Source organism: Cryptomeria japonica, chromosome 9 (assembly GCF_030272615.1).
Source record: "Cryptomeria japonica chromosome 9, Sugi_1.0, whole genome shotgun sequence".
NCBI lineage: Eukaryota > Viridiplantae > Streptophyta > Pinopsida > Cupressales > Cupressaceae > Cryptomeria > Cryptomeria japonica.
This window is the reverse complement of record NC_081413.1, coordinates 646,907,879-647,408,287: the sequence shown is the minus strand read 5'-3', so window position 1 is coordinate 647,408,287 and position 500,409 is coordinate 646,907,879. Positions and strand designations below refer to the sequence as shown.

The following is a 500,409-nucleotide window of genomic DNA, read 5'->3' as shown; positions in this document are numbered from 1 at the left end:
ACATTGCACTAGCATCTCGTGAATTTGACAATTTGAAGGTGGTTGTTTAAGTGTTACGCTTGTGCTTGGAATATTCTTGTAACGCCTTTGTACACATCCACCGACATCTCTTTTTGTCCCAACATGCTTATCTTTCCTATTGGAGCTCATTTTTTGCCTCTCTAGTTGCTCATTTGATTTCTTTAGTGGCTTCTCTAACTCCCTTTGAATCTCTATTGGATTTATGCTTGTTCATTGTCTCATTTTGAAGCTCTTTCTCATTATTCTCCTAGCTCTCACACGTTGCTACCATTGTCATGCTTTGAGGAGGACCAACTTCTTCTTCATCCGGCAAGCTTCTCGCTTTGGGTGTGGAAGGGGAGTCTTCTTCCTATTTATTTTGTTGTCTCTATAGATTATTTGTTAAGATCTTTTTTATTGTTGTATCTTTTATCTATTATTCCAATTATATTTTCATCTATCTATCTTGGTTGTTCATGGAGGCGGAAACACCAAAGTGGGGGTTTGACGATGACAGACCTCTAAAAACATAGCCGCCACTTTTTCATCCTTATTCACCTTGTGTGCAGGTTGTTGAGTAGACTTGGGGAGCTAGCTAGAGACTTCAAGCGTGGACCGATTGTGAGATAACATCTCTTCTCTTTTCCCTTTCATTATTTCATAGATAGTCTGTTGGCAATTTGGAGGAATTGATTATGTGTTGCACTGATGTTTGTCATTCATGTCAACACTAGCTGTTTTGTTGTCTATCGGGTTCCAGTAGAGTGGTTGGATTATGATGTTGATCTGGAGATCTTCTCCTGCATGTTTTGGCTTGTGAATTCATTTGAATTGGTTATTCATGTGTTCATGATGTGTATCACATCCAGTTGGTTCGGGACTTGGTGATCCAAAAGCTATCATTTGTTGTAGTAAGCCTTTTGGTTACCAGTAAGGGTTTTACCGTCAAAGCTTTATTGAAGACCTTTTGATGAATCCGATAAGTGGTGTTGGTGCGGCTTCTAGAAGGTTATCAGGATGCTGATGGTTATCTTGTTCATGTTCCAGTTGATCGATGGTGTTGCATTTGGTTTATGGCGACCTAATTTAGGTCTGGTCTTATTTTGTTAGTTTATGGACTAGTTTATGTAACGTGTTGGTTGATGCTCATGCATTACTGGTTGGATTTATTGTTTGGTTTATGTTGTTTCGGTCTTAGGACAACTTGGTTTATCATGTTGGAATCCAATAACACTGAGAGAGGGGGGTGAATCAGTGTTATACCAGAATGATCAATTTTAGCCTTATTAAAACACGCATACACCAACCGATATATCGGTACATACACAATTGAAAGAAGTAAAGCAACCAATAAGCCAATCACATAAATGAGAATCATAACACATAGAATTATACGTGGAAAACCTCAAAGAGGAAAAACCACAGTGGGATTTGTGACCCACAATATCAATCCACTGGCCATATGAAGAGATATTACAAAATATAAGGGGCCTGCACTTGCAAGAAGGCTTACAACCTAGAGTACACTTATTAATCACAAAAGGAGCCTCATTGACTACATATAAATCCAGAATACAATCTGAAGAAGTGAGTGAACTACTAAGATAGCATCTTCTATGCCAGAATACAGTTCTGGTTAAGCTCTATCTGTTTCGGTCTGAACCCCTAAACCCTTTACCGGAATAACCCTTACATAAATATCCTCACATACATGATCTCTCTGATATATTTTGTATCTCCTTCCTACTACATATTCGCATTCTTTCACATCCACATATCCATTACCATTACAATATCAAAATGATCTAATCCAACTAACCTATATACCATATACAACTTATCATGCCTTATGTCGGCTTACAAAGATAATTACAATATCAATATACATGTCGGCTAGATAACATAAACACATGAATATCAAAAACAATTGTCGATTCTGGATCCAAGAGATGTTGGCCTCCAATACCGATAACCTTATTCTAAACCTTGTCGGCCTACATTGCAAGTAACCAAAGAAATCCTTTCATCATGTCGGTATCGGTGCCAGTGTAGTGTATGTGAAGTGCCTGTCGGTACATAACTGAACCAAAACATGAATCCAAAACAAGATACCATGTTGCCATCAATGACAACATAGTGAAACCAACCAATTGAGTGTCAATTGCCGACATATCATTGGTTTATGGGATTATGTAATGGATTTATTGTATTATCTTTTAGGTGGTCGACCTAATTGTTTAGGTCTTGGGTTGGTATAAATATGATTTAAGATCTCTTTGTAGATTGTGTTATGTGGGTTATGGGATAATCTATGTACAAATAAAGTTGTAATCATATGCAGAGGCTTTTGTCGATCATAGGTGATCAAATTGCGTTTGTGTAAGAGGTTTAAGACCTCCAATATTGAGCTTAACTAGAACTGTACTCAGGCATAGGAGATTCTATTCTTGCAGTTCATTCATCTTTCCGGATTGTAGTCTGGATTTCTTTTGTAGTCAGTGAGGCTCCTTTTGTGATGAGCAGTGCACTGTAGGTTGTTGGCCTTCCTACATGTGCAGACCCCTCTTATTGTAATCACATAGTTACTGCAAAAGTATTATTTGACTGTGGGTAGGCTTCCCACCATGGTTTTTCCCTTTACCGAGATTTCCACGTACAAATCTTGGTCTTATGTGTTATGGATGGTTGGTAATTGTTTTGTGATTTATGTTTGTGCTTAATTGTTATATCTACTAATCCAGTATTTGGTTTATGCATTCTGGTAAAAGGTTTTGTGTGCTTAAAGTTTAATAATTTGTTGACAACTTATTCACCCACCCCTCTCAGTTGTCCATCGGTTATCCTAACAATTGGTATTAGAGCATGGTCCTCTTTGGAGAAGCTTAACTGCTTGAGGAAGATCCTATGGCAACTAATAGTTCATCTGCAACTGTTTTTCGGAGAGACACCCCTAAGCTTGATTCAACAAATTACAGAGTATGGAAGATTCAGATGGAGACTCATTTGAGATGTATTGGGAAAGAAATTTGGGAGATCACTGAGAAAGGCTATACTCCTTATAATCCAACATCTGGAAATCCTCCTCCGACAGACTTGGATAAGAACATTGAAAATGACTATAGAGATAGAGAAGCACTCTTGAGTGCACTTTCTGATCAATAAATAATGGGATTAACTGACCAATCATCTGCAAAGAGTATATGGGATAAGTTGGAGACTCTAATGAAGGTAGCCCTATTGTTAAAATTGCTAAACTTGATGGTTACCGGGTGAGGTATGAGAACCTAAAAACGGAAGAAGATGAAAGGATTATTGCTTTTATGGAAAGAGTTAATGAAATTGTTATGAGAATTCAGTGTTGTGGTGGATCTCTGAGCGAAGATGAGATTGTTTCTAAAGTATTGAGAGCTTTGCCACTAGCTTACAAGATAAAGGCTACTAAAATTAATGAGCTGAGAACAATGTCTAACACTTCCTGTTAACAAGGATACTTTGGTTGGAAACTTATCTGCTTTGAGCTTCAAGAATTTGGTCATCAAGGAGCTGCAAAGACTGAATCTATTTTTCATACATCTGCATCATCAACCGGCAAGAGTGATCGAAAAGCTTTTATATGCGAAGGAACTGAAGGAAATGAAGAAAGAAGATGATCAGTTTGAGCAACTTGAAGCCCTATTTTCTAGAAGAGTACCTAAAGGTCCGACAAGAAGTAAGTATGAAGGAAAATCACCTTTTAAATGTTTTGCATGTAATAAGATAGGTCATTTTGCATCTAGATGTCCTAAGAGGAATTCAAGATTTGAGGAGAAAGCTAGAAGATCTTCTAATGATTATCAGAACAAGAATAAGTACAGGAGTAACAAAGACAAATCATGTTACTATGCGGATGAGGAAGGTGTGACTGATTCGGATGATGAACCGACACAAGATTTAGCTAGTGGATCCGGTAGTGGAAAGGAATGGGTATTTTTGGCTATCAAGGAAGATACTCCGGTACTTGTCATTCAAAATGATGAAAAGGTCCTTGCTTCTAAAATTGAAGACAAGGATGAATGGGTGATAGACAATGGATGTTCACATCATATGGCTAGAGATAAAAGGAAATTTCTATCTTTGCAAGAATATGATGGTGGCCTGGTTAGATTTGGAGATGACAAAGCATGCATGATCAAAGGAAGAGGATGTATATCATTGGATGGTAAGCATAATACTGATAATGTTTATTATGTTGAAGGTTTAAGGCATAATCTTTTGAGTGTAGGACAGTTGGTGGATAAGGGATTTCAATTACAGTTCAAGGATGGAAAATGGAAAATCATCAACAGATCTAGTTTGGAGATTGCAACCAGTACTTAGACTAAAGGTAACGTCTTTCATTTGAACTCTGGTGAGAAGACATGTTTGATTGCACAAATTGATGAGAGTTGGCTATGACATAAGAGGTTGTGTCATGTGAATTTTGATTGCATTGTAAAGATCAGCTCAACTAAGGTTGTTAGAGATATACCTAAGATTGTAAAGCCCTATAATCTGATATGTAAGGAATGTCAAATGGGAAAGAAAGTCAAAACTTCTTTTAAGAGTATACAAGACAAATCTAAATTGTTCTTGATCTTATTCATACTGATTTGTGTGGTCCTGCTAGAATAAAAAGTTTTCAAGATGATAGATATTTCATGCTAATCATTGATGACTATTCTAGAATGACGTGGGTTACTTTTCTAAAGGAGAAATCTGAAGCTTTTGAAAAGTTCAAGATCTTTAAAGCTAAAGTTGAGACAGAGACAGGGTTGAAGATTAAATTTTTAAGGTCAGATCAGGGTGGTGAATTCACATCTAGTGAATTTAACAGTTATTATGAGAAGTATGGGATAAGGAGACAGTTGTTTGCACCCTGGACACCTCAATGGAATGGTGTTGTGGAAAGAAAGAACAAAATTATCTTGGATGCAGCTAGAACTATGATGATGGAAGCTAATGTACCTCATATTTATTGGAGAGAAGTTGTGAGAATGATGGTATATACATTCAACAGAGTTCATATCAAAGGAGACACCGGTAAGACACCTTATGAGTTATGGTTTGGTCATACACCTATAGTTAAGTATTTCAGAATATTTGGTAGTAAATGCTATAAAAAAAGAAATGATTCCATTGGAAATTTGATCCTAGATGTGATGAAGGGATATTTCTTGGTTATTCTAATGAAAGCAAAGCATATAGATGTTATACCAAAAGATTGCATAGAATTGTGGAGAGTGCTAATGTCAAGGTGGATGAGCAGTACAAAGGTCAAATCAGATCTTATGAGAGAGAACCGAAAGTGGATATGATCATAACTGAACCGACAACACCTGTACCGGAACAGAGTGTTGAACCAGTTACCACGATAGTATCAAAAAATTCAATAGTAACTGAAGATCAGAGAAGAGAAACAAAAAGTCAGAAGACTCCTAGGTATGTACAGTTAAATCATTCAGAAGATCAAATCATTGGAGACAAGAACAAAGGAGTAATGACAAGAAGAAGGTTGGCAACTAATGAGGTATGCTTAATTTCTCAAGTTGAATCGGCATCAGTTATTGAAGATTGTAAAGATGAATGTTGGATGAGAGCTATGTAAGAGGAATTAGATCAGATAGAAAAGAACAACACATGGACTTTAGTTCCCTGACCTAAAAATAAGAATGCTATTGGAACTAAATGGGTCTTTAGGAATAAATTGAATGAGGATGGACAAGTTGTGAGGAATAAGGATAGATTGGTATGTAAAGGATATTCTCAGAAGGAAGGAATTGATTATGATGAGACTTTTGCTTTGGTAGCTTGGATTGAAGCTGTGAGATTATTTCTTGCTTATGTTGCCCATAAGAAATACAAGGTTTATCAGATGGATGTTAAGTGTGCATTTTTTAATGGAGATCTTGAAGAGGAAGTTTACATTGAGAAACCTGGTGGATTTTCACTTTCAGATGACAAAAACATGGTTTGCAAGTTAAGGAAAGCTTTATATGGATTGAAACAAGCCCCTAGAGCTTGGTATGCTAGATTGGACAAATATCTTTTGAAGCTTGGTTTCACTAAAAGTAATGCTGACAGTAACTTATATTATAAGATCACTGATGATGACATATTGATTGTTGAAGTCTTTGTTGATGATATCATTTTTTGAGGTGAGGATAAGTTATGTATGGAATTCTCTGATAATATGAAGAATGAATTTGAGATGTCTATGGTTGGGGAGATGAAATTTTTCTTAGGTTTGAAGATTACTCAGACTGATAAAGGTATTTTCATCCGTCAAACTAAGTATGCTAGAGAGTTGTTGAAGAAATTTGGCATGGAAAACTCTAAACCGATTGGTACTCCTATGGTTACAAGTGAGAAATTGACAAAGAATGATGCATCAACTCCGATAAATCCTAAAAGGTATAAATATATGATTGGAGGTTTGTTATATCTGACTCAGACTAGACTAGATATAATAAATGCAATTTGTATTGTGTCAGGATATCATAGAGATCCTAGAGAGAATCATAAGAGTGCGGTGAAAAGGATTTTCAGGTATTTGCAAGGAACAACTGAGTATGGTTTGTGGTATCCTAAAAATGATGACTTTACACAATGTGCATATACAGATGCAGACTGGGCTAGAGATGTTGATGACCAGAAGAGCACATCCAATGGAGATTTCTTTCTTGGAAAGAAACTTGTTTCATGGATCAACAAGAAACAATCATGTACTTCTTTATCTACTACTGAAACCGAGTATGTTGTTGCTGCTACTAACTGTACACAAGTTCTATGGGTGAAGCAAATGTTGAAGGATATAAGGGTAGATTGTAATGAACCGGTAGTTATTCATTGTGATAACTCTGCTGCTATTGACATATCAAAGAATCTGGTATTTCATTATAAGACAAAGCACATTTTCATTAAGTATAATTTTCTGAAGGAGAAGGTGGAAGCAAATGAAGTCAGACTGGTTTATGTGAACACTAAAGAGTAGATTGCAGATATCTTCACTAAACCTTTGCCTAAGGAATCATTTGAGTACTTCAGAGACAGATTGGGAGTTTCTGCCCCTCCGATAGAGACTTGAGTGATGTTGATTGGCATTAGTTCGACATGCATTATCAGAACTATCATTCATTCTAGATTGATGAGTTGGTGCTACTATTCAAGGGGATTAGTTAGCTGTGGTTCAGTAGATTTATGATTTTTCTTTGATGTTTATGTCAGATTTCTGGCATTGATGTCAAAAGGGGAGAGATATTTATGTGAAAACATAGCTTAATAGGGATATCATTCACAGGGGGAGTTTGGTCTTTTGCTCCATAACTTCATTGTCATATCATTTTGGGGAGATTGTTGGATGTCTTCTTTTGGGGGAGACTTGTTTGGCATTTCTTGGCACTTGGATGTTTTTCACGTCTACTGTTGCCATCAATGCCAAAGGGGGAGATTGTTGCCAATTTGGAGGAATTGATTATGTGTTGCATTGATGTTTGTCATTCATATCAACACTAGTTGTTTTTCTGTCTACCAGGTTCCGGTAGAGTGGTTGGATTATGATGTTATTTTGGAGATCTTCTTCGGTATGTTCCGTCTTGTGGAATTGGTTTGGATTGGTTATTCATGTGTTCCTGCTGCGTATCACATTCAATTGGCTCGGGATTTGCTGATCTGAAAGCTATCATTTGTTCTAGTAGGCCTTTTGGTTACTGGTAAGGGTTTTACCGACAAAGCTTTATTGAAGATCTTTTGATGAATCCGATAAGTGGTGTTGGTGCGGCTTCAAGAAGGTTATCAGGATGCTGATGGTTATCTTGTTCGTGTTCCAGTTGTTCAGTGGTGTTGCATTTGGTTTATTGGCGACCTAATTTAGGTCTGGTCTTATTCTATTAGGTTATGGATCGTTTTATGTAACGTGTTGGTTGATGCTTCCGATGCGTTACCGGTTGGATTTATTGTTTGGTTTATGTTGTTTCGATCTTAGGCCAACTTGGTTTATCATTGGTTTGCGGGATTATATAACAGATTTATTGTATTATCTTTTAGGTGGCTGACCTAATTGTTTAGGTCTCGGGCTGGTATAAATATGGTGTAAGATCTCTTTGTAGATCATGGTATGTGGGTTATGGGATTAGCTGTGCCCGAATAAAGTTGAAATCATATGAAGAGGTTTTTGTCGATCATAGGTTATCGAATTGGGTTTGTGTAAGAGGTTTAAGACCTTTGGTATTGAGCTTAACTGGAACTATTCTCAAGCATAGGAGATGTTATTCTTGCAGTTCATTCATCTTTCCAAATTGTAGTCTGGATTTATTTTGTAGTCAGTGAGGCTCCTTTTGTGATGAGCAGTGCGCTCTAGGCTATTGGTCTTCCTGCATGTGCAAGCCCCTCTTATTGTAATCACATACTTACTGATCTGACTGTGGGTAGGCTTCCCACTGTGGTTTTTCCTTGTATTGGGTTTTCCACGTACAAATCCTGCTGTTATTTGTTATGGATGGTTGGTAATTGTTATGTGATTTATGTTTGTGCTTAATTGTTATATCTTCTATTCCGGTATTTGGTTTATGCATTCCGGTAAAAGGTTTTGTGTGAATTTTTATAATCTGTTGACAACTGATTCACCCCCCCCCCCTCTCAGTTGTCCACCAATTATCCTAACGTAGTCATATTTGCCTTTCACATTATCATCTTGCTTCATTTTTGTTGTTTAGGCACATTTTCGTCATAGTTTGTTCTCTATACAGACTCTATGACTCTATCTATATAGGATGCTAGCGCGTCATGCTTTCGTCTTAGATATGTGCGTGTGTCCTCAGATAAAGTGTCATTGAGTCGCGCCAGAGGGCCTTTGTGACACGTTCAGTGTCATCTAAGGGGTACCTAATAGTTTTACTCTTTGTACCACATCCTGAGTGGAGAGGTTGATTAGTGAGTCCCCGATAGGTGTTCACTCACCTATCAAAGTGGTTCACTTTTTCCCCTCTATAGGCACTATAAATTAATGTACACACACACACACACACACACATACATTAATTTATTTGATAGATTATATTGTTCTTCTAAATAGGATTATGGACTAGGAATTTTGGATTTATTTTTGTTCTCTTTATATACTTGAGTCCATTCATTTCATGATTATCATTTGTCTAGACTTGTGAATGTAATGATGTAAGATCTCTTTGTAGATCGTGGTATGTGGGTTATGAGATTATCTATGTGCAAATAAAGTTGTAATCATATGCAGAGGTTTTTGTCGATCATAGGTGATCGAATTGGGTTTGTGTAAGAGTTTTAAGACCTTTGGTATTGAGCTTAATTGGAAGTGTACTCAAGCATAGGAGATGCTATTATTGCAATTCATTCATCTTTCCGAATTGTAGTCTGGATTTCTTTTGTAGTCAGTGAGGCTCCTTTTGTGATGAGCAGTGCGCTCTAGGCTGTTGGCCTTCCTGCATGTACAAGCCCCTCTTATTGTAATTACATACTTACTGCATAAGTATTATCAGACTGTGGGTAGGCTTCACACTATGGTTTTTTCCTTTACTGGGTTTTCCATGTACGAATCCTGGTGTTATTTGTTATGGATGGTTGGTAATTGTTCTGTGATTTATATTTGTGCTTAATTGTTATATCTGCTATTCCGGTACTTGGTTTATGCATTGTAGTAAAAGGTTTTGTGTGCTTAAAGTTTTATAATCTATTGACAACTGATTCACCCCCCATCTCGGTTGTCCATCGATTATCCTAACATAGTCATATTTGCCTTTCACATTATCATCTTGCTTCATTTGTTTAGGCACATTTTTGTCATAGTTTGTTCTCTATATGGACTCTATGACTCTATCTATATAGGACGTCAACGCGCCATGCTTTCGTCTTAGATCTGCGCGCGCATCCTCAGATAAAGTGTCATTGAGTCATGCCAGAGGGCCTCTGTGACATGTTCAGAGTCATCTATGGGGTACCTAATAGTTTTACTCTTTGTACCACATCCTGAGTGGAGAGGTTGATTAGTGAGTCCCTGATAGGTGTTCACCCACCTATCAAAGTGGTTCACTTTTTCCCCTCTATAGGCATTATACACACACACACACACACACACACACACACGTGTGTGTGTGTGTGTGTGTGTGTGTGTAATGTCCTAGATGCTTTATTCGATAGATTATAGTGTTCTAAATAGGATTATGGACTTTTATCTACTTGAGTCCATTTATTTTATGAGTTGTTATTCTTAGGCAAGGGTCCCATGGAGGGGACTTAAACTCTATTTTTAAGGAAGAGGTGGTCCCATGAAATTATTTTTCTGCTACGAGATTATTTGGAATCTTTTCCCCAAAAATAGGAGCCCCTACTTTTTAGGCAATGTAATTTTAAGTGGGTGAATATGGGATGCGGCTAGAAATTGCCCCACCAGCTTAGGAATATTTTATGCCACTTGTCAATCATTTGAATTTTAGAGAGAAAACTAAATTTATTTACAACCAACTTGCTTAAATTTAAGAGTTTAAACTTAAGAATAGACTGCCAACATCCTTAAATTTAGGAGCTTAAAGTTTTAAGTTGAAGTGCAATACAAACTTCATGGGACCGCTAACTTTCAAATATTCCTAAAAAATCTCAGCAGCTCTAACTCTATTTTTAGGAAGCCCCCGTCCATGGTACCATAGCCTTAATGTGTATCTATATTGTTAGATTAATATCAATAAATAGTTTGTTGGCTAGTTAAGGTTACTGTTTAGTGTGTAATATAAATTATAGTTAAAAATTAATAGTAACCATACTTGGTTATTACATGTAATATTAGAGTGTGATTATCATCAAATTTTAAAATGAACAATAATCATTGCTTTGTTGTAAATGTTTTGTAACAATAAGAGAGCTTAATATGTAGAAGATTTTGTTTTCATGATCTTAAACTAGTAATAAAGTACATCATTCACTCACAATATAAAGCTATCATAGAATCGACAAGTGGGTACAATATGCCCCTCTTGGACAATGATGACTTGGTGCAAATTATGTGATAGGAAAAGTTGATTCAAGGTTTCAAACCAATGGCTTAGAGGTGGCAATGAGTCCTATCATACCATCTATTGAGTTGGTTGTGATGGCAGGCAATGATGTTTCTAATAGGGCACATAATAATTGGTTGACAACTCGTAACACACAAAGTTGTGTTTTAATTTCCCTAGATTACATAATCGGGTTAATGGTAGATGATTTTCTTTAGCTTCTCTAAAGGTTATTTGGTATATTTTGTTGGTAATTATGGGATATAAACTATTTTGTAGCTTTTGTATATGTAGGTTTAGTCTACTATTCTCTAAGGATGGGTTAGTATTGTTGTTTTTATTTCATGTTTAGCTATTAGTTATTTTATGGGAGGGACATCCTTAGTGAACCCCATAAATTATCTAAGAAACAATAAGGGGGATAAGATGTCCTCAAGAAAAGGGAAGGATAATAGGATCGTAAACCTTGTAAGATACATTGTAGCTAAGCCTAAGATAAGACAAAGACCATATACATAACCAAAATGATGATGCATGTCCTTAGTGATTGAAGCTCTAAAGGCATCATAGGGAAGTTTTACCTCCAATACTATTTAGCCAACCAAGGAGGAGAAACCTAGTCTCCTTATTGTGTTGAAACATAAACCATTACCTAAGAGGGGTTTCCATAATATTATGGGCATATATGGATGAATATCTATTTGTTCACTCAAATGTTACTGAATGCACCTAGAAAATTATCAAGAGAATAGACCTTACAAATTAGTTCTACTGCGATGTCTTACACATGGGTAAAGGGAAAAAGGAAAAAAAAACAATTATACTATATCAATAAGAAGAATCTTAGAGCAGTCTTTTAGATTGTAAAAGGAGAAAAAAAACATTCAAAATAACAACTACCTCAACCTAGCTTTTGGTTTCCAATTACAAAGACCCATTGTCTAACAGTATTAATGTTAGGACAAATGCCATAGAATCTTTCAAGAAGCGAATTTCTAAGCAAGTAGTCGATTTAAGAATATCAATTTGAACCTACCTTCCACCTCCTCCTCCTTAGAAATCCTAGGGCATTCATCCTTACCAACTCTCACAACAACCACAAGTGGGCATAACCTAACTATCGTCTTGGAGCATCAAAATCCATCAATGTACTAACCTCCATCTCATAGAGTTCCTTTGAATCCCTACTGGTCATACCATGAACAATGATAAGAGATGAAGAAATAGGAACAACAATAGGAGATGAAACAAGAACAATAAGAGTTCAAAAGAAAAGCAATATCACCCTCCTCAACAAAAGACATGTCCTCAACAGATGTAGGGAGAAGAAAGCATTTATGCAAACCCAAAAAAGAAACACCATTTTGGATTTCTAACACACTCTTCCTATCAACTCATGCCCCTACGCCTTCCAATGATCTTCAAAATGAATACCTAGTTCATCCTCCACTTCAACCTAATTGCTCACACAAACATCCCCAAAAACAACATCAAAGTCTCCATTATTAACAAAAATTGAGGCAAATCTGCCATCGAAAGAATAGGAATTTCTTTCCTTTTCTAGGATTTGTGCCATTAGGATGATAGGGTTGTAGTGGAAACAAAAGGTATTTTGTCCTCAATGCCTTCATGTACCCAAACATCCTCCTCCTCAATGCCTTCATGTACCCAAACATCCTCCTCCTCAATGCCTTTATACCCAAACATCTTCAACAGGAAAGCCATCATTAGGATCATCATCATCAACATCCTCTAACTCATTGTCACCATTGCTAAAAGTGCTCACTGCCACAACTAGAGTTTGAGAACAATTCATTGTCACCATCTCAATGGCATTATAATTTACAATAATTCTTAAGTAATCAAAATAAAGACACACACACACACACATATATACATATATACGTACATACATATACACATACACATACACATACACATACACATACACATAGATATACATATACATACACACATACATATATACATACACACACAATCTTCTACATGTTTACAAAGTTAAGGATTTCAGATAAAAAATGTTGTGATCTTAAACAAAATAGATACGTGAAAAATGGTCTCTCAATATCTTAATTTTTTCTAGAAATAGATATGCCAATTTTTATTTAATGATAGTAGATATGTTTCAAAGTATAGGCAAGTACATATTGATTAAATTGAAAAGGAATCGAGGAAATATGTGTTAGTGCTTTTACCCAAAACTTTTATAAGATATGGAAGGACTTATTGAGCTTATCCAGCATTTAAGAAAATAGCTTGTTTTGGAGATAATGCAGCACAAATATTCTTGGAGAATGCAAAGTCTTGTGGAACATATATAAAATGAATGCATTTCTTATATGTATCTATGATTGCATTTTGAAGATGAGGCAAATGAGTTGTTGAAAAACGGAGTACACAAAATCACTAAAATTGGTAGCTCAAATTAGTTGCAAAGAAATTTAAAAAAAGATAAAATAGAACATTTAACAAGATAGAGATTTACATGGTAAAATCTTGACAACATGTCAAAGAAACATACATTGAGCAAAGTATCATTACTCTTACTGCTTAATGAAAAATTTGCAATCTTCATGCAGCAGCTACGATTACACATTATATATATCTTTCACTACTACAAAATTATCTATAATATCTCCCACATAGCAGTATCATCAAACTTACGAAAAAAAAAAATCTTGTTGTAAGGAAATAATAATTTTTATGAGATGAAATTAAATGAGATAAGATTTGCTTTATATTGTTGTCATAATCTAACATGAATGGCATTGAATTTCAGTCTTGAAATTATACTTAACGAATAAAATCTAAAGATTGTTCTTAAGAATATAGTCTATGAAGATTCAGATGAAAGGAGAGAATGAATTTATAAGGTTGAATTAAAAAGTTTGTGCACAAGGTTTTCTAAGAATTAACTCATGACCATTTACCAGGCTTCGAAAAGGTTGTATCCAAGGAAAAATGGGAATTGACCATTGGAAGAATATAACCAAGTTTTGCTTGAAAAAGACAAAATGTTGGAAGAGGATTTTAAGTTAAGAATAAATTGTTAAATTAGTTGCACCTACAAACCATTACATGTTTTCAAGCATGATAATTGGTCATAAAAAATGTTTTATTTTGAAATGTAGTTATGTGATTCTCAATCTAATATATAACAAGTTTGCGGTTTCTATCATGGATATTAAAAGTTTAGATGTATACAACACCTAAATGGTTGATATATGTTATGAAGGGAAGAAAGCCGCAATCAGTTGCAAGACAAATTCAGTAGAATCCTCTCTTGCAGAATTCAAAATTTATATGGAGAAAGGATTGATTCATACCTCGTCACATTTTGCAACTATAAATTACCATTTTTTCAAGGTAAAAATGGATATTTTTATTAATATCTGGTGCTCGAGCCCAGAAATAATTAGAAAAGAAAAGCGTTTTCAAAATGTATGAAGAATTTTCCGATGATTACATTCATCAAACAGAAGCAGAAACAGATTTCCGTGAGAACCCATCATGGTATAAGAAATAGCAGTAAAATTTGCTTTATGATGGGTCAAGACTCAAGCATGGGATGTTCATCAGTATATTTTGTCAAACACTAACAAACAAGTGATGATTTTTCAAGAATTTGAAAATAGACTAATGAGATAATATCCAGTACACTTTCCAATTGTTTGATTTACATGTTAGCCTTTAATGCAGACAACTTTTATTTTTTTTTCTTTGATATCTTTGCAGAAAGTCGCCCTCGAACAGTATTTAAATTTTGTTTTGGCTTTCTTGATGCTCTTTTTCGCTTCTTTCTCCTCTTTCGACCTTTGAGCCGTTGCTGCCGAATTTCTGTATCTGCCCAACCCCTTCCCCATTCACTATTTCCAGATGTTGACTCTTGCATTTTCATTGCCTGGAGCATATCACCTTCAGGAAAGAGCGACAAAGAATGATCTCCTGCACTAGCAGACATGTGATGAAGATCACATCCTTTTAAAAATTCTAGGCCAAGAACTGTAGGCTCTGGATTTTTTATCGTGAGAAATTTCCCCTGATTTCTTTGCATTGCTACCTTTATCACAGGAATGAAATGAATTGAATTAGCAACACCGTAGATTCAATATTTCCATTCTATGACAAAAAAAATGTGAATGAATGGCATGTGTTCTTTAAAGAAAATTTACCAATATCTAGGTAAATTTTGTTAGCAAGACAGTAGCTAACAGAAGAACTCTACAAAATAAGCGTCATGTACAAGTCTAGTTATCAAGTCAATAAAGCAATACTAAAAGCTTCATCAACAACATTTCTTTAAACTTAATTTTGATGTTCAAAGAAGCCCTGAAGAGTTGATCCAAGATGTTGAAGGCAACATACATATGATACATAGAAAATTTAGGCCATGCTAGCCAATATAGAGGCTGCAAAATTGGGATTTTAGTTAGCACTCAGGCATACATAAGTTAATCATGAAGGAGATATATTTAATGCATGGCCTTTCTGATGACATATATTCTAATGAATCAGTTTGGAGGCAACAAATTTAGATAGACAAGTGCATACAACCAGTGGTGTTTACATCAAATCAATTATAAACATGCGAGGCATTCAGCCAATATGATATCAGATAAAATAGAGAACATCTGTATCACTCTTCGTGCTGGAGAAAGTAAATAACTATATATTCTTTATTATCCCATTTTCCATTAGCAAGCAAAATACAACTTGATGAGAATAATTGTTCCTCTCACTCACTTCACACCTGGTATTATTCTTGCTTATCATTTCCATATAACGTGCCAAAATAACTGCAAACATCTACTAATATCTACCATGCCAAGCAATATCTTCACTGCTCTTCTCAGATGCTTTGATTAATTTTTCTACCCTACTTCATACACCCCCAACACTCATGAGCTTATGCAATAAATGTGCAAAGATATGTTGTTCAATGTGGAAAAGGGTTAAGGGGAAGCAGTGGGACTGCATGCAAATCACAATAATTTCTCCACACTGCTTGATTAGATAGTATGAAATAGTAGAAATTCAAGGAGCCTGTAATGTCCCCTTTTTAGCTGTCAGGAGGCGAGTTGTCGTTAGCCCGTTTTACCATGGTCCTGAAGGCTAACCAGGACTTTGCAGGGACCGGTGATGGATTTGGCCTAGGCAAATTCAGTTTTGGGCCAAACGGAGTTGATTTGATAGGGTTTCCTAGAACTTACTATTTATAGTAAGTCAGTTTGGGCTCAGTGTCGGGAAATTTTTGGAGCGATTTTCGTTAACTTCATTTTGGTGCATTTAATTATTCTCCTGGATTGCATTTTAAATGGGGGAATTATTTATTCAGGCAGAAATCGAAAGTTTCTAAAGTTAAATTTAATTATTTAACTTTAGAGGTTATTTAATGCTGAAGCTAATGTTAAAAAGAAAATATTAAAAGTACCCCTTCTTTGTGGAGACATAAGGGGATAATAATATTTTATTCTATTTTACATTTATCCCACATTCGTGATGCATTGGGATTGGAGCCAAAATGAAGTGATAAATGAAGGCATTGAATGCTGGAAACTCATCTTGGAATTTGTGTTCTTGGAAATGGTGAAACTGAGTTTCCAGAGGAAAAAATCTGGAAATCTTCTTGGCTATTGGGGGCGTCATCCTCATTGGCAACATTTCCCACGTTTGTGAGAGATCAAATCTGGGAAATCTTTTAACTTGAAAAATTGCAGAGCTGGAAGATAATGACAGGTGAAGTTCAAGAATGGAGGAAATTACAGTGAAGGTATTGTGGCAAGCGAATTTCTTCTTTCAGCTATATCATCTTGCATTTACAAACTTGTTATATTCCTACTGGAGGGAAAACGTAGAGCTGGGAAGAATTAATGGAATGTAGCGGAGTATTGAAGTTAGTTGAACCTATTTAGAAGATAGTCGCATTGTTGCAGTGTGCCCAAACCGTAGAGTTTGTATTGGTTTTCAGTGGAAATTCTTGGGCGGGAGTAATAATCGCAGAGATTAGTGGCAGTAGCCAAAGTGAACAGTAGCATTAAGCAGACTGGGCGAAACCTTTTCAGCTGAGCGTAGCTTGAATACTGGACAGGTCGTGGTCTTACACACAGGTTGCGTGTTTTTTGTAATTCACAGTGTGCATGTGTGCTGCATGGCTGAGCGATTACCTTTCCTGGCAAACCGCACCTATTATTTACTGCACGTTGAAGTTGTTATATACACTGAGCTGGGCGTAACCAAGAGTTTGTGTCTACAGCAGCACTCTGGGAGTCCACAGTTCGGGTGTGTGGCAGGTTGTATCTTGGAGCTGAGGAATAGAACTGATTTATCATTGCGAAGGGAGTTACTGCAGTCATTTCCAGCCAAAATACAACAGTTGTTGGTGGTAACTTCAATACATTCTGAGTTGCTCACAGTTTGGAATATCAGTGCTGAGTTGCGTGGTGAAAGGAAGTAGGTTGCAGAATAACTAAGAGCGAACAGACCCTGGTACGTGAAGATTCAAATCGAACTACATCAGCAGTTAACCAAGTTCACATTCCCCATACTGAAATGTGTAATTGATCGTGTTAAATTGACAGTTGTGTAACAAAGATAGCTGATTGAATGCACTGTGTAAACTGGAAGATACTCAGTTTCTTTAGTGTGATGTACTTCAGTTTGGAGTTTTGAATTAAAGCAAAATTGTGTCAAATTTGTCAATGCATTTCCCTTGAATGTCAACATTGATTATGAATGTGAAAAAAAAAAAAACACCAAACGCGCCAGGTACAACTAAACATCACTTCAAACAGGAAAGAAAATCAGTCTTTCTAACCTTGGACAGGGCAGCCTGTTACAGAGCCACAGGGTCATATATGGTAGATTTAGATCTGTGCTAGTGTTGAGATTCACTCACATGCTTTAGCCTTCGTATGGATAAGAAGCTTACAAAATACAAAATAACTTTTGAGACTGTTCATGAAGCAACTTAGCCATTATTGTCTGATGCACAGTATGATTATAAATTTTAGTTTAATAGTAAGTAAAGCTCTTTGATAATAGAATGCTAGGATAGAGTTAGAAAACAAATATGTAGTTTGCATGATGTTTTATTTCAGGTTTCGTGATTAGTTACAACTTACAATTTTTAAAGATTCCAAAAACTTCCATAAATGTCCAAATAAATACTACTCAAAGTAGGCATTATGCAATTTGCGAACCAAAGTAAATACATTTTTGTAAATTTGGTTATTCTAATTTATTTTTGGGCTCTTGGGAGTGCTGTGTAAATACTGATCTGTCCATCAATCTCAATCTATCTACTACTTTAGGTATCCAAGCCAGGATCGTTTGTGTGTGACAAGTTGATTTGCAGGGATTTAGATGACAAGTTGATATCCAATAAGGATGACGCGAAGACTCAAGTGGACAAGTCAGGATTAAATCCTTTTAAGAGTCGGGGAATGAATCCTTTCAAGATTCAAGTGGACACACTACAGACGGCGTTGATTAGTTTGCACAATCAAATGGTCAGAAATAAACAAAATCAGGAAGTGGAAGTGATTCTGCCTCAGGTTCAACTTTGAGAGGTACTTATCTTCAAAATATTTTTTTAAAGATATATTGAAGCTGAAAAGAAAGTCCCAGGTTTGATGGCAATCTACAGCCTGAATCTTTCTATCATTAGATTCTGGCAGTTTTTTGATACTAAACTGCTCTGGAGAATTTTCAGTTTGAATTCTGAAACTCAAGGGAACAGCAGATGTTAGTAGCAAGGGTTATGCCACAAGGTTGATTGAGAAGACAAAGTATCCCTTCTTCTGGGGAAGAGCTCTCTAAAGCAGTGAAGGAAAAGTATTGGCCACAAAATTGAGCAGGTCCCTAAGAAGAATTATCCAACATCAAACAGAGGCCAAGTGGATCTCTCTTAGACTTCTGAAAAGTGTGTTAGCTTGAGTACTTGGACGAATCTGGCTAAAAGAACTTGTATAAAGATACTCAGGTTTATAGATGGATATATGTTTTTGATACAAAAAAAAGATGAGATTCATGATTTTGGAAAATGTGGACGATGCATGGTCTAATAGCATTGAAATTTGCAACAGAACTTTGAATAGACAATGAAAGATAATATTGAGGTTGTGTCATATCCCTTTTAACTGGAGCAATTATCTATTATGATTATGCTTACTAATTATTATTCAGAATCATTATTAATGATTGGTTAATTATTATTTACTGGTTGGTTAGCATTATTGGCTATGATAATTTTGCCTATATATATATATATATATGAAGTGCATTGTGAATTTGACTTGGTCATTATATGTGGGTCTATGCTATATTGATTGATGGTTGCATATGTATTACTAAGAAAGCTCAAATTGCTAATGTATATGTCTGTTTGTCTAAGTGTATGAATGTCTGTTCGGAACTCCATGGCACACATGATTTCGTGAATTTTTTAAGACACGAAAAACATTGTTGATGAAGCCAAAAAATAGAGATCTCACTCCTACCACATGCTTTTGACCACGTACAACTCCCTTTACCTCAAGTACGGCTTCATATGCATCAAGTACGGTGTAATACAAGTTATCTACGGTCTGAAACATAACACGTACGCGGGGTCGAGGGGTAGCAACCCAGCCGCCAACACCACATTACAACCTTCAAAACCACACGGAACTTCATGGCACACATGATTTTCGTGATTTTTTAAGACGCCAAAAACATTGTTGATGAAGCCAAAAAAGAGAGATTTCACTCCTACCACATGCTTTAGACCACGTACGACTCCCTTCACCTCAAGTATGGCTTCATATTCATCAAGTACGGTCTGATACAAATTATCTACGGTCTGAAACATAACATGTACGCGAGGTCCAGGGGCAGCGCCTCCACTGCCAACACCAAATTACAACCTTCAAAACCACACGGAACTCCATGGCACACATGATTTTTGTGATTTTTTAAGACGCCAAAAACATTGTTGATGAAGCCAAAAAATAGAGATTTCACTCCTACCACATGCTTCTGACCATGATGACTCCCTTTACCAAGTACATCTTCATATACATTAAGTACGGTCTGATACAAATTATCTATGGTCTGAAACATAACACGTACACAGGGTTGAGGGGCAACGCCCCCACTGCCAACACCAAATTACAACCTTCAAAACCACATAGAACTCCATGGCACACATGATTTTTGTTATTTTTAAAGACGCGAAAAACATTGTTGATGAAGCCAAAAATTAGAGATTTCACTCCTACCACATGCTTTTGACCACGTATGACTCCCTTTACCTCAAGTATGGCTTCATATGCATCAAGTACGGTCTGATACAAATTATCTACTCTCTGAAAAATAACATGTACATGGGGTCGAGGGGCAGCACCCCCACCGCCAACACCAAATTTCAACCTTCGAACCACATAGAACTCCATGGCACACATGATTTTCGTGATTTTTTAAGACGCCAAAAACATTGTTGATGAAGCCAAAAAAAAGAGATTTCACTCCTACCACATGCTTCTGACCACGTACGACTCCCTTTACCTCAAGTACGACTTCATATGCATCAAGTACAGTCTGATACAAATTATCTACGATTTGAAACATAACACGTACGTGGGATCGAGGAGCAACGCCCCTGCCGCCAACACCAAATTACAACCTTCAAAAAAAAGAGATTTCACTCCTACCACATGCTTCTGACCACGTACGACTCCCTTTACCTCAAGTACGACTTCATATGCATCAAGTACAATCTGATACAAATTATCTATGATTTGAAACATAACACGTACGCGGGATCGAGGAGCAACGCCCCTGCCGCCAACACCAAATTACAACCTTCAAAACCACATAGAACTCCATGGCACACATAATTTTCGTGATTTTTTAAGACGCCAAAACATTGTTGATGAAGCCAAAAAATAGAGATTTCATTGTGTGGTGGAGTATGCCTTGGCCAGCGGTTCCTTCATCCCCTCTATTCCTGCTTCTTGGTCACCCCTATCCCTTTGACAGATCATGCTCTCCTCAACCTCTCCCTTCAGTCCTTTCCCCCTCACCCCCCCAGCGGCCTGCCCATCCGTCCCTCCCCGCGCGCACCTCCTTCTGCTTTGATGATGCTGACAAGGACCTCTTTGCCTACCACCTTCGGCAGCTCCTCCCACTAGATCACCTTTTCTTCCCCCTCGGGTCGGTTGTGGTCAAGTTTGAGCGCCTCTCCGAGTCTATTTGGGAGGCTACCCCCCTGTCCTTCCCCCATTTCACCTCTCCCCCACCCCCTCCGTCTAGGAGCCGGTCTTGCCCTATGAACAAATGGTAAGACGAGGACTGCAAGTCTCACCACCACATCATGCGGGGGACCTTTGTTAACCACCACCCCGACTTTGTGTAGCAAAAAATTTCTTACCGCTATCTCCTCCGTAGCAAGAAACGCCTCTTCATTTCCCAGCGCAGGAGAGCCCTGCGGGCTGCTCTCATCCACTCCCCCAAGTCCTTCTAGCGGACCCTTTTCCCTCGTTGCTCACACCACCCCACGGATCTGGACCATGGCTCTCATGTTTCCCATACTTCCGCGCTTTATGACATACCCGGCCAGGCCCCCATCCTCGTCGTTGCTCCCGCTCATTGCCTTCTTTTCACCCACACGAATGTCATGAAAGCTATTAGGACCTTGAATAGCAGCATGGCAGCTGATGAGGAGGGTTTCCAGGCCGAGTTCTTCAAGCATGGTAGCCACATCCTGAGCTCTTATTTGGCTGATCTATTCAACCATGTGGTTAGCACGAGATTCCCTCCATCTTGGTCGCATCATATCATTCATCCAATCCACAAGGCAGGCCCGACTTCTGATCCCAATAACTACAAGACTATTATAGTTGGTCACTCCTTCTCCAAACTCTACGCCATAGTTCTTCATGCTATACTCTCTAGAGAGTTGGACCACCACGATATACGTGCATAGGGTCAGGCTGGTTTCAGACCAGATTATCAGACCACTGATCATATTTTGACTCTCAGAGCTATTATTGAGGAGGCTCGCCATCATTCTTCGAAGGTGTACTGTTGCTTTGTGGATTTCTGCAAAGCCTTTGATTCTGTGTCGAGGGCAACCCTGTTCCAGAGACTTCCAGACATTGGTATTTCTGAGACTCTTTTGGCTGCCATTATGAGACTTTATGAGTCAGTTCGAGGTCATCTTTTGACCCCCCTTGGCTTCACCGACTTCATTAGGAGCACCATTGGTGTGAAGCAGGGCTGCCCCCTCTCCCCCACCTTGTTTGGTATCTACATTGATGAGCTAGAGGCTTTTCTTTTAGAGCACTCCCTCTCGACTGATGGTTGCCATTTCCACCATGTCCTGGTTTCTATTTTACTCTTTGCTAATGATGTGGTCCTTTTAGCATCCTCCCCTAAGGGCCCTAAGGGTTTATAGAGACAATTGGATGGCCTTGTAGCTTTTTGTGACCTTCGGCAGTTGATGGTCAACTTGGGGAAAACGAAGGTTATGGTCTTTAATTGCCTCAAGACCTCTCACCTAGGGATCAAGTTCTTTGGCCCCCATTTTAGTTTGAGGCCTCCCTTCAGCCACGGATCAACAAGGGTTATGGTTCTTTGGCTCTTCTCGAGAGACCATGCTTTAGACATCATTTCCAAGACACCATGTCCAAGATGGCTCTCATGAATACTTTGATTAGGTCTACTGTTCTCTATGGGTTTGTTGTTTGGGGGTTGTCCCTCTTGGAGTCTGATTGGGCTTCTACGGAGTGGGTTTAGGTTCTTCTTCTTCGACGCATCATTAGATGCAAGCACTCCATACCTCACAATATTATTCTCGCAGAGTTCAGAGCCCACCCTCTCAGACTTGGAACCATCTTTGACTTTATTTGGTTCTTGCACCGGCTACAGGGTTATGCCGACACAAGTGAGGGGCGCCTCAGGTACCCCTACCTTGCTTACTGCTCCTCTGAGACCATAGCTACGTTGATGTCCTTTGGTTGGTTTGTGGAGGCTTCTACTCTTCTTGGTTCTATTGGGATTGAGATTGATCGTCTTCCTCCCTTCCAGTACTCTATGGGTGCTCCTCACCATCTCCTCCCTTCCAGACAGGAGCTCAATCGATGTGTCTGTGAGGATATTTACAGGTAGTTCATCCACACCACCTAGGTCAACCCCCATGGGGGCCTCCACCCCAAGATGGCCATTTATGCTGAGCACTTTTTGGAGCTTCGTGATGGGCTCATTGTACATCCTTCTTACCTATCACATCACTGGGCACATTCTCTCTGGATCCCACTTAGCTCTTTTAGAGTGGGTTCTCATTGTCTCTGTATTGAGACTGATCATCAGTTAGCCAGAGATAGCAGGATTTGTCGGTTTTGTTCCATGGGTGAGGCCAAGACTGAGGAGCATTTCATTTTTCGCTGCCCTTTATACTATGAGATCAAAGACAGGTTTTTCTGTCTCTTCAATGAGGCATAGTTCCTCTCCACATTTTTTCGATACACAAACCAAAGGTGCCTTTCTCTTTACATGCAGGAGGTTGTTTGGCTTCGGGACCTATCCTCCCAGCGCTAGCCCTATGACATTGTGCAATCGTGCCAGCTTATCACTTCCTTCTTTCTTGAGATTCACTCCGATCGTGGCACAAGGCGCCAACTCAGTTCTCCCTCCAGATCTCATCGGTCGGTGGTTCCCAGGAAAGCCTCCCTCTTGCAATGATGTTCTTCTCCCTCCACGGAACGTCTTAAGGGCATTGGGTTTCTTACTGACCTTTTGGGTGGCGAGTCTATCTTGAGGTTCTTCTTTACGGTGCAGATTTTGTAGTGGAAGGGGCTTGAGGGGGGATTTTCCCCCCCTCTCTCTCTTTCCTTGCTTTCTTTGTCTTTTGTTCTTTGTTGCTTTTGTTCAGGCACCGTTTGGTGTCCCTACTGCGGGCTGGCCTCCTTGTTTGGCTGTGGGCAGTCCCTTTGTCCCGTTTTGTGGTCTTTTGTTGGAAATTAATAAATTTATCTTATCTTATCTTATCCTACCACATGCTTTTGACCACATACGACTCCCTTTACCTCAAGTATGGCTTCATATGCATCAAGTATAGTTTGATACAAATTATCTACAGTCTGAAACATAACATGTACAGTTCACTCTTCGCCATGTGCGACCTGCACACCTATGTACCTGTATGGTTCAATGGCTGACTCGTACGACCTAGGCTTGTCCTTAAGTACGTCCAAATCTAGATGCACTCTTTGCAAGGTTTGATGCTCCTCATGTACGTATCTGTATGGCTTGATCCCTTTGACGTACGAACCACCTTCCACCCCGTGCCCGTGTCTGTACGACTATGTTCATATATAGGTTGATGGCACTCAATTTTTGTATCCCTTTGTACAAGTTGGCAAGTTGCTCAATCCCTTCAGGGTATGGTTTGGTCTCATCTCGTCCTCGTCCGTACAATTTTTTTCCTTCGGTCAGCAATTCCCTTCGATCTTGCCAATATGGATTTTTCCCTTTGCCCAACCAATCCCTTTGATCCAGTCCGTACAAAATTTTTCCTTCACCCAACGAATTCCTTCCATCCTATCTGTACGGAAATTTCCCTTCACCCAGCGAATTCCTTTGGTCCTATCCGTATGTAATTTTCTCTTCAACCAGTCGGCTATATAGAAATTCTTGGTAGCTTAGTGTTTGTATGACAATTTCTCGGCAATAAATTTTTCTGTACGAAATTTCCACTTGGCAGTTTGATATCTGTATTGGTGGCAATTTCCTCCTAGTGATTTTGGTGTCCATAAAGTGGCAATTCCCTCCTGGTGGTTTGGTGTCCATACAGTGGCAATTCCTTCCTGGTGGTTTGATGTTCGTACAATGGCGATTCCCTCTTGGTGGTTTGATGTCTGTATGGTGACAATTTCCTCCTAGCAGTTTGATGTGATGTTATCTTGGTCACTAATGTACGAAATGTCTCGTGTTCGTATGATGACGTCTTGGTCTTTACTTGCCTTTGTGTCTCCTTCTGTACAGATTCCTTTGTACGGATTGAGCCTTATTCCCTTCGTCTAGCCCCTGACTCTAACAACGTACGGTTTGTCTGTGTGGCTTTTCTAAATTTCGCCTCTGTACAGATTTGTGGTACAAAACCCTTCGGACCCCAAATCTTCACTCCTTATTTGGCTAGTATTTCATATGATGTATGGACCCTTCTAAGGTAAATGGTGTGCTTCCAAATTTCGTACGGATTTGTTGTATGGATGATGTGCTTTCAACTTGTATAGCCTTTTCTCATACAACCCTCGTATGGCATACATATGCCGTTCTTCCCAGTTTCCTTCATTGTTCCTGCCACAGAAGCATATATCTAGAAAAAATCGTGATCAAATGCGATTAATTGAGAATCGCCATCGGCTTTGATTTTTCCCCCCAAAAAATCGCCAAAATCAGGTCAACAATTTTATCACGTTTTAATCGCGAAAAAATCACACGTCTAATCAGAAAAAAATTGTGAGCATTTCAAGTATCCCTAAAAAGCCCACAAAAACCCTAAAATGCCCGCGAAAATGGACAAATAAGCCACGAGATCTGCTATTTATAGTGTCGCGCGACAGGAGATAGACCATTCGAGTCATTATAGAGGAGAAAGAAGGCAAATCGAATGTAGGAGGCTGTCCCTATTTGCTACAAATTTCTCCCAAATAATCTTTGAGGAATTTAGTCAGACAGTTGCTATGCATGTAACCTATGTACTGATTTTTTCCTTTAATGAAGTGTTTCTTGGTTATGTTGATACCTGGTGCATTTTGTGGTTTCATAGCTTGTAGCATTCATGACATTCCAACATTTATATATAGCAGCACACTCACACAAATTTAAGTACAAATGTCCTAGCAACCAAGGCTAGCACTGAATTAACATTTTTTTCAAACTCTAGAATTACAAATTGAACCTTTGCTTCTATCATTCAAACAACGCAACTCCAACAACATATATCATAGTAAAATTACAAGACAATTTCAGAACCAGTTATTGCTTGCTGCAGTGTATTCAGTCCCAGATGCAATTTGTGTGATTCGCTGCAATATGAACCCCACGCATCTTCATACACTCACGCCCAATCACAAAAAGTTCGGCTGCTAAGCACAAGCTAGGCGGCTGTCTCCACGATTCCCCTCTACACCTATTGCTAGCTGCGTTTTTGGTAAGCGACTGAGAAGTCGAGTGGTCATAGATGGCTGGTGTTGCTTGTCACAGCGGCAGTAAGCCACACTGGAGGCTCTCCCATATGTTGTAACTAATGCTGGGAAAAGATGTGTTCAAGCTTTCCCTCCCAAGTTCGTATAATCTGCCATGATGAGCTACAGCACTGAAAATAAAATAATCGCCATGTACACAATGTCCAGTGACCTCATAACCCAAATTGTGAAAGCCAATGTTCACCAATCCTTCAATGCGAATTTGATTTATTCCCCAAACATGGTCTTTCACAGGCATAGGAAATGCTACGATTGAGGGTGTACGTCCCCAAAAGCTTGAAATTATTCTAGAGATAAACTCCAGAAACACAAACTTCAAACACACAATTTCCAAGATACCCCAGCCAACATTTAAAGCTCATATTTATAACTCCATTTGGGCACAATTACCAAAGCACTATAAATGTGGGATTAAAGAATGTTGTAATAAAATATTAATATCCCTTATGTCTCCAAAATGAAAGGGAACTTTTAATTTTTCACTTTAAACATTAGTCGCAGCATTAATTAATCACTACAATTAAATATTTAAATTTAACATTAGGAACTTTTAATTTAATTGCCCAATTAATTAATGGCTCATTAAATTAGCAATCCTGTTGAAGAATTAAATGCACCAAAATATAGACATCCAAAAAAGCTTCAAATATTACCATTCACTGAGCCACAACTGACTTACTATAAATACTAAGTATCTGGAAACCTTGTCAAAACACCTCTGATTACCCTGAAATTGAAATCCCCTGAGCCAAATCCTGCACTGATCCCTATAAAGTTCTAGTTAGCCCTTAGGACCATGACAAGATGGGCTAACGACAGATCACCACGTGACTGCTAAAAAGAGGACATTATTACATCGAAGTGAAAGAATGAAAAACCTAAGTTTTTTTTGTTGCTGTGGGGTTTCTAGGATGATTCACGTTGCCCCTAGTAAATTCTATTTTACTATTTGTGAGCAATAACTTTATTTTTTTATTTATTTGACATTCGATTTAATTGTTTCAAATAGATTTATTTTTAATAGTTTTAGGTTTTAAAAATTTTATATGTTAATTAGAATACATAATTTTAATTTATTAATATAATTATTATAATATACATAATTTAATTTATAATATTTAATAAATGTTTAAAAAATTAAATATAGATTGTAATAGATTAAAATATTTTATATTTTATAATTTAAATTATAATAAATATAAATGTTTAATAATATATGATTATTATATATGTTTTGAATATTTATAGTATAATAACTAGTTATTAATATTATATTGTTAATTCAAATTAAAATATATTAATATTATATAATATATAATAATTTAATTTATATTTATTATTTATTATTATATACATATTTTAATTTATTAATATAGTTATTATAATACACAATTCAATTTATAATATTTAGTAAATGTTTAAAATATTAAATATACATTGTAATAGATTAATAGTTTAATATTTTATATTTTATAATTTAAATAATAATAAACATAAATGTTTAATAATATATGATTATTATGTGTTCAGAATAGATTATATTTATAGTATAATGACTAATTATTGATAATTCAAATTCACATATATTAATATTATATAATATATAATATTTTAATTTATATTTATTATTTCTTATTATATTATTAATTTATTAGATTATATTATAATTACACTTTTTTAATTCTTGTTGTTAGGTTGTAAAAATGTATTTATTTATTATTGTTATATGTTTTTTGTACCTATGTACCCAAACTTAGTTTTATTTGCTTATAATATCTTTATACTATGGAAATGTCCTTATATATAAAAAAAAGTAGTTTTTTAATGTTTTTCTTCAAAAAAATTTACATTTTTTTGTACATCCAATTTTTTTCTAGTTTTTTCCCCGGGTTTTTCAAAAAATCTTATACTTTTGGTTTGCCGATTAATTCCCCAAACAATTAATGCTTCTTTGGTTCCTGCAACTTCTCTTCTCCTTCTCATGCGGCCTAACCCCATACAATTTTTCGAGCTTGTTCCTATACATAATGTTTGAACTTGGCCTGTGTACGGACTTCGCACTTCCTCAATTTCGCCAATTTGTAGCATGTTACAGTCGGGGTGGAAGACTTCATAATCTTCCATCTGTCAGTGAAATAATCCATTCAGAGAACTCGTCTCATCCTCAAAGCAATCTTCCAGTTCAAGCACCCCTTCCTCATTACGTTCCATCATTTTCTGTCCTTCATCCATATCGGACTCTCCATCTTCAAACTCTGATTTGGAGATGCTAACTCCTCGCTCACCACCTGGTTTCTCAAGTCAATTATGTACTTCCTTTACTCTCGATCAAGAGTGTGTTCCGCTTCCAATTGTGATTTGCCTTGGCAGCAATCAACCATCCCCTCCCGAGGAGTGCATTGTACCCCTTCTTTTGCAACTGGATGACAACAAAGTCCAACAGGAATTGTTGTGTCCCAATCATTACTTTCTGTGCCATCAACATCCCCAATGGCTTGATTCCATGCTGGTCAACACCTACCAAATCAAAGGTCGGCAACCACAGTGTTGTTCTTCCAAGGCATTTCCAAGTTTCCTCTGGTAGAACATTGACTCTCGAGCCACCGTCGACAATGGTGTTTGTCAACTTCTTCCCCATTATTTCCATCTCGATGACTAGTGACTTCCTTTCGATGCTCACCATCAACAACATTGGATCACTAGCCTCATTCCCTTCGGGTGGTGGTTTTCCCATCTATTCCTCCTCGTGGCTTACATTGTTTCTGGATGACTGTTTTGGCAATTGCCATTCTCAGTTGTGGCATAGTTTGAAGAAGGTCTGCCACCTTGATGGGTATGGTTGTATGTAGCACCTGCCAAACTATGTTCTTCTCTGACTCCCGCAATGACGTACTAGCAATTCCATTGGAAGTTACTTGTTCCTTCGCCAACACTTGTTCTACTTCGGTTCATTCCTTCTCCATACCAGAGTTTGAATACATTGCCTTCTTTGTCTGTGCTCTCGTGATGCCAAAATTGCGTCCTCTTGTTCCTCCACATCCAGCATATTAATACCCTTCTGCTTAGGGCAGTTGGTGTCTTCATGGTCATCTGGTCCACAACATTTGCACAATAATTGTACTTTGTCTCTCTTGTTTTGGTAGTCTCTCGCAAATTGTCGCCATTCGCTGCATTGCCGGCAGTGTATGATAGGACGTCCTTTGGAGTCGTACTATATTTGGTTTCCCCCTCGTTGATTTCCATTGCCGTCGGGCGATACATTATGTGGTTTCGATGGGCTAGACTCTCCCTGTGTGAAAAGTACCTGCATACTTCTAGTCTTCCAATTATATGGACACTCCTTTATTGAATGACCCATCACTTGGCAAATCTCACAAAACATCTTTTAAGTACAATTATCTTTCATGTGCCCCTCAATTTTGCATTCAGTACACCATAGTTCATTATTATCTTTATTGGTTCCTTTCTCGGCCTTCAATTCTTTCATCATTCTCAATATATCCCGCCGAAGGGCCTGTACAGTTTTGGATTTGATGCTCTCATCATCGTCGATCTTCCTCTTCCCTCGGGAGAATGTTTTGTTTTCACTCTTGATGTCCATCGCTTGATTGTAAGCATCAGCATATGAGGATGAAGGCACTACTTTCATCTTCTTGTGCAACGAAGGGATCAATCCCTCAGTGAACCACCTTTTCTTCAACCCGTCAACTGGCTGGTTCTCCATTTTGTTCAGCAGTTCTTTGAGCCTATGATTGTAAGCACGCACGCTCTCATTTTTACCCTACTTGGTATTATAGATTTTTGCTACAATCTCGTTGTCATCCCTCAACAGTTTGAACTCCTCCTCGAATGCCTTCTTTAGATCAATCCATCTCACCTTGTGCTTATCATCGAGGTCTATGTACCACTCAATGGCAATCCTCTAAAGGGTGGCGGCCTTCAGCCAATAGTCCTTGCCATCTTGGCCACTCGCCTCCCATATCGTTACACGTCTTGCAATGGCGTAGGGGACCTCTAATCCATCCCCTATAAATTTAGGAAGATTTTGCTTCTCCTGGTTGTTCATTATTGTTTTCACTCGGAAGGTACTGGAGGAGTCTTCAGCTCAGTTCCTCAGTGATGAACAATTTCTCGCAAATTGGTTTGTTGCCCGATTACTCCCTTGTGTACTGGAGCTGGGGGACTGTTTTGACCGCTACGTTTCGATGCTTTCTCTACACTCTCGGCCATGCACGCGTCCTCTACACATCCACCTCCAGTGTCCCCAACACTCGAGTACTTCCAGGTGTGTCGGACCCGGGTGGACCGTTCCAACTGCCACTTTCCGGTGCTTTCCTTGCACTCTCGGCCACACGTGTGTCTTGTACACTTCCACCTCCAACGTCTCGACTCTCAACACTTCGGGTACTTCCAGGCTCCAACTCGTCCCTTTGCTCCCTTTGGCCGAGGGTCAGCGAATCACCTAATCGCTTTGTCTTGACCACCATGTGGCCTCTTCTCACCTTTATTGGGGTCTACGGACATGAATCACTCAGGGCTAACCTGATTTCTTTTAAGGCAACGACGCCAAAATGTTTACCGCTACAACTAATAAATTAAATATAGGAAATAATAATATACATGACAATGCATACTAGACATAGTAGTAAAATATATCTTTATTCACACATGCAATTATTACAAAGAAGAAGACCATAGATAGTTGGCCAAGGATTGCAATTGATCTGACTATACCATACTACCTTCCTTGGTCGTACATAACATATTTAAAGGAAGGACCCGACGGTTGCCGAGAGGTACACAACCTTCAACCAACCGACACCTAACTACCCGAGAGTGAGAACCCACTTAACAAAATTAATTAATACATTGTCGGATAACAAATATTATCAAATATAACCATAGGCATTTAATGCCGACTACACAAAGGCAAACTACTAAGAGATTGACACTAAGCCAAGACAACTAACCTAAAACTCTAAGCCTAAAGCGAAAAAGTAGAGGTCCCCATTTGCAATGGGGCGATGTGTGAAACATCACAACAAGGGAGACTGTAATGTTCCCAGCCTTGGCCAAACAACAAACAAGTTGTATGATCAAGGGCGGTAGTCTTGATCAATCTAAGTAGTTAAGAGTTGGTGTACATACTACATAGTATCAATAGTAAGTTATATAGTTGATAAGAATGATAAGGAATAAAGCCTTGCAAGCATCCAAGTAAAGCATAAAGAATAAGATAAATCAATGAAGACAAGAGGTTTGATATGCTATCTTAATCAAGAAGTGAAGGTCTTAAGAGCATACGACATACTGAAGCTATATGCATGGATATAGCAAGGCATATGAAGAAACATGATAATGACAGACAATCAGCAAAGATAAGGATTGAACAATTAATGATCTTATGGAATGGCAAAAAAATGATTGGACAATGATTATGTCTAATCGACGACAAACAGAGAATCATACTATAGCAATTAACAAGGGATGCAAGTGGGGAAGATATAATAATTAGAGGGACTCGATAATAATTAGTCATCAGCAAGCTCATATTAATCAGGAAGCTAATCGATCACATATGAAAGGAGGCAAAGAATATTAAAGAATTGGGTTGCAGCGATTTGCATTCAAGCAAGGAGTCATAAAGAAACAAGTTAATGTTAAGCATGTGCGATCAAGCAGTTTAATAAACAAACATAAACTCATCTATATACATGGGGAAGAGATGCGATTAAGAAGCATCATGTCTTTTAAGAGTCCAAGAGATGCAACTCTTAACGTTTCACGTTATATATTGGAGATCCATTCCACTTCAGCAATCATCGTGGATTTTGTATTATTTCTGTTATTAATCCAGATTTGGATCTTCTCTGTAAGAGCAAGTGCCATTGGCATTATAGGTTGCAAGTGATATCGTGCAGATTAGAGACGACACCAAGGGATTGCAAGTATTAAAGCTTGCATATCAGAAACAGCATCAATTATCAAGTTGCAGGCATTCAAATATCGATCTGAAACAGCAACATATCTCTTCTAGCTATATCAATACATTGCATGATCAATTTTTTTGATCAGATATAGCAAACCATTGCTGAAAGCAAAATAAATCGATTGCATTAATATATTGTTTGTATCAAACATAGCATCATCTCTTTATCACCATAAGTGATAAAGTAATCCCATTCATAGCACATTTCATATTTGTATATCAGATATTGCTATAAATTCTATATCATCTTGCATACGGTTATATCATTATATCAAAAATACTAGTTGATAGCTTGTGAAACTTCCATTACTTGGTTTAATTGCAATCATTAAATAGAGAGAGATGGAAAAGTTAGGTAAACATCCCAAAAAACTAGGTTACTCTATTAACGTGACATTACAAGTGGTATCAGAGCATTACATTTTGTGGTTATATTGCATCGTTCCTAAAACGAGACATTACATCCCTTTATCTAAAAAAGTGACTCTTTCTAAGAGACATACTCTTTGATATTTATTTTGTTTTTAAGTTTAACAAATAAATTGCACCATTTCAAATTAGTCAATATTGTTTTGTTATGAGTCAATTTGCACACAATGGATAAGTTTGGTAGCAAAATAATTTAAGAGTCATACCTTGAGACAAGTCACACCACTTGAAAACACGGGTTGTTTACTTTCTTATGAACTTGCTTCTATCATAATCTTAAGATAATTGATATCTTGATTTTCCTTTTTTATGGCTGTATGAACAAGACATAGTAATCATAACCAAATCACATCTCTTGAACCATAATCAAGTCGGCTATCTCATAAAGTTAGGCATATGTTGAGCATATTTATTTAGAATCGACCTTCCTAAGCTAAAGTCCAAAACTCATTAATGGCATTAATGAAAATTTTCCAACATTATCTCCCTTTGTCATTGATGGCAACTTCTCAAGGAAATGATCTGGAATATACAATGACAATGCCCCCCCTTGTTCTAATGCTTCCCTTTACTCATCTTCTCCCCTCTAACATCAGTGGCAAAGGCATCTATAGAGTTGAATGATAGTGCAATGAAGAGCCCCCCTTTATGTAAAGTTCTCCTTGGAAGGATAGGGTATTGTTGTGACCTTTTCACACATCGCCTCATTGCAAATGGGGACCCCCCTCTTTTCCTGCTTTCCGCGTTGGTTAGTTTAGGATTTTGGCAGCATAGTGGGCAATTTTGAGTTTCCCGTGCCCGAGTCTCGGAGTTTTGATCATGCCTATTGTCATTTAGGGTTTTTGAAGTTATAGGATCAAGTGCGTAAAGTTGAGATTTTAAATGATCCTAAATTTTATTTAAGTGTAGACCTTTTGAGCGTTAACATGTTTTTGAGTGTCCTCGTCAGTGATTTTTAAGTGCTAAGGTATTTTAGGACCCTTTGGAGTTGTTTTCTCGCTCCTAGAAAGTTATTCAGGTTGATTTTGCACTTTATTCCGATAGGTTTCCTTGCGTTTCACTCAATTTTTTGGCAAATTTGCCCAAGTCCAGATGAGTTTTATTGAGTTTTGAAGTTTCCTAGTGATTTTGAGTGGAAAAATCATCATTTTCTGGATGAAAATTCATATTCTAAGGGTTAAAAGGTCAAAATTCCACACTAGAGGTGTTTTTCCCCTCATATTCCTGACTACCCATGATTTTCCCCACTCAAAATCCAGACTAGACATGAATTTCCCCTGTAATCCAGACATGCCCTATTTTTTCACCATTCAAAATCCATACTAGGGACGATTTTCCACCCGATGACTGAGAATTTGTTTAAGTGTTGGAGACTTTCCTTACAGCTCACGTTTTTCCACTGGGAGTGTGGATAAGGTTACAGATGACTTTTATGATGATTCCTGACATGGATCGATTTTCCACCAAGACTTTTGTGACGAGATTTTGTGGATTTTTATGCAGATATTCATTCCAGACCCTAGGCGAATTTCCACTGGCGATGATTTTGATAATTTTTGGTGTCTGGATGACTATCCAAACAGGGGTCGATTTTCCCCTAGGATGATTTTTGTGCTAAGTGATGAATTTTTTGTTGGGATTTTTATCCCGATAGGGGTCGATTTTCCCCTAGACCCAATTGTGCAAAGTTGGTGATGATTTTTGTTGGGATTTTTATCCCTACATGGTTCGATTTTCCCTTGATGGGGTATTTAATGATTTTTTAATGATTTTTTTGGGATTTTTTATCCCAACTAAAATCGATTTTGTTAAGGATATAGCTTCATTCGAATTGAAGCAAGTAATATATAGCAACATTGAATGAAGGGTCATGTCCTCGTAGGGTCATGACTCTACGTGGAATGAGCCACGTAGAAGTCATGCCCCTACGTGGACATGACTCTTCATCCTTTTATTTATAGGCATCAACACTTGCTGTGAACTGAAACCAATAATTGTAGCAGTTTCACGAACCAACAAGTTGTCGATATTATCATAGAAAATTAATAGTTAGAGTTATATATATATATATATATATATATATATATATATATATATACACATCGGAGGTATAACATATTCATTGCAGCGATCTTATTAAAGTCTATCCTCACTACATATTACCAGACTATTGTATTCTATATTCCTAATCTAAATTCCTTAACATGGTATCAAAGCCATGTTGGTAGAGAAATAATAAAATAGTGACACCTCTTTTCTAAAAAAAAATTCAGACTTGCACTCAGAATCAAGGAAAATCAATCATGGTGAACAGTGTTAGAGTGGAGGATAGACTCGAAGGCGCATCCAACTTCGTCTCATGGAGAATTCGAATAACAACAATTCTTCAAGAACTCGAGCTAGATGCATACATAGAAGAAGATACTAAGATGCCCAAAGACGAGCCAAAGAAAACAACCTGGAAAAGACACAACAACAAGGCTAAGAAAATCATAATTGATGCTATTAAAGATCACATTCTCCCAACCATCTCAAAACTAACTACAGCTTATGATATGTTCAAGACCATTCAAAACTCATATGAAATAAATAATGCAAGCAGATTGCTCACTTTAAAACAGCAATTAATGCATATCTACATGAACAAAGGAGAAACAATCACATCCTATTTCATGAGGATTTCAGAATTAAAAGACCAATTGTCAACTATTGGGAATCATATAGATGATATGGAGCTATCTCTAATAGCACTTAAGGGATTACCATCCAGTTGGGAATCCTTTATTCAAGGCATTAGAACTCGTCCGACACTACCAAAATTTGATCAACTCAAGAATGATTGTACTCAAGAAGAATCTCGATTAATCACAAGAGGATTGGGTCCAAACAAAGGGGGAGAAATTCAACCACTACATGCTAACACAAGCAACAAAGGAAAGAAAAGGAAGTTCAAACGGAAGAGAGGAAATAATCACAAAAGCAAAGACTTCTCCAAGATTCAATGCTACAAGTGTGATAAATTTGGACACACTCACAGGTTCTGCCCAGAAAGAAAGAAAGCTCAAGCAACCATAGCTGAAGTCAAGGAAGTAGAGAATCCTCTATTTTTCTTAGCCTTATCAAGCGAACTAAACTCAAACAAACATATGTGGATAATCGACAATGGAGCATCTCGACACATAACCGGTTTTAGAGATCAATTCGAAACCTTTGAAGGCCACTCAACTGAAGAAGTTACAATAGGAGACAATTCTACCTATCCAGTGAAAGGAATTGGGACCTGCTCAATTCAATTAAGAACAGGAGTTACATTACATTTGAAAGATGTTCTCTTTGTACCAGGTATCAAAAGGAATTTGGTCTCTATTTCAGGACTAGCTGATCAAAGATATCGTGTCACCTTCTATGAAGATAAAGTTCTACTCTGGCCTAAAAAATCTAACATAAAGAATGCTATTCCTATAGGATCTAGAGATGGTAGTTTATACAAATTATGTAATACTCAAAAACAAGCACTAAATCATGAAGTATCAAACTCTAATGAAATTTGGCATAGAAGATTAGGACATCTTTGATTTAGTGCCCGACCTTCTATAGGAAAAATTACCACACAATTACCCAATCTAAAATCTGATCATGTTGGAACTTGTAAAGGATGTACTCTAGGGAAGAACTCAAAAGGGTCCTTTCCCTCAAGTGAACACAAATCAAACGTTGTACTAGAACTTGTCCACACTGATTTGTGTGGTCCAATGTCATTACCATCACTAGGGGGGTTCTCGTATTACGTGATATTTGTTGATGATTACTCTAGGAAAACTTGGATCTATTTCATAAAACTCAAAGAATCAAATGAAGTGTTATTGAAAAAAAATTGAAGGCCCTAGTGGAAAATCAAACTTGGAAGAAAATAAAGACTCTAAGATCAGATAATGGGGGTGAATATATCTCTGAAAATTTTAAAGAATTTTGCATTTCTGTTGGGATTAAGAGGGAGTGTACTGTACCTTATAATCCTCAACAAAATGGAGTTGCAGAAAGAAAAAACAAAACCATAATCGAAGCTGCTAAAGCCATGATGCATGATCAAAATCTAATCTCATTTTGGGTTGAAGCCTCAAATATAGTTGTGTACATTCAAAACAGATGCCCTCATTCAATCCTAGAGAATATAACACCTGAAGAAGCCTTTACAGGAAATAAACCAGATTTAAGCCATCTAAAAATCTTTGGTTGCCACGTGTATATTCACGTTCCTAAAGAAAAGAGACCCAAACTAGAACCCTCTGGGAAGAAAGGCATATTTGTTGGCTACAATGAAACCACTAAAGGATACAGAGTCTATATTCCAGGATGAATATCCATTGAAATCAGTAGAGATGTCAAATTTGAAGATGTTGCTTATAAACTATCTCTAAGTGAAGAAGATGATCTAACCACAGCATCAGATGAAAATCCTACAATTGAAAATCAAAGGGAGAATAGCATAGAAAATCATGAACTTCAATCACCTAATTTCGAGAATGCTGAAAATCCTAACAACAAGAAAAGACCACTATGGGCAAGAAAGATGATTGAAGAAAATAATGTGGAACCTGATGAAATCTTCAAAGAGAATAAGAAAACAAAAAGTCAATCATGCTATGTTGCCCTCATGACGGAACTTACAAAATCTGAACCATCAAATGTTGAAGAGGCTTTAACATGTCAAGCTTGGAAAGATGCAATGATTGAGGAATACCAATCTATCTTAAAAAATGATGTCTGGGACATTGTACCTAGACCAAAAGACAAATCAGTTGTCTCATCAAAGTGGTTATTCAAAATCAAATATGCACCAGATGGTAGTATTGAAAAGCACAAAGCCAGATTCGTTGCCAAGGGGTTCTCTCAAAAGGCTGGAATTGATTTGAAAAGCACATTTGCTCCAGTTGCCCGATATGCTTCTGTAAGAACCATCATTGCCATTGCAGCTTCCAAAGGGTGGAAGATACACCAAATGGATGTGAAGACCACATTTTTGAATGATGTTATTGAGGAAGAAGTATATATAGAACAATCTGAAGGCTTTGCTACACATGATAGAAATCTCTATGTGTCTAGACTAAAACACGCTCTCTACGGCCTTAAGCAAGCTCCCAGGGCATGGTATGTAAGGATAGATAGTTATCTCTCCAAACTAGGATATTCCAAAAATGAAGCAGACTCTAACATATACTTCAAAATATCGGATGGTGACATGTTAAGACTTGTTCTCTATGTTGATGACTTGTTGATAACAGGAGAAGATCACCTCATTGCAAAATGCAAACAAGATCTTGTGGCTGAATTCGATATGAAGGATCTAGGTCTACTGCACTATTTTCTGGGCCTAGAAGTATGGCAAAAAGAGAATTATATTTTCCTAAATCAAGGAAAATACACCACTGATATCCTGACCAGATTTGGTATGATAGATTATAAGCCTCTATCCATTCCAATGGAAACAAATCTTCATAAGCTCAAAAGTGAAGTAGTAGATTCAGAACCTACAGATTTATTGATGTGTATTTTGTACACGACCAAACACAAAATAAAATACCTAAAGGTACCTTATCCTCTCTTGAAAAAAGTTCCCGATTGCTGAAGATCTCGCCAAAGGATGAGTCAAAGTAACTCCAAGGTTCTGTTATGTAGGATCTCTACTCGTGGATAAGCTCTCTGTGGTACGATGTGATTTTGCTGGAATCACAAGGGGACTTACACTCGATGATTTGAACATCTAATTTGCTTTAAATATTACTTGAACACAGGATTTCACTAGCCTAGATTTTTGAAAAAAGGAAAAAAAGGATGAGGGCGAGGGAAGGATCTAATTCTGACACTAAGAATGTAGGAGCAATGAATGACCTTTGATGAAATTCTACTTAAGTCTTGTTTTGACATCCCACGACCATCTCCACAAGGTTAGTGCGATCTTTGGAGGAAAGCTTTATGATGTTCAGATCATCGCGACAGGCATAGACACCATCAGGCTGATGCATATCAGTGAAGAAGTGACAATTGAAGTTAAGCTTAAGCTGAATGATTCCAGTTGACTACACAAGGCGAGTCTGCAATCAACAAACTGCTAGTAGTATGGATATACAAATTTCACCATCAATCAAACACATTTCTTCCACTCATCTAATAACATGAAATCAAATTTGAGAAGTATAGAGACCATGCAAATTGTTGAATCGACCCATAGATTTCACCATTTCTTCAATGAAGTTTACAAGTCTTTTACAACAACATCTTGGCAACAATCTTTGCCTTCTCTTTCTATTCTACTCTAACTACTATTCTATTTGCTATTAATCATTAGCTATTCTAACCTTTATGAACTAACTATTATCTATTGACTAACTATTAGCCTTTACAAGTGAGGAGCTAGGGCTTATATAGCGCTCTCAATACAATTCAATGGCTCAGATCAATTTTAGATCAATGATCGAGATTTTACAATGAAAACCCTAATTAGGGTTTGTTACAACCAACTCAATTCTGACCAATGAAATAATTGCATTATTTGGACACGTGTCTTCTCTGGAATATTCGACCAATGGATAACCGGGGTAGGTACATCGAAGTTTGTGCCATCTTTGATGAGTCACGTACATTGAATCTAGACACGTTGAGGCGGACCAATCCGACTGGAGGAGTGATGACTAGGATGCCACCTTGTCTGACACTTGCAACTTGGTAGATATTCAATTTGATGATGCTGAGAAGCTAACTTTAATTAACTCTTCTCAAACTGTCTGCCTCTTCAACGAACCCTTGCTTTAACCTCCTTTGTCTTCAATATACAGGATGGTTGGTGTACCTTTCCTTGGAACGCTGGACTGGAAGATGTCGTCCTTGATGATGCTAGACTAGAGAAGGTCGTCCTTGTTGATGCTGGACTGGAGAAGGTCATCCTTGTTGATGCCGGACTGGAGGAGGTCATCCTTGTTGATGCCGGACTGGAGGAGGTCGTCCTTGATGATGTCGAGTCTTCTTTCATCTGCAAGACAAACCAAAAGATGATTAAGGACACATAATAAACTCATTTCAACATAGTATTTTACACCTTAAATCATCAACAAAAAGATATCAAAATGAAGTTTGTTCAAGATTCTTTCCAGGGACAGGCTCTATAAGAATTTCGCCCTGGACCCTCTGGAAGGGTCGGGAGCGAATTTTGCTATTTTGCCCAATTTAGACCTCTCTTCAACATTATTTTACAATTAGCTCTTCGCTTGGCCCCAACAAGGTGAAAAATAGTAGTTTCAAAGGATTTCGCCCTGGACCCTCTGGAAGGGTCAGGAGCGAATTTTCTTGGGTAGGCCTCAATTACTCCATTTTTTGACTCCAATATCCTCTAGAAGGTGAGCATATGCTTGTTTTAGTCCAACAAAGTCTAGGGATCCATCCTTGTAGTTTCTCACATGGGCAAATTAGGTGATAATGGGAATTTCGCTCTGGACCCTCTGGAAGGGTCAAGAGCGAAATTCCTTCTTTAGGCTTCATTTTACACTTTCTTTACCTCAATTCACCCTACAAGGCTTAAATAACCTCCCTCCAGTATTTTCATGCCTTAGGAATCAAAATCTTGTCTTGACACAAAGGGGAAATAGTGATTTTGACATTGAATTCATTTCCCAACTTGGCAACATTGGTTTGATCTTCACAAGGCCTAAAAGGTCAAATTCGCTCAAAAACCTAGCCAGGGTCAGGGCCTATCCAGAATTTTGCTTTGGATCCTCTGGAAGGGTCAAGAGCGAAATTCTCATTTTAGCTCAAAATTCACACTTTTGATGGTCAAATAGCTTCTCTCACCCTAGTCCAGGCCTGACTTAGCACAAAATTTGGAGAAAAGGATAGTTTTAGTGTTTTTCACTCTGGACCTTTTGGAAGGGTCAGGAGCGATTTTCAAGTTTTGAGCATGTTCCTCCATCCTTTCAACTTCAATTCACCTCCAAGACTAAGAACACATTGCCTCTCTCTTATCTAGGCCATAAAAATCAAAATTTTAACTTGTCTTGCAAAGAAAGTAGGTGATCCTAGGATTTTCGCTCTGGACCCTTTGGAAGGGTCAGGAGCGAAATCCTTGGTTTGGGTTAATTTCCATCATTTTTCAACATCAATTAACTTCAAAAGGCAAGAACATGTCTCCTCGCACCCATCCAAGCCATGAAAACCTAACGTTTGACTAGACTTGCTAGGAAAATAGGTGATTTTAAGATTTTCACTCTGGACCCTCTGGAAGGGTCAGGAGCGAATTTCTTCCTCTAGCCCAAAATCATCATTTTTGGAGACAAAAATCCATTCAAGGGCAATCTCAAGGGCTTCCATCATCTTTGTCTAGGCCCGGCTTGGCACAAATGTGAGAGGAATAGGTGGATTTTAGAATTTCACTCTGGACCCTCTGGAAGGGTCAGGAGCGAATTTCTTAATTTAGGCTTATTCTTCCATCATTTCATGTTGAATTCACCTCAAAAGGCTAGAAAACACTTCCCCTCTCACATCCAACCCAAGTTTGACCTGATTTTGCAAGGGAAAATAGGTGGCTGAAGAATTTTCGCCCTGGACCCTTTGGAAGGGTCAAGAGCGATTTTCATCATTTGGCTCAATTCCTTCAAACTTAATAATTATTGACCATTCAAGGACATGCCTAAGGACACCTCTAATCTTGACCCACACTAGACTTGGCATAAATTTGAGGGAAAAGATAGGTTTTGCACAATTTCACTCTGGACCCTTTGGAAGGGTCAGGAGCGATTTTCCTTTTCTAGCCCAAAATCATCATTCTTTCAATCCCAATCTTCTTTGCAAGGTAAAATTTCATCTCTTCTCGCCTAAGGAACAAGGTTTTAAGCCCTAGCAAGGTTGAAAATATAGGTTTGGAAGGAATTTCGCCCTGAACCCTTTGGAAGGGTCAGGAGCAAAAGTTTTTTTCTTGTGCCAAAACCCTCATTCTCCAACGCTTTCAAACATCCCCAAGGATTTCAATATGCCCATTCTCTCTTTCAACGTGCCTTGGACATCAAAATTGGGTCAAACAAGGAAGGAAATGCATCTTAGGTAGATTTTCGCTCTGCACCCTTTGGAAGGGTCAGGAGTGAAAATCTCATTCTAGGCTTGATATTTCATCTTTTATTGCTTTCCATCATTTCTCAAGGCAAGAATATGTCTATCCCTCCTCCATCATGCCTTGGACACTAAGAACTTGGCCTAACAAGGAAGAGAATGAGGTCCATGAAGATTTTCGCTCTGGACCCTTTGGAAGGGTCAGGAGCTAAAATCATGTTTTGAACTTGATTTTTTCATTTCTCCAACTCCAAACCACTTCAAGAAGTTAACTAAACATCATTCTCATGCAAGGAACAAAGTCTTAAGCCTAAGCAAGGTCAAAAAGGTAGGCTTGTAAGGAATTTCGCTTTAGACCCTTTGGAAGGGTCAGGAGCGAAATTCACCTTCTTGGCTAGAATCCTTCATTTTTTCAAAGCTTTCAAACATTTCCAAAGTCCAAACATGTCCACTCTTCCCTTCAAGATGCCTTGCAAATCAAAATTTGGTCAAACTAGGGAGGAAATGAGCCTTAGGAGGATTTTCGCTCTGGACCCTTTGGAAGGGTTAGGAGCGAAAATCACAATTTGGGCTTGATTGTTCATTTTTCAAACTTCAATTTTCTCCTGGAGGCAAATATAGATCATTCTTCATCAAAGGAGCAAGGTTTCAAGCTAAAACAAGGGAGCAAATAAAGTATATAATGAATTTTTCTCTGGACCCTTTGGAAGGGTCAGGAGCGAAATTCTCTTTTAGGCTAAAATCTTGATCTTCAAAATCATCCAACTCCATCTCAAGGCAAAAACATACTAATTTATCTTCCAACATGCCTTAGAGACCAACACTTAGTCAAAATTAGAAAGGAAATGAGAGCTACAAATATTTTCACTCTGGACCCTTTGGAAGGGTCAGGAGCGAAATTCACCTTTTGGGTTTGATCCTTGACTTTTCCAACTCTCATCCTCTTTGGGAGGCAAACATAGATCCTTCCTCATGCATCTCCACCTTGGTCCTGACTCTTGCTAAAAGAAAAATGAGTGTTTTCAAGAATTTCGCTCTGGACCCTTTGGAAGGGTCAGGAGTGAAATTCGCTTTGGACCCTTTGGAAGGGTCAGGAGCAAAATTTGACATTTTGGTCTCTCCGTCAAGATCATTTTATGGAATATGACATTTAAGTATAAGTGACTTATACTTTAAGTTATATTCCATATATAATGTCAGGATGTTTGAGAGTGGTTTTGGACATCCAGGAGTTATATTGCAAAATCTAGTTTTTGGAGGATTCTTCAGTTTTCCAGACTTAGTCAAATTTCAAGATCAGGACATTCCAGACTTAGCCTAATTTCAAGGCATTTGAAGATCAGGATGACATTCCAGACTTCATCACTCACCAACTCGACCTAACTCAGACCTTCAAGGATGATACTCACTCACCAAGCAAGACACAATTAGCAACAAGAGCAAAACCAGGCCCTAAGGAAGACTCCCAAAGAAACCCTAATTTCGAGGCCCCAAAGACTCAACCTAGCTCAAGCAGAGCCTACTATCCAGGTGATCCCTCTAGCAACACTCAGCATGCAAAGGCTAACAAATAAAACCCTAAAAGACCTAGAAAAACAAACCCCAGAACGCAAAAAAAGTAGGGGTCCCCATTTGCAATGGGGCGATGTGTGAATACGTCACAACAAGATCCTACATACTATAGACAAATTATTGGATCTCTTATGTACCTGGTAAACACTCGCCCTGATATTTGTTACGCTACCAATGTGTTAAGTCATTTCATGTGCGAACCTAAGAAGATTCACCTAATGGTTGCTAAGCATATTTTGAGATACTTGTATGGCACTATTGGACTTGGCCTGAAGTATTAAAATGTTGAGATACAACTCCAAGGGTATTTTGGTTCTGACTGGGCAAGAAGTTCCATTGATCGTAAAAGTACAACGGGGTGTTGCTTTAGTCTTGGATCAACTATGATATCTCAGTTTAGCAGAAAATAGTCAGCAGTTGCTCAGAGTTCCACTGAAGCCGAATATATGGCTGCCTCCATGGGAGCACGTGAGGCAGTATGGTTAAGGAAATTGCTAGTTGGACTATTTGGGAAGCCCCTAAACCCCACTGTGATTCATTGTGATAATCAAAGTTGCATCAAACTTTCTGTAAATCCATTTTTTCATAATCGATCCAAGCATATAGAAATCCCATACCATTACATAAGAGATATGGTAGATAGAGATATCATCAAATTGACCTACATCAGCACTGAAGAGCAAAGTGTCGACATATTCACCAAACCTCTTGCAAAGTTGAAGGTGGAGTACTTTAGAGAGAAACTTGGTATGACTAAATTATAATGGAAATTTCTGATATTAATCTTAATCATATGTAATTGATATATTCATGAATATCTTGAATGCAATATTGCATGTATGTGTTATGTCATGGAAGGTGACGATCTTTCATGTGATGTAAGTGTAAGATTGCTATTGTAAGGTGATGACTTTCACAATAGCCTGATCTATTATCAAGATTGACTACATTAAGTTGCTATCCCGAAATGTGCCGGAAATCTTGATACTAAATTTGCTATGATGAGTTATTGAATTGTTATCATTAAATGATTGTTCTGAAATATGTCCAAAATTATGATAGCAATCATATCATGATTGACTACATTAATCTACTGTCCCGGAATGTGCCGAATATCATGATACTAAAATTATTTCACCTGTAATAATGACAATGTTACAATTGTCACTAGAATCAAGGTTGTAATCTGATAAGACTTCAAGTAGTTGTTGTCCCAGAGTGCTGGATATCAGATAATCCATATCTCTCTGAGCTATGAAGTATTTCACTAGTAAGTGTTACTAAGTGAATGATCATGTCAAATAAATGTGTATATCTAGAATGTTGTTCCTTAAAACTTAATTATGAAATTCAATCCTCTTTTGCTAAGAGGGAGTGTTAAGGATATAGCTTCATTTGGATTGAAGCAAGTAATATATAACAACATTGAATGAAGGGGCATGTCCCCATAGGGTCATGACTCTACGTGGAATAAGCCACGTAGAAGTCATGCCCCTACGTGCACATGACTCTTCATCCTTTTATTTATAGGCATCGACACTTGCTGTGAACTGAAACCAATAACTGTGGCAGTTTCACGAACCAGCAAGCTGTCGATATTATCATTGAAGATTAATAGCTCGAGTTACATATATATATATATACACATTGGAGGTAAAACATATTCATTGCAATGATCTTATTAAAGTCTATCCTCACTACATATTACCAAACTATTGTATTCTCTATCTCTGATCTAAATTCCTTAACAGATTTTCCCCCAAGTAGCCAATTTGATTCAAATTTTGAAATATTTTAAATGAATGGGCCCCAAATTTAATTTATTTTACAAAGTGCAACATTTATTTAAAAAATAAAAAACAATTAATAAATGTTTGCAATGAGCATTTAATAATTTTCACCTTCTAGAAGCAAATTGATTTTTGCCAAGCAAGTATAAGTACAAGTGTTTTATCCCACATTGCTTGTGTGGTGAAAGTGAAAGGCAAAATCAAGTTTAAAGAGAGAGGCCAGCATTATTATATTGTTATATTTGCCAGGTGTATTTCATACTCGGGCGATTTTTTTTTTTCTTCAGCTAGTGAATTTTGTGTAGTGTCAAGTTGACACTATTGGAGCTTGAAGTTGATTCCTTGTTCATTTTTCTCTCCATTTCCTAGCTAGCCGATTTGTCTTGGCTGCCATTGGAGGGAGTTAAAGCTTCATTTTCAGACTTGTACCATTTTCCTAGAGGTGGCGCCATTTTTGGAGGAGGGGCGATTTTGGTTTGGAGGTGATTTGCCTTCATTTTTGAGAGAATTCCTTCATCATTTGTGATGACTTGGCTGGGAGATTGTTGTCAGACCTTTCAGACCTGAGTTGTGACGCCATTATTGAGTTTATGTGACCTCCATTGCTGGCTGGAAAATCGATTTTCAGACATACATTTTATTTCCAGCTCAATTCCAACCTAGGTGATTTTGTCCAAAGGCTGATTGAAGGCATTTTCAGTCAATTTTCAGAGCTTTTCTGAGTTGTTGCAGGTCTGAAACTTCATTGTATGGGGGCTGTCCTCAGAAAACTATCATTTCCAGCCACCTACCTAACTTGGCGATTTCATTTGGGAAGCGTTTTTGCTTCATTCCGGGGCCATTTTCTGAGTTTATCATCATTCCTAAGGGTGCTGGTAAGTCTGAAAACTCCATTTTCAGACTTGTCTTCAGACCAAGTTTTTATTTCCAGCCCAATATACATAATCAGATTTTCTCATGTTTGCCTTGGAAAATCGATTTTCATCAAGTTTGTGCACATTCGTGTAATCGCAACATGTTTTTTAGAGATTAATTTGTAAAGTTGCAGGTTGTCTTTAGATTTGTTGGCAGCCATTGTTGACCTCGGAAAGTGTCTTCAAACATAGTTTTGTGTGGAAACACAACCTTTTACACCTTTCCTTAGTCAATTCCAATTCGGTATACTCCTTTGCACTCTATTTTGGTAAATTTCCTAAGTATAAGGAGGTGACTTCAGACTTTTGTCTGAAAATTATTAATTTTAATAAATTTTATACCCTAACCTTGTCACATTTTGCATTCTATTGTTGAAATATATTGAGAATGTGGATTATTTTCCTAATTTCCATACTGAAACTTGTCTAAATCATTAGGAAATCAGAAATTTTATCAGGAATATTTTCCTAACTTCTAGCTTTGTACAAGTACGATGTCGAAGTTCAGGCTCAAGGAAAGGAGAGAACAACAGAAGATAGTTGAGACGGGATTCTATCCAGAATCCAAGATTTCATCCAGATGGAAGGAGATTACAGACACAAACATGCATTTCTTGAACATGAGCCAGATGCGACAGCATATGTTCGGAATTGGAAACCAGATTCCTTCCCCAACTTATGTGAACATTATGAAGAGTGGCATTTATTAGGCCGTTGGATTTCCGCAATCCATACAGTGCAGTGAGCTTATCCTGGAGTGTGCACGATGTTATGATCCTCACTCCCGAATGATCAAGACTCCTAAGGGTGCCATCATTGCCTACCTTGTTGAGGATGCGATTGCTGAAGTGTTTGGAATTCCATGTGGAGAAGACATGAAATATATAACTAAGGATGAATATGAAGACAAATATAAGAAGAAGACAGATGCGTGCAAGACCGTAGTGAACAAGGAATGGATGATCGAGCCTAGGACTCATCATTCCAAGGCTCCCAAGTCACTCATGTGCACAAACTTCAAAGATGAATATAGTGATTTAGTATTCTTGCTTAACCGAGTGATGGGGATGCCGTAGGGTGCAATATACAATGGATGGATTTCATCCAGGATTGTCTAAAAGGAACGTTGATAAATTGGTCTAGAATCATAAGTGACAATCTGGATTTTCAGCTGAGAAATGTGGAGCGGTCCAGGTCATTCGCCATGACTTCCTATTTGGTGTACCTGCTTTCATGATTTGTTACATACAAGGGATTGATATGTAGAGATGAAGTCGGGAATGGACAAGGACAATTTAGGAGTTATGAGTGCTATCCACAATTGAACATGTATCAAATTGAAGATTATAAGAGGGTGAATGATGTATTCACAATGTACATAGCATGAATGTTGCAAGGTGGAGTCCATAGGAGGTTGTCCAAGGAGGCAACGAAGCTGATAGAGAAATATGGATCGTGGTATATACAGTTTCCCACTTTCACATACCTTAGGATTCATGGATTTCAATCTGAACCCTACAAGCTTCCTAGGTATCCTTCTGACAGAGTGATCTTGTTGGAAGTGGTGAGACAGCTTCTGGAGTTTGATTCTATCCAGAAGGAAAAACACAGAACGACCATGTCATTTCCTATTTCAGTAAGGAAGACATCAGAGGTTTGCCAATCCGCCTTAGCAGCTAGCACGACAAGTGAGGAGCTTGCATTCTATCGATTTGCAACATACAAGAGAAGAGAAAGGTTTGAGAAAGGTTTGATCCAGATAAGAAAGTTGGAAGGATCAGGGGAGTCGGGCCAACCTGATGGACGAGCAGGCAGTAAAGAGAAGAATGTGGTCCAGAATGTTAGTGGATTTCATGAGGAAGTGTGGACTTTTCCTCATTCTTGATCAAGTGTTAGATGACAAATATCATACACATCCACAATATGAGAATGAAATGAAGAAGGTGATTTTATTGCTAAATTGGTCAAAACCAGAAGAAATAGATTTGAATGTGTTGATGAGAGAGGTCTTGAGTTTCTCCCGAGCATGGGTGGATATTCAAATGAACAGATTAGTTGATTGAGGTGTTACCTTCACTTATGAAAAGATGAAACCGGAGGAATCCTCTTACGAACATGATCAAAGGACTATCAGTGATTTCCGGATGCATGCAGATGAGGAGAGTCAAACTCCCAAGAGAAGGAAGAACACGCCAGGAGAAGTCAAGGCTAGAGGGAAGAATATTGAGGAGGCTAAGAAGAAGAAACAAAAGACTACCATTCCTTCACCGCCCCTCACTGTCTCATCAATCAAGGAAGTTGAAGTGCCAAAACAGAATAGGGAGTTTGAACAATGTTCCAACACAATGATATTGCCAGAGAATATTCAGGATTTACATGCCACAGCGACATCTGCTCCACCTAATGAGGATGATGATTAGCTGAGATCCCCTACTGTCGTTTTGGAGGTTAGTTTGGGAAAGAATGTATACGATTTGACCAGGGATAATCCTGATGATGATGATGTTATCTCGGCATTGAGAGGGTTTGATCGAGAGATGTCTCAATGATGGTATGGAGATGGTCGCTATTCCTGATTCGCTGATGAAGAGTATGGAGAAAAGTAAGAAAATGATAGAGGCACAACCTATTGATGACATTGATGACTACTTAGCTAGAAGCAATAAGGAGAAAGAACCTAAGAGAGATGAGATTTAGTCACAGGTAGCTATTCCTATTGGAGGTGTGATGACGGATATTGCTACCCCCATGGATTTCCAGATTACTTCAGTTGGCCTTGGCTGTACTACAAAAGAGCAGGAATTTCAGGAGGTTGGTGACACCCTTAAGGCTATCAATGCAAGATTGGATGGAGAAATAGAGAAAAGAGAGAAGTATGAAGCAGAGAATATCAAACTTAGAGAGTACATTGCAGGGATAAGGCGTGAGAATCCCACCCTTGTTTCCCCTATTGCAATTGATCATGGACTACATTCACATTATGAGGTAGTGAGAGATACACTCTCGAAGGCGGAAAAATGGATTGAAAACACAAAGAGACAAGCAGATAATTTCCTTACTCAATTTGTCCAAGCATTTGACAAGACAACAGGGCTCATATTCAGAATACAATATTTGGAGAGAGTTTGGAGGAATTCTGACCTATTCAAGAGAAGACTATTCCATGCCTCAAAGATTTGAAAAGGATTTCCAAGTCCACATTGGTCAGGGAGAATGTTGTACACAATGGAGATAGATACGATTTCCATGGCTGGTATTGTTCATTAGCCATGAAGAAATCAACTTATGAGAGCGCACAAAAAAGTTGTGCAAAGATGGAAGGATCTATTCATGATATTCAGTTGAAGATCCTTGCCTCAATTGAGGAGTTATTGGGGGTTGATGTCAGTGAAGTCAGTGGTTTACACTTAGTAGAATTGAAAGACAAAATGAAATTCATGTATTTCAATCAGTTGGACTCTTTGAAGAAGAGTGAGATAGATGATTTGGTCTCTTTGTTGATTCATGTTCATAATTCATAGAAGTTCATGCTAGATTGGGAGAACACTTTGGATGCTTGCTCGGATGCGTTGGACATGATTGATTTACAACAGAATACCTTACCCAGCATTTCCATGGAGGAGTTAGATTTTGTATTAGCTAGACTCTTGGAGTATGCTAGGAGAGAGAGAGATGCAGGATGAAATCTTCTAGTAGATTCCCTATTTGATGACTAGGTGTCTTTCTATTGAGTCATATGTTGGTGGCTCCAATTTTTATGTAAACCCTAATTAGGGCAATTCTAGGGTTTTGTTGGCATGATCTTAGCCCTTGATTTTGTCTTAATCTTGGTCATCCATTTTGTATGAGACTCTATATATACCTCATTGTCTCTCATTTGAAAGAGAGAGTTTTTGTAGAATTGTTGGTATATGCTACAACTTTTGAATATAAATCATTGTTCGACTTGATGGTGATTTTGTCTTTCAAGTGTTGTTTTGCATTCAAGGTTCTCAATTCCTCCAAGTTACATTAGAATTTTCTTTCAATGTTTGTTAGAATGAATGAAAGAATTGTTGAGTATATTTGTGTGGAATCTATGAATCCATACCACTAGCCTCTAGTTGATTGTAAGTGCACCTTGCGTGGTCAACTGGAAATTTATGCAAACTTAACTTTGATTATTACATATCCATTGTTATGCATCAACTTGGATGGTCTCAATGCATGATGGTAATAGTTTGAAAATCTATGAAGTATACTTTAGATGATTGCACTAAGCTCGTGTCAAGATCTATGGGATTTGATGGTGAGACCTTGCCTATTTTGATTCCACTAAATTTATTCATCATTTCCTACATTCCTAGGCTTAGAATAGAATAGTAAGTCTTGTTAGAATTAAGTCCAGAACTAAATTGCCATATCCTAAGTTATCAGCACACCCATTCCACATTCATGATAAGAGAAATTGATTTGAACAATTGTGTAAGTCCCCAAGTGAAAACAGCAATTCACATCAACCATTGAGTTACCCACTTGTCAAGACCTGATTGTAGAAACCTTGGAATCATTTTAGTTGATCTTACCCTTAGCATCTGAGGTGATTTTGTTCAAGAGAGGGTAAAGTACTTTGGTATTTTATTCTGAATGTTTTGTGCATAAAACAAACATCAACAGGTATCACCCCTAACTTTTGTCTAAGAAACTCAAAAGTCTATTTGGCAATAGGCTTTGTAAATATATCTACAACCTATTCTTTGGTGGTAACATATTCCATTTCACTTGTTGATCTACTACTTGTTCCCTTAAGAATTGGTATCTGATGGGATGTGTTTAGTCTTTGAACGCATCATTGGATTCTTGGATATATTAATGGCACTTGTATTATCACAAAAAATAGATATTGGGTGATCATACTCTACTTTGATATCTTTTAATGTTTGAGGCATCCAAAGAACTTGAGTACAACATGAAGCTACTTGTCATGTCCCCTCCTTGATCGTTATATATATACTAAATAAAGCAATTATTATTAATTAATATAATAATTAACAACAAATGATTATTTTAAATTTATTGATTAAATATTATTTAATTAAAATATTAATATTTCTTACTAGTAATATTTTTGAAATATTCAAATAAAAATAAATTAATATTATATTATGAACATAATTTATATATTATAAATTATAAACATAATTTACCCATTCTTAATGGTAAACACACTTTATACATTTAAAATAATAATTAAATAAAATAATAAAATAATTCTAAGAATATAAACACATTATTTAATTAATAATTTTATATTAATTAAGAAAGAATATTAATATATTTATGATATATTATCTGATCACTAATATAATTACAGACTGAAAGTACTGCACATATTCATATTCATTAACGGTAAAGAAGCAACAATAATTATGAGACATAATATTAAGACTGCGATTTGTTAAATACTAGAAAGTGATCAAGGAAAAGGAATAACTTCCTCGACAACGATTAGTTTTTGAATTAAAAACCACGACCTTTCTAAGTGGATATCACTCTTACAAAGGATGCATCTATTGAGGAAGGCACGGGGATATAAAGTGAAGTAAGGAAAGCGTGAAAAGGGGGGGGATACACAAACAGACTTATAGAATGTTATACGTTAGAGAATTATATACTTTACATATATTTCAATAAGATATCAGAGATATCAATCATGATTAAGGAAGCTATATAAAAACTTATCTTTTAATCTCATTACTCAGTTAAGCATTAGTATTCAAGGGCCAGTCGGGTTGCATATATTCAACGGTCAATATTTTAGAACAACACCATCACAGTTACAAATTCCCACAGCAAAATTAGGCTCAACAATATAGCATTATTACTACGATGTGATAGAGGGGGAGACATTGAAGGGAAATAAAAGGAAAAGCGGTGATTGGTGATTGGTGAGTGTTGCTGCCAATGGTATGTATATTCTATAATTATTACAGAATTTATGCTTCTCTCTATAAACTATTTTACAGCTATATACAATTATAATATTGTTTGAGATATATATGTTAATAAATATAAATAATGAACATTTCAATATTTAGATTAGTGGTAATGTATGAATAGTTTATTATATATAAATAATGAACATTTCAATATATATATTAATGAATATAAATAATGAATATTTTAATACATATGTAATGAATATAAGTAATGAACAGTTTAATACATATGTTAATGAATGGTTTTTAGATGTTAATAAATAGGTATAAACATTTTTTTTTAATTTTTTTTTAATTTTTTTTTATAGGTAATTGGCCGAAGCCTTAATAGCTTTTGACTGGAGCTATGAACCAGTGGGGACACAGTAGGGAGCCCCATCCCCATTACATTTCTTTGAATTATTATTATTGTTATTATTATTATTATTATTATTATGTTTGATTAGATTGACCCCAAGACCTTCCCCATCCTATGGAAGGCCAAGAGTCATAACTTAGAATTCTTCTTTAGATGTCCCTATTGGGAGTTGAACTTGGGTCTCCACAATGAGAACCCAGTGTTTTAACCAATTAAGCTCAACCCCTTGGACAGGTATAAACATATGTTAATGAATACATATCAATGAATAGTTAGGAATATAAGTTAATAAATAAATGTGAATATTTGATAATGGACATTTTCTAAATATATGTTATGGAATACATGCTAAATTAGGAATATGTAAATGTGGATTATGGAATGGAGAATAGTACTAATTTCCTCCCTATAGCCTAATGGAGGGATTATGATAATCCCTGGTAGGCAGTATATACTGAATATCTATATGCATATATATGGCTTGGTTGACTAAGTTCATCCAAGAAGAGACAGATCTGGCCGGTCCCCTCTGATGGACTTGGATGATGAGATGCATCATCCAAGGCAAGGAATTGATCAGCTATGATGGTCTTCCTTGGTATGGCTTGGATGTAAGAAATTACATCCAAGGCAAGAATTGAATTAACCTTCGATTTCCTGGATGACTTGGGTGTAAGAAGTTACATCCAAGACAGGAATCGAATTAACCTTCGATTTCCTGGATGGCTTGGAACCAAGATGGGTTCCAAGAAGGCAAGCTTCATAGCCGCCTAAGGACATATCACAATACGGCACTCATATCCTTTTTATTAGATAAGAATTGAGAGTAGTGTTAATTAAGTAATTTAAATTAAATTGCAAATTAGATTGGTTATGTATATATTTTGTTGTGTTCTAACAATTTGTTTTGTAGGAATAGTGATCTCTAGCTAGTAGGGACATTACAGTGGTATCAGTGGTATAGGAGGGGACATGACACTACTGCTATGTATTATGCTTCAGCTGTGGACATAGAGACTAAAGCTTGTTTCTTGATAAACCATGAAACAAGATTGTTCCCTAGAAAGAATACATTGCCACTAGTACTCTTTCTATCATCCAAGCTTCTTGCCCAATCAACATCTGTATATGATTTCAACGTGAAGTCTTCACCTCTCGGGTACCATAAGCCACAATCCAAAGTTCCTTTTTGTTAAGTTTAATTAAATTCTGTGATCAAGAGGCTAGGACAGATGAAAGGTATAGTCTGGAATTTACTTCGAACTGCAGTAGTGCAAATGAAGGAAGCACAACACTTATTAATTTCAGTATTGTCATCCTCCCCGTTGGATGCATGTTATATATCTAAGTGAATGAGAGGGTACGTAGAGAAGAAATATGTCTTCCCACGTGGGAAGACACATCTCTTCCTACATACCACTCCTAATATCACCGCACATTAACAAAACAAATTATTTGCTTGACCAATCGCAATTTATGATAAATCGTTTGATCTCAGCCCGATGACAAGAAGAGGTGTGGCTGGTGGCAAACACCCTAATTCGATATTTATTTATAGTTTATTGTTAACATGTATACCACTATGTTAACATATAATTAATTCATGTATCGGAAATGGTACGACCAATGTTACAAGAATTAACACTTTTTAAGTATCATGCTCCTCTTCCTCCCTCCACTTCCTTTCCTTGTACCGTTGTAGTATTTTCTTCCGACGCTACTCTTGGTTCGTTTCCTCCTAATGATCTTGTAGGCCAATGAAATTTCGTGCCAACAACCTTGGAAGTCTTCTGAGAAAATCGAAGATAGAGTCCTTCACTTTCAATTTGTCACCAATGACGCTCTCAGGGACCTCTCTCTCTCTCGAGTTTCCCTTTGAACGTACTGATTGATGGATACCTCCCACAAGTTTACCAGATCCTGATCAGTCGATCTTCTGGTATGTCTTCCTCTTCATCGGCTTTCGATACCAATACTTGTTTGAACGGTCAGCCCATTACAATTGAACATTGCCTATCACCATATTGCCTCTTGATGGTTTAGATCTCCAAGTTTATATCAGCAACAATGCCAAAATGTTTACTCCCGGAGGGATCTAATTTATATTACACAAAGTAAACAAGTACAAAAATATATCACATAACAATATATCATGTTAGAACATAATATTATTAGGGGTCATACCCTTATAACATTTATATATAATGTTCTAATATAAGGTTATAAAAACTTATATATTATATGCTTTATAAGCATATCCCATTTGAAATAAACATAATCTAATAACTATTAGATTATTAATTATTTATGAATGGAGGTTATTGAAAAGGTGTGGCTAGTGAAGTCACCCTTCCTCCTATATTTAAGGAGGTTCCCTCTCATTTGAGAGATGTGCGAATTTGGGGATTTTACGATGAGTTGTTGATTTTTAGTAATCAGACTGAAAGTAAATAACTGAAATTGAAAATACAACACATAACAGCACAAAACAACACAAGAATAACACAGCAGTACCCTGGGAAACCTCCCTCTTGGAGGTGAAAAACCCAGCAAGCAATCTCAGATCAGATTAGAATAAACACAGAAGCACATTACAACTTAGTCTGCTCAAGACATAGATCAATTAGGGCACAACTTATCTGAGACAATCTGATCAGAATATCCTTGAAGTGCAGTTCGCTTTCACTGAGTATCTATCTGGAACCTCGAGGATAATATGCCAACCCTTTGACAAGTTCTGCAACCTTGGAGAATGATTCGCTCAGCCTTGAACCAAGAAATCGCTGTTCTTGGATGATTCGCCCAAGTGATAGGTCGCTGATCTAACTAAAGTAATTCACTACTGATACTTAGGAGAAATTCGCTGCTAATCAAAAGTAGATTGCTGAATGAATGAATGCTTGAGTTGTATATTTGATCGCCCAGATTACATTGCTTATATAGGTGACTATGTCCTTAATAACCCTTGGTCGGCCTTGTCTATTTAGGAGCCAAGTTACATTTCAAATATGGGTCAAGGCCCATTCACAAGTTACATCAATTGTTGCTTATTACAAGTTTCATTTGGGGTAGGACTCAATATGAGTCTCACTTAATTACACGTTACATATACCAGTCAGTTATACAAGTTACAACCATCGCCCAAATAGGGCCTACCCTATTATTATAAGTTACAATGAGGCCCAAGCCCAATTACATGAATAACTTAAACTAGAATCTGATCTTAGCTACATATTTCAACAGTTGTATCACCATGCACAAGAGGTATTATTGGTCATGTGGAAGTATTGGAGGATTGTCCCCAGGTTCTAGTCTATTTTATGATAGACTACGTTTGTAAGTGTTTTAATAAAATGATGCTTTATTGGGTTTTTTTACCCGAAAGGGTTTTCCCCATGTATATCTTGTGTAATGTGTTATTTTCATAGTTTTATGATTCTTAATGCATTTATTTTATATCTTGTTTATAATGATTAGTATCCTAAGATCCTAATTTCTAACATATTATAATAGGAAATAACACCAAATCATGGCCAAAAATATGTCTTTATTTCTAAAATATGTAATGTGTACAATTCAGAACAGTCCCTATTTCCAAGGCATCCATGAAATATATATATAATATCTGGCGGTTGGTTAAGAGTACCAACTGTGGGCAACTACCAACTACTCAGAAACATATTGTTCATTACATGGCCAATTATTATTAAAAAAACATTATTTATTATTTATGGCAGTTTTGCTGACTACAAAGTAGTATATTTGTATATTTGGAACACGTGATATTCAAAGAAGGATTAGAGATAGATATAGAAAATTAAGGCTATAGTGGAATGGCCTATTCCATATATTTTGGGCAAGGTGGGGCACTCTCACCAAATGGCAAGTTTTTACATAAACTATATTCAACAACTTTACAAGATAAAAGATCCTGTAACCTTGTTCATGAAGAAACACAAGTATTTTCAATGGATTGTATCAAAATAGGAAAATTTCCAAACACTAAAGAGACATACAGATGATGAACCTATTTTAGCACTTCCATAATTGGGTAAAATGTGTATAGGGTTTCTAGAGGAACTTTTAAGTCAATGGCATCCAATATCTTATTGTAGCAAAAAGTTTACAAGGGAAGAGGAAGTAGAGAAATTTGAGCAGGAATTGTCTGCAATTGTGCAAACATTATGCCATTGGAGACACTAATTGATGCCAAAAGAATTCGTCCTTTACACATCATCATGCTTATTGATATCTTTAGAGCCCAGCAAAGGTACAAGTTTGTTTTTCCATATGGGTGAACCTTTTACTGAGTTCTGTTTCTATTTTCAAGCATAATAAGGGAATATGAATGCAGTAGCTAATGCACTAAATCTGAGAAACCTTTGAAGTATGAAAAAAGAATATGATCTGAAAATCTATTCCCAAAATCATGTCTGTAAAAGGAAAATAAAGTATGCTATAACACCCATAGATTTATGAACATCCATGGAATGTTTTAGAATCTTAGATTGCATCTTAACAAGAGTATATTTTCTCACTGCGTTGAAAATTTCTTAAATACCAAGACATGGAAGAAACCACTCACAAACCAGAAGACATCCTAATACTAAATGGTTTTAAAAGATTCCATCATTAGCTACCTCTCTAATATATCCAATATCTTCTAACATGCGCCCAAATCCTCTCCACCATAATCTACCTTTTGCTCGCCCCTCTTCATGCTGCACAAATGTAAAGTTATGAGCAAACTATTTCTGCGAGTGAGATATCATCAAAAGAAGAAAAACTGACAAGATAATCTGCTAAAAATATGATAGATAAAATAGATAAATTACATCTCTTGGTATCATTTGGTAGATGTCTTTAGATTCTTATTTTTATAACCACACCTTGCAGACAAGTAATGTATCCCTTTCTTGACATATCACTCTTAGTAAGTTTATCACCTCTATTCCCAGGCATAAAATATTCTCAGTCGCAATCTTTAAAACCTCAAATTAGTGATGTTTAAAACAAGCATAAAGAGGTAAAAAATGCTAGTGCCAAAATTGTAGGTGCCTTTATTTTGAAAGACTTGTTCATTTGTGTAGGTGTAGGGAATTAAAAAGACACACTACATTGTTGGTTTGGATTCGGAACAAGTTCATAAATAACTACGAACAGATGCTATGGCATTGTGCTAAACATAAAACTGTTGGTGTGTCATGTTTGTAACCATATCAAACTCAACGTTTATACTACTTTTGGTCAATTTCTGTCAATGATTAATCATTGTTTGTACGCCACTCCATGTCAGTTGCAATCTTTCTCAGTTTGATTGTCTTATCATGGTCTTGTGGATTTTAGCTGGCAACCCTTGCAAGATATAAAGGTTGCACTATTCTAGACGAAAATGATTAGGTTCCTGACTGGTGATGACTATATGAATAGAAGAGTAAGTATGAAATGACTAAGAATTGAAGGTTTGAAGAAAATGAATAAGCGTTGGCACACTTTTTCATTGGCTTTGCAACATGTAAACTTTGTCATTAGTAAAAAAAGAAAGTGGCAAACATGTTAGTAATCTGCACCTAAGTTGTGGTGGAAAATCAGCAATGAGGCACAATTCCTGGTGTGTTTAGCCACTTGTTTTCTCCACCAAAGTGGACAAAGGGTTAAGTGATGAGTGCCCTACTACTGTTTTAATTTGTCTCTTGTGAATGCAACACAAAACAAAATACAGTGTATATTACTACTATTCTTGAAATTGTGTGGGGAAGTGGTGAAGTCCTTTTCAAATGCATTGACCTGATTGTCCGAGACATACAGAATGAATGGTGTATTAGATTCAAAGCATGAGTCTTCAGATTAGCATATTTTAAACATCTTTGAAGGATCTACCACTATCAAAATATTAAATATACGAAAAAATTCATCAAAATCTTCTCTCGAGTCACTTGTTAGTAGTTTATTTTTAGCCCATCATTCTTTCCAACAAGATGAGCATATTCTAGAGAATGCTATTTTTAGTGTCTATTTATAGACTGGTTATTTTTAGACAACCTTGAACAAGGTCTATTGTTTGTTGTTACTCACGAATCTAACTAAAGATTGCCTAAGTTGGGATTTAGTATTAGTGGATTACATTTTGTGATAAATCTTGCATTGCATCGTGACAAACTATTCTTAGGGTAGAAGTGTGTGGTAGCTTTTTTTATCTATATTCATGAAACACATTTCTCAAAAATAAGTGCTCTAAGCACTTTATCAAAGATGATGAGTCATTATGGAGGATTAAGAATTCAATACTCATTCAATAAATTTAGTATGCCTCTTTTGTTGCTCAAATTGTTGTCAAAATGTTATGTCTTATGTGTTATTTGTGCTTTTATGAGTTGGAATATAGTGTAATATTTACTAAACGATTTGTATTGTAGTAGATGTTAAGTTAGTAGTTGTAGTTTCAAATGCAACTATCACATTTAGCTTGTAATATCTTGTGTATGTGGGCTAAGGTAGATAAAATTATTGTTAACAAGTTTGCAAAATTTATATTTGCAAGTTTACTCAAAGTTGGAGATTGTGGCTTTGTATTGGTTTCTTAATTTAATCTACAAAAGGCTTGTGTCCTTGTGTTTAAGACTATTCAAATCCTTTTATATAGTTGCACTACTTAGTTTTTGTATTTAGTTGAATGGTTGAAGTGTAGTGTTGTGTGTATCACACTACGCCCCGTCTCACACACGGACCCCTTCGTTAGCTTGCTTCACGTAAGAGAGAAGGGGAGTTGTGTGCTAAGGGCCGAAATTTGAAGTAAAAAAAAAAACTCCAAAGAGGCTTGAGATTGTTTTCCCAACACCAGCTCCTGAAGCATTCGCAGAATGGGTAGAGTTGGGCCTTCAAACTTCATCCTGACCCTTACCAAACCGAGCAAAACACCGAACTTGAGGATCAAAACAAAAAAGAGTTTCTACGGGCCTTTTTTTAATGCAAGAACAAAGTGTGAAGTGTATTTGTCGTGAACCTAGCATCCCCGATAAAAACATCGAGAGTGGTGTAAAGCTTTTTTTTCCAAAAAATGGGATTGTTGATGAGAGAAAGGGGTCCACGCTAGTCGAGCCATAAGATGAGGAGGGATTTGGTTATCGCCTCAGAAGAAACAAAAAGACCGAAAACAGTGAGCCCCGTCATAATCACTGAAAGATACCTTGAGATAGCAAAAGGTCAATAGGCATAAAGTATGGTTCAAATGTTTTTGAAAGCCAAAACATTTTGTTTTAACCTTAGAAAGGGTCGAAAATATCACAAAAAACTTAGCGCTTAAAAGCACCCAACGTAAGTCAAAATTTTGACATTTTCTCTGAAGTCGCCTCTCTCCCAAGCCTTCTAAAATACCGAGAACTATGAGGGCGCTAGAAAAAAATATGAAGTTCGGCAATTTTTTTACAAAATCATATGTCTTGTTCATGTCCAAGATATCTCCCCCCCCCCAAAAAAAAAGTACCAATCAAGACATTGTTAATGGATCAAATCAAAAGTTCGGGTCTTTTTTTTTATAGAAAAAGCACTTTTGTCGGCATACTTTATAAGGTCGAAAATTCCCTTCTAGAAAGGCCCAAGGTAATAAGTATTAAAAGGTCAAGGCAAAGATATAAAGTTCAGTCTTTTCCAAGCTCTTATATAGGCCAATAAAATATCGAAAACTTTAAACGATGCAAAGGAAGTTCAGCGGAATCATCTTAAAGTCGTCATCACCTTAGTCAAACCCCCTCAAAAATATTGAATTTAGAGGTGCCAAGCATGTTAAGGTCAAAACGAATAACATAAGTTCAGGCTTTCTTTCTTTTAAATACAAAGGCAAACGGGCCAAATATACCTGTTTCGAGCTTCTTATCATCCCCGAACAAACACTGAAAATGGTGTTGAGCTTTTTTCAAGAAAATAAAATCATGAGGGAAATAGAGGTTCAACATTATTAAGACCACGAAGGGAGAAATGATTATTCTTTACCCCTTGTTTTCACCAGAAGAAACACCAAAAGTTGTGTTACTGCTTAAACGTTCGGAAAGGGAAGAATCAAGTGGGCTGATCGTAGATCGAAGCCCTTATCGCCCTCAAGATGCAATCTTTGGACCTCCCTTTCAGATTTGTTTCTACAATCACATTCAAAAGGCAAAATTGCAAGATTCAACCAATCAGCCTTGGAATTTTGATGTGATGGACAATTTCCATTTTTTTTGGGCGGATTCATAATTCTAAGTTTGGATCATAACCAAGCCTAGGTAAAACATATGGGGGATCATTTCACAGTTGAGGATGTGATTAATGTTTATTTATGAGGCTTTAATTCAAATTATGTCTCTTTTCAAGTATGATTGCAAACAAATGAGGATATAGGGGCCAAGGGGAAACCTAAGGCACAGACTGAAGGTGTGACCAAGGGCAAAGTGCAACAACGATGAGAAGCAATTCAACCAAACGGGAGAATATCTCAGCAGCTTGTAACGCCAATGAAGAACATGTCCCAAAGATCGAGAAGGCGAAACCATCACCACTGGCAACAAGTTGAAAGAAAAACACTCAAAATGCTACAAGAAATGCAAAATTAGAAATGCACGACTAGAATTGATAGCAAATTGAAACTGTTTATAAAACAGTGGCCTTATTGTAAAATGACTACTTGTGGACCCAGTTCAATATAAATTCAAAAGGGGACACAAGTCAGTTATTGCCTAGGTACCTAATTTACCTTTTTATGCCTCGAATCTAGCAAAACTTTGTCCTCTAGCAAAATTGATTGAAAATAGATGCAGGTAGTTGTGGAGTGTTGACGTGTTTTTTTTTGACAACGTCCAACACAGAATAAAGTTGCCTAACGGTCACTTTACTCTCTCTTGATCAAAGCACGATTGTATGCTAAGATTGTCGTAAGTTCAAACAATCGACTACAAGGTTCCTATGTGCAACAGAAGTGACTTAGTAGGCTTGACGTGATATGTTGTTAATCCAAGGGGACTTACGTTTGGATCGTTCTTTCACTTCTTTCCTATGGCTGGAATTTCATCATCGGATATAGCAATTCTATGATGCTTCTGCTTCGAACGAACTAAACTGAAATGAATTGAATTTAAGTGGAAAAGGGTTAGAAGGATCTAGATCTACTCCTAAGGGCAGTGATATCAATAGATAATGCTTTAGTGGACAAATCCCAAATAAACTAAGCTTTGCTTCGCCAAGTTTAACTACAACTCCGCAAGAACAAGTGCAATCTTCTAAGGATGTTAAAGGATTTTCACATTGAGAAGGTGCATTTGATTACCCAACACGGTGCAATCCAAACGACTATTCACAATCGAACTTAGCACAAATTTGGTGGTTCAGACTAGCTTTACACTGCAACTTATAATCAACAAGATACAAAACGTATGAACCATGGAAATTCATCAAACACCATCACATTCTCCACTGAAATCAAAGCACTACTCTACTTCTACTCTAAGTGAGGCAGGTGAAACCATGCAAGTTTTGAAAAATAACTTAAGTGGACACCATCAGAGAACAATGTTTCACTGTTATTATCTCAAAAACTTATCGCAACAATTTCATACAAATCTCCCTGCTTTACAAATGAAGGGGTCACCCCCTTATATAGGCTTCAAGCCTTGAGGACATGCAAGCCCTAATTAGGGTTTTCCCTAAAAGATTCCCCACACAATGCAACAAGGTGGGAATAAAAAATAAATGCCCATTATGCCCATATACAATTAATTCCAGCCCATTACAATTGGTATCCAGAATGCATTAAATGCACCACTCTTTACTAAATTTGCCCAACATGCACTATATCTCAATCGACATTTATCTCCACATGCGACGGCAACATGCAAAAGAATCAGCCATGATGCCATAAATGTGGCGGCTACATGCAAAAAGATGCTCCATTAATTCAACATGCGTTGACTCGGTTGCCACTTGGCGGGAAACCCTTGGAGAGAAAATTCCTAGAGGGAGCATTTAATCAAGAATTGTCTTGAAATTTTGAATTTGCCCTGTCTTCCAGGAGATTTTTCATCTATTTTTAAGGACTTTTTTTCAAATTAGGGTTCTAGGGTCTAAGAGAGAAAATTCTCTCACGAAGCCAAATCTGTCATCATTTTGAAATTCGGATGATTTTTCATGCCCAAAAGAGGATTTTTCAAAAAATTTCCCTCGAGAAATTTTCTTTCAATTTCCATGCCTTGGAAATTCTACGTTCAATTCATCCTTGAGCATGGAATTCATGATGAGGAGGAATTTTTATTTGGAAGGAAATTCCCTCTCTTCTTCATTATGGCGCTACTCCTCACACTTGGGTGGAATTAGGCATGATGGAAGAATTTAGAATGCTTGTTGATTTTCCTTGGCACCCTCCATCTAGCGCCCATACCTGACCTCCGGCACTATTTCCACTACATGGTGGAAGTTTGCTTTCTACCAACTTTCCTTGACTCCCTCATTTCAGTGCTCCACAATCCTCTTCGGTGCTAATTAGGCATCATGGAGGAATTTTCAATTTGGTGACCTTTTCCATGCCACCCTCCATTTGGTGCCTTGCCTTGACCCTAGGCATTGTTTAGGTGCACTGAAGCAATTCATGGTGTGGAGGAAAATTGCTCCACACCCTTTTTTAGCGCTCTCCATTCTCCTTGGGCGCTATTTTGACATGGTTAAGGAAAAATGGGGGTGGAGGAAAATTCCTCCACCACCCCATTCTACCACCCACCTTTGCACTTGGGCACTAAATCAACATGGTGGAGGAGAAATGCCATGGAGGGAATCCTCCATGATCTTACTTTGGCGCCCATGTTAACTTTGGCATGATTTCATTTGCTAAGGAATTCTTGCTTGGCTTTTCATCCATGCTTGGCTCTTTTTCAATTGTTTTCGGATCAAGATGCCATATCTAGAATTGAAGAGATTTTCTTCTAGACTTAAAGGATTTTTTCAATGCTTTCCAATTCTGGAATGGAAATCCATACTTAGCCTCCTTTGATCAGTAGCCTGCCTTTTCCAACTTTCCAAGTTTAGACGATTCTTCAGGAATGTTCAGTCTTCCGTGTCAGCACCTGTGCCTATGGTGAACCTGACAAAAATTGACATACTATATATAGTAAGTGTTGTGCATATCACACACCCATCCCTGTCATTGACAGGGGACCCCACCTCTGGGTTCTTCGCATGGGTGATAGTCCAAGTCGAGTGCCACTGAGGCCAATTTCGGCCTCTACGGCCATTCTGCAAGCATCGAATCAAAAAGTCTATTTCGCCCAATTAACTCCATTTGCCTGAAAATTCCATTCAAGAGTCAAAATCTCACAAATGAACTGGTAAACCCTGAAATCAGTGAGTGAAGGATCAGACCTGAGAACGTATAAATTGAAATACAAGGATAGCTTACAAATCAGCTTCGAGCGTCAAAATGCTAGGTTTACATTCGCCCTCTAAAAGCCGAAAACCATTAAAACTCTCAAAAATACCTTTCAAGCCAACTTTCAAAACGGCTCAAAATCTCGAGAATAGCAAGATATAAAATCACGCATAGTGGCCAAAAAATCAAGTCGCATTTCGGGTCAATGGGCCGAAAATGATAAAGCACATATTCATTTCAAAACCGAATCGCGCAAAAGCTAATCTTTGAGCCGAAAATTGCGAAGCGTAAATTCACACAAAATAACCAAACAGCCCGAAATTGCGGATAAAATAAGTAGAGCGCGTTTTTTTGTAAAGTTTTCAAAAAGGGCTTTTAGCCCGAAAATGCGAAAATGATGTAAAATGCTTAACTTATTTTAAGTTTGCAAAATGGCAACTCAGGCCGAAATCACGAAAACGCGAAGGAGAAGGCATTACTTTAAGTTTGCAAAATGGCCACTCAGGCCGAAATTGAAAATCGCGTGAACTTTTCAAGGAAAAGTGTTGTTCTTTTAAAACTTGACAAAAGGCTTCCTAAGCCCGAAATTGTGGAGGGGGAAAGAAAATAAGAAAAGCGTTAAACTTGCAAACTCGGCTTGTAAGCCGAAAATGAAATAAGGAAATCGCGATGTTTGCAAAACACCTCATTTGGCCGAAAACACCAAGGGGGTCAAAGTTCGCATTTTAATCTTCTCGCCCGAATTTCTTGCAAAGGGCATTCAGTATGAGTTAAAATTGCACTTTTTCCTGTGATAGGCCGAATACAAAAGTAGACATGATCACGTATACTTCATACATATCCAAGTTATGGTGCTACGACTTTTTGGTGTTTAGGAAGCAAGTTCAGCGTTTTTGAAGCAAATGAATCCGAAGTTTTTTAAGAGTGAATGAAACTAATTCGCACAAAATCTTCATATAAACCAGAATCGTTCATTTTTGTCAGGTTTCATTTAAAATTGTAAAGCGAAATGTAAGTTTTGCATTCTTCTTCAAGGTTTGAATTTCACGAGAAGCATTTAAAAGATACGTCTCGTAAATGGCTTCTTGAGTCGGACATCATAAATAAAATTTAATGTTTGTTAAATTAAATTAATTTATTTTTCAAATTGATTTATTAAAATGAAATTGATTATTCGCAGGACGTCATCGCAGAGAACTAGGAGAAGGCCTGAAACGACAAAGCCAGGCGCTGAAAGCTGAAGAAGAAGATATAGGAACGCGCTGCAAAAGCGTGAGACCTGAACCAAGCATTGGGAAGCGTGTCGCTGAACAAAGATGAAGTCCACCATCGGGACCAAAGACCGAAGAACACTCTGAATGCGGCAAGTCTATGCATTCTCGAGAAATACACAGCTAGATTTAATTCCAGAAGTTCAGTTTCTGAAAACTGAAACTGTTATATTGTAAAATTGTCTATGGGCCCCACTCAGATATTTTGAAAGAAAGGGGAAACAAGTCAGTTGTGGACAGTCATGTCCAACTACCGGATAGACTCAAATTGAATCCAGATAGTTGCAGGTAGTTGAGATAGTGGTTGGATAGATGACTGAGAGTTTAATGGGCAAGGGCTAAGGCTGCTAGCTTCTGGAAGGCAGATCAAGACCCTTGGATGCAGTCCATCCTAGCCTCTGATTCATATTGTAAATTATATAAAAGGCAGAGGCCTTTCTTTTGTAAAGGGTTAGACAGTTAGAAGGTTAGATTGTTAGAGAGTTAGATTTTAGAAGTTAGAATAGGTTAGATCTTAGCAATAGCATAGAGATGTTGCAGAAATTGTTGTAATAGGCAGCTGAAATCAATATATACACATTGATTTGGTGTTTATTGTCTTGTTTTCATCCTGTTTGCATGGTTTCTTTCAGCATTTTAGATAGATCTTTCTATTTTGGGTGTGTAGGTATTTGATAGATTCAGGCTCATACCATTGAGGATATACTGATTGTGTATCCTTTCATATGGTTAACCTAAGCCTTTGAATTGCGCTTAGTTCAATTGCAGGTGTTCATCTAAGCTACGCTAGAATTGGGTGCTTAGCCCTACGTTTGCAGTCTAAAAATCTTCCAAGTCCCTTTGAAGATTGCACCGTTCCTGCGAGGTTGTGAGCCATTATGGCCAAGTAGGGATTGGTTATGTTGAATCCGTCTACCCGCATACCAGTCTTGTTAGTTTTAGATCTCCTATCCCTTCCCTTTTAACTTTATTTCACAGTCTGAGAATCACAACAGACCACCTTGTTGCAAAACGTAAGTCCCCTTGTGCTCCCAACAAATCACATCAACCGCTAACCTATCCCGCAGTCAAGACTTGACAACCGAAACAGGTCATCCCCATTGATCAATTTAACACAACATTACGGATTTCCTTATCTCAAGAGAGGATAGGATACTCGGCAAGATCATTCTATTCTACGTTGGCCGGATGAAGTCGTAGCAATGCGATTTTAGACACGTCAACAATAAGTACTTCAAAATGTTAGGATTAAGGCAAAAAAGGATGCAGAGACACTAAAAATATAAACTACTAAAAATAGTAAGTTTGATTTTTGGCAAAATTAGACCAATCCGAGAGGTAGTGAAATCCCTAAAAAATAGGATCTTTCTAAAACTAGAAAGTTGCTCAAAATTCGCTCAAATTTCATGTGTAGGTTCCTTGAAGGGTCCTAATTCTAATACAATGTTCAGCTTTTCAAAAACCCTAGAGGAAAGGCCTCAAATCCAAGTCTAAAGGGCAAAACCCTAAAATGGACAAAACAGGCTCTAGACTTGATCAAATTTACTCAAACGAGTTGCAGACTTGATCAAATTGACCCCAAAACACTTGCAAACCGAGGAGACTCACGAGACTGTTGCAAAAGGACCCAAGGAAACACAACCAAAAGACCAAGAGGACCTAAAAAGTAGGGGGTCCCCATTTGCAATGGGGCGATGTGTGAAAATGTCACAACATGGAGGTAGTTGAAAATGGTTGAAAAAGGCAATTAGGAAGTTATGAGAGTTACTAGGTATGGGTTAAAGTTGGCAAGCTTCTAGAAGGCAGATCGCAGCCATTGGATGGGTTAAATCTTGGCCTCTGATTCAAAATGTAAAAATGTATAAAAGGCCAGTGCCTCTCTTTGTAAAGGGTTAGATTTTTAGGAGTAAGGATAGTTAGACAGCTAGTAGATTAGGAGTAGAAGTAGAATAGGACTATTGGACATAAATTGTTGTAATGGCAATTGAAAACAAATAAATAAACATTGAACTATGGTGTTTGTCATTTTGTTTTCTTTTGTTTGCATGGTTTCTCTCCATCTGGTTAGTTAATGTCTTGTGATTTTAAGGGTGAAGTGAGAAGGTATTTGATGTGATTTCAAGTTCAGACCATTGAGGGCTTGTTGATTGTAGGTCTTTGTGCATGGTTAGCCTGAACCCAATACTGTCCTTAGTTCAACTATGGATGTTTGTCTCAGGTTGCGCTAGAATTGGGTACCTGAATGAATATCCATAGTCTGAAAATCTTTTGTATCCCTTGGAGCTTGCACTATTCCTGTAGAGTTGTGAGTATATCTCTGGCTAAGAGGGAATTAGTTTATGTGAAATTTGTCTACCCACAACACTAATTGTTACTATTACTATCCTTAGGATTCCTAAACCCTAATCCTTTTGCTTTTATTTTCCCTAGTTCTAGAATCAAGGCATCGTCAGATGCAAACCAGCTTGTTACATTCGTAAGTCCCCCAGTATTTACTAGCAAAACACATCATCACTAAGTTATCCTAAGCTGTCAAGAGCTAACAGTTGGAGCCTTGAGGTTGTCCCCTTGGACTATTCAGAACGGCATTAGGGATTTCCTTATTCAAGAGAAGATAGGATACTTAGCATTCTATTGTGTTGACCGAAAGATTAGCGTGCACTTTTCCCACGTCAACATGTAGTAGTTATTGAGTTTTCATTTAGTCAAAAAGCATACAAAAAGTTTTGCCCTAAGTTAATGTGCATGTCCACTTTACCTAGGCAGATCCAAAAAGACACCTCTAATTTAGTTTAGCATGAGAAAAAATCCCCCAAGAAAATATTGTATTGATTGTAAATAGCACACATATTGTTCAAATTATGTTAGTTTTTGTTTACAAGGTATAGTGTCATAAATTGTATCCTCATACAATTTTGTACTCATTTGGGGCTCACTTTGGGTTTTCTCCTTCCTTGCCCTCAATTATTCCTGATTCTACCCAGAGTGCCTAAATTTGAGGTCTCAACACCTTGTCTCTTCTTTCCGACTCTGTTCTAGCCCACGAGGATTGGACTAGAGCGCCTAGCACCATACTCCAACCAAAAGGGGCCCATATTTGAACCCTCTAATGGTCAGAAAATACTCTTGATGTCAGCTTTCTTTGTAATTTTCAACACGTTTCATGAAGTTGAGTATAAAAGCAAGTCTTATCCCCTAATTTGAAACATCTCTCAATTACATTTTCCTCATGAGCAATTTGATTCCAATTGAGCAAGCAATCAAGCATCTTCAAGGTACTAAAGGAGAGATCAAGTATTTAAATTTTCAAGCATTCAAGATGGCATTCATGATCAAGTTTATGTGAAGGCATGCATGATCTTCCACCTAGCGACACCAACCTTTCATGAACACTTCAAGGCAAGAAGATTCATTAGTAAAGGTATAACATTTCAATTCAACATTTCTTTAAGGTTTCAACCTTTGCCTTGTAAGGGTAGGCTCTTTTTTTCTATTTATCATTATTGTAGGGTTAATTCGAACCTAAAATTTGCCTAAGGCAAACCCCTATACAATCCAACAACATTTTTCTCTCTCTTGTATGTGCAGGTTTCAGATTTGATAAAGAAGGATTGCAAATTCAAAAAGTACAAATAGAGACAAAGAGATCCAGACTTTGAAGAAGTAGAAAACTCTAGAGATTGTTCAAAAGTCTGAAGCGTTTAACACTTTTCTGATGATATTTCAAGGAGATAATCTAAACAATATCCTAATCCCAAATCTGTTCCTAATATCTGCATTAGACACCTTCAGCACTAGGATGCCTAGCTGCATAGTCCAACACTTTTAGACTCAAATTGTAGACATAGGTTCCTTTCTGATTCCTATTTCCAAATTTGTTCTCAGAGTTCGCATATTTGTTCTGAGCTTACTGTTTATGCTGATTACTATCAATTTTGCATCTTTGGACCTAGACCTTGCATTTAATCATCCTTTCTTATCAATTAATATCAAAGCACAACAAGGAACCAACCAAATTCATGTGCCGAGCTATCCCAAGGGTTTACAGTTGGGCCTATTGGTTGTTTCCCCAATGTATGTTGATGTAAATGGGTTTGATTCTAGTGAACCCCATTCCCTTACCAGTTACATTTTGGTGAACCTGACTTTTTCTTGCATAATTTCTGATTTGGATGTTTAGATCTGTGTTTAATTCCATATCATTTTCATATTTAGAGATATTATTTGCTGAAATCCATCATTTCTATAGTTCATTTTGCTAAATTAAGTGCTTAATGGATCATTCTATTGAGATATTGCATTGTTTAATCACTTCCCTCATTGCTATAGTTGCATATCAATGGTTAATTGCTTGCACTATCATTTGCAATTGTACAAAAGGCATCATGAGCATAAACCTATTCCATTAGCTTTGCCTTTTTGTGTATGAGTTTCATTACCCATTGTCTCGAGTCCAATATCCCTGTGAGAGGAAGTTATAGACTTATGGCTTCCCAAGGTTTAAACACTAAGGGTGTTGGCCTGAGTTGACTAACTTATTCCCTAGGAGATTTGGTGAATCCTCTTATTTCAATCCAACACCTAACATGCCTCACATTGTTGATAATCCTTCCCTTCATGCTTCTCATGATGAGGATGTCTCTCCAACTTGTTGACATGGCTAAAATCGCATTGCTACGACTCTATCCGGCCAATGCAGAATAGAATTTACTTGCCGAGTATCCTATCCTCTCTTGTATAAGGAAGCCCTAATGCTATTTTAGTTGATCAAAGGGGACAACCTCATGGTTCCAAATGTCAGTTCTTGACTGCGGGATAACTCAATGATTGATGTGTTTTGTTGGGAGCACAAGGGGACTTACGTTTTGCAACAAGCTGGTCTGCTGCGATTCTCAAATTGGAGAATAAAATCAAAAGGGAAGGGTTTAGGAAACCTAAAATTACGACTGGTATGCAAGTAGACGGATTCAACATAACCAATCCCTGCTTGGCCAGAATAACTCACAACCTCGCAAGAACGGTGCAATCTTCAAGGGGACTTAGAAGATTTTCAGACTACAGGTGAATGCCCAAACACCCAATTTTGGCATAGCTCAGATGGACAAACTGCAATTGAACTAAACACAATTTTAATGGCTCAGACTAACCATACACAGGGATACCCAATCAGCCTATCCCCAATGGTATGAACTTGAATCCATCAAATACCTGCACACCAAAAGATCTATCTAAACTGCTGAAGGAAACCACGCAAACAGACTAAAACCAAGATGATAAACACCAAATCAATGTCCATTATATTGATTCTAGCTGCTTTTACAACAATTTATGCAGCATTTCTACTCTATTCCTCACTCCTAAATTCTAATCTTCTAACAATCTAACCTATTCTAACTGTCTACAAAAACTCTAACCCTTTACAAAAGAAAGGCCTCTGCCTTTTATAGATTTTACAATTTGAACCGATGGCCAGGATTGACTGCATCCAAAGGCCCTAATCTGCCTTCTAGAAGCCTGGCAACTTTAACCCATATCTACTCAATTCTCAGCTATCCGCCCAACCATATTTCCAACTACCTACAACTATTTGGCAGTTAGACATAACTATCATGTGTTGCTTTAAAATATCTTGAACGGGACCCACAAGCAGTTCCTTTATAATAAAACAGTTTCAATTTTCAAAAACTGAATTTTTGGAATTAAATCGAGTTGTTTATCCTTCTGAGAATGCATATTTGGTAGCACTTTGTGTTCTTTGTCTTCGGTCTGGCTGGTGGATTTCAACTCCTCGTCCGCTGGTGGCATGTTTCCCCATGCATCATCATTTCGACCTTGCGCTCTGCAATGTGTTCCTCATTAGCAACGCCTGGCTTTGTTGTTTTGATCCTGTGCTCCTCGTTCCCAACCTTAATAGTGATCAGGTCTTCAGTCTGTGTTTAGGTTTTCACTTTGTCTCTTTCAGCGACGTTGTCCTGCAAACAATGAATTTCAACCTGGATTAATCATTTTGAAACATTAAATTAATTAATTTAACAAATACTAAATTTAACCTTAAATGCCCCTCTTCTCCATGTATGAAATTCGGTCCTTTACGACGTTTGGGTCATTTTGGCTTTCAAGTGAAATGTCTAGCTTGCCTGGGTTTTTTTTGGACCTTTTAGCAACTTTGAGAGATTACATTTAAGTTCAAAATGCCTTTGTTCACCAAATTCAGACTTTTAAATTAAAATGCAAGATGACCCTTCAAGTCGCATACCTCTTATTTTAGTTTTCGAGCTTGAGAAGCTCTTTGAGAGATGTTTCTTTTTTCATGCTAAATGTTTCCTTGGCCGAATTTCAGGTGAATTGACCCTTTTGCGAGATTTCTCACCGACTTGGCACTTTTCCCTCATCGGTTGCAAAATACAGATTCTTTGTTCAAAATGAGCGATTCACCCCTTTAAATGCCCTCTTCCTTTGCACTAAAAAACAGGCGTTTCGGTGAAAAGCAGAGAACATTACTTTTGCGACTTAATTTAATAACTCCCCTCCCCTTTGGTAGACTTTCGGCCAACTGGACAAAGAGGCGTGATTTTGTTCTTTTCATCATTCTCGGCTAAAATGAGGACTTTGCGCAATTTATACAAGTTCCTACCATTTTCAGCATTGGGGCTGAATTTGAGTTTTTGGTCTTTTAAAGTCAAAATGCGCGATTTCATTTCCCTTGAGTTTTCAGCCCAAAAGACGATTTGTGAGCTTTACGTCCTTTCGCGATTCTAGCTTTTGAGCTGATTTTTCTGAACTTGGCGTCTTTTTTCCTTTTCGGCTCGTTAAGCCTTAAGGCACGACTTGATTCCCCTTTATCATTTTCAGCTTGGGGGCCGAATTTGAAAGTTTAACCTCTTCTTTAAGATTTTCGGGCAAATGGGCCATTTTGCGCGATCTAGATATTTGAATGATTTTTGGCCTAATTAGCTCGACTGGAGAATTTGATGCTTTGTTCATTTTTGCCAATTTCAGCCTGTTTGCTTACCTTGCAAACTCGGGTATTGTGATAGAAGAGGGCGATTTGTTTGACTTAACCTCTTAGATGCCCTCCTTGACAGGTAAAACTCAGGCATTGTGAAGGATATAGGCGATTTTTAAACTTTGTTATTCCTTTGAAAAATCCCGAAATTCGGCCATTCGAGCCAAATTGTGCGACTGGTTTCAAATGAAACTCGGGCTTCTATACTTGAAATGCACGATTTTGGAATGCAATGCAGGGTTTGCACTCGAGATTATGATAGGAATGAAATTCGTGATTCAAGTCTGAAGTGCCTAACTTAGCCATCTCTCACAAAATCGATAGAAATGCTGAATTTACTCATTCGCCCATACACTTAGAAACTCGGCCTTTGGAGGCCCGATAACAGAAGGGATTTCATCATTTTGACAAGGTAAAAAAAGGTCCAAACTTTCCACGACTCTCTTGATCTGGCTTAGGTAGATAGATGAAACCAATGGGGGTTTCCTGAAACAGGGGTGGGGTGTGCAATACGCACAACACAACTCAAGTGGCTATTGAACAATTGGGGATTATTGACAAGCAATTGGAAGGTCTTGGCAAGCTAATTGCCTACACTCTTCCCTATCCAATCTCTAAAGCAACCTGCAAGTTTTTTCTCCAACCTTGCTGCTGTTGATTGCTTCTTCTAAACACCATTGAAGGCTGTATCATATAGAGATCAAAACCCTTATGAGGAGTCACAGAAACACACCCAAATCTGCCCTTTCATTTGCCTCCAATTGTCTTTAGAAATTCCTCTATACTTGCTTGAAGTTCCTCATTAAATGATTGTTAAACTATATCCAACAACTTATTGTCGTAAATACCTTTGAAAGATGAATAAAAATAAGAACAAAGTCGTGCTCTTTGGGAAATTGAAGTCTTTAACTATTTTCTCAAAAATGACTAGTTTTTCCCTCCTTTTAGGCACCTGAAGTAAAAGAATACAAGAATGTAATGCCAAAGGTCACTTGCCTTATAAACACTTCCCTAGGCATCCAAATTAAGCAAATAAATTCATTTTTAATTTATGAGATGCCACTTAATCCCTTCAACCTGTGAAACCTCAAAATTGTGCAAAATAATACTTCCAAAATTGTATAAAACACTCTATTTGCCTCTGATTTTTTAAATGAGCCAAGTATTGTTAAATGAATATTGTATGCTTACAACACTCTATAAGATTCTCTTGAAGCTACAACCTGCACCAAAAATGAAAATCTTGAACATAACAAAGAAAGTTTTTTGGTGATGCAAGATTGCTTGTGAGCCTGGATGCTCCTGCATCAAAGAGCTATCTTTAAGCTGGGCAAAAAAATCTTTGGAAGATTTTTTGACAGGCCATGGGCTTGAGTCAGATCGTGGGAAGTACGAAATATTGCAGCTGTTCCTTATATATTTGGCAAATTAATTATTTAATGAGTAAACATCAGCCTGGGCGAAAATATATTATTCTGAAGGTTTAATGATTAATCAATTCCTTAGAGTAAAGAGATTGCATATTCCACCAGTGCATAGTTGATTCCTTATACTAGGCAATTTGGAAGTAATTATTTGCTAGTCTCATATGGTGGGCATCATATCATATGGAGCTTGCATATTAATCGAAAATAATGAACCAATTCCACAATAGCATGGGAACCTCTAGCAGCATGTCTTTGTCCAGATGTGGGGCAGATTTGGGTTTGTATAAAGATTGATGATAAGAGACAAAACGTTGCTGGGCAGTGTGTTTAGCTTCTGGAGATTGTAGAACTGTGCTTCATGGTTTTCCAGTGCCAATGAGGAACAATTGATAAATTCTGTTAATAAAAAGCATAGAGGACATTAGAAATATGAGGGAAAGATTGCTGAGTGTATTCATAACAAAGAGGTAGACATAGAGATTTGGACAGTTTATTGTGCCTTTACATTGAATCCTACATGCCATTCATTCGCACTTTATCGTGATCATTCTGTTCTGCAACAAATAAGTAATGGTTGCTAAAAATGACAGAAACATCTTCTCTGAAGTTTGTATTTCTTCTGAGCATTAAATAATAATATAATTTGCTATTCTCTCCATTTCCTGTACAAGCAACATAGATTTCTGAGAATAGATAAATAGTGTTTCAGAATTATTGCTGCCAGATATTGCATTGTTTTCTTTACAATAATTGTGAAATCTGAAATACAAACCCTGCAAACAAATATGCAAACTGCTTGACAAAATGATAATGAGGGAAAGTGCACAAGTCGGTGAAAATTAAGAAGGGGTTTCTTACATTCTTATTTCATAAAGTGGACTGATAGAAGATTATATTTAGTCAAGCTTTGTATTGGGAAGATTGGTCTTCCTAAATTGTAGCTTTGTATGTAGTTTAGTTGTTTATTTCATGAAATTGTGTGGCTTTCACTCATTTAATCTTTTCTTGTCGATGCAGAAATATTGGTCTTTACTTTAAACAGTAGTAAGAAATCATTTGTGTTTTTTCTCTCAAATCTTATTGTAACCAAATATTAGTCTCTACTTTAGCTACCAGGAAGTCGAGTTTTATCATTTATGCTTGAATTATTTGTTTTCCTTAATATCTGAAAATCTTGTTATAGAGCTTAAATGCATCCATATAGGGAAAAAACATAGTCAATTGGTATACTACATTAATATAAAACCTTACATTGAAATCTTGTATAAAATGCATACTTGTAAGTTTTAGTATAGAGTTAGCTTTAGGTTTAGTTATGTTGTGTTGACGTGTATTTTGTACACGATCATACACAGAATAAAATACCATTAGGCATCTTATCCTCTCTTGAGAAAATAGTCTCTAACTGCTGAAGATCTGCAAAAAGGATCAGTTAGGTGGACTCCAAGGTTCTTTTAGTGGGGTCTCCACGTGTGGACAAGCTTTTTTAGTGGTATGATGTGATTTGCTGTTTCCTTCAAGGCGTCTTACGGATTCAATAGCTCGAAGATTTCACTAATCTAAAAAGAACTTTCAAAAAAAATGGAAAAGATAGGGCTTAAGAGGTCTAATCTAGCCTAACCCTATGAACGACTTAGCATGAATGAGATTTGGCAAGACTCAACCAATTTCAATTTTGCCATGAGACAACAACTAAACTGAAATTAGTGCGATCTTCTAAGGTAATAATGATGTTCAATGCATCAAAGATCAAGGACACTACTACGAAGGTACATATCCTAGATACGAAAATGCTTGAAGGTTAAGGACTCAAGGTGTTTTCCAGTCGACCACGCAAGGCGTTCTTACAATCAGCAAGAAGCTAGTGGTTTGGATTGCGAATCCTACCAAATATCAAATCTCACACTTAGTCTTTCTAATTAACAAACTACTTTGATTGAGCGTGATTCAAGTACATCCAACAACCATGAAGATAACTCAAGGAACTTGCAACAAAACACCATAACTTCAATATTTTATTGATTTCCAAGTCATCATATACAACAATTGCTTGAACTTCTCTCTTCAAGACTCAATCTTGCTACAAAATAAAAAATTGCTTACAATTCTAATCTCTCTATTTTGCTCTTAACTCTATTCTCTATTAACTGACTATTACAAATGAAATGAAAATGGGGGTATAAATAGCATCCCCAATTACAATGAAAGGTCCAGATCGAAAGCAAATCAACGGACAAGATCATGACACCTAAACCCTAATTAGGGTTTATTACAAATGACCCCCTTTTTACTGAACAATATTAAATACATAGCCAAATATTAAATTTGGCACGAAAATCTAGGAGGTATCAACCAATGAGAAATAAGATGTCATGTCATCTGTAACAACCTTTCATCTAGAATCTTATTCCCTTTCCAATTTTCCTTCTTAGCATATGCAATGAATTTTGTCACAATTCCTTCGATTTCTGTGATTGGAATCTCGGGAAGATTCTTGATACTCTCTTCTAAGTGGATAACTTGATCAAATGCATCTAGAAGAGTCGTGTCCCAAGTAGGTTCAAGTTCCTTTGTTCTATCAATCAGGAGCATGGTGGCATACATCTGATCATACTGCTCATCTGTAACATCTGCGTCCTTGCGAAAGATGATAGTGATTCTATCCTCAAACTCTTGTAAATCCACATCTGTCTCGACCTCGATCCTCCTGCCAAGAATGGTACGAAGTACCTCAAATACTCTGTCCTGGATCGGATTGATCACCTCCTCAACTTGACCGCATCTAACGCTGATGTCCTCAAAGAGAACACTCTTTATATGGAGTAAGGTTGACCACTGAAACAAACTGTGAGAATCACCTTCTAAGATCCTCTCTTGTGCTAAAATTTTTCTAGATGTATGTCTTATAACTCTCAAGACAGGGATGACAACGTCCTTGGTATGGGCAAATGCAGCTACTGTTGCCATCAATCTGTGGATTATCTCAAGAACTTGGATAGCCTGATGGGTGATCTTCGACATCCTTGTAATAAACTCAATGGCCACCGTGTGAGATCTATCCATCCAATTACATGTACGCTGAACCATATTCCTGAATCTTTCTGCTTCGTTGATTGATTGAAGGGGCAATGCCTGCAATGGTGATCTAACTGGATCCTGACGTCCCAAAGGTTCATTGATGTGACTGAAATATGTTCTCCATGCACCGACCTCTCTCTCAAGCTTTCTATTCTTTTCTACTTCTTCCCTAAACTTATCCTTCAATGCCTCAAATGTGTCGGTGGCATCATCTAAAGTCTGCTCTGCTGTGGATGGTCCTAACTCAATAGTCTGTATATGATAGTCTTCTGCTAGGATCTCACCCTCATATTTGTCTGCTGCCGGTGTAGCTATCTGCAGTTTTCTAGATCCAGTCTCATCTCGAATCATCTTGGACATCTTTGTAGCCTTCTTCTTCTCCGTTGTCATATGTGAGCGTCCAACAAGGCTCTCTAGATCGATTGCACTGTCCTCGTCCTCAATTACGATCACCTTAGTCAATCTCTCCTTCAACCAGTCTGGGATATTTGATCTTGTCTCTTGAACTTGAATTTCTTTGTGTACTACTTCTTCTTGTCTGGGAGGAGATGTTACTTCATTATCATTATCTAAATCATAGTCTTGGAGAGATCCATCGGATGAAACATGCTGTGCCTGTTCTTCCTCCTGTCTATCATTCTGTACCATCGATTCCATGGATTCTTCCACTCGAACTGTTCTATCTTCTGGCCTGGAAGAAGTACCTGGTGTTTGATCTCTGTTAGCACCTTGCTTTTTCTTGGAAGGCTCTTTCTTTTCTGATCTTTCCTTTCTCTTTGAACCTCTCGGATGGAGATTGCCCTCACTGGCACATCGAAGGTTACCTTCACCTGAATTCCTAGGATTAGGATTGCCTTCACTAACACTGGCTCCACCTTCGGCTGGCTTTTCTTCCAAAGTAAAAGACATGGCTATGCCTTGTTCTCTCAACTTCTGATGTTGAATGTCTACCCATCTGCGAGTACAAGACAAGACTGGTGCCATCAAATCATCTAAATCCACGGCCTCGGGCTCATTCCAATTCAAACTAATTGTTTTACTTTCTCTATCATATGAAGATTGGATGTGCCTGCCGTTGTCCTGAGCTTGGTCGGCTACTCTGTAAATCTTACATTTCCTGATGAAATCCAAAGGCAATCTAGAATGTATTTTGCGTTTCACTTCAAGATCATCTAGGAGATTCATCATAAAATCTTCAATTTGGTATTCATGTCTAAATCTTCTACCGACTGTCTCTTCTAAATGTCCATGAGGATCAAAACTATTCCTCCAAGCAAAAGATGAAAAAGGATACAAGGCTAACTCCCTCTCTGCGTCATCCATGGCTGAGACATTGGGACATACCTCAACTGAGTTACCCAAAATAATAGGTACCTGAACTCCATTCTGATGTCTGTGTCTGAATGCCTTCACATATGCTGCCAACTGCCTTGTTACTTCAAGTAACACAATTCTATCTGTCGGGTACCTCGGCAGCATATATGGAGGTAAAGGACATCCATACACTCTAATGTAAGTGAACTTAGGAAACTGAATGAACCAAGCACCGTACCTCTTGATTAACTCCTGGGCATCCTGAGATAATCTGTTGTGAATCCCTCCTTGCAACGTCCTGGTGATATTCATCGTGAAAGTATCATTGATTAACTTGTAGTTCTTCCCTGGTGGATGATGCAAGTAGGTATAGGATTCACAAACTCTGACCTCACCGGGTCCTCTTCCAATCACTCCTCTGTGAGGTAGTCCTGCGTACTCAACGCTCCTGATTAAGGCATAGATGACATATGAACTCATGTGGAAGGACTTAGTGGCCCTGAGTCTTCTCAACTGTACGTCTAAGCAATGGCTAATTATCCTAGCCCAATGTATTGTACCCTTCCCTTGAACAATCACCTGGATGAAATAAAACATCCATTTCTCAAAATAGAAGGCATGAGGTGCTCCTGTAACTCTGTTGAGCATGGTGATCAAATCTCTGTACTCCTCTTGGAAATCGATCCGGTGTGGTGTGTTCGGTACTTTGCTCAGACGGGGACGACTCTTGAGTAGCCAGTTCTTGTTGATTATGCTTAGACAAGCATCTGGATCATCATCGTACACTGATCTGGCTCCTTCAATGCTCTTGTATATCATGTCCCTGTGCTCTGGAAGATGGAAGGCTTCACTGATGGCCTCCTCTGAAAGGTACGCCAAAATGTTTCCCTCATTGGACACAATTGTCCTGGACTGTGGATTGTAATGACGGGCACACTCGATCATCAACTCGTGGCACTGAATAGCTGGAGGAAAACCGGCCGCCTTGATAATGCCACTCTCTATTATTCTCCGGGCGACAGGTGATGGCTTGCCGATGTAAGGGACCTCTCGGAACTTCTTCGTGCTAAAGTTCCCCAAGCTTGTATCTCCAATGTTGCTCCACTTGGACACGATCTTGGTCTCCACCTCTTCAGTCTTCTGATCTTCTTTCATGAGAGCCGAGCGACTGGTGGATGCTCCCGCCTTTGGGGTCGCCATACCTACACAACATTTCATTATAAGAAATAGATTTTGCAATAAATAACGTAGATAAGAGAGATAGATTTTAGGAAACCTCATGATAAGTCCCTAGAGTTATCATTTCCTAAAATACAACGATTGAGCTAAGAGATTTTCAAGGATCAAAATTTGAAATATGACGATGAATGAATAAAACAATAACAATAAAATCGCCATACCTCGATAGAGAGAGCTAACTCTAGAATGCAAAAACAAAATTTGCCTAGGCAAAATTGAGGTATAAATAATCTTCAATATGATCCCCTCAAGATTGACTTCGCCACCTCTGGATAGAATGTGATCTTCACTTATCGCCTTGGACGTGGTCTCAAATGGATCTTCAAATTCGCACAAATAAATCTCCAAGTCTTTAACAAATTCGCCTTAGGCGTGATCTTCAAATTCGCACCACCTTTGGTTTGGAATCGCACCACCTTTGATAGCTAAGCGCGCCACCCTTGGATGAATGAAACTCGCACCACCTTCGCACTATCCTTAAACACACTTAACACTTTCCTTTGTCTTCCTTGATTCGCATGTAGAGAGGTAAAAATGATTATGTGAAAACGAACATTTCACTCCCCTTATAAATAGCGCTCATACCCTTTCACCCCTTAGGCCGACTTGACAAATAAAACCATTTTTTAAATGATTTGCAATAAAATAACAAGGCCGACTTGCCTAATTGGGCGCTTCAAATCGATTTTTATATTAATTAAATAATTAATTATTAATGCCTTGCGCTTTTTTTTAAATGAGAATTTCGATTTTTAATAAAGGCAAAAAATAATTAATAAAAGATAACGCCATATTAAATACTAAATAAAAATGGATTTTCAATTTTTTAATCGATTTAGCATTTAAGGAAATTTAAATTTGTTTGTTTGGCGCCAAAATTGGAAAACAAAGGGACGTACCTCATCGCTCTGGTCCCTTGGAGGGGGACAGGAGCGATTCACCATTTTGTCTTGACTTTTGCATTTCTTACGTCCAACTCCTTCATCTCCACGTTAAAAATCGATCACCTTGATGGTCCTTCGAATTTGATCGCCTTGTGTGCGTATATGGGTGTCCTTTAAGTGCACATCGCCCTGGTCCTTGTCCAAAGGACAGGAGCGATCCTCTTGTTTTTATGTCTATCTTCGATTTTTTATTGTGGGCGAATAGCATCCTTTGTTCGTGTCTTTTGCGCTTATTCCATTTGCTCGCATGAAGTTTTGAGTGTATTAAAGGGATCATCGCCCTTGTCCCTTGGAGAGGGACAGGAGCGATCCATGTCCTTTCCTTGACCTTGTCAACTTCGCACTTCGATCTTCATTGTAATGCCCTTCAAACGTCGTCCTTCACCTTACCTAACCTTGCTTCGCTTTGATCTTTGAAGGAACGTGTGTGCTTTTGATGATATCGCCCTGGTCCTTGTCCAAAGGACAGGAGCGATGTGAGGCTTTTACATTATTTGGCAAGGTTTGGACGTTCAACACTTTTGCAAATTATCTTCAAACGATGCCTTGGACCATATGCTATCTTAAGACGTCTTGACTTAGCTTGATCTTGAAGCAAAACAAGGAATCCAAAGCAAATCGCCCTGGTCCCTTGGAGAGGGACAGGAGCGATATAATCTCCATGCTCAAAATAATGATCATTTCACGTTCAAAACTCTCGTTTACCATCCTTTTACCATACCATGGACCCTCTAAAACATTGCAATGTCTTGTCCTTACGTAAATTTCGCATGAAATGGCCAATGCATCTAACATCGCCTTGGTCCCTTCCTAAGGGACAGGAGCGATCTATGTTATAGGGTGTCAATTTCTTCATTTTAACGTCCTTTGAGTGTTTGCGCATGATGAAGACGCCTTGAAATGTCCCTCGCCACCTTGTCTTGACCTGTGTCGACCTTGAACTTCGGAGGAACGACCTTGAACTTGAGAGGGACGTATCTTCACCATTGTATCGCCCTGGTCCCTTGGAGAGGGACAGGAGCGATCCTTCCTTTGTGGCCTTCATCTTACTTTGCCAGGTTCCAAGTTTATATTCAACGGATTCGTCCCTCTTCACCCCATTTGTCCATGCCTTGACATTGTTTGGAATTTTGCAAAAAGAGGTAATTATATCAAAAATTGCTCTGGTCCCTTCCTGAGGGACAGGAGCGAACTAGGCATTTAGCACTGTTATGGGCGTCCCAAAAATCTTCAATTTATATTCAATGCGTTCATCTCATGTTCTCCTTCGTTTTTGAACGTAAACTTGCCTTGACCCTTGTCTGGATTTTGCAAAATGGAGGAAATCGCTCTGGTCCCTTCCTGAGGGACGAGAGCTACAAGGTACCTCGCCCTGGTCCCTTGGAGAGGGACAGGAGCGATTTAGTCAATATAGGTCATTTTCCTTCATTTTTTGCATCTCAAATTATATTCATTTGGCAAAGTATCTTCCTTCGGACGTCCTCCAATTGCTGAGTCATCAAAATCTTGCATGGACATGGCGAAATTTGAATTGTAGCTCCGGTCCTTCACTGAGGGACAGGAGCGATTTTCTTCCTGGAGGCCTTTCTGTGCTCATGAAAATCTTCAATTTATATTCAATGGAAAGACCTTGTCGTTCTCCATCACTTCAAACGTAAACTTCGTCTGGACTCTGCAAGGACAATGAGATATTTGAAATTGAGCTCCCGTCCTTCACTGAGGGACAGGAGCGATTTTGCTCCTACAGGCCAAAATAACAAGATTTTTCACATTTTAACACTTCACGAGGCGAAAACAAATCAATTCCAATGCCCAGGATCAAACTTCAAAAAAGTCAAAATTTGGTCAAAATATTCAATCAGACAAAAATTCACATTGACGGTCATCATTTAAACAAGTTTAAGCTCTGCATGAACATTCCAATTGAAAATTAGACCATTTTGGCGAAATCATTGCATTCAAAAATTTGCTTCTAGAAAAGAAAGCTCAAAAGCTCTCAAAAATGACTGGATTTTGGCTTGAAAAGGCAAGATTTAAAACCCTAAGGCTTAGCCCTAAATCCAGACAACTAACGGACTAACAAAACCCCAAAAACGAAAGCGAATACGAACAAAAAAACAAGCAAAAAGAGGGGGTCCCCATTTGCGATGGGGCGATGTGTGAAATGGTCACAACATCTGGCGACACCACTGAGAAATGTTGCAAAACATTTGGGAATCAATCTTTCTAAAGGAAAACTCAGAAAACCTCCCTCAACAAATCCAGGAGTTAAGAAACATTTACAAGAAGAGACCATCATATTGAGACAAAGTATTAAGTCCACAGTTACCCATGTGTGTGCAAATGCGTTAATTCCCCTCAACAAGACAATCATGATCTCCAAGTTCCCTTGTGATAAGCTACATAGTTCGTCTAAACTCCAAAAGCATCCTGGATAGAGCCTCGCTGCCAGTCAGACGTCCATAGTCCCGACGAGGTTATCGCCGCAAGCTCACGAACATTGCTCCATTGCCAGTCAGGCGTCTATAGCCCCGATGGAGTTACTCGCATATTCCCTTTAGCCAATTTGATATTTCCTTTTAGCTCATTTCTTTTCTTTTGATTTTTCTCATTTTTTCAACTTTTCTTTTGATATTGCTTTTCAGTTCTGTCAATTCTTTGGCTTGTGAGTAACGAAACTCACTAGGGTTGGAGGATTGCGGTGGCGCTGAAGCTAGACTTTAGATTTTTCACTGATCACAGCTTCGCCTGTAAACCATAATGACTCGGAGATTATAAGTGTGTGAAATATAATAACTGGAGGACAAAAATACGTGAGTTCAATAAGCTAATCTACTTCAATGCAAATATGTCCTGACTCAAAGCTTCATTAAAAGAAACTCCCTCAGTAATTCCAAAAGACCTCATGATTTTCCAATCGCATCCAACAATCCAGCAGGAAGTCAGAGCGTTATATAACAAAATCACCCAATGTCAAATGTATACCCCTCAGGACAAAAACAACTAACAAAAGCACCTAAACTAAGAAAAACAAAAGGCAAACCAACGCGAGAAAAACAAACAAACGGAAAACGACGAAAGCAAACTAAACTAGCTATGTACAAGGGAAGGCCTTGGCATTTTAGGATTGGAAATAGTGTTTGAGATATCTCCCATTGACAGGCAACGGAATGTCCTCTCCAGTTAAAGTCTGCAACCTAAATGCATTTTCTCCCAATATCTCTGAAATTTGATAAGGACCTTTCCAAAGCTTATCAAACTTATCATGTTCTCCTCTTTTCTCATGCGCTTTGTCCCAATACAGGACGAGATCCGAAATTCGGAACGCCTTGACTCTTGCTTGTCGATCAAACCATCTCTTCACCACTCCTTGATGTTTAGCGAAGTTATCTAGTGCTTGATCTCTTTTCTCTTCTAGGTTCATCAATTGTGTCAACCTGGCTTGTACCGCATCAGTGTCTTCCATGTACTCCTGAATAAATCTCAAGGTTGGAATCCTGAGTTGCATAGGGAAGACTGGGTCTTGGCCATAGACTAGGAAATAAGGCGAAATGCCTAATGCGTTCTTTGTTCTGATTCTGTCTGCCCATAAAGCAAATCTCAGCTGGGTGTGCCATTCCCTGGGGCTTCTCTCTAATAATTTCTTGATAACACTGAGCAAATTTTTGTTTGTGGATTCTGCTAATCCATTACCCTGAGGATAATAATTTGATGAAAACTTGAGGGTTATCCCGTACTCAAAAGCCCAATTTGAGAATCTCAATGATGTGAATGCCGATCCATTGTCGCAAACCAACGCATAGGGACATCCAAACCTCGTGATTATGTTCTCCTCTAGAAACTTGATTACAACTTCAGTAGAACAAACCTTAAGTGCCTGTGCCTCTGACCATCTGGTACAATAATCTGTAGCTGTAATGATGTACTTGTGTTGTGCTGAGGATGCGGGGTTGATAACACCAATAAAGTCCATTCCCCATTTCGCAAATGGTCTGGCTTCAATCACGGGATTCAGTGGCATGGCAGGATTTCTCTCTCTTATAGCTGCGACTTGACATGTGTGGCAAGTCTTAATGTGATTGAACGTATCTTTAAAAAGCGTAGGCCAGTAATATCCTGCTCTTAGGATCTGGTGAGCTGTGGCGAGGTTGGCTCCATGTCCGGTTCCAAACTTAGAATGGAAATGTTCAATTATCTGCTTTGCTTCGTCTTTGCCAACACACCTCAGGTATACTCCTTCATAATTTTTCCGGTATAGAACGGATCCTTGAAGCACGTAATGTTGACACTTTAACCTTAATGCTCTCTTTTGTGTAGGTGTCATCTGAGCAGGACATCTGTGATTAAGCAAATATGTCACAATGTCTTTGTACCATTCATCAGGTGTGACATCTTCTAATTCATAAATTTGTTGGACTAATCCTGGCCCATCTATTGCTAATGTCTGTGCCAAAGCTTGTCCTCGGACAAGTTTCATGGGTTGTATCTCAATATCAAATTCTTGGATGATGGCGACCCACTTTCCTCTTCTCTCTCCTAATTCATTTTGCATGAGAAGAGTCTTGACTGCCGCATCAGGTACTATTGCATAAATCTTGGCTCTAAGGAGGTAATGTCTGAATTTTTTAACTGCCTTTACTAATGCGTATGCTTGCTTTTCAACATTTGGATACCTCAATTCTGCATCTTTCAGCGGGGTGCTCATGAAAGCAATGGGATTTTCATCCCTCTCTTCACTTCTTTGGGTGAGAATGGCGGCACAAGTATATTCGGAAGCGAAGGAATATAAATAAAATGGTTTGAGATAATCAGGACTAATCAAAACTGGCGCTTCCATGATTGCGGTCTTTATTTCTTCAAATGCTCTTCTGGCTTGTGGAGTCCACTCGACCTTTGCATCTTTCTTTAACATTTCATTCAATGGCCTGACAATCTCGGCAAATCCGGTAATGAATTTTCGGACGAAGTTGATTTTGCCGAAAAATGATTTGAGCTCCTTCTTGCTTGCTGGCAAATTGATAGTAGATATGGCCTTCACCCTTTCAGGATCAATAGATATTCCTTTCTCTGAAATGACATGTCCTAAAAGCTTTCCTTCTGTGACTCCAAATATGCATTTCTTCGGATTAAGGGAGACACCGTATCTTCTACATCTTTGGAAGACTCTTCTCAAATCGTCCACATGATCTTCTCTCTGTCTAGAGAAAACTGTGATATCATCCATATATATAATAATGCTTTTACCAATTAAATCTCTGAAAGCGATATCCATAGCTCTCTGGAATGTGGCCCCGGCGTTTATGAGTCCAAAAGGCATTCTCTTATAGGCAAATGTTCCCCATTTGGTGGTGAAAGCAGTCTTTATTCGATCTTCAGGTTCGACTAGGACTTGATTGTATCCTGAATATCCGTCTAGGAAGGACATCATCTGCGATCCATTGACGATCTGCAGTACTTCATCTAATGATGGGAGCGGATAGTTATCTTTCTCTGACGCTCTATTAAGATTTCTGAAATCCACACACAATCTGATCTCTCCATTTTTCTTTCTAACAGGTACCAGGTTGGCGACCCACGTCGAGTGTCTTACTGGGAAGATGATTTTAGCTGTGAGTAACTTCTTCACTTCTTGGTATATCAGCGGTTCTAACAAAGGATTGACGGGTCTTTGTCTTTGCCTGAATGGCTTGCTTCCTGGCTTCAACGGGATTGTGTGAGTGATAATCGCAGTGTCGTAGGTCTTGAGATCTTCATAGCTCCATGCAATGACATCTGGGAAGTCCCTCATGTTTTTTAGGATTCCATCTTTTTCAGTCGCTGTGCAGGACTTTCCAATGAAAACATTCTTAACTTGTGTCTCGTCACCTAGATTGATCGCGTCGCACATATTGCCTTCTATACTGTGATTCTTCTTTTCTTTCAACTTGTCAGGATCAAAAATCCTTTCTAATTCGACCATTCCTTTCGGAATAGTGTTTGTTTTTAAGTTCAGGACTCCTTCGGCATCGAACTCAGCTTCACCCACTTCATCTTCATCTATGATCTGTGTTAAGAAGACGTCCGTGCTGGTTAGGAAGTCTAGAATGTGCTTGTCGTCTTCGAAAACTTGGAAATTGGTAATGTTATCTGGGACTGAAGGGACTGATATTAACTCGATGGTAAACTTCTTTAACCCTTCCATCGCTAATGGAATCAATGAGCTCGCAGCCTGTGCAAGTGAATTGGCCACTTGATTTTGATGTCTATAAATTGAATTGATATTGAAAGCTTCAAAACTTTCAATCAGATCCCAGACTCGATTTCTATACTTAGTTAGCCTTTTGTCATGGCAGACATATTGCTTCCTGATTTGTCTTATTGCGATTTCTGAGTCTCCGTATACTTGCAGTATTTTTGCCCCCTTTTGGATGGCTAACAGTAATCCATGAACCAAAGATTCATATTCTGCTACGTTGTTGGTGCAAGGGAACTGTAATCTGTGAGCGGCAAGGTATGTTTCTCCTTTAGGACTAATTAATTCATATCCGGCTCCGGATCCTTGTTTGGACTTAGATCCGTCGAACCTTAGTGTCCATATCTGATTTTCTTGATTGTCTGTTTCTGGACTTTCATGACTTTCATCTGTTGTATCGGACGAAACTTCATCTTCTACAGAACTCTCGGTGTCTGTAGAGCTTTCATTCCCTGAATCTTGAATTTCCTCTACAATTAGTGTCTGCGGGATTCTCTTGTTCACTTGCTCCAATGCGGTCTGGCATAAAGCACAAGATAATTCTGAGTGGACGGCATTGTGAATTCTACACCAATTCGGAAGAAGCAGATCTCGGACGGATGCTATATTGCCAAGTTGTACACTTTGCTGAATGTTTCTTTTTACAAACCTTCGGAAGTTTTCAAACATCCCTTCGTCTTCTTGGTCGGATCCTTGATCGCTTTCAATGACGATCTCAGTTGACTCTATGACCTCTTGTTGGGTATTTTCATCTTGTATATCTTGTATCATCAAGATCTCCTCTACTTTTGGTTTATATGTTCCTAGGTCGGATTCTAAAAATAGAACTTCGTTGTCTTCTCCATATTCAGTTATCATCAATCTCAACCTTGGGGTGCTATCAATCTTAATCTGGTTCGGGACTCCTCTCCATGGTAGCCACATGTGTGCGAAATCGGTCGATACATATCCATTCAACTTTCGGGACCAATCTCGACTCAGGAGCATTCCATATGAATCTGGAATATCCACTACTGATATATCTATAAAATTCTGGATCCTTGGATCTGCGGCCAATTGCATGTGAATGTTGTTCAATTCTCCCATGACTGGAACTTCTGTCTTGTCAAGCTGAGTGACTTTTCTCTTGGTAGGTGCGGGAGTTATTCCCAGTCTTTGACAAACGGCTAAAGGCATGACATTGCTTGAGGCTCCGGAATCATAAAGGCAATTGTGTAATAGCTTTCCAAATATTCTGACTGATAACAGGAACGGGGCCGGTTCGTCCTTTCCTTGAGAAGGCACTGAATTTTCTTCACTTGGTTCTTGATGTTTAACTTGATTAATCTTCGAGTAATCTTCCTTCGCTAGGCTCTCCTCTTTCGAGTGACTGGCTTGGTTTGCAGATTTTCCTTTTTTAACCACATCTTTCTTGATTGCAACCTCCTTTTCGGGAAGAACCAAGTTAGTAGTGAGGTTCTCTTTGACTGTAGGCTGAGCTTTCTTTGCTTCGCCTCTTTTGAGTAATACTTTTCCTTCCAACATATCTTCCTTTTTAGCTGGGAAGGTTATAGTTTGAACCATGCATTCGTTTTGCTCGGGTTGTTCTTGAGAATCGGCTTCCTCTTGAGTCACATTGATAGTGGCTTGAACATTTGACCTTGTTGCACTAGGTTCACTCAAACTATTGATCACTGCCTCTTTAATTTCAGACACTTTGAGCAACTCGTAGAGTGGTAAACTTACTTTGACTTTCTTGAGTTCATCTAACACCAAGGCGGCCAATCTTTTCATTTCATTTCCCGCAGGAGGTGAAATATTTCTTCTTTGTCTGTATTCTTGAGTGTTTTGTGGATATTCAGGGACGTTGCTGGCTTGGGGATCTGGCGGAGTTGAAAAATTGTTTGGAGGAATCGATGTTGTCAATGGTTCGGGATTTCTCTGATTCCTGTGATAAACTCTTTGGTTTGCACCTCCTGACGATTGGTGGAATACTTCCTTGATTCCTTCTACTAAAACACTGTCGTTCAATGGTGGGAAATAGTATTCTGAATCCTCTACAGGTCCATTTGCAGATGCTGGCGGAAACTGAGATCCTGGTGGTAACATCGGTCCATTGGCCGATTCTGGAGGAAATCTCCCATTTTGTTCTTGACTAATTTCTTCTTGTGAATATCTGCAGGTTTCAACGATCATGGCTTGACCATACTGCGTGGTTGGAACAATTTCGTACCCTGTGGTGGGAGGATTTTCAGGTGGATTGGTGGTACGCATCTCTTGTTGGAAAATATCGGCCGCAATTTTAAACTCAGGACATTGCAACTCGGAATGTTGGTTCGTGTTGTGGAGTCTACACCAACTAGACAAGGCTGCTTCGGCTAAAAACACTTTGCCCGAAGAGGGGTTCTCTTGACTTTGCGCATTTGGTGGATTGTCCAAGGGCGTCACCACATTTCCATTGTTGGGAGCTGTATTCCATGGTCTTCTTTGGAAACCTTGATTGTTATTTCCTTGATAATTGTTTCTGAATCCTGGATTATTATTCCCTTGGAAATTCTGATTGTTCGCGTGTTGGCCATGGTTGGCCCTCTGCATGCTCTGGAGTTGATTATTCTGGTTCCTCAAATGGGTGACCTCAGTTGATAACTTCTTGACTTGCTCAATCAGCTCTTTCATTTCATCTTTCTCTTCTTGTGTCCTTGACGAATTTGTAGCATTTTGCAGGTACACAGGTTGAGCGGGTGGGGCTTGAGAAATTGGAGCTCCTGGGTGAAGGACCAACTGATTCGCTGGCTGTACGTTGGGATATGTCGCTTGCGGAATTGGATTCATGACTGGAGTTTGGTTGGCCAAAGCCGTGCCAACTGCTTGCATCTGGTTAGGTGCTGCGACGGACCCTATGTGTAGTAGTGGTCCAGTGATATTTTGTCCCATGTGCTTACTCACTTCAATGGCTCTTGTGTATGCCGCATTTAGATCATTCGGAGCTGGATGTGTCCTTACGAACATAGCTGTGAGATGATCTAAGGCTCCATAGTAAATTTCCCTTGGATCTGCAATAAGATAAGGAGGACGTAGCATTGTGTAGGCTCGGTGAAATCTGTCGTTGAAGGAAGTAATAGGTTCATGCTCTCTCCTTCGAACCTCAACAAACTGTCTATATAACTCCGCTGGTGTAGTTGGGATGCCAAATTTAGCAATGAATGCATCTTTCATCGCGTCCCAAGTCCTGATGGACCCTGTAGGCAAATGAATAAACCAAAAGTATGCCTCTTCTCCCAATGAGTAGGGAAAAAGCCTACATGCCACATCTCCATATTCAATTTGTCTGTTTCGAAGAAGGTCCTCGAACATCTTGATGTGATCTTCTGCCGTGCGATGGAAATCACTAACATTAAACTTGGAACAAAAGTGTTCTGGATTCTTCGGCATATCATGATAAACTGCAAATTCCAACGGTGATGGATTGTTGACTAGCCACGTCGCACCATTGAGTACATGAGGAGGAGGAGGTGGTGGTGGAGCACGATGAGCCATTGTATTCCTTGAACTTGAACTTGATGAACTAGCTTGGCTCTTTGCTTGGATACTAGATTGGATCGCCGCTTGGACTTGTTCTTGGAGAACTTGTGATGACTCAGGAGATCCTTCCAATCTTAGTTCGAACTCTTTGGGAGTGTCCTTTCTTTTAACTCGCTTTGCTTTGGAAGTAAACTGAAGTTCACTTAGATCCTTGATGCCTGGTGTGGACCTCAACAATCTTTGATGTTTCTCGGGCGAGAAAGAACCAATGCGATCCAGCGTGAAGTCTTGCAAGGATTATTGTGGATTCCTCTGATTGCGAAGATTCCTAGCTATGACCCTTTGATGTTCTTCGGCTATATCTTCCTCTTGCTCTAAGATGATTCTAACTCTGTTATATTCGACTTGGCTTCTCCTTGCGTTCCAAGCTACTTGATTCAATTGGGAAATGATGTCTTCCTGGGTATTGCCTATTTGCAAATTGGGTTGCACCACCTGATTCAGTCCTTCATCTGGCAACACCATCGTACTTCATGATCATGTTTGCAATGTTTTTCTCTTTTCAAAATCTTCGGACTTCGAACTTTGAAACTAAAGAAGCCCTCCTTCTAGCGCCAATTCTGTTGACGTGTATTTTGTACACGATCATACACAGAATAAAATACCATTAGGCATCTTATCCTCTCTTGAGAAAATAGTCTCTAACTGCTGAAGATCTGCAAAAAGGATCAGTTAGGTGGACTCCAAGGTTCTTTTAGTGGGGTCTCCACGTGTGGACAAGCTTTTTTAGTGGTATGATGTGATTTGCTGTTTCCTTCAAGGCGTCTTACGGATTCAATAGCTCGAAGATTTCACTAATCTAAAAAGAACTTTCAAAAAAAATGGAAAAGATAGGGCTTAAGAGGTCTAATCTAGCCTAACCCTATGAACGACTTAGCATGAATGAGATTTGGCAAGACTCAACCAATTTCAATTTTGCCATGAGACAACAACTAAACTGAAATTAGTGCGATCTTCTAAGGTAATAATGATGTTCAATGCATCAAAGATCAAGGACACTACTACGAAGGTACATATCCTAGATACGAAAATGCTTGAAGGTTAAGGACTCAAGGTGTTTTCCAGTCGACCACGCAAGGCGTTCTTACAATCAGCAAGAAGCTAGTGGTTTGGATTGCGAATCCTACCAAATATCAAATCTCACACTTAGTCTTTCTAATTAACAAACTACTTTGATTGAGCGTGATTCAAGTACATCCAACAACCATGAAGATAACTCAAGGAACTTGCAACAAAACACCATAACTTCAATATTTTATTGATTTCCAAGTCATCATATACAACAATTGCTTGAACTTCTCTCTTCAAGACTCAATCTTGCTACAAAATAAAAAATTGCTTACAATTCTAATCTCTCTATTTTGCTCTTAACTCTATTCTCTATTAACTGACTATTACAAATGAAATGAAAATGGGGGTATAAATAGCATCCCCAATTACAATGAAAGGTCCAGATCGAAAGCAAATCAACGGACAAGATCATGACACCTAAACCCTAATTAGGGTTTATTACAAATGACCCCCTTTTTACTGAACAATATTAAATACATAGCCAAATATTAAATTTGGCACGAAAATCTAGGAGGTATCAACCAATGAGAAATAAGATGTCATGTCATCTGTAACAACCTTTCATCTAGAATCTTATTCCCTTTCCAATTTTCCTTCTTAGCATATGCAATGAATTTTGTCACAATTCCTTCGATTTCTGTGATTGGAATCTCGGGAAGATTCTTGATACTCTCTTCTAAGTGGATAACTTGATCAAATGCATCTAGAAGAGTCGTGTCCCAAGTAGGTTCAAGTTCCTTTGTTCTATCAATCAGGAGCATGGTGGCATACATCTGATCATACTGCTCATCTGTAACATCTGCGTCCTTGCGAAAGATGATAGTGATTCTATCCTCAAACTCTTGTAAATCCACATCTGTCTCGACCTCGATCCTCCTGCCAAGAATGGTACGAAGTACCTCAAATACTCTGTCCTGGATCGGATTGATCACCTCCTCAACTTGACCGCATCTAACGCTGATGTCCTCAAAGAGAACACTCTTTATATGGAGTAAGGTTGACCACTGAAACAAACTGTGAGAATCACCTTCTAAGATCCTCTCTTGTGCTAAAATTTTTCTAGATGTATGTCTTATAACTCTCAAGACAGGGATGACAACGTCCTTGGTATGGGCAAATGCAGCTACTGTTGCCATCAATCTGTGGATTATCTCAAGAACTTGGATAGCCTGATGGGTGATCTTCGACATCCTTGTAATAAACTCAATGGCCACCGTGTGAGATCTATCCATCCAATTACATGTACGCTGAACCATATTCCTGAATCTTTCTGCTTCGTTGATTGATTGAAGGGGCAATGCCTGCAATGGTGATCTAACTGGATCCTGACGTCCCAAAGGTTCATTGATGTGACTGAAATATGTTCTCCATGCACCGACCTCTCTCTCAAGCTTTCTATTCTTTTCTACTTCTTCCCTAAACTTATCCTTCAATGCCTCAAATGTGTCGGTGGCATCATCTAAAGTCTGCTCTGCTGTGGATGGTCCTAACTCAATAGTCTGTATATGATAGTCTTCTGCTAGGATCTCACCCTCATATTTGTCTGCTGCCGGTGTAGCTATCTGCAGTTTTCTAGATCCAGTCTCATCTCGAATCATCTTGGACATCTTTGTAGCCTTCTTCTTCTCCGTTGTCATATGTGAGCGTCCAACAAGGCTCTCTAGATCGATTGCACTGTCCTCGTCCTCAATTACGATCACCTTAGTCAATCTCTCCTTCAACCAGTCTGGGATATTTGATCTTGTCTCTTGAACTTGAATTTCTTTGTGTACTACTTCTTCTTGTCTGGGAGGAGATGTTACTTCATTATCATTATCTAAATCATAGTCTTGGAGAGATCCATCGGATGAAACATGCTGTGCCTGTTCTTCCTCCTGTCTATCATTCTGTACCATCGATTCCATGGATTCTTCCACTCGAACTGTTCTATCTTCTGGCCTGGAAGAAGTACCTGGTGTTTGATCTCTATTAGCACCTTGCTTTTTCTTGGAAGGCTCTTTCTTTTCTGATCTTTCCTTTCTCTTTGAACCTCTCGGATGGAGATTGCCCTCACTGGCACATCGAAGGTTACCTTCACCTGAATTCCTAGGATTAGGATTGCCTTCACTAACACTGGCTCCACCTTCGGCTGGCTTTTCTTCCAAAGTAAAAGACATGGCTATGCCTTGTTCTCTCAACTTCTGATGTTGAATGTCTACCCATCTGCGAGTACAAGACAAGACTGGTGCCATCAAATCATCTAAATCCACGGCCTCGGGCTCATTCCAATTCAAACTAATTGTTTTACTTTCTCTATCATATGAAGATTGGATGTGCCTGCCGTTGTCCTGAGCTTGGTCGGCTACTCTGTAAATCTTACATTTCCTGATGAAATCCAAAGGCAATCTAGAATGTATTTTGCGTTTCACTTCAAGATCATCTAGGAGATTCATCATAAAATCTTCAATTTGGTATTCATGTCTAAATCTTCTACCGACTGTCTCTTCTAAATGTCCATGAGGATCAAAACTATTCCTCCAAGCAAAAGATGAAAAAGGATACAAGGCTAACTCCCTCTCTGCGTCATCCATGGCTGAGACATTGGGACATACCTCAACTGAGTTACCCAAAATAATAGGTACCTGAACTCCATTCTGATGTCTGTGTCTGAATGCCTTCACATATGCTGCCAACTGCCTTGTTACTTCAAGTAACACAATTCTATCTGTCGGGTACCTCGGCAGCATATATGGAGGTAAAGGACATCCATACACTCTAATGTAAGTGAACTTAGGAAACTGAATGAACCAAGCACCGTACCTCTTGATTAACTCCTGGGCATCCTGAGATAATCTGTTGTGAATCCCTCCTTGCAACGTCCTGGTGATATTCATCGTGAAAGTATCATTGATTAACTTGTAGTTCTTCCCTGGTGGATGATGCAAGTAGGTATAGGATTCACAAACTCTGACCTCACCGGGTCCTCTTCCAATCACTCCTCTGTGAGGTAGTCCTGCGTACTCAACGCTCCTGATTAAGGCATAGATGACATATGAACTCATGTGGAAGGACTTAGTGGCCCTGAGTCTTCTCAACTGTACGTCTAAGCAATGGCTAATTATCCTAGCCCAATGTATTGTACCCTTCCCTTGAACAATCACCTGGATGAAATAAAACATCCATTTCTCAAAATAGAAGGCATGAGGTGCTCCTGTAACTCTGTTGAGCATGGTGATCAAATCTCTGTACTCCTCTTGGAAATCGATCCGGTGTGGTGTGTTCGGTACTTTGCTCAGACGGGGACGACTCTTGAGTAGCCAGTTCTTGTTGATTATGCTTAGACAAGCATCTGGATCATCATCGTACACTGATCTGGCTCCTTCAATGCTCTTGTATATCATGTCCCTGTGCTCTGGAAGATGGAAGGCTTCACTGATGGCCTCCTCTGAAAGGTACGCCAAAATGTTTCCCTCATTGGACACAATTGTCCTGGACTGTGGATTGTAATGACGGGCACACTCGATCATCAACTCGTGGCACTGAATAGCTGGAGGAAAACCGGCCGCCTTGATAATGCCACTCTCTATTATTCTCCGGGCGACAGGTGATGGCTTGCCGATGTAAGGGACCTCTCGGAACTTCTTCGTGCTAAAGTTCCCCAAGCTTGTATCTCCAATGTTGCTCCACTTGGACACGATCTTGGTCTCCACCTCTTCAGTCTTCTGATCTTCTTTCATGAGAGCCGAGCGACTGGTGGATGCTCCCGCCTTTGGGGTCGCCATACCTACACAACATTTCATTATAAGAAATAGATTTTGCAATAAATAACGTAGATAAGAGAGATAGATTTTAGGAAACCTCATGATAAGTCCCTAGAGTTATCATTTCCTAAAATACAACGATTGAGCTAAGAGATTTTCAAGGATCAAAATTTGAAATATGACGATGAATGAATAAAACAATAACAATAAAATCGCCATACCTCGATAGAGAGAGCTAACTCTAGAATGCAAAAACAAAATTTGCCTAGGCAAAATTGAGGTATAAATAATCTTCAATATGATCCCCTCAAGATTGACTTCGCCACCTCTGGATAGAATGTGATCTTCACTTATCGCCTTGGACGTGGTCTCAAATGGATCTTCAAATTCGCACAAATAAATCTCCAAGTCTTTAACAAATTCGCCTTAGGCGTGATCTTCAAATTCGCACCACCTTTGGTTTGGAATCGCACCACCTTTGATAGCTAAGCGCGCCACCCTTGGATGAATGAAACTCGCACCACCTTCGCACTATCCTTAAACACACTTAACACTTTCCTTTGTCTTCCTTGATTCGCATGTAGAGAGGTAAAAATGATTATGTGAAAACGAACATTTCACTCCCCTTATAAATAGCGCTCATACCCTTTCACCCCTTAGGCCGACTTGACAAATAAAACCATTTTTTAAATGATTTGCAATAAAATAACAAGGCCGACTTGCCTAATTGGGCGCTTCAAATCGATTTTTATATTAATTAAATAATTAATTATTAATGCCTTGCGCTTTTTTTTAAATGAGAATTTCGATTTTTAATAAAGGCAAAAAATAATTAATAAAAGATAACGCCATATTAAATACTAAATAAAAATGGATTTTCAATTTTTTAATCGATTTAGCATTTAAGGAAATTTAAATTTGTTTGTTTGGCGCCAAAATTGGAAAACAAAGGGACGTACCTCATCGCTCTGGTCCCTTGGAGGGGGACAGGAGCGATTCACCATTTTGTCTTGACTTTTGCATTTCTTACGTCCAACTCCTTCATCTCCACGTTAAAAATCGATCACCTTGATGGTCCTTCGAATTTGATCGCCTTGTGTGCGTATATGGGTGTCCTTTAAGTGCACATCGCCCTGGTCCTTGTCCAAAGGACAGGAGCGATCCTCTTGTTTTTATGTCTATCTTCGATTTTTTATTGTGGGCGAATAGCATCCTTTGTTCGTGTCTTTTGCGCTTATTCCATTTGCTCGCATGAAGTTTTGAGTGTATTAAAGGGATCATCGCCCTTGTCCCTTGGAGAGGGACAGGAGCGATCCATGTCCTTTCCTTGACCTTGTCAACTTCGCACTTCGATCTTCATTGTAATGCCCTTCAAACGTCGTCCTTCACCTTACCTAACCTTGCTTCGCTTTGATCTTTGAAGGAACGTGTGTGCTTTTGATGATATCGCCCTGGTCCTTGTCCAAAGGACAGGAGCGATGTGAGGCTTTTACATTATTTGGCAAGGTTTGGACGTTCAACACTTTTGCAAATTATCTTCAAACGATGCCTTGGACCATATGCTATCTTAAGACGTCTTGACTTAGCTTGATCTTGAAGCAAAACAAGGAATCCAAAGCAAATCGCCCTGGTCCCTTGGAGAGGGACAGGAGCGATATAATCTCCATGCTCAAAATAATGATCATTTCACGTTCAAAACTCTCGTTTACCATCCTTTTACCATACCATGGACCCTCTAAAACATTGCAATGTCTTGTCCTTACGTAAATTTCGCATGAAATGGCCAATGCATCTAACATCGCCTTGGTCCCTTCCTAAGGGACAGGAGCGATCTATGTTATAGGGTGTCAATTTCTTCATTTTAACGTCCTTTGAGTGTTTGCGCATGATGAAGACGCCTTGAAATGTCCCTCGCCACCTTGTCTTGACCTGTGTCGACCTTGAACTTCGGAGGAACGACCTTGAACTTGAGAGGGACGTATCTTCACCATTGTATCGCCCTGGTCCCTTGGAGAGGGACAGGAGCGATCCTTCCTTTGTGGCCTTCATCTTACTTTGCCAGGTTCCAAGTTTATATTCAACGGATTCGTCCCTCTTCACCCCATTTGTCCATGCCTTGACATTGTTTGGAATTTTGCAAAAAGAGGTAATTATATCAAAAATTGCTCTGGTCCCTTCCTGAGGGACAGGAGCGAACTAGGCATTTAGCACTGTTATGGGCGTCCCAAAAATCTTCAATTTATATTCAATGCGTTCATCTCATGTTCTCCTTCGTTTTTGAACGTAAACTTGCCTTGACCCTTGTCTGGATTTTGCAAAATGGAGGAAATCGCTCTGGTCCCTTCCTGAGGGACGAGAGCTACAAGGTACCTCGCCCTGGTCCCTTGGAGAGGGACAGGAGCGATTTAGTCAATATAGGTCATTTTCCTTCATTTTTTGCATCTCAAATTATATTCATTTGGCAAAGTATCTTCCTTCGGACGTCCTCCAATTGCTGAGTCATCAAAATCTTGCATGGACATGGCGAAATTTGAATTGTAGCTCCGGTCCTTCACTGAGGGACAGGAGCGATTTTCTTCCTGGAGGCCTTTCTGTGCTCATGAAAATCTTCAATTTATATTCAATGGAAAGACCTTGTCGTTCTCCATCACTTCAAACGTAAACTTCGTCTGGACTCTGCAAGGACAATGAGATATTTGAAATTGAGCTCCCGTCCTTCACTGAGGGACAGGAGCGATTTTGCTCCTACAGGCCAAAATAACAAGATTTTTCACATTTTAACACTTCACGAGGCGAAAACAAATCAATTCCAATGCCCAGGATCAAACTTCAAAAAAGTCAAAATTTGGTCAAAATATTCAATCAGACAAAAATTCACATTGACGGTCATCATTTAAACAAGTTTAAGCTCTGCATGAACATTCCAATTGAAAATTAGACCATTTTGGCGAAATCATTGCATTCAAAAATTTGCTTCTAGAAAAGAAAGCTCAAAAGCTCTCAAAAATGACTGGATTTTGGCTTGAAAAGGCAAGATTTAAAACCCTAAGGCTTAGCCCTAAATCCAGACAACTAACGGACTAACAAAACCCCAAAAACGAAAGCGAATACGAACAAAAAAACAAGCAAAAAGAGGGGGTCCCCATTTGCGATGGGGCGATGTGTGAAATGGTCACAACATGTTGCAAGGAGCTTTCCTTACAATTTGAAAAACAATTCTATTGTATGTGTTCCTATTTGTATTCTCACAAGAATGTAATTAAAACACGAACATATTGTTGGTGTATTTTATATTGAATTGAATGAGAAAGTACTCTACCTCTAAATTCTTTGAGCTTTTGATAATTGTAAGTGACGTTGGCCATTGAAGGAACTGGTCTAGAAGGTTTGAGGATCAATATGCATTCATTACTAGTAAGACTTTAAAGAAGCAAACACTCCACAATTCAATCCTCATCATGGCATAGCCCAAATAGTTTGAAAACATTACACTAAATGGTAACCGTTAGAAAGATTTCTAGCCTTCATGTTTCAGGTAGAGAAAAGTACTTAAAGTAAATTCAGTTGTGCTAAGTTCCTCCACTTGAGAAGGAAAATACAAAGATTCTAGACAATTCAATATTAAAAAATCAAATTAAAATCTACTTTAAAAAAACTCTATAACTGAAAACAAATACATCAAACATTGCAACTATTTGGTCTTGAATTCACCTCTCTAAAAAAAGTCACAGCTTTAGATATCATGCTACTTGCAAGAATTTTACAACAAAAGACAATATGGTAGCAGTATTTGGGTTTTTCAAATTTTCACCTGTTCTATCACCCTTTCAATGACCTCCTTGAAGGAAACCATTTCTGAGCATCTTCCAAAATGATGATCTCCAGTTCTTTTATTATTAAGGTCTGATTGTCCATAATTTACATTGCTCTGCAATTTGTTGGTAATAGCACAATACGGAAGGTATATATATTAAGACGATATATAAATGAAATTGTACATCAAAATTCTTTCCAATATATAAAGAAATTGTACAGTAAAATTCTTTCTGATATATAAAGAAAAATGATTTTAGAAACACCCATTTTCCAGACATTGTTGATTGAGTTTGATTAGCCAATTGATGTATATTCTGTAATAATAATCTGTATATTCTTAGAAATGATCTATTTGTGAATGAAATATTTAGCCTTCCATCAGAATATCACAATAACTCAAAAAAATTGTAGAAAACTCCAGATTTGAATCATAGATTAATCTATTTGAATAGTCAGAAATAACCAAATTGGGATAGACTGCTAATAATGTTGTTAACAACTTATGCTATTAATGACATTTCTCATTGTGAATGAAAAAATCTCAGTGCTGCTGTAATGTTCTCAGATAAAAGACAACGTTTATGCAAACTGAAGATACAGGACATGGTTCTTACTCAGTGAGTCCAGTGAGCAATGGATCAGTGTCATGTCCCCTCCTGGATCGTTATACATATACGGAGAGAAAGAGAGGGAGTCCCTAAATGAATTTATATAATAATTACCAACAAAGGAATATTTGAAAGTTATTTCTTTATTAAATATTATTGTTATAACTAATAATATTCCTTAAAGGATAAGGATGGGAAAAAAGAATACGTACAAAGTAATCATATGCATTTTCTCCAACAAACAAGGATAGCATTTGGACTAACTGACATTAACAATTGACTGGACATTACATCGCTAGTAGTCCTCAATTTTGTGAAGTCTCTAAAAGAGACAAAATGGCGAATGTAATTAAAAGACAAAGTATTAAGATAATGCAATATATTAAGATATTAGGGAAGTAAAATGATATAAGACAATTGAAATATATTAATATATTATGAAATTAAAACATTAAATAATATTAATATATTATTTACACGGAATAAATTATTATATTTTTTGTTGGGCAAATTACGTGGATATATTAATTAGGCAATGTTATATTATGGAAATAAAATAATGTAAAACAATTAGCAAAATGAGGGAATTAAAACATTAAATAATATTAATATATTTACATAGAATAAATTATTGGGAAAATTATATTAAATGAGCAATAAAATACAAGCACAGAGAGATGGGTGATTAAGGGAAGGTCACGTGGACCCCCCCCTCTCTCCCCTCCCCCATGGGAAGTGGTGGGACGGAAGTCGCAGCCTAGGCTGCGATCCGTCACACCCCTTCCCATGGAAGGGGCCCCGTGGAGGGTCACGCCTATCCCTCTCCACAGGTATAAACCATACTACAACAGATGAAATAAAAAAGGAGGAGAAAGGAGGGTCTTCTATAGGAGGGAAGGTAAGTAATAAATGGTTGCTGATATTAAATAATCATATTAGTTAATGGGCGGACAGCAGTTAATATGTAACATCATTACTACTAGTTAATGGGTAATACTCAAAGGGTAATGTGTAACGTTAATTAGTAAGGGGTGTTAATTGAGGTCTAGTGCATATAAATATATGTATTAATTAATTCACTGGTCATTAAATATAGGTAAGGGATTTGGTATAATTAATGGTCTTTGCATTAATATATTAAAAATAAGAATAGTATGTATAATGGTTTTTGGTCATTAATAGGAATAGTATGTATTAATGAATATAAAGATATAAAGATAGGCAATGGATTAGTATATATATTAATAGGAATAATTAATATATATACATTAACAAATACAAACGCATAAAGATAGATAGTGACATTATATATATATATGTTAATACATAGAGGAATAGTTAATATATATATATATATAGGAATGAAGAACTTGCTGTAAGCATACATAATGAATGATTCGTAATTAGTAAAGAATGCTAGGAAAAATACATATCAGGATAATAGGAATGTATGTTAAGGAATACATATGAGTAATGGTTAATGAACATTTTATGAATATAGGTAATGAATACAAGACTATGTACATGTGGATTATGAAATAGGAAATAGTAAATGAAAATGCAAAGGAATGTATTATGAATGAAATCACAGGAGGGAGGCTATAGGGAGCAAACTCTCTTAGTCTAAGGGGGGATTATGATAATCCCTAGGACAGTATATACTGAATATCTATATGCATATATATATGGCTTGGTTGATTAAGTTCAACCAAGAAGAGAAGGATCTAGTCAATCCCCTTTGAGGACTTGGATGATGGAGGCATCGTCCAAGACAAGGAAAGGCAAGGGTCTTCCTTGGTTGGCTTGGGTGTAAGAGGTTATACCCAAAACAGGACTCAAGGGTCGGACCGATCCCCTCTGAGAACTTGGATGATGAAGGCATCACCCAAGGCAAGGAAAGGCAAGGGTCTTCCTTGGAGGGCTTGGGTGTCAGAGGTTACACCCAAGACAGGATTCAAATTCATCTTCGATTTCCTGGAGGGCTTGGGACCAAGGGGTTCGAAGAAGGTGAACTTCACGGCCGCCTAAGGACATACTTTGTATGGCATTCGTATCCTTTTTATTAGATAAAAATTATGATTATGTTAATTGAGCATTGAAGTTAGATTGCAATTTAGATTACTTATATATGTATATATATGTAGTTATGTTCTAACAATTTGTTTTGCAAGATAATGATCTCTAACTAGTAGGGACATTACAATCAGGCGGGCCTAAATGAAATATACCAGCTCAGACTACCCTGCCCAGAGTCAAATGACAGACAAGCCAGTCATACTCATTGGATTTCCTCAAATTGCAAGTCCTTATAGAGGGACTCACCTATCAAAAAGTACCATTTTTTCTTCAAAAGCATCATTTCAACCAAAGAAAAAAAAAGACTAACAGCTAATACCTAACACCAAAACACTTCAATCTAATGTGTAATGAACCTATTGATGTATTTTTTAGGACACTTCGAATACAGAATGAAATACCAAGTATTATATCCTCTCTTGAACAAAGAAACCTCATATGCTAAAGAATATGATCAAATGAGACAAATCCAAGACTTACAATGAGAGCAATCGGCTTTAATGCTTTGGATAGACTCAATGTTGTATGATATGATATTGCTGGAATCACAAAGGAACTTACATTCTAAATCACAATTGGAACGTGGAAAATAAAATTAAACTCACTTAAATAAATAAAGGACAAAAGGAAAGGGTTAAGAGATCTAATCTAATCCTAATAACAATGATGATAATGGATGATGCTCTGATAGACAAATTCCTTCAAATCAAGCCTTGCTTCGTCATGATGACAACAACTACACAAAACTGATGCAATCTTCTAAGGAAATGGAAGATTTTCACATTGCCAATACATCATCCAAATACCCAATGTTGGTGCAGCTTAAACAAATATCCACAATCGAGTTTAGCAAAATAATGAGGTTTAGGCTAACTTTACATTGTAGCTTACAATCAGCAAACCACAAAAAGTATGAACCAAGTGATTCATCACATATCATTGCATTTCTCCATTAAGATCAATGAACTTCAACTAAATTTGAGAAGTAACAAGAAACCACGCAAATTGTAGAAATAACACAAAGATCAACCATAACTTCAATGATAAGTATTTATTTCAACAAGTCTTGTCAACAATCTCTAGCTTCCTCCTCCTACTCTACTGCTAACTACCTATTGCTTCCGCTACTAATTATTTACCTTTACAAATGAGAGAATGGAGCCATATATAGAGGACTCATTACAATTCAAAGGCTCCGATTGATTCAAGATCAATGATCGAGATTACATGATAAAACCCTAATTAGGGTTAGTTACAACTAACTCCATTCAACTAATGAAATAATTACAATGAATGGGACACATGTCCATCTTTGAATATGCACCAATACAAATTGAGGTTAGGTATGTTAAACGAACTTCAATGCAATGCCATGTGTCACTTGCTCCATCCTTGAATGAGTCGAGTTCAATGAACTTGGACATTGATGTGGCACATCCTAACTAGTTTGATAATGATTGGATGCCACCACGACATGCGTCATGTAAATCATCACAAAGTGTCTGCGGTTGAGTAATATCTCTTGATACTCAACATTTCCAGTTTGCTCAATGTGATGAAGGTAATGGGAGATATTCCTAGATTGTATAATCTTAAATCATAGATGCACCACTCGCCGGAAACTCGACGAGTTGCAAAAAACTTGCGAGATTTTTCGGCATGTGAGTTTTTACACCATTTACTCGCGAGTTTGACTCGCCAAGTTTTTGGCAAAAAACTCGTTGAAAACTGCAAGTTTTTGCCAAAAACTTGGTGAGTCCGTATTAAAAACTCTTCCGCACTACACTACATGCTGAAAACGTCAAAAAAAGTGTTCATTTCATCATTTTGGGTTTTCTAATTTGCTGCTAAGGGGGGAAACACCCTCCCAAGCATTTGCAATCTGATTTCCATCGATTCTTGTCGATAATAAGCAGATTTGAAATGGATTTGAGGTGGTTTTTAAAGCAAAATCAGATTTCTAGGTAGGTTTTCTGATTTTTTTTCATATGTTTTTTTAAAACCTTTTATTTATTTTTTGTTACATCTAGATGAATAAAAATTCATTCTTAAGTAGTCAAAAATGATTTAGTCATTGGAACAAGATTTAACACCATTTTTGTTGATTTTTTCACTGTTTTTTGAAGAATCTCTAGTTTTACAAAAAAAATCAAACCCTAATATTTTTTATTTATTTTTAACTTTCAATGATGTCTAAAATTATTTAAACTAATTTAGATAGTTTGCTAAAAAATTTAACTAAAATATTAACTTTGTCTTTTCACTTTGTATGTGTAGGTTAATGGTTAACCATTAATTTATAATGGCAAATATAGGTGGTTTAACTTCAACTTCAGCTTCAGAGTATAACTAGCCATTGGAACCATGCCCATCTGGATATGTAGGCACTCGTCCTAAAGGTGCTAGAGATAGGACTTGGAGGTATCCCTGTGAAGGACCAAAACCTGGGTTGGTGAGATGTATCACATGTGAAAGAATATTTCATGGAGGCATAAATCACTTCAAATACCACCTTGTAGGCATTGAGAAGCATGATGTTAGGGTATGTCTTGGGGCCACAGAAGAAATAAAAAGAGACATTAATGCCATACTTGCAGCTGGGGAAGAGAAAAAGTTGCAAAGGGAGAGGGCAAAACTAGCCATGAGAGTAGCTATAGCTGAATCTCAAGGTGCTTCAATTGACATTAAAGAAGAAGAAGAAGCACTTTAGGGCATAGTGGGCTCTTGTCGTGGCTCACATATCTACAAACCCAACACCACCTCGGCCACCACTTATGCTTCTTCTAGTAGAGCACCTGCTGCATCACCATCAGGGACACAGTCTATAGGTAATTATTTTGTGCCCAAGAACACACCTGGAGCACAACCATCATTAGAGGCAACTGGATGGAATAGGGACGCACATGAGAAAACATACACTGCAAGTGTTGATTTTTGGTACTTCAACAACATCCCATTCAATGTGGCATACAATCCTTATTGGCTTAATTTGGTTACTGCATTGACAGTTTCAGGAAAAGGATACAAGGCCCCTTCTCGCAAGGACATGAGTGGGAGATTAGTAAATAGTCCACTTGATTTCATTTTTAAATGTTTTTCTTGTTTATTAAATCAAAATTGTTTACTAAGAACTAATTTCACTTTGTTCTTGTAGGTTGCTCACAAATGTTGTGGATAGAGCAAAAGAAGTGGTGGGCCAAAGAAAAGAATGGAGAAAATATGGCTGCACTATTCTTTCTGATGGGTGGACAGATGGCAGAAATTGCACAATAATTAATTTTTTGGTTGCTTGCAAGAACAATGTGGTGTTCTTGAAATCGGTGGATGCCTCCAACAAGGTGGAAAATGCTGAAACTTTGGCTCTAATATTGGAGCAAATTGTCATAGAGGCAGGAGTTTAGAATGTGGTACATATAATCACGGATAATGCAGCAGCATATGTGGCAACAAGTAAAATCCTCCAAGATAGGCACCCCACTCTTTTTTGGACACCTTGTGTAGCACGTCCTTGACCTTCTTTTGGAGGACATAGGAAAACTTGATTGGGTGACTCCAGTTGTGGAAGATGCAAGGAGGATCACAAAATATATTTACAATCACCCTTGGGTTATTCATTTGATGAGACAGCACACGCAAGGGAAAGATTTGGTAAGAGCAGGTGTCACAAGGTTTGCAATGATTTTCTTGACGTTGCAAAGCATTCTTGGTGCATTGACTTCTTTGAAACAAAATTTTGTGAGTCAAGCATGGCTAGACTCACCTTATTCAAGGAAGCCTGAAGGAGAGGGTGTTGCATGCAAGTCTTCAACAACTTATTTGCACAAAGAGTTGTAGAGATTGTGAAGGTAACTTTAAAACTTGAATATTTAATTATTCTTGATTCAAATCTCTCATTATTAATTTGTAACTTCAATAATTAATATTTTTGTAATTTGTATTTTTCAATTTTAGGTTTTGGAGCCCTTGGTTAGAGTTCTCTGCTTTGTAGATGGGGATCAAACCCCAATAGGGTATGTTTATGAGGCCATGGATAGGGCCAAGGAGTCTATCAAAAATTACTACAAGGGGAATAAACTCAAATTTGAAGCAAGTTTAACATTTTTGTGCGGAGCCAAAGGGGTGTGCAACAATTGAATGACGGAGTTTGAAGGATATCCGATGATTTTCTAGCAATCTACACTTTCTCAATGGCAGACTTCAAGGCTGATCAACACTTTCTTCATCAGAAATTACAAAGTCATCAATCAACTCCACACAAATTTGGAGAGAATGCAACATTTCAATAATGTTTTGATGCAATATAAAAATTTCAAGGATTAACTCTAAGTTTCAAACCCAACCTTGCATTCTCAAATGAGTTTTGCCCTTAGACTAACATTTTATAATGCGAATGTGATGAAATGCAACATTTTGTTCAACAATTTAAAGCGAAAATGCAACATTTTCTAATGGAAATTTGACCCCATATAACATTTTGCCACAAAAATGCAACATTTTCAAAATTTTGACAAACTGACATTTCGACAACATTTTGCATTTTGAGAATTTCATTTACTAGACAATTTTAGTGTTCATTTTTCAACATTGTAGAGAACGACTTGTATGAAATACATGCAATTCCTAACAGAATCACAAGTAAATTTTCCACTCAAAATGTAGAAATTAACCTTGCACCTAGGACAACTTTGATGATACTGACAAGTTTTACAACATCTGACAATCTCCCACCATATTGACAGTTGTTGACAACTTTGCAAAACTAACAAGATTTTGCAATTTCATCATCAAACAACACTATTTGACTCAATCATACCCTAAGGATGAACTTTGCACTCTTAAGACTCACTCCACCTCTAACTGACTGTTGTAATGTTTTCACACATCGCCCCATTGCAAATAGGGACCCCCACTTTTTGCTCATATGTTAGTTATTTTTCTTTATTTGCTTTGCTTGGTAGTAGTTTCTTTAGTTATTAACCTCTTGCTTGTGAGGGGATGCAATGCCTTGTTGTTAGGATGTGATCAAGTCAGGCAGTCTAGCAGTAGTTAGGTCCCCCTCTAGACTAGTTTGGAGTCTTTGCAGCTCTAAGTGCTCAAGTGATAGGTGAGAGTCAAGGAAGTCATCGAATGATGCTTCACAATGCAACCTCTAAGTTAGGTCAGAGATAAATCTTGTGTGATGAGCGGTCAATCAACCAAGTGGATATCTTTAGGCTAGAGAATAGAAGCGAGGAAAGATCAAGGAGTGATAATCAACTAAGATGAAGTGCTTGATGAAGATCAACCAAGGTGTAAGTGATGATGAAAGGGAAAGAAAACACCAATTCAACCGTATGAATAAGTCACTTTACACTTGGTGAAATCAGTGAGTTATGAGGTTGGGGGCATTTTTCCTTGACTTAAATCCCCGGAAGTAAGTAGTTTTTCCTTCCCCTCCCAAAATCCACGGCCATCTCCACATCCTTCCTTCCCCTCCCAAAATCCACGGCATAAGTCACTTTTCCTTGACCTGCCAAATCCACGGCCAAGGTAGAACTTTTCCTTGACCTGCTCAAAGCCACAGCCAAGGAGTGATTCTTCCCTGGCTCAAATCATCGGAAGTGGATATAGTTTTTCCTTGAGTTGCTAGAATCCACACCTCAAGCATGAAAGATAGCAAGATTGATCCTTGAAGTGAAGATGGGACATTGAACTCACTCAACCCTGGCTTGGAGCGAATCGAAGGATGATCAACATCATATTGAAGGTCAGGTGAATTGATCAACTAAGTGCTTGAAGTCATCCTCAAGTACTTCCCTCACTGCCTCAAAACCATGACAATCATGATATTTTTCCTTCGCTGGCAAATATCCACTGCAGTCATCAGAATTTTACCTTGCTAAAATCCACAGCAATGAGCATTTTTTCCTTAGGTTGCAAAAATCCATGATCTTAGGATGGAAGGTGAAGTTTGTCTGTCACTTGGTAGAATCCACAATCAAACTTCAAAATGTTAAAAATCTCAGACTTAAAACCCCAATCAAACCTGGAGTGAGTGAAATCACATGTGAGAGCAGAAATCAGAAAACCATTTCACCCAAATTAAGAATGCATATCAGATTAGTAAGTTTGAAAAATGTGTGAAATCAGTATATACCAGGTGAATTTCATGATATCTTGTTTGTTTTTGCAGGTGACTCGGGAAGAGAGTGAAGGAGCCGGTTGCGAGCAACATCAAGGCTAAGATGCACTTCGAGGGAAATATTTCATCAAGGCTCTCTCCACAGCAATTCAGCAAGAGAGAATGTATCTCAAAATCAGGCCACAAGAAGACTCAACACCAGCCTGAAAGTGGATATGAAGAAGACAACAAGGTGAAGGTGGATTACATTTATCCATCAACGAAGAAAGATTTGACCGTCATCAAGGCATTCAAGAATGTCAACATATACAAGAGGTGGTTGCAAGAATCAAGTTATACAAAGAGGATCAGGGATTCATGATGAGGAGGAAGTTGGACAATCTTGAATTTCCACAGGAAATACAAGAATTGTTGCTAGTACAACAAGAGGGTAATCCAAGACGAAGGCTTCAAGTGAAGGGATTCAAGATCAAGGATAGGTGAAAGTGATCAAATCAGATAAGATGATGCAATTTGGGAATATCTCCCACCATCATCTCATTCATCACAGGCTTGGAAATGTTGTGTATCAAGAGATATTGCCCGAATCACCAACTCTTCTTTGCAATGATCTACAAGAGGAGCAAGTAGGTGAGGTGGTGCTTAGTCATCACCAACCCAATCACATCATTCTAAGTCAAGGCATCCAGATTCAATGCACTTGACTCATCCAACGAGGAGGATAACTACTACATGTGGAGGCACAAAGTTCAATGTACCTAACCTCATCATTTATTGGTCAAAATTCAATGTTGGACATGTGTACTACATTTTATCATTGGTCAAGCTTTAAATGTTATGTAATGGGTGTAGAAAACCCTAATTAGGGTTTCTGTCTTTCAATTTTGGCCATTCATGTCGATTTGGTCCTGGCCATTCAATTGTATTGAGAGCACTATATACATGTTGCCAAGCATGTATATAAACATACCTTTTCATTAAATTTATGATGAATGGTGGTGTTTCTTTTGCATATTGTATGGTTTCATGTTGTATCCTTGTTTACCATTACAATTGATAAATTATAAACAAGAAATAATAATGCACATGACAATGCATACCAGACAGAGCAGTAAAATATATCTTTATTCGCACATGCAAGTATTACATAGAAGAAGACCAGAGATGGTCGGCCAAGGATTACAATAGATCTGACTATACTGTACTGCCTTCCTTGGCAATACAAAACATATTTAAAGAACCCAATGGTTGCCGAGAGGTACACAACCATCAACCAACTGACACATAACTAACTGAGAGTGACAACACACTTAATACAATTAATTAATGCATTGTCAGGTAACCAAAATTATCAAACATAACAACAAGCATTTTATGCCAACTACAATCCTCATGTTAGATGAAGTTCATCGATTGTGATAGAGTAATGTGCGGGTGTTGATAATTCCTTGGTTCATACTATTTGTGGTTGGATGATTTTCAATTACATTGCATACTTAGCCTAAACCTTAAAATGTGCCAAGTTCAATTGTGGATATGCTTATTCAAGTTGCGCCAGTGTATTGGGTATTTGGATGAACGTTCACGATATGAGAACCTTCCATTTACCTTGGAAGATTGCATCAATTTTGTGTAGTTTATGGCAACATGGCAAAGCAAAGCTCGATTTAAGGAACGTGTCTATCCAAGCATGATCTAGTGCTATCATTGATCTTAGGAGTAGATTAGATTTTTGTAAACCCTCAATCCCTTTAGTCCTTTTCTCAAATCAAGTAAATTTCCACGTTCTAGCAAGATTCAAGCATTCATGAAACGTAAGTCCCCCTTGTGATTCCAACAATATCACATCAAACCATTGAGTTATCCACAAGCCAAGACCTAACAATAGAAGCCTTGGAGTCACCTCATATGATCACGTAGCATAGCATTCAAGAGGATTTTGTTCAAGTGAGGATAAAATACTTGGTATTTTATTCTGTGTATGAAATGCATAAACAACACATCAACAAGTTGTCATTTTAGGGTTTAATAATGAAGTCTAAAGCATAATAGAGTTATTAATGTTGTAGTGTATATATTAATTTAATCTAGGGTTTTTAAGGTTCTAGTCAAATATTTAAGATAGAAATTTAACAAGCTAAAGTATATTGCATTTGTATTTGTGAGGGATATTATACTGGTATAATAATTGGTTAACATGCCACCTTGTGAATCATGGGATTCTTAAAATCTCTAATATATGGCGGAACATGCTCTTCAAGAGCTATAACAAGCTCTTCAAGAGCTATAACAAGCGAAGGATAGTAATTGGTTCTACTAAACACTCCTATGATCCACCTTCCTACAATTAGAAAAGCGTGTTCCTATAGTAGGGATTCAAACTTCAATGAAGAAAGATTTCATGGCTAGTTATAAAAAAGTATAAAACAATCCCAATAGAGATACAAAAAGAAAACATGATTTAGTGAACAAGTAAGAAAACCCCAATTTTAGCTAAAACATCATAGGATGAGAGAAAGTCAAAGAGGGATGAAGAGGAGATCATTGAGCATGGCAAAGAGACAATTTCCTTGTAGAATGAAGAGCATTCAAACTTGGATCCACAACCAAGACCAAAATGTAAATTATTTCCTAAGGCACCCTATTGCAGCAAACCAAAGAGAATCCCACACAAAAAGGAATATGAAGACACCATAAATGAATTTAGGAGAAAGCAACTCTATTTTTCTTGCAAGAAGTCAAGGGCTCCAGGTCATAAGTGCCCTGGTAAGGAGCAAATGCACTACCCTAAGGTAGTGTTGGATAAGTAGTCAAACTCAGATGATCCTAAAGTAATCCTAAATGTCAAGGACTATGTACCAAATTAGGAAGATAAAGAAGAATGAATAGAAATTGAAGCTTAGCTAGCTACAAAGAATACATACAACCATTATATGAAATAGAAACACTCAGAGCCCCTTGTTAGCCCCCATTCCTCTCCTCGGATGGAGGAGGATTTTAATGTGGTTACCTTGGACTAGCCACCTGCTCACAACCCTCCCCCCCTCCCCCCCGATTGCAATCTCTATGAGGAGTTATGTGATTAAGTCAACGAGTTGTGCAAAGCCTACGATTTCCAAAATGAGATGCTGACACAACTACACACGAACAAGATAAAGATCAACAAACTGGAAACCTTAACCTTGGCCAAGGTTGTTGAATGACATAGTAAGTCGATTAACGAGGAGATTTGGGACTTTATGATTTCCAAAATGAGATCCTGACACAGCTACACACGAACAAGATAAAGATCAACAAATTGGAAACCTTAACCTTGGCCAAGGTTATTGAATCGCATAGTAAGTTGATTAACGAGGAGATTTGGGACTTTATGAAAATCTTAGCAGCACAAGTTTGCAGATCCTCATGTTCCTAGCACAAAGCACATAGCCTTGCGTGTAATATCCCCACTTTCCCAGTGATCACTCAGGAGCATAGATTTGCCTGTTAGCCATCTCCACAACCAAGTTCAAAAGTTAGGAGATGATTGACTAACCAAGGGGATTTGTACTTAGTCATTTTCTTGGCCTTGGTGAGCTTATATTATGTAAACTTGACAATATTTCATTATAAAGTTACTTTTTCTAAAATTAGTCATATTTTATAAAGTAACTTTATAAAAGGGATTAATTAAAATGTCACTGATAAAATATGAAGTTTACCCCTTTATGCACACCTACCTAGGCAAATTATAATAAAATAAAGTGGGCCACATTAATGATGAAATAAGACCCTCAAACTTGTACGCCGAAGTTGAGGAGAATATTCTTTTGGAATTTGGCATTTGGAAAACCTAAAAGTGGTGCCTACGTTGGAGATGGATAAAAAATCTTGAAGGCTTTCATTTTGACATTCACGACTATTATTTTCTAGCTTCTATTTGGGAATTGAGCTTTGCAAATGCATACTACCAGCAGATCAGCCTTGGGAAACGAAAACTTCTTAAAGGTGGATGAGTTTGGACGCAACCCCAACTAGATGAAATCTTGTTTTGTTTGTGCTTCAAATTCAGACTTGTAGCAGCATTATCAGATTGGTGACGATGAATTGATCAGGAATTAGAGGCCATTGAAGGCTGCCACATCCATTACCAGCACCCATGTGGCTTCCTAGGGCAGGCCATACACCTTGGAGGCACTTGGGGTGTCAAATAAATAAATCAGCAGCAATTAGGGTTTGAAATTGGTTGGAAATTCATTGTTAGCAGTAGCAATCAGCAAATAAATCATTTATTCAAGCTTATTACAGCATAAGTGGATGATATGAGCAAATCAGTGAGGAAACTTGGCTGAATTCAGTGATCTTGTCTGGGAGCCTGAAGGAATCAGCAGTAGGTTTTTCTAGTCTTGCAATAATTGTTTTTGATAATTATAGTTAGTGCAAATAAACCTCATTGAAGGCATTGGTCTACCTTGGATGCCATTATATTGCAATTTATCAATAAAACACCTCATTCCAGGCTTGGCATGGGACCCCTGGTATGCTATTTGTCCTTCTCTTGGGAATAATTCTTTCAAAATTGCAATTGTAGTATGCTGTAATAAAATCAGAAATTTTGATTTCCTCATCAGTCAATTACTTCATAATAGAAAAGGTCCAAAAGTGTCATTGATGTGTTATATTTCCTTTGCAATCATTATATTACCATTTGGCATTAAAAAACTCAATAATTCAAATCAAAACCAAACAATTCCCTTCACTGGTCAAAGAAAAATCAGACAAGGAAACAAACCAAAATCAAAAAATTCTACTCAGGTTTCAGCTCAGTTGGGAAAGGGATCTTACATTGGGCATGCAAGTTAAGTGATTGATATTTATATCCATTGGGAAACAAAAGAGATTTGTCTACAGATTAGGAGAAAGGGGCTCTATTTTTCTTACAAGGAGTCATGGACTCCTAGTCATAAGTGCCCTAGTAGGGAGCAAATGCACTACACTAAGGTAGTGTTGGATAAGTAGATAAGGAAGATAAAGAAGACAGTATGGAAATTGAAGTTCAGCTAGTATATGAAGCTGAAACTGATGAGAAATCCACAATACCAAAATCCTAGTAGCACAAGTTTGCAGATCCTAATATTGCTAGCACAAAGCACGCAGCCTTGGGATCACAAGTTGGAGTGATTGATATTTTTCTCCACCGGGAACCAAAAAAGTTTTGTCACTTCACCTCATCAAAGAAGAAAAAGGTATGCACCCCAATCATTCCTATGAGAGTAATTTAAAATTTAAGAAGACAATCATGACATGAATTCACCTTATGCTACGTCCTTCCAACAATTTGTCAATATGGGAAGTATTCTAAGCATGTAGAAAAGATTAAAAATATTATTGTAGCAAAACACATAGATCCTTGTGATGAAATAAAAGAATTAGCTATGGGAGTGGAATTAGGGTATTTAGGGCATTACCATGATTCATCTTTAGTAGAAAATGCAAGCATCTGCAGTCATATTGGTTGTTAGTAATGACAATCAAGAATATGTATTCATTGCCAAAGATCTACGATAAGTATGTAATAGGAAAACTCATGGCAGCCGATGAGTTCAAATAGACCAATTTGCTTTGTTCTTCTTTAACACCTTATCCAATTAAAGAGAATACACATGTGACCACTAATATAGGGTGCCCAAATGGCAGCATGGAGGAAAGCAAAATGCAAGAATTTTTGGAGCCAAGGACTTAAAACTCGCCAATCCTCTCCATCCTCAACCAATCTTGGAGGACGAAAATTGCAATATTGTGCCTTGTCATGCACCATATCCCTATTCAAATGAAGAAATCATGGAGCATGAATCAAAGAAGGAAGAACAATTAGAATTGCAAGAGAGTGACAAGAAATAGATCATCAAAGGATCTAATGCAAGAAATATCTTTTTGCCTTCTGATAGTAACGACAATCACTCTGAAAAGTTCTATGAAATCAAATTGAAAAATTCAGATAGTGGAATAAGTCACATAAAGGTTGAAGTTTTTGATGAGTTTAATATCACCGTGCTTAACAGGGTTATCATACCATGCTGTTGGTCAGCCACTCAATGTAAAGCATCTGGTGAATTCCATATTGAGAAAATTAATATAGTTATGTCTGTTCAATGGCTGCATTCCATTAGTAACCTTCTACAAAGTCAACTTAGCGTGGTGCTCCAAATAGTTTGAGGACCCTCCAAGGACTCTCCAAAACTCTCCAAACTCCTGAGTCCTATCTCTAGTCGAGTCCACTTGCCATTGACTCCCAAGGCGAGTCCGGAAGAGTTCCGGGGAGTACTCATCCGAGTTCCCCCCAGGACTCTTCAAATCATAAACTCGGACTCCCAAGTTTTGGGCATGGACTCTTGGGTCCACTTGGGTGCCGCTAGGGAGGTAAAAAATCATTAAAAAGTGACTTTTCCTTCACTTTTTTTTGGTCCAATCTTGACCAAAACAGGGTGAACACCAAAATAGGAGAGGAGAGGAGAAGAGGAGCATTTGAGATCCAAAAAGACAATGTTGAAGAAACAATTCATCATCATTTTTATATTGTAGCACCTTTTAATTTTATGCTTGACAAATTGAGTTACATTAGAAGGGAGAAAAGGAAGTTGTAGATTGTATTTGGTTGTTTTTCTCATTTTGACATATCATCATATGAAAATATTTATAAATTTATGATGCTGTTATACATTTGAAAGTTTGAAACTATGAATATGAATTATGAAATTTCAAATATCAAGTGTTTGAAGATCATATGAAATGTGTAATGTTTGAATTATGACAAATTGATAGTCAAATTAGACTTTCATGTTCTCTAAATGAATTAATTTCTTTTTTTTATGGTAAAACTACTGTTTTCTTTTTTGCCGAGACCTAGCCAAGTTTTTTGTTGAGACTCTGCTGAGTCTCGAGTCCGAGTCCTATTTTAGGCTACCAATTCTGCACCGAGTCAGCATTTTCTACCCCACAAACAATCTAATCCACACCAATTTTCAAAGAGTACAGCTTGTGGCATCATGGTAAGAATACGTGGACTGCAAGGAAAATTTTATGACAGAAACAACAATCCAAGGGAGACAAGCATACTTTTAAGCACGCCATGGTCCCCTTCCAAGGATAAGGAGGTAATGCTTTATGACATCCTTCATCTAAAGGAAGTTTTTGACATAGTACAAAGGCATTTCAAGAATAGCAATGAGTTTGAAGGAAGAATTTAGATTCATTCTCACAAGAATACAAACTAAGCAGAAGAGAAAGGAGTGATGCTCAATTTTTGCCACCATGTTGTGCAAAGAACAAGACAAAGATTGTTATCCACATAGTGTGCAACTTTGAAGATGCTATTATAATCATTCCCGTGTAGAACATTATATAAATTGCAGCCGCACAAGTATTGCGAGTTATGGGATAGAGTAAAGGATGCCATCCAAACTTAAGGAAAAACAGTTATGAACCCATCCACCCTGTTTAGGAAGAGATGATCCCTACACGAAGATCTCAATGAGGATATTAAATGAATATTAGAGTAGCGTAGCATAAGCACGGTGAAGTAACTCCCAAAGTAAATATTTGTGCAAGGAATCACAAACAAAAATGTGTAGATAAACACATGTGGCAGCATTAGGTCTTGTGGGAGTTTGTGGATATTTTCATTCATCATCAAGTCAAAAGGAGACATACTGAGAATCACCAACTTTCACAATTTGGGTCAAGTCAAAGGTGGAGAAATGTGGGATACGAATCTATCACAAATTAATGGTTCATTAGAGGAACCTGCCTATGGAGAACGCTTCTTGGGAAGAATTAGGAAATACTGATGTTTACAGAGAATTTCAGACAAGAGGAGATGGAGACAAGAACTTAAAATTGCCTAAGGGCAAGCGAATCTGAGTGGGATGGATTTGTCATGTCTCCCTTTTTCATAATCTATGTTATGCTAACAAATGGCCATTTCCTATAACCAAAATTGGCCTTGATCTAAATTTGTGTCCTTTCACCAAAATTCCCCTTGATCCAAATTTGTGTACAAGTTCTTCCCCTTATCTCCCATGCATTTTTTAAAGATTCCCAAAAATTTTATGTTTTATCATCTACCAAACATTAGAATAAGATACCCAAAGGTATTCTATCCTCTCCTAAAAAATCCCTGCTGATTCCAAGGTCTATATGTGCAAACAAGCAACTTTAGTGGGATGGCTACTTGGGTAGTGTATGCTGAACATCTCAAGGGGGACTTACGTTTATGAATGTCTTTCAAGATTCTGGACTTAAATGGATTTATCAATTTTAGGTTCCTTCTCTTTTTTGGATTTTCTGAGGTTTAAGCCTTCAAAAAAAAAGGGAAAAAGAAGATAGGGTTAAGAAAGCTGATCTAAACCTACGAATTCTGGAGATGGTATTAACTGGGTGTTCTCGGGGAACCACACTTTGCTTCACCACACTGAGGACAACTACACAAAGCAGGTGTAATCTTCAACGAGTTGTGCTTATGATCGAAATGTTGGCATACACAGGGGATAGGCTCAGACTAACTTTGCACAATGAAATGGAAATCATCCATTCACCAAAAGTATGAGTAGAGATACATTGTTAATTTATACTTATCAAATCCTTCATTCAATTCTAACAACTTTGAAAGCAAATCTAAATTAACTTTTAACTAATGTGTCGAGGAAATCGAAACCATGCTAATCACTCAAATAACCGAGATTACAAAGCCTTAAGAGAAAGCGCACATGCAATGTATTATTTGAAAAAATGACCTTCACGCAACAAGAGGCATGGCTAATTTTCTAAGTTAATGTAAGTTGTTGAAATTGTGGAGTTTCCCTCTTTGGCACTCTTTCAATTTATGTTTTCTTCTATACTTTTGTCTGACTTTCAGACTTTCCCATTCATGCATACCTTATAACCATCCCCCTCTATTCTCTTTTCCTATCGGGCTATCAAACTTTTCCATCCCCAGTCAAATCCCACTTATTCACAAGCCTTTGTCAAAGAATCGAACTGCCTCTCACCAAGATACCTTCCTTCCAAACCCCAACCCTAAATGGTGGTATAAGTCACAGGTATCCTCGACACTCCAACCATTTCTCACTACTCATCTCACTCACCTCCTTGCATGACCACACAACCATTAATGCGTACTAGAAGGATTTCAATGAGCACAAAAATATCATTTAATAATGAGGATGTGGGATGTGTACACCTAATTGTGCAATCAAAAAGGGCAACTTTGGTTGACATTGATGAGGTAGATAGGGATCCAAACCCTAAGGGACCCCTCGCCATTATTGTTGAGGACAATTATTGCTTGTAGGGGACATTTCTCCATGTCGCCCATGCACAAATCTATACATGTAAGGATTATTTCAAGCATGATTCAAAGGGAAGTGATGCTCGATTGGTACAAGCAACCCCTACCACACCAATCTTAGGATGGAGGCCATTGTCATATTATTTGCATTCTTTTTGGGTGTATAATAGACCAAAAGGAAAGACGAGGGATTATTATGAAAAACCCACAAACAAATCCCAACTAGAAATCACAATGAGCACTTCTTGTTGAAGCATCTGAATTTGAGGACAAAAACCCATGGGTCTATGGAGATCAAAGGATTAAACACTTGCAGATCTCACGTCGAAAGATGGAAACCCTTCACCTGAAGATTGTCTCACCTAGAGGTTGAACTCAAGCTTTAATGGTGGTATCTCTTCATGGCACCAAGCTGATTTGATTTGCAAGTAGCCTTGAGAGTAAGCCATTGTATTTTCGGTTGTGCAACCAATATTTAGATTATTAGGGCATACTATTATACTTTCTATTGTGGTTGTAATAGTTGCATTTTTTGAAAGGGTTTTGTTGTGACATATTCACACATCACCCCATTGCAAATGGGGACCCCATTTTTTTTTTTTTTTGCTTTCTAGGATAGTTGTCTTAGCTTAGTTGTTGGTTGTTCTCAAGTCTTTGATATTAACCTTTTGCATGTAGTTTCTCAAAAGCTGGTCAAGTCTCTCTCTTTGAGATGAAGTGAGGTTCAACATTTCCTCGGCCCTCCAAAGCCTTCGACCTACTTCTCCCAGCACTGTCAGTGGGTGCCCAAACCCGATCACACTCATTTCCACCTCTCCATCATTCATCCCTCTCCACCTCACCTTCCTAACATTTCATCCATTAACCTCTCCTTCCATCTCATCCTCTACCTACCTTTCTATACTCCATCTACCCTTCCTTCCTTCCACCCATCCACTATCTTATTCCCTTACCTTTCCATTTCTCCTATCATATCCTAAAACTTCATTCACTATCCCTATATACCCCATCCTATCCTCCCTACCCATCTACCTATCCTCATCTACTACCTTTATTCCCCTAAAGTCACCTATCCTAACCCACATCTCATAGCCTTTACCTCCCTTATTTCCCTAAGCTTACCTCTACCTCACACCCATTAACCTACCCATTAACTACCCACACTAACCTACCCCTACCCCTATCCTATCCTAACCCATCTTCCTTCCCCTAGCCTACACCCCCCTTTACCCTTCCATAACCCCCTTTTTACCTCCCACTCCACTTTACTCCCCAACATCTCCTAACTCCTCCCACATCCTAAACCTCCTTACCATGTGGGTATTTTGGTTATAATGAAATGGTTTTACCATTGATGTCAACACCTATTAACACTTATCAACTCTGGTACTTTGGAGAATTGGCAATGTTCACCAGCAAGCAAGTGACTTATGCACAATCACCGGTATCTGATACACCGGCAGGATATATGGTTCACCGACACTTGGAATGACATGGAAAACACTTGGTTAAGTCGATTTGTCTTGTAGATTTGTTCATTGGTATATTTGTATTTGCATATTTGTTGTTACCGGCAAATAGGTCCAGAATAAGCACCAGCGGGCTTATCTTATCCAGATCAACATGGCGCACTTTGGAGATGATTTATCAATGTTGTAAATGCATTAAGTTGACATGTTGAATCGGATATTGCATCGGTTATTGATTTACTTATAATTAATTTTACTGTAATATCTTTTAGAGCCGACCTACTAAAATTGGTCTTAGGTTATGGTATATATGTAAGATCTTATTTGTAAGATCGGTATGTGATTGGGAAAAAAGAATTGTAAGAAGGTATATGTGAGAATAAGCAGAGCTATACACGCAGACATCATTTTAAGGTGAAGCAAGGTTTTTGTAAAGGCATATCAGAACTACACCGGTACTAAATCAAGCATATGAAGATGCTATTTTGAGCAATACATCAATATTGGATTTAACCATCCAATTGTAGTCAGTGTGACTCCTATTTGTGATTGAGCAGTGAGCTCTAGGCGCTTGGCCTTTATGCATGTGCAAACCCCATTTGTATACACATACTATCTACAGTAGTATCATCTGATTGTGGGTAAGGTTTCCCACCGTGGTTTTTCGCCTTACAGGGTTTCCACATACAAATATTGGTGTTATGTGTTGTGGATGTTATTGTCTTTCTGTTTCATGCATTAATCTTTACCGGTATTGCAATTAACTAATAAACTGTCTACCGGCATAAAGTTTGGTTTACAGGTATTAAGCATTAAGGTTGGTTAAGTTGTTTTTGGTTTGAATTTATTTGACAACTGATTGCCCCCCCCTCTCAGTTGTCTTTGAGACCTAACAATTGGTATCAGAGCTTAGTTCTCTTTTTGCAGAAGTTTAACAGCTTGAGGAGATCCAATGTCTACTAACTATTTCAGAAAGGACGGTCCTAAACTTGATGAAACCAACTATGGCATATGGAAGATCAAAATGGAGACACATCTAAATGGCATTGGAAAGGACATCTGGAATGTTACAAAGAATGGCTATATTGCTCCTACTCAAAGTCAGCCTAATCCACCTACCTTAGGAAAAGATGAAGAAAATGATTGCAAAGCAAGAGAAGCACTTTTGAACGCATTATTAGATCAGCAAATCATGGGATTATCAAATAGGTCTACTACTAAAACTATTTGGGATCATTTGGAAACATTGAATGAAGGAGATTCCACAATCAAAATTGCAAAACTTGAAAGCTTCCGGGTCAGGTATGAAAATCTGAAAATGGAAGAAGATGAAAGGATTTTTGCTTTTATGGAAAGAATTAATGAAATTGTTTTGGGTATTAAATGTTGTGGAGGAACCTTAAGTGAAAATGAAATTGTTTCAAAAGTTTTAAGAGGATTGCCACCGGCATATAAAATGAAAGTTACTACTATAACTGAGTTAAGAACTATGCCTAATACATCAATAACTAGGGACACATTGATTGGAAAACTTTAAGCTTTTGAAATTGAGGAATTTGGTCATGTTGCTACTATAAAGATAGATTTAGCTTTTAAGATATCAACATCATCTGCACCATCATTTGACAAATCTAATTGGAAAGCCTTTTATGCAAGAGAACTTGAGGAAAGCAGGAGAGAAAATGAAGAACTTGAAGCACTATTTGCAAGGAAAATGCCTAAAGGTCCAGTTGGAAGTAAGTATGAAGGTAAAGCACCCTTTAAATGTTTTAACTGTAATAAGATTGGTCATATGGCTTCAAGATGCCCTGATAGACATGCTAGACTAAGAGAAGAAGCTAGAAGAACATACAAGCCTAACCCTGAATATCAGAGATACAGATTTAAGAAGAATAAAGATAAATCTTGTTATCTTGTTGATGAAGGAGTCACTGATGATTCTGATGAGGATCCGACAGACAATGGATGGGTTTTTGTTGCTATAACAGAAGATCAACCGGCACCTACTGTTCAACCGGTAGAGCAAGCCCTGGCAGCTAAAGTTGAAGTTAAGGATGAATGGATCATTGATTCAAGATGTTCACATCATATGACTGGTGATAAAAGTAAATTCTTGAACTTTCAGGAGTATAATGGAGGTCTGGTAAGATTTGGAGATGATAAAGCTTATTTGATCAAAGGAAAAGATACTATATCTCTTGATGGTAAGCATAATACTGACAATGTTTACTATGTAGAAGGTTTAAAGCATAATCTTTTGAGTGTTGGTCAATTAGTTAAAAAAGGATTTCAGTTACAATTCAAGAATGGAAAATGCAAAATTATGAACAAAACTGGTTTGGAAACTGCAACTGGCAATCAAACTAGAGGTAATATCTTTCATTTGAATAACAATGAAAAGACATGCTTGATTGCACATATTGATGAAAGTTGGCTATGGCATAAGAGACTCTGTCATGTAAATTTTGATTGCATGGTAAAAATCAGTACTACTAAGGCAGTTAGAGACTTACCTAAGATTGTCAAACCTCACAATCCGGTATGTAAGGAATGTCAATTTGGAAAACAAGTTAAAGCATCTTTTAAAAGTATTCCAGAAAAATCCAATAATGCTCTTGACTTAATTCACACTGATTTATGTGGTCCAGCTAGAACTAAAAGCTTACAAGGTGATAGATATTTCATGCTAATCATTGATGACTATTCTAGAATGTGTTGGGTTACTTTTCTCAGAGAAAAATCAGAAGCACTTGGGAAGTTCAAACTATTCAAGGTAATGGTAGAAAATGAAACCGGTAAGAAAATCAAATGTCTGAGATCAGATCAAGGAGGTGAATTTACATCTAAAGAATTTAATACATTCTGTGAAGTGAATGGAATCGGAAGACAGTTATCAGCACTCCGGACACCACAGCAGAATGGAGTTGTAGAAAGGAGAAACAAAACTATCTTGGATGCAGCTAGAAGTATGTTATCAGAAGCAAATCTACCACATGTATATTGGAGAGAGGTAGTTAGCACAGTGGTCTATACATTCAACAAAGTTCACATCAAAGGTGAAACCAGTAAGACTCATCATGAACTATGGTTTGGTATTACTCCTACTCTTAAATATTTTAGAATATTTGGAAGTAAATGCTATATTAGAAGAGATGAGTATATTGGAAAATTTCATCCTAGAAGTGATGAAGGAATATTTCTTGGTTATTCATCTAAGAGCAAGGCATATAGATGTTTTAACAAGAGATTGCAGAAAATTGTTGAGAGTACAAATGTGAGATTGATGAACAGTTTAGAGGAACCTCAAGGTATATAGACTCTGAACCGGCAACAGAGATACTGACAAATGAACCTACATTGAATCAACCAGTACAGAATGAAGATCCAGTTACACTGGTATCATCTGAAAATTCCACTGTAACTGAGGAACAGCAGCAAACAAAGACAAACTAGTATGTAAGATTGAACCACTCTAAAAATCAGATAATTGAGAACAAGTATCAAGGAGTTATGACAAGAGGAAGACTGGCAAATGAAGAGGTATATCTTATTTCTCAAATTGAACCATCATCAATTAATGAGGCATGTGAAGATAAACACTGGATTAAAGCTATGGAAGAGGAACTAGAACAAATTGAGAAGAACAACACATGGACATTAGTTCCCCGGCCTAAAGACAAAAATGTGATTGGAACAAAATGGGTATTCAGAAACAAACTTAATGAAGATGGTAAGGTAATCAGAAGTAAAGCAAGACTAGTGTGCAAGGGATATTCTCAGAAAGAAGGAATTGATTAAAATGAAACCTTTGCACCAGTAGCTAGAATTGAGGCAGTGTTGACGTGTCTGGAATCACATTGCTTGCGACTTCATCCGGCCAACGCAGAATAGAATAAACTCGCTGAGTATCCTATCCTCTCTTGAGATAAGGAAATCCCTAATGCTGTATTTTGTTTGATCAAAGGGGACAACCTCAAGGTTTTGTTTGTTAGGTCTTGACTGCGGGATTTCTCAGTGGTTTGATGTGTTTATGCTGGAAACACAAGGGGACTTACGATTTGCAACAAGCTAGTCTGCTGTGATTCTCGAATTACGTAATAAAGAGCAAAAGGAAAGGGTTAGGAGATCTAAAACTAACAACACGGGTATGCGGGTAGACGGATTCAACATAACCAATTCCTGCTTGGCCAGAATAGCTCACAACCTTGCAAGAATGCTGCAATCTTCAAAGGGACTTGGAAGATTTTCATACTGGAGACACACGACTAAGCACCCAATTCTAGCGCAGCTCAGACAGACCCCTGCAATTGAACTAAGCACAATTAAAGGCTCAGGTTAACCATACAAAAGGATACACAATCAGTATATCCTCAATGGTATGAGCCTGAATCTATCAAATACCTACACACCCAAAATAGAAAGATCTATCTAAAGTGCTGAGAGAAACCATGCAAACGGGATGAAAACAAGACAATAAACACCAAATCAATGTTTATATATTGATTTCATCTGCCTATTACAACAATTTCTGCAACATCTCTATGCTACTGCTGAAAATCTAACCTATTCTAACTCTAAAATCTAACTCTCTCACCAAAGTCTAACTATCTAACAATCTCTAATTATCTAACCATCTAACCCTTTACAAAAGAAAGGCCTCTGCCTTTTATAGTTTTTACAATACGAACCAAAGGCTAGGATTAACTGCATCCAAGGGTCTTGATCTGCCTTCTAGAAACTAGCAGCCCTAACCCATGCCCATTAAATTCTCACTCATCCATTCAACCACAATTTCAACTACCTGCCACTATTTGGCTTCAATTTGAGTCTATCCGGTAGTTGGACATAACTGTCCACAACTGACTTGTTTCCCCTTTCTTTCAAAATATCTGAGTGGGACCTACAAGCAGTTTTACAATAAAACAATTTCAGCTTTTTAGAAATTGAATTCCTGGAATTAAATCCAACTGTGTGCTTTTTCTCGAGAAGGCATTAACTTGCAGCATTCAAAGTGTTCTTTGGTCTTTGGTCCCAGTGGTGGACTTCATCTTTGTTCAGCAGCACGGTTCCCAATGTTTGGTTGCTCTCGCGCTCCTGTAGCGCGTTCCCACATCTTTTTTCTTTTCCAGTCTTCAATGCCTGGCCTTGATTGCAATCCTTCTTCGATTTGCATTTCAGGTCTTTCTCCTAGTTCTCTAATGATGTCCTGCGACCTACAAACGATCAATTTCATTTCAATAAATCAATTTGAAAAATTAATTAATTTAATTTAACAAATATTAAAATTTAACGCTTGGAGGGTTATTTGAAAATTTTCCAAGTTTTAATGCTTTACTCCTTTCGTGAATTTAGTTGTTCCTGGCAATTTCGGGCAAGAGAGGGGCATTCGAAAAGTTTTTAAAACTGACATTTCACCCCTTAATGGTGAATTTCAGAATTTTGGGCACTTTTGCAAACTTTGGGATTTTGGAGTGTTTTGCCAACCTTCACTTTTTAACATTTTGGCTAAAAGGTCCGAATTCGGCCCTTTGGGTACTTTTTGCAAACTTTTCACTTTTCAAATTTTCACTTAAAGGCCCAAATTCGGCCCTTTGGGCACTTTTTGCAAACTTTTCACTTTTCAAATTTCGGCTCCAGGGTCCAACATTAGATGGCTTAAGTGAATTTCAGACCTTTGGGGGTCTTTTGCAAATTTAAAGGCATTTTCGAACCTTTTGCCAGTTTTGTTAACTTTTGAATTTTTTGAGAATTTGACCCCAAGGTCCGAAATTCGGCCCCCTGGGCGATTTTGGTAACTTTTTAACCTTTTTAAAATTTTGGCCTCTGGGTCCGAAATTCGACCCATAAGGCAATTTTGGCGACTTAAGTGAAATTTCGGACCTAGGACTAGTTTTCGCCAGTTTCGCAATTTCAGACCTTTGGCCCATTTTGGGAATTTAACGAATTTTGAAATTTCTCTCAATTTGGCCTCAAAGTCCGAAATTCGCCCTTAGAGCGATTTTGGCAATTTTAACTTTCTCCTCGAGAAGCGCGAGCTTGGGCATCTTGGGCAAGTTTGTCAACGTTGGCACTTTGCATATTTTATCTCCCTTGTATCCCTTGGCGAGAATCGGCATTTCAACGTCATTGTCGGCCTTAACTCTTTCTTCACATTTAGGCGATTTTGCGAGAATTGGGGAGTTTTAAGTTCACAATATGGCTCTTTGAGGCATTTGGTTTTAGCGGCACTTGACCCTTCATATCCCCTTCCTCTTTCGCAAGGATAGAAAGGCACAAACTGGGGGGTCCCTGTCCAAGATGGGGATGGGTGTGTGATTCGCACAACAGGTAGTCAGATTATTCTTGGCTTTTGCAGCACACAAGAACTACAAAGTATATCAAATGGATATTAAATGTACATTTTTGAATGGAGATCTTGAAGAAGAAGTTTACATTGAGCAACTTGATGGATTTTCTTTGACAGATAACAAAGATATGGTTTGTAGGTTAAGGAAAGTTTTGTATGGGTTGAAGCAAGCTCCAAGAGCTTGGTATGTTAGATTGGATAAATATCTTTTGAAGATTGGTTTTTCTAATGGTAATGCTGATAGCAACTTATACTATAAAGCGACTAATGATGACATCTTGGTTATAGAAGTTTTTGTTCATGATATAATCTTTGGAGGAGAAGATGGATTATGTACAGACTTTTCTATTGAAATGCAGCAAGAATTTGAAATGTCTATGATTGGAGAGATAAAATTCTTTTTAGGATTGCAGATTTCACAGACTGATAAAGGTATATTCTTGAGTCAATCCAAGTACTTGAAGGAGTTACTAAAGAAATTTGGGATGGAGAACTCTAAACCGGTAAGCACACCTATGACTACAAATGACAAATTATCACTAAGGGATGAATCTACACCTGTTAATCCGACTAGATACAAATCTATGATAGGAGGCCTACTGTATTTGACACAAACAAGACCTGATATTATGAATGCAGTATGTATTGTTTCAAGATTTTAGAGTAATCATAGAGAAAATCATGAATCAGCCGTAAAAAGGATTTTGCAGTACTTACAAGGCACTACAAATCTTGGCGTATGGTATCCTAGAGATGAAAACTTCGAATTATGTGCATACACAGATGCAAATTGGGCAAGAGATGTGGATGACAGAAAAAGCACCATCGGCGGAGCATTTTTTCTTGGAAGCAGATTAATTTCTTGGTTGAGTAAGAAACAAAGTTGCACATCTTTATCAATAGCAGAATCAGAATATGTTGCAGCAGCAACTAACTGTACATAGGTATTATGGCTTAAGCAAATGTTGAAGGACAAAGATAAAATGCAAGGAACCTATAACTATCTATTGTGATAACACTACAGCAATTGATATATCTAAGAATCCGGTACTACAAACTAAAACTAAACATATTTCTATCAAACTAAATTTTCTAAAAAAGAATGTTGAAGCAAAAGAAATAAAATTGGTTTATGTGAATACTAAAGAGCAGATTGCAGATATTTTCACTAAGCCTTTGCTTAAGGAGACTTTTGAATATCTCAGAGATCAGCTTGGGGTCATACCCCCACTGGTAGAGACTTAAACAATTGATGTTTGTCATCAACCGGCATAATTAAACGAGAAATCTTTTATTCCGGCTTTGATGATGAGAGCTACTTCTCAAGGGGAGTAGTTGGTATACTGAATTGGTTGGTATTTTGCATTTGAACTTGGCTTTGTAGTAACTTTGGCATTTGATGTCAAAGGGGGAGAGATTGATATGGAAAAACACAAGGAAAACACATGTTACTCTCAGGGGGAGAGATTGTTACTTTGGGAGAGATTGATTACTCTCTGTATCTGAATTTTGATTTTTGGTTATGATCTCTTTTGGGAGATTGTTGGTTTTTGGTATTTGGCATTTCTGTTTTGACACTTTGATGGTTTTTCCATCTTGTGTTGCCATCAATGCCAAAGTGGGAGATTGTTTGTATATTGGTTGATATGGTTTTGTCATTGATGTCAACACCTATTAACACTTATCAACTCTGGTACTTTGGAGAATTGGCAATGTTCACCGGCAAGCAAGTGACTTATGCATAGTCATCGGTATCTGGTACACAGACAGGATATATGGTTCACCAGCACTTGGAATGACATGGAAAACACTTGGTTAAGTCGAAGACATCGTTTGGACACTTTGTCTTGCAGATTTGTTCATTGGTATATTTGTATTTGCATATTTGTTGTTACCGCCAAATAGGTCCAGAATAAGCATCGGCAGGCTTATCTATTCCAAATCAGCACGGCACACTTTGGAGATGATTTATCAATGTTGTAAATGCATTAGGCCGACATGTTGAATCGGATATTGCATCGGTTATTGATTTACTTATAATTAATTCTATTGTAATATCTTTTAGAGAGCCGACCTACTAAAATTGGTCTTAGGTTATGGTATATATGTAAGATCTTATTTGTAAGATCGGTATGCGATTGGGAAAAAGGAATTGTAAAAAGGTATATGCAAGAATAAGCAAAGCTATACACGCAGACATCATTTGAAGGTGAAGCAAAGTTTTTGTAAAGACATATCAGAACTACACCGGTACTAAATCCAGCATATGAAGATGCTATTTTGAGCAGTACATCAATATTGGATTTAACCATCCAATTGTAGTCAGTGTGACTCCTATTTGTGATTGAGCAGTGAGCTCTAGGCGCTTAGCCTTTCTGCATGTGCAGACCCCATTTGTATACACATACTATCTGTAGAAGTGTTGATGTGTATTTTGTACACGACCAAACACAGAATAAAATACCTAAAGGTACCTTATCCTCTCTTGAATAAAGCTCCCGAATGTTGAAGATATCACAGAAGGATCAATCGGAAAAGCTTCAAGGTTCCTGTTATGTATGATCTCTACTCGTGGATAAGCTCTTTGTGGTATGATGTGATTTTGCTGGAATCACAAGGGGACTTACACTCGATGACCTGAACGTCTGATTTGCTGGAATCACAAGATTTCACTGGCCTAGATTTTGAAAAAAAAAAAGAAAAAAGATGAGGGTGAGGAAAGGATCTAATTCTGACACTAAGAATGTAGGAGCAATGAATAACCTTTGGTGAAATTCTAACTAAGTCTTGTTTTGACATCCCAGGACCATCTCCACAAGGTTAGTGCGATCTTCGGAGGAAAGATTTATGATGTTCAGATCATCGCTATAAGCATAGACACCATCAGGTTGATGCATATCAATGAAGAAGCGACAATTGAAGTTAAGCTTAAGCTGAATGATTCCAGTTGACTACACAAGGCAAGTCTGCAATCAACAAACTGCTAGTAGTATGGATATACAAATTTCACCATCAATCAACACATTTCTTCCACTCATCTAATAACATGAAATCAAATCTAAGAAGTATAAAGACCATGCAAATTGTTGAATCGACCCATAGATTTCACCATTTCTTCAATGAAGTTTTACAAGTCTTTTACAACAACATCTTGGCAACAATCTTTGCCTTCTCTTGCTATTCTACTCTAATTGCTATTCTATCAACTGACTATTCACTATTAGCTAACTATTCACCTACTATCAACTATTGACTAACTATTAGCCTTTACAAATGAGGAGTCAGGGCTTATATAGCGCTCTCAATACAATTCAATGGCTAAGATCAATTTGAGATCAATGGCCGAGATTTTACAATGAAAACCCTAATTAGGGTTTGTTACAACCAACTCAATTCTGGCCAATGAAATAATTGCATTATTTGGGCACATGTCTTCTCTGGAATATTCGACCAATGGATAATCGAGGTAGGTACATCAAAGTTAGTGCCATCTTTGATGAGTCGGGTACATTGAATCTGGACACGCTGAGGTGGACCAATCCGACTGGAGGAGTGATGACTGGGATGCCACCTTGTCTGACACTTGCAACTTGGTAGATATTCAATTTGATGATGCTGAGAAGTTAACTTTAGTTAACTCTTTTGAAACTGTCTGCTTCTCCAACGGACCCTTGCTCTGACCTCCTTTGTCTTTGATGTGCAGGATGGATGGTGTACCTTTCCTTGGAATGTTGGACTAGAAGATGTCGTCCCTGATGATGCTAGACTGGAGAAGGTCGTCCTTGTTGATGCTGCACTGGAGAAGGTCATCCTTGTCTTGGCCTGGTCTTGTGGAGGTCGTCCTTGATCTAGCTTGGTCTTCTTTCATCTGCAAGACAAACCATAAGATGATTAAGGACACATAATATATTTATTCTAACATAGCATTTTATACCTTAAATCATCAACAAGAAGACATCAAAATGAAGCTTGCTCAAGATTTTCCCCAGGGACAAGCCCTATAAGAATTTCGCCCTGGACCCTCTAGAAGGGTCAGGAGTGAAATTTGCATTCATGGCCAACTTGGACCTCTTTTCAACGTTACCTCACAACCAGCTCCTCACCTAGCCCAAACAAGGTGAAAAATAGTAGTTTCAAAAGATTTCGCCCTAGACCCTCTGGAAGGGTCAGGAGCGAATTTTCTTGGTTAGGCCTCAATTTCTCCATTTTTTTACTTCAAAATCCTCCGAAAGGTGAGCATATGCTTGTTTTAGTCCAACAAAGTCTAGGGATCCATCCTTTTAGTTTCTCACATGGGCCAATTAGGTGATAATGGGAATTTCGCTCTGGACCCTTTGGAAGGGTCAAGAGCGAAATTCAAGTTTTAAGCTTGATACTTCATCTTCTTCACTCTAATCTATCTTGCAAGGCTAAATAACATCCTTCCATCCTCAACCACGCCCTAAGAATCAAAGTCTTGGCCTCATACAAGGGAAAAAATAGTTGATTTGAAGAATTTCGCTCTGGACCCTTTGGAAGAGTCAGGAGCGAAATTCATTCCTAGCTTGTCTGCCCTCACTCAAGTCCATTCTTCTCACTTTGTCTACTTGGACTCTCATCCTTGGATCCCTCTCCCATGCTTGCAACATTTCGTTTGACCTCAAAATGACTAGAAAAGAGAATTTCGCTAGAAATCATGGCTAGGGACAGGACCTCTAATGAATTTCGCTCTGGACCCTTTGGAAGGGTCAGGAGTGAAATTCTTCCTCTAGCCCAAAATCATCATTTTTGGAGACAAAAATCCATTCAAGGGCAATTTCAAGGGCTTCTATCATCTTTGTCTAGGCCTGGCTTGGCACAAATGTGAAAGGAATAGGTGGATTTTAGAATTTCGCTCTAGACCCTTTGGAAGGGTCAGGAGCGAAATTCTTGATTTGGCTCAATTCCTTCAATTTTAATGTTTCCTAGCAACTTTAAGTTACTCCTAAAGACTTCTTCCATCCCAACTCACTTTAGTTTGCAATTGTCTTGTCATAAATTTGGAAAAAAGGTGGTTTTGGTGAAATTTCGTCCTGGACCCTCTGGAAGGGTCAGGAGCGAATTTCTTAATTTAGGCTTCTTCCTCCATCATTTCAAGTTGAATTCACCTCAAAAGGCTAGAAAACACTTCTCCTCTCACATCCAACCCAAGTTTGACTTGATTTTGCAAGGGAAAATGGGTGGTTGAAGAATTTTCGCCCTAGACCCTCTGGAAGGGTCAGGAGCAATTTTCATCATTTGGGCTCAATTCCTTCAATCTTGATAATCATTGGCAATTTGGAGTCATTCCTAAGGCCTTCTTTAATCATGATCCACACTAGATTTGGCATGAAACTAAGGGAAAAGATAGGTTTTGCACAATTTCGCCCTGGACCCTCTAGAAGGGTCAGGAGCGAATTTCCCTTTTTAGACCAAAATCATCATTCTTTCAAACCCAATCTTTATTGCAAGATAAAATCTCATCTCTCTTCACCCTAGGAACAAGGTTTTAAGCTCAAGCAAGGTTAAAAATATAGACTTGTAAGGAATTTTGCTCTGGACCCTTTGGAAGGGTCAGGAGCGAAATTTCCTTCCTTGGCTAAAACACTCATTCCTTAACTCTTTCAAACATCCTTAAAGATTTCAATATGCCCATTCTCTCTTTCAACATGCCTTGGACATCAAAATTGGGTCAAACAAGGAAGGAAATGCATCTTAGGCAAATTTTCACTCTGGACCCTTTGGAAGGGTTAGGAGCAAAAATCTCATTATAGGCTTGATATTTCATCTTTTATTGCTTTCCATCATTTCTCAAGGCAAGAATATGTCTATCCCTCCTCCATCATGCCTTGGACACTAAGAACTTGGCCTAACAAGGAAGACAATGAGGTCCATGAAGATTTTCGCTCTGGACCCTTTGGAAGGGTCAGGAGCGAAAATCATGTTTTGAGCTTGATTTTTCATTTCTCCAATGCTTTCAAACATTTCAAATGGCAAAAGATGTCCATCCTTCCTTTCAAGATGCCTTGCAAATCAAAATTTGGTCAAACTAGGGAGGAAATGAGGTCTAAGAAGATTTTTGCTCTGGACCTTTTGGAAGGGTCAGGAGCGAAAATCATTTTTTAGGCTTGATTGTTCATTTTTCAAACTTCAATTTTCTCCTGGACGCAAATATAGATCGTTTTCCACTTGGGGAACCAGGTTTTAAGCCCATTCAAGGTAGCACATGAGGTTTATAGTGAATTTCGCTCTGGACCCTTTGGAAGGGTCAGGAGCGAGATTCATCTCTTAGGCAAAATCTTGATCATCCAAAATATCCAACTCCCTCTCAAGGCAAGAACATACCCATTCATCCTCCATCATGTCAACACCTAGGCAAAATAAGGAAGAAAACAAGAGTTATAAGGATTTTCGCTCTAGACCCTTTGGAAGGGTCAGGAGCGAAAATCATGATTTGACCTTGATTCTTGCTTTTTTCAACTCTAATTTTCTTTGGGAGGCAAACATAGACTACTCTCCTTTCATCTCCATCTTGGTCTTGACTTTAGCAAAGGGGAAAATGAGTGTTTTCAAGAACTTCGCTTTGGACCCTTTGGAAGGGTTAGGAGCGAAATTTCTTTTCTAGGCTCAATTCACCTTCAAACTGACTTGACTTTGTCTTAGACTCGATCCTAGATCCATTTCCTTCCATATCCTTGCAAGCTTGCTCGACCACTCTTTGACTTAGGCGAGATCTTGAGTCTTTGGTGAATTTTCGCTCTGGACCCTTTGGAAGGGTCAGGAGCGAATTTTGACATTTTAGCCTCTTCGTCAGGATTATTTTATGGAATATAACATTTAAGTATAAGAACTTATACTTTAAGTTATTATCCATATATACTTCCAGGATGTTTGAGAGTGGTTTCGGACCTCCAGGAGTTATATTGCAAAATCTAGTTTTTGGAGGATTCTTCAGTTTTCCAGACAGTGAAATTTCAGGATCAGGACATTCCAAACTTAGCCAAATTTCAGGATCAGGACATTCCAAACAGCCAAATTTCAGGGCATTTGAAGATCAGGATGACATTCCAGACTTCATCACTCACCAACTTGACCTAGCTCGGACCTTCAAGAATGAAACTCACCAAGCAAGACACAATTAGCAACAAGAGCAAAACCAAGCCCTAAAGAGGACTCTCAAAGAAACCCTAATTCCGGGGCCCCAAAGACTCAACCTAGCTCAAGCAAAGCCTGCTATCCAGGTGATCCCCTTGGCGACACTCGAAATGCAAAGGCTAAAAGACAAAACTCTAAAACCTAGAAAGAAAAACCCCACAAAGCGAAAAAAGTAAGGGTCCCCATTTGCAATGGGGCGATGTGTGAATACGTCACAACAAGTAGTATCATCTGATTGTGGGTAAGGTTTCCCACCATGGTTTTTCCCCTTACAGGGTTTCCACGTACAAATATTGGTGTTATGTGTTGTGGATGTTATTGTCTTTCTGTTTCATGCATTAATCTTTACCGGTATTGCAATTAACTGATAAACTGTCTACCGGCATAAAGTTTGGTTTACCGGTATTAAGCATTAAGGTTGGTTAAGTTGTTTTTGGTTTGAATTTATTTGACAACTGATTCACCCCCCCCTCTCAATTGTCTCCAGGACCTAACATACCCCACGTATCTCCTACCTTCGTCATCCATACCCCTTATGTCTCCCTTTCCCCAAGCATCCTCTCCTTCCCTTCCTCACGTGGCATTTCCCCTACCACTCTTCCCTTCCCCACAACACTTCACATTTCTTTATCCATCCTTGCCACATCACCTTTTGGGCCCCACACACTCCAAAATGGAGAATTAAATAGATTTTTTTTAAGGACTCTTTTTTGGGACCCACTAACTTTTGGCTTGGGAATTTAGAATGTTTTTTTTGCATTGCATGGGCCCCAACAAAATTTTGAAATGAAAGAAAAGGCTTTTTAAGGAATTTTAAATAAAAGGGAGAGCATCCACCTCACTCTACCCTTCATCCCTTCCACCTTATCCCCTCTGTGGCACTTCTTTACCACAACACCCCATCTTCTTTGCCACAATATCCACTTTTCTATTACACCTTTCCACTCCCTTTTCACACTCGTGGCATATTTGGGCTCCACTAAAAATTTAGGATGGAGAATATAAAGCACATTTCACTGTGAATTTAAACCAAATCTCCAAGTTCACAATGGAAGATTCGCTTCAAAGGTGGTGAAATCTTTTTTTGAGGACATTCAATGAGGATCGCCCAGCTAGTGCATACAGCAGCAACTGTGATATTGATCTTCTGATCATTTTGAGGCAGCAATCTTGATCTTTTAATTCAATGAATTCACCTTGGCATTATAATCATCAGAGATCACCCCAAAGGCAATTTGATTCACTCACCGATATATGATCAAGGAGATTTCGTTTTGAACTCAGGCTTGAAGGACCATGATATTGAGTTTTGATACTTCAACAATGATTGAAAGGGCAGTGAATTTGTCACTCTTCACCAAGTTTGTGTTGTTTCTTTTGTGCTCATTTAACCATGGGCACTGATTTGCCCTCCCAGCCATAGACAATTCACAATTGTCTCCCCCGAGCACTATATGTTCCATCTACAATTGTATTCCATTGTTATATATTTATTTTTGAATGAGATCACATATCTCATTATATATGCAAGAGGTGTCTATACACCAAGAGTCGCCACTCTTCCAAGTGGCACCAATTATTACATTATTTTAATATAATATAATAATTATTGTATTATCATATAATATAATAATTATACAGTATAATTATAATATAATTATATTATCTCATAATAATAATATAAATATAATCACAACCTTTGTGATATCAATGTCGGCCTGTGGATTCCGACCACAGCTAGAATAGAATCAACACTCCCTCTTATCTAGGGAGGAATCCTTTTTGATATCTACTAGTCACATTACCTCTTTGTAATGATTGACCACAATGGCTACATCCATATGTGGAAAGGAAATATATCACCTCACATGATATCAACCATTATGGCATATCCATGGATATCACCTCATGTGATATCCACCATTATGATTTATCCATAGATATCACCTCATGTGATATCAACCATTATGGATTATCCACGGATATCACTTCACATGATATCCACCATTATGGCATATCTCAAGATATTACTACATGGCATGTCCACGGATTTCACGTCACATGAAATCCACCATGAATCTCTTTATGTAATATCCACCATTATGGCTTATCCATGGATATCACGTCTCATGATATCCACCATTATGGCATATCCATAGATATTACTACTAGAGATATAAACCATTATGACATATCCATAGATATCACGTCCCATGGTATCCATCATAATGGTATGATCAATCAATATCGCAAGATTGTCACCTTACAATAATGATCAAAAGTACAAGTGTTCATCATTGTGAGATCGTCACCTCTCAATAATGTTCACAGGGGCTCAACAAGCACTAAACCAATGAAGTCATGGAGTCACACATGACATCCACCATGAACCATATCAAAGGGTGGAGATAAGAACTTTCACCTCAAACTATCATCGATGCTAATTGATGTTTATTCGATCAATTATGATCATGTCCAATAATCGTTGATGGCAAATATTAGTCACTTCACAGAAATGCAAATCCCCTTCACAAACGAAACCACGGACCAACAATTTGTCGTCCTCCACACGCCCGCTAACAAAATGCATGGCATGAATCATCTCCCTCACACCCTCCCACTTGTTTGTCAATGGATCATAAATTTCACTTGATTTTAGACAATTACACTCTGTGTAATCAGAATTCTAGGCACCCACATCAACGGAGCTCTCTCCATCTGCAACATAAAGCTTCCCGTTAACTACTGCACACACAAAATATGCCCGCGCATCTTTCAGGCCCTCTACGCAACTCCACAGATTTGTTCTAGCATTGAAGACACTCACTTTTTCGGTCACCGGAAAACTGGAACAATTCCTGTGCCATTCACAGCCGCCCATTACAAACATTAGCTCACCAATTACTGCACAACTACATTCATCCTTTATTCCTTGATAGAGATCGATGATCTTCATGCTTCAAGTTCTTTAAGTAACCATTTGATCAGTTGACCCCTTCATATCTAATACTAACTCTTCCCTAGTCGATTTGTTGCTGATCATATCTCATACTGGCCTTAATCGATCCGTTCTTTTGACAATGATTATCAAGGTTGCTTATGATTAAGTCACCATTGATATCGATATGCAATGGTGTCCTGACACTAGCAAACTAAGCTTATGATCCATCGTAAGGTGCAGATAGCTCATAATCTCTTTGCAATTATACAATGGATGGTCTTCATGTCATTTCTTTGCTTCTTCTCTAGGTGAGACTAATTGACTTAATGCTCTTCTTGCTCACTATGTTGATCCTTATCACTTTTGGAAATGGAAATGGAAGAAGGGCTAACACCCCCCCGCTTCCTCTTTCTCGTCTTCACAGTATTCATATTGTGCCTTGCTTCTTCGTCATGAGCTTGTCCAAAACCAGAATAACCCTTCCAATGTGGGAATTATTTCTTCGAATATCCCTTTAGAAGAAAGAACAACGGTTGCACTGACCCTGCTCTTCAACTTGACTACGATAATGCAACCAAGATGCCTATACTTAATATTAATGGGTACGAATACTACGTAATGGAATTCCCTGATCTCCACCATTACATGACAGTAATTGGCAGGAATGTCTTTGAAGGTACATGCGACCCACTGATCAGAAACCAAGGAACGCAAACCCCGTCTGGAGATTAATTTGACTCTGAAGATAGTCGGATTTATCACAGTTATCGTGCCACTTATATATGATTTCTGGAACTGATTGTTTCATATTATCGACGAGTTGCTTGCACCCCACAATGTTGTTGGTAGGATATACGATCCTCAACCTCTATGCTTCCTTGGATACGAACTGCGGGGTTGCCTTGTACGTTTTCAGAAATGTTGATCCGTGATTTGATCTTCTAGGTCTCTGCTTACCCTTGAATGTGGGTTACGACTTTCTCTTCTACAACTTCACCTCTCTCAGAGACTTCACAAAGTTGATCAATCGCTTCAAGAGGGAATTTATTCCTTCTTCTTTGTGAATTTTTACTTCCGTTTATCCGTGAATCCACATAGGCTGATAGGGAACCCGCTCTGAAACCATGTTTTTTTTTTGTGCTCATTTAACCATGGGCACTGATTTGCCCTCCCAGCCATAGACAATTCACAATTATCTCCCACGAGCACTATATGTTCCATCTACAATTGTATTCCATTGTTATATATATATTTGAGCGAGATCACATATCTCATTATATATGCGAGAGGTGTCTATACACCAAGAGTCACCACTCTTCCAAGTGGCACACCAATTATTACATTATTTTAATATAATATAATAATAATTATTGTATTATCATATAATATAATAATTATACATTATAATTATAATATAATTATATTATCTCATGATAATAATATAAATATAATCACAACCTTTGTGATATCAATGTCAGCTTGTGGATTCCGACCACAGCTACAATAGAATCAACAGTTTGACCTCCAAGGTGGCAATATAAAGTTAAGATCTGAGACTTAAATCGTTTCAGTGATTATCCAAGTCCAATCAAGGTGTCTTCATCTGTAACGATTTTGTGCCTTTAAAAGTGTGACATACCAGGCCAGCTAGTTGACAAAGCTTTACAATGCAAAGGTCTTCAATTTCACTAATCATGTTTTGGTTTGCAAAGGTCCCCTAATCTGGCCTATCATGTTTGCAAAGCTGCCTAAGTTAGCTGATCAAATGGAGAGATGCAAAGACATTCAAATTAGCTGATCAAAGCGTTAAGTTGCAAAGGTGGCTTAGAAACCCGATCAAGAAATGACATGGTAAAGCTCCCTCAAAATTCCAACTAAGTGTATGAAGGGAAAAGGTCTCCAAAATTTCTGCCTTGAGGTTGAGTGGCAAAGGTCATAAGAAATTCTGACTTGGTGCTCGAGTGGCAATGCCAGTTCAAAATTCTGCCTTGAACGATAGTGGCAAAGGTCTTGTGAATTTCCGACTTGAGGCCTAGATGGCAAAGCTCCTCCTAAAAGCCGACCAAGGCTTGAATGACAAAAGCCTTGTAAAAATCCGCCAAGGTTAGAACAAAATAAGCAAGTCAGCTTCTCAAAAGAACAATTTAAAAAAAAGTTTTAATAACTAAGTCGGCCTGAAGGAATTTGAAATAAAGAGACACTTCTTCATTGCCTCCAAAGCCTATATAAGAGGTATCTTATTTTCATTCAAAGGGCATCACTCAAAGCAATCAGCTCTGCAATTCAAGGAGGCAGTGAACTTCATAAGACAACATTCAAAATCTAACCAAGAAGGGCAAATTCCCCTACAAGCAGCTCTCCAAATCAGGGAGATCAGCGAATTTACGGTGAATATTCTGATTTATAGCACCAAGGAAGGCGAATTCTCTCCACAACAGCGATGGTGATTTCATACACACATTTGTAAGAAGGGTGAAATTAATTCAATATACAGATCTGCGCCTCTGAAAATCACGATTTTCTCTCTGCAACAGAGATTTTAATAGAAGAGTTTGATCATTACATTGATCAAACATTCATCTACAAGGGAGGCGAATTCACCTTCAAGTAGCGATTTTGATAGATTTGATCATTTCATTGATCAAATACTCATTCACAAGGAGAGTGGAATCGGTTTGAAGATCAATATTCTGGTTTGAAGAACATTTTTAGATGAAAATCTGAGTGTGATTAACCCCGCATCTGCATATAAAAGGTGGAATGAGATCTCCAAACATATTAATCAGACCTTGGAGCACTTCAAAATCAGATATGGGAGTGAAAGATAGAATCACCATTTCATCATCATTGTGAAGACATACCACATTGTAGGTTCCTATCCATGTGTGTTTAATACCATCTTTGTTTATTTTGCAGGTAACAAAGGATGAAGATACAAACTGCAAACAACATCAAGAACAATTCAAGAGCATGGAGGAAGATTCAGAACATAGCAGAAATGAAAGACTTGGATTCAATAAGAAGACAATATCAAAACAAGGTTCGCGCTATAAAGAGGTGATTAAGTAAGGAATCAAAGATAGTTCAACATCAAGATCAAGTTTGAGACTTGCAATACAAAGATCAGAGTCAAGGTTTTGTAGCATGAAAAGGATAACTTACATGATGAAAGAATGTTTTACAATCTTGAATTCCATTTGAGGAGTCTAATCCCACCAGGTGCACGATTCATCAAATGTATCATGAACAAGGAAGGATCAATCAAGGTCATCACACAAAGCCTATATTGAACATGATCAAGGAAGCAGATAGTTTCAGAAGAGTTAATCAAAGTTTATTAGATCATAATGACACTTCTCATAATCATCACATTGAACAAACTGGATAATGTTGAGTATCAAGAAATATTGCTCGACGTTCCTTTATGATGATCTATCAAACAAGTGCAAATTGAGGTGGCGTCCCAGTCATCACTCCACCAAACAAGAAGGTCTTGCATCAGCACGTCTTGATTCAATGAACCAAGCTCATCATATGGACACAAACTTCGAAATACCTACCCCAATTTTCTATTGGTTCACATTCAGTATTGAACCTAAATGTAATTATTTCATTGGCTAGGAGGAGTTTGTTGTAACAAACCCTAATTAGGGTTTGATTATATGGTCGTCGATGGGGTTTGATCCTAGCCATTCATTGTAATGAGCTCTCTATATAAAGCTCAAGCTCTTCATTTGTAAAGGTTAATAGTAATAGAATAGAAGAATAGAATAGAGAATAGTTCAATAGGTGTTAGAAATTAGAGTAGAAGTTAGATTAGGAGAAAGCAAAGATTGTTGCTAAGAAATTGTTGTAAAGAGCATATGATTTCATTGAAGTTATGGTGAACTAATGTGTTATTTCAACAAGTTGCATGGTCTCTACTTCTCAAATCATTTGCTTTCATGTTGATTAGATTGAATGGAGGAATTTGTTGAATGCATTTGTGTGGAATTTGTTTGGTCCATACCACTAGCCTCTTGCTGATTGTAAGTGTGCTTTGCGTGGTCAACTGGAATGATATGAGCTTAACTTCAAATTGTTATATGTCCATTGTTTATGCATTAACTTGAATGGTAATCAATGTTTGATGTTAATGATTTGAACATCTTTGAATTGCACATTAGAAAATTGCACTGAGCTTGTGTCAAATTGTTCAGTTTGATGGTGAGACCTTGCCTAGTAGGATTCCATTGAATCATTCACTCTTCTCTTGCATTCTTAGGAGTAGCGTAGACTTCCTAAACCTCATGCCTTTTGCTCTTTCTTTATTTTCCCAGCAAGTAGATAGAATCTAAGTTCTAGCAATTCAAGCATTCAACAATTCAATGTAAGTCCCCTTGTGATACCAGCAATCACAATGACCAACTCTGCTTATCTACAAGTCATGACCCAAAATACAAGAACCATGGAGTTGTCCCAAGTGATCCTTAACACATATTGATGTGTAGCGGCTTCAGAATCGGAACTTGTATTTTGAATCTTGTTCTGTCTCCGAACAGCAATTTTGATGCTTCAAAACCAGGGTTCTAGAAGCACAAGCTTCAAAATGAGGTTCTAATAGCACGATGTTTGCCAATATCGCATTTTGATGCGTAGCGGCTTCAAAATCGGAACTTGCATTCTAAAGCCTGTTGTGTCTCCAAACACCAATCTTGATGCTTGAAAACCGGGGTTTTGGAAGCACAAGCTTTAAAATGAGGTTTTAAGAGCACAACATCTGCCTAAATTGCATTTTGATGCCTAGGGGCTTCGGAATCGAAACTTGCGTTCTAAAGCTTCTTGTGTCTCCAAACACCAATTTTGATGCTTCAAAACCGAGGTTTTGGAAGCACAAGATTCAAAATGAGGTTTTAAGAGCACAACGTGCGCCAAAATCCTGTTTTAAGCTAATCTTCAGCATTTGAGTAACTTTGTTCAAGAGAGGATAAGATACTTTTGGGTATTTTATTCTGTGTTTGCATGAGCATCAAAAACACATCAACAGGTTTCAATCCCATTTAATATAAATGAAAGGTTCTACAATTTTACCTTGTTTGTGAACTCAATTTGTAAGTTTGGGTAATTCTATGAATGTAAAATAGTGATCAAATCTGATCTGACTAGTTTCTACGTATTATATTTGAAGCTGCTAGCTCTTTTCATTTTAAAACCCAACCCAAATATTATGGTTTGTCATTATCTATATAAATGTAAGGCGAATATTCTATATATACTTGGATACATTTGGGTGAGTTCAAACATCATTTTTCTTTGCCAACCCATTAAAAGTGACAAAAACATCAAACAACTTCCTCCTTGTAGAAAAGTGGCAGCACAATTAGACCAATTGACCATTTAAGCAAAATGTAGAGATTAAAGAACTAAAACTTCAAGGTTTATCTTTATATATAAGTTGAGATTCAACATCTTTTCAAAGTCTTCTCCAATTGTCTTATATTTTTGGGCAAAGAAGAGGTCCAACTTTTTTGGCCATTTTATTTTATTATATCTTTAAGATTTTATTTGCTTTAAAGTTCTTTTTTTTAAATCATTTTAGCAGCCTTTAAGCATTTCGTTTTTGGAATTAAAATAAGATTATTTTAAAGTCCCCAAGATTGGATATTCATAACCTATAAATAAATGCTTTGAGGACATAAACTCTAGACGATAGTGGATGATATGCTTATGCTGCAAAAACTATTGATCAAGCTGAAGTTATCATTGAGCATGGTTGAAATTCTATTAATTGAATTGAAAAAATATTTTACCATCAAATTTTGTACTCAAGTTATCTGTCTACTTAAGGTGTGGCTTTGTATACAGCGTCACCATTTAATTCATAAAACCATGTGTTACCTATGTGTTATTTTTCTTTCCATTCTTGTTTGCACTGAATAGTTGGTCTCTTCTTTAGCCAATAAAGTGTCATTTGTGTATCTAACTAGTTTTCTCCCTGCAAAAACATAAACACATAATGATTTCCTTTGATGAAAAGCCCCTCAAATGAATCGTGTATAGTGTGCATATCTGTATATTTTGTATATAGTTTGTCTAGGATCAATTCAGCTTAGGTTTAGGTTCATTTAGATTTTAGAAAGCTTAACCTCCTAATTTGAAGATAGATTTATTAGCAAACACCATTTTATTTTGAGCAGTCTTGCAAAAGACAAATTAAACTACTAGCCACCATTTAAAGCAACCCATGCACATGCCTTTGAGATTGAAATTCTAAATTTCTTGATGCTTGTGTCTGTTGTGCGTTGCACACGCCCCCTGTCGCCGACAGGGTCCCCCTTTCCGGTTTTGAGTTTTTTGATCGTCATCCCGAGAATCGAAACAGAGTTTCTCGTGTCTCCTCGAGCGAGTTCGTGATCAGTTCGTAAGCTGATCGACGTTGGAATAATGAACCAATGAGTCCTCTTGACTGATCTGGCTTTCGGGCGTAAATACCGAAAGTTTGTTCCAAAATTTCAAAGTTTAACATGATGCATCTCCTTTTCGGACCCCAGGTCCGAACTTGGCGAAAGTCAAGTTGAGGTAAAAAGGAAACGTTATGCGCTCCCCCTTTTGGATTCAAGCGTCCGAGAGTGAAAATTCAAAATTTAAAAGCATAAGGTGGCAATCGCATTTCCGACCCCAGGTCCGAAATTTCCAAAAGTTGAGTTTTAAAAACATAAGGTGAACGCCGTTTTCGGACCCTAGGTCCCGAAAAGTGAAAGATAAGTTAAAACATAACAAAACGTCCATTTCGGACCCCCGCGTCCGAACTTAAACCAAGGCAAAAGTTAGGTTTTTAAGCATAACACAACGCGCATTTCGGACCCCCACGTCCGAACTTCAACAAAGCAAAAGGCAAAGCCAAAACATCGGGCGAATGCCGTTTTCAGACCCTAAGCCCCGAAATGACAAAAGGGAGAGTTTAAAAGTTAACAACGCCCATTTCGGACCCCCGCGTCCGAACTTCAAAAGGCGAAGTTAAGTTTTAACGCAGTGCAAACAATGCCCACTTCGGACCCCCGCGTCCGAACTTCAAAAGGCGAAAGTTAGGTTTTAAAACATAGTGCGATACACTCATTTCGGACACCCGCGTCCGAACTTCAACAAAGGCAAGTTAAGTTTTAAAACAGAGTGCGATACACCCATTTCGGACCCCCGCGTCCGAACTTCAACAAAGTGATAGGGCAAAAAACGTTTTCGGACCCTAAGCGTCCGAAATTCCAAGGTGAAAGTTTAAAAGCGAAACATAGTGCGATCAACTCTCCAGACCCTAAGCTCAGAGCAAAGCTTAAACGCAGAAAGCGAAGTCCAAAAAGCTCCGAGCAAAGCTTTAACGCAGAAAACGAAGTCCAAAAAAGCAAGCAAAACTTTAACGCAGAAGGCACAGTTTGTAACGCGGAGGCCAGGGCGAGCAAACCCGCGAAGGTTAGATCCGAAAACCTCCAATTTGTCAAAATTCAAAGAATACAATTCAAAATTTGAAAGAACTCTCAAATCCGTAAACAAGGAGGTAAGACACCGCATCATCCTCCCATCAACCATTTAAAATTCAGGTTGCTAAGTACAGAACCATGTGAAATTGATAAATCCTCTTTCATCCTCCAAACCGCGAAAATTTAAACAGGAAGGATAACCGTTGGGATTCAAATTTTGCAGGGTCATCCGCTCGCCCCGCGCGACAAGGTCGGGCAATCACCCATCATTCGCTCCAATCAGGTAAGTACGCTTTATCGCGTACGGTCATTTAAAATGTGTGAATCAAATAGGCAAAATACGCAAAATTTGAAATGCTTAGAATCTGCATCTCCGTCATTCGAACATCCAAAATTTAGGATTCATTCCCAAGGTTTGGCCGGAAACTGCATCTCTTTTCAAAATTCTCATGTTTTGCCGTTGTTAAAATTAATCCAAAAAATTCGAAAGTGAGAATGCTTAGTCATAAATCTCCAGGAATATGATGCTGTTGAAGTTAATCAAATTGTTAGCCCAGAATGATATTTAAACTAATCTCGTTCTGTTGAAACACTTCTGTTATTATCTAACCCGCATCGTCATTCTCGTATCACCTTGTAATCCGTGTCTGGCTGTGCAGGATAAATGCCTAAATCAGCGGCAGAATCATCAAAAACACCCGCTGCAGCAGAAACCTCACGAGCATCCAAATCAGACATCCCACGGAAAGTTGAAAGAATGAAGTATCAGTATCAGAGGGGAGGATTAAGGGAGTCAAAGGTCCAGAGCGTCTGGGACAACATTGGTGACACCGACCTTGGCCACATTGATATTCAGGATTTCAGGGATCGGGTCTTCTCGCCCAACGCATATGGCAGGCCTAGGCAAATGGTGGAAAGTGGCATCGCCCAAGCAGCAGGTTTTCCTCCAGCAATCCAGAACTATGAATTAGTAGTGGAAGCTGCTCGGCATTACGAACCAAAGTCCAGATTGGTGCTTCTGGAAAATATAACTATCGCCGACTTCTCCCCTGAGGCTATTGGTGATGCATTTGATATCCCCTTTCCAAATAATCCCATAGCTACAACAATGGACGAGGCACAAGGGGTGTATGATATGAACCCAGCCCGATGCAGGGCATTGATTAACGAAGAATGGTTCAAAGAGAAAAGGCCTTCAAGCACCAGGATTGTGAAAAAGACCCCCAGAAGTGACTTTCATAATGAACATGGCGATATGGTCACCTTACTTAGCCGAGTCATGGGACTTCCTAAGTCCAACTACTTTGAAGAATGGATGTTCTATTTTACAGAACAGGTCTTTGCCGGAAAGTCTAAGTTTGACTGGGCCCAGATCATAAGTGATAACATCCACGCTCAGCTGATTGAGCTTGAGACAAAGAAGTATTTCACCATGACCTCCTATTTGGTCTATATGTTCGCAAAGAATCAGCCACTGCCAGGATTAATAATGAAAGGTGAGATCGGGAATGGGCCTGGTCAGGTAAAGGTTTATGATTGCTACCCGCAGCTGCACTACCAGGATATAGCTCAAAGGGAAAAGAGCAGCCCGGCTTACGCGGTCGGACAGTACGAACGTGTCAACGACGCCTTCACAATGCGCCTAGTCAGGCTAATGCAGGGAGGGTTACACATAAGGCTCTCGGAGCAAGCTACCATTTTAGTGCAGAGGTATGGGGCCTGGTTCATTCAGTTCCCAAGATTCTCCTACATCCGAATTGCTGGCTTTGAAGGTGCCCCCCTTCGACTTCCGCGGTACCCAACCGATAAAGTAGTCCTCATGGAGGTGGCAAGACAATCACGCCCTGCCGGCATATTATTACGAGAAAGCAAGCAGGCTGGATTCGCATTTCCAATGATCATAGGCAACCATGATGTCCAATTGAGAACTCCCACCCTAGCAGAAGAGTCCCTTGCAGAGCTAGCCTCTTATGGCCTACAGGAACATTTCCCAAGAAAATGTTTTGATCATGACAATTTGGCAAAGAGAGCTTACGGTAGGCGCTACAGAGCAAAGGAGTCAATTGAAGATTACTGGAAAAATTGCTCCGATGACTACGAAGTCAGGCGACGGGAATATTCTAGATTGAGTGTGCAGCAAATGCGACTCTTTGAGTACCGTCGGGTCCCGGATCAGCTCACGGACTCGGGGAACTGTCTCCAAGTCCGGGAATTCGAAGCAGTAAGGCATCTCTTGCCAGGCATTGATTGGTCTCAAGACCCAATCACGGATTTCGAAGCAGTCATGGCAGCCCCGGCAAGATACACAGATCAATGGTTACAACACCAGATCGAGAGGCTAGTCCATGAAGGGGTCCAGTTTACTTACCATCTGATGGGCAGTTTCGACTCTCAGTCTTCCGAAGATGAAAGGACATCAGCTGAAAAACCAGAGAAAAGGAAGAAAGCTAAGGCTTGCAGAGGGACTCGGACGTCCAAGACAACAAGGAGGGAGAAGATTCCCATAAGAAGGCCAGAGACCACTTCATCTTCAAGGGACCCCAGTTCGTCCGACGACGCCATAGATTTGGATCTTATACCTGCTCCGCCTTCCCAGAGTGACATAGAGGCATTCCAAGCCAATGATCCTCCTGCTCCAGATATGCCGGACACCGAGCAAAAGGGCCCCAATCCGACTAAGCCGGGTGACCAAATAGAGGAAGGAGAAATCCCATCCACCCAGGGGATCGAAGTGCATGAACCTACCCAGCAGAGCCGCCACGAATTGCTACTCCTCCATGCAGCCAAGGACGACTCAACTGTCGAAGGGGAACAAAGAACAGACGAGATCCATGAGCTCGAGGGAACCAAGGAGCCACCATCACAGGAAGATGTCAGACAATTATTCAGTGAGATAGGGGAGAACTCAGATGCAAACAAGGAGCTTCCTCCTTCTTCCACCCCTCCGATGGCGGGACAGCTGTTAATTTGTGATCAGCCAGTTGAAAGCATGGGAGAACAAGGTGCTAACATAACCCTATCCTCAACCCAGACAGTGCCTCAAGAGTGGCTGATCGCTAGAGCTCAGCGCAGGGCCGCCACCAAGGCACCCATCGATCTAGAGGACATCTTCTCACGAATGGATCAAGCAAAAGCGAAAGGGAAGAAGAAACCAAGAACATACTCTAAGATAACCAAGGATGAGCAAAGGAACCGCACTCTTCATATTGCTACCTGTTGACGTGTATTTCATACACAATCATACACAGAATAAAATACCAATAGGTATCTTATCCTCTCTTGAGAAAATAGTCTCTAACTGCTGAAGATCTGCAAAAAGGATCAGTTAGATGGACTCCAAGGTTCTTTTAGTGGGGTCTCCACGTGTGGACAAGCTTTTTTAGTGGTATGATGTGATTTGCTGTTTCCTCCAAGGCGTCTTACGGATTCCGAAGACTCGAAGATTTTACTAATCTAAAAGGAACTTTCAAAAAAATGGCAAAAGGACCGGGTTTAAGGAAGTCTAATCTAGCCTAACCCTATGAACGACTTAGCATGAATGAGATTTGGCAAGACTCAACCAACTTCAATTTTGCCATAAGATAACAACTCAATTGAAATTAGTGCGATCTTCTAAGGTAATAATGATGTTCAATGCATCAAAGACCAAGGACACTACTGCGAAGGTACATATCCTAGATATGAAAATGCTTGAAGGTTAAGGACTCAAAATGTTTTCCAGTCGACCACGCAAGGCGTTCCTACAATCAGCAAGAAGCTAGTGGTTTGGATTGCGAATCCTACCAAATATCAAATCTCACACTTAGTCTTTCAAATTAACAAACTACTTTGATTGAGCGTGATTCAAGTACATCCAACAACCATGAAGATAACTTAACAAATTTGCAACAAAACACCATAACTTCAATATTTTATTGATTTCCAAGTCATCATATACAACAATTGCTTGAATTTCTCTCTTCAAGACTCAATCTTGCTACAAAATAAAAATTGCTTCTAATTCTAATCTCTCTATTACATCAACTATTATCTCTTACACTATTCACTATTACCAAATGAAATGAAAAATGGGGGTATAAATAGCATCCCCAGTTACAATGAAAGGTCCAGATTGAAAGTAAATCAACGGACAAGATCATGACACCTAAACCCTAATTAGGGTTTGTTACAAATGACCTCCTTTTTACTGAACAACATTAAATACATAGCCAAATATTAAATTTGGCACAAAAATCTAGGAGGTATCAACCAATGAGAAATAAGATGTCATGTCATCTGTAACAACCTTTCATCTAGAATCTTATTCCCTTTCCAATTCTCTTTCTTAGCATATGCAATGAATTTTGTCACGATTCCTTCGATTTCTGTGTTTGGAATCTCGGGAAGATTCTTGATACTCTCTTCTAAGTGGATAACCTGATCAAATGCATCTAGAAGAGCCGTGTCCCAAGTAGGTTCAAGTTCCTTTGTTCTATCAATCAGGAGCATGGTGGCATACATCTGATCATACTGCTCATCTGTAACATCTGCGTCCTTGCGAAAGATGATCTTGATTCTATCCTCAAATTCTTGTAAATCCACATCTGTCTCGACCTCGATCCTTCTGCCAAGAATGGTACGAAGTACCTCAAATACTCTGTCCTGGATCGGATTGATCACCTCCTCAACTTGACCACATCTAACACTGATGTCCTCGAAGAGAACACTCTTTATATGGAGTAAGGTTGACCACTGAAACAAACTGTGAGAATCACCTTCTAAGATCCTCTCCTGCGCTAAAATTCTTCTGGATGTGTGTCTTATAACTTTCAAGACAGGGATGACAACGTCCTTGGTATGGGCAAACGCAGCTACTGTTGCCATCAATCTGTGGATTATCTCAAGAACTTGGATAGCCTGATGGGTGATCTTCGACATCCTTGTAACAAACTCTATGGCCATTGTATGAGATCTATCCATCCAACTACATGTACGCTGGACCAGGTTCCTGAATCTTTCTGCTTCATTGATCGATTGAAGGGGCAATGCCTGCACTGGTGATTTAACTGGATCCTGACGTCCCAAAGGTTCATTGATGTGACTGAAATATGTCCTCCATGCACCGACCTCTTTCTCAAGCTTTCTATTCTTTTCCACTTCTTCTCTAAACTTGTCCTTCAATGCCTCAAATGTGTCGGTGGCATCATCTAAAGTCTGCTCTGCTGTGGATGGTCCTAACTCAATAGTCTGTATATGATAGTCTTCTGCTAGGATTTCACCCTCATATTTGTCTGCTGCTGGTGTAGCTATCTGCAGTTTTCTAGATCCAGTCTCATCTCGAATCATCTTGGACATCTTTGTAGCCTTCTTCTTCTCTGTTGTCATATGTGAACGTCCCACGAGGCTCTCTAAATCAATTGCACTGTCCTCGTCCTCAATTACGATCACCTTAGTTAATCTTTCCTTCAACCAATCTGGGATATTCGATCTTGTCTCTTGAACTTGAATTTCTTTATGTACTATTTCTTCTTGTCTGGGAGGAGATGTTACTTCGTTATCCTCTTCTAAATCATAGTCTTGGAGAGATCCATCGGATGAAACATGTTGTGCCTGTCCTTCCTCCTGTCTGTCATTCTGTACCATCGATTCCATGGACTCTTCCACTCGAACTGTTCTATCTTCTGGTCTGGAAGAAGTACCTGGTGTTTGATCTTTGTTGGCACCTTGCTTTTTCTTGGAAGACTCTTTCTTTTCTGATCTTTCCTTTCTCTTCGAACCTCTCGAATGGAGATTGCCCTCACTGGCACATCGAAGGTTACCTTCACCTGAATTCCTAGGATTAGGATTGCCTTCACTAACACTGGCTCCACCTTCGGCTGGTTTCTCTTCCAAAGTAAAAGACATAGCTATGCCTTGTTCTCTCAACTTCTGATGCTGAACGTCTACCCATCTACGAGTACAAGACAAGACTGGTGCCATCAAATCATCTAAATCCACGGCCTCGGGCTCATTCCAATTCAAACTAATTGTTTTACTTTCTCTATCATATGAAGATTGGATGTGCCTGCCGTTGTCCTGAGCTTGGTCGGCCACTCTGTAGATCTTACATTTCCTGATGAAATCCAAAGGCAATCTAGAATGTATCTTTCGTTTCACTTCGAGATCATCTAGGAGATTCATCATAAAATCTTCAATTTGGTACTCATGTCTAAATCTTCTACCGACCGTCTCCTCTAAATGTCCATGTGGATCAAAACTATTCCTCCAAGCAAAAGATGAAAAAGGATACAAGGCTAACTCCTTCTCTGCGTCATCCATGGCTAAGACATTAGGACATACCTCAACTGAATTACCCAAAATAATAGGTACCTGAACTCCATTCTGATGTCTGTGTCTGAATGCCTTCATATATGCTGCCAACTGCCTTGTTACTTCAAGTAACACAATTCTGTCTGTCGGGTACCTCGGCAACATGTATGGAGGTAAAGGACATCCATGCACTCTAATGTAAGTGAACTTGGGAAACTGAATGAACCAAGCACCGTACCTCTTGATGAACTCCTGGGCATCCTGAGATAATCTATTGTGAATCCCTCCTTGCAACGTCCTTGTGATGTTCATCGTGAAAGTATCATTGACTAATTTGTAGTTCTTCCCTGGTGGATGATGCAAGTAGGTATAGGATTCACAAGCTCTGACCTCGCCGGGTCCTCTTCCAATCACTCCTCTGTGAGGTAGTCCTGCGTACTCAACGCTCCTGATTAAGGCATAGATGACGTATGAACTCATGTGGAAGGACTTAGTAGCCCTGAGTCTTCTCAACTGTACGTCTAAGCAATGGCTAATTATCCTAGCCCAATGTATCGTACCCTTTCCTTGAACAATCACCTGGATGAAGTAAAACATCCATTTCTCAAAATAGAAGGCATGAGGTGCTCCTATAATTCTGTTGAGCATGGTAATCAAATCTCTGTACTCCTCTTGGAAATCAATCCTGTGTGGTGTGTTCGGTACTTTGCTCAGACGGGGACGACTCTTGAGTAGCCAGTTCTTGTTGATTATGCTTAGGCAAGCATCTGGATCATCATCGTACACTGATCTGGCTCCTTCAATGCTCTTGTATATCATGTCCCTGTGCTCTGGAAGATGGAAGGCTTCACTTATGGCTTCCTCTGAAAGGTACGCCAAAGTGTTTCCTTCGTTGGACACAATTGTCCTGGACTGTGGATTGTAATGACGGGCACACTCGATCATCAACTCGTGGCACTGAATAGCTGGAGGAAAACCGGCCGCCTTAATGATGCCACTCTCTATTATTCTCCGGGCGACAGGTGATGGCTTGCCGATGTAAGGGACCTCTCGGAACTTCTTCGTGCTAAAGTTCCCCAAGTTTGTATCTCCAATGTTGCTCCATTTAGACACGATCTTGGTCTCCACTTCTTCGGTCTTCTGATCTTCTTTCATGAGAGCCGAGCGACTGGTGGATGCTCCCGCCTTTGGGGTCGCCATACCTACACAACATTTCATTATAAGAAATAGATTTTGCAATAAATAACGGAAATAAGAGAGATAAATTTTAGGAAACCTCATGATAAGTCTCTAGAGTTATCATTTCCTAAAAACAATGATTGAGCCAAGAGATTCAAAAAATTCAAAATTTGAAATTTGAAATATGACGATGAATGAATAAAGCAATAACAATTAAATCGCCATACCTCGATAGAGAGCTAACTCTAGAATGCAAAAACAAAATTTGCCTAGGCAAAATTTGAGGTATAAGATAATCTTCAATATGATTTCCTCAAAATCGACTTCGCCACCCCTGGAGAGAACGTGATCTTCAATTATCGCCTTTGGCGTGGTCTTAGATGGATCTTCAAATTCGCACCACCCTTTTGATGTATAAAGCGCCACCTTTTGGATCGAATTCGCACCACCTTTGGTCTTCAACGCAATTCGCACTCAGCACTTCCCTTCGTCTTCCTCAATTCGCATGTAGAAAGGTAAAATAATGATGTAGAAATGATAGTTTTTACCCCCCTTTATATAGCGCTCACATCACACTTCACCCTCAAGGCCGACTTGATAAAATAAAGTAATTTCAAACGATTTTTAAATAAAATAACAAGGCCGACTTACATGCATGAGCGTTCTTATTCGACTTTTAATTATTTAATTCATTAATTAATTAAATGCCTTTTATTTTAATTAATAAATTTCGATTTTTTTTTTAAATCAAGGCAAAATAATTAATCAATGCAAAACGCCATATTAAATGCCAATTAAATAGGCCTTTAAATCTTATCGAATTTTGGCATTAAAATGAATTTAAAAAGGTTTATTTGGCGCCAAAAATTTGAAAATGAAGTGGACGTACCTCATCGCCCTGGTCCCTTGGAGAGGGACAGGAGCGATTCACCATTTTTGTCATGATTCTTGCGTTTTCAACGTTCAACTCCTTCATTTCCACGTTCTAAATCGATCATCTGGTTGGGTTCTTCGAATTAGATTGCCTTGCATGTGCGCATGAGTGTCTTTAGATGTATCATCGCCCTTGTCCCTTGGAGAGGGACAGGAGCGATCTCCATGTTTCCACGTTCATCTTGCATCTTTGATCTTCGAACTTCCATTGCTAGGCGAATAACATCATTGCTAGTCCATTCCGCGCACGTCCCACTTGCTTTTGCAAGGTACCTTTGATGCTATAAGGATCATCGCCCTTGTCCCTTGGAGAGGGACAGGAGCGATCCTAAGGTTTTTGCTTGAAATTCTCCATTTTGATACGATCCTTTCCTTGTATCATCTTCCAAATGCCATTTAAAACCTTGTGCGTCCTTGTCTTAACGTGATTTTCAAAGAATATCATGTGTTTTGCCTAACATCGCCCTTGTCCCTTGGAGAGGGACAGGAGCGATCCATGTCTTTTCTCCGTTTTGAGCTCAAGTTGGTAACATTTAACCTTGGTTCATTGTTTATTGCCTTCGAAATAACGTCCTTTACCTCGTCCATCCTCGCCTTGCCTTGACTTTGAAGGAGTATGAGTGTTTTTGATGAAATCGCTTTGGTCCTTGTCCAAAGGACAGGAGCGATATGGACTCCTTAGCTTGATTGATAATGTTTGGACGTTCAAAACTCTTGCATGTCACTTTAAAAAGATGTCTTGAACCTCGTGTGACCTTGAAAAAAACTTTGACTCAACGTAATTTTGCATGAATTGATCAATACCCTCAATATCGCTCTGGTCCCTGACTGAGGGACAGGAGCGAAGTTCAACATTGTGAGCTTGTTCTTGTTTTTATCAACTTGCAATTATCTTCAATGCGTGTAATGACGTCCATTCGATCCTCTTGGTAGCTTAACACTTGCTTGTCTTTTGAAATCGATGCCTTAATGGAAATATCGCTCTGGTCCCTTCCTGAGGGACAGGAGCGATCCTGGGTCTTAAAGTGCAAATCCTTCCAACGTGACGACCTTGATGCTTGCGTTCGATTGAAAATGCCCTGAAACGTCCCTCGCCACCTTGTCTTGACTTGTGTCGACCTTGAACTTTGGAGGAACGACCTTGAACTTGCGTAGGAAGTATCATCACCATTGTGTCGCCCTGGTCCCTTGGAGAGGGACAGGAGCGAACTTGCTCTTGTGGTCTTCATTTCACTTTGCCAGGTTCCAAGTTTATATTCAACGGACTCGTCCTTCTTCATTCTATTCGTTCATGCCTTGACATTGTTTGTAACTTTGCAAAAAAGGCAATTATATCAAAAATCGCTCTGGTCCCTTCCTGAGGGACAGGAGCGAACTAGGCATTTAACACTGTTATGGACGTCCCAAAAATCTTCAATTTATATTCAATGCGTTCATCTCATGTTTTCCCTTGTTTTTGAACGTAAACTTGCCTTGACCTTTGTCTGGATTTTGCATAATGAAGGAAATCGCTCTGGTCCCTGGGAGAGGGACGAGAGCTACAAGGTACCTCGCCCTGGTCCCTTGGAGAGGGACAGGAGCGATTTAGTCAATATAGGTCATTATCCTTCGTTTTTGCATCTCAAATTATATTCATTTGGCAAAGCATCTTCCTTCGGACCCTTTCAAATTGTTAAGTTTTCGAAATCTTGCAAGGACAAGGCGAAATTTGAATTGTAGCTCCGGTCCTTCACTGAGGGACAGGAGCGCTTTTCCTCCTGGAGGCATTTCTGTGCTCATGAAAATCTTCAATTTATATTCAATGGAAAGATCTCGCCGTTCTCCATCACTTCCAACTTGAAATTTGTCTGGACTCTGCAAGGACGATGAGATATTTGAAAATGAGCTCCCGTCCTTCACTGAGGGACAGGAGCGATTTTGCTCCTACAGGCCAAAATAACAAGATTTTTCACATTTTAACACTTCACGAGGCGAAAACAAATCAATTCCAATGCCCAGGATCAAAATTCAAAAAAGTCAAAATTTGGTCAAAATATTCAATTGGACAAAAATTCACATTGACGGTCAACACTTAGACAAATTTAAGCTCTGCATGAACATTCCAATTGAAAATTAGACCATTTTGGTGAAATCATTGCATTCAAAATTTGCATTCTAGAAAAGGAAGCTCAAAAGCTCTCAAAAACGACTGGATTTTGGCTTGAAAAGGCAGAATTTAAAACCCTAAGGCTTGGCCCTAAATCCAGACGACTAACTAACTAACAAAACCCTAAAAACGAAAGCGAAAACGAGCGAAAAACAAGCAAAAAGAGGGGGTCCCCATTTGCGATGGGGCGATGTGTGAAATGGTCACAACACTACCCCACCCGTAAACAAGCCAGCAGATCAAATAACATTGGCAGATTATAGCATTATGACTGTCCCCATCAGACGAGCTACAAAAGAGCAAGAAAAGGAGGAATTTAAGGACTCAGTGCAGAACATACTCAGACAGCTCGAGGAAATCACTGCCGAAAAGGATATGTATCGGGCCCGTGCTGAACAAGCCGAGGGATACATCGATAAGCTCCTACGGCCACTACACAACCCCTCTGAATCCCATATTCCCCCAATGGCATTAGCACAAAGGACCACAACTGAATTTGAAGGAATCCGGGATACCGCAAAGGCCGTTAAGGAATGGGTGCAGGACATCAAGAAAAAGGGAGAACAGATCCTCAAAGAAGTAAAGGAAATGGCTCTCCATCGAGAGCTAATTCTAGTCAGGCTGTTGGAAGTAAAGAGGGAATCCCTTCACATGCATGAAGTAGCGGCCTCTACCCTTCCCCTCCTAAGAGCTCTTTTCTGGACACATACACAAATTCCCACACTGCCTGACATCCTGGATCCCCATAGCATCAGTGTTCTCAAGGAATGGTACTGGACCGTCACCATGAAGAACGACGCCCAGAAAATTATTGACAAAGAAAATGACGCATGTGAGGCAATTCTGGGGAACATGCAAGAACTAGGCAAGACCATCCTCCGATCAATGGTTTCGGGGTGGATAAATGACCTGTCCGACAGTGTAATCCGGCCGGATTGGGAGGAAAGGTTGGGAGCAGATAAGGTTTCTTATTCCATTGAAGACTTGAGTTTTGCTGGTCAGTTCCATTCAGACATATTGTGCTTCAAGCGTAATCGCTCCAGCTGGAAGGACGGTTTAAGGCACGTGGACCAGTATCTCGAAGGCATGCAGTACAAAATTCGCCACCCTCCCATGCCACCTTTTAATCCCCTCTTCCAATTATGCATCAAGTTTCAGGAATATGTCCGCGAGGAACGAGCAGCAGGTCGCGATTTATGGCGAGAATACCTGCATGGCGAGGACCAGTTTCTGCAAAAGGAATGTGAAACCAGAATAGAGAAAATAGTTTCTCAAAAATGCCTTTTTCCCTCCAAGTCTTAAAAAGTGCACTTTTGTCCCAAAAAGGTGACAGTTGACTTTTGGTCAACATATTGTAAAGTTTTTTGTGCACCTCCCTTTTTTTGGATTATCTCAAAAGTTGTAATTATCCTTTGGTAGTTATTGCTCCCTTTTGGGGTAGTTGTAGATATTTATCCCCCTATTTATGAGTGTGGGTCCCTCTTTTTGTAAGGATGAATCTGGGCCACTTGTCTAGATTAGATCTTGGCCATTCATCCATTTTTGGAAACCTATTTAAGGGGACTGGTTTTCCCTCATAAAAGGAGGAAGTTCTTGAATTGTTGCGAAAGCTCTGAAGAAATTTTGCAGGAATTAATACAATGGATTAAAATTACCTTCAAGTTTCCTTGTGAGTGCATGGTCTCCTTCTTCATTTAAATTAGAAAGCTTTTAAATTATGTCTATTCATTTTGCACAGCAGTTCTTACCAAGCATCTGATAGAACCTTCACAGTCCATACCATTAGAGGATAGCTGATTGCTTTTTTCCTTTCTGCATGGTTAATCTGGGCTATTTTATGATTCAGTTCGATTATCAAATGTATACATATCATGAATGTAGAAGTTCTAATATTGTATTTGGTAATATGAAAATCTGGTTTCTCCTTTGAAGATTGCACTAAGTTTATGCAAACATTGTGTCTGAATGACTGATGATGCTTAATTTGGTTTCCTGGAGGTGTCTGTCTGCTTGGGTAAATCTGTTGTCCTAGTTAACATTTACAGTTCTCTTTCTCCCTACCCTTCCTTTCTTTCCTCCCAATTTTATCCCCTTTTTTGAAATCTGCAGTCCTGCTAAATCAGCTTCAAATTAACCAACATCACTTGAAAGAAAACCGTAAGAGGTCCCTGGGAATTCGTATATGGAATTGCCAATCAAACGTAAGCCCCCTTGTGTTTCCAGCAAAAACACATCAAGCCACTGAGAGATCCCGCAGTCAAGACCTGACAAAAGAAACCTTGAGATTATCCCCATTGATCAAAACGTAGAAAATAGCATTAGGGATTCCCTTATTTCAAGAGAGGGTAGGATACTAAGTGAGTTTATTCTATTCTGCATTGGCCGTATGGAATTTGCAGCGATGCGATTTCATCCACGTCAACAGTGTCATCATACTACAAAAGATCATATTTTGTGCCAACCCAAAGTGTAATGTCCCCTTCCTAATTTACCATAGAATTTGCCCTAAAATCACAAATGCAACAAATTAGGGTTAGGGTTACATCTTACCAAATAAATATCTCTTTAATAATGCAATATATATATATATATATAAGTGTGTGTGTGTGTGTATATATACATAGACATATATATATACATATATATATGTATATATATACACATACATATATATATGTCTATATATATATATAGACATGTGTGTGTGTGTGTGTGTATACATACGTACATATATACATATATGTCCACATACACACACACACACACATAAATATAAAACATTATGGTTAGGTGATATTGCAGATATCATTCGTGAATAAATCTATGGTTAGAGCAAGGAATTATATATTCATTATTACACAGCAAGTCTTATTTGTTTGAGAATCTCAGTTATAGAAGTGTTAGTGAACAGATTTGCTATTTTTCCAAATGATTAATCTTGAACCATGTTACCTTATTCTAAGAACAAGTGTTTCACTAAACAGTTGGGTAAGTATTGTTCAAATCACTTCCCTCTGAATTTTGCATTGGTACAGCTCCCTATTTCAGTTTTTCAAGGAATGTTCTAAACTATTTATTTTTGAATAGTAGCTTTTAACCCGAAAGCGTGTAAGGCTGCCTATTTCATTCTTGGATGAAAGGCTGAAATTTTTCCACATGTTTCAAAAAGACGAAAAGCTATTTTCCTAACTTTTCAATATATGAAGCAACAGTAACTGAAACAAAGTTCAATATACTTTTTTCACAGGTCTAATAAAGAATGAACAGATTTAAGAAAGCTTAATCTGTCCCCGAACATGAATCTTCTCTAAGAATAAACAAACATCCAAAGGAAAGAACATCAGAAGAATAATAAGTTTCTGTAATGGAAAGATCATTACTGTTATTTGATCAGATAAACATATGCAAAGACATGCATCTATTCAGATTCAAAACACACAAATTTTCCTTCTCCCAAGAACAATATGATCAAACCTTATATATATATATTCTTATGCAACAAAGGCACGAAAATACATCTACAGATCTTCTTCCATTCCAGGTTTAACAGTCTGATTCTTCCTTTGATAAAGCAGAAAATACACAAAAACGGAGCGAAAAACTCTCCAAAATTAGTCACCAAATCTCACCCCTATACCATCTACTTTTCCTTAATTTATAGTTTAAAACAGGGGAGGTCTACCTAAAAACTTGACCAACCCCCGTAAACAGTTATGAAACCAACAAGAAGTATTTTGGGACAGATGTCCCGAAGTCTATGCATAACCATGAGAAATTACAAAAATAAAGGAAACTGGTCCTAAATTAATGCATTATGCCATATTTCCATCATCATCATCCTCTCCGCTTTCGCGGGCATCGTGAGCAGTTGTAAGTTCTTGAACAATGGATTGGCTCGGAACTTTCATCGTGTTGAGCTTCGCCTTCGCCACCTCTTTATTCCACCTGTGTTGCACCATCTTCTCGGAATGTTTCGGCAATTGATCATTCCCAATGAAAGTCATAGACTCAATCCTAGCCACCCTGGTTATATCTTCCGGCGTGAAACTACCCTTGGCCCTGATCTTCTCCATGTTCATCCGGAAAGATCTGATTGCATCTTGTGTGCTCAACCCACGAATTCCCAACTGCCAATCATGGTCAAGATTAACCACCTTATTATCATTGACTATGCTACTTTGAAGATCCTGGAGTTCGTAAACAGAGGTCTTTGCATCGGTAATCACAGACTTGAAGGTAAGCACTCGCCACATTATGGTTTTCTTCAGCACAAAAAGCTGACATTCATCCGCCACCAGCTTGATTGAGTGTTCTGTCAAAAACCTGGTAACTCCAAATTCTTCTATTTTGGCAAACAGAGGCAAGATATTCTGCCATTTGTGCTCCTCCTTCTGCCACGGCACAAGCTGGTTTTAAACCTCAGAAATAAGACCCTGTATTTCATCACATAGTCTCCGGGAGTCAGTAATGTACTTCTCGCCATCCTTGATTATCCGCTCAATCCATTTCTCCACAACTTCAGCAATACTCTTGGCCCGTTGAACTTGGTTCATCAGCTTTTTGTTTTCCGGTGAAGTTGGGTCGAAGTTCTCAATAGCATGAGATATTGGAAGTGCCCCAAGGCAACCAATACTATCGAAAAGCTGAGCCAGAACATTTATATGTCGCTTTAATTCTCTCTTTTCTCGCCCATCCTTCTCCGACCTAGTAAGCATTTTCTTTGCCGACACTTGGAAAAAGTGGTTGTCTATGTCTCTGCTCATGTTTCCCAATTCCACCTTTGTGATCTCGAAATCATCAGGGCCAGCCTCCTTGTTTTCATCCTTAGGTTTATACGAGGCGATTTCAGCAACCCATTTTCCAGTTTCCTCATCATTGTTTCATTGTTCAGGCGAGCAGCAGTCTTGAACCTTTTCGGCTTTGGATTCTTCTCTGTGTATTTAACAACCATTTCCTGAATCGGAATAGTCACAAGAAGGAAACTCCTTTTCTTGTTCATTGAGGTGGTCAACCACTTAGGAGTTGCACTGGAATGAGTAGTTCCTTCGATCATCTTTGAAGGTGGCGTCATAGCCACAGTCACCGTTTGAGAATCCAGGGCACTAGCAACTTCGCCATCCAAATCTTCAATTTCAAATATCTGGGCATCGAGCACAGCATCCTTTACCCCTGTATCCTTTGTCTGATCCATCTTTCTTTGGGCGGTACTTCGTGACTGAGTATGCCGAGGAGTACGAAAATCCAAAGTTGAACTAGACCTGTGTCTAAGCTGTTGCAACTTGTTATCCTTACCTGCACGAACAGGAGCATTGTTAGAAAGACGCTTTGGTGAAGATAGAGGATCCTTATTACTTCTTGCAGAATGAGACTTAAAGCCTGACTCCATTGCTTTCTTATTGGCCACCCATGCCGCGGTCCTTTCTAGAACTCCTTTGGTCCTTAATTGTATATCATCATTTTCCTCCTCATCCCAGTTAATTGGAGGCATTTTAGTTTCTGCATGGGCCAAATACCCTGGTTCGAATAATTCAAGATAATCCTCTTCGAGCCCTTTAGTATCTAACTTTATGTGCAAAGAGACAACTTGTTTTAACACCAATCTCATGTTTTCCCTTTTAAAAATTTCAAGTTCATCTGTACAATCTTCCCAGAAATCTTCTAACTATGGCATGGGGAGATAAGGCATTAGACCAAGGCTTCGGGAAAATCCTTTTTTATCAAAACCTTTTCTTTCAGAATACAGAGAAAAATTAAAATTCTTGAGGTCTGCTCCTATACTCAGAGCGTCAAACATTGAACTGCAAGACAACACGCCCAATTGTATGGGAAAATGACCTTCCCATTTGTCCCTAGGCTGTGCCTTTTTTATTACAGAGGTTAGTTGCCTGCATACTTCTGCTAGAACGAAGCAATCTGAACAGAAGTGAGGAAGCTTGAAGGGTTCCTCTTCAAAACCTCCTACCCGTATGTAACAGAAGCATGGAAACTGGATATAAAAACTACCGAACCTCTTTATCAAAGTCTGTGCATCATCAGAAATCCTTTTAGCTTTCGCATTCTTCAATTCATGACACAAATCACCCAGGAAAACATTGTGCACCCTTCTGAAATCCTGTAAAGCTTTATCTTTTTGCAGCTTAGGATAAAACTCATATATGGGAACATCTTCCTCAGTGAGTTGTTTCGGTATACCAGCCAACTCTTTAACACAAGCCAAACAATACAAGAGATATGAGGACATAAAGAAGTTTTGTTTGAACTGCTTAGCCAAACTCAGTTGTTCTCTCATTGAATCGGCGATCAATTCAGCCCAATCCAAATATTGCTTTCCTTCTAAAACCAGCTGCACATAACAATAAATCTAATTGTCGAAGCTATAATCCTTAGTAGATCCTCTGGTTCGGTGCAACAAAAGCATCACGTCATGAATATGCGGCAACATGTGGTTCTTATTAGGATTCTTGGGTAACCTTGAACCACCTCTTTGAGGAACCTTCAACCAAAATTTCGCTACATTGTTTCGGTGCCCGACTCTATCTGCATTGAACTCAGTGATTGACTGAGCAGGAGAAAAGTTGGAGAACTGGTAATCAGGTATCTTGAAGACGGAGGAAATTACTTCACGATTAATGGCAAGAAGGGTTTCACCATTGTCTCTCCTAATGGTTTCGGACATTGGGTCGTATCTAGCAATACATTCTCGAATCAACTCTGGACAAGGAATGGTTGGGGGAAAGGCTGCGGCTTCTACGAGACCACTACTCAGTATCTCCAAACCAAAAGACTTGTCAATCCCCTTGAACACCCTTTCTTTCAACACCTCAAGGTTTTCCCCTTTTAGATCAGTGTCGCTAACTATGGGCTCTGTGGATGCCAGGCTAAAAACGTTCCCAAACAAATGCAGCGTGGACTTCATAATTTTAAACAATAAACCTAAATTGATTACATAGAAACCTTCTGTATGAGAGAAAATGCAAGCAAAACCACTGGAGAGAACAAGAAAAGACTCACCTTCACAGTTGAACAACCGGACGACGGCTAGCAGCAAGAAAGACTCCTATCCAAGAAAAACAAACAAAGATACAACAGCAAGGAACAAATGCGGAGTACTAACAATCCTTCATACCTTATTAGTGAAGGCAATGATACGAATATATTGAATGCAATAATTTCAAATTTCAGTCTGAGTGTGACAAGTTTGTGGATTAGACCTCGCACGCATGCATTGAATGCATGGCGGCGTTTTTGAAGTAACCGCCAGTTCCCGAAATGATTACTTACTTCGAAAAACCAAGGAATGACATCACTTAAGATATGGTTCTGCCTCTTCATATTTGGCAATGAATGCACTATCAAATCATTAAAACCCGCAGGGCCCACCAATATTGAACACATATGAACATCCTGAATAGACTTCATGAGTGTTCAAGTGGTTCAAGATGTACGCTACGCTCAAAGAGAATTTTGCCGAAACAAACAGTACCAAGCTGCTGACCACTTGGAGAAAACATTAGTATGAAAAGCCTTTCCCGAACACCTTGGAACCTATGGAACCTAAATGAACCTGTTGAACCTGGTTCAAAATGGTTCAACGTGTTCACAGAGTTCAACCAAGTATCTAAACTTGACTTTTATGACTAGAAAAAGGATTTACAAACGCACTAAGGACTTGAACCAAGGTATCACTAGAAGAATTAGGACTCCAACTGAAAAACTTAAAGGATGACACACTCTTATCATAAGGAATAAATGATGCAGTAACAAGAAGATATGGAGTAAGGAAGCAGGGTAGGCTGCCCTAAGATAGCTGTTCTCCCTCCATGTAGTCCTCCACCACACATCCATGGCATAAGACCCTTATGTTTATTAACAGTTCCTCAACGCAGGTGTTGGAAGAGAAATTGTAATAGGGTGCCCTTAGCCGTTCTCTCCCTTTCACAATGCAATAGGGTGCCCTAATAGCTGTGCTCTCCCTGTTTGCCACTATAGCAAGGTGCCCTATAGCTGTTCTCCCTAATTGCAGATTCATCCCTTCCTTACCCAACATGATGGATTAAATGCATAGATGTTTAGACCAGATAATTAAATTTGCATGCATTTGATACAATAATACATCATATATTCATGTCTACATATATGTATATGGATAAATACTGTATTCATCTCTGCCTACCAGAGTAATTTTATTGTACCAATTGGTCTGCTGTGACTTGGAGGAATTTTGCTGATGCTGGAGAGTCGGATCTACTTCCTGCAAATTCATGATCCCTGCTGTGTTTTGAAGTTATGTTTTCTGTCTTGGTCGATATTTATGTGTTTGATTACTATTTTTCTAAAGTTGTAATTTCCAATTGATTGATGATCCTCCTTCCAACATTCTGACCTCTCTTCATATACCCTTCTATTACTGAATGGTTGTGTCATTTGGGTTGGACTATTCCTAGAAAGGTAGCATCTCTTCCTCATACATTAATCACTGCCCTTCAATAGTTTGTTTGTCTTAAAAAATTATTATCTTACACAATCACACTTGCTACTTCAACGTTAACACACGGTAACTAATCCACACTCTCTCTTAACATGGTATCCATACTTAATCACTTGTTTGACCAAATGCTCTCGATATTTCTCTATTCTCTGTTAATTATATTCAAGTTATTACAGTGAAGGAAGATTAGATATGGATTCAATGCAGGGGACATGACACAAAGATGGTACCGAGAAATCAACAGCCAGTCTATCAAACTAGCAATAGATGGGCAACACATTAGGCCAATACTGAATAAGCTGCAACCATCTTTTTGGTTGTTTTGTGAATGGTGTTTATTAAATCTAAATCCTCTTTAGGCTTGGGTGAGTCTACATGCTTTCTTAATTCTATGACAATATATCTAGCCCTAGAAATAGTATTTTTACCTCAAACTTGATGACTTTTTCATTTTGGAAATGCAACATCACCAATAGATTTTTTGCAAAAACTTGATTTTTCCTTCCTTGATATAGTTCTAGAACAATATCCACGTCTTGATAAAAAATTTGTGATTATTGTTATTGTAAACAATAAATATACAATTACATTTTACCCAACATAGAAATATGTCATTTATGTGAATCATTAGTTGTTTGCATTTTGCTTAGAATAGTTTTTCACTATTGATTCACTATTCTGTTATTTCAATGGTTTGTGTTCATTTGAAGATAAAATCCAGCCTTGGGAAAGAATTCAACAAAAAAGATGTAACTGTATATTTGTATTTACAATATTACAAATATGGCAATCACCTGTAGTTCCACCAAAACCCTAAGTAATATCTCTGCTTCCTTGATGAGGTTCTCACATTTAGGTGGCCCTTTTATGCAAATATCACATCTACATATGAAACATGTGAAAACATGGTAAGAAATCATTTGTAATACAAGTCGATATTAAGGGTTAAAAAACAAAACATATAACATAAAAGTTCAAATAAGAAAATTTACAAGAACCATTAGACTTTAAGGAACACCAAAAAGCATTCTCAAAGCATATTACTTTCATACATGCTTCTTAATCTATAAATAAGAAATCTGAAATGGATCATGAAAATAAAATTCAGCTGATTAGTTGATCTTAATTCATAACGCTTAAAAAGAGCTTAAGACAAGATTTTAACATCATTCAAATAGAATTGGGAAATGCAGATATGCAAAATAGACGAATCTTAAGTAAACTAATAAGACTTGACAATGACTCAAACATTCTATGGTCACACCAATTGAAGAATCTTTTCATGATGACAGCATCAACTTTGCAAGAAACCATACAAATAGTTTTGGCTTGGTAGGAAACTATACAAACAATTTTGTCTTGTTATGAATCCAGATTCCATACCTCATAGAACAATGTTACCAAAATGAGTTTGGCTTGATATGAAAAATATTCTATACACGACAACATAGAAAAACCAAACATCCAAAAGGAAATTGAATCAGTTTTTCTATATCTTTGTGTGAGAATCATTGAATTGAGAATGTGTGTGTCATTTTCCTATCCCTTAGCATAAATTTAGCTCAGGGAGGTTGAAAAAAGGTATAGGAGTTCATTCGATCTTTCACAAGAGTGATGTAAGGGAGTTCTTGACATAGAAGATAATTGCAATGGCTGAAAGCAGCATTCAAGGATATTGAATAACCGAGGACTCCAAAACGAGGGAAGCTATAAGAACATTGTACAGACCCTAGCAAAAGCTACAATGCATATGAAGGCTCAAACGGATTGTAAAAAATTGCAAGATGATAACAATGGTTTCACTCCTCTAAACTTTCCCACATTGCATCTGTGCTTCTCTCTATTTCCATGTATTTGATTCATTTGCTTGCTTACTTTCATTCCGTGCAATTACCTCACATACTTGAGAAAGAATTTAATGTATATCAGGACATCAAATTTCTGTAATCCATAATATTGATTACTATTGTTTCTGTATTAGACTGTGTAGAATATTTTGCATCAACATTTCAAGTCACACTTTGTGATCTATCATCAAGATGATAGAGTGCTACAGGAGATAAAAATGGATTAGTTGCAGCCCAAGACAAAATAAAAAGAGGGGGGAGAGCAAGGTGGCACAAGATTGAGGTAAGGAAGATAGCTGAAGCGAGACCTGAAAATATATGGTAAAAATAAAAGCTTAATAAAGTTAATCAAAGAACTCTATGCAAATCTATTACACAAAGATAACCTATATAAATCAAAAAAATAATAAGCAAATATAACAAAATAGAGGGAGAAAATTAACTAGATACAAAGCCACAAAAAAGAATTGCATAGACCACCTAAAATGATTAAAAATTCTGCACATAAACTTGGAAGCTGGTAAAGCTTATATATACCTTTTTCTAACAATTATTTGTACATACATATATATCTACATATACACATATATTTAAATGTCTATATTTATATGTATATATTTTATGTATAAACAATACAAAAGCAAACAACCAAAAAATTAATAAGCAAGAAAGAAAAAAAACAAACGAAAATAAAGGAAGAAGAAGATGTAAACAAGAGAAACCTATTCCAAGCAACCACTATGGCTAACAAACACAAGAAGGAAAATGGACTGAGAAGACATGTTCGAATGAAGGGGGGGACAAGATTTAGAGAGCCCTCTAAGAAAGGAAAGAAAACAAAGTGAGGGAAGGAGCTTCAAAGAGCAAGGTAAAGAGAGGACCAAAATCGATAGGAGGTTCAATGGGAGGAAGGCAATGAGGGTGAGAAGCAAAGAAAATTTGGATAAGATTCAAACATGGGGGAGAGAGGGATCAAGTAATAGGGTGATGGCCATTTCTAAGGATGGATAATAAAGGTTGTTAGGAAAAACTAAGATTCAACCTTTCATTGCAATCGAGGTTAGAGGGATGATTGCTAATTTATATGGCTTCCTTGATCTTCATCTTGAAAAATTTGTCTCCTTTGAATAAGATTTGTGTGTTTTTTAATCAGACATGGTGTTTGGTGGAAGAGTAATGGTTGGCTAGAGCTGATTTGGAAAACCGTCTAAATTTTTATGTTGACACTAAACTCTTTGATTCTTATTTTGAACAAGCGACTTTTTTCAATTATATAAGAGATCCACATGAGCAAACAACCTTATAGACTCCCAATTCAAGAAAGATGTCCCTCGAGGTTTTTTGGGATGAGCTTAATTTCCTGATCTCGACAAGGTCTTCAAGGCACAACGAAGGCCTTTCGTAAGAAGGATATTGGAAATTTTGTGGTAGATACTTCCAATATAGAGGAGGGAAGCACAAGAAAGGACCAAAAGTTGGGAAGATTTGGGATGAGAGAAGAAGTGTGACTTGGCTTGGATAGGACTCTTAAAATTTGCTTACTTTTCTAACCATTTAGCCTGAAGACTTTACAAAGATGGGGCAATCCTTGGTCTAAGTTTTCTTCATCACAAATATGAAAAGCCCTCATGGCTAGGGTTTTAAGGATACCTACTTTTTTGGCAGAGTGGTGATGGGAAGAAGAATGGAGATAGAGGGCAATGTGGGTGGCTTTGTAAAGCAGACCAGATTAAGGACAACTTCCACCAGCAGAAAGTCATTTCCAAAATTGAAGTTTCAAGTTCCAGATTGGGAAGGGTTTTGAGAAGTGTAATGTGTGAAGGATTGCTTCATTGTCATAATTCTTGATTCAATTTGGTTTTCTTTTTTCAGGTTTGATGAGAGGGATGAGGCATGGAATGATGGTGAATGTGTGGGAGAACTAGTTCATGTTCAAGGAAGGCACTCACATTTTAAAGGGATAAATGGTGAAAATTGAAGGAAGATTAAGCTATCCAAGGAACCGGATGGAGAAATTCGATACCACCACACTCAAAGCAAGGACAAAGAATCTCAAGAACATCAAATTGAGGCAAAGTTCACATTTCAACGTGGAAGATTGACATCAGGGCTCAACAACATGAAGAACTTTACAAGATGAAGAAAGTACAATTACAACAAGGGCAGCACAAGTGAATGAATCAAATTTCAACGATGCAAAATGAAAGAACTAAGATTGCAAATGGGAGAAGTTATCACCATCTTGAATTTCCTCTTAAAATCCAAGAATCACTGCTAGTACAACAAGGAAGCAATCCAAGGCAACAACTTGTTCTACATTTCAAGGAGACATAAAGATGATCAGTATATTTTTAAGAAAGGAGAAATTAAAACATGAAGTTAAGAACTACATCAATGCAAAGATAAGTTCAGAACATCACAACAACAAAGATTTCAAAGTTAGAGGATTGAGGCACAAATATAATCAAGAGATAGTTTCAGAAGTTTTAGTCAAAGTTAGAAAGTTTGCTTGATCACGCTAAGATGATACAATTTGGGAATATGTCCCATCACCTTCATCACATTGAGCAACTGAATAATGTTGAGTATCAAAAGATATTGCTCAACCACAAACAATTTGTGATGATTTACAAGGTGTAACCAAGGTGGCATCCAGTCATCATTCAACCTATCAGGAAGTGCCACATCAGCATGGCCAAGTGCATTGAACCCGATTCATCAACAATCACACATGTGAAGGGAACAAACTTAAATGTACCTAACCTCATTTCCTATTGGTGCACATTCAAGGAAGGATATGTGTCCAATTCATTGTAATTATTTCATTGGTCAAGAAAGAGTTAGTTGTAACTAACCCTAATTAGGGTTTTATTGTTAAATCTTGGCCATTGATTCTAAATCAATCTGAGCCTTCAAAATGTACTGACCCCTCTATATAAGGCTCAATGCTCTCATTTGTAAAAGTTAATAGTTGATCAGTAGTTAGAGAATAGAAGACAGTTAGTAGCAAATTAGCAATAGAATAGGAGGAAAGGAGATTGTTTCCAAGGCTTGTTGTAATAAACATACTTTCATTGAAGTTATGGTGGACTTTGTGTGCTATTTCAACTTGTTGCATGCTCTCTACTTCTCATAGTGTAAATGTTTGTTAGATGAATAAAATGTTAGCATGTTTTTCTCATTGATGTCAAACACAGAGAGTGCTTCACTATTCTGATAGATTTTGAAATATGGGAAAATATTCTTTGAAGTATTCATACTAGAAATCATAGCATTCATACCGGAAATCATTGTTAATAAAAAGAGTTAGTTCTCTCATATCCAACGTAGATGAACTCAGTATTCATTGTATTCATCGGGAGGTTATAAGCAAATGGTTTGAAATATTTCTTACGTACAATGACTGTCTTTACAGCTTGCGTGGGCTTCTTAATGGAGCAACTTCATTGTGCTTTCATTTATTGTTATAGGTTTTTTCTAAGAGGAGGAGAGTCGGAACTTTTTGTTTGCAAACACAGAGATCATATTGCCTTCAATATTCTTGTGATGAAACGTATACAGTGATTCTTTGTTGTAGACTATCATACAAGTCAAGACAGAGATATATTTGAATTGCAAAGACCTTTATGTCTGCCATTGATTGTGTAAGGAAATGGTTCTATCTGGCACCTGTACATTCAGTTTGGCTTTCGGTTACTTATTTTTAATTTACTTCAATAGCATACATGTGCTTTGCAAACACAAACTATTTTGGTAAGTTCAATAGTTTGGTTGGAGAAGTTACTAAACTATTTGGTGGTTTTTCAACTACTTCTATACCCGATAAGAGATAAAGTAAACACTATTTATTCATTGCCTTGAAGTTCATGGGTTGTTGTGATTGCAATAAAAGGAGATTATTAATAGAAAGATTTTGTTGTGGAGATAAGAAGACATCATGCTGTTTGTGTGAAGAGTATGTATTGTTTGAAAAATTTTATATGTGGTCGATGAAATGAGAAGATACCATTTCTAATAGAAGTGTTGTCTGAAAAGATATAAAGTATTCTGAGAGCATATTTGCTGAGATGTGAAGAGTGATGTTGTTTATCAGAAGTATGTTGCTGTTATAAGTCTGTAAGTAATTCCCTTTGAAGTTGAGCAATGCTATTATAAACAAGAAAGATCATTTACTATGGGATGTTATGACTGGTAATAAGCCTTGTTGAGATTCATGATTCAGGTATAACAGTGGCAGTTTAAATTTGCTGTTTGTTATTGTATGGGCAATATGCGTATCTCACTCCCAATGATATAAAAGTGTCAGTTTTTAGTTTGCAGGTTACTATTGACAATATTTCTGTAATTAGTACACTATTGCATAAAATATCTGAAAGTTAATGATAATCAGACTGCAAACAGTTTCAAGTATACTTCTCAGAATTGTAAATTTGAAGTTGATTATACATATACAGTTTGTATTTGGTTTGTAGAGATTTTATTGCAGATTCATGTCAGTTATCAGAAGTTTGTAAATATTCAAATCAGAATCATTCATTATCATTCAAGCAGAAACCATCGGCTTATATTCAGATTTGGATTAATTGTTAATTCTCAGTTTGGTCTGTTTGGATATTCTAATGTTGTGTTGCAAGAAGAAAATATAAAAGTCGTAACAAGGTGTGAGTTGTAACTGTTACATGTTAAGGATTGGTGCGATATTCTGTTTCATGGAACTGTGATTTTGAATGAGTTGATGCTTGAAGATTTTGTATTCTGAATTGATGAGTTGGCAATCAAATTGTAGAGTTAGGGTGTTGAAAGAGTTGGTGCTCTTAAGATAGGGATTTGGTGGCTCCTTAGGGTTGGTGCCCTTAAAGATTGTAATTGATTTTAACTGTGAGACTGGATTTAGATAGTAGATCCTAGCAGCATTACTCACCATGGTTTTTCCCATCTTGGGTTTCCATGTCAAATCTTGTGCAGTTGTTCCATGTGTGATTGCTTTGCATTATTGTTTTTGTTTTAGTTTAAAAGCAATTTTAAAAAAGGATTTAATTGGATAAATGGTTTTAAGATTCATTTACTACTAATTCACACCTCTCCCCCACCCCCCCTCTTAGTAGTAATCCTGTGTTCTACATGGAAGATTTTATTGTTGATGAATGGCAAACCTATGTCCATACCACTTAGAGTTTGTTGATTACAAATTGCAAGGTGTGGTTGGACTGAACTTATTCAAAAGCTTAACTTCAATTGCTATATGCTTATTGTTCATGATGTTGGTGTGCATAGGTGATATGAAAATCATTCGTGTGTCCCTAGGAGATTGCAACATCTTTGTGTAGTTGTTCCCACATGGTGAAGAAAAGCTTGGTTTGGTGTCACCGATTCAACAACCATTTCCTACATTCTTAGGATTAGTATATGCTTTCTAAACCCTTACCCTTTTGTCCTTTATTTCTTTCAAGATTAACTTAGTTTCCACGTCCCAAGTGTTCATAAACATAAGTCCCCTTGTGATTTCAGCAAAATCACATCATATCACTGAGTCTATCCCGAGCATTAAGTCACATTGTTTGTATTGTAAACCTTGGAGTCATCTCATTTGACTACGTTGTATAGCATATGAGGTTTCTTTGTTCAAGAGGGGATAGAATACCTTGGTATTTTATTCTACGTTCGAGGTGTCCTAAAGAACACAACAACAATCTCCAAATCACTCACAATGTCATCCCCTAATTGAATTATTTAAGATTTATAATTTGAGAACTCCCTCTATTTTAGGTTTGGTGACAGTAATCCAAGCTACCAGTGAGCCATTGATGCAGGGGCATCCTGCTCTTGCAATTTCTAGTTTTATTTCTATTGTTGAAATTTTGGTTTTTGGTTGGTTTTTGTTTTCTTGTTTGGAGTTGGTGTTCTTTATTTTAGGTTGTAGCATATCTCAAGTCTCTAGTGTCGCCTTGGAAAACAGCAAAACAAAGAAACTTCCTGTCTCCTGTCGCCCGAGTGACAAGAATATATTTTGAAAGGAGGATTTAACTGTGTTGGTTGTTATTCTCTCCAAACACGACAATGTTACTTGTCGGTTTGGTTTGCATCGACAATTAGGCAGTTGTTTTGGGATGGCAATCGAACGTTCCAAGGAGGAAATGAAGGGACATAATCGGTTGATAGTTGGAAACCCAAGCGGTTGGCATACTATATGAAGGAGGCCGATAGTTGGAGGAAAGGTTGGACGATGAATGTGTAACCACGGAAGCTATGTGCAAAGGAGACATTGGTCGAAGGAATGAATGCCTTGAAATTTCAATTGACTGTTAAAGACGATTGTTGAATGCTGCCTATGTATCAATTGAGAAATCTCTGAAAATGATAAAGACGTAACAGTGGACAATGGTTCAATTTCTTGTCACAAATCAATAGTGGAGTTTTGGATTTGAAATTCTTCCTATCTCTGAATGTGTATGAAATTGCAGAGTATTTGATTGCTCTTAATTTTGGTTAAAGTAAATCTATTCTTTGTTTTTTTTGTTCAAACCATTTGTCTACAATAAGAAGGGTTGATTGAATTGTGTTTGAAAGGTGAATTTGGTTAAGTGGCCAGTGAGGCTTGCCATCATTTTGGTATCAAAGCCTGCAAATTTTAGGGATTAGAGAGTGTGAACAATACGCCTCCAAGAAGAATGGGTAGAGGTGGAGCCCATGGAAGAGACAGGAGAGGTAATGATGATGGGTTATTGTAGCAATTGATGGAGAGGATGGATGCCTTGGAAAGGGCACAAAGAAGAGGGAGCTCTGATTTGGATGTAAGTGGTGATGAGACAAAGGAGGAAGAACAAGACCAAGAGGGTAATAGAGAAGGGCAAGGAGAGAAGGAAACTTTTGAGGAGAGACAGTCATCAATGTAGGTTCGAAGCCTAAAATAGAAGTTCCTACCTACTGAGGAAGTCTTAATGGAAAAGACTTGATTGATTGGATAAATGATTTAGACAACTATTTTGAGTATGAGGGTGTAGAAGAAGATAGAAGGGTAAAGTTTGCTTGTACCAGATTGAAGGGCCACGCAGCAATGTGGTAGGACTTTGTCCAAACTAAGAGAAGAAAAAAGAATAAGGAGAGAATTCACTCATGGGACCGAATGGTGGCTAAATTGAGAGCTAAGTTCCTTCCTGCTGATTATCAGACCAATCTCTTTAAGAGGTTACAAAATTTGAAGATCTGTCTATAAAGGACTATACAGAGGAATTTTACAAGTTGGTAATCAGATCAGGGCATAGTGAGGAACATGTGGAGAAGATAGTCCATTATATGAATGGCCTAAAGTATAGTCTTCATGACGAATTGAGTCTTGTTGTAAGAACCCTGCAGGTTCTAACTTTCCTGAAATGCTATTGCTGATTTGTTTTTGTGTTTTTCAAAAGTTTTGGATAATTTTCAAATAAAAATAACAAAAAATTGCCAGACAAGAATTGCACATAAAACTAAATAGATGCAAAACTAAAAGCAATTGTAACTATATTATGAATCAAGAAACTGCTACGAATAAATCTAATGCTAATTGCATACCCGTAGGTCCTCAGCTTATTTTAAATATAGAATTCTAGAGTTTGCCAGTCAAGACTGGGAAACTGACCAAAATAGGCGTACAAGTCCTGAATACAATTTCTCCAAGCCAGAAATGAGATGAAACCACCTGAATATGCTAGGTGTTGGGAATGGTGCAACCAGATTGCAAAATAGGAAGGCATTTCAGCCCCCTAGACAACATGTACCTTTTCTAGACCCCACGTGCCAAGCAAGAATTGTACGGACAGCAACAGGAACTTGTACAACTACTTATTGAAATGAAAGATGCTGCTAATTGGGGCAACTAAACCTGAATGCCCTTTCCTTATTGAAAAATCTGCAAATAACTAAAAAAAATAACCTCTGATGAAGCACAATAAGACTCGTGAATGAAGCCCTCTCAGTTGCAATAATTCCGCTAATCTTTCACAGCCTCAAAATCACAGATCCATGAAGAATTATCGTTCTCCAATAGTAAACCCTCTGAAACCCTTGTCTCAAAAAATCCATAGAGCAAAACCAAGCAATTTCAAATAATCAATAATGAATTGAGGTTGAATTGCTTTTTTTCCTTATAACCCCAAATGGAAAAAATTCCAAGAAAGTACGACCAATTGCCTATAAGAATACATTAAATGTATTATGATTACTTTACATAGTTATAAAATGAATTTGGGTGAACTTTTTCATTTAAGTGATTTTTAAAGTCACTTTTAATATTTAAGTGGCTTTTTAATTTATATAGTCACTTTATGACTTTATAATATCCATATAAGTTAATTAAATAACTTAGCCACTAAAGTATTAATATCTGAAGCCATCTAAAGCTGGGGTCAACACTGTATAACCCCCATGTGTCCAAGTGCCCTAACTAAAATAGCACTACTGCAAGATTGACTTACTATATATTGTAAGTCCCTATACTAAGCACATACACTGACTGCAAAGGCCTAGAACTGAAACCAAGACTAAACTGAAGAAGTGGAACTACCCCTGAGACTCTCTATCCAAACATGTTAGCCTAGAAGAGTCCAAATAATGGGCTAACCCATCAACAACTGATGCTAACTAGAGTGGGGACATTACAGTCGGCCCTCCCTGAATTTGCTTGTTCTCAAGCAAACTCAATGTTGGATGTTGTAAAATACTCTCAATCTCCCAAGTAGCATCCTCTATCGAAAGATCTCGCCACTTAACTAGAATTTCCCTGATGACTCGCCTCCGAAGATGACGCTCTCTAGTCTCTATGATGGCCTCAGGTACTAATATCAATTTCCCCTCATCATCCAAGGTTGATAGGTCTGAAGAATGAGCTATATGTTGTCCCAATGCCTTCTTGAGGCAAGATACGTGGAACACATTATGAACCTTACTATCTGTCGGTAAATCTAACTCATAAGCCACCTCACCAACTCGCCTAATAATTGTGAATGGCCCATACTAGCGTGGCTTGAGTTTCTCTAAGCCCTTCTTGCTAAGAGAGGACTGTCTATAGGGCTGCAACATCAAATACACTATATCCCCGATCTCAAATGATCGCTCAACCCTCCTCTGATCAACATATTGCTTTTGTTGATTCTGAGCCTTCTGAATGTTCACACAAAGAGCTCTCATGATATCCCAGTTCTCCTGTAACAAGTCCCCAGCACTCGGTACTCTGCAATCACTCATCAATAAATCCAAAAAACTAGGAGCATCATAGCCATACAAAGCTCTGAAAGGTGTCATCTAAATAGTCATGTGGTGAGTGGAATTGTAACAAGTCACAAAGATGCAACCACTTCACCCAAGTGTAATGTCCCCTTCTCACTAGTTCGCAGACATTTGTGGAGTTTGGCCTATTATTTCACCCTCGTAGGCCAAAGAGTTGATGAGAGGGTCGTTTGGGCAATTGCTTGTGGCTTCACATGTTATTTTTATATGATTTTTTAGTGAGATAATGTATTCTCACGTACGGTGTCACATATGAAGTCAATTGCACTTTATATTATAATGATATTTTAATATTATCTAAAGTGTAATTAAATATTATTTTAAGGTGCAATTAAGTATTATCTTATTAAAAGAGAATCTTCAAGAAAAAGGGACCGATCCTGTGATGTCCCCTTCTAGCTAGAGACATCACTCTAGCTTGTGATTAACCTATCAAAGACCCTCGTAGGCTAGTAGGATTGGATAGAGGGTCACCTTGGCGTGGAGATCTTCCGGGGACAGAGCAGAGTACACTTCTGGGTTGCTAGAGTTTGTTTATGATGAGTTTTGCTTTGAGTTTGGCTTGGTCAGGCTATTTTTAGCAGTTAGAGATGGACCCCTACTATTTTTAGCAGACATCATGGTCATATGGGTGGTCAACTGGTGAGCTCCAATTTCAAACGGCACAGCTAAATTCAAAGTATTCATGGAGTTAGACAAGTTTGAATAACTTAGCATTTATTATTAAGTGATTTAATAATAAAGTTATAAAGTGACTTTATATTATAATCACTTAACTTGAGGGTCAACTCATCATTAGACAGGGCCATGTTTTTAATTAAATTATCTGAGCCAGACTATTGAACTATTAAAATTAAATGCCCATTTAATGATTAAAATCGTTTTGACACCCAAAGTGAAATTAAATGAATCTACAAGCAAAATTGTAATTAAGAGGATTAGGGTACGATTTGCAAAAAGGATATATAGCGTTGAGCTTGGAAAGAAGAGGGATTGCTATTTTGCTATTTTGACATTGTGAAATTGAAAGGGTTTTGCTCTGGAGACTAGGGTTTTCAGCCACCATTGGAGGACGTAGTTGCTTCAATGTTCACCATCTGAGCTGATGAAATATTTAGTGATATTTGTTTTCAGGAAGACTTCATTCAGAGGTCTTATTTGCATCTAATTGTGCAGAATTGAAGAATAAATTCACGAGAAATTATTGCAGATTTATTGAAGAAATTTTGGTGATTAACAAGTACGGTACGGATTGCTACAGTACCGCCGTATGGACTGCTACAATGTCACGTGAACAGTGCCACCGTACGGACTGCTACAGTACTGCGTGAACAGTAAAAAATAAAATTTAAAGATTAAAATTTGCAGTTTGCAGATTTTCATCTACTGGGAGAGCAAAAATCAGGTTTTTATCTTACATTGTAATGAATTTGTTTTTCAGGCATATTGGTCATAGAACAGAATAAACATTCCCTTGATAGTCTCATAAATTAATTCCAGCAGTAATATTATTGTTTCAGAATTATTTTAAGCATAGGAGTTTATTTCAGTATTGTATCATTGCTCATTATTACCCAAAAAAACACAAAAAAAAAAATCCATAAACATTCAAAAACCAAAACAAATTCAAATCAACCGCATTCAAAAGAAATAGTCAGCAGAGGAGAGCCAAGTTGGGTTCTTACATATCCTTCTCAAAAAAAGAATAAATAGGGTATGAGGCTCATTGTTTTGACATCGATTTCTTGACATCTTCTTGTGTTATTGAGCTTGTGGAGCCTAAGGTTTCTGTAGATTGACTATTCCATCTTTGGGAACGGAAACTCCCATAGATTAGCATAATTGAGGTGGTGAAAGATCCACTGAAGGGTTGCATTGTGGAGGTGATAATTCATTCATCTCATTGGTGCTTAATTTGGGGCCAAGGGCCATCTTGCTTGGGGTTCGATTTTGAGAAACCATTGGAGACATTTTGGATGCTAGAGGACTTCACTGATTTTACCATAAAGAGCTGATAGCATCAACTAAATTCTGAGTTATAATTTTGGTTATTTTCAGAATGTGCCATGACTGAGGAATACCATGATTTTTGCTCATAGTGCCCAATTGATGCATCGATCTCACTCCCAAACTGGAGGTATCGATGGTTTTTGGTGATGAAAGGGGGTCTTGGCAGCTGTTGACAATTTATTAGAATCCAAAACACATCAAAACAGGGGCGGTACTGTGAAGAGCACATTTTTGGCATCGAAGAGGTCTCTTTTAGTGGCTATTGCTTGCTTCTTCCACTTCATCATTGGGCGATTATGTAACTAGGGTCCTATCATTGTTTGTATTCGATTTCCATGTCAATTTAGTTTCAGTATTGCTTCTATAGAAGTCATTTGATATCAGGACTATCATTGTCTTTGATTCATGAATGTAAGCCTAGAGTCATGGTATCTACATGTTCTATTGTACTCAGAGATTGCAATTAATTAAGGAGAAATAAGTTGCAGGCCATTATTTGATGATATGTCTATGATGATAGCAGTTTGCATGCCAAGTGTTTGTGAAAATGTCTCTTGGCTGTAGGTGCACATTTTTCACTTGAAATTCATATATATGCCTTGGAAAGATCAAAATAAGCCATTTATGCATTGAGTCTATAGTTTAGATATTATAGAAATTGTTTGCAAGCCTTTCTTGTGCCTTGGTGTCAATAACACGCAGTTATATCAGACTGATAACTCAGACCAACAAGCTTGACGACTGTATGTGAATTATTTGACAATATTCCTTGTGTTATAAACGACAAAACAATTACATCAAATTGGACAAGGGATATTACAGTGGTATCAAAGCTATCATCCTGCCATCCTGTGATCAGTCAATTGTCAGATGAGTGAAAGAGATATCAGATATTATAATAGGGAACAAAGAAGACAGCAGTATCAAATTCCACAAGTACCTGAAGTAGACACATTTTCAGAAGCTTTAAGGGAAAGGGATACCAGAAAAACAGTTGAACACATGTAAAAAGGCTGACTTACCTCGGAAGAAAAGGATGAGAGAATGGAAAGGAAGTTCGATGGAATGATTGAGATGATGACACGTCTACTTGCGAGAAACAAGCTCTTGGTAAGCTTACAATGTCATATTTTGATGGAAATAGTACAACTAGGGCAGTTATTTGTTATGAATTTTAAAGTTGGAATATTGTTTTATCTAAATCAACAATATTTTATTTTATTTTTCTGCATTTCTTGGCATTTAATCATTTCTTATAACTGTATACTCAAAGTTTTGTTTCAGATTGCACCCTAATAGTCGCCGCTATTAGAAATAATGTTTCAAACCCAAAGCTATGTGCAAAAGTATTTTGCAATAATAATAACAAAAAGAGTGAATGTAAGGAGTTAATTCAAAAATGCAAAAGTATCGATATATAGTTCTACTCAGATATCAGTTATAATGTGTTAATAAAAAAGAAAATGTTACTATGATAGAATCTAATTCCATCACAATGTGCTATATGTTATAGCATGTTGACAATCTAGTTCCTAAAAAGGCTAATATACATGGTTGATCAAAACTATATATCTTAATACATGTACAATTGAGCAGACCCTTTTTTTTTTTAAAGCTGAAAACAGTAATTTTGAATGAAATAAAAGACCCTCAGCTATAGAGATAAGACACTATGATAGTTAGAATGTTTTCGGACCATAATGCCTCATGTTTGCGAGTTTCTTCCATATACAATGTAGTGCTCAACAAATTTGTTTTTCACCACCTCCATTCTAGGCATTAAAAACAGAATGAGCTCATGAAATAGATTTTGAAATTATTGTTTCTTATTTCATATATCTCTCTCCAACTAGAAACATCTAGAATTTGTGATGGAGCCTATTTTGCACATGATTTACCCTTAGAAGACTATTTGAGCCCAACTGATAGTTAACTCTATCCAACATTTATTACTTTTAACTTTTAAGAAGTTTGGTGATTTGAGATTTTTACATTAACATTTCACACAAAAGCAAAAAGACAAAATAAATTTATAAATCAAGCTTGTATTTAGAAACTAGTATTACCTCTTTAGCTGACTAGAATTGTCTTGATAAACCACATAAAATTCTTAATTCCTTTTGTTTACTCTTGTTCGAGTTGCCCTTTCAGAGTTCTATTAGATATTATTTCCTGAACAATGGCCTTTAATCCACAGAATTATTTTGCTCACTCAAGACTATTAATACCAGCTTCAAATTGTATAAATTCTTAGCTTGTATTTACAAAATAATATGAACTCTCTTGTTAACTAAAAAACATCTTGGCAAACATCATGAAATCATTAATTTTGATTCCTTTTTTTCTTAATTCAAGCTGCCCTGTTTTTTACTTCAATCACCTAATATTTCCCAACCAATTTCCTTTAATTCCCTGGAACTATTTTGGTTGCTCTTAAACAATAATATAGAATGAATGTCAACTTTTATGGAAATTTTAAAATAAAATAAAAAACCTATGTATTGTAAGATAGGCAATTGGTAGGCAGTATACATTCCACATTTCATTGCAATCAGATCCTCCCCAAAGTACTGAACCAGTGTTTTCGCTCTGCAACATGTTGTTGAAACCCCATATCTACAAAGATATTTAAGAGAGTTACTAACATTTAATAAAAAATGAATAATACCATTCTGAAGTTTTCAGATTAATTATTTAAAAATAGCTTTAAAACGTGAAAGGAAAAAAGAGTACCTAAAACAGTCTGAGAGCATACTAAGTGCATTTTGAGTTTGTTCTGCATCTCTTCTACTAGGTAATAGTGATGGAAGCCTTGTCATGTCAGCATATAAAGCTGTATCAGATATTGAATTAGGTTCAGAAAAGCAAATTATTCAAAATTGTAAATATTTATTTTTTCGACAAGAATACTTTAATCATTGCTTGAATGAAAACCCAAAAGAAAAATGATCATACAAAAAGCTTGAAATTTTAAAAGAAAATATATGTAGACCACATCAAACCAGTGTAAGCGACTCAAAGATAGTGACAATATAGATGTCTGATTTGTCAAATAATCACTAATTATTATAATAGAATGAAACATAGTATTTCTGCAGTAGATAGTGAATAAGTGCGTTTCTATATTTACATGTGTATTCCTTTTAAAACAAATACACAGTTTAATCCAAAATCACACTTACTCGGTAGTTATCATATTGCTACTTATCTTCAAATTAAGATATTTGACAGCATTTCTTAAAATGATAATACTCAAGTCTCAAAATGTCATTTCACAATGAAAATTCAAATTAAAGTGGATATTTAATATTCATATTCTCCTTCATCAAAAGCATCAAGGTCAACATTTGGTTCATTCATTTGAACTACAATCAATTTGATTGCCACTTCAACTAGTTGTATCAAGTGTAGAAGCTCCCTCGCCCAAAGACTGCAGCAAGCTTTGCAACTGTAGCATCTAAATCAGCACACTTGAGGGTTAGATCCCAATTCTTTTTCATGCACTCATTGTATTCAGGTTTCTTATGTGACAAGGGACAAAGTTTGGAGTGTATGTAGACCAAATTGTCTGCATTTTTCACACCCAAACAATTGCACTTGACCTAGTGGATGGAGTATGCACTTCAATTCCACTCAGACAAAGAAGAACTTGCAACCTGTTGGGTTTGCATGCAACATTTAGTATTTAATTTTATATTTCAAACGATTGCACTTGACCTAGTGGATGAAGAATTATGTACTCCAATTCCATTCAGAAAAAGAACTTGCAAGCCGTTGGGTTTGCATGCAACATTTAGAATTTACTTTTATAATTCAAGAATCAAAACTTAAAACATAAATTATAAAATTATATCTTTATAAAATATAATATATAGCATGATAGCATCAAATGAAAAACGAGAAAAATAAAAAATAAAAAGATACATACTTGGGAGAGAATTTTAATTGCAAGAGGCTGCAAGAAAATGGAGCCTTGACCATGTAGATACCACAACTACTCATCAACACTTTTCCCATATTTTCCTAGAAGAGCGAAAACATCATGATTTTTTGAAACTGTGATTTGGCCAAACTCACTCAAAACAATACTTCGGATTTCTCATATGTATACATATTTCTAAATGAAGCCTTGTAGCCAACAACAACCTTCCCACCTAAATATGGTGCAACACTCCTCGGTGAAGAAAGTACCTCTTTGCTATAATGCTTTGGCAACGAAGAAAATGCTAAAAATTAAGGGGGTGATCCTCTTGTTCCAACAATCAGCAATAATCTTTTCGACAATTTTTTGAAAAATGATTCCGTTGGGTCATGTTCGTTGGCCTCTACTATTGCTCTTATTTTCTCCACCGCGGAGTCCATGTCATCATAATTTCACCCAAACATGAGCAATTAGTATCAACATACCTAATCATCCTCATGATGGGCTCAATGAAATTCAAAACATGTCCCACACAAACCCACCACTCATCATCTAGGATCAATGCTGTTACTTTTGGGCTTCTTTTTGTGCTTGACTACCTCCATACACTCCACGAGTTGTTGATGACCATAGAACTCAAGGCATCTTAAACATTCACAAGTCATCTTAAAATGATTGTGTAAGATGAAAATTATGTTTCAGCAACCTAACATGTTATAAAAAAAGTACACATCACATATAAACAATAAAAAATTAAAAATTAAAAATATATTAAAAAATAAAATTTAAATTACCTTAAACAACTCCAACTTCGAGAAGCTCTTTCAACAACTCCAACTTCGAGAAGGTCTTCAATATGGCTTGTGACATATGATGATTAGTCACAAACATTTGAATCTCATTGTCCTCTATGTAGAATTGTTCAACCCATTTGATTTTTGTACCAATCTTTTGAAATATCAAATTGAGTGGGTGAATGTAATGTCCCCTTCTCGAGCATGATCTTCTCAGATGACCGTTGGCCTATTCTGGAGACCCATAGGCTACTCGGACGGTTTGATTAGGGTTTCTTGTGTGGAGGTTGCAGTTGCTCGTGAATTGGTGTTTGAACTGCGGATTCCTTCTGGGTTTTTTGTGGGCTTCGCAGTGATATGTTTCTCTTGGCATTCTGAGCACTTTCTGGAATTTACTATTTTTAGTAAATTCTATTTCTGGCAGTGATCTTATTGGTCTCGGCATAGTTGACTTTCCTCTTCAGTCGCCTCAATTGGTTTATTCAATTTTGGCCTTGGGAATGCAGTTTCGGAGAGATAAGTTCATTTCACTTAAATAACATTATATTTTAATGTTATATTTCCCCCCTTGGCCTAATCTCTTAACTTAATGTTGTTTTAAAAGGTGGTCTTTAAGGGGTGGTTTCATCATTGAGATTATTTTATAATTATTAAGGTTGAATTAAAGCCTTAAGTTGGACGCCAATACTTAAGCGATGAATTTAATTAAAAAGTCAAAATTGAAGCTTTGAAGAAAGGGACGCCATCTATTGGAGGATTAGGGTTTGGCTCTAAAAGGAAGATTAGGGTTTCGAGAAGGTCAACGGAAAATTATAAAAGGAAGCCTTTGGTTCTCTTTTCGTATCTGTTTGTCTACAGGAATGTTATGCTGCCAGATTGGCTTTGGGATTGCTTCGACGAATGTATGCCTCCTAGCTTGGCATTGCTTCTCGCTTGAAAGATAGCGACTAGTGGTGAGATAGTGTAGTTTTGAGAGTTTTTATTGGGATTTGTGCATTGTAATCAGCTTATGGCTTTCTAGTTCAGATTTATGCATATTAGAGAAATTCTGGAAATTGCATTTTCATTACAGCAGGTTGTCTTTTCATTCACAAGTCAAAAAATACCAAAAGATCGTTCTAGGTATTGTTTAGATCCTTTTGTCTGGGAAGGGCACACCTTTGTCTTAAGTTTCAGATTTTTTAGAGAAGCATGGGATTTTTAAAGTAAAATCGCCCCTCTTGCTGGACCGTACCTTTTTGCTTGTCTTGGTTTTCGTGCATAAATTAAATAGAGACTTTTGATCAGCTTTCAGTGTCCTATCTTGGTCGCCATCTTCATAGGATCATATTGCTTTTCGTCTGGTGGAATTTGGTTGAGTTTGGAGTGAGTTGTGAGTGAATCTGTGAGTTACAAGGCTGCTGTTCATGCATGCGGAAAACAGGACTGTCACAAATCAGATTGTCAGGTTGGCTTAAATAATAGAGTTTTGATTTAAGCTTTATTACTTAGTGAAGGAAACTCAATATATATTGTTGCAGCTCTATTCATCTCTTGATTCACATTGATAGCAAGGCATTATCTATCATATTGTAAGTTGGCAGTAGTACTGACAGCAGTTCATAATCTTGCTTTATCATTTTGTAATGCTCGTCTCTACATTTCATAATTGCTTTGTAATATCTTACATCTCCGCCCTATGGTAGCTCCTTTCCCACTCCGGGTCAGAAAGCACATTCTGGGTGTTGAGTTACTTTCAACATTCTCGCTTATTTTCTGTAATTGCATTGTAATTCTTAGTATCTCCGTCATATGGTAGCTCCCATTCCATCTCAGTTTGGAAAGCACATTCTTGAGGTCCAGTTATTTCAATTAATTAGTTGGTAGGGATCCTCTAACCACATGCTCGTCGCTCGCCGGCACATTCTTGGTTAGAGTTCTTTGTATCAGCATTTCTTTCAGATCCTCTGACCAATGCTCACACCTTGCCCACATCGGGATCCTGGTGTACATTCTGGTTAGAGTTGCTTCAGCATCGTTTTGGTTTAGAGCTAACCTTAACGGGTGCATTTTGTTTGTAACTTGCAATTGAAAAAACGAAAAAATTTGGCTCAGAATATTTCAATGGTATCAGAGCCAAGATCTTGCCATCCTGTGAACAAACCGTCTATGAGTGACAGAGAAAAGAGATACATAGCAAGGGAAGACAAGAAAGTTGGAAAACAGTTTCAGCCCTATCAGGCTCCAGAAGGTTAGACAGCCTCAGAGGTCTTGAGGCCTCATTGGGAGTCTTCTCAGGAAACAGATATGGCAGAAGGTGAGAGATCAGAATGAGCCCTCTCAGGAAACAGATATGGCAGAAGGTGAGAAATCAGTTGGGGGTAACGAGAGGTTTGCCAGCAACAGAGATGATAGTGGAAAGGGAAGAGAGAGATCGATATGTCCCGGAAAGAGATTTGAGAGGAAGATGGATGCCCTGATGGATATGGTATCTCTCATGATGGGAAAAGTGGGCCAGAACACAACTCCACAAAGTAACCCTAGACATAGAGGAGAACACAGTGCCTCCAACCAGCATGATGGACATGCTGCTCAGCCTGTTTCAAACACAACACACATTTCTGCCAGCCCTTTCAAACCCACCTTTTTGGTGCCCGTAAACACTCAACCTGATCCTGAAGAGAATGCTTCATTCGTGGAGCAGTTGAGACTTGGCTGTGCGGAGTATGATTCTCTCTCTGATGAAATCAAGATGGATATGTCCTATGATGATTTTATGGATCACAAAAGGAAGAATAAAGGACAAGGGAGACATTATGAGCAAAGAAGACCAACAGTTCAAGGGGACTTGTATCAAGCTGTCAACAAGGTTATACTTCCACACTATGACGGGAGTGATAACAGTTCAGCTCGCGCTTGGATACAGAAGTTGGATAGCTATCTAGCTCTTAGACCCATGGCGGAAGAGGAGGCGATTAAGTTCGCTACGCTACACCTAGATGGGGTGGCGCACAAGTGGTGGTACCATGGCCTAGTCACCTTGGGTCATCGGTCTATCACAACCTATGATGAGTTCACCAATAGGCTCATTGAGAGATTTGAGAAGAAAGATCCTGAAATTCATTTCAGAGAATTGGCACAGTTGAGGCAATATGGCACAGTTGATGCCTACATAGCTCAGTTCCAAAGACTCTCAGTCATGGTCACTGAAATCACAGAGAGGCGGTTGGTGATCCTTTTCAGTGAAGGATTGATGGAACCACTCAAGGGATGGATTAAAGCTTTTGATCCACCCTCCCTACAGGAGGCCATGAAGAAGGCAAGAAACATGGAGTGGGCAGCTCCTAAGGCAAAGTTTCAACCCAGGACATCCTTTCACAAAGGGGATAAAGGGAAAAGACCTCATCAAAGACCTCCTTTGAGACCTCAGCATAAGGAGTTCAAACATCATAATCCTCATGTCACAAGATTAGATCCAGAGACACTAAACGAACTCAAAAGAAAGGGGTTATGTTTCCGGTGTAGGGAAAAATGGTCTCAAGATCCTGTTTGCCCAAAGGGAGTTAAATTTAATCAAATTGAGTAATATTCAGCTGGTGAAAGTAATTCTGATTTTTCAGACCAGCAATCTGATTTTGAAGATAGTGAAGTGGAAAGAGTTCCAGAAGAGTCTGAAGATGAAAAGGAAAGTGGAGGTATTTTGGCTCAGCTTTCGAGCTTTCAAAGAAATGAATCCTTCAAGGTTAGAGGGATGATTAAGGGGCAGCGAATAGTTGCTTTGATTGACACCGGGGCAACACATAACTTCATTGATGAAGTTGTGGTGGCAAAGAAGGGGCTGCAAACAGAAGAGTTTGAAGGCTTCAAGGTCATGGTTGCTGATGGATTCCACATTTCATGTACCAAGAAAATCTCAAACATGACTATGCAGTTGGGAAACTATGAAGTCAACGACGACTTCTATGTAGTCAACATTGGAGATACGGATGCCGTTTTGGGCATTCAATGGCTGCGTTCACTTGGAGAGATCTCCTTAAATCTGCAAACTATGGAGCTCAAGTTTCAATCCGATGGGAAAAGGGCAGTACTAAGAGGAATGTCCAATGGGGGTCCTCGGGTTGTGTCATTCAAGAGAATGGCAAGGCTGATTCGCCATGATCAAGTTGAGTGGGCTGCAGAATGTATGATTCTTCCTGCTAGTCCGGTTGACACTAAGAGAGACTATCCTCCTAATGTTCAATCTTTACTCACAAAGAAGAGCAAGGTGTTTGCTGATTTACCTCCTGGACCACCACCTGAACGGGGTTCGGAGCATATCATAGAGCTCAAGGAAGGAGCTAAACCAGTCATTACAACTCCATATCGGTACCTGAAGAAGCAGAAGGATGATATTGAGAAAAATATTCAGGAACTCTTGGAGATGGGTTTCATTCGTCCAAGCAAGAGTCCCTTCACTTTAGCAGTGGTTCTTGTGAGGAAGAAGGATGGTACCATGCGCATGTGTGTGGACTATCGTGCTTTGAATCAAAGCACCATCAAAAACCGATACCCCATTCCAAGGATAGATGAGCTCATTGATGAGCTACATGGGGCGAAGTTCTTTTCAAAGATCGATTTGAGATCGGGTTACCACCAGATTCGGATGAGAGGATCTGATGTTGAAAAGACAGCTTTTAGATGTCACTATGGCCACTTCGAGTTTCTAGTCATGCCATTTGGGTTGACTAATGCTCCTGCTACTTTCCAATCTTGTATGAACCAAGTTTTTCAGAAGCAGTTGAGGAGGTTTGTGTTGATATTTTTTTATGACATCCTGATTTTTAGCAAGACATGGGAAGAACATCTCAGGCACTTGGAGGAAGTGCTTAGCATCTTAGAATCAGAGAGCTTGTTTGCCAAAGAGTCCAAATGTGAATTTGGAATGAAGGAGCTACTTTACCTTGGCCACATAATCAGTGTTGAGGGAGTGAAGGTTGATCCTGAAAAGATCAAAGTAGTTGTTGATTGGCCACCTCCTGAGAACTTGACTCAGTTGAAAGGGTTTTTGGGTCTTTGTGGATTTTATCGGAGATTTGTGAAAGGCTACTCACAGAATGCTGCTCCTCTTACTGATCTCACGAAAAAAGGAGCTTTTTATTGGTCAGAAAAGGCTCAAACTGTTTTTGATAAGTTTAAGAGGATCATGAGCTCTTGTCCGGTTCTGGCAATTCCGGATTTTTCCAAGCCTTTTGAGTTACAATGTGATGCATCCGGTGAAGGAGTTGGGGCTGTCTTGATGCAAGACAAACATCCCATTGTGTTTGAGAGCAGAAAACTGAGGGGTGTTGAAAGAACATACTCTATCTATGACAAGGAAATGCTTGCCATTATGCATGCATTAGCCAAGTTCAGGCAGTATTTGGTGGGAAACACGTTCGTGGTCAAGACTGATCACAATAGCCTCAAACACTTCATGCATCAGAAGGATCTGAACAAGAGGCAACAAAAGTGGGTGAGTAAACTTCAAGCTTACGACTTTCACATTGAGTATGTCAAAGGGAAAAATAACGTTGTGGCTGATGCTCTGTCTAGGAGACCCCATTTGAGCTCATTGTGTGAGCTTACTGCTGATTGGAAGGACATGTTGCTTGCTGATTATGCCAAAAATCAGTTTGCAACCAGCATCATTGAGGGTACTTTTCATGACGAAAGGTACAAGGTGATTGAAGGGTTGATACACTACAAGGGGAGAATCTTTCTGGTGGCTGATTCTAAGCTCAGGAAGAAGATTTTATTGACATTTCATGACATTCCGCTTGCTGGTCACCAAGGATTCTTTAAGACATATAGGCAGATCCGAGAAAGATTTTCGTGGAAAGGGTTGAAAGGAGAGGTTCAACGCTACATTCAGGAGTGTCCCGTTTGTCAAATGAACAAGAATGAGCATACTCTACCAACTGGTCTACTGCAACCTCTCCCTATTCCCAATCAAAAATGGGAAAGCATATCAATGGACTTCATCACAGGGTTGCCCAAGGTCCAAGGGAAGGATTGTATCTACGTTGTAGTGGATAGACTAACAAAATTTGCACACTTCTTCGCCATTACCAACTCCTTTTCAGCAGCCCAAGTTGCAGATCTGTTTTTTCATGAGGTGTTTAGGTTACATGGGCTACCAAAAAACATTGTGAGTGATAGGGACAGCAAGTTCCTAAGCACTTTTTGGCAAGAGGTCTTCAGAATGAGTGGTACTGTGCTTACTCCAAGCACTAGTTATCACCCCCAAACAGATGGACAAACTGAAATAGTGAACAAGTGGTTGGAAGGCTACTTGAGAAACTATGTTTCGGAGCAGCAAAGAGCGTGGGTTAAGTGGCTTCACATAGGCGAGTACTATTATAATTCTTCTTTTCATATGTCAATAAAGATGTCACCTTTCTTGGCTCTTTATGGTTATGAAGCACCTAGCTTTGCTGATCTGGTGTTTGGTGATAGCAAAGCTCCTCAAGCCAAGGACTTATTGCAGCAGAGTCAAGACATCATGAAATCATTGAAGAACAATCTTCAGATTGCACAAAATCAGCAGAAGATGTATGCTGATCGGAGGCGTGTTGAGCGCTCTTTCGAGGTTGGGGATATGGCTTATCTCAGACTACAGCCTTACAGACAGTCTATTCTCAAGAAGAGTGGAGCTGAGAAGCTCAAACCTCGCTTCTATGGGCTGTTCAAGGTTATCAAAAGGATGGGAGCAGTAGCGTATGAGTTGGAGCTACCTTCAAGTAGTAAAGTGCACAATGTCTTCCACATGTCTCGCCTCAAGAAGGTGCTTGGACATAATGTTGTTGTTGCATCACAGTTGCCTCCTTTGGATAAGGAAGGACAGTTGGTTTTAATTCCAGAGGAGATTCTTGATTCTCAAGAGCGTTCTTTGAGGAAAAGAACAATCAGAGAGTACTTGGTGAAGTGGAAAAACTTGCCTATAGAGGATGCAACTTGGGAGAATGATGAGATTCTGCAACATCCAAGGTTGCGATTGCTTGAGGACAAGCAATCTTGGGGAGGGCGGACTGTAATGTCCCCTTCTCGAGCATGATCTTCTCAGATGACCGTTGGCCTATTCTGGAGACCCGTAGGCTACTCGGACGGTTTGATTAGGGTTTCTTGTGTGGAGGTCGCAGTTGCTCGTGAATTGGTGTTTGAACTACGGATTCCTTCTGGGTTTTCTGTGGGCTTCGCAGTGATATGTTTCTCTTGGCATTCTGAGCACTTTCTGGAATTTACTATTTTTAGTAAATTCTATTTCTGGCAGTGATCCTATTGGTCTCGGCACAGTTGACTTTCCTCTTCAGTCGACTCAATTGGTTTATTCAATTTCGGCCTTGGGAATGCAGTTTCGGAGAGATAAGTTCATTTCAGTTAAATAACATTATATTTTAATGTTATATTTCCCCCCCTTGGCCTAATCTCTTAACTTAATGTTGTTTTAAAAGGTGGTCTTTAAGGGGTGGCGCCATCATTGAGATTATTTTATAATTATTAAGGTTGAATTAAAGCCTTAAGTTGGACGCCAATACTTAAGTGATGAATTTAATTAAAAAGTCAAAATTGAAGCTTTGAAGAAAGGAACGCCACCTATTGGAGGATTAGGGTTTGGCTCTAAAAGGAAGATTAGGGTTTCGAGAAGGTCAACGGAAAATTATAAAAGGAAGCCTTTGGTTCTCTTTTCGTATCTTTTTGTCTACAGGAATGTTATGCTGCCGGATTGGCTTTGGGATTGCTTCGAGGAATGTACGCCTCCTAGCTTGGCATTGCTTCTCGCTTGAAAGATAGTGACTAGTGGTGAGATAGTGTAGTTTCGAGAGTTTGTATTGGGATTTGTGCATTGTAATCAGCTTATGGATTTCTAGTTCAGATTTATGCATATTAGAGAAATTCTGGAAATTGCATTTTCATTACAGCAGGTTGTCTTTTCATTCATAAGTCAAAAAATACCAAAAGATCGTTCTAGGTATTGTTTAGATCCTTTTGTCTGGGAAGGGCGCACCTTTGTCTTAAGTTTCAGATTTTTTAGAGAAGCATGGGATTTTTAAAGTAAAATCGCCCCTCTTGCTGGACCGTACCTTTTTGCTTGTCTTGGTTTTCGTGCATAAATTAAATAGAGACTTCTAATCAGTTTTCAGTGTCCTATCTTGGTCGCCATCTTCATAGGATCATATTGCATTTCGTCTGGTGGAATTTGGTTGAGTTTGGAGTGAGTTGTGAGTGAATCTATGAGTTATAGGGCTGTTGTTCATGCATGCGGAAAACAGGACTGTCACAAATCAGATTGTCAGGTTGGCTTAAATAATAGAGTTTTGATTTAAGCTTTATTACTCAGTGAAGGAAACTCAATATATATTGTTGCAGCTCTATTCATCTCTTGATTCACATTGATAACAAGGCATTATCTATCATATTGTAAGCTGGCAGTAGTACTGACAGCAGTTCATAATCTTGCTTTATCATTTTGTAATGCTCATCTCTACATTCCGTAATTGTTTTGTGATATCATTCATCTCCGCCCTATGGTAGCTCCTTTCCCACTCCGAGTCAGAAAGCACATTCTGGGTGTTGAGTTACTTTCAGCATTCTCGCTTATTTTCTGTAATTGCATTGTAATTCTTAGTATCTCCGTCATATGGTAGCTCCCATTCCATCTCAGTTTGGAAAGCACATTCTTGACGTCGAGTTATTTCAGTTTATTAGTTGGTAGGGATCCTCTGACCACATGCTCGTCGTTCGCCGGCGCATTCTTGGTTAGAGTTCTTTGTATCAGCATTTCTTTCAGATCCTCTGACCAATGCTCACACCTTGCCCATATCGAGATCCTGGTGTACATTCTGGTTAGAGTTGCTTCAGCATCGTTTTGGTTTAGAGCTAACCTTAACGGGTGCATTTTGTTTGTAACTTGCAATTGAAAAAACGAAAAAATTTGGCTTGGAATATTTCAGTGAACTACACGTGGCATCCAAAAAATGTGACTATATGTAGCCTACTCTATAGACCCAGCTGCCCTACAATTTTTAACATTGTCCCTTATAACTTGGACAACATTTTCCGTCTGGCCATTTCAATGGATTATATGACCTAATATTAGCAATGAAAATTGCATCTTTTACTTACCCCTCACAATCCACTACCTTCAAAAACATTGCTCCTATAGGGGAAACTATTATAACATTGATCAAAGGTCTATTTTTGCAATCTTTCCATCCTTCAGAAATGATGGACATACATGTTTCAAGCCATGTATCCTTGATCACCTCAATGATGTCTCTATAAACACTTTTTCCTTTGCCAATAAGGCAGTTTGCACCTTGTCATACCCAAGACTAACATAATCGGGAGGCGTGTTGCAAAAGTGTAATGTCCCCTTATTTTAATTACTTATGAATAAAGAGACATCTTACTCTAAATCAATTGCAAGAGACTTCTTTCTGTAAAAATTCAATTGCAAGGGACTTCTTCCCATCAAGGCTCTAAGAATGATAATAATTGATATTACTTAATAATGATTATCCAATTGATACCACTTATATTATGGCAATCTGATATATTACTTGTAACCTTAATCCATATATGTTATTCAAGAATAATGGGATGCAATAAATATCATGGATATTCAGATCTGCAATAAGGTACAGAAATCTTTCCTATCTCTAATATGGATGGTGTGGAATATGCAATGATGATCTTTTGCTAGGCTCAGATCTGTACTTCTGCTATTCCTGATATATCAATGTAAATTATGCTTTAAATTACTTCTTGAATGCTTATAACCGCTCCTGATATGGCAGTATTAGAATACTGTAAATCTTTCCTTTCTATCGCTTATAGTGATGAAGCCCAGTTGCTGTTTCTGATTACAAATCTAAAAGCATGCAATGGACTCCTCAATGTCGCTTATAATGGTTTCAGATATGACAATATGAATTTACTGAAGTCTGTTATCTGTCGCTCTACAGCAATGTAGTTTGTTGTCTCTGATTTGTCTTTAGAAATGTGCAACGATGGTGGTCTTCTTCCTGGTTGCTATCTATAATTATATACAACCACCTTAATGCTAAAGGTGAATGATCAACTGAGTGATCCAATAAGGATCAATAGAAAAATCAAACAATCGATGATCCTTTTGAGAGTGGTATTGATGCTCTTAAATATCTTGTGAGAAGGAATAGTTATATCCTTTCTTGGGATAGACACGTCCCCTCCTCAATCACATCTCATCATGAATAATTGTTATTGCATTAATCGCACCTTTCCTATTGTCTTAAACCATCTTAAACTGTTTCTCTTGTATTATCGACCAACATGAAGAATGTATCCCCTCACCGCACCTTTAGTGCCCAAGTCTTCATCGCACCTTTTGAGTGAGTCACTTACCATCTTTTACTTAACTAATGATCTGTTCGTTAAATGTTTTGATGATTACTCTATATTGCCAATTACAATCATTCCTTAGGCAATGTAATAGATACCTCTTTGGGTTAAGTTGCCACCTAGTATGTATCAAACTTCCATCTATGTCTTGATGTCTTGCTTTGGTTTCATCCTTTAATGTGGATCACCCATCTAATAGTCTATTACTCTTGGAAGTATCGTTAGGCATCTTCCACAATTGGATTTGGAATTACTGATTATGATATTCAATCTTGTGACTTGTTATATTTCTTGTTCTTTTAATAATAAGTTCAAATCTTTACTTAAAGCTTATTCAATCGTATATTGACTCTTGTTAACCTTAGGTCAAGTAAACAGGGACAAAACGAAAGGGTATTTACCGAATCCCACCAATAAGGTAATCTAACAATGTTGAAAGGAAGCCAATTGCCAAAATGCAACAAGAAATGCTCTGATATGCAACTTCTCTCACCATTGGCATGAAAGAATGTGTGGACCAGATGGTTGTTTGAAGCCACTCAGAGATTTCGACGAGATTTTCTTGTTAAGAGGATGTGCAAGAGCCTTTTATCTATTACTTCTCTTGTTGGCATCCTCTTGTTCTTTAATATAAGCCAGTATTAGTTCCTTTGGCAACCTTTTTTATTTGGCCCCGAACAAACTTTTATTCCTTGTGAAGGGATGGCACATAAGTGAGCTTTCACTCAAAAATATGAGCTATTATACTCTTTCCCACAACGGTTCTACCACAAAAGAAAACCCCCACCAGCAAGAATTTGTTAATCTTTGTTGTATGTTTCCAAAGAGGTGACACTGCATCAAATTTAAAAGAACTCTCTTGTTTGTTATTCTTTTGGATTTGACCCTGTAGATTTTGATGATGCCAGCATCAAAATCTACACGGTCAACTCCAGAAGAATAAGAAACAAATCATTATGGACTATGGAAATTTAATGAATTCAAGAACTCTCTTCATTTTGAGCAACCAAACTAGAACTTCCAACCATTTTGTATGAACCTAAAATGAAACACATTAACTAATTAACAACACTACAATTCAAAAATTAAAAATAAAAATCAACATTATAACCCCCTTATTATGCTTAAAAAGTTCAAAAACATATTCAAAACTTACTAAGGTCTAAGGGCTATGAAGACAAAGTGAAAATTGGCCACAATTGGGGTGATTGGTATATGTTGTTCTCATTTTTGTTTTCAAAAAATGATGGACCATTACATTAAAAAAATTGTCAAAAAAATTTTAAAATTTATTGTAAGGCACGCTTCTCGAGGCATAATTTTGCCTTAACCTTCGACTGAACTAATCCTCAGTCCATCCTCAAACCACGTTTCAAATTTCATTGCATTCTGGGTTCATTTGCTATGTTTTTCCTTCAATTTCGGGTTTTTTCTCCCCAACTACAGGTGGGAAATTTTTCTTAAGTTGCAAGTTTCATGTTTTCCTTTGTTTTAGTCTTTGTAGGGAAATTTTTAGTTAATTACAAGTGCACTTTATGAAAAAAAAGAACTTGTAACTTACTTTTTATTTCCCCCTTGTTGCTTTTTGGCTTTTTAAGTCATTATAGGAACTTTTTGAACATATTAAAGTTAATTTAAAATTATAAATTAAAAAGAACTTGTAATTCTTTTAAAAAGTTTCTATTTAAGTGATTTTAGTGTGTAATAAGGATTTTATTTCTTTATTACAAGTTTTAAAGTTACTTTTTAAGTGTAATAGGGATTTTATTTCCCTATTACATGTTTTATTGTTTTTCTAGTCACTTGTAAAGGGAATTTTATTTTCCCATTACAAGTTCTTTTTTGAGTCAAGTTATTAAAACTTCTAAAAGGGGATTTTATTTTCCCCTTACAAGTTATTTTGACTTCTTAATTTCTCTCACAAACCCGATTTACCTAAGGAATGAAATTGAAGGCATTTTAAACTTGTAAAAGGGTTTCTAAAACCCGATTGCATGTTATTGAAAGCATTTTTAAACTTGTTGCTTCTTGCTAAGAACCTAACCAACATAGTTTCCTCTCCTAAATCGATTTTGCCACAATTTCTACCTGGATTTTGTGGAGGAATTCGTGGGATAAGGAGGTGTTTTGGTTTGTAGGCGGATTTCATAATCTTGGGAACACATTGCTTCTTGTTTGGTGGCCATTTCATGCTTCTTTGACTGTGTTTTTTCCTCTTCAAACCATTTTTGAAGTGCCACGATTTGGAGTTTGGATGCCACGTTTTCACTCAACACTTAGGCGTTTTGGTTTGTGCTTCTCCTACGTGGGATATCCATGAAGATTTGACCTATTCTCCCTCCATTTTGGTAGCCGTTTTTGTTGTTTATACTTCAAATCCGAGTTTGCAAAAACGTTTCAAGGGTTTTGGTTTTATTTTCTATTTAAGGGGTTTGATTCTTCTTTTCAAAGAGTGTTCCATCTCTTGAAGAGGCATCTTGGTTAAGCAAGGTAAGGTTTTCTTTTGGTTTTGTTTTCTTTCTTTTTTTCTTTTTGTTTGTTTTCTTTCCTTGTTTGATCCTTCAATTTGTAAATATGTATGTATATTAGTTCTTGCTTAAAATCGGTTTTGTGAGAGAGATTTTCCCCTTAGCAAAGCAATTTGTGAATTGCATTGTCTTTCCCCATTTTCCCTCTTTACTTGCATTCGGGATTTTAAATCCCAATTGCAAGTAAGATGAAAATAATTGGTCTTCCCCTATGGTTGGAATATTTTAATCATCCTTTGGTGAAATTCCAAGTTTTTAAGTTGGAAAATAATCATTCTTTCAAAATGGGGTTTTTAAAACCGGATTACAAGCTGAAAGTTCTTCCCATTTTCTTGAAAGTGATCTTCCCAAAATCTTTCCATTTTCGTTCATATTCAATGCCTTTATCCGTACATACCATTCCCACCATTTTCCACATGTCAAAATCTCATTTTTCACCCACTTCTTCATTTTCCTTTTAACAAGTATAGTTGCATTCAGGATTTAAAAGTCTGATTGCACATTTGTTCTTCCCCACTTGTATACTTGTAAAACATTCCCCAAGATCCGAATTGGTTAAAAGCCAAATTTCAAGCATCCCCATTTATTTCCCATCTTCCTCTCACAAAGTTGTGAAGTGGAACGGTTAGAGTTTTTCCAATTTAAACAAGGAAAGATGTTAGTTGCAGCTGATCTTGATGTTTCTTTGACACTTTAAGTCTTGATCACAGCGTGTCAGATTGTTATTCAATGTCAAATTTACCATCATCTTCCGTTCCAAAGAAGATGAAATACAAATATGACAAGTACCAAAATGAGGTCTCCCCTTCACAAGTTTATTCTCCATCAAGGATACGAAAATTGGGCATGTTGACATGTCAGAATTCATCTAAAGGGTGGAGGATCCGCAAGATAGTAATATGCAGCGGTTGTTGGACAGCCACATTCATCATGCATCTTCTTTTCCGGTGGCTGCACTAGAACCTGAATTTGTTCTTGCTTGCGCTCACCATTTCATCAAGGAGACAAGAACCATTAGAAATGATGATGGGGAGGCAATAATCCGCCTTGATGCGGATACTATTGAGAAAGTCTTCAGAATATCGTCAGCGCCTATGTATATGGAGATTTCCAAAGATAGTGCAGCTGAATACTATGTCAAGAGAGAGAAGGATTGCAAACGCCACATTAACAGGTGGATCCATGAGCCACGAGCCGTTTCACAAGGTGGGCTAAGTTGTACCATTGTGACTTCAAATGGGAAATTGGAGACATCATTACTCTTCTCAGCAGGATGTTGGGACTAGAACATTCTAATGTTTTTGAGCCCTGGATGTATCAGTTTATCATGTTCATAAGGCAGTCCCATCACATCTTATGGGGAGAAATTATCAGTGACGCTTTGTGTAAACAACTTGCAGCAGTCCCTACTACCATGACATTCTATATGAACTCATACTTGGTATATCTAGTAGCATCACTTAGACACTTCCCTGGTCTTTCTACCAAGGGTGATAGCTCACTTATACATGTGTGGGAGTACTATAACCAGATGCCTTTGAGACCCAACAGATTACATTTCAGAAGGGTTCAGGATGCATTCTTTGGTAATTTCATGTGTCAATTTGACCTAAAGAATGGAAAAGAGTGTCAAAAGAGGCATGGGAAAGAGTGAATGAATATGGTTGCTTGTTCTTTCAATTCCCTACTTTCACTTACATGAGAGTTCGATGTTACAGCGGGCAGCCATACATGCTCCCTAGATACTCAACCGATAAGATTATTCTTATGGAGTTGGGAAGACAGATCATGGCGGTTCATGCACATCAATTTGTCAAGCATAAGGTTGGAATTGGGGTTTCTACAACTAACCCATTGAAGATTGGTCAGTACTCCCTCATCAGATCCACCAAAGCCAAAGCTATGGAGACAGAGATGCAGCAGACAAAACTCAAAAGGTTTAAGTCAAGGGCAGATTTTGACTACCGAGGTAAGAAGGAGAGTATCAAAAAGTCCTTCAAACATGTGCATTGCATAGAAGATATCTAGGAAGATATCTGGGTGGATCTCCATACAGAAAAGGAGGTTCTTAAGATGGATTACTGTAGGCTCACCCTTGAGCAGGTTATTGATTTGAACCTGGTGGACATTCCGAAAGCGATGATTGATGATGGGAATGTGCTTGATCTAGAGTAAGTCTCACGAAGAGTTGATGAAGCCCCACTTCCTTTAATCCAGTGGTCACACAAAGAATGCACTTCCATTCTTGAGAGATTTCGGCTCATCCTAGCTAACACCAACACTTGGCTCAAAGGCAATGGTGTCAGGCTCATCAAGATCAAGGTTGGAAAAGAAGATGATTCTACAGGACCCCTCAGGCGTAAGTTTGAGATTCAGATAGATAACAAGGAAGGTGCATCATCTTCGGCCACAAGGATCAATTTGCGGGTTAGTCAAGCAATGGTGCTTCCTCCCGAGGAAAAGACAATTCGTGGGAAGGAAAAATCCCAAGTTCACATTCATGTGATTGATCCTGAAGATCCAGAAGAAGGACAGCAATCAGATGATGCTCCTAAGTCACTAGCTTTGGAGTCATCTCATGAGATTCCCTCCTCAGTTCCCATGGAGCTACCTGTATCTCCTCGTGACAGAGTAGCAGATGACTCCTCTTAGAATGTCGTTCCCATTTCAGCAGTTGAGCCACCTCTTGATCATCAACAAGAGAGTTTGCTGGAAATCTTTGAGGATACTCCTACATGCATTCATTTTTCAGATATTGATACCTCTACTTCCATCTTTGAGGAGTTTATGAAACAATCTTCATGCCCTTTGGTTACCAAACAAGTCATGATTGCCATCCAAACAGATACTTCCCCCAAATAGACCACGGTTGTTCAAACAAAAACTGCTTCTCCTTTGCTTTCAGCTGCTACTAAAGGAGAACTAATGGCTTTACTGCCATGGCTTAGTTATTTCACTCCCAAGAGGAAGACATAGGACATTTCTCCTGATGTCTTTGATTATCAGCAGCTTAAGCAATCTAGGCCCAAGATTGCTAAAAGAGCCAAGACGATCTCAAGGGTAACAGTTGACAGCAACAAGATGAAAGTGGCAGAAATTGTTGAGCCCCTTGTAGATAAGCCACATGAGGAAATGCAAGTTGCTGATTACAGGGTCACAAGGGTAGAATTGGGTAAGCAAACGCATGAAGTGGTCAAGCATGATGCCTAGCAATCCGTAGCTTCACTAGTACAGTGGTATGATGAGCTTCTAGAGAAGAAAGACAAGCTAGAAGGGGAGAATAGGCAACTTGTTGCAGCTGTTCATAAAATCACAAAACCTACTGGTGAAGGGATTAATCCTTCAAGTTCTTCCGGTTCACAAGAATCAATTCAGGGAGTTGAGAGAGTTGCTCAAAAGGTACAAGCATTGGAATCTTGGGTAGATCAGCTTCATGATTTATGTGCACAAGTTTTGAGGGAGGTTTTCCAAATCATGGTCAAATTGAAGACCATTGAAGAACAATTGAACCAAGTTTTTTATGCTTTCAAACAGAACTTGGAAAAGGTGGAAGATAGCTTGGTAACTTGGCTCAAAATCCCTCAACAAAAATTGAGTGTTCTTCTAGAACATCAGGTTATTCCTTCAAGGGTTGTGTATCTAGATACCAGGAGCTCTTGGAGAACAAAGCCCTTGTTTTCAAGTCACTTGTTGAAGACATTGATGATACCATGAGACTGCGATTGGAAGTATTTCAGGATATTGCTTCTCGTTATGAGAAAGCTTCTTGCAATATCATGGATCACAATGGGGAGTTATTATCACAAGAAAGGGTTCTCTCAGATCTTCAGTTGAAGATTCATCATGAGTGGAAGAGTGAACCATTTTCAGTTACATCTATTCAAGCCTTGGTTGCCTATCAAGTCTTCTTGCAGGAAATGCAATCTTCCTTTGAGAAGAATAATGCCACAATCCTTCGTTGTAGCGATGTTATTGTGAAAACCATGATTGTGGCAAATAATACCCATGAACCGAATCCTGATGAGCTGCAAATGATCATCCAAAAGTTCAAAGGATTCATGTCTTCACATGCTGCAACCTAAGTGTTTTTCAACACTTAGTTGCATTTTTCAGAATTGTAATCTCTTAGTTGTAGTTTCTCTTTTGACATGTTTACTTGTAAAAACATTTTGTAAATTGCAAGTCAAGTCATTACTTGCACTTTTGTAATTACAAGTAGATGAGTAACAAGTCAATTTAGAATAGGACTTGTAACTTTGAATAAGTCATAGTTAGTTATTGAATAAGTCTTGGTAGTTGAGAAAATTTCTCAAATTAGTTAGGATCCTCCCACCTTTTTTCTCATAAATCCTCTCCTATAAATACTTGAGGGGATCTATTGTAACTTTTATCTTTTAGAAAGCAACCAAAAACTCTGCCAAATTTGCAGCAAAGAAGTCTTTGAGCTTTTTTGTGTAAATTGAAGAATTGAAAGGAATAGAAGATTGCTCCAGTTTTGAGTCTTTGTGCTACATTCTTGAGTTTGTGTTCCATATTATCTTTTTTGCAAGTGTTCCTTAGAGAGCTTAATCAAATTTGATTTGCAGTCTTTGTGTTGCAAGTATTGGAGGTTAATATAAATTAGAGTAAACATTCTTCTAAGAAGTGCTATAAGACTTTGTGCTTACACTTGTTCTTGAAAGAAATTAGAAAAAGATTTTGTGATAAGAAATAGTTGTGAGTCTTTGAGCTCATACTAGTTCTTGTTGTCTTGTGTAGAAGGGAATAAGATATTTTAGACTTTGTGCTGTTATAATTTGTTCTTGATATCATTAGCATAGAAAAGGGTAGATAGGATTTCACATATTCAAGACTTTGAGCTTGATATTGTTGTCCCGTCCTAAAGGAAGTGACGGAAGTCTTTGTGCTTTCAGGAAACTTCCTTTCCTTTCTCTCATTTCATTTCAAAAGTTGTTACTATTGTTTTACTTTAAATTGCTATCACTATTCTGTGGAGAGAAAAGGATATTGGCTTTCTTGAAAAAAGAAGAAAGATTGTTGTTCCATCCTATTTTAGTTTTAGTATTAGATAGATAGGGGGAGCCTTCCCTTAATTAGGAGAGTATCATACTCACACTGTGATTGAAACCACAATTTTGTATATTTGCCCAAGTGTACAAAATTTTCAACCAACAGTATACATTTCAGGCCTGCACAATGATAAGAGTTTCTGGATATGAAGGAATCCCTCACTTTCTGCCAAGGGCAGTACCTGATAGGGTGGTCTTTTTGGAAATTGTATGGCAAATGGTTGAGTCAAATTATGTGCATTTCAAGAAACAAAACAAGCAGTCCTTGCCTTCTACTTTAGATTTTGTATATTTCAGAATTACTGGTTTTGAGAGATATTCACTTCTTGGGAGAAAGATCAGTTATTTTAAATTGCCAATTGCTCAAGGTAGAAGAAAGTTTGACCCGGAGCATTTCATAAATGATTCTAGGATTACATTGGGTTTAAGTGGGTATGATCATGAGTTCCTCTTATCAAAAGACTTAATTAGGAATTGCATAGACTTTGATCATGTTGAGAGAAATTTTGAATTTTTTTAGAGAATTCAAGAATCAGAAAGGTTAAGATAGAAGGTTAATCCTTCATATAAGGGTGCCTTTGCAAAAGAAGAGGATTAGATAAAAAGAATTGTTCCAAAATGAATCTCAATTATTGTCAAATGTGCCAACAAGAGTTCCAAGGTCACTGAGTATGTCATCTGCACCAACAGAGAGTATAAGAGCTGAAGGTGTATAGAATGTGACACCATTAGGTCACATTTCTCCACAATTCATGCCAAAAACAAGTTTTTCTATGGATGAGAGTGAGGGGTAGGGTTCTCCAAATAGAGCTGAGATATTGCAGGACCCAATGATTGAAGCATATGAACCACTTGAAGACGGATGGGAGATTGTGTTTGAGGCTTGATCCTTCTAATCGGCATTCAGATGATGTCAAAGTCGAGCCTTGTAAAGAATTTATTGCTGATAATGATTTTGTCAATTCTCAAGAATTCAAAGATTTTATTCTGAAGTTCAGAGGAGAATAGACAAAAAGAAAAGTATAAAATATCATTCATGATATGCATCCTCATATCATCATGGAATTTTGGGAAGGTGTTGATGATGGGATGAAAGACATCACTACAGAGAAAGGAAGAAGGTTAGTGGAAGAAGCTGTATGCATGATCTTGCCAAGCTGGGATATTTCATCTACTATTGCATTTGATAACTTAAGAAGAAATGAGAAGATAAATGTAAAGTTGAGTCCAGATGCTGCAGATAAATTATATAATGAATCAGGTTTTAATCCTGATGACAAAAGTCTAGCAGTTTGGATCATATATCCAACAAGGAAGAGACCAATGATAATTGAAGATCCAAATAAGAATTTTGGTCATCTTATTTTTTCATAGACTTGAAGATACAAATCCAGCTGAGGCTGCTAATCGGAGTGTAAATGCAACAACATTTACAAGGGCAACTATTGAGAACGTTTACAAGGAAAATGAACAGAATAAGAAAAGGATTCTAGAGTTGTTGGATAGATTAAATGCCTTGCCTCCACCAATAATTGAATTGGGCTCAAAGCTTGAAAAGAAATTGATTTGTGTATCAGCTGAGAGAACTAGTGTTACAAGACTTGGACTCACCTCGGACTTGGCAAGTTGATTTTGCACTTTGACTTAAACTTGGTGCCCAAACTTGTTTCATGCACCCTTTAATAAATTAACCTTAAATAATAAATACACAATAATCTCATGAAATAGAAGCTACTTTGAACACATACACATGTATACATTGATCACACAAGTATAAATGCAAATTTTTGCTGAAGGAAATAACACATTAGATCTATAATGTAATGTCCCCTACTAGGACTAGGCATGTTGTAGCCATAATTAATCTATTTCAATATACAATTTGTAATGTCCCCTACTAGGACTATGCATGTTGTAGCCATAATTAATCTATTTCAATATACTCGTGACTTAAACTACATTGACTAGGAGACAAAACCATCTTAACTTGAATTCAATCAGTGATAACATAATCTTCTTCCTGATATTGAATTGATAATTCAATCAGATTTATAATCTCACTTTTACTAGTTCATTCAAATCAATGTTTCTATATATATATATATATATAACTTCAAACAGTATTACACTATATGTTTTCTGCAAAGAAGTTCTTTATGAAATATTATTTGATTAATCAACCCTTGTATATATGTATGTATATAAATAAATAAAACAGATTATATAGTATAAATTACTAATACTGCCCATTTACGAAAACACTAATCATTATCCCACTTAGTAACTGTAGTGGCAGACAGATCTGACAATGCGTCAGATCTGGTCTGCCATAGTATGTGAAATTAAGTATGAATAACTTTATATTAATAGTACTATTAAACATATTGTTGTTTCTATTATTATTATTATGAATTATATTCTTCATACAAACTTTATCAGGCTACAAATATCAAGCACTCATATTAACACATCCCCATGCATACCAGCAAAAGCAAAGATGTTACATTTTCAGATTTGTTATATTAACTCTATTGGTGTTTTACCAGTTTATACCTTACATCTTACTTTTGGGTCATTTATTATTATAATTACAATGACAGCATAGAGAACTTATGATACTGAAAATTTCTTTGTCAATTCAACTGGACGTTATTGTATTTAACCATTAATGTATCGCAGATTATTAACATATTTATTATCAGTATGTTGAGTGGTTTATACCTGTGACACACTATGGCTGTATGATTCAATTTCTCTTTCTTATATAATAATTATCATGTATCTTTGGCAGTAGAGACATACCTGGGGCTGTTCCTTCCTTAGCCAAGTCTCGTTGTCAATGCTGACGTTAACCTTTGTCTTTCCCGTAACCTTCCTTTGCGAATGTCTACGTCATCTTTTTTCTTTTTTTCAGAGTCCATATCCTTATTCCCTAATTGCCTAATTCCCTCCCCGTAGGTCTATATGATATATCCCCATCGGTTTGAACAGGTATGTCTTCTGCCACGACCACTATCCTTGTAAGGGTGGCGACTCATGTCATAATATGGCTACTCATTGTTAGGGATCGCCACTTATTAATAATTAATAAATTTTGTTATAAGTTCTTTCCTCCTAAAAGCATTTGTCTCTAACATTGCTCTAAATAAATATTAATATGTAATATCATTGTTTATACAATGTTTATTATAATAATATTAATTTATTCTATTTGAATATTTCAAGAAGATTAGTATTAATAAATATTAATTAATAATAATATTTAATAAATAAATAATTATTTAATAGCTTCAAATAATCATTTGTTATTAGATATTATATTAATTAATAATAATAATTGCTTCAACTAGGTTATATATAGCGATCAAGAGGGAACATAACATATAAATAGTGTCAGATGTCTACAAAAGTCATGGAACATGAAATTCATGGCATCAAAATTCCAAACAAATATGAAAAAAAAGCTAGAAGTCTATTGCTTAGAGGAGCCTATATCACTCAACACCTTGGCCCTCCTACATGTGCACCTAAGATAGGTCCTGGATGATAGTGCAGCCATGATATTTACCTATGGCTTAGACTCAGACTGAGGCTCAAGCTCAATGACATCCACATCATCATCCTCCTCCAATGGGTCTCCTCGTGCTCTAACCTCCTACTCTGCCATGAATACTGCCTTTGCCTCTCAATCCACCTAATCAACCCATGCCAAGTCATCATCCCTGAAGACAGGATCATAAATCTTAGTGATACACTAACTATGGATCAACCTCCTCTAAAGTGATAGGAGATGTGTCAATGTCAAAGATCTATTTATGACAAAGGAAAAGGTTGCAATAAACATACACAAGATCATTCAACCTTTGCATTGACAACCTATTGTGCGTTTTGGAGTGTATGTGCTAAAACATACTCCAATTGTGCTCACATTCTGAAGCATTACATGGCTGGCTCAATCAACCTGATGTTTTTTTATCAATGGCATACAATTTTTTGCTCAAATGGTTGTTTTTATCTCCTCCTTGTGCTTGAAAACAATAAAAATAATTTTTGGAGGGAGAAACAACAAAATAAAACCTTTACTTTTGATTAAGACATTTCTAATTATTTTTTGCTCACTTTTTCTCTTGGCAAAGTAGAAGAGTCCTCAGCTTGGGACTTGATGAGTCTATTGAGTCTTGTAGACTCGGCAACATTGCCAAGACTCTACCAGCCCCTATCAAACTCGATGAGTCCGAGTCTCAAGTCCTATAGACTCTACAAAAGTGCCTCACCTCTAGAATCGGCCAGACTTGGCAAGTCTTGCAAAGTCTTTGTGAATATCCCTAGTTTCTCCAACTGCTGAAAACTGTTTGTTTTTGTTTGTTTTGCAAATTATTTTTTGTGTTTTGAAGAATATATGCTTTTTTTGTTTTTTTTGTGAAAAGTGATGCCAGGCATGAAAATTAACAAGGAATAGCATACAACTAGAGGAAAGTTATAATTGCAGCAACTAACTAGTATTTATTCAATGACTGTTTTTCAAAGCTTAAATATCTCATGCATACCAGGAACAATAATGTATATTGACGGAAGTTTGGAAATTTGCAGCAATTAAAAAAAAGTACGACCAACAATAATGATTGACTTGTCCCCTATAATATCTGCTGGAAACCACCTTAGGACCTGTTGTGACCTATTTCACAAATCGCCCCATCGCAGATGTGGATTCCTGTTTTTGCTTTTAGGGTTTTATCCTAGCTCTGCAATTTCGTAAATCCATCTTCTTTGACAGTTTTTGAGAAGTCATCCTGAGCCAAGTAGAGAGTTCGTGCTCAGAATTGTGTTTGAACATTGTCAAAGTGCTTAGAAGGTCTGAAGGACGAGGATCGCAATTGCTTTGTCATTTTTGACAACTTTCTATTTTTAGGAATGTTTTGCTTGTTTGTTTTTCTAAATTTAGAAAGTTTTGTTTTTGGCACTTTGGGCCCAATCCGGGAAACATCTTTTTTTTGGCTCTTTTTGCTGTTTTTCCACTTTTTTGAAAGTAGAATTAGGGTTTTGTACCTCAGGGCATATGATCAGTGCCTATGTCCTCGGAATTGAAAAAATTTATGTGTAAAAAGCAAGGTAAAAACCCTAATTAGGGTTTTGTTCTAGAAGATCATTCCTTAGGCAATATGATCAATGCCCATGTTCTCAAAATTGAAATTTTTTATCTCCAAGTGTAAAAAGCAAGGTAAAAACCCTAATTAGGGTTTTGTTCCAGAAGATAATTCCTTAGGCCATATGATCAGTACCCATGCCTTCAAAATTGAAAAACTATGTCTCCAAGTACAAAAAGAAAGGTGAAAACCCTAATCTAGGGTTTTGTTCTAGATGATCCCGATATGAACATGGTAGATCCAAATTGAACATGGTTGTATGAATGAAGAAGTTTGGAAGAGGAAAAATGGCATGAAGGTCAAACTCCTTCAAGGCATGAAAGACATGGCCAATGATGTGCCAAGTCCACCTTGGCATAAAGCTCTTCAACTCCGCCTTGCACATGCTAGTCAAGCTTAACCAAGCCAAGGATGGAAGCATGAGAATGGCAAAGACCAAGCAAAGTCCGCCAAAGTATGAAGGAAATGGCACAAACTTCATGAAGTCTGTTCAGCCAAAGGTTTGACTGTCCAAACATTCCTAAACTCCTACATGCAATTAAGAAAGACATGGCAGAGGTTAATCAAACTCTGACCTGCAGTTAACACAATGGAAAAGCAAGAAGTTTTGACATGGCAAATGGATATGTCCAACAAGACTTAAACTCTGCCCTCCTAAGTCAAGGGGCCAGCAAGCTTCAAGGTCCGCTAGGCACATGAGGTTTAATGTCCAAAGGTATTCAAAGTCCGCCATGGCATGGAAGCAATCAAGTCCGCCAAAGCATGAAAAGAAAGCATGTCAAAGACCAAGCAAACTCCGCCAAGGAAAGATGGCACAAACAAGGGAAGTATGGCAAAAGATTGGAATGTCTAGACCAAAGCAATGTCCGCCCTTGCATATATCCAAGGAGCCTCGAAGTCCGCCTAACCAAGGTGTAGACACATCCAAACAATGCTTTTGAATGTGTTGATCTCCTATCTGGCTTCAAAAACCTGAAAAGAAAACAAACAAGAATCAAGCATAATAAAGGAACACCTAATCTTTTCACCATCTTACAATACTAATTCTGCTTTCAAAGATCAATTCAAATCTGGAAAAGACATTTTGCACATGAAATTCACTTAAAATCAGGTCCAGTCTGAGTCTTGATCCTCAAAAATTTCTCAGGTCTGCACCCTAGGCCTAGGTCTGCTGGTCAAATTCGTCTTGAATTAAATTGAATGATGTTTGAATAGAAAGCCTTGATCCCTCCTTTATACCCTTTGAATCATAATTCTTCACAAAGCCGTCCTAGGGCTTAAGATGAATTGCTTTAACCATTTGAAAATTTGAAATATTTCCTACATCAAGGCCAACTTAGGGGGCCCCCTTTGCTAAGTCGGTTTTAAAGATTGAAGTGCACAAAACACAGCACACTCAAGGGGTCTCCATGCACAAGTTTGAGTGCTGAACTCTCTTACTCAAGAACAAGTCAGCCCCTTAAGCATTAATTTGCTCCCTCTTCAAGTCAGCTAGAGCATCTTTGCACATTAAGGGGTATAAATAAAGATTCAATTGCTGAAGCTCCTCCACCCTCAGAATTCACAAATCATCAAATAAATTGCATCTGCTATGCTATTCAATGTGAGAATTAGGGTGTCTTGATCTGATTTTAATATTATTTAGGTCTGATTTTTATACTCAATCCTCCACCTTTAAGTCTGAGTTTAGTGCCTTCAAGTCTCATTCTTGTCCCCTTTAGATCTAATTTGATTGCCCTTGAGCACATAAGGAGTGCTCACTTGCACAAGCAGGATTTAAGGGTAGACATGTATAGACATTGTGCTTGAGCACATCCTAAACATACCCTTGTACTGCGGGTTTGAAGTATATGTATGCACAAAACATGGCAGGTTTCAAAGGTCTAGGTGCACAAATCAATGCAAGGGCAGGATTTCATAGCGGCCTTGCACAAAGTGTCTTGGCTGAATGACATTCAAGGGTGGAAGCAATATTTTTGTAAAACTAAGCGTCAGACTTTGAAGGCTCGACAACATTATTGAGATATTGAATGGCAGACTTTCAAGGATGTTCAACAATTTTTTCCTTTCCTCTTGAGTTCTTTGGCGGACCTAGGAAAGCTCATTAACATTTTTGGAATATTGCTTGGCAGATTTCCAAGGATGTTCAACAATTTTTACCTTTTCTGTTGAGTTCTTTGACAGACCTAGGAAGGCTCATCAACTTTTTTGCAAACTTCAACCAATTTTCCTAATGGTGGAATTAAAGGGGTCTACTACAATTCAAAACTTCAACAACGTTTTGCCTTCACATGATGACCGATTTAGGGCTCTCACCAACATTTTTTGCTTTGATGCAAGTTTGAAGAGGGAAAATATTGGCAAATTTGGAAGGTCCTTTAATATTTATTTTTTTTGCTTGTGCAAAATTTCCACAATATGATTGGCGGGTTTAGAGAGGTCATATGCACAAACATCGCACGCATTTGAGGGGTTTCATTGCAATGGCGGGTTTAGAGGGTAGGCCTGCACAAATTTGTACATGCTCAAGGGGGTTTAATTCCTTAGTCAAATACTCATCCTCCTCCATCCCACACCTAGGGTGCATGCTAGGAGTTGTTTTGCACTAATATGTGAAGAACGCATATGGGGTGATGATATGCACAAGGTTGAGGCAGGATTCACATGTTTCTATGCACAAAACATCTCCCTTAGCGGGTTAAAGACCCCTTTATGCATTTGCACCAAGAAGTTGAGAAGCCCATTCAAGGTATGGGCTTGCAAAAAGTTGCTATGAGTGCATATGAAGGGTAAGGTTGCACAAATTTATATGCAAAACGAGGGGGTTGACCCTATACTTAAGCAAATTTTCACATTTTCCCCCCTCTAGGTCTTGCATAATGTGAGCTTGACATTCATGACCCTAGGTGTTGTGCTTGCAGTTCCTGATAGAACTACAAGCAACTTACCACTCCCTACTATTCAATCCACTCCTAACAACGTCTTGCAATCTGACAACATTTTACAAACCCTGACTCCTCTTGACAACACTTAACATCATTAGCAACCCCTAGCAATTTTGACAACTTTTACAACATTGACAAAATGACCTCAACTTTCACACGTGACACTCACAACACAAAGGTTAACAACTACGAGACTACTACCAAGCTTGAACAACCAAAACACCTAAGCTAAAAGCAAAAAAGTGGGGGTCCACAATTGCGATGGGGCAATGTGTGATAACGTCACAACAGGGTGTCTATTGAGTTTAAATGAAAATGGAGTATATTAAGATTTGCACTCATATTTATCATCAGATTTTAGTGTCTTGGTTTCTACATTCTCATTGTTATTTGTCAGCTTCCAGTTGTTTTGGTTCCACCTTAACAAAGGCAGTTCGAGGATAACACGTTGCTTCATTTGCAACATTCCCTCCAAGCGTTGTACATGGTTTTTGTATCATATGTAAGCAAAGATGCTTAAAGTATATTCCTTCATTTTGAAAATTGTCAAATCGAATTTTGACACATGTGCATGGTCTGAAGCTTGTTGGCTCCCTTGTTGTATAAAAGGGAAATCAAGACCATTGAAAAGGGTTCTGAATTTCATTTCTTGGCGGGTAGATGTAAAAAAGTGTCTAGCTTAGAGTTGGAAGATAGTTGCAGAGAATGCATATGTTTGTGTAACAGTTTCAATCATTTTGGAAAGCAATGAAAATATTACAAAATTGTCTCCATATTGTACTCTTAAGTTTCATACAAATCAATGATATTAAGAATATTTTGATTTGTCAATGCAAATTTCTTGTGATTGTGTAATATGTGTATGGGTTTCTCTGGAGTCTCCATTTAGAATATCCTAAATTATCCCAATAATTGGGGCTTCTCTAGAGTCCATAACAAATCACCTCCCATATGACTTGCATACATGGAAACCAAGAATATTCATAATTTCTAAATGCATTACATTGGTTAATACTCCTAATTTGATTACATGTAATATTTTTACCAAATTGTAATCAATTAATAAAACTACAAGAAATGTATTAATCTAGAAAGGATATTTTGTCAAATTAGTTCCTGCTATTGGATCTTTACTCGACACTGAGACCGATTTGAAGTTCAATTTTTATGTAGGCCAAATATGGGGGCAATAAAAACCAAGGAGTCATGAATTTGAGGGAGAATAGGGATCTATAATAAGAATTTACGATTGCAAGAGTAGATTCATTTGTATAAGGCATAAATAAATGTTAAAATCCAATGACTAGAATTAAATCTGTTATGTGAATGTGTTCAGAATTTAGAGCTTGACTCCTTACCCTAGGAATAAGGCACCGATCTGTTGAAGCGTCCATGTTTGGTTCAAAAACACTCATATATAATCAAAGTGTCTTTTAATTTCCTGTTATTAGGAGCAGGGTTTAGTTAGGACTTATTGTCAATTGTTGGTTAAGTGTCCAATAAACCAAGAATGGAGCCAATTTAAGGTTTAATTATTTTTTCCTTGGTGTATTTTCATTGAAAACCATCTGCTATAAAACGCAATGTCTGTGTATAATTTGTAATAAATCTTAAGGCATTGTATAGGGAGACCCACCTTGAACCTGCAGAGCCAGAAGTGCTGAAGATTTCAATCCTGTGATTAAATCTTGTTCGTTGGTCACTGATCTTAGAACCTGTTGATTGAATATGGCTAACTCACAAGAGTTCTAAAATAATCAGTTGGAAACACCAACAATGTGTTTGGAGGCTTGGAGATTTGTCATACTAATTGCCCTTGTTCTTTTGAGCCTAAGTGTTGGATGTTGGATCGGTTATGAGCATTTCTTATTATGTTTGAAAACTTTATCAGGTCTGCAATGTTATTTAAATCTGATTTGTAATGCTTGAACAAGTCCTGTGAAGTTTGAATGAAGACTATGTATTATCAGCACTTTATTTTCTATATTAAGTTGCAAAGTATCATGCTGTTTACTGCTACATCTGATAAATTAAATGAAGTAATAATAAGGATGACAGCGCATACCAGATACAGGAGTAAAATAAGTCTTTATTCACTCATGAAATTCATACAAAGAAGAAGACCAATGATGGTCGACCAAGGATTACAATTGATCCGACTACATCATACTACTTTCCTTGATGATACACAATATATTTAAAGGACCCAACGATTGCAACCGACACTTATAACTACCTAAGAATGACAAATAACTACCATGACTGGACAACCATGACTTGCTAAGGTGTCATGATGTTCAGCTTATATATTCAACACCTTAATGGACAACCATGACTTGACAGAAATAAAAAGGATATTATCATTAAAATTTAGTAGAGGTGCAACTTAAAGAAAAACTCCAAGAAATTCAATAATAGCCAAACCAATCTTAAGATGTTTTCCAATTTCCAGTTTGGCAAACCCTTATTCTAAAAAGCATTCAAAACAACCATCAAGTCACCCTCAATTTAAAGCTTTGTAAAGCCAAACATAAGACCAGACAGAGCCAAAAAACATCTACATGAGCTTGTGCCACAATATTTGTCCGCTTGAGCAGCTTCTTAGAGGGAACACATAAAAACTTGCCAAAACAATCCCAAATAATACAACCAGCCCATAAGGCTCCAAGATTATGTCATGTCCCCACCCTTAAGACAGTAATCAGATTCATAAACATGTTAATAATAAAAGGAATATTATACTTATTCATTATGTAATATCCCTTGCTGTTGTATGGCTGAAAGTGAAGAAAATATTATCAAACAATTGACTGACAACCTGCTGTTCCAGTTCTCAGACTGTATAACCTGCGCGTTATGTGGTTTTAAACAGCTGTATAATTCTGCATGTTATGAAGTCCTTGAAGAATTTCATCAAACACTTGACATATGACTGAAACAAAAACTTCAGATTGCTCCTATGGTACAAATTTCAATTGGCAATGATATGATTGCTTGCAAATAACTTCTAAAACATCAAGACAGCCTTCTAGGTTGAGTATGCAATAGTTTTGTGTTTTCTGATGCAAATATGATGAATCAAATGCAAGAATTGTACACCCACAGCAGACTGTTATTTTGACAAACAATTGTCATGCATCCTTAGATTAGTAGCAAGACTTCATGACAGCATATATAAAGCTTAGAACCCACTCCTTTATTGGATGCAATTTCTTATACAAACTCAGATTGAATTACATATATATGTCTGCTCAAATCATATCATCTACAGCAGCACAACTGACCCAAATTGGCATGGAAACAATGAAAAAGAACCTGGTTACAGAATCGCCCCAAATGGTAGCTGAAGAAGCAAGTAACATCCAATACAAATGCCCAGATACTGTAGCGATGGCACTGTTCACGACCACTGTTCATGTCAACTTCAAACTTAGGAGAGCCTTCAAAACATGCTGGAAATGATGATCTAGTCTGAAGAAAATGATTGGTCAAATACCCAAAACGATTTGCCCCTTCTATCAAATGCCATGAACATAAATGCGAGTCTTGGGTGGTTTGATCAACCTTCATGGCAGACCTGTATAAATCTGAGAACCGCCTCCAAACTTCCCAAAATCACCTCCAAATTACTCCTAAATGGAGTGCCTATCTGCCTTCAATAAATGGATGCCAAAACTGAAATCAATCAACCCACAAATGAAGGCTCCATACAAAAATGTCTCCATTTACTTCACAAAACCAAACTTAAGCTGAGTTGGCCTTTGGCCACAATTTAAGCACAATTGAGATGACTGAAGTATCACCTCCTCAAATGCAACCCTTCAAGAGATCTTTCACTCCCTCAATTATGCTATCAATGGGAGTTTTCGTTCCCAAAGACAAAAGATCTGCAGAAACCCATTGGCTCCAGAAAACCCAATGTAAGAACCCAACTTGGCTCTCCTCTGCTGACTGTTTCTTTTGAATGCAATAGATTTGAATTTGTTTTGGTTTTTGAATGTTTATAGATTTTTTTGTGTTTTTTTGGTAATAATGAGCAATGAAACAAATCTGGAATAAACTCCTATGCTTAAAATAATACTGGAAAAATAATATTACTGCTGGAATTAATTTACGAAACTATCAAGGGAATGTTTGTTCTGTTTTATGGCCAATATGCCTGGAAAACAAATTCATTACAATGTAAGATAAAAACCTGATTTTTGCTGTCCCAGTAGTTGAAAAAAATCTGCCAACTGCAAATTTTAATTTTTTTGAAAAAATTACTGTTCACGCGGTACTGTAGCAATCCGTACGGCGGCACTATTCACGCGGTGCTGTAGCAGTCCGTACGGCGGTACTGTAGCATTTACTGTAGCGCGGGTACTGTAGCAGCAATTGTATTTTGAAATGATTGCCTCAATTCTGATTTTTAATGGCTGCCAAATGAAACTGTAGGTCTGCAATTAATATATATTCGAAAATCTGCATACCCTAGATGTCTTCCCTTCTTTTTAAAGCCCAAATAGAACTCCAGAATGAAGCTCTCCTGAAATGCCAAATTTAGTGGATATTTCACCACCTCAAATGTTTGCAACACTGAAGAATTGTCGCTCTCCAATGGCTGAATGAATCAGAAACCCTTGGCTTCTTCTCCCAAGTTCATAACAAACAAATATCAATTCTCTGGATGGATGATATAAAATGAGCTCTTAAGTCCCTTCTTATTCTTTCTTATGAGAGCTCGAACACTTTCTTGGCCAATGTGGGATTAAAGACATATTCACACATTATAATATTAAAGTGACTTTATTATTATAAAGTTACTTTATAACTTTATAATAACATTAAAATATTTAAATAAATCACTTAAGTCACATTTAATTAAATTAATTAAATATAAAGTCACCTTTTTTAATTTTATTTTATTTAATGACTTAATAAGAAATTAATTTAATCAATTTCTCCTTATTTCTCCACTTAGCCTTCGGAGAATGTAAAGGCTAAGAACTCCAATGAGATGCTAAAAAGGTGGGGACATTACACCCAATCAATACAAATATCAATTCTTAGCTAATTAGAAGTTGAGCTAGTCCTCCCTTTATACTTTTTTAATCCATCATCCAAAAGCTTCTAGAAATAATATTAATTTAATATTATTTCACTTAAGTGACTTTATGATATAATATTAAATTAAGTCACTTTATTAAAATAATTAAATATAAAGTCATCTTTTAATATGTTAATTTATTTGATAACTTTATAAATAATTAACTTTATATTATTAATTAAAATAATTAATTAAGCTACCCATAAGAAATATCAATAATTTGGACAACTTAACTAATTAAATTAATTAATTATTCTTACTCCAAAAATTGGGACATTACACATTAAATGTTACACATCACATATTAATATTCTTATTTATATTAAATATTCATTAATATTCTTCTCAATATTACGTATTCATTAATAAACATGATTGATGGCTTTAATACAATATTCCTTATTTTAATTACAAAGTATGAATAGGCAGATCACTATTGTCATCAAATATTCTCAGATTCCAAGAATATCAAAGTATGAAGAAACTAATCAAATTGAGCGATAATAACAATTACTAATGGAACGGTTTAACTAACCAACTTTATCAATGTTAACCTTGTTATGAAAAGAAATGAATTGAATAATCAAACACCAACGGTGATGCTTTATTGATATGAAGGGGCACGATTAGAGTAATGATTATTAGGAAACAAGAGGCATGTCTCTTAAGTTGCCTTTCCCAACGTATATGAAGACAATCCCAATCCTTTCCAAAGGCATCGAACAAGGTGTCGATGTGGCTAAAATCATATTGCTACAACTTTATCTGGCCAATGCAAACTAGAATGTTCTCGCTGAATATCCTATCCTCTCTTGAAATAAGGAAATCCCTAATGTTGTTTTTAATCGATCAAAGGGGACAACCTCAAGGTTCCAAATGTCAGTTCATGACTAAAGGATAGCTCAACGGTTGATGTGTTTTGCTGGGAGCACAAGGGGCCTTACATTTGCAACAAGCTGGTTTGCATCTGATTCTCAAACTACAAAATAACAGCAAAGGAGAAGGGTTTAGGAGACCTAAAATTAACAAGACTAGTATGCAGGTAGACAGATTCAACATAACCAATCCCTCCTTGGCTAGAATAACTCCAACCTCACAAGAACAGTGCAATCTTTAAGGGAGACTTAAAAGATTTTCAGATTGCAAGTGTACGCCTAAGCACCCGATTTTGGCGCAGCTTAGATGGACACCTGCAATTGAACTAAGCAGGATTTAAAAGGCTCAGACTAACCATACAAAGGGATACACAATTAGCATATCCCCAATGGTATGAACCCGTATCCATCATATACCTGCACACCAAAAAGGATCTATCTAAACTTGTTGAAGGAAACCATGCAAACAGAATAAAACCAATATGATAAACACCAAATCAATGTCCATATATTGATTTCAGCTACTATTACAACAATTTCTGCAACAATTCTACTCTATTCCTAACAACTAAAATCTAACTTTCTACAAAAACTCTAACTATCTAACCTTTTACAAGAGAAAGGCTCCTACCTTTTATAGATTTTACAATTTGAATCAAGGCTCGGGATTGACTGCATCCAACAGCCCTGATCTGCCTTTTAGAAGTCTGGCAGCTTTAACCCATGCCCATTCAATCCTCAGTTATCACCCCAACCACATTCTCAACTACCTACAATTGTTTGGCTTTAATCTGGTCAATCAAGTAGTTGGACATAAGTGATCTATGTCCCCTCATTTTGAATCCATTAGGTAGGACCCACAGGGAGTTGTTTACATTAAACAAGTTCATTTTTTAAACTGATTTTCTGGAATTTCTTCCAACTGTGTGTTTTAGAGAATGCACATTTATAGCATTATGTGTGTTCTTTGTCTTCGGTTTGGCTGGTGGACTTCGACTTTGTGGTTCATGATGACGCGCTTCTCTGTGCTTTGTCTTACTCTCTATAGTGCGTTCCTGCATTTCCTCTTCCGTCGTTGATCGCGATCAAGGCTTCACTTTGCGCTTCAGGTTGTCGTCAATCTGCAAACAATCAATTTCAACCTGGATTAATCATTTTGAAAAATTAAATAAATTAATTTAACAAACATTAAATTTAACTTTAAATGCCCCTCTTGTTGAAGAGAATTCGGCCTCTTTAGGCTTTTTGAAAGTTCAGCTTCTTTTCACGAAATGCACGTCACACTCATTTATTTCAACATCACCCGAGCCTAATGAAATTCGCGATTTTGTTTTGCAATTTTAATAAAATCATCAAATTTTAAAACGCCCCCCCTCCTAAGTTGTAATTTTGGCCACTTTGCCTAGAATGGGCGACTTTTCTTTTTGGTTTCGGCTCAACAAGTCAAAATGTGTGATCTAGAACTTTATATTTCTTCCACCCTTCCACTTTTGCTTAGTGAAATTCGAGTCTTTTGGATACATTGTGCAATTTTGATGTTTTAATTTAAAACACCTAACTTTTAGAGAAGAAATTCGGCCAATTGGCGTTGATTTCACAAACCTTTTCTATTTGAATGACTTTCAGCATATATGAAGGTTTTGCACGATTTGAACCTTGGAATTTTCGGCCATGAAGCCGATTTTGCAAACTTTAAATGCTTTTACCCTTTTCGGCATGTGAGCCGATTTTGTGAACTCTGACCTTCCCTTTCATTTTCAGCATATTTGGCTATTTTGTGCGAACTTTGCCTGTCTCTAATTTTGGCTCGATGAGGTCTTCTGAAGATTTTCGGCCTATATCGGCTTTACGAGCAATTTTCATGAAATGCAAATCATGCAACCTCTTCCTTTTGCAAACTTCGCAATTTTAATGAAATCGCACGACTAAGTTTTTGATTTGCAAACTTGGGATTTTGAATCAAAATGTGCGATTTTGGATGACATTTCGCCCTCTTTACTAATGATTTTCGAGCTCTAACAGCAAATCGCGTGACTTTGTTTGAGGCGGGATTTGTTTGTCCTCTGACAAAAAACAAATTTCGGGTTCTAGGGGGGTAATCGCGCAACTTCCCCATGACTTGCAAAACAACAGAAAAATGCGGAACTTCCTTTTGCTATGCTCGTTACTAGAACCTTAGGCCTTTTAGGTAAATTGTGAGAAAACGACATCTAAACGCCCCTCTGTCAAACTCGGGCTTTGATAAAAAAAAAATGCGCAATTTCTACGAAACTAGGGGTTTTTGAACAAAACAGTGCGAATTTGTTTGTCTGCCCTTCACAAAGCTCAGGATTGGAATGCATTAAGGGTGTTTGCAGAGGCTATCGGCACAAAGACCCCACTTTGTCGAGCCTTTCTTTTTGCGGGACATTTCCATGAAATGGAGGGGGTCTCCCTCATTCGGGCAGGCAGAAGAAAAAGAACAGGGTCCCCTGAAGCATGGGGTGTGTGTGCGATATGCACAACAAATGGCGACTCGACTGGGAAATGTTCTTGAACATTTCAAGGATGACTATCCGGATCAAACCCCAGAATCTCTAGTATATACCCCACAAAACAACCCAAATGACAAAAGACAAATTCAAAGTGAAAATGAGGTCGCAAAATGAATTAAGTCACCAACCTTGAAAATCAAATGTGTGTAGTGAAGTTCATTCTGGCTTAAAAAAAGTTGGGATATCATCGTTCAGTTATGGCAAGCTACATGGGTGAATCTGACTTCAAAAGCAACCTGGATATTGCCTTGCTGCCAGCGAGCGTCTATAGCCCCAGCAAGGTTATCGCCTGTAAGCTCATAGAGATTGCAGCTCACAGAGATTGCTGAGTTTCTAGTAGATTCATCTTTTTTTTTAATACCGGCAGAGGTGTCTGCACTCCCAAAGGCAATCAATTTGATATGTCTTTGCTTTTCAATTTCTTTTCTTTTGATTTTCTTTTGTTTTCAGTTTTTCACCTTGGCTGGTAAGCAATGAAGCCTACGTGGGATTGAGCGTTACAGTGGTCGCTGAAGCAAAGCTTCATATTTTCACTTGCAATGACTTCCCTTTGATAAAACGACAGACTTAAGCGATATTAAGCGTTTAAGGTGCAGTGATCGCAATGTTGGTGACAAAGTGCAGTAAGCAACTAAATTTTTAAAATGACTAAGCCTTAAACCAAATGAACTAACTACGGGGGCAACCGTCAATTAGGTGCTCTACCAAAGTTGGCATCCAAGAAACAGACCTGCAAATATCCTGACTTCGTACACCAAAGCTGGGAAAAGCAAACAAACCCCTTACAAAAACAACAGGGAGACAACTCCTTCCAAAAGGACACCTACACTACAGCAAAGCAAACTAACTAGAGCAAAAAACAGGAAATCTAAAAGCTAAGAACAACAAACAAACTACTCTAAAACGGAAAAGAAAACCTAAACTAACTATGTACAAGAAGAACCAACTGTACAAAATATGGACTGTACGCATGCATTCCCTACCCAAGGTGATTTCTTAGTATGTGCAGCAGTAACAGGGCAGCGGGAATAGTTCTCAGTTTGGCTGACTTGTCTTTGAATTCTGAAAAGAAAATTTTCAGTTGGCCACTCTCTTGTTTAACCAGGACATTGGGTAGTATTAACAGCTGAGGGAGTTCATTAGGCCCGTGGTTAATCCATTTACAAGTTGTTTTCCCAGAATATTCAAAATTAAATGGAAAATTTTCAGAATTAACAGCAAGAGAGAAAGAAACAACCTGGTGTGTTTCTAAGTCATGCGGAGTGTTGTGCGGTAGAAGATCTTCAACAGCGCTGTATCAGGACGTCATCATTTGTGGTGCAACATCCCGCTTGCATCCGGCTCGTGTAAATCAACATCGAACTCCACATCGGGTTGCATAGGCTAAAAAGCAATCTTGAATTTGCACTCAAGAAAGTGGAGTGGGTCATCTGTCGATGCATCTCCAGGTTGCATGAACCATGCAGCCTTATGCGCTTTTGTCAACATATCTTCAAATAGCAGGGACTCTTCAATAGCTGGGTCCTCAAAAATGTCTCCGACGGACTCCTGGACTGCATCCTCCATTGGTGGGGCCGCTGCAAATTGCTCTTCAACTTGGGGCCGATCCACGGAGTGCACTTGATCTTTGTCTTCTTCAGCCCTGGCTTCATCAAGTGCAGGGACAGCACTGTCATCTTCTGTCACATCTTCCTTTGGTACAAGGACAGCAAAATCATTTGTTGCCACAGTGTGATTGACCAGTTCATATTGCTCAACACTTGGCAACTCCATCTTAACAACATCGGAGAGTGTGGCATTGCAGTGATCTTGCATTCTTCTGTATTCATCAGCAGCGAGGTAGGCACTCCACATTTTGCTAGTGATGGGCTCCTCTGACTCTATCGATAGTCCATACTAGGCTTTGACTTGGTTGACTGCCTCCATGCATAATGAGCAGGTGAATTCTAAGTGTAGGGTGCAGTGAATTCTGCACCACCAAGGTGACAACACGTTCTCCAAGCATAGTTCTTCTTCGAGACCGAACTGGTTCTCAATTCGGTCCTTAAATCGTGTAAACTCCTCGATTCTTGACAGAGGATTGGGGATATCCGGCTATATGAACTCCTCCGGTTTGGGGATATCCCAATAAAATATATGTCCGTGCAACGCTAGCTCGACTCTTGATAGAAATGTCAAGCAATTCAACTCCTCGTGCTCTATTGTGCCATGAATCCTGCAGTGACCTGCAGATGCAAATTCAAACAGCTACTTAGGATACAACTACACACTCAGCCTCTGTTGGAATTGGAAAATGTCAGACTGCAGACAGTCTTCATGAAGTGGCTGATACGACACTGACTCAGAATTCTTTTTTGGTATTTTCAGACTTTCTGATTTTTTTGGCTTTTTTTTTGGTCTCCCAAATATAACATTTAAATTGGCCTAATAGATTCAACTTGCTGCAAGGAACCTGACAAGGCCCTCCTTCTAGCGCCAATTCTATAGACGTGGCTAAAATCATGTTGCTACAACTCAATCCGGCCAACGCAGAATAGAATGTTCTCGCTGAGTATCCTATCCTCTTGAAATAAGGAAATCCCTAATGTTGTTTTTAATCGATCAAAGGGGACAACCTCAAGGTTCCAAATGTCAATTCATGACTGCAGGATAGCTCAACGGTTGATGTGTTTTGCTGAGAGCACAAGGGGCCTTAAGTTTGCAACAAGTTGGTCTACATCTGTTTCTCAAACTGGGAAATAAAAGCAAAGGAGAAGGGTTTAGGAGACCTAAAATTAACAAGACTGGTATGCGGGCAGACGGATTCAACATAACCAATCCCTGCTTGGCCAGAATAACTCACAACCTCACAAGAACAGTGCAATCTTTAAGGGAGACTTAGAAGATTTTCAGACTGCAGGTGCATGCCTAAGCACCCAGTTTTGGCACAGCTCAAACGGACACCTACAATTGAACTAAGCACGATTTTAAAGGCTCCGACTAACCATACAAAGGGATACATAATATAACATTTTTAGGCTTTTTTTTTGGTATCCCAAATATAACATTTAAATTGGCCTAATAGATTCAACTTGCTGCAAGGAACCTGACAAGGCCCTCCTTCTAGCACCCATTCTATAGACGTGGCTAAAATTGTGTTGCTACAACTCAATCCGGCCAACGCAGAATAGAATGTTCTCACTGAGTATCCTATCCTCTATTGAAATAAGAAAATCCCTAATGCTATTTTTAATCGATCAAAGGGGACAACCTCAAGGTTCCAAATGTCAATTCATGACTACAGGATAGCTCAACGATTGATGTGTTTTGCTGAGAGCACAAGGGGCCTTACGTTTGCAACAAGTTGGTTTGCATCTGTTTCTCAAACTGGGAAATAAAAGCAAAGGAGAAGGGTTTAGGAGACCTAAAATTAACAAGACTGGTATGCGGGTAGACGGATTCAACATAACCAATCCCTGCTTGGCCAGAATAACTCACAACCTCACAAGAATGGTGCAATCTTTAAGGGAGACTTAGAAGATTTTCAGACTGCAAGTGCACGCCTAAGCACCCAATTTTGGCACAGCTCAAACGGACACCTGCAATTGAACTAAGCACGATTTTAAAGGCTCGGACTAACCATACAAAGGGATACATAATATAACATTTTTTGGCTTTTTTTTTGGTATCCCAAATATAACATTTAAATTGGCCTAATAGATTCAACTTGCTGCAAGGAACTTGACAAGGCTTTCCTTCTAGCACCAATTCTATAAACGTGGCTAAAATCGTGTTGCTACAACTCAATCCGGCCAACGCAGAATAGAATGTTCTTGCTGAGTATCCTATCCTCTCTTGAAATAAGGAAATCCCTAATGTTGTTTTTAATTGATCAAAGGGGACAACCTCAAGGTTCCAAATGTCAATTCATGACTGCAGGATAGCTCAACAGTTGATGTGTTTTGTTGAGAGTACAAGGGGCCTTATGTTTGCAACAAGTTGGTCTACAAAAGTTTCTCAAACTGGGAAATAAAAGCAAAGGAGAAGGGTTTAGGAGACCTAAAATTAAACAAACTAGTATGCGGGTAGACGGATTCAACATAACCAATCCCTGCTTGGCTAGAATAACTCACAATCTCACAAGAACGGTGCAATCTTTAAGGGAGACTTAGAAGATTTTCAGACTGCAGGTGCATGCCTAAGCACCCAATTTTGGCACACTCAAATGGACACCTACAATTGAACTAAGCACGATTTTAAAGGCTCAGACTAACCATACAAAGGGATACATAATCAACATATCCCCAATGGTATGAACCCGAATCCATCAAATACCTGCACACCAAAAAGGATATATCCAAACCTGTTGAAGGAAACCATGCAAACAGAATAAAACCAAGACGATAAACACCAAATCAACGTCCATATATTGATTTCAGCTGCTATTACTACAATTTCTGCAGCAATTCTACTCTATTCCTAACTACTAAAATCTAACTTTCTACAAAAACTCTATCTAACCCTTTACAAGAGAAAGGCACCCGCCTTTTATAGATTTTACAATTTGAATTGAGGCTCGAGATTGACTGCATCCAACAGTCCTGATCTACCTTCTACAAGCCTGGCAGCTTTAACCCATGCCCATTCAATCCTTAGTTATCCCCCCAACCACATTCTCAACTACCTACAACTGTTTGGCTTTAATCTGGTCAATCAGGTAGTTGGGCATAACCGATCTGTGCCCCCTCATTTTGAATCCATTAGGTAGGATCCACAGGCAGTTGTTTACATTAGACAAGTTCAGTTTTTATACTGATTTTCTGGAATTTCTTCCTACTGTGTGTTACTAAAAATGCACATTTATAGCATTATGTGTGTTCTTTGTCTTCGGTCTGGCTGGTGGCTTCGACTTTCAAGTTCGTGATGGCGCGCTTCTTCATGCTTCGTCATGCGCTCTATGGTGCGTTCCTCAATTTCCTCTTCCGATGTTGATCGCAATCAAGGCTTCACTTTGCGCTTCAGGTTGTCGTCAATCTGCAAACAATCAATTTCAACCTGGATTAATCATTTTGAAAAATTAAATAAACTAATTTAACAACCATTAAATTTAGCTTTAAATGCCCCTCTTGTTGAAGAGAACTCGGCCTTTTAGGCATTTTGAAAGTTTGGCTTCTTTTCACGAAATGCACGTCACACTATTTTATTTTAGCGCCACCCGAGCCTGATGAAATTCGTGATTTTGTTTTGCAATTTTAATAAAATCATCAAATTTTAAAACACCTCCCCTCCTAAGTTGTAATTTCGGCCACTTTGCCTAGAATGGGTGACTTTTCTTTTTGGTTTTCGGCTCAACGAGTCAAAATGCGTGATCTAGAACTTAATATTTCTTCCACCCTTTCACTTTTGCTTAGTGAAATTCAAGTCTTTTGGATACATTGTGCGATTTTGATGTTTTGATTTAAAACACCTAACTTTTAGAGAACAAATTCAGCCAACTAGAGGAAAATGCATGATTTTGGGGGCTAAACGTCTTAACTTTTTCGGCCTATTGACGTTGATTTCGCAAACCTTTTCTATTTGAATGACTTTCAGCATATATGAAGGTTTTGCGCGATTTGAACCTTGGAATTTTCGGCCATGAAGCCGATTTTGCTAACTTTAAACGCTTTTACCCTTTTCGGCTTGTGAGCCGATTTTGTGAGCTCTAACCATCCCTTTCATTTTCGGCATATTTGGCTATTTTGTGTGAACTTTACCTGTCTCTAATTTCAGCTCGATTTTCATGAAATGGGCTTTATGAGTGATTTTCATGAAATGCAAATCACGCGACATCTACCTTTTGCAACCTTTGCAATTTTAACGAAATCAAGCAACTAAGTTTTCGGTTTGCAAACTCGGGATTTTGAATCAAAATGTGCGATTTTGGATGACATTTCGCCCTCTTTACTGATGATTTTCGAGCTCTGACGGCAAATCGCATGACTTCGTTTGAGGCGGGGTTTGTTTGTCCTCTGAAAAAAAACTAATTTCAGGTTCTAAGGGGTAAATTGTGAGAAAACGACATCTAAATGCCCCTCTGTCAAACTCGAGCTTTGATCAAAAACAAATGCTCGATTTCTGCGAAACTAGGGGTTTTTTAACAAAACAATGCAAATTTGTTTGTCTGCCCTTCACAAAACTCGGGATTGGAAGGCATTAAGGGCGTTTGCAGAGGCCATCGGCACAAAGACCCCACTTTGTCGAGCCTTTCTTTTCGCGGGACAAATCCATGAAATGGAGGGGGTCTCCCTCATTCGAGCAAGTAGAAGAAAAAGAACGGGGTCCCCTGAAGCATGGGGTGTGTGTGCGATATGCACAACACAAGGAAGATAAGAAAAGAATACAGGAGATTATCAAGACTGCCAAAAAGGATAGGAAAGAGAAATAAGCTCAATGACTAGTACGTATATGAAGGATTTCTGATTTAATATTAGAATATAACAGCCAGCATTCTATATATTAAAATCCTATATGTATATCACTAAATATAAATTGTGTATGATCTTAATTAAATTGGTGTCATTAATACGATATAATGCTGAAGAAGCAAATAATATATCATTATTCAAACATCATTAAAATGATTTTATATATATATATATATATATATATGAATCCAAGAATGAATAAGGCAATCAAATTCAATTTACATAAATTGTTATAATAATACTGTAAATTCATACATAGTGCTAAAAACATAAGAAACGGTGTAGTGATTGTAATGGAATAATGACAAATAATGATTAATACTGATACAAAGTAGTACTCACAGAAAGCATTGATGACAATCTAATATAAGACACTAATGTAATATAATATAATGGAACTTGTGATAGCAATGTTATGTATAAACAGTTATTGTAACTGTGTATCTGTGATGGACTGAATTGGACATTAAATATAATTTCATTGGACTATCATAAACAAGATTGTTCATTGTATATAAGGGACCCTCTCTTAGGTATGCCACTCCATAGTGGATGCTTAAAACCTGCCACATAGAGCCAAGAGGGGTGTAGTATCTGCTCTTGCGCTTAAGAGAGGAGGTGGTTGTGATGAGGGGGAACAGTGATAGGAAACCTCACTAGGTACGCCACTTCATGATGGATGCTTAACACTTGACACATGGAGCCAAGAGGGATGTAGCATCTGCTCCTGGGCCCAGGGTGGAGGCTCTCTTGGACACCCTATCCAGCTAGCCTACCCTGATGCACTAAGAATTGGATAATAAAAAATGGCAACTAACCTACAATCTGATTTTATCTAACAAATATAATACTAATGATAATGAATACATTAAAGAAATGTATCACGCAATCTAATTCATTAGTGTACATGTTTCAGTTTATAAGCATTACCTCATATGTGTTCTATAATTTTGTGTTGCAGGAAAATAGTATACAAAGGTACTCCCATAAACTTCATTTAGATTTGGGCAAATTTAGGTTAATTTAAAGTATAACTAATTAGGGGACATTACAGATTACTATGGGAAGTGCCATTGAAATATACATACACAAAATCCATAGCAAGAGGAAGCCATTCAGCTTCACCTTGTAAAATTGCAAGGGACGAAACTCGTTGAGCCCTATGAATAGAGCCTTACTGACATTTTTAAGGACTTATAAATCATGGATTAAAAACATGTCATAAACTCACAAAACTCATAAGTTTAAACGGCTCACAAATTACTTGCAGCATAACTCAGTGGTGAGTAATTGTCATGTTTTTGACAAATAATCACAAATTTATTCAACCAAAAAATCTTTTTTTCATTATTTTGCATTGGTTTTTTTAACATTTGAGATGTGTTTTTCCAAAGCATTCAAGCATGCACCATGGATGCTTGTGTGATTTCTAATTTTGTCCCAGTGACAAAGGCCCTACCCCACAACTCCACCCTATATCACAATAGGATATACATAAAGGGGGCTATCCTAAAAGCCAAGCATTGTCCCCTAACCCCACTAGAGGTTTTGCACCCAAACTCCCACAAGGAGCACTACCCATCAATCCTCTTGGTGGCTGTCAACACCAAAGCTCTACTCTGACATTAAACAATGGAAAGAAAAATTTGTTTTGGAACAATGTTTTCCATGGATGAAATTTGTCAAGTATTAGTATAGATATGTAATTCATAATCATATGACTCTATGATGTGAATTGAACTTGTCTTTTGTAAGAACAACCCCTGTTCTGGACTGATTTTTGTTCTTTATCACTCAGTGTAATTTTGTCAAACAATTGGCTTACAAACTGACTACTGGTTTTCTGAATTGGTTCTTAATTTGCAATAAAATAAATTGATATTTGTTGAGTGGCTTTCAGATTTCATTCAATATAGAATGTTGGTGTAATTATTTATTCATGTTGGATATAATTACACTTTACTTAAGTTTACTTAGGTACATGCACCACATTGTAGTTTGCATATGAGACACTTAGGGAGATGTGCTACATTGGGAGTGTGTATGTAGGAGAAATTCCACCTTTTGTGGTGTGATATTGTTATTACTTTATCATATCCATTATTGTGGAGTGATAACTCCACCTTCGGTGGGTGATCCACCTCATGTGGAATATTTTACTATTTCTCCTACCTACCCTTGCATCTCATTGAGCCACATGTCATCATCGTGTGCTCTCTTGTCTCTTAGCCTTGCCTTTATAAGCAAGCTCATCTACATCGTATGTAATTTTTGATGATCCAGTTGATCGGTATTTTCATCTTAATTAGAATACAGTTTATTCTTATCAATCTATTTATCTCTCTATTGTGCTATTCATTGTGCCCTAGATCTTGGCTATTTTCAACAAATTCTCAGATAGAAAAATCATACATAACAAATACTAATAACAAGAAGATTAATGTTGATAACACTTATGTAATTCCAACTCCAAGCATACAAATCAGATTCAAACAATATTACAAACCTAGGAATGTCTTCAAACTCGTAATGACACTTAAATATGCTTCAAACTTATGTGGAAGACTATATGATAATGAAACAAATTCAAATTTGAACTCCACAAGTCTGAAATCTGCCCAAAACACTGTTCATGCACTATAGCAGCACTGTTCACGACACTATTCACATTACTGTTCATGACACTGTTCACAGCACTGTAGCAACTCACAAATCTTCACTATCGCCTTCGAATCTGCTCCTAATATCTTCTCCAAATCTTCCCTTTGAAAATCTAATAAGCCCAATGTGTTTCCTGAAGGAAAACACCATAAATTATCCTGACTGTATCTTGCAACAGCGAGAAGAATGTTGACAAAGAGGGATTTCGTCCTCCAAGCCCAATAATCAGATTCCTGAGAAATCCAATAGCATAACTTTCATCTCATCCAAGCCTACTTAAAAACTCTCACAGCCTTTATTTATCCATTTCTCCAAGAAGCTAATCCAACTCACAGGCAATGTGGGATAATACAAATCACTTTTATTTTAATATTATAATCCCCTCATTAAGTTACCTATGTACCTTTTTAAGGAAAGGGGACATTTAATACTTTTAACACTTAACTTTATAGTCCCACTGAAGTTATTAAATAACGATAAAGTTAAATATTTTAATTTAACTTTATAACTTAAACTTATTGTTATATAATAAATATTTGGGATTAGAAGTAAATTACCCAGTTGGCATTCAACTATCATCACCGACATTATTGCCATTCAAGAATAAACTGAAATGTTGAGTCACTACCCTAGCCAATTGACTTACTAAAAATAGTAAGTTACCTAAAATTGCATCAAATCAGCTCAAACTAGCCTGTAACTAAAATGCCTAGGCCAAACATCTCCTGGATCCCTTTTGTGTGTTGGTTAGCCTACGGGACCATGAGAAAATAGGCTAACAACATCATCATGCTATGAATGCTAGAAAAGGGAGATTACAGTTCGCCCTTCCCAAGATTGCTTGTCCTCAAGCAATTTCATCTCTGGGTGTTGCAAGCTCTGATCACTCTCCCATGTAGCATCCTCAACTGGCAGGTTCTTCCACTTAACCAAATATTCATTAATCGTCCTTCTCTGAAGTGTCCTCTCCCTGGTATCAATAATCGCCTCTGGAACCAATATCAATTTTCCCTCATCCAGGGGTGGCAATTTTGTTGATGGTACTACATTATGTCCTAAAGCCTTTTTGAGTCTAGAGACATGAAACACTATGCACGTTACTGTTGGCTGACAACTCTAGCTCATAGGCCACCTCCCCAACACGGCGAATGACTTTGAATGGACCATAAAATCGTGGTTTGAGCTTTTCAGTACCACTCTTCTTCAAAGAAGATTATCTATAAGGTTGAAGTCTCGGAAAACCATATCACCAACCCCGAAACTGCGCTCAACCCTATGCTGATCAGCATACAACTTTTGTTGGTTTTGTGTCTGTTGGATGTTCTCCTTCAATGCCCTCAAGATGTCCTGACTCTCCTGCAACAAATCTTTTGCCTTAGGCACCTTGTTGTCCTTAAAGAGTAAATCCATAAAGTTTGGGGCTTCACACCCATACAATGCCATAAATGAAGTCATCCTAATAGTCATGTGGTAGGTGGTATTGTAGCAATACTCACCCAAATGTAGCCATCTGACCCAAGCATTCTGTTGTCCTGGTAGAAGAGGTCAGGAGCTCACCATTCTAGTTGGTTGAACTACATGCCCAAAGTTATCATCCACATTTCCTTTTCCGTTGCCCCCATTACCATTTTGTCCACCGTTGTGTCTATTATTACCTCCATTGTTTCCCCCATTGTTTCCGCCATTATTTACACCATTGTTTCCGCCACCTAAGTTATTAACATCAATACCCAACTGGCCAGCCATCATCTGTGTCAAAAGATCTAACCGTTGATTTTGTTGTTGAGCTCTCTGCTCTGCTAGCTCCCGCCCTTGAACTAGTGAGTCCAATAGTTGTAGAAACCTCTCCTCCTGGATCCCTAACATTCCTGTCTCCCATGTTTCTTGTATTTTTCTCTTCAGAAGCTCTTTGTTCTTCCGGATTTAAGTTCGCAACAGCTCTGTTTCTGCAAGTATTATAGTGATGTGTAAAAGGTTGCTGAACAAATCCAAACATATCACTATTTACTCATATTGTACCCTTCAGGATGTCAGGATACACTGCTCTGATACCACTGTAAGAACACCCCCTGTTCTAGACTGTTTTTTGTGCTTTTTCACTCAGTGTAATTTTGTCAAACAATTGGCTTGCAAGCTGACTACTAGTTTTCTGAATTGGTTCTTAATTTGCAATAAAATAAATTGGATAAATTGATATTTGTTGAGTGGCTTTCAGATTTCATTCACTATAGAAAAATCATACATTACAAATACTAATAACAAGAAGATTAATGCTGATAACACTTATTTAATTCCAACTCCAGGCATACAAATCAGATTCGAACAATATTACAGACCTATGAATGTCTTCAAACTCTTAATGACACTCAAATATGCTTCAAACTTATGAGGAAGACTATATGATAATGACACAAATTCAAATCTGCCCAAAACACTGTTCATACAAATCTTCACTATCGCCTTCGAATCTGCTCCTAATATCTTCTCCAAATCTTCCCTTTGAAAATCTAATTAGCCCAATGTGTTTCCTGAATGAAAACACCATAAATTCTCCTAACTGTATCTTGCAACAGCAAGAGGAATGTTGACAAAGAGGGGTTTCGTCCTCCAAGCCCAATAATCAGATTCCTAAGAAATCCAATAGCATAACTTTCATCTCATCCAAGCCTACTAAAAAACTCTCACATCCTCTATTTATCCATTTCTCCAAGAAGCTAATCCAACTCACAAGCAATGTGGGATAATACAAATCACTTTTATTTTAATATTATACTCCCCTCATTAAGTTGCCCATGTACCTTTTTAAAGAAAGGGGACATTTAATACATTTTTAACACTTAACTTTATAATCCCATTGAAGTTATTAAATAACGATAAAGTTAAATATTTTGCTTTAACTTTATAACTTAAACTTATCGTTAAATAATAAATATCTCGGATTAGAAGTAAATTACCCAATTGGCATTCAACTATCATCACCAACATTGTTGCCATTCAAGAATGCACTGAAATGCTAAGTCACTGCCCTAGCCATGACTTACTAAAAATAGTAAGTTCCCCAAAATTGCATCAAATCAGCTCGAACTGGCCTATAACTGGAAATGGTTGGCCAAACATCCCCCGGATCTCTTTTGTGTCTTGGTTAGCCTATGCGACAATGAGAAAATAGGCTAACGATATCATCATGCTATGAACACTAGAAAGAGGACATTACATCTTTTTATCTATAAATAAGGAAAAATTGTTGTTGTCTTATATTACTAAGATATTTTTAAAATGAATATAAAATATTGTTATTTAATAACTATGATGTTGACAAAATATGCATATACATTTGACAAACATATTGACAAGGCACCCGAACAAATATTTGAAAAAACAAAATACAACAATACTTACTACAATCGGCTAGTAATCCATCTCTTCCAGCTCTACCAGCTTCTTGATAATAAGCCTCCAAGCTCTACTTCCAAGAAAAGATAAATTCATTTCAGTTGTCCAAATTACCAAAAAAAAGAATTGAAAAGGAAAGTAAAGAAAATGTAAACAAGCATATAACATGTATAGTAAAGGCCTTATCACATGAGCCTTGCAAAACACAAACCATGTAACAACTGGAAAAGTTCGTTGGCTAGGGTAAATTCATATACAATGATGATGATGATAATAATAAGCATCTATATATGCTTCTAAGTTCTAATAAGGGATCGAAGACTTGTTAGTAAATACGTGCACAATTGCACTCATATCGTATACTCAATAAGGAAATTCTATGCAAAGCATAAAATTGAATTTGTGTATAACATTGTCGAAGACATTTAATCAGTAGCAAACTAACTTTCTGACAGATTTGTATTGTGATTGAATGCCAATCTTATCAGACCATCTTTATTTTATCCTTCTTTAGTTCTTGGATATTATTGTTAATGAATGCTAGTTGATGGTCATACTAGCAATCTTGCAAATTTTCTCTTCTTGTTTTTCCTAGTGTCAGAAAAGTTTTACCAAGTGAGCACCACTAATTCTTATATTACACAAATAATAATTATATACATATTGTTTATCTACAGTCAATCAACTTTCAGGTTTTGGTGTGTTCCACATCCACTCAAACTTCTCGTAAGGACACAAAAGAATAATAAAAGTCCAATCAACCTTGTAGAAGATGGTGAGAAGATTCTTTGCAAAACATTGATAGCTATCCCCATGCATATGATATAAGAAACAAATATCAAGTGTAAAAATTAAAGAACAATTCATCTCACAGAAATCATGCAGAAAGACTAGGCAATATCAATAAACCAGTGGGCATTTCATAAAGGAAGTAACTGTGTAGCTTAAAGAAAGTTCAGATTAAATTGATCTGATTATTTTAAAGAATAAGCTTCTTCTAAAGGTTAAAGGATATTCATATACTGCAATCAACTGATCCTACGTTACCTGAAAATCAGCACCAACCCAAAACATGGATCAGCTACTAACCAGTCTGGGTGAGAAGACAGTCTCGCTAAATCATGTATTTTTTATCATGTTTCAACTATCAAAAAAAATTAGGCAATGTCCTCCACAGAAAACAGGATGATACAATTCAACGTTATAATCCGCAAATAGTGAAATCAAGATTTAGTAGGCTTATATTTCTAAACTAAGTTACCGATTCGGGTACAGATATGGTGGGTATGCCCATATATATATATATGTATGTATGTATGTATGTATGTCTACATTTAAAATGATAGAAACCTTGCCTTTAACTACTTCAATTTTCTAAATATCACTGGAAAAGAAACAGCCAAATCGAAAATATAGGTTTTTACAATTGTACTTTATTCCATATACTTAAGGAAAATGACAACCTTGAATATTTAAACATCCTACTAGAAGTGACCTCAAACTATTAACTATTTTTTGTGATGAGAATCCCTTTAAATGGATAAACATGTGAAAGAAGAAAGTTTTCAAGAGGGAACTAGTAACATAATGCATCAACAATGAACTCATTAGAACCGTGAGGACGAATTTGAGTACCCGTTAATTAATTAATGTTGTCAAAAAAGAAAAGTGAACTTCAAGGTGGGCATGTCCAATCTTTTCAAAAGTCCAGAGGCAATGAAAATAAGATTGATCAAATCCAGAGCCTGGTTGTGCCCCTAGGTTCGCCCAGGGTACTGCCCAGGGACGTACCAGAACCAAACCAGTACTTGCAAAGGACCAAGACCAGGACCAGAGGCTGAGGCAAAGAACCTGATAACTTAGTTTCTAAACTAAAAATTCCAACAAAAAAAAGATGTTTTCAACAATTAAATATTACTTTCGACATATTTCAAGGAGTTCTTAATGAATTTCACAAACATTGATGAATACAGTATCTGGTATATGGTAGATTGACAATTATCATCTTGAATATAAGGATGATTTTTCAATCATTTCATTCTACGACTACTCATGACAGAGTGAATGAAAGAGGTCATCAACTTACTTGCCATAAAAGAGCTTTAAAGAGAGCAAGGACTCAAAATAATATCTTATAAGAATAGATAGATATCTCAGAAAATGGCATCTAAAAATGACATATCTTATAAAACGTGCATTTGATCTTATCACAGTTCTCAAACTTAGACATAGCAAAAATTCATTAAACCCAAATTTCACTCAAAGTTGGTGACTCGGCAACTTAAAAAAACAAAATACCTTACAAAAACATTATACAAAATACAGTTAAAAAACATATCAACTGAGCCTGTAAAAATTTAGGGAAGTGTTTTCTATTAGATTTGAATAAAAAAAGAGTACAATACATTCAACGTGTGTCCTTTCAGCCTCAACGGCTTCAACCCCAAGCTCTGCAAATTTTTCTCTTTGGTGGCTGAGCAACTATGTGGAAAAATTGATCTGAAGAAGAATATGTACAAGTGAATTGTGTTGGTAAACAGATTTATCACTGTGATTTTATCTTGGTAAATAGTTGGAGAGGTCACTATTGAATTAGTGATCTTCCTCTGAATTTTAGAGGTATAATTTAGTTTTTGGGGTATGGCTTTAACCACAAAGCAAGAAAGGCAAGAGCAGAAAGAAAAGAGGGAAATCTCTGATGGAAACAATAGAAAACCACCTGAGACCTCCAAAGGTAAGACTTAGAATGAGAGGAACAAAAACAAACGACACACAAAACATTAATTATGTACCCACGAATGATAATTAAGAGGGTAAGCAATAACTCCTTCCAATTATAAGAAGATATAAAACATTTAAATTTTAAACTCACAAAAACCCTTGGGTTCTACAAATGAGAGGATAAAACCCCTTTGGTTCCTCAAGATTGGAGGACATAAACCATTTAATTTCCTTATAGCACGATCCATCATAAAATTTGTATTTGTACTAAAAGGTTTTGTTTGGATTTTCAACACATAATTTGTCTTTTTGAAGCAGCAATATATTATGGAAGAAACTTGATTCATGTTTGTGTGTTATTTATTTGAAGCTTTAGCATGTTTAAAATATTTGTGCACTATGTAGCTACATCCTTTTGAGTATAACTGTTTATTTGAATAAAATAAAGAAAAATCATTATTCACTCACCATATGCCCTCTCCAGATTCGGTTGATCAAAATGTGGTGAGTAATAATATTTAATCGCTATATGCTCTCACCTCGCCCTCATAGGACCTTGGTGACTGTTGCCATTTTATGACACCCTCGATCCATCAGTGAGAACTGATCAGAGATATGTTCCATGGACCAGCGCTGCCCAGTTGATCAAGGAGAAAAGCAGTGAAATCATGGTTTGAAGTGTTGTCTTGTTGGAAGTCCCTTGGCCCTCTCTTCCTCTAGCCCGGAACTTCGGAACCCCGAGGTTCCGAGTTTCTTTGCCTTAGCTTCTTTCTTTCCTACTCCGGGACTCCGGAACTCCAAGCTTCCGAAGTTCCCTTCCTTCCCTTAGCTTTTCTTCTGTCTTCAACCCCGAAACTTTGGAACCCCCAAGTTCCGAAGTTCCTTGTCCAACTACGAAGACCCCAGTCTCGAAAGTTCCCCAACTACGGAGACCCCGGTCTCCGAAGTTCCCCAAGTTCCTAAGTCTTCTACCCCGGAACTCCGAAACCCCCAGGTTCCGAAGTTCCTTAGTCTTCAACCCCGGAACTCCGGAACCCCCAGGTTCCGAAGTTCCTTGTCCAACTACAGAGACCCCAACACTTCCGGATGGCGTGATCGACACTCAAGGCTTTAAATGCTCCGACAGCTTGGTGACTTATGCACATTTTTTGTGGAGCTACAGGGGTGCATTTAATGTTTTTGGTAGGATTTCCATCAAGGGAGGTACGAGGCCATGCTTGGTGACTTATGTCATGCTTGACTTTGGATGGTCAGTCAACCTATCCTCCTGAGAATTGCCTTTGGAGGTATGGCTAGGTTGCTTACATGTACAAGTCAGGTGCATGCACTTCCCTGCACTTTCAGACTGACATGCAGGGGTCATGATCACCATTGTAACCCATTTTTCTATATAAGGTTGTTAAGCCTCATTGTAAGGGGTTCTCTTCCTGCTGCCTTGAGCTTTCTTATGCTCTTCTCTTCTCTTGAAGACTTGTAAATTTTTGCATTTCTGCAACTGTAAGATTGGCTTTTGGCCTTATGATTGATTGAAAATCACCATTCTTGCCTCTTTTCAACTTATGTATGCTGTGTATGTTTTCTTACCTCCATCATAGGTGTATGTCTTGTGGTTTTTTCGCTTCATATATGTTGTGTTAATTGGTTTTTCTGAGTGTGACTTGTGGGAATCCTTCTCCCCTCTTGGCATTCAATGAATTCTAACCTTCATATATGCATTGGGGTCACTCATACAACTGAAAAGTTGTACACCTTTAGGGTGTTTCAGTTAATTACTTGTGTCATTTCAGTAGGGAGAGAAACAATCTCTTCTTGGTGCATCACCTCCTTTTATTTCAAGCAATTCCCTCTTCCTTTTGCCTCTGCAAGTTGTTAGGATAGGCTTAGTAGTAAGTTTTGAAGTGTTGAGATGGTTCAACACCTGCACCTGGAATGAGAAGGAAGCCGGCCTTCTCTAGAGATTCAACCCCCTTGCGCAAGGTCCCACACTTCGGGGTTGTTTCCATGTTTCACAAGGTTGCTGAGTTGATAGCTTAGCAAGGGTGCAAGCTTTTGTGATAACAGTGACCAAAAAGTGGTAACAATGTCTTCACTTTCACGTCATCTTGTTTTGAGAACATTGGCCAATTTTTGAGGTTTTCCTTAGCCTCTCAAGTGTGTAGGAAGTGTTACAATGTTCTTGGTGAACTCAGTTCTCAATTTCAATGGGTTTCGACAACATTTGCTAATTATAGTAAGTGCTTGCATGGCACCGATCTATTTAATAAACTATTAAAATAATGTTAATTTTAGTATTAATGCTCAATAGTGTATATTCTATTTTAGTTAGATCGTCTTCGATCTTGTCAGCAGTTTCTTATTAGAAACTTGCTATTCTTGTAAATATTCTTGTATTATTTATGAGCGTCTTGCTCATTCTGTTAATAAATCAATTCTTTGAAATCCATATGCTTCTGCATTTGTTTTATGGTATCAGAGCTATAGGAGAAATTTTTTTCGAAAATTTTTTAATTCTAATTTCCAATTAGTGGAAATTTTTGAAATTATTTCTGGTTTTTAAAAATCCATCTTGGGTTTTTCAGTTTCCTAGCTCCTGTGACTACCTCGAGGGTTTGTACAGTCGCGTTTTTCTATTGCGACCTATGTTCGGCGGTGTTCGTGTTGTGCGCGACCTGCAAAGCCGTCGCGACCTGTGTTCGGCGGTGTTCGTGGTGGTGCGCGACCTGCAGAGTCGTCGTGACCAATGCTCCGTCTGTCCGCGACCTCTGTGTGTCCGCGACCTGCAACCCTCGGCGTTGCAACCTGAACCCTCGGCGTCGCAACCTGCACCCTCCGCGACGCGACGCGACCTACAAACGCGTCGCGACCTGCACCTTCGGCGACGCAATTTTTTTTTCCTGAGCAAATCATGGCTTCCACGACCCTCTGAAATTTTCGATTAAGGTGTTTACCTTCCAGTTTCCATCGAAAATAAATTATTCTTGCAGATTCTTGGTGGGTTTTTCAAACCCCAATTTGGGTAGTTGTCCGTTTTTTCTGGGTGCCTCGATTTTCGAGCCCGCGGATCCAGATTCTGACAATAGATTCCTTCTGGGTTTTTCGCACGAATTTCTGGGTTGTCTTTGGATTTTTTGGGTCAACCGGGAATTTTTTTGGGAACCGTGCAAATGGCTTCTCTAACCAACCTGATGTTAGGAGGCAGTCAATGCTTTAATGGCAACAATTACAACATCTGGAAACAGCGTATGTTGACCATTTTTGAATATAGGCGTCTTGACCAACTTGTTTTGGGAAAAGAGCTCAGTCCTGGTACACCTGGTGCAGATCAAGATAAGTTTGATGAACGCAATCAGGAGGTAGTTATGCTTCTCAAACTCTCAGTGACTGATGATCAATTACCGTAGATTCCTTCCGGCAAGACAGATTCCGACATCTGGAAGCATCTAAAGGAATTGCATGAGACATCCGACAAGAGCCGAGCATTCTTTCTAAAGAATCAACTGTTCTCCATTATGATGGATGAACGTATGTCCTTATAGGAACACCTCACGAGGATTAAGGACATTCGAGATCAGCTCGAAGCTATTGGTCGGACTATGGAGGAAGAAGACATGGTAGTAATCACTCTGAAAAGTCTTCCGAAATCGTATGAACACTTCATTGAGACTCTCAATATTACTTCCACTAATGTTGATCTGAAGTTTTCAGAATTGTGCACCAAACTTCTACAGCAGGATCGTTGGAAACAATAGTTTGGTAGTGGTACTACATCAGCCTCCTCGGAAAATGCTTTTACAGCCCAATCCTTTCACAAGGATAAAGGCAAATTTCAGTCCTCTCAATCTTCTCAGCAGAAAGGCTCTTCTCAAACACAGGATGGAGCTAAGAAGAAGAATGTGCAGTGCAATTACTGTCACAAGTACGGCCATATGAAGAAAGATTGCCGTCAGAGGCTCTCTTCTGAACAAAAGAAGCAGGGAGGGTCACACCAGAAGGCGCATGTTGTTGAACATTCCGAGCAGAAGGAGTCTGCCTTTTATGCCTTTATGGCTAAGAGGTCTTCAGATCATGCCAGGACTTCTGCTTGGTACATCGACTCTGGTGCATCACGTCACTTTTCTCATCGACGTGACTGGTTTACGGACTTCTCACCTTTCAGTGATTCCGTTGTATTTGGCGGCGGTGAGGAGTATACAGTTGTTGGCAGAGGCACTGTTCAGATACAGTCTGGTGGCAGGACTCTCCTTTTTCTGAATGTGTACTATGTTCCTGGAATGGAACTTAATCTGCTCTCTGTCAGTCAGATTATGAGGAATTCTCCTCAGCTAGATGTGGTGTTCAGTGCTCACAAGTGTTCCATCATTGATCGGGAGACTCATCTTACTGTTGCTATTGGTCTAGAGGATCATGGCCTATATAGGCTTCTTGACACTGGTGATTCTCCTGAAGTGGTTGTGGCAGCTCGTGTTTCTCCTCTCAGCACTTTATGGCATCAGAGATATGGACATCTCAACATTCAGTATCTCTCTCAGCTATCTCAGGAGGGACTTGTTTCAGGGTTACCTGATATTCAGACTCAGCATCTTGGAATATGTGGCACCTGTCAAGCTGACAAACAGCATCGAACTTCATTCACACATGGAAAGTCTTGGCGCGCATCTCAGGTACTTCAATTACTTCATGTTGATGTTTGTGGTCCTATGAATACATCTTCTGTTACTGGTTGCAAATACTTTTTGCTTATTGTAGATGATTTTAGTAGAAAAATGTGGGTGTACATAACATAAATCAGATGTATTTAGTATCTTTCAGAAGTTTAAGTCCTTTGTTGAAAAAGAGTCTGTACATAGCATCATTACTCTTAGGACAGATAATGGGGGGGAATTTTGTTCTTCTGCATTCTCCAACTTATGTGATACCCATGGCATCAAACGCCAATTGACTACACCCTACACTCCTCAGCAAAACAGTGTTGTAGAGCGTCGCAATCGTACAGATGTTGAGATGGCTCGCTCTATGTTACAACACAGGAGTGTTCCGAATAAGTATTGGGCTGAAGCAGTGTTTACTGCTGTCTACCTACTTAACCGTTCTCCTACTCAGGCTGTTAAGGGGAAGACTCCAGAAGAGGTTTGGTCTAGTCGGAAGCCTAAGATCAGCCACCTGAAGGTTTTTGGCTCTGTTGCCTATGTTTGGATTCCAGATGCTAAGCGCTCCAAGTTGGATTCCAAAAGTCAGAAACTCATGATGACAGGTTACAGTGATCACCATAAGGCCTACAGACTGATCGATATAGACACTGAACGTCTTATCTTCAGTCGTGATGTTGTATTTGATGAAGACAGAGGATTCTTTCAGTCTCCTTCTGAGCAGCGTTCTGAGGATCAGCCTCACAGTGTTCTTATTCCATTAGGTTCGCCTGATGGGAGGGATGATGCGGAATCTATTTTCGATGATGCACTACCTGAATTCCCTCCGGAGAATAATCCTCCTCCCGCTGCTCCTGTTCCTGATCCTGAGCCTCTTCCAGCTCCTCCAGATGTTAGCACTTCTACTCTCTGGCCTAAATGGTGGGCCAAGACCATTGGTGATCTCAGGGATACTGAGCTCATTGAGGGTAGAACCTCCCGTAATAAGAGCAAACAGTAGCATACAGTCAATTTTGCTCTCATGGCTAACATACACAGTGTTTTTGAGCCTCAGACATACTTAGAGGCTAAAGGTATACCTGAGTGGGAACAGGCTATGGAAGCTGAGTTCCAGAGTCTTCAGAAGAATCACACTTGGGCCCTTTCTGATCTTCCTTCAGGGAAGAAGCCCATTAGCTGCAAATGGGTGTACAAAGTAAAATACAAAGCTGATGGAACCCTAGACAAGTATAAGGCTCGTCTTGTTGCTCATGGGTTCTCACAGAAAGAAGGCATTGACTATGAGGAGACTTTTGCTCCTACAGCCAAAATGAGTACCATACGGCTCGTTCTTGCCTTGGCAGCCCAGTTCAATTGGAAAGTCCATCAGATGGATGTCAAGAGTGCTTTTTTGAATGGTGACTTACAGGAAGAAGTCTACATGACGCAACCCCCAGGATTCAAGGTTGCTGGTCAAGAACAGAAGGTCTGTAGACTGGTCAAAGCACTCTATGGTCTGAAACAAGCTCCTCGGGCTTGGTACATGAAAATTGATAAATACCTAACAGATCATGGTTTTTAGCGGAGTCCATCAGATGCAAACCTGTATATCAAGCATACTAGTAATGATGTTTTGTTTGTGGTTGTCTATGTGGATGACTTAATCATTACTAGCAGTTCAGCACATTTGATCATTGGGATCAAACAAGATTTGTGCCACACCTTTGATATGACAGATTTGGGACTTCTACATTACTGCTTAGGAGTTGAAGTCTAGCAGACTGAGAACAGCATCTTTCTCTCTCAGTCCAAATATGCCAGAAGTCTTGTGGACAAGTTCAGAATGCAAGATTGCAAACCTGCCTCTACTCCTATGGAACTCGGGCTCAAACTTTCAGCTCAGTCATCTTCACCAGTTGTGGATGAATCTCTGTTCAGGCAACTAGTGGGCAGCCTCATCTATCTTACTGCCACTAGACCTGACATCAGTTTTGCAGTGAGCTACATTTCACGCTTCATGACAGCTCCCAAGGCTGATCATTGGATAGCAGTGAAGCGTGTGTTGCGTTATGTGAGTGGCACTCCTGATTATGGACTTCTGTATACTCGGAGTTCTGATCCTATACTCAGTGGCTACACAGATTCTGACTGGGCAGGTTCGGTTGATGACCGTAAGTCTACAGCAGGGTATGTGTTTAGTTTGGGATCTGGTGTTGTCACATGGACTAGTAAGAAGCAGCAGGCAGTGGCTCTCTCCTCGACAGAAGCAGAGTATCGAGGAGCAGTTAAGGCATCTTGTGAGGCGGTTTGGCTTCGACGAATGCTTGCGGATATGCATGTCTCCCAGGCAAGTCCTACTCCCTTGTTCTGTGATAATCAGGGAGTGCTCAAACTCGCCAAGAATCCAGTCTTCCATGAAAGAACCAAGCATGTGGAAACTCATTGTCACTATATTCGACAGCTGGTTGAAGATGGATCCATCCAGTTGTTGTATGTTCCTACCTCGGAGCAGCCAGCAGACATCTTCACCAAGCCCCTTGGTCCTGATAAATTTGTAAAATTCAGGGGGTCTATAGGTGTAGTTAATAGATTGAGCATTAAGGGAGGGTAATAGAATATTAAAATAATGTTAATTTTAGTATTAATGCTCAATAGTGTATATTCTATTTTAGTTAGATCGTCTTCGATCTTCTCAGCAGTTTCTTATTAGAAACTTGCTATTCTTGTAAATATTATTGTATTATTTATGAGCGTCTTGCTCATTCTGTTAATAAATCAATTCTTTGAAATCCATATGCTTCTGCATTTGTTTTACTATTATCATCTAATAGATCTTGTGCCCTCTTCTTGCAATTCAAGATTACATGTCCCATTTCATTACAATAGAAACATTTAATTTTTCCTTTTGAAGGAATAGTCTGGGATTTGTACTTTCATTTTCTTGCTTTATTTCGTACAAATAAGACCTCTTCAGTTTCTGAGTCTTCATTATGGTCAAGTAGAGTAGATATTACTCCTTCAAGACTAATAGTTACCTTGCTTAATCTGAACACCATTCCAAACATATGTTTAGGCAAACTATTCAGAAGTATTGCTTTGGCATCATCATCTTTTACTTTCTCATTAATCCCAACTAGCTAATTTAGAAGAGAGTGAAACTTACTGATATGATCTGCCATTTTTATAACTTTCTCCATCTTCTGTCCATACAATCTCTATTTCAATGTTGTCTTGGCACTTTCTACTTCAAATCCAAAAAGCTTGTTTAACGACTCCCAAATCTCTTTTGCTGACTTCACAAAATTCACATGGTGTAAATATGCTTTTGATAAGCCAAGACCAATAGTTCCCAAAGCTTTCTGATTTTTTACATTCCACTTAGCAAGTTCACCTACATCAGTTGGTATTACTGAGTTCGGTTTGACGACATCCCACAGATCTTTTTCAATCAAATGTAGTTGCATCTGGATCTGCCATGTATGAAAGTCTCTACCATCGAATTTCTCGATGAAAGTTAATTTATCCATATCAATCCTTGGGTATTGGACATCAAATTTACTGGCGCAGAGAAATTGAAATTGAAATTGAAGCGCGGCTACCAAAACAATGATCCCAAGGAATTAGATCAACCACGAGCTTGTGCTGAAATTCACATTCACAGATCAGATAAAACACAGATCTGCAAACATAAGAATGTAATGCAAGCCAATCCAGAATTAAATCAGGCCGCCATAGACAACACAAATCGTTGTAGATGCATGAAAATCACCAATACAAATAGGCAACAAACTCAGCGATCAATGGAAATAAGAGAACTGCAAATGAAGTCCGATCATATACTTGAAGATGTAAACAATTTGTCTCAATCTTCACACAGCTCTTCAAAAACTCAACGTATTAAACATGGACTATTCTGTGTACAAGCAGCACTCCCTATAAAATCTGAACTTGAAGCTCACCTTAGAACTCCTATGGCACATCCTCCTAGTGAGCCAATCAGGCAAAGAAAGTCGATATGCTCATAAATATCGTACGTTGCATCTACCAGGTCTGTCAATAGAATGCACCTCATACGCAAGCCAGAAAAGCCAATCACTCAAAGGCCTTGAGTCAGCACGCCTTGATATAGCAATTTCAACTATAAAAGAATGAAATAAATCTCATGAATCCCCGCTCTGATACCATAATAGAATATATGGTAAGAAATGAGAAGAAGCTAAAATAATTAAATCAAGAAGTACAGTGCTCTTCTTTCAACACTCAATACATGGCTAATATATAGCCACTTACATAGCCAAACAACATCCTATTTAATAGGGAGGTGTTATAACAAATATCTCGGAATATCATTCACGGGTATAACACATTAACCACTAACTATTGTGATAGATTGTTATTTCAACAATATATACAACTAACCATCCAAACCTATATTAGTGAGTTGTTTATTAACAACATCACTATTACAATAGTAATTACCTTTCTACATTTACATAATTACTAGCACCTCAAATATAATGTAAACATTAATTTTCCTAACACAAACATCTATCTTGTGAAGGCTTGGTGTCCATCCAAACAGTTTTATTAAAACATGTTAAATAGTCTAGTTCACTCAAAAAATTCCACTCTGTACATCACCAATATTACAATTACATTGTCTTGCAAAAGTCTCGCATCCATCTGAACATGGTCATTATGACTTGTTGAAATAGTCAAGTTCACTTGAAAACCCCACATTCCATACCTTGTTGATTTCATCACTACATCATTATTATTCCTTTTGAGGAAGTTCCTTTGCTAACTAAATGAAACCTTTAACCAATGCACACATACAATTCAATTGCATGTCTCTGAAACCAAAATGCTGGCATAATCATTTTCTTATGTCATGCTGACATCATCATTTACCAAATGACCATCATCTCATGTTGACTTCATCATTTGCTTACATCATGTTGACGTCACCATCAAAACTCTTCATCCAAATCACTTATAAAAACTTTAAAAAGTTCAGCTCACTTGATCCTTCCAAGAATCCAGCTGGACCTCAAGTTCCCACAAAGCAACTGAATATTGAAATCGACTTGGAACTGCTTGCGAAAAAATAACTTGGAACCGATTGTAAAGATATCTGGTTCCACATCAAAGTTCCACATGTCCAGTTACAAACAAAAAAATCCGCACACTCATAACTTCACTTAATTGTTATCTATTTTTCACTGAATTGAAGCTACAAGTACCCATTAAGACCTTCTACGAGGTGATGTCCTTAACTTGAACAATTTGAATCTAAAAATTCTTCTAAAGTAACTATAAAAAACCAACTGAAACACAATAAAACTGAACTAAAATTGAAAACAAAACCTGAAATATTTTGGGTTGATACAAGGTTGCTTGAGAGCCCAGATGCTCCTACATCACTCTTGAAGATAACTCCCTAACCTTGAGGATAGGTTAATGCTCTAGGTTGTGGAGCTGTGACTTTAGGACCCCACACAAGCTACATGTTTTATGGAATTAGACAGTTACAACTTATATTAATTGCTTTTAAGGGCAAACGCCTTGCAATATTATCAACTACTCTCAATTGATAAAGGCATTAGCCACTAGATAGGTTATAGAAACACTTTGTGCTGAGGTCACAATTCTTTGCACTAACCCACAAGCATGATTTAATAGCAAGTAGTAATTGTTCTTTTTGAAATTATACAAAATCAAACTAGCAGCTCCAACAAATTTACTAAATTTTATGGTATATGATTTTCGTAGCTCCTACAAATTGTTAACTAAATTTTATCATATATCATTTCTGTAGCTCCTACAAATTTACCTTGTAAAACAAAGATTTCTTCTAAAGATGTTTTATTTTCAGTATAGTAATGAGTTGCGCATATATACATAATATAATGATAGATGAATATTAAAATGATCAAAGATGAAAATGTGTAACTGTTGGTGAAAAATAAAGCTTTGGGACGTAGCTTGGAAACACTGACCTGTGGCCAACCATAATGAATAACTTGCCGAACATTTGACTTGTCAATTCCCATGCCAAAAGCAACTGTTGCGACAACCACCTAAGATCTTGCAAAAAAGAACAAACACTAAGCTTCTAGTCTATCACCTTGCACAAATGCAATTGTATTATTGTTCTAAATCCTCAACTGGGTTAAGATGTAGACTGTATCAATTGGTATCAGAAGTTCATTGATACTGCACTAAAATTTAAACATGAATTTTTTCAAGTTAATAATATCACAAAAGTTATATAGATGTTTATAAATAGCCTCTAAAATATAAAAGGAAAGACGAATAACATCACAATGCAAGATAAATAAATACCTGTAATGAGTCATTATGAAACAGATCATGCACGTTATGCAAATGTTTCTTTGGCAACTGAAAATTAATAGACATAAACATATGTGTATAATTAGACATTCAGTTTCAGTTTTATCAGATAAAAATTTAGCATATGGCATAAGAAATATTCAAGAAGCACAAATGCCTAAAGTTTTGGAAATTCTCAAGATGTAAAATGAAAATAACAGTAAAAAACACAAAGCTTGGCCACGTTCAGGTGGCATTCAACTTCACAATGGTAAATATATACTAGACATTTTAATCTGTTATTCTTATTAGAAGAGATATTGAAACCATGGGATCTTCTTATAGATTTTTACTACAAATGATGTGGTTCATCATTACAGTTTGACACGATTCTAGTGTCCATTGCTATTGACAATGTGGATTCATCACTATACATCCAGAAAATGAAACCCACAGCACTATAATATGGCTTTTAAACTCTAACAATGATTAACTTACCAGGAATCATTCAGTTTCATGCTAAACACAACTCGCATTCCTTTTAAACTTGGCAGATGCCAAGGAAGAAAAGAAGCTCAATTATAGATTTACTCATAACTGCACCTCATTAAAACCTTGTGACCTGACTGTCAAGCAATGAAAAACAATTCTTTTTCTGAAGCCATCACAACCCTCATTGTCTAACTCTACACTATGAACCTTGTTCTGACATCTGCCAGCTATTTTGTGTGGTTTTTGTGATATAAGCCAGTTGTCCATACCACTGTCTATGTCATCCCTACAAACCCATGGCATAAACATTGCATTACAGAGCAAAGTAGGAGGACGGGAGGCAATGGAATGGGTACTGTGATAAGCTAGAGTGAAAACACAAGTTTCACAAGATGGCAGAGGGCACAATGTGCAATGCAATATAAGGGACCAGCCTAAAATATAGAAGAAATTATTAAAAAAATAGAGAATCACAATCAACATACTCTCAACAAGTGCCAGTATAAGGGAGTACTTGAAATGGAACACACACAAAAGAAATGCAAAAACACAAGTAGAACACCAACATTAGGTGGATACCAATAATTCCAAATAATTGAATAGCCCTTCAAGAGTATATGCTACAATACATCTATCAAAGATGACCACAATCACACAGCAATCAATACATAGGCTTGCTTCCCAGACCTTAAAGTTTTCATTTTCTTCCTAGATAAATTTTCTACAAGAGCTTTAAACTCTTTAAACCTACCTAGGACTTCATCAGACTCTTTAGACCTTAAGAAATAAATCCAAGTCTTCCTAGAGTAGTCTTCTATGAAAGTTACATAATACAAACATCCACTTAGGGATGGAATTGACATTGGACCACATAAATCTGAATGTACAAGATCTAGTATTTCTTTAGACCTACTTTCACTGCTATGAAAAGGACTCTTAATATTTTTACCCATAGCACAACCTTTACAAGTACCATCATGTACATGATTAAGTTTAGGAATACCTTTTACCATCTTCTCCAATGATGGAAGAGCCCTGAAGTGAAGATGTCCAAGTCTTTTGTGCCAAAGTTCGCTAGAACTAGAAGAATCATGAATAAGAGCTTGTACTGGAGGAGTGGAGAGTTTACACAAACTCTCATGTCGATTTCCGATTACACGAGTAGTCTTCACACTAGAGTTCTTAGGCCAAGTAAGAACTCTTCCTTCAGAAAATGCAAATTGATATCCTTTATCCTCCAAGGCTGAAATAGACACAAGGTTTCTCTTGATCCCCGGCACGAACAACACATCACTTAGGTGTAGAGAAACTCCAAATTCAAGGTTTAGAGATGTAGCACCAAATCCTCTTACTGAATAGCATGCATCATCTCCAATGATAACTTGAAGATTTGACTCCTTCTCCACTAAATCTGAAAGGTGCTACCGATAACCGGTGATATAATTAACCAAGTATCACTATCCGTAGGACCATTGCTTGATAATGCTGATATGAAAAAAAAACCATTGGAGTTATCTTCAACCTCCTTCTGAGATGAGACTTCATTGATGTTTGCTTCTTGATGATTTGGTCTTGTCAAACAATCCTTTGTAAAGTGACCAAACTTCTCACACCTAAAACACTAGATGCGAGAGAGATCTTTCTTCTTCTTTCTAGAATCAGGTGTGGAATCTGATTTCAGATTTCTATTCCTTTTGAAGTTGCCCTTCTTCAAATTCTTAGGTTTCTTGGTAGATTGAGTGGCAAGAACATGTGTATCTTCATTTTGAGAACTCTTGATAATTCTCCCTAGCCGTCAATCTTGATTCTTCTTGAATACAATCCGCACGGAGTCGATCAAACTTAAGTAATTTGGATCTTCCACTTATGCTTTGAATAAATGGCTCCCATGAATGAGGAAGGCCACTCAAGGCTAGCATAACAAGGTCTTTATCAATCAATTGATCTCCAATTGTGGTTAGTTGATCTCTCAATTCTTAAATTTTCATGAAGTAGGAGATGACTGAATCTCCCTTTGCCATCTTGACTTGGTGGAGTTGCTCCCTCAAGGCAAGAGCCCTACTCACGTTGTTAATCTCATATAAATCTTCCAAGGTCTTGAACATATCTCTCGCAGTCGTCATCTTGAAGATGAGAGGCACCAAGTGATCCCTCACGGAGTCGATTAATATCTTCTTTGATTTGATGGCATTTTTCTTGAATGAAAGCTTCTCCTCGTGATCTCAAGTTCGGATAAATCCTTTTCCTCCGCGAATTGAAGAAGATCATTTTCTTCAAGTGCAATGAGCACTCTAAACTTCCATGAGGTGAAGTTAGATGCACCTTCAAGCCTATCTTCGACTTTAAGAACATTCACCATTTTCGAGACTCAGAGATACTACTCGAAGGAGAGAGAGAGAGAGGAGAGAATACTTAGAAGTTGTAGAGAATCTGATCACAATCTTCTTTTACCGTGGCTCTGATACCATGTTAAGTTTTAGTGATCAGATTAAGTAGAGATAATTTAAACACAAATGCACAAAATTTACCCTAGGAAAACCTTCCTCTTGAAGGTGAAAAAACTAGCAAAGAAGTTCCCTTATATATATATATATATATATATATATATATATTGATAGACAAGATGTCTTTACAATGAATCTGCTCCACTCCTTGAAGCTATATGATGGTATAGATATTCTCCTAGACTGCTGTATACAATTCGCAGTGCAGTATTAATGCTGAGAGATGATCTATCTAGATCAATCTGATTTCAATATCGATTTATATGTCTGGAAGATGAGAGCACGCTGCTTCACAAGGATTCAATCTATAGAGGAAGAACACGAACTGCTGAAGGATGATAATACGATCTATTGAAATTATCTATTAATCAATTGCCTTGGAAGTGAGAAGTGAACCAAACTTTATACCCATATTAAGTGTGCATCCAAACAACACGATCATTCCAATAGTCGGCTTCTTATAAACCATCACATCTCTTTATCTTTATTAGAAATCAGTTATAATACAATCGATACATCTTCCAAGGTGACGGAAAATATATTAGTTATCTTTTAGTTAACAAACTGATTCATTCTAAATATGAAAGTCGGCAATGTATAAAAGTCGAACAATTAAATCTGTAAGGCCGAAAGGCCCTTCACAATTTGATGGCAAAGTCAGCTCTTGTAGGATCTGACCGAAGCTATCCATCAACAAAAGTACTATTGGAAAAATTTTACAAATGTGCATGCAAGATACAAGTAGAAGATTTTAGAAAACATGCACATCCACAAGTGGAACCGTGTTGAGGCTTGCAAATTACAAGCATTTCAAGTTAAATATCAAAGATTCTCCAAAGGGTAGTGTTGATGTGTTTATTAGGCACTTCAAACACAGAATAAAATACCCAAAAGTATCTTATCCTCTCTTGATCAAAAACTTTCCAAATGTTGAGCTGCGTGATCAATTGAAAGACTCCAAGGTTCCTAGTGTTAGGCCACAACGTGTGGATAATCTCAATGGTTTGATGTGATTATGCTGGAATCACAAAGGGACTTACGTTGTACATGAATGCTTGAATACTACTGGAGCTTGAACATCTGATATTGCAATCTCGTGATGCTTTCTTTCCTAAACTAACTTGAATTGAAAAAAAGGACAAAAGGAAAAGGGTTGAGGAATTCTATTCTACGGTCTAGAATGCAAGAAAATGGTGAATGATTCAATGGAATCCTACTGGGAAAGGTCTCACCATCAAATCGAACAATCTGACACAAGCTCAATGCAATCATCTAAGGTATAATTCAAAGATGTTCAGATCATTACCATCAAACATTGATTACCATCCAAGTTAATGCATAAACAATGGACATATAACAATTGAAGTTAAGCTTATATAATTCCAGTTGACCATGCAACGCACACATACAATCAGCAAGAGGCTAGTGGCATGGACTAAACGGATTCCACACAAATGCACTCAACAAATTCCTCCATTCAATCTAATCAACATGAAAGCAAATGAGAAGTAGAAACCATGTGACTTGTTGAAATAACACATTTCACCATATCTTCAATGAAAAGAGTATCTCCATTTACAAGTCTTAGCAACAATTTCTCCTTCTCCTATTCTAATCTAACTTCTAACTACTATTAACCTTCTATTTTCTATTAACTATTAACCTCTATTGACTATTTCTAAATTATTCACTATTCACTATCAATCTTCTATTAACCTTTACACATGAGAAGAGTGAGCCTTTTATAGAGAGCTCGTTACAATTCCAAGGCTTAGATCGATTTGAGATCAATGGCCAAGATTACAAGATGAAAACCCTAATCAAGGTTTGTTACAACAAACTCTTCTTAGCCTATGAAATAATTACAACATTTGGAAGCATGTCCTCTCTTGAATATTTGACCAATAGATAGTGGGGGTACGTACATTGGAGTTTGTGTCCCCATGGATGAGCTTGGTTCATTGAATCCGTTCATGCTGATGTAGAACCCTCCGATTGGGTGAGTAGTGATTGGGATGCCACCTCAATCTGCTTGTACTTGTAGACTTGATTCATCATCATGAAAGAGTATTGAGCAATATCTCTTGATACTCAACATTATTCAAGCTCGCTCAATGTGGTGATGATGATGGTTGATCTTGAAATTCCTTATCTTGAGTGTGTAGAACATGTCTTTGTTGTTTCTCCTTCATCCCTATAATTCCTTTGTATTCTCTTGCAATCATACACTTCACCTCTGATTTGGACGATTTTAGCCCTGATGAAATTCGCTGCACTAATGATCAAGTTTGCTGCTTTTGAGGTTAAATTCACTGCTCTTCTGATTAAGTTCGCTGTTCTGCTCTTTGTGGAGGAGGAATTCGCTTTGTATTTGTGATCAAATGACTAACTTTGAATGCCTCTTTATAGGCGTTAAAGGAATAGTTGTGTCTTTTCCTTGGTAGGCCGACCTCATGAGGTTTTGCACAAAATTATTATCATTTTCAAAGGGCCAACTTGACTGATTTTTTAATATTTTTCATTTGAATTTACAACCTTATCACCAAAATGTGTTAGCTTGTGATGTTGGGCGTGGTTATGAGGGAATCGCTCCCTTCCATTAGCAAAGGAAGTGAGCAAACTTCCTGCCAGTGGCAATGGAAACAAGCATCGCTCCCTTCCATTGGCAAGCGAAGTCACTTCGCTCCCTTCCAATGGCAAAGGAAGTGAGTGAAGTTTGCATATACTTAGCCAAAACGTAAGGTTGCTGGTCAAAATCAACTTAGTTGCTCAAACAAAGGCATCATCTCATGATTCAAGATGTTTTGGGCCCCATGGAAGGCAGATGAAGTTCGTTCGCTCCCTTCCATTAGCAAAGGAAGTGAGCGAACTTCCTGCCAACGGTAGAGGAAGTGTAGTTTGCTTCATTTGATGAGAGATGGAAGTCAAATTCGCTCCAAGGCAAGAGCAAAGGAAGTTCGTTCCAAAACATAAGCAAAGGAAGTTCGCTCCAAAACCAAGGCAAAGGAAGGGCATCAAACTTTCCATCTCCAGCTTGCTGTTTATCAATCTTCTTTAACTTGGTCAATCTTCATGCCAATCTTTCATTGTCAAAGGAAAGGTTGCATTTGCATCGAGGCAAAGAAACCTTCAAGAGTCTTGTTCCATTCACCTAAGCTCTTTTCCCTGTTACAAGATTATCAAAACATCACTAGCCATTAACCTTCAAACAGCCTTTTGTGTACAGATCAGTCACTAAGGGATCAAAAGAAATATGCTTTTAGACCAGATCGGTGCTTGTAAGGATCAAGATGATCTCTTGCAAAGGAAGTAGTTCGCAACTCCAAGGGGGCAATGGAAATAATGCTCGTTCCTTCAAAGGAGCAAAGGAAGTCATCTCCAACTCATTAGCTCAACCTCCCAACCACCAAGAAACCTCAAAAGCACTTCTTCCATTCAAATTTTGACTGTCTCATGCTGATCGGAAATGATCCTAGCCAATTCGTAGATTTTGAGGGTCAAAAGAAATGACCCAACACTTGCACAAGTATGACTCCAGCAAGTCAGTGTTCTTGGTCTTGTTTGTATTTTATGATTTTGCTTTGAGTGGGTATCAATGCCTCATTTGCACCAGCTAATTGAATCCTAGATGTTCCTTTGCTCAAGTCAGTTTGATTGATCAAATATTGATCCCTTCGTTGGACCAAGACAAGGCAGTGTTTAGTGGTTCGTTTGCTTCCTTCATGTTGTAGTATTCTCCTTCATGTAAAGGTGTAGGTGAGGGTGAAGGTATAGGCAGGTGATAAGGGTGAGGTAAAAGGGAATGGAAGGTAAGGGAGATGGAAGTGGTAGTCGAGGTAAAGGCAAAGGTAGTGGTAGGGGTAGGTTAGAATGTGGGATGGAAGTTAGGAAATATAAGGTAGGTTATGTAGAGGCTGGAAGGAAAGAAGTGAATGGGATGGAAGTGGAAGGGGTAGGGTGAAAGATGAAGAAGGATGGAGGGATAAGGGATGGAAGGGTGGAAGGGAAGGTGAGGGGGCATGGAAAGAAATGGAAGGAGATGGGAGTGGGAGAGGGAAGGTGGAAATGGAAGGAAATGGAACGGTGAAATGGTGATGGCAATGGTGAGCAATGGAAACGGGTACGATCGGGTTTGGGCACCCACTGACAGTGCTGAGAGAAGTGGAAGTGATTATGCCTTGGCTGGGCAAAGGAAGTGTTAAACCTAACTTCATCCTTAAGAGACAGACTTGATCAGCTCCTGTGAAACTACAAACAAAATGTTAACAGCAAAGACTCGACAACAACCAACAACCAAGCTAAGACAAGTAACCTAGAAAGCGAAAAAGTGGGGGTCCCCATTTGCAATGGGGCGATGTGTGAAAATGTCACAACAGCTAGAACAACAAAAAAATTGTCCTACAAAAATAAGATGACTTAAAAACCATTAGTTGGCTACTTATGCACTAACTAAAGTACATGGTAGCACCAGTAAATCATGTTGTAATTATTAAAGTAGTATTGGAATATTAGTTTATAATCGTCAATTAAAGTCTGGATAGATTTTAGGAATATTATTTTATTCCTTTTAAATAAGTTTATATCCTCTACTCTCTTAGTTGTGGATCTTATCCTTAGCGAATAGATCTTTGTAACTCTTATTTAAGGAGACTTTACTAAATATCAAATATCTTGGTAATCACTCTATGTTTTTACTTTTTGTAATATGGTATCAGAGCCCAAGTGAAATCTCGAGATCGGTGAGCACGTGAATTTTATGGAATGGAGTGACGAATCACGAATCACACGCACGTGACACAAAAGAAGGTGCCAAAGGAAGCTCTATGGATTCGTACAAGGGTTCCTGGCAAATTTTTCCAACAATTTCGTAGGGTTTTATTAGCAGAATTTCATGGGTATTTTCCTACATTTTTTTGGAAGATTTTTTTACGAAAAATTTCGGGTTGTATTCTGAAGAAACAACGCACCAAATTTTTTTTGCTAGAAATTGTGGCATTTTATTTCTGAAAATCATGGTTTTTTTTCAGGAAGATTCGCACCCTTTTCCCTCTCAAAATCATGGTGTTTTATTGCATTTGCTAGGCAGCCAATGGGATTGCAGAGTTTTGGAGGCATTTTTTTGAGTGCTTTGACAACTTCTAAACAAATCGCAAGTAGAACGCAATTGCAAGGGTATGTTTTGGCAATTTTTTTACAAAACTTGTGGGTAAAACTGGTTAAAAAATTTGTGGATGTTGTTTGCTACTAGGGTTTTGAATATTTTTCCCTAAAAATTTTCAGTGGTCTTCTTTTGAAATCAATGAGCTTCTTCGTTTTCCATGATTTTGTATCGTGGGAGGGATGGCATCATTAGCCAACATCATGTTGGAAGATACCCAATGCTTCACTGGAAAAAATTATAACACCTAGAAACAATGCGTGGTCATGATCTTCGTGTACAAATGCTTTGATAAGATCATCCTTGGTACTGAAACTCAGCCAATGGTTGCTAGTAAAGAACAAGATAAGCTTCATGACCATAATCATAAAGCCATCATGCTGATAAAGTTGTCAATAAAAATGAAATGCTTTCAGAGTTTCCATCAAGCAAAACCTCTATGGAGATTAGGAAGCACCTACAAGATCTACACAAGACATCAATTAAAAGTAGGGTCGTCTTTCTTAAAAATTTGCTTTTCTCCATCATGATGGATATAAAGATATCTTTGCAACAACATTTGATGAAAATCAAGTATATTCCTGATGAGTTTGCATCTATTGATTGCAATATGGAAGAAGATATGGTGATAACTACATTGAAGAGCAGCTTACCACAAACATATGAGCATTTCACAAAAACACTTAATATCACATCTACCAATGTTGACCTAAAGTTCAATGATTTATGCAACAAACTCTTGTAGCAGGACAGATGGAAGAAGTAGTTTGGTAGCTACTAGTTACACATTGAGTGTGGAAAAAGCCTTTACAGCCAAGGACAAGGAGAAAAGCAAATGGGCTCAAAAGAAAAGTCAAGGGAATTTGATGATACTTTAAAGAATCTAAAAAATATCACATGTCACTATTGTGGTAAACTTGGCCATTTGAAGAAGCTCAGGGGAATTCTAATGACGCTTCGAAGAATCTGAAAAATATCACATGCAACTATTGTGGTAAACTTGGCCATTTGAAGAAGAACTGCAGAAAGAGGTTGGCTGAAAAGAAATCCACCCTAAGAGAGCCACCACATAAGGCTCATATCAAAGAGCAATTTGAGGAGTCAACCTTCTATGTTTTCATGGCCAAACGACCAGCAAATCAATCACAATGTTCTATGTGCTACATAGGTTCTTGAGTGTCTTAACATTTTATTCACAGGAAGGATTAGTTCACTAATTACATGGCTTGCTCAGATTCAAATATCTTCGTTGGTGGTGAGGAGTATACAATTGTTGATAGAGGCAATGCTCAAATAAACTCTGGAGCGAAAAAAATTATTGTTCTTAACGTATACTATGTTCCAAACATGGAGCTCAATTCGCTCTTAGTGAATCACATTATGAGCCACTATCCTAAGTTGGACATCATTTTTAGCACAAACAAACACTATATTATTGACAAGGAGTCCAAGCAAACCATTGTTATTGGCAAAGAAGATCATGGGTTGTATGGGTTGGTTGATACTAGAGAAGATCAGAAACGTGCATTAGCAGCCAAGAATGCATCAAATATCATTACACTATGGCATCAATGTTATCTTATCTATCTCAACTGGCTCAAGAGAATATGCTAGAAGGTTTACCTAAAATACAACAACAAATTCATGGTGTTTACGGAGCTTGCCAAACAAGGAAGCAACATAGAACTTTGTTTTTAGATGGACAATCTTGGAGAGCCTCGAAAGTTCTACAATTGGTTCATGCAGATAGTTGTAGACCAATGAATATGACATCGATCACTGGTGCCATGTATTTTCTCTTGTTTGTTGATGATTTCAGTAGGAAAATGTGGGTGTTTTTCTTGAAATCATAATCAGATGTGTTTAAGGAATTTCAAAAGTTCAACTCATTAGTAGAAAAAGAATCAAGACGTGACATCAAAACTCAAGTCTAATAAATGAGGTGAATTCTATTCACATGAATTCACGTAATTTTTTGTTGAACACAGAATCAAACATCAATTCACAACACCCAATACTCCCCAATAGTATGGAATAGTTGAGAGAAGGAACTATACAATGACAAAGATGGCCTGATGTATGTTGGAGAATAGGACTGTTCACAAGAAGTTTTGGGCAAAGGTAGTCTACAATGCAGTTTATCTGTAATATCCCCTACTCTAATTGCCTCAAATTAAACCCTACCAACACAAATTCAGGGGATTAGGGTTAAGGGAATTACTTGTAATAATTATCTTTCCAACAACTTCTTGACTTTTAAGCCCTGCACAATGCAGTTTATCTGTAATATCCCCTACTCTAATTGCCTCAAATTAAACCCTACCAACGCAAATTCAGGAGATTAGGGTTAAGAGAATTACTTGTAATAATTATCTTTCCAACAACTTCCTGAATTTTAAGTCCTGCAATCATCACATATAAAACACAAGTAAATATATATATACAAATTAAGTTGTTGATGTCGATTAGAACATGTAAATCAATATTCTGCTTAACTATAATCATATTAAACCTATCTAGGTTTGGGATAGGACATGATAAGAGTAACCCAGCCAAACCTTACTAAGCCCAAGAGCGAAACGTTGACCCTCTTGGCCTTGGTAGTAGATCTTAGGCCCCATCCAAGGTGGCCTACTTAGCAGGATGTTGGTCTTACTTTCCTATCCATGCCTTATCTTTTGTGTTGCTACCAACTTATCAAGGTAGGTGTGGTAGGGGGGGAATGTAGTGGAATTCTTAGCTTAACCGAACTAAGACCAAGAGCGGAACATTGACCCTCTTGGCCTTGATGGTAGAACTTAGGCATCCAACAAGGTGGCCTACTTAGTTGGCAGCCTTAACCCTCTTCTTGTTGTTTATCCACAAGTATCGCATATGCAACCATAGCATATCCTATGATGGCACCACCCCTCCAAGACTCCCGATCAAAGGGAACTATATACTTGGCTAAGGCAAGACAACGAACAGACGTGACTCTTATCGGAAGGGTCAAAGTCAAAACCAAGGGGAAAGTAGAACCTGGGTTTTGTTCCTCATGTCATTTGGTCAATACCCATGTCTTCAAATTCAAAAAAATTGCCTCTAAGTACAAAAAGTAGGGTTATGTTTTTCCTACTTTTTTCCAAGATTAGGGTTTTGATCCTCAGGCCATACCATTACCACCCATGTTCTCAGAATCGAAAAACTTGGTCTCTAAGTGTAAAAAGCAGGGTAAAAACCCTAATTAGGGTTTTGTTCCAAATAATCCAGGTATGAACATGGCAGATCAGATATGAACATGACAATTTGAATGAAAATGGTTTGAAAGAGCAAGCATGGTAGCAAGGTCAAAAGACAAGGATGGCTAATGGAAGACAAAGTTCGCCCAAGTAATGTCTAAAGCATTCCTAACTCCGCTCAAGCAAGACATGACCAATGGCAGGGCATCCTTCAAGTCTGCCCAAGCCAAGGATGGAAGCATGAACATGGCACAAACAACATGAAGTCCACCTTGGTTGATTAGCAACCAAGTCCGCCCATGTCAAGGCACCTTCAAAGTCCGCCTAGGCATATTGAAAGGATGGCACATCAACTTGGATGTCCAAGTTCTCTTCAAGTACGCCCATGCAAAAATAAGTTGTCTGACACTTGCTAAACTCCTACCTTCAGTTAAGAAACTCATGGCGAGGATCAAGCAAACTCCTACATTATGGTTAAGGTTAAGCCAAGCAAACATGTCCAAGCATGATCCAAGTCCACCCTCCTAACCAAAGTTGGCCAATCAATGATGAAGTCCACCCTCCTAAAAAGAAGTTGGCATGATGTCTTCCAAGTCCGCCCTTGGAAAAGCAAGACAAGTTTGGAAGGAGATTGTCCAAGTCCGCCAAAGTTGCAAAGCTGATAAAACAAACAAAGTTCGCTCAAGACACTTCCAAGTTGACATACGCATGAAAGAAATAAAGCAAAATGAAGTTGTCCAAGAGTCTTCCAACTCCGCCCTCTCTAGCAAAAGACTTGTCCAAAGAAGAAAAACATAAATTAGCAAGACTTCAGCCAAATCCGCCTTGGCACAAGATGATCCAAGTCCACCTTCCTTAGGAGATGTTTGGCATGGTCAAAAGAAGGCAAAAGAAATGGCAAGCAAACCTTAAAGTCCGCCCTCCTAACCAAAGTTGGCCAATCAATGATGAAGTCCGCCCTCCTAAAAAGAAGTTGGCATGATGTCTTCCAAGTCCGCCCTCTAGGAGAAGGATAAAAGCAAAATAAAGCATGATCAAAACAAGATGGCAAAGCATCTTCAAACTCCGCCCCACCCAAGGATGGCACAAACAAGTTAAAGTTTGCCATGTCTAAAGGCTCTCCAAGTCCGCCTAGGTGGAGTATAATATAAAATGGATGAGAGGAATAACAATTTTGACAAGGAAGCAACTTCCAAGTCCGCCCTTGGCTAGACATGATCAAAGTCCACCCACTCTGGCAAGACATTGACAATGAAGACACATTAAAAAGAAAATAAAAACTTACCAAGACAAACAAACAAGTGGCAAGACTTAGACATTCCAAATTTGCCTAGGCATAAATGGAATATGTGAAGATGCCTAAGCCAAACATGAAAATTTGCCCAAGATTTGAAGATCAACTTGCCATGGTGAAAGACAAAATTGGCTAGAAGAAAAATAATTTTGAAAAAAATTGCACATGAAATCAAGGGTCAATCAACGAACAGGTTGGAAAATAAAACTTGACACATGAATATTTTTAATTATTTTCCAACACAGAGAATTATTTTCCAAAGGAAGATAATTTCAACACTTAGAAATATTTTCAGAAATTCAAGAAAATTCAATTTGAAAGAAAGTTCTAGAAGATTCCTTAGCTAAGAAAGGAATTTTGAGAGAGAAATAAAACTTTCCATTTTGGAAAGATGTAAAACATAAAAAACACAAAAAAATAATAAAAAATTAGAAAAAACAAATAAAAAGATGAAGCTTCTAAGTTTAAAATCCTTAAACTCTATAAATTTTCAACCAGTCACTTTCAAAATTCATTATTCAAGTTAAAAATTTGGAGAGCAATTGAGAAGAAGTTTTCTCTCTCAGATTTTTGTGAAAATTGATTTTTGAAGAGAAATTTTGAAGGAGTAAAGTTTTCTAAGTGTTGGAAAACAAGAACAAAGTGTTTTTTTTCTGATTTTAAAACAGAATTTTCAGAATTAAAGGTGAATTTCAGTCACAAAGAACAATTTCAATGATCCAAAATCTGATTTTGATTGAATTCTTCTATTTTTTTTTCTTATTTCTCTCAAATTCATCAATTTCTAAACCAAATTCTTCAATTTCAGTCTGCTTTTTCACAGAAATTTAGCTTTTTGACAAGCTGAAAGTGAAATTTTCAAGTAAAAGGATCTGAAAATCAGAATTAAAATCAAAGTTGTCTTAAAATTAATATTGATTTTTCATGCGTTATGTAGGTTAATGACCACCAAAGGAGCACCTTCCAAAAAAACACCAATGAAGTTTGCCAATAAAGGAGTACAGCCAGAATCAAAGATCAAATCTAAATGGAAGAATTCAAAAAGGGAATGTACGGTCATGATGGATACCTGCCAACACCCATTGCTTGCCGGGTGATGAGAAATGGCATCGTTCAGGCAGCTAGATTTCCACCAGCTAAAGAATGTGCTAAGTTGATAATTGAGTGTGCTATACACTACAATGCACAATCAAGAAAGATCATTGCACCTAATGGAAGAGTTTTAGCTAACCTTTCAAAGTTAGCCATTCAAGAGACGTTTGGAATTCCAAACTACAATAAAACCTCCTACAAGACCAAAGAAGACACCAAGAGGATCTATGATAACCAATCTAAACTCTGTGCGGCAAATATTAACTAGTCATGGTTGGAAAAGAAAAGACCCCAATGAAAAGTGCCAAAGAATCTGTTGCGTCCATACTTCAAAGAAGAATATGGTGATATCATCCTACTCCTAAATAGAGTAATGGGCACCCCTCAGGGTGCACCATTCGAGACATGGATGTACTACTTCATATAGATGAAATTACCTCGAGAGTCGAGATGTTCGATTGGTCCCGCATAATCAACAACAATCTTCATGAACAGTTGATAAATTTGGAGAAGACAAAGTCATTCTACATGAGCTCCTACATTATCTACACATTGGCCGGAAATTTTAGATATTCCGGACAGGTCTGCAAAGGCGTAGTTGGTAATGGAGAAAATGAATTCAAGTCTTATAACTGTTATCCTCAGCTACAACTAAAGAGAAAACCCACTTCAAGCGAGTCAATGATGCATTCCTGATGTACATCACAAGGACATTACAAGGAGGAACTCACTAGACGTTGTCTCCTGAAGCTAAAAGTTTAATCAGCAAGTATGGATCCTAGTTTATCCAGTTTCCGAAATTTACATACATAAGAGTTCAAGGTTTTGACAGTCGTCCTTACCGACTTCCAACCTATCCAACCAATAGGATTGTCCTACTTGAAATTTTCAAACAACTAGAAACATATCAGGGCTTCAAAAGGATAAGACAAAAGGCAGCTATATCCTTTCCATTCTTTATTGGAAATATGCAAGAATCTTGTTCGATAGCACAGGCAGTTGAAAGTGCTAGGCTAGAAATGCAGTGGTATCCCTTTACATACTACCGGTCCAGAGCTAACTATGATCCTCACAGCAATATTAGATAAGTGAATGGAGAAAGATTCAGACATAGAGTGGTTGTTGATGAGTTTGACATCAAGAAAGACTATGGTCCAAACTGCCAGTAAGCTTGATCAGAACGACTAAACCTTTCCTTGTGCCAGATTAGCTGGATGATAATGCAGAATATACTCAGACTAGCTTTGATGAGCGTGCACCTCTTTCTCCTATCAAATGGTCAGAACCAGAGCATGCAGCCTTGACCACTTTGATGCAGTCAGTTATGAAACATTCTCGGTGGTGAATTGATCAGCAAAGTCATAGATTAAGACGGATTAATATAACCTTGACTTATGACCTGATGGGTGAAGCAGAAGAATGTTCTTCAAATGCAGAGGCATCTCAAAGTGCCAAGCCAATTGAAAGTGCTAAAAAAGAAAGGAAAGGCAGTTGTGAATGAAGGGCCCGCTCAGAAGAAACAAAGGCTAGAACTATCTCGTTCTGCTGCATCAACAAACATAAATGACGGCCATTGATAAGTCATTGGTAGAGATGGAAATTCCTTCCCCGATTCATGGAGAAAACGTAGAGTCAATCCATCAAGAAGATGAACAGCCTCCATCTCCTACCAGCACAGAAGTATTGGAATCAGATGATGAAATGGATGTTGAGGAAGGTGAATTTCAAGAAGGAATGATTTCCGCCCTTTGAGGTATCATGGGTGAAGAAGGCAATCAGGAAGTGGAAGGCATTGAGCAGCCCACTGTTCCAAATTGGTTGAAGGAAAGATTGAAAGTAAAGACATAAGAAATAGAAGTTCAAGAAGAGGATGATATGGCAGATTTCTTGGCCAGATTAGAACAGGTTGCCACAACGAAGCTAGCCAGAAGGTTTTCCACCATCCAGAGAGATGACGCCGGTTGCAGGACAGTGCAAATTGTTGTGCCAAAAGTGGACATGGCAAAGGGAGATATTGGTCCCCATGAATATCAAGTCACTGCGATCAGTTTAGGACCAACTACCAAGAAGCAAGAAGTTGAAGACTTGGATAATTCAGTTGCTTCCATGAAGGCAAGAGTGGACAAGGAAGTAGAAAAGAAGAAGGAATATAAGAAATAAGTTGAGCGCCTGAGAGAATACATTCAACACTTGACTAAGCCACTTAACCAAGCCAATCCAGAAGCTCCTCCACTCTTGAATCCACAAGAAACAATCAGAAGTTCTGAGGAAGAAGCAACAACAGCCAGAGAGACCAAGTCATGGATGGAAAGCACAAGTAAAGAGGCAGCCACATTTGTGGAAAGGTTAGCATTAACATATGAACTCTCCAGGATTGCAAGTATGGTAGAAGCATGGGCTGATCTCCAGGACATTCAAGACAAAATTATCCCATGCCTTCGAGAATTGAAAGGAGTTTCGAAGCAGTAGCTAATTGATGGAAATGTAATCGAAGCAGGAGCTGCATATGACTTCAACAGTTGGCACTGGACATTGGTAGCACGCAGTGAAGTCTTGGAGAAAGTGAAGGCAGATGCTAACAGAGCTGAAGAACAGATAAAAGAAATTCAAGACAAGATTTACCTTGTAGCTACAGAGATACTTGAAAAGGAAACTATTTGAGAGAAGGATATGAAGTTAGAAAACCTGAAGGACAAGACACAGGAAATCTTCTCTACTGGACCAGTCCTGAAGCAAAATCTGGCTAAGGCATCGAACCTCCTGTCCATCAGAGATGCTTTCCAAAAACAAGAATTAGATTAGGAAATCACTTTTGTTGTATGTGCAGATGATTTGGAAGGATTAGAATTCAGAGTTAGTGTGCTGCCACATGTCACGATGGAAGAGGTTGATTAGATTGTGTCCAAGATCATTGAATTTTCTGCCTCTCAACAGGAGAAGGGGGTGCAATCCTAAAAAATAGCACCTTGTGCCATTTGTCTTACATGCACTAGATATTAATTTTATTTTGGGAAACCCTAATTAGGATTAGGTTGTCTTAATCTCGACCGTTGATTTTAGATTGATCTCGACCTTTCATTTGTTTTCAAAAACTCTATATAAACTCATTCTCTCATTTCATTTCAGTGTGGAGAGATTTATGAAATTGTTGCGTAGAGCTACTTGGATAATAAATAGTTAATTATCAGTATTGTTTTGAAGTCTTTTTGTTATCAAGTCTTTTTGCATATTTTCTTCAACACTTACAATAGATTTGATTTAAGTAATTTGCTTAGATTGGTGAAATTTCGCTCATACTTTTTTTGGATGGACGATTTTCATTCAATGTGTAAAGTTAGCCTAAGCTTTTGATGTGGATGCTTAACTTCTACTTTGAATAAATTGTTCAATTGTTGGTATTATTCGTAAGTGTGAAAATCTTAAGTACAACCCTACAAGATTGCACCCACTTTGCATAGTTGTCCAAGTGTGGCAAAACAAAGTGTTGTTACCAGTTTCACCCAGTCTTTACCGTCTCGAGTTCATAGGAATAGCTTAGCAGTAGTTAGAATCCCTAAACCCTTATTCTTTTTATCCTTTTCTGAAATCCCAAATCAGAAAATCCAAAAACAAAGAGCATTTATTAAAAAATTCGCCTAAGTCTAGCTTGTGAATGATACTGGTTGTCAAGCATAAATCCCCCTTGTATTTCAACACACACTACCCAAGAAGCTATCCACATAAAGTCGCCCGTTCGCACATATAGACCTTGGAGTCGCCTTGTGGTCTTTCTTGCAATCTTGGCACAAGGAGTGAATTTGTTCAAGAGAGGATAGAGTACCCTTGGATATTGTATTCTAATGTTCGGTATATGATAAAATGTACACCAACAGGTCCTTAATCTAATGAGGCAATACATGAGGCAGAAGGAGTTGGCTTGTCCTAGAATCACAAGATTTGCCACCAACTTCAACACGTTGCAATTCTTGATTCGGAGTAAGGCAGCTTTGAGCCCTATGTTTGTTTGTGAGGAGTGGACTTCCTCATCCTATGCTAGGATGGCTGCAGGGGTTGATGTGGCAGATTGCATTTTTTGATGAGCTAGGCTTTTGGACCCCTTGTGCTAAGATTGTGAAGGTAAAATTTTTAAGCATTCTACATTATGTTTTAACTTTAATTTTTATTAGTATTTTTCTTTTATTTGCTTATTCTCATTCACAATTTCACACTTACGTTAACTGATATTAGATAATGTTTCACAATATTTGCGGTTCATTGAGCCCTTGGTAGTTCTCCTACGAGTTGCTGATGGGGAGAAGCCCGCAATGGACTACATATACATGGGCATGGATAGGGCCAAGGAGGGCATCAGATCTGCCTATGGAGGGGATGAGAGTAAGTATCGTCCCATTTGGGATATCAATGATAGGAGATGGCAGGTCCAGCTTCACAAGCCCCTCCATGCAGCTGCTTATTACCTCAATCCGGCATACCATTTCTGCCCTGATTTCAAGGCGGATGAGGAGGTTCTTAGCGGGATCTACTCAATGATAGAGGGAATGTCGCCTGGTAATAGCAGCACTATAATCCACGAGCTAGAGGCCTTTTCTAATGCAGAAGGGGAGGTCTTCTCTCATCAGCTTTGCAAAGAGTGTCAGACAAAAAAGCAACCAGGTAAAAATATATATTTTAAGAAATTAAGAGCATAATTTCAATTTATTATTAATTATTAAATGAGGCTGATTTTTTTTTCTTTTTCTCATCTCAGATAGATGGTGGCAGATGTTTGGTCCTAAAACACCAAATCTTTAGTGGATAGCCATTCGTATTTTGAGCCAACCATGCAGTGCTTCTGGTTGTGAGCGCAATTGGAGTATGTTTGAGCACATACACTCCAAGAGGCGCAATAGAATGTCTGTGGAGAGGTTGAATGATCTAGTCTTTGTTCATTACAACCTTCGTCTTCGACAGAGACAGATTATGGATATTGACACCACCCCGATCACGCTAGAGGAGGTCGATCTAGAATCTGAGTGGATCAGTGAGGCTACACATCCTATCTTTTGTGACGAGGACTTGGATAGGATCAACCAGGCAAATATAGAGGCTGAGGCTGTTGCCATGGCAAAGGAGGAGGTTAGAGCAAGAGCAAAGCTAGAGCCAGAGCCAAACACAGACACAGCTGATGTTGGTGAGGGTGGAATGGAGTCCCGGGCAGAGAGTATGGTTGTTGAATCATCCAGGACCTACCTTAGACGCCTTCGTAGGAAGGATGCAAGCTCCTCTAAGCCATAGACTTGTAGTTGTTTTGATATTTTGTGGAACATTCGATGTCATGGATTTCATATTCAATGAGTTTTGTAATATTTTTACACTTGACACTATGACTATTTATATTTTATATATCTATGTTTGACTTTGCTATTTCCTCCAATAGTTCAGCTACAATTTGCGTTTAATAGTTTAACTTTATACTAATGTGATCGATGTATACATGTATATGTGATCAAATTAGCTTCTATTTGATAATGTTATTGTGTATTTAAGGTTTATTTAATAAAGGGTACATGAAACAAGTTTTAAATCCTTAAAAATCTCTAAATTTCTTTGGGTTTTTCACTTTGCCAAGTCCTGGCCGATTTTTTTTGCCCAGTCCAGAGTCCTGATTCAAGTCACCCTTGCCAAGTCCGAGCCGAGTCCGAGTCTCGAATCTATGGGTTGTAAGGATATTTATTTGTTGCATATTTATCAAATGGTTTTGTGGTGATTAAACTCTTTAAGCAGTCCATACCATTTTGACTTGCAATTGTAGCATTAGCAAGTGTCTACAGCTGGCCTTACTATGTAGAAAAGGAGATAAATTTATGTGCACGCTGTAAAGGGTTCAGGTGCACTGATTTTATTCTAAAACGCCTCACTAAGTCTGGCCATACAATTTCTATACATGATCACAGACCTTTAGTGGGTATTTCTAAAGGCTGTACTAGCATCACATGGTCCAGACCAATTAATATATGAGCTGCAAATAGATTCTAATCTGACTTACCAGTTTATTATATATTGTCCATACGATACACAGACAGCAGTACTACCCTCAACATGTGGTATTATGTTCAGCAGACCATAGGGCCACACAATTCTAATTGCAGCTATATATTTTGAGTTTCAGTTTTTCATAGTTTCAATTTTCTGAGGTTTCAGAATTGCTCCAGATTCTAGATTTTTAATTTAATATTGAGTGAGTTCCAATTTGAGTTTCCACTCATTTTTATAGAGGTATCAATTTACTTTCAACTTTGCTGAGTAATGTTTTTAATTATTTGGATTTTACAAAATAATCAATTGAAGCACAATTTACTTTCATGAATCCAATACTGTGGTCTCTAGATGGTTTACCGCCAATAGTTTTGATTATTATTGATAAAAGATCTTAGACTGTTCATCACTGGATCCAAGTCATTTTTGTAAGAAGATCCTGGATGGTTTATTACTGGATCTATCTTATATTGAAAGTACTGGGTAGCAGAAAGTGCAGTCTGAATGATATTATTTAGCAAGGAAAGAGATGATTGGTAATACAATGATGCTCTATAAGTAAACAGCTAATTTTTCACTGGAGTTTTCCCCAGATTGGATTTCTCTGGCATATCATGGTATCATGGTAATGTGTTTTCTATAGTTCCTTTTTTCAAGTTTTCTTGTTCAATGTACATGTTGCTAATTTCATTTTCAGCATGATGCAATAACAGAAATGCAATGTGTGCTGATTTCATAAGCATGGCACTAATAATACAAATTTCATCTGATTTTATTCTTAGACAAATAGAATCCATGTTTTGAAATTGATTGTTGGAATCTCCAACTCAATTACAGATCATTATTACTTCATTACTCCAACCAGATAGGGGTATACCCTATAAAACTGCAGTCTTGACACGAGCTATATTGATATTCAATCACAAGACATTGATCCATACAGTTTACAACGTTCAGTGAATTGATAAATCAGAGATATGACTACCCATTTTCAGTATACAGCTATTTCTTACTTCATTCAAGCTAGATTGAAGCTTGGACAAACAGAAAAGCCCTATGGTTACCGTTTCCACATCTGGCTTCACCCGAATATAATATACAATATGTTGTAACCCCATCAGAACAAAAATAAATGTACTTGACGGATACATTATAAATGACTCAACAGTTCAATTGACCTCCATTCTTCAGCTAAGCTGGATTGGAGCTTAGACATTAGAAAAAGCTCTATGGTTACTTCTTCCACATCTGGCTTTACCTGAAAATAACTTAGAGCATGTTCTAACCCCATCAAAACAAAAATACATGCACTTAACCGATCTATAAAAGATAACTACACAGTCCAATTGACTTTTGTTCTAACATAACAGAATGAAGCCTGTAAGTTTATCCTTCGAGGACATAACAATCTCTCTATTTTAACCATGGATTCTGGGCATTACTTGCAGTTCTGTTGTTTCCCTTTCCCTTCCCCTCTCCTTCCCTCCTTGAATATGACGAATTTAAATGTGATGAGATTGTACAAAATAGTGATGCTATATACATCAACTGATAGGCAATACCCAAATGTATCTTTATAACCTTAAACAAATCCAATATTTCTTGGTTTCCACAAATACATAGATGTATTTTAAATTTTAAAATAACATAACAATTGGTTTAAGGGACTTCTTAAGAAAAAGAAACATTAGATCCTTTGAAAGAGCATGAAGAGAAATTCATAATGTTTATGCACCATATTGTGAAGGGTGGTAAACAGAAAGTACTGTTGTCAAAGCTCAATGACACTTGCACATGCGATTTGAAGTGTTCAAATTCTAAATGCTACAGCCCCAAACAGGTCACCTATTTTGAAAGAAAACAACTGCAATCTTAAAACTATTATACAAAAGCTTGACCACAAAAATGAAATGTCGTAATGAAAACCAAAAGAAGTTAACGTAATTACTTCTACCCATCCACATATTGACATCCGTAAGAGATCATCCTTTAGCTATGACATCACAATTCTATTTATTATGAATATCTTAAATTTTAAACAAGCCCATTTTCTCCCTTCTGGCTGGCCTCACATTTGTTGCAAAAGGTTTTTAATGAGATGCTTTTCTATAGTTTTTGCACAGCATCTTCCTTGCGTGTGGGATCTTAAACATAAGCATAATGCTTTAGCACAGATGTAATCTACAGCAACATCAAATTAAAATGCTGCAATACCACTATTTCACTTTGACAATCTATTGACATAATTTCCAATATTCATATTCCTGAACATTGTAGCACTCATATTTCACATCAAACTTGCTACAACTCAGTATTATTACCTTTGCATGATAAGCTGCAGCCTTCACGCCAAACTTGCACAGAAAATTTGCCAGCCTCCCTGTCTCCTTTCTTGTGGGTGTGTATATGATACTTGGACCCAATCCTAGTACAGAGTTTTCTTCCTTCAAGATTGAATGATCAGCTGCTTTGACAAAATTGTATTCTGCTCCTAAATTCTTGTCTTTTTCCCACAGAGAACCTTTAAATTCACCAAATGTCACTGCAAACAAAAGCCAAAATACATTATTGTTTATATTTTCAAAGCATGTGAGTGATCAGAACAGCATTTAAAAAAAAATATATGAGACCATGAAAGTATCTACTTGCTGTAAAGCTGGGACTGTTGAACATTATGTTGTCATCGATGTCAAAGGAGTCAATTAAGGGTGTCTATAAATTGTGTGTGGATTATCATTATGTTCCCCTTGATTTCTAGTGTCCATATGTACAAAAATTTGAATTAATTCTGGCATGTCATGTCAAAGCATTTGAGTTCCGGAAGGACAGTGGCAAGCTATATTGATAACTCTTTACAAAATGTTAATAATATCATTGTGCATCAGTTGTAGTTGCTCAAGGAGATCCAGAAGTGTCTACAGTATGTTTCTGAGGTTTGTTGCTCAGGGACTGTATGTACACTGCCAAGTTGTTTTATGTCGCATTTTACCGCACTGATGTTTCATGGCTTGTGGTTTGGAAGTTAAGTAAGGCTATACACGAATACAAGTCTATTCAATTTTTAGAGGTGGAGATCAAGAAGGAAAGTTAAGATCGACAGAGTGCTTACAGTGCTACTTCACTCTCTACGATCAGTGTTCATACGACCAACATTAGTGACCACTGGAATCAATTACTTCCGCTCATGTATGACCAGTAAGCTACCAAAACAGAAAGGAGGATTTGGAGGCAAAAGTGGCTGCTGACATCAGCCAAGTAGTGGATGATATTTGTATACCTTTTGGACATGAGCTCGGATCTTTGAGTGATCTGTAGGTTGCTGCTTGACCAAAAATTTCTCGATGTTGACTAGTCCATCAATGTTGACCATTCACTCACTTCAAGTACAAAGTTGACTACTATCTAAGATAAATTGATGATTGACTTTTTGTTTATTGTTCATCTATTTGACTTCAAAGATAAGAGCCATATTAAATGATATAGAAGCTTGATCAATCAAGCAAATTCTATTCATTGTTTCGTATTGCCTGAGCTGCATCATCTCCCAAAAATGCCCTTGCATAATCAGCCCATGTTACCACAATTCATACACTACACCTTTAAAATGATGAGTAGTAAACTTGATGGCTTCATCTTCCAACATTGGTCTAGGTAACAAATAAGTATCCAAATTCTAATCCAAACACGAACTGTATGCCTGCTGGATTCCTCAAAAGTGCAAAGTGTCAACTTTTCCAAGGCATGCTAAAAATCCCTCCAATTAGCTTGTGGCCTTGTTTCAGTTCTTAGATCATTTCTTGACTTCTCCATATTCATATAATTTGTGAGTGACATCTCTCTACGGATCTCCTCTAGAAGAGCTTAGTACTCAGTATAAAAAGTTGTGATGTCATCAACAACTGGATTCTAAGATTGCATTTAATAAACGTCTTCCGCCCTATGAAGAAAAATGAGTTGGAAAAGTCTGCAAACTGGAAAAGAATTTGTATGGCCAGATAGAAGGGGTTACAACCAAAAACTCAAACTACACAAACAAGTATTAAAACATTGAATATAAAAAGTTGCGATGTCCTCAACAACGGGATTCTAAGATTGCATTTCATAAACGTCTTCCTCCCTATGAAGAAAAGTAGGTTGGAAAGGTCTACAAACTGGAAATGAATTTATATGGCCAGATAGAAGGGGTTACAACCAAAAACTCAAACTCCACAAACAAGTATTAATTATTAAAACATTGAAGGCATATCACTATGAAAAAATCTTCATATACCCACAACTACAAACAATAACCAAAAACAAACTATTGCAAATGACAAGTGTTCTCACCAAAATCTAAAAATGACCAAGCTGAAAACAATATCTGGATACTAGAAATTTTTATTGAAACAAGCACTTATGCAATCCTTGTGTGGAAATGCTGGTGCAGGAGCACCTAGGTCCTAGCTTTCTTATTTTGCAAATTTTGGCTTGTACTGACCCTAGCCAAGTCAGTGGTGAATAAGGACTCCAGGAGGGTCCAAGAGTGAGTATTTAGTGTCAATGTAGGCCTAGGTTGAGTTCATTTTACTTAGGTTTGCATTTTTGTGTAAATAGTGTGTTTGAGTAGGTTTTTGGCCTTTTTGTTGGTCAAAGGTGTCAAAAGTTGGTAAAAGCATTTGAGAGGGCTAAATAGGTTTTAGGCATGTTTGAAATGCCATATGTGATGAATTAGAACAGGTCTCATGAGTTGGAGAGGCCAAAAGTGGAAAAAACACAGTTGCAAAAAGTCGTCATGACAACTTTTGTTGTCATGACAATTTTTGTCCTGAAATTGGTCCCACGTTGAAGCTAGGGCTTTCTCAAAGCCATGGAAGGACTCCACATGTGGGAAGGCTATAAAAACCCTCTCTTACACGTTTACCAAGGTTGGTGTACTTGGATTTTGGAAGCAATAATCAAAATACAAGATTTTGGACTGCACTTTTCATTGTTTTTGTCAATTTTTGCATTTTTTGAAGGTTTAATGGATTGAATCCATGAATCAAATGATGGATTGAGGTTTAGTAGTGTGTTGTAGGTTGTTCATTTTCAAGCTTTTTATTTAGCATTTACTACTGTTTTGGTGATTTGATTCACAAGTAGCCAGTTTTGGCTTGTAATTAGCAGTTTTTGCTAAAATGGGTGCCCCATAAAATCCCACCGTGTTCATCACGGCCTCTTGGGACATGGTAGGCAACCCATTGTACAATGTACATATGAAAGGAGAAGGTCTGAAAGTGTCATTTGATATTTTTAACATCTTGCCCTAGGCAAGCCCAGGAGCAACTCAGCTAGAGTTGGCAAGATGAAAAGTTAGCACAAAGTGCAGAGGTGAATGTAAATGAAAGTCCCAAGCTTTTGGGAAGTTGTAATAGATTAGTACAGGTCTGCTTGTGCAGAAGGAAGCCTCAAGAGTTCCATTTGAAGGTCCAAAGACAAGATTTACTTGCTGCTGCCAATCAAGTGCCTAGAAGCCCTTGAAATTCTCATTTTGGGGTTTTTGTATGCAAAGAAGGGTTGGAAGCTTAAAACCACTGAAATCCTTTGGGGTTGAGTGAATCTTTGAAGAAAATCCATTTTAGTTTGGGGGTCCTTTGGATCGTTTTAGTCCAAAACCTCAAAAACCGGTTCTAGGAGGCATAATTGGGCTCTTTCCCTTGTAGCCTTTTCTAGACCAATTTTTGAAATCGGTAAGAAACCTTTGGACAGAAAACCACAAATGGACCTTGAAACCATCTAAAAACATGAGAGAATAACCCTCTACACCTCTGCAACATCTCAAGACCATTGGAGGGCATTTTGATGAATTTGAGCCAAGAAGCCATCTTTGAGCATATGGGAAACATAGCAAATTGGTAGGGTTCCTAGCAAGGACACTTGAAGCAAACACCTTGGAGTGAGTAAGAGCAAGCCCTAGAAGAGATTGAGAAGGACTTGTAGGTCTAGAAAGCAACTAGGCCTGGTGAGTTGGTGAAATTGAGCAACATCAACTTAGTGAAGTGTTGAGCACGCTAGGTGAACCCTATCAAATGCACAAGAAACTATGAAGGTTTTCGTCCTCGAAGCTTCACAAATCCAAAGGATTTTCATCTTCGGGAAGAGAAGAATACACATTCATTCTTAAAATATAAAATTGTTTCAAAAAACATGTAGTCTATTTTCAAAAACAATCCTCTTATTTGTAGTTTATATGAGGAAATAAAATACTATTATTTTCCTTTTGATAAATATTCCTCAAAGTTATAAAAAAAATAACTAAGTGTCCTTTTTAAACACCTTTTTGCACCATGGATTGTAACATCCCCTTTTGGAAAATGCCCTAGTTTGCCCTAGATTACAATTTTCAGCCAATAAGGTGCTGATATTTTGTCATTGGTGTCGATTTAGGTTGGTCTGATTGGATGCTTTGTTGATGTCTGTTATCTGGTTTGCTCTGCCATGTCATCTTGTTGCCAGCATGTGTCGTACGTAGTCTGAAGTGTCAACATTGGTGGCATATGTTCAGAGGTGTTTTGTTTCTGAGCTTGTGTGCAGAGTTGTTCGCAGGTTTCAATTTGTCAGAACTCTTGTCTTTTGCAGGGCAAATCTTTGGTTTGTCCAGTTCGTATGATTGAGATGTCAGTTACAGTTTTTTGCTCAGATTTGGGCAGTTCAGTTACAAATACCTTACATTTTCTGGAACATTTTTAGTATACGTCAGTTCTGATTTCGCAGTTTGCAGGATTGTTTCAAATGTTGAAAGTTGTTTTTGACTCAATTTAAAACATATAACTCCTTATTGCAGACTTGGACAGGTAGTGGTTTGCTGCAATATGCTTGACAGTGCTCAGGTTCTTGGAATGTTTTTTTTTTACAAAAAACGTGTTCTAATACTAGAATTTTGGACACTGTGTGAGTGTGGAAGTGAATGTTTTCTTCCTTAAAATTTGCTTGGTGCATTTTAAGTTGGGTTTATAATAAAAAATTGAATTGCTGTTTGTATAGAAAAAAATTGAATTGCTTGATATTTGATCTCATCATTCGATGCAGTCAGTAGTTGTTTTACAGCTGAGCATTCTTTCTAAATGTCTGTCAGAAGCAGCTGCAGATATTTAGTAACAGTCGAAGGTTGGCAGAAATCTTAATTGAATGATTGAAGGGATTTATAATAAAAACTGTTTTGGCAGAAATCTTGTAGAAGGTATTTTTGACTATGTTTTTGGAATGTGTTAGGGAGTATATTGTTCTATATTAAAAGGTGTATGAGCATACTGAAAAAATGCTGATGCTTGTCTTTTGCATGTGTAAGCTTTTATCTCAGCGATAAGATATTGTTATGAATATGGTATTCTGTACATGTCCTTGATGTATGTGTAACAGAAAGTGGGAAGGAGTTGTGTTTGAGCAGCTGGTATTTTGGGGTGACTTTATCATACATCTTTTGACATGGAGAAGTCTTTGCAGAGGATAGAGGACACGAGAAGAAATGATTGAATATTTACACCAAATGGAACAAGAATCAGTATGAATGACTGGATGTATTTTTATTGTTTGCTGAGAGTTAATATCATTACTGTTGTGAAGGAAAATACCCAGGCAGATTGACTGTTTTTTTTATGAATGTTGTCACGGTGATTTGAAGACTGTCTTTATTATTGTAAGGCTGTTTGAGAAAGGATTGGTAGTTCAGAGCTGCGCATTGTTCATGCATGATGGTGCATAGACGCATTCTTGTTACTTATTTTCAAAAATTCTTAAATTGATGTTCACTTTTGCATATCAGAGATTGGTGCCTCTGTTCATAGGAGTTGGTGCTCTTAGTGGGTTGGTGCTCACTTTTGTAAACTGAGTTGGTGCTCATCAGGTTGGTGCCCATTCTTGTTAATGAAATTTTTGTATGTCGTGGTTTTATACCCGAAAGGGTTTTCCACGAGAAATCTGGTGTATTTGCCCTTATAGTTGCTCATTTCATGTTTTATGAAGTTTCGAATTTAAAAGTAAATTTCTGCAATACTGATTCACCCCCCTCTCAGTATTGCCTGAGTTCCTTTCATAAGGGAGGGTTAGAGGGGGAGTACCTTTATCTCCTTAAAAGGAAAAATCTGCAAACAAGTTAGAAAACAACCTACAAATTATATTATATAAGTGAATAATAATTACAAACAACTAGCTATGATGATACATAAAGCAAAGAATAACTGATTATGATGAAACATAAGGCAATTTACAATTACAAACAACTGTAAATGTAGAGATCAAGATCATAGATCATAAATTACTAATTGATTACAAGGTTACTTAACTAACTAAAGGAACCCCAATCATAGCAAGCTAGGATAGGTAACTTGATAGGGTGTCTTAACAACCGTTCCCCCTCAATCAAGCCACAGATAGGTAACTTGATAGGGTGTCTTTACAACCATTTCCCCACAATCAAGCCATGAATAGGTAACTTGATAGGGTGTCTTTACAAATTTTCCCCCTAAATCAAGCCAACAGATGGGTAACTTGATAGGGTGTCCTTACGACCATTCCCCCTCAATCAAGCCACCTCTTCCCACTCACATGATTCCATCCATCACCATGGTAGAGAGGATAAGGATTTACCCCAATAGGGTGCCCTAAGTCTAACCCTCTTAAGCCCAAAGGCAGAGCACCTTCACCCCCCTTTGGCCTCATGTGGACCCGGCCATACATATGAGGTAGCGTGCTTAGGGGTGACCCCAACACCGTTCCCCCTATTTAGGATTCCTCCCTTCTCTTACCATGATTGGATACATATATAAATTATAGAGATCCTTCTATCTTTACTCATTACATTACTGGCAGCCATGTTCTAATAACTACAGAAATGTATTATTGATCTTTAATATCAATGCACTGCTTAACCATTATTCAGTGATGCTCTGCATAACAAGGAAATGTACCAGATTGGCCTATGTCTGTTAAAGCAGACAATGGAAATTCCTCCTATTAGAATATGAGGGGGATATGACAAAGAAAATTATCAGGCTTCATATATTAAGCATACATATTAAGCACCTCCCCATGTATACCACCAAGAACAAAGATGTTACTGCCTGTAACTTAATATCATTTATGATCTGATCAATGATGTCACTGGATGCTTTGATTCCTTTCCTTTATATCTCTTAATGTGAGGGAAAGGTCACACCTCTTCATCATGTTATGCCCTTTCGTAAGAGACAACATTTCGCAATTAGCACCCTTTTGAAAGAGTGCAACTCTTCATTATATCTGCCCTTTGAAAGGGATACAACCTTTCATAATCAGATCAGCACTTCTGATTTCCAAATTATACCCTCTTCAAATGAGTTCTCTTCTCCCTTTTATACCTCATATTTCGGGGAGTCACAACTTATCATTTCATGCCTTCTAACCATTCACTAACTTTAATCAAAATTTAATTATATTCATTTATATTTTAATTTAATTTTTATTTTTATTTTTTTGTATCTTAATTTTCTTATTATCAGCATTCCACAGAAATGCATTCCCCCCCCCCTTTGACCCGCGTTTCCAAGACGGGGACGTTTCCGGGACGGAAACATGGACGTGGCATCTCTTGCCATCCTGCCACCACCACCAATGCTCCGCCAGAGACAGGGAAACGTCTCTATGTTTCCAAGGAGACTTGGAGACGCCGAGACATCTCCAAGTCTCCTTGGGAGATGTCTAGGCGTCTCCAAGTCTCCTTGGGGAGACGCCTAGGCATTTCTTGAGGGGCGGGGAGACATCTCCCATCACCCAGCCGTAAAAAGGCACAAATTTTTTTAATTTAAAAAAAAAAGTGTCATTTTTGGGGGTTGGGGGTAACCCTAATTTGACGTGGGCCCCACCCCTTTCCCCAAAACAATGCAAAACCACCACATTTGGTGATTTCACTCACATTTTCTAAGTCTGATTTTTTTTTCCAGCAAACTGAAGAGGAGGAAAAACTTGGAAAAGTCTGATTGAAGGAGTGAAAAGAGTTAGTGCATGAGAGGAGTGAGAAGGAACAACAAGAAAAGAAGGAAGAGGATTCTACAATATTTTGGAGAGATTTTTCAAGCACAAGGTAGGGTTTTTCTTGTTTTTTGTTTGTTTTATTTTCTAATTTTGAATTATTTGTTTGTTTAAACTTCTTGTTTTCTTTATTCATCTCAAAATCATATTTGATGTTGAATCTTGAGGGCAAAATGATGAATGAATCATTCATCATTATGCCCTCAAGATTCAACATCAAATTTTTATTTTAAAAAATATAAAATTCTAAATTCTAAATTTTGTTTTCATTGTTCAAAATTGAAATTTCAAATTTTGTATTTCAAATTGTTAAACTAAGCTGAATTTATTTTTATTTTTATTTTGTGAAATGCAGTGTCACTATCACAATGAGCTCCCATGACATGAGTGAGTATGAGATGGAAATCCATTCTCATAGTGAAAATGGTTCAGAATTTGAACCTAAGAATGAGGGGGGTGACCATGGGGCTAATACTGGAGCCCAATCTAGTTCCATTGTGGGTGCACCAACTAGTACAGGTTGCCTTTCAGAGTTGTTGGCACAGTATGCTAGGGTTGCTTATGATCCTAAATCTCCTCTAAGACAGTTTGCTTAAAGAGTACAAGGCACATCACATACAAGTGGGGGAACAAGGAAGTGGCAGTGCAATATTTGTGGGGTTGGATGGTTTGGTAGCATCACTAGAGTGAAATGCACACTTACTTTTTTGGAAAGGAAAAGGTGTGGATCATTGTAAATTTTTGGCATAACCTAAAAATATAGAGTATAGAATTGAGATGAACAAGCTTTGGAGCATTCTAGATGATAGAGATGTTTCAGTCCCTACTACTTTGTCTCCTAGAGAAGCCCTTCAGCAGAGCCAACAAGTGCAACATACTTCTCCTCATGCATCGCTAACGAGAGGAATGATGTTTAAACATTCATCCACTTCCACTTCTAGTGCCATGCCCCAATCACAAGAGGCTAAGGGGACAGGGAAACGCAAGTTGCACACATTGCAGAGTAACCCCATAGCTGATATGTTTAATGTGCAGCTGAGAGATGAAATAGATGAATCCATTGGTAGGTTCTTCTTTGCCAATGCCGTCCCATTTCATGTTACACAGTCTCCTTATTATAAGGAGATGATGGCTATGGTGGGGAAGGGAGGAACATCATATGTGCCACCAGGTGAGACGAAATTGAAAACCACAATCTTGGATAATGTAAGAACCCAACTTGGCTCTCCTCTGCTGACTGTTTCTTTTGAATGCAGTAGATTTGAATTTGTTTTGGTTTTTGAATGTTTATAGATTTTTTTGTGTTTTTTGGTAATAATGAGCAATGATACAATATTGAAATAAACTCCTATGCTTAAAATAATACTGAAACAATAATATTACTGCTGGAATTAATTTACGAGACTATCAAGGGAATTTTTGTTCTGTTTTATGGCCAATATGCCTGGAAAACAAATTTATTACAATGTAAGATAAAACCCTGATTTTTGCTGTCCCAGTAGTTGAAAAAAATCTGCGAACTGCAAATTTTAATTTTTTTTGAAAAAAAATACTGTTCACGCGGTACTGTAGCAATCCGTACGGCGGCACTATTCACGCGGTACTGTTCACGTGGCACTGTAGCGGTCCGTACGGCAGTACTGTAGCAATCCGTACCATACTTGTTAATCACCAAAATTTCTTCAATAAATCTGCAATAATTTCTCGTGAATTTATTCTTCAATCTTGCGCAATTAGATGCAAATAAGACCTCTGAATGAAGTCTTCCTGAAACCAAATATCACTAAATATTTCATCAGCTCAGATGGTGAACATTGAAGCAACTACGTCCTCCAATGGTGGCTGATAACCCTAGTCTCCAGAGCAAAACCCTTTCAATTTCACAATGTCAAAATAAAATCGCCATCCTTTTCTTTCCAAACTCAACGCTATATATCCTTTTTGCAAGTCATACCCTAATCCTCTTAATTACAATTTTGCTTGTAATTTCATTTAATTTCACTTTGGGTGTCAAAATGATTTTAATCATTAAATGGGCATTTAATTTTAATATTTCAATAGTCTGACTCAGATAATTTAATTAAAAACATGGCCCCGTCTAATGATGAGTTGACCCTCAAGTTAAGTGATTATAATATAAAGTCACTTTATAACTTTATTATTAAATCACTTAATAATAAATGCTAAGTCATTCAAACTTGTCTAACTCCACGAATATTTTGAATTTAGCTATGCCGTCTGAAACTGGAGCTCACTAGTTGACCACCCATATGACCATGATGTCTACTAAAAATAGCTGGGGTCCATCTCCAACTACTAAAAATAGCCTGGCCAAGCCAAACTCAAAGCAAAACTCATCATAAACAAACTCTGGCAACCCAGAAATGTACTCTGCTCTGTCCCCCGAAAGATCTCCACGCCAAGGTGACCCTCTATCCAATCCTACTAGCCTACGAGGGTCTTTGATAGGCTAATCACAAGCTAGAGTGATGCCTCTAGCTAGAAGGGGACATCACAGATAAGAGCTATTCCAAGATCAATATTTTGATAGAGAAAATGAAGGCATGTTGGGTGGCATCTGGGTGCAGCATAGTTATGGATGGGTAGACGGACATTAGTCATCATCCACTCATCAACATCATGGTCACATGTGCAAAGGGCCCATACTTCCTTCGAGCAGTTGATTGTACAGGGCATAGCAAAGATGTTGATTTTCAGTTTAAGGTCCTCGGGGAGGCTATTGAGGAGGTTGGGCCACAAAATGTGGTCCAAGTAGTGACAGATGCAACCCATGTGTGTGGAGTAGCAGGGAAACTCATTGAGGCAGCCTATAGACATATTTGGTGGACCCCATGTTGTGTGCATGCCATCAACAATGCACTCAAGGACATGGGGAAGATTGACTAGATTAGAGGAGTGGTCAGCGATGCGAGAGATGTGCAAATGTTTATCTACAACCACCACACTTCACATGCACTCTTTAGGACCTTTGCGAAGAAGAAGTTCTTGAAACCAGTTGAGACCAGATATGCATCCTATTTCATTCTCTTGGAGAGAATGATTGAGTTGCAAGAGGCATTGCACCTCATGGTTATGACTAATAAGTGGAATAGGTGGGCCAAGGCCAAGACAGAGCAGGGGAGAAGGGTGAAGGAGATAGTGAAGAGTGATGTGTTTTGGATTGATGTGAAATACATTGTCTCCATCATTTCTCCACAATTTAGGTCATCAGATATTGGGATGGGGATGCACCTAACCTTAGAGAGGTGTATGAGTGCATCGACTCTATGCTTGACCAGATGAGGGTTGTTGTGCGAGTAAAGGACCCCTCTCTAGCATTCTACAATGAGCACATCTGGCCAATCATTCAGGGCAAATGGGAGAAGTTGAACCTTCCTTTGCATATTAAGTGAAGGTTGCCTTTGCCTTGAATCCTAAGTGGTACAAGGCTAGACCGGGTAGAGTGACACTAATTCAAGATGATGAGGTGAAGAGAGGTTTTTTTAGGTGCATAGAGAAGATGTTTGATTCTAGAGATGCCGGCATAATTTGCACTAAATGGGGAAAATTTGCCACTCTTGGAGGCTATTCAGATGCAGCAAAGATGGATATAGAAACTATGGCACAGGAGGACCCACTTTTGTGGTGGAATTGTCATGGTCTGAAATCTTTGACCACCACTCTAGCTATCCGTCCGCTATCTCAAGTTTCCAGTTCTTCAACTGCTGAGAGGAACTAGTATACATATAGCTTCATCCACTATCTTAAGAGGAACAGACGTACCTCTAAGAGAGCAGAGAAGCTTGTGGTTGTACATAGTGCTTTGCATCTCATGGACCGCAAGACACTTGTGTACAAGGAGGGTCCAGCGACACAATGGGATGTAGAGCTAGAGGAGCCTTCACATATTGATGAGGATGATCCTACCACTTCATATGCAAGGCTGGTTGGTGTGAGCTTGAGGGATCTTGACCTTGAGAAGTCCAACAGTTCCAATTATGAGGAGTTTGCAGATGATTAGAGGCCTCCCTTCGCTACATTTTGACATTTTGTCTTTTGTAATGTTATTGCTATTAGTATTTGTATTTGCTACTCATTGTAATGATGAATCTGTTGGTTGAAAATTGTATACACCTGGGAGGATGTATGATGCTCAGGACTCTGTGGCTTCATTGGTTCAAGGTTACGATGAGCTCCTAGCAAAGAAAGATAAGCTCAAGGAAGAGAACGTACAACTCATCTCAATGATTCAAAAGATCACTAATTCTTCAAAGAAGGTTGATCGTTTAACTTCCTCTACTTCCGAAGAGTCCATCAAACAGGTTGAAAAGGCTGCTCAAGAGGCCAAAGCCATTGATTCTTGGGTAGATCAGCTAGCAAATCGAAGTGTTTAGGTGGTGAAGAAAGCCTTACTAGCACTGGGCAATGTAAGGGCAGCAAAGATGAAATTGAACCAGACTTTAGAAGTTTTCAAGCAATGTCTGGAATCTACAGAAAGAGACTTGAAAATATGGCATGAAATGGATCAAGTCAAATTAGAAATCCTGTGCAAACACACTAAGATACCAAACAATGAAAAGTATATTGAGTTTGAAGAACTTATGATCAATAGGTCATTAGTTGTCAAAGACTTGATCAAGGATATTGAAGCTGCTCTTGAAATGAATGTTGAAGTAGAGCAGGATATCATCTCCAACTTTAAGAAAATGCCTTGCAAATGGTAAGTCAAGATGAAGAGTTGCTTCCAGACAGTGTAATACTTTCTGAGTTGGAATCCGAGCAATTTACAATAACCTCAATCAACAGGTTTGTGGATTGCCAAGTTTTCCTTGACAAGATGCAAATTGTTCTTGAGGAGCATAGAGTGGCGACAGTGAGATATCTTGATGTTATCATCAAGACTGTTGTTGTTGCAAGGAATACAGCAGGCCCGAATTTTGATGAATTGTAGGAATCAATCAACAAGTTTCAAGGTTTCATGGCCAAGGAAAGAGAAGAACAAGAAGCATCTCATGACACTTGAGTTTTATTTTTATTTATGCATTTTCTTTTTGACAAATTACATGTAATGCAAAAACTTATGATTACAAGCAATCTCATCACTTGTAATCTTGTAACTTGTAATTGCATATAAACAAATTACAAATTGAATAGCAACATAATTGCAATTTGAATAAGTCATAGTTAGTTATAGTCGGTTGTGGAAAAAATCTTAGTTAAACTTCTCCACTTTTTGCTCTTAGTCCCTCACACCTATATATATAGGAGAGTACTCATGTAATTTTTATCTTTTTCAGCAAACAAGAAAACTCTACAGAAATTTACAGTCATAAAGACTGTGTGCTTCATACTTGTAAATTGTTTTGTCAAGTAATATCAAGAAGGCTTTTGAGTTTCAAACTTTGTGTTGAAGTCTTGCTCTTATATCCATTGTGTTCTTGTGTCATAGTGGTATACTTTTTTGCATTTGCTTGAGATTATGAGATTGTTGAAAGGAGCTTTGATTTGATTTCTTGTAGACTTTGTGCTACAAGTATTAAGGGTTAAATTATTGTAGTTAAGTGTTCATAACTGAGGAGAATTGCAGGACTTGGTGCTTGTACTTGTTCCCATTTGTAGTAGTTCAGAAGCGCACCATATCAGCAAACTTTGTGCTATTATATCTAGTAAATTATTCTTATTTCAATCATTTTGAAAAGGTAGATAGGATAGTGGAAAGTAAAGACTCTAAGCATTGTTTCTATTCTCTTGTCCTGGGGAAGTAATGGTAAACTTTGGGTTTTCAGGGAAACTTCACTTCTTTTTGTATAAGCATCTTCGTACTTATTAAAATTCATTACGTTATATTTCTTTTCTTAACTGTTGTTTCTTTTCTAAAAAGATAAAAGAATATCATCTTTTCTAAAGAAAGAGAAAAGGATGTTGTCCCACCCATGTTAGATTAGTGTTTAGTTAATTAGTAATAGTAGGAAAGGGGGAGCCTTCCCTTAAATTATGAGAGTTTTTAACTCATACGCTGTGGTTGAAACCACAATTTTGCACATCCTCCCAAGTGTACAAAATTTTCATCCAACACAATCATGTAATCATCTTTATAGCCTTTGTGATATCTCATATGACATCAGATATTCATATTTTTGATATAATAGAAATCTCCAATTTGACAATTTCATTTGTCAAATTTTATTTAGCAATTAGCATTCAAGAAATCTTTGTATTTAGATTTAGTATTTCAAATTTTGCTATTTTATAATTTTACTAATTTCCTAGAGTTTCATTTGAAATGTAATTCTTATACTATTATACATCTTTTCAAAACTAGTTTTTCGTGTACTATAAGCATATGTATAACTATATCAGCACCACCACCCTGCCACCCCCTCGCCGTCGTCCCCAACCTTAGGCCCTTTGTCCCCTCGTCCCCAACAGCCATGGAACACTGATTATAGATTTATTATTAAATTATATTTCAAAATGGGGACATTACATGGATCTAGTGACACTTAAAATAATCACAAACACAGTTTTTAATTAACTAAATATAAACGGTCTTCTAATATAAAGTTACTTTTTCGACAACTTAATTATCTCCATAATTTTGAAAAAGGGGTGCATGACATGTGTCCAATGATAGGCTTCATGTGGTCATGCCCCCATACCCTCCAAAAGCCCCTGAGAAATAGGAATAATTTTTTCCCAAGATGCTTATAACAAGCATTTACACTTCAAAATCTCCAAGGGCAAAATCTCCAAGGGCATTAGCAAGGTCAACATAAGATTCCCCCCTAGAGTAAATCCCCCATGAGGAGACTAATGGTGTGGGCCCTGCCTACAACTGACCTTAAATTTAGGATTTGCCCCTAAAAATAAGAAATGGCTGAAAATTCATAAAAATTGTGTATGCCTATTGTTATGTTTGATAATATTTGTTATCTACCAATGTATTAATTGTTTGTATTAAGTGGGTTGTCACTCTAGGGTAATTAATGTGTCGGTTGGTTGACGGTTGTGTTCCTCTCAGCAACCGTCGGCTCCTTTAAATGTGTTGTGTACCGCCAAGGAAGTTAGTATGGAATAGTCGGGTGAATTGTAATCCTTCGCCGACCATCTCTAGTCTGAGTGAGTGAATGCTTCTGGATTCGATTGTGTGAGAATTGTTGTCTTCTCTATAATAATTGCATCTACGAATAAAGATATATTTTACTGCTGTGTCTGGTATGCATTATTATTTGTATTATTATTTTCTGTACTTAATTTATCAGATATAGCAGTAAACAAAAATACTAAGGACTAATGAACAAAACAAAACCTCACTAGTAAGAAATCACCACTCACCCATTGATAAGTATTAAAAAGCGTTCAAGGGTCCTCCACTTGTTGACTCAGTGAAAAAGGGACATTACATCTTGTGCATAGTAGATTGGACCTAGCAAATCAAATGTTTAAAATTGAGTTATTCCATATGACGAAATGTGCAAAGTGTACAATATTCTATTGTCCTCCCTTGGATCTAGATACCATTTTGAGACATTTTCGGGACAGTTCCCCTTTTCTTGAAGTGTGATATCATCTTCTATTTTACAGATAATGGAACACCCTAGTATCCTCTGACCCTTGAGGGATGTCAAGGCATCACCCCCATTGGACACGTATCAACAATAACAAACAAAATAAAGGAAAATTTTAAAAAATTAAATGAGGGGCCCACTAAAGCTCCCCCCAACCCAAAAGATATTTTTAAACACATGCTCATTACTGTTTTGCATTCACTAAAAGTGGAAAAAGAAAAAGAGGAAGAGGAAGAGGGGCATTTTTAGAGATATCACTCTTCATATTATCTATATGATTATTGATATATCACACGGATAAAGGAATCAATGATTTGTTATTAACTTATTATACTATTACTTCCTTTAAAATTTCAGGTTACTTTAGTTTATGTTAATTTTTGGTATTTTTTATATTTTTGTTTTTTAAAATTCAAATTTTTCATTTTATATATGATTTTAATGATTGTCTGCCCACTGTCCCCAAAATCTGGAAAATCTAAGTTCTCCTTAGAACCTTATCCCCCCATCCCCAAAACTCAGAGAAACACTGCAATGTTTACAACTTTCTGAAACTTGTAAAAACAGAAAACAGCATTTAGACCCCAGTGAACTAAAAAATTTGTTTTGTTGCATAAATGGTTTGTTTGCTTCTCCTAATTCCAGTGAAGTGGAGCTTTTAGATGGCTGCCTATCTGGAAACCTGTTAAAGAAGAGTCATTGATTCATATTCATAATTTCCGTTCCTCTCATAGCTTTGAGGAAAAGGCTTTTACCGGGCACCCCTAACCAGCATTTTGATCCAAAATGGATCATGTGAATCAGGACAGAGTTGGCAGACTTAATCTAATAGGCAGTGAAATTCAGTCAAACATTAAAAATACTGACTAAGTCCATAATTCCTAATTCACTTAATTCTTCTGGACCCAAGGACAAATAAATAACTCAAGGACACACTTGAGACATCTCTACAGCACCACAACAGACGAAGATAATTTAACTGAAATATGATTGTCTAGGGCTATTTTGAAGAGCTTATGGAGTGTGGACAGAAACCCTGGACTCCACAATAGCATTTTGTGGAAATGAAGAATCACAATGCAATCATTCCAAAGTTAATGCATATTTATATAGAGTATTTAATAAAGAAGGGCAATCATTCCCAATTTTGCTAGTGGATTTTTCTACTCTGAGGATTTCTTCAAGTAATTGTGTCTCATGTTTAGATGCATGTTTTCTTATATCTTCATGCAATAATTTCTTCTTCTTTCTTCCATGCGCATTGGAAGGAGAATCTTCGAATTTTGTGCCATGCACTCTGTATTTAGTTCATTTTACAAAAAAGTCATGAATACAGAAGACACGAAATTTAGCTCTACTTTTCTTAATTGGGGAAAAGGATTTGTTTTGTGAGGAAATTTGAAAGTCTATCCCATGCAATCTATAATTAATTTCTTTTACACAGTTATGAATTTGTAAGACAAAGTCTTTTCTTCTGGCTTTCTTCATTTGGAGAAAAGATTTGTTTGGTGAATTGTCCTTATGGATTACCACATGACCAATAATGATAGAATTTTGAAAACATGATGTTAAAGGCATACCATCAAAATCTTCAACCATCTGCTCATCATTCTCATCTTCAAGGTATTCAGCAGTCATCTGCTGACCTTCATAAGCATCCTCTTCATCTCCATAGGTTGCAGCATAATTAACATCACAATTATGGTTATCAGTCTCTTCCATATACGTATCAGATTCACTGGAGGATACTGTATCTGAATCGGAAGAATTTTCTATTGTAAGTCCTTGTTTCTTTTCAAGAACATGTTGCACATTTTCGAGATGAACACCTGTTTTGCTATTTTTTTCACTAAGATCAACACCTTTTTTTTTAGTATAAGCAATAATTAACTCTTGGAAATCCATTTCATAAGAGGAACCCTGAGAAGTGTTGCTATGATGCACCTGTCAAATGATAGTCTACACAAATTAGTTGACTGACTACCTTGTTCTCAATTAAACGAATAAAACTATTAATATATCAGTAACCCATAAACATCCTCTTCAGTGACCTAAATGATTCTGCAACAGCAATAAAATACAAAACCATATCAACAAACACAAGTCCTGATTTGGATATTTCAAGCTCAAAAACAAGGAGAAATGAATTATAAAATCACAGTTGAAGTTAATCATAAGTGATAATACTCCAAATTATTAGCTGACGTGAATTAAAATGGAAAACTTAAATAAGGCTTTGCTCCTTGGTTTGCAACTAGTCAATATGCAATTTCGACACAAATGTCTTCCTATGTTGCACCCTAAAAAAATCAAAATAAAGATTCGGAATCCAAATTTTTAAAATGTGCATGTTGCTTAATTGTACACAGTGCATGTGAAACTTTGATTCCAAACAATAAGCAAAAATATGTGTACATTAGATACCCATAAGGGAAAACATTTGCATTTAAGTTGTAATAATATATCTCTGGATAAAAATCTACTCACAAATTCATGAAAACATTGACATTTGGGATCACACCTTGTCGCCCTTAAGTGGCATTCAATCTGATAACTTTTACACCACCCCCTTCCCTAACCCTCCACAAAATTTTCATATGAAAAAAGACCAAATTTTCTTTAACGAGTGCCATCCAAGGCGTGTAAGGTTAGAATAAGAACCAACCTGGTATTTATCAAAGCATTTTTTGTGTATTTATATGGCTTAAGCTTGTCAATCCTTGTCCATTCCTCCCCATCAGCATACAGAGGGTCAATCAAGGCAGATTAGACAGAGAAGCAAATAAATGACCAATATCCAAATAGCAATTAGAAAGAATACCAGTTCGCAGAGAGTGGCATCAACACATGACTGCAAGGGAATTTTAAGTGTCAACACTTGCTGATTCACACAACAGGGTGTCTGATGATGTCAGAAACACATTAAACTTGCAATCAAGCAATGTTTAAGTGGTTGACACACTTGAATCACACTACAATGTTGTTTCAAATGGGCATATTACAATGAAAAATGTAATTGGTGAAGAGTTTAGTGGCAAAACCCTTCAAAATCTGCAATCAGCAGCATGTTAAGTGGCAGATGGGCACAAATTGCTATATGATAAGGTTACAACAATGCAAATACCAGCATATCACACAACTTATGAAGTGTTGTCACTCATATATTGCAGCCACCCGATGCTTATGCTATGTGCACCCATAATATCAGCACCATCAGGAGAATGCAACAATTGAAAGTCTAGCAATATGGGACTTGCTCCACAAAAAAACCTCTGGGATTTTTACAGCTGGCTCCTTGTCAAATTTTCAATGGGGTCTCTCCAATTGCTTGCAAAGGAAAAGAGAACAGGGAGAAGTACATGAAAATAAAATCCTAATCTAAGAAAGATGATGTGCCAAGATTAGGATATTTCTATCTATCACCAGAACAAAATAGACACATGAAGCAGCAGTCAACAGACAACAAGTACATTACTAATAATGCAGAATGTAGACATTTAACCACAATAAAACAGATGTGGAGCAGAAGAAGAGATTGTCACAACTTCATAAGTTAATGCTTTAATCGTACACATCTATAGCTTAAAAAAGCATTGATTCCCTAGACACGTGAAAAATTTCCAAATTCCAGACTTAACAGGTATAACAAAAATATTATAAAAGTATACAGTCAAGGCTAGCTTCTAAACATGAGCCTCCAAAATTACATCCTAAACAAAGAGCAAGAAACTCTAAATTTGATATAGAAAGGAGAGACAAAAAGACCAAAACAGTGGCACCACTGCTTGGATTCATTTATGTCAACAGGGGAGTGAATATATGCACCAAACTAGAAGGGAGGTAGGTGCTACCTTCAATGAATTAGCAGTAGCCTAATTTGATTTAATGCTCGACGAACTCATCAGATCACTAAGTTGTTGCTGAGTGCACTCCTAAAAGCTTGCAGGTTGTTGAATTGATTTAATGATGATCACCACATGTGGTAGCCACTTAGTTTCTTCATCTGCATTACAATGTGACAGAAATCAGCTTAAAGTTATCGAGGATCGTTGATTCAGTCTAATCAGACGACCAGTGGAAACATAAAACATTCCGTTATGTCTCCCATTGGCTTCCACAAACCATTAGATTGAGAGATCTAATAGCTGGCAGAAACACTTAAACAATACAGTGCTTTGGTCGATGTCACTTCCCACAAGCCAATCACACTGCCACCCTATCACTTGAGAATTTACCACTATGCAATGCAGGAACAAACAATTTACAAAGGAGCACCCATCACTGAACTGAAATGAGAGATGGTGGAAGCCAACGCTGATGAAGCTTCAGTCTCCCTATAACTCCCCATAGAGCTTTAGATCTCCATGAAATAGGTCGTCACAATTCTCAATGGATGCTTTGGCATCAAAAGCACAAAAATAACCCTACTCATTAACAAGTGTTGGATTATTGTCATCTCCCTTCTTCCAAAATTAATAAAGGGGAACCCAAAGGCCCATTCCTTTATTTCCCATGGGCTAACGGGAATAGAAAGTGGGTGTAATAATTTTTAAGGAGAATAAAAATAGGGAAATAATATTGTAATAATTATTGTAAAAAAGGGCAGCTTAAACATTAAAAGAAAATGGGACATCTGAGTGGGGCACATAAGGCCTTTTGTCACCCCCAAGGATGTCAAGATCTAATTTCGGACATTTGGGAGTTGAGCACCCAAGTGAGTGAGGGAAACATATAAAAGCATTTGAAAAGCAAGCAAATGATCACCCAATTTCCATATTATCAAACCCTCTTTTCCAAAGCAATTTGGTGTGATTCAATACAAGGACTAAAACCTTGAAGTTGAAGGGAATCCAAGGATGAAAACCCTTTGAGATTTATAATGGAGTTCAAAGATGAAAATCCTCAGATTCTAGTATGGTGATTCCAATTCAAGGATTACAACGAAGCTTTACCATTCGACTTCAATCCAACATTTCAATATTTTCCAATATTCAATTGCATTGCTCAACATTTTGGTACTAAATTTTATTTCTATAGTTGGCCAAGTTTAATATTCAGTAAGTAATACATATATTTCAATTTGTGTGGTATTATCTAAGCACCATTTCTACACTTCTTTCCTACTTTGTATTGTTTTATAGATTTTGTGGTTGACATTGGGATAAGCATAACAATCATAAAGAATCAATATTATTCCTTGGTGGCGATTATCTTGCCACTATTACAAGTGGCACTATGCATGAATAATATTAACACCAATTGGTGATGTCACATATTCCGTTGCAACCCTAATTTCAATCATGAATTGCATTGTTCATTTCAAAATACCTTATCGATTCACTTCCTTGGTTAGCTTGCCAATGGGAGGTTATATTTGTATTGCATAAGATATTTTATTACTATGCAGGCCAGGCCACCAGCATATTCCTATACTTATTTACTTATTTATTGCTTCAATATTGCTCAACAATAAACTCTTCACATAACCGTGCTGGCTATGCTACTGGTTTAACAATTTTTGTAATTAAGAAAAGTCAAAAGATGATGGGCCAATTAAGTAAGTTTGTATGGATGTATCAGCAGGTACATGTTGAACCTGATGAGCTCCCCTAGAATTTTCAGGAGCAATTGAAGCAGCAAGCACCTCTTACAGAAATTGTACCAGGCTAAAGATAAAGATAAGGAGATTGAGCAAACGAAGTGTTACCTCACTGAGGCTGTACAGATGGTGAAGACTGCTTGGGAATGGCAACTATTAGCGGCTCATCACCTCAATTTTTGTATAGAGGAGGTTTACCTGCTTCAACAGAATAGCTCTCAGAAGTCCACTCCTCCAATATCAATCTATCCAATTCTAGGGACATCCTCTCACCCACCTCCTCAATAGATTCATAGAAGGAGAGCTGATGTAGTACATGAATAATCATATTACTTTTATTGTAATCAGCAAAGGTAGTTCCTGACAGTTGGTAGTTTTCTAGAACTGTCAGCTATCCAATATATACTTTTGCAAGAAACATGTTCGGGGACCACATATGTTTAATTCCTGAATTATATTGTAATGCCTCATGAATGAATAAATTGACAGATCTTTATGGAATTGCTATTGTAAGTTATTATTGTTCTCTGCTTTATCATACCGTTTACTCTGCATAATCATTCCAGTAGCATTAGGTAGTAAACAAGTATAACAGTTAATTTTAGCAGATTTATGACCTCCTAAAGGAAAAAAATTGTATTTGAATCTGCTACCATTGTTCATGGCACAGCTCAAATGCATTTTATTGGTAATATTCAGAAGACAATTGACACAGTTGATTAAAGCTGGTTGAATATCCAGCAAGTCATAGATCAGTTAGCAGAGAAAATCAACAGCTTGCATGGAAATCCAACTGCCATTGTAGGTAGTTTTAAAGAGGGTGTAATTTTCCTCTAGGCTAAGATAATAAGATTCCAACCAAATTTTACCTCTTTGATGTACTTGTATATACAAAGCACAACCATGTTGAAAACAGAGATATCATTTGCCATTCTACCTTAACGTGCTACCCATAAGCGAAAGTTCATATATACTTATCATGCATCTATATGTCTTAAGAAAGCATTTCATATATACTTGTAATGCATCTATATCTCTTCAGTAACAAATACTAGAGGCACTCTGGTTCAATGTAAAATGGCCACTACTATCATATTCCTAGTTTTGCCTGTTCAGAAAATGGTTTCTTTGTTTCTAATTTCAATTGTTTCACAACAAACACGATTACCCACAAATAACCTGCCATGATCCCATATAGACCAAATATTCAAACTTGAATCAAATTTAGCATGCAAAATTCAAACATTGGCATATATAAAAGATTTTGATCTTGTTACTTACCAAGAATCTCAAATTTGGCCTGAAGAAGGAAGTGAGAACAATTTTAGCAGTTGCTTTAATGCCCAAAGAACATAGAATGTCTTCCCGAACACGATGAGTAGCAGTAGCAGTAAGAGCCATGATTGGTATATCATACTCAAGTGACTTGAAGTTGCTAGCCTTGAATTTTTCTCTCAATATCAACAATCGCCTAAAAAGAAAAAATAGTTGAAAAATTAACCAATTCTCTAAAGTAACACATCAATTGCTACAAATTTCAAAATATTTTAGCAATCTAGCAATATTGACAAAAATCATGGGATCTAAACTGGCCTTATATTGTCATTCTTTCAATTTCCATAAGCCAGAGAGCAGAATACCAACAGACACTTTATGGTGATGATTAAGTCATACCTGTAAGCAGGCCGAAAATCATGGCCCCACTTGGAAACACAATGAACTTCATCAATAGCAAAGAGAGCAATACCACGATTTTCTACAAGCCTCTGTAGTGAATCAATTATTCTGTAGAAAAGCAACTAGTTTGAGTATATGATTGTCTACCTATGAAAAGGAATATGATCTTTTAAGTTTTAAAATGATTACTGCATAACAAGCTTACCGTGGCAGTGTCTCTGGACAGACATAAACAACGCTATACATGCCTTTCATTGCTCTATCCTCTACACTTTTATCAACTTGTCCTGAGCCAAGGAAGCAAGCAGAAACCCCATGTCTTGCTAGCTTCAAGCACTGATCATGCATAAGGCTAATTAAAGGAGATACCACCACTACCACTTTGCCTGTCATTAACGCAGGGAGCTGGAAACAAAGGGACTTGCCTGCATGACCAAACAAACAAATGATGTTACAGCCAGAATGTTTGTCTAGGAGCAATTCTCTGGTGCAATTATGCAAAGAGATGCTGAGGTTAGTTTATGTGATAAATATTGCCTTGATTACCAGGGAATTAATCCAAGAACAATATGAACAAACCTGAGCCAGTAGCAGCAAGAACAAGGCAATCTTGATGAGCTGCCCATGCTTTCAAAGCTTCTTTCTGAAAGCACTTCAATTCTGTATGGCCGAAATACCTTTGTACAATAATTTCTGCATCCTTTTCCCAGTTCAATTCTGTCTCTTCTAAAAGGGATGTACAAGAAGTATTGCCACAGGGTTCGAATGCACCATTTTCATCAACAATTGATGTGGTGTTAGACATGCCAGAGGACCCGGACTTATCATGTTTCCTAGATGGCTTAAACTTTTCTGTAATCAGAGACTGCCTCTTCGTATCAAGGCCAATAACGGGTTCAATATTTTGTCCAGCTCCAAACTCCTCTCTAGAATGTGTGCTAATCAACTTGTTTTGATTATTGCTACTAATATTTCCACCTTGGTGAGAAATAACAGGATCCCCTGCCAAAATAAATTCTACTGCATCACCTACAGACTGCCCCACAGTTTCCACTGCTTGCAAAGCAGCAAGAAATTCAAAGCCCATAGCCATCAATTCAGCAAGGACCTCATCTTTAGATAAAGAATTTGTCTTTTCCATGTCAAAATGTAGCTTCTTTTTTAAATCTGCCAACTCAGTGACAGATGACTTCAACCTTATCAGCAGATTAAGACATCTGCCCCAGGAAGCTCCAACCACAGAATCTGCAACACATGAACAATTATTAATTTTACAGTTTACCATTATTCTATTCTACATGTATGTGTAAGCATGTACTTTGCAATAAAGATTAAAAAAAAACATTGCATTCTTTAGTGGAGGATTTGGCCATTCAATAGTTAGATTGTATGTTTGTATATTGTGTTAGAACTAGAACATCCCAATTTGAACATATTTTCAGGCATCTCTACATGTTCTTTCCTATTTATTAAAAATTCTGCTTTATCTTGTCCATTTAGAAATAAATAAATATAAAGTATGGTGGTACTGTGTACTCCATTTCCATGTTATCTATAGTTTGGGTAGACCATTCAAACATTCCACACATCTGATTAACTGTTACAGATGAGCATGAAGATTATGTTAGGTGTGAAGATCAGAAGAAATTATGTAAAAGGAGAATCTTGAAAAATGTTTGAGCTATAAGCATATTTTACGAAGCAACAAAGTACATCATGTGACCCTCTTTTTTTCACCTTGTCTGCCCAAAACTCTGCTTAATTGGCTTGACGACTAAAGTTAGAACATTCTCATGCAATCAGCAGATTCTACAATTTCTATGATTTATTTTTTAGTTCTGTTGAGACTATCTGACAAGTTTTAGTTAATTCTAGCCTTGCCTGTAACAGTGCTATATATTCTACTTCAAGAGGATCGTTGTTGCAGGTGTTGAGAGAGTTGTCAGTAGAAATTGTTCCTGTTAAGATTCCTCGATAAAACCCTATTAGCCCAGCAATAAATCAGATGAACATGGTATTGCATAGTGACTATTTCATAGTTACTAACAATGAATGCTATTCCATGTTTTCGACTTTCATGTTGAGTAAAGCCCTATTCTCCATAAATTTTCTCCCCTTGGATTTTTCAAAAGTTTTCTCTTAGCATGGAATTTCCCTTTAACACACTGTTTTGTGAAACATGGCTTTTGCATTCTCATTTTTATAGGGCTTAACTGTTTTGTTTACCAGCCTAAAAAGGGATAATTGACAAATGAAATTTGAGATTGTTAAGCCTCATGGAAAAATCCTCTGGATGGCTTCACAAAGCTCAACTTTGATGAACCTCTTAGGTAAAGCAAGTATCGATGCCTTCGTCAAAGATGCATAAAGGTAGGTCATCAAAGGTACAGCTTTTTCCCTAAGGCTTAGAATGAACAATGAATTAGATATGGAAGCCCTACTTAAGGAAATCAAGCTTGTGTCAGCATGATCCAAGGGATGTTTTGGTATTTCCAATGAGCTTGAATGGTTTAGAAGAGTTAAATGACACTTTCATATGTTATTCTTAGCTTCTGGTTTGGGCTCCAAGATTCTTGGAGAGAGAGTCTATTTTTAGTAAGTCACCCAATCAGGCCCGTTTATCATCTTTCATTATCGGGATCACTCCTGTGCTGTCGGATTTCAATTCCAATGCTTTTCGGCCATTTTCGCAAGTCGGTTGTCCTATTGGCTATAGTTTAATTAAATTTACTAAGGTTACTATTTTAATTAAAATTGTTTAATGAGCACCTTAGTGTTATAGCTCATGGGAACCGAGATGAGAAGTTTTAAATCGTGTGATATGGTGAGAATGTAAAAGGCTATAAGCTTTGAAATCCTCTACCCCATAAAATGGTCTTTTCTAGAGATTGATTTTCAAGGAGCTCAAAGCTTACTCAAGTGAAGAACAACCAAAGGAGAATACAAAGACGGTGCACTTTGAGACAAAGATTGACAAGCAGGAAGATGCACATGTGGAAGAAGAGTTAGATGTATCTGAGGATGGAGAAGAAGAGGGTTTAGAGAGTTTAGATGATTTGCGAGATGAACACACAGAGGAAGATGAATAGGCAGAGCCCATTACTCCTACCTTGAGGAGATCCACCAGCCAACAAAATCCAATTGACAAGTATAGCCCACTAGATTCTCGTTTTGTATTTACTTTGTTAAGTATTGGCAATGAATCTAGATCTTTCAAGGAGTCTCTCTCTTCGAAGGAAAGTGAGTCTTGGATGTCGGCCATGCAGAAGAGATGATGGCCTTGGATAGATGTAGGGGATCTTATCAATTTGCCCAAAGGAAGGAAGCCCATTGGATGCAAGTGTGCATATTTTTAAAAAAATTGGAGACAGTCAAATAGAGTGGCACAAGGCCAGACTAGTGGCCAAAGGTTACTCCCAAAGAGGAAGTTGATTTTGGTAAAAAAAATTATCCTGTTGCTAAATTGACTTCTATTGGATTCCTATCGTCTATTGTTGCTGCTTGTAATTTTGAAATGGAGCAAATATATGTTAAAACTGCTTTCTTGCATGGGGAACTTGAGGGAGAGATTTATAAGAGACAATCTAATGGTTTTGTTGTGAAAAGAAAAGAATAATTGGTTCGAAACAATCACCTAAGATGTGCCACTAGAAGTTTTATGTTTTTGCATTGAAGTTGATGAGTTAAACAAGGAGAGAGGAGGATCAATGTGTTTATATTAAGGCTATTGATGCTCACATACTAATTATTGTATTGTATGTTGATGACATGTTGTTTATTGGTAATAGTAAGGTGATGATTAGTGAACTCAAGGCTCAACTTTTTGGCACATTTGATATGAAGGATTGGGGGCGGCAAAATACATTCTTGGGATGGGGATCAATAGAGATAGGGTTCACATAAAGCTTTACTTAAGCCAAAGCAAGTATGTTGATACTGAATTGCAGAGGTTTAATATGCATGACTGATTCCATTTCTGGTTGGTAAAAAATTGAGTTTGAACATGTGTTGGAGTTTGATGATGAGTTTAGGGATATGTCTAAGGTTCCTTATGCTAGTGCCATTGGAAGTTTCATGTATGCAATGGTTTGCACTAGACCATATATTGTCTAAAGGGTGGGAGTTCTAAGCAAGTTTGTGTCTAATCCTAGTAGACCATCATGATTCACTATTACTCTACACCTTATCATTCAAAGAACAAGGAGATGAGAATTCATCCAAGAAGAAGAATCAAAAGAAGGATTTCAAGTCATCCCAAAGGAAGAAATGTCAAACAGCCCTGAAGATACAAAGTTAGAAAGTGAAGAGCACTTTGAAAAGGTGTTACCATCAATGGCAACCACTAGAAGAAATTTTTGAAGATCAGCTTATCAAGGAAACTCTCATTTTTTAAGACATGCTTATGAAGCGTCACAAAGATGCTTGGTTTATGCAAGATATTGAGCCTGTTGTCACCACGGAAGCAAAGAATGAAGAGCAATTCGAGGTTGCACTAGTTCCATTCCTAAGGATTCAAGAAGAACCAAAAAGTGAGAATTTGCATATCAAAGATGCCAGTGGAATGATTCATCAGCAATGGCGACCTCCTGAACTAACTGGCAATCTCTCCTCCTATGATGCACTGGTAGACAAGAAAGCAAGCACTTCCATTCAAGCAAGAATTTCCATCTGAGCACAAACAACACCAAGTTGTCTCTTTTTGTAATCCTAGCTTTGGAAGTTATTATGATTTTTGATTATGGTGGTTTGGGAAAACAACTTGCATCTGGATTGACCATGGACCTGATGAGTTGCCTCAATTGATCATTTTGAGTGAATTTTTGCTTGAGTATGAGAAACTCATTGTGAGAGCCTACCTTTCCAAGTTCAAAGATCAGTTGGCCCACCTCCGAACCATTACGGTTGCCATGCTCCTGTTGCATAACTTGAGAAATTTTGTTAAGTCATGTACATATGTCGCTTCTGTGAGTCGTGTTCGTCTTAAGAGTCTTGTATATAGCTTAGAGTAGGTTTTCTTTCCGCATGCTTTAGTTTGGAGGTTTTGTCGAGCTAGGTTATTAATTTGCCTTGAGCCATTTGACTCATGATTCTTCAGTAGCTCAAGTAGTTTAGTTGTTTGTTTTCTTTAGCTTAGTTTTCTTTAGTTTAGTTTGCTTTAGAGTCAGCCATTTTGCTTAGTTTAGGTGTCCTAAGTGGGAACCTTTGTTTGTGAGAAAGGCATTTGCACTTGCACATTTTGGATCTTATGTTCGGTCCATTTCTTGGATATTTATTCATGAAGTACTTAAGAATCCGAGGTTATTCCTCTCCAGATTCATCATTTGGTTAGGATTTGTACTTGACTCGGAAGAGAATCATTTATTGTGTCTTGATACCAACATCTTTTGATTACTAAATTTTTACACGCTTAATCTATTGCTCTAAGTTATTGTGGTTTACTAGATGAAGTCGTGGCTAGTGAAAAATCTTAAATCCAACTTCAACGCCACTGTAATTCTCAAACCCAAGTGAGCTTCATTGCTTATGTGCCAGAGTGTGGAAAATATGTGAAAAAGAAAGCAGTATCAAAAGAGAAAAAATGAGAAAGAAAAGAAAAGAAGAAACGATGAAACAAAAAGGAAATATCGAAGTGTTTGGCTTTGGGAATATGTGAGTAACTCCATCGGGGCTATGGACGCCCGACTGGCAATGGAGCAATGTTCGTTAGATTTACAATGATAACATTGTCGGGGCTATAGACGCTCGCTGGCAGTGAGGCTCTATCCAGGATGCTTATGAAGTTTGGATAACTAGGTAGCTATTCACAACGGATCCTAGCAGTCACATTGTTCTTGTGAGAGGAAATGAATACATTTGCACACACATGGGTAATCGAAGACTAGGTGCCTTAATCTGGTTTGAGATTCTTCTTCCTCCTTGAGTATGCTTTGTAGTCTCTTGATAAGTTGAATTGAATTTTCCGAAGGTTCTAAGTGTGGATTGAGTTTTTGTCTTTGAAATGTTCAAGAACATTTATTTGAGGTGGCGCCAGATGTTGTGACGTTTTCACACATCGCACCATTGCAAATGGGGACCCCCACTTTTCTTTGCCTTCTAAGTTGTCTAGTCTTTTAGCTATTAGCCTTTCATTTTGAAGAAGTGTAGTATCCCAATTCGCTTAGATGTAGTCAGGACAAGTCTATCTCTTCAAGATGAAGACGAGCACAATGCCTCCTTTACCCAACTAAGCTACCGACCTGCCTCTCCCAACATTGCCAGTGGGTGCCTATGCCTGATCACTTCCCATTGCCATCTCACACCTTCCACTTCCATTCCCTTCCATCTCCCTTCCATCCCCCCTCATTTGTATTTTCTTCCTTTCATTTTTTCCCTTCCCTTAGCCTATCTTCCTCTAATCTTCCCCCCCCCCAACTTCATATTTATCTCCCATCTTATATCTCCCACTTACCATTTCCTACCTTCTTACCTCCCACATCATCCTATCGTAAACCTCCAACCTCCATTTCTTATACCCTAACTCATACCTTACATCCTAAACCTCCCTTTATTTCCCTCCTCACTAATCCCTTCCCTACCCCCTGTCCCTATCCTAACCTACCCCTCTTATCCTAACCTCACCCCGTATCCCTTCATTTCCCCCATGGATTTCCCTTACCGCACCTTATAACTCCCTCCTTGCCACGGTGTCACCTCTTATCCCGCTCCCTTCTTACCGCCTTCCCCTTAATCCCTTCACAACGTGGCATTGCTGGCCCACCATAAACTCTAAGATGGAGAGTTAAAGTTTTTTAAGAACGCTTTTGTTCTAACGTAGCATGCTGGCCCACCGAACTTTAATTTGAAAATGTTTTTTCCTTTAAGGAGTGTGATTTCCTTTGACCCCATGTATGGTATTGTTTGGGCCCCACGAAACTTTAAAGGAGGGAGCAAAAATGTTACAAAGGCATTTACAATCCCACTTCAAACCACCAATCAGATCAGCAACATAAAGAAATACACTTGTCTCTTGGCAAGAGGTGATATAGGGAAAAATTGAAAATCAAAAATTTGGCCAAGGCATGAGAATGATCTGGGCTGTCATTGCCTTTGGCACCCTTTGTCATTATTTTCGACACCCCCTGTCATTGCTTTTGACAACCCATCCTTTGATCGCAATGAGTTACGAATGAAAGCAATTTTATGTGTTGCAAAGCTCGATGATCTTATGGGGATTGATTGCAATGCATTTAATGTGACGCCTTGTATTCATTTAACAAGACTTGATTTAAAATTGAAAATAATTATCAATTTGCAATCAAGGTGCTTCCATTTAAAAAAGTAAAAATGATGATTCCACGATATTAAATGGTTGCAGTCAATTCCAATTGCTAAGGATTTAATTATAATCGTCAAATGCTTGTGATGAGGTATCAACCTCTCTAAAAAGCTATAAGTTTGTATTGATCATTTCATTTGATCAATACGAAGATCGATACTGCCTCTCCCCTTTATATGACAACGAATTATCTTCATTCACCAGTGAATTCATCCTGGAGATGGCAACTTTCTGATCAGGATCAGATCATAAGTAACCATGGCGAAGTCTATCTTTGGCAAGATATTGGGTTCTCCTTCAAACGATTTTGATTGGAAGAAGGTGACTATGATTTTAGAACAGTGATTGTGAAGCCCAGCGATTTCATTTAAATAGCGATGGGAGATCATCATCTTTCACATACGGCAATTACCTCTTGAGCAACGGTGGATTCATTCTACATGCAGCAATCCAATTTTGATACAGCGATTCACAATGAAGTAACTTCATTCTGATCAACAGCTATCCATTTACAAGGCAGTGGTCAAAGGTAGTATGAAAGGGAAGGCATTCAAAGTCTAAAGATTGATCAACAATTGGCTCCCCTCTAGTTTTTATCATTGGACAATGGCATAGTCTTTTTCCAAACACTTGGAATCTGATCTCCATCGAACTTGGAAAGAGATGGTTGCGCCTACATCAACAACCTGATAGGACCAGTGAATTAGAGGAATGCGATAATTTGTTTAGGTTACACCAAGATTGCAAACAAACAGTGAATTCACCAAAGGGTGATTAAGGGGTAGCGACTTTCAATTTGAAGGGCAAGGGCGAATATCAAGGTGGCGGCTTTGATGGTTGCCACAGCGAATATAGCTTATTGACAGCAAATAAAACTCCAAGGCCAGCGATGCAAATTTCAAATACATACTGTCATAATTCCCATCCAAAATTACAGCGAATTACCTCTTGGAAAGATCGATTTGGGCACAGTAATATCTACAGATATATTGAGGCAAGTATTAAATTCATATCAAATTGACAAAAGTTCAGCGATCAGCCAGAGAAAGCCAACAAATTCAAATTTCAGTTTATAATAAGGCAATTCACAGGGTTGAAGAGTATGGCGGGAGCACGATTGACCCTCATCAAGCATTCCAGAGATGAATATCAGCTCCAAGATCAAGAATGACGTTGCATCATGTCAAAGACAAGGTCCGTTCTAGACAAGAACACAATCCATCCAAGGCAAAGACAGGGTCTAATGCAAGCAATCAGCATGAAGAGTAATAAAAAGCAACATCAAGGCAAAGGAGTAACTATCAACATCAAGCGTTCAGGATGGAAATTTTCACAAATCTTGAATTTCCATCGAAAATCCAAGAATCATTGTCAGTATAGCCAGATGGAAGCTCCAAAATGCAAGTGATCAAGACAAGCGATGGTTTAGAAAGAGTTAATCAAAGCTAGAGGTTCAACTTGAACAAAGTCATCATCACATCAGGAGCTTGATGATGTTGAGTATCAAGAGATATGCTTCATTCATTTACAACTACAACTTGTGATGAGTTACAAAGATTGAGCAAGCTGAGGTGGCGCCCCGTCATCACATCCAATCAAGACAAGGCGTTCAATGAACCCGACTCATCCTAGAAAGAAAATAACTACCACGTGGGAACAAAGTTCTATGCACCTACCCCTACCATCTATTGGTTGAATTTTCAAGAAAGGGCATGTGTCCCATCAAATGTAATTATCATTGGTCAAGCATTAAATGCTTTGCAATTAATTAGGGTTTCTATCTTTCGATCTTGGCCATTGATTGTGAATCGATTTGAGCCATTGAATTGTAATGAAAGCACTATATAAGGCTCCACTTCTTCATTTGTAAAGGTTAATAATGGTGGTTCAATAATAGTGTGAATAGTAGAGTAGAAAATAATTAGAGTAGGAGAAGGCAAAGATTGTTACATTGTTGCAAATAAGAATGTAAACTTCATTGAAGAAATGGTGAAATTCATATGTTGATTCAACAATTTGCATGGTCTCTACTTCTCAATTTGATTTTCATGTTGTTTAGAAGAATACAAGACTTGGTGTATGATCAATGATGAAATTCGTATGTCCATACTACTAACACCTTGCCAATGGTAAAGTGCCATGCGTAGTCAATTGGAATCATTCAACTTAAGCTTAACTTCAATTACTATTCATCATTGATATGCATCAACTTGATGGTGTCTATGCTTGTGGTGGCGATTTGAAAATCATAAAGCTATCCTTAGGAGATTGCACTAGCCTTGTGGAGATGTCCATGGCATGTCAAAGCAAGACTTAGTTGAATTCCACCAAAGATTAGATCTTCCTAAACCCTATCCTTTTTCCCTTTTTTTCAATCAAATTAATCCCACATTCCAGCATCTTTCGAGCATTTAGGCATTCGACATAAGTCCACCTTATGAAACCAGCAATATCACATCATACACAACTGAGTCTATCCAAGAGCACGTCAAGACTTGACATTCGAGAACCTTGGAGTCGTCCCACCTGATCACACAACTTAGCATTTGGGAGTCTTTGTTCAAGAGAGGATAGAATACTTAGTATTTTATTCTGTGTTGCATAGTGTGTAAAAACACAATCAACATGACCTAACCCCACCTTGCTGCTCATAGCTTTTTAGAGCCAAAAAGAGGGTCTAACCCCATCTTGCTACTCATAAGCCATTTAGAGCCAGAAAGTGGGCCTAACCCATCTTTCTGCCCATAAACCATTTAGAGCTGAAAAGTGGGCCTAACCCCATCTTGCTACTCATAAGCCATTTAGATCTAGAAAGTGGATCTAACCCATCTTGCTGCTCATAAGCCATTTAGAGCCAAAAAGTAGGCCTAACCCCATCGTTCTATCCATTTTGAGCTAGAAAGTGGGCCTAACCCCATCTTTCTACCCATAATTCATTTTGAGTCAAAAAGTGGGCCTAACCCCATCTTTCTATCCATTTTGAGCCAAAAAGTGGGCCTAACCCCATCTTTCTACTCCCATATTACTTTACAATCTGGTATAAAGTTCCTCTTATATCTGCCCAAGACAAGCCTCCAATTATTGGCAATATTCTTCTATGCAATATTCTTCTCTTTGTTGCATGTGACTTTTAATCTTCAATGCTCATACAATGCATGCCACATACTTGCACTCCTTACCCACTTCAACAAATGAATTGAATCTACCTTTTATATCTTCCGAGTATCTTTTCATTAAAAAAAGGTTGACTTTTTAACAACCAATAGTTGTGTTTTTTATCTAATAAATCAGATTGCTTTTTGTTAATTAAACTATTTCTCTTTAAGCATGATAGCTCCTTTCAAGGATAGTTCGATCTTAGGATAGTTTCTCTTTTATGAATCGCTGTCCCCCCTTTTTTAACAAATAAATTACATTAGCATCACATCTCTTCATGAATCGGCACTCTTGGGTTATGAGTCTTGCACATAATGAGTTAGTCAACCGCTTGTTTACTGCTTAATATAATTGATTGTCTATAATCACAAGACACTGCTGTTTTGTACTATCGCTGGCCAAGATAGACATATCGGTGCATAATTAAGTGTCCCTGTTCATACTTAAGAATGGATCACTGTTCATAGAATGAAATCGGTGTTGGTTATTTGATCACTGTATTATTAACATAGATCATAGTCATTACAATCCTGACTTCAGATTGGGGGTCAAGGTTGATGTCTTAGTCGATAGTCACAAGGTTTTGGTCGCTGCTTTGTATTGCATTATTCTTGGAGTCTGTTCGCTGTCATACACTTCCTTCTAATTTTTGTCTTTGCTTCCTTTTACTGACATATAACCACCACCTTTGTTACATATTAAATCACCTTACCTTTGTATTGGTAGTTTGTGTCAACACAGAGTTCAGGCTTGCTCTTTAATCATTGTCTGCCCATCAAATTGCTGCACACTCTAAACTGCACTTTATTAATAATTAGTCAAAGATGAATTCGGCTAAGTTGCATCAACTATTCTCTGTCCCTCAGGCTGGCAGGAACAGTTCTCTAATACCAATTGTAATGTCTGTAATGTCCCCTTTTGGGACGACACTAAATCTTGCCTAATATACTTGTAGGGTTATAGCAAGTTATGTATATTCAGTCTGCTGTAGCAATTTGAACAGATTCATTCAATGTTGTTTCCCTCTTTAAATGCACAGATCTGCTGTTTACATCAATCTGATCTGCTACCTATACTCAGATATATATGTGTGTATGAGAATCCTTTCTATTCCTGAGGTCTGATTCTCTGATTATTGATATAATGTTTCCTCTTCTTTTCCTTCGATGCCTGTTTTATTATTGTAGATTTGTATTTGTGTTCTAATCTCTTTGATAAATGTTCATATCAATCTTCCAGATTTTCTTCTAATTCTGATTTAGGTCTGCTCCTAAATCTGTTTTTAATGCTTCAGATATTTTGTTCTACTCCATGGATCCTACCTTCTCAAATGAAAACGTCTCCACTTTATATCCTCCAATGTAAGGGAGAGTCACACCTCTTCTTAATGGTCACAACCTTTCACAATTACCACCCTTCGAAAGGGTCACAACTTTTCATCATTGCTACCCCTTTGAAAGAGTCGCTTCCTTATCTTCTTCCCATTAATGCTTCCTTAATTCCTTTGCTCCCTTCTTTCTTCCTTTTTCCCCTTTTTTCCAAATGAAGTTCTCTCATCTCCCTTTTATCTCATGTTTGAGGGAGTCCCAACTTTTCATTTCATGCCTTTTGACCATTCATTAAACTTAACTAAATTTTAATTATATTAAGTTTTATTTTTGTTCTTTTATATTTTAATTTATTATTATTTATTAATAAATCCTATTTCAACAAGGGAACATTACCCCTAAATCTTGCCTTTACAATTATCAAAGTTTGCTGGTTTCCTTTCTTTGATTCTAAAATCAGTTTATTATGCTTCTTAGATGGATTGCTTGTTCTCTTCCTCGTTCCATATCTCCCCCTTCAAATGAAGTTCTCTTTTTCCCTTTTATATCTCATGTTTGAGGGAGTCACAACTTTTCATTTCATGCCTTTTGACCATTCATTAAACTTTACTAAATTTTTATTATTTTAATTTTATTTTTATTCTGTTATATTTTAATTTTATTATTAGCATTTATTATTAAATCCTATTTCAAAATGGGGACATTACAGAAACAACACTTGTTTTCCCTCTCTCAGTTTGCTATAAATTGGAGTGCCATAGCATAGTAGTTTTGTATGAGTAATTTGTAGGTATCCAGGTGTTGTCGGGTTTGGTTAGAGAACTGAAGTGTATTATTATTGTTCTCTCTCTTTCGAAGATTAATAATATACTTGCCCTCTTTCTCTTGTGGAGTTTTTTCCCAAAAGGTTTTCTACATGTACATTCAATGTCTTATTGGTTTCCTGATTTTTATATTATGATGAATGTTGCAATCACTCTATTATTTCAGATTTGGTAATCTATTTTCAGTAAAGAAGTTAAAATTGCAAGCTTTCTTCACCTTATTTTCAACATTAATGAGTTAAAAAAACATGATAACTTGTATTTGTCTAATAAATAATGTGCTTTTGAATACTCTGTGTCTGCATAATCAACTAAATGAAGTGAATGGAATTTGATTACCTTTTAAGTTGGTGTTTGTTTATGTATACACGTTGAGTATAGGCCAACACATGTGGGTTCAATGTAATCCTTATGTGTTTGTGAAATTCAATTCAAGACCTATAGGACTCTATGTATAGGCTCATGGCTCACTTGACTATATATGTAGGTCCAGTTGACCAATATTTGTGAACCCCCTATGATGTGTAGATTATTGCATTTGACTATAAGACCCCCATAGGTCATAAACGAGTCTGATACAGGTACAGTTAGTTAGCTGTCACCAATATTGTGCAATGAACGCCTCAAGCTACTTGCCGTATCTTGAAGATTTGTAAAATCATGGGCCTGAGCTTTCTTATTCTTCTAAAAAGATAGTTTCAAATTTGGATTCTATCAGAGTTTCTTATTCTTCTTTACTGGCTTCTCATTCTACATATAAAAGTTGAAGGAGCTCAAACTTGATTCCTATTTCTTCAAACAAATCTTTATTTTCTTCAACTATTGCTTTTAGCTTGAATTCTTTGAAGAATTTTTCTATGTAAGGCCTTGAAGCTTTTGAAGTTGAAGCTTTGGCCTTTGGAATTTTAACCCTAATGATTCTTCTTATATGCTGCTCTTCAACTAATACCACAGCTTTTTGTTCTTCATCAAAACCATCCTTTTAGCTTGGGTGACTCTTTCTTTTTGAAATTAACTCTGCTTTTTTCAAGTTTCTTGGAGACATTATCAATTATGGCCTTTTCGCTAGCAACTTCTTCAAGAATTCTTTGTTGCTCATTTGCTTGCTCATTGCAGCCATAGTTTATAGTTGCTTCAATCCTAATTTGACTAGTAGCCATTGAATTAATGCTGGTCTTATTCTTCTTTGGTTATGGGCCATTCTGTAATCTCAGAATAAGTACTAAGATTTTGGCTTCCTATTGTATTGACATATCTGTGGATTTATTACACAATTGCTAGTGTATTGCTTGCATCATAGGCAATATCATCTATATTGTCTTCCACAGAAATTTGCCATTGTGCAATCCAAATTCTCTAAGTTTAAGAGTTCTTTGGAGTTTTGCCAATCATCATACATAGGTCTAGCTTCATATCTAACCCATAGCTTAGCCTCTTCATTTAAAATAGTGAAGCATTCTAAAGTGGGCCATTTACCTAGGAAACAACCAGTAAGCTTTTCACTTTTATTATCGATTTCAAGCCCAAATATAGTTCTTCTTTCATCAATTTCCTGGGAAACTTTTCTAGGGAAATGGTGAAGTTTGATATAAATTTACAAACGTTGTCTTTACTGACTATTCCTTTGAGCTGAGAAACTATGACTTGTTCCAAAATATTGCATCTAGTATATCCATTAATGTAGCAAGGTATTCCACACCTACATCATAGTTGAATTGCAGATATACTATGGTATCTACTTGATAAAAGTGAACTTGAAAGAAACAATTTTTGCATCGCCTTCTAACATCATCAAAAACAACAAATTAAGGTAAGTTGGCCTAATACCAATTCCTTTTACCATAATATTTACTTAACTATGCTTTAACAGTTCTAAGCATTTTTTCTTTTGTACTCTTTTGAGGACATAAATCACTAACATTTACTTCGGAAATCTGAATGAACCATCAGGATCAATAACAATTTTTTTATCTTCACAGAAGAAATTTAATATATTTATGTTTTAGGTACTTGAATCAACTGAACTTCTTGCCAAGATATCAAATTCAGAAATAAATTTACTTACTTGATAAATTTGATGAAAATATCCAGAGTTTTCAATGTTTCGCTGTTCTAGGTACTTGAATCAACTGAATGTCTTCTGATGACTTATGGTTGCCCTAAACACAGCTTTCCTGGCCCTCAAAGCAAGTCTTATTTTTGTAATCTTCACAGCTACTCAAGTTACTCTGCTCTGGCTATATTGATCAAACTTGATTTAAATAAGAAAACATTAGCATGTGACTTTGATACCATTTTAAGGATAGCTTTATAGAAATGGCATGCAAGACTCGAACATGACACGCAAGATTCTTTATTAGTTCCAACTCTTCCTTCATATGGGTGCATCAATATGGGATCAAGGCATGCAAATAAAGATGGCACTTGCTTTTTGTAATTACCCTAACAAATTAATTCTCCATCCCAAGCACTTGGATTGCCATTCACCAAATCAAGTGGTAGGTAAGAATCCTCACATCTTGGGCACCATTTTGAGAGGGAAAGTGATTGTAATTAAATTTGCAAATTGGTGAAGATCAAAGATTGTGTCCTCCTCTACAACTAAGAAGCCAAAAGTTAGAGCCAACAAACAAAATGGAAACAAAACATATTTGGTTAATATTGATTGCTCCATTCTCCAAGATGCTCCTACTTTAGACTAACACATTTTCCATTGTTTCAGGGAATGTGACAAGGCAGCAGACTTTCTCACTAATATTGGCATGGACCAGCTCCCATTCTCAGCCTTGGTAGAGTGATAAGGCAGATGTGCGGGAGGGCCCCCCACCCATACTAAATATTGACCTTTCTTCTCCCCCTCAAGGGGATTGCCCCCCAATTCTCTTTCACCATCTATTGTAGTTGCTTGGATCTGATTAGATTCGCAAAGGCTTAGGCAAATATGTTTGCCACCTACGAGGGAAAAATTTATGAGCAGTCCTAAATATTAATTATCAACGATGAATATTGCTCCTTTTACATGGCAATTGCATAGGTTTAGCCAAAGGCAATGTGAGGCACACGTGCCTTTTCCATTTAGTGGCATGTGTGTAAAGAACTGTTGCAAATTCCTTCTTCTTTTACAATGTTTTGGTAGTTTGTTCTCTTTATTTTTTGTGCAGATTATTTTGAGGCTCAGCCATCACTCCGGGTAGAAATGCAGATGTGTGGAGGTGGCATGCAAGATTTTCTGTATAGAAGAGTCATTTTGGATCAGATGCTAACCAACACTGTCTCAGTTTTGGTCCTGGAAACGTTTAAGTTTATCAAATTGATCCTAGGTCAAGTTGGTATTGGCAAAACAAGGGTTTCTAAAAGTTGGGAATCTATTATATCAGATTTAAGGGAAAAATTGAAGGATACAGTCCTGGGAAGTAGGAACCATAGTTGAGGAATGAACTTTTCATAGGGTGCTCCAAATGGTGGAGTATATTGTTGTCTGTGAAAGTTGGGAGAAGGATGTTATCAAGTACAAAGAGGCTTAGGATAGAAGCATTGCAGTGGAAACACAAGCCCTACAAAGAAGATTCAAACATTTTTTTCTCAGAAAAATAATCTACTGCCTTCTGTAAAGATTTAGCAATGTATGTTAATAGCATGAGAGTCCATCGGAAGGGTTGGTTGACATGTCTAGTCTGTTCAAGCAGTCTGAGCTGTCAGAGGATGGCTCTGTATTATTCTGCTAGGAGGACTTTCTTGGAACCTAGGGTGCAATTTCATTTTGCAGAGGAATTTGAAGTTAAATGTGTTGCCATCAAGGAGGGTGGTAGTACTGTTCAGGCTACTCTTGCGGCAATTTCACTGTAACAATATTGAAAATGCACCTTTCAAACAATCTGTCGGTCTATCAGAAATAATGAGACACAGAAATCATTTCCTCCTTAATTCGATATGACTACACCGAGGGCAATCCCTTCATCTAGTTCAATCAGATTTAAAGGAAATGGTATCACTATTATAGGAAATGGTAAGAAAATCCGCAAGACAATAAGAAAAAGGATATATCATTCTTTTGAAGTCACTGATCCTGGCCCAAAAAGAGAGTTGATCAATGCTGGCATTGGCTAGAAGATCAGTTGCTTTGTTGCACTCACTAAAGCAATGGACAAAGATAATCTCCTCAAAAAGATCATACAGAAAACAGGCCTCTGACAATATGTTATTGAGATTCCAATCATTTCAGGCCGCTTTTGCTCAAGCCAACAATAATCGACTTGCTGCAACCCAGCGAGGCTGTTAGGCCAAACTCTTAAGACTCTTTAGGACTGCCTCAACTTACACTTCATTATTGGGAGTGGTTTCGCCCGAAAAAAGGAGCCTCCTCTCATAAACTGCCCAGATGAAGATAGAACCAAAACCCCGGCGCCAGCCAAAATGGGGTTTCCCCTAACCGCTCCATCAAAATTCAGTCTGAAGAAACTCTCTGCTTCTCAAAATTCATTTGCAGATTACCCCATAAACAGAGGACCACCGGTATATACTAGAAGCATGCTTCCTTGAAAAAATTACAGAAGAGGGCGCCTATCCTTTTCCTCCATATTTTCAACAAGACCATAGGGTGAGAAACCTAGGGAAACTTATACGAAGAAATTGAGACCCTATAGCAAATTTATTACATTTAGGTTGTAATATTATTGCCTCTGGCAGGCTTTGAACCCTATCATTGTCTTCACCAAAATGTCCGAGCAGGCTACTTCCTATTTGAAGATACTATTTAGGAAGCATACGGATCCGTGGCGCCTCATGTAAGTAGAAGAAATGGCACACGATCCTCTTGGCATCTGCGTCTACAACGACTTGTTGGGGCCGCAATGAAAAAAGCAAAAACGCCTTCTACAGGACACCGATGATTGTTTATCTGAAAAGAATAAAAGAGGAGGGCGAAACGACAGAACAAGAGAATGAAGAAGAAGAAGACTGTTTCCGACAAATTTTGAAGCCGACGCCAAAAGGATCGTGTGCCATTCCTTCTACTGACATGAGGCGCCATCGGCCGGTAAGTAGTATAAATTATAATTGGGTTTTCAGCTGCTCCTCATAAAAACAGAGATCTATTTGAGAAGAAGTAGCAGAAAAAAATGAAGGGCTTCGTGCAAAATTATCTTACCATCGACAATTACGCCATACAGACCGTTGATCTTGGATTTCTGCTTTGTATCTTCGAGCTTTGCCGCCGATGGCAAAAGGAAGACCTTGGCGAGTAAATTAGTTTAGAAAGTTGTCCATTGTAACTCGCACTTTATTTTAAACATACCCAAAGGAGATCTTATTCTAATCGTGTTTTACAAGAACAAGATCGTAGTATTAAAAGGTTTTAAGAAAATCATTTTTTAAAAATACTTAAATTAATTTTTTTTTTTAAATTTAATGAATAGGGAGATGGATTCTATTCATTTAAGAAAAAAGTGTCACATAACTGCTAGTATTTGCCTTTTTAGTATTGTAATAATAATTTATTTTTTTGTTTAGAGTTAGGTTAGATAATAATTTGAGATAATATATTTTTTCAATAATATAATGGAGTGTGCCCACAATTGTAATATAGTTATAAACTTATGTATAACTTGAGTTGGCCTAGTGATGGAGACCTTGTATATTTTAAAAAGAGCTCACAAGTTCAAATCCCACAAGGGGGTAGGGTAACATAATTTGTACCTAGCCCAAATTTGTTACCTAATTCTAATTCTAAATCTAACATTAAATACAACCCTAATCCTCCACAATTGTAATATAGTTATAGATAACCCTAATTCTAATATTAACATAATTTGTACCCTACCCCCAATTTTTTACCTAATTCTAATTCTAAATCTAACATTAAATACAACCTTAATCCTATTTTTTTCTTAATTATAATCCGTCTAAGTTTTAATCTTAATTTAGAAATAATTTAAACCTTATTTTAATCTTAACCTTAACCTTTATTCTAATACTAACTCTTATTATAAATCTAAGTTTAATCCTAATCATAATTATAATGATTTTAGAATTATGATAATTAATAAGATTTAAGATTAAAGTTATAATATAATTATTAATTAAATTTTAATCATTTATTTAAATTATAACCTTAAAATTAATAATAAAAATCTTAATTTAAATTAATAATTATTTAATTAAAAAATATATAATTATTAATAATAGATTTATTATTATATATTATAGGTAATGTTATTATTAATAAACTATTTACAATTAATATATTGATCTTTATACAATGTTTTAGATTATATTATTGTATTATATAGATTTATTATTATATGATAAAGATATATAATATTTTATTTCATTATGTTATAAATATGTTAATACTATTATCAATAATGTGTATAATTTTAAATTATTTAGTCAAACTTTTATCTCAATTTTTCTTATATTTTAATAATTTAATTAACTTTACTAATATATTATTATATATAATTTTATTATTGATTGGTTATATATAATTAACATATTTAATTCTAGTTTGCTTTTAATATTAAAAATAAATTTAATCCTAATATAATATTTTTAATTATATTATTATATATATATATAGACTTAAATATATTAGTAATTGTATACACCTCAAATGGTGTGAAGATAATTAATTAAACAAGCAATTATTTAATTAATCCCCCTTCCTAATTTAATTGAATTCATTAGGCAATTTGATTAAATTCTCCCTTTCATCTACTTATTAATAAATCTAAGGATTTATTCATTAAGTTCATTCCATAGTCCCCTTTGATTAATTAATTCAAAATAATTAATCTTCCCCCCCCATTTCAATCAATTCTTTTAATCCCCTAATTAATTAAAATAAATCAATTTATGAGTTGTTGAGAATTAATTAGTCTTTTCCTATTATCTGAATTTTTAAATTCAAATTATCCACATGCCTCCTAACTTCCAACCATCCCTCTAACCTAACCCATTCCACCTAACCTTGGGTTTAACTAACCCTATCTTATCTTGCACATCGTAACCTCCTATGGTGTGGATATTTTCTTCTTGAGACACATGGCACTTTGGCCACATGTCTCATCTCTTGGACACTTGCCCTTTTATGAGCAAGGCTCCTTGACACTTGTCACCACAGAGATGACAATTGTCTCTTCCTCCAACCTCCTCCAATTTCACCCTTGATATCTTCAGACTCAATCTTGATCGTTGATTCCTGCCACCTCACCTCTGGCCTTGGAAATCTTATAAATATCCCCCATTGTGGAGCACAAAGGATCCCATCTCATTATCGATTTAGGCATTGTTACTATAGGCATATCATTTGAGCATTATTGTTATAGGCAATTGCATTAGCTTAATTCGATCATTTTCTAGCATAATTGTTGAATCATGTAGCTTAATCAATCTTTTTTCTAGCTTAATTGCATAATCATCATAGCTTAATCATGCATATCATTAGCTTAATTAGTCTCTTGGATCAATTTAGCATAATCAATCTCATCTTTGCATATCATCATCATTTCAAATCCTCCATCTAGGTGTAGTCAAGTCACTGGGATTGCTTATTCAGATCTGAGAGCAAATCCATACTCACATCTCTTAGGAGGCGATAGGTCACTTTGTCATGGTTCATCTTTGTTTGCTTATTATTTGCTAACCATGCTTGTAATGATCTATTGAGTGTTTGTGTTGCAGCTATAGGTATCACATTTCACAGGCACGACATTTTGGCGCCCACCGTGGGGCCGGAAAGATTTTTGGCCTCTTAGCATCATCAAATTTCCAATTTAGCAGGTTTTTAGTCAAGTCTGATTCAGAATTTCATACGAGTTCCCTTTTTGCCTTGTACGAGTTCCTTTGTGTCCTCGTACGAGCAGAGAGAATTGTCGTACGATCTGGTGAGAATTGTCGTACGAAATTATGTTTCTGTGTTTTCAAAATAGATTACATTTTAGGGTTTTCATGCTTCAATTTGGTTATTACTAATGCTAACCCTGGTCCGTTTGTGATTTTTTCGACAGCCTAACTGGTTTTTGTAGGACGATTGTCGAAGATTACGCTTGTCAAAGCTTCATTTCATCCAAACATCATGACTACTAATGTATCTATTTTGCAAGTTGACTAGGAGAACTCAACCAAACTTTATGTCATCTTTAGATTTTCTAGGCACACTTGTTTTTGCTAATGGAAATGAACAAACATGTATTATGTGTTTTGATTATAGGCGAGTATGCTCTCAACTTTCTTAGGTGATCAGAAAGCCAAACTCATCCTTTGCTTTCATTAGTGCATATCTTTAGCGAGCTTGCCCTCCTGAGGAGCCTATAAGGTCGAAGCCATTAAGGTCGGTGAGAGGGGAACGACCCAAGTGGGAACGACTAATGCCAAGTACTCCAACCCACTATAAAATAAATGTGATTTGATGAAAATCAAGTCAACAACAATGCTCGGGAATAGCTCTCCTTCATACCTTCGGGTATATCAAACCTTGGTTTTCAAGGCTGGGAGACCTCTTAATTGAGTTTATACCTCGACGCGTCGAACAGATCCCTTACTAGTTCCAATTAAATTTGAAGCTACCTGATTCACCTCTGAAAGGGGGATAATCTTTGTGCAAGAGAGATAATAACTCTCCCAAGACACTTGCCATATCGTGCCCCCATTAGCATTTGGAGTCAGATAATATAGCATTGAGAATCCATTGCGTGAGACTCAACAATTGTATTTTGATTAGCTATTGGGTGTGTACCTAAGCTTGCAAGTAAAGGTTTTCTCTCTCAGCCAACTTCCTTAGGTGGTGTATTGTTCTTGAGTTCACTTAACATATCACGTGTTTGCCGTGTTTTCGTCCCTAAAATAGAAAATTGGACATTTAAGAAACTGGAAAATAGAAGCAAAACATCAAACTTCATTGATCAAAAGAAAATCTGTCCAAACAAAGTTTTTTGTCTCTATTTTGTCCTCTATCATATGAGTTTGTTAGTTTGTCGTATGAGGCATCTAGTTTATCATCTGGTCCAGTGATAATTGTCGTAGGAGCTAGTTTAGCAAAAAAAAAATGTCATCTTTTATCGTCCGATCTAGTGAGAATTGTCGTACGAACCAGTTTAGTAGGGAGTTTTGTGTCATCATTTGTCGTCTGGTTCTGTGAGAAAGCTTGTACGAGTTTATGTCTTTTGTCGTGCAAAATTTTTGGTTTGTCGTATGAACTTGTCTAAATTGTCGTACGAATTTGTGTCTCTGTCTGTCCAGAATTGTCTTCTTGCATGTCTTTTTCAGATCTGTCATATTTGCTTGGTCAGTCTACAGTGAGCATAAACACATGTTATATGTCATTATGTGCTTAGATTGTCTTCTTGGTTCACTTGGTCAAGTTATCATCTGTCAAATCAGACTCTAAAAATAGACACCTCAAGATTTTCAAGTATTCACATTCAACAAGTTCAAGATCTAAACATCTCAAAGTGCATCATCACCCTCTTTGATAAACTAATCACTCAAAACATAGTTTCTCATCAGGATCTATCATCCTTTATCACGAAACTACAACATTTGGTTAGGACAACCTTGTCCCACATCGTAGGATATATTGTTCCTATTGGACTTGGTTTTTATCAAAATCATCATCATTGCACTCCAAAACTGAAGATCGAAAAACTTACAAACTTTTAAACACTTGAATCATCTTTTCATGTCATATCACTCTATCACATTTACATTGATAGTTGATCACTTATCAAAACAACTTTTGGACAATCGAATCCTAGCGCAATATCTAACACACGTGTATGCCCGTTTTAACCAGGGCTCAGAGATGAAAGATCCTCAATTCGATAAATTTATGCAGAAATTATTGGAGGGAGAAAAAGAAAAATATTTCCTAATGTTAGCAAAATCTGGTGCTACACTCCCCCAAGATTTTGATGTGAACAAATTGACACAAAAGAGAAGTGACCCTCCCCCTAATAACGAACAATATGAGGATATTTTTGGTCTCAAAATGAATGACACGTCAATTCCTAGTAACACCAGAACCAATGAGGAAACTTACATTCCCAAAAGAGATGACGTAGAAATTCTAAATAACATTCAATCCAATGAAGATACAAGAAGGGATAGAGATGACACAAGAAGAGACCAAGATCCTTCTAGAATGCAAAATCATGGTTATGAAAGAACAAATACTGTTGATAATCCTATCACAACTCTCACACAACAAATACAAACACTACAAATGCAAATTCAAGATATGCAAAGAGGAAATGTTAGAAGATACTCACTTCAAGAAATTTGTCCTTATCCATTCGACATAAATCTAAACATGATACCATTTCCTATAGGTTGTGAAACTCCTAGATACGAAAAATATGATGGGAGCACTGACCCTCAAGATCATATACGAGAATTTTGCACAATGAGTATGGAGTTTGCACATGAGGATACCTTCTTGATGAGATTATATCCGAAAAGCTTAACTGGATCAGCTCTCCAAACTTGCACCTGGAATCAGATCATTCTTAGAATTGGTGGATAAGTTTGTTTCATAATACTCTTACAACATACAACATGAAGTAACAATGCTAGACCTATGTAATTCAAACAAAAGAGTGGAGAACCTTTCATGGCATTATTACAGTGATGGAGACGGTTAGCTTCATGATATCTTCGTACAATGTCAGAGTATGAAAAAATGGACATATTCATCGACAACCTAAATGATCAAATGAGTTATCATCTAAAAATGTAAGGAAATCAAAGTTTCGGAAAGATGATTGATAATGGTATCAGAATGGAGGAAGTCATGATAAAGAAGGGTGAATTGAAAATATACAAAGAAGGAGTCCATCCTCCTAACAACACTAATAACAACAATCACAATGATAAGACAAAGTTTTGGAATAGTGGATAACAACAATTTGAAACTAAAGCAACCGGTTTTTAATTTATCCACTCACTCAGCGGCAACTCAGCAAAACAATCATCACCAAAAAGAAACTATCAAAAATTTCTTTCGAAGGCAATTTACAAATATTGGTGAACCCCTTAGGTTAGCACTAAAGACACTTCTCACAAACAAATTGATTACTTTGCCAGAAGAAAGGAACTACAAACCTCAAGTAAAACCCCCTTGGTGGAATGATAACCATTATTGCAATTTTCATCGAAACAAGGGACATCACACAGATAATTGTCAGTGGTTGAAACATGTCATCCAAGATTTGATTAATAATGGAGTAATAACTGTGGATGGACATACAACAAATGAATCTCATACAACTTTTAAATCTCAGCTTCCAAACTATGAGAAGGGTGAATCATCAACAACAAATAATGGTAAGGGTAAAGCGAAGGTAAACTACGCTCATACATATGATAATGTGGTAAATGTGATTGTAGTTAAAGAAAAGCAAAATCAAGAACCTGCTCATGCTATCACAAGAAGCAAAGCTAAAGTTGTTTTTCTGGGTCCTACAACAAACACGTCATCCACTACAAAACAATATAATCTAGTGGAGTAATTGCAGAAAATGCTCGCGCAAATATCCATCTTAGAACTTTTAAAACTTTCACCTGCACACAAAGAAATTCTTGAATGAGCGTTAGTAGATACAATAGTGTCTAAAGATTTGGATATAGATCAATTCCAAACCATGGTGGGACACCTCACAACCCCTCACTGCTTATCATTGACTGAAGAAGATGAAATGTCCTTGCAACATCCCCATAATGCTCCCTTGCATATCGAAGTCATCATTCATAAGACACGAGTTAAACATGTCCTAATAGATGGAGGAGCTAGCTTAAACATTTTCTCTTTGAGTCTAGTCCGTGCTCTAGGTTATTTAGAAGATGCAGTTGATCCCTGAAAAAAGATCACCGTTAAAGCCTATGATGAAGAAGAGCGTTCCTCTAAAGGAATTGTGATGTTACCCATCAGAGTGGGACCTTTACAAAAAGACACAACATGCCAAGTTCTAGACTTGGACTTATCATACAACATACTCTTGGGAAGACCTTGGATACATGACATACAAGTTGTGCCATCAATGTATCATCAGTGCCTAAAGTTTCCCTACAATGGGCAGGAAATCATGATCTCAACAGATTCAAATCCATTTCAGTATTGTAGTAATCTGAAACCAGCTCAAGAAGTCATTGTTCCTCATAATAGGGAGGCATCGTCTTCAAACACATAATCTAAAGAAAAATCATTTGCCTCAATTTTGTCAAGTATGGAAAAACAAATGCAACTAAGAGATCGAGGGAATGGAGAATATTCAATATCACAATTACCACTTTCTCCTAAATCCTTTGGAAAACCATCAAACTCTAAACAACAACCAATTGTGAAACATATTATGATATTTGATGGAACATTTGTTAGTGCTGGGACCTTATCGGAGGAAACAAAAGACAAAGATGTGCTACAATGGCTATACAAGGACGAAGAAGTTCAACAAAAGATGAACAATGTCTACATACCTACATAAAAGTATGGAAAAGGATTTAACATTCTCATAAAGATGGGATACACTAGAATAGGTCCTATAGGGAAAATAAAAGAAGGTATATCAGAACCTATCCAACCTTACACTCAACATGCTATAGACAAAACAAGCTTAGGATATGGACAAGTTACTTTACTAGAAGACACATCTTTTAGCCAACAACAAGAGGAATATAAAAACAGACAAGAACAACTAGAAATTGAAAGAGAAGAAACATCAGCTAAGAAACAAACGCAAGCAAACATGAAATGGGAAAAGAAGCAAGCCTCAAATCAACAAGAAAAACAAACTAAAAACACCTCTCAAGCAACCTTAAGTCTCAATCAAAACAAGCATGAACCTGGTACTAATCAAGGAGAGCTCGTAGCAAGGTTGACAGAACTCAAACTCAGTCCAAAAGAGGTTGAATATGAAAGAATAAAAGATATAACAAGAAAAGCTGAAGAAACAAACCAAACACTATATGAACAAATCTATAGATTGCAAGCTGCAAATGAGATAGATTATGATGAATGGGAATGGGATTCCTATCACTCTGAAGAATTAGCTAAAGAAAATTGCTTTGAAGAAGATGTAAGAGTCGATGTAGTTCACACGTATGCAAAGCAAACGTTAGGAATTGGTTCACTTGAATCAGAATCACATTCGGCTGACTTGGACTTAATCGATGACAATCAAGAGCTTCTTGTGTGAGGTCATTCTGATGAGAGTATCATTCTAGACATCGACATACATATCAAAAACTTTGATACATCCATCATGACCCTTGATACTCTCGCAATATCTCAACCTGATGATCCCCTACCTCTAATCCATGCCAAACTTATTGATTGGGAAAATGAAGCACATATTGCCATTGATACCTTTCTGAATGACCATGTTGTATATGCATATCTTAATGCAATCGAACCCACAACAACTTTCACCAAGAATTTCATCAACGCATCTCCTAGTCAAGTGGGTGCCAAATCTCCTACTCGCAAAAAGGAAAATAAAGAAAACAATATCAGGTCTAATACTGAAAACCATTTCTTGGCAACATTAGATCAGGAAAAAGTAAAAAGAAAGGACGTATCTAACGGTGAAAACCTCCTTGAGACGCTAGAAGATGGGAGATTTGACACTTTACCTGAGTACTATCAAGAAAAGTCATCCATTTTGATAAAACCAACAAAGGCAGTTTACATTAGGTTAACAAAGCAACCAAAGATCCTACATCCAGCAACCTCTATGTCAGAAAAAGAAATGCAACAATATATATAATTCTTCAAATGACAGAAAATCAATTTCACCTGGTCATATGCAGACATGTCAGTGTTGGTATTTTGGTTATATTGATATGGTTTGGTCATTGATGTCAACACCTATTAACACTTATCAACTCTGGCACCTTGGAGAATTGGCAATGTTCACCGGCAAGCGACTTATGCATAGTCACCAGTATCTAGTACACTGACGGATATAATGTTCATCGACACTTGGGAATGACATGGAAAATATTTGGTTATGTCGAAGACATCGTTTGGACACTTTGTCTTGGAGATTTTTTCATTGGTATATTCGTATTTGCATATTTGTTGTTACCAGCAAATAGGTCCAGGTTATACACCGACAGGCTTATCTATTCTAGATCAGCACGACATGCTTTGGAAATGATTTTGTTGTTATTGTAAATGCATTAAGCTGACATGTTGAATCAGATATTGCATTGGTTACTTGTAATTATTTTATTGTGATATCTTTTAGAGCCGATCTACTAAAATTGGTCTTAGGTTATGGTATATATGTAAGATCTTATTTGTAAGATCGATATGCGATTGAGAAGAGGAATTGTAAGAAGGTATATGCGAGAATAAGCAGAGCTATACACGCAAACATCATTTGAAGGTGAAGCAAGGTTTTTGTGAAAGCAATTAGAACTACACCGGTACTAAATCTAGCATATGAAGATGCTATTTTAAGCAGTACATCATTATTGGATTTAACCATCCAATTGTAGTCAGTGTGACTCCTATTCGTGTTTGAGCAGTGAGCTCTAGGCACTTGGCCTTTCTGCATGTGCAGACCCCATTTGTATACACATACTATCTGCAGTAGTATCATCTGATTGCGGGTAAGGTTTACCACTGTGGTTTTTCCCCTTACAGGGTTTCCATGTACAAACATTGGTGTTATGTGTTGTGGATGTTATTGTCTTTATGTTTCATGCATTAATCTTTACTGGTACTGTAATTAACTGATAAACTATCTACCGACATAAAGTTTGGTTTATCGGTATTAAGCATTAAGGTTGGTTAAGTTGTTTTTGGTTTGAATTTATTTGACAACTAATTCACCCGCCCCTCTCAGTTGTCTCTGGGACCTAACAATTGGTATCAGAGCTTAGTCCTCTTTTTGCAGAAGTTTAACAGCTTGAGGAGATCTAATGTCTACTAACTATTTTAGGAAGGACGATCCTAAACTTTATGGAACCAACTATGGCATATGGAAGATCAGAATGGAGACACATTTGAATTGCATTGGAAAGGACATCTGAGATGTTACAAATAATGGTTATACTGCTCCTACTCCTAGTCAGCCTAATACACGCAGACATCATTTGAAGGTGAAGCAAGGTTTTTGTGAAAGCAATCAGAACTACACCAGTACTAAATCTAGCATATGAAGATGCTATTTTAAGAAGTAAATCATTATTGGATTTAACCATCCAATTGTAGTCAGTGTGACTCCTATTCGTGTTTGAGCAATGAGCTCTAGGCGCTTGGCCTTTCTGCATGTGCAAACCCCATTTGTATACACATACTATTTGCAGTAGTATCATCTGATTGTGGGTAAGGTTTCCCACCGTGGTTTTTCCCCTTACAGGGTTTCCACGTACAAACATTGGTGTTATGTGTTGTGGATGTTATTGTCTTTCTGTTACATGCATTAATCTTTACCGGTACTATAATTAACTGATAAACTGTCTACCGACATAAAGTTTGGTTTACCGGTATTAAGCATTAAGGTTGGTTAAGTTGTTTTTGGTTTGAATTTATTTGACAACTGATTCACCCGCCCCTCTCAGTTGTCTCTGGGACCTAACAGTTGGGGTTAGATCCAGATCTTATTATGCATCACTTAAATGTTAGTCCAGGAGCCAAACCAATTAAACATAAATTAAGGAAAATGCATCTGCATATTGCTCTTCTAGTCAAAGTAGAATTAAAGAAATTACTGGATGTCAGATTCATCAGACCTATAGCTTATCCTCAATGGGTATCCAACGTTGTTCCTGTCTCCAAACCAGACAAAAGTATCAAAGTTTGCACAGACTTCAGAGATCTTAATAATGCATGTCCAAAGGATGACTTTCCTTTGCCTAACATTGACATCATTGTGGATTTAACTGTTGGACACTCCATGTTTTCTCTAATGGATGGTTTCTCCGAATACAATCAAATTAAAATAGCACCTGAAGATCAAGAAAAGACAACTTTCACATGCCCGTGGGGTAATTTCTGTTGGAGCGTCATGCCTTTTGGACTAAAGAACGTAGGTGGTACATATCAGAGAGCTATGACAACGATATTCCATGACATGATGCATACATTCATGGAAGATTATGTGGATGACATCTTGGCCAAATCATACAACAGAGAAGACCATATAGGAATACTAGAAAAGATCTTTGACAAGTTAGAACAATATAAGCTACGACTCAATCCTAAGAAATGTGCCTTTGGTGTCACTTTAGGCAAGCTATTGGGATACATTGTTTCAGCTAGAGGTATCAAAGTAGATCCAGCTAAGGTCAAAGCAATCATGGAAATGACATCTCCCAAGAATATAAGTCAACTCAGATCACTCCAAGGAAGACTCCAGTCAATCAGAAGATTTGTTGCTCAACTGGCAGATAAATGTCAACCATTTACTCATCTATTACACAAAAATGTTCATTTCAAGTGGGACCATCAATGTGAGGATGCATTCAACAAGATCAAGGCATATCTCATGCAACCACCTGTCCTAGTGTCACCAATTCCAAGAAAGTCATTGTTACTCTATGTATCAACCACTAAAGTATCATTAGGAGTTCTAATTGCACAACTGGATAATGAAGATAAAGAATGAGCCATCTACTACATCAGCAAAACACTAGTGGGATACGAGCTCAACTATTCACCAACAAAAAAAGCATGCTTGGCGGTAGTTTTTGCTTCTAAAAAATTAAGACACTATCTATTATCTCACTCCATCAAGTTGATAGCTAAAATCGATCCTTTGAAGGATTTACTCAGCAAGGCAACATTAACTGGACAACTAGCAAAATGGATTATGATCCTGAGTGAGTTTGATATTGAATATATTGACATAAAACCTATAAAGGGACAAGTCATTGCAGACCAATTGGCCGAGATACCGCTTCAAGATAATCATCCTTTGCACATTGAGTTTCCTGATGTTGATATCCTAATAGTCACAACAAAAACATGGCAATTATACTTTGATGGTTCATATACACAACGTGGATTAGGAGCAGGTATTCTATTCATCACACCACAAGGTCATTTAATTCCAAAAGCATACAAATTAAGCTTTCCATGCACCAACAATACAACAGAATATGAAGCTTTGGTTACAGGCATCAAAATGGCTATAGAATGGAACATTACAAAACTTTAAGTCTTTGGAGACTCTCAGCTTGTCATCAATCAAATTAATGATGATTATCAAACAAAGGACAAAAAATTAATGCCTTATAAAAAGATGGTTGATGGTATCAAGAAATACTTTGTAAAAATAATTTTTCAGCAGATTCCAAGGAATGACAACAAAGCAATGGATGCCATGGCTACACTTGCTTCTCTCCTTCAGACACAGGAAAATCAACAACGTTATGAATTCCTGGTGGAAGAGTTATTTTACCCTGCTCATAATTGTCTTGATTCCCAAACTATATATCACCTTGTTGGGTATGATTCCTCCCGCTATGGCCAAACTTACGAATACCTAAAAGATATCATCCTCCCTCCTGACTTATCAAAAAATCAAAAGAGAAACTTTATTCGCCAATCCTCCCATTATACTCTCGTCGCGGATACCCTGTTTAAAAGAGCTCTAGATAGTACTCTTTTAAGATGTCTTGAACAAGAAGAATCTAAGAAGGCCTTAAATCAAGTCCATAACGACATTTGTGGCACTCATTCAAGTGGTCTTACCCTTTCGAAAAAACTCATACGCTTGGGCTATTGTTGCCCAAATATGGAATGAGATTCTTTTCAGATAGCTAGAACATGCAAACAATGTCAGATCCATGGGAATTTGATTCATGTACCAGCACAAGAACTTCATGCTTTGGCAACATCTTGGCCTTTCTGCCAATGGGGTCTTGATGTAGTAGGAAAGATAAATCCTTCTTCATCTAATGGTCACAAATTCATCCTCGTAGCTACAAAATATTTCACAAAATTGATTGAGGCAGTACCTCTCACAAATATCACAGAAAAACAAATTGTTGCATTTATCTTGAACTACATCATATGTCGCTATGGAATACCCATGACCATTATCACTAATAATGGGCGACCATTCAAGAATCAAGATGTACAAGAACTATGTGAGAAATTCAAGATCCAACACAAATTTTCCACACCCTACTATCCACAAGGGAATGGGCAAGCAGAAGAATCAAACAAAACTATTCGGAAAATCCTCAAAAAGACAGTGAATAATGCTGGAAGAGATCGACATATTCAATTGAACCCTGCTTTATGGGCCTACCGTACTTGTATCCACACACCAATAGGTGCCACACCTTTCTCTCTTGTCTATGGATCAGAAGCAATACTGCGAATAGAAGTAGAGATACCTTCTCTACAAGTATCATTAAAAGGTCTTATCCCATATGAAGAACAACGAGTGTCTCGATTGTAGGAGTTAGAATTGATCCATGAACAAAGACAAAATGCCTTTGATCATTTAAAGGTATATCAACAAAGAATGTGTTGGAGTTATAATCACAGGGTCAAACCATGAGTCTTTCAAGTTGGGGACCTAGTACTAAAGGAAAATCCACGCAACCAGGCAGATAGAGAAAAGAAAGGAAAGTTTGAACCAACCTGGTTAGGTCTATTTGTGGTCACAACAGTATTTGGGTCAGGAGCATATCAGCTATCAATACAGGACAGGGATCAGCTCGAGGAACCCATCAATAACATGCCTCTGAAGAAGTTTTATGTCTGAAAAAGCAGAAAAATCCAAAAACAGTGAAAAAGCAGAAAAATCCAAAAACAGTGAAAAAGCAGAAAAATCCAAAAATAGTGAAAAAGCAGAAAAATCCAAAAACGGTGAAAAAGCAGAAAAATCCAAAAATAGTGAAAAAGCAGAAAAATCAAAAAAAAAGTGAAAAAGCAGAAAAATCCCCAAAAAGTGAAAAAGTAGAAAATTCAAAAAATCAAATATGAGAAAAAGTGCAGTAAAAACAAATGGTGAAAACCTGGCAAACAGGTGCTATCTATCTGCTAGCTCTTCCATCTATTAGTTCATGCATCCTTCTGCTTGCATTCTTTTCCTTCAACATTGTTCATATCCATAATAAAGCCTTGTACATATGCAGGCATCCTGGGTGGCTCCTTACCATGGTTTGGATCATTGGGTATATCATACTGAATTTGTTTCTAGGCTTGGGGCAAAATCCTCCACTTAGCTGGGGGCAAATTTTTTGATCATTTTGAGCTTAATCAAACAGGAAGAACAACAGTTAGGCAACACTTATCAAGCTAAAACTGAGACACATTCAATGTCGAACATGAGATCAAATTATCAACCATCAAACTATCGCATGTCAGTCTAAGCACATCACACACCTTTCAATGGATGATATCTTTTGGATAATGATTTTAACATAATTGTTCAACTTTTCTATCTTGATTTTCGCTATCATGATTTCTGAGTTACTTCAGGATGCCTTTGACTAGAGGAACAAGGAAGGAACATGATATTTTTCTTGTCTGTTGTTTATAAATTAATCATTAATATGTGCAAATTTGTCTCAGGACATGATCATCGGAGTATCATCGAAGACATTTCTGATTTGCATATTGAAATGATTAATACTGCCTATTTTACACAAGCAACACTCAGGTCATCTCGGTTCAATTATACCTCGATGCTTGTGCTAACTTGCAATATCAAAATCCAAGAAAATCATGCTCAGGTCATCATGGTTTAATTATACCATTGATGTTTGCAATTACTTCCCATATTTAAAAAAAATCTCAATGATAACAAAATGCAATAACCCAATGACTGGTCTGGTCGTCGCTTTGCATTTGGCTTGCATTTCATTCTTGCATGGGATCCCACATTCTCATTTTATCTAAGGTTAAATCTATCGCAGGAATCATCAAGGCATCATCATGAGTGTATACGCAATCAGAATGATGACTCATCTCTCTCCAGATATTATCGACCCAGTGAAAATCTTATATTCCCCCCTCAATAGAACCAACATCAGCATATCTAAATCTTCCTGCAACTTGATATCAACAAACTGACAATTATTTATCCAATCAACCTTATCAATTCTATAAATCGATCACATCTAAATCGATTCTATCATGTCTTATATAGGATGTATCTTTCCTGAAACCAGATGTTCTGATCATGTCTTATACAGGATGTATCTTTCCTGAAACCAGACGTTCTAATCATGTCTTATACAAGATATATCGTTCCTGAAACCAGACGCTTTGATCATCTTGGTCTTTTATAGGAGGTGTCATTCCTGAAACCAGACTGAATCTTGATCTTATCAATCTAATCAATCAAGCTTTATCAATAATCAAAAACCACATCATCGTGATCGTAGAAATCGCACTTTCATTTACCACAATTGCAGAAATCAAATCGTTTCTAATTGGGATATCAATTTCGCAAAGATCCAAACACTTCAAAGGTCAATTATCTTAATTGATCTCCCGAGGGGGCATCATCATATCATAATTTATCAATCAATAGCTGGGGCATCCTATCAAACTAATATCATCATCAAAATGAGATTATTATTTGAATCGACGTGTCATTACACCTAGCTTCAAAGAGGGGCAAAATGTATACACCTAAAAATGGTGTGAAGATAATTAATTAAATAAGCAATTATTTAATTAATCCCCCTTCCTAATTTAATTGAATTCATTAGACAATTTGATTAAATTCTCCCTTTCATCTACTTATTAATAAATCTAAGGATTTATTCATTAAGTTAATTCCATAGTCCCCTTTGATTAATTAATTCAAATTAATTAATCTTTCCTTCCCCATTTCAATCAATTATTCTAATCCCCTAATTAATTAAAATAAATCAATTTATGAGTTGTTGAGAATTAATTAGTCTTTTCCTATTATTTGAATTTTTAAATTCAAATTACCCACATGCCTCCTAACTTCTAACCACCTAACCTAACCATCCCTCTAACCTAACCCATTCCACCTAACCTCAGGTTTAACTAACCCTATCCTATCTTGCACATTCTAACCTCCTTATCCTAACCTCCTATGGTGTGGATATTTTCTTCTTGAGACACATGGCACTTTGGCCACATGTCTCATCTCTTGGACACTTGCCCTTTTATGAGCAAGGCTCCTTGACACTTGTCACCATAGAGATGACAAGTGTCTCTTCCTCCAACCTCTTCTCCAACCTTCTCCAATTTCACCCTTGATAGCTTTAGACTTAATCTTGACCGTTGATTCCTGCCACCTCACCCCTAGCCTTGGAAATCCTATAAATATCCCCCATTTTGGAGCACAAAGGATCCCATCTCATTATCAATTTAGTCATTGTTACTATAGGCATATCATTTGAGCATTTTTGTTATAAGCAATTGTATTAGCTTAATTTGATCATTTTCTAGCATAATTGTTGAATCATGTAGCTTAATCAATCTATTTTCTAGCTTAATTGCACCATCATCATAGCTTAATCATGCATGTCATTAGCTTAATTAGTCTCTTCGATCAATTTAGCATATTCAATCCCATCTATGCATATCATCATCATTTCAAATCCTCTGTCTAGGTGTAGTCAAGTCATTGGGATTGCTTCTCTAGATCTGAGAGCAAATCCATACTCATATCTCTTAGGAGGTGATAGGTCGCTTTGTCATGGTTCATCTTTGTTTTCTTATTATTTGCTAACCATGCTTGTAATGATCTATTGAGTGTTTGTGTTGCAACTGCAGGTATCACACTTCACAGGCACGACAGTAATATTTGTCAATAATATTCTCGTTAATGGGCTCAGTCGAGTGGATCTGAGTCCTGATTGTCAGGCAAAAGTTGAATGGTGTAAACCAGAAGAAGGATGGGTTAAAATAAATTTTGACAGTGCCTCCAAAGGCAATCTGAGGCCTTCAAGGATTGGAGTTGTGGCTCGAGATTGTAAAGGTGATATTTTGGCGTTTGGAGCCTAGAGAATTGATAATGGATCTAATAATATTGTGTAAGGAATGACAACCTTAATGGCAATTCGCTTTGCTAAATCCTTGGGCTTGTCCAAAATTCACATTGAAGGGGATTCGTTAATAATTGTCAATGTTATTATTGCGGGTGATTGTCAAGCATGGCACTTGAGTAAATTAATACATGTTATTAGGGATGAGTTGGTTGATTTTCAAGGTTTCAAAGTGGGTCATCTTCGTAGGTCAGCAAATGATGTGGCTGACACTCTATCAAAATGGGCAGTTGGCTTCAATGAAATTGGAGAAGCTCGTGTGGAGGATTTTTGTACCATTTTTCTCGAGTTTTGAATTGGCACCCTGTTTCATTATGAAGCATTTATGATTTGGCAGGGAATGTGTTTATGTGTGATGAGATGGCACATGTGGGAGGTTTGATAAATTAGCAGTTGGGGGATGTGATGGTATTCATTCCCTTTCATCCTTTTTCATCAATTTGAGGTGGTTGGCGAGAATGGAGGCTAACTTCCCTCTTTACACTGACAAGTCGTAGGCTCCTTTTTTCGGCCTGGTTTCTTTGCTTCGCATGAAATGACTGTTCAAGGTGAAGGATGTTGAATTCATCTGAATCATGGAATCGTTGTTCGGGGAGGTGTTTCTGGAGGCAAAAAATAGGTATCGCTCGAACATGGATGTGGTAACTATGGTGGTGGCATGGGGATTAGAATTGGGTGACCACGAAAAAATGTGGAATGGGTTGTGTGGGCTATCCTAGATGATTAGTGGCTGGTGGGTCTCAATTCAATTCTTGAATTTGCCATTCCAGGGGCCGAGTTTGATGTTAGTGAGTGCTTTGCTGATTAGAGGATGGCTGTCCTTCATGAGCTGGTGCCCTTTATGCAGTGGCCAACGAGATTAGGACCACTCGATTAAGGGATTGACTATAAATACCCTATTAAAGGCAATACCCTATTAAAGGTAACCTCGGTGGAGGATTTCAAATCCAAGCTAATGGATCACCTAGTTAGAGGATTTTAACAACAAGCCTGTTAAAGCTTACCCGATTAAGGGATTTAACTATTGTAATGGTTAGAGAACAACAGGTTCTTGACTTAACACTTCCTTGCTTAATCATATCCTTTATCACTCCTATTTGCCTTCACAACATTTTGCAGACACACCTCCTGGTTCGACAACAATCACTTTCACACTTAACCAAATTGCCAACACTTCATTGAAACAAATCATCGACCTTATAAGAAAATACATTAGGTCAGTAACACAACCCAAACCCTACAAATCTCATAGAGATTATAAACATATCGATTCAATCTTGACCATTAGATTACATGTAATCAACATTACATTCTTCTAGGCATCTTCAACCATTCCTAGATCACCCCATATTGAATCCTGTAACACATCACACATTTTTCACTTCATGATATGCATTTTATCATTCCCAAGATAAACAGTTATCTCTTACGCGCCAAATCCATTTCAAAACTTATCATGTGCAACATGCTTACATGGCATCTTCATCACCGATCATCATTTGGTCATAGATCATCACAACCGATCTCCAAACTTCATCAGTTAGGGTTCTGCATCTCAACTAGTTAGGGTTACCGGTTGATCTTCACTGCATCAACACCAATTTCTTTACTGCATCATTACCAGTAGCTATACTTGCTTCATTACCAGTTGCAATTGACATCAATGACAACACTATACTTCTCCAATGCAATCTTCATGCAATGCCAACATTCTCCCCCTTTGGCATTGATGGCAATACAAATATCAATACCAATTGATTGTCATGATTGAGAGTAAAGCACATATACAGGTATAGGAATCCTGGTTTATATTTTCCAATCATGTACTATCCTTCAAATCCTTCAACTGTATCTTCATATCTTCAGCTGGTAACTAGCTATCAATCATATACATTTATTCTCCCCCTTTGACAACAATGCCAAAGTGAAGGTAAACCATTCTGGTTCTCATCCATGCTTCACCGATATGAAATTAGTTGCTCCCCTTGTGGAGTAGCTCCATTCTTCACCAATCCTTATTCAAGATTTTCAATAGGCTCTTGGATTGATGGCTTTCCTATCTTCTTAATTGACTTCATGTAGGGGTACAACCCCTAACTTACCTCTAAGGTAATCAAATGTAGCCTTAGGTAGATTCTTAGTAAAAATATCTGCAAGTTGCTCTTTAGTGGTAACATGCTCCAATGATACATCCTTGCTTTGAAATTTTTCTCTCAAGAAATGATACTTCAACTCTATATGGTTTGCCCTAGCATGCAACACCAGGTTCTTTGAAATATTTATAGCACTTGTGTTATCATAGAAAATTCTTACCCATTCTGATATCTTTAGCTTGAAACCTTCCAATATGTGTTTCATCCAGTTTACTTGGGTACAATTCATGTAAGCTGCAACATACTCAACTTATGTTGTTGATTGAGAGATACAACTCTGTTTCTTGCTGGTCCAAGATACTAATCTGCCTCCAAGAAAAAATGCTCCTCCGGTTGTACTCTTATTGTCATCAATATTGCCTGCCAAATCTGCATCAGTATAGACCTTTAAGTCAAAGTTTTCTGCACATGGATACCATAATCCATTATCTATAGCGCCTTTCAAGCATCTGAAAATTCTTTTGGTTGCAACCATGTGTGACTCCTTTGGGATTTTCTGAAATATGGCAACCAAGCCTACTGCATAAGCAATGTCCAATCTACTGTGGACAACATAATGTAGCTTACCTATCATGGACCTGTATTCCTTTTCATCAACTAGTGCAGAATCATCCTCCTTTGACAATTTACAACCTATAACCATTGGTGTTCCAACTAGTTTACAATCTCCCATTCCAAAAGTTCTTAACACTTCCATCACATACTTGGATTGTGTGATAAAAATACCTTCCTTCATCTATTAGATTTGCAAACCTATGAATTTTTTTTTATCTCACCTACTAGTGACATCTCAAACTCATTCTTCATTTCATTAGCAAAATCATGACACATATAATCATTTCCTCCAAAAATGATATCATCAACAAATACCTCACTTACCAGTATTTTATCTCCTTATGTCTTGAGATAAATATTACTATCTTCAATGGTTCTTTGAAAACCTATCTTTACTAAGTGAGAGTGCAATCTTTCATACCATTCGCTTGGTGCTTGTTTCAAACCATATAGTACCTTATGTAACTTACACACCATATCCTTTTCTTCGGTCAATGCATAACCATCTGGTTGTTCTATGTAGACTTCTTCTTCCAATATTTCATTTAAAAATGTTGACTTAACATCCATTTGATTTACTTTAAATCCTTTGTATGCTGCAAATGCAAGTAAAGTCCTTACTCTTTCCAATCTTGCTACTAGTGCAAATGTCTCACCATAGTCTTCACCTTCCTCTGGTGCATATCCTTTGCATACTAGTCTGACTTTATTCCTCACCACTACTCCATCTTTGTTCAGTTTGTTTCCAAATACCCACTTTGTGCCTATGACATTCTTGTTTTCCAGTCTGGGCACCAATGACCAATTATTATTCTTTTCTATCCAGTCAAGTTCTTCTTCCATTGCCTTGATCCAGTCTTCATCTGCAAAGGCTTCTTTTGTAGTTCAAGGCTCAATGGTGGAAATCATACAAGAGTTGTCTCTTAGCCTTCTTCTAGTTAACATACCTACATCCTTGTCTCCAATAATTTGATCAAGGTTGTGATTGAGTCTTACATACCTTGGAATAACTTGATCTTGATTTTCAGGTTTTTCTTCTTCTTCTTCACTTTCTTCACCCTTTCCTGGACCTTCCTATTTTGGTTGATTGGGGCTTTTGTGTTTAGTTCTCCAACTTCTAGCTTTACTGATTCCAGTTCCAAAAATAGTGTGTTAGGCTCTTCTTCTTCCTTCTCCTTGCTAGTTTCTTCTAATTTCTCAAGAAATTCATCAACTCAAACATTAACACTTTCAATGATCTTCTTAGTCTGGTTGTTGTAGCACTTGTAAGCTTTGCTCTTGGTGGAGTAACCAAGAAATATACCTTCATCACTTTTGGCATCAAACTTACCAATATAATCATCTTTTAATAAAGCATCTGCTACCAAATTTTTTGAAGTAACTGACATTCAATGATCTACCATACCAGTATTCATAGGGTGTTTTGCCTTTACCTCTTTTAACCAATATCCGGTTCATTGTGTAATAGTTGTGTTGATAGCTTCTCTCCAAAATGTCTTAGCAACACCTCCTTGAACTAACATAGTCCTAGCAGCTTCAACTACTGACCAATTGTTCCTTTCTGCAATACCGTTCTATTGTGGTGTACTTGGTGCAGATAACTACCTCTTGATTCTATTGTCTTCACAGTATCTAGTGAATTCCTCTAAAGTAAATTCACCACCTTGATCAGTCCTTAGACATTTCAGTGTCCTTCCACTTTCATTTTCAACCAAGGCTCTGAATGCCTTAAATTTGCTGAAATCTTTTGTCTTTTCTTTCAAGAATATGACCCACATCATCCTTGAGCAGTCATTGGTAAATATCATGAAATACCGATCTCCTTGAATAATCCTAGTCCTCATTGGTCCACATAGGTTAGTATGAACCAAATCTAGAAAATGTTCAGCTGAGAAAGATTTGCTCTTGAAGGTTGAGGATGTCATTTTCCCTAACTGACATTCCTTGCACAAAGCATTCACCGATTTGTCCAACTATGACAAACCTCTTACTGATTTTGACTTGCTGACTCTTACAATGTTATCAAAATGCATATGGAAAAACCTTTGATGCCAAAGCCAACTATCTTCAACTTTTGCAATCAAACAACTATTGACTTTAGAGTTTAAGTGAAAAAGATTATGTTTGCTTTGTTTACTAGTTGCAATCAGTTCACCTTTTCTTCCAAAGATCTTGCAAACTCTATTCTTGAATTCTAATGGGTAACCTTTGTCATTGAGTTGAGCAACACTCAAAATATTGTGTTTCAGACCTTCAACCCAATAGACATCATCTGCACTACTCTTACCATTCAGGGAGATGGATCCTTTCCCTTTCACCATGCAGGGAGATTTATTCCCAAATCTGACAACACCTCCATCAAACTCTTTCAATGTTAGAAACTTTCTCCGATCACCAGTCATGTGGTGTGAACAACCACTATCTATAATCCAGTCATCTGAATTATCCAAGTGAGATACCAATGCCTTCTAATCTCATATCTCTTCTTTGATAGAAACAAAGACAATGTCCTCATTTGCATCACCCTCGGATTCTTCATCTGTAATACCTTCATCCACTACAATGAAACAATTTATTTTTTCCTTTCCTTTAAACTTCCTATATTTCTCTCATTTTTCCTCATTATCTCCATTAGGACAGTTAGCAACAATATGTCTTATCCGGTTACATGAAAAACATTTTAGTGCTAGTTTACCTTTGTACTTACCAGTACCTCTGGGTAACCACTTGGCCAACAATGCTTCAAGTTCCATCAGGCTATCATCATCATCTACCTCTCTGCTGGATCCATATTCATGACTGTAACTAGCTTCTCTACTTTTCCTTACCGATGGGGTTGAGACCGAGGCTTTAGATGTAGATTCTGACCTCTAAAAAATTTCCATCAAAACCATTTAATTCAAAAGTAGTTAATTTACTAATGATAGAGTCAATAGTTACCTTTGTCTTGTCAATAGATTTGAGTTCTTGAATAGCTGCAACTCTGATAGCGTAGACCGATAGAAGGGTTCTCAACACCTTTCTAACCACAGTGGCATCCTCCATTGTACCTCCAACACTTTTGATTTCTCCAACTATCTCCTTGATTCTCTGACCATACTATTGATATTTTCACCTTCAGCCATTCTCATTTCATCAAATTTTCCTCTAAGACTCTCTTCCTTGGCAATATTTACATGCTCATCACGACCATAGATTTCTTCCAGTTTCTTCCAAACTTCATATGCAGTCTCCAATCCATGAACATCAACATAATCTGAATCGAACAAGGTACTGATGATGGCCTCCAATGCTTGGTTGTTCTCTTGTTGCTCCTTCTTCAGATCATTTGTCAGAATTCCACTAGGCAAGTTATACTTAGTAACAACTTGATCCCAATATTGATTTCCTAAGCTCTTGATGTAAATCTTCATCCTATCACTCTAGATTATGTAGTCATCTCTATTAAACTTTGAACCTTCTCTCTTCATCATTTTCTCCTAGATCTTTTCCTCAAGTTGTTAGGCTTATACTCAAGAGGACCTGAAATGCTCTGATACCAATTGATAATATGATGAAACTATAAAGATCCAATCAACTACTGAGAGGGGGGATGAATTAGTAGATAGAAAATAAACTAAACTTTCACCAAACAAACTTTCAACTCTGAATCAACTCATAAAGTATACCAGTTTAGACACTTAGACAAATTTGCAACTGCACTGTTAAACTTTACCGATTGTCCTAATACTCAATGACATAATGCAATAGATTTTGAAAATTAATTACCATTTGACAAAACCTTAAACCACTTTACTAATACTAGTAAAAACACATTTTAGATCATTTTCAGTCATTCAAATATATCTATGCAGATTTACCAGTCATTCAATTCAATCATATAAAAAACACATCCACAAAATCATTCACCACTTGACACAATGCCCAAATGGGAAAAACCACGGTGGGGATGAATACCCATAAGTATTTTGAACTCTTCTAAAGTTTGCCCTGTTAGGAGCCAAGTCTTGCTAGAAGCTTATACAATAATGTCCTATTAGGAATAGATCCGGTTAAGGACCACTCGGTTAAGGGATTGAATACAAATACCCTATTAAAGGTAACCTCGGTGGAGGATTTCAAATCCAAGCTAATGGATCACCTGGTTAGAGGATTTTAACAACAAGCCTGTTAAAGCTTACCCAGTTAAGGGATTTAACTGTTGTAATAGTTAGAGAACAACAGGTTCTTGACTGATCTGGAAATAGCACTTCCTTGCTTAATTAGATCCTTTATTGCTCCTATCTGCCTTCACAACATTCTGTAGACACACCTCCTGGTTCGGCAACAATCAGTTTCACACTTAACCAAATTGCCAACACTTCATTGAAACAAGTCATCGACCTTATAAACAAATACATTAGATCGGTAACACAACACAAACCCTACAAATCTCATAGAGATTACAAACATATCAGTTCAATCTTGACCGTTAGATTACATGCAATCAATATTACATTCTTTTAGGCATCTTCAACCATTCCTGGATCACCGCACATTGAATCTTGTAACACATCATACGTTTTTCACTTCATGCTCTGCATTTGATCATTCCCAAGATAAATGGTTATCTCTTATGCGCCAAATCCATTTCAAAACTCATCACATGCAAGATGCTTACGTGGCATATTCATCATCGATCATCATTCGGTCATAGATCATCACAACCGATCTCCAAACTTCATCGATTAGGGTTTTACATCTCAACTGGTTAGGGTTACCAGTTGATCTTCACTTCATCTACACCAATTGCTTTATTGCATCATTACCGGTAGCTATACTTGCTTCATTACTAGTTGCAATTGACATCAACGACAATACTATACTTCTCCAATGCAATCTTCATGCAATGCCAACAATCATATATGTATCTGATATACATAAATACATCCATGTATATACCAAAATAATGTTGTACATGAAGTGAATAAAAAATGTGTCATGACTGCCCTAGTGGGCGAGTCCCTGAAGTCATTGGCATTGGAGGATCTTGGTTTTGGCAAGGAGGCTTTCTGATTGAGGTTGACTGTGATCCCACAATCGTAGTGCTCCGCAATTGTAGGCCCCTCAACTCAGCCATAATTTCTCACTTTGTCATCAGCTCCTCCCGTGCCACCATCTCTCGCTGGCGTGATGCCTCGGGATCTCCCATCAACTGGCGCACTTAGGGGTGGTCTAAGTGACCTGTGGTTCCCTGTTGTGCAACATCCACCTATCGTCGGAGGTCATTGACCTGGCTCTATAGAGAATCACGTGCCCTCTTAGCACTCTCAGCTCACATCCTTGCGTGGTCTCTCTCTCCGAGGACAGTGCAGACCTCCTGCAAGGCCTGATCCTATTGCCTCGTCACAATGGCTAGATGTGTCGCTCCTTGCACCTGCTCCACTTGATCCTCCTCATATGTTGTCAGTAGCTGTGCTCCAGGATAGGATAGATGCACATGTCTCCCTGCTGATTGGAGGGGTCAGTAGGCATCCAACATAGGACCCCGGGTCTACACATCAAGGATGACCTCTACAAACACTTGGTGGATGAAGCTCAACCACTTGGCTATGCTCTCTGCAGGTACAACACATTTCACATCACTATCCATCATGTCAAAAAAAAATTCTCTACATCTATGCATATACAAAGAAAAGAGTAAAGTAGATCAACTGAAACTACAAGTGCATACTGGGATCGCTCCTCTACTATTTTAGATCTTGTGCAGGCACCCTGCTAGAGGATCCCTCTATAGTCGCTACTGCTATTGGTCATGCTCATGGCGCGACTTGTGGTGCAACTAGCGACGATGGAAGAGCCCTAGCCACTGGTACAACTCGGTCTGGACTCAGACTCCTCATCCGTTGTCTCTGCTATAGCCTCTCGCCCTCATCGCTTGTGGAGGCCTGGTCGTCACTGTAGACACCTAAAATTGTCATGTCTAATTAAATAATTATTTTATTTATTTAATTATCTAAGCCTAATTCTTCTATTAATTAAATAAATCTTTATTTATTTAATTAATTCATTTATCCTCTTCTAGCCTTATTTCTCATTTAAATAAATATATTTATTTATTTAAATTATCCTTTTCCTAATTAAATAAATATTTTATTTATTTAATTATCCCACTTCTTCTATAAATTAAATAAATCTTTATTTATTTAATTAATTCATTATCTTTTTCTACACATGACACATGTCATTCATCTCTTAATTCCTACACTACCTACCTCTTTCATTATTTTATTATTTCCTCTACCTACCCTCTAATCCTAGCCGACCTCCTTTTTTACACCTCTCAATCTTATCCCTCCATTTCTTATGGTGTCTTCTATTTAAGAAGATTCCTCCTTCATTATCAAACCCTAATGATCATTTTGGCTACACTACGATCCTACTTGCAACCACATTCCGTTCTTTGTTCAGCTCTTGTGCACATAAAATCTGAGAGCAAATATATCAAGCAAGATCAATGGAGATAGGAAGAATGGAGATTCAAAACCCTATTGGACATGTGATGGTATAATCTTTGTGCTTTTGTTTTATTTACATTTGTCTTAGGTAATCTTCATATGTTATGGTGGATCTTTGTTGTTGTTAGGCTAGGGTTTTGTGGTTGGATTCATTTAGCCTTTCAATATTGTTATTATTGTTATCCATTTTCACCATAAACATTTTGGCATGCCCGGTGGGACTCTTATCCCTTTGCATTTAACCTCCTTGTTGCAGATCGGACATTTTCGACAGCATTTTAGGTTTTTCCGCGTCTACGCACTTTCGGATCGCGTTTTTGATTTTCTGGCGCGTCTGTGAAATCTGGAATCGCGTCTGTGTTTTTGACAAATTTTATTTTGCAGGTTTCAGAAAAGAGCGTCTATGTTGCAGAAACGCGTCTGTGTTATTTCTATCAGCGTCTGTGTGTCTAGAAGCGTCTGTGTCGAACAGAGACACGTATGTGTCGGATAACCGCGTCTGTGAAGTATACAGGTGTGTCTGTGTCCAGAATTGAGAAATTTCATAGTCCAGCAAACAAAAGAAATCAGTTTCGGAATACTTGAGCTTCCTAGGTTGTTTCTTCAGGTTTCATCTAGCATTCAACTGGTCTTTGGGTCTCACATAGTCCATCATTGCTTCACATCTCATTTTACATTCATACTTGTCTAAACTTGAGTCAAAAGGTCACTTGCTTGTCCTCATCATACTTTGTCCACACACTACATACAACAACACTTTGCTAAGTGGTCCCTCATCAAGGTTTCTTACCTTTGGGTCTCATTTGGTCTTACTTAGAGTCAAAGGTCAGCTTACCTCATCAAGAGAAACTATCCTCTCTTTGGAAGTCACACCTACTCTACTACATACATACTTGGTCTTACACTTTGGACATTGCAAGTACACCTTAGATTCATTTACTTTCCATCCAACTCTTGGTCTTCCATACTTTTTCCATTTTTCATCTAGTCTTACACATCTTGGTCAATACCTAGTTCATGGTTGAAACCCGTCTTCAAAAATCTAGGAGAGAAACTAAAGAGGCTCAAGAGTCCGCAAACATGAGTTCTTATGAGTATGACAACAATTTATTTTTCAATCCTGAGCACACTACATTGCCTGACATGGATGTCTATAGAAACATTCCACATGTGGAGAACACAGACATTATAAACAACAATGCTACACACAATGACAATGTGGACAACTTTTCAATACATTCAGCAGATGTGGAAGAATGCATTATGAATCCCCATTTCAATAGATTGGTTGAGGAAATAATGAGGAGGGATAGACAATACTTTTTACACATGATGGCACAAAGTGGAGCCAAGATACCTCATGATTTTGACATGTCTCAAATAATGGAAAACCGACCTTTGCAACAAACTCACTCCAACATAGATCAAAGGAGACCTAATAGTGGAGGAAATAGAGGACCACATATGGTACCTGAATCACCATAAGCTTTGCTTCAAAAACTAGAAGTCCCACATACACATGGTCAAACATATGATACTTACCTTCGTAGACCATTATGGAAGTCTTATGCAGATAGATATGCTCAAGCTATGGATCAACCAAAACAATTGGATATTCAAAGGCATGCTCAAAATTTGGACACAAGGAAACCCCGTGTCAAATTTGGGGGCAACACAATAGAACATGACATGCCTGTAGAGTATGGTATACATGCGCAAAATAGATATGGGGTTCCTCAACATGAATCTATACCAAGTGCTCCATATATGCCGCATCAATATAGACCTCCTCCATATGAACATGTGTATGATCAATATCATCCATATATGCAATATGTTCCTCCTCCAATTGGTGCCTCAAACATGGGGTATGCTTCAAGAAGTCAATCTCCACCTAAGAGCAATTTGGAGCAACAAATCAAGGACCTACAAAAGAAAATGGAGGACATAAATACACCAAAGCCAACATACACAATGAGAGACATATGTCCTTATGCATTCGACAAGAGCATTCCAATGCCTCCATTTCCTACACACTTTGTGACGCCTAAATTTGATAAGTATAGAGGAAAAGGGGATCCTAAGGCACACATAAGACAGTTTTTCACAGTTTGCATTGAAGTAGCTTCAAAAGAGACATATTTGATGAGATTATTCCCACAAAGCTTAGGCGATCAAGCTATGGAATGGTTCTCCCAACTCCCACCTGGTATTAAGTCATGGGGTGACTTAGGAGAGGCATTTATTCAACATTTCTCCTACAACATAGAGACAGATATATCAGTCACTACTTTATGCAACACCAAGCAAAAAGAGGGAGAGTCCTTTGCATCATTTTTACAAAGATGGAGAAATCTAGCTAGCAGATGCTCTTGTGAAATTCCACAAAAACAAATGGTAGAAATGTTCACCCAGAACGTTAACAAAGACATTGGCTATGATCTAAGGAAAGCTTGTTTGTCCACCTTCAAGGATGTCATTGAAAAGGGCTTAGCAACAGAAAAGGTCCTAATTGAACAAGGAGTCATTAAGATATTCAAGGAGAACAAAGATGACTTTAAAGGAAAAGACAAGCCGAGATTTTGGAATAAAAACAAGAACACAGTCAATGATGGTGTTGTTGATGCCAATATGGTGTGACCCAAATTCATCTTTTCAGGATCAAGTTCTACAAACAATCAAGTAAATACTCAAACAACTTCCAGATCACGAAGGAAGTACACCCCATTGGGAGAACCACTTGAGTCAGTCTTCAAAAAGCTTGTGGCAAACAAGGTAATCACAGTTCCAGATTTTCCTCCATATGAACCAAAGGTCAAACCAAATTGGTGGAATGTTGATGAGTATTGTGAATTTCATAAGAGCAAGGGTCATAAGACAGGAAATTGTCATCGACTGAAGAACATAGTACAGGATCTCATTGATAGAGGTGACATTGAGATTGAGGGACATTCATCCAATCAAGAACATGAGATGTTTAAGGAACCATTCCCAAAGCATGACAAGGGAAAAGCCAAAGTCACAGATGATCAAGCCAACTATACTAGAGCACCTTATAACTATGATTCAACTATCAATCACATCTCGATGGACAATCATATCTCTACTATTAACATCAAGAACAAAAATCCTGAGAATCCTTCTCAAAGACCCAAGATTGTTCTAAGAGGTGTTGGATCTTCTTCTGAATCTACCTCTGAATGTCATGTTACAACTCGTCGAGGTAAAATTACGTTGCCAGGTGCCTCCACTAAAAATACCGCTTCTTAATCAACCAAACCTGAGTATGACCTTGTAGAACAATTAGGGAAGACACCCGCGCTCATCTCCATACTTGAGCTCTTACGCATATCCCCCGCTCATAAAGCTATTCTGGACAAAATCTTGAGAGACACCGCCATTCCTACTGATCTGAACGTGGACCAGTTTCAAGCCATGGTGGGTTACCTTTCCATTCCACATTCCCTTACATTCACAGAAGCCGATGACGCCTCCGTAAGTCAGCCACATAATGCACCATTACATATTGAAGCCTTCATACACAAACATCGAATAAAGCGAGTCCTGATAGATGGAGGAGCTGGTCTAAACATTTGTACATTGAGCACCATTAAACAATTGGGATATTCTGATAAAGCTGTGAATTCAAAAAATTAAATCACCATAAAGGCATATGATGATGAAGAGCGCTCATCCAAGGGCACAGTCACCTTACCTCTAAGAATTGGGCCAGTCACAAAGGATGTGGTGTGTCAAGTCCTGGATCTAGATCTCACTTATAATATATTGCTAGGATGTCCTTGGATTCATGAAATGAGGGCAGTCCCATCGACATATCACCAATGCATTAAGTTTCCTCACAATGGAGTCGAGGTAACAGTTAACGGTGATCCTAATCCGTTCATATATTGCAATAACTTGATATCACATACTGAGACCATCATTCCTAGTAATCGTGAAGCTGTTCCTTCTTCGGCATACATTGACCCTGAGTCGTTGAAACCTTCGACATCAAAACAAGGTGAACTTAAAGCCAAATTTCAGGACAAAGGCATGGGAGAATACACTTTAAATCAGACCATGTATTACGACAAGTCATGAGCTCTCCAAAAGAATATGGAAGGCCACATCCTAACAAGCAAATATCCATCATGGTATTTAAATGGGATCCTACTACCTTTCAAAGATGGGGCGAACTGGAAGAGGAAGGTTTATACAAAGTTCTCTACAAAGACATTGAAGATGACACACAAGATCAGATCAATATACCCTATGAGAAATATTGCAAAGGCTTCAAGATTCTACAAAAAATTGGGTATGATGGAAAAAGCCCTCTTGGGTTACGCAAAGAAGGCTTTATGGAGCCCTTACAACCTGAATTGACTGTAAAAAGGGAATGCTCGAAGGGACTTGGTTTTCTGACTTCCAAGATCCACACTTAAAGGACATACGAGGCATCACGAATCAAAGTTGCCAAAGTTCAACAAGAGGATCACTATTCCACAGACTCCAACGAATGGGAATGGGGTTCAGACAAATCCTCCAGTGACTATGAGCTCATCGAGACATTCAGAGAGCCAGATGAACCCACAGAAGAAGAGGAATTTTATAAAAAGTTCAAAGTTGGTCAAGAAACAACCCATAAGGATTGCACACAGTCTTTGTCTCGCGGTTCTAGGTTGAAATCACATAGGATGAGAACACCTATCCCAGAATGTACTACTAGTGATGACAATTTGGATTCGCTCATGGTCGAAATTGATGAGGAGAGTGCCATCGATGACCTCGACGATTGCCTTGATATACCCGAATATAACCACATCTTCACTCTTAGCCCCGCAAACTCTGAAAACATTAAAGGCCTTCCCCTTGTTCACCACCAACTCATTGACTGGGATTATGAAGGACCGGCACAATTTGACACATTCCAAAATGATGAAGCTATTATTGACTACCTTGGCATTCGAGATGATCTTCCCCCTGGGGACCATAAAGCAGGATACACTATAGAACTCAACAACATGGCATATTTTGGTGAGGGTGTCGGACCTTCCAGTCGCAAAAATGTGAAAATAAGAACAAATCAAGGGTCTTATGGCGAAAACCACACTGTGGTGCTATTTGATCCCAAAAAAGTAAAAAGAAAGGATGTATCTGAGGGCGAAAACCTCTCTGAGGCACTCGAAGATGGAAGGCTTGACATTCTCCCAGCCTCGTATGAGGAAAAGTCATCCATGTTGGTAGAGGAGACTATCAAAACAAACATTGGTACGGAAGAGGTATCACACAATATATTCCTGGCTCAATCATTGACAGAGTCAGAAAGGTCAAAATTCATAAGTTTCTTCAAGGAACGACAAAATCAACTTTGCATGGTCATACGCTGATATGCCTGGACTAGATCCGAATCTGGTAATGCATCATTTGACAGTCAAACCGGGGGCAAAGCCAGTGAAACAGAAATTAAGAAAAATGCATCCACAAGTGGCGTTACTAGTCAAAGCAGAACTGGAGAAGTTATTGGATGTCGGATTCATACGCCCAATTGATTATCCTGAATGGGTCTCCAATTTAGTACCTGTCAGTAAACTAGATCGCAGTATCAGAATATGTACAGATTTCAGAGATATCAACAAAGCGTGTCCAAAAGATGACTTCCCATTACCAAATATTGACTTGATCATTGATCTCACAGCAGGTCACGAGATGTTATCATTAATGGATGGATTTTTTGGTTATAATCAAATAAGGATCACACCCGAAGATCAACACAAAACATCATTCACTTGTCTGTGGGGAACTTTCTATTGGAATGTCATGCCTTTTGGGCTAAAAAATGCAGGTGCTACATATCAAAGAGCAATGACCACTATCTTTCATGATCTCATGCACATAACTGTGGAAGATTATGTTGATGATCTCTTGGGTAAATCAATAGACAGAGATACACATTTGGACATACTTTCGGTCGTCTTTGATTGGTTGGAAAAATACAAAGTAAGATTAAACCCCAAGAAATGTGTCTTTGGAGTAACCTCCGGGAAGCTCCTAGGATTCATTGTGTCCAAAAGAGGAATCGAAGCCGATCCAGCAAAAGTCAAGGCTATCTTGGACATGCCACCACCTAGAAATATCAGTCAACTTCGATCTTTACAAGGGAGACTCCAGTCTATACGAAGATTCATAGCACAACTTGTAGATAAGTGTAATCCTTTCCAGCACCTGCTACATAAAAATATCAAGTTCAAATGGAATGATAACTGTCAACGAGCTTTTCAGACGCTCAAAGATTATCTTTTGAATCCGCCAGTGCTGATGCCACCAATTCCAGATCAGCCTTTGCTACTATACATATCAGCTACTCCAACAGCACTGGGGGCACTCCTAGCACAACAAATTGCTGACGGCAAGGAAAAAGCAGTATACTATATCAGTCGTACATTGGTGGGATATGAGCTAAACTACACTCCAATCGAGCGTGCATGTCTCGCTGTGGTCTTTGCTTCACAAAAATTATGACATTACATGCTCACTCATAAGACTAAGTTGATTGCAAGAATTGATCCATTGAAATACCTCCTCAATAAAGCAACACTTACTGGGCGACTGGCCAAATGGGTAATGATCCTTAGTGAATTCGACATCGAGTATGTGGATAGAAAAACAATAAAAGGACAAACAATCGCGGATCAATTAGCAGATGCCCCCATGATTGATGATGTTCCTCTAAATTCAGAATTTCCAGATGAATCCATTTTAACAATATCATATGCAAGGCCATGGCAACTGTACTTTGACGGCTCATACACACAGCATGGGGCAGGAGCTGGTATTCTCTTTATAACTCCTCAAGGAGATTCTATACCAAAATCATACCGTTTATCATTTCCTTGCACTAACAATATAGCGGAATATGAGGCATTAACAACTGGATTACGAATTGCAGTTCAGTGGAAGATCCAAGAACTTCATGTTTTTGGGGATTCCCAACTTGTCATCTCTCAAGCAACTGATGATTACCAAACAAAAGATGAAAAATTAATGCCTTACAAGCAAATGGTGGATGATTTGAAACAACATTTCACAAAGATAGATTTTGAGCAGATACCAAGAGAGCAGAATCGTGCTGCAGATGCCATGGCTACAATTGCTTCATTGATTGATCTACCTCAAAATGAGACCTACTATGAGTTCTTGGTGGACAACCTGTTGGTTCCTTCATATGAGATCACTCCTACTGAAATGATATGTGTTGTTGGTCCCAAATCCGAGTTATGTGGTTCCATTTTCACATACCTTCGCGACAATACTCTACCTCCTGATCTATCAAATAATCAACGTCGCACTTTCATTCGCCAATCCTCTCGATATGTCATTCTAGCTGATATCCTATACCGGTGAGGTCTTGATGGCACTCTTCTTAGATGTCTAGAAAGCGATGAAGCTCAGATTGTGTTACGTGAAGTGCATGAAGGGATATGTGGTCCGCATGCTAGAGTCCTACCTTGGCCAAGAAACTCATCAGGACTGGATATTACTAGCCCAATATGGAAAAAGACTCATATCAGTTTGTCAAGAAATGTAAGCAATGTCAAATTCATGGAGACCTCATACATGCGCCAGCACAAGAACTACAACCACTTGCGTCTCCTTGGCCCTTTTGTCAGTGGGGACTCGATCTCATAGGCAAGATTCACCCTCCTTCTTCTAATGGGCATAAATTCATTATCACAGCCACAGAGTATTTCACAAAATGGATTGAAGCCGTGCCTCTCACACAAGTCATTGGAAAATAGATTGCTACCTTCATCCTTAACTATATCATATGCTGATATGGTATTCCTAATTCCATTGTTACTGATAACGGGCGTCCCTTCAAAAATCAGGATGTTCGTGAACTCTGTGATCGCTTCCATATTTCCCATCGTTTCTCCACACCATATTACCCCCAAGGTAATGGCCAAGCTGAGGCGTCTAATAAAACAATCCTTAAAATCCTCAAGAAGATAGTCGACGACACTGGCCGTAATTGGCATATCCAACTCAATCCTGCACTTTGGGCCTACCGCACAAGTGTCCGCACACCTACAAGAGCTACACCATATTCACTTGTCTATGGCGCTGAAACCATCTTGCCTATTGAGGTCGAGTTACCCTCTTTACGGATCTCTTTGCAAAACATCATCACTGATGAAGATTACAGGGTCTCTCGCTTACAAGAACTAGAACTGCTGGATGAACGGAGACAAACTACTTTTAATCATCTCAAGGCTTACCAACAACGAATGAGTCGCAGCTACAATCACAAGGTCAAGCCTCGCACATTTGAGGTAGGTGACTTGGTTCTCAGAGAAAACCCCAAAAATCAGCAAGACAGAGAGAAGAAGGGCAAGTTCGAACCAAATTGGCTTGGTCCTTACATCATCACAGTGGCATATGGATCTGGGGCATATCAGCTCTCAACTACAGAAGGCGAACCTTTGGAGGATCCTATCAACAGCATGCACCTTCGCAGGTTTTACACATAGCTCTTTAGAATATCCTAATTCAAAAATACAAAAAAAATCAAAAAATTCAAAAATACAAAAAATAAAAAATAAAAAAAAATCGTTACTTGGTGAAAACCTGGCAAACAGGCGCCTTGTGACACAAAAACATTGAAAAATCGAAAAAAGTAAAGAGAAATAATTTCGTCCAATGGTGAAAACCACTTCGGTGGCGCCCTGGGCAAGTACCATGGTGAAAACTGGGTCACTAGCACCATGCGTAGAGACATTGCTCCTCCCTCCTTCAGGATTCATTTTCATCCTTTCACTTTGCACACACTCACAACCTATTCATCCATAATAAACTTACCCATTCCCATCATGGCTTGTTATTGATCTACCCAAGATTGGTTAGCCATTCATAATAAACCTCTTTTTTCACCTCCCTTTCTATCCATAATAAATCAGATCCTATCTGTGGCTAAGGCAAATCCTACGTCTAGTGATGGGTGTGGAACTGAGAATATCACGTGTTTTGAGGAGTACAGTTTCTTCCAGCTTCCTTCAGTCTATTCGCGCATAATCAGCAATAAAGCAACATTTTGCATCACAGATCCGCAATAAAGTTTCATCTTCTTCGCAATAAAGTATCAGCTTCATGGATTCAGTCAGTTTTAGATGAGACACAACAGCAACAATGAGTGTCAACAAATCAAATCTTTCAGCAGACTCAGACAACATATGGTTCAGTGCTATCTATCCTTTTTGTGAAAGTAAACATGGTGACCACAATCAAATAAGACTTATACAAGTGACAAGAGACACTAAACTTGAGGACTACAATGGATGTTGGTGTCGAGTCTTGGTTTTCTTTTGATTTTATCTTTTGGTGACATGTCTTTTAGCTTTTCCAGGATGTCTCTGACTAGAGATTCTATCTCTAGGATGTCTTTGACTAGAAAGGCGAGGATGGGGTATCGTCACCTATTTTTGTTTGCTATCTGTGGATTGTCTTTTAGTAATGCTATAACTTGTCCAAGGATATGAGGACACTTTGAGTCTAGTATGAACTGGGGCATTCCTTGTTTGTGACGGTCTTATCTCCATGCAAACGGGTACAATGACTTTCGGGGTCGAACATATGCCTCGATTGTCATAACCTACTTGCCATAATAAAGCTCAATGATGATAACGCACAAGAAGCTCTTTCACGTTCATATCTTCTATCTTTCATCCTCCTTTCTTGATTGACTTCCGTTGTCCTTCTCGAGTCCGCGTAGGCTGCTATCACATGACTGAGTATAATGACACACCAAAAACATTTGCATTTCATGTAGTTTGCACCTGCATTTCCACATATAAGCATTTCATACATACATATAGATATCACAACTGCATCACATCCTGCACACACCACCTGTTAGCACAATTTAAATTTGTATTATTATATTCATTTGTATTACATACATTCACATTTGCATCATGCATCACATATACAACATAAAAGAACAAAAATATTGCATTACATACATTCACATTTGCATCATGCATCACATAAAACATACATTATAGGAACATCTCATCACATAGGTACACATGCATATAGCTGCCACAAAAATGAATCATCTCATATATATAATCAAAAGTGTCATGATACAATGATGTCAAAAAAATCATATGGCTACAAAATCACCCGCAGGTGTCTACATCATCATACAAAATGATACAATACTGATACATGGGGAGCCCTCTAAGGCTATGATGAATTCCCTCCCTCGGAGCCACCTGGCCTCGACGGAATCTGAGCCCCCAAAGGACCTGCCTCAGGATCATCCCTCCTGTCCCCTCTATCTGGTGGTGGTGGAGGACCCATAACCCCACCACTCGATGCCTATCTCCTCCGGCTCCCTCCCGTAGCTGTCACTGTCCGCGATGGTCTATGGAAGCTCCTCGCCCGCTGATCTGCTGGCACTGCACCATAATAGAGGTCCCGCTAGTAGGCAATCTCCTCTCCTGCCTGCAGGACATATGCATAGCCTGCCCCTGTGTCCTCCGCCGCCTGTCTGCCTGCCCTCAGCACTGTCTCAGCCTCTGTGTAGCGCTGAATTGCCTGATCTCTCTCCCGCTCAGTATCCCTGAGCCTCGTCCTGAGCCGGTCTCTCTCCCTCTCTAGATCCTGTATCTCATCTGCCTGGCCCTGGCAGATCTCCCTGAGCTCAATCAGCTCATCCTCCTCTAGATCCCCCCTCTACCTCCGCTTGTGGCTCTCCCTCTGCGGGTGCCTACCCCTGTACCTATACCTATACTGGTGCCTGTACGGGTACCTATCTCTATACATGTCTCGGTCCCTGTACCTATCTCCGTCCCTACTCATGTGCCTGTACTGGCACCTGTCCCTGTATCTGTACCTGTGCCCTAGGACCCTGTGCTGCTGGTACCTGTAGGGACAATCCACCGCGACCCCTCACCACTTGAGCCTGTCCCTCCTGTCCACCCTCCCTTCGAGGTGCAACTCTCCTCTCCCCAACTACTCCCCTCCACCTCCGTCGGCCTCTGCCCCCATCACCTCCACCATCATCATCATTGTCCCCACCTCCATCTCCCTCAAGTAGCTCTCCTAGATCTGTCAATCGGGGGAATGGATGCTCTGCCCAATATGCTACATACTTTGCATCCATCCTGGCGTCCTCGATCTTCGGCCACATATCCCAGGGTAGGGGCACCATCTCGGCCAGCTATGTAAGCGCCTGATCATATGACAATAGCGGTCCAAACTGCACCTGATCCCTAACTATGTGGGCATACATGCTCGAGCCTCGTGGAATCCTCTGGATCCTACCATACTACCTGCACACCCTATCCACCAGCTGTCTCTCTAATACATAGGGCGTTCGCCCAATCAGATACCTGCTCTAGAAGGTGTAGGGCAGCTCCACTACATCATCCTCCCACTCCTCGCATCCCAGATATGGTCTCTAGATGACCACATCAATGTCATCTATCACTCGCCGCCAATGCTCCAACCTGCCAATCCGCAGCTGCGATGTGATCATGTCATATAGATGAACAAAGTTGCGTCCATGACCTCTACCCCTGAAGTTTATCGGTCGGGTAATCGGCAGATGCTCATAGGCCCAAACCTGCAATAGTGTCACTCCACAGCCCAATCCCACTGACCCATGGTAAACAAACTAGTGAAGCTCATAATATAAATGGGCCAACACACATGGCCCCCAGGCATATCTGGTGTGCTGTGTCACCAGTGTCTCCAGTGCTCCTCCCCAGCCCATAGCCAATCCCCGTGTCACCTTGTCTGGACATAAGAACCCACTGATAGCTCCTCCGATCACTACTGGAAATGCTAACCCTGTGGTGGTCATAGTGTCCCATGCCACATGCCCTGCCCTCATCTCTAATCCGGGATCCTGGAACACCTGTCTCAATGCCTCCCAGTCTCCATCACGATCATATGGAATCAAATCTCCATCAATCGGTATCCGCAATATCCTGTAGACATCCTCAAGGGTGACTGTCATCTCACCCATCGGCAAATGGAAGGTGCAAGTCTCTGAATGCCATCTCTCGGCAAGGGCAGTCAGCAAACCCATGTTTGCTTGAAACTTAGGCACATATAATACATGTCTCAAGCCCATCTCCTCGATGGCAGCTCGCTCCTCAGCTGTCAGCTCAGGTCGCAATCTCTGAGTCAATGGGAATCTCTCCCGTGACTCCAACATAGGCAAATACTCCTACAGTCAAGCAAATCAATCATGTCAGTCATGGTGGCATTCACTGTTTATCATAAAATGCTACTCGCTATTTAAATGCATATGGCTATCTACTCCTAGTGACACTCACTGTTCATCACAAAGTGTTACTATTTATCCTAGTAGTACTCCCTGTTCATCACAAAGTACTACGTGCGTGACACTCACTGTTCATCACAAAGTGTTACTCACATTTGCACTCACTGTTCATCACATTTGCACTCCCTGTTCATCACAAAGTACTGCTCATACTTGGGTACTCCCTGTTCATCACAAAGTACTCTATTATGGGACTCACTGTTCATCACAAAGTGCCTTGATCTATTCTAGTTTTCCCTAGAGGACCTGCTTGAGTGTATCCTCTCAGCAGCTTATCCAATCGACAGCATATGTTCATCACAGAACTGCCGATTTGACCTAGAAGACAAAATTTGCATTTTTTTGGACATAAACGCGCTTTTAACTCACAAACGCGCCTACAGACTGCACAAGCGCGCCTGAACAACACAGACGTGCTTGTATGACATAAACGTGCCTATATTATGCATAAACGCGACTATACTACACAAACGCCCCTGCACGACGTAAACGCGCCCACATTTGACGCAGACGCGGTTAAAAACGTAGACGCGCCTAGCGGACACAGACGCGCCTGGCAGACACAGATGCGTTTCAGCGGTTTTTGACATTTTTTAGCCCTACTTCTAAGCGCATTTATTGCTCTACCTAGCATGCATTAATGACAAAAATTAAATGCGTCAAAGTACAAGGAGGTTTGGTGGTACTTACCGGCTCTCCTACCTCTGCTGGCCTCTGAAATCGGTGAACGCGGTCGAATCTGTGAACGAAGGCCATCGCTGCTGACTGCTGCTGCTCTTTTTTTCGCTTTGCACTTTGATCTCGTGAAGGTGTAGATGACAATGAGGATGTATTTTGCCCGTGGTCTATCTTATAGCCTACCCTAGCCTTAGCCTTCATTTCTCGAGTCAGTCTTCTTCATCCTGTGACTTTGTCACTTTATTCTATCCCATCTTTCTTATCGAGAGATTGTCTGCAATCTTTTCAGACATTTTCATCCAATCTCTCGAGGGGGCATATCATTCCCATTCTGGGGCAACTCTGTATCAGTTCAACTTATCTTCTTTGAAACAACATGACAAGCCGCATTGTCTCAAAGAGGGGCAAAATGTAGACACCTAAAATTGTCATGTCTAATTAAATAAATATTTTATTTATTTAATTATCTAAGCCTAATTCTTCTATTAATTAAATAAATCTTTATTTATTTAATTAATTCATTTATCCTCTTCTAGCCTTATTTCTCATTTAAATAAATATATTTATTTATTTAAATTATCCTTTTCCTAATTAAATAAATATTTTATTTATTTAATTATCCCACTTCTTCTATAAATTAAATAAATCTTTATTTATTTAATTAATTCATTATCTTTTTCTACACATGACACATGTCATTCATCTCTTAATTCCTACACTACCTACCTCTTTCATTATTTTATTATTTCCTCCACCTACCCTCTAATCCTAGCCGACCTCCTTTTTTACACCTCTCAATCTTATCCCTCCATTTCTTATGGTGTCTTCTATTTAAGAAGATTCCTCCTTCATTATCAAACCCTAATGATCATTTTGGCTACACTACGATCCTACTTGCAACCACATTCCGTTCTTTGTTGAGCTCTTGTGCACATAAAATCTGAGAGCAAATATATTAAGCAAGATCAATGGAGATAGGAAGAATGGAGATTCAAAACGCTATTGGACATGTGATGGTATAATCTTTGTGCTTTTGTTTTATTTACATTTGTCTTAGGTAATCTTCATATGTTATGGTGGATCTTTGTTGTTGTTAGGCTAGGGTTTGTGGTTGGATTCATTTAGCCTTTCAATATTGTTATTATTGTTATCCATTTTCACCATAAACAGTCACTATCTCCCCTTAGAGCCTCGATGTTTCCTCCCTCTGCATCTGGCAGAAAAGTCAATGTCAGACCTATTCTTCCCCACCAGCCTGCGAACTCCAGTGTGACTCCGACATCATTTATGTCAAGCTGTGGTGTGTTGTCGTCATCGTCAGTCCCCTATGGACTATCTTGTACATCTTCGAGGGTGTGATGGGGCAGGTCCTGCGGTCATAACGCACTCCTGGTTGATCGTGTGTAGGTCAGAGCCGCAGGTGGAATAGTCTGCACCTACCCAAATCACTGCATGCATCGCTGCCAGTAGTACAACATCACCATATGGTCCTAGCAGCCAAGTAGAAAACAATCTCTCTACATCCGAGGGAGTTGTGTGTGGTTTGTGGCCCAGACCCCCGTGTCTCGATACAACTGCCATATCACGTCTCCAATTCTGAGCTAGTCAAAGGTGACCCTCCAGTAGGTGAGGTCTCCCCTCCACCATCCTCCGCACCATAGTGGATACGCGTGTGCCCATGACATGTCTAGGGGCATCGACACTGGAAATCCAACTGGCCACATGCAAGTGATGTGGTTAAAGGCCCATACCTGTAGGAGAGTGCATGTTGTGAGGCTGTGTTATTCGTGGTGCATGTACCAAGAGAGCTCATAAAATAAATGGGCCAGCATACTGCGACCCCATGCATACACTGTCTACCTCTCCTCCATCTCTGAGATCAAAGGAACAAAACCTATAGCAAGCTTTGAACCATGATTGTCTATCCACCTGTCGTGCAACGGTCGTTATCATGATGCACCATACCAAGGGAATTGACACTCATCCCTGGCCTAATGCTCGTAGGTATACTTGTCCTGTGGCATCTACCCTCTGCTCCAGGGCCCACTCTTGTTGTCTGCCCAGCTTCGCTGCAGAAAGGATCGCTGGTGACACTCACTCCCCCTGGATAGGCAGCCATAGGATGTGGTAGAAGTCGATCAGTGTCACCATCATCTCTCTTGTGGGCAGCTGAAAGGACATGGTGTCTGCATCCCACCTCTCCATTAATTCTTGTAGCAGAGGGGCATGGAACTGAAACTCAGGCAACATATATGTCCACCACAAGCCCACCCTACGGAGGAGTCATCTACAGATAACTGATAAGTCATCTACTCGACTTCACAACATCTGCAACTGGTTCCTTAATGTATGCTCCCGCATCTTAGGCAATGTTTGCATGAAAACAATTATGCATTAGTTCTAAATCCACTTTTCCAAAAGACGACTGCGTGCCCAAAAGATGGCATAATGTCTTCTAGATGCTAGCACCCTTTTAGACAATAGCACATTGTCTAGAATAATGTGCTCATCTAAGACGTAGGTGTACAGACCAAATGATAGAGCATCCCACATACGCCTGAGCAGCCGTCCAACCGAAATACTCCAAAAAAACACAAAAAATAAAAAAACACGGCATGTTTCGAGTCGTACCTAATCGGGCTCACTGCCCTACTCAACCATAGTCTGCAACTCCTTGATCCTGCTCGCCCTAAGATCTCATATGCGTGGCATTTTTTCTTAGATTATATTCAAATCTTCACTAGACCGCTCACAGTGAATAGTAACAATGACCCTTCTTGGGGCCCACTTTCGAGCATATAGCCTAGTTTTTGCCCGAAATGGTTTTTGCCCATTTTTGGACAATTTTGGCTCGTATTGCTTCCTATTTTCCCCACCCCATTGGGGGAAAAATATGAGGTGGCATATACTCACCTTCATCTGATTTTTCTCTTCTATCCATACTAATGTTCCTTCAACATTCCTCTCACTGAAGTAGCTTCCTCTGTTTTTTGTGCTAACAACTTTTCTAATTTTGTAGTATGGAATTTGTCATACCAAACATTGGGTTTCCTCGTGGATACTTGGGGGCATTGCTCATGATTACTGACTCAAGCTCTGCGATTTCTACAATATCCTTTTTGGCTAAGTATTTATTGCATCTACTGCATTTATTGCACTGCATGAGCTTAATGAATATATCTTTCCAAACTACTTTAGTGTGACTGATCCCTACAATCGATGAGTCCACTAAAGTGGGGGCCAAATGTAGTATCCTAAATGTGGCTAATGAATTTATGACACTTATGCATGATGCCTAGTGCATTTATGATGATTCCATGATCAAAATCATATTGTTTTGATCATCATGGGCTCGAAAGACAAAGTGCCTCAAAATGCCTTGAAAGCCCCTTTGGGCCTACTTTTGGATGGAGGTAAGTGCGTTGTAGGGATGTCCGTGCGCTGTGCTAATGTCTCCAAAAGCTGGCAGAATCTTGAATCTGGCAGTGAGCTGGATGCTGGCCGACACATGTCCCTTGGCTCGTGTTTCTCCTTAACAGCTCTCTGTGCCTCTTCCAGGTTTAAGAACCCTTCCTAGCTCATTTGGAAGGGTTCCCAATTTGGGTTCTTGGCTCTTGGACTTTGGTTGCACTCTCATTGCTCTCTTGATCTCTTCATTCTCTTGGATACACTCTCTACAAACATCAAGCTATAACCATCTTGTGGTGGTTCTTACCAACAAACGCTATCGTGGGCTTCATCACACTTGTATCTTCAACAAAGAGGGGTTTGGCTTTACAGCTCGCCTTCTCTTTCATCCATTTTTATTACATGCAATGTGTCCTTTGAATTATTGATTGTATCAATCATCTAGGTGCATTCATTATTTCCAATATTTCCAATATTTAATACATGCAATAGGGGTTTGCTTCCATTAAGCGTAGCATAGTTTTATTTGCATATTTCCAGTTTACCAAGTTTCCAATTTATCTTTCCAATTTATCTATCTGGATGCTCATGGCCATGGAAACACCTAAATGGGGGTCTGACTGAGGCAGGCCCCTATACAGCCCTAATAATTTTCCTAGTCTCAGTGTGTGTAGGTGATGAATAGGTTTCGTGCGTAGGAAATCACTTACAAGCTTCTTTCTAGATTTTTCACTTTCCACGGGCCATATGGACTACAATGCGTTGTGCTGGTGTCCGTGCCATGTGTTGGTGTCCTATACTTGAGAGCTCCCTGGTTGAAAGGTATAACCTATTTTTTGTATTGCATCATTCTGTAAATTTGGTTTTTGTGTATTTATTGCTTATGCATCATAATTCTATTATTTATATTTTATAGCACAGTCAGTATAGTTATTTGTTATCCCCTGGTTCATCTTAGTGCCTGTTTGAAGAGGTAGCAATAGACTTATTTGACTTCTAAGACTTATCATCTCAGAGGGGGAAAATATCCTCCCCTACACCATTATTTTATGTATCAAGGAGAGATCCCACAGTTGCCATTACATCAGCGGCTCTTTTCTATACTCTGGGGATTTGCTCAAAAGAGATGATGGAGAAATGTTGCTTGAGTTCTTCTACCAACTATTTGTAGGGTGTGATCTTGTCATCCTTGGTGTCATAATCATCATTCGCTTGGTTGATGATAAGCTGGGAATCCCCATAGACTTGTAATTCTTTGATCTTCCATTGCACGACAGTTTGAAGTCCTATTTCTAGTGCCTCATATTCGACTATGTTATTAGTGCATGGGAAGCTTATTATGAATGATTTGGGAATATAATCACCTTGAGGGGTGATAAATAGGATTCCTGCTCCTACTCCATGATTGGTATGTGATCCATCAAAGTATAGTTTCCAAGTGCTTGATGTTGTGATTGTGAAGACAATTTCATCTGGGAATTCTATCAACATTGGATTATGGTCTTGCATTGGATCCTCTACCAATTTATTTGAAATTATCTTCCCTTTGAGTGCCTTCCTATCAACATATTCAATGTCTAACTCGCTTAGGATCATCACCCATTTAGCTAACCTTCCGGTTAATGTAGCTCTGCTTAATAGATACTTGAGTGGGTCAAGCTTTTCAATGAGCTGAATCTTATGACTGATCATATAATGTCTGAGCTTCTGGGAAGCAAAAATCACTGCTAAGCATGCACACTCAATAGGAGTGTAATTCAGTTCATAGCCTACAAGGGTTCTACTGATGTAGTATATTTCTCTTTCTTTCTCTTGATCATCATTTGGTGCTAAGAGAGCACGCAAAGTGGAGTTTGTGGTAGATATATATAACAATAGTGGTTTTCCATGAATTGGTGGGATTGACATTAGTGTGGTAAGTAGATAGTCTTTCAAAGCTTGAAATGCCTCCTGGCATTGTTCTAACCATTTGAACGTTACACCTTTCTTTAAAAGGCAATGGAAAGGGTGACACTTATCTGCCAATCACGCTATGAAGCATCTTATAGATTGTAGTCTCCCTTGTAGACTTCTTAATTGCTTGAGTGTTGTTGGTGCTGGCATTTCTAAGATGGTTTTCACCTTTTATGGGTTTACTTAAATTCCTCTATTTGAAATAATGAAGCCCAGGAGATTTCCAGCTGTAACACAAAATACACACTTCTTAGGATTTAGCCTTACTTTGTACTGTTATAATCTATCAAAGATTTTGGCTAAAAATTCTAGGTGATCTTCTTTGGTTCATGACTTGGCTAGGATATCATCAACATAATCCTCCATGATATCATGTATCATGTCATGGAACAATGTTGTCATAGCTCATTGATATGTTGCAGCTACATTCTTTAAACCAAATGGCATGATGTTCCAACAGTATGTTCCCCAAGGACATGTGAATGTTGTCTTTGCTTGCTCTTCTGGTGCAATCTCGAATTGATTATAACCAGAGAAACCGTCCATTAGTGAAAGCATTTTGTTTCCCGTTGTAAATCATCCTTTGGACAAGCCTTGTTTAGATCTCTGAAGTCTGTGTAGATTTTGATGCCCCCAAGTGTGCTTGGTAATCGGTACTAGATTGGAGATCCACTTTGCATAGTTTATGGGTCTTATGAAACCCACATCTAACAATTTCTATAGTTCAATTTTGACTAATAAGGCTATTTGTGGATGCATCTTTCTTAACTTTTGCTTGTAGGGCTTTGTTCTTGGTTATAGTGGTAGATGGTGTAAAACCAATTCAGGATCTAGCCCTGTCATATTTGCATAGGACCATGCAAAGTTGATAGGTCTTTGCTTGAAAAATTGAATAAAATTTTCTTTTTCTAGAGGATTTAGTGATTGTGCCAGGTGAATTTTGTGTACATTCTTGGAATCTCCTGTGTTGATCTCTTCAGTTTCTTCATTAGGAGTGCCAATTGCTCTTAATCTATTAGAAGATCATCAAGTCTACCTCTAGTCATATTTTCTACTTCTTCTGAGTCATCTGGATTGGAGGAAGAACTTACCTCTCCAAAATATGTTGTTCTTTCCAGATCTATGGCAAAACCTGCCTTGTGGTCATCAAATGGGAATCCATCTCTGACACCCAATAACTCTGTTATGGCCTCATCATTCTCAAACCAATCTAGCTTTGGTTCTTCTTTTTTCCCCCAGTCTATTAAATGTGGGTACATAAGGCATAGATCTCTTTTATCATCAAAGTTTAGACTTGTTGTTAGCATGCAGACTTAATTATCAAATTGTCTTAGGAAGGAATTTGGGTCTATTCCTATATCTTCGTAAACAATGCCATCATCTACAGGTGGCATGTGATCATAATATTTGTCCACATGTGTTGTGCTGCTGCTATGGAGAGATAGAAATTCATTGTCATGTGAGTCAATGATGATCTCTACATAGGTGTATATATCTGATCTATCATCATATGGTTCCTCTTCAACTGGAGTTAGAGGGAACTCTACAATATTGATGATGCATGGAATATTCTCATGACTTGATGATGTATCTTCATTTATTGACATGTTGCTTATTCCTTGGATGACTGATTCTGGCCCTGTTATTGTGACATTTTTTGGTGCTATGCCATTATCTGTTGATGCACTTGAAGATAAGGATGAGGCCAACTAGGTTTTGATCTCATTTGGTGGTCTTATGCTTGAAGACATAATCCATTTGTTGTTGTCATTGGCAGGTGCAATGCCTATTTCTGTTACTGCCTTGGCATGCAAAGATGGTGGACATGCAGGTGTTGACAAGTTTCCCAGTGTAACATTAACATGAACTCTGATTTCACTGGTTGATTGTTGTGGTATTGCTGGTGGCATGTTCACAATTATTAGAGTAGCTGATTCTTTAGAATTTTTCGTTGTGTGGCTATATCCCAACCCTTGGTGTTTTGGGTTGTCTATAGGTAATATGGGTTCTACGATGCCTTGAGCATTTAGTCCAAATCTTGTTGTTCCATCATAGCCATGTCTTTGTAACATTGTGAATCCATTCCCATATAGGTCTAAGGGAAGTTTAATAACATGGTAGTCTTCTTAATCTTTGTATAGCCAAGCATTCATGTCTTCTTCTAGGGCTTCATCTTGTATGTCTCCCCATTTAACAAATTAGCAAGAGTTTGAATATATGACAATATCCTTTCCTTTATCTTGCTTGGTGACAGTAGATGAGGGTCTCCAAAAAGTTCTAGGAGATAGAGATAATGGTCTTGTTGGTGATGATCGAGCAATAGAGTATTCCCCACACCCTTCATCTTTGATTTGCAATGGAGGTGCAGTAGGAATGTATTGTGTAGAATTATGTGCATCTAATGGTTCTATAGATCCCAATTGTGGAATTATTGTGGATTCTTGATTGATGGGGACTTGGTTGTCTATACTTGCTCTCAAGTAATTGTAGTGTTGAAAAGGATCTGGGTCTCCATGTACTATTATTTCAATTTCATTGAATGGAAACTTGATGCATTGATGGAATGTGGAAGGTACGCCCTGCATGTCATGTATCCATGGATGACCCAATAACATATTGTATCCTAGTTCCTTGTCTAATACTTGGAACATAACATTGGTAGTAATAGGTCCAACTTGTACTAGCAGCATGATCCACCCTTTTGAAGGACATTCTTCATCATCATATGCCTTTATGTTGATCTTCTTTGTAGGGTCTATGTGAAACTGAGAATAGCCTAGTGCTTGAAGTAATTTGAGGGTGCATATATTCAGCCCTAATCCTCCATCAACCAACACTCTTTTGATCCTTTTCTTATGAATGTATGCTACTAGATGTAAAGGATCATTGTGCATGATTCTATCTGTGGGGACATCTCGTTCTGTGAAAGCAACCTGAGATGAAGCAACTATGTTTTCCATCATTGCTTGAAATGTAGTCTCATCTATATCTATTGAGACAATTGAATCTTGGAGTGCCTTATCTAATATTTTTCTATGACTTGGTGATATACAAAGTAATTCAAAGAGTGAGATTTGTGCTGGAGTCTTCTTCAATTGATCAAAAACTTTGAAGTTGCTTGTTTGAGGAGGTGTATGAGAAGGTACTCCTTGTAGTGTAATCTTTGATATGTGGGTCACAACGACATAATATCTATTTCTAGCATTAACACTTATAGTGGCCACTATTGCATCTCCTTCACTAAGTGTATTGATGGTGTAGTCAAAATCAACCTTTATGTAGTTGGCTATGTTATATTGCGTTCTTGAACCAGAAGCTTGACCTTGATTGTTCTTAACAAACAGGTCTTTGTAGATGATGTGTGCTTTATTTGTAGATCCCTTATTAGCATCAACTGTGACATCCCCTTGGTCTATTAAATCTTAAATGAGGTTCTTTAGTTTATAACAGCTAGATGTCTTGTGGCCTTTTGCTTGATGGTACTCACAAAAGTCATTGTCATTCCACCATGCTAGTTTGAATGAACCTGGTTCATATTGTCACACCTCAGGTAATGTTATTACATTGGTTTGCACAAGTTTCTTCAATGCAGAGTCTATCGGATCTCCCAAGGGTGTAAAGTTTCTTTTTGGTGCGTTATTCCTTGGAGGTTTGAAGATGTTGGATTGCACTGCATTTGTACTGGTAGATGTTGTATTCTTCACTTGTGACTGATTCACATTTAGCAAAGAAGAATTTATTGGCCCTTGCAATAATACTGTTGGTTGAACTCTATTTACCACACAAGCATCTACCACATCATCATTTATCACATTCTTATTTCTGGACCATAATTTAGGCTTATCTGCACCTGTTGTGTTGGATGTACCACTATCTTTGCTATTTTTAAGGATGCCTTGTTCTAGCAAACCTTTCTCACATTTTAATCCCTTTTCAGTGATCTCTCTAAAGGTACTCAAACAATGCATTTGTAAAGGATACTTCACTGGAGGTATGAGGTTTTCACTGAAAAAATCCACTTGTTCTATTTTTGGTATGTGGCTTGGATATTGGCGGTATAAAGATCTTCATCTTTGCAAAAACATAGCAAAGGTCTCACCTTCCTTTTGCTTTGTAGAACACAAGTCTATGAGAGTTATTGGGTTGTCAATATTGTGAGAGAAATTTGTAATGAATAACTCTGCTAGCTCTCCCCATGAGGTAATCCTTGGTGGTAGATGTGAAAACCACTCTAGTGCAGATCCTCCAAGACTTTTGGGAAAAACTCCTAAAAGGTATGTATCCTCATGGGCTATTTCAATGCATGACATAAAGAACTCTTTGATGTGATCTCTTTGATCACCTCTTCCTCTATACTTGCTAAACTCTGGTGTTTCAAAATGAGAAGGAAAGGGTGGCATGTATAATGACCTATCAAAAGGATAAGATCTGAGATCTTCCATAGTATAATTCTTTTTCTCTTTACTTGACTGCATTGTCACCATTTGCCTATGTAGATTATGAACTTTCTGAGCCAAAACCTTTGTTTACGTCAAGGGTACAGTGGATGTGTATGTATTGAACACATATGGTAGAGTTGTTGTATCGATAGGTATTGTTGAAGACATTGCTTGATTGTGGAGTTGTGAGTTGAAACCTCCACTATGTGTTGTAAAGTAGGTAAATTGTGATATTTTATTGGATTGATTAGACCCAAAGGGATTGGTAGATCCTTATTGTGTCCCTTGACCACTAAGAGTAGATCCTACAGCTACTGTCATTGCCACTTGTGATGTATTTGCCAATTGTGAACTGACCATAGGTCATGTTTGGAATGTAGCAAACGTGGTTCCTGACACTTGTGTTGAAGCCATGGTAGCTTGTATTGCATTTGATTGTGTTGTCATAGTTTGAGAAACACTTTGCATTGAATTTGTTGTTGTTGTTGGTATTTGATTTGTATTTTGGTTTAGAGTTACCTCAGGTGGCAAAATTGCAGAAACGTCAACATTCGAGGGTAACTTTGCTCCATTTTGGATCAAAAGAGAGAGAGATACATATCTTTGTTTTTATTGATGAGAGCGTTGAGGACTGTTAATACTTGATGGTCTTGTTGAGAAGCCTCAATCTCTTCTTGTGTTAATCCGGTCTGTAGCTCCTCAATTGTGGGTAGTTGATTTGTGTTCGTAGGTAAAGTAGCTCCTCCTCTTGGTTGTGAACTTGAGCTTGTATGTGGACTCATATTCCAAGTAGCATTGTAATAGGGGTCACTATTTGGATCCATTTTTGCATGGTCACTTTTTGGATCCATTTGGTGTTTTGCCTTTTGAGATCGTGTTAATGACATGAATGTAACCTCAGAGTGATCTTGACTCTCTATGATGCACCTAAAAGGAGAATGAGGGACTTGGATAATTGATGTGCAAGAATTTGATCTATTTACTATGAGATTATGTATGCAAACTTAAACTACTACGAGGACTCTCTACAACTGAGGAGTTTGTTCTTCGATGGTAAGTTTGGCAAGTTGTCAAATAACTTCTTGCTCTCTTTATTTTTTGATTTCTCACTCAGCTTGCCTTTGGATTTAGACTGACTTACAAACTTCGTTATTGAGGACAACTTCAATCTCTTCATATTGTGGGAGGTCAACTCTTAATTCCCAAGCAAGATGTCTAAAACATCAATTATTTTCAATTGATCATCATCTGGTCCAAGGTTTGGTTGCTCAAATGGAAATTCTTCATCTCCTAGTAGACCCATGCAAATGAAATGCTCTTAAGACTTCTAAGGGTGATCGACTATGACTGATGCAAATGATGACTATGCAAGAATTAAGATGATGAAATTGATGGCAATCTATTGAAGTGTGCAAGATTGACTCTATCTTAGGAGGGACATAAATAATGATTTTGCAAAGAGTATTTGGATGTGAATAATTGACCTTACTTCTTAAGTATGTGGTGAGGACTTGTATAAAATGAGGATGCAAAACTGGACTATGCATGACCTAAATACATGAAACCTATGATCACAAAGGGTATCATTTTCTCCATGTCTTTGAATGTGGCAACTTTGTTGATCTTGTCAATTGTGGATACTTGGAGTTTTCTTTGAACTTTGAGATTTTTGTTGATGGTTTGACAAAACTTGGTTGATATTCCACTTTGTTTTTAGTAATATTTGAAAAATGTTTGATCTTGTAGAAAAGACAACAATAAAGCAAGCAAACCAATCTGACATAAAGAGAGCATTGTTCAAAGGATTTTTTCAAAAACTTGTTGGAATCTTTTTCAAGACCCCATTTTGTTTTTGATAAATTTTGGTCATTCGATCATACAATAGTCAGACTCTACTAAGGTCAAAAGGTTACGAATAATACCACAACCCACATCTTGATACTTCGTCAACTCAAACAACCCTATAACACCCTAGGGTGCGCCCATTTTTTTGCCTTTTTCCAGAAATTAAACCAAAGAAGATCACTCCTCAATTGGCTCGTTATCCTGGGAGATATATGGTGAGTGTCTTAGGGGCAGATTCTTCTCCACCCTTGCACTATGATACTATAAGTGTCTAGTTATTAACTCAGATTGGCCTCTAATTTTCTAAAGATATTAGTCAGGATTCTGTTCGAGTGGTCATAATCAACAGCATTTTTCACTTCATTAAGGAGGTTTGCCAGTTTGTAAAGGTTATGCTCTACAATAATTTTCATACCATATAAGCACTAAGGGGGGCATGACGCCATTTTGACAGCATGTAACACTCGTTGCTTACAATTTTTATTGCAAACATATTTATTTATAATGGCTTGGATTACTTGGCGTTAGTCATTGCCACTTAGGTCATTCCCTCTCACTTGACCTTATGGGTTATTTGGGAGGCATGCCTGCTAATGGTTTTATCCTATTGCAAAAATTTATAGAAATCATGAAAGGTGGGTCTAGATTTTTGGTCACCCAATTAAGGGGAGAGCATATGCCTATCAGCTTGGAAACATGGAAAACAAGAGTTCTTTTTATCCCTTCATTGCAAATTTTTCTAAACTATTTGGAGATGTTGCTCCAAAAAAACATGGTGTTCATTTTAGCCAACAAAGCAATGATGAGATAAAGAAAAGCAGGTTTTCTTTTTTTGTTCTTTTTAAAGAGCACCAAAGTAAGTATTAGCTAAACTAGGTCCAACCATCCCTAAAAAATCTAATGAAAATGTTAGCACATTGTGGGCTCACAAGCCTAATTTTCTGTTTTGGTTACATAATTTACTTCACTGTCTGTTGGAATAGAACATTACAATGACAAAGAATCGAGAAAAGAAAGAACATTAATCCTTTGTTAGCCTCTGACAAATACAAATTAGGATCTGCACCAATGCGAACTAGCATCTGCACAATTACAAATTTCTAGGAGCACAATTGTGAATTTCTGTGTGCACAGTTGCAAATTGATCTCTACAAAAATGTGAACTAAAATTTGCACAAGTGCAAATTAATTAAACACAAATAAAAATACATAAAATAGAATTTTTTTTTTTTTCAAATGACATGAGTTGGATCCATTATCATGTTGGCCATGATCTCAATTTCATCAAATATGTCAAATCTTTCGAGGTATTTCTGTACAATATGATAGTATTAGGATAGGGCAGCCAATTCTTTGAGATCTTGGAATCTCTTCTTTGCTCTTATTAGTCATCAATGAGTTCTTTGTTGTCATCTGTATTCTTTTCTCTCTCTAGAACTTGAAATTTTGAAGGTCACTCTTCCTGCCATAAGGTTAGACACATTTTATGCATAAAAAAGAAATTTTCCAAAATTGAAAACAATTTATGGGTTAGCACCGCAAACGAGTTAAAAACAAATGCGACAATTAAAATTGAAATTTTGAATCATCCTTGCAAATGTGAATTGTTGTTTGCACAAATGTGAATTGTTATCTGCACAAATGCGAATTTCTACGTGGACAGATGCATAGCACTTTTTCTGAGTCCGTACAAAATCTGCAAATCATGAAAAAGACATCAGAAGGTTAGTTCAGGTCGGGTTCACAATTGTTTCCAGGGTTACAATTAATCATAAAAGATAATTAGATATGTAAGAGCGAATCACAAACTCTAAATCCAATTACAATTAACTCCTAAATGACAATGAAATAATGCTTAAATCAATTGAATAACAAGACTTCTAATTAAACTCCCTCAATTGATTCAACAAAGCTTCCATTGCTCTTCTCCGAATTGTGTATGTAGGTGGCTTTCAGGTGTTGCACTGGGATTTCCTGCATAAGTTAGACAATTGTTTTAAAGATAGTGATTATGACAGATTGATTTGTTAACTGAATTGATTAGGGAGATGACTGAATAGATTGGCAGTTGACTACATTGATTGAGGAGAAGACTGGATTGATTGATTACTCAAAAAAGGTGATTTGGAGTGAAAAGGGGAGATTGGAGAGTTAACCAAGTTAACTGATTTGATGAACCAGTTATGGTTTTATACATGTGTTGTAGGAGATTGAATTGAAATTCATTTTTATTTTTATTTTTATTTGAATTTGGATTTTTGAATGTTGAAATGCACATGAGATTTATTGAAATTCAGATTTGGTGAAATGTGAATTTGGAAAATGAAATTAGATGGATGAGTTGAAATTCAAATTTGGGGAATTGCAGGAATAAAAAATTTATTAAATAATCTGAATGAAATTATCCAATCATTAGAAATGGAATTAATTAAATAATAAAGATTATTTAATTAAAGAATAAATCATAATTAATTAAATAATTAATATTTGAGAAGGGGCTAATGATGAATTAATTAAAGGATAGAAATTGAATGATTAGAAATGATTGAAACTGATGATTAAATTAGTTTAGAAGAACAAATTAGCTTAATTAAAAAATTAAAGAATTATTTAACTAATAAGACGATAAATTAGTACATGATTGACAAGACATTTTTAGGTGTCTACATTGATCATTTGGTAGAAAAATGATGATGTGTGAAGTGTGTATGAGTGATTGTGCGCAATTTCACGTGCGCGGTTGAAGGATTTGTGCTCCGAAATACAGTAGAATATCATAACATAGTAGTGGTGCATATCAGAGTATTTTGTGCTTAACTAGAACTATTTTTGGCATTTGTAGATGTTGCTTATCAGTTCAAACATTCTAATTATTATGTATAATAATCTTGTAAGGCAGTGAGCCTTCTGAGTTGTAGCCCTTACTTGTAACTGAGCAGTGAGCTCTAGGCAGCGTGCCTAAATGCATGTACATTTGCCTTATATAATATTTGTATACTTCTAATAGAGTATATTAATATTATGGGTTTGAATCGCACCGTAGTTATCCCCTTAATGGGGTTTCCACATAAAAATCTTAGTGTTAAGGTGTTGTTGATCTTTGCTTTGTGTCTTTGCACTTTACTTTTATTCATTTGCATTAAGTGGTTGAAAGAACGAGTTAATAAAGTTAAAAATTGTAGAACACTGATTCATCCCCACTCTCAGTGTTCTTTGACTCCAACAATTGGTATCAGAGCCTAGTTCCTCGGAAGAAGCTTAACAACTTGAGGAGGATTGGGGAAAGTGAATCAATGGATTCCAATAGTTTTAGAAAACAACTGGTTGTTTCTCTTGAAGATCTTGATCATGCATAAGATGAGAACTAACAAGTGAAAGTAATGTTAGGTCCCAGAGACAACTGAGAGGGGGGGGGGGGGTGAATTAGTTGTCAAATAAATTCAAACCAAAACAACTCCAACTTCAATGCTTAATACCGGTAAACCAGTCTTTTATGCCGGTAGACAGTTTTATCAGTTAATTATAGTACTGATAAAGATTAATGCATGAAATAAAAAGACAATAACATCCATAGCACATAACACCAATATTTGTACGTGGAAACCCTATAAGGGGAAAAACCACGGTGGGAAACCTTACCCACAATCAGATGATACTACTGGAAATAGTATGTGTATACAAATGGGGTTTGCACATGCAGAAAGGCCAAGCGCCTAGAGTTCACTGCTCAAACACAAATAGGAGTCACACTGACTACGATTGGATGGTTAAATCCAATAAAGATGTACTGCTCAAATTAGCATCTTTTTATGCTGGATTCAGTACCGGTGTAGTTCTGATTGTCTTCACAAAAACCCTCCTTCAACCTTCAAATGATGTTTGCATGTATAGATCTGCTTATTCTTGCATATACCTTCACACAATTCTTTTTCGCATTCCACACTGATCTTACAAATAAGATCTTACATTTATATCATAACCTAAGACCAATTTTAGTAGGTTGGCTCTAAAAGATATTACAATAGAATCAATTTAAAAATAAAACAATGCCTGATGCAATAATCGATTCAACATGTTGGCTTGATGCATTTACAACAATAATAAGACATCTCCATAGTGTGTCGTGCTCATCTGAAAAGATAAACTTGCCGATATATAACTTGGACCTATTTGCCGATAACAACAAATATGCAAATACGAATATGCCAATGAACAAATCTCCAAGACAAAGTGTCCAAATAATGTTTTCGACATAACCAGGTGTTTTCCATGCCATTCCAAGTGTCGGTGAACATTATATCCTGCTGGTGTACCAGATACCAGTGACTATGCATAAGTCACTTACTTGCCGGTGAATGTTGTTGATTCTCCAAAGTGCCAGAGTTGATAAGTGTTAGTAGGTGTTGACATCAATGATAAAACCATACCAAAATACCAACAATCTCCCCCTTTGGAATTGATGGCAACACAAGATGGAAAAACAATCAAAGTGCCAAAATAGAAATGCCAAATACCAAAAACCAACAATCTCACAATCTCCCCAAAGTAACAATCTCTCCCCCTGGGAGTGACATGTGTTTTTCTTGTGCTTTTACATACCAATCTCTCCCCCTTTGACATCAAATGCCAAAGTCAATACAAAACCAGATGTAAATACAAAATACCAACCAATTCAGTATACCAACTACTCCCCCTGAGAAGTAGCTTTCTCATCAAAGCTGGAATAAAAGATTTCTCTGTTAATTCTGTCGGTTGATGACTATCATCAACTGTCTAAGTCTCTACCGGTGGGGGTATGAACCCAAGTTGTTCTCTGAGATATTCAAAAGTCTCCTTAGGTAGAGGTTTAGTGAAAATATCTGCGATCTGTTCTTTAGTATTCACATAAACCAGTTTAATTTCTTTTGCTTCAACATTTTCCCTTAGAAAATTCAGTTTGATAGAAACATGTTTAGTTTTAGAATGTAATATCAGATTCTTAGATATATTGATTGCTGTAGTGTTGTCACAATAGATAGTTATGGGTTCCTTGCATTTTACCTTTATATCCTTCAACATTTTCTTAAGCCATAGTACCTGTGTATAGTTAGTTGCTGCTGCAACTTATTTTGATTCTGCTGTTGATCAACTTTGTGTCTTACTCAACCAAGAAATTAATCTGCTTCCAAGAAAAAATGCTCCGCCGGTGGTGCTTTTTCTATCATCCACATCTCCTGCCCAATTTGCATCTATGTATGCACATAATTCAAAGTTTTCATCTCTAGGATACCATAGTCCAAGATTTGTAGTGCCTTGTAAGTACCGGAAAATCCTTTTTACTACTGATTCATGATTTTCTCTAGGATTACTCTGAAATCTTGAAACAATACATACTGCATTCATGATCAAGCCTTGTTTTTGTCAAATACAGTAAACCTCCTATCATAGATTTGTACCTAGTCAGATTAATAGGAGTAGATTCATCCCTTAATGATAATTTGTCATTTGTAGTCATAGGTATGCTTACCAGTTTAGAGTTCTCCATCCAAAATTTCTTTAATAACTCCTTCAAGTACTTGGATTGACTCAAGAATATACCTTTATCAGTCTATGAAATTTGCAATCCTAAAAATAATTTTATTTCTCCAATCATAGACATTTCAAATTCTTGCTGCATTTCAATAGAAAAGTCTTTGCATAATCCATCTTCTCCTCCAAAGATTATATCATCAACAAAAACTTCTATAACCAAGATGTCATCATTAGTCACTTTGTAATATAAGTTTCTATCGACATTACCTTTTGAAAATCCAATCTTCAAAAGATAGTTATCCAATCTTGCATACCAAACTCTTGGAGCTTGTTTCAACCCATACAAAGCTTTCCTTAACCTGCAAACCATATCTTTGTTATCTGTCAAAGAAAATCCATCAGGTTGTTCAATGTAAACTTCTTCTTCAAGATCTCCATTCAGAAATGCACATTTAATATCCATTTGATATACTTTGTAGTTCTTGTGTGCTGCAAAAGCCAAGAATAATCTGACTGCCTCAATTCTAGCTACTCGTGCAAAGGTTTCATTATAATCAATTCCTTCTTTCTGAGACTATCCCTTACACACTAGTCTTGCTTTATTTTTGATTACCTTACCATCTTCATTAAGTTTGTTTTGGAATACCCATTTGGTTCCAATCACATTTTTGTCTTTTCACCGGGGAACTAATATCCAAGTGTTATTTTTCTCAATTTGTTCTAGTTCCTCTTCCATAGCTTTAATCTAGTGTTTATCTTCACATGCCTCATTAATTGATGATGGTTCAATTTGAGAAATAAGACATACCTCTTCATTTTCCAGTCTTCTTCTTGTCATAACAACTTTATACTTGTTCCCAATTATCTTATCTTCAAAGAGATTCAGTCTTACATACCGGGGTGTCTTCGTTTGCTGCTAGTCCTTAGTTACTGTGGAATTTTTAGGTGATACCGGTGTAACTGGATCTTCATTTTGTATTGGTGGGTTTAATGTAGATTCATTTGTTAGAATTTTTGTTGCCAGTTCAGAGTCTATATACCTTGAAGTTCCTCTGAATTCTTCATCAATCTTCACATTTGTACTCTCAACAATTTTCTACAATCTCTTGTTAAAACATCTATATGCCTTGCTCTTAGATGAGTAACCAAGAAATATTCTTTCATCAATTCTAGGATCAAATTTGCCAATATACTCATCTCTTCTAATATAGCATTTGCTTCCAAATATTTTGAAATATTTAAGAGTAGGAGTAATACCAAACCATAGTTCATGAGGGGTCTTACCGGTTTCTCCTTTGATGTGAACTTTGTTGAAAGTATAGACCGATGTGCTTACTGCCTCTCTCTAATACACATGTGGTAGATTTTCTTCTGATAGCATACTTTTGGCTGCATCCAAAATAGTTTTGTTTTTCCTCTCTACAACTCCATTCTACTGTGGTGTCCGGGGTGCTGATAGCTGTCTTCTGATTCCATTCACTTCACAAAATGCATTAAATTCCTTAGATGCAAATTCTCCTCCTTGATCTGATATCAGACATTTGATTTTCTTACCAGTTTCATTCTCTACCATTACTTTGAACAGTTTGAACTTTCCAAGTGCTTCTGATTTTTCTCTGAGAAAAGTAACCCAACACATTCTAGAGTAGTCATCAATGAGTAGCATGAAATATCTATCACCTTGCAAACTTTTAGTTCTAGCTGGACCACATAAATCAATATGAATTAAGTCAAGAGCATTATTTGATTTTTCTAGAATACTTTTAAAAGTAGCTGTAACTTGTTTTCCAAATTGACATTCCTTACATATTATATTGTGAGGTTTGACAATCTTAGGTAAATCTCTAAATGCCTTTGGAGTACTAATTTTTACCATGCAATCAAAATTTACATGACAGAGTTTGTTATTCCATAGCCAACTTTCATCAATATGTGCAATCAAGCATGTCTTTTCACTGTTATTCAAATGAAAGATATTACCTCTAGTTTGATTACCGGTTGCAATTTCCAAACTAGTTCTATTCATGATTTTGCATTTTCCATTCTTGAATTGTAACTGAAATCCTTTCTCAACTAATTGACCAACACTCAAAAGATTATGCTTTAAACCTTCCACATAGTAAACATTGTTAGTATTATGCTTACCATCAAGAGATATTGTACCTTTACCTTTGATCAAACAAGCTTTATCATCTCCAAATCTCACTAAGCCTCCATTATATTCCTGAAAGTTCAAGAATTTGCTTTTATCACCAGTCATATGATGTGAGCATCCTGAATCAATGATCCATTCATCCTTAACTTCAATTTTAGCTGCCAAGACCTATTCTACTGGTTGAATAGTAGGTGTTGGTTGATCTTCTTTTATAGCAACAAAAACCCATCCAGTATCTCCCAAATCTTCATCAAAATCATCAGTCACTCCTTCATCAGCAAGATAACAAGAGTTATCTTTATTCTTCTTAAATCTATATCTCTAATATTCAGGGTTAGGCTTGTATGTTCTCCTAGCTTCTTCTCTTATTCTAGCATGTCTATCAGGGCATCTAGAAGCCATATGACTAATCTTAATATAGTTAAAGCATTTAAAGGGTGCTTTACCTTCATACTTACTTCCAACTGGACCTTTAGGCATTTTCCTTGCAAATAGTGCTTCAAGTTCTTAATTTTCTCTCATGCTTTCCTCAAGTTCTCTTGCATAAAAGGCTTTCCAATCAGACTTGTCAAATGATGGTGCAGATGATTTTGATGCCTTAAAAGCTAAATCTATCTTTATAGAAGCAACAGGACCAAATTCCTCAATTTCAAAAGCTGAAAGTTTTCCAATTAATGTATCCTTAGTTACTGATGTATTAGGCATTATTCTTAACTCATTTATAGCAGTAACCTTCATTTTATATGCCGAAAGCAATCCTCTTAAAACTTTTGAAACAATTTCATCTTCACTTAAGGTTCCTCCACAACATTTAATACCCAAAACAATTTCATTAACTCTTTCCATAAAAGCAGAAATCCTTTCATCTTCTTCCATTTTCAAATTTTCATACCTGACCTGGAAGCTTTCAAGTTTTGCAATTTTGACTGTGGAATCTCCTTCATTCAATTTTTCTAGATGATCCCAAATAGCTTTAGCAGTTGATCTATCTGATAATACCATGATTTGCTGATCTATTAATGCACTCAAAAGTGCTTCTCTTTAGCCAAGTTTGGTGGATTAGGCTGACTGGTTGTAGGAGTTGTATAGCCATTCTTTGTAACATCCTAGATGTCCTTTCTAATGCAATTCAGACGTGTCTCCATTTTGATCTTCCATATTTCATAGTTGGTTCCATCAAGTTTAGGACTATCCTTCCTAAAATAGTTAGTAGACATTGGTGTTGTTCACCAAAAGTGATAACCCAAGAACACCTGCAATTGATCAATGAAGTAGCCAATTCAATCTATGAAGAACCTACGGGCTTGGACAACATGACAAGGATATAAATCCTTCTACTCTTCAAGCTCTGCAAAACCTAGGCGGGTATACCTTTGATGCTTAGAATTAAACCTATTACACACCTATGACAACATCAACATAAACAGATAGATCTCACTAGGGCTCTAAAACAAGTAGTTTATTGCAGATGGGCTAGATCTACACATAAAACTCAACTATGCTTGAGCATGAGATAGATGAAACATTTTAAAACATAACATAAACTAAAGATATTCTGATTGGATTTTAAATTGGTTTGAGAACCCCCTTAATTACAAGATCAGTGCCTTATCCAAGGAGTACAGAGTCACAAATCAAACTATAGATGATAACTTACTACAGATCCATCTTAATTCTTAAGTATTCCTGCATTTAATGCCTTGCATAAATACATTACTCAACTCATTCACAGAAAATATCAGATCCAAAAACATAAACCTTGTTTTATTAATGTTTACTCACAGAGTTTAAAATCTTCCTTGAAGATTACCCACAAACCAATGCTACACTCACAGACACAGCTGCTTATGACCAACTTGATCCTCCTTAAGAATTAGATTTGAATAAAATGAGATTACATTTCAGAGACAAATTCTGTACGAATTTGTGCATGCCTTACATACACAAGAATCTGCAACTAAGAACACCTATAGCAAAGAATTGAACTCCATTACTGAAAGGAAAGTCCTACCCTGTACAATCTTCAAGAATACTCAAAATTGGAAGCCATGAAAACTAGAGCCATTCTCCAAATTTATGTAACCCTTAGAAAATGAGAAGAATTGAGAATAAGAAGAGGAGGGAAAGATCAGATTTGCAATTGAAATTGTCAAGTGTCTCCTCTCTAACTAAATTTAATTCCCATCAAAACTGCTCCCAAAATATCTGATCTTTGTCAAAATTGACTACATAATTGGATTCTTCACGCTGAGAGCTTTTCGGAAACATATAATACTTCATATTTTGGCCAAAAATACAGCCCTGGGCGAATTAATCCTTCCAATGTGCACAATCATTTAAATTTTTCAATTTTCTCTATAGTTAGAACTATATATTTAACTGATTTTAATTTTGATTTTTGCCTTCCTTTTGTGCTCTGATGCCTTGCCACGTGGCGGGACCTAATTGGCTGATGGTGTTGACTGGATGGCACCTAGGATGACACCTCATCACCGCCATGTCATCCGCTTTGTCACTACCACTTGGCCACCATGTGTACACCACCTTAGCACCACATCATCACCACATAGGTGCCACCTCTGCGCCACATCATCACCACTAGGATGGGACCTACCTGCTAGACATCTGACTGGACCTGCCATGTCATCACCACCAGGACTTTGCCATTTCGTGTTTCACATTTCGCGGCCTCTAATGGGTGAGCATCTTTGGGCTCCGAAATCGCGTAGACCGTCGGATCAACCCGAACTTGCTCAATCTTTACCACTACTGCATTTTCGCCAAACTATTTTGCCATTTCGCAGGGCTTAACTCGCATGCATCTTCAGCCTACGAATCAACGTGCTTCGTTAGATCATCTCGGACCTGCTCACTGATTAAGCCGACCCTTCTCTACAAAATTCACTTGTTTGCCTCAAGAAGCGTGCCTATGTGGGGTCCACTTGGTCACCGCTCAACTACCACCTTGGTCGCATTAGGATCCACACCCACGCACATGGGGTCTGCCTTGGGTGCCCAACAGCACCGTCCGTCAAAAGCCTTGATGGCTTTGACATATTACATTAGTGTGTTCTTGCATATAAATATCAAAACATCCCACTTCCCAGCGAATGTGGGATAATTCATTTTGCCTGGGATTGCATGTTGGAGCTTTGTTTGAGACTTTTAATGTTGCATCTTAGACATTTGCATGAAGTTTATAACGCCTTCCACCTGCCGATGAGATTTATAAAAGCCACAAGAATTTGGATCAACTTTAATCGATATCATATTGGTTTCTTTTAATTTTAATGCCCTTTTATATGTCACACAGGAAAGAGGATGCTGGTCATTGTTGAATTTGGGGGAAACACCCATTTGCTTCTATTTGACTGCAACCCCTCCATCACCACGTGATCTGCCATGCTCCTCCTCCAATCTCCACGTGCCATTGGAGGTCTTTTGCATACCATGTGAACTGCACATAGGGGAGGGTTATGGCTTTATACCAGCCAATTGCATTTGCTTGTGTTTTAACGTGGCCTTCAAACAACCACATGAGGAATAAGAGACTACAACAGTTGCCATTTACTTGATGGTTTCAACCATTGTTGCTGCTGTAACTAGAGGGAGAGCACGTAATGGAGGATGTTGCTGCCAGCAAAAACATTTGTTTAAAGACCTTTTAAATGCCTCCTCCACCATCCACGCATTTTCTTTTGTTCATTGTTTGGAAGATTTCACCAGTGTCTTGTACCATCAATGCACAACAAGGAGAGAATGGGAGGGGAGGGTGTTGATTGCATTTGATTTCTCTGCAATTTTCATTTGCTGAATATCTCCTTCCATCACCACGTGAGGGAGGAAAGGGAGCTATGCTAGACTCCTCCACCATAATAACCAATGGTCATGCTTTCATCATAAGTCAATTGAAATTTCTGCCCTTTTAAAACTCCAATTTCAGTCTTTCACCATCAATGTGCATCCTGCTGATTGCATCGCTGGAGAATTTCAACAGTGTCTTCTTTGATTTGTTGTAGTTGATACTAGAAGGAGACCACGTGAGGGAGGAGATTACCTGGAATTTACTTGCTTTGCTAATTTTCCTCACTCTTTAAACTCCAACGCCTAACCTTATGTTACCAATGCACTTGCTGAAGGTTTTAACAATCTTCTCCATTGGACTGCTGCGTTGGATTTGGGGGGACACCCAAAGTTTGCATTTGCCATTGTCTTATTGACCATGTCGATCTCTTCCATCCCAGGCCTAGAACACTCAACAAGAATTTATAATAACATTGTTATGCAATCCCATATCTTTATGCATCATGAAGTCATGCACTAAGAGCATTTTCGCCATAAAAAATTAATGCACGGGCGTGAGCCAGGTCGGGCCCCAAAGTGGGTTTGACTAAATTTTTTTTCGTTTTCATGCAACTAACCTCTGAAATGCTTCAAGAACCTTACCCATACCTCTGGAAACAATCGACATCATTTTCGGATCATCAGACTGAATTTTGCAACCTTCAAGCAATTACGCCACATTTTCGCATTTAATTGCGAAGACGTATTTTTCAAGCCTGTCAAAACACCTTTCTGGAGCTCGCCATCTGATAGGCGTGTACTCTGATATACAAGCATGAACATTGCCAAGCGGTTTCTCAAGACAAGTCCCGAGTGAAAAGATATTAATCAGCAAAAATGGCCAACTGGCTTTGTCGACACTGCGGACCTGATGAAGTCAATGCCCTGGCAACACATGATGCCTTTCTCAAAAATATCAAACGACCTTCGTAGACCCTCAAATTTGAAACACAGGTACCTTGAAGTACATATTAAAACTTTGGATTCTTAGTTTGACCAAAAGTCTAACTGGATGCAAATGGTGCGCTCATGAAAATGGCTACATTAACTGATATAACACTGAAAGTATGGAAGACTGAAAATGATAGTTCAAAGAACCCTTTTGCAAACCGACTAAACAGAATGGTAGGAGCCTGAAAATAGAAAAATAGCTCATCATTTATACCAGCATTAACCCAGAACAAACATTCTAACATGACGCTTACTGAGGCAACTTTTATACTTGTGCAAAATAGGGCTCCGACTAGCTGTCGAAACAGGGACTTACCAAAACACACAAACTGCAAATGGATTGATCTTCAAAAACTGAGCAAATGGATTCATTAAGACTTGAAAATTTTTAGGATGACTTAAATTTATGCATACAATTGAATCCATTTTGAATTTCTTCATGAAAATCAAAAGGGAAAATGTTATAAACACTCAAAGTAGGCTACTTAATAAAATCCAAATTTGTGCCTAAAATGCACTTTTAGCTCACCCCTCGAAATGGGTACCTGGTAAACTTCTCCAAACTGAATTCTGAAAGTTGCACATCATTGCATAGGCCAAATGAAAGGTGTAGGAAATGTCTTTCGAGCCTTACCCTTTGCAAATCAACTGGCTCCACTTTACCCTCTCTAATTAGGCCATTCAAACTGACTCATTTAGGTACTTTTCTGACATGCAGAGCAAAATTTTGAAATGGGCCTCTAAACTTGACTCAATTTTAATGAGTCCCAACAGTGGCTCTGACTGGGGATGGTTGATTGCAATATCAACACAAGAATCCAGATATCTATGGTTAAGCAGACCACCCAAAAACGGATCATTCTTCACTTCTCATCTCACTTCAAAAAAAACAGGGCTTCCTTATTCTACCCAAACAGCAGGGCACTTTATTGAAAACCACACAACTGAAGCAAAGCAACTATACAAAATATATACAAACATGCTGACAACTGATTACAAACTACTCAAACAATCTTCAGTATTTACCTTTGTCAAAAATCTGATTCTCATCACTTGATACCATGATCCAAACAAAGGCACTTTTCAATAACAACTGAGCATAACTTTTAAAATCCACCTCTTTTGTCTCATCACTGTAACAATTGGTGTGGTTACCTTTTGTCTGATTCTAAACTTTGTAATCACACGCTATTTCAACACAAGTAAAATCATGAGACAAATCACAATAGAGGCCTTCCCACAAGTTGCCATACCTTTCACTATCCCACTCAACTCTATCATTTTCAAGGACATCATCATGCTGAACTTCAAAAGTAAAACATTCATTTTCAACATTGCAATTCCTATCAACACTCACCTTGTTATCATTTAAATTCATAGAATGAGGGGCATTACTAATCAACTGACGCAAATAAGGAACATAAATGTTACAACCCAGATGTGACACTTCACTATGTTGATCACACTCTATACTCTCCTTGTTTATCAAACTCAAAACTTCTGCATTCTCAAGATCCCATTCATGGAAAAGAATGCATACCTCTGGTTGAAGCAAATCCTCAGCTAAGTCTTTCTCTTTCAAGCTTACATCCACCTGAAACACTTCCATTTGTGGTCTAAAATAATCATCACACAACCCATGCCTCTTATCTTCATCATGAAGTAATTTTTTACATGCTACTGCTGCTCAGAATTATATCAGCATTACAAACTTGTTCAAGACAAGGGGTAGCTTCATCTGTTTCATCAATGAAATCAACACCATGGATATTTGTATCAAAAGCAAAGAACTCCAAATCCGGTTCAAGCATATTATCAACATTCACATCCTCTTCATGATACTTCAAATTTTGAAAGCATTCAAATATGGGTTCATTTCAATCTGAAAATAAAACATTATCAACACTTTCACACATGTTTTTATCTTCACAAAGGCCTTCATTTTCAGATTCATAGCTGAGGTACATAACTTGGTTTCCTCCCATATCATCTTCACAAGATGAATAATAAGAATTCTCATAACCTCTTTTAGTTGCATGACTGGCATTCATTTGCTGATCATAAGAAAGTAAAACACTTGTGCCAAGATCATTCTCATTCTGAAATTGATCTTCATTGTTCATTTGTATACCTTCAAGGTGCTGGGAATAGAACTCAATATCCTCATAATCAACAACACCACTCCATTCTGAAACACATTCATCACTGGGTATACTTGCACTGAACACATCATCAGCATCATTCACATTTTCATTTTCAGATTTATCAGACTTAACCAAAATCTGATTTTCATCATATTGCACATCTTCAGTTACATAATCAACAACATTTGGTGATCCTTCAGTATTTGGTATTTGAACATCAAATACATTAGCAACATTTAAAGAGCGATGGTCATTACCATCATTGTTTTCAATTTCACTATCCTTGAGAGATGCATGATTAACTTCATAATTTGCAGTCACATAGTCAGCATAACTGGCATACAAATCAAATGGTACAAGTCCCTTGTATATATCAATCTCCGTATTGGCATTATCACAACATTGCACACTAATCATTCCATCATTACCGTGAGAGGCAACCGACATTAACAACAGAGGTTCTTGACTCTCATTTAAATCTGAAACATATGCATCAACAAAACCATTTGGAACTGCAAAGCTTGATGCACCTAGACACAGAATGACTTGCTCAACTTCACATGGTATTTCACCATTGAAGGTGCTTTGACAAGAAACCACAGCAGACACAAATCTCTTGGCTATCCCAAATTTCAAATTACTTTCGATGTCTCTAGCTATGTTAAAAGCTTCATACAAAGTCTTAGGTTCTTTGTTTCTCAATAGGAAACCCATCTTCTTACCAAAAGCACTCATATAGATATCCATACATACTTTATCATCAAACTTATACTTTATGGAAATTTTAGACAATGTTTGTGAAAATTTGATATTAAATGTTGGTACCAATTCATCTTCCCTGATTTGTATATAAGTGAACTCTTTCATCATATCATAATCACTCATTTTTTCATCAAGTTGATCCATGAAATCTGAAATCAATTCTTCCCATGAGGCAATAGAATTCACTGGCAAAAAAGAGAGCCAATCCCTTGCATCCTCTTTCAGTGACTGGACAAACGACTTTATGCACACATCTTCTTGACAAATTTCAAACTCTCCTATCATATCTGAAACTCTTTTCATGTGTTGACATGCTGATTCTGATTTCTTCCCATTGAATATGGGCAAATACTTTATGATTTCTATGGGTATGGGATTTGGGTAACTCGGAATACCTTCAAAGTTTAGAGCAGCATAATACTTCATACTGAAACTCTTCCTATTACATGGTTGTTCTGGTTTACTAGGCATGGTCATATGTGGATAAGATTGGGGTTGAAAAACTTCACAACTCATTTCTTCCTTATTTCCACAAATGATTATACAATCTTGGTAAAAACTTCAAGCACATATCCTTATTCTGAAACTATTCATAACATTGGTTGACACAAAGTTTTTCCTAAATTTGCATACTATGGAAAATCATAAACACTGAATATTTTATCAGAATAGCTATGCAAATTTATTTTGCGATTCTTCTTTCCCTCTAGACTAGTGCTGTTCACTAAATGGGAAAACAACATTACACATTCAAACTTTCAGAAGAGATGTCCTACATTTAAAACCTCTGAAAATACCTGGAGATTTGCAGCTGTAAGACTTGTAGATCTGGAGATTTACTTCACTTTTAGCATGGTCTTTTACATTAGAGTCGCCACCTCTTGCACAAAGGATATTTTGAACAACAGAACCATTCAATCATAAATTTAATTCTCTTTACTCCTTCGATCTCACTGCAATAAACACTCTTCTAGGCTGTTTAATACTGGTATGAACCACAGAGTCACCACCCAAATAAGGAATTGGGAAAAATTCACACACAGCTGCAAGAACTTCTTACAAGTCTCAACAATATAAATTCACTGTTACTCCTTCATAAAATATGACATGAAACGCATATCATTCTGTAGATCTAGAACAAGGAGTATTTTCTTCACCATAAAATCACTTTCAACTCTGTGCATATACAATGGACTGACTAACTGGATATGAAATTGATAGGACGAAGAATACATTCCACTTCTAACCATATCAATCAAGCATTTGAATCCATTTGATTCCCCAGCAGAGTCGCCATTTTTGTTGTTCACCAAAAGTGATAACCTAAGAACACCTACAATTGATCTATGAAGTAGCCAATTCAATCTATGAAGAACCTCAGGGCTTGGACAACATGACAAGGATATGAATCCTTCTACTCTTCAGGCTTTGCAAAACCTAGGCGGGTATACCTTTGATGCTTAGAATTAAACCTATTACACACCTATGACAACATCAACATAAATAGATAGATCTCACCAGGGCTCTAAAACAAGTAGTTTATTGCAGATGGGCTAGATCAACACATAAAACTCAACTATGCTTGAGCATGAGATAGATGAAACATTTTAAAACATAACATAGACTAAAGATATTCTGATTGAATTTTAAATTGGTTTGAGAACCCCCTTAATTGCAAGATCAATGCCTTATCCAAGGAGTACAGACTCACAAATCAAACTATAGATGAGAACTTACTATAGATCCTGCATTTAATGCCTTGCATAAATACATTACTCAGCTCATTCACAGAAAATATCAGATCTAGAAACATAAACCTTGTTTTATTAATGTTTGCTCATAGAGTTTAAAATCTTCCTTGAAGATTACCCATAAACCAACACTACACTCACAGACACAACTACTCATGACCAACTCGATCCTCCTTAAGAATTAGATTTGAATAAAATGAGATTACATTTCAGGGACAAATTCTGTACGAATTTGTGCATGCCTTACATACACAAGAACCTGCAACTAAGAACACCTATAACAAAGAATTGAACTCCATTACTAAAAGGAAAGCTCTGCCCTGTACAATCTTCAAGAATATTCAAAATTGGAAGCCATGAAAACTAGAGCCATTCTCCAAATTTCTGGAACCCTTACAAAATGAGAAGAATTAAGAATAAGAAGAGGAGGGAAAGATCAGATCTACAATTGAAATTGCCAAGTGTCTCCTCTCTAACTGAATTTCATCCCCGTCAAAACTTCTCCCAAAACATCTGATCTTTGTTAAAATTGACTACATATTTGGATTCTTCACACTGAGAGCTTTCCGGAAACATATAATACTTCATATTTTGGCCAAAAATATAGCCCTGGGCGAATTAATCCTTCCAATGTGCACAATCATTTAAATTTTTGAATTTTCTCTATAGTCAGAACTATATATTTAACTGATTTTAATTTTGATTTTTGCCTTCCTTTTGTGCTCTGATGCCTTGCCACATCGTGGGACCTGATTGGCTGATGGGGTTGACTAGATGCCACCTAGGATGACACCTCATCACCGCCATGTCATCCGCTTTGTCACTACCACTTGGCCGCCACATGTACACCACCTCAGCGCCACATCATCACCACATAAGCACCACCTCTGCACCACATCATCACCATCGGGATGGGACCTGCCTGCCGAACATTTGACTGGACCTGTCACGTCATCGCCACCTAGACTCCACCATTTCACGTTTCGCATTTCACCATTTTGTGGCCTCTAACAGGTGAGCATCTTCAAGCTCTGAAATCGCACAAACCATCAGATCAACTCGAATTTGCTCGATCTTTACCACTACTGCATTTTCGCCAAACCATTTTGCCATTTTGTAGGGCTTAACTTGCGTGCATCTTCAGCCTGTGAATCAACACGCTTCGTCAGATCATCTCAGACCTGCTCACTGGTTAAGCCGACCCTTCTCTACAAAATTTGCCTATTTGCCTCAGGAAGCGTGCCTACATGGGGTCCACCTGGTCACCGCTCAACCACCACCTTGGTCGCATTGGGATCCGCACCCACACGCATGAGGTCTGCCTTTGGCACCCAACAACACTGTCCGTCAAAAGCCTTGATGGCTTTGACATATTACATTAGTGTGTTCTTGCATATAAATATCAAAATACCCCACTTCCGAGCGAATGTGGGATAATTCATTTTGCCTGGGACTGCATGTTGGAGCTTTGTCTAAGACTTTTAATGGTGCATCTTAGACATTTGCATGAAGTTTATAACGCCTTCCACTTGCCCATTGAGATTGATGAAAGCCACAAGAATTTGGATCAACTTTAATCGATATCATATTGGTTTCTTTTAATTTTAATGCCCTTTTATATGTCACGCAGGAAAGAGGATGCTGGCCATCGTTGAATTTGGGGGAAACACCCATTTGCTTCTATTTGACTGTAACCCCTCCATCACCACGTGATCTACCATGCTCCTCCTCCAATCTCCATGTGCCATTGGAGGTCCTTTGCATACCACGTGAACTGCACATAGGGGAGGGTTATGGCTTTATACCAGCTAATTGCATTTGCTTGTGTTTTAACATGGCCTTCAAACAATCACATGAGGAAAAAGAGACTGCAGCAGTTGCCATTTACTTGATGGTTTCAACCATTGTTGCTGCTGTAACCAGAGGGAGAGCACGTAATGGAGGATGTTGCTGCCAGCAAAAACATTTGTTTAAAGACGTTTTAAATGCCTCCTCCACCATCCACACATTTGCTTTTGTTCATTGTTTGGAAGATTTCACCAGTGTCTTGTACCATCAATGCACAACAATGAGAGAATGGGAGGGGAGGGTGTTGATTGCATTTGATTTCTCTGCAATTTTCATTTGCTGAATATCTCCTTCCATCACCATGTGAGGGAGGAAAGGGAGCTATGCTGGATTCCTCCACCATAATAACCAATGGTCATTCTTTCATCATAAGTCAATTGAAATCGCTGCCCTTTTAAAACTCCAATTTTAGTCTTTCACCATCAATGTGCATCCTGCTGATTGCATCGCTGGAGAATTTCAACAGTGTCTTCTTTGATTTGCTGTAGCTGATACCAGAAGGAGACCATGTGAGGGAGGAGGTTAACTAGAATTTACTTGCTTTGCTAATTTTCCTCACTCTTTAAACTCCAACGCCTAACCTTATGTTACCAATGCACTTGCTGAAGGTTTTAAAAATCTTCTCCATTGGACTGCTGCGTTGGATTTGGGGGGACACCCACAGTTTGCATTTACCATTGTCTTGTTGACCATGTCGATCTCTTCCATACCAGGCCTAGAACACTAAACAAGAATTTATGATAACATTTCTATGCAATCCCATATCTTTATGCATCATGAAGTCATGCACTAAGAGCATTTTCGCCATAAAAAATTAATGCACGGGCTTGAGCCAGGTCGGGCCCCAAAGTGGGTCCGACTAATTTTGTTTTTGTTTTCATGCAACTGACTTCTGAAATGCTTTAGGAACCTTACCCATACTTATGGAAATGATCGGCATCATTTTCGGATCATCAAACTGAATTTTGCAACCTTCAAGAAATTACGCCACATTTTCGCATTTAATCGCGAAGACGTATTTTTCAATCCTGTCAAAACACCTTTCTGGAGCTCGCCATCTGACAGGCATGTACTCTGATATACAAGCATGAACATTTCCAAGTGATTTCTCAAGATGAGTCCCAAGTGAAAAGATATTAATCGGCAAAAATGGCCAACTGGCTTTGTCGACACTGCGGACTTGATGAAGTCAATGTCCTGGCAACACATGATGCCTTTCTCAAAAATATCAAATGACCTTCATAGACCCTCAAATTTGAAACATAGGTACCTTGAAGTACATATTAAAACTCTGGATTCTCAGTTCGACCAAAATTCTGACTGGATGCAAATGGTGCGCTCATGAAAATGGCTACATTAACTAATATAACACTGAAAGTACAGAAGACTGAAAATGATAGTTCAAAGAACCCTTTTGCAAACCGACTAAACAAAATGGTAGAAGCCTAAAACTGGAAACATAGCTTGCCATTTATACCAGAATTAACCTGAAACAAACATTCTAACATGACGCTTACTGAGGCAACTTTTATACTTGTGCAAAACAGGGCTCCGACTAGCTATCGAAACAGGGACTTGCCAAAACACACAAACTGCAAATGGATTGATCTTCAAAAACTGAGCAAATAGATTCATTAAGACTTGAAACTTTTCAATATGACTCACATTTATGCATAAAATTGAATCCATTTTTAATTTCTTCATGACAATCAACAGGGCAAAAGTTATAACACTCAAAGTAGGCTACTCAATAAAATCCGCATTTGTGCCTAAAATGCACTTTTAGCTCACCCCTCGAAATGGGTACCTGGTAAACTTCTCCAAACTGAATTCTGAAAGTTGCACATCATTGCAGAGGCCAAATGAAAGGTGTAGGACATGTATTTTGAGCCTTACCCTTTGCAAATCAACTGGCTCCACTTTACCCTCTCTAACTAGGCCATTCAAACTGACTCATTTAGGTACTTTTCTGACATGTAGAGCAAAATTTTGAAATGGGCCTCTAAACTTGACTCAATTTTAATGAGTCACAACAATTGGATCTCCTTAAGCTATTAAACTTCTGCAAAAAGAGGACTAAGCTCTGATACCAATTGTTAGGTCCCGGAGACAACTGAGAGGGGGGGTGAATCAGTTGTCAAATAAATTCAAACCAAAACAACTTAACTAACTTTAATGCTTAATACTGGTAAACCAGTCTTTTATGCCGGTAGATAGTTTTATCAGTTAATTATAGTACCGGTAAAGATTAATGCATGAAATAGAAAGACAATAACATCCACAACACATAACACCAATATTTGTATGTTTGAACCTTGTAAGGGGAAAAACCATGACGGGAAACCTTACCCACAATCAGATGATACTACTGCAGATAGTATGTGTATACAAATGGGGTCTGCACATGCAAAAAGGCCAAGCGCCTAGAGCTCACTGCTCAAACACAAATAGGAGTCACATTGACTACAATTGGATGGTTAAATCCAATAAGGATGTACTGCTCAAATTAGCATCTTTTTATGTTGGATTTAGTACCGGTGTAGTTCTGATTGTCTTCACAAAAACCCTCCTTCAACCTTCAAATGATGTTTGCATGTATAGCTCTGCTTATTCTTGCATATACCTTCACACAATTCTTTTTCGCATTCCACACTGATCTTACAAATAAGATCTTACATTTATATCATAACCTAAGACCAATTTTAGTAGGTTGGCTCTAAAAGATATTACAATAGTATCAATTTAAAAATAAAACAATGCCTGATGCAATAACCAATTCAACATATCGGCTTGATGCATTTACAACAATAATAAGACATCTCCATAGTGTGTCGTGCTCATCTGAAAAGATAAACTTGCCGATATATAACCTGGACCTATTTGCCGGTAACAACAAATATACAAATATGAATATGCCAATGAACAAATCTCCAAGATCAAGTGTCCATACGATGTTTTCAGCATAACCAGGTGTTTTCCATGCCATTCCAAGTGCTGGTGAACATTAAATCCTGCCGGTGTACTAGATACCAGTGACTGTGCATAAGTCGCTTGCCGGTGAATGTTGCTGATTCTCCAAAGTGCCAGAGTTGATAAGTGTTGGTGTTGACATCAATGACAAAACCATAGCAAAATACCAACAAGTAAATCTTAAATATGCTAAGGAATACATTGAAACATTGAAAGATTAGTTGAACAAGTCAATGGGAAAGAGAAAGGAGCTTGTTGATCAGCTTAAGAAGAAAGAAAGTCAAAGCATTGATGAAGAAGCCTTGAAGGAAAAGATAGAAGAATGTGATAGACTTTCTAGAGCTAATACAGTCTAGAAGAATGAGATGGAAGCCATTGTGATGAGATTGACAAAAGAGATTGAAGAAAGGAAGAAGAATGAGGAGAAGCTTGCTCAGTCCCTGAAAGACAAATCTAAAGAATGTTGCAGACTTGAGGATGAGAATGGACAGTTGAAGGCTAACCTATAAGATGCAAGGGAGCATGAGGAAGATCTTGGAAAGTAGGTCCTCCTTCTCAAATATGATCTTGATGTTGCAAATGAGTATAAGGATAAGTTCCGGGTCAGCTCAACCAAGCTAGATGAGATGCTTCCAAGTTAGAAGAATTCTAATGATACTCAAGGTCTTGGATTTGAGAAAGGTGAAAGCTCCAAATAAGCACAACAGAAGAACAACTCAAGAAGGCCTCCAGTAAGGCAACCTAATGTTCATAAGTTCAATGGTAACTATTTTGTTTGCAATAAATTTAGTCATTTAGCTAGTTAATGCAGAAATAGGATGATCAATAATGGTCCATCTTTTACTGGTCAATGTTTTAAATGCAACAAGTTTGGACATAAGACAAATATATGCAAAAATGTGATGAATAACTTCTAGAATAGGAGAAATGGTAACATTAATTGAATGCTACTAAACGTTTTGGTAACATTCACATCCTCTTAACAAATTGGATTGTTTACTTCAGGATGAGCGGGAACGAGAGAATGGGTCAGAGAGGGTGGGCTAGGGTTTCTACCATAGAAGATCTTGGAGAAGGAGATGAGGATGGAGATGCAGATGGCATGGGTGTGGGAGTCTTCTCCTTAACCAGTGTCTCCTCCCTATGCATTTTCTTCTATGTGTGCAAGGTTGGAGTCTTCCTTGGTTTCGACTCCCTCTACCGATGCGAGGTGGTCTTGTCCCCTACTATTGGATTTCCCTATGGGAGATGCACTTGGCCAATGCTAGTTCATGAGAGGCATGGGGAGATTGGTGGGGTGTGCAGGTGGGGCCCTGCTATTATGCTTGAAGGATCTGGCTCTTTTCCTCTTGTAGCTTCGTGGCTTGGGGGTTCTATTTCTGACGGGTGCTTTGGCTTGGCTCTCTAGTGGCCCTATTCCCTTCATGAAGTTCGCTTTCCTAGGCCTGTTGCCTATGGATTTTTTTTGGCTAGTGGTATTTGCATGCCTCCCTTATTTTTCTTGATTTGGTGCAGGGGTAAGGTTTGGGACCCAGGTGGAACCTCTGTTGCATGGTTCTTCTTGGGGTTTTTGGTCTCTGCTTTCTCTTCGAATTGTCTTGTATCCATGGGGAGGGGTTTTTTGTTTGTTGTCGTGTTGTTCTTTTTCATGGTGGTGGTGTTCATATTGGAACCCTAGCTGAAGGCCTTGAGGGTAGGGGTGCACTATTTACTTCTTGTGCCCTTTTCCCTCTTTTCTCTTCTTGATCTAGTAGGCCATATGGGGTTGTTGTTGATTCCTTTTGTGCCTTGGTGCTCATTTGAAGATTTGTTGAGGGGTTTGTTAGACAATTTAAATAATTGGAAGACAACTGAGAGGGAGGGGGGGGGTGAATCAGTTGTCACAAATTATCAAAACTATTAGTAATTTAAAACTTTAATACCAGAACCCAAAAAATTAATACCAGAATAGCAGTTAAACCAATTAAGCATAAACAATAATCACATAATAAAAACCATTCACATGACACCAAAATTTATACATGGAAAACCTGGTAAAGGGAAAAACTACGGTGGGAAGCCTACCCATAGTCAGATAATACTTCTGCAGTAAGTATGTGAATTACAATTGAGGGGTCTGCACTTGCAAGAAGACTAACAACCTAGAGCACACTTCTCATCACAAAAGGTGCCTCATTGACTACATATAAATCCAGACTAGCACTCGGAGAAGTGTTGAATTGCAAAAGATAGCATCTCCTATACCTGAGTATAGTTCTGATTAAGCTCAATACCAGAGGACTGAATCCTCTTACATAAACCTAATTTGATCTCCAATGATTGACCAAATCCTCTTCCTGAATGATATTACATTATTCGCACATAACATTCCTTGACCATGACCTCTAACATAACCATGATGATCTACAATGAGATCTTACATCTATATATACAAACCCCATAATTACAAACCATGTTAGCCTTAGACCAAACAAATAATATCCAACACATAAGACATCCCAGAAACACATCAAGAGGTCCAATCCACACATTATATTAAAGCCGTTCCATAACCTAGATCAACCGGGACCTAGTATAGGTCCACATGCTACAACAATGATCTCCATCTGCCAAGTCTCAAACATGATCACCAACAACATCCTGAAACTCTACCAGAAGTTGCACCAACACCACTTATGCAATTCATCAAAGATCTTCATCAAAAGCTCTGCTGGTGAAACCCTCGCCGAAACCAAAAAACTAAGCTTCTAAGCAAGCAGGATAACATCCGATCACCAGAACAAAACCAACTGACTGAATATGAGCATGAGTATCATGAATAAGCCAATTCCATTATCAAACTATACCAGAGCCTACCGGATCATGCTGGATCCAAAACAACTAGATTCCACTCACCTACCGGGACCAAAAGGGTGTTGGTAAAGCATCCAAACAACTAGTGTTGGCATCAATGACAGAACATCAATGCAACACATAATCAATTCCACCAAATGGCCAATAGGGTTGTCTTCTTGGGTCCAACCATTTTCTTGCTTGTAGTATCTTTTGGCCTGCCCTCTCTCTGCAGCATGGGTTTTCTCTAGTTTGCCTTATTGAGGTGGCCCTTCCTTCTTTAGAGGTGGAGATGGATGGTATTGGAGACAACCTCCCTCCTATTGAGGTGGAGTTGGGTGTTGTGGTGAAGGTTGGCTGGTGCTGGTGGATGCATGGCGATGACCTATTTGTTGAGGTTGGTTGGTTGATTTCTACTCTCTCCTCGAGGTTGAGTTTCTATCCCTTCTCTCCTACAGAGGTGGAGATTTTGTTTATGCTTAGATGCTTTTAGTTGGGCTGGTTTAGGTCTCTTATTCATCATGTGGTTCTAGGAGCCTTCTCAAAAACTAGTTGTCCAACAATACGTTTTGATTCCATCTTTTGGTTGTTGGACTTTGATTCATGGTTTGAAGCTTTGTTCTCTATGTTGATGGTTTCCTACCTTTCAGCCCCTATTGAGGTGGGTTCCTATCCTATTGAGGTGGATAGATGTTTGCTGTTAGAGTTGTGACTATTAGATTCTTTGAGGTTGTGGGCTTCATCCTGGTGGTTTTGGGAGCCATTACAAAACCCATTTCAAAGGTTAGGGGAGTCTTTCAGAACCCCAATTTTTTTTGCAGCTCTTAATTCTTTTTTTGTGCTTTCTTGTTTGGCTGGATGTTGATAGTTTTCAAGGGCCTAGTATAGAATGTGGCTATTTTGGGTTAAGGTCAGGGCTATCTTTTAGCTGCTTGGAGTTTTTGTTATAGGTTAAGAGAGTCAGGAATATCCCTGTTGTTCGATTGAGGGTGCCTGTTAAACCGCCGTCCTTTTCTTTTAAGAGCTATAGTTTGAGGCTTTAGCCTTGTTAGTGTGGCCAACCTGTTTTGTATTGGATATCTCTTATTTGTTTGGTTGTCTCTATTTTTTTATGGCTACATTGGTGTTTGGCTAGCATTTGTCAGTTCAACTGTGTTTGTGCTGCTGGTTGCCAATGTTTCTACTCTTTGGCAACGTAGTATCATGGGTTCCAGATCCTGGTAAAATCTGAGGGTTTCAGGTTCCTTCAAAACCTATTGTATGGGATTTCAAATCCCCTCAAAACCTGTTTTTCCCTTAATCAAAAACTTCTAGAATAGGATAAATGTCAAATGTTATGCATATGGTATGTTTGGACATATTGCTAATCAATGCATATCAAGAGGAAATCAGAGGAACTTCAAACCTATGCGAGGAAATGTTATATGCCATGGTTGCAACAAATATGGTCACATTGCTAAGTATTGTAGAAGCAAAAATATGAATAGGCAAGGTCCAAAAGACAAGAATAAGATGTGAAGGCAGATGATAAGGGAAAACAAAAAGTTGAAGAGATCAGAGATCAGATGAAGAAGACTTGGGTCAATAAGGGTGATGATAATGTAGGAAATGGGTCTGCACTTGATTTTGGTTCTGGAACCTCATCCGGTAACTAAAGCTAAGGCATCCGGCCTCAGGGGACATTTTCATGAGAAACTGACAAATCCCCTATTTGAGATCTGTGCCTAGTTTTGACAAGTTGTAGAGATGTGTGAGATGGTTACAAATGGATTTTTGAAAGTTTTTGATCAAACTTGATGGTCTACAAAAGATATTTATGAAATGTAGAGTATTTAGATGAACTAAGGAAAAGTGCATTTATTATAGTGAAAAGTTAGGTATGCGAAGGATAAATTGTGAATTAACCATTCATTTCTCACTTTGCATTCAAAGAAGAAGAGCAGAAGAGAATAGTGAAGGAGAATTAGTAGAGATTTCAAGCAATATCCAGATTTGGTGTGCGATCTTGTATCCGGTTGAAAGGTATTTAATAGTGAAACCCCTTTTCAGTTGAATTTTGAAATTTGAATTCGATGAGATGGCTACATCTGGTACTGCAACTCCTTTGGTTGTTGAAATCACTGAGCATGCACGCTTGAGCTTCAAGAATCATCCCTTCATCTCTATGGGAGACGATTCTAAGAGTGTGTTTTCATAGTGCCCTACAGAGTCCTACATATTGAAGAAATTAGGGTATATACGCACTACCCCATTGAGGAATTGGGTAGCTCACAAATGATGAATCTATACAATAATCAACTATCTGACAAGAGTTCAATATTGAAACCAAAATTTCAAGAATTGGAGAACAAAGGTTTTACATAGTTCGTCAAGTTTCCAATGTTCCATGAATATGAATGGATCTGGTTCATACTGAGTTGAGTTCACGACAAATTCATATGGTTAGACAGGCCCCACAAGATTACCTAGACAACTATTCAAGCTGTAACTAAATTATGTGCATCCAGAGAGTTGCAATCCCTGAAGGTTGTAAATAATGACATTGTGACTAATGCAACTGGGTCAAAATTTGATTAATAGGCGATGACAATCAATGACATCCCAAAACATTGTTGGCATTATTGGCATTAAGTTGTCATTGATGTCAACTAGTTTTGCATGGTCATCGGTGAGTAAGAAGTGGGAACTGATACATTATAAGTAAGATATGATGGTGTCAATCCATATGTATGTAAGCAAATTGAAGGCAAATTACCGGTACACATGAAATGCATCATCTATCGCTAAAATAAGACCACCAGCAAGACAAAGCAAGCAAGCAAGAGAAGAACTAAAGGATGTAAGTCGATATACTCAAAGAAGATTAATGATGTCGGTAAATGGACTCAGTAGTAGGACTAACATGTTTGATGAAAGGACAAGTTGATCCACCAATAGAGAAAAGGTATGCAGGTATGAAGGCTCACTGGTGGAGTTAGGTTATACTGGTAAGGTGAGTTGAACCGATAGTCTTGGTCAAATGAAGAATGTCAAACCAACATAGAAAACCAAGCAGAGGTGGAGGTCGACAAAGATGACAACTGGAAGTTAGGTGGTAATCATGTATAGGTCGGTGAAGTGTGCATCAATGTAACAGTCAGCAAGCAGGTTAGCTTTTATGAAGAACCTGCAAATCATGGGAGGATGGCAGAAGATTGTAGCTTGATGAAGACAAGATGGTAAGCAATTGAACTAATCCTGCAAGAAGATTTGACCTCCGTACCCATTTGCTAAAGGAAACAACCGAGCCATTAATGGTGTGGGACAAAGAAACACAGAAAAGAATGGTGCAGACCTCCAGATATAGAAAACGCAGATTGGAATGCAAGGTGTTGGCGGTGCTAATCGATGACATGCAAATCATCTCTTTGGAAAAGCAGATCATATCAAATTCAATACGGATTGAGTTTGTGAAGGAAAAATGTAACATGACACCATTTGAATGCTACTTTGGCGGGAACCCTAGAAAATAAATATGTGAGCTCAAGACTGAAATAAGTTGATGCTTGATGCAGAGACTGAGAGAGAAGAGAGCCTGGCCAAGGAGAAAGATCATTTTTTCTGGGAAACTTGTAGAGTGAGTTAGCAAGTGAACCAGTGAGAGGGTCTAACCAGTAGAGACAAAGTAATCGGTAAACTGTTGTAGGTCCAACATTTAAGCTAACCGGTGAGGTGTGATTGGTCAAGAAGGAATCCGAGAGTGACATAGTGTGGTGTGGGGCTGAGGGAGAAAGAAGAGAGGCTAGGAGTAACCGGTGAGTGATCAGAGAGAGAGTAATTTGATAACCAAAAGTGTGAAAACTAGTGAAGAAGAGGAAGTTGTTAACTGGAAGAAATCCATTGATCAGATGTTGCAGAACTTATTTGCAACTAGGTGCTATAACTATATCTAAAATTTAATTTTATTATACAACACCGAGTTGGAGCTTGGTGCAGGGGTTGGTGCTCCTTGGGTTGGTGCCCTAAATCAGTGTAATTCATTGTTTCATTATGAGGATGGATTGGAGTAGTAGATTCCAACAATATTTCTCATCGAGGTTTTTCCCATATTGGGTTTTCCTCGTACATCTAGTGTTGTGGGTTACATTTGTGTGTTTGCCTCTTTTGATATCCACATTTGTCTTACCAGTTTGATTGTTTAGTGCTTAGGGTGATAACCGGTATTCCAAGGTTGTTTAAAAAGAAAAGAATTTAGGAACCACTGATTCACCCCCCTCTCAGTGGTACATTGTGTTCAACAAACATGATATCAGGTTTGCATCAATGATCATTGGGTATAGCAAAGAAAATTTTGTCTTTGACATTACCATTTATGCTGCATATGAGATGATGAGAGAGAATAAGAAATATGATCTTTGTGAGTTGCTTCGGAGTGAGCTTATCAAGAATATTAAGAAGATCAAAGAAAATAAGAAACATCCTTTCAAGTTCGGCACATTGCTTCTTTGCATATTTTTCTACTTTGTGAAAGAGGTTCTAGGTGTTGGTCCGGTACAATGGGCATTTGATAGACCTATAGGAGTTCAAATCTGAGAACACCTATACAATTCTGATGATTCCAAGGTCTGAAACAAGAATATATGGGGTTATTTCAAGAAATTCCAGAAGGAAATGCATGAGAGGGAAAGAATCCCTAAAGCTATTATAGAGAAATACCAAGACATTATATTGACGCCTGCAGTTTATCGTACAAAACAAGATCATATCCTTTAAATTGTCGTACGAATTAGAATATGGACTCGTACGACATACTGATTTTTCTATAGTTTGTCATTCTATGCTGATTTCTAACTTGTACGACATACTGCTTATGCTATCTTTTTGTCGTTCTATGCTGGTTTCTAACTCGTACGATAAAACTATTTTGTCATTTTGTTTTATGAATATTGTTGTATGATTTTGTTTTTTGATAGATTAAAAATAGATTACCTTTCAGGATTTTTGCTTAAATTTTGATGATGCTAATGCTGACCCTGGATTGTCTTCTGTTTGCCTAAGATTTTTACAGCCTGACCAATTTCTTGCAGGACGCTTGTCAAATAATCTATCAAATCAAACCATTGTCAAATAATCTATCAAATCAAACATACGCCTGCCAAAGAATAAAAACAACATGACTACTGATGTGTTGTTTTTGCAGGTTGCCTAAAGAAAATCGACCAAATATCGTGTATTCTTTAAATTCATTTTTTTAGGCACTTAAATTGCTATTTGGTTAATGAACAAATCTGTCTTTCGTGTTTTCAGAAAAATCTAAGAGGTAGGAAAGTATGCTCTTGTCTTTTACAGACAATAAAAAATCTAGACCCTCAAAGATTTTTTCTAAGTTTTGAGATTTGTGTACCTTTAGTGGGCCTATCACAGTGGGAAAAAGTAATCACCCAGTGAGAACGACCCAAGTGAGTACAGCTGGACCTGAGCATTCCAACTCACTATAATAAATAGGTCTCTGATGATTAAAGTCTCAGAGGATGGGATTATTTGAGTTTTCTCTTTGAGATCTCTCATATCGGGCATTTTGTAGGGCCTCACGATCTCAATTGCGTTTACGTGACTATAGCTTATTTCGGTACCTTGTTGGGCTATAGGCCTCAATCATGCTTGTGTGACTTCAAGGGGTAATTTAAAATGGAATTCTTGACTAAGAACTATAATATAGAAGCTATCTGATTCACCTCCGAAAGGTTGATAATCTTTGTGCAAGAGAGATAGTAACTCTCCCAAGACACTTGCCATATCGTGTCCCCATTAGTGTTTGGAGCCGACTAATATGACATTGAGAATCCATTGCGTGAGACTCAGTGATTGTATTCTGATAGCTATTGGATGTGTACCTAAGTCAGTAAGGAAATGTTTTCTTCTCTAAGCCAACTTCCATAGGGTTAGCGTGTTGTGCTTGAAATATTACATATCTCGCGTGTTTTTTGTGTTTTCAACCCTAGAATTAAAAATGAAATATTGAAACTGGAGAAAACAAATCAAATAGATCAAATAGATCAAACAACTCAATGATAAACTCTGTCTGTGTCAAAACTAGCCTATCCCTGTCAAAAATCAGTCCACCTCAGAAATTGGTTGTACTCAGTTATCATGCTTAGTCATTGAAAAACTCAGAATTTTAGTCTCTGCTCTGTGAACAGTCGTACGAGTTTGCTGAATTATCATCCTTCACCAAATCCTATGTCGTACGAGTATACTAAATTGTCATCCTATGTCCAATCTTGTGTCATATGAAACCAAACAGTCCATCATTTGAGCTAAATCCCGTGTCGTATGAAACAGAACCAAACAGAATCATTTATCGTCTGGGACTTACCCATTTGTCGTACGGTACTAGGCAGCAACTTGTACAAAATAGAATTGTTGTCATCCTAAACTTGTTGAACTGTCGTACGGTCTTAGAAATTATGTCATACGAGTCTCTGATTTTACCAGTCCAAAATAATTAAACCTATCCAAAATAGTCTACAGCAAGCCTAAAACTAGTTATCGTCCTCATAAGCATAAACAACCTTGATAGTGTACCTCTGCAGTTGTGTTGCACGATTTTGTCTATCATTTCTCAGCTAGTTCAAACAAAGATTTTATCAAACCTAAGTCAACTTGGATAATGTCTTACACAGGATAGATCGTTCCTGAAACCAGACCAGATCTTAAGTTACTTCTCTTAATTACTACATTAAATGAACTACTAGCTACAATTTGATCTTGACTTTTGCAACACATCTCGCTCTTGGTCCTATCGGTTAGAAATGTCTGTTCAAACTAGAAGCTCTCGTAGCAAAATAGACAAAGTAAAAGAGACACCCTTTTCAACCAATGACAATCCATTTTACAAAGAAAACCCCTTTTACAATAAACCATCCTCGTCACAGATACCAGTTTACAATATACCAATCTTTGGTCAGTCCTTATCTCCCACCATGTCTGGAGAAAGGCAAGAAAGAGAAGCTAGTAAAAAAAACACTCACGAAGATTTCAGCAATCATGCCACTAACAATGATTCATCAATTGAATTTGAGCTTCTTGAACCTCCTGAAGACAAAGTACATAAATTTCAGAATGATAAAGAATTCCAGAAAATGATGAAGGTCATCATGGCTAGGGAAAAAGAAGACTATTTCCTAGAATTAGCAAAAAAATGTGCCAAAATCCCTACTTGTTATAATGTGGAGGCCCTCATTGCTAAAGAGGAAGAGACACCATGGGGAAAAATGAGAAAACAAATGCAAGCATTACAAACTGTAGTCACAAGAATAGAAAACAAAGATAAAATGCCAAAATGCCCATTCCCATTTGACAAAAACCTTTACATGTCTCCATTTCCTTCACAAGTTGAGATCCCAAAATTTGATAAATACGATGGTACCTCAGATCCTCAAGATCATGTCAGAGAGTTTTATGCCGCTTGTATGGAGTTTATGCATGATCAAATGTACCTCATGCGCCTTTTCCCAAGGAGTTTAGGGGGTCAAGCAATGGAATGGTTCGCAAGCCTACCCAAAGGAATAAAAATGTTTGAAGAATTAATCCAACTATTTTTACAACAATACTCATAAAACATTCATCACCCAGTCACTATGATAGAGCTTTGCAATACCAGACAAAAGATAGGAGAACCCTTTCTCACTTTCCTCCAATGATGGAGAAAGATGTTCTCTAGATATTCATGGACCATCCCAGATCTTGAGAAAATGGATATCTTTGTCAACAACTTAGTTCCTGAATTGAAATACAGTGTCCAGATGCAAGTACACCCTTCATTCAACAAAATGGTAGATAATGCCCTCAGAATGGAAGACGTGCTTATCAAAAAGGAAGATATATCACTTTGGAAAGAAACATTGCAAGGTTCTAGCTCTAAAGAAAAGAGCAAATACTGGAAATATGGCAAAGACAACAACAAGAGCATCGTTAGTGATGTAGTGGTAGATACTGTCCATGCAAAAACAAAATCCACAATATTTAACTTGGCCAATGGCACACAAGCACTCAAGTTAGTTGAAACTACAACGAAAATTCCTCCAAAGAAAACAAGAGAGTGGTTTAAAGACAAGCCTTGGGTCTCAAAACCTAAGTGTGATTTTACTCCTCTAGACGAATCATATGAATTGGCTTTTAAAAATTATTGGCAAATAATCTGATAACATCGCCAGACAATTCTAGACCATATGCCAGAAGTTAGACCCAGATGGTGGAGAGAAAATGAATACTGCGACTATCATCTGAACAAGGGACACAACATAAACAACTGCATGAAACTTCGACATGAAATCCAAGATCTCATTGATCTAGGCAAGATCATTGTTGGAAGTCACATGGCTAATGCTAATCATAAGGCTTTTAAAGATCCCTTACCCAATTATGAACAAGGATAATCCTCAAAATCCAAGGGAGGAGCTAGAGTCAATTATACTTACACTAATCATGATAATGTGATCAACATGATTGAATTTGTTCAACCTGAATATTGCAATGTGATCATAGTCTAGGATCATCAAAGTCAAACACAGACTGCTAATGCCGTGACTCGCGCTCAAAGGAAGATTTCTCTCCCAGGAGCTAGTCCCCCAACTTTTGATCAAACGACATCAAAACTGCCAAATAGACAAACAAACACAATCATGGCTAAATCAAAACAACTAGCTTCATCATCTTCTCCTAGTTATAGTATTGTTAAACAATTGAAGAGAACCAATGCTCAAATCTCCATTTTAGAACTGCTTAAGATCTCTTCTGCTCATAGAGAGGTCCTAGACAAGGCTCTACTTACTACCAGTGTCCCTAAAGATTTAGACGTAGATCGGTTTCAATCTATGGTAGGTCACCTGACCTCACCCCATTATCTCATATTCTTTGAAGAAGATGATAATTCATTGAGTCACCCACATAACCAACCATTACACATTGAAGCCATGATTCATAAACACCGCGTTAAACATGTTTTGATAGATGGAGGCACTGGGTTGAATATTTGTACCTACAATCTATTGACACACCTGGGATTTTCTGAGAATGTCATTGATCCAACAAAGAAGATAACAATCAAGGCTTATGATGAAGAAGAAAGAACTTCTAAGGGATTGGTATCATTACCAATCAGAGTAGGACTTGTGGAAAGAGATGTCATTTTTCAAGTCCTGGATCTTCATCTTTCATACAACATCTTACTGGGGAGGCCATGGATTCATGAAATGAAGGCAGTACCATCTATGTATCATCAATGCCTGAAATTTTTCTATAATGGAGTTGAAGTCAGTATTCCTGCCGATACAAGTTATACCTGTAATGCATTAACACAGGGTGCTGATGCTTTTGTTCCTAATAATAGAGTAGCTTCTGCAGCTAAAAGTTTGGAATCTTTGCTGAATGATTTGGAAAAGAAACTGAGAATCACAAACACTAGCATGGATGGTTACAAGATAGAACCTATACTCTCACTAACATCTCTTCCTCCATCACCAAGACAGTCAGGAAAACCATCAGAGGGTATGAGGCCACAAACTTCAACTCCAAAAGTCATTTAAGATGGCACCTTTATACAGTCCTCTACTCTCTTGCAGGTGAAATAGAAGGGGATGATGTCCTTAAATTGCTCTTCAAAGAAGACAGTGTAGAAAAAGAAATACGACATTGTGAGATTTATCCAACACAATATGGTCCAGGCTATAAGATGCTTCAACGCATGGGATATTTAGGTACTGGTCCTCTTGGCAAACATCAAAAGGGTATTGTTGAACCTATTTAGTTATAAACTAAGTCTATCAATGATAAAGATGGGCTGGGATATGATCCAAGCAAGCAATCAGATTAGAATCACATACCTCACCATCAACGTAAGTGGAAGAAAAAGGTATTACCTTTAACAATACAAGAGATTAGTACTCACCAAACTTAGGAAGAGTGTGACGCTAAACAACAAGAATTGCCCACCCAAAGAGAGGAAATAGATGGAAATCAAGTTCCAGTCGTATCAACTATCATACCATAGGAAGTAGAAGTCCCAGAGGATATGAGAGACGAGGTATACAGGATTAGAGAATTGTTTGCTCCGCTAAACATCCCAGTCACATATATTGACAGACAACAAGTAGATGACTCAGAAACTGATTCAAATGAGTATGAATGGGGTCTAGATCACATCTCAGATACATCTACTATAGAAATGCTTGAAGAACTTAGGGATACCGTAGATGACACACAAGAGCTGATACGCTTAAGAATGCAAAAGGAAATAGAAGAAATTAGATTAAAACGACAAGAAGACTATGACTGACAGCTGGAGAAAGAAAGGACACAAACAAGTCCTTCACCTACCAATCCTCCTAATGAGATAACATAAATCAAGTACGGAATCACACAAGAAGAACTAGAAGTTATAGCAAGCGAACCAATTATTAGTCTAGAAGAAGCTGAATGGAACAGACGACAAAGATTAATAGAATCATCAAAGTCATGTCCACAAGTGTGTCAAATGCAAGCAATCAATGAACCAAATCACGAAGGAACTTGCAGCATCAAGGATGTGGGTGTTGATACTATATATGCCTTCACTAAACCACTTGAAAATGAGTCAGCAACTCCATCCTATGACTTTGATGACTCTGATAAGAGCTCTATCTATGACAACAACTATTCAACAATGCATTATGACTACTTTGTCATGAATGATGAGATACTGTCTACTGTTATACCATGGTATGTAGCCCAGTCTGAAATAGGTGACGATGCTCGAAGTAGGTTGATTCAATTAGGTCTAATACATACTAACATGAATGATGATAATCATGTCGTAACTCTTCCTAGTCTCGAGACACATACACAAGGTAGTCTTCTGGAACTCTACTGGTCAGTCTGAAATAATGATGATAGTACCATGAACTCCCTTGACCCTATTCCAACCTTATCCTTAATGCATCCAGAACTAATTGATTCCACCCTTTATAACCAACCCTTGAATGTACCTACTTTTGCCAATGACTATACACTAGCCTACTATCTCAATGAAGTTGAACCTGTAGATAGGAAAATGGAATGCATCAAAAGCAACTTTAAACTAGCTCAACCACAAAAACTAGATTGCAAAAACAAATCCTAATTACACTCAATAGAGATATGAAGACAAGATAATCAAACCACATGCAAACCATTACAAACGCGATTATCTCCTCCATAATTCTCTGTTGTCCTTCTTTCTCCTTCAAATTAGTGTGTTTGTGGATCTCACCTACAAGTGCAAAAGCATAGTATGAAAGCAAGATTGAAATGACAACGTAAGGATACTAGAAGCGTGATTGATTCATTCATGACTGAAGAAAATCATCCAATTTATAAACAAATTGGAGAGATGACAAGATTAGCATGAAGAGATTTGAAAGGAAATTTCAAATCAAGAATGACAAATATGACAAATTATGACAAAATTAACATTTTCTATGCAAGATTGATTGATTGACAAATTATGACAAATTTGACATGCAAGGTTGATTGATTGACAAATTACGACAAATTATGACAAAATTGAAATGCCATTCCCATAAAATTAGGGGAAATATTAGAAAAATTGAAGAAAATAGGAGAAATAGAAAATTAGGAATTAGGAGAAATTAGTAAATTGGAAAATTGAGGAAAAAGATGAAATAGAAATTAGGTGAATTAATTAATAGGTTTTCATCCATTAATTAATTAATGAAAAATACCTAGGACTAAATAAATAGATTTATTTAACCCACCAAGAAGAAGAAAAGGATTAAATGATCAAATCATAAAACCCTAGAAATAAGAGGACAAGGAATTAGGTCAAGACAACAAGAAATTAATGTCGATTCGATCATGATTTTGATTGACAAAGGACCAATGCTGATAAATGATTGAGATTGATTGACAAATTGACCAAGATTGACAAGAGATGAAATTGATAGGTGCCAATTGACGAGGAACAATGACTAATTGATCCATTGAAAAGGACAACGATCGATGACAAATCGATTGCAAAATGACAAGATTGATCAGGACAAGGATCGATGATGAATCAATCGCATAATGACAAGATTGACAAGAGGACAAGGATCAATGACGAATCGATCACAAAATGACAAGATTGACAAAAGGAAAAGGATTGATGACAAATCGATCGCAAGGTGACAAGATTGACAAGAGGACAAGGATCAATAACAAATCGATGGCAAAATGACAAGGTTGATAAGAGGACAAGGATCGATGACAAATCGATCTCAAAATGACAGGATTGACAAGGACAAGGATTGATGACAAATCGATCGCAAAATGACTAGATTGACAAGGATGAGGATCGACCAAAATCATGACTGGAGATTGTTATCGAGAAGACCAAATTTGAAAGCGATAAACATGAGGAATGCAGAAGAAGGACCTGATGCTTGCAAATGATAAAGACCAAGTGCGCAACATAGAAGAAATGTTAATGCAACGCAAGAACCCTAAAATAAGGCAATGCGCAAATGTTAAAGTATGACTCCGCAAGCGTTGACCATTTTTAGACGTCTACATTTTGCCCCTCTTTGAGACAATGCGATTTTAAGCATTGTTTCAAAGAACAATAATGAAAATGCCCCAGACAATAACAATGACATATGCATGCCCCCTCGAGGAATTGTCTGAAAAAATCCAGAAAAGAGGCCAATTGATCAATAAGAATGATAGAAAATGATAGGATCGAATGGATGAAAGATCAAAGGTCGGATACACAAATGACAAGCAGTGGAAGGTGCAAAAGACCATGACTAGCATAAGATGGAGAGGATGCACATCCATCTAGGGACTGACAAAGAGCTATAAATGAGACAAGGAGAAGGAAAAGAGCTCATTTGTACTGGCCAAAGTGGAGGAATTGTTGCTTTGGAAAAGGACCCTTTCATAGAGATGGCGAACATTCTAATGGCAGATCACCTCAGGGAATGTGTACACACCTATAGACGATCGGACGACGTGGGAGCAACGGTATGTAGCTCAAAAACCCATATGTCAAATTTCATGAATTTTGCTTGCTTGCAGGACATTGCGGGGCCCACAGAGGAAGGAAAAAGAGACTTCTGCGCCTATGTGGGTGCATTCTGCACTTGTGTAAGGTACACAGGCACAGCTTGATGCTGCATAGGTGCAGGACAGGGTACAGAGGCGCAGTTGTGCACTTAGGACTCGAATTTGATCGAAAATAGCACGCAGATGATCCTGAAAAGAGGGATAAGGGTGGGATAGGTCAAAATAGATAAGAAAAACCCTGATTGGTGCATGAAACAAGGAAATGTAGCCCTTAGGAGAAAACCCTAAAATTGACAAATTTATGCCCCAATTGTGATGCAGAGTCGACAATATCCATTGATTATGCGGGAGAATAGACCCGACTGCTTCATGTTGCGATATAGACTCAGGAGTACTGACAAATATACACTAGCAGGACTTGGATTATACTACATCACATACATGCCCAAGATTAGGGCAAACACAGGACTGCTCACCGCATTGGCAGAGCGATGGCATTCAGAGACTTCCTCATTCCATTTGCTGACTGGAGAGGTGACGGTGACACTAGATGATGTGTGGCGTATCCTCTGCATTCTGATTCATGGGGAGATGATAGTATATGACCCAGCGATGGGGAGAGACTCATTGTGTAGATTATTTGAGTGCGATGCAGATGACCTTAATATCGTAGAGAGGGAGATCTGTTGGGAGACCATGTCAATAGAGTACGATCAAGGATCCATGTCAGCAGAGTATGATCAACGATATGTGGTGATAGCCGTGGTTATAGCATGCCTATTAGCAGGTGACAGATGAGGACATGGATTCCCTATTGGATGGGGAAGAGTGCTAGAGTGGATGGTGACAGAGGGGACTATATATCCATGGGGACCATGTGTGCTTGCTATGCTATATTTTCAGTTGCACCAGATAGCATACCAGAGGGTTCAGACTTTGAGCTGTGGGGTCAAACTGTTATAGGTATGGGCATTTGAGCACATAGCCATATGTCAACTGATTGCAGAGAGACAAGTAGTACCACATCGACCATATGTGTACTGCTATGGAGGTACATTGAGACAGGGTCCGTTTGGATACATACTGTATTGGCGATATGAGCTAGACAGATTGAGAGATTTCACATGGAGGCCATATCTTGATTGCCCTAGATGGTCAGATGATAGTGATGAGCTATCGTATTGCAAACAGGAGAGATACCTAATTGGGCAACCAATGAACCGCCAGAGAGTGATTGAGATATACCTGCTAGAGAGAGTCAGACGACAGTTTGGAGAGAGGCAGGATGTACCGATAGGGACTGCACACTTTGCCCAATCTCACAGAGAGACAAGTCAGTGGGGGAGGATGATTCAGCCACACATAGCATATACCGACTTCACACAGCTACAACAGAGACAGTGGGATTAGAGATCAGATGTTGTAGATGTCGGGACGACAGAGGAGTATGAGCGATGGTTTGCGCGACGACGACCAGTGCCATTGACGGATCCTGATATTCCAGTACTTAGGAGATAGGAGGACTTCCCACTTGCTGGAGAGGAGGAGAGAGATGATGAGGATGGAGATGAGGATGAGGGAGATGAGGATGAGGAGGATGAGGATGAGGGGGATGATGAGGATGAGGAGGATGAGGAGGAGGGGGATGAGGATGAGGAGAGAGATGATGAGGATGAGGGGGATGAGGAGAGTCCTAGATGCATGCAGTGAGATGAGTCAGATCCGACAGATCACGAGGCATTGTAGGATATACCCATAGGGCAGGAGACATCAAGCATAGAGGAGATGCAGACATGTAGGGCCACCATAGTGAGTTAGCATGATTACATTGCCACATTAGAGAGACAGAATGCTATCTTCAGGACAAAGCAGGATCAGTTTAGAGCAGAGATAGCTAGACTGACAGCGGCTTGAGATACAATGATAGCCCAGGAACAACAAGCAGAGCAAAGAGTGATCGAGCATATTGGGTCGATTAGGGATGCCAGCGCACGTGAGATGGCACAGATGTTGGTAGAGACCGGAGATGAGATACGCCAGTTGAGGACACTATATGAGAGTGCAGTTCCACTAGAGCAGAGAGCAGCGACATATCGGTCACGGTCAAGGACAGAGAGTAGGCCACGCTCTCGGAGGTCAGTGAGCAACATGGGGGTGAGTGGACCTATGAGACCACCACAGCCAGGACCAAGGACAAGAGGGACATCATCTTTGAGACATGGCAGGGATGAGGAGGATAGAGGGAGCACTTAGTGATAGAGGCACGTACTCCTTATGACAGAGACATATATAGTTTGACATTATATACTCAGCCTGTGGGCCATACTTAGGAGAGACAGTCCAATTTTGTACTCAAATATTGTTTTGATATATGATATGATATGCAGCTATATGATGGGATGCAATGTGTTATGGCTTATGTTTACATTCCATGTATGGATGTCTTATGCACTGTTTATGTACCATTGTGGAACATGTATGAATATATTTTTATGTATTTTTGATGCATTTATAATATGAAATAGATAAAATGTCTTTGTATGGATTTGATATAATGCAAATGTACTAATCAATGAATGCAGGATGGAGCTTATGTTTTTGGAGATCGAAGAACTAGACCGAACTGACTGTCCAAACTGACAGAAGAAATGTTAGTGAGAAGAAATTAGACAGAGGACAATTAGAGATGAAGAAAAACTTGCTTTCACCAATGCACAAAAGTAGGTGAGAACCTTTATTTAATGTAGCAAAGCGGATGCAGAGCATCATGGCATTGAAGGCTAGAGCTGAAACACAACCCCTTTTGCAAAAGACAGACACATCGCACACAAGAAATGAGTGAAGCATCCTAGGGTGCATACATCAAGGGTCGAGGTATGTGCGGCATTCACAAAGTGAACATACTTATCACAGACACCCAATGATATAGTTGCCCAAGTTTGTGACAAACATTCCACAAACAACAAACACAACAAAAAAGAGGAAAGGGACCATGAACCATCCCGATCACTCTAAATCACGCAGTGACATCATCAAGCAACATAGGAACATGATCAAAGCCAAAGATAAATCAATAAAAAGACAAGACGCACAAATTTGACCAAGTCAAACAAACAGTCTGATCGCCATTATCAAAGGTGGAAAACAAGAATGATCATGCTGTCTGGTTTCAAGGAATGCAGTTCCCCATCTAAGACAGGACATAGTCTAGTTTCGAGTATACCACACCCTATATAAGACCCATGATAATGTGACAAGGACAAATGATATTGATGTTGATTGATTGATATGACAATTGTGATTAGTTTGAATGTCTGGTTTGATTGAAAAGTTCATCTGTTAATACATGATTTCATTAAAGCACAATGTTGTAACATGTTATCTGTTTGTTGTCTACACAAATGTTTGATTGATTTGTCGTTGGATGTATGCTCAGCGATCTGTCCATGCATGAAGGGGACCATTTATTGACAAAATGCAAAATGCCAAAGGAATTGTTTTTGGATTTTGATGTTTTGAAATTTTTTTGTTCGTTTTTTCAAGACTTTATTTAACTTTTTAGAGATTTTTTCAGGGATTTTTTTCAGGACATTATTTGATTTTTAGGGATTTTTTCAGGACATTATTTGATTTTTAGGGATTTTTTAAGGACATTTTTTGATTTTTTACGGACTTTTCTTAGGAAATTATTGATTTGAAAGCTCCAGTAATTGATCATGACAAAGGGCGTGCACCCAATGAAAATTTGAAAGACATATACAATGACCAGGACTGAAACACATGCACAAGGATTGGAACCTGAGTATGCAAGACAATGATGTTGACCAATCATAGGTCTGGAACAGAACATTGGGTCAGGACAAGGATCTGCGGGGGGAAGGTATAGCTAGGGGTCATGATAGATGACCAAGCAATAATCTTTTACACATGGCGCTTGTTTGCCAAGTTTTCACCATGGTACTTGCCCAAAGCGCCTGTTTGCCAGGTTTTCACTAGAGGGCGAATGATTTTTCTTTACTTACCTTTTATTTTTTCAATTTTTCACTTTTTTTAAAATTTTTTTTGTATTTTTGTATTTTTTTGATTTTTTTGTATTTTTTGTATTTTTTATATTTTTTTGATTTTTTTGTATTTTTATATTTTTTTGATTTTTTTGTATTTTTATATTTTTTTGATTTTTTTGTATTTTTGACTTTTTCAATAGAAGATGGACACATGATAGGGGATGGAAGAAGGACTCAAACATCTTTTTGTTTGGATAGTAGCCTTGAAAAAAATGGACCATGACCTTTAAAAGTATGCTCAAAGATGTTGGTAGGATAAGGACATAGAAAAAAAGATGAAATTAAGGCAAGGATTTATGCAAAGGATTGGACCAGAGGGATGGAAGGATGGAAAATATGCATTGGATAATGGATAGGGTATTGGAAGAATTGGGATTCATTGGATGGAAATGAAGGCAAGATAAACATTGGCACACACCTTGACAGGTGGTGGATTGATGGAGAAAAAATGGATCTCAGATTGTGAAATTTGGATGGAGGAATAGCTTGGGATTTTGGGACATAAGGGCCCAAAATGGATGAAGAAGGTGGTGGAGGAACAAATTTGAGAGGTTTGGATGGAGGAATAGCAATTTTGGATGCCAAGTTGGATGTTTCTTTAGGCTTTTGTGCTTCAAGGAGTTGCTTAGGGATCCACATGGTTTTTGATTTTTCATGCTTTTGTGGTTCCTTGGAGTGCATTGCCAACACAAGGGATTTAGGAACCCATATAGATTTTAACTTTTTTTTTTTAGCAATGGGCCTTTGTGACCTTTTAGATTTTTCCTTTTCTTTATAGATCAAAATTTTCTTTGTTTGGACATGTTGATTATATTGGACATGTTGATCCTTGAATACATGTGGATTTCTAGACTTATGACTTTTATGCTTGGCATCCAAATTGCTTGGAGGGGGAAAGGAATGCATGGATGGATATGAATGAAATGGAGTTATTTTGGATGGATGAAATTTACTCAGGGATTTGTGCCTTTGCTGACCTTGCATAGAGGACGAAGGAATATAAGGACCTAAGATGGATGGAAAGTATGATGGGGAAGGTGTATGTTTTGATTTTGATGGAGGGATACCAACATCTTGAGAGTGAGTTGTGTAGACATGACCCTGAAGATCTTCTTTGACATGAAGGGATTCTTGCTTATGGAGATCTACTCCTTTGCCTTTATGAATATCTTGACTTGTAGGATACTCTTTTCTTTGGGAAGAAGACGCGAGTCCATTATGAGGTGGATATGATATGAGAGAAATAATGAGATCTTGAAGTGGATTAGATTGCACCAAAGTGGAAGAACCATTATGCATGTCGAGGGTTCATGAACATCTTGCACTGACACGTTAGAATCATGAGGGGGATTAGGATCATGAGGGGGACTAGGATTGTGTAGTGGACATGGTTCAATGACAGGCTCTTTAAGAGATGGAATGGGAGAAATAATGGGATCATCAAAAGAAATGTGATCTTGGAGTGTATATGGAGCATTAAGACAAGGAGATGGAGGAACAAGTGGATCTTGTGGAGGATCTGAAGGAAGAATTTGATCGTGACAAGGAGGAAGATCATTGGAATCCTCTTTAAAGGTGCTTTGCTCTTGACTTTTAATGGGATCATCGGAAAGGATGGAAGGGATATCTTGATCTTTCTTAGGAAGTGGAATGTCAATGGGATTTGAAAGGACATTGTGTTCTTGGATAGAATTGATAGGAATAAGTGAATCATCGTGAGTGTCTGGGAAAATGGGATCTTGGTCAACAATTGGATGGGATGATAAGGTTTCAAGATCTTGATCTTGATCTTTTTTAAGACACATTTCTTCATGCTCTAAATTATCCTCTTGACATGGGGTTGGACTTTGGATATGCATGGGGGATTCTGACAAGGGATCAATGTTTTGGCATGAAGGAAATGCACTTTGAACATTTGTGATGGATTCTGGCAAGGAATCAATGCTTGAACATGAGGAAGAGGGACTTCGAATGGGGTCCTCTAAAATAGGTAATGGCAATAACGTGCATGGTGGCATTGGGTCTTGTATTTCTGAAACATGTCAAGGATGTGCATCATGAATTGGATTATCTTGGCAATCAATTATGGATAGCCCTTGGATAATTTCATCCTTGGGTGTATTATTTGATGAGGACAATATGAAAGGTTCTTGTGAAACTTCTAAAGGTGTAGGGATAGATGCCACTGGAGAGTCAATTTGTTTGTGGGGGGATGAGGCATTGCTAGAAATAAGTGTATTATCTTGATCTTCCTCAAAGAACTCACTTGGTAATTTCCTTAAGATCCTTGCAATAAGGCCACCTTTCTTTCGAGGTTTTGACATAGTTGTATTGGAATTTGAACTTGTTTGGAAAGAATTTGGTCTTGGTTTGATGTCATGTTTTGATATTGGACTTGGTTCAATTGTTCTGACATGTTTGAAACTTGGGTTGGTGTGTGCTGCAACCTTTGTTTTTGAATGTTTGGTTGTGGTTGTTGACATTGATATGTTGGTTGAACTTGTTGATATTCCACCATTGGTTGTGTTGGTTGTATATGTTGGACCATTGGTTGTGTCTGTTGGATATGTTGTTGATTCAAGATTTGATTGAATGAAATTTGACCAAATGAATTTTGATTTGGGACTTGATTAAAATTTGTGCTTGTTTTTTGAAATTGTTTCATCATCTCTATTTGAGAGATGAGAGTTGGTATGTCTGATCGTTCGATAAGAGCTTTTACATCAATTGGCTCAAATTTTGGGTTTGGACCTTGAAATTTTTTAAATGTTTTGGACATTTGTGATCTATTCTTCTCAATGTTTTTCACTTTTTGTTCCAAAATTTCCTTTTCTTGAGCTATTTTCTCCTCTAGTTTTTGTATTTGGACATTTACATCATCATGATAAGTTTGATCCAAGTTCTGAGACATGTAGAGATTGGATTGACATGATTGATTTCTCAATTGTGATGACATGGCTTCGTAAGAAGGTTGAGACCTCATTTCAACAAACATGTCACTATGCAATGCAACTAATGGGATTGACAAATGCAACCTAAAAGGATGACAATGCAAATTAATGTTTTTGTTGTTTTGAAATTTTTGGAGGCAAACTTTTGGAATGCAAACCTAAAGACTCAACCTTGGGAAGTTGAAATGAAGTGAAGACCTTAAAGGACAAAGGACAAAATGACAATAGGACAAATTGACAATGTCTCACCTATATGCTTGGATACTAAGCTAGGTTTGACAAAAATGATATTAATGAAAGGACAAATTTTAGACAAGGTCAAGACTCCGTAACAACAACTTAGGGTATCATCCAAAGTTTTGATTTTTTTAGGTTTGACAAACCAAATTTTTGAGACTAAATGCAAGCAGGCAATGATTACGACAATGACTTAGGATATGACATGAAAATGATGTAAGGATATGATATGACAAGATGAAGCCAAGACAAGATGACAATACAATGATAAGGATATGCGAAGACCAATGACTTGGAATATGCAAAATGCAATCTAGACAAGACCTAATTTTAGCATGACAAGGATAATGCACAAATGTCACCTAAATGGAAATCTAGCTTATTAGATATGATAATGAAATGCAAACTTAGGGAAATGATTTTGAACCTAAGTGCAAAATGAGGACACTTGAAATGAAAAGGACTAAAATGAAGGGAGATGACAATATGCCCTAAGACCTAAGTTAGACTATGCAAAACCTAGCCTAAAGTGACATGAATTTTGAAACAAAGATATTCAATGTTTTGACAAGCCATGTTCAAATGTTGGATGAATACTTGGACAAATTTGGACTTTTGTTCAGATTGTGTTTTGAGTTGAAGGTTGTTGATTTTGAAAATCCAAGTTGATTATGAGCACTTTTGAAAGTTTGTTTTTAATTTAACCTTTGACAATCACGGAAGACAAAATGTTTGTTTGAATTTGACTCAAGACAATCAAGCACATTTACAACAAATCCTATGGCTGGCAAGGGCAATATCTATTGAATCCTCTACTCAAAATACAAAACTCAGCTAGATAGCTAGACGCTTGGTAGCACTGGCTCCCCCTTATAGTGCACTCACTTCTTGGCCATACCAAGCTTCAAGTTCAAGGGGCATCACTTCCCAAGAACTTGCTATCTCTAATTGAGGAGTACATGAGAGCTATCTTCGGCATGCGCGTATCTGTAGGTCCCGGGGACAACTGAGGGGGGGGTGAATCAGTTGTCTAATAAATTCAAACCAAAATCTTGTTGACCAACTTATTGCTTAATATCGGTAAGACAGTTAATTGTGTCGGTAAATAGTATTAACAGGAAATGCTGTGCCGATAAGAATTAATGCATGAAACATAAACATAAAGTCATCCACAACACATGACACAAATATTTGTATGTGGAAACCCTGTAAGGGAAAAACCACGGTGGGAAACCTTACCCATAATCAGATGATACTTCTATAGATAGTAAGTGTACAAGAGGGGTCTGCACATGCAGAAAGGCCAACAGCCTAGAGCTTACTGCTCAAACACAAATGGGAGTCACACTGACTACAGTTGGATGGTTAAATCCAATGAGAATGTAATGCACAAAATAGCATCTTCATATGCTGGATTCAGTACCAGTGTAATGCTGATATGCTTCTACAAAAACCTAACTTCACCTTCAAATGATGTCTTCGTGTTTATCTCTGCTTGATCTCACATATACCCTTTCTTAAATCTTTTTCGCATTCCACAATTGATCTTACAAATAAGATCTTACATTTATACCATACCCTAAGACTAATTTTAGTAGGTCAGCTCTACAAGATATAACAATAAAAACATTTTACAAATAATACAATATCCGATGCAATAACCCATTGAACATGTCGGCTTAATGCATTTACAACAATAATAAATCATCTCCATAGCGTGCCATGCTGATCTGGAAAAGATAAACCTGCCGGTGTAACCCTAGATAACCTGGACCTATTTGCCGGTAAAAACAAATATGCAAATAAGAATATACCAATGATATTACTTCAAGAAAAAGTGTCCACATGATGTCTTCGACATTACCAAGTGTCTTCCATGTCATTGCAGGTACCGGTGAACATTATATCCTGCCAGTTAACCATATGCCAGTGATTGTTTGAATAGTTTACTAATTGTCGGTGAACGTTACTGGATCTCCAAAGTAGGTGTATTTAGCAGGTGTTGACATCAATGACAAAACCATACCAAAATACCAACAATCTCCCCCTTTGGCATTGATGGCAACACAAGATGGAAAAACCATCAAAGTGCCAAAATAGAAATGCCAAGTACAAAAACCAATTCTCCCCCTGGGAGTAATATGTGTTTATACAAATATTTATTTACAATACCAATCTCAAAAAGATAATGCATTTTTCCATATATTTTTCCTTAAATGTTTTTCCATATATCTCTCCCCCTTTGACATCAAATGCCAAAGTCACAAAAAGGTCAAGTTCATACAAAATACCAATCAATTCAATATACCAACTACTCCCCCTAAGAAGTAGCTTCCTCATCAAATACTGGAATAAAAGATTTGTCCATTTAATTCTACTGGTTGATAACAATCATCAACTATCTAAGTCTCTACCGGTGGAGGTAAGACTCCGAGCTGATCTCTGAGATACTCAAAAGTTTCCTTAGGAAAAGGTTTTGTAAAAATATCTACAAGCTATTCTTTAGTATTCACATAAACCAGTTTTATTTCCTTTTCTTCAACTTTTTCCCTTAGAAAATTCAGTTTGATAGAAACATGTTTTGTTTTAGAATGTAATACCAGATTCTTAGATATATCAATTGCTGCAGTGTTATCACAATATATAGTAATAGGTTCCTTGCATTTTACCTTTATGTCTTTCAACATTTGCTTAAGCCAAAGTACCTATGTATAGTTTGTTACTGCTGCAACATATTCTGATTCTGCTGTTGATAAAGATGTACAACTCTATTTCTTACTTAACTAAGAAACTAATCTCTTTCCAAGAAAGAATGCTCCTCCAGTGGTGCTCTTTCTATCATCCACATCTCCTACCCAATTTGCATCTGTGTATGCATATAGATCAAAATTTTCATCTTTAGGATACCATAATCCAAGATTTTCTATGCCTTGTAAGTATCGGAAAATCCTTTTTACTGCTGATTCATGATTTTCCTTGGGATTACTCTAAAATCTAGAAACTATACATACTGCATTCATAATATCAGGTCTGGTTTGTGTCAAATACAGTAAACCTCCTATCATAGATTTGTATCTAGTTGGATTAACAGGTGTAGATTCATCCCTTTGAGATAATTTGTCATTTGTAGTCATAGGCGTGCTTACTGGTTTAGAGTTTTCCATCCCAAATTTCTTGAGTAGTTCTTTCAAGTACTTAGATTGACTCAAAAATATGCCTTTATTAGTCTATGAAATTTTCAATCCTAAAAAGAATTTTATTTCTCCAATCATAGACATTTCAAATTCATGCTGCATTTTAAGAGAAAATTCTTTGCATAATCCATCTTCTCCTCCAAAGATTATATCATCAACAAATACTTCCATAATCAAAATGTCATCATTAGTTACTTTGTAATATAAATTGCTATCTGCATTTCCTTTAGTAAAACCAATTTTTAAAAGATACTTATCCAATCTTGCATACCAAGCTCTTGGAGCTTGCTTTAGTCCATACAGAGCTTTTCTTAATCTGCAAACCATATCATTGTTATCTGTCAAAGAAAATCCATTAGGTTGTTCAATATAGACTTCCTCTTCAAGTTCTCCATTCAAAAATGCACATTTAATATCCATTTGATAAACTTTGTAATCCTTGTGAGCTGTAAAGGCCAAGAATAATCTAACTGCCTCAATTCTGGCTACCGGTGCAAAGGTTTCATTGTAATCAACTCCTTCTTTCTGAGAATATCCCTTACACACTAGTCTTGCTTTATTCCTGACAACCTTACCATCTTGATTGAGTTTGTTTCTAAATACCCATTTGGTTCCAATTACATTTTTATTTTCAGGTCGGGGAACTAATGTCCAAGTATTATTTTTCTCAATCTGTCCTAATTCTTCTTCCATAGCTTTAATCCAAAATTTAGCTTCACATGCCTCATTGATAGATAATGGTTCAATTTGAGAAATAAGACATATCTCTTCATTTGCCAATCTTCCTCTTGTCATGACTCCTTTAAATTTGCTTCCAATTATCTGATCTTCAGAATGATTCAGTCTTACATACCGGGGTGTCTTAGTCTGTTGTTGTTCTTCAATTACTATGGTATCTTCTGATGATACCAGAGTAACTGGATCATCATTCTGTACCGGTGGATTTACTGTTGGTTCATTTGTCATAATTTCTGTTACCAGTTCAGAGTCTATATACCTTGAAGTTCCTCTGAATTGTTCATCAATTTTTACATTTGTACTCAACAATTTTCTGTAATATTTTATTAAAGCATCTATAAGCTTTACTCTTAGATAAATAACCAAGAAATATTCCTTCATCACTTCTAGGATCAAACTTGCCAATATACTCATCTCTTCTAATATAACATTTACTTCCAAAAATTCTAAAATACTTAAGAGTAGGAGTATTACCAAACCATAGTTCATGAGGGGTCTTATTGGTTTCACCTTTGATGTGAACTTTGTTTAATGTATAGACAGCAGTGCTTACTGCCTCTCTCCAGTACACATGTGGTAGATTTGCTTCTAATAACATACTTCTTGTTGCATCCAAAATAGTTCTATTCTTTCTTTCAACAACTCCATTCTGTTGTGGTGTTTGAGGTGCTGATAACTGTCTTTTGATTCCATTAACTTCACAGAAATATTAAAATCTCTAGATGTGAATTCTCCTCCTTGATCTGATCTTATTAATTTTCTTACCGGTTTCATTTTCAACCATTGCTTTAAATAGTTTGAACTTCCCAAGTGCTTCTGATTTTTCTCTGAGAAAAGTAACCCAACACATTCTATAATAATCATCAATAATTAGCATGAAATATATATCACCTTGTAAACTTTTAGTTCTAGCTGGACCACATAAATCAGTGTGAATTAAATCAAGAGTATTATTGGATTTTTCTGAAATACTTTTGAAACTAGCTCTAACCTATTTTCCAATTTGACATTCCTTGCAAATTGTATTCTGAGGTTTCACAATTTTAGGTAGATCTCTAACTGCCTTAGGAGTACTGATTTTTACCATGCAATCAAAATTTACATGACATAGTCTTTTATGCCATAGCCAACTTTCATCTATATGTGCAATTAAGCATGCCTTTTCACTGTTATTCAAATGAAAGATATTACCTCTAGTTTGATTACTAGTTGCAATTTCCAAACCAGTTCTATTCATGATTTTGCATTTTCCATTTTTAAATTGTAACTGAAAACCTTTCTCAACTAATTGACCAACACTTAAAAGATTATGTTTTAATCCTTCAACATAGTAAACATTGTCAGTATTATGTTTACCATTAAGAAATATTGAACCCTTACCTTTGATTGAACAGGCTTTGTCATCTCCAAATCTTGCTAAACCTCCATTGTATTCTTGAAAGTTCAAGAATTTGCCTTTGTCTCCAGTCATGTGATGTGAGCATCTTGAGTCAATAATTCATTCATACTTTGATTCAACTTTAGCTGCTAGGGCTTGTTCTACCGGTGGAGCAATAGGTACCGGTTGATCTCCTGTTATAGCAACAAAGACCCATCCGTTGTCTGCTGGATCCTCATCAGAATCATCAGTCACACCTTCATCAGCAATGTAACAAGATTTATCTTTGTTTTTCTTAAATCTGTATCTCTGATATTCAGGATTAGGTTTGTATGTCCTTCTTGCTTCTTCTCTTAGTCTATCATGTCTATCAAGGCATCTTGAAGCCATATGACCAATCTTATTGTAGTTGAAACATTTAAAGGGCACTTTACCTTCATACTTACTTCCAATTGGACCTTTTGGCATTTTTCTTGCAAATAGTGCTTCAAGTTCTTCAAGCTCTTCATTCTCCTTCCTAGTTTCTTCAAGTTCTCTTGCATAAAAGGCTCTCCAGTCTGATTTGTCAAAAGATGGAGCAGATGATGTTGATGCTTTAAAGGCTAAATCAGTTTTTATAGTAGCAACAGGACCAAATTCCTCAATTTCAAAAGCTAAAAGTTTTCCAATCAATGTATCCCTAGTTACTGATGTATTAGGCATTGTTCTCAACTCATTAATAGCAGTAACCTTCATTTTATATGCTGGTGGCAATCCTCTTAAGATTTTTGAAACAATCTCATCTTCACTCAAGGTTCCTCCACAACATTTGATACCTAAAACAATTTCATTTACTCTTTCCATAAAAGCAGAAATTCTTTCATCTTCTTCCATTTTCAGATGTTCATACTTGACTCGGAAGATTTCAAGTTTTGCAATTTTGATTGTGGAATCCCCTTCATTCAGTGTTTCCAAATGATCCCAAATAGCTTTTGTAGTAGATCTATCTAATAATCCCATGATTTGTTGATCTGATAATGCGCTCAAAAGTGCTTCTCTTGCTTTGCAATCATTTTCTTCATCTTTAGCTAAAGTAATAGGAGCATGCTGACCAGCTATAGCAGTAGTATAACCATTCTTAGTAACTTCCCAGATGTCTTTACCAATGCAATTCAGATGTGTCTCCATTCTGATTTTCCATATTCCATAGTTGGTTCCATCAAGTTTAGGACTATCCTTTCTGAAATAATTAGTAGACATTGGATCTCCTCAAGTTTGTTAAACTTCCACAAAAAGAGGACCTTGCTCTGATACCAATTGTAGGTCCCGGGGACAACTGAGAGGGGGGGGGGTGAATCAGTTGTCTAATAAATTCAAACCAAAATCTTGTTGACCAACTTATTGCTTAATACTGGTAAGACAGTTAATTGTGCCGGTAAACAGTATTAACAGGAAATGCTCTACCGGTAAGAATTAATGCATGAAACATAAACATAAAGTCATCCACAACACATGACACAAATATTTGTATGTGGAAACCTTGTAAGGGAAAAACCATGGTGGGAAACCTTACCCACAATCAGATGATACTACTACAGATAGTAAGTGTACAAGAGGGGTCTGCACATGCAGAAAGGCCAATAGCCTAGAGCTTACTGCTCAAACACAAATGGGAGTCACACTGACTACAGTTGGATGGTTAAATCCAATGAGAATGTACTGCACAAAATAACATCTTCATATGCTAGATTCAGTACTGGTGTAATGTTGATATGCTTCTACAGAAACCTAACTTCACCTTCAAATGATGTCTTCATGTTTATCTCTGCTTGATCTCGTATATACCCTTTCTTAAATCTTTTTCGCATTCCACAATTGATCTTACATTTATACCATACCCTAAGACCAATTTTAGTAGGTCGGCTCTACAAGATATTACAATAAAAACATTTTACAAATAATACAATATCCGATGCAATAACCGATTGAACATGTCAGCTTAATGCATTTACAACAATAATAAATCATCTCCATAGCGTGCCATGCTGATTTGGAAAAGATAAACCTGCCAGTGTAACCCTAGATAACCTGGACCTATTTGCCGGTAAAAGCAAATATGCAAATAAGAATATACCAATGATATTACTTCAAGAAAAAGTGTCCACATGATGTCTTCGACATTACCAAGTGTCTTCCATGTCATTGTAGGTATCGGTGAACATTATATCCTGCCGGTTAACCATATACCAGTGATTGTTTGAACAGTTTACTGATTGCCGGTGAATGTTGTTGGATCTCCAAAGTAGGTGTATTTAGCAGGTGTTGACATCAATGACAAAACCATACCAAAATACCAACAGTATCACAACGCCTGAGCCAATAGATAGAAGGATTTTGGCCTCTAAAAAACAAGAGATTCTAGTAAGGGCATCCATTCGGGTGGGTATTGATCCGGTGAATAAATCGTCGCAATACCATTCCAGCACCCATTGTCTACAACTTTTGTTGCATCCACAGTTATTTAGAGTGGTTCGAAAGAGCTTGGCTTTAGCCCATCACCACTTTGGGTCATTCCCTCTCACCAATGCCTGTGCAAAGTGCCAGGCAAATCGGGAGGCAGGCCCAATTCTAAGGGTTAAAACATACAATCAAACTAAAAGCAAACAAAGCATGCATGGTGCTCATTAACCTTTAAGAAATTAAATGTGCAACTAATTTAAAAATCACATGCAAGATGTTTTAATAAAAGTCTTTGACTGCATCCTGTATAAGATTTGTTAGTAGTTTCATTTTCATGTCTTCGTCACACGTAACGCCAAGGTGCTGCACAGAGAATCAGTACCAAAGAAAAACCAGAATATAAGAACATAATGAAAACAAAGTAATTTGCAAGTAAAAACACTGGTTTCACCTCTATTTTTGGCCTTACACAGGCATTGAATGTCTCAACATAGGCGCAAAATGCCTTGACACAGGTGCAGATCTCTTTGACACAGGCGCAGGATGCCCTGACACAGGCGTAGAATGCTTTGACACAAGCGCAGAAGTGTCCAGAAAGCTCTGAGTCGCCCTGTTTCTTGATTTTTCACTATAAATCAGCTCAAAAGCACTCAAAAACATGGTTAAATGGTTAGTTCATGTCGGGTTCACCAGAAAATGTAGATGGGAAAATGGAATGCATCAAAAGAAACTTTAAACTAGCTCAACCACAAAAACTAGATTGCAACAACAAATCCTAATTACACTCAATAGAGATATGAAGACAAGATAATCAAACCAAATGCAAACCATTACAAACACGAATATCTCCTCCATAATTCTTCGTTGTCCTTCTTTCTCCTTCAAATTAGTGTGTTTGTGGATCTCACCTACAAGTGCAAAAGCATAGTATGAAAGCAAGATTGAAATGACAGCGTAAGGATACTAGAAGCATGATTGATTCATTCATGACTGAAGAAAATCATCCAATTTATAGATAAATTGGAGAGATGACAAGATTAGCATGAAGAGATTTGAAAAGAAATTTCAAATCAAGAATGACAAATATGACAAATTATGACAAAATTGACATTTTCTATGCAAGATTGATTGATTGACAAATTATGACAAATTTGACATGCAAGGTTGATTGATTGACAAATTATGACAAATTATGACAAAATTGAAATGCCATTCCCATGAAATTAGGGGAAATATTAGAAAAATTGAAGAAAATAGGAGAAATAGAAAATTAGGAATTAGGAGAAATTAGTAAATTGGAAAATTGAGGAAAAAGATGAAATAGAAATTAGGTGAATTAATTAATAGGTTTTCATCCATTAATTAATTCATGAAAAAGACCTAGGACTAAATAAATAGATTTATTTAACCCACCAAGAAGAAGAAAAGGATTAAATGATCAAATCGTAAAACCCTAGAAATAAGAGGACAAGGAATTAGGTCAAGACAACAAGAAATTAATGTCAATTCGATCATGATTTTGATTGACAAAGGACCAACGCTGATAAATGATTGAGATTGATTGACAAATTGACCAAGATTGACAAAGAGATCAAATTGATAGGTGCCAATTGATGAGGAACAATGACTAATTGATCCATTGAAAATGACAACGATCGATGATTAATCGATCACAAAATGACAAGATTGATCAGGATAAGGATCGATGACGAATCGATCGCATAATGACAAGATTGACAAGAGGACAAGGATCGATGATGAATCGATCACAAAATGACAAGATTGACAAGAGGACAAGGATTGATGACGAATTGATCGCAAGGTGACAAGATTGACAAGAGGACAAGGATCAATGACAAATCGATGGCAAAATGACAAGGTTGACAAGAGGACAAGGATTGATGACAAATTGATCTCAAAATGACAGGATTGACAAGGACAAGGATCGATGACAAATCGATCGCAAAATGACAAGATTGACAAGGACGAGGATCGACCAAAATCATGACTGGAGATTGTTATTGAGAAGACCAAATTTGAAAGCGAGAAACATGAGGAATGCAAAAAAGGACCTGATGCTCGCAAATGATAAAGACCAAGTGCGCAACATATAAGAAATGTTAATGCAATGCAAGAACCCTAAAATAAGGCAATGCACAAATGTTAAAGTATGACTCTGCAAGCGTTGACCATTTTTAGACGTCTACAGAACCCGTGTACTCTTCCACCAGTGAATAGAATGAAAACATGACTGAAGTGGATATCAAGTATCTTAGTCGCAAAAACAAGAAAAATAAGAAGAAAATATCTGATGGCGAAAACCACATTGTGGCGGTGTCAGACTCTAAAAAAGAGAAAATAAAGGATGAACCTAAAGGTGAAAACCTCTCTGAGGCACCTGAAGGTGAGATACTTGATATACTGCCAAGTCACTTCCAAGAGAGATCTTCCATATTGATCGAGCCAACTCAGCCAGTGAACATTGGGAGTCAAGAGATACCGCATATCATTCATTTAGCTCAATCGCTGTTAGCAGAAGAGTTAAAAGATTTCCGCAATTTATTTTTAGAAAAGAAGATCAACCTTGCATGGACATACTTAGATACGCCAGGACTAGATCCTGATCTCGTCATGCATCATCTCTCTATTATGCCAGGAGTTAAACTAGTCAAACAAAAACTCTGAAAGATGCATCCTCATGTGACACTACTAGTCAAGGCTGAACTAGAGAAATTGCTAAAAGCTATATTTATCAGAGCTATAGACTACACAGAATGGATATCCAACATAGTACATGTATCAAAAGAAGACAAATCTATTAGAGTTTGCACAGATTTCAGGGATCTCAACAAGGCATGTCCAAAAGATGATTTTCCATTGCCCAACATGATAGTAGATATGACTGCTGGATATGAGATGTATTCATTAATGGATGGATTCTTTGGTTACAATCAGATCAAGATAGCACCTAAAGATCAAGAGAAGGCAACTTTCACATGTGCATGGGGAACCTTTTGCTAGAATGTTATTCCGTTTGGTCTAAAGAACGCAGGAGCAACTTACCAAAGAGCAGTAACCACTATTTTCCATGATATGATGCATAAAAACATGGAAGATTATGTTGATGACACCCTGGTAAAGACTATGAAGAGATCTTCACACATTCAAGAGCTAGACCTCATATTAGATCGAATGGAAAGATTCAAGCTCCGCTTAAATCCAAAGAAATGTGCATTTGGGGTAACATCAGGAAAATTGCTTGGGTACATAATATCCAGAAAAGGAATTGAGGTTGACCCTAAAAAGGTCCAAGCTATAATGGAAATGCCTCCACCAAAGAATATCAGTCAGATGAGAAGTCTACAAGGTTGTCTTCAGTCCATAAGGCATTTTATATCTCAGCTAGCTGACAAAGCTCAACCCTTCACAAAGGTATTAAGGAAAGGGATTCAATAAATTGGGATAAAGATTGTGAACTACATTTACAACAAATCAAAGAATATCTTGCTAATCCACCCATATTAATGCCACCGATTCAAGGTAAGCCACTGAGCCCGTACATATCCGCTATAGATACTTCACTAGGGGCACTTCTAGCACAACAGGATGACAATAAAAAGGAACGAGCTATCTATTACATCAACAAAACATTGGTGTCATATGAAATGAATTACACTATGATAGAGAAAGCATTCTTAGCATTGGTCTTTACATCACAAAAATTAAGGCACTATATGTTGGCACACTCTATTAAGCTAGTAGCCAAGATTGATCCACTTAAGTATCTTCTCAGTAAAGCAACACTTACAGGAACATTGGCCAAATGGGTCATGGTCCTTACAGAATTTGACATTGAATATGTAGAACGTACAATCATCAAAGGATAGGTTATCATAGACCAACTTTCTGAAGCTCCACTTGAAGACAATCAACCTCTGCATATAAAATTCCCAGATGAATCAATCATGCACCTTACTGAACAATCATGGAAGATGTTCTTTGATGGGTCTTTTACTCAACATAGCTTTGGTGCCGGGATACTTTTTATTACTCCCTAGAAATACTCAATTCCAAAAGCGTACAAAATTCTCTTCCCGTGCACAAACAACATTGCAGAATATGAAGCTTTGGTAAATGGGATCAAGTTGGCCATCGAGTGGAAGTTCGTTGCATTACACATCTACGGAGATTCTCAACTCATTATCAACCAGATCAATGATCTATATCATACGAGAGATGAGAAAGTGATGCTTTACAAGAGGATGGTGGATGACCTCAAGAAATATTTTACCTCCGTATCATTTCAGCAGATCCCCATAATAGCAAATAGAGCAGTAGATGCAATGGCCACTTTGGCATCTATACCATAGCTACAGGAGTCTAATTTTTTCTTTGAATTCCTGGTGGAAGAGTTACATTACCCTGCCTATGATTCTCCCAAGTCCCATGTAGTTTTTTCTATTATTGGACATGACTCATCTCTTTATAGCCACATTTACTCTTACCTATGTAACCAAGTTGTCCCTGCCAATCTTTCCCAAAATGAAAAATGGAACCTAATCCGAAACGCGTCATGGTATGTCATCATTGCTAACAACCTATTCAGGTGAGGTTTAGGTAATACTTTGCTTAGATGTCTAGAAATTAAGGAGTCCCAATGCACATTATCCGAGGTTCATGAAGGTGTTTGTGGATCCCATTCGAACGATCTGACTTTAGCATGAAAACTACTAAGGGCTGGCTACTACTGGCCAGACATGGAGAAGGAAGCCATAAAATTTTCTAAAACCTGTGAAAAGTGTTAGTTACATGGGCACCTTATCCATGCTCTTGCAAGGGATCTTATACCATTTGTAACACACTGGCCCTTCCAACAGTGGGTGTTCGATCTGATAGGCCAAATATATCCTGCATCATCTAATGGACATAAATTTATTATCACTGCCACTGAGTACTTCACTAAGTGGGTAGAAGCGGTTCCGCTCATCAAGGTAACAGGCAAACAAGTGGCTCTCTTTATTCTTAATTATATCATCTGCAGGTATGGTATACCTTCATCCATTATAACTGACAATGGAGGACAATTTAAGAACAAAGATCTAGATGAACTCCATGAGAAATTTAAAATCAAGCAACACTAGTCCTCCGTATATTACCCTCAAGGTAATGGACAAGCAGAGGCATCTAACAAAAACCTACTGACTATCTTGCATAGAACAGTGAACAAATCTGGGAAGGATTGGCATCTGCAGCTCAATCCTGCATTATGGGCTTATAGAACAAGTATTAGAACACCTAGTGGGGCTACACCTTTCTCTTTGGTGTATGGGTCCAAAGTAGTATTACCTATTGAGGTGGAAATACCATCTCTAAGAGTTTCCTTGCAAGGTCTTATTACTGATGAAGATTATAGAATCTCTAGGTTGCAAGAGCTCAAGTTGCTAGATGAGCATTGACAAGTGGCGTTTGATCATCTCAAAGTGTATCAAAAGCGCATATCTAGAGGATATAACAAGAAAGTTCGACACCAAGAATTTCAGGTTGGTGACGTAGTTCTAAGAGAGATTCCTAAAAATCAACAATTTTGAGATAACAAAGGGAAGTTTGAACCCAATTGGCTGGGTCCCTATATCGTTACTGTAGCTTTTGGTTCTGGTGCTTATCAACTCTCAACATCAGAAGGAGAATAGCTCTGCAAACCGATTAACACCATCCATCTAAAGAAGTTCTTCACCTAAATATTCTTTGCTCCAGCAACTTTTATAGCATAAAAAGTCCTGAAAAAAATCCTAAACATCAGAAAAAGTCCTGAAAAAATCCTAAATATTAGAAAAAGTCCTGAAGAAATCCTAAAAATTAGAAAAAGTCCTAAAGAAATCATAAAAAATTAGAAAATGTCCTGAAGAAATTTGAAAAAAAAAAAGAAGAGAAAATGCCTTGGTGAAAACCTAGTAAACAGGCACCTTGGTAAGAAAAAAATGAATCTCTGCCAAGCAAGTGAAAACCTGGTAAATAGGCGCCTCTTATACTCAAGCGCTCCATCTATCAACACAACGTTGCAATTCCCACTTTCATGCATTGTTTCTTTCGCTTGTACATATTTCAGTCACTTTTGTGACATCCTAGTTCGTTGGAACCCTCATGGCTTGAAATCGATCATTGTCATAGTCTTAGGGTAATCGACAGATCACATTATATGTCCTAAGCAGTGTCAGCCAAGTAAATCTTACATCAGTGAAACCTGGTCATCCAGTCCGAGTTAGTTACCTGTCTCCTGACTACTGAAGAGTTTAATCACTGAGTTACCAAGCAAAACAACATAACAAAAAATAATCACTAAATAGTTTGAGCTATGCATGAAAATTTTATTTGTGTGCTGTCTTTTATATTGGTTTTTGATTATTATCCCTCTGAGTAACTCAAGGAAGTCTATCCTGACTAAGAGGAGCAAGGATTGGGGGCATAATATTTTCTTTGTTTTTTGCTTGAAGGAATGATTCCAATGATCTGGAAACATCTAAATTAGCTGGGTGTCTGTGATAAGAGCCTTCACATCAAGGTGAAATTGCCTCACATACCTCGACTCTGCTTATTTGAATGCCACGAGGAGGTTCCCATCATTTCTTTGTCTGTTTTGAGGGAATTTCTTTATTGTGCAATCCAGATTCCTGCGAAATCTGTCCAAGGATATGAACGAAAAAGGGTCATTGCGGACAAGATCATTAACACTGCACAGGAACTCTACTCTGCCTGCTATAATTGTAAAATGCTCAATGATGAAAATTAAGCTTTTCAAAGTCTAGTGACTAGGTTTAGGTTGCATTTCATTTTGCATCTCATCTTGCATTTCATCCTGCATTTTGTGAATTTGCAGTGATTTTGGTATAATAACAAGGATCTTTTTATCTTTTGAATGAGAGTCGGGAGCGTCATCATTTCTTTGCTAAGTGGTCTCTTTTCATCATTTCTCCGATCGAGTACTTGTGTTTTGAGATGTTAGATGCATACATGAGCATCTTATATAGATTCATACATTCACTATCATTCATTTGCATTCATCTTATTGCATAGAAAAATGAAGAAAAAATGCATTACTCATTCTCGTTACTCATTTACATCATCATTTATTTGCATATGAAAAGAAACAAAAATAGACATCCATGATCATTTGTATTCATACATTCATGCTAAAAAGAAATGCATACATATAGAATAAAGCATATAAAAGACATCTCATAAGCAAATCAACACAAGTATGATGAAGTCAAATCAGATCTTGTATATATATCATGTCTATTCTCAACGTACAAAATGATGTCAAAAGAGATATAGAAACTCCCATCGGAGCAAGAATCACATAGGCTACAAAAAATGGGTGTGTCTACAAAAAAATATATATCCAAGCTACAAAAAAAGAAATCATCTAGCTTGCTCCCTCTCCCTCATCAGCTGGTGGTGGTGAAGGAGCCTGATGTCCGAGATCCTGACAAGGTGCTCGGGCTCCCTCTGACTGTGCCATGTACTGTGAGTAGGGTATCACCTGCTGCATAATAGGAACTGCAACACTATACGTTGCAACATAGTAAGATGCCCTACTAGACTGGTGAAGGACCTCCTATCATAGGGGCTCTATCTCTGCTCTCATCTCCACTCTCAGTGCTGCAATCTGACGATCACGCTCAGTCCTCACCTCAATGATTTGGTGATCATGCTTAGTCCTCATCTCGGCCAGCTGCCGGTCTCACTCCGCTAGCTGAGTCTGAGCCACTAGCAACTATGACTGTAGCTCTACAAGATGTGCCCTCATCAACCATCCAATGTTTGTCCCCTACTCTCTCACAGGCTCTCCACCCCCATCTCCACCCTTCTCCTCTCTCCACTGCCGAACCTGCCTAGGTGCTGATTGCACCTCCTCCATCCCACCCAATCTCACACCCAATCCTCCAAGGGATCCACCCTCACCCCTCTGCTATCCTCCCTCAGCTGGCACCTTGCTACTGCTAGCACCTAGATCACCACTACCCCATTGCGAAGCCTCAGCTCCCTGTGCCTGACCTTGCCTTTGGCCCTGTCTCTGGCCCTGTCCTTGTGCCGGGCATCATCCTCAACATCCTCAATATGAGTAGCCTGCTCACCTAGATCTGTAAAACATGGGAACAGATGCTGCTGAAAATGATCTCTATACTGGGGCAATACCCCCGCATCCACTACATCATCCAAGTAATCCCACCTTAGGCGGTGTAACCCTGTCAACTCCTACATCACCAAAGCATATGATAACCATAGAGACCATCCCCGTCTCTCCTCATCAGCATACCAAGCATAAGTTGTATACTCTTGTGAGATCCCCTAAGGCCGACCATATTGCCTCATCACTCAAGAAATGATGAATCACTCCACAATGGTTTGTGACCTCCCAATCAGTGGGCATGTAACAAACAGGTCCCTGCGAAGTAGCCGCCAGTCATCCCACGGCTCCAAACCTCTATATGGTCTCCATACAATGGCTATCAAGTCATCGAGCTACCATCTCTAGAAATCTGTCTTTCCCAGATGGGGCTGTGTAATATATCCGGCATACCTATAAATGATCGGCTGCCCAAGCTCTTTGCTATCAGCTACTATCGGTTGACACATGGGAAGGTGCTCCCAAGCCCACACCTATAGAATATACACACCGGCGGCCATGCTACGTCCCTCTCTATATACGATCTCATGCATCTCTCAATACATGTGGGCCAATAAACAAGAGCCCCAGCCAAGTCTCTGAGGGGTCTCTATCAACCTCTCTAACATCCGGCCCCATCTGCACTAGAAGCCCTGCTGCCCTCTGTCTGGCATAAGAAAATAGCCTATGAATCCTGCTAGGATGCATGCCAGAGGATATTCCTCACTGTACCTACTCATAAGTATGTCCCAACTCATGGAACGAGTTAAAATATTAGGATCCCCAAAGACATGCCTGACTGCCTGCAATCCTGGAAGGTGCCCTGAATCATAATCCACCTTATCCCCAACAAAAGGGATACAGAGGATCCTGTATACATCCTCAAGAGTCATGGTCAACTCCCCCACCGACAAATCAAATGTGTTATGCTCCGAATGAAACCGCTCTACCAATGCCGTGAGCATCCTGTGGTTCACATAGATATCAGGTACTCTCAACAAATGAGTCAAGTCACACAAATCAACATGAGCTTTCTCAACCTCAGATAAATCTCGCACTAATGTCATCATGGGAGGATATACGCATCTAAATAACACAGGAGGTAATCAAACCTACAAAAAGAAACCAAAAAAACCCCAACAATGAAGCATAAAAAAACATTCCGAATGAGCCTACAAGAGAAGTAAAATATCACATAAATCCAACTAAGTCAAATACAAAATCAAAATTTCACATTTACACCCTAAAAAATTCTCACTGTCTCTCGAACGACAAAACACAGAAAAGAAACATCTCGTACGAGCCAGGAAAAACTCTAGTACGACAAACCAAGCTCAAACAACAAACTTTTAGACCTCGCACGACAAAATGGTCTTTTTTACAGACCTGTCATACGACACATGGGTGACCCTAGAATGATAAATCTAATGGTCTGAAATGACAAAACAAATTTTGCTAGTTTCTCAGACAAGATAGGATCCTATCTCGCATGATAAAATGTGACGCCCGACTTCAAACATGCAGAAAACTTGAAAAATGAACAAAAAATTTTAAATTTGAAAACACAAATAGGCTTAAGATCAATCACTTACCACTGGCTCATAGTTTCGGGGTCGATTATGTCTCCTCTGGCACTCAAATCGATGTTGATGAGTAGGGACCACCATTTTCTTCACAGAAGGCTTTTTGAATTTTCAAACTTGGAGGGTTAAAATGAATTGAAAATGTCACTTTTGTCCCATATATAACCAAAAACCTAATTTTTCAACTTGCTCCGATGGACACGAAAATTGTACCCTTAGCTAATTTGACCATCCTGAGTCCATTTTTGGGATCAAAATCGAAAATTGAGATCATTTTGCTAGTCAATTTCAGAATTTTGACCACTTAGCACCTTTCATCAAAAACTCATTGTCTCTTCTAATTACGCTCAATTTCTCATGAATCAACGTTGAATCTCAATTTAACTTCTACAAATCAACTTTGCACTTAATTTCTTATCAATCAACGCAAAATTTTTAAAAATTCCTCTGAATCAATTTATGCTCAAAACAACTTATCATCGCTAAAGAAATTGCCTATCATCATGTACCCTCGTTATTTTTCAATTTCGCTCCCGAGGGGCCATACTCGTGACCTTATGACCTCAAATGTCGAGAAAAATTTTCAAATCTTCATCGAAAGTCAAGCAAAAAAAAGAAAATCTGTTCAACTAAAGAAAATCAAATAAGACCTCATCGCTAGGGGTATCTCAACTTCATCGCTTTATATCAAGTTGAGATTTCTCGATCATCTGAACCAAATCAATCTCTAGGGGCATATCAATTTCATCGCTTCATATCAAGTTGATATTTGTCTTCGTCTGAATCAATCTCTTAACCTTAATTAGTTTCATTGCTTTTCATCAAGATGATTATTCATTTAAACTCAATCAAGGGTTTAAAGAGTATCTTTAATCACACTCAATCTAAGCAGGTGTTCGGTATTCATCGCTTTGGATCAAGCTAGACAGTTTATCTTTACTCATCATATCTTGATCAATCAAGTTCAAGATTGACTTTTATCATCACTCACTGTGTCTAGATCAATTAAGTTCTAGATCAATAAGATCCGCTTCTTGATCAATCAAGTTCAAGTTCGGTATCTTTTGTTTTCTATCATTCCTAGTTCAATCAAGTTTGGGAATGGTAACGCTTTAATCAGACTTCATTAAGCTTCGTCGCTTAGAAACAAGCTAAACACCTCGCTTTTCATCTAGTTCGTGATCAATCAAGTTTAGAACTGGTATCTCCTAGACATCAAATTTTCTTTGAACCAATGCGCTGCTCGCACATTATTTCAAAGAGGGGCAAATGTAATACCCTAAAAATGATCATCTAAACCATGGGCCCCTAATCTTGACAACATCACCAAGGTCCTAACCAAAGGCAATTAAATAAATCTTGAGCACATAATTAATTCTTTAATCATCAAATGTCACATGGCAAAATTAATAACTCAATATTAATTAAATATTTATTTAATTAATTAAATCATTCCAAGTAAATCATTTTAAACAATTATCTTATTTATTTTAATTAAATATCTTTTGCATATTTAATTAAATAAATCAATTTGCCATTAAATCATGAAAAAGAGGAATTAATTTGAAAAATAAATAAATCTGTCATAAATCTTCAAAAAAGGAAACAAATCAAGAAAGAGGAATTGGAAATTATGAGCACAAATCTTCAAAAAAGGAAATAAATCAAAAAAGGAATTATTTGACAAAAAAGAATTAAAAATTGAGAAAAGAAATCAATTGGAGATAATCTTGAAAAAAACAAATTAAAAATTGATAGATAATCTCAAAGAAAGCAATTAAAACAATTAAATCTTAAAATTGAATGAAATAGAGAATAAATCAGTTTTTTCCTGATTTTATCTTAATTTTAGTTCAATTTCCTTTAAAATTGAGAAAAGCATCCAATCACATCAATTCACCTGGATTGTGCTTCCTCTTGGAAAATCTTGACCGCTCATCATCATTTGATCTCAATCGTTGGTTTCTTTCTGAATTTTCTATAAATTCAGGCTCTCATCTCTCATTCAAAAAATCCTAGAGGCTGGAGAATATATTGTTATTATGCTGATTTTGCTCTAGGTTCATTGAGAATATTGCATACATATTTAGATCATTTATCTCATTTATTGCTTAAATCTTGTTAGATTAATCTTGCATCCATCTAGCATTAATATCATGCTCATATAGATTAAAATCCTTCGTCTTGGTGTTGTCTAGTCACTGGTATTGCTAAATAATCTCAGAGCAATCTTATACTCGCATCTTTTAGAAGGCAATGGGTTGATTTGTTATGGTTTTCATATTCATGTTTATATCTGTCTAACCATGCATGTAATGACCTGATTGAAGTGTTGTGTATTACAGATACAGGTCCACTTTTCACACACACACTATCTAGTTCATGGTAGATACTGATCAATGTTTGATGGAAGCTATAGAGCCCTAGACGGTATGGATTATGCCTATGGGCTATGAGGTCAAAGAACAAATTTTGGAATTGTATGCACAACATATGTTGATAAAATCAGTAGATCCCAATGAAGAGAGGTTTGACACATATAAGGAAAAAAGCCTAAAATTCCATCAGTACTTAAAGAAGCCTTTAATACAAAAGAAGGTAAGAAAGGAGGTAGATGATCTTGCAAAAAGTATGAGGATAACAAAGGAAGTTGTCCGGAAAGCCAAAGAGGAAAATATTCTCTCTGAGGAGAAGACTGTGAAGAAGGAATCAAAACTGGAAGTGCCCAAGCCTAAGGCAATATAGAGGCACAACTCCTTCCATCAGTCGTACAAAGCTGGCAAGCAATCCTAAATATTCAATCAAGCCATCCAGTGGTAAAAAGAAGAGGAAGATAGTCAGATTTGTGACTGTGGATGATGAAGAGACTAAATTTGATGAGGCAGTGAAGGAGGTGAAGGCCAAAGCTCCAAAATTCACCCAGATCACAAAGGAGAAGCCTTCCGATAGAACAAAATCTAGTAAGAAATCTAAATCATCTAAGTTTGATGAGGCACTAAAACAAGGCAAATTCACTGTTGTACCTCCTATAACATTTATAAATGAAGTTGTTAAGAATGGTAATTTGAAGCCATTCGTAGAATGATACGACAAATTTGATGAATCCAACAAAAGAAGATTAGAGGAAGCTACAGTAGAGTATCTAAATATATATAGTAAGGCTATAATTGAATTAATGATAATTATACCCAAGAGCCCGTATGTCATTCTTGATGCTAGAAGACAAACAACAAATAAGAAAGATGAGGACTTGGAAGAATATATATTAGTCAACTTATGTTCAATAATTTCTAAGGAAGAGATAGACAGATCTCTTAAATTAGTAAAGAATGAGTTCCGGAGTAAGCATAGACGAAATAAAATCATATTAAAAAAGATTGATGAAGTTGCAAAGGAAACAAAGAAGATTTTGACAAAAGTTTTGTTGGATAATTAGTATGAGGTAAATGAGGCTAAAGGGAAAGAAGAACCTCATCCAGAAGAATAGGACATGACATCATAGGTCAATGTGGAAGCTAAATAGACAATGTATGACACTTTTGTTTCAGAAGTCCAGATTGATAAACATGTAGAGGTTAGTGTGTAAGAAGAAGTTACAAAAGAGGATGCAGGGAATGCAGAGAAAGGAAAGGACAAGGTTGAGAATCCTCTAGCTGTTGCAGTCAATCCTTCAATTCCTGAAAAGAATGCAAAAAAGGAGAAGATGGAACCTAAGGTTGAGGTTAAGACTAAGGCAAAAGTCACTGCTGAGATAGTGAAAGGAAAACAAGTCATTGATGATCTAGAGTTCATTCAAGGTCTAATTAAACTTGCTTCTCTATCTCCAATTCAAAATATTCAACTTGCATCATTTGCTCAAGAAAAAGCCAGCAAGGATATTTTGAAGTCCCATACTAAGGATAGTATGTTGCTAACCTTGGCAACCGGTGTTTTTGAAAAATTAATGTCCTTGTTTCAAAAAGATACTTTAGATACTCCATCCAAGCAATTAAAGAGTTTGATTAATTTTGTAGATAAATATTTTGAATCATTTGAAAAGTCTGCTAAGGAGAAAGTCCAAAATGAATTTAATGCAAAGAGGCTTCAAAATTTGAAAATGATGATTGCCAAAGACAAAGTCACTTTAGATGCTTGTGTGAAGAGAATGAAAGATGCATTGTTTGAAGGTGGGAACTTATATAAATCATGCTTATCTCTATCCAAGTTCACTACAAACATTGAGAAGAAGTCTAAAGCACATGAGGATGAGCTAGAGAATATATCTCAGTTAGTTAATCCCCTGTCAATATCATTAAGAAGTAATGAATATCAGATAATATCACAACTTGAGAAAATGAGAAGCCTGAACCATGACCAAGAGAGAATAATTGGGAGAGTTGGAGAAATTAGGAGTCTCATTACTCCTAAGATGGACATTATGCTGAGTACTCTCAAAGATACTCAAGATACTCTGGCCATCCATGATTTGGAAGATGTAAAGGAAGTAGAGGCACAAGCTTATTTGTTTAGTGGGTTCATAATAGTGTTGGAGAATCTACAGAAAGGCTAGGACAGCCACTTGGACACATTGAAGAATTCATATGTAGACATCTTCAAATTCTTGTGAGTGAATAGAAGGACTATGTGCACATATGTAAATAGCATTTTTGGCTTCAATTTTTTGTTTCCAAGACCCTACTGTTACCTATTTTCGCTAACAAGCTCAACCGGGTAGATCTTTTATGTTTTTACAAACAGAAAGGTACATTTTTTATTCTGCTGTGTTACATTCATATGCAAAAGAAGACAAAATATTACTATCACATTGTAGATGTAGATGCACAAGAGAAAATATATACATTTTCTTAGAAAAAGTAATCTTTATTAATATGAATGTACAATGTCTCACACAAGCCATGAGACTAACTCTTATGGTGCAGATGAAGAAAATATTATATATTTGCAGATGAAAAATAAATATAAAATGCACATAAGGAAGGGTGACTCGTCATTGCTGGAATGATGAGTCCTCTCTGAGTGGCCTTGTGTCGCTCAACTTGCATCTCGTTGTTGTCTCCTTGCTACTCCTGAGTACCTACATTTGAGAAAAACAATGTTGTTATAGCAATGAAGGTCATCATTCATTATATGCACATGCACCTACAAACATATAATCCATTCCTCATGTGCATCATAACAACTAGTATGACATATAAGCCTAGGAAAAAAAATATCAGATCAAATCATCAGGAAGAAATTAGATATGCTCATTTTTATCTAACTTGTTTGTTCATTGAACAGATACGGGAAAAGTAATGTTGGTGTTAATCAATTTAACATGAGTGGTGGAAAATGTGGCTCCCACAAGGGTTGAGCCTAGCTCATTTAAATATTTCATAGGAGCCCTTAAGTGTGCCAATGCATTAGATGCCATACCAGTGTTTGAGATCAGGAGTGTTTCAAAGAGGTGTTGAGATTTTGTCTTAGCACAGATAGTTATTCAGAGCAATCAACTTCAGAGAGTTTGTAAGAAGCCCTATAGAGGGTAATAGGAATGCTCTGGTAACCATCTTGTGCTAAGACATATTCTCGACACTTCAATCAAAAGACTACTTTTAAGAACACTTATATTGTAGTAGTTTGAAGACAGAATAAGAATAATGAAAGCAAAGTAAACACAATGGACAGTTACAACAATGGTGTTAAGGTATGATCTTGAAGCAAAATACAGTCTAAGAGCAATATAGTGTCATGAAAAGATACTAGATGCAGAAGTAAAGAGACATCAAAGGCATGATGACAGTGTGTCTCATGCATGTAATGCATTAATAAATAATAATGATCAAAGATTCAAAGCATAGACAATCCTAGTATGCCAACATAAGGATAGTAGATCATAGACCATGATGATTGGAACAACCCATGCATCCAAGAGACAATAGTGATGCAGACAGAGACAATCATAGTAAGGAGTAGTGCTAAGATAGTTTGAGTAATGATATCAGCCTCCATAAACAGTGCAACCTTAAGATCATCAAAACACAATGAAGGTAGTAAATAAAACTCCAAGATATAGTTCATACACAAGATATGGTAGCCAAAGGCAATTTCTATTTTGCATAGATATAATAGTGAAGTATAGGTAAGCAATAATGCCAATACACAACAAGAGATGTAAAGAGTTCAAGTTCTCAGCCTAAAGGAAATAGGAAGATCATTTCTAAGACAGAGGTTGCATGTATCATATAAACTTGATAACAAATTTCAGTCCATTGTACCATCTCATGAACAATCATGGAGCTTATTTACAATCCAAAAGGCATAAAAATCCTATGAAAGGAATTAATAGTTCACCATCAAAGTAATTATCAGCACACAGAATAATGATGGACAATGGATAAGTGTGTTTGCACTTAGTCATCACTATGAGCAGCTGGTAAAGAGCTTTGAGAGAGATATAAAAGTAATATCAACAATAATCTCTATCTAGAGTTACAACCATGATCAAGGAAGAATCTTTAGAATAGTTGGGAAACCATGATAATGGTCAAAAAATTATGATGACAGAGAGTTCCCAAAAGAATCCATTGTTTGCTATATGAAGTTTTCAATACATCAAAAGACAAAATGCACTCCTAAGGTAAAAGGATGTTTGAGTTCTTTGATTTATAATTTTGAAAGCTAAAGGTATTTCATTCTCTGTAAGAGTATGATAAGAATTCAGATCATAGCTCTAAGTATTAAAATAATATCTAGGCTAGAATAGTAGCAGGAAGAACATATTCAAGAATAAAGTTGCAAAGATGATGAGTATAGAGACTCCAAGCCTAAGGTCAAACAATTTTGAAGAAAACAACAAGAGATGTGAGGATGTGATTTCTATAAGCAATGAAATAGTAACTTAAGCAGTCCTTAGATGTTTAAAGTGATGAATATAGTGAACAAAGAGTATATTATATATAATGTAGCTACAAGTATAGTGACCTTATTCACTGTTGATAGATCACTATTTGTTGAATAACAACCTTATCAAGTTACAGAAACATTTAGAAGCCACAAAACCTTGAATGATCATAGGCAATGAGTTAATATCAAAGGTGCAACTAAAGGTATAGAAACATAAGCTTCAAATATCAAGATCCAAAGAGATTTTTGAGACTAAATGACTATTGTGCTTAAGCCCCATGGCAAGGTAATCATGATAAGTCACAGTTAGATGAAGATGGATCTCACGATATAAAAGCTTCTATGGTAATGATACCAGTCAACATTGTTTGGGTCAATGATGAGAAAAGATTGTAGGTAAGAATCCCTTCACATCATGAGTACTATATGTCTAAAGACTTGTCACAAAAGGGACTAGGACAAACTTTAGAGAATGCAACCTCTTCTTACATACCCAAGATCATTCATCATTGGCACTATTCAAAAGGGTAGACAAAAGTGAAAAAAGAACAATGATATCTTTTCAAATAAAGGTAGATATAGTATTCACCTTGTCACAATACTAAACATCAATGAGTGAGGGTATCTTCAAACCCTAAAGGATAAGAGTGATAGAGATTATCAAATTAATACTAGAAAAAGGTCACAACAAAACAAATTATGGTTACCATCAATGGATAGCAGTGTATGCAGTCCTAAAAGCATAATACAATCCATGATATGAGAAATAAGGACAACGAAATGGGTCATTGTGCAGTCCACATATGCCAAAGAGATGATATGAATCTGAGACCAAAATACAAATTTAAAGATACAAAAGAGCATCTGTTACATTGTAGCATAGTCATAATAGCAGTCAAATGCATGCAAAACAGTCCAGGTACCCTATGATAGTAGAAGAGAAGTCATAGGATATCAAGGTATGAACAATCCAAGAAAGAAATTGTTCCAACACTCAAAGCTAAAGAAGATGATCTTAAGGACAAAGGTTTCTCAGTCACCTAAAGATTACTATATTTGCCAAATGATCTGAAACAAGAAGCTCTAGAGTAGTCTTTGTTGGCAATTGACACTCTATTGGTTGGTTTCACTATGTTGTCATTGATGGCAACATGATTTTGGGTTTCAACTTCATATGGTGTACCGACAGGCACTTCACAGACTCTACACCGGCATCGGTACTGATACCGGTAGGATATAAAATTTCTTTGATCATTGGCAATGCAGGCTGACATGGTATAGTAAAGGATATTGGTATTGGAGGCTGACACATCTTGGATCCGGCATCAACAACTTGTTTTAATGCTTATTCATTTATGTTATATGGCCGACATGTAAATATGATATAGTATATATCCTTGTAAGCTGACATAAGGCATACATTTGTATAGAATGTATAGGGGAGATTGATTAGATCATTTTTGAGACAAATGGATATGGTTATGGATGTGATGTAATGCAAAATATATTAGAGAGACTATGTATATGAGGAATTCATCGTAAGGGTTATTCTGGTACTGAGGTTTAGGGTTTTAACCAGAACAAACAAAGCTTAAACTGTAACTATATTCTAGATTGTCATGTAGTCAGTGAGGCTCCTATTATGATGAGTAGTGTGCTCTAGGCTGTAAGCCTTCCTGCAAGTGCATGCCCATCATATATTGTAATATCTCTTCATATGGCCAATGAATTGATATTGTGGGTCACAAATCCCACCGTGGTTTTTCCTCTTTGAGGTTTTCCACGTATAAATCTGTGTGTTATGGTTCTCATTTATGTGTTTGGCTTATTGGTTGCATTACTTCTTTCAATTCTATTTATACCGGTTTACAGGTTGGTGTATGAATGTTTTGTTAAGGCTAAAGTCTACTATTCTGGTATATCATTGATTCACCCCCCCCTCTCAGTGTTATTGTGTCATGCCCAACTTTTTGGGCACGAACGGAAATTTTTTTTTTTAAAAATACTTAACTAATTAACGACCTACTTAATTAATATAATCAACTAAGTGCGATTATCTTAAATAAAATAATGCATTTTGGGTTGGGTCTAAACTATATTTATATAAAACGGGTAATTAAACTCAATTGGGTGACAAGGTTTACTAAGTCATCTACGAGCTAAAATCTCTCCCAAAAGGATTAACACTATCTTCATTAATAAATAATTCGAATCTCAAACATAACGATTACTCTCAAATTTAAACTTTCTTTATAAAATTTGTTTTATCATTCTTAACCTTCTAGGATTTATTTATCCCCGTAATTTAAAACACCTTATTTAAATGAAACCCCCATAATTTAAAATTACCTTATAATCTTATACCTAATTTGACCCTCTTGACCCTACAAAGAACTTAGTGTTCACACCCCTTATTACTTTTTTTTATATCTTATCCACCTAAGTATTAAAATCCTTTTATAAAGTTTCTTCTACATTTGCCCAAAGTTTAATAAAAAAAAAAACTCAAACTTAATATTACATCTAACAGATTTATTTACTCATAATTACTAAAATTAATCCACTCCTATATATATATGTATGTATATATATATATATATATATATATATATATATATATATATATATATATATATATATATATATATATATATATATATATATATATATATATATATATATATATACATACACATATATTTATCCACATGTACATTTTATTTAATGATATATTCCAAGGAGGGGGTTTATATTAAGTTTATAAATACACCCTAGAGAAAGGGTGGGGCTTTTATTTCACTACTAAATTATCCCATTTAAATAATTCTTCTCCCTCCACACCCACATGTTTATTTTAAATTGTGTGTGTAGCCCTAACCCGAAACTAGGGTTAGGGCGAACATGTTAACACCAAACCCTTTTTTTTTGTGTGTTTTGTTGGGTGTGTGTGTGTGGAGCTCTTTTTGTTTTTCCCCCCTTTCTTTTGTGCTTGTGTGTGCAGGAGAGACGGCGGCCGAGGAAGGGCCGAACACGGGGGCCGAGATTTCTTTCCTCCCCATTTTATTTTACATGATCTAACTTGTATTTGGGCGAAGTTTTTTTTTTGTTGGAGGCCACCGCGTGGAGTGAGAGACGGGCGGAGCGGGGGAAAGAGGGAGCCGAGCGGGAAAAGAAACAAGAGCAAGCGTCGTCCTTATTTTTACATTGCCAAGGGTTGTGGAGGGGGGAAATGCGGGGCACCGCCGGCCGCGGGCAGCGCCGCCAGCCTGCGGCTCCCGCAGTCCCTGGGCGACGACGCCCACAGGTCTGTGGACCCCGCAGGCCGTGGACGTCGCCGCCCATGGGCTGCGGGTTCCGCAGCCTGTGGGCACCGCCGCCCAAGGCTGCGGCCCGCTCAACCATGTCCACTCCGTTGCTTTGTTAGTTAAAAAAAAAAACATTTTTCGATGGCTTTGAAAAAACGTTTTCGTTGGGAGTTTTATTTGTATTATATTTTTTTTTTAAAGGTTTCATATATATATATATATATAAGAATATGTGTTGGAGGAAGTAAAATACATCTAGTTTTATATTTTTGATCTGGCATATCTCTATTAAAAGAATATATATATATATATATATATATATATATATATATATATATATATATATATATATATATATATATATATATATATATATATATATATATATATATATATATATATATATATATATATATATATATATATATATTCTTACAGACTTAACATGAAACAGTTTTCTCCCCTTTTAGCATTCTGCAGTAATATCCAACCTGGAAATGTATCTTTTTTTTTTTAAGAGAAAGAGAACAGATTTTTTTTTGTTTTAAAACAGCATACCAGAATAATAGTTAATGAGATAAAATGTTTAAATGAGTATATGTATTGCTATTTGCTCTTATTTTTATTTTTATATTTATTTTCCTTTTTAACTATAACTCATATAGACTTTTTATGGGTATATTATTTTTATGAATAACAACAAAATACTTTTAAGGGATTTCCTACATACTTTATCTTTCCTTGTCACTAAAATACTAAACTAAATGCTAAATATTCTCTTTTTTTTTTTTTTCTTCTCTTGCAAAGAATAGACTAATATAACAAATTTCATTTCTGCAATAAACAGAAAAATAAAAGACTGTTTTTACTTAAATTTACAGCAGCCTAACATTATAAAGAACATGTAGCATTAAATTCCATTTTCTTGCAGAAATCATAATAAATGCATTTGCTTCCCTTTCTTTTGTAAAACATAAAAATTCTCATACAATCAAATATATTACTTCTTTCATTTGCAACTATCTAAAATAGGGAAAACATCATGTATTTCATTATCAAATAGATACAAAATTATTATGGATACAAAATTAACATGAATACAAATGGGATGAAATCCCAACATTGTTTTCTCTACATAGTAACTTGACTATAATACAACACTTTCTTTCCTTGAAAGTAAATGCTACAAATGCTCACATTTCTTCTTTTATTCAACTACAACATTGAATCTATCCATTTCTCTTTTTTTTTATAAACACTTTTCTGCAACACCATACAACAACATAGTTCTTTAATCCATCTTTCCCCATTCCCATGCAACCTGCAATAAAACACATTTTTTTTTGACCATGGGAAGCTCACCTCCCAGCCTAGGCTTACTAGAAGCCACCCCCGAGCTTGGAGAACCAAGCACTAGACGGGTTACAAGCAAGCAAACTCTACACAAACATAGGAAAACACTTACATTCAAAATTTCCCTTCCCAAGCTACACATTCACCACTTTCATGGTGACTCTTCCATGGGTGGAAGTGGACCAAGTACCAATGGGGAGAATGCATGCCAAAAACAATACAACATAAGCCACCTCATGGCAATACAAATGCAACCAAAAATACTTCCACAATCCTTATGCCCCCCCAAAAGGCCCAAGGCCATATTTGATCCCCTTATGACCCCCAAATGCATACACAAGGCTATGCATCAAGGGTCACCAAGGACTCCCTTGAGAACACTCTCCATAAGGAGAGCCTCTCACCCATGGCTGTCATACTCCTTCCACCCCAAGATCTTCCTACCCTCCCAAGAGTAGGAGATCTTGGACACTCCCAAAGCAACAAGAACACAAAACAAAATACATAGAAAAGAAAACTACACATTTTTAACTTCAACAAAAAAAACTTCATAAAACACATTCTTACAACAACTCTTTTCTTTTACAAAACAACATAAACTAACACTTACATCATAACAAGAGGAAGTAAGAAGTAACCAACCTTATTCTGCCAATAGGTTTGCTAAAATTAGTTGGGGATGAGCTGCCCAATTCCACACTAACTTTCTCCAAATTCCACCAAAAGTGCTAAACTCCTACTAACTTTTTCAAAACAAGCATAATCTCCAAGAAAGGAGAATGGGTGATTACTCACTAAGTTTCCAAATTCTTGCCTAAGAAGGCCTCTCACACACTTCCCAACCCCTTGGGTGAGGTGTGAGTTCCCATTGGTTGCCCTTCCCAAACTCTTACACATTACCAAAATTGGAAAGGGAAAAGGTGGAAGAAGATGGGGAAGAGAGTTTAACTTCTAAAGGGAAGGTTCTCTATCCTAGGAAGAACTTTCTAAGTTGAATTTTCGTTCATCTTGAAAACACCACTTTTTGAAGTGACTACATAGTCACATGGGAGAAGCCACATGTTGCAAAATGCCCCTAACCCATAGGTATACCCTTTGGACCTTTGGAAAAGCCTAAAAACTTACCCTAGGAGTCCATTAAACCCTTTGGAAACCCAACTGAAGTTTACCTACGGGTCAAACTTGAGTTGACCACTCCCAAGACTCCCTACCCAAGGCAAATTTGGGACCACACTCATGTTTTTGAATTGGCTTTGGTAGAAACAAAACTCCCTCCAAGAGACAAGTCAAAATCAATGACACTTAATCAGCACATGTGTCAAGTGACACAACAAAAATACAATATAAAAATCACACATGGAATTTGTCTCTTGAAGGATTACACATATACATATAAATTAAATTTTACACTCAAGCATTATACACATCACAAATAAAATACATTACAAGGGGGGGGTGTTGTCTCTCCAAATAGACAACTCCCGGCTTAACAAACGCACATTGGTCTAGGCTTGGTTCTCCATTAAATTCCATGGTCACATGGATAATTTTCCTGCGCATCTCAATTAACACATTAGTAACTCCAATAATCACAATTATACATAATCAAATACATGGATTTCATTACACATCAAACACTCATACATTTGACAACAATAATTAAATATCTCATTCGTTCAAATTCAATTTCACATAAGCAGTCAACATAATTTTCCAAAATTGAACCATTCATAAATAAACATCATCTTTCTATCATCAATATGAAGTCCTGCAAATTTCCAATAATGACATTCACCATCATAATGTAATTCTAATCTAGTAACATATCTAAAGTTTCATAATCATCATGCATGAAATAAAGCATCAACATATGTCAGTGTGATCCAAATCATGGAATCATATAAGTTCTAAGTCCATAAACATAAAATAAAGCATCCATAATAGTCTCAATATGCAAATAACTGAAAATGTCAAACTGAATCGGGGTAGGGCCTCACATATTGGTTTCCAACAATTGGTATCAGAGCCTTGTGCCTCAGAGGAAGTTTAAAAGCTTGAGGAAGATCCTAAAACTAGAATAATTGAATATGGCTTTGGGGAAGCAGCTTGAGATGGCACTTGAATATTATGATGTTGAAAGATTGAAAAACTTAAAGCTGCAAGATGAGTTCAATTCTACTAAAGAATTTATTCTTGTCCTACAAGAGAGGCTATCATCTATTCAAGCTAGAAGAAAGGAACTTTTGCAAAATCAGGATGATGAAGAGAAAAATGCACTTAATGAACAATGTGAGAAATTGAGTCAGGAGAACATGGTTATGAAGAATGAGGTGCAAGATATGACTATGAGGATATCTAAGGAGATTGAGGACATAAAGAAAAAGGAAGATAATCTTTCTGTATCCTTGAAGAACAAATTTGAAGAATGTGGTAGGTTGGTTCATGAAAATTAGATGTTGAGGTCTAATTTGGTACAATCCTAGAGCAATGAGCAAGAGCTTGAGAGACAAATGACAATATTAAGAGATGATTTAACTACTACAAGTGAGTACAAAGAAAAAATCAAGATTAGATCAGCACAACTTGATGAGTTATTGAAGAGACAAAGGCAGATTGGAGATTCCAGCAGACTTGGATTTGAGCAAGGATGGAGTTCTAGTACTGCTAATGAAGATCAAAACCATAAGGTATCGGTAAGGCAATTCAATGCTTATAAATTCAATGGTAGATGTTTTGTTTGCAATATATTTGGACACATGGCTAGGCAATGTAGAAACAAAGCAAATCTGAACCTTGATTCTGCTCCCAATAAACGTTCTAAATGCAATAAAATTGGTCATAAGACAAAAGATTGCAGAATGAATGTAAAATGCTATGCTTGTGGAAAATTTGGACATATGGATAATCAGTGTAGGTTAAGCAATTTCATTGGTTTTAGCAAGGCAATTCAAAAGAGCAATGTTACATGTTATGCATGCAATGAAATTGGACATATTGCTAAGTTCTGTAGAAATAGAAATCCACCGGTTGGCAATGGAGGATCAAATGATAAAAGAAAAGAGAAGGTTAGTGAAATCCGACAAGATCACACTCATATGGTTGGAAAAACCAAACAAAATCACTAAGGAAGCCATCCAGATAATTACTGGTTTGCCATTGGTAGGGCAAAATATGAATAAGAAAGTATCAAATGACTTCGTAAGGAAGATCACCGATACCATATCAGACAAGAGATCGATGAAGGTGAGCACTATCACCAAAACTGACATTAAGTTTGGTAACATGATCATAGGCTACAAGGTAACTCAGTCTAACTGACTGAATGCAGTTTTAAGTTCATGTATTTTGGCCGCATATAGGACGATGAGAGAAAATATCAAGTTAGATCTTTATGATTGGATGCTTGAGGAGTTATTGATAAATTTAGGGAAGATTAAAGGTGAGAAAAAGGGTACCTTCCAGTATGGAAATTTGTTAGTCTGCTTAATGTTATACTTTTTGAATGATACTCCCAAATATGGAAGGAAGCAATGGGCTTTTGACATCCCATTAGGAAGACAACTAAAGCAATCAATTGTTGCATTGGGAAGTCTTAGAAATGATAAGGTATGGGGTTAATTCAAGGCTTTTCAGAAATCTATGAGGTCTAGGACTAGAATACCTGAGCACATAATAGAGAAATACTCTATCGACATTTGTTTCAAGGTTAAGAAGGATGTGACTCTCATGGAGGCAGTCAAGCCTCAAAATATTTGGATAGAGGAAATGGGCTATGAGATGGATGCATTAATTCTTGATGCATATGTAAATATTCTGATAGATGCAAAAATAGATGAAGTAAAAAAACCTTGTGGAACAACACAATGAAAGACTCTTGAGGTTGAAATTGAGTTCAATCGGAAGAAGAGGGAAAAACAAGAAGGTAAGGCAAGCAAGTTTGTACAGGAGGTTTCTAAGGACATTAAAGCACTCATTGATGCTGTCTCAGAGAAAGGGAGAAAGAGGAAGGATCCGGTAGTTCACATTGAACCTGTGACTGCAGATTATGAGCCTGAAGATGACACACCATTAGCATTCAAAAGGGTTGTGAGGAAGAAACCGGAAGAACCTAAAGTGGAAGCAAAGACACAAACAGTTAGGAACGCTACCATCAAATTAACGACACAAAAGAAGTAACCCAAGGCTACACCATCAACTACATTCACTACTGCTAGAAGGAGGAAGACAAGTGACATTGATTTGGCACTTGAGACTATTAATGTAACAATTATTCTACCTAAGACTTGTGCTGAAATTGTTGATGAAATTACTAAGGATGGGATGCTGAAAAATGTTGTCTTATTATGATACATTTGAAGATGATGAACTGAGAGAGATAGAGGAAGAAATTCTTCTTTATTTAGATATCTATAAGAAAGCATTAATTGAAATAGAAAATCAAATACCGACAGAGCTATACAACAAGTTAGATGCTAGAAGGTTATCTGCAATGCAAGAAGACAAACACATTAAGATGCAAGAAATTTTAGCTATATATGTTGCTATAACTCTAGATGAGATGGAAAAGACAATTGAGGCTGCAGATAGGAAGGTATTCAACAACAAACATAGTATAACTAGCTTAATGTTAGGAAGGATGAATGAGATAGTAAAGGAAACACAAAAGGGTTGGATAAATTTTTTGGGAGAGCATAGAGAATTCTTCACTTCACCAGAGAAATAATGATATTGTAGATACACCGGTTGAAGGGAAAGGCAAAGGAATTATGGGTACTCCACCCTCAGTTTTGAAGAATATCAAGATAGTAGAAATTGAGCCACCGATTAACACAAATATACAAACACATACTGAGACATCGGTTAATGTTGAGAACATTATACATGATACTAACGTTGAGGACACTTATCCTCTGGATACCAATGTACAGGCTGAGGATACTTTTCCTAGAGGGGAACTGACAGTTGCACATACTACACCAAGTGGTGAAGCCATCAGTGCAAGTAAGGAGGTAATAAAGGATAAATCATTAGAGAAAACATGGGAATTCATTAGGGAACCAGTTGCTGGCACATAATTATTGACAATTGACACTTCTCTAGTGGAAAAGAAAAACATCACATAGATGAGTCCCACATAACTAATGATGATGGTTGCTCAAAAATTGATGAAGGAGGGAACCACAAATAAAGGAGATCAATCCATAACTGTTTTGTACATATTTGTCCCAGAATGTAAGATTGAGAATGAAGTGAGCCCTTCTGATAAGCTTAAGGCTATAACAAAGCACATCTCTAAAGATTTTCAATCATTACAACAGATCTCTAACATGCAAGTACTTGAAAAATTCACTTTGGCTAAGAGAGCCGCTTTTGGTCAGATCATTGAGAGAGAGAGGAAAAAGATTGAGGAGAAGTTAATTCCAATTGAAAATTCTTTGAAACAAGGTATAACATATTCAGGGTATGTTGCAATACTGAGATTCTTACAACAAAAGTAGATGAAGAGATAAAAGAGATACATGACAAAATTGCTAATATTGCTAACTCTTTTGATGGACTAGTTTCACTGACAACATCTATTGATGGAAAATTTTTGACTTTGGAGAACCAAATTTCTGCTCTTCAAAAGGAAAGAGATAAGATCATTTGGAGCGCCATAAGTCTTAGAGGTTTGGTGAGTCCAAGATTGGATTCACTTGGTGTACATAAGAAGGAATGCATGGATATGCTTGGTAAGCCCTCACCGACAGAAGTCATAGAGAAAGAATCACTTGCATATTTACTGACTGGACTTGTATCTATCTTCAACACATTCAAAATTGGCTAGGATACTTATGTGGAGTTATTGGAGAAAGCTTACCCAGAAATCTTGAAATTGGTCAAGCTTCGGTAAGACATTTTTGGAGGTATTCAGTGTACAATTATTATTCATGACATATTTTTTTTGGGCATTGATGTCAAAGGGGGAGAAGTATAGATGTCAAAAAGGATTGCAAGGATTGCATACATTAGGGGGAGTTGTAAAGGTTTTGAAATTTTGGAGTATTGGAGCATTTTGCATATTCATCTCAGGGGGAGTAGGGCAGGATGAAACCAACAGTTGAAACCATGACCATTTTTCACATGAGTGTTGCCATAAATTGTTGGCATTATAACAGACAAAGGGAGATTGTTGGCATTTCAATTAGGATATTGAGAAGGTTGTTGATGACTATGGATATAACTGATTAAGGATGTTTTACTGTCTTAATATTATTATTTTGTCATTGATGTCAAGAAATTGATTTTCTAATTCAGTATGATGTTGCCATATCTTAAGAAGTATGATTTGATGAGTATAAAGATGTCGGTAAAAGACACAGAAAGAATGTGATGAATAAGGGGAGGAATAAGTTATTCAATGGGCAACTATTATCGAGTTAGACAATGATGAGATCATGATGTTTATATTGTTTTGATATCCTTCATATGTTGTTGATTGTAAGGTTAATACTATACTATGTTACTAAGAAAAGAACCTAGTCGGTAAACCCTAAGGTTATCGCTATCAGTTAATGAAGGCATAATGTCTACCGAGTGAAGTTTAGTATTTACTGAGTTGCAACTGAGTAGTAACAAAATGCATTGAATGAATAAAAGCATTATTTAATGAAGGAAGCTGATGAGCTAGAACTGATTAAATGATTAGTATGCCATGCATGAAGTTTGTTAAAGAATCTATGGTAAAGGAAAATCGACAGGAAGATCTACAACGCAGATTGAACCGCAATACCCTAGCACAAGTTCCAAGAAATGTATGCAAGTTCCAAGGTTGGGTAAAACATTTTTAGTTTGAAGGATACATTGAACCTAGTCAAGCATGAAGATCTGATGGCTATGATTGATCATGGGATATGTGATCAAGGAGATTAAGCAGTTGGCAAATTATTTATAAATAAGGAACTATTGATAAACAATGTATGCGGGAAAGTGTATGCACAGGGATGCTACATAGTGATTACCAAGCACTGAAGCTTGAAGACCTATTTGAATAATAGAGTATAGAGCCTAGCAGATGGATAAGATAAAGTCCTATGACTATATTGTATTGAGCAAATAAGAATCTGCTTTAGCATTTTAGATGTGAAGTTGCAGATAAATTTTATTATTGTTATTTTGTGAAGTGATAGAAAATCTCTTAACCGAGTGGACTTAACAGTCTTATTTGTAAAACCCTCTAGCAAGGTGACATTCTGATTGAGCGTTTGAAATCCTTTAACAAGGTCACTTCTAACAAAGTGAAGATCCTAACAGATTTGAGGGAAATCCCTTAACCGGGTCACATCTAGCAATGTGTTTGTAATCTTTAATAGGATTTTCTTTTAACCGAGCATACTCTAGAAGAGTATATTTCTTAGTGGGTCTGAAATCCCATAGTGGTTTTTCCCTATTTGGGTTTCCACGTTAAATCTGGTGTTATGAGTTTTATGATGTTTATATGCTTTTGAGTTTGCATGTTTAACAGTTTTGGTTATATTACTAAAGTATATGTTACCGAAGTTGAATCTGTTGTTTTTATGGAAGATTAAGGTTGTATGATTCCCCCCCCCTCTCATCTTATTAGCTTGGCATCTGTACTTAACATTAAGTATCAAAACTATCATAAATGCCAAAGGGGGAGATTGTTGGAAATTGACACTTTATTGGTTGGTTTCACTATGTTGTCATTGATGGCAACATGATTTTGGGTTCTGGCTTCATATGGTGTATCGATAGACACTTCACAGACTCTACACCGACATCAATATCGCCATCGACAGGATAGAAGATTTCTTTGGTCATCGACAATGTAGGCCGACATGGTATAGTAAAGGATATCGGTATTGGAGGTGGTCACATCTTGGATTCAATATCGACAACTTATTTTAATGCTTATTCATTTATGTTATATGACCGACATGTAAATATGATATAGTATATATCCTTGTAAGCCGACATAAGGCATAAATTTGTATAGGGTATATAGGGGAGATTGATTAGATCATTTTTGAGACAGATGGATATGGTTATGGATGTGATGTAATGCGAAATATATTAGAGAGACTAGGTATGTGAGGAATTCATTGTAAGGATTATTCCGGTACTGAGGTTTAAGGTTTTAACTGGAACAGACAGAGCTTAAACTAGAATTGTATTCTGGCATAGGAGATGCTATATTAAGCAGTTCATACTTCTCTGGATTGTTGTCTGGATTGTTATGTAGTCAGTGAGGCTCCTATTGTGATAAGCAGTGTGCTCTAGGCTGTAAGCCTTCCTGCAAGTGCAAGCCCATCATATATTGTAATATCTCTTTGTGAGATTTTGCCAAGATCTAGAAGCAATGGAAAGCACAAATAAGAGAGAACAAAATAGATGATAGGAATAAACTATATTCTATCAATGATTCAAAATACTGATCAACTAGATCATCAAGCAATCATTCAATGATTGTCCGTACAAACAATGTAGATGAGCTTGCTTATATAGGCAAGTCTATATGGATATGTGAGCACACAAACATGACATATGGCTCAATAAGAAACAAGGGTAGGTAGGAAATAGGTGTAGGTAGGTAGGAGAAACAATATAATATTCCACATGAGGTGGAATGTAACAACAAGATAAGATCAAAACCATAAAAGGTGGAAATTCTCCTACACACACTATCCCAATGTGGCACAAACACCCAAGTGTTTCATACCCAAACTACTATTAAATGCATGTACCTAAGTAAACTTAAGTAAGGTGTAATAATATCAATGATGAATAATTATTTACACCAATACCCCCCCTTAAGTTCAACTTAGGGGAATGCACTTAAGTCTACAATGCAACTAAGTAATGCAAGATGGGTCCCGGCTACGAGGCCATGATAGGTACCCATGTACAATATGCAAATGCAAGCAAAACTATGCAATGCAATCTTTCACAAATGGAGAAAGAGAGAAAAACCAATGGGGAAAAACCCTCCCCCAAAAGAGAGATGATGAAAGCACACAATGCTCTCAATGATGAATGAGAACAACATAATATGTCCTCCCCATAAGAGAGAAGAAGAGACCATGAAGTCCCCCCTCAATGTCAAATCTCCTACAAAGATGGTCCAATGATGTTGACCAAAATGCCTCCCCATAAGGAAGAAAGAGAGCCAATGTTGCACCAATAATGTCAAAGTGTGACAAAACCAGGTACCAAGTCGATGATGATTAATCACTCACTGCAACAAAATGAAGATCAAGCATGAAGACAACCTACTGTGAGCATCATCTGGATACTCGTAAATGACAGAAATACTGGTACAATCTAAGTCTCATGAGAGCCATGCACAAATGTGTACAATCTGAGTCTCAACTGGAGCCATGCACCAAGTCTCACAAGATATTCCTAATCTACACGTACAAGAGGATTACATCAAATAGTCAACAAAGACAAGATACAAAGAGTTGTGGCACTTTATGATAGTGCGAGTACAACATTGCTCATGCAAGAGCATATAACATGATAGGGCAAATATGGAAATAGGAAAATGACACCACCAAGAATCCCTCTAGAATACTGCAGAAAAAGACACCTCCGATTGGGATGTGGCCAAGAGATATAAATGAGCAAATCAAACCCCCCCTTGACTACTGGTTGGAAGCACTGTAAGATAGATATGAAGTGAGAAGAAAAAAATGTGTTCCCAATTTGACTTATTCCATGATATTTTTGTTTTTAAAAGATTTTAAAAATCTAAATAAAAATAATTTATTAAAGCCCATAAAAAAACTATTAAAAAATAAATAAAAAAATAAAAAAAGGTGATAGTCATTTTGTTTGAAAAAAAAGTGATATTAAAAAAAATTTAATAAAAATTTATTAAAGACAAAAAAAACTTAAAAAACTTTATTTATTTTTAATTATTAATCAACTTATTTAAAATTTTTTTATTTAAAAACAAAAACAAAATAAAAAATGTTACCCCCCCCACACGGGGAGGGCCTGCAGAGGATTGCGGGACCACCGCAGAGGATTGCGGGACCACCGCAAGTACACTGTAGGGCCACAGTGTCTGCAATGACCCACAGGTACACTACGAGGTTGCATGTACCTTGCAGTTACTCGCAGTGCCTGCAAGGCTGCAGGTGGCCTGCGGTAGCCGCAGGTACCCCTGCGGGCCTGTACGGCCTGCGAGCAGCCCCCAAAAAATGAAATTTTTTTTTATTTAAAACAAACAAGAAAAAAAACACCCCCCTCCCAATTTAATTTTTTTTTCAAAATTTTCGAAAAAACAAAAACGGAAAAGAAAAAAAAAATAAAAATTTCAGACCTGTACCTACAAGTCTGTATGGCGGGATAGGAGGGGAGATTTTTTCAACTCGGGGTAACGGAGGGCGATTTCGACAAATTGACAGTTGATCCTGGGGTTTTTGGGCTTTTTGAGCGTAATGGTGATGACAGATTTGGTCAAAAATGCTCCAAAACTGCAGATCACTACCGGGACAAGTCACCACCCTCCACCTTCAAACGACTCTAGATTTGGCCTCAAATGTCAGATTTGGACGAAATAAAAGATGATTCTTAATTGATCAAACCTCCTCAATCCAATGGTGACCTTAGATCTGGCCCAAAAATCTCCAATAAAAACCTGCAATAGAAAGCTCCAAAATGCAAAACCCCAAATTTCTCTCAATTGACAAACCAATGACACTCTAATGGCTTTGATACCATGTGAGATCTTGCCAAGATCTAGAAGCAATGGAAAGCATAAATAAGAGAGAACAAAATAGATGATAGGAATAAACTGTATTCTATCAACGATGCAAAATACTGATCAACTGGATCATCAAGCTATCATTCAATGATTGTCCGTACAAACAATGTAGATGAGCCTGCTTATATAGGCAAGGCTATATGGATATGTGAGCACACAAACATGAAATGTGTCTCAATAAGAAACAAGGGTAGGTAGGAAATAGGTGTGGGTATGTAGGAGAAACAATATAATATTCCACATGAGGTGGAATGTAACAATAAGATAAGATCAACACCTTAAAAGGTGGAAATTATCCTACACACACTATCCCAATGTGGCACAAACACCCAAGTGTCTCATACCCAAACTACTATTAAATGCGTGTACCTAAGTAAACTTAAGTAAGGTGTAATAATATCCACGATGAATAATTATTTACACCGACACTCTTCATATGGCCAGTGAATTGATATTGTGGGTCACAAATCCCACCGTGGTTTTTTCTCTTTGAGGTTTTCCATGTATAAATCTATGTGTTATTGGTCTCATTTATGTGTTTGGCTTATTGGTTGCATTACTTCTTTCAATTCTATTTATACCGGTTTACCGATTGGTGTATAAATGTTTTGTTAAGGTTAAAATCTACTATTCTGGTATAACACTGATTCAGGCCCCCCTCTCAGTGTTATTGGTTTCCAACAGTCTTGAGCTATCTGGGAAGAGACTTGTTTCAACCATCTTTAAGGTTGAGGAATAGAAAGATTTTGTTGAAGAGGAAATTGCATCATTTTATAGTTAATGAGTAGTCCAAAAGTTAAAAAAGATTAGTCATTTCTAACAAAATGCATTGAATGACAATCATCAATCATAAAAGTCTGCAATTGTATTAAAGTAAGAACAGTCAAGACATTTCATTATGAGACTGAACGTAATGATGAGAAAGATTATTTTCATCAATGAAGGTGAAAGCATAGGATAGATGGTGGTATAATGCAGTATGTTGCAATCATTAAAGGATAATCTTTCTATCAAGACCATAGTAAAGACAACGTCACAACCCATATAGCAGGCCTGTACCCAAAAAGAATAGTCTACTTAAAAGGCACAGTGTGAAACATTCATCCAAGAGGCATCCGAGAAACATTCCCAGTAGTGAAGTCTCTGTTCACAACACATAGAGGTATAAAAGATATGATCATTGTAGTCACAATTACTGTGTTGAAAGCAGTAAATGAATAGCTAAGAGGTCATTAAAGCCAAAGTAAAAAATGACTAAGAAAATACAGTCTTTTTGAAGATCTAGAGACAACATTCACAATAGCAGTGAAAAGATAGTTACTTGGAAGACACCGAGCTAAAAATTTAACATATGGTTCATTTATCGCTAAGACAGAGCTAACATACAAAATCATCGTGGAAGGAACATGAATTCCAAATCTAAGGTTGTGAATAGGGGAAAATGTATATGATCTTATGGAGTTAAGATCTAGATTCAATCCAACATTCTCAATAGAGTACCTGCAAGAACAAACATGCAAAGCTAAAAGAAACTAAACCAACATGCAATCAATAGGAAACTTTTAACTCTATTGTACTCCTATCACCAAGACTTCATGCTTAAGAAAAATAATGCTCTCAGAAAGCACTTGCACAAAGAGCCATGATGAATGAAGATTTTGAAGATGAAATGCGAATGGTGCACAAACTAGGAAAAAGTCAAATGAAAGATAATAGAAATGCAGAATGCCAAAGAGAAACTAAGTGCTAGATTGCTAGATGGCTAGATAGCCTCAAATGAGAGAGGGGGTTGGGTTTTTATAGATATTCTCAGGGTTGGATCCAATATTAGAGAGGAATGTGGGATAAAGGATTGATGTAAAAATGAAGAGTGTTTATCCCACATTCATTAGATGAGTGAAATAGATAGAGTGGGAATTGATAAATAGGATATGAAGTTGATATGAGAGATATTTGGAAAATAGATTTAATAATAGTATATATTAATGGATTAAATGAAGAATAATATATTATGACTATTATGATATAATGAGGAATAATCAAATAACGAATATCAAGATGATTGAATATTATAAGATAATGGAGAATACTAATATTATATTATATGGATCCACTTGATATTGATTGGAAAAATTGAAGTTGATTAGGAGGACAATATTAATGAATTTTTTTACGTGTCTAGATTTTGCCCCTCTTTGAGACAATGAAACCTATTGCATTGTTTCAAAGAAAATATTTAACTGATATATGCCCCAGAGATATCCTGGTAGTGATGATTGATTAGTTATGCCCCCTCGAGAGATTGATCAAATAGATTGATGGAGATTGATATCTTGATAGATTGTGGGAGAGAAGATTGGATTAGTGATATTGCGCAAGTGATTAAGTTGAGATGTACATTTGATGGAAATACACAGTTGATAAGGCACAACTAAACAATTGAGGGAAATAAATAGTATAGCTGGATTGATATGCTGATTAAGCTGATTGAGCTGATTATGTTGATCGAGCTGATTAAGATGATAAGGATTGATGCTAGCAGAAGATAAGTTGATCCAAGGGCATTGAGATTTCAAGAAGCCATTTGATTGATTGATAGAGCAATTGATAAATATTAAGAGACATGTATTAGTTGGATAAAGCGACTGATTGATTGATCCCTTTGAAACAAGGAAGATGAAGAGAAAAATGAAGAAGATGATGAAATAAATGGTTGAAGATGATGAAATAAAATGATAAAGAGAAACGATCGATGCAATAGGTGATGAAAGAAGATGTAAGTGATGAGAAGATGCAAGAGGATGGATGATGAGAAAAAAAAATGAAGGTGATGAAAATTCTTGTGCTGTTTAAATGCTTAAATCATCATCGAGCTTATTATGGCAAAAGGATAAAACTCATCTAGATACAAATAAGACCCAAATGAATCATCATACCAATTGCATGAAAGAAAACACATCAGAATGGAAGGATTATCTTAGATTGCATCAGACTATTATGTCCTTGATGAGCTTGAATGATCATGTCCTAAGATGAGTCATCATATTACTAAGGAACAATCCACAAGAAATAAATAGGTGAACATGCCCCATCCTCGCCTTTCTAGTCAAAGACATCTTGGAGATAAAATCTCTAGTCAGAGACATCTTGGAAAAGCTAAAAGACGTGTCACCAAAAAGAAAATCAGAGACAATGAAAAGAAAATAAGCAAACAAACAAACATATTGTATGCTTTATGCCAAGGTGATTTTCGTTCAAAGGTAATGTGTTTGGTTTTGATAAGTCGATAAGGTGTTGTTATGTTTACTCAATCATGATCTCGTCACATCATGAGTTCATTTTAGTGCAAATCTGCATGCTTGTCGAAAGTGTGTGTCATCGCAATGTTTATTACATGTTTTTGGATTTTTATGATTCTTAGGGTTTTATAAATGTTTTCATTTTTAGGATTTTTTTAGTACTTTTTATGATATTTATTCAGGACATTTTATGATTTTTATGATTTTTTCAGGACATTTAATGTTTTTAATGATTTTTTTAGGACATTTTATGATTTTTTTGATTCTTTCAGGACATTTTATGATTTTTTTGATTTTTTCAGAACATTTTTTGATTTTTTTGATTCTTTCTGGACATTTTATTATTTTTTATATTTTTTCATGTTTGCCCCTAGTGTCTAGCAAGGCAAAAGGGATTTTGAGTAGATGAATGAATGGATGTGATAGAAAAAGATAACTGAATGATGGAGGAAGCTTATGTTATTTTCAAGGACTATCTCACAATTGGATAACATGTTAATCAAAGCAAAGGGACCAAATATAGCAATATAAAGCAAGGATATAGTGTAATGAATGTGATGTGTTCCAAAGAAATGGCCATGCCAAGAGGTTTTTTTTTTAAACCATGTTTTGCATTGTTGTCCTTAGTTTTGATCAATATCAAGGGATAGATTTGGATATGTGACAGATAGGATAAGCAAGATCAAAGGGGTAATGAAGGATGGAAGTAAGAAATGGACAAAATAATAGATAGGAGCTCAAGGGTGTGGATCAAGTGTAATAGATAGGAAACACAAAGCCTGTAAAGATCCTTAACCTTGTCAAGATCAAAGGTGGAAAAATGAGATATGTGTGGATATAGAGTAAATGAAAGATAGAGGAGGATGAAGGATAATGGAGGGCATGGATGGAACTTGGCCCCAGTGAATAGTGCAAGAAGATAATGGATTACGCATGATGCCTATTTTCTAGGTTTTCATCATGGTACTTTCCCAAGGCACCTGTTTGTCAGGTTTTCATCAATGGATGAATGATTTCTCTTTTTTGATTTTTTTCACTTTTTTTTTTTTTTTTTTTTCGTTTTAACTTTTTTTTAACTTTTGGAAGATAATGGATACATGATAGGAAATATGACTAAGGAATCAAGTTGTTCTCTGGATATTACCCCTATAAGATGTTCTATAATGATCCATGGCTATTGAAGATATGCTCAAAGATGTTGATAGGGTGATGGTAAAGGGAGATGAAATAGATGATAAGATGGAAAGGTTATAAGGATTTATGCAAAGGATTGGATAAGAGGGATGGAAGGATAGAACATAGGTGCTAGATAATGGATGGGATTTTAGAAGGTTTTTTTAGGAGTGAATAGAAATATTGACAAAGTCAACACTGGCACACACCTTGAAGGGTAATGAAACGAAGGAGAAACAATGGATTTTGGAGTTTGTGATTTTGATGAAAAGGTTGATGTGGATTTTAGGACACAAGGAGCCAAAATGGATGAAGGAGGTGATAGAGGTTTTAGGATGGTGGATGTGGGAGAAGATGGGGTAGCAAAATTGAATGCCAATTTTGATTTTTCTTTAGTGTACAAGTTCTGTACAAGTGACTTAGGAATCCACATGGTTCTTGATTTTTCATTTTTTTTGTGATTCTTTAGAATACATTGCCTCGATGTAAGACTTAGGAAGCCATACAAATTTTGACTTTTCTTCTTTCTTTATGGGCCTTTGTGGCCTTTTGGACATTTCTTTTTCTTTTTGGATCAAAATTTTCTTTATTTTTACATGTCGATTAGATGGGACATGTTGATCCTTTGATTCATGTGGATTTTTGAATATTTGAATTTTATGCTTGGCATACAAGTTTCTTCTAATGATATTAGGATTCATGGATGGATATGCATGATATGGAGAGTTCATGTTGGTAGGTTGTTGGAAGTATCTCAAGAAGGTGTGCATTTAGATTTAACTAGATAAATGTAGGATTTATGAGGGATGCCAACATCTTGAGAGTGAGCAATGTAGCCATTATAATTGTGATGTGGTGAAAAGTGAATGGTGGAGAGATCAAGAGGAAAGCTTTTCTTCCCTCCGAGGAGAGATGAAAGTTTCATTGCAGATTTCCCTTCAAACACTTTATCCATATTACATTAAAATAGGGGGGAGTTTAACTAGATCCAATCTCTTAGGGAAGAGATTGAATACTAAATAAATTGATAGTGGTGTTAGAATGACAAGCTAACCCCTCTTTTAGAATGGAAAATGGCTGAATTATGTGTTGTGAGACTAAGTGTAAAAGTAGCAAAGAACTGATTATAACTTGAAATAGAAGCATGAGATGAAGCTCTGCACCTGGATTTGGCTATAATATGTCGAGATGAAGCTGCCCTGCGAATTTGAGGAAACGTTGTTGGGACCGTGCTGAAAGTGCACATGGTCCTTCGAAAAATTCATGAAATGAAAAGGGTTTTTTCACCTCTGTGAATGGAGTCTGAATTTGCAAATATAGTTGCGCACCTACAACCTACACACAAAAAAGAGAGGAAAAGTAGTTGGGATTGGGGCTTTGCCTTTAGGTCAAACCCCAGTTTTGGAATTAACCAAATGATGAAAGAAAGTAATTGCAAGTAAATGTAAATGAAAGACTGAAATGTAAGTCACCTCAAGGGAGGCTGTAGATAGAATGTAGGTAGATTTTCTTGTATGGAATTAAATGTTTAAAGGGATCTCCTCTTCAATGGTTGAATCCTTGATTTGAATGCAACACCTAGCCTTAGAGGGAGACTTGAGAATGCTCAATGCTAGAAAGGAATGCTTGAATGCTTGAATATATGCCCACCCTTTTCTTATCTAACTTATCACTTATTGAACTTGAACTTCTACAAATGAGAGGAAAAATGCAACTTGTATACTTGTCAATTAGCGTTAATTGACTGATTTTTCATCATAGGCCAACATAGGGAAAGTTTTCTCACTTTATGCAAAGTCCAATGCAAAGATAGGACAAAGGGACCCCGAAATAAGGCAGGGACATGGGCACCATGCCCCTATCCTAGGGGGGATAGGGACACCATGCCCCTATCCCACCCTTGTCTCAAGATAAGAAGTAGGTTCAGGTAGTGCAAAGGGCAGAAAAAGTGCAGTTTCTAGGGATGAGCAAGTCTCTGGTCTCCGATCAGGCTTGGGGATTTAAATTGCCAACATGAAGACCCTAATGTGGTCACAAATTGCAAGGGACAAAATTTTATGACACTACAATAATAAATATTTTATTTTATATTAGGGTGTTATAATATACCTTGTTCATGGATATCTAACCCTTTTCTTTGATAATGCATGCTTTGGAAGATCTTTTTAACAAAGGGTTTCTTCTTACTTTTGATGCCAGAGGTAAGTACATTTTGAGGTTGATGTGGCTTGCAAGGAATGATAGGATCATGAGAGGGATTTATAGGCATGATGGACTCTTGAGGTAAACATGGAGAATTATGACAAAGGAATAAAGGGATACTTTGATCTTGACATGGAAGAGGACCATTGGATAAAGTAGGAAGGGTGTTTGACTCTTCATTTTGAATATGATCATTTGAAAAGCTGGAAGAGGCATCATGATATTTATTAGGAAATGGATTAGGAATGGGATTTGGAAGGATTTTTTTCTCTTGAGATGGAAGGGGATCATCTTAGAAGAAATGGAAAGGTATAAGGAGATCATCATGGGATTCTAGAGAGGAAGGATATTTTTCAACCATTGGTGGGATTGGAGAGTTTTGGTGTCTTGATCTTTATTTATGATAGGAATTGTTTCTTCATTTTTCAGATTATCCTCTTGAGATGGAGCCACTTATAAGAAAGGGGTAATATTTTTGATATGCATGGGGGATTCTTGGAAGGTGTTCATGTTTTTGCATGATGGGGAAGCATTTTGGATGGGGCCTTCTAGAGTGGGTATGATTGGAATTGGAGTGCATGATGGCATATGATCTAAGATATCCGAATCGTTTAAAGGATTTGTATGAAAAAATGGATTAGCTTTGATTTGTACTGTTGATAGCCCTTGAGGGTCAACACGATAAGTTTCATCATTAGGTTCATTGTTTGAGGGAGATATTATGGATTGTTGTTGAGAAACTTTAGGATATGAAGGCATCATGGAAGAGATGGAGGCTACATGTGGGCCATTGGTAGACACAGGTTCATAATTTTGATCATGCTTGGTAATGACATCTAGTTTCTCCTTAGGAGAATCATTAGGATCTTCAATTTTAATAACACCATTATCAAGGAGGTCTTGAATTTTATGTTTTAATTCCATGCACTTTGAAGTCTTATGTTTGTTATGTCTATGATATGCACAATATCTACTCAAAAATTCACATCCCCATGTGGTCTGGTTAGGAAATATGATAAGATTGTGCTAAAGAAGCTCTTTCGAACCTGAATCAATAGATTTCCTCAAAGGTGTAAACTATCTATCTAGGGGATACTTGGAGGAAATGCCTTTATGTCTTGGTGAAGGTGTCTTGTGATCTTGTTTGAGATTTGGCTTTTGATTTTCAATTACTTGTTGTTCCACCTTATATAGTCATTTTAGCATTTTTTGAAGTTTGTCACTCTTGATATCGTGAATTTGTCTCAAAAGGGATCATTGATTCATTTTATTGGACTTGAATGTCACATATTTTTCTCTTATGTTCTTGAATTTGTCAAGCCAAGGTAGCCATGCGAATATGTGATAGTTTTGATCTTTGACCTAGGACAATGTATGGAACTCTAGATGTAAGGCAAACTCTAAAAATGAAGACTCAACTATATTATAGGATACTTATGATATGAGGCACTAAATGAGGTACTAATGACCAATGGTGAACCTAGTATGATACAATTCAAGGATTCAAGGCAACTCTAGGTTTGCAAGAAATTATGGCGCAAGGTGTTACTTGTGCTATGGATAGACACAAGGATATGTGATCAAAGAGAGGGAATGTTATGATAGGAGATGATGAACTCCAAGCAGACTACCCAACTCAAAGATGGTGTGCCTCAAGTGATATAGGAGGATTGATAACCAATGTTTATTTCAAGACCTTTTGAGAGCAACCTAAATGCAAGGATAAGATTTGTTTGACCAATGAATGAATGCAAGGACTGAAATATACAATGAGATGAATCGATCTAAAGGATGTAAAGATTAAAGATGTGATGCAAGGACTGAATATATGATTGAATGGGATGAACTAAAAGATGTAAAGGACTAGGTATGACTAAGTGAGCTATGCAAGAACTTAAGGTGTGACTAGGTGGAGACTATGCAAGGACCTAAAAGATCAAAACTTTAAAATGATGTCCCAAGTGACCTAAAATGATAGTTTCAGGAGGACAAGTTCAATGTTCAATGTTTGTTTTGCAAGGTTTCAATTTCAAGTGTGGTGTTGATTGTGAAATGTTCTTGTTTTTTTCACACACTTAGAAAACACGACAAACATAATGTTTATTTGATTTTGAAATAAAAACACATTAAAGCACAATTCTAACGCTGGTTAGGACAATAATTGTTGAATCCCCTTGAAATAAAATACTAAATTCAACCAGATAGTTAGAAGCTTGGTAGCACTGGCTCCCCTCCCTGACAATCACTTCTATGGGCATACCAAGCTTCGAATTTCTGGGTCATCACTTCCAAAGAAATTTACTGTCTTGAATTGAGAGGCACGTGAGGGGTATCTTCGACATGCATGTATCACAATGCTAGAGTCAACAAGTAGAAGGTAAGGTTGCTAAAACAATGAGTTTCTAGTAAGGGCATCCGTTTAGGTGGCCATACATGCAGTGTTTCTTTCAAATTAGTGAGGCCTCCTAGCCCTTGTCGGTTTTTACACATCGCACGAATGCTGAGGGAGACATACGCTAGTATGTCACATCGACACCTATTTCCTACAAGTTTCCTCACAAACACATTTATTTACGATGGCTTGGATGGGCTTTGCCTTAGCCTTGTTACCACTTGGGTCATTCCCTCTCACCAAGCCTTAAGGGATTCTTGGGAGAAAGACCCTCTAAAAGGTAAAACAAAAAGAGCTTATCGCTCAAGACACAAAAGATACTAGTTAATTTTAAAGCACCAATTGAAGTATGATCTAATCTAAGAACCAGATAATCAGTTTCAAATCACAAGTTATTCATCAAGCGCCCTACACCAAATGTCATTAATAGTTTCAAAATTATCTTCGACACACGAGAATTGATGAATTCCTCATGAGGGAACCTGGACAAGCCAAAATTCAAAAGATTAGCCTCCAAGATGTGAAATAATTTCAGCAAAAACAAACCCTATAGCTAGCAAAAAGTTTAAACTAATAAATAAAAATCTAACCTAAAACAAGCTAGCTAACATAAGAAATAGAAAAAAGAAAGTGAGAACCAACCTATAATTCGTTAGCCAACTAACCTAAGCTAAAATTGGTCTAATTTAACCCAATTAAAGAAAAATTTAAACTAAGATCTAATTAACAATTTAACCTAAATGATGAAAATAAAATTAAAAAGAAAACTAACTAATCTAATTGAAAAAAATTAAAAACTAATCTAATTAAAATTAAATCTAATCTAAAATTAAAAAAATAAAAATAAATCTAATCTACAATCTAAATTAAAACTAGCATACATATATTTTAAAAAATATAAGTAAGATAATGTTGGTATTTTGGTATGGTTTTGTCACTGATGTCAACACCTACTAAACCTTATCAACTTTGGCACTTTGGAGAATCATCAACATTCATCGACAAGAAAATAAATAATGCACAGTCACCGGTATTTGGTACACCGGCAGGATACAATGTTCATCGGCACTTGGAATGGTATGGAGAACACTTGGTTATATCGAAAATATTATTTGGACACTTTGTCTTGAAGACTTGTTCGTTGGCATATTTGTGATTGAATATTTGATGTTACCGACAAATAGGTCCAAGTTATACACCGACAGATTTATCTTTTCTAGATCAGCACGAGATGCTATGGAGATGTTTTATTATTGTTGTAAATGCTGTAGCGTCGTAAATTGTACGCACTCGCTAGGGTGGTACAATTTCACACCTAGTTTAGCACCCGCCTTAGCGCATTTTGCATTCTGCATTGCATTTCTCCTTAAGCACTTAATTAATCAAATTAATTAGGTCTAAAGTCTTATTTCATCATTCTCTACATCATAATGTAGGGCCCTTTCACTAAAGCGCGCCCTTCGCATTTTATTCCTCCAATACATCACTTAATCAAAAACCCTAATTAAGTCCTATTTCGAACTTGGGGGCTTGGTTTCGGGGTCTAAACATCTCGAAATCACCTGTAACTTCAGGATTCTCTCTAAAATCATCATATCCGACGACCCTAAAAATTTGGTGAAAAGTTGTCGGGATCATGGCGCCCATGCAACATGGTCCCGGACATTTTTCCCGAAATTTTGGGAGCACGATCCAATCATAAAATAAAGCTTAACCCCAAGAAATTGGCGGGATATTCAATCTCTAGGTCGGCCAAAATACAAATTTACGACCTAGGGTTTCATACATAAAAGCTCTCTTTCCTCATTGGAAGGGATCGGATTTTTGTTTCCAGGAACTTCATATGTAGCGACAGAGCAGATCTTTGAAGACTTCAACAATACTCAACATCATTCTATCAAGCATCTATCAAATTCATTCATTCATCCAATTAGGGCTTGGAAGACATTGAAGAACAATAGGAGATTACCGACTGAAGATTGGCTTGTACTCCTCCCTTGAGGGTTGGGTATGATTTCATATTGTTTTCATGTCCTTACATAAGCTTTGATATATCATTTATTCATGCTTTAGATAACATTGTATCTTGATTTAGAGCATTTGCATTATCATTTACAAGCAATTAGGGTTTACTTTCTAGGTTGCTCTAGTTTGCTTTCTTGCATTTTGGACCTTGCACACACACTAGGTCTGCACACACAATACATTTTACAAAACAACTTGGCTATTCGTGGAGGTGGAAATCACCAAAGTGGGGGTTTGACTAAGGCAAAACCCTATATAGCCGCCCTTCCCCCTTTTCAGATATTATTGCAGGTTTCAGGATTCGGACGACGCCGCAGGACACAGATCCAGAGAGAGGAGACTGAGACAGAACTCTGTGTGCAATTGCAGCTCAGAAGACTGGGACAGGAGCGCTGGGTGCCCTGGTCCTACTAGGATAGGGGCGCTGGGCACCCTGGTCCCTGGGACAAAGGCGCTGGGCGCCCTGGTCCTCCGGACAGACAGCTTTCCGACAGTTTCCAGACAGTGTTTCAGGGTGCAAAACAGTGGTTTCCGGTGCAGTTTTCAGGACAGTGGCGCCCGCACCCCCGTCCCGAACATTTTCAGTCTAATTTCGACTCCAGGTACATAACTGCATTCTTATTTTATCCTTACATTTATAGCTGTTCATTGTTTAGTCTCAATTCTGCAATCTTGTTATTAGTTCATACTTGCATTTTGGGATTAGGGTTTGAACTTGCATTACTTGATTTTACAATTTCAACAAGGGAATAGAAATCCTAATAGATATCCCGTGGCTCTCTCTTTCACCAAAAGAAGTAGCCAACCGTGCGATATCTCTAGGCTCTTTCGTATTCCGCAATGTGTGTCAAAAGTTAGGATTAGGGTACATTGTCCTAGTCTCGCTTTTTCCCCTACACAAATGCATCAAGCTAACATATTGAATCGGTTATTGCATCAGATATTGTTTTAATTGTAAATTGATTTTATTGTAATATCCTTTAGAGCCTACCTACTAAAATTGGTCCTAGGTTATGATATAAATGTAAGATCATATTTGTAAGATCGAATGTGCAATGCGAAAAAGAATTGTGTGAAGGTATATGCGAGAATAAGTAGAGCTATACACGCAGACATCATTTGAAGGTGAAGCAAGGTTTTTGTGAGAGCATATCAGAACTACACCGATACTGAATCTAGCATATGAAGATGCTATTTTGAGTAGTACATCCTTATTGGATTTAACCATCCAATCGTAGTTAGTGTGACTCCTATTTTGTGTTTGAGCAGTGAGCTCTAGGTGCTTGGCCTTTTTGCATGTGCAGACCCCATTTGTATACACTTACTATCTGTAGTAGTATCATCTGATTGTGGGTAAGGTTTCCCACCATGGTTTTTCCCTTTACAGGGTTTCCACATACAAATATTGGTGTTATGTGTTGTGGATGACTTTGTCTTTTTGTTTCATGCATGAATCCTTACCAGTATTGCAATTAACTGATAAACTGTCTACCGGTATAAAAGACTGGTTTACCAGCTTTGAACATTAAGTTGTTTTCTTTTGAATTTATTTGATAACTGATTCACCCCCCCCTCTCAGTTGCCTCCAGGACCTAACAATTGGTATCAGAGCCTAGTCCTCTTTTTACAAAAATTTAACAGCTTGAGGAGATCCAATGTCTACTAACTATTTCAGGAAGGACAGTCCTAAACTTGATGGAACCAACTATGGAACATGGAAGATCAAAATGGATAAACATTTAAATTGCATTGGAAAGGACATCTGGGAAGTTACAAAGAATGGCTATACTACTCCTACTCCCAGTCAGCTTAATCCACCTACCTTGGGAAAAGATGAAGAAAATGATTGCAAAGCAATAGAAACACTTTTGAGCACATTATCAGATTAGCAAATCATGGCATTATCAGATACGTCTATAGCTAAAGATATTTGGGATCATTTGGAAACACTAAATGAAGGAGATTCCACAGTCAAAATTGCAAAACTTGAAAGCTTCTGGGTCGGGTATGAAAATCTAAAAATGGAAGAAGATGAAAGGATTTCTACTTTTATGGAAAGAGTAAATGAAATTGTTTTGGGTATTAAATGTTGTGGAGGAACTTAAAGTGAAGATTAAATTGTTTCAAAAGTTTTAAGAGGATTGCCACCGGCATATAAAATGAAGGTTACTGCTATAAATGAGTTAAGAACAATGCCTAATACATCAGTAAGTAGGGATACATTGATTGGAAAACTCCCAACTTTTGAAATTGAGGAATTTGGTCCAGTTGCTACTATAAAGAAAGATTTAGCTTTTAAGGCATCAACATCATTTGATAAATTTGATTGGAAAGCCTTTTATGCAAGAGAACTTGAGGAAAGCAGGAGAGAAAATGAAGAACTTGAAGAACTTGAAGCACTATTTGCAAGAAAAAGGCCTAAAGGCCCAGTAGGAAGTAAGTATTAAGGTAAAGCACCCTTTAAATGCTTTAACTATAATAAGATTGGTCATATGGCTTCAAGATGCCCTGATAGACATGCTAGACTAAGAGAAGAAGCTAGAAGAACATACAAGCCTAACCGTGAATATCAGAGATACAAATTTAAGAAGAATAAAGACAAATCTTGTTATCTTGCTGATGAAGGAGTGACTGATGATTCTAATGGATCCGACAGAAAATGGATGGGTTTTTGTTGCTATAACATAAGACCAACCGACACCTACCATTCAACCAGTAGAGCAGGCCCTGGTAGATAAAGTTAAAGTAAAGGATGAATGGATCATTGATTTAGGATGCTCACATCATATGACTGGAGATAAAAGTAAATTCTTGAACTTTCAAGAATATAATGGAGGCTTAGTGAGATTTGGAGATGATAAAGCTTATTTTATCAAAGGTAAAGGTACAATATCTATTGATGGTAAGCATAATATTGATAATGTTTACTATGTTGAAGGTTTAAAGCATAATATTTTGAGTGTTGGTCAATTAGTTGAAAAAGGATTTTAGTTACAATTCAAAAATGGAAAATGCAAAATCATGAATAGAACTGGTTTGGAAATTGAAACCGATAATCAAACTAGAGGTAATATCTTTCATTTGAATAACAGTGAAAATACATGCTTGATTGCACATATTGATGAAAGTTGGCTATGGCATAAGAGACTCTGTCATGTAAATTTTGATTGCATGGTAAAAATCAGTACTACTAAGGCAGTTAGGGATTTACCTAAAATTGTCAAACCTCATAATACAGTATGTAAGGAATGTCAATTTGGAAAACAAGTTAGAGCTACTTTTAAAAGTATTCTAGAAAAATCAAATAATGCTCTTGACTTAATCCATACTGATTTATGTGGTCTAGCTAGAACTAAAAGTTTGCAAGGTGATAGATATTTCATGCTAATCATTGATGAATACTCTAGAATGTGTTGGGTTACTTTTCTTAGAGAAAAATCAGAAGCACTTGGAAAGTTCAAACTATTCAAAGCAATGGTAGAAAATGAAACCGGTAAGAAAATCAAACGTCTGAGATCAGATCAAGGAGCAGAATTTACATCTAAGGAATTTAATACATTCTATGAAGTGAATGGAATCAAAAGACAACTATCAACACCCAGACACCACAACAGAATGGAGTTGTTGAAAGGAAAAACATAACTATCTTGGATGCAGCAAGAAGTATGTTATCAGAAGAAAATCTACCACATGTATATTGGAGAGAGGTAGTAAGTTCAACGGTCTATACATTCAACAAAGTTCACATCAAAGGTGAAACTGGTAAGACCCCTCATGAACTATGGTTTGGTATTACTCCTACTCTTAAATATTTTAGAATATTTGGAAGTAAATGCTATATTAGAAGGGATGAGTATATTGGCAAATTTGATCCTAGAAGTGATGAAGGAATATTTCTTGGTTATTCATCTAAGAGCAAGGAATATAGATGTTTTAACAAAAGATTACATAAAATTGTTGAAAGTACAAATGTGAAGATTGATGAACAATTCAGAGGAACTTCAAGGTACATAGATTCTGAACTGGCTACAAAGATTCTAACAAATGAACCTACATTGAACCCACCGGTACAGAATGAAGATCCAGTTACATTGGTACAATCTGACAATTCTACAGTAATTGAGGAACAATAACAAACGAAGACACCTCGGTATGTAAGACTGAATCACTCTGAAGATCAAATAATTGGAAACAAGTATAAAGGAGTTATGACAAGAGGAAGATTCACAAATGAAGAGGTATGTCTTATTTCTCAAATTGAACCATCATCAATTAATGAGGCATGTGAAGATAAACACTGGATTAAAGCTATGGATGAAGAATTAGAAAAAATTGAGAAAAATAACACATGGACATTAGTTCCCCGGCCTAAAGACAAAAATGTGATTGGAACAAAGTGGGTATTCAGAAACAAACTTAATGAAGATGGTAAGGTTATCATAAATAAATCAAGACTAGTGTGTAAGGGATATTCTCAAAAAGAAGGAATTGATTATAATGAAACCTTTGCATCGGTAGCTAGAATTGAGGCAGTTAGATTATTCTTAGCTTTTGCAGCACACAAGAACTACAAAGTATATCAAATGGATATTAAATGTGCATTTTTGAATGGAGATCTTGAAGAAGAAGTTTACTTTGAACAACTTGATGGATTTTCTTTGCCAGATAACAAAGATATGGTTTGCAGGTTAAGGAAAGCTTTGCATGGGTTGAAGCAAGCTCCAAGAGCTTGGTATGCAAGATTGGATAAGTATCTTTTGAAGATTTTTTTTTCTAAAGGTAATGCTGATAGCAACTTATATTGTAAAGTGACAAATGATGACTTCTTGGTTATAGAAGTTTTTGTTGATGATATAATCTTTGGAGGAGAGGATGGATTATGTAAAGAATTTTCTATTGAAATGCAGCAAGAATTTGAAATGTTTATGATTGGAGAAATAAAATTCTTTTTAGGATTGCAGATTTCATAGATTGATAAAGGTATATTCTTGAGTCAATCCAAGTACTTAAAAGAGTTATTAAAGAAATTTGGGATGGAGAACTCTAAACTGGTAAGCACACCTATGACTACAAATGATAAATTATCTCAAAGGGATGAATCTACACCTATTAATCTGACTAGGTACAAATCTATGATAGGAGGTTTACTGTATTTGACACAAACAAGACTTGATATCATGAATGCAGTATGTATTGTTTCAAGATTTTAGAGTAATCCTAGAGAAAATCATGAATCAACAGTAACAAGGATTTTTTGGTACTTGCAAGGTACTACAAATCTTGGATTATGGTATCCTAGAGATGAAAACTTTGAATTATGTGCATACACAGATGCAAATTGGGTAGGAGATGTGGATGATAGAAAAAGCACCACCGGCGGAGCATTTTTTCTTGGAAGCAGATTAATTTCTTGGTTGAGTAAGAAACAAAGTTGTACATCTTTATCAACAACAGAATTAGAGTATGTTGTAGCATCAACTAACTGTACACAAGTATTATGGCTTAAGAAAATGTTGAAAGACATAAAGGTAAAATGCAAGGAACCTATTACTATCTATTGTGATAACACTGCAACAATTGATATATCTAAGAATCTGGTATTACATTCTAAAACCAAACATGTTTCTATCAAATTGAATTTTCTAAGGGAAAATGTTAAAGCAAAAGAAATTAAAATGGTTTATGGGAATACCAAAGAGCATATTGCAAATATTTTCACTAAACCTCTGCCTAAGGAGACTTTTGAATATGTTAGAGATCAGTTTGGGGTGATACCTCCACTGGTAGAGACTTAGGAAGTTGATGTTTGTCATCAACTGACAAAATTAATAGAGAAATCTTTTACTCCAGCTTTGATGAGGAAGCTACTTCTCAGGGGGAGTAGTTGGTACACTGAATTGGTTAGTATTTTGTATCTGAATTTTAATTTTTACTTTGGCATCTGATGTCAAAGGGGGAGAGATTGATATGGAAAAACACAGTATCTTTTAAGGAGAGATTATTCATTGGGGGAGAGATTGTTACTCTCTGTATCTATATTTTGATTTCTGGTTATGATCTCTTTTGGGAGATTGTTGGCTTTTGTTGGCTTTTGGTATTTGGCATTTCTGTTTTGGCACTTTGATGGTTTTTCCATCTTGTGTTACCATCAATGCCAAAGGGGGAGATTTTTGGTATTTTGGTATGGTTTTGTCATTGATGTCAACACCTACTAAACCTTATCAACTCCGGCACTTTGGAGAATCAACAACATTCACCGGCAAGAAAATGACTCATGCATAGTCACTGGTATTTGGTACACCGAAAGGATATAATGTTCACCGACACTTGGAATGGCATGGAGAACACCCAGTTATGTCAAAAAAATTGTTTGGACACTTTGTCTTGAAGACTTGTTTGTTGGCATATTTGTGATTGCATATTTGCTGTTACCGGCAAATAGGTCTAGGTTATACACCAATAGGTTTATCCTTTCCAGATCAGCACGACACACTATGGAGATGTTTTATTATTGTTGTAAATTCATAAAGCCGATATGTTGAATCAGTTATTGCATCAAATATTGTTTTAACTATAAATTGATTTTATTGTAATATTCTTTAGAGTTGACCTACTAAAATTGGTCCTAGGTTATGATATAAATGTAAGATCTTATTTGTAAGATCTAATGTGGAATGCGAAAAAGAATTGTGTGAAGGTATATGCAAGAATAAGTAGAGCTATACACGCCGACATCATTTGAAGGTGAAGCAAGGTTTTTGTGAAAGCATATCAGAACTACACCGATACTGAATCCAACATATGAAGATGCTATTTTGAGCAGTACATCCTTATTGGATTTAACCATTCAATCGTAGTTAGTGTGACTCCTATTTTGTGTTTGAGCAGTGAGATCTAGGTGCTTGGCCTTTCTGCATGTGCAAACCCCATTTGTATACACTTACTATCTGTAGTAGTATCATCTGATTGTGGGTAAGGTTTCCCACCATGGTTTTTCCCCTTACAGGGTTTCCATGTACAAATATTGGTGTTATGTGTTGTGGATGACTTTGTCTTTTTTTTTCATGCATTAATCCTTATCGGTATTGCAATTAACTGATAAAGTGTGTACCGGTATAAAAGACTAGTTTACCGGCTTTGAACATTAAGTTGTTTTGTTTTGAATTTATTAGACAATTGATTCACCCCCCCTGTCAGTTGCCTCTAGGACCTAACAGATATGCCAAGAGATATCAAATTATAAAAATATTTAATATTCATAAATAATAATAAAGAGTTTGATAGTAACAAGTTTAAAAAGAGATAGTTGAATAGATCATTCAAAGTGTTTGGAAGAAATTCTAGAATGTAATGGGTAACACAGATGAACAAAATGCATACATCACTACTGTCCATTTTGATAATTATAGTCTTAGTTAACGCTTTACGTAGTAATAACAACTCTCAGACAACATCTATAAAATAGTGTCAAAATAGAATTTAGTCATAGTTACAATGTTTAAATAGCTTAAAAATTTGTCAATTACAATTTCAATTTTTTTTTGAATTAGTTAACCATTTATACGTTGGCAATTTAAGTCTCCTTTTTCAATATGTATCCAAAGATTTTAAGTCAACATCACTATTGAATTCTTACTGATCAATATCTCTAGGTCAAGTTCATCATTTTGAATAATCTTTTGATTGATGCACACTTCCCACTTTTGTTATGAGACTATGAGCAACAAAATATTTTAATGAATATAACTTTTTTTTGTTATGATTATGAATATTTTCATTTGTGGAGAGCAAATAAATAATATTGTCAAACTTGACATTACTTGTAGCATCTATGCTAATAGGGGTTCTTATCATAAGCAACCTCTAGTCATCAATTTGTAGGTTCGCATCTCTTTGATTTGCCAAAAGTTGATGAAACCTTTGTTATTGGTTGTTTTCTCCATCTTGTCTAAATGTTGTATCTAATATAACCACATTTAAAAATTCTTGCAACAATAACTTTGCGTGTCTGTTGCTATCATATGCCAGTCTATTATTTGTTGAACACATAATGCCACTGAGAGGGGGGTGAATCAATGGTTCCTAACCAATTTTACTATTTCTGATCTATCTACAAACTATCAGTTATTTAGTTAATCATTACATAGTCATACCGGTAATATAAGAAAGAAGGCCAAAGAGATCATTCACACAAAAGTAACTCACAACACCAGATTTATGAGGAAAACCCAAAATGGGAAAAACCTTAGTGAGAGAAGCTATTGGAGGCTACTGCTCCAATCCAGCCTCACAGGTAAAACACTGACTCACAAAGATTTAGGGCACCAACCCAAGGAGTACCAACCCCTACACTTTTAGAGCATCTACCCAAAGAGAACTAACCCCTACACTTTTAGGGCATCTACCCAAGGAGCACCAACCCCTGCGCCAAGCTTCAACTTGGTGATGTATATTGAAATACTAAATGCAATTGAGGCTTCTTGTTGCAAATGAATTCTACAACCCTTTGATCAAATAACTCTCTACCGCATGACATTCTTTTCTCCTCCAATTAATCTCACACTACTGGTTGTGAGATTACTTTATTTGATTCTCTACCTTTGGTATCTTTCTCTCCCTCTCTCACACAGTCTCTCAACACACTATGTCACTCTTGGATGCTACCTGCTCTACCACACCTTGCCAGTTAGGCTCAACTGCAAGACTATAGTTTTGTCAGTAGAATCCTCTCACCGGTATGCTTTCTCACACACTCTGCTACTTTTTTAGAACTCTTTCTATGGCTAGAAAATCCTTCTCCTTGCTCACTCTCCCTTCTCTTCACCTCCTCCCTAGAATCAACGCATTCTGTCTTGAGCTCTCATTTCTTATCCCGTGATTTCCTGTCAGAACGCAATTCAAAAAACTAAGCAATAAGCGTTTCCTCTTTCTGACACAATCTTCATGAGATCCAATCCCCCTATCTTGGATCTATCACTTGTCCTTGAAGGATGCACCTGCACACGGTTTCCATTATCCAATGCACATTTTCTGGAAATGGCAATCTCAAATCAGATCTTTTGTCATGAAGTCAATCGACACATAAAGTGTTTTAGTAGTTTCCTTTTCAAGGACTTCTTGAATTAGATTTCCTTTGCATTGATTCAAGTGCCAACTACTCCCTGATCTTCCTCTGTCATTCCTTCTTCCTCGAGCCGCAATCAGTTAGATACAATCCCATGATTTGTGGCTCCTTCATTTATGGTGATTATCTGTTTCATTGACCCTGTGGATGAGGTTTTACCAACCACAACACGTTTGCCACCTCTGCTCCACATAACATTACAACAATCAAGACATGGCCCACCAACACACAATCAATCTGGAAAACACATACCGGTACACCCCTTTGCTGGTAGAGCTTTCTTCTTTTGTTTAGCCAGTAGAGCACACTATATCGGTAGCACAACTTCCCCTCAGTGGTTTGTGACAACTTTCACATTCTGCCTCTTCATCATAAATAAGCAACCAATCTTCAGATAGGTTTATGCCTTACCAGTAAGCCTTCATTCTGTCTGCTCACACTCATGTGAATACCCATCATGCCAGTTGACATCAATGACAACTTAATGCCAAAATGCCAACATTATTGACTGGAGGCACTTGGCCCAAATTGCTAACCAATCAAGCACTAGACCATCTAGTTATATAGTTATTGCCAACCTTAAAAAAGTACTACAACAATCCTTCCATAAAAGGTAGTAGGACGCAAGCCACCATGACTATCAATTGGAGAGTGTACCCATGACAGACTTTGAACTCTTTCTTTTGATAATTTGGTAGATACAAATAGTTAGCGGATGAGAGGTATCATTATTATTGCAACCACGTAGTACGAATGATTTTTTGTGCAATGACCACTCCACCGATAATACAATAATCCATTTGCATTTTCTTGACTCTTATGAAAAACAAAATTAAATCACAAACTCTTCCTAGTTTTATTCATCTATTTATTTTAAATTTTTCAATTGTAAGTATTTTATCAATATTAAAAAAATTTACATTTTGGAATGAAATTGGATAAGATATCCTTTCTAAAAAATAGAATATTTATTAAATATTAAATCATAAATTGTCATATAAATTTTATGTACATCCATTTGATTTTAAAATGGAATACAAATAGAAAACTAATAAATTGTTATCTAATGGATAAGGATATTGATGCAGAGCCAGCAACGAAACTTGGTTTTCTAGACTTATACCCACAATCTAGGCCACAACTACCCTTGCAATGAACAACCACTTAGTACCACAGACCCCTTAGATCCTCTAAGGATAGTACTAGATCCCTTTTTATGATGCTAAAAAACTTCATACACATGATTTGTGTGACAAGATCCATATGATCCCTTCCTAGACCTAATCCTTCATAGGCTAGGGTATCCCTCTTGTGCATGGAATCACTACATAATGGAATGGAGTGGACCGAAATGTTTCATCATGCTTAGAATATTCCAAATAAACCAATTTTGACAACCCCTTAGGCTTGTTGCCTTGACTGTTTACCATTGTCTATGGAGGAGACCTAATTGAATTAGGTCGACCTAATGAATATTTCCACCTTAACTTTCTAACTTGCCAAAGGATCCTATAAACAGGTTATTGTTCTGAGTACCCTTTTTGAATTTCTTTGAGATTCCAAAGTTGTAGACTCCAACTCCTCCTCTTGATGGCTAAACCCCAATTGGGCTAATTAGGTCTATTAGGCCTAATTAGGCCTAGTTTACAAAGCAAGGGCCTTCAAATAGATTGAACAAAACAAGGAAAAGGTTTCTATAGTGCTGCCACACCCTAGGAGCACCAAATTCATCATTATTTTGGATTGATCCACTCCAAGCATTCAATTACACAACAATTCATCCTTCTTCTCAAGTCGGTCACATAGAGATGCCCAACTAATACATGCAAAATCTCTGACCTCCCAATACTTTCCTAAAAAATAATTTTTAAATCACATAATAAATGTCCTCTAATTATTTTCCCCCCAGGGTCGTGAAGTTCCCACTGTGGAAAATCAAGTTAGAGGCATTTGAAGTCCAAACCCTAGCAATGGGGAGGGTTTTAGACCTGGTACGAGTAATTTGTCTATAAAATGCTCCTAACTCCACCAAATTTGTTGAAACCAAGTCCAATATGATACTACTTCATTTTTCTATGCATCCATGACCAAATTCAACCACTACCACTCTTATAGAACAGATGAAAATGAGAACAATGTGAGAATTTGCAAGAAAATGCAGAGTTTCTTATTTCTTCAATCATCAAAAATGAACAAATTCAAATGTATTTGACCCATAGGGTTGTATATATGTCTAAAATAACTCCCCCAACTGATTTTTTAATGTTCATGACCGTTGGGAGGGGTAGTTGGCCAAAAACAACAAGTTGTAGTTAGTTGTCAAAATCAAGCAATATTTGACAACTTGACAATTTTAATCATTTGTATCCCAAACATGACCTATAGGTTCATTATAATCCAAAATCATCCTAAGAACTCAAAACATCAATTTTTAATCTATTATTGACCCTTTGACCAATTTTTATTATGTAGGCTTATGAATGCTAGACATGTCAATGGCCGTACAAATGGGTTTTTATTACAAGCAAAAGTGGTCCATAGGACCCTAACACATTTAAGACACCTAGTTACATAGTTTAGACTCATGGCATCCCATGAGTGTTGCATTTGTCTTCAAGGATCTCTTGCACCATACTCCCCTAGGGACTTAAAACTCAAGTTCCACTTGAGAGGAGTGCATCTAAAGTTGTGCCATGCTTCAAGATGTCGTATTCATCCATCCATGTTGCATCAACATCTAGAAGTCCTTTCCACTTAACAAGATATTATTTGTAGGTGTGCCTCCTAGTTTGTTTGACAACTTTGGTATCCAAAACAATTTCTAACTCCAAGGGTTGGCTAGGGGATAAGTCCTTTATTGGTATTTTGGATGTGTTGCATTGGTTTTGTCATTGATGTCAACACTTGTTAACACTTGTCATCACTTATTAGCACTTGGAGATTCTTGATTATGTTCAATGACATGTTTAGTAATTTATGCACAATCACCGATAGGTTATATTGTTCACCGGCACTTAGAATGACTTGGAGACTACTTGGTTATGTCGAAGACATTATTTGATCACTTGGTTTTGGCGATTTGATTATTGGTCTATTCGGGTTTGTATATTTGTTGTTACCGACAAATAGGTCCAGGTTATGCACCGACAAGCATATCTATTCCAAAATAGCACGACACATTATGGACATGATTTATTATTATTGTAAATGCATTGAGCCGACATGATGCATCTCATAATGATTTATTTGTAAATGATTTCATTGTAATATCTTTTAGTGAGCCGACCTATTCAATTGGTCTTAGGTTATGGTATAAATGTAAGATCTTATTTGTGAGATTCATATATGATTGAAAAAAGATTGTAATAAGGTATATGTGAAATTAAGCAGAGCTATACACACAGACATCATTTAAAGATTGAAGGAAGGTATTTGAAGAAGGCATATCAGAGCTAAACCGGTACTGAATCCAGTATATGAAGATGCTATTTTGAGTAGTACATTATCATTGGATTTAACCATCCAATTGTAGTCAGTGTGACTCCCATTTTGTGATTGAGCAGTGAGCTCTAGGCAGCTGGCCTTTCTGCATGTGCAAACTCCATGTTGTATACACATACTATCTACAGTAGTATCATTTGATTGTGGGTAAGGCTTCCCACTGTGGTTTTTCCCTTATAGGGTTTCCACGTACAAATATCCGTGTTATGTGTTGTGGATGTTATTGTCTTTCGATTTCATGCATTAATCTTTATCGATACTGTAATTAACTGATAAAACTATCAATTGGCATAAAGTTTGGTTTACCAACATTAAGCATTAAGTTTTGGTTTAGTTAATTTTGGTTTGAATTTATTGGACAACTGATTCACCCCCCCTCTCAGTTGTCTTTGGGACATAACAATTAGTATCAAAGCCTAGTTCTCCTTTTGCAAAAGTTTAACAGCTTGAGGAGATCCAATGTCTTCTAACTATTTCAGGAAGGACAGTCCAGAACTTGATGGAACCAACTATGGCATATGGAAGATCAGGATGGAGACACATTTGAATTGCATTGGAAAGGACATATGGGATGTTACAAAGAATGGTTATACTGCTCATAGTCAAGGTCAACCTAATCCACCAAACTTGGCTAAGGATGAGGAAAATGATTGCAAAGCAAGAGAAGCACTTTTGAGCGCATTGTCAGATCAGAAAATCATGGGATTATCAGATAGATCTACTAATAAATCTATTTGGGACAAATTGGAAACATTGAATGAAGGAGATTCCATAGTCAAAATTGCAAAAATTGAATGCTTTGGGTCAGGTATGAAAATCTAAAAAAGGAAGAAGATGAAAGGATTTCTACTTTTATGGAAAGAGTAAATGAAATTGTTTTGGGTATACAATGTTGTGGAGGAACCTTAAGTGAAGATGAGATTGTTTCTAAAGTTTTAAGAGCTTTGGCACCGACATATAAAATGAAAGTTACTGCTATAAATGAATTGAGAACAATGCCTAATTCATCAGTATCTAGAGACACTTTGGTTGGAAAACTTTCAACTTTTGAAATTGAAGAATTTGGTCCTGTTACTACTATTAAGATAAATCTAGCCTTCAAAGCATCATCATTATCTGCATCATCATCATCATCTGAGAAATCTGATTGGAAATCCTTTTATGCAAAAGAACTTGAAGAAATCAAGAAGGAGAATGAAGAACTGGAAGAGCTTGAAGCACTATTTGCAAGGAAAATGCCTAAAGGTCCAGTTGGAAGTAAGTATGAAGGTAAAGCACCCTTTAAATGTTTTAACTACAATAAAATTGGTCATATGGCTTCTAGGTGTCCTTATAGGCATGCAAGATTGAAAGAAGAAGCTAAAAGAACATATAAGCCTAACCCTGATTATCAAAGATACAAATTCAAGAAGAATAGAGACAAATCTTGTTATTATGTTGATGAAGGAGTCATTGATGATTCTGATGAGGAACCAACATACAATGGATGGGATTTTGTTGCTATAACAGAAGATCAACCAGAACCTACTGTTCAATTGATAGAGTAGGCCCTAGTAGCTAAAATTGAAGATAAGGATGAATGCATCATTGATTCAGGATGTTCACATCACATGACTGGTGATAAGAGTAAATTCTTAACCTTTCAGGAATACAATGGAGGTCTAGTGAGATTTGGATATGATAAAGCTTGTTCTATCAAAGGAAAAGGCACTATATCTTTTGATGGTAAGCACAATACTGATAATGTTTACTATGTTGAAGGTTTGAAGCATAATATTTTGAGTGTTGGTCAATTAGTTGAAAAAGGATTTCAGTTACAATTCAAGAATGGTAAATGCAAAATCTTAAATAGAACTGGTTTGGAAATTGCAATCGGTAATCAGACTAGAGGTAATATCTTTCATTTGAATAACAATGAGAAAACATATTTGATTTCTCATATTGATGAAAGTTGGTTATGGCATAAGAGACTTTGTCATGTAAATTTTGATTGCATTGTAAAAATTAGTACAACTAAGGCAGTGAGAGATTTACCTAAGATTGTTAAGCCTCACAATCCTGTATGTAAGGAATGTCAATTTGGAAAGAAAGTTAGAGCATATTTTAAGAGTATACCAGATAAATCCAATAATGCTCTTGATTTAATTCATACTAATTTATGTGGTCCAACAAGAACTAGAAGTATACAAGGAGATATATATTTTATGCTAATCATTGATGACTATTCTATAATGTGTTGGGTTACTTTTCTTAGGGAGAAATCTGAAGCATTTGGGAAATTCAAACTATTCAAGGTGATGGTAGAGAATGAAACTAACAAAAAATCAAATGTTTGAGATCAGATCAAGGAGGTGAATTCACATCTAAGGAATTTAATACATTATGTGAAGTGAATGGGATAAGAAGACAGTTATCTGCACCCCAGACACCCCAGCAGAATGGAGTTGTGGAAAGAAAAAATAGAACTATTTTGGATGCAGCTAGAAGAATGATATCAGAAGCAAATATACCTCATATATATTGGAGAGAAGCAGTGAATACAACAGTTTATACATTCAACAGAGTTCACATCAAAGGTGAAACCAGTAAGACCCCTCATGAAATATGGTTTGGTAATACTCCTACTCTTAAATATTTCAGAATATTTGGAAGTAAATGCTATATTAGAAGAGATGAGTATGTTGGCAAATTTGATCGTAGAAGTGATGAAGGAATATTTATTGGTTATTCATCTAAGAGCAAGGCATATATATGTTTAACAAGAGATTGCAAAAAATTGTTGAGAGTGCAAATGTGAAGATTGATGAATAGTTTAGAAGAAAATCAAGGTCAATGGACTCTGAACCGACAATAGAGATAATAAAAAATGAATCTACTATGAGTACACTAGTACAAAATGCTGATCCGATCACACCGTCATCATCTGAGGAGTCAATAGTCACTGAAGAACATCAACAAGTAAAAACACCCCGGTATGTAAGATTGAATCACTCTGAAAGTCAGATAATTGGAAATAAATATCAAGGAGTTATGACTAGAGGAAGATTGGCAAATGAAGAGTTACGTATTATTTCTCAAATTGAACCTACATATATTAATGAGGCATGTGAAGATAAATATTGGATTAAAGCTATGGAAGATGAATTGGAACAAATTGAAAGGAATAACACTTGGTCATTAGTTCCCTGACCTAAAGACAAAAATGTAATTGGAACTAAATGGGTTTTTAGAAACAAACTTAATGAAGATGGCAAGGTAATCAAAAACAAAGAAAGATTAGTGTGTAAGGGATATTCACAGAAAGAGGGAATTGATTATAATGAAACCTTTGCACCGGTAGCTAGAATTGAGGCAGTCAGACTATTATTGGCTTTTGCAGCTCACAAGAATTATAAAGTATATCAAATGGATGTTAAATGTGCATTTCTGAATGGAGATCTTGAAGAAGAAGTTTATATTGAACAACCTGATGGATTTTCTTTGACAAATGACAAAGATATGGTTTGCAGGCTAAGGAAAGCTTTATATGGACTAAAGCAAGCTCCTAGAGCTTGGTATGCTAGATTGGACAAATATCTTTTGAAGCTTGGATACACTAAAGGTAATGCTAATAGCAATCTATATTACAAAGTGGCTAATGATGACATCTTGGTTATTGAAGTTTTTGTGGATGATATAATCTTTGGAGGAGAAGATGGGTTGTGTGAAGACTTTTCTAATAAAATGCAGCAAGAATTTGAAATGTCTATGATTGGGGAGATAAAATTCTTTTTAGGATTGCATATTTCACAAACTGATAAAGGTATATTCATATGTCAATCAAAGTACTTGAAGGAACTGCTAAAGAAATTTGGCATGGAGAACTCTAAACCAGTAAGCACACCTATGACTACAACTAATAAATTATCATTGAAGGATGAATCAACACCTATTAATCTGACTAGATACAAGTCTATGATAGGAGGATTACTGTATTTGACACAAACAAGACCTGATATTATGAATGCAGTATGTATTGTTTCAAGATTTCAAAGTAATCCTAAAGAAAATCATGAATCAATAGTAAAAAGGATTTTCCGGTACCTACAAGGCACTACAAATCTTGGTTTATGGTATCCTAGAGATGAAAACTTTGATTTATGTGCATACATAGATGCTAATTAGGAAGGAGATGTAGATGACAGAAAAAGCACTACCGGTGGAACATTTTTGCTTGGTAGTAGATTAATTTCATAGTTAAGCAAGAAACAGAGTTGTACATCACTATCAACAACAGAATTAGAATATGTTGCAGCAACAACTAATTGTACACAGGTATTATGGATTAAGCAAATGTTGAAGGACATAAAGGTAAAATGCAAGGAACCTATAACTATTTATTGTGATAATATGGCAGCAATTGATATATCTAAGAATCCGGTATTTCACTCTAAGACTAAACATGTTTTAATCAAATTCAATTTTCTCAAAGAGAATGTTGAAGCAAAAGAAGTGAAATTGGTTTATGTGAATACTAAAGAGAAGATTGAAGATATTTTTACTAAGCCTTTGCCTAAGGAGACTTTTGAATATCTCAGAGAGCATCTTGGAGTTCTACCCCCACCGGTAGAGACTTAGATAGTTGATCCTTGTCATCAATCGACATAATTAATAGAGAAATCTTTTTTCTGGCTTTGATGAGGAGAGCTACTTCTCAGGGGGAGTAGTTGGATAAATTGGTTAATTGGTATTTTGTAATGAGTTGGTACCTGAATTTGGTTTTGTATTGCTTTGGCATTTGATGTCAAAGGGGAGAGATATTATGGAAAAACACATTATTTTTTGGGAGAGATTATTCCTAGGGGAGATATTATGTATTTTTGATTTGTGGTTAATGATCTCTTTGGGAGATTGTTGGTTTTTGGTTTTTGGCATTTTTGTTTTGGCACTTTGATGGTTTTTCCATCTTGTGTTGCCATCAATGCCAAAGGGGGAGATTGTTGGTATTTTGGATGTGTTGCATTGGTTTTGTCATTGATGTCAACACTTGTTAACACTTGTCATCACTTATCAGCACTTGGAGATTCTTGATTATGTTCACCGACATGTTCAGTAATTTATGCACAGTCACCGGTATCTGGTTCACTGGAAGGTTATATTATTCACCGACACTTGGAATGACTTGGAGACTACTTGGTTATGTCAAAGACATTATTTGATCACTTGGTTTTTGTGGTTTAGTTATTGGTCTATTCGGGTTTGCATATTTGTTGTTACCGGCAAATAGGTCTAGGTTATGCACTGGCAAGCATATCTATTCCAGAACAACATGACACATTATGGAGATGATTTATTATTATTGTAAATGCATTGAGTCGACATGATGCATCTCATAATGATTTATTTGTAAATGATTTCATTGTAATATCTTTTAGTGAGCCGACCTATTCAATTGGTCTTAGGTTATGGTATAAATGTAAGATCTCATTTGTGAGATTCATATGCGATTGAAAAAAGATTGTAATAAGGTATATATGAAATTAAGCAGAGATATACACACAGACATCATTTGAAGATTAAAGGAAGGTATTTGAAGAAGGCATATTAGAGCTAAACTAGTACTGAATCCAGCATATGAAGATGCTATTTTGAGCAGTACATTATCATTGGATTTAACCATCCAATTGTAGTCAGTGTGACTCCCATTTTGTGATTGAGCAGTGAGCTCTAGGCAGCCGACCTTTCTGCATGTGTAGACTCCATATTGTATACACATACTATCTGCAGTAGTTTCATTTGATTGTGGGTAAGGCTTCCCAACGTGGTTCTTCCCTTACAGGGTTTCCACACACAAATATCTGTGTTATGTGTTGTGGATGTTATTGTCTTTCTATTTCATGCATTAATTTTTATAGGCACTGCAATTAATTGATAAAACTGTCTATTGGCATAAAGTTTGGTTTACCGACATTAAGCATTAAGTTTTTGTTAAGTTAATTTTGGTTTGAATTTATTGGACAACTAATTCACCCCCCCTCTTAGTTGTCTCCGGGACCTAACATCCTTAAGCCATTCAACATCTTCTTCTTCTTGGATAGCCTCTATAGAACCCACATAACCTTTGTAAGGAGTTAGATCATAAATATTGAAAATAGGAGATATACCAATGGAGGGGGGAGTGAGATCTCATAAGCATTTACACCAAATTTGTGGATGATGGTGCATGGACCAATCTTCCACATCTGAAGCTTAGTATGTTTTCCCTTTGGTAATGTACCCTTTCTGAGGTATGCCCAAACCTTATTTCCAACTTTGAAATGAACTTCTCTTCTTTTTTGATCTGCATTCTATTTGTACTTATCCACAATGTGTTGTAAGGATAGTTTGACCTATTCATGAACTTCCCTAATTAATTCTGCCAATTCTTCAACTTGTGCACTGATCTTAACATCCCTGAGTAACTCTATGAGTTCCATCACTCCTCGTGGGTGCATTCCATAGATGATTTGAAAGGGTGTTTTGCCAGTATTCCTGTTAATAGAGTCATTGTAGGCATATTCATCTTGAGGCAATATCACATCCCATGATTGGCCATATTGTTTGGTGAGACATCTGAGAAGGTTGGCAATAGATCTATTGACAACTTCAATCTGACCATCTGTTTGAGGATGGTAGGATGAATTGAATGATAGATTGGTGCCTAACTTTTTCCAAAGTGTTCTCCAGAAGTGCCCTTGGAATTTAACATCCCTGTCAAATACAATGTTGAGTGGTAGGCCATGAATCCTAACCACATCTTTGAAAAAGAGATTGGCTATGTGAGAAGTATCATTTGTTCTTTTGCATGGGATAAAATGTGCCATTTTATTAAATCTATCAACTACAACAAAAAAATTGTCATACCCTTATTTGGTTCTTGGAAGACCCATGACAATGTCCATGCTAATGCTCTCCCATGGTTTGCTTGGAATAGGAAGAGGTTGGTAAAGACCTACATTAGTCGACACACCTTTTTCCCTTTGACATATGACACATGATTCAACAGATTTCCTAACATCATTCTGCATCTTGGGCCAGAAGTAATACCTCTTTACTAGGTCCAAAGTTTTATCAAGGCCAAAATGACCACTCATGCTACCACAATGTTTTTTTTTTTAATTATATTCTCTCATGGAGCACTTTGGAATACAAATCTATCCTCCTTTGAAGAGTAGATCATTCTGCAACAAAAAGTCAGAAAAAACTGTATGATATGCATCTGCAAATTGAGTACAAACCTTGTATGCTTCACCAAAGTCTAGATCACCAACATATAGATCCTTTAGGGAATCTACACCTATGCTTTGGAGTTGAATTTCTTGGACCAATTCCACCCTTCTGCTCAAAGCATCTGCAACTTTATTTGTCTGGCCCTTTTTGTGCTTGATGGTGAAGGTGTAGGCTTGAAGCTACTCTACCAATTTCATATGTTTGCAAGTGAGTTTATCCTAGCCATTCAAATAACTAAGGGCATGGTTATCTGTATTAAAAATGAATTCCTTTGGGAGAAGATAGTGTCTCCATTTATTTAGTGCTTGTACCATAGCATATAGTTCTAGGTCATATGTATAATACTTTTTCTTTACCTCATTAAGTTTTTATGAGAAAAATGCCATAGGTCTGCCCTCTTGACTAAGTACCACCCCTATTGCCAAGTTTCTAGCATTAGTTTCAATAGTAAACAACTTGTTAAAGTCAGGGAGAACAAGTATTGTAAATTATGCTACCCTAGACTTCAAGTATTCAAAGGATTTATTAGCTTCATTTGTCCAAGAGAACCTTGTCTTCTTACCTCCTTTAATTGTATCAAGAATTGGGGCACATATTTGGCTAAAATTCTTTATAAATTTTCTATAGAATGTGGATAGACCATGAAAGATTTTAACATCACTTGGTACTTTAGGAATTGGTTAATTGATGATGGCTTCCACCTTGGAAGGATACATCTTTAATGTACCTTGGGAGATGACAAAGCAAAGGTAGGTGAGTTCTTCCTACATAAAAGTGCATTTTTCCAAGTTGATCATCAACTTATGTTCATGAAGCCTCCTCAAGACTTGATTCAAGTGCTCCAAGTGCTCCTCTTTAGATCTGCTAAACACAAGAATGCCATCCAAATAGACAAATATAAACTTGCCAATAAAATCATGGAGAACTTCATTCATAAGTCTCATAAATGTGCTTGGGGCATTACTGAGACCAAATGGCATTACAAGCCATTCATAAAGACCCTCATTTGTTTTAAAGGTCATTTTCCATTCATCCCCTAGTTTGATCTTGATTTGATGATAGCCTGATTTTAGATCTATCTTAGAAAAGTAGCATGCTCCACCCAACTGATCCAATAGATCTTCTATCTGAGGCATTGTGAACCTATATCTAATTGTTATCTTATTGATTTCCCCTAGAGAATCAGTACAAAGTCTCCATGTGCCATCTATCATAGGGGATAAAATAGTGGGTATTGCATAGGGGATGAGACTTTTCTTAATGAGGTCTTTATCTAATAACTCCTACACTTGCTTGGCAATTTCTGCATTTTGGGCTGGGGTCATCTTATAGGTAGCCTTATTAGGTAGAGAGGCTATTGGGATTAAATCAATTTGATGAGTTATATCTTTGATGGGAGGGAGGGCATTGGGTAAAAATTTTGCAATTACCCCATTATACTTGTCTAATAGTTCTTGCACTTCCTTAGGGACCTCTTTCTGCTCGTCTCCTGATTTTGCCTTGTCTTTTGGTTTTATCACCATTTCATACCCCATGTCACCTGCTTCTTTCCTGGTTTGCAATATTTCTTTCTCCCCTATTAGTATGATAGTTGGTTCCTTTTGCTGCTCTGGTTTTTGATCAGGCAAAGGCTTCATAGTATACTTGACACCATCTTTTAGGATTGCATAGGTGTTCTTCTTCCCATCATGTTGGGCTTCTAGGTCATATTGCCAAGGGTGACCTAATAATAAATGGCATGCATCCATGTCTACAATATCACACAATACTTTGTCCTTGTAATCCCTAATTGAAAAATCCACCCATGATTTTTCATTCACTAGTGTTTATTGACTCTTTGTCAACCATGATACTTTATATGGGTAAGGGTGAGGAATCCTTGTTAAATTCAAATTTTATACCATTTCAAGAGACACTATATTTTCTATAGAACTAAAATCAATTAGAAGTTTGCATACCTTTCCATGGATTTTACAATTGGTTCTGAATATTGTCTTCCTCCGTGGTGGTTCTTAGGTAGCAGGCACCTTTAAGAGATTCCTCCCCATCATCGAACATACCCCTTCTTCACGGTCCATATCTTCGGATGGAGAATTGAAACTTTGGGCATCATCTTGGAACAATTGAGTTCTCCTTTCTCCTGGAGTATTCGATCTTGTCTTCTCAGGGCATATATGGCCGAGTGTCCAATCTGATTGCAATTGTAACATCTCAGTGGACCATAAATTCTTCCCCCAAATCTTCCTCTCCCATTCGTCGTTCTCCCTCTGAAATTGCCTTTAGAACTAGATTTCCCTTGTTTCTCTCCTTGGGAACTGTCCTCTTCCATTAGATCCTCCTCTACCCCTGAAATTATTTCCTTTTCCCCTATTATTCTGTTCTTGTTTCCTTTTCAACTTTTCTTCTACCCTCAAGGCTAACTGATAACATTTGTTAACAGTATCAGGGGCTAGCAAATTTAATTCATCTTGGATACCTAGTCTCAGTCCATTCAAATACATGGTCACCTTCTCCTTCTCTCCTTCTTGCTTGTTTGATCTGAGACTCAACTTATGGAACTCCTTAGTGTAAGTATTGCCATCCATGTCTCTCTGCTTCAAATTCTTCATTTTTCTATGCAGTTGAACTTCATAATCTTCAAGTATGTATACCTCCTTAATCTTGGAGACCATTCTCTTCCAGGAGGAGATCATGTTTCCCTTTTCTCTCACTCTTTCACTTTGAATGTAGTTCCACCATGTAAGGGCCGATCCCTTCATCTTTGACTTGACTATCTTCACTTTTTGGTTCTCAGGGACTTCTTCACATTCAAATTGGTTGTTAAGGGTCTCTATCCAATCCATCACTTCATCTAGATTCAACTTTCCACTGAAAATGGGTATCTTTGACTTGCCATCTGATGGTCGCCTTCCAACTGACTTAAGGGCATCTATGAGATGTCTCTAGTCTACATGAATTACCTCTTCCTACCTAGGGGATTCTTCCTCATCCCCTTCCTCATCTTCATCACCCTTCTTTTTCAGTTTCTCAACTTCTTCTTCCAACCTTTTGTTCTTATCCTCCAACTCTTGGAGTCTCCTGGCTATCTTGACATTTAACCCCTTAGGAGGCATTGTAAAAACCTCTTCTTTAGATCCTTCTGACATATACCATAAATATATCAATCCAAAGACCAATTCCCTACTCTGATACCACGATGATGTAGAGGCAACATGGAAACTTGGTTTTTTAGACCTATACCCACAATCTAGGCCACAACTACCCTTGCAATAAATAACCACTTAGTACCACAGACCCCTCAGATCCTCTAAGGATAGTACTAGAGCCTTTTTATGATGCTGAAAACTTTATACACACAGTTTATGTGACAAGATCCATATGATCCCTTCCTAGACCTAATCCTTCATAGGCTAGGGTATCCCTCTTGTGCATGGAATGACTACATAATGGAATGGAGTGGACTAGAATGTTTCACCATGCTTAGAATACTCCAACTCAACCAATTTTGACAACCCCTTAGGCTTGTTGCCTTGACTGTTTACCACTGTCTATGGAGGAGACCTAATTAAATTAGGTCGACCTAATGAGTATTTCCACCTTAACTTTCCAAGTTGCCAAAGGACCCTACAAACAAGTTAGTGCTATGAGTACCCTTTTTGAATTTCTTTGAGATTCCAAAGTTGAAGACACCAACTCATCCTCCTAATGGCTAAACCCGAATTGGGCTAATTAGGTCTATTAGGCCTAATTAGGTTTGGTTCACAAAGCAAGGGCCTTCAAATGGATTGAACAGAACAAGGAAAAGGTTTCTATAGTGCTGCCACACCCTAGGAGCACCAAATTCACTATTAGTTTGGACTGATCCACTCCAAGCATTCAATTACACAACAACTCATCCTTCTTCTCAAGCCGGTCACATAGAGATGCCCAACTAATACATGCAAAATCTCTGACCTCCCAAAACTTTCCTGAAAAAATGCTTTTGAAATCACATAATACATGTCCTCTACTTGTTTTCCCCCCAAGGCCATGAAGTTCCCACAATGGAAAATCAAGTTAGAGGCATTTGAAGTCCAAACCATAGCAATGGAGAGGGTTTCAGACTCGGTACAGGTAATTTGGCTATAAAATGCTCCTAACTCCACCAAAATTGTTGAAACCAAGTCCAATATGATCCTACTTCATTAGTCTATGCATCCATGACCAAATTGAACCTCTACCAGTCTTATAGAACAGATGGAAATGAGAATAATATGAGAATTTGTAGGAAAATGCAGAGTTTCTTATTGCTTCAATCACCAAAAATAAACAACTTCAAATATCTTCGACCCACATGGCCTTATAGATGTCTAAACTAACTCCCCTAACTAATTTTTGAATGTTCATGACCGTTGCAAGGGTAGTTGTGGCCTAGATTGTGGGTATAGGTCTAGAAAACCAAGTTTCCCTGTTGGCTATGCATCATATATCTTTTGAATTTTATGCACAACTATTTGATTTCTATGCAAATCCACTTGATTTCAAAATGGAATGTTTTCAAGTTTAAAGGAATAATGATTATTTTCCAAATACGCAGCTACATATAAAGAGAATAAAAATTCCTTACATATCTATTGTTATAATAGATTGTTTTGGAAGTTTAAGATTTATCTTTATTCTAGAATAATTTTATAAATTTTTTTTTTATGAGCATTCAATTTATGCTACCATTATTAAATTTAAGACAATAATTACAACTTTCTTGCAAGTTACAACCAATTTTTTTTTCATGCAAATAAATAATTTTAAAGAGACAAACAAAACCAGTTTTATACAAATGAAAGCTCGTTGGAAGAAAACCTTCTAACCTATGAAAATTTAAGAGAAAATGCACAAAAGAAAACATACTCGAGTCCATGATTGAAAAACCAATTTTTTTCTTGATCAATTAGAATGTTAAAAAATTTCATTGAAAAAATTTAAAAGTTTCTAAAAAAGTTTTTTAAAAAAATAATGAGTTTCTTAAAAAAATTTAAAGTAAAAAAAAAAAAAATTCTTTTAAAAATTTAAGAGTTTGTTTCTATACAAATTAAAAGTTCTTTAAATTTCATTTAAAATAATAATAACAATTTAGTAATTAAAACTTGGTAGTAGTTGTTTTTATAGTTATTGATTTTATAATAATAGATGAGAAACAGTCGAAAGTAGTAATTAAATATTTTAATTAAATGGAATGACATGCATTCAAAGGAAACAATAAAAAAGAGTAATTAAAATGATATTACATACATTCTAATATTTGTAGAAATAAATAGAAGGTGGCATGGTTCAAAATGTTTTCACTACTTAATTGGTAATACTTGCATCATTTAATTCAAATGACAGTCAAATTCATTTGATAGGTCAAAACATATTTCTATTTTTATTTGTATTTGTATATTTTAACTAACCATACAAAGTGTTATCAACATATTCAGATGACACTGTTGTTATGGCCCTCTATTTTACTTGTAATGTAATTTTTTTAATGATATTCATTCATTGAAACTTAATTTTTTTTTTCAAATACAATTTTTATTGAGCGTTTAGCCTAAAGATATTGTATGTTTCTATCCAAACTATGTGTCTTGTATCCAAATTCTTCCAAATTAACCTATGATTGACTTGTAATTCAATTATTAGAATTAATCCTTAACCTCTTAACCATCACAACAACCCTAGTTGAATCTTATAGCTAATCCTAATTGAACCTTAACTATAACCTTAAATAAATTATAACCTTGAGTAAACCTTATATCTAATAAATAAAATAGGTTTATGTAATTGTAAGGTAAATTAGTATTTTGTATTGAAAATTTTGATATGTTTTAAATGAATATATTTAAAATATCTATCTTAAACCCAAGTGACAATTTGATTAAACACTTATAGAACCAAGAAATAAAAACTTCTTTAATAATAGTGAGATTTGCTTTAACTTCTTTAAAAATGTCCTTGTTGTGGTGTCTTACTATCATTGCTTTGGCAAGTCTTTTTTTTTTTCTCCAATATAAAAGTCGTATATTTAATAAATTGATGGTTTTGTGAATGAGTGACAATTCAACTAACCACCTATAATGGAGTATTAAAAAAGATTATAAATAATAAGAAGAGATTATATTGTTAATATACCTCAAGCAATGCTCTAGTAAATGGAATGAAGGAATGAAGGAGATTATATTGTTCAAATGGATAGCCACTAACTTGTTCACCAAATTGTTTTAAATAATGAAGTGTAAGGAAGACTTCCTCTTCTAATTAAAAAGATTATAAATAAGAAAAACTTACAAATTATGCAACTTCTCTTCAAATTAAGAGTAATATTAATAAGGAAAACTTAGAATTTGCATAAAATAATTGCCCATATTACTCCAAGCTAACTGGACTAAGTATAAAATGTTTGTTTAACAAGGAAAACTTGGATTATAAATAAAGAAAACTTGCAAATTATGCAACTTTTCTTCTAGTTAAGAGTAATATTAATAAGGAAACTTGGAGTATAAATAAATAAAACTTGCAAATCATGCAACTTCTCATCTAGTTAAGAATAATGTTAACAAGTGTCTTGCAGTGGTGAGTACTTGCCATCATAGTATTGTAATAAAAATATTTGTTCTAATTTTTAATTATTATAATTTTTTTCCTTGTCATTTTAAAATTATATTAGAATAATTATATTTATGTAATATTAACTACAAGTTAATTTTAATAAAATAATATAAACTAGTAATTGCACTTTGGTGTGCAATGGGTATGCCAAAGAGGTGTGGAAGGTCAATTGGAAAAAATTTGGTCTATTTTTAGGATTAAGCTATGTAGTGCATGAGGTGAATTTGTGGACACGATGTTGTTTGTACAACAAAGGACTTAATTAAGAGGTGATAGCTTAAAATCAACTATGCATCCACTTATAAGGATTCAAGCATAACTGAAATGAAACCTTTGAATTGAGAAGATAATCAAGTTTTATTAGCAACAAGCTCATATTATCTTTGCAATAGGGTGAGCACAAGAGTGAGGCTGAGATAGGGCTAGAAAGAGGGGTAAGTGTGAGGGAGAGATTGGTAAAGAGATAGACATATAGATACAAAAGAAGATGAAGATATAGTTGGAGTCAAAGATAGAGATGGAGAATGAGGATAGGAAGATGGAGAGAAGGAGAGAGATATGAGAGAGACAAAGAGAGAGGGGAGATAATTATATAGATATGGAAGAGAAAAATAAATAGTTGAAGAGAGATGAAGATATAGAAAGATAAAGATAGAGATAGGAAGTGATATATAGAGAGAGGGAGAGATATAGTGGTACAAAGAGATAGAGATAGAGGGATAGATGAAAGAAGTGATAGGGATAAATAGATATAGAGGGGAAAAGAGATATGGATATAGAGGTCCAAAAAGAGGGAGAATGAGAGAGATATGGATGGATAGAAGGAGGCATGCCTAGAGATTAGGGTGAGAGATGAATATAGAGGTAGAGATGAAGACAGAGGAAAAGAGGAGGGAAAAAAAGAGAGAAAGGGAGAGGGGGAGATAAAGATAGAAAGAGAGGAGATAGAGAGAGAGAGACAAAGAGGAAGAGATAGAGAGATATAAAGGAAGAGGGAGAGATGATATATATAAAGTGAGATAGAACTAGAAAGCTATAAATATATAGAGAGGGGAAGAGGGAGAGATATAAATAAATGGACAAATAGAGCCGGAGAGAGGGTGAGAGAAATAAGTGTTGGCATTGTATTGTCATTGATGTCATCCGGTAAGTATGTCAACTGATATGCAAGATGTTGTTACAGACATTGGAGATTGTTGGCATGTTGATGTCAACCGGTATGGGATGTCAACCGGTAAGTCTGTCAATCAGTAAGAAAGAAAACCTGGTAAGTGTAGTCCGAGATAGCATGTTCTAACCAATAGAACAAAGAAGTGCACATTATGAAGGTTAACCGGTAGCATGTTCGATCGGTGACTGAGTTTCAACCAACACAATCAAGTGAGTTGGATGCTGACAGAGATGTCACGTGGACTCCAGGTGGTGAACATGCAGTGGTAGGTGAATGGTGCATCAACAAGATAGTTGCTGACTAGGTCAGTATTAAATGTTGTTTGCAAAAATCACAGATCAGTTGCAGACGATTGCGGCTCAAAGAAAATCGAAGGTCAGAGATTTTATTCTTTTACATTATGATTGAAGTAGGATATCTGATTGTCTTGTTGATCTGGAGAAAGAAACAGTTAGATCATTTATTGTGATCGACAAAATCAAGACTGATGAACAGAGTCCAGTTTGCTAAATATAGTAAATGCTTATAGGAAGAATAAAAATAGGATAGAGCTTTTTGCTAACTTGTTGCGGGTTGTCGATTCAAGAAGATGAGATCCGATTTGATACAGATTGTGGTCAGTGAAGAAAACCCTAAGCACATGAATTTTGAGTTTTTTTTTGGCGGAAAGCATGTATATAAATTTGCAGATCAACGATTTAAGAAATTAGATAGTATGTTGGATGATTAATGATAAAGTGTGATTTTGCCAGGCTGATCAGTTTGAGTGTTGATAAAAAAATATTGAAGTGACTGAGTGTTAGTTGAAGATCTAGTAATGAAGGTTTAAGGTAACCGGTAAACAGTGATATAGTGTAACAATTCCTTTGGGCAAGTGCCCATAAATTGCTAGGGGTTGGTGCCCTAAACATTGTAAAGTTGTTATTTCATTGTGAGGCTAGATTGGAGCAGTAGATCTCCAACAACATTTGTCATTGAGGTTTTTCCCACATTGGGTTTTCCTCGTATATCTGGTATTATGTGATGTGATCTTGTATGTGGTTGATTTTTAGTGCTTTCATTATCCTTCTGGTTGCACACATTGTTTGAAATTGTTTATAATCATTGATTCACCCCTCCTCTCAATGATATCTTGTGTTCTACAATAAGGGACATAAATATATATTGGAAGAGAAAGAGAGAGATATAGATGTTAGACAGTTCAAATTACCGGAAGACAACTGAGGGGGGGGGGGGTGAATCAGTTTTCACAGATTACCAAAACATTTAGCAATTAAATCTTTAATACCAAAACCCAAAACATTAATACCAGAATGCTTAAACCAAATATCAGAATAACAGTTAAATCAATTAAGCATAAACAATGCTCAGAGAATAAATACCATCCACATGACACCAAGATTTATATGTGGAAAACCCTATAAAGGGAAAAACCACGGTGGGAAGCCTACCCACAGTCAGATAATACTTCTACAGTAAGTATGTGAATTACAATTGAGGGGCATGCACTTGTAGGAAGGCCAACAACCTAGAGCGCTCTGCTCATCACAAAAGGAGTCTCATTGACTACATAGAAATCTAGACTACAATCCGGAAGAAGGTATGAATTGCAAAGATAACATCTCCTATGCCTGAGTATAGTTTCGATTAAGCTCAATACCGAAGGACTAAATCCTCTTACATAAACCCAACTCGATCTCCAATGATCGACCAAATACTCTACCTAAATGATATTACATTATTTGCACATTACATATCCATTTCCCATTCCCTGATCATATGCCTATGATGATCTACAATGAGATCTTACATCATATATATACAAACCCTTGACCATAACAATTAGGTCAACCACTAGACAATAAATCAATTACATAATTACAAAACATGTTAGCCTTAGACCAAAAAACCAATATCCAACACATAAGATATCCCAAGAACACATTGAGAGGTCCAATCCACATGTTTCATTAAGCTGATCCATAACCTAGATCAACCAGGACCCAATATAGGTCCACATGCTAAAGAAATGATCTCCATCCATCAAGTCTCGAACATGATCACCATCAGCATCCTGAATCCATACCAGAAGCTACACCAACACCACTTATGCATATCATCACAGATCTTCATCAAAGATCTGCCGGTGAAACCCTCACCAGAACAACAAACCAAGATTCCAAGCAAGAAGGATAGCATCTGATCACCAAACCAAAACCAATAGATTGAATATGAACATGAGTATCATGAATAAGCCATTTCCATAACCAAACCATACTGGAGCATACCGGATCCAAACCAGCTAGAAACCACTCATCCTACCGGGACTAGAAGGGTGCCGGTAAAGCATAAAAAACAACTAGTGTTGACATCAATGACAAAACATTAATACAACACATAATAAATTCCTCCAAATGGCCAACAATCTCCCCCTTTGGCATTGATGACGACACTAAATGTGAAAAGCATCTAAGTACCAAGAAATGCTGAACAAGTCTCCCCCAATAGAAGACAACCAACAATCTCCCACTCAAAGATATAGCAATTAAGTTCTGAAACAAAGACCAAACTCCATAGCAATGAAGTTTTGAAATAAAGACCAAACTCCCCCTGTAAATGATATCTTTTTAAAGCTCTGAATTACACATATATCTCTCGTAATGTATACAACTCCCTTTTTTCTTTTTCACATCAATATCTCTCCCCCTTTGACATCAATGCCATAAATCTGACAAAAATATCAAAGAAAAAATATAAACCACTAAAACACAAAGCTGAATACTCCCCATGGGTAGTAGCATCCCCACATTAGTGTTGAAATAAATAATATCTCTAATAATACATACTAGGCTGAAGCCAAAAAGCATCAATCAGTTCTCTGTCGGAGGGGTAGAAACCCCTAACTCGCCTCTCAGGTACTCAAATAGTTCTTTAGGCAAAAGTTTAGTGAAAATATCTGCAATCTTCTCTCTAGTATTCACATAAACCAACCTGACTTCATTTTCTTCCACCTTCTCCTTCAAAAAGTTATACTTGATAGATATGCGCTTTGTCTTAGAATGAAATACTAGATTCTTTGATATGTCAATAGCAGCAGAGTTATCACAGTGAATAACTACCAGTCCAGTGCAATGCACTTTGATATCCTTCAACATTTGCTTCATCCATAGAACCTATGTGTAGTTAGTAGCAGCAACAACATACTCAACTTCAGCAGTAGATAAAGAAGTACATGATTGTTTCTTGCTGATCCATGAAACCAACTTCTTTTCAAGAAAGAAAGCTCCACCAAAAGTACTTTTCTGGTCATCAACATCTCCAACCCAATCAACATCTGTATATGCACATAAAGTAAATTCATCATCCTTAGGGTACCACAAACCATATTCAAATGTACCTTGCAAGTATCTAAAAATCCTTTTCACCGCACTCTCATGATTTTCTCTAGGATCACTCTGAAATCTATATGCAATACAAACAACATTCATTATGTCAGGCCTAGTTTGAGTCAAATAAAGCAGACCTCCAATCATAGATTTGTATCTTGTAGGATTTACTAGTGTAGAAACATATTTCCTTGTCAATTTCTCACTTGTAACCATAGGAGTACTTACCGGTTTACAATCTCCCATACCAAATTTCTTCAACAATTCCCTAGCATTCTTAGTTTGATAGATGAAAATAGCTTTGTCAGTCTAAGTAAATTGCAAACCTAAGAAAAATTTCATTTCCCCAATCATAGACATTTCAAATTCTTTCTCCACATTCTTAGAAAATTCCATGCACAACTTATCTTCACCTCCAAAAATAATATCATCAACAAATACTTCAATAATCAGTATATCATCATCAGTGATCTTATAATATAAATTACTGTCAGCATTACCCTTAGTAAAACCAAGCTTCAAAAGGTATTTATCCAACCTTGCATACCAAGCTCTAGGTGCCCATTTCAATCCATATAAATATTTCCTTAACCTAGAAACCATGTTTGTATCATCTGAAAGTGAAAAACCATCAGGTTTCTCAATATAAACTTCCTCATCAAGATTCCCATTCAAAAATACACAGTTAACATCCATATGATAAACCTTGTAGTTATTATGGGCATCATAGGCAAGAATTAATCTTACAACTTCAATCCTAGCTACAGGTGCAAAAGTCTCTCCATAATTAATTCCTTCCTTCTGAGAATATCCTTTACAAGCCAATCTAGCCTTCTTCCTTACAAATTGACCACCCTCATTGAATTTATTTCTAAAAACCCATTTAGTTCCAATAACATTCTTATTTTTAGGCCGGGGAACTAAAATCCATGTGTTATTCTTCTCAATCTGATCTAATTCTTCTTCCATAGCTTTCAACCAATATTCATCTTTACATGCTTCAATTATTGATACCGGTTCAACTTGAGAGATTAAACACACCTCATTAGTTGTCAGTCTTCTTCTTGTCATCACTCAATTGTTCTTATCCCCAATGATTTGATCTTCTGAATGATTCAATCTCACATACCTAGGAGTCCTCTGACTCTTTGTTCCTCTTCCCGGTTCTTCATTTATTGTTGAATTTTCTGATCTTGTCAGAGTAACTGGTTCAACACTCTATTCCGGTAAAGGTGCTACCGGTTCAGATATAATAATTTCCACCATCAGTTCCTTCTCATAAACTCTAATTTGACCTCTATTCAGCTCATCCACCTTGACATTAGCACTCTCCACAATTCTCTGCAATCTCTTGTTATAACATCTATATGCTTTGCTTTTTAATGGGTTTCAAGAGCCCATGAAAACCTATTTTCCCTTATTCAAAAACATCTACATGCTTTGCTTTTATTAGAATAACCAAGAAATATGCCTTCATCACATCTAGGATCAAATTTTCCAATGATATCATCTCTCTTGATATAACATTTACTACCAAATATTCTGAAGTACTTAACTATAGCTGTATTGCCAAACCATAATTCATAAGATGTGTTACCAGTTTCTCATTTGATATGTACTTTGTTGAATTTATAAACCACTGTGCTCATTGCTTCTCTCCAGTAGATATGAGGTAGACTAGCTTCCATCATCATTGTTCTAGCAACATCCAAGATAGTTCTATTCTTTCTTTCCACAACTCCATTCTGTTGAGGTGTTCAGGGAGCACAAAATTGTCTCCTTATACCACGCTTGTCACAAAAGTTGTTAAACTCACTGGATGTGAATTCTCCACCATGATCTGACCTCAAACATTTAATGTTCAATCCTGTCTCAGTTTCCACTTTATCTTTAAATATTTTAAACTTTTCAAAAGCCTCAGATTTCTCCCTTAGAAAAGTAACCCACATCATTCTAGAATAATCATCAATGATTAGCATGAAATATATACCACCTTGAAAACTTTTAACTCTACTAAGGCCACACAAATGAGTATGAATAAGATCAAGAACATCATTAGATTTATCTTGTATACTCCTAAAAGAGGTTCTGACCTGTTTTCCCATTTGACATTCTTTACATACCGGATTATAGGGCTTCACAATCTTAGGTATATCTCTAACTATCTTAGCTGAACTAATCTTTACAATGCAATCAAAATTCACATGACATAGCCTCTTATGCCATAGCCAACTCTCATCAATTTGTGCAATGAAACATGTCTTCTCACCATAATTGAAATTAAATATATTACCTTTTGTCTTTGTACCGGTTGCAATCTCCAAACTAGATCTATTAATGATTTTGTATTTTTCATCCTTGAACTATAATTGAAATCCCTTATCCACCAATTGTCCTACACTCAAAAAATTATGCTTCAAACCTTCAACAAAATAAACATTGTTAGTATTGTTCTTACCATCCAATGATATAGTTCTTTTTCATTTGATAATACACGATTTATCATCTCCAAATCTAACCAGACCACCATCAAATTATTGCAAAGATAGAAAGTTCCCTTTATCTCTAGTCATATGATGTGAACATCCACTGTCAATTACCCATTCATCCTTGTCTCTAATTTTAGTAGCAAGTTCCTTCTCTTTAGGTACATTCTCTTCCAGTGCCAGAACATCTTCCTTGATAGCCAAGAACACCCAATCCTTTCCATTGCCAAAACCACTAGCATAGTTTTCTGCCGGTTCATCATCAGAGTCATTAATACCTTCCTCATCTGCTATGTAGCATGATTTGTCTCTGTTTTTTTTGTATTTCTAGTTATTCTGATATCTAGGGTTAGGCTTAAAAGATATTCTAACTCTTTCTTCAAATCTTGAATTCCTTTCAGGACATCTAGATGCGAAATGACCAATCTTATTACATGGAAAACATTTAAAAGGTGCTTTTCCTTCATACTTACTTCCTACCGGTCCTTTAGGCACTCTTTTAGCAAATAGTGCTTCAAGTTGCTCAAATTCATCATCTTCTCTCTTTATATCATCCAATTCCTTTGTATATAAAGATTTCCAATCTTGCTTACTGATTGCTAATGCAGATGCATGAAAAGAAGGTTCAGACTTCACAACTCCAGAAGGTCCAAATTATTCAAGCTCAAAAGAAAACAATTTCCCAACCAAGGTATCTTTGTTGATAGAAGTATTAGCCACTATTCTCAACTCATTAATAGTATTAGCCTTCATCTTGTAAGCCAGTGGTAGGGATCTCAAGACTTTAGAAACAATTTCATCTTCACTTAGAGTTCCACCACAACATTGAATTCCCATAACAATCTCATTTACCCTTTTCATGAATGCAGTAATCCTTTCATCTTCTTCCATCTTCAGGTTTTCATATCTCACCTAGTAACCATCAAGTTTAACAATCTTCATAGTAGGGTCACCTTCATTAAGAGTCTCCAACTTATCCCATATAGCCTTTCCAGATGATTTGTTAGTTAATCCCATTATTTGCTGATCATAAAGTGCACACAAGAGGGCTTCTATTGCTCTATAATCATTCTCAAGCTCCTTATCCAATTTTTCTAGAGGATGATTTTCAGATGCCAGATTATGAGGTGTAACACCATTTTGTGTGATCTCCGAAATCTCCTTGCCAAGACATCTCAGACGAGTCTCCATCCAAATCTTCCATACTGTGTAATTTGTTCCATCAAGCCTAGAAATATCTCTCTGAAAGATAGCTCCAGATGATCTGGATAAACTTGAGCTATTACTAGCTATAGGATCTTCCTCAAGTGGTTAAGATTTTTGTAGAGAGGACCAAATCTCTAATACCAATTGTTAGATAGTTTAAATAATTAGAAGAAAACTGAGAGGGGGGGGAGGGTGAATCGACTATCACAGATTACCAGAACATTTAGCAATTAAAACTTTAATACCAAAATTATTAAACCAAATACCAAATAGAAGTTAAATCAATTAAGCATAAACAATAACCAAGAAATAAATACCATCTACATGACACCAATATTTATACATGGAAAACCCTGTAAAGGAAAAAAACATGGTGGGAAGACTACCCACAGTTAGATAATACTTTTGCAGTACGTATGTGAATTACAATTGAGGGGCCTACACTTGCAGGAAGGCCAATAGCCTAGAGCACACTGCTCATAACAAAAGGAGTCTCACTGACTACATAGAAATCAAGACTACAATCAAGAAGAAGGTATGAGCTGCAAAGATAACATCTCCTATGCTTGAGTATAGTTCCGGTTAAGCTCAATTTTGGAGGACTAAATCCTCTTACACAAACCCAACTCAATCTCTAATGATCGACCAAATCCTCTACTTGAATGATATTACATTATTTGTTGGCATTATGTGAACCGGTATGAGGACATAATGATATTGTATGTTGTCATTGATGTCAATATGTGATATGATGTGAACTGACATATGTGATATGTGAGAAGAGAGAACCGATCAAGGAGGGGAATTCACTTCCAGTGAATTCAACAAGTATTGTGAAGAATTTGGTATCAAGAGGCAACTGTCTGCTCCCCAGACTCCACAGCAGAATGGCCTAGTAGAGAGGAATAACTGGACTATGGTTGAAGCAGCTAGAACCATGTTGATTCAAGGAAAGGTAGCTCACACCTTTTGGAGAGAAGCGGTGAGCACTGCAGTCTACACAATGAACTGAGTACTCATCAAGAAAGGTAAGGACAAAACTCCTTATGAGTATTGGACCGGTAAGACACCTATGGTTAGCTACTTTAGGGTATTTGGTAGAAAATGTTACATCAAGAGGAGTGAACATCAAGGAAAATTTGAAGCTAAATACGATGAGGGAATATTCCTAAGATATTCCACCAAGAGTAAAGCTCTCAAGTGTTACAACAATAGGACTCAGAGAATTATGGAAAGTATCAATGTAAGAGTTGATGAATCCTTTGAGAAAACTGAGGAAACCGGTAGTGAGCAAGCTGTAAATGAACTGGTTGCAACCTTTTGGGAACCGGTTGTCAGTCAACCAAGTACCAGTAACAGTATTCCTGAATCAGTGAATGCTTATACTGATGAAGATGAGGATGAAGAGGAAAAGCAAGAAGAACTAGTCAAGACCATTCCTTGGTATGTCAAGCTGAGTCATGATCCTAAGCAGATCATAGGAGATAAGGATGCAGGAATCCTTACAAGAAGAAAGATCAGAGAAAACTCATGTATGATCTCTAAATTTGAGCCTAAATCATTCAAAGAGGCTCATAAAGATGAAGACTGGATCAAGGCAATGGAAGAAGAACTTGACCAGATAGAGAAAAATGGTACATGGTCCTTGGTACCCAGACCAGAGCATAAAAATGTCATTGGCACCCAATGGGTGTTCAGAAACAAGCTGAATGAGGATGGCACAATGATTAGGAATAAAGCCAGATTGGTGTGCAAAGGATATGCTCAAGAAGAAGGAGAAGACTATGGAGAAACCTTTGCTCCTGTAGCCAGATTGGAAGGAGTTCATATGCTTCTTGCATATGCAACTTTTAAAGGCTTCAAAGTATATCAAATGGATGTAAAATCTGCATTCCTAAATGGTGTACTTGAAGAGGAGGTGTATATTGAGCAACTAGATGGGTTTTCCCTATCTGAAGATAGTGACATGGTATGTAGGCTACATAAAGCCTTATATGGTCTAAAACAAGCACCTAGGGCATGGTATGAGCACTTACATTCCCATCTTGTGAAGATTGGATTTGAGAGAACAAGTGAAGATAGCAATATCTACTTGAAGTCTGAAGGAGATCAGATCCTGATCTGTGAGGTTTTTGTTGATGACATTATCTTTGGTGGAGATGACAAGATGAGTCATGAGTTTGCTGATGAGATGAAGAAAGAGTTTGAGATGTCACTCATAGGGGAGATTAAGTTCTTCATTGGATTATAGATCCAACAGATGAAAGATGGAATCTTTATCACTCAATCCAAATATGTCAAAGAGGTGTTGAAGACCTTTGGCATGGAAGATAGCAAACCGGTTGGCACACCGATGGTGACCGGTTGCAAATTGTCAAAAGAGGATGATTCCGCATTGGTTGATAAGAAGGAATACCGATCAATGATTGGTAAGTTGCATTATGTAGTGCATAGCAAACCGGATATTGCACATGCAGTTGGCCTTACTACAAGGTTCTAGAAAAGTCCAAGAGAATCCCACTTGGTTGCAGTCAAGCAGATTCTTAGGTATCTAAAGGGAACAATTGACTATGGATTGTGGTACCCATACAACAATGAATTCGTTCTAAAAGTATTCACAGATGCTGATTGGGAAGGTAATGTGGATGACCGAAAAAGCACAACCGGTGGTGCATTCTTTCTCGGTGGTAGATTGGTCTCATGGATGAGTAAAAAGCAGAGTTGTATCTCTCAGTCTATAGTGGAAGTGGAGTATGTTGCAGCTTTCATGAATTGCACTCAGACAATCTGGATGAAGCATATTTTAAATGGCTTCAAAATCCTTGTATCTAAACTGGTAAGTATATTCTATGATAGCACTTGTAAGTATATTCTGTGATAGCACTTGTAAGTATATTCTGTGATAACACAAGTGCTATCAATATTTCAAAGAATCTAGTTTTACATTCTAGAACCAAGCATTTTGAACTTAAGTATCATTTCTTGAGGGAAAAGGTTCAGAATAAAGAGATTGCACTGGAATATGTTTCCAGTAAGGAGCAGTTAGCAGACATATTCACCAAGCCTCTCCCAAGGACTATATTTGTGCATTTAAGAGGTGAATTGGGGGTACTGCCCCTTCAAGAGGTGAACTAAAAGTATTTGTTCCACATCAGTCAGGTATTGCATAGTCAAATTTTTGTTGATTGATGTGTTGAAGGATGCTACTCCTCAAGGGGAGCAACATAATGGAATAGGGATGCTTGTGCCTCCACTTTGGCATTGTTGTCAAAGGGGGAGAAGGAGTGAAGTGGAAAAGATATCTGCAAAAAATGGGGGAGAAAATGTGAAGCAGAGAGATATCTTTGTATATTGCCATCAATGCCAAAGGGGGAGATTGTTGGCATTATGTGAATTAGTATGAGGACATAATGATATTGTATGTTGTCATTGATGTCAATATGTGATATGATGTGAACTGGCATATGTGATATGTGAGAAGAGAGAACCGACATATGTGTGAACCAACATATATGCCAAAGTGAAGTAGTATATTTGTTCAAGGTGAACCGGCATGTCAAGGGGAACTAGCATGTAGTTATGGGAACTGACACATGGAAGCATTGTATGACTACCAGTTGGTAGGTAGTTTCCACTTTAGGATTTCTGGTTGAAGTACCTCAAGCCTGTGTGACTCAATCGGTGATCTTTGTGTGATGAGTTAGTAGTATAATGGAGAACAGATCATGTTGCCACGTAAGCCCTACGCGCGTGAAGGATCTTGCATGAAGAAGACTATCCCTATCCACCTTGGGAATGTGCAAAGTTTGTCAAATGATGATAATGCGTGATGGGTTATCAACCACCATGAAATCAATGGATAATGGATGATGGAGAATGTCTTGAGATCTATTCAAGATTGTTGCATTTAATGCAGTATGATTCAACGGTCAGGATTGAACCGTTTGAATTGCTTAACCTAACAAGTTTAGGGTTTAGGGTTTTTGCTATCGACCTGTTTGTTTCCTATAAGGTCGATGTTGTGTTTCTTTCTAAAGTTGTTGGAAAAAGTTGTATGTGTGTATCCAAGGGAAGTGATATGTGATTCTTGCTAGACCAAAGGAGAGAAGAGATACCTACAAAGTGAATGTGCAGAAGGTGAAGAGGAGCCAAAATAGATCTGTATTAGCATTGAGTGCTGTTACCAGATCATTGTAATTCCTATTGATCTTTAACCACTTCAACAGTTGTGAAATCCCTTAATAGGGTAGCCTTAACTGGCTTGATACAAATCCTTTAACAAGGTAACTCGAAGTTATTGAGTTCTGGGAAGCTATAGAGCTCTGGAGATCCTTTAGCTATTGAGTTCTTGAAATCCTCTAACAAGATAACCCTAACCAAGTTTAACCCTTAACCGAGTATTATAGCCATCCCTTAACCGGGTGATCCCTAACAGGATCAGTTCCTAGCAGAACCTATTGTAATGTCTTTAACTGAACAAGGCTCCTAACAGAGCGGACTTCTAAAGAGTTCAAAAAGCAGCTTGTGGGTATTCATCCCCACCGTGATTTTTCACAGTTGGGTTTCCACGTGAAAAATATGTGTCATGTGTGATGCTTTTATCTTGTGATGCTTTGTTATTACCTGTTAAGCATATGATGGTTTTGTGTTTTATGCCTATTTATAAAACATATTGAACTAACTATTGTGAAGATCTGATGATAGTTTACCTGTTCATGCATGAGGGTGTAATGGTACTATAGTATTGAGCTAAGAGGAAGGCTAAGTGAGTAACTGGTTTATGATTGTTTTAGTTGTTTTGGGTCTTACTGGTTGCACTCTATTTCAACTAGTGTCGTTGCTTGCTAGTCATTTAGAGTTTTTGTTGTCAAACCGGTTTTGGACTGTATTTTGTCTATATTGATTCACCCCCCCTCTCAGTACCAGTTTGGTACTATTCGTTCATCATTGAGTTATCATTATTCACACATTACATATCCATTTCCCATTCCTTGACCATATGCCTATGATGATCTACAATGAGATCTTACATCATATATATACAAACCCTTGACCATAAACAATCAGGTCGGCCACTAGAAAATTAGCCAATTATGTAATTACAAAACATGTCTTCCTTAGACCAAACAAACAATATCCAACATAAGACATCCTAGTAACACATCGAGAGGTCCAATCCACACATTTCAATAAGCCGGTCCATAACCTAGATCAACTGGGACCTCATATAGGTCCACACGCTAAAGAAATGATCTCCATCCACCAAGTCTCAAACATGATCACCATCACAATCCTGAATCCATACCAGAAGCTACACCAACACCACTTATGCATAGCATCACATATCTTCATCAAAGATTTGTCAGTGAAACCCTCGTTGGAACAACAAACCAAGCTTCCAAGAAAGTAGGATAACATCCGGTCACCAGACCAAAACCAACTGACTGAGTATGAACATGAGTATCATGAATAAGCCATTTTCATAACCAAACCATACCAAAGAATACCGGATCATGCTAGATCCAAACCAACCAGAAACCACTCATCCTATGGGGACTAGAAGGGTGCCAATAAAGCATCCAAAACAACTAGTGTTGACATGAATGATAAAACATTAATGCAACACATAATCAATTCCTCCAAATGGCCAATAATAGATATATACAGAAAGAAAAAGGGAGAGAGGTAGAGATAAAGAGATAAATAGGGGGTAGGGAGGGAATGGGGGAGGGAGAGATGGGGAGAAATAGAGAGGAGGGTAAGATAAAGAGAGGGATGGCCTAGAGAGAGAGAGAGGGGGAAAATTGATATAGATAGAGGAAAATATGGATAGATAGAGAAGGACAGAGAGAGATAAAGAGATATATGTATAGAAAGTGATAGATAGGAGACTCAAAAAGAGATGGAGAGAAATATAAAACAAAATATTATGCAAGAGATATGGAGAAAATGAGAGAGAGGGGGGCAAGAGTGAGAGAAAAGATCTGACAAAGACAAGTGATCAAGAGAGAAAGGTTTAGACTTTAGATAGAGGGAGAGAGATTAAGATGGGGAAAGATAGAGATAGAGAGATATATAGAGAGAGGGAGAAATATGAAGTGTGTGTATATACGTTAGAGAGAAGAAGTAGAGAAATATAAAAAGAGGGACTGATGGGGAGATAGGGAGAGATAATATAGAAAGAGGGAGAGAAGCGATATATAAGAATATAAAGAGATAGATATAGGGATAGAAAGGATCTAGAGAGTAAATATAACCTATAAAATATGGAGGCAGTGAGCAAGAGGGAGAGATAGAAGGAGAGAAAAAGGGGGAGAGGAAAAAATAGATAGAAAAATGGTGAGAATTAGAGAGGGGAGATAGAGAAATAGAAAGATAAATATATAGGAAGTGATATATGGAGAGGTAGAGATGGATATGGAGAGAGAGAGAGAGATGAAGAAGACAGTATAATATCTAGAGATAGTGAGATAGAATAGAGAGAGGGAGGGAGAAATAGGCTGGAGTGCGTGTTTGTGTGAGTGAGAGATATATAGATATAAAGATAAGGAGGGAGTAAGATAAAATGTGTGCAAGTAAAAGATATATAGAGATAGATATAAAGAGGAAGAAAGATATACAAAAAAATAGAGAGAGGGAGAGATGGAGAGAGATGATATAGATGTAGAGAGATAAAAAGAGGGAGTGAGAAGGAGAGAGATAGATGGATAGAGAGAGAGGGAGAGATATAGAGCTAGATAGAGTGGGAAGGATAGAAGGGGAAATGAGAGAGATATAGGGAGAGGTAAAGAAATATAGATAAAGGAGAGAGATGGAGATGAAGATAATAATCAAATGACATGCTACCATAAACATAATTCCCCAAAGACATGATATCCTTAAATTATTGGCATGAAATGAGTAATTAAAAGTTAGTTACTCTTTCTTTCTCTCTCGCTCTTAACATTAATTTAGGTGTTAAGCTAAAATTTATTTTATTATATAAATTAGAATAAAATTTAAATAAGACCAAATGTATAAATTCTAATATCTTTGAATTATTATTTGTAATTGCATTAAAAAACATAAATAATTAGAATACAATTTTAACTTAATTAAAAATCAACCCTTAAAAGAAGTGGAAGAATTGGAATAAATAAATAAATAATAGAATATTTAATAAAAAAAGATAATACTAAAAGAAAATAGTAAGAAAGAAAGATTCTAATTCAAAATATAATTATTCTATCTGTAGACACCTAAAAATGGTCAACGCTTGCGAGGTCATACTTTAACATTTGCGCATTGCCTCATTTTAGGTTTTGCGTCGCATTAACATTTCTCCTATGTCACGCACTTGGTCTTTATCATTTGCAAGCATCGAGTCATTCTTCTACATTCTTCATTCATCTCGCATTCGAATTTGGTCTTGTCGATACCAACATTCAGTCATGATTTTGGTCGATCTTTGTCCTTGTCAATCTTGTCATATTGCAATCGATTTGTCATCGATCCTTGTCCTCTTCAATCATGTCAATTTGGATAAATTTGTCATTGTTCCTCGGAACATTTATCAATCGAATCATTTTATCACATTGGTCATTTATCAATCCAAAATCAAATCGAATCGAGTCAATTATCTTTCAAGACCTAATTCATCTTCTAGGGTTTCGTAACCTTGCTTATCATTTTCTTCCTTTAGGATTAATAAATTATTTATTAATCCTAAGTTACAATTAAATCTTTATTTAATTGGCTAATTATTCTTCCTCTTGTGAATTAATTAATAAATGAAAGATTATTAATTAATTTACCTAATTTTCTCATTTTCTAATTTCCTAATTTTCTATTTTCATTATTTTCCTAATTTCTAATTTCCACCTATTTTCTAATTTTCTAATTCAAATTCCACCTAATTAACTTGTCTCTAGTTCTCCCTATTTTTGTGCTTCATGCGTCATACTCTTGACATAGCAATTTGTCATAGAATTTGTCATAAATTGTCATAAAATTCTTGACATAGAAATGTGTCATAGAATTTGTCATAAAATGTCATAAATTCTTGACATAGAAATTTGTCATGAATTGTCATAAGCCTTGCATAGCAATTTGTCATAGATATGCTATTATTGATTTGAATTTCTATTCAAATCTCTTTCATGCTAATTTGTCCATTTCTCCAATTTCTCTATAAATTGGATGATTTTTCAATCAAACCTAGTCCGAATTTCTATCAAACTACCGAACTTTCGTTTCTAGTACTCTTGAGCTTTTTGCTTTCAATTGTGTATGCACTTGTAGGTGAGATCCACAAACCTATTGAAGAGGAAAGAACAACAATGGAGCCGCATGGAAGGAGTATTCAATCTTACATCTGGTTTGCATAATGTTTTCTTTTGAATGCTTCGTTTTCATACCTCCATTGAATGTGCTTTAGAATTAGGTTCATTTCAATGAGTATTCTCATGATATTGCTTTGATTGTCTTGTGTTTTGATTGATCTACTTATCTTGTGATGATTCCTAATTTCTACGCTACATTAACTAGTGAACCCGACGTGAATACTAACCTTCTAACCATCTTACTATGTTTTGGAGTGCTTCTAAGCTGATTTGCAGGTCAAAAACCCAAAAACAGAGCCGTGCAGGGTATTCTGGAGACTTCTGCGCTTGTGTGAAGCATCTTGCGCCTGTGTTGAAACATCTTGCGCCTATGTTGAGACATTCTGCGCTTGTGTCAGACATCTTGCGCCTGTGTCATGTCTTCTGCACCTGTGTAAAGTCCATATCAGAGGTGAAAAATGCAGTTTTTACTTGAAAATTTTTATATGTTTTAGTAAATTGAAATTTTGAGGGTCTTCGGTGCATTTTTGGACAAATATGGCGTAAACATGATGAGACATCATTAATGTTTCTGAAATTTGGTTCTAGATTATTTGAATACCTTTCCAACGCATCAAACGGTTTGTAATTCGGAGCTAGGATGAGAAAGTTATGCCTTCTCAAAGTGGACTAAAATTTTATATTTAGTTTTCATAAATCAGATCATCTGTGCTTTGGATTTTGTTACTGCTTATTTGTGCAGGATCTTCGCATACGCATGACAAAGACTAAAAATCAAACTACTAACATGTGTTATGCAGATTCAATGGTCAAAGACAACAAATCAAACTTCTGACATGTGTTTTGCAGGTTGCCTTGGAGAAACAACCAAATTGTGTGTTTGAGATTTTTAATTAGGCACTTAGTGATTTATAAATAGGTGGAAATGAACATTTGTTTGCTTTGATTGTTAAGTATGACATTGGAGTAGGAGAGTATGCTCTCATCCTTCATAGGGTGATCAGAAATCCAGATCTTCGATACCATGCTTGTGTTGTTGATTGAGTGTCTCCATTAGAGGGTCTGCCTTCCTGACCACTTTGCTTTTGCAAGCAAGTGATAATCGTGAGAAGGGAACGACCCAAAGTGAGTACGGCTAGAATTCCTTGGCATTCTAACTCACTATAAACAAATACCTGATGAGCGAAAGCTTTGAAGGAAGTGTTACGTGGGAATTGCAGTTACTTGGGAAGTGATGCCCCTTGAAACTCTTTCTCATATCAACATCTAAGTAGGGCCTCTTGGTCTAAATCGTGCTTGCGCGACTACATTTGTTTGGTATCTTGATGGGCTTAATGTCTCAATCATGCTTGCATGACATCAAGGAGTAATGCTTAACAGAAATCCTTACTACATACCTTGTTTTTAGAAGCCAAAAACCCTTCTAGTTGCTTGAGAAGGACAAATTCGGATACTTGGAAGAGATACTAAGTTCGCCATGGGGAGATTCCATGGGAACTGATGCTTGGCTGCCCTGAGAAGTGAGTGCTGTGGAGGGGAGCCCGTGGGGTCAAGCATCTATGTATTCTCCTTGAATCTCATAATGAGTCTACCTCTCAAGTACCTAATGTCTTTGCCTACCATAAGAAATGTGGAAATGAGCATGATTGTCTTGAGTCCAAGTTGCAATATCTTGTATTCTTTGATTGTCAAAAGTTGAATGTTATCCCATTTCAAAAAGCAAAACACATTGATCAAACATAAGATTTAAACACAAGAGACATTCATCCAACAAACATCCAACAAGGTTCAAAGCACATCTTCCAACATGGTTGTCAAACATTTGTCAAAATCTTGTCTCAACATTCATGTCACTTATATTTAGGTTCATCCTAGGTTTGCATGTTGCAAAGTCATTGTCAAGTATCAAGGTTAGGTTTCACCTAAGTCATACTCCCTTTGCATATCAATAAGAGTCATCCACTTGCATATGTCCTCTTGCATTAGAGTAATATCATTGTCATACATTTGCATTTGCATATCCCAAGTCTCTTCATTAAGCCTAAGTCATTATCATATCATATTAAGATCATTTGCATATTGATTGTCCCTTAGCATATAGTGTCAAACCTAGATCTTGTCATACTTGAGTAATCCAAATCTTTGATAAACCCTAAGTCATTGTTAAGAAGTCTAGACCTCATCAAGTCTTTTGTCCTTTTTGTCATCAATATCATTTCGTCAAACCTAGCTTAGTATCCAAGCATATAGGGGAGACATTGTCATCTTGTCCTTTGTCACTTGGTCCTTTTGTCCTTTGAGGTCTAGACATCATTCCAATATCCTAAGGGTCTCTTTTAGATTTGCATTCAAAAGTTTTTCAAAATCTTCAAAAACACCAAAAACATAGATTGCATTTTCATTTATTTAGGTTGCATTTAATTGCATATCATACATTATACTTGAAAATTTCCAAAAAATATTGCATTTGCATAGTGACATGTCTATTGAAACAAGGTTCCAAGCACCAATGATGCAACAAAGTTTGACATATCAACCGACAATGCAATCAAATTTTAATCCAAGGCAATCACAATTCTATCCAACCCAACAACAAGGCAATATTGGTCAAACTTTTCATGATGATGCAAGTCTCCAAATACAAAAACTAGAGGAGAAACTAGCTCAAGAAAAGGAGATATTGGAGCAAAAAGTGATAAACAGTGAGAAGATAAGATCTCAAATGTCCAAAATGTTTCAAAAATTTCCAGGTCAAAATCCAAATTTTGAGCCAATTAATGTAAGATCTCTTCTTGAACGATCAGACATACTAGCTCTCCTCTCCCAAATAGAGATGATGAAACAATTACAAGAAAGGAGACAACATCACTTTCAACATTATGTGCCTCCACAACAAGAACAAGGTGTTTACTATCAATCGGATTGTCAACCAATGACACAACCAATTGTTCAACATATGCAACCAACACAACCAATGGTTCAATTTCAACAACAACCAATGGTGGAATATCAATGTCAACAACCACAATCACCAATTCAAAAACAAAACTTGCAACATGCACCAAGCCGAATTTTGAACATGTCAAACCAAAATGATCAACATCTAGTTCAATATCAGAAAATGACATCAAATCAAAAACAAGTTCAAGTTCAATCAACATATCAATGTCAACAACTGCCACAAAACATTCAAAAACAAAGGTTGCAACACACACCAACCCAAGTTTCAAACATGTCAAACCAATCTGATCAACATCAATTCCAATATCAAAACATGACATCAAATCAAAAACAAGTTCAAATTCCAAGTCCAACCATGTCAAAACCTAAAAAGAAAGGTGGCCTTATTGCAATGCTCTTAAGGAAACAACTAAGTGAGTCTTTTGAGGAAGATAAAGATAATACACTTATGTCTAGCAATGCCTCATCTCCCCACAAGCAAATTGACTCTCCAGTGGCATCTATCCCTACACCTTTAAAAGTTTCACAAGAACCTTCCATATTGTCCTCATTAAACAATACACCCAAGGCTGCAATTATCCAAGAGCTATCCATAATTGATTGCCAAGATAATCCAATTCATGACGCACATCCTTGTCATGTTTCAGAAATACAAGACCCAATGCCACCATGCACTTTATTGCCATTACTTGTTTTAGAGGACCCCCTTCGAAGTCCCTCTTCCTCATGTTCAAGCATTGATTCCTTGCCAGAATCCATCACAAATTTTCAAAGTGCATTTCCTTCATGCCAAACCATTGATTCCTTGTCAGAATCCTCCATGCATATCCAAAGTCCAACCTCATGTCAAGAGGAGAATTTAGAGCATGAAGAAATGAGTCCTAAAGAAGATGAAGATCAAGATCAAACCATATCATCCCATCCAATTGTTGACCAGGGTCCCATGTTCCCAGACACTCATGATGATTCCCCTATTCTTGTCCATCCTATCCAAAGTCCTATTGACATTCCACTCCCCGAGAAAGATCAAGATATCCCAGTCCATTCGATCCCAAAGGATCCCATTCCATTTAATGAACATAATTTCCTTTCAAATCCCATTGACATTCCACTTTCTAAGAAAGATCAAGATATTCCTCCCATTCTTTTCGATGATCCCATTGAACGTCTAGAGCAAAGCACCTTTAAAGAGGATTCCAATGATCTTCCTCCTTGTCAAGATCAAATTATTCCTTTAGATCCTCCACAAGATCCACTTGTTCCTCCATCTCCTTGTCCTAATCCCGCATATCCACTCCAAGATCGCATTTCTTTTGACGATCCCATTATGTCTCCCACTCCATCTCTTGAAGAGCCTATCATTGAACCTAGTCCCCCTCATGATCCTGATACCCCTCATGATTCTAACGTGTCAGTGCAAGATGTTCATGAACCCCCTACATGCATAATGGGTTCTTCCACTTTGGTGCAATCCGATCCACTTCAAGATCTCATTATTTCTCTCATATCACATCCACCTCATAATGGACTCACGTCTTCTTCCCAAAGCAAAGAGTATCCTACAAGTCAAGATATTCATAAAGGAAAAGGAGTAGACCTTCACAAGCAAGAACCCCTCCATATCAAAGAATATACTAATGGTCATGGCTATAGAGCTCACACTCAAGGCGTTGGTATCCCTTTAAAGTCAAAATCCAAATGTCCACCTTCCCCATCATCGCTTCCATCCATTCTAGGTCCCTATATCCCTCCATCTCCTATGCAACATCAACAAAGGCACACATCTTGAAGAACCGTCCATCCATCCCACATGCCTCCCTATCATTCCCGTCCACACCAACATTCATTCCCTCTTCCAAGCAATTTGGATGCCAAGTATACAAGTCAGAAGTCTAAAAATCCGCATGTATTCAAGGATCAACATGTCCAACATAATCGACATGTCAAAACAAAGAACAAATTGATCTATAAAGAAAAAGAAATATCCAAAAGGCCACAAAGGCCCACTGAGCAAAATAAAGCAAAGTCAAGATCTATATGGGTTCCTAAATCCCTAGGGCCAGCAATGCACTCCAAGGAACCACAAAAGCATGAGAAATCAAAAACCATGTGGATTCCCAAGAAGCTCCTTGAAGCACAAAGAGAAACATCAAACTTGGCATCCAAAATTGCTATTCCTCCATCCAAACCTTCCAAGTCTATTTCTCCACCACCTTCTTCATCCGTTTTGGGCCCTTATGTCCCAAAATCCCAAGCTATTCCTCCATCAAAATCTCAATATCCAAAATACATCTTTCCTCCATCAGTCCATCACCCCTCAAGGTGTGTGCCAATGTCGATCTTGCCTTCATTTCCATCCACTGAAGCCTAGTTCTTCCAATACCCTATCCATTATCCAATGCATATTTTCCATCCTTCCATCCCTTTGATCCAATCCTTTGCATAAATCATTGCCTTAGTTTCATCTCATTTTCCATGTCCTTATCCTACCAACGTCTTTGAGCATACTTTTAAAGGTCATGGTCCATTCTTTTCAAGGCTACTATCCAAATAAAAAGACGCTTGAGTCCTTCTTCCATCCCCTATCATGTGTCCATCTTCTTCTGAAAAAGTCAAAAATACAAAAAAGGAAAAAAGAAAAAAAGTGAAAAAAAAAAGAAAAAAAGAAACAGAAAAAAATAAAGAAAAATAATTCGTCCACTGGTGAAAACCTGGCAAACAGGCGCCTTGGGCAAGTACCATGATGAAAACCTGGCAAACAGGCGTCATGTGTAATCCATGAACTTCTTGCACACCACACTTGGGGGCAGATCTCTTCCTTCATATCCTATGGCCCTTCATTATCCTATCATACCATGTCATTACCCTTCATATCCTATTGTCCCTCATGTCCAGTTTCCCTTTCCACTTTTGATCTTGACAAGGCTGACGATCATCATGAGCATCACACATCTTGTTTGCAGCTTTTAGTCCATCATAGCTTTTGGTCATGTATCCATTTGCTTATTACAACCTTTCATCCATATTCCTTGGCTTATTGCAACTTTCTACCACTATCCCTTAGCCAATCCCGACCTTCAGTCCATGTCCCTTATCCATTCTTGGTCTTGCTTATCCTATCCATATCTTATCACTATCCATACACTCTTTTTCATTCCTTGATCTTGATCTGACATAAGGACGTGAAATGCAAAACATATTTTTCAAACACCTCTTGACATGTCCCTCCTGCCATGTTCCTGCTTTACATTGTCATATCCAGTCTCTTGTCCCATCACACAATAGCTCTTGGAAATTGCATCCGTATTGTCTCCATGATAAAAGGCCTTTATCTTCCTTCTATCCACCAACATTTCAGCAAGCCTATTTATTCACCTGTCATATTCCTTACCTTGCTAGACACTGGGGGCAAAATTTGAAAAAGTCATAAAAATCGAAAAATGTCCTGAAAAAAGTCATAAAAATCGAAAAATGTCATGAAAAAAGTCAAAAAAATCGAAAAATGTCCTGAAAAAAGTCATAAACATTGAAAAATGTCCTGAAAAAAGTCATAAAAATTGAAAAAAAGTCCTGAAGAAAGCCATAAAAAAATCAAATAATGTCCTGAAAAAAATCTCTAAAAATCATATAAAGTCCTGAAAAAATCTATAAAAAAAAAATCAAATAAAGTCCTGAAAAAAAGAACACAAAAAGTATAAAACTCCCAAAAACAAACATTTTGCAATAAAGTATTCCTTTTGTGCATTAGACAGCTCACTGAGTATACATCGAACAACTCGCAATCCAACATTGTGCTTTAATGAAATCATGCTTTAACAGATGACCTTTTTCAATCAAATCAAACATTCAAACTGATCAAAATTGTCTTATCAATCGAACATTACCATCAAAATCATTTGTCCTTGTTACTGCTATCATGGGTCTTATACAGGGTGTGGTATACTCGAAACCAGACTGTGTCCTGTCTTAGACGGGGTACCGCATTTCCTGAAACCAGACAGCATGATCGTCCTATCAGCACTTTCAACTTTTGACAATGAAGATCAAGATGTTTGTCTGATTTGCTTGAATTTGTGTATCTTATCTTTTTCTTGATTTATCTTTGGCTTCGATCATGTTCCTATGTTGCTCGATGATGTCACTGAGTGCTTTAGAGTGACCGGGATGGTTCATGATCCCTTTCCTTTTCTTGATTGTGATTGTCGTTTGTCTGTGATGTGTCTGTCTTTTGCAAAAAGGGTTGCATTTCAGCTCTGGCCTTCAATGCCATGATGCTACGCATCCATTTTGCTACATAAAAAATAAAGGTTCTCACCTTCAAAGTGCATTACTGAAAGCAAGTTTTTCATCATCTCTAACTGTCCTCTGTCTAATTTCTGCTTACTAACATTTCTTCGGTCCGTCTTGGCAGTCCGTTCAAACCTATTATCTTCTGTCATTCTTATCGATCAATTGGCCTCTTTTCTGGACATTTCCGGCCAATTCCTCGAGGGGGCATGCATATGTCATTATCATTGTCTGGGGCATTTTTATTATTGTTCTTTGAAACAACGCTTAAATTCGCATTGTCTCAAAGAGGGGCAAAATGTAGACACCTAAAAATGGTCAACGCTTGCGAGGTCATACTTTAACATTTGCGCATTGCCTCATTTTAGGTTTTGCATCGCATTAACATTTCTCCTATGTCACACACTTGGTCTTTATCATTTGCAAGCATCGAGTCATTCTTCTACATTCTTCATTCATCTCGCATTCGAATTTGGTCTTGTCAATACCAACATTCAGTCATGATTTTGGTCGATCTTTGTCCTTGTCAATCTTGTCATATTGCGATCGATTTGTCATCGATCCTTGTCCTCTTCAATCATGTCAATTTGGATCAATTTGTCATTGTTCCTCGGCACATTTATCAATCGAATCATTTTATCACATTGGTCATTTATCAATCCAAAATCAAATCGAATCGAGTCAATTATCTTTCAAGACCTAATTCATCTTCTAGGGTTTCGTAACCTTGCTTATCATTTTCTTCCTTTAGGATTAATAAATTATTTATTAATCCTAAGTTACAATTAAATCTTTATTTAATTGGCTAATTATTCTTCCTCTTGTGAATTAATTAATAAATGAAAGATTATTAATTAATTTACCTAATTTTCTCATTTTCTAATTTCCTAATTTTCTATTTTCATTATTTTCCTAATTTCTAATTTCCACCTATTTTCTAATTTTCTAATTCAAATTCCACCTAATTAACTTGTCTCTAGTTCTCCCTATTTTTGTGCTTCATGCGTCATACTCTTGACATAGCAATTTGTCATAGAATTTGTCATAAATTGTCATAAAATTCTTGACATAGAAATGTGTCATAGAATTTGTCATAAAATGTCATAAATTCTTGACATAGAAATTTGTCATGAATTGTCATAAGCCTTGCATAGCAATTTGTCATAGATATGCTATTATTGATTTGAATTTCTATTCAAATCTCTTTCATGCTAATTTGTCCATTTCTCCAATTTCTCTATAAATTGGATGATTTTTCAATCAAACCTAGTCCGAATTTCTATCAAACTACCGAACTTTCGTTTCTAGTACTCTTGAGCTTTTTGCTTTCAATTGTGTATGCACTTGTAGGTGAGATCCACAA

The 500,409-nt window shown here is 37.4% G+C and overlaps 1 protein-coding gene across 3 annotated transcripts; it reads right to left on the bottom strand.

The window, feature by feature from the left end:
- Positions 1-14,413: 14,413 nt before the first annotated feature.
- On the bottom strand, positions 14,414-302,175 carry LOC131066729 (ATP-dependent DNA helicase Q-like SIM). 3 transcript variants are annotated; one of them, XM_058001560.2, is made up of 16 exons: positions 302,023-302,175; positions 284,833-285,498; positions 284,459-284,678; positions 284,251-284,361; positions 283,858-284,047; positions 278,558-278,921; positions 261,708-261,928; positions 239,626-239,682; positions 239,280-239,360; positions 225,941-226,004; positions 176,891-176,990; positions 176,690-176,773; positions 161,831-161,918; positions 98,509-98,625; positions 57,069-57,149; positions 14,414-15,117 (listed from the first exon to the last, which is right to left on the bottom strand). In XM_058001560.2, exons 2-16 carry the CDS (start codon positions 285,392-285,394, stop codon positions 14,764-14,766), a joined length of 2,694 nt encoding a protein of 897 aa, XP_057857543.2. In that variant the 5' UTR covers positions 285,395-285,498; positions 302,023-302,175; the 3' UTR covers positions 14,414-14,763. The 3 variants fall into 3 exon arrangements, 2 of the variants coding, with proteins under 2 accessions (XP_057857543.2, XP_057857545.2); XM_058001562.2 differs by lacking the exon at positions 239,626-239,682; XR_009358846.1 differs by lacking the exon at positions 57,069-57,149 and having other exon boundaries at positions 14,987-15,117; positions 176,652-176,773.
- Between the last annotated feature and the right edge of the window lie 198,234 nt (positions 302,176-500,409).

Excerpts from the sequence above, each read along its gene's own strand:
- LOC131066729 (XM_058001560.2), bottom strand. The coding sequence starts at position 285,394 with ATGGAAAAGACAAATTCTTTATCTAAAGATGAGGTCCTTGCTGAATTG. Across the intron at positions 176,991-225,940 it reads TGGATTACTAGCCGATTGTA|CTTTATATGCTGACATGACA; the intron begins GTAAGTATTGTT and ends TATCTGATACAG. Across the intron at positions 15,118-57,068 it reads ATATTGGATATATTAGAGAG|GTAGCAATGCAAAGAAATCA; the intron begins GTAGCTAATGAT and ends CCTGTGATAAAG.